General features: G+C 39.7%; 2 protein-coding genes and 1 non-coding gene across 5 annotated transcripts; all 3 read right to left on the bottom strand.

Moving 5' to 3' along the window:
- Positions 1 to 212,438: 212,438 nt before the first annotated feature.
- Positions 212,439 to 224,800, bottom strand: AQP4 (aquaporin 4). 3 transcript variants are annotated; one of them, XM_066352523.1, is made up of 5 exons: positions 224,565 to 224,800; positions 219,409 to 219,823; positions 217,355 to 217,519; positions 216,982 to 217,062; positions 212,439 to 213,689 (listed from the first exon to the last, which is right to left on the bottom strand). In XM_066352523.1, the coding sequence occupies exons 1-5, from the start codon at positions 224,609 to 224,611 to the stop codon at positions 213,411 to 213,413; spliced, it is 987 nt and encodes a 328-aa protein (XP_066208620.1). In that variant the 5' UTR covers positions 224,612 to 224,800; the 3' UTR covers positions 212,439 to 213,410. The 3 variants fall into 3 exon arrangements, with proteins under 3 accessions (XP_066208620.1, XP_066208621.1, XP_066208622.1); XM_066352524.1 differs by lacking the exon at positions 224,565 to 224,800 and adding an exon at positions 222,860 to 222,904; XM_066352525.1 differs by lacking the exon at positions 224,565 to 224,800 and adding an exon at positions 221,855 to 221,924.
- Positions 224,801 to 262,354: 37,554 nt separating this feature from the next.
- On the bottom strand, positions 262,355 to 520,637 carry CHST9 (carbohydrate sulfotransferase 9). The gene is made up of 5 exons (XM_066353444.1): positions 520,366 to 520,637; positions 483,663 to 483,872; positions 373,269 to 373,310; positions 306,929 to 306,966; positions 262,355 to 264,676 (listed from the first exon to the last, which is right to left on the bottom strand). The coding sequence occupies exons 2-5, from the start codon at positions 483,781 to 483,783 to the stop codon at positions 263,585 to 263,587; spliced, it is 1,293 nt and encodes a 430-aa protein (XP_066209541.1). The 5' UTR covers positions 483,784 to 483,872; positions 520,366 to 520,637; the 3' UTR covers positions 262,355 to 263,584.
- On the bottom strand, positions 395,243 to 395,318 carry TRNAI-GAU (transfer RNA isoleucine (anticodon GAU)). Its single transcript has one exon. It is a non-coding gene; the product is annotated as a tRNA-Ile (tRNA).
- Positions 520,638 to 529,882: the final 9,245 nt, after the last annotated feature.

Below are 529,882 nucleotides of genomic sequence, written 5' to 3'. Positions count from 1 at the left end.
TACCCTCCTCTTGCACAGAAAAGCTGATTTTAATCGTTGTGATTAGTTTTGATGTAACGTTTCCGCGGGCGATTTCTGCAAATGGATGGAGTGTTTCTTTGCCAAAAGAGGGAAAAGCAGCAGATGATGATAATTATAAGGATTGTTGGTTGTTTCTTTTTATTTGTGTTTAGGGCTCTCTCTTCACTTTCTCAAGTTGACCTGACATTGCTGTTACACTAAGGTCGCGCAACTTGTTGAGGAGGATCGCCGCCCTGTCTGATCAAAGGATAGGTGATAATTTGGCAATAGAGCAGCACATTTTTGGTTCCTTTGGCGACATAACGTCCCAAATGACGTGGATAAAAATAAGCACATGCAATCTGCTTTGCCCCAATCAAGTCTGAATCAGCGCCTGGGGGTGATACACAAACTCATTTCAAATGTTCAACCATGCAGAATTGCAAAAAGATTGAAGGAGTTATACTGTCTTTTTTTTTTTTTTTAAATAGCTAAATTAAAGACAACAAAACCTACATTAGGTGTAGCCAAGGATCTACAATTTAGGTTTATTTAATCAACCTTCTGAACATCCCTCCCTGCTTCCTTCTCTTTGCTTCTCTCCACCTGGTATCTTTTATAGGGGGGGGGTGTGTGTATAATTCCATTATTTGACGGAAGTGCTCCACAGAGCTAAAGAGACTGTAACATAAACACATTTCCCCAGATTGCTACTCCAGTTCTGACCTCCCCCACTCCTCATCACTTCTGCTTTCTGTCTAGGTCTTTGTTCAAAGAGATTGTGCCTGAGCCAGTTGTTATCTTAATTCTTTTTAGTTAGAGTGGGATGTTTGGTTGTAACTCAAGGGTCACCTCCCATTAGTGTTATATCCTTGCAGGATACTTTTTGAAATGGTATGTTTTTTGAGCACTTCACAGTTCATTAATTCAAAGACTTTGCTGACATCTCTTCTGAAAAAGACCAGCCTGTAAGGCCAAGATACTAAAAAAAGAAAAGGAAAGAAAAAAAAAAAATAACCGTGACTAGAACCAGGCATGTCCTGTGAATACCTGCAATTGGTAGCATTTCACAGGAGTATTTTTTTAACCATCATTTTACCTTTAAGGTAAGCAACTTCTGCAATACCAGCAGAAGAGGGAAGGGCCAAACTTTTAAAAAAATGTAGTCAATTAGATCAGTGCTATAATGACATGAGAGATCAATGTCATAATAAGAATCAGGGGTGTTGGTAGATCACAAAATCATAAATTCATATCACAAAGGTATCTGCTTTGAAAATATTCGTCTTCTATATGAAAAAAAAGAATGGCTTATAAAAGAACACAAAACAAAATTATTGTATTCATTGCACATTCTCTTTCCCCAATACATAAGGTAGATACATCCTCTGATCAGCAATAAAAAAATGTAAATATCTACAATACCCCAAATTCAAATGAATAAAAACTTTGTTCTTGTCCTCAAATGGCACTAAATGTTATCATATTAGTGTGAGAAGAAAAGAGACTATGCAACAACAAAAAAAAACATAATTAGTGATCTGGCTTAATCTATTGAAAATATGGTAGCCTAAAGTGACATTTAATCAAAGTCTGGGGACTGTCCTATCATTGTCCTGGCAGCATAGAGTTGGAAAGATTCTCTGTGGGCATCTAGTCTTTCCCGTCACTTTTCAGATGAGATCACTAAAGCAGCTTAAAACCAAGGTCACAAGCCAGCCTTTGACAAGGCAAAGACTAGACCACAAAGAGGCAGGACTGGAAGAAAGGTGAGTGGTGTCTCCCTGAAGTCACTCACCTTGAGGAACTGTGCACCCTTCTAACCTGCTGACATGGCTGAAGAACCATACTTTTGGAAATCCCTATCTGGAAATGTTCTTAAAACCTATTAGCACATTCTTTTAAATATCTCTGATGGCAACAAATCTTTGTCCTTGGATGTTTAACTATTGTCCCCCCCCCCCCATAAAATTAATACCACGTCTGGGAATAAGTGAATGATGAAGATAGCTTATGCTATTTAGAGTCAAAAAGAAAATTTGACTAAAAATAATGTGGCCAGTTTTCTTATTAGTTCCTAAATGGGCTAAAATGGACTAAATTAGTCCAAATGGACTAAAGACAATTCTCAAAATATTATAAGCAATGGAATTACTGGGACTTTGCTTTCCGAACTGCTCTGAAGGGAATAATATTCACTTTAACAAATTAACTTTTAAAATGTTCATTTTTTAAAAATGTCTTAGTAATTCAGAATGACATAACTTATAAAATGATGCTCTTTTAAAGCTTTAGGTCAGGGGTCCCCAAACTACGGCCCGTGGGCCACATGCGGCCCCCTGAGGCCATTTATCCACCCTGCTGCACTTCTAGAGGGGCACCTCTTTCATTGGTGGTCAGTGGATGCATCTCGTGCTTGGCGTCGCTCACGTATAGTACTACTTTTGGTGACACGGGATGCACGCATCACGGCTCCAGGAGCGCGTCATATCACTTGTTATGGCTAGCAGTGACAAATATGGAACCAGACATTGACCATCTCATTAGCCAAAAGCAGGCCCATAGTTCCCATTGAAATACTGGTCAGTTTGTTGATTTAAATTTACTTGTTCTTTATTTTAAATATTGTATTTGTTCCCGTTTTGTTTTTTTACTTTAAAGTAAGATATGTGCAGTGTGCATAGGGATTTGTTCATAGTTTTTTTTATAGTCCGGCCCTCCAATGGACTGAGGGACAGTGAACTGGCCCCCTGTGTAAAAAGTTTGGGGACCCCTGCTTTAGGTCATTGACACTTTAAAATGATCCATCCTATTTGGTTGATCAATAAATCTGTGGTAATCCCATTGGTAAATAGATTGCAAAGTAAGGTCTTATTTTAATGTGGAGAGGATTTTTATTTTCTTATAGTTTTAAGGAGACTCAAAATTGAGACTATGGGAATTCAGAGTGAAAATTTATTTTGTGCTGTGCAATACGAAGAGATGACTACACTCCATGAGCTTTAGATCGAGGATGGTGACAACTTAATTCAAAATTTAAAGCCCTGGCCAGTGGCTCAGTGGATAGAGCGTTGGTCAATGTGCAGATGTTCTGGGTTTAATTCCCAGTCAGGGTACACAGAAGTGACTATCTGCATTTCTTCCCACCTCTCTGTCTTCTCTCCCTTTTCCCGTCTCACAGCCAGTGGCCTGATTGGTTTCAGCATGACCCCAGGCTCTAAGGATAGCTTGGTTGGTCCAAGAATGGTGGCCTCAGGCTCTAAAAATAGCTCAGTACTCAAGCATCGACCCCAAACAGGGATGCCAGGTAGATTCCAGCCAGGGTACATGTGGGAGTCTGTCTCACTATCTCCCCTCCTTTCCCTCAAAAAAGTTTTTTTTTTTAAAATAGGTTTTTAATGAAAGGGCATGTGAAAAGCAGGGTCTGCATCTTGCCAAGTACAAGACACGCACTTACCAATTTGACTTCAATCAGCCTCTGTTATCGTAAAAACACCTCAAAGTACTTTTTATCGAATTAATACCTGTGCAAATGAACTTCAGCATTTTATAATTTCAATGGTGCTTTTTCTTCTTCTTTTTTTCTTTGCCAATCATGAAGAAGTGGGGGAAAAGAGCATATTAAAAATCCTCCTAACTTCCTTTTTCATTAAATACTTGAAGTGAAATCAGCAGCCTAAACATCCTTAGCAACAAGGAAGACAATGGCAATAAAACTGTCAACAAGAAAACAATCAGAAAGAAAACACAGACCCTCTCTGTTGCTATCTTCCAGGGTCTTACTATCAAAATGAGTTCTATCCGTTTTTAAAGCCATAAAAACAAGGATAGCATATTTTGAATTAAAACCAGGAGTATGGTGGGGAAAAGTTTAGTGCTACGACTGTTGAAGAAGAGACAATGGGAGGTACTTTAAGGGATGCGGTAGCCCTTCTGTTAACATGAGGACAGCTCATTCAGTAACACTGTAGTCAACGAACCCTCAAATTACAAGTTCTCATGGAACACCACGGCTTTGTTCAGGGCAGCCCTGTGGTACATGCTTGGGGGCTATGTGACAAGATGTGGACATCAATTGCTGACATGAAATGTGAAAATCAAGAATCCTTCACTGAAGAAGCCAGACACCCAGATCAAAGTTAAAAATTCCTCTGACTGTTCCATTAGGAAGAAGAGAGAAGCCTTTGTGTTTGGCTTCCATCTGGATGTACGTGGATATCACCAGCCACAGCAAGGCTGCCGCACTTTCCTCCCTGCATGTCACTACATGACAGAATTTCCATCATTGCTCTCGTGGGATCTACCTATAATTACCACAAGAAGCTCTGCAACTCAGGCAGGCACGTTCTGATGTTTTATTTTATCTTTGAGTCGGGTTTTTGGAGACAATCACCTGTTTTATACCCGCCAGCCTGAGACTCCCTATAATACTGTGGCATGTGCACCTTTTTCTGAAGTTGAAGAGAAGCACTAATGAACTCAAACGGAATGGGTTTGTGATTCCTGGAGGTTTGGCCCCAACTACCACCTGTTTATAATTAGTTTCTGGGGGAAAAAAAAAAAAAAGGATATATTAGTTTTCTATATCATCTTCAATGTTGAGTCTATAGTATCTCACTTTCTGAAAAGGCAGGTTGACCCTGGCCAGTTGGCTCAGTGGTCGAACGTCGGCCTGGCATGTGGAAGTCTTGAGTTTGATTCCTGGTCAGGGTACACAGGAGAAGTGACCATCTGCTTCGCCACCCCTACCCCTCCCCTTCTCTCTCTTCTCCTCCTGTAGCCATGGCTCAGTTGGCCCCAATGCTAAGGATGGCTTTGTGGAGACTCTGCATCAGGCACTAAAAATAGCTTGGTTGTAAGCATGGCTCTAGATGGGCAGAGCATTGGCCCCAGACAGGGTTGCCATGTGGATGCTGCTTGGGGTGCATGCAGAAGTCTGTCTATCTCTCCTCCTCTTACTTGGAAAAGAAGAAAAAAAAAGTCAGATTGTCTAACTGTGGCAATTGTGCTAATGGGTATCCACTTCATCTTACTCATCATCTGAATGAAAACAGACACTGAGTCCTCATACTGAGGCTCTTAAATAAGTTGGTCTTTTATCAAAGTTTCTTCTCTAGTTGTGAAGGTGAATACTGGTTATAATCTCACATTATAAAGCAACATAGAAGATGAATGCAGAAATAAAACTTAATTGTGACCAGATACCTTGAGCTCCATTTTAGATGGTCTTATTTAATAAAGAAGTACATTCGTGGGCAAGGAATTATGTGTATGAATAAAGAGTTGTGAAGTACCTGTATTCTTTACTGGAATTAAATAGTCTTTGATGGACATTTACATTCTATATTTAGAATAATGGTTGTAAATAGGTTTTATGACTCTTGAGTTACAATTGTAACTTTGCATCTTAACTTTCAGTGTGACCTGATCCTGTTTCTGTAGGCATAAAATCTGAATGAAAATTCTTAGGAAGCCTTATGTTGAGGTTAAATGGGATAACATGTAAGAAATGTGTAGAATTGTGCCTAGCATACAGTCAGTTCTCAATAAGTAATAGCAATTATTGCCCTTATGGTTTATAGTAGTTGCTGAATAACTAACCTGGTCCGTAGCAAAGTGTTACTGTTAAAGTTAATAGCACAGAAGGAAAATATTTATGCAATGGGTGATACCTAACATTGAAATTTTTGTGGCTGATCATTTTTAAATATAATAACTAAGTCTCATTTTATTCTTTTACCTAAAAATCACACAGACACCTCACTTTTTTTTCTCCCTGTAATATAATGAGGGAAAATGAGATTTTCTTCAAGGTAAATTCTATCTATGACAAATCATATATCTATGATGCTGTATACTAGGGAGCACTCTTTTTGTTCCTCTGAGGATCCTTGAATTTTTTTTTTTTCATTTTTCCGAAGCTGGAAACGGGGAGGCAGTCAGACAGACTCCCGCATGCACCCGACCGGGATCCACCCGGCATGCCCACCAGGGAGCGATGCTCTGCCCATCCTGGGGCCTCACTCTGCCACAATCAGAGCCATTCCAGCGCCTGAGGCAGAGGCCACAGAGCCATCCCCAGTGCCCGGGCCATCTTTGCTCCAATGGAGCCTCGCTGCGGGAGGGGAAGAGAGAGACAGAGAGGAAGGAGAGGGAGGAGTGGAGAAGCAAATGGGAGCCTCTCCTGTGTGCCCTGGCCGGGAATCGAACCCGGGACTCCTGCACGCCAGGCCGACGCTCTACCGCTGAGCCAACCGGCCAGGGCCCGAGGATCCTTGATTTTAACAAGACTGACTCACACATGTAAAATAATTAATTAAGCATTTTATATGAATTGAATGTACAAGAAATGGGACTCAAGTAAAATGCTGCCATGAACCTCTTTCTTCATAATTATTTGCTTTTTTTTTACCTTTCAGGAATTATAAAATCAGTACAAGCAAGTATTTTAAAAACAAAATAAAAAATATATATAATTTTGAAATTCAGAAGACATAAACTTCAGAACTGATTCTCATCACTAAGGAATAATCCAGTCAATCAATCAATCAATCAATCAAATGTCGTGTTGCCCCATTTTCTACCTTTTCTAGTTTATGTGGCTTCTTTTCTAAGCTTTAGAACTTATTATTTTCAGATTGCTCCATGTCATCTGGTAGGCTATCCCATTTTAAAACTATGCAGTGGCTATTTTAAGGAAACATTAAATTTTTTTTTTTTTTGTATTTTTCTGAAGTTGGAAATGGGGAAGCAGTCAGACAGATTCCCGCATGCGCCCGACTGGGATCCACTCGGCATGCCCACCAGGGGGCAATGCTCTGCCCCTCCGGGGCGTCGCTCTGTTGCGACCAGAGCCATTCTAGTGCCTGAGGCAGAGGCCACAGAGCCATCCTCAGCACCTGGGGCCAACTTTGCTCCAGTGGTGCCTCTGCTGCGGGAGGGGAAGAGAGAGACAGAGAGGAAGGAGAGGAGGAGGGGTGGAGAAGCAGATGGGCGCTTCTCCTGTGTGCCCTGGCCGGGAATTGAACCCGGGACTCCTGCACGCCAGGCCGATGCTCTACCACTGAGCCAACCGGTCAGGGCCAAAAATTTTTTTATTTATTGATTTTAGGGGGAGAGGAAGGAAGAGAGAGAGAGAGAGAGAGACAAGGGCATGAATCTATTCCTGTATGTGCCCTTACCAGGGATCGAGTAGGCAACCTCTGCGTAACAGGATGATGCTCCAACCACCTGAGCCATCTGGCCAGGAATTAAGGAAACATTTTTAATAAGAAAAACATTTCATTATTTTGTTCTGTTTCAGTGCCTTATAGTCACCGGCTGGCATGAAAGGTATGTCTGTTTGCAGTGTGATGCATCTCAGGCACTTCCCATTGGTAGAAAACCACCTAGCTGCGCTTCCCTGTTCTTCTGTCTGAACCACGGCTGTTCATGAGAAACCCCGTAATACAATCAAGGCCCCTCGGGGGCACCATAGACATTTATGTAAGTTATCTCTTTGTGCATCCTTTGGGTATCAGAACCTCTCAGCTTTGCTAACCATAAAATATCTGCCTTAAGCAGATTACTAACTTTAAAACCCTAATGATATGGATGTCATATTTCAATTTTTAAAAAACCTTTCCCTGTTCCACCCCTGGAAAAAAAAAAAACCCTATAAAACTTATTCAGTGGAATTAATCTGTGGTTAAAAACATAAGGTTTTCCGGAAAGGAAAAGAATCATGAACACGCTCTAGTTAAAAACAAACCCAAGAAGGAGAACGTACGGCAATAGGTAACAATTCAGTGTGCTGACGACGTGTTACGGAGTTGTGCACTTGGAACTTGTACGGCTGTGCTAACCAGTGTCACCCCAATAGATCCAATTAAAATAATGAAACAAGCAACAAATGTATTACTTTTCAAATTGTGTGTAGAGCCACTGTAGACAGATTGCTGCAGGAAGCAAGAATCTGTGTACTGTCTTTAAAGTTACCAAAGAGAGAAAGCAATTTCTAGAGTCTTAATGAGCACGAGCCTGATCAGTTAAAATGGGCACTGGAAGGAGGGGAGCAAATTGTCAAGACTATTAAATATGGGCATTTAAATGATTTCAACATTGCTCTTAATAATAACATTAATGAGAATGGTGATAAGAAACAATTATGAATGATAGTAGGGAACTTCCATTGTGCAAAGACCATCTGGCTATGAGAATCAGACGTGAAATTCTAAAATTAAATCCTCAATCTGTCCCTGTAAGGTTGCTTTGTAGATAACGGATATCTTAATTTTTAAAAAGAAAAAAAAAAAGCATATCCATTGTACCAAATGTACAGCAGCTCCTGCTGAGAAAACAAAGTCTGTGTGTCTATTTCTTTTCTAATTGTCGCTAACCCCAAACAAAACAAAGGCTCTGTGAAAGAGCTTATAAATCAAGGATAGTAACTTCTCAGACTTTTATTTTGTTTTGTTTTCTTCTGAGGATTTTTGTCTGCATAATTGGAATTATATAGACAAAACAGTGTTTTAGACGTGCCCTATATGTTTGTCATTGTGTAGACATGGCCTTCTACCTGAAAAATGCAAAATCTAAAACAATTTGTAGATCAGTAAAATAATTGACCAACCTCAATCACTTGCCATGTTAAAGTAATCAGAGAACTGGATGCCTTGTTCTGTTCTGTTTTTAGAATTCATGAGACTAGAAGTCTATATTTTTTACTTTTTAATTCCTCCTGGGGTTTGGGTTGAAATGAATCAACCACCTCTCACCAGAGCTTTGGTTATCTTGCTTAACTTCTTGTGGTCATTTAGTGGTGCTTAGATCTGTCTATTCAGCCTAAATACCCACTTCTTTTGGCCTCATAGTTACTGACTATAGATTTGTTGATGTCCTTGTATTTCCCAGAAATTTATTTATTTATTTTTAAATTCTGGAAACAATAGCAAGAGAGATCTTTAGATTTTAAAGAGTAAGAAACATTTTCTCCGTTTTCTTCACTTCCTATAGTCACTCTTTGGTTTTTAAATCTATTGAACCTTAACGCTGGCCTTCATCTGTGGCTTATGTTTTATTATTTCTTGGGGTTTCTTTGTAAGGAATATTGGTCCTAATGGCAGAGCGGCCTATCATGATCACATTAGAGACGCGCCTTTTCTAGGTCCTGGTGTTATTCAATCTGTCCTCCCGGGGTTGTATCTTGGGTTTCCTGGAACCTTGTCTAAACAAAAGGAAGAATCTAAAACAGAATGAGAAGTTCTTTCTTGTGCTTGATCTAGAAAATAATTAAGCCTATAGTATAAACAAGAAGAAATCTTAAATGGAAGATGAACAAATGGAGGGACTGAGCCAATTCAAGCTGCCTGCTATTCTGCAGGTTTATGGGGAGTAGGATTGGGTTGGGTGGTAGAGAATGAATAAACCTACCCCTCCTTCTTTGGACTCTAAGAAGTTACCAGTTCTCGTGGTCATTCCCTGAAGAACTAGAAAGAATAGATTACGATGATAGTGTTAACTCCATTTTTTTAGGCAGCATGGTTACTTTCAAAACATCTTGACACAGATTTGAATCTATATTTAAATCTTTGATCAATTTAACCTTAACTAGCTCTGCCACAATTCCACCTAATCCTGCTATTACTTTCTTCTTTTTTATCTTTCTTTATTCAGACTGAGACTAACGAGAAGTTATATTTTGTACAATTTATCAAACATTGCCACTTCCATTTGGCCTTCTAAACCGGGATTGCTATCCCAATTGTATTGAAGATAAAGAAAGAGAAAGAGTGATCCCCAAGGTAGTGTAGCAAGAGGAAAAGCTTTCTGTTGACTCCAAGATCAAGGCTCTTTCTACCAGATGAGAACTCGCCCTCGTATTGGTTATAACCAGTCATTTGTTTTCAATTATGTCTATTCTGTACTTATCTTTGGCTTCTTAGACAAAAACAGTCTCGTAGGAAGCACATGTAAAATGACAAAGTGAATGAACTTTTCAAATAATCCAGTCTGTGCCACAATATTCAGTAAGTTAACAAGAGGAATCAAATCAATTAATTTCTTTATCCATAGGATATCAAAGTCCTAGTTGGAGTGATTAAACAAGAAAGTAACTTCTCCCTCTGTTCCTTCCTCATCTTCCTTTTTATTCTCTAGGAAGACTTTGACTCTTGGGAGGTGTTCTGGTATCATCACCTTGAAATACTATGATGATCTCTCTACAGAGTCTGGTTTCTAGGAGAAGTTTATATGCCCTGATGCATGGGTAGGTTAGCTAAAGCCACAGCTCAGATCATCAAGCAAGGTGCAGCTGTCTTTAGAATCCTCAATAGTACCTTTCTGTCCTGTGGGTGAGCAGAAAAGGGATGACTTTGCCTTAAAGGAAGAGAAACTATTAATGATGTGGCTGAGCCTTCCTAGAGCTCATGCCCACCCTCATTTTTTGAAACAATAAAGGAGAAGGGCAGGTAGGCAAGTAGATAAATATCTTTCTTATGTTGCTATGCTGATAAATACCCCAGTAACACTGTGCTAGGGCATAATCCTTGTAGCTTGGCTTAGCTCCCAGGGTCCAAGGCAGGGATGCTTGGAGGCTGAGTGGATACAGATAGGACTCCATTCTTTGAATGGAAAACATGAGGTCTCCATTTTTTGGATACCCCATTCATCCTCTAGCCCCATTTATTTTTAACTTGCATCACATCTTTCTTCTCCTTTTCAGTGCCTCCCCCTACCCTCTGTTGGTGACAAATAAAGGGAAGGGAGTTCCCAGACTGAAGCATGTTCTAGAGCAGGGGTCCCCAAACTTTTTACACAGGGGGCCAGTTCACTGTCCCTCAGACCATTGGAGGACCGGACTATAAAAAAAAACTATGACCAAATCCCTATGAACACTGCACATACCTTATTTTAAAGTAAAAAAAACAAAACAGGAACAAATACAATATTTAAAATAAAGAACAAGTAAATTTAAATCAACAAACTGACCAGTATTTCAATGGGAACTATGCTCCTCTCACTGACCACCAATGAAAGAGGTGCCCCTTTCGGAAGTGCAGCGGGGGCCGGATAAATGGCCTCAGGGGGCCACGTCTGGCCCGCGGGCCGTAGTTTGGGGACCCCTGTTCTAGAGGAACATCTTCACAGCCTAATTAGCTGGCTCTTTATTTCGGAGAAACTTGACTGTGTATGTTTCCTAATTAGAGGAGGAAACCTAACGGGAGCTTGGACACCACCTCCCTGAGGCAAGCTGTGTGCAAAGAACAGCTACCATCCAGGAAAGGCCATGGCTCTCTCCCTTTGTAGTTAATACACCCAGCTCCAGCTTTAGTTAAAATGGAAATTTTTACAAGAGGAAGGCTTTGCTCCTCCCTTGCCCAGTTATCCATCATGCATCAAATCACACACACACACACACACACACACACAGAAATATCCTGCAAAGATCTAAGTTTAACTTGAGAGTTGTCAGAGTCTCCGATTTTCTTTTCTCTGCCTGTGCCATCTTTATGTGCAATTTCATAAAAATTACAGGTAGAGACAGGCACCTTTCCTTTTGAAGAGGGAAAAAAAAGGGTTACTGCAAATGAAAACAAATTCCATTATTTTTTAAAGAATCTAAGATTTCCCAAACTGAATTGGACCCTGATCTGGAGAGTCAGGTACCTTGCCCCTGGCAGAGGCCACAATGTAATAAATCCGCCAGGGTGAGGGAGAGGAGAGTGCCTCACACACAAAGCCGATTGTACCATTTTATATAAAGAGGAAATATCTCTCCCAAGCCCCATGGGTGGTCTAATAGCCTAAAGCATCAGAATTGATTACCCTTGGCTTGCTTAATTCCACATGTCCTTGGTAGTCAACAAAAGGTCTGGCTGATGTGGAATTCTAAACTCCACGTTCACAGCCATAATAGTTGTCTGGACAATAACAAGAGAAGTTTCAAAAGAGTCTGACTCCAAGCCATGGACTCCTAATATTGAAAACAAGCTAGTCAACCACTGTCCCCACAGCCTTGTCGTTATACGGAGGGGTCACTTCCCCCCTTCACATTCAGGAGAGATGCACACCACAGTAGAGAAAGGCAGAGACCTTTCTTTTCTTGTGCTTTCTGAGGACATAGACATCTCTTGTTGCTAGAAAGGGCCTGGCTCAGAGGCTCTCAATAAATATACAAATCTCTTCATCTTTTCTCCCCGCTTTTGGAGTAAACACCAAACTTTCTCTAAGCTTGATCTGGTTCATCTCTCTCTATACCCACAAGAGGCTTCTCTCTTCCCACTCTGGGTTGTCCTTCAACTAATACTCTGGGTCTCATTTAACTCTTCCTACTCAGCTCACTGTCCAGGGCCTTTGCACTGGAGGAAACTCTTGCGCATAGAATGTTCTTATCCTCTTCTACACCAGTAACTCTTGCTCATCCTTTAGCTTTAAATAACCCTTTCTCCAGGAAGCCTTCCTTCCCCTCAAGACCAACTCAGTGCTCCGTGTTGTAAGTACTCATAGCTCTCTGGACTTTTCCTTTAGAGTACTAAATCGGTTTGCAATTATGTATTATTTATTATTTGATTATCATGTGTTTCCATAAAGTGAGAACTAGATCTGCTTTTTCTTACAAGTGTTTCCAGGGCCTAACATAATGCTTGGCTGACAGTTGTTGTCCAATAAGAACTTGTTAATGAAAAAAAAATGAATGATGAGTCAATGACTATAAAGAAAAGAACACATTAGAAAAACAATTTAAAAAGAGGGAAAAAAAGGCCTGAAATAGTAAACAGGTAGGTAAGGGGAGAAATAAATGCCCTTGGGGTGTGATGATTTGGCTGTAGTGGGTTTTTTGTTTTTTTTTTGTAGTTTTCTGAAGCTGGAAATGGGGAGAGACAGTTAGACAGACTCCCGCATGTGCCCGACCGGGATCCACCAGGCACGCCCACCAGGGGCGACGCTCTGCCCACCAGGGGGCGATGCTCTGCCCCTCCAGGGCATCGCTCTGCCGCGACCAGAGCCACTCTAGCGCCTGGGGCAGAGGCCAAGGAGCCATCCCCAGCGCCCGGGCCATCTTTGCTCCAATGGAGCCTTGGCTGCGGGAGGGGAAGAGAGAGACAGAGAGGAAGGAGGGGATGGGGGTGGAGAAGCAAATGGGCGCTTCTCCTATGTGCCCTGGCCGGGAATCGAACCCGGGTCCCCCGCATGCCAGGCTGACGCTCTACCGCTGAGCCAAGCGGCCAGGGCCAGTGGGGTTTTTTTGATGGATGAACAGATACACAAAATGTAGGGTATACACACAATGGAATATTATTCAGCCTTAAAAAGGAATGATATTCTAATATATCCTAAACAAAGATGAACGTTGATGATGTTGTGCCGAGAAAGAAACCAGAAACAAGAGGATACACAATGTCTGATTCCACTTATATAAAATACTTAGAGTTGTCAAATTCATAGAGACAGAAAGCTACCCGGTGTTGCCAGGGGCTAGGGAGATGAGGGAATGGGGAGTTAGTGTTTAATGTGTATGGAATTTCAGTTTGAGAACATGAAAAAATTCCAGGAATTATGGTGATGGTTGCATAATGATATGAATGTACTTAATGCCATTGGACTGCACACTTAGAAAAGGTTAAACATTATAAATTTTGTGGTATGTATGTATATTTTAGTACAATTAAAACAAAAAGTGGCCCTGGCTGGTGGCTTATTGGATAGAGCATTGGCCCAGTATATGAGCGTCCTAGGTTCAATTCCCAGTCAGGGCACACCGGAGAAGCAACCATCTGCTTTTCTCCTCTTCTCTCTCCCCCTTCTCTCTCTCTTCCCCTCCCACAGCCAGTGGCTTGATTGGTTTGAGCATGGCCATGGGTACTGAGGATAGTTTAGTTAGTCTAAGCATCAGCTTCATGGGTGGATCCTGGTCAGGATGCATGCAGGACTCTGTTTCTCAATCTCCCTTCCTCTCACTTAAAAAACAAAAAAACAAGGAAATGCTCAGCACATATACACGCGTGTATAAGCGTGCGTGCAAACACACACACACACACACACACACCCACCCTAAGATCTCCTGAAATCCAGAGTCCATTCTCTTAAAATGAAGGCCTAGTATACCTATGTGATTCTGTTTACAACACACCTGTTTATTTGCTGTCATTTGTATTTTCTATTTTTAAAATATCCAGCTCTTCCTCTTTGGCCTCATGTTGAGGGGTTGTGTAAGGACCAGCACACATGTAGTGTGTGTATCAGTGGCTTTTTCTGCAGAAGTACCTTCTCCTATGATAATGATATAATATAAAATATTGCATCTCTGCAACAAAACATCAGTCCTGAAGTTTGATCCCATTTAAACTTCCATAGTTAAGCTGTTCTCAAATTAGAAGCATCTCTCGGAGAAACCAATATATTTATTTTTATACTTGCTCTGAATTTGTATGTTTGATTGGCTTTCAGATCTAATCTATCATTTCTCTAAAAGATCAACAAATCCAAGAGACAATTATAGCATTTAAAGAGAAATCCAGACTTTCTTTAGGATTATGCTCAAAGGAGTAAAGGTGGTATATGACTCTCTAACATTGGTTCTCCAATAAAGAATGATTGTCTCGGATATAAGTAAAAATCCCTTATAGATTCCCAGGACCCTACACCTGGAAAAGCCCACCTAGAAAGTTTGGCATGTGACAATGAACATCTGCATCTGAAACTGTCACTTAAGGACATCTTGATGTAGGTGAGCCTCATCACACATTGAGAAACACTGACCTACCCTGCTCATTGCCTTGAAGGACCTAAGTCTGTGTTTTTTGTTGATATATTTTGTACTGTACTTTTTGTAGGAGGCAAGGAGAAGAAGACGTTGAGATTGCCCTCAATCTGAATTCAGTCAGTCCTCTGTGGGAACTGACTCTTCACAGCTACTGTTCAGTTCCAATTTAGAGTTCGTAGTTGGCAAGTTTGTGAGGTTACTGATTTTATTGAGAATCCAAGGAAACCATGAATTCTCTCTCTTCCTACATGAACTTGCAAAATTTTTCATGTTCCCTCCAGGGGGTTCTTGTCCCTTTGAAGCTTTTCTGTAGTGTCCACATACAGTACTCTGTTCTTAATCCTCTTCCTTCCAGCGAGGCCCCTTCCTCATTATTAAAGAATCATATAAATTTATATTTTATAGAGATTTAGGGATGATGTAACTCAATCAAATAGTTTTCTTTAATAGTAGAAGAAACAGAGGCCCAAGGAAATTAAATGGCTAATGCCACACTGGATTAAAACCAAGCTATGGGCCTGACCTGTGGTGGCGCAGTGGATAAAGCGTCGACCTGGAAATGCTGAGGTCGCCGGTTCGAAACTCTGGGCTTGCCTGGTCAAGGCACATATGGGAGTTGATGCTTCCAGCTCCTCCCCCCTTCTCTCTCTCCTATCTCTCCCTCTCTGTCTCTCTCTCCTCTCTAAAAATAAATAAATAAAATAAAAAAAATAAAAATAAAAAAATAAAACAAAAACAAAAAACCAAGCTATGTAGATTGAGTTGAATGTGCTGTTGATGAAGCTCATTCACATTTCGCTAGGTCAGGGATGTAACTAATGAGAATATGATCAAGCTGACCTCGTTTGCAGTTGTGGAACCCTCACACAGGGTTTATTAGGTAACACTTTGAAATCCATTGATGCCGAAAATTTAAAAAAAAATTTCCATTGATTTGAGAGAAAGCGAGGGAAAAAAGCATCAACTTATTGTCTCATTTAGTTGTGTACTCATTAGTTGCTGCTCATATGTGCCCCGACCCAGGATGGAACCTGTGACCTTGGCACCTGGGGATGATACTCTATCTACAGAACTACCTGGCCAGTTTTTAAAAGTTTATTTGAAAACTATCCAGTCCTAGCACATCATTTCAAAACTCAAACTGTACCTGCTTCTTATTCCTGAGTGCTTTTATGTAAATCTCCTGGGTTTGATCAGGATGTTTGAGTGTAGAGGGTGTGGTGATAGGAGTGGGGCACTAGATTCCATTTAGCTGGACTGTCTGGGGCAGATTGTGGGATCCATTGGGTAGGTGCTGAAAGAAGGTAAGAGGACAAACTAATGGAGCCCACGGCCAAGCTACATGGCTCCTTCTTGAACATTTCAGAGAGGTTGTACAGTGTAGTGAAAGGAACATTGGCTGAACGATCAAAGTTAGCTGTCATTTACTAGTTGTGTAACCCTGATCAAATGAACTTGTGAGCACTACGAGTTTGTTTATGTATAAAATTGGGGTAATTAATACTTACTTTGAGTTGTGTTAGATGTAGAAGAGATAACATATATATATAAAGTGCCTGGTTTATAACACACATGCAGAAATGTTCATTCCTATGCACATATGTATATGTGTATGTATTGTGTGTGTGTGTATATATATCTTGGGTTCCAAAGGAAAAGCCAAGGCTTTTATTATATAGTTTTGCTTAAAAAACAAAAATAAAAGCCAGTATCACTCTCCAGAATACAAATTTCTAGAGTTTTGTAGGGGTTATGTGAATTTGAGTGTATAAACTATAATGGTCTATTCTTTCTTTCCTCACTCAAATGTCATGGAAATAAGCTGAAATGTAAATTGTATCTTTAGCTTACCCCCCAAATCCTAGGGAAAAAAAGCAAATATGTCAAACTCACAAAAAATATTCTCAACTCAATAAGTGCTTATTAAACATCTTATTCTTCCAGTATAAAATGAAGGAAGAGTAATTCCAGCCAACAGCGCTTACTGTCTAGTTGGGAAAATAACATTTTATGCAGGAAACAACCAGAGAACAATACCAAGTAGTACACAAACCATGACCAACTGGCTCTCATTTCAGAAGAAACCATCCCAGGGCCTGGGGTTGGCCCAGAAAGGCATCTTGGGAGGTTACCTAAGGTTGTATTTGAAAGTGGGTTTTGAAGACAAGACATGAGGATGCATCCGCACTCTACCATTTGTATTTTTGTCAAGTCATTAAATTTTAATCCTTGATTACTTTGTGAAGAGTACCCTTACTTCTTAGGGTGCTGTAAAGATTAACAAGATAACATACACAGAGCACTAAGCACAGACTCTGGAGAAGAGTAAAAGATCAACAAATTGGCTATATGTTATGTGTTTCTTTTTTCTTTTTTTGTATTTTTCTGAAGTTGGAAATGGGGAGGCAGTCAGACAGAGTCCCGCATATGCCTGACTGGGATTCACCCGGCACGCCCACCAGGAGGCGATGCTCTGCCCATCTGGGGCATCGCTCTACTGCAACCAGATGCCTGAGGCAGAGGCCACAGAGCCATCCTCAGCGCCCGGGCCAACTTTGCTCCAATGGAGCCTTGGCTGCAGGAGGGGAAGAGAGAGACAGAGAGGAAGGAAAGGGGAAGGGGTGGAGAAGCAGGTAGGCACTTCTCCTGTGTGCCCTGACCAGGAATCAAACCCGGGACTCCTGCACGCCAGGCCGATGCTCTACCACTGAGCCAACTGGCCAGGGTCTGTTATGTGTTTCTTAAAAGTGAATCTTAAACAATAATAAGGATTGGAGAAATTGGAACCCTCATACATTTCTCGTGGGCATGTAAAATGGTGCAGCCATTTTAGAAAATAGTTTGTCAATTCCTGAAAACGTTAAAAGTAAAGTTACCATATGACCCAGCTATTCTACTTCAAGAGAAATGAAGACCTATATACACAAAACTTGTTCACAAGTATTTATAACAGCATTATTCATATAGCCAAAAAGTGGAAACAACCCAAATGTTCACCAGATGACAAATGGATAAACACAATATGGTGTATTCACACAGTTGAATATTATAAGATAATAAAAAAAGAATGAAGTACTGATACCTACTAAAACATGAGTGAACCTTGAAAACTAAGTGAAAGAGGTCAGTCACAAAAGAACATATATTATATGACTTCATTTCTGTGAAATGTTTAGGCAAATTATCCATAGTGACTGAAAGTAGATTTGTGGTTGCCAGAGGATGGGGTGAGTAGTGGGGGGAACAGGAATAACTACTAAAGAATTTAAGGTTTCTGCCTGACCAGGCAGTGGTGCATTGGATAGAGTGTTGAACTTGGACATGGAGGACCCAGGTTCGAACCCTGAGGTCTCTGACTTGAGTGTGGGCTCACCAGTTTGAGTGCAGGAGTCATAGTCATGACCCTCTGGTTGCTGGCTTGAAACCCAAGGTCGCCAGCTTGAGCCCAAGGTTGCTGGCTTGAGCAAGGGGTCACTCGCTCTGCTATAGCCCTCCCCAGTGAAGGCTCATATGAGAAAGCAATCATTGAACAACTCAGGTGCAACGAAGAATTGATGCTTCTTATCTCTCTCCTTTTCTGTCTGTCTGTCCCTCTCTTTGACTCTCTCTCTGTCTCTGTCAAAAGAAAAAAGAATTTAAGGTTTCTTTTTGGGGTGATGAAAATATTCTGAAATTAGATGGTGGTGATGGTTGCATAACATTGTGAATGTATTAAATGACTCTGAACTGTATATTTAAATGAGTAAACTACATGGTATGTGTGATATATTTCAACAGAGTTGTAAAAAAAAAGGTAACTTTTAAGAGACATATGGTATTTGGACAGGTCCAAAGGGAACGGAAGGACAGAGCAGACAAGAAATGGACCATGTGATCCAAGTATGTGAGCAGTGGGTTTGAGAGAGTATGACGCCAGAGAATTGTGGGAGGTGGTAGAACTAAGGTGGGCCACTTAAAATTAAGTGTAGTAATTCAGAGCTAACCTTGGAGGCAGTTTGTGGCCTTCCTGGAGTCATAAAAAACACAGAGAAGATCTTTATTTTTTCAGATTTATCAGAATGTCATGGACTGGAGTAAGCAGGGAAGAAAAATCAGAAGAAGGAGAACTTTAGTAGCTTCTGATAAAAAAGGAGACATCTCTGTGGGTATCTGTTCCTGCTGTGTCTGGGCCGTAAGTAGTTCCCATGGCGAATGCTTTAATTTGGAGTGAAGGGTCCATGAGGGTTAGGGCTGGGCCTCTTCATAGCTACAGCGTGGGGGTTGGGCATCTGATAGGCACTGACAACAGTAGCCTGCTTGGTGAACGTGTAGAGAGCTCCTATCTCCCCTCACAATTCATTTTGTTTTCTGGGAGAATTGTCCTTGAGGTAGGAAGATCCTCATTTTCGGTACAGAACAAACACAAATATGATATTTCATATCTTCTCTGCCATTCTCACCCTTCCCTGTAATTGGAAACTCTTGCCCCCAGTCTCACCTGTAGGATCCTGTCTTTAAATGCAGAATTCTTTTCTTCCCCCTCACCAAACCCTCCCTCTCTTTTTTCTCTCCCCTTTCCAGTTTTTGAGATCTTTTCTTTTATTTGTCAGTTCTTTTGATTAGCGATGGTAAAGGAATGGAGGGGAGGAGGGAGAGGATTCTTCTGTTTCATTAGTTTCTGATAAAGTGCGCCGTTTTTAAAGGCTGCTTTCATAAATCTACACCCTTTTCTGCTCAACAGTCTCCAATTTACCTCCTTCTCTCAGACGTTGGCTTTGTGCTCAGGGGCACGGAGACCTTGAACACCTCTACATGGTGTCTTAGCTAGCCTCCAGCTCACTCCCAGGGTTGAGCTTCTCTTTGCCCTTCAGCTTGCTATTAACCATTTTCTTCTTATTCCTGGATTCTGCCCTTTTTCCTCAAGTTCCCTGTTACAGACTTTCTTCTTGGGAGTCACCCTCAATTATAATATCAAACTGAGTTCTTGTGGGGATCTAGTTGACCACTGCAGCGCCTACACAGACTGACACCCACACAAGTCAGATTAAGAAAGAGTGGTTTATAAGGCATCGGTGTACCGCCTCCTCTGAGAACACCTAGAATGCTTCATAGGTAAAACCCCAGAGAATCTTGGTTGTTCTAATTGCTGTTATTGTTTTAACAACTCAAGTTACCGTTCAGGGACCAGGTGTATGTGTGTTTATATAATATTTAAAATAAGAGTCTTTTAGATGATTGGGCTTTGAAACCCAATGTTTTGGTTGAAAATAAAAATATGTAAGTTACTCTCCCCTGTGAGACACATACAACTGGGGCTGTTGAGGTTTGGGGAGAGGGGGAAGGGGCTTCAGGATGTTGGTTCTTAGGTAACAAAAGTTATTGTGTTGCTTCTTGAACAGACTTTGGTACTCTCCTTCCCACCCCTTCCTCATACCCTTCTTTCTCTCTCTTTTCCTCTGTCCTTTTATTTCATTTATGAGAAGTATGGCAATTGCTCCTAATTTCCTTTCAAGTAGAAGTGAAAAAGTTTTAATCACCATTGGACTTCCCTCCCTTATCTTTCTATCTTTCAGTACATTTCACATATGTACAAAATATTCAAGACTTCTTGAATTACTCGGTCCAGTAATTTGTTGTAGTCATGAGCATGACCTGCTTCTATACCCTAAGGTCAACCAGATGTTTCTACTCTTGGGACCAGTAATGATCTCAGAATACTTGATCCCAAACAGCCTTCTCTAAACCAGCTCTTATCCTGGATTTCCGGGTCTTTGAGAATATTGCTATCTATCTCATCTTATATATTCATTCTTCCATTGATGTATTTTTGCAGTCAGTCCACAAATACCTGGAGAAATGTTGTGAGAAGCTGTGAGGTATATAATATAAGGTCTAAATTTTAGTCTTAGTATGCTGCCTGTTCCAAATCTCACTCTTGGGATAAGGACATCAGGACGCTGGAAAAGGAAAGGTCATGAATTGAGGCTAAATACACTGATGGCCAACCGCTTCCTTATTAAGGTCACTCTGCTATGGATCTCTATTCTGCATAATTATTTTCTCTTGGTGTTATAGCTTATATTATCTCTTTCTTCCCTGAGTGTTAGAAACAGGTTGTTTTCTTTGCTTGAGGCATGCCTTGATCTAAAATTATGGGATTATAATTTGGTAGGAAATTTCATACGTCTAAGCGTATATCAACCACTGCTGACCTGTCTGAATATTCTCTACAGTTGGCGTCTATCTCCCTGAAAAGCCATCTAGCTCTTTAAAAGAGTAGTGGTGCACCTTGTTAGGTGTAAGTTGGCTAACTTATTCTCTTCTGTATTATGACTCTGCCACAATGACTTCAACCAAACAGAAAGTAGATGACCACAGTGTCTTGGTAAGGATTCATGCAGAAAATACTAATAAGGAAAGAACAGAAATAGCAGCAGAAGGCCATAGGTTTTCTGTTTATCTGCTTACAAAGAAACAGTCATTTAAAAAAGGATTTTCAAAGGGAAAAAAAATCAAGTGAAAATAAAAGCTAGTTTTAAATTTTTTAGTTTAGGTTAAAGATTACTCATTTGCTCATTCCTTTTTTTTTTTTTTTAAATTATTTATTTATTTATTCATTTTAGAGAGGAGAGGGAGAGAAAGAGAGAGAGAGGAAGAGGGGAGGAGCTGGAAGCATCAACTCCCATATGTGCCTTGACCAGGCAAGCCCGGGGTTTCAAACCAGCAACCTCAGCATTTCCAGGTCGACGCTTTATCCACTGCACCACCACAGGTCAGGCTGCTCATTCCTTTTTTTATTTTAATTTAAAGACAGAATATAGAATCAGAGTAACTATAGCTCAGCCTTTTAACTTAAAAACATTTTAGCTTTTTAGTTGGCTCATTCTCTGATTGTCAAACTTTCTTTTTTTGTTACAAAACAAGCAACTGACAAACTCATAGATATAGGCAACAGAATTGTGGTCGCCACAGGGGAAGAACGTGGCGGGGTGGTGAAAAGAGTAAAAGAGGTCAAATACACTGTGATGGAAGGAAATGAGACTGTGGATGGTGGGCACACAATGGAGTCTACAGATGTCACATTCAAGTGGTGCACCTAAAATCGAATTAATGTTATTAACCAATGTGAACTCAATAAATTTAATTAAAATTAAATAAAATAAAATGAACATTAAAAAAACTCCTTGTACCCAACTGTGAGACTGATGTATTCTTTTCTATTCTCCTGCAGTGGCATTTAAAAAAAAAATCTGATTTGATGCCACAATCTTTCTATCATTATAACAGTGGATCCAAATAATTATTTCATTTCATCTGCTAAAAAATACTAAAAAAATACACTTGTCATCAAGGCCTTATTAGTGTTCTGTTTTGTTTTGTTTTTGTCCACTGGTGCAGAGTTGGTAAGTTAAGCAAATAAAAGGAAATTACACGGGGAAAGTAATTGGGTTTGTTGCGGTACTTGTAACGTGGCCTGGATGAAGCAGAAAAATAACTGAAGGCCCTGGCCGGTTGGCTCAGCGGTAGAGCGTCGGCCTAGCGTGCGGAGGACCCGGGTTCGATTCCCGGCCAGGGCACACAGGAGAAGCGCCCATCTGCTTCTCCACCCCTCCCCCTCTCCTTCCCCTCTGTCTCTCTCTTCCCCTCCGGCAGCCGAGGCTCCATTGGACCAAAGATGGCCCGGGCGCTGGGGATGGCTCTGTGGCCTCTGCCTCAGGCGCTAGAGTGGCTCTGGTCGCAACATGGCGATGCCCAGGATGGGCAGAGCATCGCCCCCTGGTGGGCTGAGCGTCGCCCCTGGTGGGCGTGCCGGGTGGATCCCGGTCGGGCGCATGCGGGAGTTTGTCTGACTGTCTCTCCCTGTTTCCAGCTTCAGAAAAATGAAAAAAAGAAAAAAAAAGAAAAATAACTGAAGAGTGGTACTCACTGCCCTTGACCTGGAACAGACAACGTGACACACAAGGTGGCTCTGTCAAACCCCCACCCCCCGGGATGTGGGGTTAAAGCTCTCCGTTTTCAGAAGAGAAATCTGAAGTTCAGAGCTATTATGCAAACTATTCTAGGTTATACAATTTTTTTTATTTCATTGCATTTTAGAAAGCATCTGCTGTCAGATCCACCATGATTTTAAGTACCACTAAGAAAGCAAGAAATATTTCCACAATGGAAGCATCATGATTTTTTTGTGCCTTAGAATTTTTATTATACACTTATTAGTCCTTGAACTTATTTTGGCATTAATTTCTCTCACATATGTCTCTTGTGCATATATCAAAAGAAATGGGTTAAAGTCTCTAGAATATGAGGTTCACCCTCTATGCCCGCCAAGAGCATTGGGAGTGTAGCATTTCCTAAAAGATTGCTTCAGAGGATTTCCCTTTGAGCCATTCCACAGATTTTAGGCTGTGTACAGGCAGTGACAACTATATGGTGACAGTAATTATAACATATATTCTGATTTCAGAAACATTAAAATGTGGGTAAACATCTGTTTAGGTTCAAACTGAGGTCTGTCTCTCTCTTACCTCTGTCACAGAGAAGGTTTTTGTCTGCTGGTTCCAGAAGTTGATGTCTCACAGCAAAGCGCAGAGCCGGAGTTGGATCTGATCTGCACTTCACCTTCTTCAGCTCCTTCTTCCTCACTCAACTGCTGACGTCTCTTGTGCTCCTTTTCAAACTTCTGATGGCGGCAGCTTGGTGCACCTTTGGGGGAAAAGGAAAGTTCAAACCCCAGTGAAGACTGCTCCAGTCTGAACGCTCCCTGATGATTTCAGCAGAAGTCCTTTGGAGTACTCAATTCCGTAAATATAAGAATCGTCAGAATATAAAGATTCTGCCGTTTGATTTTGTGCAAGGAGATTGGTGAAGAAAATTGTGGCGTATTCCAGATGCAGACGACATGCGCTCTGAGGAACTAATTGTGCTGACCTCCTTGGGACGCGGTAACTGTGGCATCCATAACCTACCACTTGTAGCTAGGGTGGGCTAAAAAATACCACAGTCCATTGTGGGAAAAAGACTCATGTCTATAGGTTTTAGGTGGGAATCTACATGATCATAACTCATTCTTAACACATAATCCAATCTGCCTGGCCAGATGAGCCGGAAAGATAAACCCCGCTAAGGAAGGTCACCCAAGATGCTCAGGTTTTTGTGCATGAAAATATGTCTGCACAGATTTTCTATTTCCCCCTCTTCAGTTTTCTTTGAGTACTGGAGTTTGTTTATTTGATTATTTTATATTTTGGCAGCTAGGGACCAAGATATTTCTTTTCTGTTTGTTTCTCTAACTCTTTTTACAGTTTAACAAGTCAAATACAAAACTCTGGGGAGTTAATAAGCCTCACAATGGTGTTGTGCATAGCATCACGTTATTGATTGGAAATACTGCCTTGGAATGCCCTAGAAGAGCCCCAAACCAAAAATTTCAGTTGCCTGAAGCTTTGAGCTTTCCAATTAGGCTGAAAGTTTCCCTTGATAACAGCAGTGCTGAAGCTTTTAATATTGTTTAGCTCTCTCGGTTATCAGCAACGTTATCTAGTTACAAAGGCCAGTGGATTGCTTGATGTTGGAGAGGCAGCTCATCTAACCCACCTGCACACTTTCTGATCAAATATTCTATCTGAAAATAAAAAACAAGATTTGCAATTTAACATAAACTGATTCATAATTGGGAGCAAATGCTGCTTCCCCTTCTTCAATGCTCTCTCCTCCTGTGCAGTCTATTTTGCATCCAAAGATACATTTGAAAGTCGAAATTCCTTAGAGCTAAATATTCTAAACTGACAGAAGAATTTCTAGTGGCACACCAGCCTCAAGCCATGTTTTTATGAGGACATCACTTTCTATTTCTAAGTTGCAACATGCACTCTTGCTTCCTTATTGCTGGGAGCTATGCCCCATCGACTCGCCTTCCTCTCGGCTTTTAATGTTTTTTTAATGGAGTCCAGTTTTCCGCCTAAGTTATGGCTAGCTTTCTGACACACCATCAGACACCTAAGTAACCATAATGGAGGTGTCCAGATGTGACATGGGGGTGGGAGGGAAGCGACAGTAAACTCTCACGCCTTTAAACAAAACTGTATTATAACAATTCATTTTTACCTGGCTTCCGGGTTAGCCTTAAAGGCTAAAAGGGGCTTAAGAAAACATTTTAAAAATTAATATGTGATATGAAGTCTTTTCTTGTAAGCCACAAGCTAAAATAATCATTTCTAAGTCTGGCTGGTGTGGCAAGTATTGCTGCTTGAAAGGTGAAATAGTAATACTGTTGCATTTTTTTCTCAAGCATAAAATTTCTCATGAAACAACAAAGTTAGTCATCTAATGACATAAAGCAAGCCTACTTTGTGGTACCTGGTGAACTGAAGAAAATAATTGTAAATTAAAATGAATGATGAATCTCTCTCTTTAAAAAAAAAAGATTTTGTTTATTGAATTTAGAAAGAGGAGGGAGAGAAGAAGGGAGGAGCGGGAAGCATCAACTCATAGTAGTTGCTTCCAGTATGTGTCTTGACCGGGCAACCCCAGGTCCCAACCTGGGGACCTCAGCATTCCAGGTCAATGCCTTATCCACCGTGCCACCACAGATCAGGTCAGGTCAATGATGAATCCTTCAAGATGCAAATTCATCAGGGAATATGGACATTTCTATGATAAAGGAAGATATGCTCTTGAAAGTTAACAGTTTAGTTTTAGATAGCTTTATCTATACAATATGGACAACATTTGCAGAATGTTTGGTAATTATACGTGCCCTCAGCTGAGAAATAATGTCCTGCTGGTAAGTAAAAGGTAAGTGTTCTTGCTATGCCTGGCATTTAAGATTTCTGCTTGTGATCACGAGAGTTTTCTGAGACACCATTGTGAGGGTATATACTGTATACAATAATGTGAATAAACTGCATGAGTAAGAAAACAGGCAGAATTTATTTTCCTAGATTCACAACAATTGGCTCTTTCTTGGCATTAAAATTTTAGTTTAAATCTTCACCTCCCAAACTCTGGCTGGTTGGCTCAGTGGATAGAGAGTCAGTCCGGGGTGTGGAGTCCAGGTTCTATCCCCAGTTAGGGCACACTAGAGAAGTGACCATCTGCTTCTCTCCCCATCTTTCTGTCTTCTCCTCCTACAGTCAGTGGCTTGACTGGTTGGAGCATCGCCCCAGGCACCGAGGACAGCTTGGTTGGTCCCAGCGTCAGCCTCAGGCACTGAGAATAGCTCAGTAGATTTGAGCGCTGAACCCAGATGGGGGTTGCCGGGTGGATCCCAGTTGGAGCACAGGCAGGAGTCTGTCTATCTCCCCTCCTCTCACTTAAAAAAAAAATCTTCATCTCCCCATTGAGGCCTTTCCATCCACATTAGCTCACATTCCTTTATTGCTGTGTCACTAACCATTGTCTGAACCAATTGTCTGTGTTAGTTTGCTGGCTTATTGACACCTTTGCTTGTTCAAATATAAACTCTTGGAAAGCTGGGTGGTATTTCTCTCCTTCACTGCTGATTCCACAGTTTCTAGAAGCAGTGCCTGGCACATTGTAGGTCTTCAATATGTAGTGGTTGAATGAATGAATGAATGAATGTAGATTGTTGACCACAGCATAGCTCTAAAGAGAATTATAGAACATAACTCATAAGCTTAGTATAAGATATGGACATACATGGAGTCTAAAATGTAGCCTAATGAGGTCAGGAATTATCTTTATGCTTAAAACCCCTCCACAACATCTGGCACAGCATCTGCTATTTTACACTGTTGAAGGAGAGGAGAGGTCTTGGGGAGGTGACTTGGTGTTGCAAATTATTCTATTGATGATATAGAGGATGTGCTGAGGGCAGGACCTCTCAGGGTGCCCACTGACTGGGCATCTGAGGCTAAGACCAACAATAATAAGTTACTTGGATGGACAGGGACCATTCTGTCCAGTGTGTGGGTTGGATTAGCTCACAATTCCTTCAACAAAGACCTTTTCTTTGGACAAAGAATAGAAAAATATTTGACCACGTGATTAATATTTTGGGTGCTCTCTGTTAAACCAGTCCTTGCTGTCTTTTACATAGATAAAATTTGTTCTTGCCAAAAAAAGTAGTTTGGCTGATGGAGTCTGAGATTCATTAGAAAGATTAGTAACTTTAAAAAAGTACTTCTTTGAATTTGATGTATTTTACAGGAAGGGGCCTAGTTTGATGTTGCCCAGCTTAACTTTTCATTCAAATTGCCCTGAGGAGTGCTTTTTAATCTGATGCATTTTTATCCATATTTTCTGAAGTGGCTTTTTTTTTTTTTTAACAGGAGAGTGGAGTAACACGGAAAGCAGCTTTTATTCGCTCCAAGGACAACTAACTCACCGACAACCAAGGGCAAAATTAGTCTCTGGGTGCATATATTATTAGCCTAAGGGTGCCATGGGCTCATGTGTCTTAGTCAGGAAACTTTAAAAAAAAAATTACCTGTGATTAGTATTTGATGTCAATGGTATATTTTTATTTTCAAGGCCTGCAGTCTTTATCTCTTTGAGACAGTAAATGAACTTCTTTTCACCTTGTTCCTGGCTGTTTTCGCCATTGCCTTATATACTGACACATGCACCCAGGCACACAGGCCTGGAGACTGCCCCCTGCAAACAGTGAGTTTTCCCACAAAACAGTTCCACTTTATATTCCCATTGAGTCAAATTAGAAATACATACTAACCCTTTATTTATAGTGAAGGTGTATATTCCCTACCAGGTGGTGTATACGTAGAAAAGGAATAAACACTTTCTTGCAGATTCTGTCTAATGCTTCTGCTGACTACGGTTACCAATGGAAGCTGTCTAGTGGGTGAGTGTGACAAGTTTAACTAAGTGTGAGAAACAGAGATAGAGACACAAGTTTCCTTTCCAGACGAAGCTCATAATAAAATTTTGGTCACATCCAAAAACCTTTTTTTTTTTTTTTTTTTTTTTAAAGTGAGAGGAAGGGAAATAGAGAGACAGACTCCTGCACCTGCCCTAACTGGGATCCACTCAGTACCCCTGTCTGGGGCGGATGATCCAATCAACCGAGTTATCCTTAGTGCCCTGGGCTGACGTTTGAACCAACCTTAACCAACTGGTCCATTGGCTGCCCAAGGGAAAGAGAGAGAGAAGGAGAAGAGAAAGGAAAAGAGAAGTAGATGTGTGAACTGACCAGCAATCAAGCCCAGGACATCTGTATGCCAGGCCTATGCTCTATCCAGTGAGCCAACCAGCCAGGGTCCCAAAAACTTTTCAAAATTGATTTTTGGGACAATTTTATGTCCAGTATTTTCTGTTCTTTTTCTTTGTCTCTCCCCATTTTAAAATTCTTTGTTCTTTTATCCAGTTTTTAATCGCTAACGCAGCATGTCTCTGTCATCATTTCAGTGGTCCCAAGACGGTAGATATAATGTATAGGTGGTGGGAACCACTGCTTTGCAAACCACATATGTAAAAGCTGTAATTAATGGCTGTGATGTCATAAACCATGGTCCACCACCAATCTGATGTTACTGTGATAGATTAGGGATTGTCTGGCTAGAAGCTATTGACTTTTAAAAAATAAGGAGTCAGTGAAATCTGTCTTTGTGGAGGGACATATATGTTAATAGACATTTTTGGAAACAAGTTAATGTTAACCCTCCATTGTTGGAGATATTTTAAGTATTTTATGCATGTTTTCTACAACATGTATGGGAAAAGAAGGGCAGACTGTGGAAGTTGGTAGAATCAATAGCCAGGGTTCTCATAAGATATGGTCTTCTAGAATTTATTAAAGCATTGCATTATGTTCCTTCCCCCCAGAAAGGGGTGAACAGAGAACCCCAAATGAGGGAGAAAGGACAGGGAGGAAGGATGGGAAACAGAAATATGGCCAAACCGGAGTCTTATTGGTAAACTGGGGAGGAAAGCTTCCCTTAAGGAGTTTGCATGTAATATTTAACTGGTGCATTCATATAACATCTTGACTTAATAAACAGACTAGCAAAAGGAAAAGAAAAGAAAAATGAAGGAAGAAATCCACAGCAAGACAATAAAAAGTTTCCTCCTCACACCCACTGCCTTAGGGGTTTTTCCTTTGCGCCTCATAGCTTATCCCACTGAAACTCATCAATTCTTGCTTTTGTGCTGGAAATGCCCGCAAACATTTTGAAGCTTCACAGCCACCCCTTGGGGTGAGAAGGTTTCACAATGCCCCCTGAGCCTCAGGGCTGCGTGTCCCCAGGGAAGGCCAGGGGGCCACAGGGTAGGGGAGAGGGGCGTCCTTTCTCTTCCTGTGGGGGATCAAGTGCCCTTCTTCCTGCCAGTCAGTGAACAAAAGACAGAACCTCAAAGCTCCTGCCCCAGTTCGTGACCTCGGGGGCCCAAGGCAAAACATTTTATCTCTGGGTCCTAGTGACATAAGCTCCTCGGCTGTGCAATTGTGGTTTATGATGTGACTAGCAACCTTTGATAGAATTACTATTGCCTTCTATTTCTCTGCCCAGCCATTTATTATTCTGTATATTTTCGAGAGCTGTGGGAAACTTTCATAACCAAGCCTAAGCCAGGCGAAAACTTGTTCTATTTGGAATTTGTAATGAAGTCAAAACATGGCCTGGATTTTCTGAAAGGCTCTTTTGGCTGCCTGCAACAGCCCCAGGGCACAATCAGACAGGGATGGAGAAGACCTGGGAGCAGATTTTGTTACCAAGAATAGGACAGAACAATATTTGCCTCCAAAACACCAGGGCTGCTAGTTACCTTCTCAGCTGGAAGAAGTGAGTGATACATGCGTATTAAACATAAAGTGCAAATACCAATTTTTTCCTTTATTATCTTCAGAAATTTTTATTCTTCTTCTTAACTCCCTCTAAACAAAAAGCAAGGAAGAATTTTTAGCATATTTGATTTTCTGACCTAAGGGAAGAAATTCTTTATTTCGGACCTTTTGACCCCCTAAGAGCTGTTACTTCGCCTAAAATGAAAGTATGGAGGAAATTGAATAAAAATTCGAAGACATTTAATGTGATTGTGGGTGTTGAGAATGCTTTCTTTTGTGCACTGAGCTTGTTGCTGGGTGTCAGATTGCAGGGAAATACTATGGAAATCCAAATTTTGCTCTGTTTGGATGGAAAACTTCGCCGATGCTCAGAAGCTTTTGCAAATTATCTACTGGCTTAAACCTGATCACTCCAATGGTGCTTCGGTCCCTAAAAAAAGGGGTCAGTTGCAAGATGCACTTCTTAATTTTTATTTAAGTCAGAGATTAATAGTAAAAGGGGATTTGGTCTCTTAGTGTTTCAAGTTAATGTTTATTTTCACCATCGTTTAAAGAATTTCCTCTGGCCCTTATTTCACTGCTGAAAGCAGAGTAAGAGAACTCCAATTTCATGCCCCCAGGCCCGTTTGAATAAAGGAAGAAAAATAGCACAACCTTTGCATCTACTTAGCAGTCTCAGTGAGAGGGGAAAATCGTATCTTGAGGTTAAATGAAGCCATTCTGAGATATTTGTCAAAAATACAATTCAGAGAAAGATAATCATTGTCAGAAATGACCTAGGAATTCCAGGCCCCGTGATTGAAAACACAAAGCTTAGAAAGGTGTGTTCTCTTGCTTTCTTGCCTGCCCAGATATCAATGAACATCAGCTAAAGGTGGCTGAAGAACCAATTTCATGCATCTACTGTACGAGGAAATGAACTGAGCCAAGGGCAAAAATAAAATTATACAAATGTTATTATAGACTAGCCTGCTTCTGTCCTAGTTTAATTCAAATTTTAGTGCTGCAGGCTGTGCTTTTAGCAGTAGCCTTCCTGAATAAATCAACATTTGCTTACATCTAAATTATTAGGGGAGCATGTGACTTTGTTTATTGTATAAATTATACGCAAGGTTAAAGCATTAACTGTTCAACTGGTTTTGTTCGGTCACCTGGCCAACTCTCCCCCAAATCATCTTTTCCCCCAAATAGGTAATAAAAATAGGAAAGGTATGGTTTTTATAGACAAACCAAATGACAAAGGCATAAAGCAAAGCAAACCTGAGTTTTTAGGCTGGGACACTGCTAAAGGTGAGGTCAGAGATAGTCTTAACGTTTAGAAAGGAAGGGACAAGGTAGGACCCAAGAAATTGATCACATGAGCTCTGATATGCTGTCTGCACAAAGTGAAACGGTGGTCTGGTAAATGATCAGTTAGGTTGAGTAAGGCAGCCAACCAAATGGGATAATTTAATACAAAACTAACAGGATCAAGAGGGGAGCCTGAGAATCTGCACTGTAACCAGGGTCCACATGATTGGAATGTGCAGGCACTAATATTTGGGAACAACAACTTTTGCAGGGTTTAATATGCAAGCAAACTATATAACTTTATCTACCCTTTCCTTCATTGACATTACCTTCCATTCCCAGGGTTCTGGAATGTTGTAGTAATATAAGGTTATAGGAATTAAATACAGTGTGTCCATAAAGTCATGGTGCACTTTTGACCAGTCACAAGAAAGCAACAAAAGATGATAGAAATGTGAAGTCTGCACCAAATAAAAGGGAAACCCTCCCAGTGTCTGTAGGATGATGTGGCAGCATGTGCACATGCGCAGATGATGATGTAACACCGTGTATACAACGGAGCAGCCCACGGCCATGCCAGTCGAGATGTGGACGGTACAGAGGAAAGTTCAGTGTGTTCTGTGGCTTGCTAAATTCGAATCCGTGACCAAAGTGCAACGTGAATATCGGTGCATTTATAAAAAAGCACCACCACATAGGAATAACATTACTCGGTGGGATAAGCAGTTGAAGGAAACTGGCAGTTCGGTGGAGAAACCCCATTCTGGTAGGCCATCAGTCAGTGACGAGTCTTTAGAGGCTATATGGGATAGCTACTTAAGGAGCCCACATCGAACTGCACTGAATAGGTATGAAACTGGGAGAGTTTTCCTTTTATTTGGTGTAGATTTCACATTTCTATCATCTTTTGTTGCTTTCCTGTGACCGGTCAAAAGTGCACCATGACTTTACAGACACACTGTATATAGAAATATAAAAATACAAAAGATATATAAAAGTAATTAAAAGAATATTAAAAATAATTATAAAGTTATGCCATTTGGATAGGAATTCGTATAGAGGCTTAGTGCCATAACTCTGTAATGTGATAAACAGACTGACTTTCAAGCAGAGCCCAGTTAATATGTGTGTGAAATTATACATAGATAAGAAATGGCTTGGTGTTATTTATATTAACTTTGTAAATTAATGAAAATAAGAACATTTTAAAAAGTGGTTGAATGTAAACATTTCAGTAGATTGACATAAAGGGGGTTCCCTGCGAGGAACTCCCAAAAAGGTGGTTTGGGGTAATAATCCTGTAGATTGACACCTGTTAGAAGGCATTAGCCAGAAAGGGTACCAAAGCTGAGGGGCCCCCTGCTGCAGTAGTCGCTCAGACTCCAACGTTGATGTGGACTGTCTTCAAGCTGCTCTGAGCTCTGACCAAAGCCAGCCGAGAGGAGCACACCAACGGGCCCCCTTAAGCTGTACCCAGGCACGCTAAAAGTATTTGTGAGTAATAAATTGCCTGTGTGATTATTGCAACTAATTTGTGTGTCAGTCGTGTCTTTCCTCCGGTGGCACTTAACAGTAGCATCCTCATAGCTGCCTCAAGAGTAGTCTCAAAAAGGCTGCCAGCCCTGCTGATAAGCAGGAGTGTCCCACTGCACAGGGAAGTCGAATCAGGGATGCCTGATTGATGTAGAGCAGGGGTCCCCAAACTTTTTAAACAGGGGGCCAGTTCACTGTCCCTCAGACCATTGGAGGGCCAGACTATAAAAAAACTATGAACAAATCCCTATGCACACTGCACATATCTTATTTTAAAGTAAAAAAAAAAAAAAAAAAAAAAAAACGGGAACAAATACAATATTTAAAATAAAGAACAAGTAAATTTAAATCAACAAACTGACCAGTATTTCAATGGGAACTATGGGCCTGCTTTTGGCTAATGAGATGGTCAGTGTCTGGTTCCATATTTGTCACTGCTAGCCATAACAAGTGATATGACGCACTTCCGGAGCCGTGAGGCGTGTGTCCCGTGTCACCGGAAGTAGTACTGTATGTGAGCAACGCCGCGCTTTGCTGTGCCACCACATACAGTACTCCACGAGCACCAATGAAAGTGGTGCCCCTTCCAGAAGTGCAGCGGGGCCAGATAAATGGCCTCAGGGGGCTGCATGCGGCCCGCGGGCCGTAGTTTGGGGACCCCTGAAGTAGAGCTTGGGCTCTACATCGGACATGGAGCCCAGCCACTCCCAAACATAGAGGCCATCCAATCCCTTCCCTACTCTTTTTGTCCAAGGGTGGGTATCTTTGGAGAATACTCATTGACTCTATGGTAAATCCTGATTTGTAGTGAGACATTGCACTGATGAAACAGTATCACACATGCCAACAATTCTAATTGAAATAATTTATCATATTTTACTCAATTGGTATTTTTAAGAAATAGCTTTTTAATACAACATATCACAGTGAAAAAAATCAGAGACTTTCAAGTTAGTTTCATTAGTCACCCTCGTGGGATGTTTGGCAAAAAACTTTAACGTCCTCAGTTTCCTTTCTTGTGATATGGGAATAATAAATTGACAAATTTTGTTTGAGACAAAAATACATAATGTGCAAGGAGTGCTTGAGTTATGAAAGATGCTCAATAGATGATTATTGTTATTATTCACTATTTACAAATAGATATTAAAGCTACAAATAGCTATTAAAACCACAAATAGTACATAGAAGGTTAAACCTTAAAGTGTTAGGATCCTGCTGCTAAGGAAATATTGGGAAGTTCCTGGTGGGAACAACTAGGTTGGCCCAAAATTGCTCTCTTCCCGCCCAACCATGGGGCCTATAAATGTCTCCCAGAGTTTCTTGGATGAGGAGACAGAGAGAAGAAGTGTGCATAGGAATTACAGAGGGAAATCATTCCAAGTAAGTGTCACAGCTTGTATTTTTACAGAGACTCTGTGTTAGAAGACAGCAAATTGACATAGAAATTCATCAGATGAAGACTTTGTACATGAAAGAGGAACTTTGGGCCACTGAAGATGCTAATTATTCTCTAGTATTCATATAAAAGTTTTCACAGAAGAGATGTAATAGAGTAGGGCACAGAAGAAGCTCATCAGGTCAAACAAACTTCAGATAACCAAATGAGAACAGAATTCACAGAACAACACAAAGACCTGGCTTAGGGTCTCACCACTGAATGCCAGGAACAATAATAATGATGACAACAATTTTCTAGTGGCCAAGTGTGGCAGAGCAGGTAATAGTAACTCTAACAGGATTGTATCTTTAAAAAGTTTTATTCCTGTCATACTATATATTTTCCAAGTATGGTATATCATTTAATTATGATATCAAGCTATTTTGATATGTTATGATATGAAGTTGTTTTTTTTTCTTTAACCTCATGTCCTGGGAATATCTTGAAAAGTGGTTGTATTTTGAGCCATGGAAAATACCAACTGAATCCCACATTGTGTGTGAAATATGTTTCTAGCAAAGATTTGTTGTCTTGTTAGTATGCATTTACTGTTTTTTTTTTTCCATTTTATTATTTTTTTTAAATTTAATGCAGTGACATTGATAAATCAGGGTACATATGTTGAGAGAAAACATCTCCAGATTATTTTGACATTTGATTATGCTGTATACCCCTCACCCAAAGTCAAATTGTCTTCCATCACCTTCTATCTGATTTTCTTTGTGCCCCTCCCCTCCCCCCACCCCTTGCATTTACTGTTTTTAAGATAAAATGATATCCCAAATTCCCTTTGGGAAACCACTCACTTTCAGGTCACATGATGAAAAAGGCATCAAATCCATTTTTAACACCAGGAGTGAGTGCTGATTGGTCTGAAGTCAAACAGCATGCTACTTCTTTCCTGGTTACAGCAGTTGGTTCACTCATTGGCCATGTGACCTATTCAGAGCCATGCACAATGAGACTTGTTATTTCCCAAGAGACTTGAACCTAGAAACACGTAGCCATCTTGCCACCACATGTAGACTAATAAAGAAGCCAGTGAGTGGAGGAATGCAGAGCCCAGTTGAGAGATGGCCAGAAAATGGGTCCTGGTGGTATCAATGGAGCTCAAACCAAACCCTTCCTGAAGAGAGTCCCATTCTGGACTTTTCACTTAAGTGAGCCCATAAACTCCCTATGGCTTAAGCCCATGTTAGTGGAGTGTGTCTTTATTTTCAACAGAAGAGAGTTCTACTTGGAGAAGAATATCTTGCTACCATTCTATGTCATATGGTGTTCTAGATAGAGCTTGTCCAGGAGGAAGCTCTTATGTAAAACAGGATAAAATGTAAAACTGGCAAATTATGGACAATTTTGTACTCTGAAAAAATTTAAAGACAATGCCCCCAACATAAAGTACATTCTGCGGAGGCAGCTAGTTACCTGCTCTAATATTTGTCCTTCTCTCAAACTCCTGCTTGTAATAAGCCATGATTAATTTTTTAAAAAGACTTTGGCAGATGCTTTTGTGACTCACTGTGGTCACATGACTGAACTCTGAACAATGAGATTTAACAGCTCTTTCCAGTAATTTTCCAGCATGTGCTCTTTGCCTTTCTTTATCCTTTCCTTCATCCTACTGCCTAAAATGTGGCTGTGATAGCTGAAATTCTTACTACCAGTGCCATAGAGCAGGCTGTATCTCGGAAATGGTAGAGCTATGAGCTTGAAAGAAGCTTGGATCCCTAAGGACTTCAGGGAGCAAACCGTTTTAAATCCTGGCTTGCCTATACTTGGATTTACTTATTCTTTCTTTCTTTCTTTCTTTCTTTCTTTCTTTCTTTCTTTCTTTCTTTCTTTCTTTCTTTCTTTCTTTCTTTCTCTCTCTCTCTCTCTCTCTCCCTCTCTCTCCCTTCCTTCCTTCCTTCCTTCCTTCCTTCCTTCCTTCCTTCCTTCCTTCCTTCCTTCCTTCCTTCCTTCCTTCCTTCCTTCCTTCCTTCCTTCCCTCTCTCTCTCTTTCTTTCTTTCTTTCTTTCTTTCTTTCTTTCTTTCTTTCTTTCTTTCAAGAGGAGGGGAGATAGTGAGGTAGATTCCCACATGCTCTCCAAATGGGATCCACCCAGCAACCCCATCTTGGGCTAGTGCTCAAGTACCAAGCTATTTTTAGCACCTGAGCTGATGCGCTCCAACAGAGCTATCCTCAACAGCCAAGGGACAATGTTTGAATCAATCAAGACACTGGCTGTGGGAAGGGAAAAGGGGGAGAAGGGGAAGGAGGGGGAGAAGCAGATGGTTGTGTTCTCTGGGAATAGAACCCAGGATGTCCATATGCAAGGCTGATACTCTAGCCATTGAGACACAGGCCACAGCCTGGAGTTTTACTTGAGAAAAGAAATAAGCCTCTGTGTTGTTTAAGTTGTTATTTTTGAGTTTTTTTTAATGTCAAGCCTAATCTTATCACTTCCTAAAAACAGTTCTAAGAATATGTTTTTTAAAAAAATTAATTTATTTCTTCAGTCTCTCATTGACTATCCTGAAAATGAAAATGGGTACAGTTAATGTATGCAAAATTCATAAGATTTTTATATATTCTTTTTTTTACCAGTATAAACAATTCTATTTTTTATTTTTATTGAATTTATTGGGGTGACACTGGTTAACAAATAAACAGGTTTCAGGGACACAATTCTACAACATATCATCTGTACACTGTATTATGTGTTCATCACCCCACTCAAATCTCTATTCATCCCCATTTATCTCCCTTATATTTCTTCAACGTATATTATATAAATAATTATGGAAATGTTCAAGTTAAACCCAATGGAAGACAAAAAATGATTTAATTCTTCCTATATGCCTAGTGCTGTGCTAGGTCAGTGGGATTTGTCAATGATAAAGATATGAATGCAATACACAAATTTAATTTAGAATCACAAAGCAATTAAATCACTTGTTTGAAGATAAAGTTTTTGGATATTTTAGGGTAAGAATGAAAAACAAGTTGTTATGCATATTGTAGTTTGGATAAATGTGTAATGGTGGGAACGCTCCCTGGGAGCCCCGTCTCACAATAGCTCTCATTCAGCTTCTGCAGGTGTTTGTCAGGGCTGAAATGAATAAATGACATGGGAATCAATGGAATTGATTTTATTTGCTTCACAGAGGTACTTTCCATTGCTGGATGAATCTGAAAGAGAGCAATAATTTTTCAGCTTTAAAATTGGGAAGCTTAGGCCCTGGTCGGTTGGCTCAGAGGTAGAGCATCGACCTGGCGTGCGGGGGACCCGGGTTCGATTCCTGGCCAGGGCACATAGGAGAAGCGCCCATTTGCTTCTCAACCCCCCCCCCCTTCCCCTCTGTCTCTCTCTTCCCCTCCCACAGCCAAGGCTCCATTGGAGCAAAGATGGCCTGGGCGCTGGGGATGGCTCCTTGGCCTCTGCCCCAGGAGCTAGAGTGGCTCTGGTTGCAGCAGAGCGACGCCCCAGAGGGGCAGAGCATCGCCCCCTGCTGGGCAGAGCATCGCCCCTGGTGGGCGTGCCGGGTGGATCCCGGTCGGGCGCATGCGGGAGTCTGTCTGACTGTCTCTCTCCGTTTCCAGCTTCAGAAAAAAAAAAAAAATTGGGAAGCTTAATGAATGTTATATAACCTATGAAGATTTTTGAAATATATATATATATATATATATATACACACACACACACACATATATATATATATATATGTATATGTATGTATATATATGTAGATTAATAATGGTCTAGTCTTCTGTTACTTCCACTGCATGCTATCAGCCCAAGCAAATGACAAGGGCAGCCCTCTTGGTGAGAGGGGCTGCAAAGGCACCTAAATATATTAGTAATTTCTTCATAGCAGGTGAATAAAATGTTCATTCCCATATTAAAGGATATTGAGTCAGAAAAGGAAAACTAAAAAAGGCCATGAGGGTTGTTGGTGGTTGAAATTGGGAACACCATTTATGTCCCTTTACCTTAGTGACTGGCCATCCACCCACATGTTCAGAAATAGGAGTTAGTGGTGAATGTGATTTGTTTGGTTGGTACATGTCATTTTTTTAAGGTGTATTCAAATTCCTAGATGAAGTAAGTGTTCTTATCAGTGTAATGCAGAGAAATAAGCAAAAAACAAGACAATTTAGATATATCAATCTGCTGTTGTGTGTAACAAACCATTCTCAAACTTAGTGGCTTAAAGCAACAAGTATCTATTTAGCATGTGATTCTGGGGGTGGCCATTTAGGTTGGGCTCCATTTTGGTCTGTTCTTCCTCATCTATCTGTTGCAGGTGGGTTGACTGGGTGGGTCTTCTAAGGGTTGGCAGCTGTTGGTTCTCTCTCATCCTCTAGAAGGTTATATGAGTTTAGTCCCCCATTAGTGGCAGAGTTTGAGGAAAAAATGGAAACCCATGAATCTTCCTGAAGATTAATAATGGTCTAGTCTTCTGTTACTTCCACTGCATGCTATCAGCCCAAGCAAATGACCAGGGCAGCCCTCTTGGTGAGAGGGGCTGCAAAGGCACATTTCAAAGGGCATGGCACAGGGAAGGGAGAATTGTGGCCATTTTTTAATCGATTTGCCAGAATGCACAGTATTAGGAAGCTGAGAAAAGATAGGCTTGATTTGTTGTTGAATAAATGAATAGAGAAGTAGGAAGAAATAAAAAAGAAACCAGTCAAGGGAGAAATAAGGGCATCAAAGAGCAACAAGTAGCTAAAATGTACTTCAAATAACAATAGGGAACCCCCAAAGACCCTTAAGTAAGGCAGAAATGTAGATGAAGCAGAGGGCAGATACTAACATCCACAGAGTTATAGGGGACTTCTGGCTGAGGGCCTAGCAAGATAAGCAGAGCGTCACATCTCTGGGTTTGAGTTAATGATGCTAGCAGTCTCTGGACCAGCCAAATTGTGGTGGATTTATTATTTACATTACAATTGCATTTAAATATGAAAACATATGTCGACATATTTGCTGCTTTGAAAATACCATTGAACATGATGTAGAATTTTATAACCAGTAACAGGATGCAATTTTCCTTTCAAATAAAATTGCTGTTTGTTTTCTGTGTTTTAAATTATTATGGAAATTTCACAGTTTATCAGTTACAGTGAAGTTGAATGAAATGAGGAGGCCACTTACATGAGCTGTTTTCTCCCCACTTCCTGGAAACATCCTAATTCCCTTTCTGTTAATGCTAATATTGTTTTATGCCAATAATGTATTTTTGTTTTGTTTTGTTTCAGGGCAATACAACCTGATCTGTAGGAGAAAGGCAAATGTTTTATTTCATTTATTTTTTTTCCAGTTTCATGACATTTATTATTTTTTCACATACATATGTAAGTGTGTATTTTGCCATGATATATACAATTTAGAAATTGGAAAGGCAAACGTTTTAAAGGCTCTGAGGTAGAATTGATGGTGTGTTGAAATAACTAGCAAGGGAGCATCTTTCTGGTATTCTATCTTCTCACTTTTCTCCTGACTCTTGTATACCTTGCTGAAACCAACCAAAGAGTTGCTTAGCCTGACTGGTGGTGGCACAGTGGATAGAGCGTCACCCTGGGTTGCTGAGGTCCCTGAAACAAAACCCTGAGGTCACAGGCTTGCATGTGGACTCGTCGACATGAGTATAATAAGCTCATCAGCTTGAAGCCCAAACGATGCTGGCTTGAACCCAACATCTCTGATTCGGCTTGGGACCCTGGTCAAGGCACGTATGAGAAGCAATCAATGAACAACTGAAGTGAAGCAACTATGAGTAGATGCTTCTCATCTTTCTCCTCCTCTCTCTCCTTTCCTGTCTCTCTCTCTCTCTCTGTCTCTCTCATTAATAACTTTAAAAAAGAGTTGCTTAGGACTAGGGAATTTGGCTGGCTTCTGCAAAGTAGGGCTGATTTTGTTACTAGTGGCTGTGAGAGTAATGGTAACTTATGGTGCAATTGTGCAATTTTATGAGAAATCTCCTCTTCTAGGAGCAATTTAGATGTACTTCCTCTTCTTCTTCTCCCTGCTTCCCCTCCCCCCTCCCTCCGTCTCCTCCTTCTCCTCCGTCTTCCTCTTCATTATTGCAATGTGACAACAGCAAGTACCCAAATCCTGTTAACAAATAAGGGGATTTCCAAGCTTGGGTTCTGGACTAACAACTGTTACAGGGTGTGTGTCACTGTCACAAGCTATGAGATGAAGCTAATAGGCGTGTATTTGAAATATATACACTATTCAAGTCTGGTAGTTCTTATTTTCTCTCCAAGCAGTCTTAAAGGTTTGTCGCCATTTTTAAAAATTTGCTTTTTTTCAGGCTTAAATGTTAATGAGTCCAAACAGGAGCGTGAGATTACTGGCAAGGCAAGGAGAAATGGTGGGTCCTTCCCTGGTTAGGCGTGGGGGGATGGTTTTGTAAACTTTTTAAGTCTGAATGTTAGTTAGGGAAAATATTTAGAAAAGGCTCACATGTGTAAAACAATATTTAAAGAACAAATGAATGTTTCTGGTAGTGTGTCTTTGTTATAAAATCATGTCAATTAATCCTTGTGGCTAAGAGCATGACTTGTGAAGTTAGTTTCTACCTCTCTCTAACTGCATTGACTATGGGCAGAATATCTTAAACCTCCATCAGTCTCATGTTTAATAATATCTCATCATAAGATTGTGACAAAAATAAAAGTAGATCATGCATTTGGTGCACAGTGCTGGCCACACAGTAAGTGCTCAGTGTTGGTGTTGTCATCATCATTGTAATTAACTGGACTCTTCACATCCATTTCACTGTCCTGGCATTCCAGGCCAAAGTCTGCCAATCTGAGTTCGTCCCTTATGTGATATTGACTAGTAGGTGCTAGGTGCATAATAGGCCCTCAACAAGTTCTTGAAGAATAAGATAATAAAGTTGTCAGTAACATTATACTTATAGTGGTCTGTGTGTGTGCATATGTGTTTGTCCTTTAAAAGTTTCAGCCGCAATACATAGGTGTTTTGATGACAGAAATGACTACTCACCAAGCATTTCTTTGTGTCAGGGATTTATGTGCTTGTCTGAAAATTCTAAGTGGAAACCCAATAACAAGTGAATGAGAGCAGTCACTCTCAGGCTTCCAAGCCTTCATTGGCTTGTCTCTATTTCATCACCTAAGGTTGCCTTGTCCTAGAGGCTTCCCTGTGGGATTTCAGAGCTCAGAGGAGCCAAGGTGAAAACAATTGCCCTAAAGGATCACACAAATGAATCTCTTTACTGCTTGCTGTATGACTGTTTCAATAATGCCTTTTTTTTTTAAAGGGCGATGTTCATAACTAATAAACTGAATATCAGGCAAAGTATACATCACATAATTCCAGAAATGTCAGCCACAGGGACCGGTGAGAAGATGCCCTGTTTTTCAGAGAAAGAACCAAAGGAAAAAACCTAAAATTAGGACATACAAAAAAAAAAAATCAAGATTATGTTCAGTACTGAAGCCCCTGACTTTCCACACTCTGGTCTCTAATCACCCTATTTCCCAAGACTTCCTGGGGTGTTATCTTCTTTCTAATTGGTACAGCCTCTTTAGTGTCCCCTGACTGTACTCTCCTCTTGCTTTTAGTGACCTCTCTCCTCTCCTTGTTTAAATCCTACACACCTTTCAAGTCCTAAGACAAATTCTGTCTCTTCTAGGATATGGTTTCCTACTACTCTCTCCCTTGTTTAGATCCACACCTTGTAGCATTTAATTGTTTTGTGTTAGTTTTTTCTTCCTAAATAGGTCACGTTCTCCTCCAGGGCAAAGATTGTGCTTTAGTTTCCCCTCTTTCTCACTCTGAGCCTCTCCAAGTGATAGATACAGGGCAGGTGCTGATTAAATATTTGTTGATTGATTCCCTGCAAAGGGGTAGCTGCAAACTCAAGTTAAAGCACTAAACAAACCAAGGCACTGATCTGAATCTCCCTTTGGGAAGATACTCTTACAGGAATGGAAAAAAATTTTTCAAAGAGCCCTGTCAGCTAATGTTCTCCTTTAAATGCCCTCTTAATGAGGTATCACGTGAGGGTGGTACGGGTGGCAGCGCGGGCTGTTCTGTCCTGGAGGGCATGGGGTGGGCTACCAAGGACTTCCCAGAGGCGCAGGGACTCTGCAGACCCAGCGTGTGAGTTGGATGGAAATAGAAAGTGAAATTGTAATGCACATAAAACTCTGTTGACACACAAGTCTCTCTTTGGGTTGATATTTTCTTAAGTTGGAGTGGGGAGAGCTGATACAAAATGCTTGCCTGAGCTTGGCAGTGGCGAAAGGTGAAAGGTAATTGAAAATTAGTGCCAATCCCCTATGCTTAGCTTTTTCATAATTTACTGAGAGTCCAACGGCTTGTTTCCAGGACAGAAACAGAGAAAAGTGTCCTTAAGCAATTCTTTCTAAGATGAAAGTGTCAGAGTTCTAAAGCAAAGGGCAACCAATGAGGAGCATACGACCGTGATGGGGATAAGTGGGTGGTCCTTCCTCTTAACTAGCGAGAGGAAGAGTGTGTGCACGCGGGTCCATGGCAGCATGCACTCTTCAAAGTTTGATTATGGTGCACGGCTGCGGAACACACAAACAAAACTTCTGTTCTGAGCTCATGAGCATGTGCTTCTGATAGCTCGGCAATCATACTACACAGAAAATTGAAGAATTTGAGGCAGGGGATAATTGCCTTGTTTGAGATATTTACACAAGTGCCACTTAGTCATTCAGCTAAATATTTGGTAAGCAGGGAAAGCCAAGGTTTCTCAGGTGTATGGAAATCAGAGATAACCTCCAAGAGACAGACACCAACCATAGTGTTAGGAGATGCTGATGGAAATTCACATCACTTGGTTGGCTAACTTTTGGCCAGAGTTACCTGGGAAATCAACACAGATTGCTTGCATAAATAGTAATTCTTTTTTCTTCTTTTAGTGAGAGAGAGAGAGAGAGAGAGAGAGAACGTGACAGACAGATAGGAAGGGAGAGAGATGAGAAGCATCAACTCATAGTTTGGCACCTTAGTTGTTCATTGATTGCTTTCTCATATGTGCCTTGACCAGAAGGCTCCAGCTGACCCAGTGACATCTTGCTCAAGCCAACGACTTTAGGGCTCAAGCTAGCAACCATGGGGTCATGTTTATGATCCCACGCTCAAGCAGGCAACTCTGCGCTCAAGCTGGTGAGCCCACTCTCAAGCCAGTGACCTTGGGGGGTTTGAACCTGGGTCCTCAGAGTCCTAGGCCAACTACTCTATCCACTGTACCACTGCCTGGTCAGACGGTACTATAATTCTTAAGTGAAATTTTTATTACCACTCTGGGGCCAAAAGATTTCCCTTTATAAAATTATTATTTTCAAAATAATTCCTTTAAAATTATAATGGAACACAGAAAAAACTGACACACACACACATATCTTTTTCCTTCATTTCTCCTTTTGAATCCATGACTTTGGTTTCTGCTTAACATCCCTCAGTATGGTTTTGGTATCTCTTTCTGGGGAATTTTCTTTACCTCTTCAGATGAGTCTCACTCATGGGTTCTTAAATGTTGTAAACCATCAGCATCCCACAGGCATATCTAGGAAAAACTACTGAGTGATCCTAAGATAGGGAAAGCAGGTAAGAAGAAGAAATGACATTTTTAATGGAAAAATGTGTAACCAGTGTTTGGTGGTTGGATATGCACTAAGCTGCTTGCTCTTATCATGAGCTCCTAAGGGATATTCCCAGCAGGAGATACTCCATGCAAATTGCTAATTTGTTTTTACCAAAGCTCTGCTTGGCAGTCCAGCAGTGGGTGCATGGAGGATGGTCTCCCAAGCAGAAGACACTCTTAGATGTGACTTTTCCTCATTATCAAATTGAGAAGAAAGAGGGCAAGGTAGAAACAAATGGAAATAAAAAAGTTCAGCAAAGAGGGAGGTGGTGGGTGAGAACTACACTGTACACCTGAAACCAATACAAAATACTATAGTGTTGAATGTAAATTGTAATTGAAAAAATAAATTTAAAAGAAGCAAAAAAAAAAAAAAAAAAGGCTGCTAGTATTGTGGTTCCCGAGTACTGTCTGAAGGACCCCAAGAACCTCCCGGGAGTCTGTGAGATTCCCTTTTCCTACCATCTATGTGTATGAGGCTAGATTTTCTTCAGATAACACAAGTAAGACCTCAATTATTACAAAAAATTGAATGTAGAGGCAGATAAGAGAATCCAGTTATCTTTTACTAATATAGATGTTAAAGTGATTTACAAAAATATATAACAGTATAAGCTTTCTCACTACTCTTTTATTTTGGAAAATATAGCTTTCTTATAAAATAAAAAAATTCTATTTACATTCACTAAGTGTTCTTTATGTTAACATGTCATGGCTTTATTGTTCTTATAGAATAAACAACTACATGAATATTTTAAAAGTTTCTGTTTTAATTTTTTAATATGGTCAGTATAGGTAGATATAACTCATATGCGCAAATGATGTTTGGGGTTTTCAATGACTGCTAAGAATGTCAGGGGGTCCCAAGACCAAAGAGTTGGAGAACTGATGCCGTCAGGAAGAGCAGTGTGTTCTGCAACCACTGCAGGCGCAGTGATTCTCAGAGAAGGCGAACAAGTTTCAGAGACGTGTTTTCTCGGGGAAGGTCCGCCTTTCTTCTCTAACTCAATAGCTCGATTTTACGCTCAAGCCAAGGTTCTTAGATCAGGTGCACGTGTCCCAGGTGGACTCGTTTCCGCATTTTGCAGCTCTGTTTGATCACAGCACATGCTTCCTTATTGACTCAAACACAGTGGCATCACCTACCTCATGTCTTCCTTCTCCCCATGGGTGTCTCTGAAGCACTCCAGACTCCCTTGTACAATATAAACAGGGAGGGCATGTGCTGAGTCCAGAGGTTTAATCAGCAAATGAAAGTGAAAAGGCTCAAGCTTCGGTCTTGGGCCTCCTATTGGCTTCACAATGAGCATATAATTAACATAATGAATGGATGAACTCCTGCCTCAAAAATGAATAATTGTAGTTCACTTTGCCATGAAGTTATGAACAAAAAGAACTCCTTGTGTGTATCTATTTTCCTGGCCACAGTGCTTTTCAGAGTGGGGCTGGAGCATTGCCGCTTGACTGCTTAAGGAAAGGCATTGGGACTCAGATGTAACTGAACTGGGAGAGCATGGCTTACCCCTGTGGGCAAGTGGCCTGGAAATCCTGAAACCCAGGATTTGGCAGACTTACCTGCCCAACACAGGCACCTCTGGAAAAAGCCAACTCCCCTCTCAGATAGACCCTTTCAGCAGAAGGCAGAGAGCGAAGAGTTGAGTCAACACCCCCAGATGATTTTCCAATTCGATGTTTCAGTTTTTCTTTCCTGGTGAGGATGGAGAGAGAGTATGCAGAGAATGGAAGCAGATCAATGCTGGTACGGTTCCCTCCTCATAGGAATAGGTACAAATATTAACCCCAAACACATTCCTTCATTCATTCAAGGGGTACTGAGTGCCTGCTCTGTGGCAGTCACTGTGTTAGTTGCTGTTTCTGAGAGAACCAGCCTTGAGCAAGGAGTTTGTATGGGGCTATCAGGGAGCTGGGAGGCACTGGGCCAGCCTGTTTGCAGTCCAGAGACTCGTTTCCGCATTTTGTAGCCCTGTTTGATCACAGGAGTGATCAAAGGCTTGATATAAAATCTAAGGCTTGATATCCAGGATTGCATAATAAATGTCAGGTTGGAGGGGTCGAGGGGGCATCAAGGTCTAGACTATATGTTCATGAGCTCAGAGCTGGGGCAATAGGTCAGCACCTCAAATATGTGAGGAACAAGCAAAGGGAAGTGGTCTGGCTGGTTGCCTTGCTCCTGGCTACAAACTGGCAGCTCACCTCTAGAAACAGGCAGGTGTTTTGTTGGCAGTTGAGTAAGCTTTGCTTAAAGGACCAAGGATAGAGAGTCATCAGGGTTGGACTTCAGAAGGAGAATTTGTCATTGTCCAGATATGGTTCTTGAGTTCCCAAGTCTCCAAATTCCCAAGGCCTCTCCCTTTCTAGAAGATAGATTTAGGGTATCCTCCTCAACACCCATGGTAGCTTGGAGACTGCCATTGTCTGTCATCACAGCTGTGGTCAAACCCTAAGATTCCTCCAGCATGGCCGCCGGCGTGAATGCTCAGCTCTGTGCTTCTGCATTCCATTTCTCATGAGCTGGCCCTCCTTTTGGCTTGTCCTCATCTGAGCACTGCTATCTTAGCTCCAAGGTTCTCAGAGTCAGAGCGATCCCTCCTCACCCCAACTAACTACAACTCTTTGCTGATCAAAGGAGCTTACTCTTTGCATTTCATTGTAGCCTCCGCTGAAACACTTGGAATGGCTTCCCACAGAGTGAGAGTGGGCAGGTTCTTTAAAGGGCACTTCACAGTCACCAGTGGCATTCTTCACTCTGAACCAGGGTCTGAAGGTGAATCATGTGTAAGGTGACCACAAAACCTTACAATTTTGAGATTGAAACAATTTTGGTCCAGATTGAAACATTTTTGAGAATAAATGGACATACTATGACTCAGTATACTAAAACAAGTGTATATAAGTATTGACTTTCTGGTCTTTCTTCCAAGGTGCCTGATTTTTTTAGGGATAGTGGTCAGTTGCCCAACTATTAGTCTGACAGTTTCTTGCTTACTTTCTCTCAAGAAGGGATTTTCATGCAAATTGCACTCCTGTTGACTTGCTTATAAAAATAGTAGATAACATCTCTATAGCACTAACCATAAGTTAAGTACCTTTGTATATGTTTTTACACATGTTAACTTATTCAACCCTCGCATCCTCTTGAGACTGGTGTTTTATTTTTATTCCCATTTACAAATAAAAAAACCCATGAACACAAGAGGTTAAATAGCTTAAATTTGCATAGCCAGTAAGTAGCATAGCCAGGATTTGAAAGTAGGGGGCCCTATGGCTTGGAAAATTAGGCCAACCTACACTTCTTGATGGCCTCCTATGTGCCTGGAAGTGTCCTGGGTATGGTGGTGCCAAGGTGAATGGGCATGACGCTTGCTCATGGTTCAGTTCCCAGCAGGGGGGATCAATCAGACCCACCTTTGGAGAGGGAAAAGAATGCATACAGCCTCTAGTAGAAAGGGCCAGCCATATCCTCATGTAACATGCAGTTTTGTTTTCAGAGCGCAAGCTATCCTTCCTGGATGGCTACCTCCACGCTACTCTGACTTTCAATTCTTAGACTACCACATTATGGGCTGCTGTTTGAACCCATACTCGAAATTGTTCAATCAGAGGCAGTGATCTCAAAGCAATGTGCACTATTTATGAAGCTGCCAAGGGCGTGTTCTTAACAGGCAAGGAGGGTCAATCAGAACATTCTGATGTCTTTGTCTGCAATTGCCAATATCCCATGTCTTCTTATTTGGGGGTGCTATGGCTGTGCAGATAAGAAGATGGGAGCAGAGTTTTCAGGGACATTTTTCATATACTTCCACCCCAAAGTATCAAAAGTGTGATGTATATATAATGACTATATCCCATTTGGGACTGTCTTGGTTATGGTTTCCTCTTAGAATTCATAATGTTGAAACACAGGTATTTGCATAAAACAAGGAGAAGGTTTTAATCTTAGTGTGGCACAAAGAGCCTTCTTTTTCTCCCGAGAGCAGAGTTGTGAGAAACAGAGCCCTTATTGTTTAGCAAGTCAGGGCTCTGTGCCAGCCAAGGAAATGCTGATGAAGTAGTTGTACTCTGCAGAGGGGTGGGAGAAAATAAGGGAGCTAATGGATGTCCTTCAAGACACACTTCCAATAGTGCAAAGGCAGTGATGTGCATGCGCCTGCGTGTGCGTTTAACATGAGAAAAACTACAAAAACTAATAAGGAGCTCTAGTGCTCTGACCACCCCCAGCTTGATGGTATTGTCTGTCTGCTCTGATCTATCCGGCGCTGTGCTGTGTGCAAAGCACCTGGCCATTCTTTTTCACCCGGGTCTGCCTCCAGATTGTTAGAGTTCAAAAACTCTGAAGGAAGTTAGGATGTGAAAATGGCATTCCAGACAGGGCATTTCTCAAGCACAGCTTTCCCTGAATGAAGAACTAGCTAGCATATTGAGTTAACCTGTTTCCAACTATGCCGAGCACTGCTTTTTGAGAGCCCAACCTGGTGAGCGCTTTGCCGTGATCAGGAATTGGCTGGTGACTAAAATCACCACACAGACCTCTCTAATCCTCATGCCAACTCGCAGAGGAAGGTGATGATGAGCCATTTTACAGATGGGAAGAGCAAGGCTCCGAGAGTGTAGACAATTTCTTGTTAAGTAGTAGATTCAGGATCCAAGTCCAGGCTGGTCAGATTGTGCCAACTTGTCACATTTTCTTGTGCAGGCTGAAAGAACCCTTCGAGAAAATTCTTACTAATAGGTTCACTTTCAAATTAATGAGCTTTACATTTGGGATTGAAAACTCCTAGAGAACAGGGTGTGTGTGGCAGGGAGAGAGAGAGAGAGAGAGAGAGAGAGAGAGCGAGCGAAAAGAGAGAGAGAGAAAAGAGAGAGAGAAAAGAGAGAGAGAGAAAAGAGAGAGAGAAAGGAGGAGAAAATTTTGCTAATACAGATTGATCACAGTCTTAAATCTCAAAGAATCTGTTCCCATTTTATTATAAAACTTTACACACATACAGCAAAGTTGAAACAATTTTGTAGTGAACATTTGTGTGCCTAGATTCTGCCATTACCATTTTCCATATTTTATCATCTATTATCTATTTATCTATTGTACCTCAATCATCTGTGAGTCTACCGTTTTTAAATGTATTTCAGAGTGTATTGCAAACATCAGTACTCTTCTTTCTGAATTCTTCATAATGCACATATTTAACTGGTTTAATATTTTGTTTACAGTTCTTGTCTTTTAAGGTTGATTTAAGTGCACATTTGCTGAATTTTGATAAAACCATTTATCTGTGTAATGCAGACCCCTCTCATGATATAAAATATTACCATTACCTCAGAAAATTTCCTCTTCCTAGTCATTCCTGCCTCCCCTGCCCCACCTACACAGACAACCATTGTTCTGCTTTTCCCATCAATGTAATCTTATTCAAAGTTTCTTCCACTCAGAATGGTATTTTTTGGAGACATCCATGTTGAGTGTATCAGTCGTTTGCTCTTTTTTATCGCTGAGTGGTATTTCATTGTAGGAATATGCGATAGCTTGTTTATGCATTTTCCTACTGATGGACTTTTCCCAGTTTTTGGATTTCATGAACAAAGCTGTTAAGAAGATTCTTGCACAAGTCTTTTTGTGAGTATATGTTTTTCTTGCTGGGTCATCAGATGGAAGTATCTTTAATATTAAAGAAAATTTCAGACCCCTTTTCAAAGCAGTCACCCCATTTTATAGCCCCACTGATAATGTAGGGTCATTCTGGTTGCATCATATTCTTACCAGTGTTTGCTATTGCCTGTCTTTTAAAATGTAGCCATTCTGATGGGTGTCCAAGTAGAACACTGATGTTGATAGCAATGATGCTAGTTATAATGGAGTGAATGATATCCCTCTAGCACAAATTACAGCTGATATTCCTTAGATTTCCCGTGGAAACTCATGACTTTAGCTTCCTAAGTACCGCCCTAATGTTTTCTGATTGACAGATGGAAGTGCCCTGGGCAGCACTGATTTTCAAGCTAATGCTCCTAGTACAATAAGCTCACTTAGGGTTTCTTTGTGTAGCCTGGATGTCTAGCTTTAACCCTTGTGACATTTCTTGGCTTTACTTCTTTGTCAGACACACTTCTTAGTCCAGACTGCAATTTCTCCTCCTTTCAGAGTTTTCATCCAGCAAGAGGCTGATGATTTAAATGTCAAAAGAAGCAGACTCCAAATAAAATGCAGAATAAACAAATTTTGAGGACTTAGACCTTTCTTTTCTGTTGTTACTTCTCAAGACTTCTGATTCCCACAAAATGGTCTGGGGAAAAAAAATTGAGCTGAGAGTAAGCAGAGCTGGTCTATTCACTTGGCTCTGCGGCTGTGCGGCTGGGTCAATCCAATGATCTGGGTTGGGTGCCTCGACTCCTGGGGCCTCAGTTTCCTCACTTATAGAACAAGGCTGAATCAAATGACATTTAAGGTTTTATAAATTTTTGAGACTAAAAAAATTATTCTAAATAAATTTTCATTTTGTTTAGACGTTAAAAAGAAGTTGAAAACTTTAAGATAAAGATTCTAATTTAAAAACATTTTTAGGTGTTCTGTAGTATTTCCTACATCCCCTCCAGCACTTTCACGATAACCCTGATATAGTCACAGAGATAGGTATCTCATTTATATTTCGATTTAAAGATTTTCTTAATTGTGCCCTTGACTATTATCAAACGCTACAGTTCATTCACAAGGAAGGATTCTATCTCAGACTGGTGGGTGAACTGGTATTTACTTTGCATTTGCTTTGAGATCTTTTGGAACAGACCGGGTGTTTTGCACTGGGCTCGCTTACTGCCCACCTCCCTCCCCCATTTACATTGTTACTCTACGCCATCCTGTTGCAGTTTGTAATTAGGAGGTGGTGGTTGAGAGAGTGTGAGAAAGAATGTCTGCAGGCTATCGTTTTGGAACAGGAAGGAAGGCAGATAGGAATAGCTAGAGAGGATTGGCTTCAGGCGAAATAGACAGCCCACGTCTCAGTTAAAACCAGATAAGGGTTAGAGAGATAGAGCCTGCTGATAAAGGTGTTATACTTTGCACTGCTGCTAATGCCTTAACGTATGGGAGTTTTTTCTGGGATTTTATTCCACCAGCCCCAGGAAGAGAAAGTATCCTGGTCATAGAGGAAACCTTCAACTGGAGACAAACCACAGCCCTCAGATTCTCTCAGGCTATAGAGTTTCAAACACAAAATTCTTGAGCAAACACACTGAGTGCCTCTCTGCACTGATTGTGATTTTTGGTGCTAAACAGAGAACACTACAGAGGATGCTGAAGGTCAAATGAAGGTAGAGAAACCGCAAAACAGTACGACGTACCTCCCAACTGCAAGCTATTGGGAAAGAAATAGTTTCAAACAGACAGACTGCAGCCTGATCACCAAAATCTCATAGAAACAAAAGGTTCATGCCATTTAAAGGGGTAACTCTGCCTATTTAAATTGTGCAAACAAAGGAAATGAAAACCCCCTTGTGGGCTGGGAAGTTCTATTAGCAGATATTACCATCCTTGCTTTTATGTCCTCCTGTGTCACAGACCCTGAACATGTGCTGCGCGTCCTCAGGCATTCATTGGTTAATTTACTAATTCAAAATAAGGCAACAACAACAACAAAGCAACAGAAAAACCCCAAACAAATTACATTCTGGGGCACAGATGACGTTAAGATGCAGTGCACAATTTTGATATGTGTGTATTTAAAAGAAATTTGTTTGATCTGAAATCGTACATACTCTAGAGAAAGTAAGAAACCTACAACAGCTCTTCTGAGAAATAAAACAATACTTTAAAGGTATGGCTCTGTTGAGAACCAGGGACACTTGGTATATAATATTGGGTACCACTCTGTAGCCAACAACAGCCATTTTGGGCTTGCCTTTAATCAATGTTTCAGTAAAGGCCAGTGGAGGAGGCCAATTTTTCTATCATATGGATGTGGTAAAAGCTAATTATATACTTAATTATATCCTTTGATTTTGAAGTCTTTATAGAATGCCTACAAAAGCAACCTTGTATATATTTCCTTATGCTTTCAAGCTGAATTGTAATGAGTGAAATAAAGCAAAATAATTAATACTTCAAACTTTGTATTTCATTAGGTCTTCAAAAAAGACCATTTGGCAAGCTCGTATGACACTACTTTGTGGTTGACCAGGCATTGCCTACAATTTTGCTAAGGGAAATAGTCAAGCCCAGAAATGTTCAAGAATTTATTTATATCACAGAAGAGGTTGAGGTAACATCCAAACCAACCTTTTCCTCTTGTCTCAAAAATTAATTCATGGACTCTTCTTCTATGTTCTATGTTAGTAGCAGCGATATCACAATATTTAACTTTGATTTGTTGACAAGCACCCGTGTTTAAAAGAAATGAAGGTGAGGTAGGGTAAGAAAATTGTAAAAACAATCATAGTTACTTCTCATTTTCTGTTTTCGGATAGAACAGCCTTTCCGGAGCACTGCTGCTGCTACAACTACTTAGAAAGAAAATGAAGTCCCTGGCCGGTTGGCTCAGTGGTAGAGCATCAGCCTGGTGTGCAAGAGTCCGGGTTCGATTCCCGGCCAGGGCACACAGGAGAAGCACCCATCTGCTTCTCCACTCCTCCCCTCTCTCCTTCCTCTCTGTCTCTCTCTTCCCCTCCTGCAGCCAAGGCTCCATTGGAGCAAAGTTGGCCCGGGCGCTAAGGATGGCTCTGTGGCCTCTGCCTCAGGCGCTAGAATGGCTCTGGTTGCAGCAGAGTGACACTCCAGATGGGCAGAGCATCGCCCCCTGGTTGCCCCCTGGTGGGCGTGCCGGGTGGATCCCGGTCAGGCGCATGTGGGAGTCTGGCTGCCTCCCTGTTTCCAACTTCAGAAAAAATACAAAAAAATACAAAAAAAAAAAAGAAAGAAAGAAAGAAAATGAAAACTATAAAGTAAACAGACTTGTTTCTATTTACATATTTTTTATAATTGAGATTTCTTTTGTGGATTTATGTTTAATACCCAATCACCTCTCCATAGGCGTTCCTAACCTTGAGAGCACTCGGAATCAAGAAATCCCAAAGAAACATGTTATATTTTGTAGCATTTTAAAGTATTTAAAACTTTTTCAGCCTGATCTGTGGTGGCGCAGTAGATAAAGCACGAACCTGGAATACTGAGGTTGCTGGTTCAAAACCCTGGACTTGCCTGGTCAAGACATATTAAGAGAAGTAACTACTACAAGTCGATACTTCCCACTCTTCCCTTCCCCCACCCTGTTCTCTCTCTAAAATCAATAAACAAAATCTTTTAAAAAATTATTTTTTCACTTACAGTTAACATTCAATTTTTTTTTTGAAGTATTTAAAGAACTTTCCCAAACTGTCCAGCAAGGATGACAAGTCCATGGCACAAAGGACAGTTCTGGCTGATGGAAAGTTGTCATTTGGTCTGTGGAAAATTTAGAAAAATGACAGAGGTTTGTGAAAAAATTTTACTTACGTAGCTATGCTTTGGGTGTCTGATATGAGTATTAGTGTCCCTGTGAAAAAATGTGACTTACCTGACACACTGAGTGTTCTTAAACACTAAACCGTGAGATGTGCACCAACTCTAGATACAAAGAAGTGACTTGGTGGAAAATGAAAATTTACCTGCCTGTAATTCTCCCCCCCACCCCCAATTTATCATAGTACCAGAGATGACCAGTATTTGTAGTCATTACTTTGGTTTAAGGCTCTGTGTCCAGAAGGTATCCATTAAAATGCAAATATGCGACTCATCAATTCATTTGCACCTTAGCAAGGATTAGTTTATCAGATCCTAGGGGAGAAGGAATTAGAGCCCCAAGGAATGGGAGGTAAGAGGTCAGTTTGATTGGAAAATGGGCTGGGAAAGTGCTTTCAATAGGCCCTTTGCTGTCTTGATTAGGAGCCTTTGTGAATGTATATTGTATTGCTCTAAATGTACCTTTGCTGCCATTGACATTCAACTCTACCTCAGTTGTCCACTATTTTCTTGTCTTTTCCCCTTTAGTATTTTCTGAGCTCCCTGGGAAGAAGTAAGCGCTCCCCCATCTGAACTCCTAACATTCATTTCTCTGTCATTCATTCATCAACCTTGTCTTTGTTGTAGTTATCTTTTTATTTGTACACATCTTATTTGCCAACTCTGATGTCAGCTCCTGGGGTGCTCAGGGACCAGGTTAGTGACCCAGAGGAAGAGAGAGGATACCTGGGTGGCAGGGAGAAGCACTGACTGCTGCCTATCCATGCAGCATTCTGGGTTCTGTCATGTTTTACCTGGATTCTGCTCTCGGCCACTTCCCTCTGAATCGATGTCTTCCTGGCTTTGATTTTGGTTTTATTTGACAGATAGTCCTCAATCTTTTAACACAAAGGCTGCGTAAGGTGTCGCTCATTGAGTACTGAATCATTGTAGGGCCACTCTGCCAGGTAGAAGTGCTTTTGTTCTGGTGCACTTTATAAGGGCATCAGTATCACTCTAGAAGTCACTATGGTCAGAAAAAGGCATATCTGTTTCTGGCAGGACATGAGGTATCAGGTTCTGGCCTCTAGATTGAGGCCCTGACAGAATTAGGTCATTGGAAAATGATCCAATTTGTGGGTAGCAAATCTTGCTACTCAGCCAACCCAAGACCTGTTGTGGATGGCATGGTAAGCAGGATTCTAAGAGGATCTCCAATAATCTGTGACTTTGTATAATGTCCTCTCCTTGAGTAGGGGGAGGGTAAGAGTAGTAACATGTTTCTGACCAATAGGTTATAGCAAAAGTGATGGAGTATCACTCTGGTGATTATGCTACATTATATGGCAAAAAAGAAAGTTCCTGCTTGGTTGACTTTTAGTTAACCAAAAGAGAGTTTATCTTGGGGGGTCCTGACCTTGGTGAACACTTTTAAAAAAAAGACTGGGGCTCTCCCTGAGGTCTGAGAGTTTCTCCTGCTGGTCTTGAAAGAGAAGTAAAGCCATAATGAGTCTACAGATGGCAAGGAAATGAATTCTTTCAACAATTACATGAGCTTGAAAAAGGGCCTTGAGCCTCAGAAGAGACCTAAATCCTTGATAATACTTTGACTGCAGCAAAGGTTTCAGCTATCATGTGCCCAAACTCCTTACTTGTGGAAACTGTGAGATAATAAATGTATGCTGTTTTAAGCTCTAAGTTTTGTGGTAATTTATTATTACAGGAAAATAATGCAGTTGGGTATCACTGACAGTTGCTCCACCTTTAGGCCAACCTCCACTGATATTTATGTGAGCAAACACATCAAGAAGGTGATGTCTGATTCATGACACCTTTGAGTGGTGCTGCATCATCGTTAATAACGAACCTCCTGAAGCTGGACTAGTTGTGTGACTTTAGGCAGGTCACTTAACATCTCTATGCCTTGCGTTTCTCGATAAAAAATGGAAAGAATACTAGCACCCAAATCTTTGGTAGTGTAAAGATGAAATGAGATAACACATGTGCAGAACATGGAAGAGTGAGTGTCTCATACCTAGTAAACATTCAGTGAATATTACCTATTGTCATTCAGAAAGGGATTGTCAGAAATTCCTCTCTGGCTTTAGGCTTACAGGGAGAAGTCTGCTGTTGGCAGTTTCTTTCCTTTGTTGGTTCTTTATTACTAGCTTAAGTTCACACTTGAGGTCTTTATACTGTGTGACACTAACCTTATTCACATTAACAGTAACTTATGTGGAGAAATTCACAGCTGAGAGACCATATAATGAGTTCAGACCAAAAGTCTGGGTAACATTTTTTTTTTTAGCTTTTTAAAATTTAGCCTGGAATGTCAATGAAATATACATCAGAGGGCATGAAATAAGGACAGACAGAGGTTGGAGAGTAAGGAAGACAGCTGCTTCATAGATTTAGGAATTAGTTTTGTTTCAGTAGATAAGGGCTTTCAGGTTGGCATTATTTTCAGTGAATTGGAAAGACTATAGCTATGTTATTTGGAGCAAGTTGGGACAATGTATGCAAGCGGTTTAGCACAGTGGTACATAATAAATGCTCAAGAAGAAACGGTAGCTGTGATGATGTCGGTAATTCCAATGATGATAGTTGTGTAGAGGTCTTATGCACGAGTTTCTTTATATTTCAGGGAGTTGTCTTCTAAGGACTGGGACCAGGGATCCTAGGAAATAAATAAGATGGGGTGGAGTTTGTGGTGGGTGATAGAGTAAGTGATCGTTTCAAGGTGACTGAGGTTTCAGTGCATCTGGAATGTGTTGAGAGGAAGCCCGTGTTAATATACAGAAGGGGAAGAATGAGAGCTGAAAATCTGCTGTCTGCTGGGGAAAGCCAGGAACCTTTCAAAATGTTCCGGTTCACAGTTCCTAGCAGAAACCAATGAATGAAACTGGTGGAGGAGCAGACGAAGGGTGGGGGTTCCATATAATCCACGTGGAAGTGTCTCCTGATTGACAGTCCCACAACAATTGCATGGACTAGATAGAGAAGGAGCAGGTGCCCAAGGAGAGTGATGTAAGGAAGCCAAAAGTAACAGATGTCCAACCTGCTGAATAAATGCTTTCACATTCTAGGTGATCCACTAATGTTTGTTTGATGATGAAGTGTTTCCAAGAGAAGGGAGACCTAGGCTCCAGAAAAGGGGGCATCCCGGACATCTGGAGGGAAACACAAGGGCACTAGTGGGGGGATGGGAATCGTCAACACTACTGAAAGATGAGAAAAATTCGGCTCAGAAAAAAAATTGGGGTGAAGGGTGTTGCTAATAGTGAAGATCCAACTTTTCCTCCTTTATATTTTACCTGGGGCCCAGCCAAATGACTAAAAAATAGCATGTTTACAAGCAATTTCCTCTTGTGTGTGTGTGTGGTGGGGAGGGCGACAAGGCACACTTTCTGGCTTTGATGAATCATTCCAGATAGCAGGGGGCTTAAGTCTGCCTTCATACTAGATCAGCTCCAAGGTCTCCCACTGTGTATTATAATTAGCAATGCAAATCTCCAGAGAATAATCTCCTAGTCTAAAGAAAATATTGAGTAGACCTGGTAGTGGATTCTTGTCCTTTTTGTTTTCTTGAATGGGTTTTGGTGTCCAAGCTGAGGGAGAAAGCCACTCTTCAGAAGGTGAGGTCTGATGTTGAGATGATCTTCATTAATCAGCATAGGCCAAATGGTAGCAGAATTCTTTTCCGTGTTTAATGGTCCCTTAGTAATTAGTCTGCAGCATCACAGAGAGAATGAAAATACTATCATATTTCTATAGGAGGAGACAAAAAGCCTTCTGTTCGGCCCATCTGAGGCAGTGAGACTGAGTTCACAGACTCTTGTTGGATCTCTCAGGGAAGTAGATATTACTTTTCTCCACTGATTTGAAGGGAAGAATATATAAGTTCTGGAATGGGGTGGGTCTCCCTGAGCAGGGAGAGAGAGAGGACACCGAACCTTTGGTGACATCATTGAAGCCCTGTTAAACCTTCTCTGAAGTCGACTTCTGTGCACTAATACATCTCCTTTTTTTATAAGCTAGTTTCCGTTGAGCTTTCTTTCACTTTCATTCATGTGTTCCAATAGTCACAATATTAAAAATAATAATAAAACATTGCTTTAACCCATAAAACATGCTATGATGGGGAGATGTAGTTTCATGGGTTAAGACTCACACAATTAAGATAATTTTAGGGGCAGCATTTGCTTTTCCCTAAGTGATACCCCTAGCTTTTGCTTGACTTTCATATCATTAAGGTCCATCTATGTTTAAATCTGCAAACAAGCCCTGAATGAATGAGATTTCACGCCTGGGCTAAGGAGGTTTTGGAGAGGGTCAGGCTTGTCGCAGGTGTTCGGACAAATACATTTTGGGCCTCTTGAGCATAGGATTTCTACGAATAAGAAAGGACTCTGGAGAAGTAGTGTGCTGGGTTAACAAGAGCCCTGGGCAGGAGATGGGAGAGAATGGGGTTGTGCCTCTATTAGCTTGTGACTTGGGGACAAGAAATTTAAGTGCTCAGGGCTTTGCTTTCTCATTTATAAAACAAGGGGCCTAAAATAAATGATCTGAAAGACCCTTCCAGCTCAGAAGATCTATGACTTATAGTATCGAAGCACCCAGCCGGCCCCCCTGGGACAGTGAATTTCTCCATTTCCCGGCGTGCCCCAATGGAGACGCATTTCCTTGGAAGGACATTTCAGCGCTGCCGCTGGCCGCCACAGAACTGGTAGGCTGAGTGCTAACGGGCTTTTCATTTGCATCCAGCAGCCATTTGCTTGATTTTAAGTATTACCCAAAGTTAAGTAGGTAACTGAGAAAACAAAAGAAAAAAACCCAAGAAAACCCCAAATAAAGATGACCTCCTCATTCCATTCTTTATTTTTATTTTATTTTTTTAGATGAGAGAGTCTATGGCCATACCACCCTGAACACGCCCGATCTCGTCTGATCTCCGAAGCTAAGCAAGGTTAGTACTTGGATGGGAGGCGAGAGAAAGGGAGATAGTGAGGCAGACTCCTGCGTGTGCCTCAACAGGGATCCACTTAGCAACCCGGTCTGGGCCCGATGCTGGAGTACCTGAGGCTGCTGTGCTTGGACCAACCAAGCTATCCTCAGCACCTGGGGCCATACTCGAACCAACTGAGCCACTGGCTGGGGGAGGGGAGGAGAAGGAGAGAAGGGGGAGAGGGAGGGGGGAGAGAAGCGGATGGTCACTTCCTTGTGTACCCTGACCAGGAATCAAACCCGGTATATCCATATGCCAGGATAATGCTTTATCCACTGATCCACCGGCCAGGGCCCCCATTCATTTTCTTATTGCAAAATGCCTGAAGAATTTAGCCTTGTTGAAAGAGCACTAAGATTGGTCTTAAGTCAAGAAACCAGTGAGTGGCTGGGCTGAGACTGGGGCTTAGGTCTCCTGCCACTCAGGTTGCCTCAGGGAAAGGACAGCTGAAGGCTGGGGAGATCCACTTCACCTGCTTTTGAACCCTCCCAAGGGCTGCCCTCCTAGCCTCTCTGCACTGAGGCCGTGGGGCTCCGGCGGAGTGGCTTCTGTTCCCGGCGGAGTGGCTTCTGTTCCCGCTGAGCAGCTGCCCAGGGGCTGGCGGGATGCGGGGCCTTCAGCAATGCTCCTCTGGGCCATAACTGAGGGGGAGGAGGAGACTGAGTCCTCACCGGCATCTTGACTTATAGCAGCCCATCTACCTCTCTTGCTCTTTAAATTAAGATATTATTTATGTACCATAGGAGGCACCATACTAAAGTGTACAATTCTGTGGTTTTTAGTGTAGTCACAAGGTGGGCAACCATGACTGTTATCTAATTTTAGAATATTTCCAACACGGCCAAAACAAACCCTGTACCCATCAGCTGTCAATCCCGCCCTCCCCACCCTCCCCAGCCCCTGCCAACCACTCACTGATCTGTTTTCTGGCTCTGTGTATGATTTGCCTATTGTGGACGTTTTACATAAATGCAATCACTCAATACATGGCCTTTCCTATGTGGCTGCCTTCACTTAGCATAGTGTCTTCGAGGTTCCTCCACTTGTACTCCATATATCAGCACTTCATTCCTTTGTATAGATCAGTAATACCCTACTGTATGGATCTGTCACATTTTGTTTATTCATTCATCGACAGACATGTGGGTTGTTTCTACTTTTGAGCTATTATGAATAATGTTGCTATGGATATTCATGTACACATTTTCATATACAGAAATGTTTTCATTTCTCTGGGAATATCCCTAGGAGAAGGAATATTTATATGATAATCATGTTTAACTTTTTGAGGAACTGCCTTTCCCACATCGTGCACCTTTTAAACCACACGTACACAAGGAAAATTAGAAGTTGTTACTTTTGGATGGAAAAGATGGTGCTGTGTTATTTCATGTATCTTTCTTTCTTTTTTTATTAGACTGGGCCCACTTGAATAATCTCCCTAATTTTAAGTCCATAATCTCAATTACAGGATATCTTGTTTCCTGAGGGATTAAACTCAGAGCTTTGTCCAAGTCTCTTGCTCTTCTAGATTCCTTTTCCATTTTGAATCCTGAAAAGACTTTGGACCTAATAGGACAAACCCCAAGATGATTAATGTCACCTCATTAAAATTAATACAAATAAAAAAAAATAAAAAAGAAAAAAAAAGTTGGAAGTTAATAGAAGAGTTTAATGGTAAAACATGTAGTCACCTTCAATTTATTTTTTTATGGCTATCTTGGGGTTTGTCCTATTAGGTATCTTTCTTATAGTACATTTTTTTCCCTACTATGTTATAGTCATTAATAGACTGGAAAGAATTTCAACTTTGTACTTAGGAAGGCCTGGGTCACTTTTCTGGGTCCTTAGTTTCCACATCTGTAAAATGGGCCCAAGATTACATGAGACAGTAGCCAGGGAGTCTGGCAAAGATCTGGCAGGAAGCAGCCTTGCCTTCTTTGAGAGGGGGATAGTCTTGGCTCTGTATGCTCAGAACCTGGCAAGTTTCCTGACACTGAATACCTGTTCAATACTTGGCTGTTAAATGAATAAATACATGATGAGGACATGAGTAAATGCATCCATATGCAGAATAATGCTTGCATGTAGCAGTTGTTAAATAAACATTAGGTGATAGAATAAATAATAATAATAATAATAATAAAAAGAGCATTAAAACCACAGGAGAGATGTTATTCTTTTTTTTAGAATTTTTGTTTTTATTTATTTATTTATTTTTTTACAGAGGCAGAGATAGACAGGGACAGACAGACAGGAATGGAGAGAGATGAGAAGCATCAATCATCAGTTTCTCGTTGCGCGTTGTGACTTCTTAGTTGTTCATTGATTGCTTTCTCATATGTGCCTTGACCGCGGACCTTCAGCAGACCGAGTACCCCCCTGCTGGAGCCAGCGACCTTGGGTCCAAGCTGGTGAGCTCTTTGCTCAAGCCAGATGAGCCCGCGCTCAAGCTGGCGACCTCGGGGTCTCGAACCTGGGTCCTTCCGCATCCCAGTCCAACGCTCTATCCACTGCGCCACCAACTGGTCAGGCGAGAAATGTTATTCTTAAAAAAAGATCTTGACAAATATTTTTCCTGGCATTTGGGAGGCTCTGCCTAAGATCAGTTACAGGCAGCATGTGTAGCTGTGTCTTCCCTTTTGAAATGGATAGGTCTGTGCTTGGGCTGCTGTCTGTCTCTACATGGGAGGAACAACCTTCTTATTGTTGGAAGAATGATCGTGTAACAGTTTCCTGTCTGTCATCACTGGGATCCCAGTAGTGGGAGAGCCAGAGAACGCCTGAGTGTCCTGCTCGAATGCTCCTGTTTATTGCCTTCTTGTGCTGGCATCCAGGGACGCAGTTCTGGGCATGCCAGGGACAGCCTGGCACACAAGGAGATAAGACAATTTAGCTGAACACAAATTGAATGATTGCAGCCTCAAGTCCCAATCGAAGAGATTTACTGTGTTTTTAAAAAGACACTGATGTTGACTACTGAGAAGATACATGGAGACGACACCGAGCGAGGAGCCTTATGTGAAGCATGAAATAAATGTGGCTGCAGCATCTTAGTCATGATGGCCTGGGAGTATAAATCAACTCTGTACTCTGAGATTAAGATATGCTTTCCAGAGAGCTGGCACTTTTTAGGCGCCAGTTTCTGTTAAAAAATTTCAGAAGTCCCGGGTTTGATTCCGGCCAGGGCACACAGGAGAAGCGCCCATCTGCTTCTCCACCCCTCCCCCTCTCCTTCCTCTCTGTCTCTCTCTTCCCCTCCCGCAGCCAAGGCTCCATGGGAACAAAATTGGCCCTGGCACAGAGGCCCAGCTCCATGGCCTCCGCCTCAGGAGCTGGAATGGCTCTGGTTGCAGCGGAGCAACGCCCCCGAGGGGCCGACCATCGCCCCCTGGTGGGCATGCTGGGTGGATCTCAGTCAGGCACCTGCAGGAATCTGTCTGTCTGCCACAACCCCCCCGCAAGGAAAAACACTGATTAGAGGTACTCATTTACCTCTCTTGCTCTTTAAATTAAGATATTATTTACATACCATAGAAGGCACCATACTAAAGTGTACTTGTCACTTTGGAAAAAAAAAAAAGACTTTGAAATGCACAGAAGATAGATGGATAAGAACCCGAAGAAATTTCTGTTCACAAACAGAAATAAATATTTCAGGCGTAGATTTTTTTCTACAGAAGCTCAGGCAAAGTGCAATTATTTAGATAACTCAGACACTGCAATCCTGTGGAAGGGAGAGTGGGAAGGAGGGGAGAGGGTTATAAATTCTTATAGGTGGTGTGTCCTTATTGATCAGGTAGAGCTTGCCACCCAGTTCTTTTTCCTATTCTATACATTGGCAGTCACTCACACCTACTTATACACTCAACACAAAATCCATAGCATGAGCGTATATAGTTTGGTGACATGGGGCTGGAAGGCAGGGCAGATGGTGAGATAAAGGTATCTTTTTTTTTTTTTTTCTGAAGCTGGAAACAGGGAGAGACAGTCAGACAGACTCCCGCATGCGCCCAACCGGGATCCACCCGGCACGCCCACCAGGGGCGACGCTCTGCCCACCAGGGGGCGATGCTCTGCCCCTCCGGGGCGTCGCTCTGCCACGACCAGAGCCACTCTAGCGCCTGGGGCAGAGGCCAAGGAACCATCCCCAGCACCCGGGCCATCTTTGCTCCAATGGAGCCTTGGCTGCGGGAGGGGAAGAGAGAGACAGAGAGGAAGGAGGGGGTGGGGGTGGAGAAGCAAATGGGCGCTTCTCCTGTGTGCCCTGGCCGGGAATCGTATCCGGGTCCCCCGCACGCCAGGCCGAAACCGGCCAGGGCCTAAAGGTATCTTTTTGAGGGGCTTTGCAGGCTCTGTTGGATGATCTATAACGCTGACACCCATCCCCCCTTCCCCGCCAGGGGTTCCCACTGCTACATTTACGTGAGAGAACTCAGGGCTAAAGCTGAACTGAATTACTCTTTGTCTGGGAAGGTCACTGCACTTGCACTAGCTACACTTCTGAGTCTGTGGCTCAGTATGGACACCTGCCTGGCTAGAGGAAGGGGGGACTAGATTCCAGGCCAATGGGCCGAGAGGGCTTCCCCCCGGGCTCTGTTACTCCTCCATAATATGAGTACCTCTAATGAGTGCTTTTCCAGTTTGTGCTCTGAGGAGACCTGTTTCCTCCAAGAGCTCCCCTGTGGCCTTCTGAGGCAAGGTGGTGGTGGTGGTGGTAGGGGGGGGGTGGATGGGGCTCCAAGCTCCAAACCCTCCTTCAAAACCATGTTGCCTTTTCTGTTCTCTACATTGACACTCACTCAAAGATATTATTTGCAAATGAGATGTGCTTTTCAAATATGTTAGGAAACCCCTGGACTTGTATGTCTCTTACGTTCTGTTCTCATTTTAATTTTGGAGACCCGAGTCTCCAGCTGGTCCTGGCCACCTGATTTCCTTTCTTTGTGCTAGGAGAGGTGGGTTGTCAGGACAAGTCTCAGCTCAGTGCTATGGTGAGGGCCCATTTCTGCAATTCAGAACCTGCTACTAAACCCATGGGACAGGGGTGCAGAAACCTGCCAGATCTAATGACAAGTTCCACATCCTCGGATGGCCTCATTTAAGAACAGGTGAGCGCCTGACCTGTGGTGGCACAGTGGATAAAGCATCGACCTGGAACGCTGAGGTCGCTGGTTCAAAACCCTGGGCTTGCCTGGTCAAGGCACATATGGGAGTTGATGCTTCTTGCTCCTCCCTCCCCCTTCTCTCTTTCTCTTTTTCACTCACTCTCTCTCCTCTCTAAAAATTAAAAAATAAATAAATAAATAACAGGTGAGCTCCTGCCTCTCCCTCTGGCTCCGAAGTGGCAGAAACCCGGAACTTGTCATGCTTTTAGGGAGCTTCACAACACCTTGGCCTGCTTCACAAAACGGGCCTCCAGAGTGGTATGAGACGGCCTGTCTTGCTTAAAATATATTGCCTGACAGCCTGAAGGCTTGCACAGGAGGGGGCAGTGGTAGGCAGCTCAACCCCCTGCAACGGGCTGCTTAGTGTATATGCTAATGAGGTGGCCATCTGCATCACATAATTACAAGTGGTCTCCCCTGACTGCTCTCCATGTGCTGGCACAGACTGAGGGGAGGCACCCCCTTTACGGCCTCTGCAGCCCAGGGAGGGGAGCTGGGGAGGGATGGTGCATATTCCTCCACTCGAAGGCACACAACCTGCTGAGCAGACAGGTGCTGGCAGTGTGATGTCCATGGGCAGTGAAGCCGGCCTGTCCTAGGCGCTGACATCTATATCTCCATCTCGCTGGATCTGAAAACTGACATGACATAAGGAATGTCACTCTCTGTTACTCGATATTCACATGCATCTCTGTTGCACTGGAAGCCCTGGGAGCAAATATCTTGGTCACAGCTGCCCTCTTACTGTGGCTTGATGGGCTGGAATGGCCGCACTGGGACGTGGTGTGAGTTTCTCGCCACACTTCATCTTCTGAGTGTGGGTGCTGTCCTATAGCCACCGAAATGTTGAAATAATTGAGAGTTGTTTTTCTCTCTTAATTTTACTGAATTTGTTGGGGTGACATTGGTTAATAAACTGTATAGGTTTTAAGGGCACATCATCTGTACACTGTATTGTGTGTTCACCACTCCAGGTCGAAGTCTCCTTCCATCACCATTTGTGGCCCGCTCACCCTCTTCTGCCTCCCTGACCCCCTCCCCTCTGGTGATCACCATGCTGTTGTCTGTGTCTATGAGTTTGTGGGGGTTTTGTTTAATCCCTTTACCTTTTTCACACAACCACCCAACCCCTCTTCCCTCTGACAGCTGTCAGTCTGTTTTCTGTGTCTGTGAGTCTGTTTCTATTTTGTGTTTGATCATTCTGACCAAGTTTAACCTTTTCTTTGTTAGTTAATAAATATATTTGACATTTAAACCTGATATTTGCATGCTTTTGTGCACGACAAGTTTCACTTGTTAATGTTATAAATGGTTAGAACCCATACCTTAGCATGATGCTAGTGGAGCTTGGGTCTGCCCACACCACCCATTCTTGTCTCAGGTGTCCATGGGTGCTGACATTGGCTTTCTGACAGTTCTTTCTCCTCTGGCACTTCCTCTTATCCTGAGAAAACCTCTGGCTGGGTAACTTCAAGCCCAGCTGTGCAGACACCAGCACGTGAGTGTCTGTGGTGAGATTTTGTATAACTAGGAGCAGAGAACCTGCTTCTATTTTCTGTGAGAAGGTAAAAAAGCTTCTAAGAATTCTGAATGTGTGTTGTATGATGAAGAAAAGATTACAAATGTATTTCCACTTGTGTTTTAAGGCAGAATCCCAGAAGTTCAATCCAAGGGAAGGTTTTCATATATATCTAATCAAGATCCACCCTGCAACCCCAGTCTGGGACTGATGCTTGAATCAACCAAGCTATCCTTAGTGCCTGAGGCCGATGCTTGAAACAACCAAGCCCTGGCTGCGAGAGGGGTAGAGAAGGAGAAGGGGGAGAGGGTGGGGAAGAGAAGTAGATGATCGCTTCTTACGTGTGTCCTGAATGGGGATCAAACTCGGAATGTCTGCATGCTGGGCTGACGATGCTCTATCCACTGACCAACCAGACAGGGCTTCATCACTTTCAAATGAAGACACAACACATATATTTAATATTTCTTTAACACATTAGAAAATAAGACACACCTATCTACCTACCTACTTGTCATCTATACATCTATCTATCTATCATCTATCTATTTATGTATCTCTCATCTACATCATTATAAAAACCCAGCACTGATTTAATGTGTCTCTTCCTGGAACGACAGGAGACCTCAAATAGAACATATGTGTACAAGAAAAATTTATTAATGAACAAAGTTTAATTCTTAATGAGAAATTTCAATTTGGCTTTAACTCACTCTAGAGAGAACATCAGTTTTAATTACAAGTGTTTAATTTCCTTTCCATTTAAGCAGTTCTTTCACATCATTATGTTGTTTGGTTCTTATGAAAAAAGTGATAAAAGACTAGGTATTATAATATTTTAGATCAGGAAATTGATTCTGAGAGATACAAGATGGCAGACTATTCACACACACTGTGTTCTGTTCCAAGTCCTGAGAAATGACAGAACACACACACACACACACACACACACACACACACACACACACACACGTGTCCAAAGACAAGAGTAGAGATCTTTTCAGTGGACCATAAACCAGAAGGAATCCTGGAAAGATGGAAAACAGCCAGATTTAGACTGAAGAAGAAAATCCAATCTGAAATGCTCACAGAGAGTACTTTTGCAAAGGGTTGGAGAGGCCACAAGTGGGGGCAGAATAGTCGAAGCAGGGAGATTTGGAGGCACTAAACTAGCGTACCACGTGTCCCTCTGCTGGTAAGTGATCACTCCAGGAATGAGACCCAGGCCTTTTCTCTTTGATGCCCTTGTTCCTGTCATAGTTTCTTGAATAGGCACAGGAGACTTTGGTTGGGTCTATACAACACAAAGTGAGTAGATTTGGCTGGATCTTGTTAATTTGAGTACTGTGCATCATCAGTAAAATGTATGATTCAGGATTAATGATTATTTTTTTCTGTTTGATCTCATTTTTTTTTGCTTTAAAATTAACTTTTTTTGTGGTATAATTTCCATTCAATAAAACTAACTAATTTTAAATATACAATTTAATAAGTTCAGACAAATGGGTACAGTGGTTAACTGACTACCAATGCAATAATGATATAGTTCCTTAAAAAGTTAAACATAGAAGCCCTGGCTGGTTGGCTCAGCAGTAGAGCATCGGCTTGGTGTGGAAGTACCAGGTTCGATTCCCGGTCAGGGCACACAGGAGAAGAGACCATCTGCTTCTTCATCCCTCCGCCTTCTCTCTCTCTCTTCTCTTCTACAGCCATGGCTCAAATAGTTCCAGCAAATTGTCCCTGGGTGCTGAAGATGGCCCCATGGTCTCATCTCAGGTGCTAAAAATAGCTCAGTTGCTGAGCAACAGAGCAGCGGTCCCAGATGGGCAGAGCATTCCCCTGTAGGAAGCTTGCCAGGTGGATCCCAGTCTGGGCACAAGTGAGAGGCTGTCTCTCTGTCTCCCCACCTCTCAATTAAAAAACAAAAAGTTAAACATAGGGTTATTATACAACCCAGCAATTCCATCTCAGGGATATACCCAGGAGAAATAGAAACATACATTTACTCAAAAACTTGGATATAAATGTCTATAACAGCATACTTAACCACTCTCAAAAGTTCCCTTGGGCCCCTTTGTAGGCATTTTCCTCTTCTTACCTCTAGTATACAACAGTCATTGATTTGTTTTTTATCACTATAGCTTTGTCTTTTTCAGAGTTTTATGTAAACGAAATTACACTGCATGCAGATTTTATGATTGGTTTCTCTTGTTTATCATAAAATTTTGAGATTTATCCATATTATTTCATTTATCATTAGTTTGTTCCTGTGTATTACTGAGTAGTATTTTATTAAATAAACAAACTGCAATTTGTTTATCTCTTTAACAGTTGGACATTTGTACTATTTTTAGCTTGTGGTTATTATGAATAAAATTGCTATAAACATTTGAGTACATGACTGTGTAAATGTATACTTTCACTTCTTTTCAATAAATACTGAGAGGGATTGTTGAGTCATGTGGTATGTGTATTTTTAATATTTATTTATTTATTGAGAGAGAGGAAAGGGAAGCGAGAGAGAAGGACAGACAGACAGACAGGGACAGACAGAGACGAGAAGTATCAATTCTTCGCTGTGGCACCTTAGTTGTTCATTGATTGCTTTCTCATATGTGCCTTGAACCAGGGGCTTCAGCTGAGCCAGTGACTCCTTGTTCAAGCCAGTGACCTTGGGCTCAAGCCAGCGACCTTGGGCTTCAAGCCAGTGACGTTTAGGCTCAAACCAGCAACTTTGGGAACATGTCTATGATCCCATGCTCAAGCCTGCGACCATGTACTCAAGCTGGCAACTTTGGGGTTTTGAACCTGGGTCCTCATCCTCCCAGGCGGATACTCTATCCACTGCACCATTGCTTGGTCAGGCTACTTTTAACTTTATAAAACTGCCAAACTGTCTTCCAATGAGTATCTATCATTTTGTATTCCCACCAGGAATGAATGAGGGTTCTAGCTTCTCCACATCTTTGTCAGCATCCTAGTCAGCATAGTTTTAAAATTTTTAGCCATTCTTGGGTGTGTGATGGTGTCTCATTGTGGTTTTAATGTGCTTTTCCTTAAAGACTAAGACTAATAGTGCTAAGCATCTTTTCCTGTAATTTCTTTCTGCCATTTGTAAATCTTCTTTCAGTGAAGTGTTGAACCTAGTTTGTTTGTTTTTTTTCTTTTTTCTTTTTCTTCTGAAGCTGGAAACAGGGAGAGACAGTCAGACAGACTCCCGCATGCGCCCGACCGGGATCCACCCGGCACACCCACCAGGGGCGAAGCTCTGCCCACCAGGGGGCTGCCCACCAGGGGGCAATGCTCTGCCCCTCCGGGGCGTCGCTCTGCCGTGACCAGAGCCACTCTAGCGCCTGGGGCAGAGGCCAAGGAGCCATCCCCAGCGCCCGGGCCATCTTTGCTCCAATGGAGCCTCGGCTGCGGGAGGGGAAGAGAGAGACAGAGAGGAAGGAGGGGGGGGGTGGAGAAGCAAATGGGCGCTTCTCCTATGTGCCCTGGCCGGGAATCGAACCCGGGTCCCCGCACGCTAGGCCGACGCTCTACCGCTGAGCCAACCGGCCAGGGCCTTTTTTTTTTTTTTTTTTTTTTAATTGGTTTGTTCTCCTTCTTACTGAGTAAAGATACAAATCCTTTATTTGGTATGTATTTTGCAAATCTATTCTCCCAACCCCACCTTGTTTTTGATTTTAGGGTGGAAGTGTTTAGTCTTTTGCCATTAAGTGTAAAGTGTGCTGTAGGGTTTTTGTAGCTGCTCTTCGTCCAGTTGAGAAGTTCTGTCTATTCTTAGTTTGCCGAGAGCTTTTATCATGAATGGATGATGAATTGTGTCATATGCTCTTTCTGAATCTATTGAGATGAACTTGTGGTTTCTCTTTTTGAGTTTGTTAAGATGCTAAATTACATTGATTGGTCTTGAATTTTAAATCAATCTTGCATTCTGGGATGAATTCCACTTGGCTATATGTGAAATATTTTATGTATGGCTGGAATTGATTTTCTAAAACTTTATTAAAGATCTTAATGTTTATATTTATGAGGAAATTCATCTGTAATTATTTTTCTTTGTAGTATTTTGTCTTGTTTTGGTATTATGGTAATATTTGGCTCATAAAATAAGATAGGAAGTATTCACTTCTTTTTTTTCCTGTGCATGTGTGCAAGAGAGAGAGAATGAGAGACAGAGAAAAACAGGAAAGGAGAGAGATGAGAAGCATTAATTCTTTGTTGCAGCACCATAGTTGTTCATTGATTGCTTTCTCAGATGTGCCTTGAATGGGGAGCTCCAGCTGAAACAATGACCTCTTGCTCAAGCCAGTGACCGTGGGCTCAAGCCAATGACCATGGGGTCATGTCTATGATCCCATGCTCAAGCCGGCAACCCCATGCTCAAGCTGGTGAGCCTGTTTTCAAGCCAGATGAGCCCATGCTCATGCCCTCAACCTCAGTGTTTTGAATCTGGGTCCTTATTGTCCCAGGCCAATGCTCTATCCACTATGCCATCGGCTGGCCAGGTCACTCCTTTTTTATTTTTATAAAAATGTTAGCCTACAATTTGCTTGGAAGAAGTCATTAGTGAATTCCTTAGGTCAAGAATTCTGTATATTCTTCATGTGAAGTTCTCAAGGTACAGATTCATTTTCTATATTGTAACTAAGGTTTTTCAGGTTATCTATTTCTTCTTGAATAAGTTTGATTGTGTCTTTCAAATAATTTTTCATATCATCAAAGTTGTCAAATTTATTTGTCAAATTAAAAATATTTATTATCAAGGACTGGATGAAGAAGATGGGGCACATATACACCATGGTATACTATTCAGCTAGGAGAAATGATGACATCGGATCACTTACAGTGGAATGGTGGAGTCTTGGTAGCATTGTGTGGGGTGAAATAAGCGAATCAGAAAAAAACAGGAACTGCAGGATTCCATACATTGGTGGGACATAAAAGCAAGACTAAAAGGCATGGACAGGAGTGTGGTGGTTACAGGGGGTGGGGGGAGGGAAGGAGGGAGAGGGGGAGGGGGAGGGGTACAGAGAGAACTGGATGGAGGGTGGGGGAGGACGATTTCTCTTCGGGTGATGGGTATGCAACAGAACTAAATGAAAAGATAACCTGGAAATGTTTTCTTTGAATGTATGTACCCTGATTTATTGATGTCACCCCATTAAAATAAAAATTTATTTATTAAAAAAATATTTATTATCTTTTCTAACAGCTGTGGGATCTGTAATAAAATTCTATCTTTCATTCCTGATGTCAGTGACATGTGTCTTTTCTCCTCTATTTTTCATCAGTCAGACTAGAGTTTTGTTCATCTTTTCAAAAACCAAATTTTGTTTTTATACTTTTCCTGTTTTAAATTTTATTAATTTACACAAATAAATATTTTTACAAAATATTTTATAATTTATACACACATACACGTATACTGATTATCTACTTGTTCTATTAATCATTGAGAAAAGAGTTTTGAACTTTACAACTGTAATTGTAGATTTGTTTATTTTTCTATTGAGTTTTATAAATTTTGCTTTATATATTTTAAAAGACTGTTATTAGGTACTATATTTAGGATTGCTATTACTTCTTGATGAGTTAACCCCTTTATTATTAAATCTCTCTCTCATCCTAGGTAATATTCTGTGTTCTAAAATCTGTTTTATTTAAAATAGACACTCCAACATTTTTTATTAGTATTTTTTTAATATATATAATTTTTTGTCTTTTTATTTTTTAACTTATTCATGTTTTTATATATAAAATAGGTTTCTTGTAGACAACATATAGTATTGCTTTTTAAAAATTTTATCTGAGGGCCTGACCTGTGGTGGCACAGTGGCTAAATCATCGGCCTGGAACCCGGAGGTTGCTGGTTCAAAACCCTGCACTTGTCTGGTCAAGGTGCATATGGGAGTTGATGCTTCCTGCCCCTCCCCCCTTTCTCTCTTTCTCTCCTCTCTAAAATGAATAAATAAAGAATAAAAAGAGAAGTTTAAAAAAATAAAATTCGAGGTGACGTCACGGAAATGGCACCGTGAGTAGCGCGTCCGACAGATCTCCCCAAAATCACAACAAATTTATCAACTAGAAACAGAAAAATTTATCCTCGGAGAATTCCGGAGTTCCACACAAACTGAAAGCGAAAGGACTGTTATCACTTGAATCTGAGAGATGAGGGTGTGGAGGAAGCTAACTACCGCAGGGACGTTCATTCAAGCCGCGGAGGGTGTTCGCCTGTGTGCTATCAACAAGACCACCCTCAGATGCCAATAAGAAAGAGGAAATCGAATATTATGGATACAAAAGAAAGAGAGGTAACACAAATAGATGTGGAAAAATCTATGGAGAAAAGACTTAACATATTGGAAGCCTTGGAGCTAAATGACAGAGAATTTAAAATAGAAATCTTAAAAATACTCAGAGATATACAAGAAAACACAGAAAGGCAATTTAGGGAGATCAGAAAGCAACTCAATGAACACAAAGAATATATTACCAAGGAAATTGAAACTATAAAAACAAATCAAACAGAAATGAAAAACTCAATTCACGAGCTGAAAAACGAGGTAACAAGCTTAGCTAACAGAACATCCCAGATAGAAGATAGGATTAGTGAAATAGAAGACAAACTACTTGAGGCACAACAGAGAGAAGAAGAAAGAGACTCAAAAATAATAAAAAACGAGAAAGCCCTACAGGAATTGTCTGACTTCATCAGAAAGAATAACATAAGAATAATAGGTATATCATAGGGAGAAGAGAAAGAAAATGGAATGGAGAATATACTCAAACAAATAATAGACGAGAACTTCCCAAACCTGTGGAAAGAACTAAAGCCTCAAATTCAAGAAGCAAACAGAACACCAAGTTTTCTTAACCCCAACAAACCCACTCCAAGGCACATAATAATAAAGATGACACAAACCAATGACAAAGAAAAAATTCTCAAGGCAGCCAGGGAAAAGAAGAGTACAACATATAAAGGAAGGCCTATTAGATTATCATCAGATTTCTCAGCAGAAACTCTACAAGCTAGAAGAGAGTGGACCCCAATATTTAAAGCCCTGAAAGAGAGGAACTTTCAGCCAAGAATACTATACCCATCAAAGCTATCCTTCAAGTACGAAGGAGATATAAAAACATTCACAAATACAGAAAAGATGAGAGAATTTATCAGCAGAAAGCCCCCACTCCAGGAAATACTAAAGGGGGTTTTCCAACCAGATTCAAAGAACAAAAGAAAACAACACCACAAGTAACAGCTCCACCAAGAACACAATAAAACCAAACTTAAACTGTGACAACAAAGGAAAAAAAGGGGGGAGAGGATGGAGATTAACAGTAGCAAAGGACGATGAAGTGCAGAAATACTCATAAGATAGGGTACTACAATGAATATGGTAGGTACGCTTTTCATTACTTAATGGTAACCACCCTTGAAAAAACCACCACAAAAACACTTGACTTAAAAAAGGTAGCAACGGAGGAAAGAAGTATGGAACACAAACAAACAAAAACAAATGATAGAAAAACAAAAGAGAAGAATCAAACAAGATACAAAACTAACAGAAAGCAATTTATAAAATGGCAGTAGGGAACCCACAAGTGTCAATAATTACACTAAATGTAAATGGATTAAATTTACCAATAAAAAGACACAGAGTACCAGAATGGATTAAAAAAGAAAATCCAACTACATGCTGCCTACAAGAAACACATCTAAGCAACAAGGATAAAAACATTCAAAGTGAAAGGCTGGAAAACAATACTCCAAGCAAATAACACCCAAAAAAAAGCAGGTGTAGCAATACTCATATCTAATAATGCTGACTACAAGACAGAAAAAGTACTCAGAGACAAAAATGGTCATTTCATAATGATTAAGGGGAAGTTGAATCAAAAAGACATAACAATCCTTAATATATATGCACCAAACCAAGGAGCACCAAAATATATAAGACAGCTACTTATTGACCTTAAAACAAAAACTAACAAAAATACAATCATACTTGGAGACCTCAATACACCGCTGACGGCTCTAGGTTGGTCATCCAAACAGAAAATCAATAAAGATATAGTGGCCTTAAACGAAATACTAGAACACCTGGATATGATAGACATCTACAGGACACTTCATCCCAAAGCGACAGAGTATACATTTTTCTCTAGTGTACATGGAACATTCTCAAGAATTGACCATATGTTGGGCCACAAAGACAATATCAGCAAATTTAGAAAAATTGAAATTGTACCAAGCATATTTTCTGATCATAAAGCCTTGAAACTAGAATTCAACTGCAAAAAAGAGGGGGAAAAACCCACAAAAATGTGGAAACTAAACAACATACTTCTAAAAAATGAATGGGTCAAAGAAGAAATAAGCGCAGAGATCAAAAGATATATACAGACAAATGAAAATGAAAATACGACATATCAGAATCTCTGGGATGCAGCAAAAGCAGTAATAAGAGGAAAGTTCATATCACTTCAGGCCTATATGAACAAACAAGAGAGAGCCCAAGTAAACCACTTAACTTCACACCTTAAGGAACTAGAAAAAGAAGAACAAAGACAACCCAAAACCAGCCGAAGAAAGGAGATAATAAAAATCAGAGCAGAAATAAATGAAATAGAGAACAGAAAAACTATAGAAAAAATCAATAAAACAAGGGGCTGGTTCTTTGAAAAGATCAACAAAATTGACAAACCCTTGGCAAGACTCACCAAGGAAAAAAGGCACAGGACTCAAATAAATAAAATCCAAAATGAAAGAGGAGAGATCACCACAGACATCATAGATATACAAAGAATTATTGTGGAATACTATGAAAAATTATATGCCACCAAATACAACAATCTAGAAGAAATGGATAAATTCCTAGAACAATACAACCTTCCTAGACTGAGTCATGAAGAAGCAGAAAGCCTAAACAGACCAATCAGTAGGGAGGAAATAGAAAAAACTATTAAAAACCTCCCCAAAAATAAAAGTCCAGGCCCAGACGGTTATACTAGTGAATTCTATCAAACATTCAAAGAAGACTTGGTTCCTATTCTACTCAAAGTCTTCCAAAAAATTGAAGAAGAAGCAATACTTCCAAACACATTTTATGAGGCCAACATAACCCTCATACCAAAACCTGGCAAGGATGGCACAAAGAAAGAAAACTACAGACCAATATCTCTAATGAATACAGATGCTAAAATACTAAACAAAATACTGGCAAACTGAATACAACAACATATTAAAAAAATAATACATAATGATCAAGTGGGATTCATCCCAGAATCTCAAGGATGGTTCAACATACGCAAAACGGTTAACGTAATACACCATATCAACAAAACAAAGAACAAAAACGACATGATCTTATCAATAGATGCAGAAAAGGCTTTTGATAAAATACAACACAATTTTATGTTTAAGACTCTCAACAAAATGGGTATAGAAGGAAAATATCTCAACATGATAAAGGCCATATATGATAAACCATCAGCCAACATCATATTAAACGGCATAAAACTGAGGACTTTCTACCTTAAATCAGGAACAAGACAGGGTTGTCCACTCTCTCCACTCTTATTTAACGTGGTGCTAGAAGTTCTGGCCAGAGCAATCAGACAAGACAAAGAAATAAAAGGCATCCATATCAGAAAAGAAGAAGTAAAGGTATCACTTTTTGCTGATGATATGATCCTATACATCGAAAACCCGAAGGACTCCACAAAAAGATTATTAGAAACAATAAACCAATACAGTAAGGTCGCAGGATACAAAATTAACATACAAAAGTCCATAGCCTTTCTATATGCCAACAATGAAATATTAGAAAACGAACTCAAAAAAATAATCCCCTTCACGATCGCAACAAAAAAAATAAAATACCTAGGAATAAACATAACAAAGAATGTAAAGGACCTATATAACGAAAACTACAAGGCATTATTAAGAGAAATAGAAAAAGACACAATGAGATGGAAAAATATTCCTTGTTCTTGGATAGGAAGAATAAATATAATTAAAATGGCCATATTACCCAAAGCAATATATAAATTTAATGCAATTCCCATCAAAATTCCTATGAGATTTTTTAAAGAAATGGAACAAAAAATCATCAGATTTATATGGAACTATAAAAAACCCCAAATAGCCAAAGCAATCCTAAGGAAAAAGAATGAAGCTGGGGGCATTACAATACCTGACTTTAAACTATATTATAGGGCCACGATAATCAAAACAGCATGGTATTGGCAGAAAAATAGACACTCAGACCAATGGAACAAAATAGAAAGCCCAGAAATAAAACCACATATATATGGTCAAATAATCTTTGATAAAGGGGCCAACAACACACAATGGAGAAAAGAAAGCCTCTTCAACAAATGGTGTTGGGAAAACTGGAAAGCCACATGCAAAAGAATGAAACTCGACTACAGCCTGTCCCCGTATACTAAAATTAATTCAAAATGGATCAAAGACCTAAATATAAGACCTGAAACAATAAAGTACATAGAAGAAGACATAGGTACTAAAATCATGGACCTGGGTTTTAAAGAACATTTTATGAACTTGACTCCAATGGCAAGAGAAGTGAAGGCAAAGATAAATGAATGGGACTACATCAGAATAAAAAGTTTTTGCTCAGCAAGAGAAACTGATATCAAAATAAACAGACAGCCAACTAAATGGGAAATGATATTTTCAAACAACAGCTCAGATAAGGGCCTAATTTCCAAAATTTACAAAGAACTCATAAAACTCAACAACAAACAAACAAACAATCCAATAAAAAAATGGGAAGAGGACATGAACAGACACTTCTCCCAGGAAGAAATACAAATGGCCAACAGATATATGAAAAGATGCTCAGCTTCATTAGTTATTAGAGAAATGCAAATCAAAACTACAATGAGATACCACCTCACCCCTGTTAGATTAGCTATTATCAACAAGACGGGTAATAGCAAATGTTGGAGAGGCTGCGGAGAAAAGGGAACTCTCATCCACTGTTGGTGGGACTGTAAAGTAGTACAACCATTATGGAGGAAAGTATGGTGGTTCCTCAAAAAACTGAAAATAGAACTACCTTATGACCCAGCAATCCCTCTACTGGGTATATACCCCAAAACCTCAGAAACATTGATACGTAAAGACACATGTAGCCCCATCTTCATTGCAGCACTGTTCACAGTGGCCAAGACATGGAAACAACCAAAAAGCCCTTCAATAGAAGACTGGATAAAGAAGATGTGGCACATATACACTATGGAATACTACTCAGCCATAAGAAATGATGACATCAGATCATTTACAGCAAAATGGTGGGATCTTGATAACATTATACGGAGTGAAATAAGTAAATCAGAAAAAAACAAGAACTACATGATTCCATACATTGGTGGAATATAAAAACGAGACTAAGAGACATGGACAAGAGTGTGGTGGTTACCAGGGGTGGGGGGAGGGAGGACATGGGAGGGAGGGAGGGAGAGAGTTAGGGGGAGGGGGAGGGGCACAGAGAACTAGATAGAGGGAGGCGGAGGACATTCTGACTTTGGGCGAGGGGTATGCAACATAATTTAATGGCAAAATAACCTAGACATGTTTTCTTTGAATATATGTACCCTGATTTATTAATGTCATCCCATTATCATTAATAAAAATTTATTAAAAAATAATAATAAAATTCTACCTGAGAATTTCTGTATTTTAATTTAAGTGTTTAATCATATAGATTTATTGCAATTATTTATTTGAGTTTAAAATTTCCATCTTTCTACTTTTTTCTATTTGTCTCATCTATTCTTTGTTCTTTTTATTGTTTCTCCCTGCCTACTTTTAGATTATTTTTTTTTCTTTTTATATATAATTTTATTTTTGTAATGGGGTGACATCAATAAATCAGGATACATATATTCAAAGATAACAAGTCCAGGTTATCTTGTCGTTCAATTATGTTGCATACCCACCACCCAAAGTCAGATTGTCCTCTGTCACCTTCTATCTTGTTTTCTTTGTGCCCCTCCCCACCCCCTATCCCTCTCCCATTCCCCCCTCCCCCCCCGTAACCACCACACTCTTATAAATGTCTCTTAGTTTCACTATTATGTCCCACCTACGTATGGAATAATACAGTTCCTGGTTTTTTCTGATTTACTTATTTCGCTTCGTATCATGTTATCAAGATCCCACCATTTTGCTGTAAATGTTCCGATGTCATCATTTCTTATGGCTGAGTAGTATTCCATAGTGTATATGTGCCACATCTTCTTTATCCAGTCATCTATTGATGGGCTTTTTGGTTGTTTCCATGTCCTGGCCACTGTGAACAATGCTGCAATAAACATGGGGCTACATGTGTCTTTATGTATCAATGTTTCTGAGTTTTTGGGATATATACCCAGTAGAGGGATTGCTGGGTCATAAGGTAGTTCTATTTTCAGTTTTTTGAGGAACCACCATACTTTCTTCCATAATGGTTGTACTACTTTACATTCCCACCAACAGTGGATGAGGGTTCCTTTTTCTCCACAGCCTCTCCAACATTTGCTGTTACCTGACTTGCTAATAACAGCTAATCGAACAGGTGTGAGGTGGTATCTCATTGCCGTTTTGATTTGCATTTCTCTAATAGCTAAAGAAGATGAGCATCTTTTCATATATCTGTTGGCCATTTGTATTTCTTCCTGGGAGAAGTGTCTATTCATATCCTCTTCCCATTTTTTTATTGGATTGTTTGTTTGTTTGTTGTTGAGTTTTATGAGTTCTTTGTATATTTTGGATATTAGGCCCTTATCTGAGCTGTCGTTTGAAAAAATCATTTCCCATTTAGTTGGCTTTCTGTTTATTTTGTTATCAGTTTCTCTTGCTGAGCAAAAACTTCTTAGTCTGATGTAGTCCCATTCATTAATTTTTGCCTTCACTTCTCTTGCCATTGGAGTCAAATTCATAAAATGCTCTTTAAAACCCAGGTCCCTGAGTTGAGTACCTATGTCTTCTTCTATGTACTTAATTGTTTCAGGTCTTAAGTTTAGATCTTTGATCCATTTTGAGTTAATTTTTGTACAGGGGGAGAGACTGTAGTCCAGTTTCATTCTTTTGCATGTGGCTTTCCAGTTTTCCCAGCACCATTTATTGAAGAGGCTTTCTTTTCTCCATTGTGTGTTGTTGGCCCCTTTATCAAAAATTATTTGACTATATATATGTGGTTTTATTTCTGGACTTTCTATTCTGTTCCATTGGTCTGAGTGTCTATTTTTCTGCCAATACCATGCTGTTTTGATTGTCGTGGCCCTATAATATAGTTTGAAGTCAGGTATTGAAATGCCCCCAGCTTCATTCTTTTTCTTTAGGATTGCTTTGGCTATTTGGGGTTTTTTATAGTTCCATATAAATCTGATGATTTTTTGCTCTATTTCTTTAAAAAATGTCATTGGAAGTTTGATGGGAATTGCATTAAATTTGTATATTGCTTTGGGTAATATAGCCATCTTGATTATATTTATTCTTCCTAGCCAAGAACAAGGTATATTCTTCCATCTCATTATATCTTTTTCGATTTCCCTTAACAATGGTTTATAGTTTTCATTATATAAGTCCTTTACATTCTTTGTTATGTTTATTCCTAAGTATTTTATTTTTTTTGTTGCAATCGTGAAGGGGATTGTTCTTTTGAGTTCCTTCTCAGTTGTTTCATTGTTGGCATATAGAAAGGCTATTGACTTCTGTATGTTAATTTTGTATCCTGCGACCTTACTGTATTGGCTTATTGTTTCTAGTAGTCTTTTTGTGGATTCTTTGGGGTTTTCGATGTATAGTATCATATCATCTGCAAAAAGTGATACCTTTACTTCTTCTTTTCCGATATGGATGCCTTTTATTTCTTTGTCTTGTCTGATTGCTCTGGCTAGAACCTCTAGTACCACATTAAATAAGAGTGGAGAGAGTGGACAACCCTGTCTTGTTCCTGATTTAAGGGGGAAAGCCTTCAGTTTAGTGCCATTTAATATGATGTTAGCTGATGGTTTATCATATATGGCCTTTATCATGTTGAGATATTTTCCTTCTATACCCATTTTTTTGAGAGTCTTAAACATAAAATTGTGTTGTATTTTATCGAAAGCCTTTTCTGCGTCTATTGATAAGATCATGTGGTTTTTGTTCTTTGTTTTGTTGATATGGTGTATTACATTAACCGTTTTACGTATGTTGAACCATCCTTGAGATTCTGGGATGAATCCCACTTGATCATGATGTATTATTTTTTTAATATGTTGTTGTATTCGATTTGCTAGTATTTTGTTTAGTATTTTAGCATCTGTATTCATTAGAGATATTGGTCTGTAGTTTTCTTTTTTTGTTCCATCCTTGCCTGGTTTTGGTATGAGGGTTATGTTGGCTTCGTAAAATGTGTTTGGAAGTATTGCTTCTTCTTCAATTTTTTGGAAGACTTTGAGTAGAATAGGAACCAAGTCTTCTTTGAATGTTTGATAAAATTCGCTGGTATAGCCGTCAGGGCCTGGACTTTTATTTTTGGGGAGGTTTTTAATGGTTTTTTCTATTTCTTCTCTACTAATAGGTCTGTTTAGGCTTTCTGCTTCTTCTTGACTCAGTCTAGGAAGGTTGTATTTTTCTAGGAATTTATCCATTTCTTCTAGGTTGTTGAATTTAGTGGCATAAAGTTTTTCATAGTATTCTACAATAATTCTTTGTATATCTACGGTGTCCGTGGTGATTTCTCCTCTTTCATTTTGGATTTTGTTTATATGAGTTCTTTCTCTTTTTTCCTTGGTAAGTCTTGCCAAGGGTTTGTCAATTTTGTTGATCTTTTCAAAGAACCAGCTCCTTGTTCTATTAATTTTTTCTATAGTTTTTCTGTTCTCTAATTCATTTATTTCTGCTCTGATTTTTATTATCTCCTTTCTTCGGCTGGTTTTGGGTTGTCTTTGTTATTCTTTTTCTAGTTCCTTAAGGTGGGAAGTTAAGTGGTTCACTTGGGCTCTCTCTTGTTTGTTCATATATGCCTGAAGTGATATGAACTTCCCTCTTATCACTGCTTTTGCTGCATCCCATAGATTCTGATATGTCGTATTGACATTTTCATTAGTCTGTATATATCTTTTGATCTCTGCACTTATTTCTTCTTTGACCCATTCATTTTTTAAAAGTATGTTGTTTAGTTTCCACATTTTTGTGGGATTTTTTCCCTCTTTTTTGCAGTTGAATTCTAGTTTCAAGGCTTTATGATCGGAAAATATGCTTGGTACAACTTCAATTTTTCTGAATTTGCTGATGTTGTTTTTGTGGCCCAACATATGGTCAATTCTTGAGAATGATCCATGTACACTGGAGAAAAATGTATACTCAGTCACTTTGGGATGAAATGTCCTGTAGATGTCTATCATATCCAGGTGCTCTAGTGTTTTGTTTAAGGCCACTATGTCTTTGTTGATTCTCTGTTTGGATGACCGATCTAGAGCCGTCAGCGGTGTATTGAGGTCTCCAAGTATGATTGTGTTTTTGTCAGTTTTTGTTTTAAGATCAATAAGTAGCTGTCTTATATATTTTGGTGCTCCTTGGTTTGGTGCATATATATATTAAGAATTGTTATGTCTTCTTGATTCAGTGTCCCCTTAGCCATTATGAAATGGCCATTTTTGTCTCTGAGTACTTTTCCTGTCTTGTAGTCAGCATTATCCGATATGAGTATTGCTACACCTGCTTTTTTTTGGATGTTATTTGCTTGGAGTATTGTTTTCCAGCCTTTCACTTTGAATTTGTTTTTATCCTTGTTACTTAGATGAGTTTCCTGTAGGCAGCATACAGTTGGATTTTCTTTTTTAATCCATTCTGCTACTCTGTGCCTTTTTATTGGTGAGTTTAATCCGTTTACATTTAGTGTAATTATTGATACTTGTGGGTTCCCTATTGCCATTTTATATCTTGCTTTCTGTTAGTTTTGTGTCTTGTTTGATCCTTCTCTTTTGTTTTTCTATCTTTTGTTTTTATTTGGTTGTATTCCATACATCTTTCCACTGTTGCTATCTTTTTTATCTCATGTGCTTCTGTGGTGGTTTTTTCAATGGTGGTTACCTTTGAATAATGAAAAGGGTCCCTACCCTGTTCATTGTAGCAAACTATTTTGTGAGTACTTTTGCACTCCATCGTCCTTTGCTACTGTTAATCTCCATCTTCTCCCCCTCTTTCTTTTTGTTGTCACAGTTTAAATTTGGTTTTATTGTGTTCTTCTTGGAGCTGTTACTTGTGGCTCTGTTTTTTTTTGTTCTTTGTATCTGATTGGAGAACCCCCTTTAGTAATTCCTGGAGTGGGGGTTTTCTGATGATAAATTCCCTCATCTTTTCTGTATCTGTGAATGTTTTTATTTCTCCTTCATATTTGAAGGATAGCTTTGATGGGTATAGTATTCGTGGCTGAAAGTTCCTCTCTTTCAGGACTTTAAATATTGGGGTCCATTCTCTTCTAGCTTGTAGAGTTTCTGCTGAGAAATCTGATGATAATCTAATGGGCCTTCCTTTAAATGTTGTATTCTTCTTTTCCCTGGCTGCCTTGAGAATTTTTTCTTTGCTGTTGGTTTGTGTCAATTTCATTATGATATGCCTTGGAGTAGGTTTGTTGGGGTTAAGAAAACTTGGAGTTCTGTTTGCTTCTTGAACTTGAGGCTTTAGTTCTTTCCACAGGCTTGGGAAGTTCTCATCTATTATTTGTTTGAGTATGTTCTCCATTCCATTTTCTCTCTCTTCTCCCTCTGATATACCTATTATTCTTATGTTATTCTTTTTGATGGAGTCAGATAATTCTTGTAGGGCTATCTCATTTTTTTAAATTTTTGAGTCTCTTTCTTCTTCTCTCTGTTGTGCCTCAAGTTGCTTGTCTTCTATTTTACTAATCCTCTCTTCTATCTGACCTGTTCTATTAGCTAAGCTTGTTACTTCGTTTTTCAGCTCGTGAATTGAGTTTTTCATCTCTGTTTGATTTGTTTTTATAGTTTCAATTTCCTTGGACATATATTCTTTGTGTTCATTGAGTTGTTTTCTGAGCTCCCTAAATTGCCTTTCTGTGTTTTCTTGTATATCTCGGAGGATTTTTAGGATTTCTATCTTGAATTCTCTGTCATTTAGCTCCAAGGTTTCCAATATATTAAATTTTTTCTCCATAGATTTTTCCTCATCTAGCTGTGTTACCTCTCTTTCTTTTGTATCCATGATGTTCGATTTTCTCTTCCTTAATGGCATCTGAGGGTGGTTTTGTTGATAGTATTAATGAGATTTAATAAAGAATAAAAAGTTTAAAAAAATAATAAAAAAAATCGAAAAAAGTTGTTTTTTTTTAAAAAAATTAATAATGTAATAAAGAAAAAAAAATAAAATAAAAATTAAAAAAAAAAAAAAAAAAAAAAAAGGAAATTATTCCCCCCCTCCTTTTTTTCTCTCCTCTCCTCTCCCCTCTTTCTTGATAAAATCTTGTGGTGGACTGTGAATTATAACAAACAATGCCTGTGATGGAGGGCCTGAATTGGGGAAAAGTAATAAAGGGGCAAAAAAAAAAAAAAAAAAAAAAAAAAAAAAAGAAAAAAGAAGAAAAAAAAAAAAAGAGCGTATGGACCCACAAAAAGCAAATAAGGAAAAAATTTGGGTCAAGAATAAAATGATTTGCTTTTAGGTGTTGGTTGTCTAAGAGTTATGATGAGAGGATTAAGAGGAAAACGGGGGGACAAATTAAAAAATTACTATTGTATTTAGTGGAACAAGAACTAGATAATATGGAGAGCCAGGGATGGGAGCACTGCTAGTGAGTTAAAAAGGTGAAGTAAAAACCCCCCAGAATGCCACAAACATAAGTTTGAGTCCCAGATAAGATAATTTGTTTGTTATTGAGGTTTGAGTGAGAGGAGATGTAAAGGAGAAAGGAAGAAACTAATATAGAGGGAGAAAAGAAAGAGAGAGAGAGAAAAAAAAGAGGGAACCACTAAAAGAAGAAAAAAGAAAGGAGAGAGAGAGAGAGAGTTAAGGGTTTTGGAGTGCAACCCTCATAGAGAGAAAGGAAGAGAAGAGAAAAGATAATGGGAGATGTAACACTTATGGGTAGTGTAGTTCAAGGAGAGGAGAGAGTAAGACCGGTAGAGAGTTAATCGGCCAAATTGGAGGAGGAAAAAAAAAGTATCAAGAATGAAGATAAGAGAAACAAACGAACAAATATAATAAAATGGGATAGGTTATAAAGTCTGCAGATTATTCTTGATTTTGAGAGGTTATCTTCTTGCTTTTTCTTTTCTCTCCCTCTTCCTGGTCGGTGACTCTGTACCCCGGGTTTTGCCCCTTTGCCACGCTCAGGTGGAGGTTTGCAGTTGATAAGTCTCTATGGCAATGTCATGTATTGTGCTTTAGTCTTGTTGGCAGTCTAGGCTATTAGCATTTATAGGCTCCGACAGTGAGAGAGTCCGTGTTTCTAGAGCCTTTCTCCTAGTCTTTCCTTCCTCAATTAGTAGCCTGATAATCCAGCTATGGGGTTGCTGCTGCCTCTGCCTGGATAGTAAGAGGCTCAAAGAGCTGGCAACTCCCCACTCTATTTCCACTCAGCACAGGGCTCTGGGTAAGGCTCAGTCAGTCAGAGCTGCTAGCATAATCAGGTGGGCTTTCCGGCCATTCAAAGACCTCTGGCTCTGCCACTCTGTCCGGTAACACAAGCGCGTGTCCACTTCCGGGGCGCTTGGAGGAAACGCTCACTCACTGGCTGCGCGCGCAGACCAGGATATCCGGCCAGCAGTCTCACGCTCTGAGTGAAACCCCCAACCGCAGGGAAAAGTTGCAGCGATGGAATTGAGTCTCGCTCCGTCCCCGTGCGCGGCTTTTGCAAGGCGCTGGGGCGGCCCGAGATTCCGCTTTGGCCCACACAAAGGCCCCTGACTCTGCTCCTCTGTGCGATAACACGGGTACGCACTGCCGAGGCACTCGGAGGAATCGCTCACTCCTTATCTGCGCGCGCAAACCAGGATATGAGGCCGGCCGCGTTTCCCTCTGAGTGAAACACCCTCAGGCACGGAAAATCTCCACCGTTGGAATTAGTTCTCACTCCCTCCCGTGCGTGGCTTTCCCAGGGCGCTGGGGCTGCCCAGAGACTCTGCCCTCGGCCCACAGAAAGGCCTCTGACCCTGCCTCTCCGTGAGGCAACACGGGCACTGACTCCCGGGGCCTAGGAAGAAATCTCTCGCCCACTAACTGCGCACCAGCCAGGAGACCGGGTAAAATGGCCGCGCCGCTTGTCTTTCTTTGTTTGGGTTTGGCGCGAGTGTTAGCTTGTATTGCCCGGATTGCCACAGGATCAGATTTTCCTCGGCTTGGATCTCCGTGCCACAGCCTGGTTCGGCCGTTTGTATTCACCCCCTTTGCCCGCCTCAGTTTCTATATTCACAGTTACCAGAGAAAGCCGCCCTGTTTAGGTTAGTGAGGAAGGCGGAGCATTTCTTACTCCCTAATTCCTTCGGGGTTTGGTTATATATTTAGCCAATTTTTCACTCAATCATACCTTTGGGTGTATTGCGAAGCATCTGGAAGCTCCAAGTATAGGTTTTTCTGTTTCTGGTTGAAGATCTTGTTGAGTTTTGGGGGAGATTTATCGGTATCGCTTCCTACCCCGCCATTACTCTCTTAGATTATTTTTTATGTTTCTATTGTAGCTTTACTTTTTACTTACTAGATATAGTTTGTCATTTTATTGTTTTTAAAATTGGTTTTAGCACCTTTATCTGTTAGTCCTATCATGTTTGCTATTTCTTGGCTTGTTCTTTTATTAATTTTTCTTTTGTTATAGAACATAGTTTCTTGCTTTGTTTATTGCAATCTTTTACTGGATACTATATATTATGAATTTTACACTGTTGCTTGCTGAATTTTGTGGTTTTTAAAAAAATATTGTTGGATTTTTTTTCTGGTGCACAGTTCAATGATTGGAATCCACTTGCTTTTTTAATTTGTTTATAAGTTTTGTTAGGGCAGGTCCAGTGCAGATTTTAGGTCTAATTAAATCTCTTACTATGGTAATACTCTTTTGTGGATTCTGCCTGATGCCCCATATTAAAATGTCTTTCTCCTTGGACTGGGGTGAGGGGCACAGACCTGTGTGAACTTTGGTAATTGTTCTGTGTATTCAGTTCTGGTATTCTTCTTTTCAACTCTGGGTTTTTTTTCTTTTTTTGAGTGTAAAGATCAGTACTCAGCCAAAGACTGAAGAGGACCTTCCTGCAGATACCTGCAGCTCTCTCACTATGCAGTCCCCATGCCCCTAGTTCTCTATCCCCCACGTCTCAGCTGTCTTGGCCTCTCTGCACTCTCATCTCTGTCTCCTCAACTCAGGAGTACTGCTGGTCTCTGCTCAGCTTCTTCCCGGCCTTGAAGCCTGAAAATGGCTTCCATCAGTTGTTCTCAGTCCGTTTGCTCAGGGATCACATTTTCATACGACCTCATGTTTACTGTCTGAACACCAGTCATGAGTTTGTCCTTTGTTGTTGTTTAAGGCAGGAGGATACATTTGCTTTCTATTATTCCATCTATAAGCAAAATCCTGTCTCTTGTGTTATTTTCTCTGATCAAAGGTATTTTAAAGTTGGAAAATAACAACTTCAGAGGAAACTTAAAGGCAAATCCTTTATCTTTCATCTTTTTGCTTCCAAAAAGAATCTCCAGTGTAACCTATTTGCCTGCCGGCGCTCCGGGACTTTTTGACCTGTTTTAGTGACAAGTAATTGAATATAAAAGATGGGTTGGGTATATTTATTGCACACTGAGTTCTTCATGGACATGTGTGTTTGTCTGCATAATCATTCCACCACACAGCCTGTTGCTTCTGAGGACCTCACAGAGGTTGTTCATATTCTTTGGTTTGACTTGTTTGCATTTCTTTCTTAGAAGAATGAAGTTAGCATGTTCTCCCTGTGTCTCCATGAGGATTTTCTCTGAGTATCTGTCTGCTGCTACACTTGAGTGACAAGTACTACTGGTGATATCGGAAATATTCAGGAAATTAAGTTCTGAAAAATGTAAACTAAAGAACCCCTAAGGGTAAGGAGAAATGAAATGTCCCCTTGAGCAGGATAAATTAAAGCAGTAAGCTACAAACATTTTGTTCAGGTCTGACATTTATATTAAAAATCCATAAATTTAATTGGGCATGTTTTATATATCTATTTAATTTTAAAATTGTTTTTCTTTTTTTAAAATTCAGTTTTAGAAAGAGAGCAAGAGAGAGAAAGGGGGGAGGAGTAGGAAGCATCAACTCCCATATGCACTTTGACCGGGCAAGACTAGGGTTTTGAACCGGTGACCTCAGCGTTCTAGGTCAACGCTTTATCCACTGTGCCACCACAGGTCAGGCCTGCTTTATATTTTGAAGTAGTTCATTTTTTATATTCAGTGTCTGGATATACCACACACCCTGTTTGTCTACTGCCACCCAGTGAACTTCATGAATTGGCCTATGCAGGATCCACTACACTTTCTCCACGTCTGTCAGCCACATGTGAGATTAGACAGTCATTACTCTTCTCCTTCCATTCTTTTTTCTTCCATTCTAGCACTACAAAGAAACAGGAGCAAACAATGCATTACTGTTTTTTTCAGAAGTTGTCCATGCCTGTTCTGCTGGTTTCATGAATGAATATCTTCCCCATGGCAAGGCAATAAGCACCGTGTGCCGACCATGTCTGTAGGGTCTTTTGCATAGTCTTCAGAAACTGGGATGGTAATGGAAACCAAACAAAGGCACTGAGCATTTGTGACTTACGAAGTTAGATTAAGTTAGCTGAGAGTTTTTGAGTTTTCTTGAAACCATTAAGGATTGAGTAATTTCTGTTCATTACTTTTTCTTGTTGAGTCTTGTACAGACTTCGCTTCTAGCTCTTTCCCTCCATCCTTGGGCTGAATGGAGTGCTAAGAGGAGAAAAGGCATGAGGAGATGGGGGGAGTAGTCAGGTCTATGCTCCCTGTGTGGCTGAAACTGAGGACTGAGTCAAACTCTTTTTTTGCTGGCCATCCAAATGTTTTTGTGCGGGAGAGAAGAGCTGGAGTCGTTGCTTTCAATTTCCTAATGGAAAACAGAGACCCAGAGGGGTAAGTGATTAGTGTATGTTTACTGAAGTAGAGTTGAGACTTGGAGGAGAAGACAGCCCCTCTAATCCCACTGTTCTTACCATTGTGCTTCCTGTGTGGTCTACCGGCTCAGCTAAGTAACATCTGCTCTTTAAAAAAGTATGTATTTGCCTTTCTAAAGTGACTACATTTCATGAAGTGGATAAATCAATTTAAGATACTTGGTCAAATCAAAGAATGAGGAGCAATAAAGTCAGTCCTCAGAACACAGCTTTGGTTCACAACCACTTCCTGTTCTTCGTGGCCACTGCTATTTCTTGAACTTCTTCTCTTTGGGGAAAAAAAAATCTCAAAGTGCATTTATCCCAGGGTAATAAATAATAAATGCCTTTGCAAGCATTTGTTACCAAAATTCCATATGGAAAGAGTTAATCGTTCTTTCCCCAGCATTTTGAAGGTGTCCCTGAAAATTACATATACAATCTTCAGTGCAAAAATAAACTCCTGGGGTTGTACAGAATTATCCCACTAATGGGGCCTTAGAAACCTGAGAAGCAGCCTGTGCGGTGTTTTATGATTTAAAAAAAAAATCTTTTGTCATTTAGTGAAAGGCAACAATAGTTGCTAAATCCTAAAAAAAGACTCTTTGATTCAGGACTCTATACATGGCTAATCTTTTCCATGGTATTCAGTCCCATACCCCGTTTGCAATTAGTCAAGGTGTATGCTTCTGAATTCTTCAGGGTTGAAATACAACATCTGAGATCAGGTTGTTTCCACTTAGACTGAATGTCTTTGCTACTTTGTAAGTTTACTATAGGAGAAATATTTCTGATTGCCAGGCCAATCCAAAACTTCTAAAAAGAGGTCATTTTAAAATAAAGGTTATTATTATAACCTATAAAAAGATAGAATTTTGTTAGGATTAAGGGAAGGGCATGAAGCTTAGTTTTTTCTGGAGGCTAATTTCTATGATTTTGACAGTTCACATCAGTTATTAGACTCAAGAACATACAGGAAGTGTATGTATATTTTGCAGCTGAGGTGCCCAATCCAATAGCTATTAACCACCTCTAGCTGCTGAGTGCTTGCAACTGGGCTCATCCTAATTGGAAGGCAGCACTGCTTTAGACCTTTTTCTCTAGTGGTTGTTTACTTGTCATCAGAAAAAGCAGGTAGGTCAGGTGGGCCAGATGCAAACCACTTTTCGTGATGCGTGTTTGCAACAGGGACTGAGCTAAATAAGTATGTAGACCCTGAATTCTTTCAGTTTGGCCTTCTGGGTTTTGGTGAACTAGATAAATACCTCGACTTCTGTGATCCCTTGAGTTATCTCTGGGTCTTTACCCTTTCGACAGATCCTGTCCAATAGAAATATAATGTGAACCATATATGGAATTTAAAATTTTCCTGTGGCCATATTAAAAAAGGAAAAAGAGACAGTCGATCAAGTTAATTTTAGTGATAGATTTTATTTAACTCAACATATAAACATATTATCCTTTAAAAATGTAATCAATATAAAAATTATGAATGGGACCATTTCCTTTTTATTGGTGGTACCATATGTTTGAAATCTGGCATGTGTTTCAGACTCCCACACACCTCAAACGATACAAGCTACTTTCCCAGTATCAATAGACACATGTGGTGGCTGTCCACATTGGCATGCAGATGCTGGCTTCGGTCCTCAAATGAGCAAGAGGATGATCTAAACTGGGATCTAGGATAAGGACAAAACACATCATAGTTATGTTCAAGTTTATTACAGATCATATTAAACGTAAGTAGAGGCCTCTAAGAACTTCATAAGAAGCCTGAATTAATGTAGATCTCTAGAAACTTAACTGGCAGTAAAAAAGAAAAGAACTAGTATCACTGATCACCTAAAATGTAGTACCAGGAACTGTACTAGTTGATTTACATATATATTTCAATAAATCTTCACAATAACTCTACGGATGTTATTATTGGCCCACTGAGTTTAGTGAAACCAAGACACCAGGCGATCAGGAAGCCTGCCCAAAGAAATATAGTGATAAATCAATAGTTAAGCTGGGATTCTACCTGAGTCCACACTGCCTTACTAGTTGACGTGGCTTCATTCATCCTGAGATCTTAGGTCACCTTATACTCAACTAGATTTTACTTTAGGTTCGTTAAAAAGACTTGATCATGGAACCCTCTGATACAAGTCAAAAAACCATGCACACCACACAATTTCCCATTGCAGTTTTTATTTTCTAAGTTTTATGGCCTTTGTTATACATCCAGAAAAAAGATGCGAAGAAAAATAGAGATACTCTGTCTTGTAACTGGTAGATAGATATGGAGAGAAATAAACAGACTATATTCTGTGGGTGGGAAATACTCTCGACACAACTGCTTATAGCCAGCTGCTGTCTTTGGATGACATTGGGCAAGCTTGTCATTTGTCTTCCAATGTCTTCCTTGTCCTTTATCAATTAATCTTCTCATTGAAAAGTTTAAGAGTTTCTTGTGCATTTATTGGATGCTGAATCTCCTTCCAACTATATAGTAAAAGAACATAGAGTCTAGGAAAGCCAGTTCTGCAGTTTGATCCTGGTTTGTTTGCTAGGACCCTGAACCTGGCTTTCTTTCCTAAGGGGCTTGGTTTCTTGAGCCATTGTTAGGGCCGTTTTGCTAGTTGGAAATACCCAGGTAGGAAGTGTGAAGGCAACTGAGCATGGAGGATAGCTCTGTAGGTGAAAGCATGGTGACTGAGGACCTCTGGTCTTTGAAGGGCTTGGGGAGAAAACAGAACTGTTAGAGAGAAAACCTCAAATCGAACATATTCAAAATAACATACAAATGAGCACCAGGTCATTTTGCTATGGAAGGTCAGTACATCATTGTAAGTGATGAGCAGACATGCCCTAATTAGTTCAAGATCTTCAAAGGACAGCACACGTTATAAAGCCACAACCTAACCCTGCAGGCTGTTTTACTAATTCAGAGAGCAACTTTACCCAAAGTGCCTTCCCTGTACTTCCCTAAAAATTCAAAGGATGCAGAGATTAAAAGCTCTGGTTACATTTGGAAATTAAACGTAAAGGAATGATTTGACTTTGGGTGATGGGCACGCAACACAATACACAGTTCAAATGCTGTGGAAATGTTTACCTGAAACCTATGTACGCTTACTGATCAATGTCACCCCATTAAATTTAATTTTCTAAATAAAATTAAAAAATCTAAAAGAATGCAAACTCTTTTTCTTGGTTTCAGAAAGCCTGTCTGAATCATATGGGTCAGGCTGAACTCATTTCTGTAGAGATGAATAAACTCTTTTTAGACTTTTCTAGATATGAAAGACTACAAAATACAAAATTTGGTATGTTTTCTGAAGATAGCTAGCAGGCTTCACTCTGAGATGGTGGAAAAGAACCTTATAACGTGCCACATCCATATTTTCTTTATGTTTAAAAATTGAAAGGGAATAATCAAAACATGGTTAAAGATTAATGTGACCAGGATTGCTAAAACCATGTAGCAGGACATGTTCTAGATGTGGCCATTGTTTTGTATTGCTAAGTCCTTGCTGCTTTTGTAAATATCTTCTTTCATAAGAAAAAGTAAATGCCCAGACAGAATGACCCCCAATTCAAACCAAATTGCCATGGTGTTTTGGTGTGTAAATGGAATTAGATTCTTTACAGCAGTGGTTTTTAGTCACGTGCATGGGGTAAGATTGATTGTCAAATTTGGGGAAGGGAAAGAATTTCCCTCTGGGGTGCAGTGGCAATTATTTTTCAGTTGTTTTTGCCTTGCCCCCGAGCATGAAGGCAATATCATTTTTAGGATCAGGTGAGTTTATCCAACATGATCAATTTCCTGTGATTGTCCGCTGTTGTCACGGCAGAAGGGAAGGCGGCTCTCCTTGATCACTTTGACATTAAAAGCTGTCATTTGGAAATTGACCAGGACATAAACTCTGAGCCCCTAATGACAACCACAAAAAAAGATCAAGAGACTAATGAAATCGTGGAGAGAGTCAGATAGTACTAAGTGGGTTACCCTTCACTTGTGCTTGTCTTGTTTCCTCTAATGAGGCACAGCATTGAGTAACTGGTGTCAAGTCCTAATGCATCATGTCTCTAGAGTGTTCTGCTAGGACCTGAAAAGTAACGTGATGTGGCAGACACTGTGGAAGATAATGAGTCAAATTCTCCGTACTGCAGAACATCACCGATTGCTGGATGGGAGTCTCAGGTGCTGAAGACGTCTGCTGTTCACCGTGTGTAGGGGCAAACGCGCTCGTAGGCACATCCACACAGAGAGCTGTATTTGACAATTTCTTGAGTTTTCTGGGAGCTGGGCTAAATCTCATAGGTTAAATGGTCCCCTCACTGATTCCACAAGCTCTTTATCTGCCCCCTGAAGTTTTACTCTTTGGTTCTATTTCTGTCCTCCTGACATTTCTACTTACTAGTACCATCTTTCTTTTTTCCAAGTTAATTCAAACCAATAAACATTTGTTTAGAATTTATTAGGGGGGGGGCCCAATTTTTGTCCATGGTCCTATTCTCAAGCCTGTGAAGTTCACTTTCCATAGGCAACCAGAGTGACCTATAAAAACATAAGTAAAGAGGATGTTGGTCCCGCTATTAAAATCGCCTAAAAATCTCCCAAACTTTTTCCCTTCACTTAAAGGTCCTACATGATGCTGAGTCCCCTTCATATTCCAACCTTATGAAATCTTACTCTTCTGTCACTGAGGACACTCCAGCCACACTTTTTCCTTCCCTTCCCTTCCCTTTCTGTTTCTTTCCTTTCCCCTTCCCTTTTCCCTCCCCTTCCCTCTTTTCCCTCCCCTCCCTTCTTTCTCTCCTCTCCTCTCCTCTCCTCTCCTCTCCTCTCCTCTCCTCTCCTCTCCTCTCCTCTCCTCTCCTCTCCTCTCCTCTCCTCTCCTCGCCTCTCCTCTCCTCGCCTCGCCTCGCCTCTCGTCCTCTCCTCTCCTCTCCTCTCCTCCCCTCCCCTCCCCTCCCCTCCCCTCCCCTCCCCTCCCCTCCCCTCCCCTCCCCTCCCCTCCCCTCTCCTCCCCTCTCCTCTCCTCTCCTCTCCTCTCCTCTCCTCTCCTCTCCTCTCCTCTCCTCTTTCTTTTTATTAAGTGAGAGGTGAGGAGGCAGAGACAGACTCCTACATGGATTGGGATTCATCCAGCAAGCCCCCTACTGGGCAATGCTTTGCCTACCTGGGCTGCTGCTCCGTTGCTCAGCAACTGAGCTATTTTAGCACCTGAGGTAAGGCCATGGAGCCATCCTCAGCACTCAGAGCCAAATTTTCTTAAAGCATTCGAACCATCGCTGTGAGAGGGATAAAGATAGAAGGTGGGAAAGGGGTGGAGAAGCAGATGGTCTCTTCTCCTGTGTGCCTGACTGGGAATTGAACCCAGGACTTCCACACGCTGGGCTGTTGTTCTAATGCTAACCCAACTGGCGAGGGCCAACACTCTTTTCTTACTGTCCCTTGACTACACCCACCTCATCCTTGTCTTGGTGTAGGAGAGTTTACAATCAAGGAGGTTAAGAGTATTTGAAGAAAGAGGGCATGGTCAACTGTGTTGAGAATTATTGAGAGTTTGAGTGCATTGGTTGAAAATCATGCACTAACTTTGGGAAGACAGATCACTAGAGACTCTGATGATAGCAATTTCTCTGGTGGGAGTGGAGGCTTCATTGTATTGGGTGTAGGAGAGAAAAAGAGGTGAGGAACAGGAGGACATCATTGGAGGAAAAGGAGGACATCATTGGAGTCAACTCTTTCAAGTTGTTTTTCTGTAAAGGAGAGGATAAAAATGAAGCAGTAACTGGACAAGAATGTGTGATAAGAGATAGCAAACAGCATGTTTCTATAAGATGGGCTGCTTTAGAGTAGGGTCTCTGAGATGCAGGGAAGAAGTGGTTATTATCATAAACTCCTTCAGAAGGAGAGAGGGATGAGGAGAGTTTATTCCAATATCATGTACAATAAGAGTCTCCCTTAATAACAGAATATAGCAGGGAATATTGACATGGGTATGGGCAGGCTACCAGAATTGTTTTGGGGAAAAACCTTTCTGATAGCTTTTATTTTCTTAAAGAAGCATGAGGCAGAGTCAACAATTATGTGAGCAGAGATGGGAAGGGTTTACTGTATATTTGAACAGAAAGAATAGTGAAATCATCTTTTTGGAAAGTAAACTATTTCCTAGAAGAGTTGAGTTCTCATGGAGCATTTGTGATCATGAATTTAAAGAGGAAACAGGAATGTGTGTTCTTGCTGGTGAAATTTACCAGTTAGAAGCAGACCTGGAATAACCTAAGTGAGACCTGGGTTTGAGTTCTGACTCTGTTTCTCACAAGTTATTGGATTTTGGGGGGACAATTACTTAACCTTTCTCAATAATAGTTTCCTTATATATATAGAAACTGAGAATAATTTTCATTATTATTGTGATTATTTCTATCCAGAATTAACACTCAGAAACTTGCCTTTGGCATTTATTTTTAATGAATGCTAATTGTTGGAAACTTGAAGATATTAGGAGGAAAGTTCTAGAAGTGCACTGACAGACACTGTAATGTTCCCTAAGTCTTTGCACTCTAGAGATGACAAAACTAATATTTCCCAGAGGCACAGAAAATTAAGGCTGTCTTAGGTAATATGGTGGTCAAGGGTTTTCTCTTGTATGGAAGAACAGTCACAAAAATAAGTTTTTTTGTGAAAAAAAATAATCCAGTGTTTTACTACTAGTTCCATCCCTGAAATGACATCTCATTGGCCTCTTTTTGAATTGCTACCTAATTTGATCCTCTCTTCTGCACATGAATGGAAGAGGAGAATATAAGTGTGTAAAAAAAAATTTATGATGGCTCACTTAAAAGCAAGGGAATTGCAAAAAAAGAAAAGAAAAGAAAAAAGAAAGTGAAGAGAGTTTTCTTTTTTTGTGTGTGTGACAGAGTCAGAGAGAGGGACAGGTAGGGACAGAGAGACAAGAAGGGAGAGAGATGAGAAACATCAATTCTTTGTTGCGGCTTCTTAGTTGTTCATTGATTGCTTTCTCATATGTGCCTTGATCATGGGCCTTCAGCAGACTGAGTGATCCCTTGCTTGAGCCAGCGACCTTGTGCTTGAGCTGGTGAGTCTTGTTCAAACCAGATGAGCCCATGCTCAAGCTGGCAATCTCAGGGTCTTGAACCTGGGTCCTCTGCATTCCAGTTCGACACTCTGTCCACTGCGCCACCGCCTGGTCAGGTGAGAGTTTTCTTGAGATAAATATTGATTGAGCTACAAAGCAAGTTAGCCATGACTTTCCAGTAATTTTTCCCGCACTACTTCAAACATACACGTTTGTGTACTTAAAACCTGTACGGTTTGGCCAACCATGTCAACTCAATAAATTAAAAAATATACAGGGTTAGATTGATTAGTACCATCCCATATACCCATCACCCAAATTCAACAACTACTTTCCTCAATTGGGCCATATTAAAAAAAAGAAAGATATCATATTACTTTATTTAAAAATATCTTTGTATGGTTTTCTAAAAGATAAAGACTATTTTAGCCTGACCCGTGGTGGCACAGTGGATAAAGCGTTAACCTGGAATGCTGAAGTCGCTGGTTCGAAACCCTGGGCTTGCCTGGTCAAGGCACATATGGGAGTTGATGCTTCCTGCTCCTCCCCCTTCTCTCTCTCTCTCCTCTCTAAAAATGAATACAATAAAAATTTCAAAGCCCTGGCCGGTTGGCTCAGCGGTAGAGTGTCGGCCTAGCGTGCGGAGGACCCGGGTTCGATTCCCAGCCAGGGCACACAGGAGAAGCGCCCATTTGCTTCTCCACCCCTCCGCCGCGCTCTCCTCTCTGTCTCTCTCTTCCCCTCCCGCAGCCAAGGCTCCATTGGAGCAAAGATGGCCCGGGCGCTGGGGATGGCTCTGTGGCCTCTGCCTCAGGCGCTAGAGTGGCTCTGGGTGCAACATGGCGATGCCCAGGATGGGCAGAGCATTGCCCCCTGGTAGGCAGAGTGTCGCCCCATGGTGGGCGTGCCAGGTGGATCCCGGTTGGGCGCATGCGGGAGTCTGTCTGACTGTCTCTCCCTGTTTCCAGCTTCAGAAAAATGAAAAAACAAACAAACAAAAAAAGACTTAAAAAAAAAAAATTTCAAGACTACTTAAAAAAATGAAACCATAATAAATCTGGTTAGATAGCTCGGTTGGTTAGAGCATCATCTCAATACACAAAGGTTGTGGGTTCAATCCCTGGTCAGGGTATAAACAGGTACAGATTGATATTTCTGTCTGTCTGTCTCTGTCTCTTTAAAATAAATAAAAAATGAAGATATATATAAGTATAATAACATAATTTATACCTGAGAAATTTAACATTAATTCCTTAATGTTAGCAAATATACAGTCATTGTTCATGTTTTTGTCATATTTTTCTTAGTCTTTTTTTTTATGCTGTTACTTCCATTTCGAATTTAAGACTGTAGAATTTTTACTAAACTTCTTTTATCTACTCCCTTCTTTTGTCATTCTTTATGATAGAATTTTTTTATTTTTATTTTTTTGGTAAGATAGAGATGTTAAAATGGAGAGTTAAAACGAAATATGAGCAAGGACAGTTTACTCTAAATGCCATCTTTTGGGTAACATGAACTTTCTGGTGATGCAGAGCCTCATGAAATTAGTTTTGATAACTGAACCAGAGACTCTATGATGAGATGATAAAACTGCAAGAGAGGACCATTCATTATTGTCATAAGGAAAAAAATATATTTTAAGAGCCCTGGAAAGTTGTGTTGTAACTAATTCATAGTTTTGAAATATTCTGAATTTTTGGGTTGGAGAAAATAAATGAATTAATAAAAACAAACAATGCCTCTCTATTCAGGTAAATCATTGGTTCAAAGCATTGATGCCATTTAGTTTAGTAATTAGTCATTTGCCGGGAGAATTCCAACAGGGTCAAAAATGTCTAAGTAACATTTTAACCAGGTTGAAATCAATAAATAAAGGGTATTTACAAAGAAAAAAAAATAGATTTTGGAAATAATCTTCTTCTGATCTTAATTGGTTCCATTGCTTAGGTTATTCAAAAAATATCAGACTATCCCATCAGCTTTTATCAGACTTCAAGAGCAGTTGGTGATACATTTTGCCTTCTATTAGCAGTATGACTTGAATGAACAATGATATGGAAATTTAGAAATATGAGCAGTACACATGATAAGAAAGATAAACAAAATTGCTCAACCTATCTAGTTTCTATCTTATCCTTCACATTTCTTCACTCTTGGCTGCTGAGACCCCAGACTACAGACCGAAACTCAACTCAACTTAGTCTTTAGTACTCATATTGTACTCATATTAGTACTGTATGACCTAGTGATCATTACTATGCATATATCCTCAGGCTGGAAAAGGTCAAGAAATTGTAGCCCAGCACTCTTAGAATTGAGTACGAAGGAAACTGGTACAGCATCTCCTGCCGTGTATGTGGATAATGTCCACTAAGTATACACTTGAGCATACTATGAGTGCCAGGTATTTGACTTGAAATTGGATAACTGGAGCTCATTGACCAGTATGGGTTTTGTGCAAGTTGTATGAGGATATGATGGCATAGGAGAACGAGATCTCCTGCCCTTTTGCAGTCTGTGGTTTTGTGTTTTGTCCACTACTCCTGACTCTCTGTATTTATAATCTGCTGAAAAATCTTTTCTATAGTGCTCCTGTCTTGCTTTGTTCTCCAAATTTCTTTTTCAGGCATAAGAGTTCTACCCCAGAACTTCGACTTGTATCCCTAAGGCCCTCCAAAGACTTCTCCATTGGCCTTTGAACAGAAAATCATTCCCTCCTGAGGTTTCCCCTCTGCTTTGCCATGGAAACTCTGGGCTCTTGAATGCTGATGGCCATCCATAGACCTCCTGCCTGCTGGACTGCATGCCCTTCTTGGTTACTGTGACTGGTGTTCTGACCCCTCCCACTGCAGGTAACTACACTATGGCCAGCCATGGCCTGAGCTATGCCAGCAACGTGGAGAAGAACAAACAGTGTGAAGACCATTACAAAACCTGATCTCTGTGAGCTCAGTTTTCTAGCCTTCTGATACAGGTATTAGCAAAATCTATCTGAGTGACTATTTAAAAATTCTGAGAGAAAACTTGATGTGCTAGAGAATTTGAGGTCAAATAATAGAAATATGGAGAGACTGTCTTGCTCTGCACACTGGCAGTGTGACCTTCAGAAATTACTCAACCTTTCTATACTTGAGGCACCTCATCTGTAAAATGGAAATGATAATCGTATTATTTTCAAAGGACTGCAGTAAGGATTAAATCTACCTAAGGTGCTTAAACTAGTGTCTGGTACATGGTAAGTGTTCAACATTGTTAGCTATTATTGTTGTCATTGTTCTTATTAGTCAAATTATTAGATGGATTAGTTTTCATTTAGCTATTTGGCATTCACTCAGAGCAGTTGAATAACTCTAAAACACAAGCTTTTGAAAAAGAACACAAAAGATTAACAATGTTGATACTGAAGTAAGATGAGAACTGACATTTGAGCAATGGGTTTGGCAACACAGAGGTCATTTGTGACCTTCAACAGAGCGGTTTGAGGTGGAATGCAGGTCCAATTAGAGCAAGAGCCAAGAAAGAATAAGCCAGAGCTTGCTGAGTTCTACAGAGTCAGAGAATTCTCCAGCCAGTTGTCACCTGGGTTTAAGTAGCACTCAGTGTCCCTTGTGGTGGCTTGGACTCTGTCTCTCCATGAAGCACAGACCTAGACCATGTGAATGAACTGGGGTAGCATCACCATGCTATCTTTCCATAATTCTTCCCTTTCCCACTCCTTTTCTGGTTTCTTTTCTGCATATATATATATATATATATTTTTTTTTTTTTTATTTTTTTTATTTTTTTATTTTTCTGAAGTTGGAAACGGGGTGGCAGACAGACTCCCGCATGCGCCCGACCAGGATCCACCCAGCATGCCCACCAGGGGGTGATGCTTTGCCCATCTGGGGCTTTGCTCTGTTGCAACCAGAGCCATTCTAGCGCCTAAGGTGGAGGCCATGGAGCCATCCTCAGTGCCTGGGCCAACTTTTCTCCAATGGAGCCTTAGCTGTAGAAGGGGAAGAGAGAGACAGAGAGGAAGGAGAGGAGGAGGAGGGGTGGAGAAGCAGATGGGCACTTCTCCTGTGTGCCCTGGCCGGGAATCGAACCTGGGACTCCTGCACGCCAGGCCGACACTCTACCACTGAGCCAACCGGCCAGGGCCCTCTTTTCTGCTTCTAAATGCCTATTTAGAAAAAATCTTCTAGAAGGTTTTCTTCTATTCAACTCAGATCAATTTATGCAGATAGATGTCGGGACATCAATTCACCAGTTATGCCTAGGCATGTGCTACTTTTACCGAAAATTTATTTATTTATTAATTTTTAAATAGAGAGAGAGTAAGAGAGATAAGGGAGAAGGAGAAGAAAGCATCAACTCCCATATGTGCCTTGACCAGGCAAGCCAGGGTTTTGAACTGGTGACCTCAGTATTCCAGGTTGACACCTGATCCACTGCACCACCATAGGTCAGGCAGTAGTAGCTAGATTATTGTTTAGGTTTTCATCCTGTATTAGGGTCCCATGAAATAAGGAGATGCATACTTGTATTTCAAACAGAGGAGAGTTTAATTTGGAGGACTGGTTACACAAATGTTAAAAGGTAGACAGAGCAAATGGGGACACTCAGCTAACTAGAGGTCAGGAACTGTTAAAAGCAGCTACCATGCTTAAGTTTGGGGAACAGAAGGGAAGAAGTGAGGTTACCAGGACCTATATGAGCTCATAGGACAGTCAACTGAGACTCAAGGGGTACCAAAAAGTAAGCTGCTGCTAAGACCTAAGTTCCATGAGGGCAGAAAGTATTGTTTCTTCATGAATCCCACATGCCTGCTATATATGAGGTCTTCAGCAAATATTAAGTAAATGATGAAATAAAAGAGAGTTTTGTTAGGAAATTCTGGGTGGAAACTCTCTTCATTCTTCTGAGAGAGATAGTAGAAACGTCTTTCTTACTTTGGTTACAAGTGGCATAAAGTGTGAAGCCTGGAATTGTTGGTGCCATTTTGCCACCATGAAAATGACTTAAGTTGAAGTGCCGATTATGCAGAAGGCAGAGTAGAGGAATGGAAAGGACCTGGATTCCTGCTCAATGACATTTTTTGAGTTGTTTAATCAAACAGACCCCAAAACCTATCTTTTCACTGGCATTCCAATTATAACAGCCAACAAACTTCCTAGACTATTTAAAACAATATCTTAACTCACAAAATGACTTAGTTTCCATTTCTCTGTTAGCTGATTTGGTTTCCTTTCAGACTGAGAGTAAGGAGTTGATTTGGGAATGAGTCTAATCACGATTTAACCTTGGTTGATCCCTTACATAGGCAAACGTAAATCAGTCCTAAAGCTTGACCAAAAACTGGGGCTGCTCTTCAGGGGGTCATAGCTCATTGGTTGAAGGCTTTTAACCCAACTGTTCCATAATAGAAATGAAACACCTGGCACGGTGTTCATTAAACATTAATTTCCCTTTCCCCTCATTCACAGCCTTAGGTTCAGAGTAATCTCTGTAAGTTGAGAACTGGGAGCCAATTTCTAGGATAATTTACGCCATGGATTTCATTCTCTTTTTAAACTTAGGCTCCCTGTTCCCTTCTTCATTAGGTTTGTTTGTCACCAAAGAGATATTATTCCTGTATTTCTTAGTATATTCATTTAACAGGCCACCATTAAAGGCATGAGGACATTTCAGTTAGTACAAAGCTTGGGATTTATTTGTTTGATTTATTAAAAATACAGCCTAGCCAGAGGGTCTCAGGGAGTGCATACAAAATACTTCAATTAGATTCAAACCAGCAGCTAAAATTTCCTGTTAAGAAAATGAAATACCCCCCAAAACCACCCAATGTGGAATGCAGCAAAAGCAGAAGGGTAAGCCTGCTGCCACTTCTTCAAGGTCAACAAGCCAGCAGTCTGGTGACTAGAATGGGAGGGAGCTGCCAAACAGAACTGGCCCCATGTGTGCTGTTTGTTCCGTAAACTTGTCATTTAAAGGGCGCTGGCCATCCATTCCTTAGACCCACCATCAAAAATAAAAACCAACAGATCTTTACTTTCACACTCTGCTTGAAACCTGCCCAAACACAGTACTTTGAGGTAAAAAAAAAATCACCTTAACAATAAAACCATACAACCTAGGCTAATTCTAAGGGGAAAGCTGTTAGTCATTAATATTTTAATATAGGTTAATCAATAGTTTCCTCCAACTAGTTAGTTGAGATCAATCTCAGTGAATGGCTATTTTATAGGGAGGAAAGAGAGGGAGGAATTTTAGATTGCAGAATATCATGTGAAAATACAGGCCTGGGTGAAGTGGTCTGGTGAATTTGGGTAGACGTGCTGTTGGTGAAGATTCCAGGCACCGGGGCCCCTGGGGGCAGGAGGCCAGTGCCAAGAGAGGGAGAAATTTTAAAAATATCTCTACATGTCATTTATTGGCCAGTTTTGACTATTGCAGAATTAAAGATCCTTCCAAAAAAAATTCTCTTGGGTCTTTGCAGATCTAGTTGAGAACAATAATATGAAAACTATGACTTATTTTTATTGTTATGGTATTTCAGAAGATGAGAACTAATATCTATTAATCCTTAAAATAGGGTTCAAGGACAAAGTGAGACTGGCTGACATTTGCAGTAGAGCAGTGGTTCTCCCACCAGAATCGCCTGGAAGACTTGTTCAAGCAGTTTCTAATTTTAGTAGACCTGGGGTGGGAAGGGAGTGTTTGCATTTATAACCAGCTCCCCACCGATGCTCACTTTGAGAACCACTGCAGGCTAGATTCAAGCAGAGAATATTGCTGATGGAGACTAAGCTGAGCTTGACTCTGAGAAAAGAGGTTATGAACTCCCACTGAAATGGGGAACATTGTGTGTTAGTTTCCTAGGGCTGTGATAATGGGTACCAAAAACTGGGTAGTTTAAAACAAAAATTTATTGTCTCCCAGTTCTGGAGCCTGGAAGTCTGAGGTCTAGATGTCAGCAGGGCTGTGCTGTCTGACAGCTCCAGGGGAGATTCTGTCCTTGCCTCTTGTAGCTTCTGGCATTTGCCGACCAACCTTGACGTTGCTTGGCTTATGGACACGTCACTCCTGTCACATGGCTGTTTTCTTCCTGTGTTTCTTCCCAACATCTTCTCTCAGGGTGTGTCTGTGTCCAAACTTCCTCTTATTATAAGGACATCTGTCATATTAGATTTGGGTCACTTTAATGCCCCTATTTCCAAATAAGGTAACATTCTGAGGTCCTGGGGGCTAGGACTTCAACATACCTTTTTGGGGGGGGAACACAATTCAACCGTAACACTGTATTTAACCATTTCCCATTTCTGAACATCAAAAGAATATGTTGGGTTCTATACGCATTCCATACTATGCAAAATAAATTAATTAGACATAAAAATATAGTGTACCATGGCCAGTTGTTTCAGTGGTAGAGTGTGGTCTGGCGTATGGATGTGCTGGGTTTGATTCTTGGTCAGGGTACACAGGAGAGGTGACCATCTGCTTCTCCACCCCTCCCCCTCTCCCTTCTCTCTCTCTCTCTCTCTTCCTCTCCTACAGCCATGGCTCAGTCAGAACATGTTGGCCCTGGGCACTGAAGATTGCTCCATGGCCTCGCCTCGGGTGCTACAGTTCCAGATGGGCAGAGCATTGCCCATAGGGGGCTTGCTGGGTGGTCCCTGGTGGGGCATATGCACGAGTCTGTCTCTCTGCCTCCCTGCTTGTCACTTAAGAAAAAAGAAAAAGAAAAATATAGTGCCTAAGACTTTGTTGATAATAGAAGATATGGTAGAAAAACATACACAATTTAAAGAATACAGTCAGGATCCCAAACTTTAGACTCTTCTTTGGTTTTGTCTATAATGGTTAATGATTACTTTCTTTATATGTGATACCATCACATTTTGTATATACCTTTATTTTTATTATAAAAGTTATTACTTTCTATTATAGCTAGTTATTTATATTAGTCTCTGTAAATTGTGAGCTGCTTGAAGGTAGGGACTGTGTTGAACTCATATTTATATTTACAGGGCCTGGCACACAGTCGGTGCTCAATTTGTAAACAAAGAAATTGATAATGAGTTAAGAGCAGCCTGTAATTTCAGCAGGTATTTCCCAATGTATCTGCTCACCCCTCAGGTAGAGGAAAGCGAGAATGTCAAAGCAGAGGGTGGTATGGGACAGCCAAAAGCACCCTCCACAGATGCTAAATGCCTTTGAGGTCTCATTTGCATTTTAAAAATTAATGTGGCTTTTGCATTCTACTCCACAACATATTCATATTTGTTTGTATTAAAACAGCATTTTAATGTATTAAAAAATAATATTCCAAATTACTTGATTACTTGACTCTTCCCTCCTCCTTCCATCCATCTTATTTATATATTTATTTATTGACTTATTTATTGAGTGAGTGAGTGAGTGAGTGAGTGAGTGAGAGGAGGGGAGGCAGAGACATACTCTGCATGTGCCCTGACCGGGATCCAGCTGGCAAGCCCACTAGAGGGCAATATTCTGCTCCTCTGGGTCTATTGCTTCATTGCTTGGCAACCGAGCTATTTTTATTTTATTTTTTTAATTTTTATTTTTTTATTAATTTTACTAGGGTAACATCAATAAATCAGGGTACATATGTTCAAAGAACACACGTCCAGGTTATCTTGTCAATCAATTATGTTGCTTACCCATCACCCAAAGTCAGATTGTCCTCTGTCAACTTCTATCTAGTTTTCTTTGTGCCCCTCCCCCTTCCCCTTTCCTTTCCCTCTTCCTTCCCCCCCCCACCCCGTAACCACCACACTCTTATCAATGTCTCTTAGTCTCGTTTTTATGTCCCACCTACGTATAGAATAATACAGTTCTTGGTTTTTTCTGATTTACTTATTTCACTTCATATAATGTTATCAAGATCCCACCATTTTGCTGTAAATGATCTGATGTCATCATTTCTTATGGCTGAGTAGTATTCCATAGTGTATATGTGCCACATCTTCTTTATCCAGTCATCTATTGATGGGCTTTTTGGTTGTTTCTATGTCCTGGCCACTGTGAACAATGCTGCAATGAACATGGGGCTGCAAGTGTCTTTCCGTATCAATGTTTCTGAGTTTTGGGGGTATATACCCAGTAGAGGGATTGCTGGGTCATAAGGTAGTTCTATTTGCAGTTTTTTGAGGAACCACCATACTTTCTTCCATAATGGTTGTACTACTTTACATTCCCACCAACAGTGTATGAGGGTTCCTTTTTCTCCACAGCCTCTCCAACATTTGCTATTACCTGTCTTGCTAATAACAGCTAATCGAACAGGTGTGAGGTGGTATCTCATTGCCGTTTTGATTTGCATTTCTCTAATAACTAAAGAAGATGAGCATCTTTTCATATATCTGTTGGCCATTTGTATTTCTTCCTGGGAGAAGTGTCTGTTCATGTCCTCTTCCCATTTTTTTATTGGATTGTTTGTTTGTTTGTTGTTGTGTTTTATGAGTTCTTTGTATATTTTGGATATTAGGCCCTTATTTCAGCTGTTGTTTGAAAATATCATTTCCCGTTTAGTTGGCTGTCTGTTTATTTTGTTGTCAGTTTCTCTTGCTGAACAAAAACTTCTTTTTTTTTTTGTCTTTTTCTGAAGTTGGAAATGGAGAAGCAGTCAGACAGACACCCGCATGCGCCCTACCGGGATCCACACAGCACGCCCACCAGGGGGCAATGCTCTGCCCATCTGGGGCATCACTCTGTTGCAACCAGAGCCATTCTAGCGCCTGAGGCAGAGGTCACAGAGCCATCCTCAGCGCCTGGGCCATCTTTGCTCCAATGGAGCCTTGGCTGCAGGAGGGGAAGAGAGAGACAGAGAGAAAGGAGAGGGGAGGGGTGGAGAAGCAGATGGGTGCTTCTCCTGTGTGCCCTGGCCGGGTTCGAACCTGGGACTCCCCCATGCCAGGCCGACGCTCTACCACTGAGCCAACCGGCCAGGGCCGAGCAAAAACTTCTTAGTCTGATGTAGTCCCATTCATTTATTTTTGCCTTCACTTCCCTTGCCTTTGGAGTCAAATTCGTAAAATGCTCTTTAAAACCAAAGTCCATGAGTTTAGAACCTATGTCTTCTTCTATGTACTTTATTGTTTCAGGTCTTATATTTAGGTCTTTGATCCATTTTGAATTAATTTTAGTACAAGGGGTCAAACTGTAGTCAAGTTTCATTCTTTTGCATGTGGCTTTCCAGTTTTCCCAGCACCATTTGTTGAAGAGGCTTTCTTTTCTCCATTGTGTGTTGTTGGCCCCTTTATCAAAAATTATTTGATCATATATATGTGGTTTAATTTCTGGACTTTCTATTCTGTTTCATTGGTCTGAGTGTCTATTTTTCTACCAATACCATGCTGTTTTGATTGTCATAGCTCTATAATATAGTTTGAAGTCAGGTATTGTAATGCCCCCAGCTTCGTTCTTTTTCTTTAGGATTGCTTTGGCTATTCGGGGTTTTTTATAATTCCAAATAAATCTGTGATTTTTTGTTCCATTTCTTTAAAAAATCTCATAGGAATTTTGATGGGAATTGCATTAAATTTCTGTATTGCTTTGGGTAATATGGCCATCTTGAGTATATTTATTCTTCATATCCAAGAACAAAGAATATTCTTCCATCTCATTGTATCTTTTTCGATTTCCCTTAACAATGGTTTGTAGTTTTCATTATATAAGTCCTTTGCATTCTTTGTTATGTTTATTCCTAGGTATTTTATTTTTTTTTTTGTTGCAATCGTGAAGGGGATTATTTTTTTGAGTTTGTTCTCAAATGTTTCATTGTTGGCATATAGAAAGGCTATTGACTTCTGTATGTTAATTTTGTATCCTGCGACCTTACTGTATTGGCTTATTGTTTCTAGTAGTCTTTTTGTAGATTCTTTGGGGTTTTCGATGTATAGGATCATATCATCTGCAAAAAGTGATACCTTTACTTCTTTTCCGATATGGATGCCTTTTATTTCTTTGTCTTGTCTGATTGGTCTGGCTAGAACCTCTAGCACCACATTAAATAAGAGTGGAGAGAGTGGACAACCTTGTCTTGTTCCTGATTTAAGGGGGAAAGCCTTCAGTTTTGTGCCATTTAATATGATGTTAGCTGATGGTTTATCATATATAGCCTTTAACATGTTGAGATATTTTCCTTCTATACCCATTTTGTTGAGAGTCTTAAACATAAAATTGTGTTGTATTTTATCAAATGCCTTTTCTGCATCTATTGATAAGATCATGTGGTTTTTGTTCTTTGTTTTGTTGATATGGTGTATTACATTAACCATTTTACGTATGTTGAACCATCCTTGAGATTCTGGGATGAATCCCACTTGATTGTGATGTATTATTTTTTTAATATGTTGTTGTATTCAATTTGCTAGTATTTTGTTTAGTATTTTAGCATCTGTATTCATTAGAGATATTGGTCTGTAGTTTTCTTTTTTTGTGCCATCCTTGCCTGGTTTTGGTATGAGGGTTATGTTGGCCTCATAAAATGTGTTTGGAAGTATTGCTTCTTCTTCAATTTTTTGGAAGACTTTGAGTAGAATAAGAACCAAGTCTTCTTTGAATGTTTGATAGAATTCACTAGTGGAACCGTCTGGGCCTGGACTTTTATTTTTGAGGAGGTTTTTAATAGTTTTTTCTATTTCTTCCCTACTAGTTGGTCTGTTAAGGCTTTCTGCTTCTTCTTGACTCAGTCTAGGAAGGTTGTATTGTTCTAGGAATTTATTCATTTCTTCTAGATTGTTGAATTTAGTGGCATAAAGTTTTTCATAGTATTCTACAATAATTCTTTGTATATTTACGGTGTCCGTGGTGATTTCTCATCTTTCATTTTGGATTTTGTTTTTATGAGTTCTTTCTCTTTTTTCCTTGGTAAGTCTTGCCAAGGGTTTGTCAATTTTGTTGATCTTTTCAAAGAACCAGCTCCTTGTTCTATTAATTTTTTCTATAGTTTTTCTGTTCTCTAATTCATTTATTTCTGCTCTGATTTTTATTATCTCCTTTCTTCGGCTGGTTTTGGGTTTTCTTTATTCTTTTTTTTCTAGTTCCTTAAGGTGGGAAGTTAAGTGGTTCACTTGGGCTCTCTCTTGTTTATTCATATAGGCCTAAGTGATATGAACTTCCCTCTTATCACTGATTTTGCTGCATCCCATAGATTCTGATATGTTGTATTGTCATTTTCATTTGTCTGTATAAATCTTTTGATCTCTGTGCTTATTTCTTCTTTGACTCATTCATTTTTTAAAAGTATGTTGTTTAGTTTCCACATTTTTGTGGGTTTTTTTTCCTCTTTTTTGCAGTTGAATTCTAGTTTCAAGGCTTTATGATCAGAAAATATGCTTGGTACAACTTCGATTTTTCTGAATTTGCTGATGTTGTTTTTGTGGCCCAACATATGGTCAATTCTTGAGAATGATCCATGTACACTGGAAAAAAACATACTCTGTCACTTTGGGATGAAATGTCCTGTAGATGTCTATCATATCCAGGTGCTCTAGTGTTTTGTTTAAGGCCAATATATCTTTATTGATTCTATGTTTGGATGACTGATCTAGAGCCATCAGCGGTGTATTGAAGTCTCCAAGTATGATTGTATTTTTGTCAGTTTTTGTTTTAAGGTCAATAAGTAGCTGTCATATATATTTTGGTGCTCCTTGGTTTGGTGCATATATATTAAGAATTGTTATGTCTTCTTGATTCAGTGTCCCCTTAGCCATTATGAAATGGCCATTTTTGTCTCTGAGTACTTTTGCTGTCTTGTAGTCAGCATTATCAGATATGAGTATTGCTACGCCTGCTTTTTTTTGGATGTTATTTGCTTGGAGTATTGTTTTCCAGCCATTCACTTTGAATTTGTTTTTATCCTTGTTGCTTAGATGAGTTTCTTGTAGGCAGCATATAGTTGGATTTTCTTTTTTAATCCATTCTGCTACTCTGTGCCTTTTTATTGGTGAGTTTAATCCGTTTACATTTAGTGTTATTATTGACACTTGTGAGTTCCCTATTGACATTGTATACATTGCTTTCTGTTAGTTTTGTGTCTTGTTTGATTCTTCTGTTATGTTTTTCTATCTTTTGTTTTTGTTTGGTTGTATTCCATACATCTTTCCTCTGTTGCTATCTTTTTTAAATCATGTGCTTCTATGGTAGTTTTTTCAGAGGTGGTTACCATTAAGTAATGAAAAGGGTTCCTTCCCTGTTCATTGTAGTGCACTATCTTGTGAGTACTTTTGCACTCCATCGTCCTTTGCTACTGTTAATCTCTGTCCTCTCCCCCCCTCCTTTTTTTTGTTGTTGTCACAATGTAAATTTGGTTTTATTGTGTTCTTGGTGGAGCTTTTACTTGTGGTTTGGTTTTGTTTTGTTCTTTGTATCTGGTTGAAAACCCCCCTTTAGTAATTCCTGGAGTGGGGTTTTTCTGATAATAAATTTCCTCATCTTTTCTGTATCTGTGAATGTTTTTTATTTCTTCTTCATATTTGAAAGATGGCTTTGATGGGTATAGTATTCATGGCTGAAAGTTCCTCTCTTTCAGGACTTTAAATATTGGGGTCCACTCTCTTCTAGCTTGTAGAGTTTCTGTTGAGAAATCTGATGATAATCTAATAGGCCTTTTTTTATATGTTGTATTCTTCTTTTCCCTGGCTGCCTTGAGAATTTTTTCTTTGTCATTGGTTTGTGCCAATTTCATTATGATGTGCCTTGGAGTAGGTTTGTTGGGGTTAAGAAAACTCGGTGTTCTGTTTGCTTCTTGAATTTGAGGCTTTAGTTCTTTCCACAGGCTTGGGAAGTTCTCATCTATTATTTGTTTGAATATGTTCTCCATTCCATTTTCTCTCTCTTCTCCCTCTGATATACCTATTATTCTTATGTTATTCTTTTTGATGAAGTCAGACAATTCCTCTAGGGCTTTCTCATTTTTTTAAAAAATTTTTGAGTCTCTTTCTTCTTCTCTCTGTTGTACCTCAAGTTGCTTGTCTTCTATTTCACTAATCCTACCTTCTATCTAGCCTGTTCTATTAGCTAAGGTTGTTATCTCATTTTTCAGCTCGTGAATTGAGTTTTTCATCTCTGTTTGATTTGTTTTTATAGTTTCAATTTTCTTGGTAATATATTCTTTGTGTTCATTGAGTTGTTTTCTGAGCTCCCTAAATTGCCTGTCTGTTTTCTTGCATATCTCTGAGTATTTTTAGGATTTCTATTTTAAATTCTCTGTCATTTAGCTCCAAGGTTTCCAATATATTAAATTTTTTCTCCATAGAATTTTCCTCATTTATCTGTGCTACCTCACTGTCTTTTGTATTCATGATATTTGATTTCTTTTTCCTAAATGGTATCTGAGGATAGTTTCCTAAACTATCAACTATTGTTGATAGTATTAATGAGAATTAATAAAGAATAAAAAGTTAAAAAATAAAAAAGAATAAATAAAAAAAATAAAAGATTATTCCCCCCCCCCTTTTTTTTCTCCTCTCTTCTCCTCTCTTTCTTGAGAAAATCTTGTGGTGAACTGTGAATTATATTGTGCTAAATAGAACAAAAACTACCTATAATGGAGGGCCTGAGTTGGGGAGAAGTGATAAAGGGGCAAAAAAGGGGGTATGGACCCACAAAATGCAAAAAAGGAAAAAATTTGGGTCAAGAATAAATCATTTGCTTTTAGGTGATGGTTGACTAAGAGATATGATGAGAGGAATAAGAGGAAAACAGGAAAAAGGGGAAAAAATTAAAAAATTACTATTGTATTTAGTGGAGCAAGAACTAGATAAAATGGAGAGCCAGGGTTGGGAGCACTGCTAGTGAGTTAAAAAAGCGAAGTAAAAAACCCCCAAAGTGCCACAAAGAAAAATTTGAGTCCTAGATAAAGTAATTTGTTTGTGATTGAGGACTGAACGAGAGGAAAAGTAAAGGAGAAGAGAAGAAACTTATATAGACGGAGAAAAAAAGAAAGCAAGAGGAAAACACAAAAATAAGACAAAAGAATAAAAGGAGAGAGAGAGAGAGTTAAGGGTTTTGGAGTGCAACCCTCATAGAGAGAAAGGAAGAAGAATGAAAAGATAATGGGAGATGTAACACTTATGGGTAGTGTAGTTCAAGGAGAGGAGAGAGTAAGACCAGCAGAGAATTAAACGACCAAATTGGAAGAGGAAGAAAATAATCAAGACAAGAAGATAAGAGAAACAAGTGAACAAATATAATAAAATGGGATAGGTTATAAAGTCTGTGGATTATTCTTGATTTTGAGAGGTTATCTTCTTGCTTTTTCTTTTCTCTCCCTCTTCCTGGTCGGTGACTCTGTACCCCGGTTTCTGCCCCTGTGGAATGCTTAGGTAGAGGTTTGCAGTTGATAAGTCTCTATGGCGATGTCATATATTGGGCTTCAGTCTTTGGCAGTCGAGGCTCATTAGCATTTGCAGGCTCCGACAATGAGAGAGTCCGTATTCCCGGAGTCTTTCTCTTAGTCTTTCCTTCCTGAAATAGTAGCCTGATGATCCAGCTATGGGGTTGCTGCTGCCTCTGCCTTTGCGTTTAATGTGGAACTTCTGGAGGCTCCAAGGATAGATTTTTCTGTCTCTGGTTGAAGATCTTGTTGAATTTTTGGGGAGATTTATCGGTATCGCTCCTTACGGCGCCATTTCTCTGATGTCATTTCCCGGTAACCGAGCTATTTTAGTGCCTTAGATGAGGCCATAGAGCCATCCTCAGTGCCCAGGGCCAGCTCACATCATTCAAACCATGGCTTTAGGAAGAAAAGAGAGAGAGAGAAGTGAGAGGGGGAGGGATAGAGAAGCAGATGGGCTCTTTTCCTGTGTGCCCTGACCAGAAACGTAATCCAGGACATCCACTCTCTGGGCTGATGCTCTACTGCTGAGCCAGCTGGCCACAACCCACCCATCTTTAATGTGAGAAAAGTTGTCACTCCAGGAGGCATGCCATATTTATCTTATGAATGTGTAGACTACTTGGCGTTCTCTAGGCACCCACTAAAATGCTGAGGAATAGGAAGATCCAGTGGGTGGAGGTGAGGTGGGAGTAGAGCAGGGGATAGGGAGTTTGGGGCAAGGTTGCAAAAGCTCTTATGGAGTTGATGAAAGACAAGGAGATCGAAATGAATTCAGGATCTATTTACCTTGAAGCAGGCAGGGCTAGCCTAAAAGTTGGTAGTGCCAGATTAGTGTGGCTGAGACATGACCGATGTAGTGCTGCACACTTTCCCTTCTCTCCTTTCTTTAGGATGGTGTTTGGGAGGGGTAGCAGAGAATAAAAGGATGGAGCCAAGGGGTGGAAACCTTCCCACTGGAGGGAGCCTTGAGGCTTTTAAGCATAGAGTATTGTGTTTGTTGAATCTTTGTAGAATGTTAAGGCCCAATTTCTTGAAGGGGAGATGAGCGTAGGGTCCTTAGGAAAGTATGCGTAGTTGAACGATGGGGAAGGCTGCCTTTAGCGGTGATGTTGAGATTATTGGAGAAGAAAGGTATAAGGGTCCAGATAAGGGGTAAGAAGGGACAATCTCTGCAGCTGCGGGCCTATAGAACATCTGAGGGCTTGGGCAGCCCTTTCCTGAAAGCCCTTATTTCTCCCAGACGAGCTCTGACCATTTCTCTTTACCCATTGACATCACCTGGCTTCTAATGTCTGCTTTCCAAAATGAATGTGCTTTTGTGTATTCCTGAAACATTTACATGTTGTGGCTAATTCAAGAGTTTGATTCGACCTGCTCTCTTCCTGAAAATCAAGGAGTAGCATCTACACATCTGTGTATAATCAGCTGTTTAGCTATTGCCTGAGACAATCTTAAAAAAACGAACAAAAAAAACCCCACATTGTTTTTAGAAAGGGCAATTAGAGCACCACAATTTTACTCTTAAAATTTGGCAAAGAAATTTGATTTTACCTACCATTTGAGATAGCTTCTCAGGAGGAATCCTTCCACCTCTTTAAGCAGTGGGCAAATTAGCATACGTCTCTAGGTTCGGAATTCAAAAGCAATCAATCTAGTTTGAAAAGAAACCACACTAGGAGGAAGAGTGAGAATGATACAGAAATTTGGAACTCATCACGTGATGTCTGCTGGCAGATGCGGCTCATGCTGTTAGCTCTGATTCTGACACTGTGCTGTGGCAAAGCTGGTTAGAACTTAAAGTATTTTATGGGTCATGAGGCTTTGTGGCTCTATCTGCAAAAGCTGCCCTAAGGAATTGTCTTTTTATGTCTTAACTGTTCCTTTGGAAGCTCACTTTTTACTCAGAGTGGGCAACCAGAGAAGTCTTTGTCCAAACACATTACATAATCCCTCCAGGAAATGCCGAGTCAGTGTACAGTTGATGAAATGGAAACCCTGGCACAGTGACCTTTCTCCCAGATATCCTAGGACACACTGTATGCCTCACTGGGCAAATAGCCTTCCTTCAAAAGGGATTCAGTACCAAAGATTCTGTCTCTGACAGGGGGCTAGGAGACACACTAGGTGGCAGAAGTAGTGAAGAACATTTTCTTTTAATAAAATCATTATCTAATGTTTCTATAGGCATTGTATGGTTACATGTACAGGCATTGCATGGTTAAGTAGAATTCTGCCCCAAAGTAATAACCTAGTTTTTGCCCTGAGGAGGTAATGGTATGAATGATACAATTCATAGAAGGAGAAATGGAAAGGCAGCTCCATTGTCAGTGTCCTCCCACCCTGTCGTTCTGTTTTGATTCTTGTTTATGTTGGTACACAGAGGTGGATTAGAGTCAGTTGAGGCCCTGGGCATAGAAGAAAATATTAGGCCCCTTTAAAAAAAGAGAGAGACAGGGAAAATAAAAATACATTTTAACTATATTTTAAAATAAATAAAAAACATGATGTACTATTAATGTTAAAATTGCACATATGAAACCAAACTTGGTATCATTAGAAAAAAAATGTAAAGTTGGGGTTTTGCAGGGCCCTTCAGAAGTTGGGGCCCAGGGCGCGCCTGGTGTACCTGCCGTTAAATCTGCTTCTTTTGGTATAATAGATAAAAAACATAGGTATGGGTTTTTGTGGAAAATAATCTTTATATTTCCCTCCTAGATGCCCAGTGTGTTATACTTGTTAACCTACTTTCTTTTGTGAGCGGCATATAAAATGCATGATCTGATTTATGCAAAATGTATTAAAGCATGTTCAGTTTGTGTGTATTTACTTATGAAGCCTCAGGGTTGTTCAGCAACACCAGAAAGAAAGAAAAAAACCTTCTTGCTTCTGGGCTGTTACTTTAAGAGTAATTATCCTGCTAGTAATGATGACAGTGACTCCAACATGAGTGCTTACTTCGAAATGACAATGGAATCTATGTGTCCTTGAAAATTTTAATTCCCGTAAGAGTCATCCAAAAGAAATAAAATCATGAACCTGGGTGTAGTTGTTTATTTGTGGCTAATTAGTGAACTATATTCCCTCCTAAGTACAAAGAAGACAAGCTGTCTCTAGCACATTAAAGGGTCAGCAAGTTCTAAGCCAATTTTTCTCATACTTGGGCAGTGCACCTGCTCTTTTAGAAGGCAAAATGTTTCAGCTCTGCAACATTGACAAGTTATATTCTGTTACACTACTCAAATTTATATGGACAGTTCACGTGCAGTGAGAAAGAATGTGTATTTTAAAAAATAATTGTGTGCAGGATGGCACATATACTGGTTAGATAAAAATTACTAATTATATTGTTCAGATATTTTACATATTTTTACTATATTTTGTCTGCCTGATTTGTCAACTAGTGAGAGAGGTATATATATTGGCTCCCTAGGGCTTTCATAACAAATCCCTACAAATGTGGTGCCTTAAAACAATAGGAATTAATTCTCTCACAGTTCTGGAGGCCGGAAGACTGAAATTAAGGCGATGACCGCGCTATGTTGACTCCAAAGGCTCTAGAGGGGAATCTTTTGCATCTTCCAGCTTCTGAGGGCTCTGGACTTGACTCAGTTCATGGTGGTTTCCTCACTCTAATCATTCCCTTCATCTTCATGTGGCCTCTCCTTTGTCTGTGTCTTTTCTTTTGTCTCAAGTAAGAACACTTGTCATTGGATTTAGGGCCCACCAGATAACCCAGGGTGATCTCAACTCGAGATCCTTAAATACATCTGCAAAAACCCTTTTTTCAAATAAGGTTGCATTTACAAATATCAGGCAGGATGAGTGCATATCTTTTGGAGGTCACCATTTAACCTACTACAATGTGTTAAAATTTCCCACTATGCCTGTCAATTTTCAACTCATCATGCCACTGCCAATTTTTATTTTATGTATTTTGGGGGTGATGTTATTAGGTACTTGTAGGTTTAGGATTTCTTCCTCCTGATTATTTCTTTTACCATTATGTAGTGACTTTTTATGCTTTAACCCAATTTTTCTTTTTTATTTAAGATCTAATTGCCTGATGTGAATATAGGTTTTCCAACTTTCCTGAGTGGGTATATAATTTCTTATCATTTTATTTAAATAGTTTGTATTTTACTGTCTTTTACAAATACCTTTTTGAAAACAGCTTTTGGCCCTGGCCAGTTGGCTCAGTGGTAGAGCAGGGCACACGGGAGAAGCAACCATCTGTTTCTCCAGCCCACCCTCTCTCCCTTGTCTCTCTCTCCCCGCCCCCTCCTGCAGCCATGGCTAGATTGGTTTGAGTGCATTGGCCCTGGGCACTGAGGATAATTGTGTAGAGCCTCTGCCTCAAGCACTAAAAATAACTTGGTTGTGAGCATGGCCCCAGATGGAGGTTGTTGGATGGATCCTGATCAGGGCACATGCAAGAGTCTGTCTCTCTATCTCCCCTCCTCCCACTTGGAAAAAGAAGAAGAACGAAAGAAAGAAAGAAAGAAAGAAAGAAAGAAAGAAAGAAAGAAAGAAAGAAAGAGAAAGGAAATTGTTCCTATTGTTGGACTAAGCTCTTTTTAAAATGTATTCAAAAGTAGAGAATACAGTGTAATGAACCTTCACACACCCATTAATCAAATTCATCAGTCATTAAGATTTTATCACATGTGCTTCTCCAAACCCTTTAAAAATATTTGTTTTCTCTTTGCTTTCTTTGAAGAATTCTTTTTTTTTCCTTTTCTGAAGTGAGAAACAGGGAGGCAGAGAGACAGACTCCCGCATATGCCCAACCGGGATCCACCTAGCAAACCCAGTAGGGGGCGATGCTCTGTTTGTTTGGGGCATTGCTCCGTTGCAACCAGAGCCATTCTAGCACCTGAGGTGGAGGCCATGGGGCCATCCTCAGCATCCAGGCCAACTTTGCTCCATTGTAGCCTTGGCTGCAGGAGGGGAAGAGAGAGATAGAGAGAAAGGAGAGGGGGAAGAGTAGAGAAGTAGATGGGCGCTTCTCCTGTGTGACCTGGCTGGGAATCAAACTCGGGACTTCCACACACCGGGCTGATGCTCTACCACTGAGCTAACAGGCCGGGGCCTCTTTGAAGAATTTTAATGCATTTTCCAGACATTGTATCATTTTACCTTATGTACTTGTGTATACATTTCTAAATAATATGAACATTTTCTTTTTTATATAGCGATATAATGTTATCACATCCTTTGGTATCATATAATACCCAATATATAATTTAATTCCTCCAATTTCATGTGCTTTCTTATGGTTGGTAATTTGAATTCGGATCTAAGCAAGGTCAACATATTGAATTTGGGTGTTATGTCTCTGAGGTTTCTTTAATATAGAATGATTCTCCTTTCATGCTATTGACTTTTTCAGAAACAAGTTTGTTTTCTGTATATGTTTTCCCATATTTTGTAGTTTTGGAGTCTGTATTTTCCTTTGAAAATTTATTTATTTTCTTCTACAACCCCTTGTATTTCTTTTGAATGGAAATTATTCAATCTGAGAGTTTCTGTCTTTTAACTCTTGAGTTTCCTACATTTACATTGATTGAGATAACTGATATTTAAAATTTATTTCTACCATTTTCTTCTGTGCTTACTGTCTATGTTTTCTTTATTTCTTTCTGCCACCTTTCTTACTTTTTTTATGCCTCCCTTTATCGTCTGTTAAACATTCTGTTTGTAATCTTTTAGTGGCAGTTCTTAAATTTTTTAAATAACCACTTGACTAGACCAAATCTATAAGTAATCAATATCTTTACCATTTTCTTTAAAATCTTTTCATTGCTCCCTCCCTCCCTCCCTCCCTCCTCCCCTCCCCCCTCCCTTTTATTCTTCCTTTCTCCCTTTTTTCTTTTTCCCTCCCTTCCTCCCTCCCTTCCTTCCTTCCTTCCTTTCTTCCCTCCCTCCCTCCCTTCCAACCTTCTTCCTTCTTTCCTTCCTTCTTTCCTTCCTTCCTTCCCTCCCTCCCTCCCTTCTCCCTTCTTTCCTTCCTTCCTTCCTTCCTTCCTTTCACCTTTCTCCCTTCCTTCCTTTTTCCCTTCCTTCCTTCCTTCCTTCCTTCCTTCCTTCCTTCCTTCCTTCCTTCCTTCCTTCCTTCCTTCCTTTCTTCCCTCCCTCCCTCCCTCCCTTCCAACCTTCTTCCTTCTTTCCTTCCTTCTTTCCTTCCTTCCCTCCCTCCCTCCCTCCCTCCCTCCCTGCCTCCCTTCTCCCTTCTTTCCTTCCTTCCTTCATTCCTTCCTTCCTTCCTTCCTTCCTTCCACCTTTCTTCCTTCCTTCCTTCCTTCCTTCCTTCCTTCCTTCCTTCCTTCCTTCCTTCCTTCCTTCCCTCCCTTCCACCCTTCTTCCTTCCTTCCTTCCTTCCTTCCTTCCTTCCTTCCTTCCTTCCTTCCTTCCTTCCTTCCTTCCTTCCTTCCTTCCTTCCTTCCTTCTCCTTTTCTTTTTTCAAACTCAATTATTCCATTTTCATGCAGCATTTCTAGATGTCATGGGTAAAAGATTTCTGTATTAGTTTAATTAAGGTGACCAATCATCCTCTTTTAAGGAGGACAGTCCTTCTTTTGTAAGTTCCACCCTCCCTCGAAAAGTGTCCTCCTACATGTCCTCCTTTTTGATATTGGAATACTAATCTGTAAATGTCCGTATTTGATCGATGCAGAGTCGATCCATTGCATATGATGTGATGTATTTGTATCTAAATGAGTACTTTTTTCTTACAATTATTAAAAATTAATAGGCATGTAAGCATAATTATAATATACAATATTATAAATGTTTTTATTATGCATTTATTACATTATAGTATATTATTGTTGCAATGAATAAAATGTTTCTTTTATTTACAATATTGTTTTCTTCAATTTATTTTTGTCCTCCTTTTCAATGTAAAAAAATTGGTCACCTAATTTAATTAACTACTTTCAAGACTTACTAAAACACCAGGAATCTTTTTAAAAACATGTGACTGAATATGTGTGTTTATATGCACATGCCTCTGTGTTCCTTAATCTAACTATGGGCAACCCAGTACAGGGTATTTCATGTGGTATTTAAATTCTCTCATCATGTCGCTGTAGATCCCATTTTAATGTCATTTCTTGAAAACTTTTCACAGACATAAATGCAATTGGAGATGCTAAAATTGCACAAAAGTACTTTGTTATTATGTAGTTATCCAGGTGATACCAAGTATGGTTATGTTCATATTTATAAAGATTGTCAAGATGGAAATATAAAATTATAAACCATTCTTATAGAAATCTGTACATTTCAAGATATTTGTTTGATTGATGGAAAGTGGTCTTAGAAATATCATACTATCCCTTGGCTTTATCTCCAATCAGATTTATAATTAGCTGGTTTCGGAAAGTATTCTATAGCTCCAATTCCAATGCTAGTTCTTCTGTGAAACTCTCTGTGACTATGGGGGTTAAAAAATTAAGCCTATTGCATCAATTGGGTTTTTTGAGAAAAAGAGATAAATAAATAAATTAACTAATTGCAATTGACTAACATCAGTGTGGATACTGATGAATCCAAAATCTAATGGGGTAAATTGGCAGATTGGAAACTCAGAGAAAAGGTACAGTTTGAGTTCAAAAGGCCAATTGCTGGCAAAACTCCTTGCTCAGTGGAGGTCAATCTTCATTCTATTGAGGCCTTGAACTGATTGAGAGGCCCACTCACATTATTGAGAGTAATCAACCCTATTGAAAGTCAATGAATTTAAATATTAATTCCCTCCAAAAAATACTTTCTTTTTTTTTTAATTTTTAAAATAATTTTATTTTTTTAATGGGGCAACATCAATAAATCAGGATACATATATTCAAAGATAACATGTCCAGGTTATCTTGTCGTTCAATTATGTTGCATACCCATCACCCATAGTCAGATTGTCCTCTGTCACCTTCTATCTAGTTTTCTTTGTGCCCCTCCCCCTCCCCCTTTTCCTCTCCCTCTCCCCCCTCCCCCCCGTAACCACCACACTCTTATCAATGTCTCTTAGTCTCACTTTTATGTCCCACCTACATATGGAATAATGCAGTTCCTGGTTTTTTCTGATTTACTTATTTCACTTCATATAATGTTATCAAGATCCTACCATTTTGCTGTAAATGATCCGATGTCATCATTTCTTATGGCTGAGTAGTATTCCATAGTGTATATGTGCCACATCTTCTTTATCCAGTCATCTATTGATGGGCTTTTTGGTTGTTTCCATGTCCTGGCCACTGTGAACAATGCTGCAATGAAATGGGGCTGCATGTGTCCTTACATATCAATTTTTCTGAGTTTTGGGGGTATATACCCAGTAGAGGGATTGCTGGGTCATAAGGTAGTTCTATTTTCAGTTTTTTGAGGAACCACCATACTTTCTTTTATAATGTTGTACTATTGTACTTTACATTCCCACCAACAGTGTATGAGGGTTCCTTTTTCTCCACAGCCTCTCCAACATTTGCTATTACCTGTCTTGTTGATAATAGCTAATCTAACAGGTGTGAGGTGGTATCTCATTGCAGTTTTGATTTGCATTTCTCTAATAACTAAAGAAGATGAGCATCTTTTCATATATCTGTTGGCCATTTGTATTTCTTCCTGAGAGAAGTGTCTGTTCATGTCCTCTTTCCATTTTTTTTTATTGGATTGTTTGTTTGTTGTTGAGTTTTATGAGTTCTTTGTATATTTTGGATATTAGGCCCTTATCTGAGCTGTTGTTTGAAAATATCATTCCCATTTAGTTGGCTGTCTGTTTATTTTGTTATCAGTTTCTCTTGCTGAGCAAAAACTTCTTAGTCTGATGTAGTCCCATTCATTAATTTTTGCGTTCACTTCTCTTGCCTTTGGAGTCAAATTCATAAAATCAAAAAATACTTTCATAGAAACTTCCAGCATAACGTTTGACTGAATATCTGGGCATTGTGTCCCAGCCAAGTTGACACATAATACATGTGTAAAGTCATGGTGCACTTTTGACCAGTCACAGGAAAGCAACAAAAGATGATAGAAATGTGAAATATGCACCAAATAAAAGGAAAACCCTCCAGTTTCTGTGGGATGATGTGGCAGCATATGCAGATGATGACGTAACACTGTATATACAGCAGAGCAGCCCACAGCCATGCCAGTCGAGATGTGGATGGTACAGAGGAAAGTTCAGTGTGTTCTGTGGCTCGCTAAATTTGAATCTGTGACCAAAGTGCAACGTGAATATCAGCGCGTTTATAATGAAGCACCACCATATAGGAATAACATTACTCGATGGGATAAGCAGTTGAAGGAAACCGGCAGTTTGGTGGAGAAACTCCATTCTAGTAGGCCATCAGTCATTGACGAGTCTGTAGAGGCTATATGGGATAGCTACCTAAGGAGCCCTAAAAAAATCTGTGCATGAGCCCACATTGAACTGCACTGAATAGGTATGAAACTGGGAGAGTTTTCCTTTTATTTGGTGCAGATTTCACATTTCTATTGTCTTCTGTTGCTTTCCTGTGACCGGTCAAAAGTGCACCATGACTTTACGGATACACTGTAGTATCTATCACACCTACCTTATAGCTTTTATTTGGTTACCTATGTGTTTTTATGCCTGCTTTATCTCCTAGGCTGTGGCCATCTTCAGGGTAGACACTGTTTTTAGTGTTCAGTATAGTTCCTGGAATTTAGTAGGTACTGGTTACATGTTTATCAAACAGATTAATAGTTAAAGGGGAAGCAGGGAAGGAAAAAAATGCATTTCAGTCATTTTACCTTGAGAAGACATAAGTTTTCTGAGTTCATAAAACAAATTATTTATAATATTTGTAATTACAGAGCACATAGTTATTTCAAACCAGATACTTACAATGCTATTAACCTTTACTGACGGTGCATGCTGCATGCCAATACTGTGTTAGGTGCCATCCACATTTCTCATGGACCATGGAAAGGTATCTATGCAGACTTTTCCTGGAGAAAGGATAAAGCATGATTCTCTGTAGCCCTTTTCAGTTGTGAAACTCTTTAGCATCATTTCAGAGATTGATTTAAGGCTATTTTGAGAGGGGAGTAGAGGAAGCAGGGCCCTTGAATGTTTCCATATCAAACAGGGTAGTTTTTAGCTACATGCATGGCAGACTGAATTGTTTCAAAGCAATCACACACAACTCTCCAATTTTTGTGTCAGTTCTTCTCTTTCTTCCTTGTAGCAAGTGGGGGTATTAGCATACTTAACTGTTGTTATGGGTCAAATTGCATCCTCTCCAAATTCATGTGTTGAAGTCCTAAACCTCAGTACTTCAGAATGTGACTGTATGTGAAGACAGGACTCTTTAAAGACTAATTAAAGTGAGATCATTAATGTTGGCCCTAATGCAATATGACTGGTTGCTTATATGAAGAGGAGACCAGGACACAGACACATAGAGCGAAGGCCATGTAAAGACATAAGAAAAATATGGCTGTCTATAAGCCAGGGAGAGAAGGCTCAGAAGAAGCCAACCCTGTAGACATCTTACTCTTGGATTTCTATTCTCCCAAAATGTGAGAAAAATAATTTCTGTGGTCTAAGCCCCACCGCTTGTGTTACGGCAGCCCCAGCAAACAACACAAGTGTGTGTTTTATGTGTAAATTTTTTTCTATCACAATCAGATTCTTCCTTGTTTTCATTCCTTTTTGCAGCCACAACTTGATCCCACTTGAGTTCCCCATTCATTGCTCTGGTAAAACTTGCTATTTAGAAAATATAAAAAGTTGAAACAACTCTTAGAGTCAGATAATTCTTGGTTTCAAATCTTTTCTTACCACTGCAAATGGCTATAAGATTTAGGCTAAATTATTTAAGAAGGACTTAGCAAGTAGTTTGCATTCAAGCAGCAAAAACCACAGGAGACAGAGAGAATGCTCTGTTCTAGTTGGGTGAACCAATCAGATGTCATTGAAGGTGCCTGTGAAGACCAATCCCATGGTTTAAATCTGGGCAGGTGCCAGTTAGCTGTAGTATCTATCTGTAGATCATACACAATCTTTGCACTTATTCTTAGAAAAAATAGTGTGGATAGGTCAATGTACTTTCATTGCCATGGCTGGAAATCTGAAAGAAAATGGCCCACTTGGGCATTCATTATCTTTGACTCTCTACCAAGTTTAGTATTTTTTATTATTTTTTTGTAATTTAATGTGAATCACAATAGGCACCCTTTCTTCTTTCTCTGTGGATTCTTGTACTTTAAAAAACATGCAAAAATATATAACTATACACTTTATTTAAAAATATATAACTTGGCCCTGGCCGGTTGGCTCAGTGGTAGAGCGTCGGCCTGGCATGCAGGAGTCCCAGGTTCGATTCCCGGCCAGGGCACACAGGAGAAGCACCCATCTGCTTCTCCACCCCTCCCCCTCTCCTTCCTCTCTGTCTCTCTCTTTCCCTCCCACAGCCGAGGCTCCATTGGAGCAAAGTTGGCCCCGGGCACTGAGAATGGCTCTGTGGCCTCTGCCTCAGGCGCTAGAATGGCTCTGGTTGCAACAGAGCAACGCCCCAGATGGGCAGAGCATCACCCCCTGGTGGGCATGCCGGGGGGGGGGGGGGGATCCCGGTTGGGCACATGCAGGAGTCTGTCTGACTGCCTCCCCGTTTCGAACTTCAGAAAAATACAAAAAAAAAAAAGCATAACTTTGTTTTCTCTCATTACACAATACAGAAAAAAATCAGAAAATATCTTTTTTTAAACATTGATACAATCCATATTTTAGATAATTAGATAATGAATGTTACATGAAGAGTACTATGTGTTCACTCCTAAAATTCTTATACATACAGTTGATCTTGCACAGCATTTGAACTATGTGGGTCCCCTTCTACATGGTTTTTCCCCCCAATAAATACTGCAAACGTGTTTTCTCTTTCTTATGATTTTGTCAACACTTTTTCCTCTAGCTTACTTTATTCTAAGAATACAATATGTAATACAAATAACACACAAAATATGTGTTAGTTGACTGTTAAGACTAGTCAACAGTAGGCTATTAGTAGTTAAGTTTTTGGGGAGTAAAAGGTTATAGACAGATTTTCAACTATGGGGTAAGTCAACACCCCTAACCCCTGCATTGTTCAAGGGTCAACTGTAGTCATAAATCTACTTTTTTTTTTACCATCTTTTTTAATTTCTTGGGTCCTCTTAAACTTCAATGAAAATGTATCTCTTTGTATCCTTGATCAAACAGCTTGATCAAAAAGATCACTTCTCTCCTATGATTTCCAATTACACTGGCTTTGAAAGGTCTGAGGACAGTGTCTTTATGAAAGACATTGCAAATAGTCTACCATTACTGTAAGCTCTGCAGGCTCAAATCCCACATGAAACCTAGATCTCAATTTATCCTAACTCCTGGGCATGTCTACATTTTCTATAAACAAATTGGAATTATTTCCCCTTTTGATCTGGATACACTAAAAAAGAAATCTCTCATTTTGGGATAAAAGCTTGGCTTTTTTTTTTTTTTTTTGGCTAGTGGAACTTGTTTCTGACCAAATGAAAGGATTGGGAGCCCAGCAACCCATATGCCAGTTTTTCTCCTTTTTCTTTAGCTGACAGAGGGCCTATAAAAATGTAACCCCAGGCCTCTTTCCTCTTAAATCCCGTGGACATCTCCCATTATGGTGAGAGCAGGAAATAGGAAATCAGAGATGCAGCGATATTAAGTGTGACCCAGGGGATCCCTCATTTGGAGTGGGAATGTGTCACCTTTAGCCTCTTCCCTCCGTCTCTGAGACTTGCCAAGCATTGCCTGGCTGTCAGTTGTTGGCTGGAGAACTTGCGAAGTGGGAGCTTTGTAAGCATTTCTGTTCCTTTTTCTTGGTTCCAAAGCTTGTTTATGTTTCATTATCTTTTTCATCCCAGGTGAACATGAGCTATTAGCCAGCGCTCACAACACAATTGTTTGGCTTACACACGGAAATTTTCTCACATTCTTGCAGGACTGATTTTCTCTTTGCAAAGTGCAAAGTTTTGCTGTTTGATAAATTTTTTTCTCTTTCCCTTGTACAGGAAGAAAAGGATCCTTGGTTATTTATTCAAGTTCTGTCACACCAAAAAGGAGGACTGCATTACGGTGATACCCCAAAGGGAGCAGCTTTGACACAAAGGAGAAACTTCCTTTTGTTTCATGGATTTGTAAAGAGGAATCTCCTTTAAATAAGAGCCTGAATGCATGCACACTGTAAGTAAAAATCCTAGAATTAAAAAAGGCAAATCTTTTCTACTCACCAGAATTCTGCACAGGTCAAGGAAATGCCAAACTTAACAGATGTCTTACACTGTGCCCTGCAGGTCAATAAATTAAAGTTTTGTTGAACCAGGAAGAGGAAAGAATTTCAGAACTTCAGGTCCCCAAATGGAAATGCCCCTTAGGACAAGTCTAAACTAGGGAAAGAGCGCTGGAGCTCTTCCAAGTCAGTTGGCCCAGTCTAGTGTAACTCATTTCTGGACTCCCCGAAGCTGTTTGTTCAACTCTGCCATCTACAGCACTACGGTGTCAAAAGGAGTTAATCATTAGCAAGTGTGAATAATGTCAGTATAACAAGCCATGATTGCAGTTCTCTTCTGTTTTGACAAAATTTTAAGCATTTGTCAGAATTGAAAAAAAAAAAAAAGCAACATGACCACAGAATGTTAAAAGTAGCATGCAATTTTAGGAGCAGTTAATTCACTCTGTAGCATTAAAGTTCTCATTGTTTTTCTAAACAAGCAGTCTTTGCAGAAAAATATAAAGATTTAGATGTAGGGCTTCCTAAACTCGCTGTTCTCCTTCTCTGTCAGAGCCACCTAGTGCTGCTGTAGATATAAGATGGGTCCAGCTATGACCCAGAGCCTAATGGGCCTCCTGCTTGTCTCCTGGGCTGGGGGTCATAATAGTGAATCCAAGAGTTCTCTTTGGATGTGAAGCCCAGGAGCCCTGTGATCTGGAACTCTGAGGTCAGAGTTGGGATGCCAAGTAACATTCTAGAAGGCATTAAAGATGAATTCTACTTGGGCTTTTCTGTATTCTGGTTGAAAAAAGGGTGAATATAAGCAAAAATTCCAGCAGTCATCTAAAATGGCTTTATGATTGGAGAGTCAAGGGGATTGAGAAGGCACTTGGCCAAGATCGCCATGATGATAGCTGAGTCCCAGGTCTTGGGGTGTCTCTGAAAATCAGTCACCTGGTACAATCGGTAAAATCACAAAGCTCTTCTAAAAAAGTTCACAGATGAACTTCATCTTTTTGTGGGACATCAGTGCCCCTCAGATATGCATCTCTTTAGTTAATGCATCATTATTCATTTGCCTTGTTGCTCAATCCAGAAAGACAGGAGTCAGCTACCAAATCCTAGTTCCTAAGATCTCCAGTTAGCCCTCTCCTCTCTTCCCAATGCCATTGGCTTAGTTCAGCCCTTGTAATTTTTCTCTTGGACTCCTAGCTAGTCCTTAGGACCATCAATTTTGACAGGTTAGTGTTTTAAGTTACCTCTTTAAATGAAAACTTGAGCCCAGTACTCCCCTGTAAGTTCTGTGCACCGCTTTCCAATGGATAAAGGCCAGCCTTTCAAGTGTGGTCTGCCATTTGCTTCTAAGTAGGTCTTTGCCTTCCCTCCTGCCTCATTGTCATTCTCTCCAACCTTACACCACACATTGGAGTCTTTTGTTTTAAAGTAGGGTGACACTGGTTAATCAAATTATACAGGTTCCAGGTGTACAATTCCACAACTAAGGAACATCATATATACACTGTATTGTGTGTTCATCACCACAACACACACGAGAGACTTATGCCTCTTGCATTTTCATCTCTTTTGGCTCCTTCAATCTTCCCTTCTCCCTAGGATATCCTCTGTGCACATCCAGCTTGGAAACTCCATTTAGTTGCCCTTAGAAAGCTGTTCTTTTATTGCCATTCTCTTTGTTTTCTCCCTTATCTCCACCACTGTTTGTTTTTTTTAGTGAGGTAGAGACAGAGAAAGGAACAGTCAGACAGGAAGGGAGAGAGATGAGAAGCATCAATTCCTTGTTGCGGCACCTTAGTTGTTATTCATTGATTGCTTTCTCACATGTGCCTTGACTGGGTGGCTCCAGTTGAGCCAGTGACCCTTTGCTCAAGACACCAACCTTTGGGCTCAAGCCAGCAACCATGATGTCATGTCTGTGATCCCATGCTCAAGCCACGCTCAAGCCACACTCAAGCCATATGAGCCTGTGCTCAAGCCAGTGACCTTGGGGCTTTGAACTTGGCTCCTCTGCATCCCAGGTTGATGCTCTATCCACTACGCCACTGCCTGGTCAGGCTCCACCACCTTGAACCAAGACTCTATACTCCCTAAGTCCCTGTCCACTGTCTATCAAAGCATTTACCACGTTGTAAAGAAGCATTTATTTATGTCTGTCTCTTTTCCTAGATTATAAGATTCTGGAAGGCAGAGACTGTCATATTCATTTTTGTATCCCCATCTCTTAACACATTGCTACTGAGTGCTGTAGAAGTTTGTTGAAGTGCACAGAACTGAAGGCTAGGCAGTTGCTATCATTTATGTTCAAGTAAATAAAATTGATTCAAAATGCCATGCTTGGTTAGATGAAAAAAGGAAACAATCTTAACGTTAGTTGTTCTCAGCTATGCTGTACTTTGCAATCACCTGGAGATCTTTAAAAAGTACTAAAGGGAAGATGGTAGAAGAGAAAGATCTGTTCGAGAACTTTTCCTGGAGAACATCCTGGGTCCCATTTCCTTAGATTTCAACCTAACTGGTTTGGAGTATGGCAGGACAGCAGGATTTAAAACAGTTCCTGAGGTGATGTTAATGTATGCTAAGTTTAATATCCAACTGAACCCACCATACTAAGGAGAAATCGGTATATTTGGTGTCTTTCCTGGTACTGTATCTTTTTGACATGAGTCATTACTCTTTCTATTGCTTCAAATATAGAGGACCAAATACAGTTAGAGGCTTAGGCCAAGCTGAATTGGAGAAGCTCTCAACCCTGGCTACACAATAAAATCATTACCCAGGAAACTTAAGAAATACCGATGCCTAGACCTCTACACTAGAGCTTAAAGAACACATCGACTTCCCTGGTCACTGGCAGCCTACATACGCCATCATCACTCTTTAGGGAGAGGATTATTTTTTCTTAAAGGTTGTCAGGAGAGAAGAAAGGAGAAAAATTAGGCAAAAAGAAAGGGAGAGAGAGATGATGTCAGAGTAATGGTGGGGTAGGAAGCGATACCGATAAATCTCCCCCAAAACTCAACAAGATCTTCAACCAGAAACAGAAAAACCTATACTTGGAGCCTCCAGATGCATTGCAATACACCCAAAGGTATGGTTGAGTGAAAAATTGGCTAAATATATAACCAAACCCTGAAGGAAATAGGGAGTAAGAAATGCTCTGCCTTCCTCACTAACCTAAACAGGGCGGCTTTCTCTGGTAACTGTGAATATAGAAACTGAGGCGGGCAAAGGGGGTGAATAGATCCAGGCTGCGGCACAAACGGCCGAACCAGGCTGTGGCACAAACGGCCAAACCAGGCTGTGGCACAGAGATCCAAGCCGAGGAAAAACTGATCCTGTGGCAACCCGGGCAATACAAGCTAACACTCGCGCCAAACCCAAACAAAGAAAGACAAGCCGGGCAGCCATTTTACCCGATCTCCTGGTTGGTGCGCAGTTAGTGGGCGAGAGATTTCTTCCTAGGCCCCGAGAGTGGGTGCCCGTGTTGCCCCACAGAGAGGCAGGTTCAGAGGCCTTTCTGTGGGCCGAAAGCAGAATCTCTGGGAAGCCCCAGTGCCCTGGGAAAGCTGCGCACGGGAGGGAGCGAGAACTAATTCCAACGGTGGAAATTTTCCGTGCTGGTGGGGGTTTCACTCAGAGGGAAACGCGGCCGGCCTCATATCCTGGTCTGCGCGCAGCTAGTGAGTGAGAGATTCCTCCGAGTGCCTCGGCAGTGCGCGCCCGTGTTATCGCACAGAGGGGCAGAGTCAGGGGCCTTTGTGTGGGCCAAAGCGGAATCTCGGGCCGCCCCAGCGCCTTGCAAAAGCCGTGCACGGGGACAGAGCGAGAGCCAATTCCAATGCTGCAACTTTTCCATGCGGTTGGGGGTTTCACTCAGAACGTGAGACTGCTGACCGGATATCCTGGTCTGCGCACGCAGATAGTAAGGAGAGTTTCTTCCAAGCGCCCCGGAAGTGGGTGCCCGCCTGTGTTACTGGACAGAGTGGCAGAGCCAGTGGTCTTTGAGTGGGCGGAAAGCCCGCCTGATTATGCTAGCGGCTCTGACTGACTGAGCCTTACCCAGAGCCCTGTGCTGCGTGGAAATAGAGTGGGGAATTGCCAGCTCTTTGAGCCTCTTACTATCCAGGCAGAGACAGCAGCAACCCCATAGCTGGATTATCAGGCTACTAATTGAGGAAGGAAAGACTAGGAGAAATGCTCCAGGAACACGGACTCTCTCACTGTCGGAGCCTATAAATGCTAATGAGCCTCGACTGCCAACGAGATTAAAGCACAATACATGACATTGCCATAGAGACTTATCAACTGCAAACCTCTACCTGAGCGTGCCAAAGGGACAGAACCCGGGGTACAGAGTCACCGACCAGGAAGAGGGAGAGAAAAGAAAAAGCAAGAAGATAACCTCTCAAAATCAAGAATAATCTGCAGACTTTATAACCTATCCCATTTTAATATATTTGTTCGTTTGTTTCTCTTATCTTCATTTTTGATACTTTTTTTTCCTCCTCCAATTTGGCCGATTAACTCTCTGCTGGTCTTACTCTCTCCTCTCCTTGAACTACACTACCCATAAGTGTTACATCTTCCATTATCTTTTCTCTCCTCTACCTTTCTCTCTATGAGGGTTGCACTCCAAAACCCTTCACTCTCTCTCTCTCTCTCTCTCTCCTTTCTTTTTTCTTCTTTTAGTGGTTCCCTCTTTTTTTCTCTCTCTCTCTTTCTTTTCTCCCTCTATATTAGTTTCTTCCTTTCTCCTTTACATCTCCTCTCATTCAAACCTCAATAACAAACAAATTATCTTATCTGGGACTCAAACTTATGTTTGTGGCATTTTGGGGGTTTTTTACTTCACCTTTTTAACTCACTAGCAGTGCTCCCATCCCTGGCTCTCCATTTTATCTAGTTCTTGTTCCACTAAATACAATAGTAATTTTTTAATTTGTCCCCCCATTTTTCTGTTTTCCTCTTATTCCTCTCATCATAACTCTTAGACAACCAACACCTAAAAGCAAATCATTTTATTCTTGACCCAAATTTTTTCCTTATTTGCTTTTTGTGGGTCCATACCCTCTTCTTCTTTTCTTTTTTTTTCTTTTTTTTTGCCCCTTTATTACTTTTCCCCAATTCAGGCCCTCCATCACAGTCATTGTTTGTTATAATTCACAGTTCACCACAAGATTTTCTCAAGAAAGAGGGGAGAGGAGAGGAGAGAAAAAAAGGAGGGGGGCAATAATTTCCTTTTTTTAAAATTTTTATTTTATTTTATTTTTCTTTATTTCATCATTAATTTTTTTAAAAAAACAACTCTTTTCGATTTTTTATTTTTTTTATTTTTTTAAACTTTTTATTCTTTATTAAATCTAATTAATACTATCAACAAAACCACCCTCAGATGCCATTAAGGAAGAGAAAATCGAATATCATGGATACAAAAGAAAGAGAGGTAACACAGATAGATGAGGAAAAAATCTATGGAGAAAAAATTTAATATATTGGAAACCTTGGAGCTAAATGACAGAGAATTCAAGATAGAAATCCTAAAAATCCTCCGAGATATACAAGAAAACACAGAAAGGCAATTTAGGGAGCTCAAAAAACAACTCAATGAACACAAAGAATATATGTCCAAGGAAATTGAAACTATAAAAACAAATCAGACAGAGATGAAAAACTCAATTCACGAGCTGAAAAACGAAGTAACAAGCTTAGCTAATAGAACAGGTCAGATAGAAGAGAGGATTAGTGAAATAGAAGACAAGCAACTTGAGGCACAACAGAGAGAAGAAGAAAGAGACTGAAAAATTAAAAAAAATGAGATAGCCCTACAAGAATTATCTGACTCCATCAAAAAGAATAACATAAGAATAATAGGTATATCAGAGGGAGAAGAGAGAGAAAATGGAATGGAGAACACACTCAAACAAATAATAGATGAGAACTTCCCAAGCCTGTGGAAAGAACTAAAGCCTCAAGTTCAAGAAGCAAACAGAACTCCAAGTTTTCTTAACCCCAACAAACCTACTCCAAGGCATATCATAATGAAATTGACACAAACCAACAGCAAAGAAAAAATTCTCAAGGCAGCCAGGGAAAAGAAGAATACAACATATAAAGGAAGGCCCATTAGATTATCATCAGATTTCTCAGCAGAAACTCTACAAGCTAGAAGAGAGTGGACCCCAATATTTAAAGTCCTGATAGAGAGGAACTTTCAGCCACGAATACTATACCCATCAAAGCTATCCTTCAAATATGAAGGAGAAATAAAAACATTCACAGATACAGAAAAGATGAGGGAATTTATCATCAGAAAACCCCCACTCCAGGAATTACTAAAGGGGGTTCTCCAATCAGATACAAAGAACAAAAAAACAGAGCCACAAGTAAAAGCTCCAAGAAGAACACAATAAAACCAAATTTAAACTGTGACAACAACAAAAAGAAAGGGGGGGAGAAGATGGAGATTAACAGTAGCAAAGGACGATGGAGTGCAAAAGTACTCACAAAATAGTTCGCTACAATGAACAGGGTAGGGACCCTTTTCATTACTCAAAGGTAACCACCATTGAAAAAACCACCACAGAAGCACATGAGATAAAAAAGATAGCAACAGAGGAAAGATGTATGGAATACAACCAAATAAAAACAAAAGATAGAAAAACGAAAGAGAAGGATCAAACAAGACACAAAACTAACAGAAAGCAAGATATAAAATGGCAATAGGGAACTCACAAGTATCAATAATTACACTAAATGTAAACGGATTAAACTCACCAATAAAAAGGCTCAGAGTAGCAGAATGGATTAAAAAAGAAAATCCAACTGTATGCTGCCTACAGGAAACTCATCTAAGTAACAAGGATAAAAACAAATTCAAAGTGAAAGGCTGGAAAACAATACTCCAAGCAAATAACATACAAAAAAAAGCAGGTGTAGCAATATACTCATATCAGATAATGCTGACTACAAGACAGGAAAAGTACTCAGAGACAAAAATGGCCATTTCATAATGGCTAAGGGGACACTGAATCAAGAAGACATAACAATTCTTAATATATATGCACCAAACCAAGGAGCACCAAAATATATAAGACAGCTACTTATTGATCTTAAAACAAAAACTGACAAAAATACAATCATACTTGGAGACCTCAATACACTGCTGTCGGCTCTAGATCGGTCATCCAAACAGAGAATCAACAAAGACATAGTGGCCTTAAACAAAACACTAGAGCACCTGGATATGATAGACATCTACAGGACATTTCATCCCAAAGTGACTGAGTATACATTTTTCTCCAGTGTACATGGATCATTCTCAAGAATTGACCATATGTTGGGCCACAAAAACAACATCAGCAAATTCAGAAAAATTGACGTTGTACCAAGCATATTTTCTTTTTTTCTTTTTCTTTTTAAATAAATTTTTATTAATGGTAATGGGATGACATTAATAAATCAGGGTACATATATTCAAAGAAAACATGTCTAGGTTACCTTGTCATTAAATTATGTTGCATACCCCTCACCCAAAGTCAGATTGTCCTTCGCCACCCTCTATCTAGTTCTCTGTGCCCCTCCCCCTCCCCCTAACTCTCCCCCTGTCCTTCCTCCCCCCACCCCTGGTAACCACCACACACTTGTCCATGTCTCTTAGTCTCATTTTTATGTTCCACCAATGTATGGAATCATGTATTTCTTGTTTTTTTCTGATTTACTTATTTCACTCCTTATAATGTTATCAAGATCCCACCATTTTGCTGTAAATGATCTGATGTCATCATTTCTTATGGCTGAGTAGTATTCCATAGTGTATATGTGCCACATCTTCTTTATCCAGTCTTCTATTGAAGGGCTTTTTGGTTGTTTCCATGTCTTGGCCACTGTGAACAGTGCCCAAGCATATTTTCTGATCATAAAACCTTGAAACTAGAATTCAACTGCAAAAAAGAGGAAAAAAATCCCACAAAAATGTGGAAACTAAACAACATACTTTTAAAAAATGAATGGGTCAAAGAAGAAATAAGTGCAGAGATCAAAAGATATATACAGACTAATGAAAATGACAATACGACATATCAGAATCTATGGGATGCAGCAAAAGCACTGATAAGAGGGAAGTTCATATCACTTCAGGCATATATGAACAAACAAGAGAGAGCCCAAGTGAACCACTTAACTTCCCACCTTAAGGAACTAGAAAAAAAAGAACAAAGAAAACCCAAAACCAGCCGAAGAAAGGAGATAATAAAAATCAGAGCAGAAATAAATGAATTAGAGAACAGAAAAACTATAGAAAAAATTAATAGAACAAGGAGCTGGTTCTTTGAAAAGATCAACAAAATTGACAAACCCTTGGCAAGACTTACCAAGGAAAAAAGAGAAAGAACTCATAAAAACAAAATCCAAAATGAAAGATGAGAAATCACCACGGACACCGTAAATATACAAAGAATTATTGTAGAATACTATGAAAAACTTTATGCCACTAAATTCAACAACCTAGAAGAAATGGATAAATTCCTAGAACAATACAACCTTCCTAAATTGAGTCAAGAAGAAGCAGAAAGCCTAAACAGACCTATCAGTAGAGAAGAAATAGAAAAAACCATTAAAAACCTCCCCAAAAATAAAAGTCCAGGCCCTGACGGTTATACCAGCAAATTTTATCAAACATTCAAAGAAGACTTGGTTCCTATTCTCCTGAAAGTCTTCCAAAAAATTGAACAAGAAGCAATACTTCCAAACACATTTTATGAGGCCAACATAACCCTCATACCAAAACCAGGCAAGGATGGCACAAAAAAAGAAAACTATAGACCAATATCTCTAATGAATACAGATGCTAAAATACTAAACAAAATACTAGCAAATCGAATACAACAACATATTAAAAAAATAATACATCATGATCAAGTGGGATTCATCCCAGAATCTCAAGGATGGTTCAACATACGCAAAACGGTTAACGTAATACACCATATCAACAAAACAAAGAACAAAAACCACATGATCTTATCAATAGACGCAGAAAAGTCTTTCGACAAAATACAACACAATTTTATGTTTAAGACTCTCAACAAAATGGGTATAGAAGGAAAATATCTCAACATGATAAAGGCCATATATGATAAACCATCAACTAACATCATATTAAATGGCACAAAACTGAAGGCTTTCCCCCTTAAATCAGGAACAAGACAAGGTTGTCCACTCTCTCCACTCTTATTTAATGTGGTACTAGAGGTTCTAGCCAGAGCAATCAGACAAGACAAAGAAATAAAAGGCATCCATATCAGAAAAGAAGAAGTAAAGGTATCACTTTTTGCAGATGATATGATCCTATACATCGAAAACCCCAAAGAATCCACAAAAAGACTACTAGAAACAATAAGCCAATACAGTAAGGTCGCAGGATATAAAATTAACATACAGAAGTCAATAGCCTTTCTATATGCCAACAATGAAACAATTGAGAACGAACTCAAAAGAATAATCTCCTTCACGATTGCAACACAAAAAATAAAATATATAGGAATAAACATAACAAAGAATGTAAAGGACTTATATAATGAAAACTATAAACCATTGTTAAGGGAAATCGAAAAAGATATAATGAGATGGAAGAATATACCTTGTTCTTGGCTAGGAAGAATAAATATAATCAAGATGGCTATATTACCCAAAGCAATATACAAATGTAATGCAATTCCCATCAATCTTCCAATGACGTTTTTTAAAGAAATAGAGCAAAAAATCATCAGATTTATATGGAACTATAAAAAACCCCGAATAACCAAAGCAATCCTAAAGGAAAAGAATGAAGCTGGGGGCATTACAATACCTGACTTCAAACTATATTATAGGGCCACGACAATCAAAACAGCATGGTATTGGCAGAAAAATAGACACTCAGACCAATGGAACAGAATAGAAAGTCCAGAAATAAAACCACATATATATAGTCAAATAATTTTTGATAAAGGGGCCAACAACACACAATGGAGAAAAGAAAGCCTCTTCAATAAATGGTGCTGGGAAAACTGGAAAGCCACATGCAAAAGAATGAAACTGGACTACAGTCTCTCCCCCTGTACAAAAATTAACTCAAAATGGATCAAAGATCTAAACATAAGACCTGAAACAATTAAGTACATAGAAGAAGACATAGGTACCCAACTCATGGACCTGGGTTTTAAAGAGCATTTTATGAATTTGACTCCACAGGCAAGAGAAGTGAAGGCAAAAATAAATGAATGGGACTACATCAGACTAAGAAGTTTTTGCTCAGCAAGAGAAACTGATAACAAAATAAAAAGAAAGCCAACTAAATGGGAAATGATATTTTCAAACAACAGCTCAGATAAGGGCCTAATATCCAAAATATACAAAGAACTCATAAAACTCAACAACAAACAAACAAACAATCCAATAAAAAAATGGGAAGAGGATATGAACAGACACTTCTCCTAGGAAGAAATACAAATGGCCAACAGATATATGAAAAGATGCTCATCTTCTTTAGCTATTAGAGAAATGCAAATCAAAACGGCAATGAGATACCACCTCACACCTGTTCGATTAGCTATTATTAGCAAGACAGGTAATAGCAAATGTTGGAGAGGCTGTGGAGAAAAAGGAACCCTCATACACTGTTGGTGGGAATGTAAAGTAGTACAACCATTATGGAAGAAAGTATGGTGGTTCCTCAAAAAACTGAAAATAGAATTACCTTATGATCCAGCAATCCCTCTACTGGGTATATACCCCAAAACCTCAGAAACATTGATACGTAAAGACACATGCAGCCCCATGTTTATTGCAGCATTTTTCACAGTGGCCAGGACATGGAAACAACCAAAAAGGCCGTCAATAGATGACTGGATAAAGAAGATGTGGCACATATACACTATGGAATACTACTCAGCCATAAGAAATGATGACATCGGAACATTTACAGCAAAATGGTGAGATCTTGATAACATGATACGAAGCGAAATAAGTAAATCAGAAAAAACCATGAACTGCATTATTCCATACGTAGGTGGGACATAAAAGTGAAACTAAGAGACATTGATAAGAGTGTGGTGGTTACGGGGGGCAGCGGGGAATGGGAGAGGGAAAAGGGGTGGGGAGGGGCACAAAGAAAACAAGATAGAAGGTGACAGAGGACAATCTGACTTTGGGTGATGGGTATGCAACATAATTGAACGACAAGATAACCTGGACTTGTTATCTTTGAATATATGTATCCTGATTTATTGATGTCACCCCATTAAAAAAATAAAATTATTAATAATAAAAAAAAAAAAGAAAGGGAGAAAATTGGAAGGGAGAAAAAAAATTACACATGACATTAATGGGAATGTTACCAATAATAGGTTTAAGTTATATTCAGTGACACCAACATAAGTCATGGGAAATTGCTTTCATTTCATGGTTGTTAGGTACAGATGCTTACATTTGATTATAATTGTCAGGATGTAAAAGGACAGCTAAGACTTAAAGCTCTGCAGATAAAAATCTCCATCCATTAGGAATCTGGTAGAGAAAGGGGAGCCTACAGAAGGTTTCTCCTTCCTTACCTGGATAGGGTGCTCTTGTGGCACATTGACACTAGTTCACTGGTAGAGTCGCAGCAATGATGCTTTGGTCTCTGTTAGTATATCCCACAGAACTCTCGTTATTTCCCTTCGAATAGAAGAGAAGGAGGGGAAACACATGCTGCCCTTTACACTTTTCTTTAAGGGAAATAGAGATGTAGCTATAGCTACTTTCATCTTGGTACTTGTGGATAATGCTTGTCATATCCATCCATCTCCATGCTAATTCATTGCATGTGTGCTAGAACACTTGAAAGTAGCAAATAAAATGGAAAGGCTAGACTTTTTTTTTCTTAAGTGAGAAGCAGGGAGGCAGAGAGACAAACTCCCACATGTGCCCTGACTAGTATCCACCTGGCAAGCTCCCTACCAGGTGATGCTCTTCCCAGTTGGGGCCATTGCTCTGTTGCTTGGCAACCAAGCTATTTTAATACCTGAGTTGAGGCCATGGAGCCATCCTCAGCACCCAGGGCCAAATTGCTCCAACCAAGCCATGGATGAAGGAGGGAAAGAGAGAGAGAGAGACAGAGAGAGATGGGGGAGGGGAGAAGTAGAGAAGCAAATGGTCTCTTCTCCTGTGTGCCCTGATGGGGAATTGAACCTGGGACATCCACATGCCGGGCTGATGCTCTACCACTAAGCCAACTGGCCAGGGCCAAGACTAGCTTTTAAAATTCAAATTTCAAATAAAGAGTTTATAGGGGACAGAGTATTATTTATTTACATAAAAGACAAAGCAAGACAAAATGAAAATATAACTACTCTGAATTTTGTACTTTCACAAGGCTCAGTTGTTGATAACATTGGGGAATGATGAGTACATGTACAGTCTTTTAAATCATAAAAAGTTGATGTGATACATGCTTTCTTAGGCAGAGCCTACTGCTCTAAGTTTAAGAAGGCAGACTGTTTCTATCCATCCCCTGATGACTTTGGAAGGTGTCTTGGACTCTGTCATTTTCAAGTAAAATGTTTACTAACAATGCAGTGAAGTACTTTTATTCTCTTGTCTAGTAGGTGCACAATCAACTCCACAGGGGTGCTCTCGCTGAGTGGTCTGGACAGACTCTGGCTTCTGTTTCTTCTACAGCTTCTGGCTTGAGCAGCGCCCAGTAAAGGCTTATTCCTCCTGCTGTTCTGTCCTTCCTATTTTTTCCCATGTGGGTGTACTTCTGGGACTATTGTGATCCTTGTTTTTCCAATACCAGGGAGCAGCAAAGATTTAAAAATTTTTCTCCTGTTTTTTTTTTTTTTTTGTATTTTTCTGAAGCTGGAAACGGGTAGAGACAGTCAGACAGACTCCTGCATGCGCCCTACTGGGATCCACCCGGCATGCACACCAAGGGCGACGCTCTGCCCACCAGGGGGCGATGCTCTGCCCCTCCGGGGCGTCGCTCTGCCGCGACCAGAGCCACTCTAGCGCCTGGGGCAGAGGCCAAGGAGCCATCCCCAGTGCCCGGGCCATCTTTGCTCCAATGGAGCCTTGGCTGCGGGAGGGGAAGAGAGAGACAGAGAGGAGGGGGGGGGTGGAGAAGCAAATGGGTGCTTCTCCTATGTGCCCTGGCTGGGAATCGAACCCGTGTCCCCTGCACGCCAGGCCGACGCTCTACCGCTGAGCCAACCGGCCAGGGCCTCTCCTGTTTTTAAACACATTGTATAATAAGGAAAAAATGTTGATCAAAGTTGAAAGAGTGCCATCTTTTAACATGTTCTTCTGTTAACTATCTTTCACATTTAAACCGTGTGGCAGCTAGTTTCTAAGATGGCCCTTAATGACTCCACCGTCCTGATAGTCACTGCTTTGTGTAATCTCCTCCCCTTGAGTTTTTTGCTTCTAGTAAGTAGAACATCTGTTTTGAGAGGATGCCAATTCCGTGATCACATCACAGGATTGTGACTTCTTTCTTTCTTGTCAGCAGACACTCCTCCTCCTAGGCATGTTGCTATGTTTGGGAAGCCTCATGGGCAGGAGCTGAAGGTGGTCTCCAGCTAAAGCCAGCTAGAATTGAGCCTCTCTGTCCAACAACAGAGAAAGAGGGGAATCCTCCCAACTACCACATATGTGAGCCGAGAAGCAGACTCTTCCTCAATTAAACTTTCAAATGAGACCACAGTCCTAGCCGACTCCTTGACTGCAGCTTTGTGAGAGACCCTGAATTGAAGTTCCCACTTACATTGTGCCCAGGTTCATGGCCCACATAAGCTATAAGTTAATAAATGTGTGTTGTTTCAAGTGGCTAAGTTTGTGGTAACTTGTTACATAGCAGCAGGTAATGGATACAAACATTTTTTGATAACATTATGTGAACATATATGATTCTTTCATTGTTACAGATGTTTGGGTTTGTCTTATCTCTATAAAAAGATTCTACAATTATGGAGCAGTGGGATGGTTCCTTATATGCCTTGACATCCCACTCAGACTATTTCGTGAAGGATTTTGCATATAGTAAATACCCATTGAATACTTAATGAATGAATCCACAGAGGTATTCTTGTTTTTTTCTTTTTGTAAGATTTTTAAAGACTTTATTTATTCATTTTAGAGAGGGGGGAGAGAGAGAGAGAGATGGGGGGAAGAGTAGGAAACATCAGCTCTCATATGTGCCTTGACGGGGCAAGCCCAGGGTTTTGAACCGACGATCTCACCATTCCATGGAACTGGTGACCTCACCGTTACAGGCTGACTTTATCCACTGTGCCAGTGGTCAGGCTGTTCTTGATATTTTCAAAGAGTGACTTGGATTCACCCCTCTGGTATTTGGCATCTATGATTCTACTGTGTTCATGTAGTTAAAAGGTTCATGCTTATTTCTGCTTAGTTGATAAAGAAAAATTAATTTGTTTCACAGAAGATTACAGTTGCTTTTTCTAGTAATTTGAGGAATGAGTGGTCCTAATTTTTGCAGGTTTAATGAAGATCCAAATTTCATGTACTTTAGAAAGTGGAGTAAAATATATTTGGACTATAAATTCTGGGTCCTGATTATTTTCTGACTGCTTTTGCCCACATTTTTCATAATACTCACTCAAACTGGTCATCATTTAGCTGGTCACCTGAAATGATACATTTGTCGTATATCCTTAACTGATAAACAGTAGAAGAATGCTCTCATTTTCTTTTGACTGCTGAAATCTATGTTCAAAAAGACAGGTGCTAAGTATGTACCAATACTATCTAGTCAATGGAGAAAAATATCAGTGAAAAGCTCAATCCAAAAATAAACCATATTGTAATGAATAATTAGTTTGCTTTATTCTCATCCTTCTGCCTTTCGGTATATCTTTTATAGACACAGTGATAACAATCAAGGAAGCTTGACAAAGGTCAGATTAAGGGCAGCTTTCCCACATTTGTCTAGAGGAAGTAATCCTTGTCTTTATAGTTCCTTCCTTTATAGTACAAGATGCTTCCAAGAGATACCATTGACTACCCTGAATGGCTTCCCCATTCCTACTCCCTTGCTGAAGCAAATTTGGGTTTGGACTTCAAAATTTATAGCTGCCTGTGTTCTTGCTCTGGCAGAAAGACATCCTCTCCCTCAGGCACCTTGCTGCTTAGCTCACTGCTTTGAACTATAGCCATATGGGTGTGTGATCAATCTGTCCTCAAGAAATCCAACCAGAGCTGGCAGTGAAATCCATCTGGATCCTTCATGGCTCTCTGAGAAGTAGGGAGGGGGACCCCACCAAGACTGAGCAGGGAGGAATTGTTGACAGGTATAGCCAGAGACCCCTCTTTAGTCTAGATGGCTGAGGACATACCATCTTGAACTTCCTTGGCCACCTTTTTATAAATGAGTAGATGGGGCTAAAGTTAGTGTTGGTCCTAACACTCAGAGGAGTCTAGTACAGGGTAACACACTTTGCAAGGATCATTGATGTATCAAAAGGCAGCTCAAGAGAGGCGACCTTAATTATGTGCTACCTGTAAGTTTGGTTCAAGAGATACATGGGAAAAAGTACATGGGCAAACAAAATACTGAATTTCAATAAGGCAGTTGGCAAATTCTTTTATGAATTTGAGGAAACGTGTGAGTTGGCCGATCCTGTTCTTATGCAGTACTAATGGAATTACTAGTTCTTGAAGATTGCTCATTAAACAATCATTGTCAACTTGGAGGATACTGAAAGGGTCTGTTTTTAATCTCTTCTGTTCAATATTGGTTATCAGTGACTTCAATGAGACCATTCATGACACACTAATTGCCTTTATTGATTATGAGAAGCAGAATAAGTTTAACAAATACATTGAAAAACAGAAAAAAAAATCCAGAAATATTGGAACAGTGGGTGAAATCTAACAATATAGACTTCAAAAAAGTCACATACCGACCCTGGTTGGTTGGCTTAGCCAATATAGCATTGGCCTGGCATGTGGAAGTTCAGGGTTTGCTTCTAGGTCAGGGCACACGGGAGAAGCGACCCTCTGCTTCTCCCATCCTTCCCCCTCTATCTCTCTCTCTTTTCCCCTCTGGCATTGGAGCAAAGTTGGCCCTGGGCACTGAGGATGGCTCCACGGCCTTGCCTCAGGAGCTGAAAGAGTTCAGTTGCTGAGCAATGAAGCAAAGGCCCAGACAGGCAGAGCATCGTCTGGTAGAAGGCTTGCCAGGTGTGTCCTGGTTGGGGTACATGTGGGAGTCTGTCTCTGCCTCCCCACCTCTCACTTAATATAAAAAAAAAGTCACATACCTGGGTCTCTCCTTGTCTCCTGCTCCAAACACACACATCTGTACTATATATTTTTGTCTCCCAGATGAGGGCGGGTTGGGTTCTGAAGTGTAGTATGTTCAGGTAGGGGGTTAGGGGATGTAGAGGGCAGTGTGGCATTGTATTGGGAAGGTCCTGAACCAAAAGTTGGCCAGGTCATTCAGCAGAGTAATATCCAAAGAGGTTAGAGAGGGAGGGAGCATCTTGCTACAAAGCCAGCCAGATAGAGATCTGTGACAGAAAAATCTTTTATTTTTATTTTTTGTATTTTTCTGAAGTGAGAAACAGGGAGGCAGAGAGACAGACTCCTGCATGCACCTGACCAGGATCCTCCTGGCATGCCGACTAGGGGGCGATGCTCTGCCCATCTGCGGCATTGCTTCATTGCAGCCAGAGCCATTCTAGCACCTGAGGCAGAGGCAATAGAGCCATCCTCAGAACCTGGGCCAACTTTGCTCCAATGGAGCGTTGGCTGCAGGAGGGGAAGAGAGAGATAGAGATAAAGGAGAGGGGAAAGGGTGGAAAAGCAGATAGGCACCTCTCCTGTGTGCATTGGCCAAGAATCGAACCCGGGACATCCACATGCCAGGCCGATGCTCTACTACTGAGCCAACCAACCAGGACTGTGACAGAAATCTTGAAGAGAGTGGAGGCAGGTTGTAGGCTGAGCCTGAGGCCGCTCCTGTGCTGATGGTTGCTGTGCTGTTTTTAACCATTGCAATGGCCTTAGGCAAAGGTGGGAGGCCACAGTTAAAGATGCCAACCAGGTGTGAACAAACATAAATAAAGAAAGGGGAAACTATGTCAGAAATAACATACAGGAAAAAGGGTCAGGGAGCTGAGTTGAAAGCATGATGCGAGTCAAGATTAGAATGTAGTTTTTCTAAAATAGCTCATTTAATCTCAGGCTTCATTGATAGATGTTAATAATATTTGTACAAATGTTTGTCTGGTACCACCTACTGTCCCGAGTCCAGTACTGGGTAACACACTTTATTTACAAGGATCATTGCCATACCAGAAGGTAGCCTAAAGAGAGGTTTCATTCATTCACCAAATATTTACTGAACATATACTAAGTGCCAGGCACTTTTCTAAACTCTGGGTGGGAACTTAGCCAGAAACAAGACAGATATGGTCCCTACTCCCAGTAGTACACTTACATTCCAGAGAGGAGAGACAAGCAGAAAGTACTGCAGAAATAAAATATTTGTATATAAGAATAAGTCTTTTGGAAAATACAATGGGATGGTGTGTGGAAAGTGACTTAATAAGTGAAGGAGGGAGTAATTTACTTATATAAGGTAATCAGGAAAAGCCTCTCCAAAGAGATAAAATCTAAAGAATGAGTAAGAAGCAAGCATAGGAAGATCCAAGAAAAAGAATTCTACAGGTAGAAGGAGCAGCTAGTGCAAAGGGCCTGAAATAGGAAAGAGCTTAGAGCATAGACAGAGGGCCAGTGTGTCCGGGAACCAATGACTGAGGATGAGAGTGAGGGATGCAAGATTATCCCATTTGTTACATTAAACAATCATGTCTGCAACACTTACTATCTGCCAGGTAGTGTTTTAAATGTGTCATCAATCTTCATAAAAATGATGGCAATTTTTATGGTTAAAAATGCTTTCACAACTATTATTTTATTTGTAAAATACAAAAATCATTTTAAATAAGACGATCGAACACAGTAACTTTACAGACATTGAATGTGAAGCACAGAGAGAGGAAATGACTTGACTGGGGACCAAATCTTGTGCTCTTTTCATTCTTGACGTCATGCACTTTTAGTAATAACTGACAAAACTTGGAATATTTGATGTGAAAATATACCTTGGAGGTGAAACTGTGATCATATTTGAATGTTTGATGGGCTCTGACCATAAACCTAATATTTGACCAAAGACCCTGTGAGTCCTCTCTTCTCACTTAGTGGGGGTCTAATACTTGCCTACTTGTTATAAATTGTTAGTTGCTGTTGTTCTTTTGTTTCATGAAAACCTCAATGTACTCGAAGAATGTTTGAAATGGTTTGAATTTATGGTATTGATCCTTAAATTATGGAGGAAGGAGTGCAGCCTATGTAAGTAGAATGCCTCTCATTTATTTAGTCAATTAAGTAATATCTTATTGAGCACTTCTCTTGGGAAGAAAACATTGTTCTTGTTGCCGGGAGTAGAGAGATGAATGAAACAGATGTAGTTTCTATCCTTATGCAGCTTATACTCTGGTTGTAGAGACAGACAATAAACAAGTCTTATAAAACTCTAAGTAATTTCAAATTTTATTAAATACTAAGAAAGCCATGAAATGCGTTTTGTTATCTATTGTGGTATTGTAATTCACACTAAAATTTAGTGGCTTCAAATAACCATAGTCATGTATTTTGCTTACATATCTGGTACTGGGGCAGGGCTCAGTAGGATCGCTCATCTCTGCTCCACACAGCCCCAGCTGAGGGTCCACTGCCAAAGTGGCTGGTTCACATATTTGCTACTGGTTGTCATTTGGAAGCTTAGCTGGAGTTATGGCTAAGAGCCTCACATCCTCTCTACTTGACCCTCTGCATGGAATTGCATGGGCTTTCTCAGAACATGGTGGATAGATTTCCAGAGAAACTGTATTTTTAAGGTCAGAGTTCAGGAATGGACACAGAGTTACTTTTATCACAATCTAGTGGTCCAGGAGTCACGTCCATCTAAAGTCATAGGAATATAGTCTATGAGTGGTCATAAGCCCAACTCTTGATGGGAAGAATGTAAAAAGAAAAAAAAATTGTGGTCATCTTTGATCTACTGCAAGCTGTCATTTCATAAGTTTCTACCTTTAAGACCAGTGCCGTAGAGAAGCTTTATTTTGCCTACAGATCTTTCTCTATAATTAGGATGTGTTGACATCGGCTTACAGGTGCTGGCTGAGGTGTGAGTTTATGATCTAACTCATGAGGATTATTAACAGATTATCCATGTTTCTCTCTTGAGTATATATTTTCTTAAAAAAACAACAACAAACCCTCATTATGTAACTAAGTATAAAATAAGCAAGTTGTCAAATATGAATCTCTTGTAAAATTAAATATGTATTCTCTATTTTTAAACTTTAAAAAAATCAATAGCCCCTTAATTAACCTTTGTTCTGTTGTCAGTAAACCCTTGTCCTGAATCTTATGGGGTTTTGTATATCCTAGGATATTTTTATCATGCCTAGCTCTATGTCTAGAACCTTTCAAAGTGCTACTCTGACTATCAATGGTTGCCAAAGGTGTATTACAAAAATCAAGCTTAGTTTGCTCTGTTGTTAGCTAAGGACAGACATCTTTTTGGCTTTCTCCTTCTTCTTGTTCAGTTAGCCTCCCCCTGCTGGGAGACAGGGGAGCACCTGGTTTGAATTCCGTCTCCACACTTATTATTTCCCACAGATCGCTGGATAAGTTAACCTTTCTGGGATTCAGTCTCTACAATCAGAAAATGGAGATAACAATACTAACTCAAAAGCTGTTTTAGAAGGTTTAATAAACTGCTTTAAGTGAACCACCTGTGCACACAGTAAGCACTCAGTAAAAGTCTCCTTTCCCTTCTTCAAGCCCTGTTTGTGTCCTTGCCTTAAGGCAAAGTCATCAAAAGAACAATACATGACATGAAGGAGTATTTCCAATAGTCTTCGCTTCACTCTCTCCCCCTAATCATTGACTACCATTGAAACCTTTGGAGCTAAAGTATGGTATTACTGATTAAAAAAAAATTACGTGCATGCCTGTGTGCACACACGTGTGGGCACATGCACAGACACACACACACTGTCTTATTTCTCTTTGTTCACTTAGCAATGAGACTCAAAGTCTAGATCACTTGAAAACTTGTCTCCGAATTTTTGTTACAACAAAAACTACTCAAACAAAGTGCTTAAAACAGATTTGAACAGAAACAGGAGATTTTAGGACACATTGGTGGGTTTTCTCCCGAATAACCAACATTTTCTGTATATTCTTCCTTTTACTGGTGGCCTCTCCTTTCCACCTGGCTCTCAGCCCTGCCCAAAGTAAGGCATGGGGGCAGAGAAAGCCCCCCACCCCAATTCAGGCTCTGACCCCTGCAGACCCTGCTCTGCCGCGTGCACTTCAGAGCAGCCTAGTTTATCCATTCCGGAAGGTTTGTTTCTCGGATAGATTCTCTTCACACCCGGCAGTCCAGGAGAGAGGAGAAGAAGGAATGACCTCGGATGGCTGGAGCACAGAACTGGTGAAGGGAAGGCTCCAGGGCTTTGCCAGTAGGGCATCTGGCTGAGAAATCTGTGGATGAGTCAGCACAAGTGGATGCTTGCCAAAATGACCAAAATCGCACACTCTAGCACTCCTTGCTGATGGTTTCATATTAAGAGCGAAGAGCTACTGTGGAAGGAGGTTCACTTTTATTAATGGAACAAATGTAGGAATTCACAGACCTTGTCTTTTGAAAGCAAGAGGCCAGTCTCTAGGCACCTTTTACAGTTAGCATTCAGACTTCCAAATCGTAGGCTATCTCTATATGGTGTTATAAATGATCTTTACTCCTAGAACCAGGTAAAGGACTATCCTTAATATGAAATTGGATATTAAAACTAGCTTCTTACCCAGGTATCCTAAAGCAATCATGACATCCATGATTAAGTAGTGCAGGAGTGATTCCTGCAATGCTAATTGTCCTCCTAAGGTACAAAAACACAACCTAAGGTTTGGATTTTTCCTCCCTCCCTCCCTCCCTCCCTCCCTCCCTCCCTCCCTCCCTCCCTCCCTTCCTTCCTTCCTTCCTTCCTTCCTTCCTTCCTTCCTTCCTTCCTTCCTTCCTTCCTTCCTTCCTTCCTTCCTTCCCTCCTTCCTTCCTTCTTCTCTCTCTCTCTTGTCACTATGTGACTCTGGGTATTCAAATCTAAATATTATTTGCAGACTGATTAACAGAATTTATATCCCCAGCAATTAAAACTGCCCGCTATTTTATATTTTTGTATAGTCAAAACTCAAAGTCATATTTAAAGGGTAGAGAAAAAGAAATCAGATATAGAGCACGATCCTACAAGTTCAGTAGAATCTGGGAGCTAAGGGTACAGGCTGTGCAGTTAGGCACACCTGGGATGTGCCCAAGTAACGCTTTGTGTCTCAGTTATTACAGATGAGGAAACATTGGATAACAATAATAACTACCACAACAGGTTTTTTTTTTTGTTTTTTTTTTTTCCATTTTTCTGAAGCTGGAAACAGGGAGAGACAGTCAGACAGACTCCCGCATGCGCCCGACCGGGATCCACCCGGCACGCCCACCATGGGGCGAAGCTCTGCCCACCAGGGGGCGATGCTCTGCCCATCCTGGGCGTCGCCATGTTGTGACCAGAGCCACTCTAGCGCCTGAGGCAGAGGCCACAGAGCCATCCCCAGCGCCCGGGCCATCTTTGCTCCAATGGAGCCTTGGCTGCGGGAGGGGAAGAGAGAGACAGAGAGGAAAGTGCAGCGGAGGGGTGGAGAAGCAAATGGGCGCTTCTCCTGTGTGCCCTGGCCGGGAATCGAACCCGGGTCCTCTGCACACTAGGCCGACACTCTACCGCTGAGCCAACTGGCCAGGGCCCCACAACAGGTTTTAATGTAGACTGAATGAGATAATACATGTAAAAGGTTGGACTGAGTCCCCGGCATAGGACAGACTCAATAGCTATTGTAGTGTCAGAATATATGTATTGCCTGTAATCTTGCTCTATAACCTAGGAGAAGTTATTTAGCTCCCTCACTCCTATTTTATGTTTGTTCTTAATTTTTTATTTAGACTATTAAATTTAACAGGTTAACACTGGTCAACTAGAGTACATAGATTTTGGACAAACATTTCCACATCATTTGGACAGTCAATTATGTATACCCATCACCCAAAGTCAAATCATCCTCCGTCACCATATATTTGTCCTTCTTTATGTTCTCCCCCTCCCCCTCCCCCAACCTCCTCCCTCTCCCTAGTTTATTTTCTTACTTTCTTGTTTCTCTAGGTTGCTAAGTTGGCTTGGTAGTTATTAGATGCTATTCTTTGTTGATGTTTATCTTTGTACATATGTCTCATTCCAGGCACTCTGGGGGTTTTTTTGCATTTAAATTTTAGTTTATTAATTTTAATGCGGTGACATTGATAAATCAGGGTACATATGTTCAGAGAAAACATCTCCAGATTATTTTGACATTTGATGATGTTGCATACCCCTCCCCCAAAGTCAAATTGTCTTCCTTCAGCAGGCACTCTGTTTTGTCTTAGAAGGCAGGGATAGTATTCCACATCCCTTTGGTTGTAGTTAATTTCCATTGTGACTTAATTCGTGGTTTGTGTACTGTTGCTGCTCACTCAGTGCTGCTCGATGATAATGGTGATTGAACAATAACATGTGGTGTAAGGAAACCAACAAAAATCAGAGACTCAACCTTTATGAGCATGAGAAGCCTTGGAGTTTTCAGGCAGGAAGAACTTTTTTCTTCATGTCTAGAGATTTCACTCTTCATCCTGGACAGTCATGTACCCCTCTCACCCTCACTGTATGAAAGCAGACAGATAAATGGATGTCAATGCATCATCACTACGGGTAACACAATTCTTGGTGACTTTTTACAGAAGCCTTTGTGGTCAAAGGACTTTATTACTCTAACTTTTGGTAAAGATGGTCTATGAATACTAAACTTGTTTCTACTGTGGTAAGTATACATAATATAAAACGTACCAATTCAACCATTTTTAAATGTATAGCTCTATGGTATTAGTATGCCCATACTGTGCAGCCATCAGCACCATCCATCTGCGGAACTCTTTCATCTGAACCTTTTCTAGTTGAAAGCCTGTATCCATTGAATACTAATTCCCCATTCCTCTCTCCGCTAGCCCATGACAACCATCAATCTACTTTCTTTCTCTATAAATTTGCCTACTCTACATATCTCTATAAGTGGAATGATTACACAGTGGTCTTCTTGAGACTGTCTTATTTTCCTTGCATAATGTTCTCAAGGTTCATCCTTGTAGCATTGCCAGAATTTCCTTCCTTTTCAGCACTGAATAATATTCCATTGTTTGTGTATACCACATTTTGTATATCCATTCATCTGTTGATAGACATCTAGGTTGTGCCTACATCTTGGCTATTGTGAGCAATGCAGTTATGGGTGCACACATTTTTCATACTAGTATAGACTATTATTACGTACTTGTTAATGTAGCTCTCAGGTTAGTTCTTTTCATGGGAGGGTCAATGCTGGCCACCATCCTGTAGTGGCAGATTTTTGTTTCTGTTGCTTTGCTTACATCACTACATGAACTATTTCCTTTTTAAAGAAAAATCCACTTAAATTTTTTTTTGAAATATTTTTTTTTTTCCTTTTTGTATTTTCCTGAAGCTGGAAATGGGGAGGCAGTCAGACAGACTCCTGCATGCGCCCGACTAGGATCCACCCAGCACGCACACTAGGGGGCGATGCTCTGCCTATCCGGGGCGTCGCTCTGTTGCAACCAGAGCCATTCTAGCGCCTGAGGCAGAGGCCAGAGAGCCATCCTCAGTGTCCGGGCAAACTTTGCTCCAATGGAGCCTCGGCAGAAGGGGAAAAGAGAGACAGAGAGGAAGGAGAGGGGGAGGGGTGGAGAAGCAGATGGGTGCCTCTCCTGTGTGTCCTGGCCGGGAATCGAACCTGGGACTCCCGCATGCCAGGCTGACGCTCTACCACTGATCCAACCGGCCAGGGCAAAAATTCACTTAAATTTTATGCTCATGGGAACTGGCACCCATGACACATGCCTCTGTGCCAGTCCCCTTTATTCAGGGAAATATTAGAAAAGAGTGTTTACTGTTTAAAACCAGAGTGTGAGAATTACTACCTACTTGGGTTAGATTCACCCAAAAAATAAAATGTGAAAAATGAGACAAAAACTTCAAACAAGCCACAGAGCTACTTGCTTCAGATGCATCCTGGAAACATACTCCCCCCACCCCCGCCACCCCCACAGTGTGTGACGCTATACGCCTCCATTTGAACTGGTTTCAAACTTTCTCGTTGTTGACAAGGAAAGAGCTCTGGCCATGCTGACTCTATGACTCAGAGCACATGTGGCAACACCAGCACTGTTACAAAGAATTCAGAAATCCCACAATTGAATTTTAGAAAAATCTGAAGCAAGATTTCTTTGAGCTATTAAGTCCTGGGCAACAGCGTTTGCCCAGGGAGAGGCAATGACATCTGCACTTCCTGGAGCAGCTAAACCTCCAGTGGACAGAGCCTCCTCTCCTCCTGCTGGTCAGACCAGGGAAGTAGGGAAGTATTTCTAAATTTTTGAAAAGAAGCCAAGTCGTCCTTCTTTTGACCCTGCTGTGGCATGTGGGGGTCATCTTTTTTATCACAGTGTATTTGCTTTTAATCTTCAGTGGGCCCTAGTGCCATAGCCAAAACAAAGACAAGGAAACGAACAAATGGATTCTAAATAAAACAAAAGAAAGACTTTAATCATATCCGGGTATGACCAACTAGATGTTACTGCGTTCTCAGGTTACATGGTGATGGTATATGAGAAACCAGCTGTGTTCTACGTAACTTACATGATTGTCTGTCCTGTTATACCATAGCTAGCAAGTGTCAGGCACCTACTGTGCCCTTCTTTTGTCCCCCACCTTCTTTCTCCATTTCCATCTTGGTCACCTAAGGGGCAGACAGTCTGAGCACAGGCCTAGTGGGGACCCAGGAGTCCTCAGGCAACCTGTTTGTGGGGACAGAGTAAGCTGAATGTGGGGGACCTGGTGGATTAACACCTGGCACATTTGAAGCCCTCAGTGTATGGCTATTAGAAGAATAAATGAGTGAAGAAGAAGCGTCTCTGTGACCAAAGATACAAATTGACAATCAATAGCTAATATTAATTTTACTTTGCAGATAGCAGACTGAGTTACTGAGAGATTAATCAATTTACATGGGCTCAGCCAGCTAGCTACTTAATGTCAGGAACAAGACCAGACTTTATATTTCCAAGCTCAGAGCAGAAAGTGTTTGTACTAGATTTATGCACTTGCTGACCCGTTCCTGCTGATGGCCACTTTGATAAATCATCTCAATTAGAAGCAGATGTTATCATGGTATACCCTGAGACACGTCTTCCTGAGGTTTCAAACAGTGAGGTTACTGTTTTATAGTTTCCTGTCTGTGTGTGGGTCTGTGTTTGTAAACCCTCACAAACAAATAAGCAGACAATAGCAGCAACAATAATGTAGCTAGCTGTGGTGGCATTGCAGTTTTCAGAAGACCTTAAGTATAAAATGATGTGTATTTCCCTGGAGATCATGGTCAGCCTTGCTTAGAAAATAAGCAGTAAAATTAAAAATTTGGTTTGTTGTATAGAGTCATCAGAAATCACTCAGACCCAGTAATAGAAGTTTCTGGGAATTTTGATTTGGAAAACAAGAATTATAACAACCATTCCTGCCTTTATGACATCTGGAACTAACCATCATGTTCTGGGAATATTGATTTGCATGTAGATATTTTCTTAAAACATTTCTTTCTCATTTAACATTCATATGGCTTTTATTTTTTGTAATAATTTTCTTTCTTGATTATAAACTTAACACATGCAAAATTTACAAGAAGTTGAGGAAGACATGCATAAGTATAAAGATAAAATAAAACCACGACTAATTCACTACCTCGAAGTAACCATTGTTAACATTCAGAAATATACTCTTCTATTCTTTTATAAATATACAGTATAGATTTTTATACATCTATGCACACCCACCTATTTAAAATCGGGATCTACTATACATTTTATTGTACAATCTTCTTTTTTCACATAAAGATATAGAGTGAGAATTTCTCCTTGAACTTGAATATTCTTCTAAAACAGCTTTTTAAGGTGGCACAGTTTTATACTGTATAGATGTACCATAGTTATTTACCATTAATCATTTCCTTATGGTAGAATTTTAACAGAATTCTGACTTTTATAGTTTGTATGCATGGTAAATAACAGAGCATCTATTTTTATATCCGTATGCTTTCTTTTAGAAATACACTCATTTTGAACAATAAAGTATTTGATCTTAATTTTGAATCACTCTTTCACCTTGGGACCTTGGAATTAGAGCAAAAAAATGAGAAAAAAAAGGATAATTAATAAAATTGGGGCAGTTGATGTTAATTAAACCATAAAATTTTTTCTTTCCTTCTCTCCTCCCCACTCTTGCCCTTATTTTAATGAATTCCTACTGTGTTGTGTATCATGTATAGAGCAAGCCCATGGAATGACAACAAGCGAGCACTAGTTCCTGCTTTAATGGACATGTCACAGATAGTGGGGGTTGCAATGTGTCTATTGGATTATGGCAGGAAAATGGAGATGCTATCTAACTGAGATTATTAGCCTTGTAGGACAGGTAAAGTAGGCAATTGATCTGAGAGGTAGTTTGGAAAGTGCTGTTGAAAGGGATCTGTGTGCTGCAAAAGAATGAAACTGGACTACAGTTTGTCCCCCTGAACTAAAATTAACTCAAAATGGATCAAAGATCTAAACATAAGACCTGAAACAATTAAGTACATAGAAGAAGACATAGGTACTCAACTCATGGACCTGGGTTTTAAAGAGCATTTTATGAATTTGACTCCAAAGGCAAGAGAAGTGAAGGCAAAAATTAATGAATGGGACTACATCAGACTAAGAAGTTTTTGCTCAGCAAGAGAAACTGATAACAAAATAAACAGACAGCCAACTAAATGGGAAATGATATTTTCAAACAACAGCTCAGATAAGGGCCTAATATCCAAAATATACAAAGAACTCATAAAACACAACAACAAACAAACAAACAATCCAATAAAAAAATGGGAAGAGGACATGAACAGACACTTCTCCCAGGAAGAAATACAAATGGCCAACAGATATATGAAAAGATGCTCATCTTCTTTAGTTATTAGAGAAATGCAAATCAAAACGGCAATGAGATACCACCTCACACCTGTTCGATTAGCTGTTATTAGCAAGACAGGTAATAGCAAATGTTGGAGAGGCTGTGGAGAAAAAGGAACCCTCATACACTGTTGGTGGGAATGTAAAGTAGTACAACCATTATGGAAGAAAGTATGGTGGTTCCTCAAAAAACTGAAAATAGAACTACCTTATGACCCAGCAATCCCTCTACTGGGTATATACCCCCAAAACTCAGAAACATTGATACGGAAAGACACTTGCAGCCCCATGTTCATTGCAGCATTGTTCACAGTGGCCAGGACATAGAAACAACCAAAAAGCCATCAATAGATGACTGGATAAAGAAGATGTGGCACATATACACTATGGAATACTACTCAGCCATAAGAAATGATGACATCAGATCATTTACAGCAAAATGGTGGGATCTTGATAACATTATACGAAGTGAAATAAGTAAATCAGAAAAAACCAGGAACTGCATTATTCCATACGTAGGTGGGACATAAAAGTGAGACTAAGAGAAATTGATAATAGTGTGGTGGTTATGAGGGGAGGGGGGAGAGGGAGAGGGAGAGGGAAAGGGGGAGGGTGAGAGCACAAAGAAAACTAGATAGAAGGTGACAGAGGACAATCTGACTTTGGGTGATGGGTATGCAACATAATTGAACGACAAGATAACCTGGACATGTTATCTTTGAATATATGTATCCTGATTTATTGATGTCACCCCATTAAAAAATAAAATTATTAAAATTAAAAAGAAAGAAAAGAAAGGGATCTGTGTGCATGTGTGTGAGTTTATGTGTGAGCAAGGCATGTGTGCATACATTTTCATGTGGCAGAGAGAAAGGGTTGGATGAGTGTGCTGTGCAGGAGGCGCGGTACAGAGTTACAATTACTCACAGATGGATTTTAGGGGGAAATATTTTATAATTAATAACAATAAAAATAATCAAGACAAAATCAAAGAGAGGTTTCAACTTAGGTAACCCAAAGTAGAATAAGAAAAAGAATCAATGTAATGATGAGCTACACAACATCACCAGACAAAGAAATATCAGCCTGAGTTATAGAGTAATAGCTAGTTAAAGCAATAGACTAAGAAAAAGAGAATTATAGGTATATATAAATCACACCAGATCATGGAGGTAACACATCAGCAGACGGGGAAGCATTAGTCTGGGCTCCAAAGTTGGCCACTCGCCACCATGTACATCAACAAGGAGTTCTCTAGAGCTTAGGGGCGATCTGACACCCTACCTTTTTTATGGGAAAATTTTGGCTAGAGGCTTTTGCATGGGGGCCCTTCTTGTATAGCCTCTAGAAACAAAGAAAGGTCACCACATTCCAGAATAATTAACTAGGCCAGCAATCAAGTGATTAAGAACATCCTTCCTGGTTTCCGGGGAAACTACAGCAGGCTATCTCATCCCACCCTGAATAAATAACTCAGTCATTTCTGCAGCCATTTTTTGTGACCCTTATGTTTCATGTTCAATTGAGTTCAAATTCATATTTTTTTTATATACTGTTCCTCCACAATGAGTTGAGTGCCCTTCACTTAGGGAGAGTTTCAGTGCTTTAATTCTCAATTCATCCCTGAAAATAACATCAAATTTCTACTTTTCAGAATCCAAGATTTCTTTGCAGTCACCTGAAATTCATTCCTGCACCCAGGTGTTGCATAATGTTGCACATTTTGATCTCATTTTCCATGCATATCAACCAAATCTTAATACCAGGCAAAATCAAATAAAAGAAAACAAGGATTGCTACCAGCTGTCCTCCAGTCTTTGCTTTTGCTTCTGGGACCAGATTCTCCTATCTCTTGAGCATGCTCCCTCTTGGGATAGATGTTGCTGATGTATAAGGAAAATTAGATCATGTCCTGTCATTATTGTATCTCCACTAACAGAAAGTCCCAGGGGCAGACCAGGTCTCAGGGCATTGTCTGATCAGGCAGGCTGCACATGCATGGGGGTCTGGCCTCAGTCTCTTATTGGAATGCTGTCCCTCTACAGTGTCAAATTCTCCCTCACTTCCACACCCCACTCCTAGACCCCTATTAGAACCTGATAAGCTGGCTTGACCTAATTTTTAATTACAATGGAAACTTCTTTCTTGTTGAATGTTGACTCTTAGGATTTTCTCCAAGGGCCAATTCAGTTATGGGGTAGCTGATTATCTTGTGTAGGGTGATTGGTTTCATTGTACTTGGGGATAGAAATAGTTTTGTGGCCATATCTTATTGACCAGTACAATATTATCTTTGATTTAGTTGCTCAAAATAAACATTCCATATAAAAAAGAACTTGATAACTAAACAAACACATTTAGTGTATGTAGGGAGATAACTGTGTTCTTTAGCAAATTCCCTATAAACTAGTAAAGCAGATATTTTGGGACAGAGCTGTATACAAGCTAATAGAAATTATTATAATTATCTTAAATCTAAAAGTAATTTAAAATAGTGCTTTATTTTTTGAGCAGTTAAAATGTGCCATATACCCTGAGCTAAAATTTAAATTTCTATTTAATATTTGAAAAAACTGGGGCTTAGAGAGTTTAAATAACTTGCCCAAGGCTACATAACCAGTGAGCTCCAAAGATGGAACTTGAATGCTAAGGCCCCTCACTCCAAATTAATTTGTTTCTTCTAAAGATAACATTTTGTCAATAGCAACATGTCATGTAATTTTATTTAATAGTCATCCTAACCCTCTGAGATGTTGTTCTTCTTTTAATAAAAAGGAAACTGAGGCCCAAAGAGATCAAGAGAATTGCTCAGGGTACATGGTTATCATGTGGCAGATCAAGAATCTAACTCCAAGTCTAGGTAGCTCCAAAGCACCATGAAATCCCAGTGAACTGTCATTTCTTTTGGAACCTGGATGGGTTGAAATATTTTTGGTTTCTCCAAGAACACTACTTCTACCTCCATTAGTTTCTCAGACTTGAGAAATCACTGTAAGTGAAAATAAATAAGATTTTGATAGGGAGGGAAGATAGGAACCAAGAAATATCTGGGCAAGCACTATGATAAGGTGCCAAGGAACTGCAAAATTGTTAACATTAATATTTTAAAAGGAAGAGTCAGGCCCCCTTACCTCTCCTTTCTGAAGAAGAAAAACCCAAGAAGGAGAGGTTGAGGGACAAAAGTCAGCTAGTCATACTTTATTTCCTATAGTTCTCTGAAAGGCCTGATGCTACTTGTTAGAGCAAAGAAGATCGAACCTATCTGAAAACCCCTTCCTCTTCTCCATTCTTCAAAGCCTTTAGGAAACAATGTTTACGTACCTTAAATAAAAATTCCTACACGAATCCTGACTCTTCCTCCCATCTTGGAATCATGAGAGTGACATATACCTCTTGGCAAAGGGATCACAACCCCCTTGCATGAAAACTTGTATTCTGTAACATTTTATATACTTTCTCATAATCAGTATTTTGAAATTCTTTGTATGTACAAAACTTGTAAACTAAGCAAGCGGGGACTAGCTTTAGACTTCCTAATAAGCTAACTCCAACACTCTTAGCAAAAGTAACTTCATTTAGCTTCTCTTCTTATCCTAAACTAAACATTTCCCACTGCTCTGGTGACAGGGATAGGTTGTAAATCCTAGAAGGTTTGGGAATGTCTTTGTCAGGTATGTAAAACATTCATCACTACTGTGTTATCTTATGGTCCTAATGTGTAGGAATGTTTTTTTTCTTTTGATAGATCCTATAGGTAAACATTGTAACAAGACAGTAAAAACTCAATAAGCTTGTTAGTAAATGACTCTTGTACCATGCTCCCCCTCCTTTTCCCCCCAACTAGTTTGTGACTATGTCTATAAAAGCAGCCTCAGAGCTATATTCTAGATGGCACTATTTGGGTTTGATAATGCCCCATGCATGTCATCGGATTAATAATAAAACTCCTTCTAAAATTTCTTCTGTAACCTGCCTTGGTGTCTCTGTGGAACTCGCAAATAAAATTACTTTACAACAGCACAAGGGAAATTTTTTTCCTTACCCAATTTTTCAAATGATTTTTGAATAGTTTTCTTTTCTTTCAATCAAATTCAGAGAATGCTCCATTTATTTTCAAACCCAGCTGGTATAATTTTGTCATAGACCTTCACATATTTATAATCTTTACTTAAGATTGTTAAATGCATCTGCCCAGTGGATTAAATAGCAGGTGAGCCAGCCCAGAGTTCTCTCTGTGGGTAGGGTGGGGAGGTGATGGGTGCCGTTCTACTAAAGGACAGAAAGACAGAGTGACAGAAGCCTTGGCACAAGAGAAAATCCAGAAAAAAAAAAAGTAGGACACCCTGGAGAATGTTTGTCATAGAACAAGGTTGAGTTACATCCCAAACGAAGCGAAATCTAAGCAGCCTGGCCTGGCACTGGAGGTAGGAACCTGCCTGGAGCCAGCAAAGCCCAGGCTACGAGGGGCTTGATGACAGGAGAGGAAATGAAGACATTCCTCAGCTCTCCACCCACCTTCTCTTCCCCAGACCCGGATGCTCTATGGAATCTCATGCTAGATGGAAAGAGCCCATATGCTGCCCACAGATGCCTCTGTCCATAGGTCATCAGAGCTTTAAAAGCACTCTCGGAGGAGGAAACCTCTCTCCTGCCAAAACACACACATGTGTGTAGCGCATAGAGATGTGCATTCTAGAGATGAGGAAGCCTTCAAGGAGATGTTTTTCTCCGAGTGCCCAAAAAGCTCCTGGCCATGAGACCTGAGAGAGAGGATCTGCATGTGTGAGCACAGTCCTTGCCAGCCGGTTGCTGTGGGGAACAGAAAATGCTTCCTGGCCCAGAGTAGAATCTTCCAGCCAGCTCAGGAAGGGTTGGCCAAGGTTTTACATGGGAGTGTACTTTCTTCAGTCAGGCCAAGTTGTTGGCATCCATGCAACAAAAGCATTCCCTAGTGGGAAGTGACATCTTTTACTTCTTTGATGTGTGCCTTCTATGTCTAGGTTGCCCCAAGTCTTTATTAGCTAAGGCAATTTTGTCAATACAAACAACAAAAAAATAGCACTGGGGAAATGTATTATAGTTAGAACACACACACACACACACACACGCGCGCGCACACACACACACACACACACACACACACACCCTACCTTGAGACCACAGTTCCAAGAACTAATATCTAATCCTTGCATTCGGAAATCCTTTTACGTTTACTAGCCACATTCTGAAATTGCTCTTCATGTAAGCCAGAGATACTGGGCCTGGGAAGCAGCCAGGGCCTCACACTTAGACACTTGACCTGTTCTGGAGCAGCTCTGGGGCGTGGGTGTTCTCCACCTGCTCCCGCGTGGCCCTGACGTTCAGACAGGGATGAGCAGCCCTGACGTCTGTGAAGCACAACAGACTGGCCCTCACCTGCTTCCTGGATTGTTTCTGCTAAGCCTGGAGGAGAAGACGAGGTCAGAACTCCGAGTTTAAGCCCGATTATTATGTGCTGTTAACGTTGTGTTTCAGGTGGATTGCTTGTGTAGTTTACTGTCACACATTTTAGATACAGGAAATCCTTTTGACCTATTGATTTTGTGGAGCAGGTCTCCAGAAGTGTTACAATTGCTCACACTGTCCTATGCGACCACATGGTAATCTTTGGCTTAGCAGAGCGCTAGCCTGCAGCTGTAACATCCCCACCAACTCCCCTGTCAGGAGACACATCTGAGAAAACATGTTGGCAGCTTTTTAGTTACCTGTAAAATAAAGACACCCCCCCCCCCAGAATCTAATGAATATTTGGATGGGTTTCACACTCCATCTGAGAAAATTACATTGGTCACTAACTAGTCCTTTTCAGATTATCATAACTATATGATGCTTCCTGTATTTTAGCTGAGAAAGTGGAAGTGCGTGGGTAACTTGATCGGAGTTATCTGCTTATGATTATACCAGCCCGTTCACAATTCCAGACTACAGTGAGTCCATTGCCCTCAAACAGTGTGGCTCTGTCAAAGCTTCAGGAGAAAAGGTTTTTGACATCACGATTAAGAAAATCCAAAAAAGTCTTTCAATCTTAGGGTATTATTAGTGGCTCAGTTACAATATCTCAGGAACCTAAATAAAAAGAATTTATTAAACAATTATATGTTATATAATATAGAAGAATTTCACATTTTAAAAGTATATAGGTGTGGTATATCTAATACCTAACATATAAAATATAATTAAAATATTTATAATTTCATAGGATTAGGTACTAGATGAACACATTTTTTTTTTTTTTTTTTTTTAAACAGGGACAGAGAGAGAGTCAGAGAGAGGGATAGACAGGGACAGAGAGAGATAAGAAGCATCAATCATCAGTTTTTTCTTGCAACACCTTAGTTGTTCATTGATTGCTTTCTCATATGTGCCTTGACCGTGGGGCTATAGCAGACCGAGTAACCCCTTGCTCGAGCCAGTGACCTTGGGTCCAAGCTGGTGAGCTTTTTGCTCAAACCAGCCCGCGCTCAAGCTGGCGACCTCGGGGTCTTGAACCTGCGTCCTTCGCATCCCAGTCCGACGCTCTATCCACTGCACCACCACTGGTCAGGCCTAGATGAACACATTTAATACATTATCTGGATCCTATGAAAAGTTTATAAAGTTGAGAAAAATCAATACACATTTTCCCTAAGATATCTTAGAAAGTATAGTTTGGACATTTGAACCTAGGTAAGCAGCATTTAATTTTATTTAAAAATATTATTTAGGCCCTGGCCGGTTGGCTCAGCGGTAGAGCGTCGGCCTGGCGTGCGGGGGACCCAGGTTCGATTCCCTGCCAGGGCACATAGGAGAAGCACCCATTTGCTTCTCCACCCCCACCCCCTCCTTCCTCTCTGTCTCTCTCTTCCCCTCCCACAGCCAAGGCTCCATTGGAGCAAAGATGGCCCGGGCGCTGGGGATGGCTCCTTGGCCTCTGCCCCAGGCGCTAGAGTGGCTCTGGTGGAGGCAGAGCGACGCCCTCTGGTGGGCAGAGCATCGCCCCTGGTGGGCGTGCCAGGTGGATCCCCGTCGGGCGCATGCGGGAGTCTGACTTTCTCTCCCCGTTTCCAGCTTCAGAAAAATACAATATATATATATATATATATATATATATATATATATATATATATATATATATATATATTATTTACTTATTTTCAAATACTTGCTTAGTTCAAAATTCAGAAAAATACAATATATATATATATATATATATATATATATATATATATTATTTACTTATTTTCAAATACTTGCTTAGTTCAAAATTCAAAAGGTACCTACGGTGAAAAGCCTTCTTTCCACCCTTCTCCCAATTACCTACCCCCTCCCCTTGACTCACACAATCCTACCAGTCTTTTCTACAGAGAACTTTTATTTATGCAATATTCAAGTAGAATTGAACAGCAAAGCAGGAATTCTTGCCCAAAGCAAAAAAAAAAAAAAAAAAAGTTTCGATAAATGGAGGAAAAAGGGGCATCACCTTGAATAAACACTATATACTCATTTACTTCTGAATTACTTTGCAAAATCAATCTCTACCAATTGTTGCACAAACGTGGCACCTTCTCAGTAAATACTGGAGAAATATTTGCTCATTTAATTGGCTGTTGATGGAATCGTATCTTCCTTACACATCCTTTCAGGTCACCGGTTCCCCTGGGCTTTCTTCTGCTTCTCTATCCTCTTTGAGGGCCTGCAATTAGACAAGCTGGTGTTCCTCAGCTTTAATTTCCTTTTCTGACCAGCCTATTACCTTCCCTCACTTGACTTGGAGTTCTCTGCCTGCCCCTCCCCACTCGCGCTGTTCGTGGGCTGCTTAGGAGCTCCAGGTCGTATATTCACGGTGGGTGCCGGACCTGGAGCACTGTCTCCGGAGATGGGGGGCAGGAGAGGGCTCAGCTGCTTCTCTTGCTGTGTTAAGAGTTGCCTCCTACTTCCCCAGCAGGAAAGAGAGCCCGACTGGGGTAAGGAAGCAGACTTTTAGCCACTGCTGCATGTCAAATAGGACTTCCCATTGTTTTGTTTACCTGATCGACAAATTCTACGATTTTAGTCCCGGAGAGGTTCTGCTAGGTGACAAATATTCTGAGCGACTGAGAAAGAGCGTAGCAGGGAGAAACAGCACCGGGCTCTGTTTGGACCAATACAATCCCGACTTTTATTCTTTATCATCGTTTCCTTTTTGCTATCCTTACTGTCAAAAACTCAGAAGAACACGAAGCGGGCTCTACTGGAGGGGTGGAAGCTAAGAAAGCGGTTTCCCTAGCAACTGTAGCCATACGAAAGGCGGGCAAGTCTTTCTTGTCTCATTTTTCATTTCATTTTCTGCGGTTCCTGAAAGGAGGTCAGATGCGTTAAGTTCACATTGCAGTTCTGCTCGTGGTACCTTCTGTCTCAGGGCTGGGGAAGGCAGATCCGTTGTGCAAGGCACCGACTGCTGTGGTTGATTTTAATTAGAAGTGAGCGTGTATATACACTGCCACATTTTGCCACGAGTTCTGAGAGTCATAGACCATTCATTTTATCTGTGAATAATTCAGAAATGAAAGTGTTAGGCAAAGGACAGCATCAGCGACACACGTCTTTGCAGGTCATCGGTCTTTGATGAGAGCAATACTGATTTCAAAGGCACATCAGAATATTTTTGGTAATGGCAAAGAGCACCTTGCTTGTTTTTTTAAAAAATTCAAATGAGTCCTTCACTAATAATGATTCCTCTTTTAAAATTATATGCAAGATCTAAAATGGAAGTTTATGGTTAATTTCAAGTTTCCACATTCAGTTCAACGATATTTATTGTATCTTTGATTTACTAAGAACTACAGGGGGTAAGCAGATGCGGTGATAGTCTGTGCCCTCAAGGAGTTTCAAATTTAGTAGTGTGAGTAAGACAAATACAGCGTAATTACAACGACAAGGAAGAGAGTGATAAATGGCGCAACGCAGTGGTTATCGACCTTGACCACATATTGGAATCACCTGGGAGCTATCAAAACACCCCCGCCAGTTCCTCCCCCGAGGTTCTGATTTAATTGGTCTGGGGTGCAGCCAGGGGACTGGGATTTCAGAAAAGCTTTCTAGGTGATTCAAATGCAGTCAAGGTTGAGAAACACTAGCAAAGAGCATCCAAGAGATGTCCAAGAGACACTTTAGTTTTCTTGGGATGATAAGAGGCATACTTTCAGCCAGAATTGGAGAACAGGGAAAGTGGATGTGATTCTAGGAGGTGGAGACATCTGGGAGTGAAAGCTGGTTAAGGAGGAGGAAAAAAGCCACAGAGGTGTGAAACTGGTGGGTATTTGGAAAAACATGAGTGGACCACCTCCAGGCAGGCCGGAGTATCACAAGTCTGGGAGAAGATAAAGCTAAGAGGCAGACTAAGGAATATTGAGGTGGAGTCAGGTGTGAGAATGCTGAGCTGGAGGGTTTAAGTTGGATTTTTCTGTTTTTAGCAGTGATCTTTGGGGGTTTGAGTCTACTATGGGAGGAATGAAGCAGAAGACAAGAAAAGAGCTTATTATGGGAGAAGATGAGTTCAACATCTGACAAGATTGCCATATTATAGACGTAAGAGGAACCTTGGAGATAATTTGGTTAAGCTCCCTTGTTTCCCAGATGCCCTAAAGAAACTGACTTTTGAGGTGACATGACTCGTTAGTGGGCTCCTGTCTTCCGAGGTCAGTGGGTGTCCAGCAGGCAGTTTACAAGCAGGTCTGAGGCTGAGGACAGAGGCCAGGCATAGAGCTACAGCTCTGAGCATAGTTTTCAATGAGATAATTAGGACTTGAGGGAAAGGGAGGAATATGGAAAGAAAAGGAAGAGCAACGTTTAGATGAAAAGAGAATGTGAAACTAACAAAAGAGCCATAGAATTGGCATCAGAGAAATAGAGGAATCAGCTGAATTCAGTGGTACAGAAGCCAAGAAAGAAAGAGACGTTCGCAGAGGAGGGGGGTCTACATGCAATATATGGCGGAGAGGACAGGAACGTCGGGGCTGAGAAGAGACCCTTGGGGTGTGCGTGGTTTGTCTGCAATCTGTGCCATCATGGTGTGCTGACCGAGTCATGGTGCTGGGTCATGAATGGCCACTGAGGGAGGGACTCCTCCCAGGCTAACGAGTTCTCCAGTTCTTGTTTTCAGTCATTTCTCATTAGCAAAACACAAAATGCATTGAAAAAAACAGACTAATTCGCTTCCTGAGGAGGAAAAAGGCCTCCAATTCTAAAATTTTGAGTACAACTAATGAAAAAAATAATGACATTCCTTGAAAAAAATAAAACAAGTAGCTTAATTCGTAACAAGTAGCCATAATTAGTTATTTTTTTCCAGTGGTTCTAAGTCATTCAGAAGTAAATGACAATGAATGGGGTGGGAACATGTAGATAGGTTTGGTGTATCATATTTGATATACAGATCAGGAGAGAGAGGATAAGGAGGGGTTGTAGATGGAAAGAAGGGAAAAGAGGGGTGTTTCTCCCTTCGGGGAGTGCAGGCAGCTTCCAGCTGTTTAGTGGTTCTGCTCAGCAGTGAGGGCGCCTCAAGGCATCATGCCTCCAAAACCCCCCAGGCATCCCAGAAAGAGAGAATTAATGAACAGGGACAGACGCCACCAACAAAAGAAGAAATGCTTTATTTATTATTCACTCATCTCCAGGGTCCCTGTGCTATTCAGAATTAACATGCTCTCTGGAATAATGGCTTAACACCTCCCGGTTTGACATAGCTGTGCTTATTCAAGCACACAGACTCTTTCTGAGGGACAGGAGGGATCCGTGTAATGAAGCCCACCCTCCCTTTTCCAGCCCTTAGAGATCATCTGGTACCACCTCAACCCCAATATAAAGATGAACTCACAGCATCCCTGACAACGGCTGCCTTGTCTTGCTTGTTTCCAGTGATGAGGAGTTCAGCACCTAATAAGGCAGCCCATTTTTAAGTGATTTTAGAACCTTAAGGAAGTTTTTCCATGTGTTGAATTCTTCCTTTCTATAACAGCTGGCTTACACCTGGACCTTGGTCTTATCTCTTAGATTTCATTACTCCCTCAAGCTCTTGATTAAATATTGAATTTGTATTCTATTACTGGAGTCATCATTTTCATTTGCTTTGTGAAATATAAGGGGAGAAAAAAGCTAAGAAAAATCACAGCTATGCACTCAAATGAAAATTCTTTGATATAATGTTCAGGTCCATCTGGGGCCCTCAATCCCTTTAAAAAAGTCCTTGAAGTCAACACAACATTGATAACTTTATTTGGTCATTAATCTTAGCAGAGCGTAGGCTACTGTTAGTAGTTTTCCTAAATTGAATGATCTATTATGCGTCTCTGACAAATGTGTTTCTCTGCAGGAACTTCCCGTTCCTGTGTGCTGGGCCTACTGAGTGGGGTCAGTCTCCGGTGTGAATACAAAGGCATCACTTTGGTCAGAGGTGAACTTGGGTGATGTCTGAGCTAGCAGAAAATGTAACAATCATCACTTACAGAGCTTCATTTGCATCCAAATCACAGAACTCTCTTTTGTCATGGTCATGTTAGAGGAGGGGCCATGCCAAATATTTTTCAAGATAGCAAAGCACTGTAGCAGCCACCAGTGAGTATCTGGTAAATTCCTGCTGAGTTGACTTGAATGGAGTCTGCTTCAATATGTTCTCCCTCTTTTCTCTGAACTTCCGTTTTCTTGTGGGCATCCTGCTGGGTGGGGTTCTTGTCCACAAAACAAGAGAGGCATCTTTTGATAATTTCTACCTCTGTAAAGTGTATTTGGATTCTATAGCACTTCTTTACAAGGCTAGGTCAAGGATTCTCTTAGACGTTATTTGAAAATACTTTTTTTTTTTTTTTTTTTTTTTCATTTTTCTGAAGCTGGAAACGGGGAGAGACAGTCAGACAGACTCCCGCATGCGCCCGACCGGGATCCACCCGGCACGCCCACCAGGGGCGATGCTCTGCCCACCAGGGGGCGATGCTCTGCCCATCCTGGGCGTCGCCATGTTGCGACCAGAGCCACTCCAGCGCCTGAGGCAGAGGCCACAGAGCCATCCCCAGTGCCCGGGCCATCTTTGCTCCAATGGAGCCTTGGCTGCGGGAGGGGAAGAGAGAGACAGAGAGGAAAGCGCGGCGGAGGGGTGGAGAAGCAAATGGGCACTTCTCCTGTGTGCCCTGGCCGGGAATCGAACCCGGGTCCTCCGCACGCTAGGCCGACGCTCTACCGCTGAGCCAACCGGCCAGGGCTGAAAATACTTTTTTAAAAACAAGATTTTCCTTTTGATTTGAGGGAGAGAGAAAGAAAGGAGGGGAAGGAGCAAGAAGCATCAAATTGTAGGCTTCATGTATGTACCTTACCTGGGAAAGCCTGGTATGTTTTTTTTTAATTTATTTTTTTGTGACAGACAGAGAGAGAGAGACAGGTAGGGTCAGACAGGTAGGAAGGGAGAGAGATGAGAGGCATCAATTCTTCATTGCAGCTCCTTAGTCTCCTTAGTTGTTCACTGATTGTTTTCTCATACGTACCTTTACTGGAAGGTTATAGCAGAGTGAGTGACCCCTTGCTCAAGCCAGTGACCCCACGCTCAAGACAGATAAGCCCATGCTCAAGCCAGCGACCTCGGGGTTTCGAACCTGGGTCCTCTGTTTCCCAGTCGGACACTTTATCCACTGCACCACTGCCTGTTCAGGCAGCCCGGTGTTTTGAACTGTGACCTCAGCATTCCAGGTTGATGCTCTATCCACTGTGCCACTACAAGCCAGACTGAAAACACTTTTTTTTGAAGGTGATTCTACAAAAGAGAGAAAAGATAGAATAATCAGCTCATCCACAGACAAGTTGGATCAGGAATCTATGTTAGCATGTTTCAAAGGGCAGCAGAAATTCCTACAGTTCAACATATCTTAAACATCCCAGGGGTTATCTTTCCTTTTTTCCTGAGTTCCTCAGAATCTTTAGGTATCTGGATGAAATTTTTCAGTCACATTCACTCATCAGAGAATTAACATTGTTATTTTTGTCCACAGTGACTAAGAAAAATGCAAATAAGTTGCAAATTATTCTTTTTTCCTAGACATGTTTTTTTTTGGGATATACCTCCTGATTCCTCTTACATCAGTTTAAATATAGTAGTGTAACTTGAGATGAGATGAGATTTAAATTAGACAATGCTCTCTTCAGTCTAACAAATGCCCTTATCATATCCAGCTCTGTTACTTTCACCCTGACAGGCAATCCATACTAGTGCCACTCGGCCGGTGTGGATTCATAAATTGCATTTGGGTTCCTGGATGCCAAATGTGTTTCTAAGTCCCTCTCTGTCCATTCTCAGCAGCCAGCCTGTCAATCTACTTAATGACTGCTCCTCTTGGCCATTTAGTAGGCATTTATGTACATTAATGGTACAAGTTTATATACAAATAAAATTTGACATGTTTTTCAAGTGTGGGGTTGGCATTTAGTGGATACTTTAGTGCTTCCTTTGTAAATTGGAGGGCTGTTAATTTTACTGGAAGGCCAATCCTTGGAAACAGAGCCAATGGCGAAGTGCTTCCCCCAGCCCTCTTAACCCTTCTGTTGAGATCCAACTTTTCCTACAATTTAATTAAAGGATATCTCAGTAGATGACAGTCATGTGCAATGCTGGGGTATTGGAGGGGATGAGTAGAAGGAAAAGTTGTAGAAAGAATGTGTAGACAGGAGATGTGTGGAACCTATAATTGTGTAAGAGAGGAGAATAGGTTTGGAGAGCAGAGAGCTGAAGTTTTTTAGATAAATTAACAAAATATTCTCTCTCTCCATCAAATTTTGTGATGGGGACTCCTTGCATGTAGTGGGGTGTGATTATTGTAGACTCTGGTTGTTCTTGGATCTTCCCATATCTATAGATTCAGATGGGGAAAGCCAAAGGCATTTTTTCAGGGTCTATTTTCAATGTCACTTTTCCCGCAAAGAGTTCTCTGATTCTTCCCCAAGATGGAGTTTTTCTTTCCATAGATACTAGTGCCTCGTTTTGCCTGAGACATTCTTCTTCACTGTTCTTCCTATCCCTTGCAGAACTACATGCTTCCTGAAAGTGGGGCTGACCTTGCTTCATTTTTGTGTCTCTTGCTGCCCTTGGTGCAGAAGGTGCTCTCCAAATCTAGAGTTGAATAGAGAAGACTGGAATTGAGAGGGTGAGAGGGAAAACAGCCAGGCTTTGAGAGCCTCTTATGTGTTCAAGGGCTGGAGATGCATTCCAGAGGCCGCCCCCGGAGGGTGTGTGTGTGGGGGGTGGGTGGGGGAGGGTTGCCCTGTGTCCTGACATGTGTGAGCTGCTGTTTTGGTGGAGGGGATGGCTGTGAAACCCTACCTGGGCATTTTAAGCTGATGTCTTCTCAGAATCCTCAGTGCACTTGGGGCACAGCCAGGCTCTGAGGAATAGCGTCGCTCTGTCAGCCATTAACGAGCATTTAACCTTAAAGTGCTGAGGGTAGGGAAGGAGAAGATCTGGAGGATGAGGCCAGCTCAGGATACCAGGAAAATGGGTCGGAATTCTGTGTCGTATTTTGCATGTTTGAGGACTGTGACACTATTCTTTAGGTGAAGTCTCCCAGATTTAATAGGTGACTTTGTCTCATCTTTATTTTCTAAATCTTTTTAGAAACCACATTGATTTGTGAAGTCTTCCAACAGAGGGGTTTTCATCTCATTCACCCTTGAGGTTAGCTTGGGTTCCTGACACCAGATGTCAGCTAAGTGAGTGAATCCATTGACCCCTGTTATAATGCTTGCTTCCTTGTGCCTGCCCCAGTTTGATTTCCCCATCCTGCCATTAGACAGTGCATTCTTCAAAGACAGCTCTTCTTTTTAAATTTTGACTGTGCCTAGCACAATGCCTTACACTAATTAGGGGTTTTAAAGAACAATAACAATACACTGTAAATATAAGTATTGTTGTCATAAATAGTTTAATTTTCATATACTAAGTTAAAAAATCAAGAACACTTACTTTTTAATATTCTTTTATGTTTTATTCAATTACAGTGGTACCTTGACATACAAGTTTAATTCATTTCTAGGCCAAACTCGTGACTCAATTTGCTCGTGTGTCAAAATAGAATTTCCCTATTTAAATTAATGGGAATGCAATTAATTTCATTCCAGCCTCCGAAAACTACACACATTTCTTGTTTTATATGCTTTTAAATAAGAAAATGTACTTTTAAGTAACACACACGCATATATATATACACATAATAAGAGAGGATGTAAAGAAATAAACTGGTATATGAAGTGTATTTACCTTCAAGGATAGGCGAAGATGCTGGCCAAGGGGGAGGAGACTGGCGGAGGGGGAGGAGACTGGCGGAGGAGGTTTTCATTTCGTGCGCTATGGCTTAACTTACTCTCTACACACTTAACACTACATTTAACTGCAAAATGTAACTTACACACTACGTATGATGTGTACCTTTATCGCTAAACTTAATTGCTCTTTTTTTACTTTGCTTAGTTATTACCATTTTCTTCACTGACTTTTGGCTTTTTTGCCACACTTTCCTTGCTTTCACTTAAAGACCATTTCAACAAAAACCTTTCCATGGAAGTTTGTTTCTTCCTCCTTTTCAGAACATTCAGCAGGCCATCTAGTGGAGGGTGGTGGGAGCTCATGATTCAAATATCCGCTTGTGACTTAAAGCAAAAAATCCTGCGAGTGACTGCTTGCCTCTCAAATCGCTCAGATTTAAAGTGCTCGTGTGTCAAGGTACCACTGTATTTGATACTTATTAGATGTTATTATGTAAAAAAAAATTGGTAGTTTCAAAGTAAAATAAGTACTCATGAACCACTAAGCCTTGCTTCTGTCCCATAGGTAATTACTCCCCTAAGATTTGTTTATCAGTCCATAGTATTTCATCTTAAATACAGTTTTATCTCATTGTATATATTATTAAACAATGTACTGTTTAGTTGCATTTTTAAAATTGACTTGATTAGGATGACACTGGTTAACATAATTATACGGGTTTCAGATGTCCAATTCTATGACACATCTCTGTACACCATATTGTGTGTTCATCCCCCCCCTTCCCCAAGTCAAGTCTTCTAAATCACCATTTATTCCCCCTACACCCTACTCCACCACTAGGAGTCAGGTGTGGGGCCTCTGGAACCTGGAGAGTTGGTCTACCTACAGGAGAGAGAGTGATTCTACTGAATCTCCCATGAGGGGGAAGCACCTGTCAGATTCTTGGGAAAGTAAGGGGAATAGCTCTTACCTCAAAGCCAGACAATTGAGTCACTGTCAACCCCTTGAATCTGTCAGATATCTACTTCCTGGTCAAGGCCACTGACTTCTCAGCAGGGCTTGATCTCTGCAGGGTGGGGTGGGCGAGAGAGATTCCTGAGGGTGGGGCAATTGCTTTCCTCCAGGTGAGTGCTCTACCTAAGATAGATGGTGACTTTGGTGTTGGAAATTGACTCAGCACAGGGGTCCTGGTGGCTGTCTTTCTGTGTGTCTCTCCCCAGAGCTGCAAAACTCATACTCTTTTCACGTGTCTTTAGTCTGCTCAGCTCGCCCTCTACCACAGCCCAGAGTAAGTGGCTTTGAACAAGATTTTGTGTGTTGGCTCTTTACGAGGGTGCTTGCATATCTGGAAGACAGAAATGTTGATGCTTTTCACAGCAGAGTGAAAAGCTCTGGTACTTTGGCTGGGGAGCCTGGCTTGAGGTCTAGACCCCACCTTTTCAGAGTTAACCCCCCTCATCCTCTCAGTTGAGATATCCCTCTGGAACCTCAGTCGCTGCTCGTGGGATCGGGGCCAGCTGTTTTCCCGTATTCACCCTTCTTACCAGTCTCAATGTGGCTACTTCTCTGTATCCTTGGTTATAAGACTCCTCTTCATTTAGTCTCGAGTTGGTTTTTCAGGATGATTGCTCTTAACTTTAGTTACAACTCCAGTTTGGACCTGAGAAGAGGTGAGTGTAACATTCACCTACTCTGCTGCCATTTTGGATCCTGTAGGCGCATTTGTTTTTAAGTTCTTTTTTGAAAACTCTTGTTTGTGGGTGTCCAGAACTTTCTATTCTTTACTTAAAATTCTGTTTCCAAAATGTATTCATGTTGGTACATGTACTTGTAGTTTATTCATTTTCACTGCTATGTAATGTTCTATGGTGTAAAAAATACTACAATTGTTTTTTCATTTCTTATTAAGGGACATTTGGCTTGTTTAATGTTTTTGCTCTCATATTTTGCTGGTATGAACTAAGAATATGTGTAAATATTTATTTGGAGTAGGTACACTTCAGAGTAGGATCTGAAACAACATTGAAATAGACTCATAGACACAAGAACAGACTGATGGTTGCCAGAGGGAAGGAGAGTTGGGGAACTGGGTGCAAAAGGCGAAGGGATTAAGAAATAGTTACAGATTAGTCACAGTGATGTAAGTGCAGCGTAGTGGATATAGTCAATTATATTGTAATAACTATGTGTGGTGCCTGCTGGGTACTTGAAATATTGAGAGGGCCACTTTGTTAAAGTATATGATTGTTTAACCTCTATGCTATACAGCTGAATGATATGGAATGACACCTGAATGACTGTGCAAAATGACATTGAGTGTCAACTATAATTGAAAAATAAAATAAAAAATAAAAAATTCTTTAAAAAAAAAATAAAAGAGTAGGGTCTGCCACTGTTCCGCTTGGCAAGATAATGCCAAGTCATTTTCCAAAGTGGATGACCAATTTATTTTCTCACTAGCCATCTAGGGGGTTCCACATTAATCTGCTTTCTCTACAGCCCTTAATACTGTGAGACTTAGCTTTTCTTTTTTCCTTACAGTCTAGTCGGTATAAGATCATATATGCCTTTCCAATTCTCTTTTTTATATTGGGATGGAGGTGAGAGTGGGTTTGGTAATGTGTGTTTGTGGAATTGGGCTTACCAGAGACGCCACAGAACTCAGAGTAACAGACGCTTGCAGCTAAATGAGTTGTTCTAGACTGGATTATTTAAGTCAAAGATCAAAAAGCAAGACGCTTCCATCCTCTGTCTTTCTCTCTCTCCCTCCCTCCTTTCCTTCATCCTTTCCTCCCTTCCTCTCTGCATGTATGTATACCTACGTAAAACCATATATCTTTATATGTCACAATTATGTGTGTATGTTTGTGTGTTATGGAGAACACACATATTCGCATGTTAATTTAATCACAGACCCAAGAGAAAAGGAAAGGATGAACACTGTGCAACTGACAGATCTGTTCTCCGAGAGAAATGGTGAAAGTTACCACAAGGAATTGCTCTGCCAACACGAGTGTGGTGTCATCACCAGGTGGAGGATATTATGCAACAAGAGGTGTATGTAAAAGGAAGAGATATCAGTGAGGGAAAAGTATGGGTGAGAGAATTATCTGGGATTTGTCAGTAATCACAGATTTTAGAAACTAGAAAATTGAAGAGGATAAAAGGTTCTAGTAATACTGCCATGACCTATACATTCTTTTAAGTTCACCAAGAAATAAAAGATCTGTGTCACCACCAAAGTCCTGTTGGAGACCTAAACATGTTTTCCTTAACTTGACAGAACTTTGTGATGTAACCAAGTGGAGTCCATAAAATTTTAGTATGTTATAGTCACATGTATCCTGTAACTATTCACATACAGCCAAAAATCCTAACTCCAAGCATAGAATTTTGGAAAATATCAAATGTTATTAAGATGATTGTTACCAGTTATTTCACTTAAATATAATAAAGGATAAGATATAAATGCAACATGCACCAAATATTATGGAGATTTACATTTTCAAGTACAAATATGTTCTTATGCCCACAACTGTCTTTCAAAACTTTCTTTAAATATGAAAATATAATATCCACTGAACACTTGTTGTTTGTAAACTAATAAAAGACAAATAAATAGAAATATCCTCCTACGAATCACAATATCAGCTTTTGGCTTCAGGTGCAGTATAGATAGGCAAAATCATGCCAACCTATTTGAACCGGTGTGCAGTTTTGGAATTCTGATATACATGCGAATAAGAACCCAGTTGTATTAACTGACATTTCCATTGTCAAATCCGCTAACCCAAGCCAAGTTGTAGCAGAATTTCTTGATACTCCTCTTAGGGACTATATTTCTATTTGTTTACTTATTTAATGTGACATTTCTTGCAGCGGCTACTCTTTCCATTTCTGGCTGCAATATACAATATTTCTTTTGCACACAAAGTAATAAATAAAAAAAGAAAAAAAAAAAGAAAATCCATTCCTTGGATATTTTAGCCACTGCATAGCACTGAAAGCGTGTCTCTTTTAACCTATAATGGATGTACAAATATATGCTGCCAGTTTCTCAGGGCCTCCCACTTGGGATCTTTGAGAAGCATCGTCTTAGATAATGTTGGATGTGCTCTCAGGGTGACATCTCCTCTTCTGAGAGCTCCCCTTTCATTTATAAAATGTCAGGCGCTCTAGGATCCAGCTGGATTTCTGACCTCCACACATCCTAGAGTTCCCCAGGCTCCAGCAACTCCATTTTGCTGTGGCGATCCCTCCGTTTCTCTTCACACACACCCTTGCTCTCGCCCCCCTGCCAACAGTCTGTCAGACAGTCACTGATTTTTCTTCGCTGGCAAGGCAGTGTTGTTACCAGTCATTGCAGAAACCATTAATAAAGTGGGTGGGAGGGGGGCGAGGGGAAGAGAGAAGCCAGCCACAAAGGGAGTGAGCATTGTACACAGCCCACGGGCTTTTCCCTCCCACACCCATGATTCACTGTTGTTTCCCGCCTCGCGTGGGAAAATGTTGTCCTGCTGAAAATACACCTTAAAGGCAGCTCTGCCTCAAAGATAACACATATGCATATTAATAACACACACTTGTTTTTAACAAAACAAGCTGAAATGTACCAGCAACTTTCTCATCTCCTTCTGCAGAGGAGCCCTGAGTGTGGGCCCTGGTGGCTTCTGCCCCTAAAAGAGATATCAAAGAGACCTGGTGAGCAATTCTGTGTGACAGACACAGAGAGGGAAGGAAGCTTCGCTGGAGGAAACCAGTCCCACTTGTAGGAAGACAAAAGCTTTAGGAAGAGTTTCAGCACCGGAAATGGTCAGAAAAGAGTAAGCAAAGGCAGCACAGTTGAGAGAAAGATCTGGAAAGGAAAGCCAGAGGTAGACAAGAAAATATCAAAGAGGGGATCTTTGTGTGAAGATGCATGAGGGTTCCTTGAACCCTCAGATGACTTTTCCTGTCTTGCCTGCTGCTCACTCATTTTTCTACGGGACTTAACAGCTGGCCTACTTGAGGAGAACAGATCATTTCTGTGAGCTATGCCAAATGTAAGCTGGAATTTCTCAAAATACAGAATATGGTCTAAGTTCCCACTCCCTGGGGTCCATTGTCCGTGAAGTACAGCTTCAGTAGAACAAGCTGATGTGTTGCTATTTGGCCATGAGCAGCACCAGCTAATCCATATATGACTTTCCTTTTATGAGACTTGTCCAAGCTATGGGTGTGGTCTCTTCCAATGACTAGTTAGCTCGGTATATCGGTATATTAGAAGATGATGCTAATGAGACCAAAATAAACACTTTTGATATCTCATAGTTTAACTTTATGCAGCAGAAAATCTCTTCCATGCTCACAGAATTTAGTCATATAGAGAAATAGTAGGGACTGCCCAAGACAAAGCCATCATCAGCACTGGGAAACCAAGGACAGGGACCGATGGTGTTCCTATTTCTTACTCCTGTTCCCCCTTTCCATTCTGGGAGGAATGGTTCTCATGACCCATCACAGCTCACTTCACTAGTCTTCTAATATTCTCAGTGTTTGTGGTTTCTTCTCCCCCAGTGCTCTTACACATAAAGGTCAGGTGTAGCTCTGTTCATGCCACTTTAATCACTGGCCCTTGAAATTAAAACCCCATTTCTTTGTATTGAAAGTTTTCTGATCCCTGAGTTGACTTCTCATTTTAACTCCTAATTCTCCTTATTGCCTGACATTGCAGTCAACTTGGATGACCCATTCGCCCTCACATTGTCTCCAGGTATCCCTACCTTTGTGCCAGTTCCTCTGATGTCTCTCGTGGCTAGGACACCTTTCCCCATTTCTGTCTCTCAGCAGTCTTTCATTTCAAGGCATTGTTCACATATTACCAGTTTCCTGATAAATTTTCTGTTCTCATAAATAAAGACAAAGCTCTCTATCCTCAGAGTGTCTCTTGTAATTTAAACCTCTTTGGGGCATGTATGTCTTTTTTTCATATAATCATTTAATATTTCAATAAATATTAATTGAACACTAAAACATGCTAAACATGTAATATGTCTGAGATTGAATATGAACACATGTAACCTTTTTTTGTATTAACTAAGGTTATACTAGTTGCTCTAGCAAACAAACCTCTGACTTTTAGTGACTTAACATGAGAGTCCAATGTGGTATTACTGATTGGTTGGAGGCTATTCTTTCCATGATTCAAGGACTTTCTTAGTTTTATCAATCTAGTTTAGTTTTATCTATTTTGTCTATTAGTTATCTATTGCTGCATAACAAATTAGCCCTAAATTTATTTGCTTAAAAAATACTTATTAAGTCACAATTTCTATGGGTTGAAGATTCAAGAGAGGTTTATCTGCTGATTTTGTCTTTAGGGTCACTCAGGAGGTTGTAGTCAAGCTGTTGGCTGGGGCTGTAGTCACCTGAAGACTTGACTGCACCTGTTAGATCCACTTTTAAGATGACTTACTCATAACACCTTGCCACGTGGGCCTGTCCATTGCATGTCCTCATAGAATAGCAGTTGGCTTCTCCAGAGCATGAGATCCAACACAGATCAATATGGTGACTCTCTTTCATGCCTACCCTTGGAAGATCATGAAAGACAGTGACCTTGGAAGTCACAATCTGTCATTATTTCTGCGCTGTATGTATTAGAAGCCAGTCATTAATTCTAACTATACTTAAGGGGATAAGGATCAAGCTCCAAATTTCAAGGGAAGAGAATCAAAGAAACTGTGGACTTATTTTAAAACTAGCACAGCATGGGACCCATGGTTCTTTCATTTTGTGGGGCTTGGTAATTACTGGGGGCCTTGACTCTTTAGCTTTCAGCATAAAGAAGATGAAAACATGTAGAAGGCACACTAATTTCTTAAAAAACACTTTAGTGAACGTGGCACTTATCACACCCATTCTTATTTCAGTGGTATCACGTGCCCACCTCTGGATTCAAGGAATGGCTGAAAAAGTAGTCTGGCTAGGTGGCAACTTCCCAGTGATAAACTTCTAAACCCCCTGTCCTGCCCCAAAATGTTACCTTCTTTAGGGCAGGGATTATTGTCCTTCTTTGTATCCCCCATTATACAAATAGCACAGGACTTGGGCAGAAGAGGGGCTCTTTAATATTTCATGACTGAATGAATACATGAATAATGGTACAGTAGCAATATTTTTCTATATGTTTCAAAAGATAAACCTAGTGTTGCTTCTTAACCAGAATATACACCAACTATGTTACTTAAATCTTATTTACCACTCAGCTGTGGCATATGTGTCTAGGCTCAGATCTACCTAGGCATGTCGACTCTCTTGTTATTTCTTATGAATTATTTACCTCCCCCCTCCTCTGAACCTGCTTCAAATAGCACATTGCAAAGGACTAGCTCTTTTACTAAAGATATTATAGAAAGGCAAGAATGTTCAAAGCTTCTCTGCATCACTACACAAACAATTCAAGTAAGATGTTGCCAAATGCTAAAATGATGAGATCACAGGGTAGCAGAGATAAGAAATAAATTGTCATAGCAACCACAGGACCTCAGTTGGAATGTCTGTACTCCAACTTAAAAGGTAGTTCTAAGAGCTTAAATATACACAAGGAAATGGTAATTTTATAAAGACATCATTTCAATACAAGAGAATCTCTTTAAACTTTTCTAAGTGAATATAATTTGGAAATGGTATAATGTAGAAAAATGCCAAGTGAGAGTATTGTGTTTAATAAGATGTTTAATAAGAACCATGATGTTTACCTGATGTTTAATAAGAACAATTTATTTTACTGTTAAACACTTATTATGTTTTTTAAAAGTATAATTGACTTGCATTATATTAGTATCAGGTGTACAATATAATGATTTGATACTTGCATACATTAGGAAGCAATCACCACAATAGGTCTTGTTACCTTCTGTCACCATACAATGTTCTTACAGTATTATTAGTTATTTTCTCTATGCTGGTTGTTGCTTCTCTGTGACTTATTTTATAACTAAAATTTTGTACCTCTTGATCACATTCACTTTTATGCTCATCTTCTCTAACCCCTGTCCCTCTGGCAACCACAAATTTGTTCTCTGTGCCTACCAATCTTTTTTTTTTTTAATTTGTTTGTTTTGGTTTTAGATTTCACATATGACTGAAATCATATGATATTTATCTTTCTCTATTTCACTTAGCACAATACTCTCCTGATCCACCCATGTTGTCACAAAAAGCAAGATTCCTTTCCTTTATATGAGTAGTATTCCATTCTGTGGAATATTACTCTTTGTTTCTTTTTTAGAAAAAAGTAAGTTATTGTTTGTTTAGTTATCATAATGGTGATGGATGTTCTGTAAAAAAAAATTGGAAGATGCAAAAGAATGTAAGAAAAATAATTAAAAAATAATCCTACCATCCAGAGTAACTTAAAAAACACTTTTAGTATATATATACCTATACCTTTATATCTTTTAATTATATAGTTAAAAAATTGAGATGCTTATGCATTTTCATTTAGTATATTGACTTACTTTACTTTCTTCTTTTTCCAAGTGAGAGGAAGGGAGATAGAGAGACAGATTTCTGCATGTGCCCCAACCAGGATCCACCTGGCAACCCCAGTCTGGGGCCATGCTCTGCACATCGGGGCCATGCTTACAACTAAGCTATTTTTAGCACTTGAGGTGGAGGCTCCACTGAGCTATTCTTAGAGCTCAGGACCAATGCACTAGAACCAATGGAGACATGGCTACAGGAGAGAAGAGAGAGAGAGAGAGAGAGAGAGAGAGAGAGAGAGAGAGAAGAAGGGTGGAGAAGCAGATGCTTACTTCTCCTGTGAACCTGGGACATCCACACACCGGGCTGATGTTCTACCACAGAGCCAGCCGGCCAGGGTCAGATATTGACTTTTTACTTACATTACCTTATAAACATTTCCCCACATCTTTAATATTCTTCAAAATATTATTTCTAGTTACTGTATAATGTTCTATTACTGAGATATATCACAAATTGATCTAATTATTTTCATAATATGTGACACCTTGATTATTTTCTTATTTTTGGTACTAATAATTATGTAGCTCACCCTGTGGTATAAATAGTGTCTGTCACATAGTACGTACTCAGTAAGTATTGGTGAATGAATTAAAAGATATAAATCTTCTGTATATTTCTGATTATTGACATTATGTTCCTAAAAAACGAATTATTATGAATTAATTATCTGGAAGACTTATTAAATTTCACTGTGAGTATTTGGAGTAAACTTGGCTTCTAATACCTGTCTTAGAGACTATTTAATGTGATATAGGAGTAATTAATAGTTGGAAAAACATATTTGAGGAAGCTAAGCAGGTCCCTTGTGTGCCTTCTGATCACTCAGTGACATCTGTGGTGTCTTCACTGACGGCTCCACACTAAACCATTTTATGTCTCCCGGGCTTCATATCTCATGACATCTTGTTACACCATTAGCTCAGTTTGGTCCCTACAACCACGCTGTAAAGCAGGGGTTATCAACTGTTTAATACTTACCGCCCACTTTTGTATCTCTGTTAGTAGTAAAATTTTCCAACCGCCCACCGGTTCCACAGTAATGGTGATTTATAAAGTAGGGAAGTAACTTTACTTTTTAAAATTAATAAAGCAGAGTTACAGAAAGTTAAAACATATAATAATAATTACTTACTAAGTACTTTATGTTGGATTTTTGCTAAGTTTGGCAGAATAAATCTTTATAAAACAACGTACTATAATTAAATCTATCCTTTTATTTATACTTTGGTTGCTCCACTACCGCCCACCATGAAAGCTGGAACGCCCACTAGTGGGTGGTAGGGACCAGGTTGACTACCACTGCTATAAAGGTTGTAAGCTGATTAAAAATATCTATTTTTAATTTATTGATTTTTCAGAGAGAGGAAGGGAAAGAGAGAGAGAGAGAGAAAGAGAGAGAGGTATATTGATCTGTTCCTATATGTGCCCTGAGCAGGAATCAAACCAACAACCTCTGTGCTCTGGACTAAGCTCTAACCAACCAAACTATCATGAATTTTATTTCACCTACTTTACGTAGAGGAAAAACACTCAGTTTGTGACATTAAAATTATATCCAAGTGCCGCAGACAAGCGCAGCTCCTAATAACGGTGTGGAATTAAGGAAACATACTCATCAAGAAAAAATGGGACCAGGAGGACTCTTCAAATGCTGATGACAATATCCGAGTGCCCCATAGCCCCAGTTTGCTTTATTATATAGCCATATGCAAATCAAGGAAGTACTTGTTACAAAGTTACACATCTGAGGCTAAAGCAGGAACTCTCCCAAGGCAAAAACAGGAATCCTCCCACCATGCATAAGTCAAATCAACCAACATCTGAACAAACAAGAGTAAGAGGAAGGGCATGTAAATTGCTTCCAGCAAGTTAAGGAAGCAAGTGAAGTGGGTGCAAATACTCAGCTTCATAGCCAATATGGAAGTGAAGGGGGGAGAATTCAGCCTTTTGCTAAGCCTCGAATCTACAAAGGCTTTTTGCCATTTACGGTCCACAACATCCAAGAATCTAAAGTCTCATCTGAGCTGTTTGTTTCCAGAACAACACATGTAAAAAGCCCGAGACTCTTGCATTGGTACTTGCTTCTCAAGACATTCCTTCTAAGATAAATTTGAGCAGCATGAAATGCTGACTTCTGTGTTCCTTAGATTCCTTAGATTAGCAATTCTTCACTGTCTGCTTCTCTCCTTTTTCAGATATATTAACATATAGGCTTTGGCTATTTCCATTTTTCTCAAATATTTAAAAACTAAAGATAACTTTGGAGTATATATGGTTAATTTCTTATAATTAGGAGTCTCAGGGAACTTGAGTTATTATTTATATTATGATTTTTAACAGTAACGTTTTTATAATGTCAGTAGGAGATGTAATGTTTATCCTAAAAACCCTTTGGAAGTGATTGTGACACCTGCTAGCTTTTCCTTTGCTTTCAGGATAAGAAAGAGGAACAGGGATGTGGCAAACAGTTCAAAATATCCTTTTAAAGCTTTGTCTTACTAGAAAATTGAGCAAAATTTGACAAGACTCTCACAAGGCAGGTTAACATAATGAGGGGTCTGTGTTTTACAAAACATACTTATCTTCTGCCAGCTGCATAGAAACCTCAGGGAGGCTGTGACCACTCAGAGATTCACCTGAGTAACAGCTTCTCTTGGAGCTCCACATTAATAACATCTAATAGAACCCTCAGGTTCGACTTGAAAGGTATCAGGTGAGTATGTGATTTAGACCCAATGATTTAAAACTAGGTGTCCCAACCTCAGCTCCACATTACCTATATCTGGAAAGATTAAAATATATATATTTTAATCACCCTTGACAAACTCAGAATCTCTTGGGGTAAGAGCAAGCATTGAAAGTTTATAAAAAGCTCCTGGGTCATTTAAATATGCAGCTAGGGCCAAGGCCCATTTATTTAAATGTTGTAGGCATCTTCCCACAGGGAAGAGGTGAGTGGATTGATAATTCAACAGGTGAATGGATGTAAGGTGAATGGATGAGAGCAGGTCTCAAAAGATCTTTCTATGTTATTGGGGACTATGAATTCTAAATATTTTAAAATTTAAGTATTAAAAATATTTAAAAACCTAGCATTTGCAATCAAAGGGCAGTCTTTCTGTCAAGAGGAACATATGAGCTCCACCCCCCCAATTGAAGACATGTAAAAGGCTAGGGAGGTGACACAGGCTCCCAAACTGCTAACCTCTTTATCTAGGTTTTGATATTTCATTGGACTATGCCCCTAGGGTTGCCATTACTATTCTCCATTACAAAAAGCATTTTATTGACTCAAATTATAATGAGTTTATCAAGTAGGAAAAAATGTCTGAAATCTAAGTTTAAACTAATGAAGGGTTGAAAAGGCAAATATTTCCACATTAGGCCCCAAGAACAACCTTTGAAGTGATTGGTACTTCTTTACATTAAAATTTTTTTTTCATGAAGTAGTGTTCCAAAGAAGTCCAGATTGCAGTCTAATGAGCCTAATGCCCAGTGCCATGCACAAAGACTTCTTGAACTCGTGGGAAAACTTCTTAGGCCTGACATGGTGGCACAGTGGATAAAACATCAACCCAGAACATTGAGGTCCCTGGGTTGAAACCCTGAGATCGCCAGCTTGAGTGCAGGCTTGCCAGTTTGAGTACGGGGTTCCTGGCTTGAAGCCCAAGGTCACTGGCTTGAGCAAGGGGACAAGGGGTCACTGGCTAGACTTGCCCCCCCCCCCCCAGTCAAGGCTCATAGGAGAAGCAAGCAGGGAACAACTAAGGTGTCGCAACTACAAGTTGATGCTTGTCATCTTCCTCTTCCTTCTCCCTCCGCCTTCCTGTCACTCTCTTAAAAAAAAAGAAAGAAAAGGAAACTTCCTAGGCTTCACAGCATTCTTTTCATTCATAGCTGTAAGGACAGGAGAGTAAACTGTGAGAGAAACATGTGGTGGTAGGACAGCCAGCACTCACAGTGCCCCTCGCCGGGCAAGCATCTGGCCTGCAGGGGTGTGCTGACCTCGGGCTGACTCTGGAAGGCGGGTAACAAGTTCAGCTAGGGCTGCACTCAGCTGCAGGCAGAAGTCATGACACAGCACCCACCACTCCTCTCTTCACACCCTCCCCTGTCCCTCCTGATCTTAGTTACCTTATTTATTGGTAACCAATCCTTATTTTCAACCAAGACATTACTTTGTAAATATCATTTCTCATGCCATTAGAGATATTGCATATAAATGTATTAACAAGGCTATTGGGTGATGTCATTGTGGATCTTGCACATATTGGGTGGTTTGCTTAGTTTACAAGGACTTCTGGAATCTGAAACATGACTGGCAGTGATGAGAGCATTGAGCATTGACCAGTGTGGCAAGAGACAGCTGAAGCACAAGGAGGAAAGCCAACTTACAGTCAAGCGGCTTGATTTTAGTGTCTTTTGACTACATCATCTTACCATTTCGAGGCACCAAATTTAACATTGTGGTTGCTGAAAAGCAATTATATAGGAAAATTGTATCATGAAAAAAAAATCATGTATGTCTCACAATTTTGCAATGATGTTTCCTTTGTCGAAAGAAACCCACAGAAAACCTCCAAAAAAACCTTCACTACCTTTTTATTCATCCTCTGTCTCCCAAAACTTAAAATTGCACATACACACACATACACTCATGTACATCTGATGGTAAAAAATATCATCACTTTCAACACTTGCCAAGGGGTGGGGCTGCAGAGCCACAGACCTGGTGGGCTCCTTGTCTGTTTCAGTCATTACTGCATTTATCCGGGGTGCAGGCATACCCACCCTGGGTCACTTTTCCCTATTTAGTATTGGGTTTTCAGCCCTTTTCTTTCCTGACAATTCTGCCCTGATTGTAAATGTGATAGAAATTCCTTCACAAGCCACCCCTGTGACATCAGATCTGAGCGAGGTCAGGTGCTCAAAGACCCAGCTCTCAAAGGCTGTATTGCGATAAGATGTGTGCACAAAACAGAGAAAACGAAGCAGAACATGCGTTTCTTTTTTTTTTTTTTAATCTTTTTTTTTTTTTTTGTATTTTTCTGAAGCTGGAAACGGGGAGAGACAGACAGACTCCCGCATGCGCCCGACTGCGATCCACCCGGCACGCCCACCAGGGGCAACGCTCTGCCCACCAGGGGGCGATGCTCTGCCCCTCCTGGGCATCGCTCTGCCGAGACCAGAGCCACTCTAGCGCCTGGGGCAGAGGCCAAGGAGCCATCCCCAGCGCCCGGGCCATCTTTGCTCCAATGGAGCCCTGGCTGCGGGAGGGGAAGAGAGAGACAGAGAGGAAGGAGGGGGGGGGTGTGTGGAGAAGCAAATGGGTGCTTCTCCTATGTGCACTGGCCGGGAATCGAACCCTGGTCCCCCGCACACCAGGCCGACGCTCTACCGCTGAGCCAACCAGCCAGGGCTGAAGATGCGTTTCTTAGAAAGGACTGTTTACTTAAAAAGTTTGGCTTTAAAACTGTGCAGGACTGCTACTTAGTAGTAGTTCAAATATAAGGTTGGTGGAGAAAAGAAAGAAAGTTAGCCTGAAATTCCCAGACTTGAAGGAAAGCGGTAAATGGATCCCAGCCTCCTTTGACTTTTAGATTCATTCAGCATAGTGATGTACTTGCACAGTTGTTTAGCTGTCACCATGGCTCTGTTATTTAATCCGAATTTCAACATTTAGAAGCATACTCAAGACCTTCATTAGTGCTATAAAAAAGGATTAAAGCGAAGCTACTGTTTGTGACTACGACAAAGCTATGTAGGCTCTTATCCTCTCACTTAAATTACAGGGAGAAGAACAATTTAAGATTTTTAAAAAGTGCAATTGTGCGCTTAAATCAGAAGCAACTGGTGTCGCCATTAGGTGGCATACTGCGGCCACCAATCATTTAGGGTGGATGGAAGCGAGCTCCTCCACCAACAAGAAATCCCTGGCCCTTTCCTTGACCTTTCTTTCAACCATTTCAGATTGCAGAAGACAGTGTGTTAGGAAACCAGACAGCAGGAGCTTTTATGAGCCTCTGACACTCTTTGTTCTAACATTTGGTCTTTCGCTGCATCTGCTGTTGCTTCAGATTCTCTCTGCCCCCTGTGGTGTCTGACTGCCTCCCCTGCTGTTCTGCGTTTTTTCTTTCTGAGGCAGGGTTTTTCACAGGCAGCTATGCTGTCACTGTCGTGTCAAAGCCTGCTCTTCATTTGGACTGAAGTCTCTATTTTTTGGTATTTGCTACATTTGCAGCGAGTGGACAGAAGAAGTCATCTAATGGGATGTGTGTTCTGTAACAGTTGCTGTTCTGGAATCCCATCCCTGCTTTCCAACATCGGGCAAAAGTAGAAACGAATTGTTAAGAAATGAAATCATGCTAGTCACTCTCGGCATCTGCCAATGTACCACATTTCCTTTAATCAGGTCCTAGAATGTGTAAACCTTTACTTTCCCAGGTCAACTGGCTCGAGAGACAGATTCCAGAGTGCCGTTAACAACAATGAGGGTCCCAGGTTTTCTATGCAGCAGGATCTTAGGGCCCAAGTCTCTGCATGGCCTGCCCTCTCCCTGGCAGTTTCTGGCTGCACAGACTCTTCCCTTTGGAGGCCATTATGGTCTCTTTTCACCTTGCACCCCTTACTCCAATGTCTCACTCAAGGAAGAGACTTCTCAGCTGCCTACATTGACCCTGCCCTTCCCATCAGTGCTTTGTTGATCTGTCACTCCTATTGCTGAAGGTGTTCTTGCTGGGGTCCACAGGGATGACCTGGACTTTCAGGATTGCCATAGTGCTGTCACTATAAGAACCTAGAAGACAGTCCCCTGAAGCTGGATTGAAGCGGATTTAAGTGGCAGCACTAATGATAAAATCCCGAAGTGTTTCTGCCACCAGCAGGCAAACCCATACTCCAGAATAAAAAAAACCCTGGTCCCTTGAGTCATGACCTTGTCTTCTTTTGAGATCAAATAATGACCTTTCTACCTCCATTATAATGGTGTAATATTGGGTAAGTTACTTAGCCTTTCTCTGTCTCAGTTTCCTCATGTGTCATATGGGGTTAATCACAGGATTGACTTCCTAGAGTTGTTGTGAGGATTAAATGATTCAATGCATGTGATAGACTTTGAATAGTCCGTGGAGCATACTAAGCACATACCCAAATGCCAGCTACTATTATTATTAGAAAGGTTTGCACTTTATATTCCAGGGACTGACCACTAGTTCCTATTTTTCTGATGGGCTAATTGAGAATTAAGCTTTGGATATCTGACGTTTTGACACAGTACGCCAGAATTTTAGAAGAACGTGGGCAGCTTTAAGTTACTCCTCACTCATCGTCCTTTAAGTAAAAAGGTAAAAAAAAAAACTACTGATAGGAAAATTGCTGTTAACCTGGTTCCAAGATTGGGAAATAAAAGCAAAACCTTCAGTTGACTTTGTATCTGTGGGTCTAGTTAGACATTTATTTATTAGTGTTTCAGGCACCCCTCTCCCTTCCCCCTGTCTGAGTACCCCGTCTTTCCTTTGGAGACCGCTTTCTCTCTCTCTCAGAAGGAGGGTTAAATTTATCCCTGGTTCCAGGGCAGCCCCTGATAGGCCCTTCCTATCTGATTTAACCCCATCTCTTTTGGCCCCTTTGATTCGTTCAGTGAAGGACCTTTAAGCCAATCAACACCAAAGAGACTGGGGGAGACATCTGCTTAAATTTATGAGAAAGAAAAATGCAACACTTCTCAAATGCTATAGGAGGAGACCTTTCTTCCACTGGATGATAAGACATGAGGATGTGAGATCTGGAATTTGGCGACTTTCGGAGGAAATCAGTACCAGGGAGAGATGGAAAAAACTTGAACCTTGGCAGTCTCTTTCCAACTGCTGGATCCAATTTTCCCATGGCTTTGTCTGGCTTTTTCAGCTACAACTCAACAAAGTTCCTTTATTAATCAGAGTGGAGTTTTTGCTCACTTGCACCTCAAAATGTCTGTTCCTATTGAAACTGCATTGTAGTTAAAACACTCCTATGGCAGGGAAAAATATTTAATGGTTTCATAAGATCACATTTGAAAACTATTATAATCTAATTCATATTTAGATGCCTAAAATATTTCAAAATTTTCAAAGCTTTGTATATTTACATATGACTTCCCTTGATATGACAATCCAGAATTAAGTCATTTGTTAAAACTGTATTCCTAGAAAGGTGTTACATCTGTCAATTAGGAAACGGCCTTTCGTGCACTTTTCTAAAGGGAAGTAGTTCAGTGCTTGGCACATAGCAATGCTCATGGAATGTTTAAGAAATGAGGTTTTCTGGTTACTTGAATTTCTGATTAATTGAATGTTAATTAGAAACTTTCTCCTGCAACACACATAACCTACCATTTCCTCTCTTTAGAAAAATCTTTGTAAAATGTATGAGTGCGCTTTCTTTCCTTATAATTACAGTATAGTGAGCATAATTGCATTTTTGATGATTAAGAGTTTTACAGTGCCTCAGGGTAATCAGAGTATAAATTCTCGTTCTACAATAACTTACATGGAGAACTTGAAGGAAATTGGGTTAAATATGGATTGATTTTGGGACATTCTCTAGAAGTTTATTTCATTATTACTTTTTTTATAACCCCAATATCTACTAGTTTTCACTGTACTTTGAATTTAAAAAAAATAATAATTTGTGCAAAAATTGAATCAAAATTTTGATCAGCCAGATTCTTGTTAGAAAAAATTTTGTTATCATTTTTTTTCTTTTTGATGAACCATTTTAACACTGGCATTAGTAACTGTGCAGTAAAATTATTAATTTGGGGTAAGGTTGGAGATAGACTTTTGGGAAAATATGAGATAAAAGGGACATGACATTGGCATTAGGAGTTTTAATGGTGTGGTTATAGTGGGGCCTAAGTTTGGTTATATAAAGCCTCAGAAATGGTCCAAGCTGACTGGTGACCATGAGTTCAGGGCATCCAGCAAGTTAGGAGTTGTGGTCCATTCTTACGTTTGTTTGTTGCTTTTGTTTTTTTGGTAGAGCGATGGCCCGGCTTTCCCATATTCTGTGGCTACAACCGACATTAGCTGGTCATGCGCAGAGGTTGACATAGAGAGAACACATCAGGCAAATACATACTGCTCTTCAAAGTCTTTTCTCTCCATTTATCTTTTTTAGTTTCCTTTTATTATTAGACTAATAAGCTGTAGAAGATTTAGGAATTTGAGATCAAGGTCCTTAGTCCCTCTATTCTCCTTAGAGGTAAGAGTGATAACCATAGTCAGGGAACAGAGTGGGACACACCAGCACATGAACTGTTATGGGCTGAATTGTGCCTCTGTACCCTCCAAATTCATGTGTTTAAGTTGTAACACTCGGACCTTAGAATGTGACTATATTTGGAGATAGGATCTTTAGAGAGATAATTACAGGGGGTCCTCAGGTTACAACAGTTTCGACATACAACATTTCAAGTTTATGACATTCATTCCCATAAAAACTTAAAAATATGGAGACATGAGTGTTTTGGCTTATGCTGTTAGCTTTGTACTTACAGATTACATGGGTGAACTAGTTTGGTTGTGTGATGGAAGAATACACAGTAACATGGCATAAGAGTGAGGGAGTTGGACTTTTTCTGTGGCTCAGTTGTGTCTAGATTATTATTTTACAACTGTGTTAGGATAGGTAAGTGACTTAGGCTAGGGTGTGTTTCAACTTATACCCAAATTTGGGTTACGTCATTTTTGTAGGAACGGAACTGTGTCATAATCCAAGGACCCCCTATATGTATAAATGAGGTCATTAAAGCGGGCCCTAATCCAATATGACCAGTGTCCTTCTCAGAAGAAGAGATTAAGACACAGACAAGTACAGAGGAAAGATGTCATGGAGACGAAGAAAGAAGGCAGTCATCTATAAGCCAAAGAGAGAAACCTCAGAAGAAAAAACCTTGCTAATAATACCTTGATCTCAGACTTCTAGCCTCCAGGCTAAGAGAAAATAAATTTCTGTTGTTTAGGTCACCAGTCTGTGGCACTTTGTTATGGCAGCCCTAACAAACTAATGCATGAGTTATTCAAGAAAGGAGCAGACTGACCATTAGTGTGTGGCTGGGAAAAGGATGAAGAAATTACAGGTCAAGTCAAGAAGGTATAAAAACATCACATCAGCATCAAGTTTGCAAAAATCAGGTTGAGGAACACAAGAGGTCACCAGCCGAGTACCAGCTGGTGGTAGGGGTCTTCCCTTTTATCTCAACCCCTTCAAAGTTGCAATTCTCCCCTTTCTACCACTTGTCCCAATGCCTTCTAGTCATCAAGAGGCCATATTCTGGGATGACTCAGAAATTGGCATTGGACAAGTTAAATATTTGTGTTTGTAATTTTTCTAGCTTAGTCTGTCCTTTGCTAGGGTCATCCTTCATTTGAGTGGTGAGGTTATGGACCTACTGTCTGCATGGCATGTATGTTGAGATGGATTTATAGTAGTGATAATGAATTAAGTTTGAGTAGTAAATTCTCAGCAGTCTTCCCTGTGAACATGGCTTTGCATTTGTGGAGAAATTACAGAGCTTTCCTGGAAGACGATGTATCTGCTGGAGGACTGAGGAGATTGAGACACAGTCCATAATTAGGAGACTAACATTTCTTCATACAAAGCTGTTTTTCTTCTTCTTTTTAAAATATGGTTTTACTTTTTTTTTTTTTTTTTTGTATTTTTCTGAAGCTGGAAACGGGGAGAGACAGTCAGACAGACTCCCGCATGCGCCTGACCGGGATCCACCCGGCACGCCCACCAGGGGGCGACGCTCTGCCCACCAGGGGGCGATGCTCTGCCCCTCCGAGGCGTCGCTCTGCTGCGACCAGAGCCACTCTAGCGCCTGGGGCAGAGGCCAAGGAGCCATCCCCAGCGCCCGGGCCATCTTTGCTCCCATGGAGCCTTGGCTGCGGGAGGGGAAGAGAGAGACAGAGAAGAAGAAGGGGGGTGGGGGTGGAGAAGCAAATGGGCGCTTCTCCTTTGTGCCCTGGCCAGGAATCGAACCTGGGTCCCCCGCACGCCAGGCCGACACTCTACCACTGAGCCAACCGGCCAGGGCGGTTTTACTTTTATTTCAGTAATTTCTCATTAGCACCATGCTATGATCATTTTACTTATAGAGAAAATATTTTATACCTAAGCCAATCAGCCACAACTAGGTTTACGGATTGTAAAGGAATTATAAGGATGAGTTAGATAGAGCCTATGATCTGAAAATCTCACAAGGGGATGGATAAGAGTGACTCTAACACGAGAAAGATTATCCAATGTGCTATGATGAATACTATGTATGACTTTTATTAAGAAAAACAAAGGAAAGAGCTGATGTTTCCAAGTTGGGAGACATCTGGAGGAAAAAAAGATTTGAGTCAGGCTTTGGAGGAGATATAGAACAGACACAGACTAGGTGAACGGTTTGGGCATTATAGGAAGAGAGAGCAACTTAGACATGTACAGATTGTAGAGCAGTGCCTGCTCCAGAGCAGAAAATAAACCAATGAGACTGAGGCCTGTGTGTGTGGAGGTCAGGTAAGACCAGAGGGCACGGCTTAGGGAAGATGGAAGCTGGGACTTGACGTTGTATGACTCTGATGCCAGGGGAGAGGGAGGTGGGAAGCAATCATTGTGTTTGAAAAGAAGTTGATGTGGTTACATAGATTTTAGAAAGATAATTTTGGGACAGACAGAGAAATGAGTGGCATAGGCGGGAATTGAGAGGGCAGGACAGCTTGGCACTGTAGTGTCCAGTCTGGAAGGTACTGCCACTGTTCAGATGAGAGTTGGTAAGATCATGACATAAGAAAGTGATAGTGGGAAGGAAAAGGAGGCCTTGGACTCAAGAAGTGTGAGGACCCAGGGAGGGGGAGGTGCAAGTCACTCTGAGGTTAAATGTGGTAGAAAATCTAAAGGAGGTAAGAAAAGAGGACAATGTTTTTTAAAATAAGAAGATGAAGAACTTACTTTTGAATATGTTGAATTTTGTATGTGTACTATTTCAGCAAGCGAGCAAAAACTTGCTCCTTGAGGACCAGAATATATCTCATTCACCTTTGTAGCTTTAACACACAGCAAAACACTTATTTATTCATTGTGCATTCATTCATTCATTCATTCAACCAATGTTGATTAAATGCCCATTCTGTACCAGACACAAGGTCTGGCATAGAGTAGGGAACGAGCACTATGGAAAGACAAAGCTTGGGGGGAAATTACACCTCTGTATAGCATCCTTTTCTGTCTGGGTGTTCTTTCTTCAAAGGTCTTTAATTAGGTGTTGGGGATTTCATATGACACAGCAAATAAGTGTGTGAGTTTGGGAGTCAGAGCTCTGAATGGAGTAATCCCAATACAGATTATATGTTCCTGTGCAAATTATTTACTCTTTTTAGGCTTCTATTTCCTCATAGTTAATTTAGAGATAATAATCATACTTGCTTTGCCTTCTAAAATATTAAACAATTTGCCTAATTACTATGTCATTTTATGTCTCCCCCTTAAATGTTAGTTTCACAGAGGCAGAGATTTTTATCTGCACTGCCCCCTGATGTATCCCATGTGGTGGGCACATGGTTTCCTTGAAGGTAATTAAAAAAAGAAAAAAGACAGTGGGCAAGAATGATTGGAGAAGAAGGAGGAGAATAAGAAGGCTATATTGTTCTGGAAGTCAGTGTAGAAAGGGGTTTCATGAAGAGAATGGTAAACAAGGCTGAATTCTGAGGAAAGACAGAAAAAGGTGAGATTGAAGAAAAAGTTTTTGGATTTGGTAATGAGGAGGTGACTGGTGCCTCAGAGAGCCCGGAATGCCGAGGGATAGTGGCAGAAAAACCTGACAGTCTTTGAGTAGAGGGCTAAAGAGACAGAAGGAGGCAGTGACAAGTTACAACTGCTGTTTCCAGAGGTTTGGCAGAGAAGACAAGCAGGATAGGAATTTATCGTGAGGGCGAAATGGTTTGAGGGAAAAGTGTTTATAAATCAAAGAAGGAAGATGCCCAAGAGGGAGATGGAAGATGTGAAGAGAGACAACAATCCCTGGGTTAAGTATCTGAGGAGAGAAGAAGAAGAATAAAACCCTGAAGGAAAAATTAGCTTTAGCAAACATGTCGGGTTGAATGAAGGGAAACCAATGGGAAGCAGGGAAATTTGAGACTTCAGAGAGCATAATTGAGGAAGTTCAGAGGGAGGTTATTTGGTTGTGGATTGGTGGAGGTTTGAGAAGGGTGGGAAAGAATGAAAAGAGCTGTAAAGGGAAGTTCACTATGGGTCAGGAGAGACTGTGGACGGACTTGCCCAGTGCACTGGCACAAGGCAAAATTAGATGGCTTGGACATGTCGCAGATCCACACTACTCAGTTACATAACTCCCCTTTGCCCCCAAACATGCTTAGTGTTCAAAATGGATGACCGGAATAATGTGAGATTAAAAATGGGAAGGGAAGGTGTGAAGGTGCATGAGTGGGTTCCAGAAAACCAGCATCTTGAAAGCATACATATGTCTGAGAAAATGGAGCAAGAATCGTAGGGGCTTGAGTGGAGAGGTGAAGATCAGGCTGTTGGCAGCTTGGAAGACAAAGACCAGACTCCGCAGCAGTAAGGCGGGAGTGGTGGCAAGTTTGGTGTGTTGATCAGATTGAGTCATTCTCGTTTTCTTTTTCTTCTAGCAAACAAATGTGGAAGTAATAAAGTCGGAGGTTTCCATGGATTAACCTAGTAAACAACACACCTTTGTATTTTTGGTGCATAAAATATACATTATTGTTTCCTGTTAATAAAAATTCATGGTTAGAGTAGAAAGAGCTAAAGAAGGCATTTCTTCTAGATCTATGTGTAATGATGAAATGAAGGGAACATTGTTCCTCAACTCAGTCATTATATTTTTTTAAGTTAACTTTTGGAAATAGAGTCCCAGCCTGAGTTTTCCTTGACGTTCTTTTTCAAACATACACAAAGTTTGTAGCAGAGTTTTGTCTAAGAAGTTTCTATTTCCTCTTCCCTTGGCTGCAGCAGGAATCAAAAGAGGTGCCTTTAAATAGAACACATGGTGCTGTCTGTTTCATTAGTTGTGGTGTCCTGAATTCACAGGCTTTGGGCAGGTGGAGTAGTTAGCACTGCTTCTAAATAAGCCTGACCGTGCCTCATCACATTTCTATCAGCATTTAAGGAGGTGGTTCAGGTAAAGGATCTCTTTTGACCTTGGTCAAGTACAGGGTCTACTATCTATATCTAAAACCCATCGGAAAAAAGTGATAAAGCCAGCCACGTTCCCAAGGTAGAGGATACAGGTCTGTCCGGCAACCATTAGGTGGTGCTGCCTCACTAACATTCCTCACTCTGTGAGTCCGCCTAGACGAGTCCTTCCGCCTTCACTGTGAGTACAATGTTATATGGTAATCTTAAACAAGGTGAAGAGATTTCTCTGTCACCTCTGTGAAACTTACCAGATTCTCTTTCTTCCCCTCCAGAGTGGCCAATAACTGCTATAAGGAGGCAGCAGACTAGAAGTGACTGCTCAGACTGAAAACAACCCCTGCTAGTTCAGTAGCATTTTCCACTTCACGGAGAATTTTCACATGTCACAGTTCCTAGAACATAGCAGGCAAGTCCTCAGAAAATTCTTGAATGAATAAAAGTAATGCTGTAAGGAAGAAGAAATTAACTAATGTAGTAGAGTTCTGATACTGTAGAAATAACCTCAGAGATCGCTGTTTCTGTGAAACAACATACATGATTATTGATAAATATGACACATAGTCATACTATATTGCAGAGGTCCTTGTTAGCAGGAAATTGCAACAACAGCAGTTTATATTAAGAATATGCCCTCAAACTTATCATTTTGCCAAATGGCTTCTTATTTTTTATTTGGTGGCAGAGACAGAGAAAGTCAGAGAGAGGGACAGATAGGGACAGACAGACAGGAAGGGAGAGAGATAAGAAACATCAATTCTTTGTTGTGGTTCCTTAGTTGTTCATTGATTGATTTCTCATATGTGCCTTGACCCGGGGGGGCTACAGCAGACCGAGTGACCCTTGCTCAAACCAGCGACCTTGGGCTCAAGCTGGTGAACCCTGCTCAAACCCGATGAGCCCACACTCAAGCTGGCGATCTCAGAGTCTTGAACCTGGGTCCTCCACGTCCCAGTCCGACGCTCTATCCACTGCGCCACCGCCTAGTCAGGCATGATTCCTTAATTGAAGCTTAAAAATTTTGTTCTCTGTTAAATATTGCTGCATATGCCATACTACTTTTTAATCATCTTAGATGATTTTGGGACCAGGCTAAATAAAAAATTATTAAAAGCCGTCTGTACAGCGTCTCTCGCCATTTGGAGAAGATTCTAATTTACTTATGACATCCACAGGTTTTAATTTAAATAAGCAATGCATCTTTCCCAGATACTTTGGGGCTAGTCTCTAAAAACTCCTCTATGTAGTATATTCTTGGAAAGGAAGTGCAGTCTTTGCTATTCTAGCTCTCGGTTCTGGTTCTGACATTCATGTGCCAGCTGGCTGTGGCTGTGGACTATAGTAATCGTCTTAGGCAGCTTTTTCTCCTGGAGACCCTGGGAGATTAGGTGAACCCACAGATTCTTGTGCCCCCTTCTTCTGGGACTTTCTGACTCTACAAAGGGAACCCCTACTGTGTCCAGGGTTCCTCAAGTTCCTTCTTAAAAGCCCTTGAGATGCTGAAGTTGTGGCCAGGATGATTGTCACAAAATATCTACGTGTTTATATTTTTAAAAAAAAACAAAACACCTATGTATCACATGAAAAAGTATTCCTTGTCCCTTCTGATTTCATTCTCTACCAGGAATAGTCATTGTTAAGTACTTCCATTCTCTACCAGGAGTAGTCATTGTTAAGTACTTCCATTCTCTACCAGGAGTAGTCGTTGTTAAGTACTGCCATTCTCTACCAGGAGTAGTCGTTGTTAAGTACTTCCATTCTCTACCAGGAGTAGTCGTTGTTAAGTACTGCCATTCTCTACCAGGAGTAGTCGTTGTTAAGTATTTCCATTCTCTACCAGGAATAGTCGTTGTTAAGTACTTCCATTCTCTACCAGGAGTAGTCGTTGTTAAGTACTTCCATTCTCTACCAGGAATAGTCGTTGTTAAGTACTTCCATTCTCTACCAGGAATAGTCATTGTTAAGTACTTCCATTCTCTACCAGGAGTAGTCGTTGTTAAGTACTTCCATTCTCTACCAGGAATAGTTGTTGTTAAGTACTTCCATTCTCTACCAGGAATAGTCGTTGTTAAGTACTTCCATTCTCTACCAGGAGTACTCGTTGTGTGTATCTCTTTCAACTCTTTTTCACAGTGTTGCATTTCCTGTAGTTCTATACATTGCTGTCTTGTTTTTCTTCATTTGTAACACGCACAGCAATTTTCTTTTCTTTCTTTTCTTTTTAAAAACCAAAAATGGCTGTATAGTATTCCATTGCAGTTAGTAAGTTAGTTGTATCACCATTTTTTTATTGATGATCATTTTTTAATATTTTCTCTTTTTTGCATTTATAAGTGCTTCTTTAATTAACATCCAAATGCAGATACATTTGTATCTATGAACCGTTTTAAATTGGTGTTGCTGAATATGAGGAAAATTGCATGCTATGGTTCTTAACACGTAAGCCTTTATCAATATTGCATTGTAGATCACTTTTGGATTTTTATTTGCAAGGATCAGATGATAACTAGTGCTTCCAGCACTTTGGAGGTGATTCTTTTCTTGGCTTTAATTGAATGCATATTTTAAAACCTTCTGTTGACAAAGTGTGGTGGTGGTGGGGAGATAAATCCCACTATTTTACATTCACCTGCATTCTTAAATTTTTATTTCTGAGAGTGTTATAATAGTCAGCACCTCAAGAAAGTTATAGCTGTTTAGTCAGTGGCCCTCTCCTTTTTCTTCACATTTATTGTTTTTTTATTGTATTTAACTTCTTTATAAAATATATGCCCCTCCCTTCTTCACACCCTCCATCCCTCTCTCCCTCCTTCCATCCTTCCTCCTTTCTCTTTCCTCCACTTTGAAAGCACAACTTTATCTTTCATGTTTCCCTTTGGGACACTCCCACTGAAATCACATTTTTTCTGGGAAAATTCTGAGAGTTTAAAATAATAATAAACAGGTGGACAATATGTTATTTCTCTGCTACCTCCTTTTTGGTAAGTAAGGATTGGTGAAGCCCCAGAGGGTTACTAGCTCTCAGCAGTGAGCCATAGTACCAGCTGGTTTTAGGATTTCCTCTAAGCCCTGGCTTGGTGGCTCAATGGATAGAGTGTCATCTGGTGCTCTGAGGTTGTGGGTTTGATTACTCATCAGGGCATGAATGAGAAGCAATCAATGGGTACACAGCTAAGTGAAACAACTAAGTGGAATAATGAGTTCATGCTTCTCTCTCTCTTTTTCTAAAATCAATGAATGATATATAAAAAAAGATTTCCTCTTAGAACTCTACGATAACAAAGATGACTGTGCCTGGTGGCAGGAACCTGGGAATGACCACGTTAATGGTGTGGTTTCAACATGGCTTTACTTTCAGAGTGAATCTTTCTTAGAATTTGCAGGGAGAGTAGTTTGACCACAACTGTAAAGTTAGAAAAAATGGTTGCAATAATTATTGCTGATTAAATAGAACTAGGAGAATGATATGGATAAAAGAGGGATGAGCCTTGAGAAGTAATAATAAAATAATAATAATAGTAATAACAATAATAATAATAATAATAATAATGCTATGTTATGATTTAGCAAGTGTTTTCAGAACCATAGTTTAACCTTGATATTTCCTAATCTGAATATATTAAACCACATCATAATAAAATTTTATTCTATTTATTGGGAAAAGTTATAAAATGATAAGTTATTTAACAATTTTTTTTTTCTGATGTTTTACTAGTATATAAACATGACACAGGCAAAATGTTAGAATAAACAAATCAACTTTATCTTTGGTGACTAAACGGATCACATCATATATGACAGACCTGTTCTAGTCAGCTTCACTACAAAATACCAAGATTTGGTTCAGCTGTTGAATCATTAAAGGGTGGCCCATTAAGACTGGCTATTTGGAAATCGATCTGCAGCTGGGACATTTTTCATTGTGACAGTCACACATCCTCAGAACCATATCCTAAAGGTTTCTGATTGTCTGTGGAAACATAGTCATAGTTTCTCTGGATGAAGATGGAGAGTGGAGTATGGTGCTATATTTTGTCTCCCAGAATCTAAGGTATAATAGAGTAGACTGAACAATAACCAGTCTTCCTGATCCTGTCTGAGATTTCCCGTTATTTTCGTGCAAGATGCAGCCTCACACATGAAACACCATATGCTCTATGACTTTTCAACCTGTGATATCTCACCTGGGAGTGGTTCAAGCCCCCATCCCTCAACATTTCTTTTATGATTCCAAGATTAAAAGACAATATGCTATCTTACTTTTATTGTGTTTTATGGGAGAGGCACAAAAATGCTTAACTCTTAGCGCAGAAGAGAATTGTTCGCTATCTGGGCTGGAAACAGATGCTAATGTCATTCTATTGGCAAGATCACTAGCAAGGATAGACACAGTATTTCTGTATCTTTCAAAGTGAGGCTACCCCTGACATGAAAAGAAAGCATAAATGTAACCCCAAAAGTACAATTTTCATGTGTAATACAATAATATTCCTCTTCTTTGACCAAAATTGAACACTTAGTTGATTACTTAATCAAAAAAGTCAGTTAAAGAAGGGAATTATAAAAAATAGTTTACACACATCTTATAGGTTTTATTTAAAGTTGAAACTCATAGTTATGCACTAATTCATCAGCCTTGTGAAGTATATAGTTCAAGACCTTGTCCTTGACTTCGGACCTGCTGATTAACGTTGTTCTCTGGCTCTTAGGCACAAGTGACACCTGTACAGCATCATTTACAATGTTCAGCTTCAGTTTCTTAAGTGAAAGGAGAATGATAGAAACTGACAAAGCAATCTGAGATCAGTATTCTTCTAGATTCTTATTATATCCCTCTCAATCTTTTACAGTTGTCTTGCTCACACTGAATAAGTAAGCATGTTTTTATTGTCTCTTTTCAACACATTTAATATAGTTTTTATAGAAACAGGTATTTTGTATTTATATTAATTCCTTTTAATAATACTTAATTAAATTGAGTAATTAAAGTAACAAGTACAAGTAGCATCATTGGATTAGAAACAGGAACTTTACCCTCTTGCTAAGCATCCAGCTCAGGGGCCTGGGTGATTGGGGGCACTAGCTGTGAGATTTGGCATTCCCTGGGCACCAAATAGTACATGCACAAAGGGCAAAGAGAGAAAGCCCCAGTTACTCTTTCCTGGGTGGCTGGAGGCTGATTATGAAAGGGGTTTTGAGTCATTATCATCAAGTCTGTAGGTCCTTGTAGATCAACGAGCAACTCTTCCACGTTTTATTACATCAACATGTAGAATGGTAGCAGTCCTTAGGTAATGCCTCTTGCCTAGTTAAACAAATGCAACAGAGAGACTTTTGAAATCTGGTCTTGTCTTAAGGAACCAGTGAATCTTTATTCAGGTAATAGAAATTTATAAAGTAATAAAATCTATGTATTAAAATACTTTTGAGTGCAAGGTTTCTCAAACAGGGTATATAAAATTTCTTCTAGTTCTTCCCCCCCCCCCCTTTTCCTAAAAGACATACACATTATAAACAATGGGGAATATCTGAATTCAACAATAAAAGTAAAAAAAACCCCTCTGTGTAATTTAATGTTGGAAATCAATACTGCATGTCTCTGATTGAACCGAGTGGTGGAGATGAAGACTTTTATTGCCGCAGGTAGACTGCGAAAGGTTGGTGCCTGCAAGCCGGCAGTCAGTCACAGAATACCCAGTCACTACGGATTTTCATTGCTCCTAATATTTCACAGCTCCAGGCTACTGCCTGTTCCGCCTAATGATAGGGCTGACCTTGACTGGGAGCCCTCTGAACCTTCCCCAGGGCCCCCCTGGTGCTGTTCACCCCTTGACATCAGCCCTCAGAGGATACGAAATAGAAATCTTAATGAGAGAAGGGGGGTCCGAGAGGCTGCCGTGTGCTCATCTGGCTAAACTGTGAACATCGGATGATTCTATTTGATTTTTAAGTCATTCTGAACTCTTGTCTGCAACTCTGGTCCCTTTTATCTTTTTCTGGCATCACAACTTTTACTACAAAGCTTATTTTGAGGGAAAACCGCATAGAATTCAAATCACTCCTGCTTCATGCTTGTCTGTTTGTTTTGGGATACCAGCTTACAAGATGTCCTTTGAATGACTGCTTTTAATGAAATCAAAGTGACTTGAGGAGTAAAAACTTTGATAGCCGAATATGTGTTTTATAATACTTTAGGGGTTCCTCTTGCAGCTTGGGATAAATGTGAAAACAGAATCATTACAGATGAGGCAGGCTGAGGCCGGTTTTCTGGATTGTTTGCAGAATTCGAAATGAGCACCAGGAAGGCACTCAGAGGACATGTGGTTTTGTGAGGTTTGTTCAGCAACCTGGAGACAGGCCTGTGATGTAAGAAGACTTTCCAATTGGGGTGATGTATTTTCTTTGTTGTCAGATGCCCCAGGGAGGTAGTCACGAAAGTGGCTTCATGTCCTTAGAGGTCTTTTTCTTTCCTTACTTTTGTGACATTTTTGAAGGGCTGGTGACTTTGGGGAGATTCCCAGGGAGTACTGTGGAAAGGATAGAAGACCCCTCCCTTCCATGCTGGGTGGACTCCCCCTCCCGGAGTTGGTCTGGTTCTAACAGATGTGCCTCCTCTTGGTTAGAAAGAAACCTTCAGCACAGAACTATAAAATGATGCTGACTTACCATTCTTTTTATTAGCGTGAACAAATGTCTTGCAATGACTTATAGTAGCAAACTACCAGATGTCTACTTGTCACCTGCATGGAGAACACTGAGCACTTAGCATGGGCAAGTCATGGTGTGTTTATGTTTCCATTAATTGTCACAATATCTTCAGTGATTTCATTATTCCTATTCCATGAAGGACAAAAATGCCGTTTACAAAGGTAAAGGTCCCACGGCTGGTAAGCGGCAAAGCTCGGACTTGAATACAGTTCTGTCGGCCTTCAAGAATGATGGAGTTAGCTAAGAGATGTTTATGGCTATCTCTGAGTATCACTGTGAACATTTTAGGGAAATATGAGAACATAACATTCACCCAACCTCTTCAATTTCTGGAAAGGAGAGCAAAATGAAAAGGTGAATATTTTCTTTATTTTTTTGAGTTGAACTTATTGGGCTGACATTGGTTAATAAAAGTATATAGCTTTCAGCAGTACAATTCTATAATACATCATCTGTCTATTGTATTCTGTGTTCACCACCCCAAGTCATGTCTCCTTCCTTCACCATTTCTCTCCTCTTTATCCTTCCTTCCTTCCTCCACCCTCTTTCCCTCTGGTAATCATTGTACTGTTGTTGTCTATGAGGATTTTTATATTTATTTTTTTGCTTTAGCCCTAAAATATTTTAAATTATTGTATTCTTACCAGATCAATGTTCCATGCTGCTGAATAGATATCCTTCCTCTATTATTACAATATGTTTATTCAACATAAGAAAAAGGCAGAGGAATTAGAAGCTATTGTCTCACAGATAAGAAAGAGAATGGGGAATATTCGATAATAATATAAGGTATAAACCCATGAGAGGGGAAGACTGTCTTTACATGTGAAATAACTGCCCACCTATCGGTCACCGCAGCTGTCTAGCCCTGGGTGCTCCTAACGAGCCCTGCTTGGTGAGCCCACCATATTCAGTGAGGTCCTCTTGCAAGTGGGCTCCATGGCTGGCAGGGGTGACCTTCATTCTTTTTGTATCCTAACTTCTCCAACGTGTTGCTTTCTGAAGTGGTCTCACAATGCACATTTGCACAGACTGGCTATCCCCCCCAAAAAATAAGGGCAATTTTCTCTGCAACTGTTTGCCAGGGTGTGGTCTAACATGAAGGATGATTTCATATACAATTGTATTACATTGTGATAAATGTTTTGGGGGAAAAAAGTACCCCGGAGTTAGATTTGCCAACCTCAAAAGTGATCCAGATGGGTTTTCTGACCTTTTTCTACAACAACGTTTCCTTTATGTTCTTGGAAATAGCTGTGGAGGTTTTTATATCTATTCACATTTCAGTCCTGCAACTAAGAAAGTTTCTCTCTTGTGCCTTAAAGAGCAATGTGTACCACTATTAAACTTGAACTGTCTGGATGGCTGTGAAGATGAAAAGAAATGCCATGCTTGGGATGTTCTCACTGTGTTGTGTATCTATAGTCTTATTGTGCAGCTGGTCTGCGTTCCCTCCAATAAGATGCTGTGCAGCTGTCTCTCCGAGGCAGTACCTGAAGGCAAACATTTCAACCCCCTCACCCCAGCACATCCTTCTCAATCTTGGTGAGTCATTTTGTTTTTAACTCTGTTGTATACAATCACAAAAGATTGCTATTTATCTGAATCTTCCTTGGGATACAATACGTAAATTCATTCTCAGAAGTTGCAGGAACATGGCATTCCATTGTAAAAGATTTTCTACACCCCCCTATTTTCGTAGTTTCCATGGCAACATTTTGCTCTGATGGCACCTCCAGGATTATTACGATCATCACAGTTATTTCTTCTGATTACTATTGTGGCTTATTGTCATCAACATCATTTTGACTGTCGGTAGTCACATCCTGATCCTTAACACCTGGCCTCTGGGGAATGTCTTCTCAAAACAGTTGAAAAGTGAAAAAAATTAGAATGTAAATTCCAAGAGATTACCAGTGGTACAATTATCCTACATCGGGTTTATTTTTTCTTTCTTTTTTATTTCCCCACCAACTCATTGTAATCCTTCTAGAATATATGTGTATATGTTTGTCACAATACCAAGATATATGCAATTGTTGCTACTGCTGATGTTTTGTTTTTAGAGAAGGAATGTGTGTGTGTGCATATGCACATGTGGGTGAAGGAGCAATTATACATTAAAAGCTTTTTAATATTACTAAAGGAAATTTTTATTAAATGTTGGAAACTAGTTGTTTAGAGAGCAAGTTTCAACAGAAAATTATCTACTGATTTTATCCTATCTGCACCAATGCTGGGAGGTGACCCTCCTTGAAGTTGAGGGATAATAGGCTTCCTTGAGTGTGACCCCAATGTTGGCTGAGATAGATACCTATACCTTTGAGTTCTCCTTAACTTGGTTTGAACCCCCTACCTTCTGGATCACGAGAATTCAGAACCTTCGTTTTAATTTCTATAAGTCCCTATAGCTGTCTTTTTTGTGCCTTTCTATCTCCAAGTCCCTGAAATGATGCTGGCTGTTCCTGTTGGTAAAACCCAGGATGCAGAATTCTGTGCCCTTACCAGTGTTTAGCGGAAACTCATATCAAGTTAGCTTGCATTCTTGCCCTTCTGTCTTCTCTCTCTTTTCCTCCCTCCTTTCCCCCATCATTCATTCTTCTTCTGTCTTCTCCCCTCCTTTACTCCCCACTTCCTTTCTTTTTCGTGGGGGGACTTGGACTTGGAGGATTTGGTGGGTCACCAGGAGTCATTATCTTGGGCCAACAAACTTCTACCATCCAGCTCTCAGCTCCACCTCTTTCTTTTTCTCTGCCTGTTATCTCCCTTCCTGGCAAATTTAAGAATGTCTTCTCTTGTCTCCCTTAGGGAAACCATCCCTGAAAGGAATTCCATTTTCTCTACTTGGCTTTATTTTGCCCTTAGATGTATTTGCAGCACCTGCAAATCAATTACAGAGACATGGGGGTAAAGACAAAACCCAACATGAGTTAAATTAGGTTTGTGGTGGCCCTAGAGCTTGCTCTCACTCACTGCCCACAGTCTTGTCTCACTGCCTCTAGTCATGAGGGAGGCAATCTCTCTGATTGTATATCTGGGAGGTGATATGCGTGAGTTGAGAGGATCTGGCTAAAGACAGTATGGAGTGGGGAGAGAGAGACTCCCGGTCCAGAGACACTGTTCATCCAAAGGGAGCATATGCTTAGCTCCTATCCATGGCTCCTTGTGAGGATGGGGGCTCAGTGTTGCCTTATCTTCAATTTTTAAGGAGAAATTTATAACAATTTCCTCATATTTCGATGTTGACAGCTAATAAAAAATAAACTGTGCAAGACTACTTTATTGGCCAGCACACCACGTGGGAGGGATAGACCCAGCCTGCAGATCTCTGGCTTTTTCTTCTATCCTGGACGTTGGGTAGGGAGCCCCCCTGTGCCAGCTCAGTCTTCCCCTCCCCTCTGTGATGCCATCCCCACTGTAGCCAGCCACAAGGGAAATTCTCTGCATCAGGATAAATTTCAAAGCATCTTGAGCTTCAAGGATTGTGAGCTCTTTGATTCTAACTCAGAAGCTTCAGCATTTGAGGTTAAGTTGAAAGCAAACCACTCCCCGCCAAGATTTTCTGCAACACTTTCTGCACCTTCAGGATCCAGCCCTCACTATCTGGTCTTCCAACTGCTAAGAATGATTGAACTCTTCCCTCTAAGGCTTGGCCAATAGTGAGGGGAAGGAATTAAGGTGCTTATTAAGGTTATTCCTTTTTTTCTCTGTATTGGCAACCAAATAAATTTCATATGTCATTTCCACAAGGAAGCACTCCCAGATTATGTTCAATATCTTTGTACAAGATGTTGTACATAGCATGATGTATTTTTTCTTCACCACATTTGCTAATTTCTGATGATTTAATTCATATACATCTCCAGCATGTATATGAATTAAATCATCAGAAATATACTCTTTTGTTCACCACTGTGACCCATTATTTAGTGTATTATCTGTCACATAAGGAGTACATGGTCAACATTTTTGAGTGAAGAGGTAAATAAAATAAACTCTTTTGTAAGACTGATTGAGAACTACATTATGTAATAATACATCTAAGCTATTTGGCACAGTGTCTGGTGTATAATTAGCACTTATTAAATATGAGTTACAATAATTATTCTTATAGGTTTGCTGTTCTCTACTTCTGTAATATACTGAGTAATAAATAATTTGTGTGTCTTTAGCTAAGTTCCAATAGTCTATTAGCTGAGTTTTTGTAGTGAAAATGCTTTCACTAAGTTCAATATTATGCCCCTAACCTCTACTAAGTGTTGATTTAAGAAATGGAGAACTTTTTGCCCTGCCAGATAGCTTGGTTGGTTAGAGCATTGTCCCGATATATCAAGATGGTGGGTTTGATCCAGGGTCAAGGCATATACCGAAACAGATTGATGTTTCTGTCTGTCTGTCTCTCCCTTCCTCTCTCTCTCCAAAGTCAATAAATTGAAAAATTAAATAAAAAAATGGAGACCTTTGAGGTCGTCGGTGAGTCATTGATGAAGATTTTATGCAGTGTGGCAGTCAGGAACACGAGCTCTGAGTTTCTGGATTGCGGCTGCTTCTTTCTAGCTTTAAGTCTAGACAACTTCTCACTCTGCACCTTTATTTTCCTACCTGGAAGCAAAGACTTTAATCTATCTTGCAGTGTTATTATGATGATCAAATTACTGCTGCATATAAAGAGTTTAGAACAATGCTTGGCCCATTATAGATATTCAATATATACTAGCTATTATTTCATAAGGACTCATAGAATAAATTATTCCTAGAATTTAATACAAAAACTAAAACAGTAACCATTGAGAGTTGGTAATTTTCCTTTTAAGTCATGGCAAATTTAATATAGGTCATTGCACTTCCTCTTTTGACTTGATATCATAAATTTTAGAGCTAAATTTAGTGCTTAAGTGCAGCAAATACCTCATCTGTGACTTGATATTTATAAGCACCATTCTGTTTAAAGCTTTTGTTACTTTTTTTTAAAATTCAATTCTGTTATTTATGACAACACAAATGGATCTTTTTTTTTAAATTCTTTTTTATTTATTCATTTTAGAGAGGAGACGGAGAGACAGAGAGAGAGAAGGGGGTAGGAGCTGGAAGCATCAACTCCCATATGTGCCTTGACCAGGCAAGCCCAGGGTTTCGAACCGGCGACCTCAGCATTTCCAGGTTGACGCTTTATCCACTGCGCCACCACAGGTCAGGCAGCTTTTGTTATTCTTTATAGTTACTTGTGTACCTGAACATCTTCTCTAAAGAACTGAAATTTATTGCGTGCTCATCACCAAAAGTCTAGTTTCCATTTGTTACCATATATTTGACCCCTTTACCCATTATTGAATATAATGTTCTACACCTGAAATTTATATAATGTCCTTAACCAATGTTGGTACCTCAATTAAAAAATTGAAATATACTTCAAATAATTTTGAAAAGCATATGGGGTTACACAAGATAAACTCATGAATTACATAATAATAAGTTGGAAAAATACATTTTAGGTGATATTTATGTTTGATAAATTTTATGTGATCTGAATTTTTTCCTATAATGCTGTATAAACTTGTTCTTTTTAAAAAATATCTAAAACGAAATTCAGTATTAGTGTGGAAATGCTTTAGTTCAAAAACTGTAATATAATATGTTCCAAATGCTTAAAACTAGAAACTGCAAAATTACTGCTGGAAGTAGTTGAAAGTGCAAATTATTTTTCACTATTCATATCATAGACTCATACAGCTTTAGAATAGGATGTGATTTGTTTGCTTTTCATGTTTTTCTTGGCTTGAACAATAAGAGAGTCTTGACCAACTTAATTTTCTGTTAATCTAGTTTCAATTTCTTCATAGAAATAAGACAAAGCTATTGTATTTTCAAAGAATTATAGTGTTATATAGTATCTCTCCAAATGGGTATTTCATTTGACTCCTTATCAAAGACAATCCCCGAACCACTTGAAATAGCAAGCTATTGATCCCACATTAACATCTTTTGAAAAAGAAATGTTAAACATCTTTACTGGTAACTTATTTTAAGATTTTACATTTTCGTTTTTTTTGTTTAATTTACACTTGCAAATTGAAGCTAAAACTTGTACCTCTATTGGTAGAGAAAGAAGGGAATAATTGAAGGCCATTTGTTGTGTAACAGCCATTGTAGAAAACCAGTAGTGGCAATTGATTCATTCAGTCATAAACCATAAGTACCTGTGTTTATAGACTTAATGTCTATGTGTCACATGTGTCCCAGGTTCTGAGGATGCTCCAGCACACCCTTACCCTCAACAAGCTCTATGAATTAGTGAGTGAGTGGAGACGATCAAGTGAAAAAGAATTTTAAAAACGACTCTTCTGCCTCCGTTTCAACTAAGATGTAGATAGAATACACAGGATCAAAGTCCAAGTCAATGTGGGTCAGGTTCTCCCTGACTCACAATTATAAAGTAAAATACTGGAACTTAGCTTTTGGAATCCTCTTTCAGATGCAGGCTGTATGAGTCCACAGAGAAGAAAGAAGGATTGGAGAAGGATTTCCTTGGAGGAAATGGGGTTACGAGCCCCCGATTTTTACCCTGAGGAGTAAGATGGGGAGGGAATTCCACACTTGTCATCTCAAGCCTTTAATATGATCACGTGGAGAGTCGCTGTGTGTTTTGGGAATGGGAGGTGGGGGTCACTGTGGACTGGGGTCTAACTCTTAGTTGGCAAATTTAGAGGGCACCAGCCAGGGTGACAAGCTGCTCTGCTGCTGCCTGGGGGTCAGCCTCCAGGTTCTGAGTTTGCCAGAACAGCTGTGTGAGTGTTCCCAGGGGGAAAAGGGGCCAGGCTGGGCCCATCTCATTCCTGCTGTGAGCCAGGGCAGAGGGCTGACTGCAGGCCTGGCAGTACAGGCCTTCCATCTCATCTTGAGTCTTGCAAATGAGGATGAGAATCCCAGAGGATCAAAAAACAAAACAAAACAAAACAAAACAAATACAACCTAGAGGGGAAAGACTCACCAGCGAACTCCAAGCTACTCACCCAGTATTTTTATTCATTAAGTCTGGTAACTCTGCTTGTTCACTTTTCCCTCTGACCACAGCTGAATGAACGACTTCACAACAGAGAGAGGAGGAGGGAGGGAGCAGGAGCGGTCACACCTCCTTCCTGGAAGTCAAGCAGCTGCCAGCTGTAGGCCTTAGCGAGGGGAGAAGGAAGCGTTCTTCACTCTGGAGACTGAGAAATTGCTTAATGTTTTGGTCAGGAAACATTCTAGTTAGTGGATCTGGCTTTGTGAATTAAAGTGATTATAGGACTGTCTTTTTTATGCAAGTAAGCAGAAAATCGCGGGGATCTGCCAACTTTCCTTCCAGGGACTGGGGAAGATCATCGACACCGAATAAAAGTATAAAGGGACTGAGAAATAAACTTTGTGTCTCGGTCCCATCTACACCCACATCCACATGCCCGGTGGGAGGAGCACAGGATGTTAACGAGGGAGAGGTGGCAGAATCACCTAATGTAGGCTCAGGGGGGTTCTGAGGAAGTACCATTGAACAGAGAGAAGACGAAATTGGAGAATTTCTGTGCAAAGATGACAAATCAAACACTTTACCTTCTTCCCAAGATCCCCATGAAACAATTCTAAAATGATCTTATTTTCCAATAATAGAGATCGTTATTGTCAAAGGTAAGTGTTTGGGACTGGGGCCAGGAAACTGGGGCCCAGCACCGGGATAAAATGATTTAAAAAATAGTCTTAAATTCCAAAGAATAGGAAGAACTGAAAAGGAAGCAATAGTTACGGCATTTTGTAATCTGGAAAGCAGATGGATGAGTGTTAAAAAATTGAAGATTAAGCTAAAGCATAGAAAGATGAAAGCCAACTCAATTGACTACAAATCCACAGCTCAGAAATAGGTACCACTTGGAACTCTTAGAAGTTAGTTGGGCTAAAATGAGGAGAAGTGATTGAAAGTAGTTTTTGAAGTAGTCAGATATCCAGATTGCCAACTCAACAACCAACAACGAAGGCAAGAGAAGCAGGACTTTTTTTTCTAGAGAGAGAAACTGGGCTCAGCTGAGGATGGGGAAGATTCATTTTCGATATTGAAAGCAGGGGATTCAGGAAGTGTATACGATACTGGGTGTTGAGACCATTCCCTCAGCATTCTTCTCACGTTCAGCTTCCAGACACTGAACAGCCAGGCCTTGACCTTCCGAGCAGGGGACTGAAGAGCTTTCTCGGGGGAGTCCGACCAGTCTAAGAACAAAGGCCTGGAGATTGTAATTTCAAGGTTTCCTCATCTGCACTGTCCAGTCAGATCATCCTGCAGTTGAGAAGTCCCATGCTCGTGTTTGGAAAGTTTGTTTTCCACACTTAAATGTGAGGAGACAGTCAAGGAGAACCAGACATCCGCGGAAAGAATCTGCGACTATGCAGGAGGCGCAATGTCTGAATAATAGGAGCTCCAGGGGGGAGACCAGAGCACGTGGAGAGAATATTCAAGTCTGCAGCTAGAATTGCAGGAGCCGAGCTCCTGATTGGAGGAGCTTATAAACACCCTGTGAACAACATCTTCTATTTTCAGACTATAATCAATTGTCAGAATAAAGAAACAAAAGAAGAAAACAGAGTACGAGAAACACATACTGCTCTGACCCATGTATTTGTCAAACTTTTTAAGTCTCTTTAAATATATCATTCCTCCCCACCCTGTTTTTTTTTTTATTTTATTTTTTTTATTTTTCTGAAGTTGGAAACGGGGAGGCAGTCAGACAGACTCCTGCATGCACCTGACCAGGATCCACCTGGCATACCCACCAGGGGGTGATGATCTGCCCATCTGGGGCATTGTTCTGTTGCATCCAGAGCCATTCTAGCGCCTGAGGCAGAGGCCACAGAGCCATCCTCAGTGCCCGGGCCAACTTTGCTCCAATGGAGCCTCGGCTGCGGGAGGGGGAGAGAGAGACAGAGAGGAAGAAGAGGGGGAGGGGTGGAGAAGCAGATGGGCGCTTCTCCTGTGTGCCCTGGCCGGAAATCGAACCCGGGACTCCCGCACGCCAGGCCGACACTCTACCACTGAGCTAACAGGCCAGGGCCTCATTTCCCCCTTTTTGGTCCTGACAATAATACATGCCTTTTGTGGAAAACACAGAAAATACAACATACATACTACCCCCAATCCCACAGTCCTCTTGGATTTCATTGCTAGCTTTCCATATCCTCCTGGAAGTAGTGCTTAGGACTCACTTGCCATCCCCTGGAAGGATCCCTACCTCTTCTGTCTCATTTGGGGTAAACACTCCCACTTCCCAGGCCAGACCCCAGGATGCTTCATGACTAAGATAGAATTATTTTTCCAAAATGTAAATGAAAGGGAATTAAACCAGCTTGTATTTACCTCTCTGCTTTTGTGCTTGTGAAGCCCATCAATCTAGGGGGAGTTAAGAAAAATTTTTTGAAAACAATCAAGGATTCAGGCAATTAGGTGGTTTTCCAACATCAAACAATTCCGTAGTCAGAATTTATTACCCCTGGTGTCTCTCTCTGTGTTTCAAGGAAACATCTTCAATTTATGTTAATTAGTGATCTCAAATGCTTTTTCAAAATGAGCCTTAAGTGTACTATTTGTAAGTAGGCAACAAAGTTCTTTTAAAATGGCTTAAGTAATAGAAAAAAAATGACATGCGTCTTAGAGAACAAAATGGGCATAATAATGTTAGACGGAACATGTGAAAAAGGATGTAATGGTTAGAGTTAAAATGACATCTCACAATTACTTTCAATTTGAACTGAGGTGAAGAAAATCAGAATTACAATACTCTTGTGATTAAACTTTGATGAAATGAAAATGTCATCATTGTTTGATGAGAATTTTTTATTAGAGTTCAAAGAATATGAATGATTTAACCACGATGTACCAACACCACAGGGCTGAATTTTTTTCAGCTGAGAGAGGCTGAGTTTTTCTGAACCCCTCCTTACTGTAGGTCACTAGAGAAATCTCAGCCTCTCTCATTCTTCAGCTCTGCGATTGTTTCCATAAGACGGGCTTTTGAAACAACAAGATAAAACATACGTCTTTTGTGATAAGTTTTGACACTGAAATCCTAGAGTAGCTTAATAAGGCAAATCATTTCCAAGAGCCGTGTGCTGAAAATATAGGCTCATGATTTTTCTTTTTTAAGGAAATAAATTTGAGAGGTTAGATTTCTTGAGAGAAATGGGAAGATCCTTCTTTCATCCTGTATTTGTTGCTGAAAATCAAGATTTAGTGTCTTTTTAGTCCGTGAAAGGAGCATATTTTCCTTTAGCCTGACATTTTGACAATTAAAATCGAGTTGAGGACTAAAGTTTGTTGAAGACAATGCATAGTCCGTTTTATTTTGGGCACTGACTGGAATATAGGATGACAAGAAAATGTGGACTTAGCACAGGGACTTTTTCTGTATCAGGGCAGCTGCTGTCTTAGCAGAGGCAGATTTAACGGCGGGCGCACTGGGCGCGCCCTGGGCCCCGACTTCTGAAGGGCCCCGCAAAACCGCAAAACTTTACACTTTTTTCTAATGATACCAAGTTTGGTTTCATATGTGCAGTTTTAACATTGATAGTACAGAATATTTTTTATTTATTTAAAAGTATGGTTAACATGTATTATGTATTTATTTATTTATTTATGTTTTTCTTAAGTTGGAAGCGGGGAGGCAGTCAGACAGACTCCTGCATGAACCCGACCGGGATCCACCCGGCATGCCCACCAGGGGGCGATGCTCTGCCCATCTGGGTGTTGCTCTGTTGCATCCAGAGCCATTCTAGCGCCTGAGGCAGAGGCCACAGAGCCATCCTCAGAGCCCGGGCCAACTTTGCTCCAATGGAGCCTCGGCTGCGGGAGCGGAAGAGAGAGACAGAGAGGAAGGAGAGGGGGAGGGGTGCAGGAACAGATGGGCGCTTCTCCTGTGTGCCCTGGCCAGGAATCGAACCCGGGATTCCTGCACTCCAGGCCAACGCTCTACCACTGAGCCAACCGGCTAGGGCCTAACATGTATTTTTATTTTCCTTATCTCTCTCCTTTTTTTAAGGGGCCCAATATTTTCTTCTGTGTCCGGGGCCTCAACCGACCTTAATCTGCCTCTGTGTCTTAGCAACAGCGTGGGAGCCGGGATGTGCGGGCTTTCTCCACTCCCTTCGCTGCTCTTAAGGGTTCCTGCCCACCTGCCGTCCTCTCTCCCTCCTTCCCTCTTGTCCTCCTTTCTACTTTGGTGGCCCAAAATTTAAACAAATGTTTTTTACAGTCATCGGTTGTACATCTTTATATTTTAAAAGACTTTTTATCTTCTGAGAGTCTGAGTCAAAACAATTGGGGACTTAGTCTACAATTCTATAGTTTGGAAACAGAGAGATGCTAGATTTGTTCAGTTCTATTTATTTTATAAATGAAAATTTCTCTCTTTCTATCATTGAAGGAAAGGGAAAATACTGGCAATGATCATTCTATCAATTATTTCCCAAATCTGTTGCTATTTTAACAATATTATAACTTTGCCCACTCAAAAATAACTTTAATTAAAAAAAAATACAATCTGTATACTTTATAAACTCATCTAGGGTAAGTTAGTCTAGAATAGCTTGATTATTACCAAACACCATTTTATTGAGTCTCTTAAAATATTATTTTACTTAAATAAAATAATATTTAATAAATAAATGCAATTAAATTTTTATAGAGCCTTGAACAAAATAGTTATTTAAGCATATGTATTGATTAAGTGATTAATGGGTAGAGAAGAATTAAAGTACATATTATCTGTCTCAATAAAGGGTAAAGAGAAATTGTAAAATTTGACAAATTAAAGACCAACCAGAAAATCTGAGCTAAAATGTAAGAGGTATACTGTCTAAGAGGTTTCTGTTATACCCTGACTTACTAAAAAAAAACTTTTCCTGGTCATTCAAAATCCCTTTCAGAAATACTTTGTAAGTTCAGCTGGTTTATCTTTATGGCATTTGTACTTGAATATTTAAATATTCTTTTAGAGTTGGTCAAAATGATAATCAGAGATTAAGTTGGAAAAACTGAGAAGTTCAAACACGCTGCAATCTCTATTGGATATGAAAAGTCAAAGGTTTGCAAAAGACATATTTGAATGCTGGAAAAATTGGAAGCCTAGAGTACCACAGGTAAGACAAAATAGAAGGCTGTGGCTAAGAGTAGAGTCTATGGGCAGAACGTCTGGGTCCAATCCTACCTTACCACTTAGCTCTTTTACTTTGAACAAGTTACTTATCCTTCTAGAGCTCAATTTCTGGGAGTCATAGCAGTAGCCACCTCCGAGAGTTCCTCTGACTAACGAGTACACAGTGTGAAGTATACACCTGGTGCAGAGTAAGCGTTCCATAACTGAATGTTGTCACTATTGTTATCACTGAAATGTAGAAGACCTTACCAGTAACTTTGCAATTAATTCTCGACTCTCTTTTCTGGACCAAATGAAACATATCTTAAATAGGGATCTTTAAAACATTTTCTTAAACAAATCAAAAATTTCTTAAATTATCCAAAGTATCTTAAAGCAAAGCCGTTGTGGCAGTCAATCCTGTTCTCCTATTTGTGACCTTGCCTAAGTTCTATAATATTTACTTCAGGTCTGTGGTATTTGATTTATTGTTTCTTGTTGGTGTTTTAATCAGGATTTCCCTTAGTATGGCTAGACTGTATTTTTTGCTACTTAAGGAGACATGTCTAATGGGAAATTAAGCTGATGGATGAATGGAAGAACTTTGTGTGATTTGGGGGAATAACAGTGGTGATTGGGATTAACTGGAATGTGGGTTCCAGTTTTTGCTTTACTACTAGGTATAATTTTGAGTAATTTACTTAATGTCCTTGACACTTGATTTTCTCATGTTTGGAAATTAGAATGATAGTAATGCTTATCTCACAATAAGCCTTTAAGATCAAATGATTGGGAACAATATTTATATAAAGTCCCATATGTATACTTATAATTGAGAATTATTCTAATCCATGCATTCCTCCTTTACCATTCTGATTCTTGGCCAATGCTCTTATAAGAAAAGAAAGAATACAAGCTATGATTTTCATCTGTTCATAGATAAACTTAATATCTCCAGATTGGAGTACTTCTTCCATCCATCCATCCATCCATCCATCCATCCATCCATCCATCCATCCATCCATTTTGCATATTTATTCAGTGTTAGCCATGTATCATCACTGTGCTGCATAGTGTTTGCAAACATCAATGTCATAGTTTCTCAGCATCTTCTCTACATGTGGAAGTAGCACAACTAACTCAGCTTTTTAGGGTCCTTAATGTCTCCTTAAGCTTGAGGAGTGAAGAGAGAGAAAAACTAAAAAATAGCAAAATTAATTCAGAAAGCAAATTATTTTGGACATTTTCCAAGTGAGATAATTATCTAAAATCAAGCTGACATTTGTATCTCTAGCTTCCCATTCTTGTTAAAATACTTTTCTTGCTGAAATACTCATTGAACTAAATTTCATCTAACATCTGACCATTGTATAAAGTTAGCAATGAAAACATGTCTTGTTGCCTACATATTAGGTATAAATTTTAGACATCCAATTAGTGCTTTATTTTTTCTGTGCATTTCCTTTCTATTTTTCTTTAGTGTTTGAGCTAATTTTAGTTTCCTACATGGAATTATAAGAATTCAAATACATAGCAAACACCTATATAACAAGTGAAACCAATGTGATTGACATATAATGCTTTGTGATATTTCGTACTGATTGTAAGATATTTCTTAAATTCTTTATTCATTTATGAAACAAGCATTTATTGAGTGAAATGTCAAGTCTAGTGCTCCATACTGAGGTTGGGGGATAGAGAATCAATAATACAAAATCTTAGTCCTTAATGAGTTTAGAACTTAGTAGGGAAGACAGACCTATACAAGTAATTTTACTACCATTTGATAAATGCTATAAGAGAGCTTCATATCCACCTGGCTCCTAAGGCATAATTTACTACTCATTTATTGAGTTGTACACTGCATGCATTATTGTACTCAATCCTTCCCTGAGGATCTATAATCTCTCAAACCAAGAATCCAAGGGAGTAAACCAGTACTGATTGTACCTATATTACCCATCTGCATAGGCAGAATCTGCCAAATGCCCTAAGGGTAGATCATTTATTTGGCAATACCACCCTCATTTAAGTCACAGTTGTTCTTCTTTACTTTTAGACTCACTATAATGGCAGCTGATATTCAATGGCCTATTTTGCAGATGTGGACATTTAGAATTAAACCCATGAAAACCTAATTTTTCTGTCTACATCAGGGCTTATCACAGCGTATACTTTCTCTGCAGGCTCTCAAAAAATACATTTGATTATCTGGGTTCCACCTATATTTCATTTAGTGTTGATTATACTCAAATATCTAAACCTTACTGGTCATTCTAAAGGATAATTCTAAAATCTAACTTGCAAAAACTAGGAATGCATTTTCAAACATCATTAAGTACAATGCTAACTTTTTAAAACATTAAAAACTTTATTTGCACAAGCTTAGTATTATGAGATACAACATAGTTCATGGAAATCAATGAATGCTAACCACAATGCTAATTCTCTAATAGATTATTCCAAATATTAAACATTATAGTTTGAATCTCCTTAACATTAGCTTTAACATTAGAATAACACTTCAGTTAATAAATGATTATGAACATAACCATATGTTCAGTTTATTCTACTAGTTTATCATGAATTACAATTTCATTGTGATTTGGATCATAAAAATGATAAACATTTGTTTATATATTTTCATAAATTGCCTGTTTATTTAATTAATCCTGAAGAGAATCTAGAAATATATTACACTGGGTTGTATAAATTAAGTATGCTTCTTAGCTCTTGGGTTTCAACATGCATGGATTAACACTGTCCCTCATTGTTCATTGGACATGTTGTATAACATTGACTTGATAATGTATTTTATAAACTATAGTTATTTATGAAAGTGAGCAGCCACAAGTTTTGAGCTTTGAATTAAATGCCTCCCATGTATTTCAGAAAATGTATGGGCTTCAAAAGTTACTGCTGTTTTGGTTGATCTATAAAGTACTACAATACCAATGCAAATAGATAAAATTTGTGGTGAAGAATGTGAGTTTTGTTATAGTTTTCAGTTAGTAACTACATCTTCCTAATAATTTTGATTGCCATAAATGTATCATCAAAGACAGAATTACTATTACTTTCAAGTATAAAATATTCTGAATTTGCATATTTAAAAGAGCTTATGATGACAATTTATATTGACTTTGTATTATTTGATAAAGTGACCTATTGAGCTCCCGATGTAATTTTTAGTTGTCACAAAGGCAATTTCTTTGTCAAATATTTATAACAAGTGGGGATAATGTCGACATGTTGCACCAAAGGGTCTCGTAAGAATTAATTTTAACATTTGAATTTGCTACTAACTTTTCCTGTCCATTTTGGAGTTTAAAAAATAAAGTGAGTTGCCTGGTTTTACTGCCTAACAAGAATATTTTGTGCTATGTGAAATCAGACCTCTAATAATTAATCAGACAACTTAATTCCATCATCTATGTTATTCAAATATTTCTGATCTCGTAAAATCTTCAAGACTGAGTGGCAGCTCTAGCTAGCATCTATCAACTACATTGAGAAAATGATCAGACAATAGAAAGTATAAGAATTTATGAAAAACATCAAATGGCAGAAACAAAAGGGTAAAAATCTTAAGTTTAGGCAACTCCTTAGGTACCAGAAAACACTTTCTTCCAGGGCAAAAACTTAGAACTCTCTGAAGAAAATGCTATCTTCAACAATGAAAACATTCATTCAAATTCTGTGCCCCAAGTTATTAAGAAATCCCTGAAAACTTAAAAAATGACTTTTACTCTTGGAAGTCTTTGATAAACTATATACATGTTCAGGGCAGGGACCACCTTGCAATTTGGGGACGCTTGTTGTACTTTTCCTCAGGGAAGAGACGGTTGGCATCGTTTCCTGGCTGGGTATAATTCATTTATGTCCTTCCAGTTTTTCCTCTCTGATCTCTTTTCTGTATCTCTGTCAGTGGCCGTCTCCTGGGAGCAGCACAAGGCACTTCATTAATAAGAAGGGATTAGAGGAAAAAGCCCTAGTCTCCTAATACACTTGGATAATTTGGTGCCATCCACATGGCAATAGACCCCTGCTGCATAGATGTCATTAGAAAGGTACAATTTCATTACTTTTTTACTGGCAGAGCCTTGAGTGAAATACAAAATATGTTGTCTCATATGCAAGATAAAAAAGTACTAAAGCTTTCACGCTTCTAAAATAGTAGAATGAAAAAATATATTTTGTGGATTTTACATTTCTATTACCTTCCCTTAGTAGTCCTTGAAATCATGCTTTTTATTAAATATCGAGTAAAATAAAGATCAAGAGAAATTTACTCATATTCTTAAGTCCCAATAAAATGCATGTATTGTTATTAACTAATACTTGTTTCCAATACCTACTATGTCCCAGGCACTCTGTTAGCTGCTTGAAAACAAAGTACAAAAACATCATTTATGCTTTTTTTTTAAAGCACTAACTTATTGAAGTGAGTGGGAAAGTGATTTATAAGGAATAAAACATATGGTTGAATAAAACTGAATATGAGCCAATATATTGTAAGTGTACTGGGAAAATCTGCTTAACTTTTCCTTGTTAACCTATTTTTGAACTGACAGTGTGCAAATGATGTTTTAAGCAGAAATGATTTTAAGTCTTTAGTGATATATTATGCAAACATTTAAAAAGACTGGCATAAACCATCCATGCATCACTGGCGGAGGGTGTGGTTGGCCACATCCCTGAGAAAGGGGCCTGGGATTTTGGCACCTGCTATAAAAAAAAAATGCCAGTGGCCCTCCCAAACACAACGCTGCTGTGGTGACCCTGGAAACCTCTCACCTCACTTTTCTAGCACCGAAGAGAATCAGGTTTAATAGTGGTCCATTATCGCACTGCTACAGACACACAACTGCCATTAACACGAAAAAGTGGCGCCCAGTTGGAACTGTGCATGAGAGAGGAAAGTTCTTGATTATCAGCTATTTACAAGCCATTCTTTGCAATGATAGGATTTCGCTTTACTACTAGCTTTTGTTCAGTGAAATTGAGGTTTGCAACTCTTTGTCTAAGATAAAACATAGGCTACACACAGTTAAGATGATAGAAACTGGGGCTTCCAGAGACCATTCTATTGTCACAAGGCAAAGCAGGACAGGAAGAAAAAACTATTTTGACAAACGAGTCAGTAATAAAAATACTTTAAAAAAATGTATTGGTTATGTACAATACCCCTACAAATAAAAGATTGATCATCTAGTCAGCTTTGAGTACAGGATGTTCTGATATCCTCACTTTTTTTTTGTTTCACAACCATGTTATTCCTTGTCTCTCATGCATTTTAATGCATTAAAATACCATTACACACACAGTGAAGATAACCAGCTAGTTTCATGAGACGTGAGAGAGCATCAGAGATAGGGACGGGGCAGGACACGTTTACACCTTCTAGAGCACACAGAGCTTAATAATCAACACAAAAGTCTAGACACACATAGCTATGTTCTCGTTATCAAAAATAAGTCTCAGCTAAAGTTTAAATATAGATAACCAAAGTTACAAACAAACAAAACCCCCAGTTTTTCCAATAAATTAAAAAAATACAGCGGTAGAGCGTCGGCCTAGCGTGCGGAGGACCCGGGTTCGATTCCCGGCCAGGGCACACAGGAGAAGCGCCCATTTGCTTCTCCACCCCTCCGCCGTGCTTTCCTCTCTGTCTCTCTCTTCCCCTCCCGCAGCCAAGGCTCCATTGGAGCAAAGATGGCCTGGGCGCTGGGGATGGCTCTGTGGCCTCTGCCTCAGGCGCTAGAGTGGCTCTGGTCGCAACATGGCGACGCCCAGGATGGGCAGAGCATCGCCCCCTGGTGGGCAGAGCATCGCCCCCTGGTGGGCGTGCCGGGTGGATCCCGGTCGGGCGCATGCGGGAGTCTGTCTGACTGTCTCTCCCTGTTTCCAGCTTCAGAAAAATGAAAAAAAAAAAAAAATAAGCAAAGCAGTTAAGTGGTTAAAAGTATAGATTGTTAACCTCATGTGATGGGTTTGAGGATGTGCACTGAAAACAGGACAGCTATTTCTCACCAGAGTTCAGATTTCCTTTTTCCTTATGATTTTTGTGTGGTGATAACTTTCTCCCCACCCTTATAAGATTTTATGAATCTGTTTGTCCAGAATCTCAATTAGGTGTCTTTTATGATTTGGATGTTTTATTAGGTGGAACTAATAAATATACAGGGTTTCTGAACATTCTTCCAGTTTCTGGGTTTTAGTTTCACATTACCTTGGGCATTGAGGAGGAGGAAAGAATATTTTAAATTGGAGTTTGGGTTTAAAGTTTGGTATTTGAAATATAAGTGGAAAGAATTTATTAGCAATGACCCTTCTTGATATATTCCTTTTCTGAGGTAGTTTGTAAATAAGGGATTGCCCATAAAAAAGTTTGTTATATTTCCTTTCTTAAATGTGCATGACTCTGTAACATTCTGTATTTTGCCATCGACAAACTTGATAGAATGGAATAAATACTCAATTTATAGGATTGACAATACCAATTTCTTGGTAGAGGAAGAATGAGCTGATAGGTTTGTCTATATTTTCTGTCAGGCAAGATTTAACCAAACCTTGAGACACATTTTAAATTGATTATTAATGAGTGGCAACTAGATACACTAGGTACATAAATGCTTTGGGGATACTTAAAAATGTTTCTTTTTTATATTTGGAATTCACAATAGGTGTCTTTCATTCCTCCTTGGTAAATAATGGAATACTTATTATCTAGGCTGAGTAATAGGACATGAAACAACAAACCTGCACATGTCTAATTTATAACAAATCTGTTTCCTTAATGGGTGGAAGGAAATCTGAGGATAGTTCTAAGGGTTCTTGTCTGCTTTCAGTGCTTTGTTCTAGTCATACAGAAGACAACACTTCTCCTGATGGGTCTTTCCCCTTCTTCTCCTCGCCCCGGTCAATGTCAATCACGTGCACCACTCCAGGTTTTAGGATCAAGTCCTCCGTCTCTACCTGACTCCTGTTGTCCTCCACCTCCATATAGCTCCCTTTTGTTTGCTGAGTAGCTTTGCTGAAAGCTTCTTTGAAGCGACGTTTGAGTTCAATATCCGGACAGAAGACATATTCATAAAGGCCACCAGCAAGGACAGCTCCTATTATGGGTCCAACCCAATATATCTGAAGGAAAAATAAAAGAGATATGTAGTTTAAGTAGAGAAAAACTATTCCTTTGAATATCTCATGAATATAGAATTTAGCTTGCTTAAATTAAGAGAAGGACGTGCATGGGTCATGTAAAATGACCATTTTCTGATAATGCTTAAAGTAAAGATAGCTCCTCTTTGGTGGTACTGCATATTAAGGAGACATAAGAATTCTTCAACTAAAATAGAAAAAGAATTTCTGGAAAGTACTTATCATTTTCTTAATGTTGCCATCTTACATTCATTTTCTGCATAATCACAGTCATAGTACAGATGATATCATTTGGAGTTTCGTCATTCAGTACATGGAATCCCAACTCTACTGCTTAGCTGTAGTGAACGCTTGCATTAGTTTCTTAACTTCCTAAACCTTAATTTCTTCATCTGCAAAGTGGGGATAATAATAATGCATACCTCACAGGGTGTCAGGATTAAATGGAAATTTATTTAAGTGCTTGTAAAGTACTGAATGGTTCCAATTGCATAGTAACCTGCTCCATTCCATGTTCCCTAGACAAATTACAGATGCACCTGACTAGGCTGGCTATAAGTCCTCTTCGTTTATGTTACACGTTTACCTCTAAAATTTGGTGATTTAATTGAAAACCTCATGGTTTGTTCATTACTTTTCTTGCAGAATGCTCCCCCCCCCCCTCACACAGAACATGATTCTTACAAAGGTGAGTTGGTGAAAAACCCTGGACTAGTTTATGGATAATGGTTAGCTGAGGATGAACAAGCAATTCTGTAGGATTTTAAATTCAACATGCGGAAGCTTTTACCAGGCTACTTATGTGTCTAGAATGAATTAAGTTCTGAGTCTGCGATAAACTTCAACATTTTCTTTAGACCACATGTATGGATGTTGTAAAATATTAGACATTCATTCAACAGATTCACTTGGGCAACAGAAACCCTGTTTACTGAGCAATGCCTTTGAGCCAGCTCTCCTTAGTACTTTTCTCATATCAACTCACTTAATTCTAATAATATCCTTTGAGTTAGATATTGTTATTATTTTCTCTTTATTAGTGAAAAACTAGCACTCTGACAGGGTAAGAAGCTTATTGAAGATTTCATGCTAAGCAACGGTCACTTTTTTAAACTATTATACTGCTTTCTACTTCAGTGCACTTCTCTCATTTGAAAAAAAAATGTGATGAATGATTCTGGCTTAAAATACCCTCTGGAAATGGATATCAGCATCTAAAATCTAAAGAAAGTTTAAACTTTAAGTTAAAGCTGAACATATATCCTCAACAGGGAAACTGTCGGTAGAATGGTTACAAGAACCAAGTTTCTTATCTTGAACATAAAAGAAACCATGTGAGACTTTACCTTTTCCTTGCTCTTTCAAAGGATCCTTCCTTTGAATGTCTTTACTGTTTGTTCCCTTGGTGAGATCTCCTTAAGTATGTTCTACTCCACAAGCTATGAGTCCCACAGGGGCGACTAGTGACTGCTAAATTGTCACGACAATTCCCCAAAGCACTTCTGAACGAAATAGCTAGTTGCATGTTCTCAAAAATAAATATGAATTTCAAGTTGCTATTTCAAACTAAGGTCATAATATACTGTAAAATAACTTTTAAAATATATAAAGGTAAATAATTTTTAGCCTTAAAAATACAGAAAAGTATAAAAGAGAAAACTAAAATTATGTCGTTAATATTTTGGTGTTATTTCTAGTCTGTCTCTCTGTCTATCTATCATCTATCTATCTATCTATCTATCATCTATCTATCTATCTATCTATCTATCATCTATCTACCTATATCTGTAGATACTTTAACTTAGTTCTAAATTTCACACACCATTGCTACAAAATGAACATTCACTTTCAGTCGGAGTAAGTTTGTTATAAAGTAACAAGAAGGGGAAACTTTAAACCAATCAATAGGCTAGTAATTTTTCTTCTCTAAATTATCACTAGTTTACCATAACTAACAAGTAATTAACAAGAACACATTTTCACCCACATTTTAAAGTCCTTTTAAATTAAATTAGAAGTTTTCTTTTTCTAAATTTAATTATAAAAATAGTTTGAATTTAATAAGTTGAACTAAAGTTGTATGTTTTCCATAAGAGCTATATATTGCCCATAAAAAAGTTCCCATTCCTGTTAATGTGGCAACTTTTTTGAGACATAAATCTGGAAATATCAGTGGCAAAATGACCAATCCTATGGATAATATTGTTGACTGAGTCTTTGCCTGTCTGGGTCCTACATTCTGACTTTGAACACTGACTCAAAGGCTATTATTTAATAGAGTAGATTGCTTGTAAAAACTCAGCACATTTTCCTTAGAACTGAATGCACATCAAAGTGATATAGTTTCTTCTCATTTGCAATGTATACCATGGTCAAATGGGTGAATAACCACTGTATACATGAGATTAAAACACAAATGACGTTCTATTATATTTACAAATTAAAAGTTATAAAATAGCATTCATAACACACAAGTTAGCCCCATTTGAGGCTGGCTTTCATGTCTTATATTTTTATTGTTTATTGTTAGTGTGTGAGTGGCCTTCAAAGATGCTATATTATTCATTTAAGGGATTTAAATTTCTTTCTGTAAAAAACAATTGAAATAAAATTGGTTGTGATCTTTAAAAATGGGTACCATTTCTCTCTGGAAGCACTGCCACCACCTTAATAAGTAGGTTAGGCATGAGACTGAAGAGTACGCCTTTTCTCAAAGTCATTTGTTTTTCCACCGGCTATGACTATAGTGATAATAGCGTAAACATTTGCACCATTTACTTCTCACCATCTGCAGTTCAAATGCTTCCAACTTGCATACTATTGTATGGGTTCAAGCTTTTGTAAACAAAAAAGGTAACTCTTTTTACTATGGGCAGTGCTTTTAAGCATTTATTTTCTTCGTCATCTTCTTTTCTGCAAGTATGTTTTAAGTTACTGCCAGGAAGGCTTTACTTTCAATTATTTAAAAACCATATTCACTACACTGTCCTGATTTTAACTTGTTCCATATAGGCAGCCTCCTTGTACAATGTATTCTGTTGTAGCCTGTCAGATATAATGCACAGAGCAGTGGTTAAAAAATGACAATCCTGAAGGCTCAGAATAGATATGAGATGTTTTGAAGCAGATCTGTGCTAGTCTGTCCTTAGTCTTCACGAAAGATGTAATAAGGTAGGAAGGGGGTCAAGGTTGGGAGGAAGTACAAGAAACTAGTGAGCAAAACAATGAAAAAGAAAAGAGCTCCATGGGTAATTGTCCTCAACATGATAGTTACCCAATGGTTTTCCCAATTTCCCATGATAACTGCAGGTCCAAAGGAACGGGCGGGGTTCATGCTGGCACCAGTGTAATTAATCTATAGGGAAAAAGAAAAACAATTTTAGACTTTGCTGAAACAGGTCTACTGACGGTATCATTCATTGAAATTTGCTACCATTTGCAATGGTAACTAACCAAAAAAACTGAGAACTGTCAAGATGCTAGCTGCCATATCAACCTTCTCATTGAAAAGTGAGTAAAATAACCATTTAAAATGGGCAGACATGGCTGGATTCTAAAAAATTCAGCTGTAAAACACATTTTCAGGCCAACTCTAGGGTGAGGATAAATGAAATAGATCAATTATTTAAACAGGCTTGGAAACTTACTGCAAATAAATGTCCAATTGCTACAGAAAATCCAATTGCTAAAGCTATTGAACCAGTGACATCAGTCCGTTTGGAATCACAGCTGGCAAAAATAGTAAACACCAACTGAAATGTAATTATCAACTCCACCAGGAGACCGTGACCAGCAGTGAGATTTCCATGAACCTAGAAAGACAAAAATACTCCATCTGAGTTGAAGCAAGAATACACTTTTTTATGATTACATATCATTGTGAAAAGCATATTTTATCTGTGTAAAAACTGATGGTTGACATATTATTTCATTAATATGTGGAATCTAAAGAACAGAATAAACAAAATAGAACAGACTCATATAGACAGAGAACAGATTAATGGTTGACAGAGGGAGGAGTTTGGGGCCTGGGGGGAAAAGTTGCAAGGATTAAGAAGTATAAATTGGTAGTTACAGAATAATTGCAGACATGTAAACTGCAGCATAGGAACTATAGTCAGTAATATCATAACTAAGTGTGGTGTCAGGTGGGTTCTTGAAATACCAGGGCATCATCACTCTGTAAACTACATGATCATCTAATCACTATGCTATACACCTGAAACTAATACAAAATAATATTGAATGTAAACTGTAATTGAAAAAAAAAACAACTGATGGTTGCCTCTTCTATTCCACTCCCAATTAAGACACTGCCACCTCCGCCCTCTCCAAAAAGAAGGAGTAAAGTTCTACTCATTTTGGGCCATACAGATTATTACTGTATTTTTCACTCCATAAGATGCACCTGACCATAGACACGCCTAGGGTTTTAAGGAGGAAAAAAAAAAAAAAACTGAACTAAATGATATGTTAAAATATTTAATAAAATACCATATTTTTTTGCTCCATAATATGCACGGGCATTTCCCCCTCCACTTTTGGGGGGAAAAAGTGCATCTTATGGAGCAAAAAAATATGATAATTACTCTTACAATGACCAAGCAAGAGTTTGTGTTGAATGTTATTTTTTATAAAGAAAGCAGTATGTGCTACTGTTATACTTAACTTATAAAAGAGTTTCTTGAGAGTCTTGTAATTTTACAAGGCAATAATTAAATCCATTTATTAGATTTAAATTAATTAATATATATTTCAATTAAAATTTTAACTGCGTGTGGCTTTTTTTCATCTTTTTAAAATCAACTTTGATATTGAGCTAACAAAGGGATAGTTCTAATCAGCTAAGAACCAAGCTAGGATCAAATGCCAATTTACTTTTTTAAGCATGATCCTTGACATAGATCATTTAAAATTTCATGAACATATTTCTGCTAGTGAACCAATAAAAATTGTAATAAAAATGTCTATGCTAAGTATATAGTCACTGGGATGGGAGAGAAAGAGAGGTGGAAAAAGCAACACAATTTTTGTGATACTGAGACTTAGTAATATTCAAGTCACTCAATAGCAAACCATGACTTCATATGGATACATACAATGTTGCCAGAATCAGTTTATTCACCCTTATCAAGAATCATCAGCCCTGGCCGGTTGGATCAGTGGTAGAGCGTTGGCCTGGCGTGCAAGGGGTCCCGGGTTCGATTCCCGGCCAGGGCACACAGGAGAAGCGCCCATCTGCTTCTCCACCCCTCCCCCTCTCCTTCCTCTCTGTCTCTCTCTTCCCCTCCCGCAGTGAGGCTCCATTGGAGCAAAGATGGCCCGGGCACTGGGGATGGCTCCTTGGCCTCTGCCCCAGGCGCTAGAGTGGCTCTGGTCGCAACAGAGCGACGCCCCGGAGGGGCAGAGCATCGCCCCCTGGTGGGCAAAGCGTTGCCCCCTGGTGGGCAGAGCGTCGCCCCCTGGTGAGCGGGCCGGGTGGATCCCGGTCGGGCGCATGCGGGAGTCTGACTGTCTCTCCCCGTTTCCAGCTTCGGAAAAATACAAAAAAAAAAAAAAAAAAAAAGAAAAGAATCATCAGAAATTTCCTGGGAATAAACTAGCAATTTTAAGAAAGTCTCTCAGGCCACCAGGGTGTCATTGAGTAGAGTCTGCAAGAAGCTTGAAGTTCTAGTTTGAAAATAAAAGCTAAAGGTGCTACCGTGGTGACTCCCAAACCTCCCACCACGCTGGGGGGCGTGACGAGGTAGAGAATTCCAGCTCCAATGATGGCGCCCAGGCACTGGGCTGCGATGTAGAAGACAGACTTGGCGATGCTGATCTTCCTCGTGCACACCATGGCCACCGTCACGGCAGGGTTGATGTGGCCACCACTGATGTGGCCGAAGCACTGCACCATTGTCGCAATGCTGAGTCCAAAGCAGAGGGAGATGAGGACCATGTCGACAGGCAAGGGCCTTTCCGTCCCACCCCAGTTGATGGTGGATCCCAGGCTGAGGAGAACAAAAATGAGCATAGCCAGAAATTCTGCGGTGACTGCTTTCCAGAACGCTTGAGTCCAGACCCCTTTGAAGGCCACCATGACGGTCTCTTTTTTATACAAAGCTCCACACTTACTGAAAAGGAAACGAAGTCAGCATCAGAAGCTACTAAACCGGGTTTTATGAATTCAGGTGAAGACCCCAGGCCTGCAGTCTTGTTCTATTGTGGAAAGGACCCCCCCAAAAGTTATTTGCTACCAATAAAGAATGCTTCTGAAAAATCTCTGTAATTAGTTAATTATCTCCTTAACCAATAGTCAATAAAATTATTCTAGTCTCCTTTGATTTAATATTAAAAGATAATTCAATTTCACTGGAAAATTATCTGAATTGTCACTAGAGAAGAAAATCAAGTTCCATAAAGAATTAAGAATAAAATATATTTACTTTCTAGTAATTCCCTCAGAGCAAGTTATGTTTCAATGTGCTTTTATATGCCATTTATATTTTGAACACAAAGTAATAAAACAGGGAAGTCTTCTTCAGTTTTGTCGTTTATTGCTCCAAATGGTCTTCTGCAGAAGGATTTATAGAGCACAGATTGGCCCTCCACTGTCCCCAGGAGGGACTCTGGATTCAGGGGAGGCCTGCTCGGAAGCCTGGAATGCGGGAACTTGTCTTTCCAGAAGGTAAATTCATTGGGGGAAGGGGATCTAATGGTGACAGGCAGGGGCGATAGGGTCACGCTGGGCCTCAGCAGAGACAGGGACACCCCTCCCTCTCCCCAGCCAGAGGGAGGAGCCCCAGGGACGCTGTGCACTCCTGCCCAGACCTGTGGCGTCGACCTCAGGAACCCAGGGCCTCTCAAAGGGCTGGGGAGGGGGCGGGGCAGAAAGACCACTCCGGGGCGGTTGCCAGGCTCAGGGGCAGTGGACGGGTGGACAAATAGAGAGGCCGATCAGCCGATGATCCCCCCCCCCCCCCCCCCCCCCCCGCAGCCTCTCCTGGGAAGGCTACATCCTGGCTTCCGCAGGGCTTTTGCAATGTTAGGGGACAGTCCTTCCTTGTGCTGAACCCTCTCTCAGCCCCTGACATTACCCCTCAGATCAACTCCCCCAAAGATCCTGGAGGCCGGTGTATGCAAGCAGCGCCCAGGCTCCCTGCCCGCCCCTCAGGAGCAGCCGGCAAGGCTGACAGCGAGTGTCAAAGGGGGTGGGGCCAGGGCCACTGGGGTCCCGGAAGCAAAGCCTCCGAGGAGAGCAGCTTTTCTTCATTGCCTTCTTGGTGGCCTTCTCTAACTGCTGCTTGGCCCTAGAAGACAGCGTGGAGTGCCTCCAGCCGGGGAAGCTTGTGTGCGTGGGGGTGGGGGAAGGATGCGAACTGAACCACAGCGTGGAGGGCACCGACTTCTTCCTCCCATCTATTCGCCTTTTACTGTCTGCAGATCTCTGCAGCTGGGAAGAGATGGGGTCTGGGGATATGAATGCCAGCTGCTCATACTGGAAATGAGTAGGATTCCCCTGGGGGGGGGGCAAGTACCCCTTTTGTCCATTATTCAAGACTTTGCCTGTGATAGCAGCAAGAATGAAGGAGTATGGAGAGCATTTAGCAGAGACTCCAATGACTGGGGACTATAAAAAGAGTTAGGCAAGAAAGCCAAGTATTTTAACAGATTAGAGTTATTGCTGCCTACCCCTTGATTAATTACTGAGAGTGAGACCCCCCCCCCCCCCCATCGCTGGGAGTCCTTGGTTCTGCATGGACAGTGGGGAAATGCTGTGTCAAAAATGGCTAGGGGGACTCTCTCTTGACCTATAGGAGCTCAGCTCAGCCTCCGGTTTGATACCGGCTTTCCTTCAGCGTTGGAAAGAGAACCCCACTTTCTGCCCAAGCTCAAGTGCTCCCAGAGGGGGAGAGAACAGCTAGTCCTGTCCCAAGTTTCCGCTGCCCAAACGAACTCTTCCAAGTGAATCGTGTAATTACAAACCCCCCAGCTGGGAGGGCAATGACATCACACTCCCTGGAGGAAGAGAAAATGAAGAGAGACAACAGCATTTGGAGTGGTGCAGGGAAGGTGTCCTGGGAGAGGCATTAAAAATATTCCCAAGGGGGAGAAACTCAACTCACAATGGAGAAAAGAGTTATGAGGGCGGCTTCTGCACTCACCAGCAGCCCAGGGCTGCAGCTGGGATGGCAAGGGGCTAGGTGCTGTCACAGGTGCTGGTCCTCTGCAGCCGGATTTAGTGGGGAAAAGGAAATGGACAACGCAGAAAGCTAAGGACCGGTGGGAGGAAGCGCACGTTCCTTTTCAGCAGCACGGGATCTCCCGGGGAGGGGCTGGCCCCGCGGAAAGGCCGCCTCCCTGCGACACCCCTTCTTCCCTCACTTTCCCCGGTTCCCTGGGTTCTCTCTCCCTGCCCATTCTTTCACCCATCTGCCATCTGCCTACCTCTCTAGAGACCTAATTTCAGTAACCCTTGCTCTTTCAGCTTCAAATTTTCATCAGGACCATCCCTCTAAAATCAAACAGATCAATTAATTTCTTAAAAATGCATTTAGATTTTTTTTTTTTAGGAAATACATACAATGACCAGCCTCAGTGGGCTGTGAACCCCCAAGATTTCTGGCACCACATACCTATCCATGGCCTTAGAAGTGCTCACGGCAGTGGCTCTCATAGCCCCCTGCTGTTATTGTCTATGTTCCTTTACATGTTCACACTCACTGGAAATGGATCAACACCATTTGTTTTTGCTTCTTTTGCCCCGGAACAAAGGGGGCTTGTTGATGTGCCCTGATTGTACTGAAAGGGATGCATTTCTTTCTAGCTGAACACCCAGCCTGATTCTGTCCTGGATGGCTGCGCCCCTGAGTGAGTAATTTTTCTGATGAAAAATACTGCAGATAGATTTACCTCCATAGGGCCATTTTCTGTGCTTTCACAGATCTGGAACATATGGGGGATTTTGCAACAAAGCATCTCTTTTCCTTGACCTTCTCTATGCCTGTCTTTTGAATATGCCCACTATTCAAATCTAAAGAACTACCCACCTGCCCTCTAGTTTCCTTCTAGATTCTACCGGAGAAGGCACAAATCTCTCTTTAATAAAAGAGTCATAGTTTCATCTTTTGGCCCTGAGCATTGTTCCCTTAAGGCAAAGAAGGACTTACCCCCACCGCCTTGCTGCGAGTCTGTCACTCATACCGTCCTGGCCAGAGTGCAGCTCTCATTGCCTGCCCGCAGCTCCCAGTGCACTGGGAGTCAGATTACGGCCACTTGTCTGATTGGGTTTTTGGAGTCTAGGGGTGGAAAGATTCTGCCCCATGTGGCAATCGCTAAGTTATATTTGAACTTGAAAGAACTTTTCTCTACCTGATTGCTGCGGACACAGGGCATTTCAGGAATACAAAATGCTTACATGATGTTTCTTTAGCTGGCCAGCTTTAAAAATGGGGATTTCCCCAAATCTTTATCTGAGTTCTCCCTACCAAAAAAAATAAAAAAAAAATTGCTGAGGATTTGTCTTGTTTGGTTGTGTGTTGTCGTTGAAATTGGGCAACTATGAGAATACAGATGAACATTATCCAGCAGTTGAGATGAATCAAGAGGCCACAGTGCATTGATTTTTGAGTGACAAAATACCCAATGGCTTTTATTTGAAGTTTTTGATTTAAGAAGTGGCATTTTTAAGCACAATAGATAAATGCAGGTCTATTTGTAGCCTGGGCAGCGCTGATTTTGACAACAGAAAATAAGAAAAAATAGGAAATAAGACATCTCCAGGATGCTTACTTGGTTGTTATATTAATGATAATTGTTGGGTAAGAAGTAGCAAATTAAAAAATACAGAGGTTGGACAGGGCCAAAATTACTGGGAATTGTAGATAAATTTAATATCTGAAAACCTAAGGACAGGACTGACTACGTCATTTGTGGGGACCCAAGGCAATATGAGTGCAGAATTCCTCGTTCAAAACTGATTCAGAGTTTCAAGATTGCAATAACAGGGCATTAAGCACAGAGTAGGGCCCTCCTAAATGTAGGGCCCCGTGCACCTGCACAGGTGTGTGACCAGGAAGGCATTTCCAACTAAAGAATTTGGCAAACTCTGGCAGGTCTGAGAATCATCACCATCTAACTGTTTTTTCAAACAAACCTCAGGTGCTTAGAATTGGAATAATCACAACCCTTGGTTTATGACAGTCTATCATCACTGACATGTATATGGCCGTCTTATTTTATAATAGTTAATTACTTACTTTTTAATAATACAATAAACATTTATTAACTTACTGCTCAACCCAACAATGAGATGATAACTCACATCTTTCTATGGGATTGTCCCCATCCCTGTCCTGCCTCTTTGTCTGATTTCAGGTCAGAGTATTTTTTTTTTTTTTTGGAATAAAGTGTGGTAAGGAAGACATATGGGAGAGAGGACAAAAGCTGCTAGACTTTCACATCACAGTTACAAGTTTTTGTTTTCTTATCTCATTTAGGCAGTTGAGACTTGGAAAAAGCTCTCATTAGAAAGACTTGGTGGAAAGCTCTCATTAGAAAGAGTAATTAGAGTTTTAAGTGTGAACTTCGGAGGAGGACTTTATTACTGTCTCCAGCATTGTCAGATTACAAAGATTAAATTCAAAATCATATCCTTAAGAATGTGGTTGCACACTGCTGATGGTCCATCAGGGTTTTCAACCTTCTTAAAATATGCTCCCTGAGAGTTAGAGTAACTTCTGGTGATAGGGGAGGGGTGCATTTATGTGAAATGTTTATATTGATTCCTAAAGCTGTTTACCATTCAGATTTTAGAATGAGACTTTTTAAAAGGTGCAAAATGTGTGTGTGTTTTTTTAATTTGAAAACTTTTACCTTCTAGGTAGATACGCTAGACGCAATTGCTCTGACTCCAAGAACATTGAGGCGGAAGCGTTTGTGAGGCTGATGAATGCTGAACGCAAGGAGCAATGCTGCCGTGTTTAGGTCCTTCCTTTGTGAATGAAGGCTGTGGTCATATCCACAGGGGGTCCATGAAGCACGGTGCTCCCTGAGGCTGCTAGTTATTGGGGGGATCTTTTTCAGGTCCACTCTTCGCAAGCTGACTTAGGCTCATTAGCATTCTCTCCACGGCCATAGCAGTTCCCTTCACCATTATATAAAGTGCCAGCAAAACTTGGTTGCCACAGTTTCTCAGAACCTTTCCGTTTCTTCTGGCTGGCTGATCGTCGCCCTGGTAGAATCTGTTGACAGTCTAGTTCCTAAGGGATGGCTGTTCCCATCAAGGAAAGGGCCACCCTCTTTGGCACCAACTCATATACTTGTTAGTACTCAGCAGAGTGGCTTAAAATTGACCAAGAATTAACCGTTCACTTGCTGGAGGTAGTTTTTCTTATTAGGTATTACTTATTGTCCTTGATAGATTTCAGATGGTGTAATTGAGCCTTCTGCTACATCTTCAGCCCTGTGCAATAATCCACTACTTGCCTGGTGTTTCTTCGGACAGAGACACACATTTCTAATAGGATTATCGGTGGTGATGCACACAGGTCATGACAATGGAACAAAGCAGCTGTAATGTACGCCCGGTGATTGTGGGCAGTAAGATGAGGTGGGCGGACCCCGGTGAATATAAACAACAGCTCCTGAGCTGATCTGTTTTGAACTGTCTTGGGCTGAGAGCCGAATAATATTTGGAATCTAGAAATTGTTTCCTATTGGTAAATTTGAAAGGACCTATTTCACTTAAAAATAGACTAACAATTTATTGATTAAATCTTCTTGACATTCTCACTGAGTAGTCTGTGATCTTTGGGGGAGAAGATAGTAACACAGCATGCTGTTTTGAAACCAGCCATTTACGTTAAGCAATCTTGTGAGTTTTTAGTTGAGTCGTCTTGTGAAGCTGTAGATCAGGAATGGAGGAGGAAAATGAAAGGGGGTAGGTGAAAATGACAAGAGTACTCAGCAAAATCTAGCTGACTGACACACTTCACTTCTGAATTTTTAAACCACTTATATCATACTATTTTCTTTGGTGCTGATATGTATCTTTGGAATTTGTGGACTGTCTTTCACCCTTGCCCTCGGAACTTTTAATATTGCTTCATGTGTTCTGAGATTAAAAACTAAAACAAAAAGCACTAAAAGTGCCAGCAGTGCCCAGTTCCAGACGGGAAGTGTCTCCAGGCGGGAAGGGGCAGATTCAATTGCAACTCATAAATCTTATTTTGCTTTTCATGAATCGCAGCATCATGAACTCCCCCAGAGCACTCACATATCAGTATGTTCATTAAAAACAAACAAATAAACAGAACAACAACAGCAGGGGCACCACCACCACCTCCTCCTCCACCTCCACCACCAGAACAAAGGGTTTTAACAGTGACTTGGTGACTTTGCTCCCTTTTCAAAGAGGTGTGGCAATCAATAGTTCAAATACTATAGCGATGGTCACCGGGAATCTATGTACTCTTATTGATCAGTGTCACCTCATTAACTTTAGTTTTCTATGTTAAAAAAAAAAAAGAAGTGTTGCTTTATTGTTATAATTCGGAGTGGATTCCAGAAGTATAGTTTACCACCAAAAGAATAAAATAAAAATAACAATAAAAAAACCCCAGCAAGGAAACAAAATGCTTGACTTAGCTTGCCGTTCGTCAGTGAGGTGAATCCGAGGAGACCTTTGCAAGGGCTCTCTAAGTCCTTTCCCTAATCCTGCCACTGCCTCATGCCCTGCTGCTCCAGGGTTCCTGTGTGTGGCGCACGTACATTTTCCTTGACTCAGATCCAGGAGGGCTCTGCTTTGGCTGGGGAGTTGTACTCTGCTGACATTTAAGGTAGGAATTCCCTGGGAAAATAGTCAAGAGATTCTTTTGGTGCTGTTGGAAGGGCTCCAAAGGGTTTAGGGTTCCCCTCTCTAGGCGAATGGGGAGAGAGAAGGGGAGGGAGGGAAAGAGAAACAGAAGGACTTTATTGAGTGACTGTATTTCATCTGAAGCTCATACAAAAAAAAAAAAAAAAAGGCAGAAATGTGGTTGGATGACTGGATACTTTTCTTACCTCTTATCTCTTACTCAGCTACTATGACAGTTCAGACTTTGGTTGGGCGTTTTAAAGGTTGCTTAGACATCTACAGTCAAAAATCAGTTCTCTGGGAAACAAAGAACTTTGGGATCTGATGGGTCAGGCCAAAATGTTTGAAATGGCCAATAACCTCAGTATAATCTTCAGTAGTCCCTGTTCTAAAATTTAAATTGAATTTGAACATATGGAGAGTAAAACCAGTATTTTTGGTCATTGTTATCATCTATTATCAGAGAGGTTCAGAATTCTCATGTTTTGAATAGACTAATAAAGATATTCCCAATTTCAAGGAAAGAGCAAGATATTTATAATTCTGTTCACAAGAATGACAAGAGAAACAGATAAAAAACATTAGGTGGTTAAAAAATGCTTTTAGTGTAAAAATAGTCACAGGAATGTAAAAAGTAAGGCATGGGGAATATAGTCAATAATGGTGTAATAACTGTGTGTATGGTGTTGGATGGGTACTAGACATATTGGGACGATCATTTCATAAGGTATATAATTAAAAATAAACTAATAAAATGCTTTTAGAAGTATGCTAGAATCATATCATTTTCTAAGAAAAGAGCAGAAATGGTCATAATCTGTGACCACCAAAAAATGTGACTGATTCTGAATAGTCAAGTTATTTAGACAGACTCTTCTTGCTTCTTTCCTAAATCATCATGCATAGTTCTCTAAGCTGTACTTCTACATCTGAAATAATTCTCAGAGCCTCTTAAAGGTGTCAAGTCCCATGGATGGTTTTACCTGGCCTGACCGTCGTTATCTCTAGCTACCTCTGGGCCCAATGCCTGTTGTAGGAAGGACATCGTTGTGGCCATATCTCGACAGCTTCACCTCTAAAAAGTCAACTAAGATGATCCTTCCATTTCCAATTCTTTTTCCTTTCCTACTTGCCACACCATCTCTGACTTCTTTTTAAACATTCCTCAGTATTTATCTCCTCCGTGAAACCTACCCATTGCAAACTTGCTGGGCTCTAATCACTTAGAAATCCCACAGCAACCTGTGACCCTATGTGATATCCTACAATTATAACTAGGTAACTTATCTGTACCATTCACTGGTATTTAGATTCTAATATGCTCTCTTACAACTAAAGTTGTGGGTTGCATACGTCCTATTAAATTTCTTATAATAGTCATGATGATGATGATAAAGTGACAGTAATGATTTTGGTGGCACAATATCATTGTGCAGTACAAAGAGAAAAGGTAAGAAATTGCAGTCTTTATCACTTACTGGCTGTAGGCCACTTGACCTCCCTGAGCCCAGTGCCTTCATTCATGAAATGGTATGGAGTGTTATCTCTGTTCCCTCTTTTTCAAAGTTTTGGTAAATCCCAATGTCCTCTACACTCCATTCTTATGTGATTCTATAATACTTCAGCTCCCCAGAGCGCCTCATAGAATTGTTCCCTGCATGCTGGAGTCACTGCTTACTTGTCTAACTCTGTCAATAGTCTGTAATTGCAATAAGGGCAGTCATCTTAGTAATTAATTAGCCTCAGTCATGGTAATTAATTAGTCTTAGTAATTAATTGCTGTATTCTCAGTACCTAACATAGATCCAAGACACATATCAAAGACAAAAAAAAAATACCAAAACAACATTATGGAATAAATAAGTAAGTCAGTGATGCTCAGATGGAGTCATATTAGCAGAAGTGCTTTGCAATCAGAATTAATAAATGTAAATAATGATCATGCTGATGATTATGATAAACAAGACATTGATTATATGCCAAGGAACTTATCTGTGACAAACCTCAAAAAAGTCACATACACTTCTTCTTAGTTCCCACTTACAGAATGAAATGGTGTCTTTTCTAGCTCAGATAAGAACTTTGAAATAATAAGTTGTTAATGTATGTATAAGTGTTTGGAAATGAAATACTGGGTAGGTGCCAAGTATTAACATTAATGTTAAAATTTTATAAACTTCATATGGGCATAACTCCAACGCCACATTTTGGAAGTTAAGGCAGGTGTAGTATTTTACAAAATGTTGTCTTAAGGATTAATCCAAAATGTCTCAGCAAATTTTATTAAAAAATAGGAACCAAACTCGTATGTCGACTTCTCATTGGCTCAGTAACTTTTTTGTTTTGTTTTGTTACAGAGACAGAGAGAGAGAGAGACAGAGAGAGGGACAGATAGGGACAGATAGGCAGAAAGGGAGAGAGATGAGAAGCATCAATTCTTTGTTGCGGCTCCTTAGTTATTCATTGACGGCTTTCTCATATGTGCCTTGACTGGGGGACTATAGCAGAGTGGGTGACCATGTGCCCAAGCCAGTGACCTTGGACTCAAGCCAGTGACCTTGGGCTTCTAGCCAGCAACCTTTGGGCTCAAGCCAGCAGCCATGGGGTCATGTCTGTGATTCCATGCTCAAGACAGCGACCCTGTGCTCAAGCTGGTGAGCACATGCTCAAGCCAGTGACCTCGGGGTTTTGAACCTGGGTCTTCCGCATCCCAGTCTGATGCTCTATCCATTGTGCCACTGTCTGGTCAGGCTGACTCAGTAACTTTTGGGGGATGATAATAAATGACATTTATGACTCTCAGATTTCCACTCAGACAACTCAGTATTGCTGGGAAAAATAACACCAATGAGGAGTGATAATTTTACAAGTGTATCACTCCTGAGGTAAACTTGCTCCTCAGTATTACCCAGCAGTCCTATAGGTACAGAGTCATCTGTCTCTCTCATTTTCCTGGAGGAAAGAGCTGAATTTGTTTGCGAGTTGGACTTTTGCTGAAACAGAAAATGACTCTGGGTCTTCTAAACAAAGCAGACTCTACTGAGAGTACACTGTGGTTCAAAGAATGGAAGGGAGGCCGGAGGACCAGCTTGCAACACCTCAGGCAGCTCCAGAAGCTGGGGCAGGACCTGCTTCTTGAAGCTGGGATGGATGACCTTTAAGTGTCCCTCTTCTTCTAGCATCTCTGCCTCAAGATGTGAAGTCCCAGGAGTGAGCATCCAATATGATGTCAGGGAAAAAGAGGGCTTCCACAGAGGGAGGGAGTCACCAAGAATTATCCTGCTACCAGGGCCACACTCTGTGGGTGGGCAGTGGTAATGATGGTGGCTAACTCTTTTATATGAACTCCTTTTGTTCTCACCTCTCACCATTCCTGACATCCCTCTCTTGTCTTTCTAGTTATATGGATTGACTGTATTAGTCTGCTAGGGCTGAAATAACAAAATGCCATAGACTGGATGGTTTAAACAACAGAAATTAATTTTCTCACAAGCTAGAAGTCCCTGCCTAGATAACTCATACTTTGTTGTTTAAAATTCAGTTTGTTTCAGCCCTGGAGAGATAGCTTGGCTGATTAGAGCATCATCCTGATACACAAAGGTTGTGGGTTTGATTCTTGGTCAGGGAACATGCAAAACATATTAATGTTTTTGTTTCTCTGTCTCTCTCCTCACTTCTCTCTCTAAAATAACTAAAAAAAAAATAAAAAAAGAAGTGACCAGTGAATGCACAACTAAGTGCAGCAACGGGTTGATGTTCTCTCTCTTTTTCTTCCTCTTTCCCCCCCTCTGTCTAAAATCAATCAATAAAAAGAAATCAGTGTGTCTCATTTTCTCTGGTAAAACCTTCCCTGTTCTTCTAATTATATGTAGGTGCATTTCTTTTTCTTTCATAGAACCTGCTAAAATAGCTTTGCACCACTCCAATTTCCAACCATGTGAATGCCAAATTCCCTTTGTATCCTTCCCCAAAAGACATAGGTTTCCCCAATAAGAAAGTACACAGAACCAAATGCTTTCTAACCAGCATTTGATGATGAATACTAGAAATTGCACTTGGGGGTTCCAAATAGACTTGCATTAGTCATAATTATATGGCTTGATTGTGAATGGTTTCTGTCTTTAACTCAAGAAATACATTCCTTAAGGCAGAGATTTTGCTACTTGTGTATTCAACCCTGGAAAATAGAAGGTGATCTATAAATTTTATTTGGTTGAATGAATACATAAATGAACAAGGATTTTACAAAAGTGGCTTCAGACACTTTTCAATATGTTTATGATATAAGCAGAGTTTTGCTTCCCTGGTTTAGATCTGAGTTAATGAAGAATTTAAGATCAGAGTTTAATCAAACCTGACTCATCATATCATATTATATTATATATATTGCATGAATACATTTTTGTCTACTATGGCGCTATTACTGCTTTTTCAGTACATTAATCTTTTCTTTGTGCAAGTGTACATTTTCATGTATTTCCCATTTATCTAAAAGACTTAAAGAGAAGTTTGTGCTTTAATTCTCTTTTGTAAATAGAATAGTTTGTAGGAAAATTGGTTAATTTTGGAATCATTTGATAAAGTTTTTTTAAAAATATATAATCCTGTTGGTTTTTTTTTAAATGAAAGAAAGGAAAATAAAGAGACAGACTACTGTATGTGCCTGGACCAGGATACACCCAGCATTCCCCGGCTGGGGCCAATGCTTGAATCAACCAAGTTATCCTCAGTACCTGAGGCTGACTCTTGGACCAACGGAGCTATCCTCACATGGACCAACTTAACCATTGGCTTTGGGAGGGGAAGAGAGGGAGAAGGGAGAGAAAGAGAGAGAGGAAGAGAAGCAGATGGTTGCCTCTCATATGTGCCCTGACTGGGTATCAAACCCAGGATGTCATATGCTGTGCCAATGCTCTATCCACTGAGCAAACTGGCCGGGGCCTCAGAATCCTGTTCTTGTTAACAGATTAGATTACTTTAAAAAAATAACATCATTATTTCAAACGGGAGGGACTTAAAACAGTTTGGTAAACCGGTAATATATTGACTTTATGAACTATGATTCCCATTAAAATCTGAGAGCGGTTGGTACAACAACGCTATTACAAGGTGTGAAAAGTATTACAGATGTACTCAGTATACTATATAATTTTATTGTAATAGTTTTCTTTCAATAAGTAGATGTTGAGAGTGAAGCCATTAGATGCAAATCAGTGGTTCTCAACCAGACATCAGATTCAATTGTATAGATATAAAAATTAAGCTCTGTGGTCAATGTTCTCAAATTTTTCTGGCTCAGTAGACCTGAAATGGGGCTTGGGATTCTGTGATTTAAAAGAGCACTATGGGTGATTCAAGATCTGGGTGATAGTCATTAACTTATATCCATCACTTCATTAGTTTGGCTTGTAGAGGAAGAAAAAAACAGTAAGTGTTAAGAGGAAAATTGCATCCTCCCAAATGTATATGCTGAAGCCCTAATCCCTAACATATCAGTATTTGGAGATAAGGCCTTTAAAGAGGTAATTATAGTTAATTGAGGTCATAAGAGTGGGACCCTAATTTGATAGAGCTAGTATCATAAGAGAAGGACCCTAATTCAATATGACTGGTGTCTTATAGAACTGGTTGCCATCTGCAAGCCAGAAAGAGAGTTATCACCAGGAAGCAACCCTGCTGCCACCTTGATCTTGGCCTTCCATAACAGTGAGAAAGTAAATATCTACTGATTAAGTCACCTAGTTGTGGTAGTTTGTTATGCCAGCCCTAGCTGACTAATAACAAGGTAGAGGACTTAATTTCTAGGACACTAGCAATCTACCAAGTAATGAAGAGAATAAATCAATTGCAATAAGTAAGAAAAAACAGAAATCACTGAAAAGAAAGGCACAGTTGAGGAGCCAGAATTTGGAAAACGTGAGGACTGGGATTATGGAGAAAAGGCCAGCATCGAAGAGAACCACATCATATGTTCTCCATGTACTTCTCCATTTGCACTTCCTAAAGCCTCTGTCAATAGGCAGATGAGGAAACCAGGCTTAGGTCTGGACAGATGAGAAGTAGAAGACCCATGACAAAGAATGTGTATCTTTTTCTAGTGAACTCTCTTAGAACCAGCATTTACCAAATTTCTATCATTTCAGTTCCACTGTCACCACTGTCATCACATCTAAGTCCACTGCTTACTATTATTTTATAAATACGTTTATATGTAAAACCAATTCCTATTTTTTCATAGCAGCAATCTATGAAACAACATCACTAGCTTGATATGCTACTTAGATTTTTATTTTTAATATGCAATTTATTAGTTGTGTTGTAGGAGGGACTATTCTGAAAAACTAAAAAGAGGAGTGGATAGAGATATGCTGTGATTTTTAGTTTAGTTTTGGAAAATTTTTTATCACTTAAAGCACATATGTGTGGGCTATGATTCAGACTTCCACCAAGTGTAATGAAAATAATTATTTTTTATCCCTGACCAGGCAGTGGCACAGTGGATAGAGTGTTGGACTGGGATGCAGAGAACCCAGGTTCAAAATACTGAGGTCGCCGGCTTGAGCTCAGGCTCATCTGGCTTGATTGAGGGTTCACCAGCTTGAGCGCAGGGTCACTGGCTTGAACATGGGATCATAGACATGACCCCATGGCCCCTGGCTTGAGCCCAAAGGTTGCTGGCTTGAGCAAGGGGTCACTCATTTTTCTGTAACACCCTGATCAAGGCACATATGAGAAAGCAATCAATGAACAACTAAGGTCACAATGAAGAATTAATGCTTCTCATCTACTTCCTTTCTGTCTGTCTATCCCAGTGTTTGGAAAACCATGGCTCACGAGCCCATGTGGCTCTTTGGCCACTTGAGTGTGGCTCTTCCAAAAAATACCACATGTGGGCACAAAGGCCAGCTTAGGAGTACCCTAACTAAGTTAATAACAATGCACTTACCTACATAGTTTAAGTTTAAGAAATTTGGCTCTTAAAAGAAATTTCAATCGTACTGTTGATATTTGGCTCTGTTGACTAATGAGTTTGCTGACCACTGGCTATCCCTATCTGTTCTTCTTTCTGACTCTCTTTCTGTCTCTGTCAAAAAAAATGTTTTTATTATTTTATTTATCATTCTTATTAATTTATTATCATCTTATTTATGTATCTTTTTTGCCTACGATTTTTATAATGCATATTAAATTCAGTGTGTGATTTTCAGAAAAGACCATTCTGGGTACCACCTGAACACCTGAAGCTACCTTGCATACTCTCTGTGTGTATGTGCTGCCTCCCTGGGGAGGAGTGACAGTCTTTAGAAATGGAAGGAAGGACGAGAGGGATTCTGAAGGAAATGCCTTATGTCAAGAAAGAATGAATACGGGAGGAAAATGAAGATTTGTGTGTATCTCATTTGAAGTTCGTAAAAAATGGTTAGCCCTTTAGGCTGTACAGATCAAGGAATGTTTGATAGAGCAGCACAGAAATCGTTACAGAATTAATGACTTTGGAATAAAGGATTTGCATTTTAAAAGTGAAAGGCTCGAGCTCTGATGTCCATTGGTAAGTACTACGCAGATCAGAAAATGATTTAAGGAGCAGCCGTACTGTCTTTGGACTTGGCAATGGGCCTTGCCCTGGGTCCCTTCTTTATAAGGCTCTGTCTTTTCTCTGAGAGCTCTGCCTTTCTTGGACACACATGACCCCCTCTAGACCACACCCCTGCCATAACTGGGTCTCTCAGATTCTCTGCTTTCAGACATGGGATGGCCTCTTATTCTGTCTTTTGCTCCCCACATGCACTATTGCTGATGTGTGCAAACTGAGGTCCCAGTGGTGACAGACAAAGAGAGCTGTTAGTAGGTGCGTGTGTATGGAGCTTGGGCTGGGATGTCCATACTCATGCATGTGAGGCTCCTCATGGCAGAGCGTGGGCTGAGACTGGGAAGAAAAGGAGGACCCAGTCATGCAAATATTAAGAGTGGATGTGAATACCTCAGAGTCAGAGAACTGAGCCAAAAAGAGAAAAAATGATTCCCAGATACCAGGAGAGACAGTTCAAAGGGGGCATGAACTGCCAGTTCCATCACTTGCTCATATTTTTCAGTCCTTGGTAGGAACTGAATTAGCCAGAGCCATACAAATATTGTGAAGAAGACTTGATTTAATTTTTTAAATTTATTCATTTTTAGAGAGGAGAGAGAGAGAGAGAGGGAGAGAGAGAGAGAGAGAGAGAGAGAGAGAGAGAGAGAGAAAGGGGGGAAGAACAGGAAGTATCAACTCCCACATGTGCCTTGACCAGATAAATGTAGGGTTTTGAACCGGTGACCTCAGCATTCCAGGTCGATGCTTTATCCACTGCGCCACCACAGGTCAGGTCTAGAAGACTCGATTTAAAACGGGAACCCTGAACCTTTTGCAGACCCAGAGATGGAGCTCTGTGTGTGACTAGACTACAACTAGGACCAAAGACCAGAGGCGTGAACTTACCACTCTGAACTTTTTGATACAGACCCAGTTGGAATCAGAAGAGCAAACAATAAAAGTAGTGGAAACAGGACAACAAAAAGGGGCCTGAGTGGGATGAATGCAGAGTATGTCCTCCTACCTACATTGGGCTATAATTTCCCCCAATTTTTTGGAAAGAAGAAAATGGAAGTTTGTGTAGAAAGTCCAGTAAATGTTTATTTTTTCATTTGTTTCAATCAGATACATGTGTGTTAAACTAACTCTTTCAGCTGTTATACAAGGCACCGATGGACATAAAATATCTTGAAAAATAGTTCATGAGAGCATCAGGTGGGAGAAGGGTCTTAGGCGGAGAAAATTTAAGGTAGAGATTTGGAGTAATTTGTGTAAGGAGTGTGCTATGAGCAAAGGCCAATGAAAGAGATCATAGGGTTTTGATCAACTAGGAGCACATTTGAAGTTAGCATGATTTTGTAGGGAGAGCAGCAAACTCTATAATTTTCTTTAGCAATGCTCTGTAGTATGAAGAAGGAACAGGAAAAATGAATGGAGGGGGTAGGCCAGCTTGGCACCATGCCCACTTAAAAAAAATTCAGTGTTTTGTGAAAGCAGCTTTGAAGTGGCTGGCCATGCCACCTGGGCTAATTGTCATCATCATAATTACTAGCTTTAAATTTTTAAAGAATTTTTATACTATATTCAAAATATTATATTGTTAGATGTACAACACTTATGAAGCAACTGTTCTGATAAATCTAGTACCCATCTGACATCATATGTATAATCACTAACTTTTTTTTTTTTTTTTTACAGAGACAGAGAGAGGGATAGATAGGGACAGACAGACAGGAATGGAGAGAGATGAGAAGCATCAATCATCAGTTTTTCGTTGCGACACCTTAGTTTTTCATTGATTGTTTTCTCATATGTGCTTTGACCGCGGGCCTTCAGCAGACTGAGTAACTCCTTGCTTGGGCCAGCGACCTTGGGTCCAAGCTGGTGAACTTTTGCTCAAACCAGATGAGCCCACGCTCAAGCTGGCGACCTCAGGGTCTTGAACCTGGGTCTTCTGCATCCCAATCCGACGCTCTATCCACTGCGCCACTGCCTGGTCAGGCTATATCCACTAACTTTTTAAATGAGCTCTTACTATATGCCAGTTTCCATTTTAAAGTCCTTACATGCATCCTCTCTTGGCTGGGCAGGAGTCATGTAACTATGAGAGGCTTAGCAGGCTGGGAAAGACGGAAAGACTGAGTGATTCCAGGGATTGGTTAGGGTTCCAGAGATTTCTGTTTAAGTGCTTTGACTTACTAGTGACAAATGGAATTTCAGTATGAAGAATCTAAATATATGACAATTCCAGAATGAATGTCTGAGATAGAGTATGGTATCTTTTCTGAAGGTCATTGAGAAATTTGATGCATTGGGGGAGGCTGTTTCAAATATTTTTAGATGTAGCCTTTTCTGGAAGCAGGGTTATAAACCTGTGAAGTAAAGCATGTTTTTCTGTTTGTTTGTTTTTCGAGAGAGCTTTAGGAAGAGAGAGACAGGAACACTGAGCTGCTCCTGTGTGCAACCAGGGAATCAAACTGGCAACCTTTGTGCTCTTGGACGACGCTCCAACTCACTGAGCTATCTAGCCAGGTCTTAATTTCTTTTGATTTATTGTTTCAGAAGGACTGAAAGAGGGAAAGAGAAGGAAGTGGAAAGGGAAGAATTAATATGCCATTTGACTCCACTGTGCATTCATTGGTTCCTTCCCCTGCGTGCCCCGACCAGCGATCGCACCTTTTATCTTGTTTGAGGATGACGCTCTTAACCAACCAAGCTAACTGGCTAGGATCAAGCATGCTATTTTTTATTTTGCTTGGCTTTAGACTTCTATGGAAAAAAAAATGAGGATTTAATCTTACATTTAATTTAGAATTGAGAAGACAGACTTAAAACAAAATAATTTGGCTATTTGTGCTGCGGTTGAGAATTGTGGCTGTCTGTGGCAATGTTTCCTTTATCAGGTGAAAAACATTCAATCCAGATTGGGTTAAGTCTTCCATTTGGTTAAGATTTGGTAACATGACCATATGAGGGGAGGGGGGGAAAATCTGTCGTAATATACAGAAGATCTTAATTAGCCAATGTAATAACTAACTAAGACTCATGTTGAGAGGCATCTGGAAAAAGAGATGCAGATTTTAGCCCACCTGACTTGTTTGCTCGTTTGTGGGTATAGACCAATTATGTTTCAAATTTTGCAAAAGTTAGAGGGCTATGGAGGCAGGCTCTTCTGGGAAGCTGATTGTTCATGCACAGCAAAACTTGCTTTCAATTACTGAAATCAATTTTTCCAATGCCTCAAAGCAGAGACCATTCTGAGGCCTTTGAAAGCAATCTTTCATTTTGTTTCTTTGGGAAACTTACACATCCCCCTGTTTGCTTTGTAACAGAAGAGCTGATACAAAGCAGTTTGCTGCTCTGACTAGATCTCTCTGCCTCTTCAACCCAGGATCCCAGGATCCGCTGTTCTGTGCCGTATGCTAGAATCCCAAGATAGCTTTCTAAATAGGTGATATATGACAGTGACAAAAATGGAATGAATCTATGATGTAACTGGGGAGATTCTTTCCTTTCCCTGATATTGGCGCTGACTCGATTGTACTGATTCATTTGTCAGTCTGGTTGCTTGGCAGATTGTAAGACTGGGGAAATGGCTTTAAAGAATTTTTATTTTTTAAAAAAAAAAGAATTTTTATTTTCCACTTATGTAGGTCACTTACTTAAAACTTTATTTCCCAGTTTAAATCAGTTTCTTTTGTTTTGGGGATTTTTTAAAAATTAAGTGAGAGGCAGAGAGACAGACTCCTGCATGCACCCCGACTGGGATCTACCTGGCAAGCCGTCTACAGGGTGATGCTCTGCCCCTCTGCCCATCTGAGGCCATTGTTCTGTTGCTCAGCAACTGAGCTTATTCAACGCCTGAGGTGTGGCCATGAAGCCATCCTCAGTGCCTAGGGCCAACTTGCTCGAATCATTTGAGCCATGGTTGTGAGAGAGAGGGAGGAAGGAAGGGAGAGAGAGGGGGGGGGAGGGAGGAAGAGCGAGAGGGGGGGGGGAGGGAGGGAGAGTGAGAGAGAAGGTGGAAGGAGGAGGGGGAAGGGGTGGAAAAGCAGATGGTTACTTCTCCTGTGTGCCCTGACCGGAAATCGAACTCAAGACTTCCACCGGCCGGGCTGATGCTCTACCGCTGAGCCAATCAGCCAGGGCATTTTTTTGGAAATTAAATTTAGAAATTAAATTTAATGGGTGACATTGATAAATAAGAGTACATAGGTTTCAGGTGAACATCTTTATAGCATTTGAACTATTGATTGTGTTGTGTGTCCATCACCCAAAGTAAAACCATTTTCTGTCACCGTATAGTCATTTTCTAACTAATATGTTATACTTCTATCAGTAATCTCTTAACTGTAAGAAATATGTTTTTTTTTCTCCTAGTGATCAATAACAAAATGCATCACATTTCCCAGAACACAGCACTGACTATTGATAGCCTCTACTCATCTCCTCAGTCCCCACATTTGGAATATTAGCTTAATAGGAAAATATTCTGTGTGTGTGTGTGTGTGTGTGTGTGTCTGTGTGTGTGCCCGCATGAGTGTGAAGTAGAAGGGAAATCTACTGTGCTGCCTGACTAGTTTCCAAACCAGTTTGCCTTGCAAATGATAGCTGTAAAGGACGTTGGATCCTTAAATTGATTGTCATTTACAATAAATAGTTTGGAACTTTACTATCAATACTAGAACTTTTATTACAGCCTCAAGTTTGAATCCCAATCAAGTCTCATCCCAGAGCCTACAAAAGTGTGTGTATGAAAGATGATCTGAAGCATATTTCTTGACCAGGCACGCAGTAGAATGGGTAGTTGGAGGGGCTGAGGTGGGTGGGCGGAGAAGTCTAGGAGGAGTATCTTCTCTGCCCACAGGGCAAGGTCACTGGGGCTCCTGTAGGTGATGCCACTTTCTCTCTGCTCACATAATATCTAGAAGATGTGCTGACTGGCCAGCTGTTCTCCAGAATTTCTACCTTGGCTGTCAGAGAGTGCTCTAATATTCATACCACCCTTGAGAAAAATGTCTTGAACATATCCGATGTGCTTGGCACTGTGTCTGAGCCTTCACAATGTTTGAGTGTGAACTATAGTGCTAGATTAATGACTGACAATTGTTTTGCATTTCGAGCCTTTCTGCCATTTGGTTTTCTAAAAGTTTGCATTTTCAAGAAAATCACAATTATTTGTATTTGTTAATTTTGTTATTAAAAATTAGTACTGATTTTTCAATTTTATTTTTGGGCCACAGGCTTGCAAACCATTATTTCATATGGCAGTTTAAGTTAAAGTCCATGCCTCAAGTTGATGAGATCACTGGAACTTGGATACTGAATCCTCACTTTTCAGAAGATGAAACAGAGTCCCAGAGAGGTTTATGAATAAATTTAGAAAGTTGAGTTTTCAACTATATATTACACTAGAATTTTTAATTAAAATTTCAATTTGGCTTTCATTATGAAATTTAAGTGTCTGATACTTGGTGAGTAGGGAGATGGAAGATGATTACTTGACTGAAAGGTCGCACAGCATCTTATAGCAAAGAGCTGATTCCTTCTTAGTTTTTCTTGCTCTGTTTCCACACATTAGCTACTTTTAGCTTTATCCCAGATGAAATTTTCTTTTAATCATCTACCTGAGCATGATTTTCTCCTGTTTGCTCTAACATGTCAGGAGCTGTTAGGTAAGCTATTTCTTAAGTCACATTCATTAAACAAATATTCACTAAGCTCAATCTACAAGCACAAAAGAAAAACAAGACACAATTTTTCTCAGGAGATGAAATATATGTGATAAGTGAATAATGCATCATCTTTCAAATTATTATTATATGATGGAATAATAGAAGCCAGGTTTTTATTATAGATAATAATAAGGAGGAGGTATTTGAGTTGATTCTTATCGAAGATCAGAATCTGGTGATGTGTTAATAGAATGATTGGCCATTGCTTCATTGGTTTAACCATTCAGATTTCTTATCTAATTCAGGAAATAAAGATAGAAAGGATGGGTGGCTTCATATTATGCGGATACTTTGGAATAGAGAGCATGGGCTGTGAGGCTTAATAAAATTGTGAATGGACACTTTTCATAGCAGTTAGGGTGGCTGCATTAGAGAATCCAAAGACAATGCCTGTCATCGTCTTCACAACATACAAGTTATGTTTGCTCGGTGTTGCCTACTCGCTGCAAATGCTGCCTACAGGCCTATGGTAGTTCATGGATGGGGTTAAGAAGAAGGGTGTATGTTAGCAAGCAATGTTGCATTTGGAGAGGAGATGTGACAAGGTAAGGTTCTCAGATTTACTGGGCACTATGCCAGATTTGGGAGGAAAAAGTTACTCTTTTGTTTGGTGTTCAAGTTGGGAGTTTGCCCGGCAGGAGACAGTCAACTGCTGACTTTACTTGAATGTACTTGGAAAGAGAAAAACTTCAACCAGCCATGAGCAGAAGAATGCCAGATTTTCTGGAAACATCGCCAAAGCCCAACAATTTCTGAGAATTTTCAAAGGCGCCAGAGGAGTGTTTGCATTTCAATGGAAAAAGTTCTGAGAGCTCTGGAAACTGTTCCCAGTTTTACTTTTTCATTGAAAGGCTAAAGCAATTGCTGTGAATAAGGGACAGAAGCAGTTGCTAGGGCTTTGTTAGAAGTTAACAGAAGGGACCTCTGGGAAATTTTAATTGTTCATTCCTTTGCCACAAAGCCAAGACAAAGGGGATTGAGTCATAATGGCAAATAGAAAATAAAAGTACTGTTAGCTTTCATACAAAAGTATCCAATGTCTGGAATCATTTTCCCCAAGTGTTTCTGCAAGAAAGACAGACCTTTCTAGGTTTAAAGAGACAATAACAACATTGCAATAACGTCACCATACCCTTCATAAGCATATACTCATTATAAGTATTTATTCCTCTCACACACTACAAATACCAGGCTAGATGGCATTGAGTTTAGAGTACTTTTAGAGACAATCTTCCTGAAAAATATGATACTACTTCTAGTTGAGATTCAAAAAGATTTTAAGTAGACCGATAATAACAGTCAAAAGTAGAAAAAACTTTGAGCCCTGCCCAGTTGGCTTAGTGATAGAGTGTTGGCCCAGCATGTGGATGTCCGGATTCAATTCCCAGTCAGAGCACACAGGAGAAGCATCCATCTGCTTCTCCTTTCCTCCCTCTCTTGCTTCATTCTCTATTCCTCTCTTTCAACCATGGCTCCATTGGAGCAAGTTGGCTCTGGGTGCTGGGATAGGTCCATGGCCTCCATCTTAGGCGCTAAGAAGAACTGGGAAACTGAGCAATGGAACAACATCCCACATAGCAGAGCATGCAGGCTTGCTGGGTGGATCCTGGCAAGAGCACATGCAGGTGTCTGTCTCTGCCTCCCCTCCTCTCACTGCTTAAAAAAAATTCTGGCTTGACCAGGCAGTGGTGCAGTGTATAGAGCGTAGGACTGGGACTCAGAGGACCCAGGTTCAAAACCCCGAGGATGTCCATTTGAGTGTGGGATCATCTGGTTTGAGCATAGCTCACCATCTTGAACCCAAGGTTGCTGGCTTGATCAAGGGGCCACTTGGTCTGCTGTAGCCCTCTGGTCAAGGCACGTATGAGAAAGCAATCAATGAACAACTAAGGTGCTGCAACAAAGAATTGATGCTTCTCATCTCTCTCCTTTCCTGTCTGTCTGTCCCTATCTGACCCTCTTTCTGTCTCTCTCTCTGTCACACACACACACAAAAATTTTGTAATAACTATGTAATAACTATGCCAGATGGGTACTTGAAATATCGGGGGACTACTTGTAAACTATATGATTATCTAACCATTATGCTGTACACCTAAAACTAATGCAAAATAGTATTTAATGTAAACTGTAATTGAAAAATAAAATTTAAAAATAAGGAGGAACTAAGTATGACACCTAAAATTATTTTAGGTCTCATTCTTCCACAGCAAGCTTGAAGGTAGCACTGTCCAATAAAAATATAATGCAAGCCATATATATAATTAAATTTTTCTAATAGCTACATTAAAACAGTAAAAAAAGTAAACATAATTATATTACTGTATTTTATTTAATCCAATATATGTAAAATATTGTCACTGTACTAGGAAACCTATAAAAATTAGTAATGAAACACTACAATTATTTTTAATAAGTGTTTGCATTTTGTAAGTATTCTATCTATACTTATAGTTTTCTCTATTTGGACATTACATTTTCATTAGAAATTCTTCATTGGTTTTAAATGTCATAAAACTTATATTTGAAAGAGCAGATTCACAAACACATAATAGATGACATTTCATTTTAGAATTTAAAAATTTGCCTTTCTTTTATTTTGCTTGTATTAAATCATCCTTAGTAATAAACAAACAAGAAAGAAAGAAAAGAAAACAGATGTTTAGAGGGGAAGAAGAGTAAGTGGAATCAAGAGGCTTCTAAAATGAGAGGAGAAAATATCACTTAGAAACTTTAAAAAGAGGGGAAAAAATGGAGACAGGCCAACGGCATCAAGATGGTTTTTTCCTCTTTTACGTTTAGGCCATGTAAAAAGCCAGGATCTCCATAACGTTCAATGTTCTTTAAAAATGAGCTCTTTCCTTCCCTGAACAAGAGACAACAACTGTAGGGATCCACAGTAGACCTGAAACCCGACATTGTGCAGTGCACAGTGCCATGGTGCTAGGACTGAGCCTTTGAGTCTGATTATGTGCAACTCTATTGGCTGAAAAGAAGCAAAATATGAAATAAAATAAAGATGTTCAATCAATGAATTGGGTACCAGTTTTTAATTAAATAATTTTTTTTCCTTCTTTTTCCAAGTGATAAGAGGGGAGATAAATAGGTTCCTGTATGCACCCCCACCGGAATCCACCTGGCAACCCCCATCTTGGGCTGATGTTCTGCCCACCTGGAGCCATGCTTCCAACTGAGCTATTTTTAGTGCCTGAGGTGGAGGCTCCATGGAGCAAACCTCAGTGCCCAGGCATATGCACTTGAACCAACTGAGGAATGGCTGCAGGAGAGGAGAATACAGAGAGAGAGAGAGAGAGAGAGAGGCAGAGGGGTGGAGAAGCAGATCATCATTTCTCCTGTGTGCCCTGATTGGGTATCGAACCCAGGACATCCACATGCTGGGCTTATGCTCTACCATTGAGCCAAATGGCCAGGGCCCAGTTTTTAATTTTAAATGAATTAAAATTAAGTAAAATTGAAAATTCAATTTCTTAGTTTTACTAGCCCCATTTCAGGTACTCAATAGCCAACATATAGCTAAGTGTCTACTGTATTAAACAGTGCAGCTCTAAGAAATTGCTAACCATTTATTTTTATTATGTGTAATTTTATTGTTCCAAATATTAGCTAATCAAGTGAGCTTTTGAAAGTGGCTGATTTAACCCTTTTTATATAGAGATATTTTGGGGGTGATACAAATGTTGTATGAGCTCTGACCTGTTCTTTGCTATAGAAACCTTTAAGATTATGTGTCTTTATGTCTCTCAATTTAAGCTTAAATGTGCATACCTCACTAGAACTTTCCAATACCCTGAACAAGCTTGGCTTGTGAGGCCCAAGGAGGCACTTGGTGGTGGGGTTCAGGGGTGAGAGAAAAAGATGAAGGGGCAAAGCAGGATCAGAAGGAAAGACAGTTTTCTTCCAGACTCAGAAATGTGCACATTATCATTCAAGTAATATGACATCACCACATATTTTCTATGTTATTGAAAGAAAGATTCTTTATAATAAAAAATTAAAGACATTCAGTGAGCCTGAAGAGATAACAGAAACCATTCATTATTCCATGACCCAGAGATAACTTGTGGTAACACTGAACATCCTTCTTTTCAGTCTTATAAATTTATTCATGTAATGACTGCTTTCAGTGCCGCTTCTCTAGTCCTTAGGAGAGCCTATTCTGCCGGCTAGTTGGGAAATGTCGCTCAACAATGAACAATGTTTCTTTCTTAATAATACTTGCTTTCTGTTTCAATTGTCAAGCTTTTCTGAGTGAAAGTCCCTGTCAAGGCTAGTTTAAATAGTTTCTCTTGCTTGAGCTGGACTCCGATTAAGTGCTCAGTCTTTCAGAGCTGTCTTTCTCCCACCACCAGAGTGAGCGTCTTTATCCTCTTCTCCTTCTTTGGAGAAAAGCATTTGCTACAGTATCATTATCTGCTTTTGATACTTCCCTTCATTTTCCAGTTGTCTTTGAGTTTTGAATAAAGCATACAGGAGTGTTGAATTTTATCAACTTCTCTTTCCACATCTCTTGAAGTGATCATATGATTTATCTCCTTTATTTCATTACTAGTATGAATTACATTGATTAATTTTGGAATGTTAAATCAACATTACATTCCTGGCTACAGCTTGCTTCTTTATGCATGTTTTCCATTTTATCTAATATACATTTGGACTTGCTAGTCTTAGAAAATAAAATAAAATGGGTTCCTCCTTTATTTTCTGAAAAATTTTATGTAAAATAGGAAATATTTTTCCCTTAAATGGTGAATGACTTTAACAGTAAAATCACTTGGACTTCAAATTTTCTTCATGGGGACATTTTTATTTTTAATAATAATTTAAATTTTGTCAACAAATAAAGGGTTATTTAGATTTTCTTCTTCATCTTATATCTATTTTGATAAATTATATTTTTCAAGGAATTTGTCTGTTTTATCTAAGTGGTCAATTTTGGGGGCATAAAGTTGTTCATAATATTCTCCTATCATCCTTTTAGAACCTATAGGAACTTTTATTCCTGATAATGGTAATTTGACCTTCCTCTCTTTTTATTGATCAGTCTAACAAAAGATTTATTAATTCTGTTGATCCTTTCAAAGAACAAAGTTTAGACTTCATTCTTTATTGTTTATCTTCTATTTTATTGATTTTTGCTTTTGTATTTTCTTTCCTTCACCTTTTTAATAATTTACTTTGCTCTTCCATTCTTAACTTCTTAAGTTAAATTTCATATCATTGATTTTGACCTTTTATATGTTCTGATAAAATAATTTAAGGAAGAGTCTAAGCATTGCCTTAGCTGTCTCCAGCAAATTTGGATATACTGTGTGGACAAGACCCACGGGGGGGGGGGGGGTGAGGACAACAGAGACGCAAACACTCGACTCCGGGGACCAGGTTCAGTGACCCAGATCCACTTTATTCAGGAAGAAAGCTAGCTTATATACACAGGTTCAGCCTATAGGGTGTTACAGCGTGTCCTTCATAGCCAATGGCTGAAAAGATCAGGGAGCTGAGTGTTGGCACTAAGTCACTTCCTTATAGCGGGTGAGCTCCCTTCCTGGGTGTGCCCAGGAGGCTTCTGGGAGCTGGAGTATTCTCACAGCATTGCATCAGCCACAGCTGCTAGGAATGTGCTCTGTTCTCCACCCACATATTGTACTTTTTAAAAAATCATTCAGTATGCAACATTTTCACATTTCCCCTGTTAATTTTTTCCTTGCCCATGGATTATTCAGAAGCATATTGATAAATTTCCAAATAAATGGAGTTTTCCTAGCTATCTAGTTATTGAATTCTAAGTTATTTTCATTGTGGTCAGGGAACATACTCTGGTTTTAATCTTTTAAAAATTATTAAATTTTGTTTTATAAGCTTAGCATATGATCATTTTTTTTAAAAAAAGATTTTGTTTATTGATTTTACAGAGAGAGGTGAGAAAGAGTGGGGTGGGGAATGAGAAGTTTCAATTCATAGTTGCTGCACTGTAGTTGTTCATTGATTGCTTATCATAAGTGCTCTGACCCGGCAAGCCCAGGGCTTCAAACTGGCAACCTCTAGGTCGAAGTTCTATCTAATTCTGAGTAAACTCAATCATTCAGGGTTTTCTCAATATCTCATAGGTAATCTGTGTCAATTTGAGGATTCACCTTCCACCTTCCTTTTCAAGGACTTGAACTTTTAGGCAACAGAAATGGCAACACAGCGTTGGGGGGAAGTGCCCGCTCCAGATCTCCCTCTGGCTGGTGTTACCACCTTTGAGCCCCTTACAGCTCTCCCGTGATTTCTGGTTACTGATACCTGTCCTAATGAGATGAACGTTATCATGTTATAGTGTCTGATGATGGGTCCACACGCTGGATGTCATCCGCACCCTTGTGGGCTCTTTTCGGTCTTTCCACGTGGCTCTGGGGGACAGAGGGCACAGGGACTCACAGCTTCTGTGCTGTTACCCCGGAGATTGGGGAGCTGTCTTGTATTCTCTTTCCCAGATCTGATTGCTCACCTACCATTCTGGCTCTTTTGTAACTTCAGAAAGTACTTAATAATTGTTTAGGAATGTATATAGATAAAAGAAGGTATTGTTACTATTAAAGCTGCTTGCCAACTTCTTTATGGAGCTAGCATGAGATTAAGTCATTCAGACTGCTCTTTGATGAAAGGTATCCCTTGTGATTACAGAATATCAGAAAGGAATGTTTTCTTTTAATCACATCTTTAATTTCTCTATAATAAAGCAAACCACATATAAGAGTCATTTATTTTATTTTTTATTTTGAGTCATTTATTTTATTTTTTTATTTTGAGTCATTTATTTTAATGTTTCGTTTTTGAAAAACCTTTTACTATTGGCCGTTCCTCTTTAGAGCTAAAAGGCAACTTTGCTCTTGACTGCTTATCAAAGAAAACTGAGGTCCTGTGGAAGAAATGACTTGCTCAAAATGAGACACAGGTTAGATTTGGCCAGGTCCCCCATTCCCAGTCTGGAGCCCTTTCTGATGCACTGTGGTCCTCCCTCTCTTTAGGCAACTGCCAAAGAAATCTTCCTGGAACACTGCTTTGGACATGTCACTGTCCCAGTGCCTTTCTCTGGATCACTAAATAAAGCACCAATTCCTAAACCCAGCAGTTTCCTAATCGATTCCCTCAACCTACCTTTCTTCTCCCTTAAATTCTGTTCACACTCCAGCCAATCGGGAACACTCTCTATTGTCTGAACTGCTCCATGCTTTCTTTTAAACACAACATTGCTTGTACTGTTTGCTCTCTGCCTTGAAAGATCTTTGCTTTTTATTTCTCAACTTTAGTAGGAACCCCATCCAAGCCTCAGAATGCAGCTAGAAGGCCATTTCTTTAATACATTATTCCTGAATCTACTTATTTATGTAATTTCTCATTCCTGAAGTTATCATAAAACTCTTTTTAGTGTTACTGTATAAAACTTATCATACTTTTGTTTTTTAAATTTTTGCATTTTCTCTTCTAAATTATGTGAGTTTTGGTACAGAATCTTACTCATATTCCTATCTCTTACAGAATTTGTCTACACAAAGGAGGATGAATAAATAAGTCTTTTAAAATTACATTAAATGTAATATGAAAATATAAAAAAGAATCAGTACAAACAAAGCTTGTATAGTATGAATTACATTTAAGAGAATTCAGTAGCTTAATTTTTTTCTCACGTTGTACCACTAATGATTCAGAAAAAAAAATGGATGGTTCACTTTTGGAAAGTGTACATTAAATTCAATATCAACTTGCAATGTGAAGGAATATTAAAAAGCTTTCAAATACTCCTGTGAAAGGTTAAAGTAGATGATTGCCTTTTATAGGATGATTTTAGTTCAGTCTGACTTATAGGTAAGAGGACAAACTAGACATCTAGGATAGCCTCGGCCAGTTTCTCTGACCCCTGGGCCAAGTGTAGATTTAGCTCCCTGAACTGACAAACCCCGAAAATCTTCACTGATGTGTCAGACTCTTAATTTTACCGGGTTTATCTACCAGTCTGTTGCCTATATATATATCCTCTTAGGACATCAGCGGAACATGCTGTTTCTTGTTCTACAGGGGAAATTAACCTGATATTATCAATTTAGTGAGCCAATGTGATGACCTGCAGAATGTGAAGATAGTCAAGGTCCCTCTGGACCGTACCACAACAGAAAGCCAGCAGAATTAACATAGCCCTGGAGCCAGGCCGTGAATATTCTATCACTTCTGCGTGAAGGTGGCCTGTATTTGATCTTTTCTACTGAAGGAGAAGAATGCTCTCATTAGATCACAATCCACAAACCAGATGTCAGAGACTATATTGATTTGTTCACAGCAAAGATATCACGTCAGGCCAGCTATCACTTGGTTCAGATTACAGTCGCCCTTGAATAGGGATATAATGGAGAGCACCCCCTCACATCCTTTAAGTCTTTGAGGGCTAATCTAACAGTCCTCCTGGGATGTGGTATTGCTTCTGATTCAGCATCTGGGCCAGGGCTGGATGCAGTGTCAGGGCATTCCATTTGTCTTTTCCTATCATAATTGCTCTGACTCCACAGCTAAGTGGATCAATGGGAGAATTATGCCATATCTAAATATATCTTTTCCAGTTACAAATGCAGAGGCAGAAGAAATAAATATGAGTAAGTCTATGAATCCATTGGACTGACTGGAAAACAGACACAGGTTGGAATTTCACTGACTAGCAGGTCTCCAGATGCCTCAATCTAGCTGGAGGTTTATGATGTTTTGGTTCCCAGGTATCAGTGACAGCTAAGACCTTGCATCTTACAGACCTGGGAAAGTCTGGGCATTTTCCCAATGCACAGTTACCTTAGCAAATGGTGGCAGGTCCTATGAAAATATTGGGGTGATATTTACCATGTATTCTTGCAGTAGTTTCTCAAGGTCCCTCCTCAAGGGGATGTGATCTCATCAACCAAGGGGCTCTCTCTGTATACCAACGTGAGTCTGGAAACTTCATGAACTTTCATGATTCTCCACTGAGGCAGTGGATTTTACCATCTGCTCTTTGGTGCCCCAATTTTTTTGATTACACAGACTGAGTAACATCTTGATCAGCTGTCCAGCTGTCTCATCCTTAGATACAAATGATCTATTAACCACTGCCTAGATCTATGCAGATCAAACCCCTGATGGCCACTCCAATCTTCTTACCCATTATGGTAATCATATCTACTTTACCTTAGGAAGCTAAGGGAACACCTGCCTTTCACCCATCATTCCTGGGGAAATTATAGAGCCTAGTTATTTCCCAGCATCTTCAACTGTCAGTTCTGCCCAGAAAAATTTGCTGAGCTTCTCAAAAATGCTGGTTTTCACTCACTAGTGCTTTCTACAATGCCTTAGAGAAGGGAGAAGTCTGTGGTCTGTCATGGTTATCATAGTCCAATGGTGTGTTATAGGGCTTATCATATGAAGTCCAATCTAACATCCACACATCTTAAAATTTTTGACAACTTCTTCAGCACTGTGCCAAAAAGTTCTGGCATCCCCATTTCATTTTCTACAGGCCATCATCATATCCAAGATTCAAGTATCCATTCCAACCATTATGGTTAGCTCTTTGCCAGAATAGCATGAGTAAGTATCACTGTGCCCTATCGAACCTCGTACTTCACCTTGTTCTCGTTTATCCAACACCTTCAAATTTCATTTTCACATGGTTCCCCTGATTCCTTCTAGAATGTATTGGTGAGGTCCTACAATGTTTCTGACATGCAAACTCTTGTATTTCATAATTTTTTTTCTGCTGGGCTGTGCTGACCATAATTATCAACTTGGAAGTCATAAGTGGTAGTGATGGATGATCTTGAGGAAGACAAATATCATCTTATACCTGCCTCAGGTATGTTGTGTGATCTTCATGGCAGGTGAGGCTATTTCCTGTTTCTGTTAATCTGGGTGTTCAAGATTCTCTGACTCTTCCAACAAAAAGACTTCCTATCTAGATCTCAGTGTCTCTCCCTCATTCAGGGCCTTGACCTTGACATAAAGAGACTACTGAGGCTGTACAATTCAGCACTGTCCTCAGTAGATTGATCTTAGGTTTGATTTTCAACAAATCTCTCCTGCTGCTTTAAGAGTTGAGAGTCTATTTCAAACAAGCCATAAGGTTTATGGCTTTGAAGTTGTATATTGAACTGGCAGTAGGCCAACGTGAGGCTATCATTTTCCCGTTTCAGGGTTTCAAATGCTGTTAAAAAAAAGTCAGCTCACTCCATAACCCTTATAAATATCATTGTCCAGACACTGCATATTCTAGTAATTCACCTTCCACTTGAATCTAATCGAAACACTAACTAACCACAAGCAAAAAACCTTAGTAACTGTGTTGTCACTGCTTTCTGGGGATTACCATTACCTCAGTCTTGGCTCCAAATGGTGTAGCCCATTTGCTGTGTTGAACAGTATCTTCTTAAAAAAATTGTGTTTCTTTGGAAACCTGGAAGGCAATATGATTTAGAAATAGAGTTTTTGCTCATGTAATTAGTTGTGAAGATGAAGTTTTGCTGCATTAAGGTGGGCTTTAAATCAGTTGAGTGGTGCCCGTAGAAGTAGACCATGTACAGAGACACAGAGGCACACGAGGAAGAAGGTCGTGTGATGACAGAGATACTGACTGGAGAGTTGAAGCAATAAGCCAAAAATACCAAGGACTGTTGAGCCACCAGAAGCCAGAACAGAGGCGTGGGACAAACTCTCAGAGCCTCCAGAAGGAACCACCCTACAGCTTTGATTTCAGATTTCAGTCCCCCTGAACTGTGAGAGAATAGAGCTCTGGTTTTGTTTTGTTTTGTTTTGGTGACAAAGAGAGGGACAGACAGAAAGGAAGAGAGATGAGAAGCATCAATTCTTCGTTGCAGCTCCTTAGTTGTTCATTGAAGGCTTTCTCATACGTGCCTTGATCAGGGGTCGGGGGTGGGGCTACAGTAGAGTGAGTGACCCCTTGCTCAAGCCAGCAATCTTGGACTCAAGCCATCGACCATGGGGTTATGTCTGTGATCCCATGCTCAAGTCAGACACCCTGTGCTCAAGCTGGATGAGCCCGTACTCAAGCCGGCAACGTTGGGGGTTTTAAACCTGGGTCCTCCATGTCCCAGTCCAATACTTTATCCACTGCACCATCACCTGGTCAAACTAGAGTTCTGTTGTTTTAAGTCATTTAGTTGCTGGTATGTGGTTCCAGCAGTCCTAGGAAATGAATATAGTCAGGTTCCTTAGAAAACAGCATCTGAAGCAGAGGTCTTATAATGCTAATCCTGTATCAAGCAGTGAAATCTCAGTAAGCAGAGGGAAGGTCATTTGGGTGAATCTGGGAAGGGATGATGGCCTATGGACGATGTGATATCTAGTTCAGTGTTATTGGCTGTAGAACCATTAATAAATGTATGAACAGTGTCTCAGTACTGTCTGTTGAGGAAAGAAAGAAGAAATAATACACCTAGATAGTCACATTTTCCATTGATCAAAATGGCATAGGGTATAAACTCTCTTCTACTTACAGGCTGCACAAACACCAGCAGTGGTTTTCTCGGTAGGACATCCGGAACCATGCAAGAGGAGCTGCAAGCTGCTATTGGGCATCAGGCAAAGAAGACAAACAGAAGAAAAATGGGCCAGCTCCTTGCTTCCTGGACCCCAGTCTCCTGCTAGTGCCTTTCATTGTGTGAGCCCAGCCAGAGCCAGCCGAATCAGGGGCCCTGGAAATGCAGCAGCCTCCAGTGTCCTTCAGTGGAGCACAGGAGGACTGAGCAATGAATCTGTGAGCCAGTGGCCCAGCAGGCATGGTGACATTGGGAAAAGACTCAGCAGTGATTTCCAATATGCCCTGGCTGCTGCCAAGACTTCAGGTTGCAGCTGATGTACTGGCTTTCCTCACTGGGCACAGGGGACCCTTCACAGTAGATAGATCTTGTTGACAGAAGGATCATTTGGAACATGTTCTTCCCAAAGCTACCCTATGCGGTAACGTAAAGGAAGCTCACTTATGTGACTTGAATGTGCGGAGGGCGTGGCTCTGAAACACCCAGATTAAACAATAATAAGTAGTTATGTTTGCTCATGCGTGAATGGGAAATACAAAAGTAAAAGTCTATTGCACAGCCCTGGCCGGTTGGCTCAGCGGTAGAACATCGGGTGGATCCTGGTCAGGCGCATGCGAGAGTCTCTCTGCCTCCTCCCTCCCCCCGCTTCTCACTTCGGAAAAATAAAATTTTTAAAAAGTCTATTTCATAAACTTTATGAGTTCACTTGCATTAGTGGAGAGTTGTGTGTTTGTCTATTGCCAAGAGTATGAAGTCTTGGTCATGTGGAGCCTCACTGAATACTGCAGGCAGGGGTGCTCTGAGGCTTGAGAGATCATACAGGTGAAGAAACATCCAACATCACTGCAGGCGAGAAATGCCTGGAAGGCAACAGATGTGTGAATGAACTCCATACCAGAAATGAATACAGCTTGTCAGCAGTTTAGCAAGACGGCATTCGGGAACTGGAGGGTCCCTGACTATTGATGTAAGCTGACAACACTTCTTCAAGCTCTTCTCCTGCTCATTTCAATTTTTGGAAGAGTTACACCACCACCTGACTCCCCAGTTAAATTAGACCAGTTAACACATCTGGACAAAAGAGAGGTCATCTGTTAATTTATCCCAGTCTTTCCTGCTCTGGAATGAATCCATCGTACGACTTTGCCTCTGAGCACCTGTAACTCAGTTTTTAAGATATAGTTGTAAATGAATGACTGTGTAGTCAGTCCCTTTCAGTCCGGCATTTGCCAATGTCTTAGGGGAGAGGAAGACTGAAATCCAGGGCTCTATTCATCGGTTGCTCAACACAAGTTTGCTGAGTGTTGACTACGTGCTTAGTGCTAAGGAAAAAGTCAGAGAGATGACAGAGCCTTTCCCTGGTGCGGGGAACCTTCTCGTTTCCCAGTGGAAACATGTCACTTTGAAAAAGTAATTACAAATGACTGAATCTGGTCTGGGGTCAGAAAAAGGTTTTCTGAAGACTGATGAGGTATTAGATTAGCTCGTAGAAAGGTTCCAAGGCAGGAAAAAGTGTGGCTTAGCTGAGGAGACGGAAGCTCAGCTTGGTCAGAGCATATCACTAATGGAAAGAAAGGGTCGGAAGGTCACCCAGTAATGGAATTTTATTATTTGTTTTTATGTTGTGGGTAGGAAGCCTGATATTTTAAACCATTATCTTATTAAAAAGAATCAATACTTGGAAGTCCAAAATTCAATTAGATGTACATTTATTGAGTAAGACATAGGTTCTACCTGCAGGTAACATAGAATCTAACGGAACAGTTAGGACACATTTTCACGTTGTTATGATAAAAATCAGCATGTGCCTTAAAAGGACACAGAGCTATGAGACCATTAGGGTAGGTGTGCGGGATTTGCGCTGCATTTATTTCTTCAACAAATATTTATCAAGTGCCTTCTCTGGGGTTATAAAAATGAACAAGAATTCAGTCTTCTGGGGGAGCCAGGCGCATACATAAATAATTAGAATCTATAAATGTAAATATAGAAATATACATATGATCAAATGTGACAATAACAATAATTATAATTTAGTAAGCATGTATTAAAAGCTTTACAAGCATTTTCCCTTTTGTTTCTTACATTAACCTTACAAGGTAGGCATTGCTATTCTTATTTTTGAAATGAGAAAACCAACACTCAGAGAAGTTAAATAAATTGAAGAGGTTCCAAAGTGTAAAAGTGGAAAATATGGAATTCAAATCCGGTTCTTACTGACTCTTAACCACCATAGAATACTGCTTCTCAGTATCATGCCGCTGCTCAGAGCTGTGTCTCACGCGGGACACACCAGAGGCGAGGAACGCCTCCCTGAGCTGTGTTTAGGGATTAGGAGATGTTGGGGAGACAAATGTGGGGATAGGTGGGTGTTTCAGCAAAAAGAATAACATGAGTAAAGACCCAGGTGGTAGAAAATTATGTAATGTGAGGGAATCATGACCATTCTATATTGTTCTAGCAAGAAGGCAGGAATTGGCAGAAAACGTGACTGGAGAAGGGTTGGGATCATGGAGGACCTTGCATGCATGTTAGAAAGCAAATGCTGGATGATGGAAGTCACTAAGAAGTTTTAATAGAGAAAGGCCAGGCCTGGATTTGCATTTTAGAGTGATGACAATGGCAGCGGTGTGCAGGACGGTGTTGAGGAACAAAAATGGGAGCACTGCTAGAAATGCTTGCATTGTTCCAGGTAAAAGAGGGTGAGGTTTGAATTAGGTTCATAGTAGAGTGGATAGGAGATGAGAGGCTTGAGAAAAATGTAGGTGGCAAAGTTAGCAGGCTTTCCTATGGCTATGGGCAGTCAGCATAGGGAGAAGTCTGGCTTGACGCCTTGGTTCTCAATGTGGGGGACAGAGTAGATGAATCGTGATGCCATCAAACTGGGAGAAAATGCGTTTGGGGTGAGATGCTGAATTCAACTTCAGTCGTGTGGCTTGAAAGCACTAATGGCACATCCAGCTGAAGAGGTCCAGCAGGAAGCAGGAAGTCTGAGTCAAAGTCCATGACAGTTGTGTGGGCTGGAGAGAGGGACTGGGGAACCATCAGCCTGTGGGTGAAGTTAAAGCAAAGACAGTAGAAGAGATTCCCCCAGGCAGAGTGGGTGAGTGAACTGAATGAGAGATGGCCATGGTGGGGGGGGGCATGGAGAGGAGGGGCAAAGGGTGGGGGGATGGTGTTATGTTGTGTCCCCCCATCCTATGTGATGAGCTCATTAAAGAGAGAATAGAAATAGACACATCAAGGAGTGCAAATAATAGGAACAAAAAAAGGGGGGAAAGCAAGAATGCTTTCAAAGACTGTAGTAGTTCAGTGTGGATAATAATGTGTTTGATGCAGTAATCCAGTGACATAGGGTAAGGGCTGTATTGCTGAGGGCCTTGACGCCAGGCGAGAGGAAGCTGGGAGCAAAATAATGCTGTAGATGTTTACTGTCAAAGCGTATGGACTGGATTAAAGGGAGGAGTTACATGTACAATGAATATTATTCAGCCATAGAAAGGAGGGAAATCCTGACATACCTACAACCTTGAGGACATTATGCTAAGTCTCAAAAGGGCAAACACTGTATAATCTACTCCCATGAGGTATCTAGAGGAGTCAATTCTGGGAGACAGAAATGGTGGAATGGTGGTTTTCAGGACTGAGGGGAGGGTAAGGGAGTTACTATTTAATGAGTATGAAGTTTTGGTTTTGCATAATGAGAAAAGTTCTGGAGATGGATGCTGGTGAAAGCTGCATGCAAGAATGCATTTAAACCCCTTGAAATGGTTAAGACGGTACATTCGAGGTTATGTGTGCTTTACCATAATTAAAATTTTTAAAAAGAAAAGAAAGAGGGGAAAAAAGGAAAGAGTGAGAAGAAGCAGGCTTCTTTTAGAGGCTAATTCTAATAGTCTGGGTCAGTGCTACTGTGGCTAGAACTGGGGAGGAAGCAGTGGAGCTATTAGTGGAACCGGGTGAGAGGGCTGTGTTTGTACATCAGAGACAGTCAAATGCTGGCAGTGTCATATGACTCAAGCTAATAGAATGGTAGAAGAGACAAAGTCTTTAAGGAAGTCCAAGAAAATGTACATTCTTACCGCTTAAGTTAAATTGCACAATATTTCTTGGGGCACTTACTTTCAAACTAATTACCCAAATAGCAAATAGTTTCCATTTTCCATCATCTCAGGTCACTTTGAAAAATGGCTTTTTAATTTTTTTATTGGTCTTTCCTTTGACCAGTGTGAAGTTGAGATGCCAAAGTTGCCTTCAGTCTTTTGTGTTTCAAAAGGGAAACTTTCCATTTCCCTGGTTCATCCTGAAAACTTTCAGAAAGTTTGGGTAAGGCCCAGGGCTGTCCCCATTCCTCACTTCATCATTTCAGCTCCAGTTGTTCCATTGCGCGGACCTCAGATGCCAAGTTTCTTCTTCACCCCTGGTCAGAACCCTAGAGGACTTTGGGATGAATACCCAGTGACCCGTCTCTGAGCTGAGAGTCTTTAACTTTCCAACAAAGTGACAGAATGAAGGCAGCAGGCTTCATTATCACTTATAATCAACTAGGATTTTAAAAAATTACACACACGTAAGTGGTGTTCAAATGTTACTGTGCCTAAGACTTGTTCCAGGAGATGGTTGAAAAAGAAAATTTCCACTGGGTTTCAGAAGTTCAGCACATCTTGGGTGGGGTACAGAAATTTGTGTTTTAGCAAATCACCCCAATAAATTTAAACAAACAAACAAAAAAACCTAAGAATTTTGGAGAACTGTCACACAGGTGGCCTATGCACTATTTCTTGAGGAACCGATAAGCTAAATCAGGATTGATTTTTTTTCCCCCTAAGGCAGGGGTCGGGAACCTATGGCTCGTGAGCCAGATGTGGCTCTTTTGATGGCTGCATCTGGCTGCCAGACAAATCTTTAATAAAAAAAATAATGTTAAAAATATAAAACATTCTCATGTATTACAATCCATTCATTTCCTACTGCTCATGTTCATGGTTGCAGGTGGCTAGAGTCAATTATAGCTGTCCTCTGGGACAACACCAAATTTTTATTGGATAATGTGTAACGTACACGGGTCGTTGTATGGCTCTCACGGAATTACATATTAAAATATGTGGCGTTCATGGATCTCTCAGCCAAAAAGTTTCCTGACCCCTGCCCTAAGGAAAAAAATTACAATCATCCTAATAATACTGTCATTTTAAGTTATTTCTTCTGGCGTTCTGAGTACCATTAAGCTCATAATATTTCTGAAGAAAATTTTTTTTGGAAAGTTTGGAAATATTTTGAGAAAATGAATAGATAAAATAAAGTTCTATAAAATTTGCCACAGGTTTTCTGCTCTGGGGGGGGGGCAGGAGTCATTGTTGTTGTTTCCTTTGGCGGTGTTCCTGTTTTCTCTGGCTCTCTAAGTGCGGAAGTGGGAAGAGGAAGACAATAGAGCACTAAGCAGCAAAGACAGTGGGTGTCACTGAGGATGCTAGAGTCACCCAGGTAGTAGCAGAAATGGGGGGGGGGAGAGGACTGTATGAGCTAGATAGGGATATCCTCAGAGAAAACTGGGAACTGGGCAATCTTCAGAGTTGGGAAAGAGTGGAGACACCTTCCCAACAGGAGCCACTGTTGAAGGTAAGTTATGGAACAGCAGTCTAGATGCATCAGTGGGAGCTAGTTTTTTTCTAGCCACTGAGGTTCTGAGGGCCTGAGAGAATGACTCACCTCTGCTAAATGAGATGAAGAGAAATGTAGTTACCAAGGGACCCAGTGGCTAAGACAGAAAGATTCCAAAGAAAGATACTGGATTTCTCCCAATATCTTTGTTGTTGGTCAAAAGCGATTTCCTCAAACAGTGAAATATTGCTTGGCGATTCCACTGGGTATAAGACCAAAGACAAGCAGCATCTTGAGTGAGGATAAGTAAACCCAAAATGTGATGAACTCACAGGTTGCCCAATACAAATATATTTAAAGAAAAGGTTCAGCAATCGATTTTCCTTGGGGAGCTTGGTGGATGAAAGAACACACACCCCAGAGCAAGAGTTGAAAACTGGGACACTTAGGGGCTATCCAGGTAAGGTCAATGAGTGGTGATGGCTGAGTGAGGGCATGAACAATGAGAGGTCTCTGGCTTCTCTAAACCAGCGGACCTCAAATCTGCCTGTTTTTAGGTAGGCATGGAACATGCAAGGTCTCAGAAATTCCCTATCATTGCTAAAAGAGTTCTAATCTTAAAATGTTGGCAACTAATACAAATATTAAATCAAATGCATTGTAGGCCAAATTCAAACATATCTGCCTACAGATCTGATCTGTAGCTGCCATGTGTAGTCTCAGTTTTGGAGCCAGAGAGCCCTTGCCAGGAAGTAGGCTCTGGGGCTTGTCATTAAACCTCTCCTGACCTTAGTTTTTTCATTCATAAATTAATGGGTTGAAAAATAGATAACTTCCATTTTTTAAATAAGGATTAGACATACTCTTCCCATCACTAAATTAACGTATATATTTTGCCAGTGTCTGATACTTCATAAGTGCTCAGCAAATGGCCTTCATATTAACCAGATCATGCATTTTAACAACATTACCTCTCAAATCTTAATAAACAAATACATCATCTTAGAACTGTAAAAGATTACTGTATTCACAGCTATGTTTTAGGTTAAGGCAGGGGTAGTCAACCTTTTTTATACCTACTGCCCACTTTTGTATCTCTGTTAGTAGTAAAATTTTCTAACCGCCCACTGGTTCCACAGTAATGGTGATTTATAAAGTAGGGAAGTAACTTTACTTTATAAAATTTATAAAGCAGAGTTACAGCAAGTTAAAGCATATAGTAATAATTACTTACCAAGTACTTTATGTCGGATTTTCGCTGTTTGGCAGAATAAATCTTTATAAAACAACTTACTATAGTTAATCTATCTTTTTATTTATACTTTGGTTGCTCTGCTACCACCCACCATGAAAGCTGGAACACCCATTTGTGGGCGGTAGGAACCAGGTTGACTACCACTGGGTTAAGGTATGACTACCACTTTAGAAAAGGTGTGTAGCCTGACCTGTGGTGGCGCAGTGGATAAGGCATCGACCTGGAAATGCTGAGGTTGCTGGTTTGAAACCCTGGGCTTGCCTGGTCAAGGCACATATGGGAGTTGATGCTTCCTGCTCCTCCCCCTTCTCTCTCTGTCTCTCTCTATCTCTCCCTCTCTCTCTCTCCTTTCTAAAATGAATAAAAAAAAAAAGAAGAAAAGGTGTGTAGTAGATCATTTCCCTCAATTGCCTTGCCCTAGTGTTTTCTCTTTAGATCCAATGATCCTATAGATGCCTGAAAGTTATAAGGCAGAAAAACACACATCATACACCAAGAGAAGCTGTGGAGGAACCGTTAAACCAGGTCAGCAAAAACGTTTATCAAAGTAACTTTCCATGCAGTGCTTTGCTAGGAACAGTGCAAAATGTGTGAGACAGACACAGTTCCTTTCCTCTTGGAAGACCTAAAACACATTCCAATGACAATAGAGATTTTATAGTCATATAAAGAAGGATATAACAAGTGAAAAAATTAATGAAGCAAAAAGAAATAGTAAGGGAAGGAATGTCTGCATCTATTTGGTAAGAGAAGAATCTAACACATGTCACAGCAGGGAAAATCATTTTGCCTTTTTCTGTTGTTGATCAGAGAGCTTGTGAAGTGTACGATTTCAAACTTGAATAATTTAAAGAGATTCCTTGGTGAATTAACATGAAATAGATGTCCAGATAGAGAGGGGAGAGTATTTCAAATAGAGTGTAAGACTTGGACGGAAGGTTTAGAGATGGGGGGGAAATGATTGCTTACACGGATTTGTTTGGAAAGATATGGTCTTAGTGAAGAATTAAGATATGAGCGAGTAAGCAATTTTGAGAAGTAAATCATGTGAGGCAATACCCTTCTGTTGTATTCACACTGGCCTTCCTCAGGTAGGGTATCCCCCAGGATTAGGAAAAGTATGACCACTCCTAGCTGAGCACTTATTTATCATGACTTTTTTTTAGTGTTTTCCAGTTGGTTTAAGTTGATCTGCTCCTCTGTTCTTTTCTATAATCCTTCCTAGTCAGTTTCAGGTCATCTAACAAGGAAACCAATCCTGGGGGTGGGAACTCAGGAAAAAGACCATGCACAACTGCCTGGTTTCTATCAGAGGTTGCGGGGCATTCACTTGAGCTGACTTGCTGAGCCACGCCCACCTTAGTGACCATCAAATGCTCACACTGGGAAAATTGGCCCGATTCTTTCCCTTTTGGACTGTATTCCCCTGACCTTACCCACTCCTGTAGCTGTCTGGACTTTCTTATCAAAATGATATTTTGTTTTCATTGGCTGAATTTGTTCCAGAGACTTTCTTTCTTTTTAAAAACATTGTGTCTTATGATCCATGGGGGTGGGGGGGATAAAAAAACAAAACAAAAACAAAAAAGACGGGGCAGGGGGGAGGGGAGCCTAATTTCTTATAAAGTCTTTGAATCTGACAGTTTAACTTGTCATGAATTAAGGGATAAGCTGATTTGAATGGAGGTCACTGACTAGCTAAACAAGGCACATGTTTATATGGCCATATTTTTATTTAAAAAGTTTCAAAAGGCCAAATGTATTTCTTGCCTTTTCCTTTTCTGAATATAAGTAAGAGACAGCGAAAGGAAATATATAAGCTGCTAGTAGTCTGAGAGTTGGTGACGGTGTTGGCTGCTTCTGTCCCTCCTGCCTCCTTACCTACTTATCAGCTGCGTCTTTCAGCACGTCACTCAGCCAGACTCGGCTTCAGTTTCCTTTATTATATATTGGTGATGGTGGTGGGACATGTCAGACCCTAAAGTAATGAATGTTTTGTTATGACGATGATAATGAATATTATAATGGTTAAGATTGAGATGGAGGAAGTATAACCCTAAGGGTAAGATTAAACTGAGTTAGCCCTGGTTTAAGGTTATTAGGCAGTAGAGCTACTATTAAAGGCCTCTGGCCAACCATTCTTCAATATTAGAACCTGTTGGGGATGTTAATCATAGGCAAAGTGTCTGCTTTGCCATATTCCATGGAGGCCTAGAAGCGAAGATGCTCCAAGAGGCCAAAGGAGAACTTCCCTTGGGAGGATGTTCACTGTAGCCCCAGCTTACTGATTCCAAGTTCTACTAAGGCAGCGAGTAATCATTTCAAATAGAACTCTGATATTAAAAAATTTCTGCATCTGTGTGTAAATTTCCGTCAGCTAAACACTATATATTTTAGAAGACAACACCTTTTTGAAGAATAATGATGACTCATGAACAAAGTGTAAGTGTCTTTTTTCCCTCTTTATAATTATAACTGGTGTCCAAGTAGGTCTTGAATGGCAGGATCATATTTTATAGACCACGAATAGAGAATTTAGCAAGCAGCCTGACACTACCATTGACGCAATGCATCATTTCAAACACACGTGAGAAAATCAGGAAGCTGGGTGTCCTGTACATTCATTTTCATTGATATTTATGGCCGTCTCTGGGAACAATCACATCAATAATACATATCTATAGGTAGTTTACCAGGTTAAATACTGTGGTTTTAATTGTCAACTTATTACTTTAATAGTAATTCCAGACGGGGCTAACAGAGCAAAGGGCCCACTCAGGGTGTTGCTGTTCGTCTAAAAACAAAACAGATCCTTAGGGTTTGATGAGAGGACTTATAATTAGACTTACAGCATCCTAATGTTAAAATGGGAATGTTGGAAGACGAGTCTGGATTTGGTAACTTGCCTTTAGGAATCTAAATCCACGAGACTCTGTCCAAAGAAGCAGAGATGCTCACATCTGGGGTCTGTACACGGACAGAAATGGCAAAGGTGATCACGAGCTGGTCTCTGCAAAGCAGAATGATTCAGCAGAGATAGATCGAGTAGGTATTTAAAACCATAAGGAATCCAGGATAATGACTAATTTTTTTTGGCCTTAATATGACTGAGGCATCACCTATGATTACACAGGCTTGGTAGAAAGTGTCTGGAAAGGTGTCCATATAGCAAAAGGTATAGAATAGTGTTGATAGCATTGCACACCATTATTTTCTTCTCACCCCTCTTCTCTACCACCAAAAAATATCCACACACACACAAGCACGTACATGCACACTCCATCCTCTCAAGAGCATGAGAACTATAAGAGAGATAGGACCTTTGTTTCCACTTATTCTCTCCCCAGTTATGAAAAGAAAGGTTTTGTTTGCTTGTTTGCACCATATATGATTTAGGAATAACTTTGAGAAAAGTGCTCTATCCTTTACAGCAGATCCCATCTGAAACTATTTTGTGTAGTATATGAATACAATTTCAGGCTTCTTAACCTATTTTCTATTTTCTCTCACTGTCTCCATAAAAATTTTTTTTAAACGTTCTCAGTTACTAGGAATTCACTCCACAAGATAGAGCAAAATGTAAATTACATGACTTAGATTACTCTCCTAGAGTATAACTCCTTAAACACAGAGAGCAGAGCTTAAGAGAGGCAGGAGTGAATGGAGGAAAAACGTGGTAAAAGGCTGGTTTAGAAGGTTTAATACTTGCAGTCTGGCAGCCCATTGCCTTGACCCGCTGGATAGGACAGCTGTGCATAAAGAATGAATACCCAGCCATGATATGAAAAATGAAAATGAAATAAGTATGACTATAACTACCTTGGTCTATTAATATTCAAATTTTAATACCTACTTTTCTTCGAGAGACATTATTGAATATTTAGTGATAAAAATGATAGTTTGGGATAAGGAACATGATTAAGAAGTGCATTTAAACAAGATTTGAATGACATGTGGTTTGCTTAACTCAGGGTAACAGTTGACCAATTTAAATGAATTTCCCATCCAAATGTGTCTTCTACTTTAGGGTGCATTAGAAAAAGTTTCCAAAATGAATTACAACTATTCACAGGGGTGACAAACACATGGTCTTATTTTCCAAAGACTTTGATTTAATATTTGAATGCAATGCTATTTGACTTTGTTAGTACAGAATATTTAAACTTAAAATAAAAATACCTTAATTTGTTTATGCATAAGCTTATTAAAAATGTTTCTAGGGGCTCTTGTTATGTTTATTCTCTAGAACATAACCTATCTTTGAAGTGGTATATTAGTTTTCAAGCAGTCATTCCCAAGCTGAATAATTAGACTGAAAACAAAAGCTATTCTTAGTGTACATTACACATACAAAGCTATGCACATGATGCTTTGATTCAAATAATATTCTTATAAAACTTTGTTATTGTTTGAGGTTTGTATTCAGAGTGTTCAGAGTGGCAATTTTTTGTTTTTGATGATTATTCCATCCAGAAACAATTTCCCCCCACCCCTCCCCCACCAATTAAACCAGAATTAGGAGCACATTTATATCTGATGAGGCTTAAACTTCTTAACCTCCCTCTTCAGAAGCAAAGAACTTCAGTTGTTGTGTTTATTTTGTTTCTGCATGAAAGCTTCAAAAGAAATCAGAATCAATTCCCTAAAGTTTTTCTGGAAGAGGGAGGTTGTTTTCCTTGCTTTGATTTTAGCATGTTGTACATTTTTTATTGGCTTTCAAATATACAAAGCCATAGCCTCATCTGGTTTTTCTGCCATAGTTCCATATTGTAAATCACATAATACCTTCCAACCTAAAGTAAAATGCCAAGGTCCAAAATATCATTTCAGAATTGATTAACCATTGAAGTTTATAGAAATATTTCCGGGGTGTAAGAAAACTATCCAATGTTTGATTAATATGCCACAGACTGCTAAAAATATATCCATGCACGTTACACAACAAATTCCAGCATGGAGACATTCACTCATGCTATTTTAGATCCCTTTTCCTATCATTATGAGAGGTTGTTGTAGCTAATGTAGCAGCTGGCTAGGTTACTGCTTCTGTAATATGATCCATAATGCAAAAGCAGCTCTTTTCCAAACATTTTAGAATAACTCAAGTTGTTTACATGTCTCTGTTAGGTAATTTTCCTATAACTTTGCACCAATTGGTGTCATACTATTTGGTAAAAGTCTTCATTAAATCAAGAAAACTGCACTTAGTTAAATTTCTCCTATACATAGAATTATAGGAAAATTACAGTGGGCTGATTCAAGGCCATCACCATGAAGTAAATACAGTGTTTTAGAAAATGAATGCAGACTACAAAAATGGAGTTGTATAATTAAACATCAAATAGTCCAAGTAATAGAAGTCATAGATTAATTGTCTCTCAGTTCTAGTCAGATCCTTTAAATACTGTCTCACAACCTGAGCGTTGGTTCTTTCATCAGAAGAGTGCCTATCTTTAAAGTTTGGAAATTTTAGCTCTTTTGGAGCACCAATAAGCTGTAAAAAGTAATTGGCATCTTCTTCCAAAGTTTCAAATTTCCCAACAAAATCATAGTTGATCAAACACGGGTAGCAGAGTTTGCTGACCTTTTCCCAATGAATGTCCATTCCTACTGGTCGGTGGGAATCCAGCAAATAGTGGACAAACTCTTTGAATTTGACTCCAGATCCATTATTTAATGCTTTTTCACAGGCATTTGGCCGATATTTCTTTATAATTGCTTTCCCAAATACTGGATGGTAATAACTATTGGGGTGTTCAAATTTGTCCCTAAATGCTGACACTAACCTTTCCATGGGATCACGAACAAACACAGCTTTGGTGTAGGTATTCAAACGGGTGTATATCCCTTGTAAGTCAAAGCTGTCTAGCTTTTTCAAATGCTTCCCATAGTGAACTGCATCATGGGAGATGTTGTATGCTGAAGGAGCTAATCCATTTAGTACCATCAGAATTCTTTTCCAGTTAGAACAGCCAGCCTTTGGTACTTCACAATATAAGATTTTGTGTTTATCTTCTACATAGATCCTGGATACCATGTGAAAAAGATGTGATTGAGGATGACTTACTCCACCATATTTCTTGCAAAACTCCTGAAGGAAAGACCTGCGTTTCTCTTGGGTTGCATCAATTCTTCTCCATTTGTTGTCTTTGACTAAACTTTTGTTTAAAGGGTGAATGTCCAATGGCCAATTCATTTCTCTGAACTTCTTGAAAAAGGTCTTAGTTCCTTGATGTTTTTTAGTCAACTTAATGGTTGGTGACCCTGCGGTCTTATCCAAAGGTTGATCCTCTCCTTGTGAGTGACCGGCCTCTGTTAAGACCCTAGCAGATCTCTCAGAGTTATGTAGAAGATTTTCCTTTTTTTCTTTGGGATCCTCAGGCATGTGAAACTTGGAGTTCTGTTAAAATAGAGGAGAAATATTGAAAGCACATTCATAAATGTGGTTATATTGATAAGAAAGTTAACATATTTGTTTTAAAATACTACCAGGAAAAGCACATTTTATATAACTGTATAGAACAATTTAGCAAAGCCTGCTAAATGTACATTTTGTAGTAAGCTTCTTCATAAAAAACATAACAATAAAAAATGGTATCCATGTATCACTTTGAATCAAAACTTCATATTACATTTTATATATACTTGGGTTACTTATATGTCATTATTTATTTAATGCTAATGTGCTGCCTTACACTAATTAATTTTCTCATGCTAAATTATCTGAACATTATGGGGATATAAGTTAGTTATTGATTTGAATCTATGTTCGTAAGTTCATTATTGTTTTTGTACTATCTTTGCATCTATGGTTATTAATTACATAGCCTTACAAAATATCCCTCCCCCCTAAAAAAAATAAAGAAAAAGGCATTTATAAGATGGAAATGAAAGGACCCTGAATATTTATCTTAGTTTTGCTGTAAGACAATAGTAGTTCAATCATTTTGTAGGCCAATGATTCTTGAGCTAGTAAGGAATATATTACTTTCCAGCACTGATCTAATTAGTTTACCTATATGTAGATACAAAATGTAGCTATATTTGAATGGAAATTTCTGTTGCTGTTTTGGGACATTTTGTAATACTAGTTCAAAGTCATAAATTAAAACTTAAAATTGTAGTAAGACTAATTATAAAACCTTGACAACTTTAGTTTTCCAAGTACTTGCACAAAGTATTTTTACCCTTGGACAATGTTTTATTTTATTTTTTATTTTTTTTATTTTTTTACAGAGACAGAGAGAGAGTCAGAGAGAGGGATAGATAGGGACAGACAGACAGGAACGGAGAGAGATGAGAAGCATCAATCATTAGTTTTTTCATTGCAACACCTTAGTTGTTCATTGATTGCTTTCTCATATGTGCCTTAACCGCGGGCCTTCAGCAGACTGAGTAACCCCTTGCTTGAGCCAGCGACCTTGGGTCCAAGCTGGTGAGCTTTTGCTCAAACCAGACGAGCCTGCACTCAAGCTAGTGACCTCAGGGTCTCGAACCTGGGTCCTCGGCATTCCAGTCTGACGCTCTATCCACTGCGCCACCACCTGGTCAGGCCAATGTTTTATTTTTATAAATTTATTTATCACAATAATTTAAGACCTATAGTTACATTATCATATTTCATTCATGTGTGAGATCTTCTTTCCTTCCCAAATGAAGAATGACTAGGGAAACCCAGAAAAGTCTACTTGCTGTCCTCCTACACTGCTCACAAAAATTAGGGGCTCAGAGAACATGCAGATACTTGAGTACTTTCAGCCTTTTGTATAGTGCATTTTCTAAAAGTTGGTTTTGTATCTCTTTTGCATAACTGAAAAACGTTCTTTGACTTATTTACTTTTCTGATGTTCTTGTTTAATAAAAAAAAAATCAAATGCTTTTTTTATCGCTTCACATTCATTTTGAAATATCCCCTAATTTTTGTGAGCAGTATATATACAATTGTATCAAAAGTAGAATTAGAAATTAGTTCTCTTTTCAATGGGATGAGTCAGCCCTTCTATCAGCTCCTTATCATTTAACTACATCCTTCCTACAACTTTCACATTGATTGGGTAAAGAAAGATATGGAAGAAAGGATTTACAAAGGTGGCATCCTCTAATAGGGCCTGAAATTGTAAGAATTTTGGCTTCTACTCTGGGTAGACTAGGTAGCTTTTAGAGAGCAGAGATGTAACATGATCTCATTTAGATTTGAAAAGAATGATTGAGGAGAAGACTGGATTGGAGATACACATATTAAGCAGTCAGCATCTTACTGGAAAAACTAATGAATAAATGATGTGCATGGGCCACCAGCCTAAAGGCGGGGGAAGTGGAGGGAAAATTTTCTAGGGTAGATGTATATTTACTGTTGCATTCCCAAGTGTCTAGAATGGTCTATATAACCTATAGCAATTGCTCTAGAATATTTGTTCAATGAACAAATGAAAGAATGAATGAACTTAGGTGTTTAAAGCTGATTAGATATTTTCTAGCAAATTGAGCAAAAGAGCAGAGGAATGAAGTATGTTGGATGAGAGCCAGCTCCAGGCATCAGAGTTCTTCTACTAGCTGAGCTCTTAGGGAGAGGGTACTTCTTTCTAGAGCAAGATTCTGTGAGTAACCCCTGATCACCATACACCATCTTGTGTAACCCCATAGAACAGCTGCCACGATTTTAAACTGTAAACCATTTGTCTGCTATCTTCCCAGAGGCTGCCAGGATGACTTCAAAACTCTGAATTCCTCTTTACACTGATCAGTGACTTGTAGCCCATATATTTTCAGGAATAATATAAAATTTGACTTGAGATTTGAAAGATCATGGGGTTAACAGTAGACTGCATGAGGAATGATCCAAGCCTAAGATGAAAATGCCACCGTGTTTCTGTTATTTCTTCAACTACTATAAATAATAACTGCTATTATTATTGTTTTAATAGTATTTTCCATTATTACCCAGACTGTAATTTATGTGTCCCTGTTTATGCCCTAATTAGTTATCTCCCTCCGTGTGAACAGAAAAAATCAGACTTCCACTGTGTTTTTTGCACCTACTGCTTGTGGTCATCAAATTCCCCTTTAATCTCCAGGGACTCCTGGAATGCTTGTTTCCTATGACTTCCTCTCAGCGAGACCTGGCTGGCCCCCAACACTCTGCTTCCCTTATGCTTTCTCAAAGGACAAAGCTTCACCTACACCAGGGGTCCCCAAACTAAGGCCCCGCGGGCCGCATGTAGCCCCCTGAGGCCATTTATCCGGCCCCTGCCGCACTTCCGGAAGGGGCACCTCTTTCATTGGTGGTCAGTGAGAGGAGCACTCCTGGAGTACTGTATGTGGTGGCGCTGTAAAGTGGGGCGTCGCTCACGTACAGTACTACTTCCGGTGACGTGGGACACACGCATCACAGCTCCAGAAGCGCGTCATATCACTTATTACGGCTAGCAGTGACAAATATGGAACCGGACTTTGACCATCTCATTAGCCAAAAGCAGGCCCATAGTTCCCATTGAAATACTGGTCAGTTTGTAGATTTAAATTTACTTGTTTTTTATTTTAAATATTGTATTTGTTCCCGTTTTGTTTTTTTACTTTAAAATAAGATATGTGCAGTGTGCATAAGGATTTGTTCACAGTTTTTTTTATAGTCCGGCCCTCCAACGGTCTGAGGGACAGTGAATTGGCCCCCTGTGTAAAAAGTTTGGGGACCCCTGGCCTACACGAACCACCTGTTCCTTAAGCCAGAAGGTGGGAGGCTATTTCCTTCTATCCCAACTGCTCCTCCCAGAACAGCTCTTCTGGCAAAATCTTCTGCTTATGCAAAGTACAATACATGTGCTCTGCTGAACCTCCCCTGCCCCTCTTCACACGGTCATTTGCCTTTACCCTTGACTTTTCCACGGTGTGCACTGAGGACTGAAGACTCCATGCTACTAGCACAGGTTTGGCTTCTTCATCCCCACTCTTGTCAGTATGTGTAGTGACTCTGGCGCCCACTGAACTCTCTGTTCCTCGACCACCTCACCTTTAATAGCAGTGTTCTCTACTTCACATAGACCAGGGGTCGGGAAACTTTTTGGCTAAGAGAGCCATGAACGCCACATATTTTAAAATGTAATTCCGTGAGAGCCATACAATGACCCGTGTATGTTAGGCATCATCCAATAAAAATTTGGTGTTGTCCCGAGGACAGCTGTGATTGGCTCCAGCCACCTGCAACCATGAACATGAGTGGTAGGAAATGAATGGATTGTAATACATGAGAATGTTTTATATTTTTAACGTTATTATGTTTTTTATTAAAGATTTGTCTGCGAGCCAAATGCAGCCATCAAAAGAGCCACATCTGGCTCACGCCGAGCGATAGGTTCCCGACCCCTGACATAGACCTTGCCGTCCCTGGAGCTGCGCCACTTCCGTTATCTCTCTGACCACCATCATCTGACCGTCCAGGTCATTGTTATTTCCAGTTTTGCAATTCTATGACCATTCTTCTTTGTTATCCAAGGTCTTAGCAGCCAGCATGCCTGGCTTTTTCTTTTAGCTCTCAGAAAGTCACCTCTATAGGGAGATGTTTCCTGTTTACCTTGTCGAAATTGTGTTCCCGTCTGAGATTTGCTCTCACAGAACCCTGCTTCTAGCCTCACAGCACTTATCAAAATGTGAAATAACTTTATTTACTTTTATGCTGTCTTTTCCCACTCCATCCCCTCTCTTGCACTAGAATATGACTGCAGAGGTCTTAGCTTTCTTGTTCTTTGTCGGATCTCTGGTACCTTGCACAGTGCCTGGTACTTAGAAGATGATCAATAAATAATTGGTGAATGACCAAACATTATTATTATGTTACGATGGGTTTCTACACAATCGTTTCATGACCTTGTCAAAGACAAACAGTGTTAATTAAAAGGTCAAGATTAACTTAGATAAATAATTTACCAATTCTTGTTAAGGTGCTGAAAATCTATATTAAAATAAATCTTTGGCAGAATAGTAAACTAATAAAATAGGGACACATAGAGCTAGCTGCTTGTGCTAAAGTAGGTGTGGCAGGCTTGGAATCTTACCTGAGGGCCAAATCAGATTGGTTCAAAGTCACTCAGTGCTGTTTAGAAACCCCTTGAGGTTTGCCAGAAATCTGGCCTCCCAGGCCTCCCAGTGGGCACCCCAGGGCAGAATCTCTGGGTCTGGGGCACCTGACTCTAATTTAAACAAGCTCCGAGCTGTTCTTCATCCAGTAATGGCATTGGGGACCTCTGAACTAAGGTATACAGAGGAAAATTTAAAAAAAAACGCACAAAATTTCATTTCATACCATCTAAATGAGAAAGACATTGAACCTGGTGGGTGTGACTATTTCAGTAAATGGAGACTAACTAATGCTCTGCTATAGCAGTGACGTCCCATCAGCCTTCACGTGGACCAGATAAAATAAGTACCTTTCACATTTATCTATTCCCTTTGCCTTGTTCCCCAAACCACTTTCTGATGACTCATTGGGTTAGAGAGAGAACTGTATGAGAGAAAAGTCCATTGCTCATACATTAGACTTCAATTTCCTGTTAGTTTATTTAGTATGAATTTGTTTCCTCAGCTCTAACCAAAGCAAAGTATGGGCAAAGTAATGATACCCAACGAGGCTTCTTATTGAATGTCCAGTAGACATTCTCATAGCAACTCCTTCTCTCAGCAGCACCTATAGCATAAAAACCATTATTAGGATGTGGTGACATGTCTCCCAACCCCAACAACAACTTCCTTCCAAGCCTAGCAAAGGCTTTCCATGACTGAGGGGCTTGGATGACTACAAAATAATGGAATTTTAAATTTGATTATATCAGCGAGTTTCCAGCATCACGGACATAATAATACCAATAATGGCAGCAATCATAAAAAGAGTAAACTCTGATTGTCCTTAAAGGAAATATATATAAAGCAAACTTATCCTGTTCCTTCCAAAAGTGGTTCTTGCTGTACTCTTTTCTATTCCTGAAAATTTTTTATTACTTTCTGGTAACCCCCATACAAAATCTGAGAGATACTTTAATAATAAGAAAGCAAATTGGTTAATTTGCATCTCATCATGTCTTTTTAAAAACTCTTATTTATGTACTTCTTAATTGGATATTCTTTAGTAGCATCCTCCTAATTAGTCTCCCTGAAAATTATCACCAAATTAGTTTTCCCCAAACATTTTATAGTTCATCCCTTAAAAATTTGGAATTGGCTTGACTATGTATAAACTAAAGTCCTAATTCCATAGATGGCACTAGCCACCTGTCACCATAGGGGTCTTGTCACTTTGTGTTCTGCTCCTGTGCTGACATGTCCTCAGTCCCCTGCTTGCTCCCATCAGGCTCTCAGCTTCCCCACTTATGTTCTCCTCCTTTCTGGGGACTTTCCAAATCTCCGAGGCTGATATAAAATCCCGCTTTCTCTATGAAAACCACCCAGACTCCAGCAAGGCATCCTGCCCACTTTGAAACAACTTTAGCACTTTGTCTGAACTACCTGTTTGGAAAGTAATTTTACTCCAGCTTATACTGTTATTTGGTTTTATCATTGGAAAAACCTTTTAGCCACAGCAAAATTCTAAATTATGGCAGAAAGTTATTGTTTTCCATAAATAATTCTAAAGAGTAGACCCTGTGACCAAGTTAGTTGAAAGATATATAGCTGCAGATGAAAAAAATAAGTAGTAGAGAAGATTAATGAAAAAAAAGTGGGGAATATTCATTAACTTGGTAGTAAATCTGAGAACCTCATTTTTAGTTTTTAAGGTCTCTGTCTTAATATAACTCCTCTGTGAAATCTTCTCTGATCTTCAAAAATGAAATTAATTGCTCTTCCTCTCTCCTCGTCAAAGTCAGGGAGCTGCCCTAGATGCTACGGAAGGCATGGTGAATAAGACCAATGTGGTCCTTGCCCACATGGAGCTGATATTCTTTCAGGAAATAATATATTAAGTAAATAACTACACAATTATATCATCTATTAGCATAATGGCAAAGGCTCCAGTAGCATGTATGGGGGGCTGGGAGCAGAAATGAGAACGCAGGGAATAAAGACAAGTCTTTTAAAAAAACTTTGTTGGATTTATGGGGGTGACATTGGTTAATAAAATTATACAGGTTTCAGGTGCACAATTCTACAATGCATCATCTGTATATTGCACTGTGTGTTCACCACCCCACATCAAGTCTCCATCACCATATGTCCACCGGCTATGCTCCTCCATTTCTGCCCACCCCCTTTCCCTCCTGCAATCCCCACACTGTGTCTATATAAGTTTTTTTCTTTGCTTAATCTCGCCACCTTTTTCACCCAGCCCCCTAACACAAGTCTGACCCAGTTTGAGTGTTAAGTCTTCTTTTTAGCACTTTTTGTTTTACTTTAGTTAGTTGTTATAGTTAGTGGTTTAGATCAGTGGTCCCCATCCCCCCGGGCCATGGACTGGTACTGGTCCATGGGCCATTTGGTACTGGTCTGCAGAGAAAGAATAAATAACTTACATTATTTTCATTTTATTTATATTTAAGTCTGAACGATGTTTTATTTTTAAAAAATGACCAGATTCCCTCTGTTACATCCATTTAAGACTCACTCTTGACGCTTGTCTCGGTCACCTGATACATTTATCCATCCCACCCTAAAGGCCGGTCCGTGAAAATATTTTCTGACATTAAACCAGTCTGTGGCCCAAAAAAGGTTGTGGATCACTGGTTTAGATGACTCTCTCTTCAATTTATTTTAAGTTTATTAAAGGTCCGTGTGCAGTCTCACAAATCTATATACTCTCTACTAGCATCTGGAATGGTATATTGTATTAGCATATGTTTTGAATCCAATTGAAGTGAAGAACAATATCATTCCTGTACTGCCCCTTATTCAGGCAACTACTCATATTGGCTCTAAGCTGTTGAAAATGTGGTATTTCTGTATGACTTCATCTGCTACTAAGGGGCTGAAAGAAATTCTGCAGCTCCAGGACTTTGATCATTCATTCATTTAATCCACGTGTGTCGAACCATTACAATGTATTATTTTTGGCATTATATATACAAGAATGGAATAGACAAAATTTATGGCCCCTTAAGAAAGCCAAAGTTTAACTGGGTTGATAAAAATAGGCAGTTTATGAAAAAATATGATAATTCTCATAAGGAAAGGATGCATAGGGTGTTTGGGGAACAGAGAAGAGTACTTAATTTTTCTGAAGAGCTATTCTGGGGCAAATTTTATAGAGAAAGTGATGGCTGAGGGGAGTCTAGGGGATGACTAGGAAATTGACAGGTGGACAGGTCAGGGATGACAGGGACTATATATGCTGCCATCAGGAGACCACTTGGGGGACCAGAGTCAAAGGAGAGGGAGAGACAGGCAAGGTTGGAGTCACTCTAGGAGGGCCTTGTGCCCATATGAAGGGACTAGATTTTGCCAGGAAAGTGACATGGATTTTCAATTAGGCAGGAATTTAGGAAGAGCATTCTAGCAGCACTGGGTATTGTGACTGGGGGCAGGGAAGTCATTTAAAGAGTGGTCATTTGAATTCAATTGAAGTGAAGAACAATATCATTCCTGTACTGCCCTTATTCAGGCAACTACTCATATTGGCTCTAAGCTGTTGAAAATGTGGTATTTCTGTATGACTTCATCTGCTACTAAGGGGCTGAAAGAAATTCTGCAGTGGTCATTACCGTCAATCAGGAATTTTTAGGAGGGGTAAAACAATGGGGTCAAAGTGAAAATGGAATTATTTGAGGAAGTTTAGGAAACTGATCAGACTGGAAGAGTGCTGGTAAAAAAGAAAAAAAGTGCATAAAATGGTTTTCCATTTCCTAGAGAGAGAAAAAAAGAGTAGCAGTAGGAGGTTATGGGGTAGGGGTGTGTATTCATTATCTTCAATTTCAGACCTTTTGAATTTGAGTAACCACTGGAAATCTGGATGTTGATATCTGGACTCCAAAGCTGGACATTCAGGTTCAGAGGTTGTTGGCTCATCAAGGTGCTGGCTCAATTTAGGGCCCTGAAGGCATGGCAGCAGAAATCACCACGACGTCCACCCTTTTCTGTGTGCTTGCTGTATGCCAGACCACAGGTACATCCATCATCGCCATGACAATCTTTCAGCACCATTTTCCAGGTGAGGAAATGGAGCCTCAGAAACACTAGTTTGTTTAAGGCACATAGCTTGGGGAAAAGAAACAATCAATGATCCCCAGTATTTTCTGGGCTCAAAGACTTTTCCTGTTCTTATGGTACCTGGCAGAGGAAAAGGGGGATTTAGGATGAGATCTGGAGCATTCCACCACTTGGAGAATAGTGAGGGGTAAAGCCTGTGAATGAGATTGCAGAGACTGGCCTGTGGTACAAAAAATGTTTCCTTCTTCTGCTCTGAATTCTTTGAGGGGCCAGGACTCTGTATTCTTGTGCAAGAGAAGTGAGGCACCTCCACAATCCAGTCTGAATCAGGAAAACAGTCAGAAGAACTGAGGAACCCCTCGCAGCGCTTTTGTGATAGATGCAGAATCCAAAAGGGTGAGACCATAACACTGGCAGCTGCAGGGCTTGCTCTGGACCCAACTGTGAATTGCAGGAACAAGTGTGCCTAGTTAAAAGGCAGGGGCACGGAGAAAGCTGATTTAATCACATCTGCTCAAAATGAAATATGGATATGTTCATTTTTTAAAGAGTTTATTTGTTGATTTTGCAGAGGGGAAGGAGGGAGAGGGAGAGGGAGAGAGAGATAGAGATAGAGACGAAGAGAGAGAGAGGAGGGAGGCTCGGAAGAGTGGGAAGAATCAACTCATAGTAGCTACCTCTTGTATGGGCCTTGACCGGGCAAGCCTGGGGTTTTGAACTGGTGACCTCAGCGTTCCAGGTCCACTGAGCCACCACAGGTCAGGCCAGATTCGTTCATTTGACAAGAGAAAGGGCATGAGGCTCTGAGCATTTACTTAAGGTGCCCAATTAACACAAGCAGTGCTAACACTGTGCTTCAGACCTCAGTCTTAGTCCTTTATGGCTTTTCTCAGTTGCATCATATATCAAGCAATCTGTTCCTGGTTTAGTGGCCACTAAATGAACTGATGTGAGTAAAGCACCAAGTGTATGCCTGTTACAAACAGGGTAGTTGAAAACCTGGGTTTTTGAGTCATAGGGACCTGGAGTTTGTCCCTATTCTATCATTTTCTCTTTGAGTAAACCTGGATAACCTATTTTAATTTTCTAAGCTTAAGATCCCTTGTCTGTAAAATGGGAATAATAATAACATCTGTCTTGAAGGTGGTTGAATTGCAGGGAATGTGTGTAGAGAGTACTTAACACAAAGTATGTTTGCTATACATATCATTTTTTATTAGTTTTTCTACTAAATATTCATTCACTGAGTGACTCTATGTGGCAAATACTTCCTAAGTGAATAAAAGTGTTTTCTTCTGCTTTTTTCATCTCTTCCTTCTCTTCTCTCTCAAAACACTTAGCAAAGAGTGTATGATACATGCTCAACAGAGAGGAAGATGAGTGAAAGAAAGGGGGATGAAGGGAACTGAGAGAAAGAGGAAAGAAAATGTCAATGAAGTGGAGGCAAAGGCAAAAAGAGAAAACAGAGAGAAAGAAAGCACAATGTAGGTAACAGGAAAGAATAATGAACACTTGGGGCTAGAGGGTAAGGAGAGATGAGGGAGTTTTAGCCCTCTCCAAACTGCAATCTTCAATTCATTTGAACTATTTAAACACAAATCAACAGTTTCGGTAGTGAGACGATTCAAGCTGATCCAACAAGCTAATTTCTATGGTCAGCTTGGATGCAGGGGTTGAAATTCTGATTTTATTTGTCAATTTTTTTCAATTTTGGATTTACTTCCTCTCTATTATTCCCCCTGAAAGTCAAAGAAACTTAAAAGATGAGGGCTGAGCATCTAAAACAACGTGAACATCAAGGGAAAATGTCTATTGAGAAAGGTGTTGTTCTCTGGTTTGGCAGGGCCATCAGAAGCTGAAAACAGACATAACCTTAATGTACAATATATAAGTAGATAAGCCTTTTCCCCCAGGGGTTCAATATGCTTTTTATAGATTTATCATTTCATCTTCCTTTTGACTTTTGCTGAAAAAAAAAAACGAGGTATATTTTTGTTCTCAAATTTACAGATAAATTAAGATAGACTTATGTAATAACTTGCCCAAGGTCATTCCATAAAGTTAATGGAGAAGTTAAGAACATAGTTATCTATTTCCAATTCCATAAAGTTAATGGAGAAGTTAAGAACATAGTTATCTATTTCCAATTCAAGAACTTTTAACTAACAGAAGACCTTGCTTTGAAAGGAAACTCAAAACTTAATGAGAACAAGCAATTTGATCAAGTAAAATCCATTCAAAATGTTTGCGCCTTACTGTTTTATCTCAGAGGTTGTGTCCACACCTGTCAAATGTGGATGAGAATGACAAACCACAGTCAATTACATTTGGCATGAAACAAGCACAATAAATAGCTGTTCAATTCTTAGAATGTTGACATTTCACTGGAATTTTAAATATCTAGTAGATTTAGAATAAGGTTCTTGAAAATCTCCAAGTTGGTGTTATTTTTCTAAAAATGTGTCAGCCAGTCTCTGTTTCCCTTGCTATGAAGATAAATAACAACAATGTATACGTCTGCAAGGGTCCTGGAAGAGAAATAGAGGAGGGCACCTTGACTCTAACACCTACTTCTTTGCCTTTGATCAGTGGTTCTTGCTCTGTTTTACAGAAGTATGGTTGGGGAGGAGGAGCCAGCTGCCCTGGGTTAGAATGCCTAAGTGTAAGAAAAAATTTTTTGGAGGGGGGCAGGTATTGTTATGGGTATGGACTAATAAGCAAAAAGATTTTCCCAGGCAAGGAGAATGAGTCCCTGAGGTGACACTGGAATTGGGGACCGACTGGGGTGGACTAGGGGCCCAGGGAAGTTCAGAGACATGGGTCAGAGGTGGAGGAGGAGTTGGGGTGCCCCCAGAGGCTGGAAATGGAAGTGCAAGGGAGAAGAAAGCTGTTGTGAGGCCAGGAGCAGGGTGGCTAGATAGATCAACAAAGTATAAAAACTTTAAATTTTGACTCAGATCAACCAAATCCTCCTCTTTGGACCCATTTACCCAAGGCCATGCTAAAATCTCAGTCCTCTGATGAGTCTTTTTGAGAGTTAATTAGATGCAATTATAAAGTGCCTACCCTAGTACAATGTCTATCCTTCCAAAATGTTAATGCATCCTCTCTTTGTGCCTTTCTTCTCTGACTTTCTCTCTACCCAGGGTATGTCATTCAGAATGCCCGCCTTCCCAACATCAGGTTGAAATGACCGTGGCAACAGGCGCTTCCCAGGTAAGCAGTGATAGGGGTGGATGCTAATTCACTTAGCAGTGGGCACCTGCCTTAAGAGAAGCTTATCCACAGAGGACCTGGAAGAATGGCCTCTGCCCAGATGTGTGGATGGTAACTAGCTAAATTCACTAGTCTATATCCCTCCTGGGCTCTAAACTGGAAAATTCGATAGGTTTGGCCAGTTACTAGTAAAGAGAGAGAGAGAGAGAGAGAGAGAGAGAGAGAGAGAGAGAGAGCAGCCATAAAGAGAAGCAGAGCCCAAGAGCATAGCTGGTTCAAGACAATGGTGGGGTTGAGGGCTTTAGCCCCAGTGAGAGCCCAGTTCAGGAAGCAGCCTCTTTCTTCCCCATCCATTGCTACTAGACCAGAGCTACTTGAGCCCTGGAGACAGCAGTCCCGAGTGTGAGAGCAGCAGTGACATTGGTAGGGACACATTCCTTTTGTCTTATACGGTTAAGCATCTGCCAGCCCCGGATCAGATTTGCCTGTGTCAGCACCTTAGAGTGACACACATACCTCTCTGGCATATGTCGCTTGAATATTTGACAACTCAGCTTTACTCAAGGCTGCCTTCTCAAAGTCTAGCCCAATCCTCTCAGTCCAGGGAAGGTGACTCACTCTGGTATTACCGTGGGTTACCTGGGCGCTGTGCTAGGAAGAGAGTGTGGCCTATGGCACCAGATTGTGCCAGGGGGATCCTGAGGCCATGCTGAGAAGAGTTTCCTTTGGGGATTTTAGTTGCAGAAAGAATGTAAAGGGAAAATGTAAGACAGAAACTTGCAGCAAAGCAGAGGACAGAGAGGCAAGAGGGAGCAGAGAGGGTTACTATATGAAGGGCCAGAGCGAACAGATCTCTAACAAAACAAACTGATGGTCAAATGGATATTTGCAATGTCTCATTTCTTCATGCATTAAGATAAAAATCTGTCAATTTTTAAAAAAGAATATCATTTTACCAATGTAAATTTTGAAGCTTTTTGGGGGTTTCCAAAATGGGTGCTTCTTTTGAAGATGATTATACTTGACTCAAAATGTCAATGAAAGAGCTGCTAAGAAGTATCTATGTCCATGACCATGGTCTCTTCTTTTGGTTCCCTCTCTTTGTAAGGCCAGGTAGGAGTGTCACTGGTCTTGATCCTTTAGCTTGGTAGTATCTGTACCACCTCATTCCCAACGCTGCTGTAGAATAAGCTCCCACAGGACATGGGAGGGTCACAGAGGGTTGTCTGCCACCTGCATCCCAGGTGAGAGGCAGGCGAGCTGGAGGCGGTCCAACCCTTCCTATTCCTTTCTTTAGGCAGAGCCCAAGTCCTAGGAAGCAGCACATGCACGGGAAACTGTTTCTTCACCACCCACAGTACAAAGCTACTGAACCCTGGGAACAGCAATGCCAACTGGGAGAGCAGCAAGCAGTGCCAATGACAGGCTGGTGTTGACATCCAGCCACAATTCTCTCATACCAAGACATTGATGGACAGGAGTCAATACAGACCCGGATATCTTCAAGCAAGCGTGTAATTTTCTAAAGACCCTTCAAACAGGGCATTATCACCCCCCCCACCTTTCTGTACCACAATTATGTAATCTGCTTTTTGGAAGAAACAAACACATCTTGGTGTGCCTTGTTCAGAAATAATATCACAGCATATTAATTCTATCTATTCCCCACACAGGGAAAACTGTTCACAACAGGAGAAAGGAGGTCTCAGTTTCCATACAGGAGATTTTCTTAGGGACTCTCTTAATGGGGGCTACTAGTAACTGGTCTATAACCAATATTGTAAGGAGATGTAAGTGTATGGATTTGCACACCATTCACCTGTGAAAACCAAAAAAAAAAAAAAAAATCCCCCAACACTTGCAGTTCTAGACCAGTTCTCAGACCAATGGGATGTCCTTCTTGCTTCAACTGCAACTCATGATCTATCCATTGAGATTCCCAGGTCCAGAGCATGCTCCCTGAACAAGGAGGGATGTATTTATACCAATTGGCAAAGAAGGTGAGTTTGCCTGTCTTGACCCCTGCCAGGGCTGCAGTCCCATGTAAAGGACAGCTCCTGGGCTAAGGCCATAGGGAGATGATAATTGGTGAGCATGGGTTTTGGATGAATATCAATGGAGCCCTTTCTGTGTGCCAGGTGCTGCCCAAGCAAGTTAACCCTCACCCCAGCTATGTCAGGTGGTTATGATCGTGTTTCTGTTAAACTTGCTACATGTCTTACAACTGGCAACTGCTACATCTGGGATTTTCTAGTTCCATAACCTTGGGTTTCTTGCATATAACATATGTTTAACTCATAGGGTTCTCAGTGCCATCACATCTGTGATTAGAAGGGTGTTTCCTTTTTGTTAGATCCAAGTGAATACCATTCTTCCTACTGAGCTACCTTGAGGTGGCCAGACATGCCTGAGTCAATTCTAGTTAGAGTGGACAGTGGGCATCACCCAACTTTTGGTTGCTTCCTGTTCTCTAATTTGAGTTATACATGTTGGGTACCAAGAACTGATGATACTCAATAACCCCCAACACTTTAGCATGGACAAGGGGGTACGGGGCTCTTGCTCTTAGAAAACCATGATGCAAGCTAGCACTGCCTGGACTTTGGGTCTTTCACATTGCACAGAGACCACAGAAAGATTGTGATCATCTTCTCAGCTTTAATGCCAGTCTTGGAGCAAAGCTTCTTATCTTCAAGGCAGCTTTATTTCTCTTCTGCTCCTACACACCCATTAGAAACACATATATCCAGACATGGTGGTTATGGAGAGGTAATACCTTGACTTCCTCCATCTTGGCCTTTTCAAGATATCTTATTTTATATCTGGGCATTTCTGTGGCTGACAAACTGGAAAAACATAATAATACGTCAGCACTTGTGAGTTGTATGCCTGGATCAGGGATGAATGGAGGGAAGTGAAGGCATGTTTCGACCCTGGTAAACTCTCAGTGTCCGGAGAACCTGGCCCCATGTCTTTTTACTACTGAGACATCAGCTCTAAGATGCCATCTTCATGAGAATTTATACACTGAGGAAAAACATCTGTTTCCTGTCATGAGTAAGAAGACAGCTGAGCTCTGAGTGGCAGCATCTTCTAACTTCCCAGATTCATCAGCAGCACTGTCTCTCCTCTAGAACCCTAGTATAGAACTCATTTTTAGCAAAGTCTGGTTTCCATATTCTAGGTAGTAACTGATCAGATGGCTGGCTAGCGAGATGGAAGCAGAAAAGTTTTGTGTGCTGCATCTTGGTTAGTTTCTAGGGGGCTATATTACCCTTCAGGTGGTCATCTCCAAGGTAACTGGTATCATTCTGCTCTACTAAGCTCACCTCCTACCTTCATCCAATCACTTTTCTGTTGAGTTCTGTCTTTAAGGTATTTCCAGCCCACAGCCAAACCTGCATGGTTTCGGAATGAGGACAACATTGGCAGTCTATAGGGGCCCAGATCACTTTGCAAAAGAACCTCCATGTGCCAAGGTAGGCACATACTCTACACTTCGGCCCAACAACCTGTGAAATGGGAGGAAGGTAACTCTCAAGACCAGACTTGGTAGGTTTTTACTATGCATGATTTACTTGCAACTGTCAATTGACCTTAAATCTGTATTTTCCTACAAAATCAACCTTACCCACTGAAATATAAGACCTACCTAAACAACTTAGAAATAGTTGACTCATTTTCCATATATAAAGTAAAGATAATGATGCCTAACTAATGGAGTCAAGAAAAAGAAATGAAATAAATACATAATGCCCAACGTGCATGCTATCCTCATTAAATGAGGCTTTAATCACAACTTTTATATTCCTGCCAAGAGTATGACCTTTCTGCAACCATCCTGAGGATCTTGTGTTAATCCTTGTCTTAGGTTGTTCATTCATGTTCCATATCCAGACACCAGTCTCTATTCATCTTTTATGTATTCACACCAAACGGTTCATTCCCACCATGAATATATCACTAGACACTTCCATTTCGTGCCAAGTCTGTTGCCACAGCCTGCTTGCAGAATTAATTAAACAATGCATTCATTTGAGAAGCATTTACTGAGCATCTAATAATGCACTGTTTAGTGGCACTGGGGCTAGAGGGGCAAGGCACTCTGACAAGGGTCCTGCTCTCACAGTACTTATGTTTTTGTGGATAAGGGAGGTAAGGACCAAGTACACAAATGAATGAACCGTAAAAATTTTGATGGCGATAAGTATGATGCAAAAACTAAAGCAGAGTGATGTGATAGAGCACGAGTAGCAGGGAGAAAGTGGGAAAGACTACATTAAATAGATGTCCAGGGAAGATCTATCAGGGGAGAAGCTGCCTGAGCTGAGATCGGAATGACAAGAAGGAACCCAGGATCTGAGAGCAGAGCATTTTAGGTAGGGCAGTGAGAGCTGCCACGGGCTCTTGCATGGGAATAAACCCAGTCCAGTGAAAGGACAGAAGGAAGGCCAGTATGTTGCATGAGTCAGAAGGGCCCAGTGAAACAGGATGAATTCAGAGAGAAAGGAAGGATCGTATTTGTAGGAACATCACATCATGGAGATCATGGAAAGGACTTTGGGTTTTATCAGAAGTACGATATAAGCCACTGGAGGTTTTCAACAGGGGGATAACATGTAGTCATTGATATTTTATAAAGCTCACCCTGATGGCCAACGGGAGAATGGAGTGGGGGCTGCTAAGAGTCAAAGCAAGAGTTAGAGTACCCTAGAGAAAGACTGGTGGCTGGAACCAGTGGAGATGGTACAAAATGGAAAATACAAGATATGGTATTAGAAAATCCCACACTAAATTTACTGAGGTTGTTTCTCAACTCCAAAATTCTTGGTGCTACCACATTATATTTCTTGCAGAATCAAATCTGAATAACTGGTTTCCAAAGTCCTCCATGGTCCTTCCATGGCCACAATTCATTGATTGTTGACTTTTCAAAACTCTTGTACTATCCATTCTGTGTGGTTCATAAGCAAGTAAGTAATAAGACACTCTGTGAGTGTGCATGGTCCTTAAACTGTAAGGTATGCTAGTCTTCTCTTTCAAGACAGAAAATCCCTTCAGACCAGGGTCTGTGCTAGCATTTTCTTCCACAACCTCCCTAGCACTTAGCACAGCTTTAAACACAAGGCATGTGTTGAAATTGCTTAATGATTGATTAAAAACATACATCACTAGCATTCGTCTCTGGTATTTCTCTCTATGAAAAAGGGTGATTATCTGTCAATATTCATTGCGCCATTGAACCGATATGCAATGCATTAATCATCTCTGAAATAACCAGATGAGGCTTTCTTGTAATCTTCCTATTTTGCTGAGATAATTTCACTTGCTTTGGAGTTTATGAGGCCATAAGTGGCTCCCATCTGTTGATGAACATATTTTTAAGAGTCATTTAGTCTCAAGAACAGAATACTTGAGGGGAAGTTAAATTGAAACTTTTCTATTAAGTGTCATCTTTGTAACAGAACCAAAATTGGAAGCATGTGTTCAATTTTGGTCTTTCATTTTTGAAGCTTTAGGTCAGGCAAAGAATTAATTTTGTTTGTTTACAAAGTAGATTATGCCTAATAAAATATATTTTGTTTATGGTCACATTTTAGTCAATCCATTGCCTTAGAAAATGAGAGAAATCTGATTGGATAATCATTCAACATAGTAAATTACATTATTTTTACATCCACAGAACATTGGCCTAATTAAATTATCCAATAATAGTATGATGAAAATATTCCCTTTTAATACATTTTGAGCAAGGCACATACCAGTAATGAAACACTGAAGAATCTTGTTTATTCCATCCTTGTTTGATGATCCACCACAGAAGTAATGTAACATTTTGGAGGATAATAACTTTTTCCACATTAACTGTTACTTTACAAAATAAAGTTCATATAAAAACATTTTAATTTATGCATAATAAAAGAGATGTGTGATCACTTTTTCTTTTTAGTGAGAGGTAGAACGACTGTCTAGAGCACTTTCTTTCACTCCTGAGAATCTAATGAGGACCAAGTAGAATTTTCTCAGTGAAATGTGGATACGCGAAGTCTAGATACAACCAGGGAATCAGGAATCTGTCCTAAGATGTCTGAACCATGTACATAGCATGGATTCCACATAATTGTCCTAGTATTAATGACCACAACTTGTCATTTTTTGGGGGGGGCTTTTAGAAATATGTTGTGAATAGTAAAATTCAAACTGATGATATTTTAAATAAAAAGTGTTTTGATTTATAAGTATAAAAAATAGCCATTTTAGCATCATTATACCAAAATTATTTTAACCTAAACAATGATGGGTATATACTGTAAAATATTTCCAATCCCTTGGTCACTACTTCTTAAAACACAATTTTTAAAATGTCACCCATGACTTTTATTCAAAATGATGATGATTCAAGTGCCTCTTTCACACAATTCCAGAAAATATCAAGTTCTTACTTGAACCTTTTATTCAGTTTGGGTAAAAGAATGACAAACTACTGTATTTTAGAATGTATATTCAAATGTGATGACAGATCGGCTTTTTGTCCCATTTTGATCATAAATTTTATCCAAGATGTAAAAAAGAAGACTTCCTATACAGAGGTGCTATTGAGTTCATGAATGCTGAGGGGTCTACTAATCATGCTCCTGGCCAGTACAACTTAGTTATTGAGGTTTGTTGTTATGTATTGAGAAAAAAATCCCATATGAGGGTGCTAACATTTTACTGGTAAAATCTAATAGGCTGAAAAATATCCATTCCCAAGTTACTCATCTTTAGGTGCAGATGCTACCATGCAGGGAGGAATATGATTAGAAAAACTCAAGAGGAGGAAGAAAAAGAGAAACAGATTTACTAGAAATCATTCCTGAAACAGACTTCACTGGCCTACTGGGTGCTAGCATCTTGGGTGGTGAGATCCATTTACCCTGTGGTTAAGTTAACTATTTTTATTCTTTTTAATAGATGCTGCATTTTCAGCACAGAGTTTTAGGATCCCATATTTACCTCACATGAGTACACATATAAAGACATTGTTATTACTAATAGTGAAAAACTTATAAAAGAGTTTTTAGAAGTAAGGTATTTTTTTCCCAGAAAATAAAAGAACAAGAGGACATTTTATAGTTGGTGAAAATAAAGGTTTCTATTCAATTCTCATTTTATGTCCATGTTAGCTCTGTCTGGGCTCTGCTGGGCAAAATTGCCAGAGGGCAACAGATAATCCCAATGTATGGTGTTTTTTTCCCTCCAGTTTTTAATCTCTTTTCAGGTGACAAGTGGTTTTTCTCTTAGATGGGATTTCAGTTAATTAAAAAAGTAATTTAATGCTCAACAGGAACCCAGAGTGAGTATATGCTCATCTTGATTGCTAAAATGCTTGGAAAAAAAAAAATACAAGCAAACACCAACCACATCATAAATATCTGTCTCCTACAGTCTCATAACCAATTGCTTCAGTGTTGGTATAAAAACTGGAGTGCTGATTCGGGTGGTCAGAAAGGGGATTATATATTTAATAGAACTTCCAGGACAAGTAGTAGCATTGCATAATAGTGAAGAAAATGATTTCAGAATGAGACACACCTGGACTCACATTCCAGCTCTGCTACTCCCCCATTGTGTGCCTACAGATAAAGATATTTAAAGCAGCAGAAAATAGTGGCCGGTGCTTACACTGCAGAGTCGGATGGCCAGCTATCATTCTGGTGTGTGATCTTAAGCAAGCTACTTAAACTCACTAACTGACACCCTTGATTTGTACCTACCTCACAGCGTTGCTGCTGTGAGGTTTAACTGATTTAATTTTATGTAAAATTTAGCCTAGTACCCACACACAGAAAGCTCATTAAATACTTAATAATAATGCTAAATATTATTATTATTATTAATTTAGTGTCAAGCACAGCAGGATTGAAAAAATTATCAAACCTTTCAAGCCTGAATTTCCACCTGTATCAAAAAGAGAGATTAAAATATGCATCTTCATCAGGTTGTTGTAAAAAATAAATGAGATAGCACAATGAGTGACTAGCACAATTACTGGTTGTAATTGTTCAGAAGCATTCTGAGTGCTTGAGTGAGAATTATCTGCATATTTAATTGCTAATAGATCTTGCAGTGTTGCTAATAAACAATATTCTTTATTCCAACCATTATTTCCTTTTTGGTGTTTATGCATTTAAAACACCCAAGGGCTTTTTTTTCCTCCTCCTTTTGTCATGACAATGTATTTCCACAGACTATAGTCTACTGTTTAATTCCACAGATACCTTTACACAGTATTATCATTGTCTTGGCTCCCAATTAAAGAGGTAAGTCTTTGACATTTACACCTAAGTATTTTCTAGATATGAAGCCATCTGACCTTTAGTAATGACCATCTTTGCTAACCACCAATAGTGCTACCTCCTCTGATTATTTTAGTCTTGTTTTCAAGCCTTAAAAACAAAGACCCAAGTTGGATCACTTTTTTAAAGCACAACTTCCAATTCTAGAAGGTAATCTTAAAAAAATTAGGGAGATGGGATTTTTACTAGTCCTAGTGCTCAACTTGGAAAGAGAAACTCAACTTTAAGTCAAAGTTGTCTCCTTGAGTGCATGGCCATTTTGATAAGAATATTGCAAGGTAATGTAATCCCACTTTAAATTTAGAAGTTGTAAAGTTCACATTACACTAAAAAGGCAGCAGTGAATGGCATTGCCACACTTACATTCAAGAAAAAAAATCAGGTGCCCAACTCTTGAACTAAGCCAACAGTTTAACATTCTACAGGCTATTATGGAATGGAATATAGATGTAAAGATGAGATAAAGGTGTGGGATTCTTAAATTCTTTCATATCCTGACTGTGTGACCATTATTCATATAGAGCTTGGGTATTCAACCTTTTTATACCTACTGCCCACTTTTGTATCTCTGTTAGTAGTAAAATTTTCTAACTGCCCACTGGTTCCACAGTAATGGTGATTTATAAAGTAGGGAAGTAACTTTACTTTATAAAATTTATAAAGCAGAGTTACAGCAAGTTAAAGCACATAATAATCATTACTTACCAAGTACTTTATGTCGGATTTTTGCTAAGTTTGGCAGAATAAATCTTTTTTTTTTTTTTTTTTTTTGTATTTTTCTGAAGCTGGAAACGGGGATAGACAGTCAGACAGACTCCCGCATGCGCCCGACCGTGATCCACCCAGCACGCCCACCAGGGGGCGATGCTCTGCCCCTCCTGGGCGTCGCTCTGTCACGACCAGAGCCACTCTAGCGCCTGGGGCAGAGGCCAAGGAGCCATCCCCAGTGCCTGGGCCATCTTTGCTCCAATGGAGCCTCGCTGCGGGAGGGGAAGAGAGAGACAAAGAGGAAGGAGAGGGGGAGGGGTGGAGAAGCAGCTGGGCGCTTCTCCTGTGTGCCCTGGCCGGGAATCGAACCTGGGACTTCTGCACGCCAGGCCGACGCTCTACCACTGAGCAAACTGGCCAGGGCAGAATAAATCTTTATAAAACAATGTATTATAGTTAAATCTATCTTTTTATTTATACTTTGCTTGCTCCGCTACTGCCCACCATGAAAGCTGAAACGCCCACTAGTGGGCGGTAAGGACCAGGTTGACTACCACTGATATAGAACATGAGCACTCTTGGCTTTTCCCTGCTGATTTTGGTTTAAATTCCTCACCTGAAAGGCAAAGGATAACACCTGGTTCCTGCCTTCTACAAAATAATGACATACCAGGTTTGAATAGCCCAGGGTACAGGGAGTAAATGGCCTGCCTCTCCCAGTCCCTCTGGCTACTAGGGTAATAAATTAGTGAGCTGAAGAATTTACATTTGACCACCAATTTTTTGAGCACTTATAATATGTAAGTTCTAATAGTGTACACACAAATGAATGAAACATGATTTCTTCCCTTTGGGATGATACTATCTAGTTAAAAATCATAGAGGGGTATATGCAAGTCTATAGCAAAGAGGCGGAAAAAATATAGGAGCATAGAATAAGGAAAGCTTATTTTTAATTATTGGAAGAGAAAAACTTCATGGAAAAGGTGGCACTTGAGTTATATCTTGGAATATGAGTAAATTTTGTACCTGCAGAGAAAGAGGTGAATATGTTGGTAGAGCAGTGTTAAATGGGACTCAGTAGTTGTACATAAAAGAGCAGAATGGGAAATTAGTCTAGGAGGATGGGGAGCCTACTCTCCAAAGGATTATAAAATCATAGGGCTTTGGATTTCATAGTCAAAGGTTAAAATTTCATCCTACAGATGATAGACAAGTGGGTTCAACCTTGGCATTTTATTAGAATCCCATATTGAGTTTAAAAGTTGCAGATGTCCATGTAGGATCATCCCCTACATGTGTGAGGCCTGGAGTATCAATGGTGGTCCACATACTGTATGTCTAAATAGTTAAAAGTTTTAAAGTAAGAGATACTCAAGACCTGGCCTTTGTTGCCACCCAGCCTCACTTCTCTGACTTGGGATTGCCAGGCAGTTCTAAGCATCACTCGAAGCTACAGTCACCCTGTCAACCCACCTCCAGAGCAGAGGGGAGGGCTGAAGTACTCTTCCCTCAGGAACATTGTCTGCCTACATATTGTCCCAATTTCTTGAAACTACAGCAGCCCTTCTTTCTCTGGTGTCAAAGAGAAAGTGGCAAAGGCTGATATTTTTTATACCCTAGCCTGATCCCACCCTACCTGACAAGACAGCTGCTCTGTCTCTCTCCATTCATTGTGTGTATTCAAATGGTTATTGGACTTTAAAACATGAGGCTGCAAAAGAAAAGACATGTTTGTATTTCTGTGTTTGTGATGCTTGAGTTTTTCTAAACACACATGACCCTTCTTGGCCTGGTCTGAGAGTTGTGCTATGTCTGAACCCAACTCTTGACTCAGAATTTCTTGAGATTTGATGGGTGTGATAGGTCTCTGTCCCTATGCTAACAAAGCTCCATGGGTGATTATAATACACAGGTGGGGTTACTAATCAAGGGTTAAAAATGGGGAAGGGGCCCTGGCCGGATGGCTCAGTGGTAGAGCATCGGCCTGGCGTGCAGAAGTCCCGGGTTCGATTCCCGGCCAGGGCACACAGGAGACGCGCCCATCTGCTTCTCCACCCCTCCCCCTCTCCTTCCTCTCTGTCTCTTTCTTCCCCTCCCGCAACCGAGGCTCCATTGGAGCAAAAGATGGCCTGGGCGCTGGGGATGGCTCCTTGGCCTCTGCCCCAGGCGCTGGAGTGGCTCTGGTCGCGACAGAGCGACACCCCGGAGGGGCAGAGCATCGCCCCCTGGTGGGCAGAGCATCGCCCCCTGGTGGGCGTGCTGGGTGGATCCCGGTCGGGCTCATGCAGGAGTCTGTCTGACTGCCTCCCCGTTTCCAGCATCAGAAAAATACAAAAAAAAAAAAAAAAATGGGGAAGGGCTTTCTGTCTAATTAGAGGTAGGTGATTGGTATTTTAGCAAGTGAAGTGAAGCAGAATGAAAGATGAATAGAAAGGTAGTAAGACTGCAGCAGGGGAGCTGTGAGAAGCCACCAAATAAGCAAAATGAGGGCCTCAGGGAAGCAAGGGCCATGGGCTGGGCATAGGAGGAGGAGCTGGACTGGACAGGGCTTCAAGAGGTCACATCAAAAATGTGTGGGGAGCATGCCAGATCCTAACCACTAGACCAGCAGGTGATGAAGGGAGACTTGACTTTGGGTGGTGAGCACATGATGCAATATACAGATGATGTATTATAGAATTGTGCACTCAAAACTTATATAATATTACTAACTAATGTTACCCTACTAAACTTAATTTTAAAAATGGTCAGTAGTCATTCAGAGAGATGAAGTGGAGATAACTCCGGTTTCCAGCCTGTCATGGATTAAATGGTGTCACCAAACAGATGTGTTGAAGCCCTCACTCCTGGTACCTGTAAATGTGGCCTTATTTGGAAATAGAATCTTTGCAGATGTAATAAAATGTAGATGATGTTATAAGGGGGGGCCAATATGGCTGATGTTCTTATAATAAGAGACACACATGTGACAATGGAGGCAGACACAGAAGTGATGCAACCACAAGCCAAGGAACATCAACATTTGCCAGCTCTCAACCAAAGACAGGAGAGAGGCAAGAAAGGACCCTCCCCTGCAGGTTTCAGAGAGAGCATGGTCCTGCTGACACTGTGATTTTGAACTTGTAGCCATCACAGCTGCGAGACAACACATCTGTGTTGTTTGAAAGCACCCAGTTGATTATAGTTTGTCATAGCAGCCCCCCGGAAGCAAACACATAAGTTGTAACAGCATCCATAGTGTTGGCTCTCTCTGACCTGGGCAATCAGTGAAGGGAAGCTTTCACCATAACCAACACCTAAACTGTCAATGTTCCTTTAACATCCTCATCTTCTTGCTCAGCTTCATTAGTTATTAGAGAAATGCAGATCAAGACTACAATGAGATACCACCTCACCCCTGTTAGATTAGCTATTATGAACAAGACGGGTAATAACAAATGTTGGAGAGGCTGTGGAGAAAAAGGAACCCTCATCCACTGTTGGTGGGAATGTAAAGTAGTACAACCACTATGGAGGAAAGTATGGTGGTTCCTCAAAAAACTGCAAATAGAACTACCTTATGACCCAGCAATCCCTCTACTGGGTATATATCCCAAAACCTCAGAAACATTGATACGTAAAGACACATGTAGCCCCATGTTCATAGCAGCACTGTTCACAGTGGCCAAGACATGGAAACAACCAAAAAGCCCTTCAATAGAAGATTGGATAAAGAAGATGTGGCACATATACACTATGGAATACTACTCAGCCATAAGAAATGATGACATTAGATCATTTATAGCAAAATGGTGGGATCTTGATAACATTATACGGAGTGAAATAAGTAAATCAGAAAAAAACAAGAACTACATGATTCCATACATTGGTGGAACATAAAAACAAGACTAAGAGACATGGACAAGAGTGTGGTGGTTACCAGGGGTGGGGGGGAGGGAGGACAGGGGGAGAGTTAGGGGGAGGGGGAGGGGCACAGAGAAAACTAGATAGAGGGTGACAGAGGACAATCTGACTCTGGGCGAGGGGTATGCAACATAATTTAATGAGAAGATAACCTAGACATGTTTTCTTTGAATATATGTACCCTGAATTATTAATGTCATCCCATTAACATTAATAAAAATTTATTTAAAAAAAAACAAAAGAAAAAAAACATCCTCATCTTCTCCACAAGCAATGGGACCCCATAGTCAGTGTCCCTCTCTCTTACCTAGCTGTATTAATTCACTATGGATTTCAATGATCTACTACACAGGAAGGCATAAACAGAACATGTTAATTTCCTACAGCTTTTAGTTGTCTACTGTCTAATAAGGCAGTTTGCAAAAGTTAAGTTGAAAGGTTTTTACATTCAGTTTTCCCATATTCTAATTTGGTTTGGAAGGTATTTCAGGTAGTATTTTAAGCTACTGTTTTTAATCTACCATTCTTAAAATTATTCAGAAAAACTACAGGAGATTTCACTGCCACAAAGAACATTTTTCAGATAGGAAAATTGTTGCAGGATTGAATTGCCAAAGAGACAGCTGAAAAAAATGGGTCATGCATTCATCCCATTCTGGGACATAAGTTGCCAAGAGGTTCACTGCTCATTTTTGTCCTCTTCTCATAAACAAGCTGCTTTAACAAGTTACTTTAAAAAAGCATTCTGATTTCCCCAGTGAATTACACAGGAAAGAATCCAGCGTTTCCTCTAGAGAACTCAAAACAGTTGTTTGTTCTCAGAGTTCAGGTGTGGTAAAATAGCCGTGGGCTAAAAACGAACACTGGATATGGGCCAGTAGGCTGGAGCTCTATTTCCACTTCAGCCTGGATTTCTCATGGCTTGGCTGATAGGGATGTCGGGAGAAGGAGAGGGGGAGGGGTGGAGAAGCAGATGGGTGCTTCTCCTGTGTGCCCTGGCCGGGAATCGAACCCGGGACTTCCGCATGCCAGGCTGACGCTCTACCACTGGGCCAACCGGCCAGGGCCGAACTTCCCTCCTTTTAATCAAGTAGTCAGCTAGCTAATTGCAGAAACCCTTTTGACGAAAAAGATGGCTAAAAGAAAAAAAGATGAGGAGTATCGTACTTTTCAGCATGAATGGACAGAAGAATTCGCCTTTGTGGAGAGAGCAGGTTCTGCAGAGTGTCTAATATGCAATGATAAAATTGCATTGATGAAACGGTCAAATTTAAAGCGGCACTTCGACACATGCCATACTACATTTGCATCAAATACCCAGTGGAGGACAGCAGGAAGAAAGCATGTCAAGAGCTACTGTGCAGAGTACAAGCTAGTCAGCAGCAACTCTGTGTTTGGACCCAACAAGGTGACTGGAATTCAGCTAGCTTTGCTGGTGCTTTAGCAATTATGAGAAATGGAAAGCCATTCACAGATGGAGAGTATGCCAAAACATTCATACTTGATGTTGCCAATGAACTTTTGACGACTTTTCAGATAAAGACAAGATAATCAAAGGAATAAAAGACATGCCTCTGTAGGCAAGAACTGTTCACGATTGTACCATCATGATGGCAAATCAAATTGAGGCAACACAAGTGAAGGACATAAATGCAGCACCATTCTTTTCTCTCACTTTGGATGAGTCAACAGACGTAAGTAAGCCATTTATTCCAGTTCAGCATGAGTGCAAGGTATGCTGTCGGTGACACACTATGTGAGGAAAGTCTTGCTGTTTTGCCTATGAAAGAGACAACAAGAGGGGAGGATTTATTCAAGTCTTTCACTGAGTTCACTAAAGAAAAAAATCTACCAATGGATAAACTTATTTCGGTGTATACTGATGCTGCTCTGTGCATGGTGGGGAAAAACAGATGATTCGTAGCACTTCTTTGTGAACATGAAAAGAGACTCATCCTAAGTTTTCACTGCATCCTACATTAGGAGGCGGTTTGTGCTCAGATGTGTGGCAAGCAGCTTGGTGAGGTGATGTCGCTGGTCATTTAGGTGGTCAACTTTATCGTTGCCCGAGCTTTAAATGATTGCCAGTTTAAAACACAGTGCTGGATGAAGTTGGGAATAATTATCCTGGGTCTGCTTCTGCACAGCAATGCGCATTGGTTGTCAAGAGGGAAGGTGCTCAGCCGTTTTGCGGCTTGTCTGAGTGAAATCTGGACTTTTCTTGAAATGAAAAACATCGAGCATCCTGAGTTAGCTAACACTGAGTGGCTCCTGAAGTTCTACTATCTTGTGAACATAACTGAACATCTGAACCAGCTCAATGTGAAAATGCAAGGCATTGGAAATACAGTCTTATCCCTTCAACAGCAGTGTTTGCATTTGAAAACAAGCTGGAACTCTTTATCACCAACATTGAAACAGGTTATTTACTACACTTTGAAAAACTGGGAGAGTTTAAAGATGCATGCTCAGCAAGTGACCCTGCTCAACACCTTGATCTCCAGCTTCTAGCGGTCTTCACATCTAATCTCCTGCAGTCATTCAATGCGCGCTTTGGAGAATTTCGTGAGTGCACTCGTCTTTTTAAGTTCATCACCCATCCACACGAGTGTGCAGTGGACAGCTCCAACCTGAGTTATATCCCCGGTGTCTTCGTCAGATATTTTGAGCTACAAGCTGCTGACCTGAAGGCCTCAGACATGTGGATGAATAAGTTCAAGTCACTGATGAAGATTTGGAAAGACTTGCACAACAGCAAACAGTGTTGGCGAGCAAACATAAGTGGGGAGAAATGAAAAAAACTTCAACCCGCGGACCAGCTGATTGTCAAAACTTGTAACGCGCTTCCTGTCACATACCACACACTGCAGCGTGTGAGTATTGCTGTACTGACAATGTTTGGCTCTACGTATGCATGTGAGCAGTCTTTCTCACATCTATAGAACGTTAAGACCAACCTATGATCACGTTTATCAGATGGAAGTCTCAATGCCTGCATGAAGCTTAACCTCACCATGTATCAACCAGACTACAAAGCCATCAGCAAAGCCATGCAGCACCAGCAGTCGCATTAATGGTAAGAAGTACTTTATTCATCATTGGTTAGCAACAGCATAACAACGTTGTTAAAAAGAATTCAGAGACTTATTGTACTTTAAAAGTGTTGGTCTTACATAAAATGCACACATTTACTTATATTTAGTGTTAAACATATTGTATGGCTTTCACGGAATTACATTTTAAAATATGTGGCATTCATGGGTCTCTCAGCCAAAAAGTTTCCCGACCCCTGGTATAACTAATGCACTTAAAAACCCTTCCCTCTTATATTGGAAGTCTAAAGAATTGGGGAATTAAACAATTATAATTTTATCTGGCATAAAATCAATGTTTAAGATTATGAGTAAATACTTGTGTTCTATTTTGGTGTCTACATATTTATTCTACTAGTTTATTCAAATGTAAAAAGAAGACAATGAAAATATGCCCATAAGAAGTAATGTTAATATATTTCTTTACCAACTTCTTTAACTTGTTAGGAAAACAGGTTCACCACAATGCCATCTTTCTTGGGTGGAACACTCCCCTCCATCCAGCATCAGCCTGGGGGAATGCAATAACCCCACCCTCAGACTCCTTATAGCCCCACCCTGCAGAGCTTGCACCCTGCTGGGAAGTCAGCTGCCTGGGCCAGGGTTTAGAGATCTGGGCAGACTCAGGGAGTGTCAGTGACTAACTGTGTGACTTCGGGGTGGGGCTCTTTCCTCCACTTTTCCATGAACCTGACTGCCATCTTCCTGTTATGGGAGATCTGCTAGCTCCTCTCTTCAGGCTCCCAGTAGCTCCACCCTCTCGACTACTAGTGGCTTTTCCCTGCTGAAGTCTGGGAAGAATCTGGGACAGAGAGTCCCAAACAGGAGGGACCCAAAGAGGCCCACACCGAGACACATCATAATTAAAATGGCTAAGTGTTGGGCAGATAAAATGTATTATGCTCACTTTGTTAAAGAGGCCGTTGCCCAGGTGATATTAATGTGTGTTGAGAATTGTTGTAGCCTGAGGCTTGGTTTTGGGATTAAGCCTGTCCCACCCTTTTTGGTGTGAGGTGGTACAATCCTATCATGCCTCAGAGAAGTGACTTTGTATTAGGGACTTCCCTACTTTGTATATTGGATTAGAGGTTGTGAAGCTACACTATAAAATGGAGGCAGAACGGGACTTGGCTCTCTTGTTCCTGAGATTATCATTAGAAGAGAGAGCAGAGGAGAGCAGAGAAAGGCCACGTGGAGGAGGCCAGGAGAAGCAGCCAAGATGGCGGAGTGCTGAGTGAGATGCCAGTTTGTACAGAGTTTGTATCTGGGATAAAAAAGGAGATGGGGAACTGAGGAGAATAAGGCTGGTGAGCTAGAAACCTTTGATTCTAGGAAACTCGGATAAATCAGTAGCTTTGTGAGCACTGAATGTGACTGGGTTTTGGAGCCCAGTGTGTATTTTTACTTGCCTGCCAGGTGCAAGCTAGATTAAAGACTATGGCCCACCAGTTTTTGGCTCCATGGTTTCTTTACCGACTGTCCGAATCCAATATGAACCTGTATGGGCCAGGTGGTTGCTCTGATGCTGGCCCTGGCCGTGGATACTGGCTTTACATTTGGCGTAGTCTGTGGCAGGATTCGATACAGATCGGCAAGGAGCCTTTGAGCGGTGGAGTAGAGGACTGGCTAGTGTTAGGGTTCCCCATGGCTGCCCTTTTGGGGATCGTAGGCTGGCTGACTTTTACAGCCATGCGTGAGGAAACCAAGAGCTCTGTGGAAGAGGCTGCCTGGGACCTGCAAACCGAGCAGTGCAAGGAGATGGAGCAAACGCAGGAGAAACCAATGCTGACCCTGGAGCTGGAGGAAGTTATGGAGGAGGAGGCCGACCAGGTTTGCGAGATTCGCCTGGAAATGGAGCAGCTGTTGGAGGAGGATTCACAAGTTCATGAGTTGCAGCTTGCCCTGGATGTTGCGGAGAGCCAGCAGCGGCGGGAGGCCAGGGCTGAGGCTGAAGCTGAGGCCGGGTCCGGAGCTGCAAGGCCTGCGGAGCAGAAGGCAGCAGCGGACGGAGGCTCGAGCCCGGCAGTGCGAGCTGGTGTTTTTCAGTTCCTCTTTGGAAGATGAGGAGAATCGAGCTGGAGTTGCAATCCGCAGTCTCCATAAGATGGGAGCCCAGCTGGAAGGAGCACCTACTACAGCCCTGGTAGGTCTGAGATTTTGGGGACATAGGATGAACTTTATCATGCTTTCCAGAGCCGAGATGGAAATGCTGACTGCCATTGCCATGTGCCCCTTTTTGGAACAATGTAAGACCTGCCAGGATGGCAGGGATGAGGGGGGTGGCTGACGCCCCATGTGTGTGGACTGATTTCCTGGACTACGACCGGAGTGGGCATTGGCTCCTTTGTTGGATGGATTTACGGATTACGGATTTTGGACAATGTGAAATACCCTGATGGGGGTGGGGGGTGGCTTTGCTGGAAGCACTCCCCTGCCCCGGGAAGCTTTTCCCATGGCTAGGAAGAAGGCCGAGGACATTTTGCGCTTTGGGCAAAGTGCTCAGAGACTGGTGAAGTGTACCTTTGTGATTGTTGAAACTGTATGATTTGTGCTGTTGTAATTTGTGTAATGTTCTAATTTCCTTGCACAGAAATGCTGGTGATGTAAATTGGTGGGTTGTAAAGTGAGCATAAGGGTGGATTGTTGGGCAGATAAAATGTATTATGCTCACTTTGTTAAAGAGGCCGTTGCCCAGGTGATATTAATGTGTGTTGAGAATTGTTGTAGCCTGAGGCTTGGTTTTGGGATTAAGCCTGTCCCACCCTTTTTGGTGTGAGGTGGTACAATCCTATCATGCCTCAGAGAAGTGACTTTGTATTAGGGACTTCCCTACTTTGTATATTGGATTAGAGGTTGTGAAGCTACACTATAAAATGGAGGCAGAACGGGACCTGGCTCTTGGTTCCTGAGGTTAGCATGAGAGAGCGGAGAGAGTAGAGCCAGCAGCTAAAGGAGGCCACGTGGAGGAGGCCAGGAGAAGCAGCCAAGATGGCGGAGTGCTGAGTGAGATGCCAGTTTGTGTAGAGTTTGTATCTGGGATAAGGAAGGAGATGGGGAACTGCGGAGAAGAAGGCTGGTGAGCAAGAAACCTTTGATTCTAGGAAACTCGGATAAGTCAGTGGCTTTGTGAGCACTGAGTGTGACTGGGTTTTGGAGCCCAGTGTATGTTTTTACTTGCCCGCTGGGTGCAAGGTAGGATTAAAGGCTATGGCCCATCAGTTTTTGGCTCCATGGTTTCTTTACCGACTGTTCGAATCCAATGCGAACCTGCATGGGCTGGGCTGCTGTGATAGTGGCCCTGACCCTGCCTGCTGGCTTTACACTAAGGTTAAAGACAAAGAGAGAATCTTAAAAGCAGTAAGAGAAAGACAGTTACCTATAAGACAGTTCACAAAAGACTGACAGCTGACCTTGGCTGGCTAGCTCAGCGGTAGAGCATCAGCCCGCCGTGTGGAAGTTCTGGGTTTGATTCTTGTCCAGTGCACACAGGAGAAGAGCCCATTTGCTTCTACTTTCTCTCTGTCTTTCTCTTCCTCTCCCGCAGCCAAGGCTCCATTGGAGCAAAGTTGGCCCAGGCGTTGAGGAAGGCTCCATGGTCTCTGCTTCAGGAGCTAGAATGACTCCGGTTGCAATGGAGCAGTGCCCCAGATGGGCAGAGCATTGCCTCCTGGTGGGCACGCCGGTTGGATCCTGGTCAGGTGCATGCGGGAGTCTGTCTCTCTGCCTCCTGGCTTCTCACTTCAGAAAAAAAAAAGACTAAAAAAGACTGATAGCTGATTTCTCAACAAAAACACTTCAGGCCAAAAGGGACAGGCATGAAATATTCAAAGTGATGAAAAGCAAGGACTTATAACCAAGACTACTTTTTTCCAGCAAAGTTATTATTTAAAACCAAAGGAGAAATAAAGAGCTACCCAGATAAGAAAAAGCTAAAGGGCTTCATTGCCATCAGGCTAGTATTACAGGAAATATTAAAGGATTTAAAAGGAGGAGGAGGAGGGGAAGGAGGAGAAAGAGGAGGATGAGGAGAAAGAAGAAGAGGAGGAGGGAGAAAAGGAGGAGAAGGAGGAGAAGTGTGAGAGGAAGGAGAGGAAGGAGAAAAAGAAGAAGAGGAAGAGGAAGAAGAAGAAACAGAGGAATAGTTAAAAGAATGAAATGGCAATGAATATATACCTATCAATAATCACTTTAAATGTATATGGCTTAAATGCCCCAATAAAAAGACACAAGGTAGCTAAATGGATAAGAAAACAAGAGCCACATATATGCTGTCTACAAGAGACACACCTCAGAATGAAAGATACATGCAGACTAAAAGTAAAGGGATGGAAAAAGATATTTCATGCAAATAAAAGTAAAAAAAATTAAAAAGCTGGGTAGCAATATTTATTTCTGACAAAATAAACTTTAAAGCAAAGGTTACAATAAAGAAGAGACAAAGAAGGATACTACATAATGAAAAAGGTAGCAATCCAATAAGACGTAATAACCCTTGTAAATATTTATGCACTCAACAAAGGAGCACCTGAATAGGTAAAACAAATCTTGATGGACATAAAAGGAGAGATCAACAGTAGTACAGATACAGTAGGAAGTTTAAAAACCCCATTCCCCAGTGAAGTCAATGGATATATCTTCCAGACAGAACAACAATAACAACAAGAACAACAAAAAAAACAGAGGCTTTAAATGACACACTAGATCAGATGGATTTAATTGATATCCGCAGAGCATTTCAACTCAAAGCAACAGAATATATATTCTTTACAAGTGTGTGTAGAATATTTTCAAGAATAAACCATGTTAGGACATAAAACAAGTCTTAATAAATTTAAAAGGATTGAAATCATATTTAGACATCTTCTCTGACCATAATGGTATAAAACTAGAAATTAATTATAAGGAAGAAAAACTGAAAAACATGCAAAGACATGGAGGCTAAATAACATGTTATTAACCAATGAGTGGGTTAACAATGAGATCTAGAAAGAAATCAAAAGATATCTCGAAATAAATGAAATGAGAACACAATAACCCAAAATCTATGGGACATAGCAAAAGGAAGAAGAAAATTCATAGTGTTACAGACCTACCTCAAGAAATAAGAAAAATACTAAATAAACAATTTAACTTTACACTTAAAATAACTAGAAAAAGATCAACAAAGCTCAGAGTAAAAGAAAGAAAATAAAAAATAAAAACAAAGAAGAAATAAATAAAATAGAGGCTAAAAACCCCCCACAAAAGATCAGTAAAACCAAGAACTGGTTATTTGAAAAGATAAGATTGAGAAACCTCTAGGCAGACTCATCAAGAAAAATAGAGAGAGGACCCAAATAAACAAAATCAGAAATAAAAGAAAAGTAACAACTGATACCAAAGAAGTACAAGGGATTGAAAAAAATATTTACAAACAACTATATGCTAACAATCTGGATGTAAAGGGTAAATTCCTAAGACTTCCTATAATCTTCCAAAACTGAATCAGAGAGAATAGAAAAATCTGAATAGGTGAATTACAACTAATGAAATTATAGCAGTAATAAAATAAACTCATGGAAAACAAAAACCCTGGACTGGATGGCTTCACCAGTGAATTTTACAAAACATCAAAGAACTAACATATATTCTTCTCAAACTATTCTAAAAAATTTAAGAGGAGGGATTACTCCCAAGCTCATTTTATCAGGCCAGCATTATCACAATTCCAAAACCTGATAAAGACACTTCAAAGAAAGAAAGTATAGGCCAATATCCCTGATGAACTTAGATGTTGAAATGCTCAACAAAATATTAGAAAACTACATCCAGTAATACACAAAATCATCATACACCATGATCAAGGGGGATTTATTCTAAGGATACAAGGTTTATACAATATCCACAAATCAGTAAACATGATACGCCACATAAAGATAATGAAGGATAAAAGTCACATGATCATATCAATAGATGCATAAAAAGCATTTGATAAAATCCAGCACCTATTTATGATAACAACTCTCAGCAAAGTGGGAATAGAGGGAACATACTTCAATGTAATAAAGGCCATATATATCACAAACCCACTGCCAACTTCATATTCAATGGGCAAAAACTAAAAGTGTTTCCCTTAATATAGGGAACAAGACAGATATGTCTGTTTTCACCACTCTTATTCAACATAGTACTGGAGGTCCTAACCACAGAAATCAGAGAAGAAGAAGAAATAAAAGGTATCCAAATTGGAAAGGAAGAAGTAAAACCTTTATTATTTGTAGATGACATAATACTGTCTATAGAGAATCCTAAAGATTCCACTAAAAAACTACTGGAACTTGTCACAGTCCAGCCATGATGAGTCTATTATGGGGTCCTCGAACAGGAAAAGGTATGGAATTGAAATAATATATATATATATATATATGTATACACACACACACACACAGCTTCAGGAGGACGCCACGGCAAACAGTCTCTACTATTCCTTAGCCATAACGTGCCTGCTCCCAGAAACACATCCATTTTTATTCATCAAAAAAATGTGGTCCATCAGCAATTCAATTAAGTTTCTAAGGCAACTCAAAGACAACCCCCACCATACCATCCAAATCTACCTTACACTAATAAGAAACTAGCTTCCAGCCTCCTCTGGAGAACATGAGTGAGACAAATGAGAATCAGGTGTAGCTCTTTGTTAAGGAGGCAAATGAAGTGAGGTTTGGGCCCAGCACCTCTGTCCAGATTGCAAAAATACCCTGTTTATTTATTCAGTCCCTAACATATCCTCCTTTGTATTTTATTTTTTTTAAACTTCAATTCGTGTACTGTGATTCATACTCATCTGAATTCCCATGTTCTGATTTGGAGGCAGACTGGAAAAATATAAAATAAACAACAAAATTGGAATAGCCAATTCTAACAGATACTATAGCAAGTGTTCTAATACAATGAAGTGATTAAAGCCTATTAGATTATCAACAAAGTCTCAACTAATACAACAGGATCTATAATAAAATTCTTACAGTCTTAGATGTCCTTAACATGTTAATATAATTTCACCAAGTCCATGTTGACACCATCACCACTTCATATTGTTTGTAAATGTAACCCAACCCCACTTCAGTCTGACAACTGTCCCAAGGAGCAGGAGTCACACACATTCAGGAAAAGTCCACAAGGCACTGGAGTTGTGGTCACATTTCCACACTTTGTAGCTAGAGTCCAAGTCCCAATGACAACTGCTTCTAGCTGATAACGATTGAGATAGACTGGGAGAGCCATCTGCAGCACATATGAAGACAGAGCTTCTGTTTTCTTTAAACTGGAGAGATGAACCCAGGGTGCCTTTCCCTGGAGCTCTGCAGCCATAGCATGGTGAAGAGAACCTTGGGATAAACTATGCTGGGTGGCATAAGGTAAATTCATCTAAATTAGGAGCAGATCCCAGCCTAAAATAGGCATGGGACATTAAGGCAGGAGGAATAAAGGAAATACTATATATTAAACAAAGACTATAAATAATAAAGAAAATAAAGACTATCAACATCCACAACAGAGATCTTCGAGTGATAAATAAAAATCCAAATATTCTGGCAAGGCATAGTAAGTGGCCCTTGTGTCCACAAGAAATGAGATCAGTTTACCTGCTACTTGGAAGAAATACCCTAGGCCTGTCCACGGTGACGTGAAATGGGGGCCGACAGCCCTGGGCACCTTTAGTCTTCAGTGACAAGTCCCAGCAAATTATGCAAGGTTAGGTCACAGGTGGCTGGAGCAGGGTTGGAAGAGACTGAACCATCCCTTAGAGGAGTGAGGGGGCAGCTTACTTTCCAGTGTCCCTTTTTTTCCACAGCAAAGGTATGTCCCTGGTAGGGGCAGAGAAACCTGGCAGGCTTTAGCTCAATGATCTTCCTTTCCACTCTTGAAGCAGGGCCCTGATGAGTCCTATGAGGCCCCTTTGGGGCATTGGAGCCTTTAAGGGTGTATGTCAAGAGCTGGTATTTTTCCTAATCTTTTTTGGGCTTTGTCTGACTTTTCTTTTCCTCTTGGTCATTACAGACCTTAAAAGCCATGCTCAGAAGATCTCACTGAGGGTTTTGAAGGTCCACATCTACCTATATAAACTTTTTCTGTATATCTGGAGCTATTTAGAAAAAGACAAAACAGCATTACTAGCTGGATCAAATAAAAGGGTAGAAATTTGCAAAAGAAAAAGGTTTGGTATCTCCTGTACATCAGTATTCAAAAGAAATTCTTCAAAGTAAATAGATTTGCAGAAGTTCCAGGACATGACTCCCCCACTTTATTTATTTATTTATTTATTTTATTTTTATTTTTTTATTATTCAGAATTGACCCTTAAGCATTTGTTGAGTATATTCCACAACATCTTGAGCTCAAAAACTGCAAGAAACACCCGTCTCAATGCTATCCTCCAACAAAATACAGCAAATGAACTTTCAAACAACATTCCCACACCCATCATAATACTCTATCCAGTCAATCAACAGGCAATTCAAAGAGAAAAAAAAAACTTACACCTTTGTTAAGCAAATCCACTCTGCTTCAAGCTTTGCAGCTGCAGCAACTTTAGCTTGGAGCAGTTTGGCCAAATTAGGAAGTCTTTAGGATCTACTGAATACATTTAATTTTATTTAAATTTTAATGAGTGTGCTTTACTTGTTCTAATTAAATTTTTAAATTTTTAGGGATGATATTTTATTTTAACAATATTAGATCTGACATTTCCAATTTTTTGCATGCAAGAACATAATTCAGGCCTTGAAAACAGACACATTTAGACATTAAACCAGCGGTTCCGATGGCTTTAGGCGACCCCTGTGTTTTGGTCGTTCGACCCCTGCCGGGGTCACGACCCACAGGTTGAGAACCACTGCATTAAACAGAGACTTCACATACAGTTACACAAACCAGGAGTGAAATCCAGGATTTTAGAGTTTAGAATGTGGCCTGCTTGATCTTACATAGGGCTATTTTAATAGGAACATGATAAGGATAAATACTAAACAGAAATCTCTCTTGAAAAATCTCAAGTCGGCCATATGAGATTTTTGTTTAGGCATATCCAAACAGGCTCCCCCTTCGCCCTCTTTCCAGGCATAGAATAGAAAGAAATAAAATGATAGTTTAGAGAAAGTTAGAGAATAATGGGGAAAAGCTGTAATTTTCCCAAACTCTTACGTCTTTTTATTTACTAAAGCTCAAATTCTAACAGCTGCTGCAACTGGCAGCCCAGACTAATCATGCCGACTCGTGGGCCGCTGAAAGCCTCCATCTCAATCCCAGCTGAGCAGCAGATCTAGTTTACCAGGGTGGGGAAGGCTTCCCTGTTCACCTCCCTGCTTTACCTTCCCCTTGGCTGCAGCCTCCGCCAGTCTGGGCCCAACCCAGCTGCTGCATTGGAAACAAGATTCACAGGCAGAAGTATTTCCCTGACCTTCTTTCTTTCGTTTGTCCTGCCTTTTATCAAAAATTCTTGGAATCCTCACCTTAAGGGCTGTGGCAAAAGCAAAACCTTGCATGTATGAAGTCCCAACATCTGCGCATATTCTGATATAAACTTCTTTTTATCATTATTCTTTCAACTGCTGGAATCAGCCATGAAACAAATTCCTGATATTGCTCATCAGGATTTTGCCTAATATTGCTGAATTTCTCCATTTTTCCCCCTGCATCTCGAGCCTGATCCAAAGCTTGTTGGAGTGGGATCTCCAAGGGTCTGAGACAAAGACTTTGGGAGCAGGGAGCTGCGGAGGCACAAAGTTTAAAATGGCCAAAGCTGTGATATTCTCATCTCCCGAGTTATTCTCAGACTCCAAGGTTTTCTCATATTTACATTCCTCTGTTCCTACCTCATTCTGTTCAAACAGCGTCTTCTCAAATAAAAACATTTGTACAAAAAGAAAAAGGTCCTTCACTTTTGATCCTACAACTCCCATATTTATTTTTTTCTCAAATTATTTATTATACTTTCTCACCAAACTCTACTTAAAAGCTTTACTCTCTAAAAGCTTTATACTTACTTTGTGTGACTTTATTATTACACTCTCCCCCCAAACTCTAAAGTTTCACTCTCTAGAAGCTTTGTACTTACTTCATGTGCACACTTCTGAGGAGTTCCATTACCTCTCCTCTTTCCCTTTTTTGATGGCCCCATGTTGGGCGCCAATTGTCGTGGTCCAGCCACGATGAGTCTAGTACGGGGTCTTCGAACAGGAAAAGGTATGGAATTGAAATAAATGATAGACAGGGACTTAAAGATATATATACTCTGTGTATATATATACAGATGCCTTCAGGAGGACGCCATGGCAAACAGTCTCTACTGTTCCTTAGCCATAACGTGCCCACTCCCAGAAACACATCCATTTTTATTCATCAAAAAAATGTGGTCCATCAGCAATTCAATTAAGTTTCCAAGGCAACTCAAAGGCAACACACACCATACCATCAAATCTACTTTACACTAATAAGAAACTAGCTTCCAGCCTCCTGTGGAGAACATGAGTGAGACAAATGAGAATCAGGTGTAGCTCTTTGTTAAGTAGGCAAATGAGTTGGGGTTTGGGCCCAGCACCTCTGTCCAGATTGCAAAAATACCCTGTTTATTTATTCAGGCCCCAACAGGAACTAATAAATGAAATCAGTAAAGTAGCAGGATACAAAATAAATATCTAATAGTCAGTTGTATTTTTTATACCAATAATAAATTCTCAGAAAGCAAAACTAAGAAAACAATCCCATTTACAATTACATAAAAAAATACCTAGAAATAAATTTAACCAGGATTTAAAAGTACTATACTTGGAAAATTATAAGACACTGAAGAAAGAAATTGAAGAAGATATAAACAAGTAGAAGCACATACATCATGTTCATGGATAGAAAGAAAAATTTAACATCATGAAAATCTCCATACTACCCAAAGCAATCTATAGGGTCAAAGCAATTTCTACTGATATATCAATGGTGAATTTCACAGGACTAGAAAAAATATCCCAAAAATTTATATGGAATCACAAAAGATCCCAAATAGTTGCAGCAATTTTAAGAAAGAACAAAGTTGGAGGGATCATGCTACCTGATATGAAACTATATTACAAGGCCACAGGAATCAAAGCAGCACGGTACTGGCATAAAATCTTTTTGCACAGCAAAGGAAACCATCAACAAAATGAAAAGACAAGTCATTGAATGGGAGAACATATTTGCCAATGATACATCTGATACAGGGTTAATATCCAAAATTTATAAAAATCTTAGAGATCTGAACACCAAAAAAGCCAACAATCCAATTAAAAAATGGAAAAGACCTAAATAGATACTTCTCCAGAGAGGACATACAGCTGGCCGATAGACAGTTGAAAAGATACTCAAATTCATTAATCATCAGAGAAATGCAAATTAAAACCACAACAAGATATCACCTCATACTTGTCAGATGGCTATCACCAATAAATCAACAAACAAGTAGTGGCGAGAATGTAGAGAAAAAGAACCCTCATGCACTGTTGAGAATGCAGCCTGGTTCAGCCATTGTGGAAAGCAGTATATGGAATTATCTTATGATCCAGAAATTCCACTTCTGACAATATATTTGAAGAAACTTAAAACACTAATTTAAAAGAATATATGTACCCTTATATTCATTGAAGTGTTATTTACAAAAGTGAAGATTTGGAAGCAGCCCTAGTGTCCATCAATAGATGTTTAAAAAGCTGTGGTATATTTACACAGTGGAATATCACTAAACTGTAAAAAAGATAGAAATCTTACCTTTGTGACAACATGGATAGACCTGGAGAGCATTATGTTAAGTGATATAAGCCGGTCAGAGAGAGACAAATACCATATGATTTCACTCATATGTGAAATCTAATGAACAAAATAAACTAACAAATAGAAACAGACTTACGATTACAGAGAACAGACTGACAGCTGTTAGAAGCAATGGGGTAAGGGAGCTGGGTAAAAAAGGTGAAGGGATTAAGCAAAAACCCCAAAACTTAGAGACAGGCAACAGTATGGTGATCACTAGAAGGAAAGGGGTGGGGGGAAGGTAGAATAAAGGGGGAATAAGTGATGATGCGATCAGATTTGATTTGGGGTGGTGAACACACAGTACTATACAGATGATGTCTTTAGAGCTGTACACCTGAAACCTACCATATTTCCCCATGTATAAGACAATCCCATGTATAAGACGCACCTAAATTTTGTGGCCTGAAATTTGAAAAAAATGTATTACATAAAGTTATTGAACTCGTTTTAATCATCACAAAATTCATACAACTCCTCATCACTGTCAAAACTCCCATCCATTAGCTTGTCCTCATCTGTGTCTGATGACGAATCACTGTCTTCAACAATGAGCACAAAAACAAGAGCAGAGAAGTGGGAAATGCAAGTAAAAAAAATCTACAACCACTGTATAAAACGCAACCAAATTTTAGATCACAAAATTTTCCAAAAAAAGTGAGTCTTATACATGAGGAAATATGGTATATAATTGTCACAACAAAAAATTCAATTAAAGAAAGTAAAAAGGTCTCTTTATAAGGAAAAATAATCCCTATGACTTAGATAAATAAAAATCATAGTGGCCCTAGCCGGTTGGCTCAGCGGTAGAGCGCCGGCCTGGCGTGCGGGGGACCCAGGTTCGATTCCCGGCCAGGGCACATAGGAGAAGCGCCCATGTGCTTCTCCACCCCCCCACCCTTCCTCTCTGTCTCTCTCTTCCCCTCCCGCAGCCAAGGTTCCATTGGAGCAAAGATGGCCCGGGTGCTGGGGATGGCTCCTTGGCCTCTGCCCCAGGTGCTAGAGTGGCTCTGGTCATGGCAGAGCAATGCCCCGGAGGGGCAGAGCATCGCCCCCTGGTGGGCAGAGCGTCGCCCCTGGTGGGCGTGCCGGATGGATCCCGGTCGGGCGCATGCGGGAGTCTGTCTGACTGTCTCTCCCCTTTTCCAGCTTCAGAAAAATACAAAAAAAAAAAAATCATAGCAATAAACTTTACTGGTTTACTGTTAACTCAAGCCTTACCACTTGAGTATATACAAATAATTGAAAATATGACAAAGAAACTAAACTCAAAGACGGATCAACTATTTGAAATGGCTTACTTTATCCTCACATAATGACTGCAGTTCCAAGTATTAAGATGGCTGTTACTTTAAATCAACATTTACATTTATATTCAAAAGCAAAATGGTACCTGATAAGCATTAAATTATGCCTACTCCATTTGCAGGATAACATATTAAACAAATGAATTCATAATTTTTAAAGCTTGATGAGTTACAGGACATCTGGCACAGATTAGTTAACGCTGGAACTTAATTTGGCTGGAAAGACAGTAGGGACTAGACCAGGAACTTGTTTTGAAGCCCATTAGAAGAAGACTTTGAAAAAATGTACCCTTCACTGGCATAAATGTAGATTTATCACTCTTCTCTTTGACAAAGGAGAATTATTTATGCTAGAGAAGAACAACAAAAGACTTGGAGATTTGTGTCTGTGAGTGAAGCCTAAGCATAATTGTCACAGGCCAATGTCTGCATTCCCTCAGGGCAGCGCTAGGAGAGCTGTAGCTGGACTGGTCTACCCTGCGGGAACGAACCGGGTGGGGGGAGTGGGGGACGACGACAAGGCAGTGTTTGGTTTGTATGTGAGGCTGCGTGTCTCAGAGCCCTTAAATGGTTATACAGAGTGACTCCATCTTCCAGTAAATATAAAAAATAAATTAGTAAAAAGACTGGACAAAAAAAGTGAAGCAGACAGAAAGACATTGGCTAACCATGGGTAGAAATCAAAGACCAGAATGTAAATCAACTGGTACATTTCCATTGCTGGGGGTTCAGCTCTTAACTGTCAGGGAGGGAGGTACTGGGCAGATTAAAACTTGGGAAAATCACAGAGGAGAGTAACCTTAGTTAAGGGAGAAGTAGATAAAAGTATCTATTTGCAGCCATGATGGCATCAGCGCACAGGTCAGGATAAACTTGGAGGGTGTGCACACATCAGCAGTGGGAGAGTCCCAGTCTCCACTGTGTCCCGTCCTTGGGGGAGGATGGTGTGGAGAGAAGCAATGAGTCAGAGGGCAAGTGCATGTCATACCCACATGACCAATTTATATGTTCTCAGAACCAATAGTACAAATACTATACACATACTGAGTACCCAATAATCACCAATGTCTTTTGTATTTTAAAAAATATTTCCACGTGCTTAATTATTAATATTGAATAGTTTAGGAAAAGTAAGGTAATACCTGGACGGTGATATGGTCCTGGATTTTTTCTCTAGTCACTGAAAGAGAAAGCAAAAAGAAATTTAACATTGAAGAATACAAATGAACCAAATACAGTGTGTACTTGTTTTGCTCTGTTCTCACTCAAAACTCCACCAGCAGTCATGAGCTCTCTAAGCAAGGATTTGTATCACAATATGAACACTTTCAATCACTCCAATAATTTGAATGAGAAAAAAGTCAAAACCTCAATGAACCGTATTAGACAAAGATAACAAAATGAAACGAAAATCTGGGAAAGGTGCTCCCAGAAGAATGTATTAAATTCTGGCAGAGAAATGGGGAACAGATGAAAAAAAACGAAGAAAAATTTGAACAATATCTAGTCAAAGGTTCCCAAACAACGACAACCTGTTTAGGTATAATACTAATACATGCAACCTTGAGCCCTAGACAAGTCGATTTAAAGGGGAAGATGCAGAAGTGTTACTGTTAAAACTGTTCTCTTACCTGTGAAGATGATAAAGATGTTGTTATGGTTTGTTGTTACAGTACTGTTGGTGATTAATTAAAGGACAAACCAACAGTTGTAAAAATGGTATCTTGATCAGGACAGAAAACAAATCAGAGTAACATATAAAGGCAACACAGGGGTATAAATAATAAAGACTCTAAAATAATAAACCTCAGTCATTGCGAAAATAGCTTGAAAGTGATTGATGTCATGTACATCTTGAATAGAAGGAAAAGAATCCTTAGTTATAATAAATTACCAAAAAGTCACCAGGAAAGAGAGGAAAGAAGTAATTTTTGTGGCACTGCAGTTATTACATGCTCATGAACATCTTGGTGTGAAATATACACTTTATTAAACATGTCCTTTTTACAATTTCTCCTGAATTAAGATAATTGTTCAGGCCCTGGCCGGTTGGCTCAGTGGTAGAGCATCAGCCTGGTGTGCAGAAATCCCAGGTTCAATTCCCGGCCAGGGCACACAGGAGAGGCGCCCATCTGCTTCTCCACCCCTTCCCCTCTCCTTCCTCTCTGTCTCTCTCTTCCTCTCCCACAGCTGAGGCTCCACTGGAGCAAAGTTGGCCCAGGCGCTGAGGATGGCTCCATGGCCTCTGCCTCAGGCACTAGAATGGCTCTGGTTGCAATAGAGCAATGCCCCAGAGGGGCAGAGGATCGCCCTCTGGTGGGCATGTCAGGTGGATCCCGGTGGGGCACATGCAGGAGTCTGTCTGACTGCTTCCCCATTTCCAACTTCAGAAAAATACCCCCCAAAAAGAAAAAAAAGATAATTGTGCAGTTACGGGCATTTGTAAATAATAATGAAGACAGGTCCTGTCTGTGTACGCTTTACCCAGTTTCCCTCAATGGTAACATCTGGATGGGCGACAGCTCAGTATTGCTGCCAGGATCTGACACAGATACAGGCAAGACGTAGAGCGTTTCCATCACCACAAGAATCCCTCACGTTGTCCTTTTATGGCCACACCCACTTCCCTGCCACCCTCACATTTTAAGCCAGTTGCTCCTGGCTCTGGCTCCTTGGTGAAAGGAAAGGTTTATAGGTTAAAAATCCTGAGATGAACCACATTAGGGCCTGAAGTCAGCTACTGATGAGTTCTGAATCATACCAAATACACAAATAGCTCTGAATCATACCAAATACACAAATAGCTTTGTGCTAGCAGCCCTTTTTGTATTAGTCCCCAATTGGTTTTCCAAGAATTTTAAAGTATCCTAGTAACAGTGCTTTTGTCAAAATGTTTTTATCCCTCCTGTTTATCAATAGAAGTATCCTGGTTCTGTACTAGGAACACAGTAAGTGCTCAAAATTGTGGGAATTGAAACAAAGGATAAGAGAGTTATTTCTGGATAAGTTATAACATCATGTTTTACACTTTTCCTGACCATCAGCAATATTTTCACTGTTTTTTTTAGTCAATTTTCTCAAATTTCCTCCATTTGCCTCCTTTAAACTACTATTTACTAAAATAAAATTTCTTAGTACAGCTACGGTGAACATACAGGCTTCTTTTTAATTGCTGTGCAGTGTGTGTAATTAGGGGTAAGGGATTGTGGCAGGCCTATCCTGAGAGCACCATTACAAACAGGAGCCCAAGACACAAACCTGGTTGTGTCTTGAGTTGACAAGACAAGCTGGATACAAGTTTTCTCGGCAAAGGGTCGGAGGGAGTCCAGGATTCATGGCATCTGTTCAGATAAAGAAGAGGTGCTGACTCTTCGTAATATAAGTGGAAAAGAATACATTCATATTTTGGAGAAACTTAGGTACTAAGTTGTATACAACTCAGGGAACAAGGTAAGAGCTATACCAGGGACTGAGGGGTAAGGCAAGGGGTGATTGAGGAGGTAACAGGGCAGTCTTTCAGTTACTAACGGCAGAGAATTGGTTGAGGATCACAGGGACTCGGGAGTCAGATAGACCATTTCTGTGAGTTACAGCTATTTAAATATGAGAAAAATTATCTCCTCCCTTGAGCTCTGAAAGCGCTCATAAATGAAAACACATCATTATATAATTATTTTGTGGCCCTAGTGGTTCTGATTGCTGCTAATGATAATTTTTTTCCTTTTGCTTATGGATAGGCATTGCCCAGTGGAGATGTAAATGTTCCCCGGCCGATGCAAGAAAATAGGAGGGAATCCCACTTAAAACCTAAGTCATCCCCCAATTTATTCAAATTGTATGTGAAAAAGAGGAATGGAATTCAGGGGATAAATTTTAACTGCATAAGCCATTGCTAATAAAAGATTAAGAAGTATGTGGTTTAGCATCTTTTAATTATTTTTTCTAGCATCTTGAATACGCAATGTTTGAAATCTCTGGTTAGATCAACATTATTTTGCTCAGAGGTTTGTGGACTTTGCATACTGATTCTTTCCTGTTTCCAAGTACATTTGCTTTTAGGCTATTTTTATTCACTTTAAAGGAATTTTAATAACTTTCTGTTGACAGCATGGACAGCTGGTCTTGAGAATTAAAGAAAATTCACTTGCTGACTGAGGAAGGAAGTGACATCAATGAGCTTCTAAAGTCAGCCCGGAGGGGAAAGCTGGCTTGTGAGAGAGTAGCCTTTCATTGCACTGTATTTATCGAGAGATGCCTTGGGATGCAAATTGCTGTATCAATCAAACCTATGGTGCCTACCTCCAGTCAACTTAGTGCAAACTGGAGGAACAATGCCCAGAAACTGAGGAGAAAAAGGATGAGAGGTGCAGGAACCTGGGGGTTAGGTGAATTCCAGGAGCTCAGGATCCCCTCTCTCTGGACTGATACTTTATTCTCTTTGAGCCTCAATTTCTTTGCCTAGAAAATGAGTCTGATGTCAACTGCTGGCTGAAGCCAGTCATTTTCTCTGACAGACAGCTAATAAGAACATGTACTAATATATAGTGTAGAAATGTTATCTTGCCACTTTTGCTATCAATTGCTTTTTATCTCCCATGGAGAGCTATCTAGAAACAGAGATCTTTAGGTGTCACACAGAGCTATTCCTTTGATATCTTGATATTTTTAAAATTGGTATGTCTTGTGTATAACTCCACAGAAAAAAGTCAGGTGCCAAATCTGGACTTTAAATAATAATGACAATAGTGATAACAATTATTATTGTCATCATAATAAATGATTGAACTGTTTACCACCATTAGGAAATTCTCCTCTGGAGCTGCAGTTATCCATTTTTCAAAGATAATTGTGGTGCAAGCACACTGTGTATGAGTGTGGGTTGTGTACTGTAAGCATGACTGTATGTGTGTAGATACACACACCTGTGCCAAAGACAGAAAGAAAATTACCTACAGAAATTTTATAATTATGAGCTGAAAAATTAAATGGTTGATTATTTATTTATCAGCTCACTCTAGAAAGTGTCTGAGGTGGCTACAGTGATGGTTCAAATATAGTTAAATAATTTGAATTTGAGTTAACAATCTAGAGTCAAACAGAATTTAATTCAGTTAATTCACCTCAAGAGATAGGTGTATTCATACTGGCTTCTTTTTCTTACCCATAGAAATATTTGGGGTATTTAATTAAATTTTCAAATTTAATGAGCTTAAATATGTAATTTAAACCACTCAAAATTACCACACTCCCCCATGTATCAGATGCACCCTTTCTGAAAAATTTGGGGTCTAAAAACTGGATGAGTCTTATACAGTGGTTGTAGATTTTTTTTTACTTGCATTTCCTGCTTTTTTGCACAGATGAGGAGTTGTATGAATTTTATGATGAATAAAACTTGAGTTCAGTAACTATGTAATACATTTTTTTTTTTCAAATTTTGGGCCCCAAAATTATGGTGTGTCTTATACATGGGGAAATACAGTATTGCTTATGGAGGGTCCTAAATACTTCAGGAGAGATTTTGACATTTATGGGTGCTTTAGAGGATTTTGAGCCAGAGAGTGATTAAAACTGTTGTAGAATTAATCTAACAGTGGTATGGCTGGAAGATGAGAAATACCGGTTAAGGCGAGGGAAGAATACAGGTAGATGAATGTGAGACAAATTGTGTGGAATTGAAGGGACTTAATTCAGGTGAGGGGTTGGGGCAGTAGGACAGTGAAAAAAAAATGAATTAAAGATGAGAAAGATTTTAAGGTTGGTTACTTGGGAAAAGCTGCTTTTAATGCAAAGGTGGAAACAAGGAAATAGGACGGGTTTTAAGAAGTAAATATGGCGAGTAATGGTAGAGGTTTAGCATTTGTTAAGTTTCAAATACCAACGGGAAGACTTCCTGGAAGAGGTGGACAGTGAGCTGGGGAAAGAGGCAAGGCAATCATCTACAGAGAGAGGTTAGGGAAATCTATAGGAGCAAGACTCCTTTTAATGTATACATAGAGAAATAAATACCAAATTAGAATTGGAGAAACAGTTGTATTTTGTTTGAATGATTTGATGCTTCATTATATAATAGAATCGAAATTTACATAGTCTGCAGTGAATAAGACTGTTTTAAATCTGAGGATTTCTTATCAAGAAGCAGGAAGTTAGAAGATTGATTTCAGAACTTAAGTTCTTACTGGTCCTGCATTTGAATCAAAGGCTATAATTCTGAGACCAATTTCAATTTGTCATTTCTTTCACACATCAGTTAACTCAGTTCTCTGTGGATACTGACTTTCAACAATTGTAACTCAATTCTGACACTGTGTACTCAGACTTAGCATCAGATCCCAAAGATTAAGGGCTCAGTCTCATACATAACTTCCCCCCACCCCTGTAGCAGTCACAAGTCTAGGTTGTCACCTGTGCTCCTGACACACACAGGCTTTAGATGGGAACTCCCCATGACCAAATGGCTTGAAGAGCTCAGAGAGACATTTTACTAACCAGATTACTCGTTTATTTTAAAAGGATATAACTCAGGAACGACAACATGAAAGAGATGCACAGGATAAGGCCTGGGGAAAGGCCATGGGGCTCCCGTGATGTCCCTGGGCACACCACTCTACCACCTGGCACCTCCACGTGCTCACCAACCTGGAAGCTCCTCTGAACCTTGTCCTTTGGGTTTTTATGGAGGTTTGATTACATAGGCTTTCTTTTTTTTTAATCATTGGTTATTGGCTATGAATTCAAACTCCAGCCCTGCTCTTCCCTCCACAAAGGTCAGGGTGGGACTGAAAGTTCCAACTCTCTAACCGCATGTTTGGTTCCCTTGGCAGCCAGCCCCTGTCCTTAAGTGAGGTACAAAAGCCACCTCATTAACATAACAAAAGGTAACTTATCATTTTCATCACTCCAGCAATTCAAGGTTTGCAGGAACTCTGTGCCAGGAATAGGGACAAAGGCCAAATGTCTAGTTCTCATCACAACAGCATAGAGGCAATCACAAGTTCTAGCAGGAGAAACTGAGGCCAGTTTCCTCATTGAAAAACTGGGGCTTATGAAATTTTAGGTTTTATCTATGGAGACCGACTGAGTTAATGACAGAGTTGAGTATAGAACACAGACTTCAGTAATGGCCAAAGGTGAGGACAAGTACGGTAGTCCGCCTCCCCTTATCCTTAGGGGACATGTGGCAAGTCCCCCAGTAGATGCCTGAACCCTTGGACAGTACCAAACCCTATACACACTACGGTTTTCCCATGCATACATACCTATGATAAAGCTTAATTTATAATTTAGGCACAGTAAGAGGTTAATAATAATAGCTAATAATAAAATGGAACAGTTGTAACAATATACTGTAATAAAAGTTATATGAATGGGTTTGGGCCATTATTAGTAAAAAATCAGAGTTCCTTGAACACAAGCACTGTGATACCAGCTTAGTCAAGATGACTACTAAGTGACAAACAGGTGGAGACTCTGGACGAAGGGATAATTCAGGTCCCAGACAGTACAGAGTGGGACAGCGCTAGATTTGTTCATGGTACTCGGAACAGTGTGTGACTTAAAACTTAAGAACTGTTTATTTTTAGAATTTTCCAGTTAATATTTTTGGACCATGGTTGACCATGGGTAACTGAAAAGATAGAAGGTGCCACCACGAAGAAGGAGGACTACTGTAGTTAGAATGTCTGAGTGTTAATCTCCTTCTTTTTACTCTCCGTCTGGGTGGCTTTGGGCAAGCAGCAACCTCTCTGAGCTTCCTCATCTATAAAATAAGGATAGCAAACATATCTGTGATGTATGAATCACTTCTGGTGACTCAGTGAGTTAACGCATGTAGAACTTAGCACTATACATGGCATTCCTTTGTGTCACACACAGGCTGCCCGAGCTAAAGGTAATAAAACCAGACAGCTTAAAATTCAGATAGAAGCTGTTTCCGAGTGTGGTTAAGAAGAATAACAACACATTTCAAGATAATAAAGTATTCTCTTCTGGAATCACTAGAGAGTATGGAAGAGAATTAGGAATAAATATTTTTAATGTCAAGAAATGAAAAAAATTAGTCAAATCTAAATGATTAACATATCATCTAGAACTTTTGCTTAGACAATTAATAAAAATAAAAGCGCTTGGATTCCTGTTTTTACCTTAAGTCGTAAACGCACAGGCAGATGTCTAAACCCGGCCCTTGGCCTCCACCCCCGGACTGTCACACTGCAGGGGAGACAGACTCCTCTGCTCTGTTCCAGTGAAGTGGGGGTGAGGGGCCCACTGAGCAAAGGGGCACGGGCTTCCCATGAAAACTGAGGGGTAGGTGTCTCTCCAGAGAGCCAATTCTGGTCCTCACGCAAAAGATGCTTTGAGAAGAAAGGTGTGCTCAATTTCCTGCTTACCTTTCGATACTTCTTAGGGTGAATTATGATACGGCCCTTGTGAAAGACTCTCTCCTTGATCAAACTTTTGTCAGGCTTCTCTGACCCTTCTCCATTAGGCCTTGACATTGACCCCATCCTGTCTTCTGCCTACCCAGCCCAGTCTTAACAGAAATCCTGCAAGGTAAGTTTAACAAGAGTCCTCCCACACTTGATAAATGATCACCCTTAATATCTGATCGAGTTTCTCATCTCCCACCTTTGATGTCTTAACCATTGGCCTGCCTTTAGGAAGACTCCTGTTAGGTCAGTTCAGGAAGAATCAGTCCCCCTTATTAATTTTCCATCCACCGACCCCCACACTCTATTCCTAGGCTATAAATCCCCATTTGTCCCTGTCATATTTAAAGTTGAGTACAATCTCTCTCCTCTATTATGATATGCCGATTGCAACAGTCCTAAATAAAGTCTTCTTTACCACTTTAAGGGTAAGAATAATTTTTTTCTTCAACATACCTAACATTTTAGTATTAAATTTATTTTTCTTGTTTTATATATATATTATCTTTCCAGACACTACAGATTTTATTAATTCCTCACTCAATTTGTAGATTCCATGCCCTCTAGCTTCTAATTATCCTGAATGGTGGCTCAACACCTTAGTACATAATCAAGGAAACTGGAGAAAACACAGTCGATCAGCGGTAGACACTGGACCTCACAATGTCACTTATATACTGTAGGATCCACATTCTTATTAAAAGTAAGCTTCCCTTCATCCCCCTAAACTTGGAAGTAGTGAGAAATATTAGCTTTTTTTTTTAATCATATGCAGATTTTTGAAATGGGATGCTGTCTTTACTTTCAATTTCAAGCAAGATTTTTTTTTTTTTTTAATGCAACACTTGGGACAGCTGGTTATTCTCAGGAAACTTTTAGAGACTCCACAGACAGTACATATGGATAGCTTTATCAATTACTTCTTTCCCATACATCAACACTTCTAGCCACTTAAGGCTAGAAGTAGCTGAAAGGATTGTTAATAGGCTGTAATTGTTAGTCAGTCTCCCAGCTCTTTGTACATGATGTAAACAAACCTCCAGAGAATTTGTTTGGAAAGTGTAGATTACAGTTCCGTGGAGAGAAAAAGCGAAGGCCGTGCCTGCTTCAATGGTTCCTGGGTATGATCAGTGGGTCTCGCTGTGCCATGCGGCAGGCCTGCGGTCCCAGCATCAGAGACCGAATGTAAGCCGGCAGCAGTGGCTCCATACAGTGCCGTTTTCTCAGTATGGACACACCAGATGTTCTCCTGTACAGATGTTCTCCATAGGATAGACTCATGGTTTCAATGCTTTTATTTCATCTCCCTTACTTTTATGTATATATTTTGGCATTTTGAAGAATTTTGCCTTTTGTTTGTTTGTTTTACATCTCAGAGGTCTTAAATATCCCTCCCTGCCAGGGTTGGGGCTGGGGAGGGTGGTAGGACAGCGTAAGGAGGTGTCATAAGATCAATTCTGTGGTAGGAGTTGTTTTTTAACACCCAGGACAGGGTAGAAATCACAAAGCTGAACATAATCTATGGACGTTCCACAGCAACTTCTTTTTTTAAATCAGCTATTTATTTCATATCATTAAAATTAGAGGAAAATCATTTAATACTCATTTGAGTCAAAACTGGCTTCTAGCTTCTTGCTTTTGTTAAAAAGAGTTTTGGATTTTTGAAGCTCAGTGTTGTTCTACTTAGCAAGAGAATGTGTTGATTCTAGTTTCGTAATGGTGACAGAATAACTTTCTTCTGTTTTTTGTTTTTTCCCCATTCACCTGGAAAGTGTATAACTCTGATCAAATCTGGTTGTTGCTAAGGAAAGTAGTACCTTAAACCCAGAAAGCCTTAAACTATTTTATACATGAATTGTTACATGATTTTCTATTTTAAAATCTTCCATTCTTCTTCTTTATTCCCTTGAAAGAACAGAGAGCATAAAACCTTAGAATTTTATAATGTAGGCAAATAACATTAATTCTACCGAAGTGCTACAATGAGTGCTTACATCAATATAATTCTCCTTGCATTTAAACGTACCCAAGTGTTATCTATAAATAAGAATTTAAGATGCTAATTTATCTCCTCTCACTGTCTTGCCCATTCTCTCATTTTTTCTTAAACCAAGTTATGGTCATATCTAAAATATGAAAAAAATATATACAAATTTATAAAATACTGATGAAATAAGTAAGCTATAATAACCAGCAATCCTACTACCTGTAGATAAGATCTGTTAACATTTGTGGTACATTGTTCCAGATATTTTATTTATATTTTTCAAAAATACTATCATCTAAAACAAGTTTTAAAAGCTTTTTATTCACTTGCTTGACCAGGCAGTGGTGCAGTGGATAGAGCGTCGGACTGGGATGCTAAGAACCCAGGTTTGAAACCCTGAGGTGGCCGGCTTCAGCGTGGGCTCACCAGCTTGAGTGCAGGGTTGCTGGCTTGAGCATGGGATCATAGACATGACCCCATGGTCGCTGGCTTGAGCCCAAAGGTTGCTGGCTTGAGCCCAAGGTCGTTGGCTTGAGCAAGGGGTCACTTGCTCTGCTGGAGCCCCCTGGTCAAGGCACATATGAGAAAGCAATCAATGAACAACTAAGGTATTGTAACAAAAAAATCGATGCTTCTCATCTCTCTCCCTTTCTGTTTGTCCCTATATGTGTCTCTCTCTCTGTCTCTCTGTATGTCTCTGTCACAAAAAAACTTTTTATTCACTTAAACAATATATTATAAATAACCTTTGCATGCCATTAAATATTCTTAATGTATATTATTTTGAATGGCTACATAGAGTTTTTTAAACATGCCAGCGCTCCCTTAGTCCCTCTTTAGAGATGTTTAAGTTAGTTTACTGTTTGGGGAGGGAAGAGGAGATCTTATCATGAGCAACACTGTGAGGAGTGTTCATGTGAATATAATTTTGAGCATATCCATGAACCTTCCTTAGTACAAATTCCTGGAAGTGGAATTGATGGATTAGAATTTTATTAGGTCTAATACTAATACCTATGAATATTCCTAAGAGTCCATTTCCCACAACTTCTGTTAACTCTAAATTAAAAATAATTGGTGGCAATTTTTTTAGGAAACATGCTGTTTATGCAATCTTATGGTTTTGTATTTTTTTTTTATTAGAGAGGATGAACATTTTCCTATATTCACTGGGCATGGACATTTACTTTTTTGGCTCATCTCCCTGGCTCCCTTTCTAACAGAGCATTTTCTTTTTTTTCTTATTAACATTAATTTTTGCCTGCCATTAATTTTGTGAATAATTTTCCCACTTTGTCATTTGCATATTTGCATTTAGTTATTTATAATTTTAAGCAATAAAAGGGTGAGCTAATGATTATAACGGCAAGTATTCGGTGAGCACCGACAACATACGAGGTCTACACCAGGAACATCATGTTTGCTGTTCACTTAGTCCGGCCTGCTCTCTGGCCGAGATAAGGCTGTTGGTATCTTCAGCTGTGCAGATGGTGAGGGCTGGGACTTAAGGAGGTGAAGTGGCTAAGACTGTAGATCTGGGAAGTGGGGAGCCCAGTCTCCTGACTTCTGAGTCTGCCGTCACTCCTCTCCTGGTTTCTGGCTTCTCTGTCATTCTTGGAGAGGTGTAACTCAGTGTAGCAATGAAAATAACAAGGTCAATCTGTACCTAATCATATAAAACAGGATCTTCATTGTATTCTCAGAACAGTGTGTATAACTAATCTGCTTTGAAAAGTACATATGTTAATTTATAAATAAAGAAGTCAGAGGTGATATACTTGAACAGTTGTTATATGTCCAGCCTGGTGGAGGAGAAGTGATATACTTTTAATTTAGACACATCGTATTTTAAAATTTTTCCATTTATGAGAGAGAGAGAGAGAGAGAGAGAAGCAGCAACTCGTTGTTCCACTTAGTTGTTCCATTTAGTTGTGCACTCATCGATTGCTTCACCTGTGTGCCCTGACTGGGGATCCAACCCATACCGGGTGACACTTTGTCCGTGGAGTCATCTGACCAGGGCCTAGACAGATCTGTTTTTGAAAAACCTTTTTTATTGGAAACATCCTCTGCATTGATTGAAAGAGAATGATATTTCTGTTTTGAATGGGAAGGCATGGCTGAGGCTCCGAATAAGACTTTTCTTCTTTGCACATCAGGTCAGGCATTCATTCGCTTACCCACCTGTTCAACCATTTAAGATACATGTTTGAAAGTCTGCTTTATGTTGGTCTTGAGACGGATATAATGATGAAAGGATATAATCAGTCTCTTCTCACAGTCCACCAGGCAGACTAACAGAACAATTCCACGTCCAGGGACAGCAGATTGCAGTGACTTCAGCATCTTGTCCTTCAGATACAGACTTCGGGTTAAGCCTGGCAGTCTCTCCAGCCTCTAGAACTCTGCAGCCTGCTAAGTCAGTACCGGGACTAGTCAGAGCGGCTACCGCTGGTGCTTATTACTGAGCCGTTGGGTCTATTTTCAAGAACACAGAGAATGAAAAGATTAGCTGCCTACAAGCTCCCCCAGCTGTTCAAATGGAAAAACTTCACAGAGCCTTAGGGTGCTGGGCAGCACAGATTCATGCTTATATTTTTAAAAAAAGCATTAAAATAAAAGTAAGTGAAACAACTCTTCCTGTGTCTCTTCAAATGTAAATACCTATTGCGGCTTAAAGGCTATCCTGTAACAGTAGAGTGTAGTGATCAAGAGCCAGACCAGGGTGTCAGACAGGTGTGGCTTCCTGAACGACTCTTCTATTTACCAGCTGTGTGACCTCAGACACTTACTTGACATCTCTAAACCTTGATGTCTTCCCTGAAAATGGGGACTTTCAGGATGATACCTACCTCCTGAGAAATTTCAGGAGGCCTGACTGACATAAGGCATGTATAATGACATAATGAAACCAGTGCCTGGCACACAGTACGTGCTCAATAAATGGAGCTGCTTTTTTTTTTTTTTTCACTTATTCATAGGACATTCTTATATCTTTAATTAAAACAAATTTCAATCACAGTAGACACAAATATTAGTTTCAGGTACGCAATATAGTGATTAGGCATTATATAACTTACAAAGTATAAATGTAGGCACTCTTATTACACATTTTATTTTATTTATCAACAAACGTAGGCAGGTACAGGGAACTGACTGTACAACCTGAGCATTTGTAGGCAAAAGAAGTCTCACAGCTTCACCTATGTCCAACTAGTTATGAAAATAGACTCCTATACTAGACCAGAGAAAAGACAGACACAAATGTCAGTGGATGACTCTCAAAGTTAACTGCCCACAGACAGATTTTTGCCTTCTGGAGCTTACTTGAGACTCCGGAGGGCGACACAGACAATAACCTATAGATACAATACGTAAGTGAGCTGTTGAATATTTTAGAAGGTGGTAAGTGTGACAAAAAAGACAAGGAAGAGTGGGGTAATGGAGCTGGGAGGGGTGGTGGTGAGGACGACCCAGGGGTACAGTATAAACTCAGGTGTTCGTTAAGGCAACGGCATTGGACAAGGACTCGATCTAGGTGAAGGAGTTAGTTGGGACTATGTAGGAAGAGGAGTTCTAGGAGAGGAAGCAGCAGGGACCCTGAAGTGACAGCACCCGTCTCCATGTGTTTGAGGAACAGCAGGAGAGTCAGTGTTGCAGGGGCAGGAAGACAGGGGCAGTGACCTGGTGCTGAGGACAGACCATCTGGGGACTCGGAGGCCACTGTCAGGATTCTGGCTTTTACTCTAAATGACACAGGGGGCCATGGCAGGATTTGGGGTAGAAAAATAAGATGATTTCACTGAACTTTGAGACAAATATGCATTAAGAATGAACTCCTGAACCGTGAGTGGGCCGCTGCAGTAGCCCAGGTGAGAGCTGACGGTGGCTCATGCAGGCCGGTGGCATTTTCCCCGCCATGGGCTCTGATTTCAGATGTCCTTTCAGGTGCGTCTGTTATAAAATGTGGTTTTAGTTTCAAACGCTGCATGGCCCTGAGAATGAAGCCCGGTTTCTTCCCAGGGCCCCCATGATGACCTCTGCCTGCCTCCAACTTCATCCTTTCACACCCCGCTCCTTGTTCACAAATTCCAGCCGCACTGGCCTCCTTTTGGTCATTTGGGGTCAAGTTCTTCTCAGCCTTGCTGAATAATCCCTTCATCCAGAACACCCCTTCTTCCTGTCTCAGTGCAAATGTCCCACGTTCGAGGACTTCCCTAACCAGGTAGCTCTCTTCCTCACTCTGGGTCTTTATTCCTCTATGTCAGGGGTCCCCAAACTTTTTACACAGGGGGCCAGTTCACTGTCCCTCAGACCATTGGAGGGCCGGACTATAAAAAAAACTATGAACAAATCCCTATGGACACTGCACATATCTTATTTTAAAGTAAAAAAAACAAAACGGGAACAAATACAATACTTAAAATAAGGAACAACTAAATTTAAGTCAACAAACTGACCAGTATTTCAATGGGGACTATGCTCCTCTCACTGACCACCAATGAAAGAGATGCCTCTTCTGGAAGTGCGGTGGGGGCTGGATAAATGGCCTCAGGGGGCCGCATGCAGCCCGCGGGCGTAGTTTGGGGACCCCTGCTCTATGTATTTCCTTCCGGGCTCTTATTTACAATCTGCAATTCTATCACTTTTAAATCTTTGATAATTGTCTGTTTCAGTCCCTTAGAATGTAAGCTCCACAACTGGTCAGCTGGGATGGGGTCTGTCTTGTTCTAAGGGGAATATTCTCAGTGTCTAAAATAGTACCCAGCAGAATGAGGTGCCTGACACATGACTGCATGAACACATGCATGAAAGATGAGTCCCACAGGATAAGCTGGCGCTAATGAGGCAGAGATGCAGGTCGGAGGATAAAAGGTCCCAGGAAAAAATAAAGAGGATTTCAAGTATCTCAGAAAAACTCGAGGAGGTGACACTTCAGATGTGACGTGTTTTTTGAACCCCAGACTGGATATCATCACTTTGAGTATGCCAGACACTTATTATATTCTGTTTTAATGATCTATTTTTGTATCTGTTTCCTCCACCAGGGGCCATGTACTATTCTTTCTTTTATTCCTGGTGCCTAACTGCTTGACAAATACTTTCTGTACCCAACTGCACTGGCTCTTCATGTCTTCTAACACTCTCATGCTGAGCTCTCTAATTAGATCCTCATTAAAAATAAAAACTTATCATGAATCTTGTACGGCCTTTGTGGAAAAAAAACTTTGCACACATGCCACGATCTTTTAGATATGTTGAGATGTTTCTAATCAAGCCACCATCTGGGCCACATGTTTTGTTAGCTTGATTTTGTGTTGTTCCATCAATTCATGACCACGTTACAAAACCCAAAGCATGGGATCTGAACTACAATCTGCAACAACGTAGGGAGATGTCTACTTCCTTTCTGAAGTTTTAAAAACCTAGTACACTTTGAAATGAAAGAAACAAGGAACTGATAAAATTAAAATCAGGTGTCAGAATGAGGTGTGGACACTGGTAGGCATTAGTAGGCAAGGCAAAGTTCTCTAATCAGAGGGGGCACCATTAATACCTAAGACACAGGCAAATGCCACACTTCCCACTTCCTCCAGTGACTTTCTGGAGCAGCGATGGGACAAGAACCTGCTCAGGTGGTGGCGCAGTGGATAGAGCGTCGGACTGGGATGCGGAGGACTCAGATTCAAGACCCCGAGGTCGCCAGCTTGAGCGTGGGCTCATCTGGTTTAAGCAAAAAGCTCACCAGCTTGGGCCCAAGGCCGCTGGATCGTGCAAGAGGTTACTCAGTCTGAAGGCCCATGGTCAAGGCACGTATGAAAAAACAATCAATGAACAACTACGATGTCGCAATGCGCAACGAAAAACTAATGATTGACGCTTCTCATCTCTCCGTTCCTGTCTGTCTGTCTCTGTCTATCCCTCTCTCTGACTCTCTCTGTGTCTCTGTAAAAAAAAAAAAGAACAAGAAACATTTAGATGAAAGAAGCATGAAAAATGTGGGGAAGGAAGAGGAAACCAAACTGTGCAGTGTGTTTTCTGAATCTTAAAACTGCTGTTCAGTTGATTTCTGCTGAAAACATATCAATGATTTTTGCATTAGGTTAAAATTGTTTGATTTTTTTAGGTCAAAAAATTAGTTTATTTTTAACTGACTATAAATGTTTGTATGGTGCCTGGCAGCTTTCTCACGATCCAGGATCTCATCTGGTCTTCCCAACAACTCTTTGGCAGGCAAAGTGGGTATGATTATCTTCATTTTACATTTGAGAAGAGAGAGGCTCTGAGCTTTGGGCAACTTGCTCCAGACCACACAAATGTTAAGTGACACAGATGCTACCATGGGACTTTTGATAGCATACCTACTGTGTGTCCTGCCAACCTTACTTTGTCTTTTAAATCTATGGTTTTATGAGATTAGGTTTTCCTGAGCCAAGATTTCAGTATGGATGTGCTTCCAGGAGAAACCAGTAAGGGGCTGTGAAACCAGGTCTCCTAATGCCCAGACCAGCTTTTTCTAGGAAGCAAGACAGGAAAGGGGGAGGAGCCAAATAATGGTGACTCCAGGACTGCCGGGTGCAGCGGAGCATGAATTACATCTCAGAATTTATTTCAACCTCTGGTAAAGGAGTTGGCCTTTTGTATTCCCTCACACTTCCATGTTGACCAGTCAGCGGGAGGTTTCCCCACGACCTCAGGTGAGCACCCAGGGTTTGGGAGCAGTCCTCTGAAGGGTGTCTATTAGCAGCCGAGAATACCTGAAGGCTCTCCAATAGTGTACCCAAAATCTATGCTAATCGGGAGGGTACAATGAAATACTGTAAGTGGGATAAATGAAAGTAACTATGAATATAAGAAATTGTTTTATTCTGGTACATTCCTAGGGCAGACTGAATCAGCCCATCCGGCACCTTCTTTGAAATCAGAATCAGGTAGAAGTGCAGTAATCAGACACTTCCCCTGAGGAAGTTGATTACAAAGACACTCATTTAGAGAAAGGGGGGTGTGGCCAAAGCTGGACACTGTTTCATTGAAGTTACAGAAATTAATTCTATTAACACATTGTGTTCAGACAAAAGATTCGGCATAGAGAACAGTGATTTATCTCTCAATCACGTGACTGGTAAACGGCGGACCGTGAATGTGAACCTAGGTCTCTGATGCCCAGACCAGCCCTTTCCAGGTCCCTCTGTGCCAAGCAGCAGGAAGAAGCTTAGCTTTGCAAGTGGGCAGTGCTGGGTGAGGATCCAGGAGGACAGAGGTTAGGGGAGCGTCCCCTCCCTGAGTCCCATAGCTAGCAGTCCTAGAGCCTGCTCAGACATGGAGAAGAGATGGAGACTCCTGCATGTTTCTAAAGTCCTTCCCAACCTTGGATGGACATGTGTAGGACAAGGAGAAAAGCATCCTTGTGACTCATTTGTAGAGACCGCGTAGAGTGTCAGTCACAGGTACAGAATCTGCATGGAGCTCGAGTGGGGGCCACTGGGGCTGGTGTAGGGAGCAGGATGGGGGCCGGAGAAGAGAGCATTGCTGTTAAGTAAGAAGAGGAAAACAATCCCTTCTCCTAGCACTCTGCATCTCACAACCCTAAGAACTGTTCATGCTTAGTGGCCTGAATTAGAGGCTTTATTACCTGTGCTCCCTTTTAAAGAATGATCTTCTTTGAAGGGACGAATGGGAGGGAGAGGAGGGGTCTGGGGAACTCGGGTGCCTCGAGCATGCTCTCCCTGTCCTTTCACCGTGTGCAGGTCTGGCATGGACCCAAAGCATCCCACGTCCGTCAAGAGACAGAATACCCTTATGAGAAGTCCAACATGCAGATTCCATCCTATTTTCTTAAATTTTTAAAGAAAATGTGTATCTCTACACAGAAATTTGTTACTTGAAAATATATAAAGCCCTTAATTTGTATTGAATTAAAAGGAAGTTTAAACTAAACCCAGATGGAAGCTGTCTAAATGCTTGGGTTAGAAAGAAGATTGGGTCAAATACAATAGCAGTTCCTAAAGCAATAGCTTGCCTCAGGGAGTCCAAATCTACCTGCATTTAGTCTAAATGTACAGTGACCTTTCATTACCATGCCTTAAGCTTAAAGTCAGCTGCAGTTATTGGCAATCATTTTCAAAGGTCATTTGTAAAAAAAAAAAAAATAGTAATATGGATTTAAAGATGTTTCTCATATAGGAAGAAAGCAAAGTCTGCAATGCTGGTCAAAAGTAATATAGGGGAAATCATTGTTTCAGTGATGAGTTTTGACAACAATCTAAATGGTCTAGGGCCACAGAGATATCAATTAATTTTCTTTCCTTATCCATCAGTAGAATTGTTCCTGTGTGTATTGCTGAGCTCTTTACCAACACCATATGCATAGCAGAAAAAGAATATGCAATGTTATTTAGGAAGAAGTTGTTGAGAACTATTTGCTTTCATTAGATCAGGGATAACTTGACACTAAAGCCAGCAGAGAACATTCCAATGAGCAAAAGTCTGATTCTATTCCAAGTGCGGTGATATTTATATGCTGGGTGCCCAACATGTCATTAAAAAATTTTCAAAGGGCATATATATAGCTGAAGTCACTAGGGCATGATTACATGTGCCACATTAATAAGTAAAAAAAAAAAAAACTTCAATAGCTCAGCAGGAGTGTAGAAATACTTTCAGCTTCATCAGTGAATGCTAAATGAGCCCCCTTTTTAGAGGAGAGCAGGTGTGAGCATGGGAAAGAAAGATGTGCCCTGAGGATTCTCAAAGACATTCTCTTTTCACATTCCTTTTTTTTTCCGATGTAAATGATGATTAATATGGAATATCGATTTTTCTCAGAGTAAAACAGGAATTCATAGTAAATTATTCTACATTATTTAATTAGGAATCTCTTTGTCTCAAAGATCTCTTTTTCATACTTCTTAACTAATCCCCCATTTTCTCCCATTTTCTGATTCTTATATTAATATCTGTTTTCTTTTTTGCTTTTTTGCACTTCAGAGTAGATTCCTTAAGGACAATGACAGTATCTACTTAGATAATTTACTAAATTATCTCTATGTTATTAAGTATTAAATCAGAGTATTAATAATGCTTTTGTCCTTTGTTCCTAACAAAAACATATGGGGCATATATCATGTACTAGAACTCTCCCAAATACTAGAACTCACGCAGATTAAAAATAAGCCACCTCGTCTGCCGTCACAAATGATGGTTTGCCTTTGTCAGCCAAGAGAGTTGCCTGCCTACCATTTGGTATTTGTAACACAGAGGAACAAACACCACATTCAGAAAGACATATGGGTTCCAGTGTTGCTTCCAACAGCCACCAGACTTACAAGAAACTTCATCTAAAAAATAAACATAAAAACTTAATGAAAATGACTCATAACTTTCAAAGTGTAATGCAAATTGAAAGCACTAATATATTTAGCGAGTGACAGATTCAGGGGCTAGCTCAGTGCTAAGCAGAGTGAGTTCTCTACAAAGGGGTGAATCCAGGCGAGAGCCAGCACCTTAGCAGCCAGTAAGAATTTTCTAGGTGACATAAGCACGTGACACACCATCTATCAAGTCCTTCAGTGCTTTGTTTTGTTTAAGGATTAGGCCAGTATGCCAGGGAGCAAGACGGGCTTTTGTCCTTAAGAATGTTATCCTTTGTGCTACTGTGTCCTGGAACTGTGCCATCCAATTTTGCAGTGAGAGCTTGACCATATATACGTGTTTTTGTGTACATTATACGCCCTATAAAATGTGAATACTTTGTGCCTTTTATGCTCCTGCTGACAACCTCTGGTATCTGTTTCTTTCATTATAAAAGCAATCCATGTTCAAATAGAATATATGGGAAAGGCTGAAAAGGAGAAGTCAGAAAAAGACCACCCATAGTATCACTATTCTCAAGCAACCACTATTAATACTTTATTTCTTCACTATTTTTAATGCATTTTTTTGGTTGATTGGTTGTTATGTGTAGTTGTGGTCAAACTGCATATCCAAATGTTTTAGTGTGCTTTTCGTTCCTATATAAATTATACAATAAGAAATTTTCTATCTTTCCATTTCTATTTTCCCTCTCATCATTCAAAAACTCAAACCCTATACCATCACTTTTGCTAGCTCAACTGGCCCTGCTAATTTGATTTATGTGGGCCCCATATGCATTCCAATAACATTGTGATGCCACCACTGGGGTCTCCTTTCTGGAAATTAATTGAATCATCTGAAATTCTCATTTTACCTTGAGCTCCTTTAAGTAGGAACCTTATCTATTTGACTTGGTGTACACAAAGCCTAGATCAGTATCTGGCATAGTTTGTTCGATATGTATTTGTACAATAAACCACCAAATGGTATAATAAATTCTTCACAAAAATCATGAGTAACTGCTCTATAGTCCTTTGAGTAAATATACTGTAATTTCCTTAAAAATACCTCTATTTCTTTCTTACTTTTTTTTTAACCAGTGAAAGGAGGGGAGGCAGAGAGAAACAGACTCCTATATGCGCCCTGACTGGGATCCACCCAGCAAGCCCACTACGGTGCGATGCTCTGCCCATCTGGGGTGTTGCTCTATTGTTCAGCAACCTAGCTCTTCTTAGTGCCTGAGGCAGAGGCAATGGAGCCATACTCAGTGCCAGGGGCCAATTCACTGCAATTGAGCCTGGGCTGCAGGGAGGGGGTGAAGAAAGAGAGGGAGAGAAGGGAAAGGAAGAGGGGTGGAGAAGCAGATGGGCACTTCTCTTGTGTGTCTGGATTGAAAATTGAGCCCGGGACAGCCACATGCCAGGTCAACCCTCTACTACTGAGCCAACCTGCCAGAGCTATTTCTGGTTTTAATATTGTTTCTACAGATAACTATGTAATTAACATTTTAAAATTTTTCTTTTTCTTTTATAACATTCTTAAATATAACCTAAAACTAAAGATTCAAAGAGAAAAAAATCTAGGTCTAAACATTTTTTTTGACTTAACATCAATTCCCCAATTACTTTTAAAGATGTTGCATCTACAGTATTTTCACCATTTCCAGGTTATATCCCAGCATTCGTCAAAACTTCATGAAGATAGCAGAAATGTTTCTTTCTCCAGGAAGCCTTCTACCTACTCCCCTACCACCGCTGACCTGTCAAGTTTAGGTACACCTCCTATGTGTTTCAATATAACTTTTACCATAGACTTATAATGCTTTATTACAGTTATGTATTTACTCATTTTTCTCCCAGATAAGACTATGAGCTCTTTTAAGGGAAGATACAATTCTTACTAACATTTATAATCACTGGTGCCTAGAAGTAGAACAGATTCTTTTTATTTTATTATTATTATTATTTTTTTTTTTGCATTTTTCCAAAGCTGGAAACGGGGAGGCAGTCAGACAGACTCCCGCATGTGCCCGACCGGGATCCACCCGGCATGCCCACCAGGGGGCGATGCTCTGCCCCTCTGGGGCGTCGCTCTGTTGCATCCAGAGCCATTCTAGTGCCTGAGGCAGAGGCCACAGAGCCATCCCCAGTGCCCGGGCCATCTTTGCTCCAATGAAGCCTCGCTGCGGGAGGGGAAGAGAGAGACAGAGAGGAAGGAGAGGGGGAGGGGTGGAGAAGCAGATGGGCACTTCTCCTGTGTGCCCTGGCCGGGAATTGAACCTGGGACTCCTACACGCCAGGCTGACGCTCTACCACTGGGCCAACCAGCCAGGGCCAGAACAGATTCTTAATACATTCGTGCCTGACCTGTGGTGGTGTAGTGGATAAAGCGTCAACCTGGAAATGCTGAGGTCGCCAGTTCGAAACCCTGGGCTCGCCTGGTCAAGGCACATATGGGAGTTGATGCTTCCTGCTCCTCCCTCCCTTCTCTCTCTGTCTCTCTCCTCTCTCTCTCCTTTCTAAAATGAATAAATAAATTTTTTAAAAAAGTTTAAAAAATGGTTGTTTCTATAAAAAAAATACATTCGTGTTCATTGCAAGTATTTAGTGTTTATTCCATATATAATAAAATAATCCATTAATAAGGATAATAATGACAATAATTATTATGCACCAAACGTAAGGTGGAGGCCTGAGAGATACAGCAGACTATAGAATTAATGGAATTCTTTACTCTGAAATCTTGACAGAATTAATGTTCATTACGTACTTGTTGGGCAAACAAGAGTGTTAGGTTTGGTCCCGTGTATTTTGCCTGATTGGTGTATAAGCACGGGGCAGTGCCATGTGTACAGTCTACGGAAGGCTGCAGGTGCTTGCCCTCAGGGTGGCAGATTGCAAAATGCGGATTTCCTGCCTGCTTGGGAGGGGCCATTGTTTGCTATTGTTTGCCAGGAAAAGTGTGTCCCTCTCTTGTTTCTGGCTTGGGAGTGGGGGCAGAGAGAGAGAGAGAGAGAGAGAGAGAGACTGAGAGAGAGGGGAGCAGTTTTCTCTGCCTGCTTATGTAGCATGCACCGGGTACAAGAACAGACGTCGGAGACTTTCAGGAATATAGATGTTTCTTTATTGGCCAGTTTAACCTGCACAAGGGCGAACTCCCAAGTGTCCAGAGACAGCTTACTCACAAGGAGCTACAAACGGGAATCGTGCCTGGCGCTTACAGCAAGGTCCTTATATATCCTAAGTAAGCAAGCATTATACAGAAGCAGATGTGGCGGTTACCTATTCGCTAAGGGGGGCCGCACCGGGTAGCAACAGGGGCTGGGTCTAGCTCATTGGTGAATTGCAAGCATAAACTTCTGATAAGGGTCTCTAACCAATGGAATGCAAACGTTTGTCTTCCTTTGTTCTCAGCCTTACAGGGTCCCTATCATTACCTCCCTGTCTCTGCTTCTACACTCTGGCAATCCCAGCACACTTTCCTGAATCTAACAATTTGATCTTTTCTTGGTCCTTACACTTACTCATCCGCCATAGCAAGATTCTAATAAATGGAATGGCCCACCATCCTCCGGCTCCACTGTTCCTTTACCGTCTGCCTGAATCCAAGGGGAACCTGCATGGCCATGAGCACCAGCTTTGTAATACCACAACATTCAGTTATTCAACGACTCACATGCTGGAGTCAGAAAGTTTCACAAGAATGAATTTTCCCTTCTTCATCAACCTGCTTCACTCTACTCTACACACCAGGTTTCCTGCCTCTAAAAATCCCCAGCATTTACTATATACTTCAGCATGCAGATTCAATTACTGGTAGTGCTGCCTAAGGCAAGCAGCCCAATCAGCTCCCAATCTGTTAAAAAAGAAAGCCCCACACTTTTCTGGAGGAAAAAATAAGATTTTATAATTTATAACAGTTAATAATGAATATTTTACCAGGGGCTGAAAATGAGCAAAGTGAAAGAGGCTGTGGTATTATTTTGTAGCAACCCATTTGCCAGGATAGAGGCCTGAATGCTTCATGTCCTAAATCCCGGTGCAGAAATAATAAGCAACAATGACGTGATCTTAAAGACATAGCTACTGCCTTTCACTTCTTTACCCTTTCTTCCAAACAGTGATGAACAGTCATCCACACAAAAATGATCCTTAAATACATACGGAGAATTTTGTGATGCTCATGGAAACAGATTATAGCCACAGGTGCTTTCTTCCCTCAGTCTTATACATGTTCTCATACTAGAGTTGAAATATTGCTTTTGCCTCTTAGTTTCCCAAATTAAGAGGGAATTGGAAGATTAGAATTAGTTGCAGGATTAATTTTACTTGTTAAATAAGGGCTTTTGATTTTGAAAAAACAACAACAACAACAACATAAACTAAAGTATTGACAAGGAGCTATATGTTCCTTTTTACAAAACCAAACCTAAATATGCATAACCAGGCCCAATCCTTCACACCTAAATGCCAACTTATAAAAGGAACCTCGCTCATGATCTATGCAGATATATTGTGTGTTCTTCACAGAGAGGTTACGATCTTTATTCCATTCATAAAAAAGTAGTCACTCACGCCTGGCATCATTCAGCACAAGAATTCCTGACGCACTCAGCGGCAGCAAGTATTTTGCAAAGTGGCACATTCAGAGTAGAACAGCATCAATCATTCCAGTGTTCCTAATTTCCATTGTAATGAGCACTTGGGAATGAACAGTAAGTTCATTGTTGAGGAATACGTGCGCAATCCTGCTGTTGATGACCAATAAATATGAAGTCATTTTCAAAGTCGCAGAGCTTGCCTCTGGCACATGAACGTTGGAGGTGTGATTTCTGCGGTAATTATCCCACTTCGGATGTCTTCAGCGCTTTGTAGTGAACAGAGGCTGCCATTACATAACCTCACAGAGCCAGTAGAAGCAGAGGCCTGGCAATTTAATTATTGCTATTAAATGTAGAGCTAACTCTAATTAAATTTCTGATAAGCTCCTATCTTTGTCAGCAAATTCAGTGGGTTGAGTCAACTTACTAAACGTCTGTCGAGTCCGGTTCCTTTATTCTTCCATCCTGTCATAGCCCGCGTTCAAGTTCTCATCAACTGTTGTGATCAGTTTCCACATTCCTTTTAATGGTCTTCTGTACTTCAGTCTGTTTCCTCCCCCTCCCTACTTCCCAATCAATCCTCGGCCAGCAGTCAGAGTGACCTTTAGAAAAGCAAATCTATTATGTTCTTTTCCCTCCTTAACATCATTCAATGGCTTACAGCTGCCTTCAAGATAAAGTACAAACTCCTACACAGAGTAAACAAGGCCCTCAGGGCTCCTCTAGGTCTGGCCTCTGCCCAAAGGCTGAGTTCAGAGCCTCTAAACATTAAAAAGATGATGGCACCCCACTCCTAGTGCCCTCACCCACGCATAATTAAGGACCCACGAAACACAAAACACATATGAATGCTGTTGTTAAAATTGTTCCTGCCCTGGCTGGTTGGCTCAGCAGTAGAGCGTCGGCCTAGCGTGCGGAGGACCCGGGTTCGATTTCTGGCCAGGGCACACAGGAGAAGCGCCCATTTGCTTCTCCACCCCTCTGCCGCGCTTTCCTCTCTGTCTCTCTCTTCCCCTCCTGCAGCCAGGGCTCCATTGGAGCAAAGATGGCCCGGGTGCTGGGGATGGCTCTGTGGCCTCTGCCTCAGGCGCTAGAGTGGCTCTGGTTGCAACATGGCGACGCCCAGGATGGGCAGAGCATCGCCCCCTGGTGGGCAGAGCATCGCCCCTGGTGGGCGTGCCGGGTGGATCCCGGTCGGGCGCATGCAGGAGTCTGTCTGACTGTCTCTCCCTGTTTCCAGCTTCAGGAAAATGAAAAAAGAAAAAAAAAATTGTTCCTTAAAACATTTCTGATTACGCAACTCTGGATAAGTCTATCAAAGCTGAACTTCTCTTACTTTTTCTCCTTCCTCTGCTCTACCGGTGTTCCTAAGAGTTTGCGTACTTAGTCAAATGGGTGATCTGGAACTGTCTCTTTAGGAAAAAAACACTCATGCAAACAAAACGTTAGCAACAACAAAACTCCATATATGCCATAAAGTAAGTCACTCATTCATTCGTTTATGTAAGAGTTCACTGTGGGCCAGGCGTTGTACCAGCCCCTGCTTGGGCTGGGGAAACACACTGAACGGGATGCCATCTCTGGCCTCGGGAGCTCACAACACAGAAGAAACAGTAGGGAGGGGCTGCAGAATCCTTGGACCGGGATCTCAGGGCTTCCTGCCTTCTCGAAGTCTCTACTCACAATACCTTATTCTATGATTCTTTTTCCATAAGAAAGTCCCTCTTATTATTAAGATATTTATTTACTCAAAAGTTATGTATTTCCTTTCCACATGATAGTTTTTCAAATGTAAAGTTTTATACAATTTATTTAATCAAAAAATTGCTTAAAATACCTATTATATGCCATACTCTAAGGACTCAAAGGTTCCTGCCTGAAACTCCTCATGGTCTAGTAGCAGATACAACAAGCAGACCATTACAAAGCAGTGTGACAATAAGAATGACTGGGGGACTGAATCTGTGCGTGTGAGCGCGCGCATATATGTAAGGAGAGGGAGGAACTAACCCCTGAAATGAGAGTAGCCAGATTAAGAATGGTGCTGGGAGTCCAGGCTGAGGCACTGCCGATATGCATCCACCTGGAGGTATGACCCAGCATGGCAAGCTAACCCTTTGAGTAGTGAGTTTTTTCATGCTCGCTGTTCCCCAGGAATGAGTTTTTTTTTTTTTCAAAAAATGAAATTAGTTCCAGTTTTATTAAATTAAAATCCTATTTGTTTAATAACCAATTTATGGAAACAAGAAGAACATACATTTGCCTTTTTTTTAATGTTGCCTTACACATTTTTAAAATAAATTGATCTTAGCCTAACTGGGTGGTGGCGCAGTAGATAGAGCGTCGAACTGGGATGCGGAGGACCCAGGTTCGAGACCCCGGGGTCGCCAGTTTGAGCGTGGGCTCATCTGGTTTGAGCAAAGCTCACCAGCTTGGACCCAAGGTCACTGGCTTGAGCAAGGGGTTACTTGGTCTGCTGAAGGCCCGCAGTCAAGGCACATATGAGAAAGCAATTAATGAACAACTAAGGTGTTGCAACAAAAAACTGATAATTGATGCTTATCATTTCCCTCTCCGTTCCTGTCTGTCCATCCCTATCTGTCCCTCTCTCTGACACTCTCTCTGTCTCTGCAAAAAAAAAAAAAAAAAAATAAATAAATAAATAAATAAAATCGATCTTACTCTGGATATTCAGGAGGTATGAAGAAGTACATGAACATTCGTACTACTCAAAGGGTTAAAGATGGAGTAAGTGTGGGCCCTAGGTCAGTGTGTTTCAAATTTATTGTATACAAATTTACAAACTGTTAAAACACAGTTATCCAGGTTCCACATTCAGAATTTCTCACTTAGTAGATCTTGGCTAAGGCCCAATGATCTGTACTTTTAAGTAGTTCCCAGGGATGCTGATATTATTGGATTGGGGAATCACATTTTGAAAACTACCGTTAAAGACAATTAGGTAAGAAACAGATCACGCAATGTTTCGTACATAAAAATTACCTTTGCCCTTTGAGTATCAATGATAAGCTTCTCAGGTGTTCCACATATGATGTTAGCCAAAGTGATGCCTTTTGCAGGTCAGTAAATCATTACCATGTCCTGCCACATGCGAGGGACTCTGCCAGGCTCTGTCCTTGTCTCCGGCCAGTCCTTCTTTACCTCCACGTTCCCAGTGGTTTCCAACCCCTGCATTACTTGGGTTTTTACTAACAAAATATAATTATCAGTTTTGGTGACACTGACTTATGATTACCTTAAGCAAGTCTTTGCATCAAAGGATCTGAGCTCAAAATCCAGATTCACACCTTACTAGCCATGAACACTTAGGAAATTAATTTAACTCATCTAATTGTAACCTCCCTCACTAATAAGATGAATAAACATCACAATTTTATGAGGATAAAAAGAATGCTGAACCTGCACTGCGCCTATAACATAATCCAGGGGTCGGGAAACTTTTTGGCTGAGAGAGCCATGAACACCACATATTTTAAAATGTAATTCTGTGAGAGCCATACAATGACCCGTGTACGTTATGCATTATCCAATAAAAATTTGGTGTTGTCCCGGAGGACAGCTGTGATCGGCTCCAGCCACCGGCAACCATGAACATGAGCGGTAGGAAATGAATGGATTGTAATACATGAGAATGTTTTATATTTTTAATGTTATTATTATTTTTTATTAAAGATTTGTCTGCAAGCCAGATGCAGCCATCAAAAGAGCCACATCTGGCCTGTGAGCCGTAGGTTTCCGACCCCTGGCATAATCGATACTCAGACTATACTAGCCAGAAAAGATGGACTTCTCAATTAATTATGCTGTAGCAGTTGGCTACTACTATCTTAACCCCTACTTCACACACAGACTAAAAATAATTTCAGATGGATTATTGAACTGCATGAGAATGGTAAAAATTAAAGTTTTTGAACAAAACATTGGGTAGTATCTTCAAGAAGTTAGAGTAGCAACAAGTTCTTTTTTTTAAATTATTTGTTGATTTTAGAGAGAAAGAATGGAGAGAAAAAAAAACACTGACTTGTTGCTGCACTTATTTATACACTCACTCATTGGTTGTTTCTTGTATGTGTCCTGGTCAGTGATCAAACCTGCAACTTCAATGCATCAGGACAATGTTCTAATCAACTGAGCTATTGAGACAGGCTAGGCAACAACTTCTTAAACGAGGCATAAAATAACATAAAAGAAAAATCTGATAAACTTGGCTACAATAGAATAAAAATTCTGATTATCCAAAGACACCATTAATAAAGAAAATGCACTAATAAGACTATTTGCAATGTGTATACCTGAAAAAAAAATATTTAAAAAACTCAGTGATCTGCAGATGGCTGCTAATTGTGCTGGGCTTGGAGGTGCCCAGGAGAGGCCAAGTTGTGGCTCAAGGCCTGCAACTGCTAGTGTCAGACCTGGGGCCACTTATCAAGAGGCATGGGGTATGCCTTAGCCAGATGCTAACGGGTTGAGAGATTTTAGGAAAGTCTAAAGAATAAACCAAGACAGGCCATTTGTATGGAAAAGCCAGTGGAAACAGCTTGAGTGGGTCCTCTAATTGGTCAGGCTGGGTCTCAGAGAATCACCATGGTAAGGCAAACAGTGATGGCCAGGCTGATGGAGACTCAGATATGGACCTGCCTGCTGACTCTGAGGGGAGGGCTCATAAATGGAACAATGGCCGCCACTTCTATCTGGGAGAAAGCCGTCCCCTAGTTTTCTGATGCCAGACAGTTCGGTTCCTCCCTGTATGTCTCTGGTGCCTTTCGAGCTGCTGTCCCTGTGCTGGAGCTCAGAGCAAGTGAGTCCAAGTAAGACCCTGCACAGGCCCTTTAAGAACTTGCCTGGGACTCCAGCAGCCTCTGTATCACTCAGCCACAATCCCTGCTGGTTTTTACAGCTGGAAGTTATGGGAACTTCTGTTCCCAACACTGGAACCATGATCTGGAGGTCCCAATGTGGCAGTGGAACCCCTCAATTTTCAAAGGGAGAAATCAACTGAGCTATTGGGACATCCTCAGCTGAGACATCCCTCCCAACTCTTATCCACCACATGTGGGTGTGGAACCAGCCCATTCTTCATCACTGCCCCTCCTGCCAGTCTTGATGTGGCTCCTTCTTTATAACCTTAATTGTAGGACTTCTATTCAGGTAGCTTTCAGGAGATACTGAAGGACGGTTGTATTTTAGTTTAGCCGTATTTTCTATGTGGTTGTGGGAGGATTGCAAGTGTCATGTTTACCTATGTTGCCATCTTGATGGGAAGCCTTGAAACTTTTTCATTCTGTCATCACCACCAGCAGGAACAGTCCTAGTCAGTCGTTGCTTAAGAGTACAACCCAAGTCAGAGCTGAAGATCAGCTTCTCATCTTTCCGGGGGCAGGATTGGGTGGATCTGCATGAAGCCTTCCCCAGCACTCCAAAGTGTACCCTCCATTGCGCCCACATGACACCCTGCACATATCATTACTGTGCCACGTGTCATCTTGGGTTTCACTGACTGGTTTGCACACCTGTCTTCCCTTCTTTTTTTTTTTTTTTTTTAAGTGCTTTTTGTTTATTATTATTTTTAAATTAAATTTATTGGGGTGGCACTGGTTAACACTGTCTTCCTTTCTGAGAGAAAAACTCCTATGTTTCTGCAACCTCAGGATCTGGCATCGGGTTAGACAAAAAAAATAAATGGACAGGCCCTGGCCAGTAGGCTCAGCGGTAGAGTGTCGGCCTGGAGTGCGGGGGACCCGGGTTCGATTCCCGGCCAGGGCACATAGGAAAAGCGCCCATTTGCTTCTCCACCCCCCCTTCCTCTTTGTCTCTCTCTTCCCCTCCCGCAGCCAAGGCTCCATTGGAGCAAAGATGGCCCGGGTGCTGGGGATGGCTCCTTGGCCTCTGCCCCAGGCGCTAGAGTGGCTCTGGTCACGGCAGAGCGATGCCCCGGAGGGGCAGAGCATCGCCCCCTGGTGGGAAGAGCATTGCCCCTGGTGGGCGTGCCGGGTGGATCCCGGTCGGGCGCATGCGGGAGTCTGTCTGTCTCTCCCTGTTTCCAGCTTCAGAAAAATACAAGAAAAAAAAATGAAAAAAAAATAAATGGACATTAAAAAAATATTGGATAACAAGTGAGTAGACAGGAGAACAAAGTACATAGATAAAAGAGGAAGTGAGAATATTAAAAAATCCAGAGAGACTATTATGTCTTACCCTTTTTTATTAGTATCAGATGGAAAAGGATTTCCTGTAAGTCCCTAATTATCATGTGGGAATGTATGGAAAGGATCTTTTAGGTCGGCCTCCTCCCTAAGGGGCTGGTGGGTACACTGCCCAAGCACCAATGGGTTTTCTCTGGGGCTGCAGGTCCTATCCCTTCCCCAGCACCCAGCCCCTGCAGAACTCATTCTGGCTATCATTCCATTGGAAAGAACTGGAGCTACTTTTCACTGGGGAGAACATAATAAAAATCAGTTGTTCACTACTAAATTAGGATGGACAGCCTTTCTCTTGGGAAGAAAAGCAATAACTGATCATGATAATGAGATTGTGCAACAAACTTTGAAAATGCTTATATCACATTTATACAGAACAGTATTTGCTTACACTTCAGATATAGCTGTTGATTTATGGCTCAAAGCCACAGAGCAGGTAATAAATATGGGTATAACAATGTATTGAAACCATTTTATTACTTTTTTTAAAAAAAATAAAACTACTATTTGCCTGTTCAATTCATATTAAACTACAGTATTCAAAATATTTCCACCTTGGAATTTCAAAATCAATTCTGGCAGGATTTAGCTCATAACACAATAATTCATTTTCCAAAGTAAATATCGCCCTGATGCAGTGTGCTCTCAAAAACTGTGTTCCAAGCATGATATTAGATTTTTTGTCCATATCATTGAAACTGACTTTACTGGGTCTCATAAAATGCATTTCCAAAAGTAATTAAATGTTTTATAAGATCAAACTCAATATTCAATTTTAAATTTAAATGAAACAAAAATTAAAAATTTCTATAAAGTAAACATAAAAGTTAGAGAAGTAAAAGGGTTTTATTATAGTATATAATTTTTTATATTCTAAGAAAATTGCATTTTTCTCTTTAACCAAAAGGATAAAATTTCCTATGTTGTAACTAAAAGGATAAAATTATCTACTTTCAGGCATTTCATAAGTATTATGATTTATAAAATATTACAGAATATAGTATTGTTATCTAAATATTTAGGGAAGTTTTGTGATACAACTTCACCCCAATTCCTATTTCCAAAGCTGTGTATATAGCTATGTTTTCTAGATTCACCCCGGACCAGAGTGTCTAACTACATCTGCTTTGCTCTTAGTTTTTACATGAGAAACAGTGGATTTGCTGGGCATGTTGGGGTTCCAGCAACTTCAGCAAGAATAAACTTGAGTCATAGAAGAGTCATTTGAGTAAAACAAGATAAGTTTAGAGGCAGAGGTATTCACTTTAGAAGGGACTTTTCTTTTTTTTTTAAATAAAAGAAACATTTTATTCATTGCAACAGTAATACAGTATAAGATAATAAATGCATACAGCATAACTGAACGACAAGATAACCTGGACATTTTCTCCCTGAACACATGTACCCCGATCTATTGATGTCACCCCATCAAAATTAATAAAAATTTATAAAAAAATAAATGCATAATAAAAACATTTGTAATATTTTATATTGTAATTATGCTTACATGCCTATTTGTGATAATAATTGTAAGAAAAAAGTACTCATTTAGATACAAATATGTCACATCACAGGCAATGGATCGACTCTGCATCAATTGAATATGGACATTTACAGATTAGACTTCCAATATCAAAAAGGAGGACATGTCAGAGGACACTTTTGAGGGAGGACGGAACTTACAAAAGAAGGACTGTCCTCCCTAAAGGAGGATTGGTCAGTTTATATTTAAGGCACTGAATTTATATATTTTTTATATTTTTGTTTATGTATTTTTTTACCAACTGAGATTTATGTACTTCAGGAATGGTTGGTTTAACAAATGAATATTATTAATGTAATGTATAATAGCACTGGAATGAAAGACATAGGTCTTTATTTTGTTAATGGTGTCTTTTACTTTGCAAATAGAAGGGACTTTTCAATATGTCCAGGTCTTTGTTACTTTCAGAGAATTCAATTGTCAAAAACCCAAAGTAATTTGTTTATTCTTTCAAAATTAATTTATTGGCCTGAAGATAGAGAAATGAAGAAACCCTATCCTAGAAGTATACAGCTAGAAAAGTGTACTTAAAACCTTCATTGTGGTGCAAAACTAAACTCTCCTTGTAATGTACTTTATCCATCCATCTATACATACATACATACATCCGTCATATACCACTGTGGTAGAATATTTTGATCTCATAAAATGTACTTCAACCCATAAAAGATCATTGAAAAGATAAAAATACACATAAATGGAAGTTTTAATATAGTCTCCCTTACCACATTACCTTGCATATCCCTTGAGGTAGGAGCAACCCACTTTGTAGATCATTGCTCCAGAGGACATAAAGACATTTTAAAAGGGTGTATGTAAGGTTTTAGGTAAGACTTCCTAAAAGGCATAATAAAATATTAAAAGGGTTGAGCCTACACCTAGAACACAGAATGTATCAGAAGCAATCCCAGTCTGATACCGATGTGTATAAGTGTTTTAAATGGCCAAATCAGCAGTCGCAGACATAATTTTCCAAAGGAATAATTCCTGTTCAAATTCTGAACAACCACAAAAGAGTTTTTCCTTGCTTTACATGGTAATTACCTTATGGAAAATTTAGTGCCTGATAAGATAAAAACCATTTCTTTGTGTTTATATCTCAAATAGAGAAAGGATCTAGGGTCACCTAAATGTAAACATGACAGCAAGAATGTCCACTAGGATTTTAGAAAGCCACGTGCAACTGGAGTCTGTTCTTTTTGAGAAGAACTGACCTGCACATGTAGGATGTCTAGCAGTACTGGGTCCCTTCCACTAAATGGCTGCAACCTCCAATTTCTGTGACAACAACAAACTGTCCTCACAAACTTCCAAAAAATCTTCCTAGAAGGGCATCAGTCTCAGGTGAAATGACTGCTCTGTGGAATAAAGTGTGCGCTCCTCCTGTGGTTGCATATACTGTATGTCAGAGTGTCCTGAAGGAGGATATTGTTTATAGTCTGTTTATAGGCTCCAGCTACAAAAAGCAAGCTCTTTGCAATCATGGTCCATCTTGGCATTCCTAGAAGCCAGGAAGTGGATGAGATACAGAAATGCGATATATTATATTGTACAGCAAAAGCAAATGTTCTATCTCCTGGGAGAAGTGTTAAGGAATTGCAAAAGAGTAATGATTGTGTAACTTCATATGTAAAATGTAAAGTAATCCCTTGGAATAGTAGCAGGTAGAAGGAGCAGTCAAATAGCAAAAAATATAGAAAAATAAAAAATCTTTTACTTAGTCAAAAAATGGAAATTCAAATTAATTTATCAATTTATTATAACTAGATGGATGTCTTATGATTTGATTTAGCTTTAACTAAGTGGAAAATTAATGTATCCTACAAATGATTTTGAAATAATGCCTGACCTGTGGTGGAACAGTGGATAAAGCATCAGCTTGGAATGTTGAGGTCACCAGTTCGAAACCCTGGGCTTGCCCAGTCAAGGCACATACAAGAAGTAACAACCATGAGTTAATGCTTCCTGCTCTGACTGCCTTTCTCTCTTTCAGTCTTCTCTCTCTAAAATCAATAAATAAAATCTTAAAAAAAAAAACACAAAAAACAGAAAAAGACGACATAATGATTTTGTGAAAACTAGCATCTGAAGTAACATTTGTTGTTTGTGTGAATACAAAGTTTATTTAAAGGTTGAGGGCACAGTTGGGTGCTAAGAGTGGCTTATTGAAATCAAATCTCTAGAGTAATCAACATAACAATTATACTAATCATTTTCCCACCAGAAAAATAGAGGATGTGTAGGCTTTCCCATGACCACACAGTGAGTCAGGGGAACAAGGAACCAAATTCATGATTTCCGGTCCCAGACCATCATTTCATTATCCAGGAAGACCTACATCCACCACTCATGGGAGGTTAGCCCAAAGCTCACAAACTAGGTCAGTGGATGAAGTGTTTCAATTTACAGGATGAAATGATGGGCATGGTCCTCGTAAATTGTACTTGCAATTATTTTCTTAATTATCACTGCAGGGTAATTTCCCCAGATAGGATGTATACTATGGGAAGATTTTTTCCCCTTCACATTAAGGGGTAGGGCAATTGAAGGTCTCCCATATTTACTGTAAGGTGCTTATCAGTCTCTGATATCTCTTAAAGACAGCATTTCATGATTTTATGTACTTTACAACTTCTTCACACGACAACCAGAAGAAATGGTGAATTTAGAAAAGAAAATCAATTAAAGGGGGTGTTTGGTCATGTGGACAAAAACAAGCTAATGGCCACACTTTTGACTTTTCAACCTGTGGTTTCAGTTTTATATACACACCATGAAATAGATTAAAACAAAATTTTTTTTCTTGTTAGTGTCCCAAGAGACTATCATGTAAGAATGTGGTTTTTACTCATATTTCTCCCCATGGACCTGATCAGTGAGATAAACTGTTCCCTCTGGCTTCAGGCACCACCTTGTCTATTACCATCAAGTTTAGGTAAAACAGATCCTGAGAACACATTTCATTGATTTCTTAAGAAAATGGGTATATGAATATCTGAAAAGCAGAAAAAAAATTCCTACAAAACAAGTACTAAAACTGAACTAGAATTCAATCCCACAGCTCATGAAAACAAAAAAGAACAGTAAAGCAGAAGAACCAAACTGGGCATAATGGGAGGAAACTGAAATGAAAGGACAGCGTGGTGATCCCGGTGGGAGGAGCGGGGGAGGGCAGAGGCATGGTAGACGGCCGTGGATGAAGACTGGACTTGGAGGGGTGAACACACAACGTGGAGTACAGAGCTGTGTTGAGAATTGGGCACCTGAAATCTGTATAATTATGTTAACCAGTGTCACCCCAATGAATTCAACTAAAAAAAATACAGACAGAATAACTATGAGCAACAGAGGGAAGAAAAAGTGACCTTAGAGAAAGATTAAAGAAAGGGACGAGGACAGTGAGAAAGAAACCAAGAGAAAGCAATGAAAGAGGCCGAGGAGTTCCTCTCTCCCTCCCTCCCTCCCTCCTTCCCTCCCTCCCTCCCTCCCTCCCTCCCTCCCTTCCTTCCTTCCTTCCTTCCTTCCTTCCTTCCTTCCTTCCTTCCTTCCTTCCTTCCTTCCTTCCTTCCCTCCTTCCTTCTTCCCTCCCTCCCTTCCTTCCTTCCTTCCTTCCTTCCTTCCTTCCTTCCTTCCTTCCTTCCTTCCTTCCTTCCTTCCTTCCTTCCTTCCTCCCTCCCTCCCTCCCTCCCTCCCTCTCTGCCTTCCTTTCTTTCTTCCTTCTTTCTTAAATTTTTTCTTTTAAATCACATTCCTGCTTCCCTAGTGAAAGACAGAGAAGATAAGATTTTACCTTCAAAACATTGTCCACTTTAACTGCTCCTTCTCCGACCAACTTAGCACCTAAACATAGTCCCTCTGAGAAGATGTCCTGAATTTTTATGTCTATAATCAGATATTTTTTTCTTCCTTTGAAAAGACACATTAGTAATTGTTCTGTTTCAGACAGCACTTTTGGCAATGCTGATTTTATATCCCTAAGTGCCCCCTAGTGACAAGGTCCAATTTAAAAATCTTTCACAATAATTTTGTTCTGAATGTTTCCTTTCCCAGTACAAACGTGACCGTCTAAAGGACAAAGCATCTAACCTGTTATCGATTTATTTTAATTAGGAAGAGAGAAAAGTTTCTTGAGTGGGTCCAGGACACCATAAGAGTAAGTTACTCTTCTTATTTATCAATTAATTTGTAATAGAAAAATCTATAGTTCCCTACTAATAGGTTTCCTTCAGTTATACTATTAAGAAACAAACTATTTGGGAGTCATATCCAGTACTTCTTCTGTTAAGTTATATTTAGACTCAGATTCCTGACACTTTTTTTACTCATCTTGTGAAAGAATATGACAGCAGCTCACCCATGGAGAAAGACGGTCTCTCTACAACTCTTTTTCAGTTATAATTTCTCCTGATCACCCGATATTTCTACAAACTCAGCACAGTAGCTAAGAGAAAATGTTGCAATCATAAAAATCTAGGTTTAATTATTAGTTTAGTAATGTTTGTGGGATTTGGAGAATGCTATGTCATTTCATTAAGCACCAGTTTTATATCTAAAATGGGAATAATAATAAAAGACTTGTGGGGACTAAACAAGATAATAAATGTCAAGTTCTTAGCAGCACATCTGCACATATGTAAGGCTTAAAAATGATAGTTATTGTGATGCACAGCCCAATAGCTGATATGTAATGCTATGTCTTTTATTCTCTGTTTAAAAATATTTGGTAGAGCTTAGATCATCGGGCTGGGATGAGGAGGACCCAGGTTTGGAACCCTGAGGTTGCCCACTTGAGCATGGGGTTGCTGGCTTGAGCATGGAATCATAGGCATGACCCCATGGTTACTGGCTTGAGCCCAAAGGTCACTGGCTTGAAGCCCAAGGTTGAAGAGGTCACTTGCTCTGCTGTATAGCTTCCCCCACCCCACATATGAGAGAGCAATCAATGAACAACTAAGGAGCTGTAGTGAAGAATTGATGCGTCTCATCTCTCTCCCTTCCTGTCTGTCTTATCTGTCCCTCTCTTTGTCTCTCTCACTGTCACAAAAATGAATGAATGAATGAATGAATGAATCGGTAGAAACAGTGACAAGACTGAAACAGAGTCCCAGTGACCTTTAAATACATGGTGTACCCTGTTTACTTCTCATCAATACTATTTTTAGATTCTGTTTAGAACCTGAGTGCTCAAGAGCTTAACTAGGACTTTCAACAAACCCAGTTCTGCTGTACCATGTTGAACAAATTATCTGAAAAAAAAGAAAGAAAATAGGTGATATTTAAACTTTTCTTTGTATAATCCTTTTATATATTTACAGATTTTTGAGCATATCATCCTCATTTTATTGATGAGGGATTAGGGCATAGAGGGGTTACATCAATTGGTCTTTCTGGGGGAAGGTGTGGCTCTCAAGGAGAGGTAGCAAAATCTTTACTGACTTCCCCAAATACAAACCCCCAGGTTCCTCCAGGGACAAGGGACACTTCAGAAAATAATAGCTCTACTTTGCAGCCCCCAAGAGACTATTATTAATGGAATCATGTTGAATTTTTTAGCTACTTCAGGGGCAGAAAAAGGTTAGAGACCTAGGTCAACAAGAACTTAGGTCATGCCTGATCTCTGGTGGCTCAGTGGATAAAGCGTTGACCTGGGAACACTGAGATCGCCGGTTCAAAACCCTGCACTTGTCTGGTCAAGGCATATATGGGAGCTGATGCTTCCTGCTCCTCCCTCCTTTCTCTCTCTCTCCCTTTCTCTTTCACTCTCTCTCCTCTCTAAAATGAATAAATAAAAAAAAATTAAAAAAAAGAACCTAGGTCAATTATATATATTTCTATAGCTGCATACAATAAATTGTTTCTAATTCTTATATTCAGAATTTTTAGCTTCAAATATTTCTGGTGTTCCCCACTGCCACTCTCAGTATGGTTCTATCCTATTTCCATCACCTATTTACAGACCTACTTAAAAGGAAAACTGATTAGCATAAAGTTAAAAGGATCAGTTTGCAATTGGAATTTTCTCTCTGATGTAATCAGAATAATAGACTTTTGCCAGTGCTCTGAAGAGAAAGAGGTTAGCTGCTCTAGGCTTTATTAATTATTCATATTTATTTTTTTGGCCCGGATCAGAAGCTGAGAATCAGAAAATTGATGAATCTATTTTCAGAGATCTCCGAAACTCACACCCCAGGCATGGGGAGGGTGTATTCCAGTCATAGAAGTCAACTTATTTCTATGAATTTGGGGCAAGTAAGTACTTTCATTGTTCTGAAAACTGCTAGCAATGCATGGTTCATGATCTGAGCTTAAAACAGTATTTCTTGCCAGATAAATTTTTATTATAATTCTGTTTAGGCTGTTTTAGCATTTAATTTTTATTCTCTTGATTTTATAGCATCCTAGTGTTTCACATATATAGCTGTAACAATTGTTTCTAAAAACTATTTCCCATTTCGAGTTGCAGATCTGTTCTTTTGTACTAAAATTTGTCACTCTTTTCTCCTTTCTAGATTCAAGTGATTTATGTGACTGCATCTCAGTCTTACTGGGATTTCTGCAATTTTAGAAATTACTTCTGCGTAACCTGTCACATAAAAAAAGGTGTCAGAAATGGTCTGATCTCACTGATCAGGACCAAGTCAGACCAACAAGGCCAACCTGTTTGAGTAGCTTCCATGCTGGGAAACAGGACACTAGTGAATGAGCAGGACTCCTGAGTTGGAGAGCTTGTCATGGCGATATCAAGCACAGCCTGAAAGTAGGCGGGACGGCATCGTATGTTTTCAAACTCTAGGTCTCAATCTGTGTGTGTGTGTGTGTGTGTGTGTGTGTGTGTGTGTGTGTGTTGTGTTGTGTGCACGCATGTGTATTCCCATTTATTCCATGGAGCTCACCTCAACCTCTTAAGATTCCAAGTCTGACACACACAATCCCCACCCTTGCACAGTCTCCCTAGTAGAGAAACTCTAATTTTAGTTCCTTGCACCAAAATGTGAATTGTTGACAATATGCTATCTCTGTGCTTAAGAATTCCCTGTAATAAGTCAGAAAAAGGCACCTTCTGTGAAAGAGTACTCCAGGCATCAGAGAATAAGTGGGGGAAGTACAGAGTGGGGCAAAAGCAGGTTTATTGCTGTGAGTATGGAAAACAGTTTATTCTTGCATTATTATTCATTACTGTATTATTTTCCCTATGAACTGTAAACCTATTTTTGCCCCATCTTGTATATTAATGAATGTAGGCCTCTCTCAAAAAGATGTATCGTATTCCTTCATCTAAGTTTGACCTTGCCTTTGAGAGATGATGGAACCTTGGCAGATTTAAATTATTTTTCTTGGACATTACTCTTCAATAGATTGGCTGTACTTCCATCTTGTCTAATTAAATGCAGAAGGGGTAATACAAAAAGATGTGGGCATATGAAAAACCTATCATTATAAAATCTAAATCAGGGCAGATGACGTCAGAGTAATGGCGGGGTAGGAAGCGATACCGATAAATCTCCCCCAAAACTCAACAAGATCTTCAACCAGAAACAGAAAAACCTATACTTGGAGCTTCCAGATGCTTCGCAATACACCCAAAGGTATGATTGAGTGAAAAATTGGCTAAATATATAACCAAACCCCGAAGGAAATAGGGAGTAAGAAATGCTCCGCCTTCCTCACTAACCTAAATAGGGCGGCTTTCTCTGGTAACTGTGAATATAGAAACTGAGGCGGGCAAAGGGGGTGAATACATCCAGGCCGCGACACAAACGGCCGAACCAGGCTGTGGCACGGAGATCCAAGCCAAGGAAAATCTGATCCTGTGGCAACCCGGGCAATACAAGCTAACACTCGCGCCAAACCCAAACAAAGAAAGACAAGCGGCGCGGCCATTTTACCCGGTCTCCTGGTCGGTGCGCAGTTAGTGGGCGAGAGATTTCTTCCTAAGCCCCGGAAGTGAGTGCCCGTGTTGCCCCACGGAGAGGCAGGGTCAGAGGCCTTTCTGTGGGCCGAGGGCAGAGTCTCTGGGCAGCCCCAGTGCCCTGGGAAAGCCACGCACGGGAGGGAGTGAGAACTAATTCCAACGGTGGAGATTTTCCGTGCCGGAGGGTGTTTCACTCAGAGGGAATCGCGGCCGGCCTCATATCCTGGTTTGCGCGCGCAGATAAGGAGTGAGCGATTCCTCCGAGTGCCTCGGCAGTGCGCACCCGTGTTATCGCACAGAGGGGCAGAGTCAGGGGCCTTTGTGTGGGCCAAAGCGGAATCTCGGGCCGCCCCAGCGCCTTGCAAAAGCCGCGCACGGGGACGGAGCGAGACTCAATTCCAACGCTGCAACTTTTCCCTGCGGTTGGGGGTTTCACTCAGAGCGTGAGACTGCTGGCCGGATATCCTGGTCTGCGCGCGCAGCCAGTGAGTGAGAGTTTCCTCCAAGCGCCCCGGAAGTGGGCGCCCACCTGTGTTACCGGACAGAGTGGCAGAGCCAGAGGTCTTTGAATGGCCGGAAAGCCCGCCTGATTATGCTGGCAGCTCTGACTGACTGAGCCTTACCCAGAGCCCTGTGCTGAGTGGAAATAGAGTGGGGAGTTGCCAGCTCTTTGAGCCTCTTACTATCCAGGCAGAGGCAGCGGCAACCCCATAGCTGGATTATCAGGCTACTAATTGAGGAAGGAAAGACTAGGAGAAAGGCTCCAGGAACACGGACTCTCTCACTGTCGGAGCCTATAAATGCTAATAGCCTCGACTGCCAACGAGACTAAAGCACAATACATGACATTGCCATAGAGACTTATCAACTGCAAACCTCCACCTGAGCGTGGCAAAGGGGCAAAACCCGGGGTACAGAGTCACCGACCAGGAAGAGGGAGAGAAAAGAAAAAGCAAGAAGATAACCTCTCAAAATCAAGAATAATCTGCAGACTTTATAACCTATCCCATTTTATTATATTTGTTCGTTTGTTTCTCTTATCTTCATTCTTGATACTTTTTTTTTCCTCCTCCAATTTGGCCGATTAACTCTCTACCGGTCTTACTCTCTCCTCTCCTTGAACTACACTACCCATAAGTGTTACATCTCCCATTATCTTTTCTCTTCTCTTCCTTTCTCTCTATGAGGGTTGCACTCCAAAACCCTTAACTCTCTCTCTCTCTCTCTCCTTTCTTTTTTCTTCTTTTAGTGGTTCCCTCTTTTTTTTTCTCTCTCTCTCTTTCTTTTCTCCCTCTATATTAGTTTCTTCCTTTCTCCTTTACATCTCCTCTCATTCAAACCTCAATAACAAACAAATTATCTTATCTGGGACTCAAACTTATGTTTGTGGCATTTTGGGGGGTTTTTACTTCACCTTTTTAACTCACTAGCAGTGCTCCCATACCTGGCTCTCCATATTATCTAGTTCTTGTTCCACTAAATACAATAGTAATTTTTTAATTTGTCCCCCCATTTTTCCGTTTTCCTCTTAATCCTCTCATCATAACTCTTAGACAACCAACACCTAAAAGCAAATCATTTTATTCTTGACCCAAATTTTTTCCTTATTTGCTTTTTGTGGGTCCATACGCTCTTTTTTTTCTTTTTTCTTTCTTTCTTTTTTTTTTTTTTTTTTTTTGCCCCTTTATTACTTTTCCCCAATTCAGGCCCTCCATCACAGGCATTGTTTGTTATAATTCACAGTCCACCACAAGATTTTCTCAAGAAAGAGGAGAGAGGAGAGGAGAGGAAAAAAGGAGGGGGGGAATAATTTCCTTTTTTTTTTTTTTTTTTTTTTTTTTTTTAATTTTTATTTTATTTTATTTTTCTTTATTTCATTATTAATTTTTTTTTAAAAAACAACTCTTTGATTTTTTTTTTATTATTTTTTTAAACTTTTTATTCTTTATTAAATCTCATTAATACTATCAACAAAACCACCCTCAGATGCCATTAAGGAAGAGAAAATTGAATATCATGGATACAAAAGAAAGAGAGGTAACACAGCTAGATGAGGAAAAATCTATGGAGAAAAAATTTAATATATTGGAAACCTTGGAGCTAAATGACAGAGAATTCAAGATAGAAATCCTAAAAATCCTCCGAGATATACAAGAAAACACAGAAAGGCAATTTAGGGAGCTCAGAAAACAACTCAATGAACACAAAGAATATATGTCCAAGGAAATTGAAACTATAAAAACAAATCAAACAGAGATGAAAAACTCAATTCACGAGCTGAAAAACGAAGTAACAAGCTTAGCTAATAGAACAGGTCAGATAGAAGAGAGGATTAGTGAAATAGAAGACAAGCAACTTGAGGCACAACAGAGAGAAGAAGAAAGAGACTCAAAAATTAAAAAAAATGAGATAGCCCTACAAGAATTATCTGACTCCATCAAAAAGAATAACATAAGAATAATAGGTATATCAGAGGGAGAAGAGAGAGAAAATGGAATGGAGAACATACTCAAACAAATAATAGATGAGAACTTCCCAAGCCTGTGGAAAGAATTAAAGCCTCAAGTTCAAGAAGCAAACAGAACTCCAAGTTTTCTTAACCCCAACAAACCTACTCAAAGGCATATCATAATGAAATTGACACAAACCAACAGCAAAGAAAAAATTCTCAAGGCAGCCAGGGAAAAGAAGAATACAACATATAAAGGAAGGCCCATTAGATTATCATCAGATTTCTCAGCAGAAACTCTACAAGCTAGAAGAGAGTGGACCCCAATATTTAAAGTCCTGAAAGAGAGGAACTTTCAGCCACGAATACTATACCCATCAAAGCTATCCTTCAAATATGAAGGAGAAATAAAAACATTCACAGATACAGAAAAGATGAGGGAATTTATCATCAGAAAACCCCCACTCCAGGAATTACTAAAGGGGGTTCTCCAATCAGATACAAAGAACAAAAAAAAACAGAGCCACAAGTAAAAGCTCCAAGAAGAACACAATAAAACCAAATTTAAACTGTGACAACAACAAAAAGAAAGAGGGGGAGAAGATGGAGATTAACAGTAGCAAAGGACGATGGAGTGCAAAAGTACTCACAAAATAGTTCGCTACAATGAACAGGGTAGGGACCCTTTTCATTATTCAAAGGTAACCACCATTGAAAAAACCACCACAGAAGCACATGAGATAAAAAAGATAGCAACAGTGGAAAGATGTATGGAATACAACCAAATAAAAACAAAAGATAGAAAAACAAAAGAGAAGGATCAAACAAGACACAAAACTAACAGAAAGCAATCTATAAAATGGCAATAGGGAACTCACAAGTATCAATAATTACACTAAATGTAAACGGATTAAACTCACCAATAAAAAGGCACAGAGTAGCAGAATGGATTAAAAAAGAAAATCCAACTGTATGCTGCCTACAGGAAACTCATCTAAGTAACAAGGATAAAAACAAATTCAAAGTGAAAGGCTGGAAAACAATACTCCAAGCAAATAACATCCAAAAAAAAGCAGGTGTAGCAATACTCATATCGGATAATGCTGACTACAAGACAGGAAAAGTACTCAGAGACAAAAATGGACATTTCATAATGGCTAAGGGGACACTGAATCAAGAAGACATAACAATTCTTAATATATATGCACCAAACCAAGGAGCACCAAAATATATAAGACAGCTACTTATTGATCTTAAAACAAAAACTGACAAAAATACAATCATACTTGGAGACCTCAATACACCGCTGACGGCTCTAGATCGGTCATCCAAACAGAGAATCAACAAAGACATAGTGGCCTTAAACAAAACACTAGAGCACCTGGATATGATAGACATCTACAGGACATTTCATCCCAAAGTGACTGAGTATACATTTTTCTCCAGTGTACATGGATCATTCTCAAGAATTGACCATATGTTGGGCCACAAAAACAACATCAGCAAATTCAGAAAAATTGAAGTTGTACCAAGCATATTTTCTGATCATAAAGCCTTGAAACTAGAATTCAACTGCAAAAAAGAGGAAAAAAATCTCACAAAAATGTGGAAACTAAACAACATACTTTTAAAAAATGAATGGGTCAAAGAAGAAATAAGTGCAGAGATCAAAAGATATATACAGACTAATGAAAATGACAATACGACATATCAGAATCTATGGGATGCAGCAAAAGCAGTGATAAGAGGGAAGTTCATATCACTTCAGGCATATATGAACAAACAAGAGAGAGCCCAAGTGAACCACTTAACTTCCCACCTTAAGGAACTAGAAAAAGAAGAACAAAGACAACCCAAAACCAGCCGAAGAAAGGAGATAATAAAAATCAGAGCAGAAATAAATGAATTAGAGAACAGAAAAACTATAGAAAAAATTAATAGAACAAGGAGCTGGTTCTTTGAAAAGATCAACAAAATTGACAAACCCTTGGCAAGACTTACCAAGGAAAAAAGAGAAAGAACTCATATAAACAAAATCCAAAATGAAAGAGGAGAAATCACCACGGACACCGTAGATATACAAAGAATTATTGTAGAATACTATGAAAAACTTTATGCTACTAAATTCAACAACCTAGAAGAAATGGATAAATTCCTAGAAAAATACAACCTTCCTAGACTGAGTCAAGAAGAAGCAGAAAGCCTAAACAGACCTATCAGTAGAGAAGAAATAGAAAAAACCATTAAAAACCTCCCCAAAAATAAAAGTCCAGGCCCTGACGGCTATACCAGCGAATTTTATCAAACATTCAAAGAAGACTTGGTTCCTATTCTACTCAAAGTCTTCCAAAAAATTGAAGAAGAAGCAATACTTCCAAACACATTTTACGAAGCCAACATAACCCTCATACCAAAACCAGGCAAGGATGGCACAAAAAAAGAAAACTACAGACCAATATCTCTAATGAATACAGATGCTAAAATACTAAACAAAATACTAGCAAATAGAATACAACAACATATTAAAAAAATAATACATCATGATCAAGTGGGATTCATCCCAGAATCTCAAGGATGGTTCAACATACGTAAAACGGTTAATGTAATACACCATATCAACAAAACAAAGAACAAAAACCACATGATCTTATCAATAGACGCAGAAAAGGCTTTCGATAAAATACAACACAATTTTATGTTTAAGACTCTCAACAAAATGGGTATAGAAGGAAAATATCTCAACATGATAAAGGCCATATATGATAAACCATCAGCTAACATCATATTAAATGGCACTAAACTGAAGGCTTTCCCCCTTAAATCAGGAACAAGACAGGGTTGTCCACTCTCTCCACTCTTATTTAATGTGGTACTAGAGGTTCTAGCCAGAGCAATCAGACAAGACAAAGAAATAAAAGGCATCCATATCAGAAAAGAAGAAGTAAAGGTATCACTTTTTGCAGATGATATGATCCTATACATCGAAAACCCCAAAGAATCCACAAAAAGACTACTAGAAACAATAAGCCAATACAGTAAGGTCGCAGGATACAAAATTAACATACAGAAGTCAATAGCCTTTCTATATGCCAACAATGAAACAACTGAGAAGGAACTCAAAAGAATAATCCCCTTCACGGTTGCAACAAAAAAAATAAAATACTTAGGAATAAACATAACAAAGAATGTAAAGGACTTATATAATGAAAACTATAAACCATTGTTAAGGGAAATCGAAAAAGATATAATGAGATGGAAGAATATACCTTGTTCTTGGCTAGGAAGAATAAATATAATCAAGATGGCTATATTACCCAAAGCAATATACAAATTTAATGCAATTCCCATCAAACTTCCAATGACATTTTTTAAAGAAATAGAGCAAAAAATCATCAGATTTATATGGAACTATAAAAAACCCCGAATAGCCAAAGCAATCCTAAAGAAAAAGAATGAAGCTGGGGGCATTTCAATACCTGACTTCAAACTCTATTATAGGGCCACGACAATCAAAACAGCATGGTATTGGCAGAAAAATAGACACTCAGACCAATGGAACAGAATAGAAAGTCCAGAAATAAAACCACATATATATAGTCAAATAATTTTTGATAAAGGGGCCAACAACACACAATGGAGAAAAGAAAGCCTCTTCAATAAATGGTGCTGGGAAAACTGGAAAGCCACATGCAAAAGAATGAAACTGGACTGCAGTCTCTCCCCCTGTACAAAAATTAACTCAAAATGGATCAAAGATCTAAACATAAGACCTGAAACAATTAAGTACATAGAAGAAGACATAGGTACTCAACTCAGGGACCTGGGTTTTAAAGAGCATTTTATGAATTTGACTCCAATGGCAAGAGAAGTGAAGGCAAAAATTAATGAATGGGACTACATCAGACTAAGAAGTTTTTGCTCAGCAAGAGAAACTGATAACAAAATAAACAGAAAGCCAACTAAATGGGAAATGATTTTTTCAAACGACAGCTCAGATAAGGGCCTAATATCCAAAATATACAAAGAACTCATAAAACTCAACAACAAACAAACAAACAATCCAATAAAAAAATGGGAAGAGGATATGAATAGACACTTCTCCCAGGAAGAAATACAAATGGCCAACAGATATATGAGAAGATGCTCATCTTCTTTAGCTATTAGAGAAATGCAAATCAAAACGGCAATGAGATACCACCTCACACCTGTTCGATTAGCTGTTATTAGCAAGTCAGGTAACAGCAAATGTTGGAGAGGCTGTGGAGAAAAAGGAACCCTCATACACTGTTGGTGGGAATGTAAAGTAGTACAACCATTATGGAAGAAAGTATGGTGGTTCCTCAAAAAACTGAAAATAGAACTACCTTATGACCCAGCAATCCCTCTACTGGGTATATATCCCAAAAACTCAGAAACATTGATACGTAAAGACACATGCAGCCCCATGTTTATTGCAGCATTGTTCACAGTGGCCAGGACATGGAATCAACCAAAAAGCCCATCAATAGATGACTGGATAAAGAAGATGTGGCACATATACACTATGGAATACTACTCAGCCATAAGAAATGATGACATCGGAACATTTACAGCAAAATGGTGGGATCTTGATAACATGATACGAAGCGAAATAAGTAAATCAGAAAAAACCAGGAACTGTATTATTCCATACGTAGGTGGGACATAATAGTGAAACTAAGAGACATTTATAAGAGTGTGGTGGTTACGGGGGGGAGGGGGGAATGGGAGAGGGATAGGGGGTGGGGAGGGGCACAAAGAAAACAAGATAGAAGGTGACAGAGGACAATCTGACTTTGGGTGGTGGGTATGCAACATAATTGAACGACAAGATAACCTGGACTTGTTATCTTTGAATATATGTATCCTGATTTATTGATGTCACCCCATTAAAAAAATAAAATTATATATTAAAAAAAAAAAAAATCTAAATCAGAATAACACATCATTACATCTATGTATTTGGGGGGGTTAATAATCTTGTAAGGCCGGGATAATCAGAAGCAGAATATCAAAACTCAACTGGGGATAGAGGTATCTATGTTACTGAGATATACTTCCAGCTATTTACAACAACAACAAATGTTTAAAATAAAAATTAAAAATATACGCCGGTTCAAAACCCTGAGCTTGCCAGGTCAAGGCACATATGGGAGTTGATGCTTCCAGCTCCTCCCCCGTCTCTCTCTCCTCTCTCTGTCTCTCTCCCTCTCTCTCTTCTCTAAAATGAATAAATAAAATAAAAAAAAATTAAAAAAATTTAAAAAAAAAATTAAAAATATAGAAAATGAATGAGGTCAAAGCTCACATTTATAATATTGAACATCAATGTCTCAATCTGTACCACATCTGTGAAAAGGAAAACATGGACAGACAGATGTCATGAAGGGCACCCACTCCAGGGAGAGGCAGCTGGCATTGAGTAGCAAAATAAATGGAAGTGAAGCCCTTTTATAATCACTGTGAGAATAATGCAATGTATTATGGTTTTAAATTCCACTTTCTTTATTATTCTCTATGTCCCTCTTTGTAGTTTAGAAAAAGAAACAAAAATAAAAACAGAGCAAACAGCATCAGAGAATGGGTTAGCAACAAGACCAGAAGAGAACCAAAGATGTTTCTACCTTTCATTCAGATTTTCCCTTATGAGACGGGAAGGAAACCTCTAAGGTAAAGTTGGAGAGAAGATCTTAGAAAGGATACAGGAAAAATAGAAATTTTGTCATTTATCTACTCAACAAAAGTTTTGAGACCTACAAATGTAGCAGGAAATACGCTAGCTGGTGAAGGAGGGGTGAATAGAGTCTGTTGGGGAGGTATGTCAAACAAAACCACACAAATCAATATAGATATAATTGCCATTGTAGTGACTGGAGTAAAGGATGTTAAGCTAGCAAAGAGCAGGATCTAGTCAAGAGGTTCTCAGAAGACGAGAATTTCCTGGAAGAAGTGACAGTTAATCTGAAGTCATGGGGTGGGGAGGGATGGTGTGAAGTGTGGAGAGAACTTCAAGGATAAAGAACAGCACATGGTCAGGAAGGAGCCTGTGTGACCAAGCTGCTGAGAGACGCTCAGCACACTGAGGAGTGACCGGGTCAGGAGGGCGGAGAGGAGGCAGGGGAGAATGGGCAGTAGGGAAAGGGCAGATCACATATGATCATGTAAAGGCACTCGCGTTTTATTCTAAGGACACTGGGAAGTCTCGAAACATTTCAAGCTATGGAGTGACACATCAGATCTGCATTTGGTAAAATTTATTCTCTTTGATATGGGCAATGGACTAGAGGGGAGTCCGAGTGGCCACAGGGAGAGCAGCTAGAGGCTGTTTCCATAGCCAGGGAGATGGTGGCGGGGGGAGAAGCTTAGGAGGAGACAGCACGGTACCCAAGGTGGAGGTAAGATCGCTAGCACTTGAGAATAGAATGTGTGAGCTAAGACAGAGGGAAAGTGTCAAGTCCCATGTTTCCAGGAGGACCCATGAGGTAACATTTACTGAGATGAGGGCTGCAGAAGGGACAGGTTGGAAGGGATGCCATAATGGCACCCCAATAGGCAGCTGGTTATACGGCTCTGATGTTCCGAAGGTAGGCAGTGGAGAAGCGAGGCTGGTTTGTAGGAGTGGCTGAAATCGTTGAGGAAAGAGTGTAGATGAAAAAGCAGAGTGGATCTAGGGTCAGGCTTAGGAAGAAGCTAATGTGTGAAATTCAGATGGAAGAAGACAACTCCTCAAAGGAATGGGGAAGGTACAGTCAGGGAGGGAGGAGGAAAACCTGTTTGTCAAGGAGAGCGTAATGAGATGAAGACAGGTCAAGTCAGATGGACGGCAGAGTGTCCTTTGAATTGAACAACCCAAAGATAGTTAGCAAAGTAAGGCAGTGCAGTGGTTGGGAGAGAAGCCAGATTGGTGTGGACAGGGAGAGAAGGGATGCGTGGTGGGGAAGAATGCAGATACTTCTTTTTTTTTTTAGCTCCAGAAAGAGCTGTAGTCAGAAGAGAATACCAGATACAGGGAGGACTTTTTTTTTTTTAATGGAGAAAATAGAGCATTGTGAATACTGATAGAAAGCAGCAATAGGGGGGTAGAGGTGAAAGATGCAGGAGAAAAAGTGAATAACCCATTCAGGGAACTCTAGGAGAGGACAGGATAGCTCAGGTAAAACTCACCATTGATGGCGGCAGGTGGGTCAACTTCCTCCATTGTAACAGCAAGGGTTGGGGGAGGAGTGGATGGGAACGTACAGGGACTGGCTGACAGATTTGGTGTAGGTATAGGACCTAGTTCTGTGCGGGTGGCTTCTGTTAACTTCTCTGAAACATGAAGCAAGGTCCTCCCCTGAGGACGACAGGTATGGAGGATGGGGTGTGGGGGATAAAATTCCCACCAGAGGAGATATAAAATGACTATTACAGAGAATGACCTAACTAGAGAAATAATTTCTAAATGACAAATGGGTCTTTTAAGTACTTGCAACGACAGTCAATTAGTCAGAAACTGAAGTATATCAGATATAAATCCTAAAAGCATTATCCTCCCACTTATACTTGTCCCTCTTCAACACAGTATATTAAAACCCATCACTCTAAATGTAGTTTTTTGCATAATTTTTAATTCCCCACAACTTAAATCTTTCAGCTTTGAAACTATGTTTTGAGCAGACGTTTCTTCAAGTGGAAAACACTTAATTGCAATAAAAAGAAAAGTGTGAAACAAGTTTCTTCCCAGGCCAAGAGGCATGCCTCCATTCAACACCTCCCCACCTGTTCTGTGCCTGTTTCTTCCCTACCTTCTTCCTCACTCTCTTACTCCTTTAGCACCCAATGTAGTGCTGAGAACTCCACAATACTGGTATTTCTAATTGTATCTTCTGTGTTGCCATGAAGAGTGTTGATCTTTAATGGCTCTTCAAGCTTGACATAGAGGGTGTGGCAGGCTCTTGAGGGTCTTTTGTTTTGTTTTTGTTTGTTTGTTTCTTCCTTTCCTTTGCAAAAATGATAAAACTCCATATTGGAAACCAAGGAGTCTCTTGGAAATGCGCTAGCCCTCTCTTCCTGTGCCCTCTGGCTCACACATACAGAAACATATATTAAGTAGGTTTTTGCTCTAGATATTGAGAGAGAAAGGGGGCTCTGTTGGATTCTCCTTGACATTTTGCTGTAATCTGTGTCTGTAGGTAACTCCAATTCAGTCACAGAATCTTAAGACTTTAATGTTGAAAAGACATTTAATTTGAGACATTTGATCTGCCCCAAGCCTGAACTACACTCCAATATGTGGACAAATATTTACAATGGTTTAGCATGTGGCCTGAGGAGTCCATTCTGTGAGTTGGTGGCTTCAGTTGTCTGTGAATAGGGTAAAGAATTCACTCTTGACTGGGGTTGGGGAGAGGAGCTTGCACATTCAACTTTGTCTTTGCATGGTACTCTGCAGGCATTATTACTTAAAGAAAGCTGGGTAATTTCAACTTGTTCAGATTCCTTCAATAACAAAAGAAGCACAGAACTTTGGATTAATAAAGGTTGCCAAGTCATCTTCAAACTAAGAACTAGGTCCTAGTATAAATTCCCATCCTTCAGTTCAGAATTAAAATATTACAGGAAAATGGGTGAAACAATGCCAATGAGTATGGTAATAAATTTCTGACATGTGGCATGCAGTCTGTGAGGGTATTCCTTCACTTGATCTGTGCTTTGAGGAGTAATGGAGTGGAAAATTAAATTAAATAAGGTTTTATTATTTGGTAGCTCTGTTGAAAGAGTACCATCAAGTACTTAAAAAAACACATATCTTCTGAAATACAACCTCTGAGGCTCTTTTACATTATTGAATTGTGAAAAAGCATTATCTCATCTCCTTTAAGGTTTATTCCCCCTCTTTATGCCTTTGAGAGAATCAGATCCATGCTAATGTATTTTGGGTAGCATCAGAAATACACACTTAGTACTATAAGCCTTGGAGGTGAAACCAGAAAGCATATACTCTAAATTAAACCAGCAAGAGTAACAGTGTCATACTTTAGTCACTATTATTTATATCGCCCTTTAACCTCAAATTTCTGTGCAGGACTATATGTCTTAGATAAAGATATTTCTATGGCTTCTAGGATTCCTATTTGAATATAATGATATCATACTCAGCAATCAATTTTATTTGTAACAAATCTGGAGATACATAATTTTTTTCTTTTCATATGAAATAAATTTATCTATAATCACAGAATGACACTTGACAGCTGAAAGCGGAACCTAGCATCCTTGGTTTTTAGCCCTGGGAGTTAAAGTGATGTCACCTTTCATATTGTATAATGTTTTGTTTTTTTTTACTTTAACACTCTTCCTTCGGACTATTATCATTTTAGCAACACAGGGAGGAAGAAGTCCCTCATTCCTTGTGCACTTGATTTATATAAGTTCTTTGCCATGTATAAATGTTACACGACTTGAGGTAATTGTGAGGGTCAGCCAATATAATTCTCTTACAATTACCTGGAGAGATCCTATGTTCCAATAGTACATAGACAAGATATGTAGAATAGTAAGAGGGTGTGGTTTAGGGTCACACAACCTCAGGACTATATGTCAACTCCACACCTACTACCTGTGGGACTGAGAACAAGACATGTCATTCCTCTGAACCTCCGGTTTCTCATCTACAACACATCTATTAACTAAAATAACCCTGTTCTCAATGCGGCATGCACATAGCACTCTTAAACACATCTTTCAAACATTAATCTTTAAATACTTCTCTACATGCATAAAACCAAACAAAGCAAAACCAAACCCAACTCCTAATACATCATCATGTTATAAAGAAGTGGAGGCTTGTAGAAGTTAAAAAAACTTGCCCATGGACCTTCAATGGCCAGGACTTGAGCCCAGTTCTGTCAGATTCCAGAATCCAAAGGAAAGAAAGGAAGACAGGATCAAACACAAAGCTATAAGAGAAATGTTGATGGAGAGAAAATGAATGAAATAGACAAAAGCTGTTCATCTTTCACCCATGTGCATTTATCTGTGGTCAAGCAATTAATCCAGAGCAGGTAGTTATTAAGCATCTAATGCAGGAAGGGCAGGGAATGGTACAACAGAAGTTTATTGTACGTAATCCAGTTAAAGGCTGTATGATTCAACTGGTAAGGACTTTAATGACAAATGCAATGGCAACAAGGAAAGTGGTGTTTGTAATTTCTCACCCCATGAATTTGTTTAGTGTATAACACTTGTCAAGTCTGTGTAATAGCTAATTTTCAGAGCATGTTTCATGTGCTGAATCCACTATTCATTTCAAAGTTCTTTACTACACAACATGAGTATATACATGAATTATTAACTGGTTTCCCCCTTAGAATGTTGAATTAGTTTAAATATACTTTTCTAACTTGATTACTTACTTGGTATCAAAAAATTCACAAAAGTAATCAAACAAGAAAACCATAGCTTGAGCTTGAAGCCCTGGGTATATGACATGAAATTTAAGTCCCTCTATAAGTTCTGAGCATATTTTACTCTTTGAACACCATAGAGAACTCAAAAAAGGACTCCATGGTTTGAAAATATTAGCAAAAAGCCTTACTCAAGGGACTGCGCAATTAATATCATTATTCAGAATTTTACTAGTCGCTCCTCCCTTTTGCATATATTAATAGCATACATTGTTTGGTATTTAACTGATATACATTTTATTATAATCACTGAACACTAAAAATTTCACCTCAAAGTTTCAATTACCCAAATGATCTGTTTATTCCTTGAAAATTAATTTCCTGGGATGGTGCTTTTCAAATAATAGGTATACCAATGTTAGATAATTTGAATATAATAAATTAGCTATCAACTCTTGCCTTTATGTAAAAATGGGTCAGGCATACCTGGGAAATGTCAATCCCTTTGAAAAGTTGGTAAAATAAAAATTTTAAATTCAACTGTGTTCATAAAATTAAAAAGCTATGATTGTGGTAAGTAGTATCATAAATAAACTGTGAATGCAGAATATATTAAATAGTAAGATTCAAGCACTGTGCTGCCACGCCGTCATTCACAAGCTTGCAAAAAACATGTGCACTTCATTAAAATCAATGGAGTGTACCAGTTTGCCTTGGCATTATATTCATAATTGAAATGTTTCAGTTTAACACACACAAAAACTGATTTAAAAGTCAAATAAGAAAATTAGTTCTATGTCCCAATCCCGCAGTGATATCAACTAGCCAAATTTAACCTTAGGAGGTATACAAAAATATCTTACACAAGAATGGCAAACCTTTTCAAGAATCATAGATCTGTTAAAACAAATGTTTTTGCAACCAACTCAACAAAAATATATTTTGTGTTGTAAAAGAGCCTCCCAGACTACTCTATTATGAAACAGTCAAGCTTATTTATAAAAATTTACTTCTACATTTCAAAGGCAGTAAGTAAATGAAAAGTATAGGATTTTTGTAAAAAATATAGTTAATTTCCTAAAAAGAATTTTTAAATTAAACAGTGATTGATTGAAAAACCTATTTTTTTCATACACATTATAAAGACTGGGAGGAAAAATTTCCTTTTTATTAAAAAAGGTAAATTGAAAAAAAAAAGGTATCTCATTGTGGTTTTAATTTGCATTTCTCTAATGATTAGTGATGTTGAGCATTTTTTCATATGCCTGTTGGCCAACTGTATGTCCTCTTTGGAGAAGTGTCTATTCATCTCTTTTGCCCATTTTTGAATTGGATTGTTTGTCTTCCTGGTGTTGAGATTTACGAGTTCTTTATAAATTTTGGTTATTAACCCCTTATCAGACATATTGTCAAATATGTTCTCCCATTGTGTAGTTTGTCTTTTTATTCTGTTCTTGTTGTCTTTAGCTGTGCAAAAGCTTTTTAGTTTGATATAGTCCCATTTGTTTATCCTGTCTTTTATTTCACTTCCCCATGGAGATAAATCAGCAAATATATTGCTCCGAGAGATGTCGGAGAGCTTACTGCCTATGTTTTCTTCTAAGATGCTTATGGTTTCACGGCCTACATTTAAGTCTTTTATCCATTTTGAGTTTATTTTTGTGAGTGGTGTAAGCTGGTGATCTAGTTTCATTTTTTTGCAGGTAGCTGTCCAATTTTTCCAACACCATTTGTTAAAGAGGCTGTCTTTACTCCATTGTATTTCCTTGCCTCCTTTGTCAAATATCAGTTGTCCATAGAACTGTAGGTTTATTTCTGGGTTCTCTGTTCTGTTCCATTGATCTATATGCCTGTTCTTATGCCAGTACCAGGCTGTTTTGAGTATAATGGCCTTGTAGTATAACTTGATATCAGGAAGTGTGATACCTCCCACTTCATTCTTCTTTTTTAAGATTGCTGAGGCTATTCGTGTTCTCTTTTGGTTCCATATAAATTTTTGGAATATGTGTTCTATATCTTTGAAGTATGTCATTGGTATTTTAATTGGTATTGCATTGAATTTATAGATTGCTTTGGGTAATATAGACATTTTAATGATGTTTGTTCTTCCTAACCATGAGCACGGTATATGCTTCCTCACACCAGTCAGAATGGCGCTCATCAACAAAACAACACAGAATAAGTGCTGGTGAGGATGTGGAGAAAAGGGAACCCTCTTGCACTGCTGGTGGGAATGCAGACTGGTGCAGCCTCTGTGGAAAACGTATGGAGACTCCTCAAAAAACTGAAAATCGAACTGCCTTTTGACCCAGCTATCCCACTTTTAGGAATATACCCCAAGGACACCATAGAACTGCTCGAAAAGGAGAAATGCACCCGCATGTTTGTGGCAGCATTGTTCACAATAGTGAAGATCTGGAAACAATCCAAGTGTCCGTCAGAGGACGAGTGGATTAAAAAGCTTTGGTACATATATACTATGGAGTACTACTCAGCCATAAGAAATGATGACATCGGATCATTTACAATAACATGGATGGACCTTGATAACATTATATGGAGTGAAATAAGTAAATCAGAAAAAAAACTAAGAACTACATGAATCCATACATAGAAGGGACATAAAAATGAGACTCAGAGACATGAACAAGAATGTGATGGCAACAGGGGTGGGGGGTGGGGGGAGGGGGGATGGGGTGAAGAAGGAGAGAGGGGTTGGGGGAGGGGAGGGGCACAAAGAAAACCAGATAGAAGGTGACAGAAGACAATTTAACTTTGGGGGAGGGGTATACAGCACAATCAAATGTCAAAATAATCTAGAGATGTTTTCTCTCAACATATGTACCCTGATTTATCAATGTCACTGCATTAAATTTAATAAATAAATTTAAACATTAAAAAAAAAGAATACAGAAAAAAAAAGGTAAATTGATAATTTATTTATTTTTTAAAATGGACTTTATTGAGGTGACATAGGTTAATAACAGCCCTGGCTGGTTGGCTCAGCGGTAGAGCGTCGGCCTGGCGTGAGGAGGACCCGGGTTCAATTCCCGGCCAGGGCACATAGGAGAAGCGCCCATTTGCTTCTCCCCCCTTCTCCCCCCTTCCTCTCTGTCTCTCTCTTCCCCTCCCGCAGCCAAGGCTCCATTGGAGCAAAGATGGCCCGGGCGCTGGGGATGGCTCCTTGGCCTCTGCCCCAGGCGCTAGAGTGGCTCTGGTTGCGGCAGAGCGACGCCCCGGAGGGGCAGAGCATCGCCTCCTGGTGAGCATGCAGGATGGATCCTGGTCGGGCACATGTGGGAATCTGTCTGTCTCTCCCGTTTCCAGCTTCAGAAAAATACAAAAAAAAAAAAAATTAAGTTAAATCTTAGATTTAAGTAGGATTAACACATTGTGGGACATTCTCTTGATTTTTATTTCTATGGTACTCTTCTTTCTTGCTGTTCTTATTGTTACCACTCTTCTGATGTCTTTTTTTCCCCCATTTTTCATGTTTATTGATCAAATTTCCATTTTGCCACCAAGGACTCTGTCCTTCATCTCTTGTTTATTTATTTAGCCTTTGACTCTTCTCTAATGAAGTTAATTACTGATAATATTTGCTTCCATTTCAGCTTCCTCCTCAAGCTAAGTTTTATTTAATGTTATTTGCAGATATCCAACTTAACCCTAAAGCTAAAAAAAAAAAAAGTATTAAAATTTCTTGACTTTTTTGCTAAGACATCTTTGTCACCATTGTATTCTGGCTCTTCTGCCAACTCGCCATCCTGGCATTTTACGTGCCATATTTAGCCATTTTGACATCTTTCTTTCAAAGGGTTCCATTTTCCTCAGTCTGGGAGAAACATACTTTTTATTTTCCCAAGTTTAAATGGCCACAAGTGAAGAATTGTGTGGCTGTCCAAATAGGCATCATGCACTGTTCACTGAGAAGTGAGGGAGTGCTTTTCTGAGGAGGAAGGGCTAATGCTGACCAGACAGTGGTAGGGACACAGGGCAGGGGGGGAATGTTGACTTTGACCTTGCACCCAGCTCATTTATCTACTCCTCTTAACTCTGTAGGGAGGGATACATGCTAACATATTGTGTCCACACCCCCTAATGACTGGAAATAACTTTAAGTCATAGAGTCATGTAGAGGCTCCTACCCCCCAGGAGACTACACTGATCTTGAAAATTAATCAGCAATCTGACCAATGGGTAGAGGTCTCTGCACAAAATTCTTGGTTTAATGCTTTCTTCTCTTACCATCTGGTATAATTTACATAAACTCCTTTAAACTCTTTAGTGGATTATCTGCTATTAGGTTTTCTCCATTCCATCCATATTACTTGTCTGAGAATGATTTGATTGGTGCACGTGAGATTTGTTGTCCTTTACATGGTCTCATCCTAAATCCTAAACATAACTTCAAAACTTTGCCTCAGCTTGATTATCTGACTCCTGGTCTTCTCCCCACTTCTTCAGTATGTCCATCAACAGGCATCTCGTGTCCCTTAAGTGAGTTTTAAATCCAAACCCACCTGGTCACTGTTCCTCTCTCTGCTTCATATTTCTATGGACCTCTAGGCTTACAAATTCTGTTCAATGAACACTAACTAGTCAGTTACCTGGTCACCCCAGGCCACATGCTATCAGTTAGCACTTGTAAATGTAAGCTACTCTTCCGGTACTCTAAAACAGAAGTATTAATGAATACCCCTTATTCTAGCTATAAACACCTCTGCTTATTTTGGGGGGAGTGTGGGCTTCACTTTAAGCTCATGGAAGAAGACAGTCTTCAAAAGCTTAACTGTTGCCCCTGGCCAGTACGGCTCCACAGACTTTTTGCCACTCTCTCTCTCTCCTACCTCACCTTACCTTGTCTCTCCCCTGTGTTCACTGTACCCCACCATCTGGCCTGGATGACACGGGCTCTTCCCTGCGTAAGGTTTTCCCCTGTGCTGCTCCTCCTGAACAGACTGCTCTTCCCATACTGTCTCTGTTAGGTGTCTCCACCCGTCTCTGATTAGACGCCACCTGCTCAGACAGATATCCCTAAAAGAGGTCTTCCCTGTTACTGTCTTACACAGTGAGTGCCCTGTAATCTTCTGTAGAGCATTTAGCAAAACTTAAAACAATAGGGTTTTTTTTACTTAATTAATTCTGCTCATTTAGATAGTAAGCCCTAGAGGTTGGTACCTGGTATATTGGTTTAACATTGCATGTCCAGAACCTAACACACGGTATGAATCCATAAATATTAAGCAAAGGAATAAAGATTACCAAAACTGTCCTTAGTCCTTGGTGATGTTAAAGTATCACCTTAGGAAGGTCATGAGAATAATATACTGCATATATTAAAATTTTTGTATATATTTTTATGTATTTAAAGATTTTATTTATTAATTTTTTAGAGAGAGGATAGAAAGAGAGAAAAGGAGGGGGAGCAAGAATCATCAACTCATAGTAGTTGCTTCCCTCATGTGCCTTGACAGGGCAAGCCTGGGGCTTCAAACCAGCAACCTCACCATTCCAGGTCGATGCTTTACCCATGGCACCACCACGGGTCTGGCAAAATTTTTGTATATTTAAATAAATATATACAGCAAATAATATTATTAGGGGGTGGTCTGATAATTTGCTACCATCCTTTTGCTTACATAAAGATAAGAATAAAGGATAGAAATAGCGTGATTTGGCTCCCTGAAACTAAGTCACTGCTCAAGAACAGTGAATAATGCTGTAACATCACTTGCACTATGAAGATCATTATCTAAAGTCATTATCATACATAGGACATTTAAGCCTCTCTTAAGCTTTCTTAGCACTTCAATCCTGATGATTCTAAAAACATCTAAATTTGCTTTCTAAGGAGACACGTGAAAATTAACAAGTAATCACAAACTTATAAAACTGCAGACACAGCTCTGTTGCAGTCATTATCAGCACTGCCTCTTTGTCTGCCTGCAAACTGTCCTTATTATTATTCCCAACTTAAAAAGTTGTGATCACCACTTTTTGAGTAGTAGCTGAATATCTTCACAACCTTGAGGTAAACAAAGATTTCTCAGGACACTCAAAAGCACAAACCATAAAAGGTAAAAGTAATGTGTTGTTTTCAAATCAATATTAAAAATGTATGTGCATCAGAAAGAACTTCAAATGAAATTGATAGGCAAACCACAAACTGAAAAAAATGTTAATAATACATATTTCTGAAAAAAGACTTGTCATGCAAAGTATACAATGAACTCATACCATCAATAACAGACAAGTGACCCAGTACACATGTGAACAAACTGGAAGTGACAGCTCACCAAAAAAGATGCACAAATGGGCAACAGCACATGAAAAGGTGATCAACATCATCAGCCATCAGACACACACCAGTGAAAGCCACCAGAGATCCCATACCCACTGCAGGCAAAGACAAGGAGCATCTGAAGGTCCAACATCACTGGACTGTTGTGAAATTTCTTATAAAGTTAAAATATTTCACTTATGACCTAGAATTCCACTCCATGGTCTTTATCCAACAGAAACGGAAACATATTTTCACAAAGAGACTTGTTCAAGAATTCTCAGAGCAGCCTTATTTATAATAGACTCAGACTAGAAATAATACATATATCCAAACTAGAATAGTGGATAAATAATTTGTAGTTTGGTTATACAATGAAATATTGTTCAACAATAAAAAAGGAGTAAACTATAGACATACGCAACAGTCTCAAATAGATTATGGTAAGGGGATGGAGCATTTACAAAGTATATCTTACAAGATTCCATTCAAATGGAGTCCAAGAAAGGACCAAACCAACCTATGGTGACAGAATTAAGAAAGTGGTTGCCTGAGCGGGACCTTCGATAGCTCAGTTGGTAGAGCGGAGGACTGTAGTGGATGGAAGAAAGTGGTTGCCTGGGCAGCAGGGACCTGATGAGGTGTTGGGAGGGAGGGGGAGGACTTATGGACTGGAATTGACTGGAAAAGGCCATAAGGGAAATATTTAGGATATGAGATTCAAAATCTTGTTTTGGGTGCCATTATCCAGGGTATAAACAATTGTCAAAACTCACTGGATTGAACACAAGATTTATACATTTTTTTGTTTATAAATTGTACCTCAATTTAAAAAAACTTACATTCTATTTATTTTAAAGGAACTTGAGCACAAAACATTATTCAGAATATCTCCCTGCTTTGTAGGCATAAGGAATGTTTTTTAAAAATTCTGGTTCTGTTGAATTTAACATATCTGGTTTACAATGCATGTGACAACATTAATTTATCCAGTATCATTACATTAAACCTCAATTTATTGTGAAGTTCAAAAACATAAAGAATTATCAAAAAAAAAAATCCAAAACAATTTTCCCTCCCTGCTCTGAATCAGGATTTTTCAAAGATGAATGTCATTACCACAATACGCCAGCAAGGGGAGTAGTTACGCTTTGAGAAGAATTACATCATCATTACTGAGTTATTCTATAGGGCACTTTAACGAGACCAGAAATTGACTTTTGGGTGTAGCCACAATGGAAACAATGGATCATTTTAATGCAAGAGAAAAATATTGGAAACCTTGACCCTCTAGATTACTATGCACCTCAATGAGAAGGGGAAAAACACTTGCTGATCAGCTTATTAAAATAATATGTTCATGTAATACAGGTACCAGGACAGTATTGAAAAAAAAACAGCTAAATTAACTGCGAGATGCCACTTTCTCTTTGTTAATTATTACCATACAGGAATAATGTATACTCCCTTCCCCCACAAAATGAAAAGATTCTAGAGACCACAAATCATTTTTATGGATGTGGGAATTACAGCATCAGTTTGTGCAGAATTTGCGAGCTTTTTGGATACCGGAGTCTGTCTGAGAGTAGGTAAGACTGGCAGAGTACTTTCTTATCCAACAGCATGAGGGCTTTTCACTTGAGATTGTGAGACCACGAATCTGAAGGTTTATGCTGCATTTTTTATATCACCATGTTCATCAATTCTTATAAGATTTGTAGGCTTAATTCCCACATAAGCTCGGGAAGGCTGTAGCAAAGTCTCTAACTATCCTTTTCTGCGAGCTTTGGTAATCCTGGATTTATAGAAAAGAATGTTCTGCCTGTCAATTGGGACGCATGTCCTTAGGCATGAGCAAGGGCAGGGCTGCCAGCTAGGGACACGTACAGGGACACACTTAGGTCTGACCTCTCCTTTTCCACTCTTACCTGAATAATAACCCTGACCTTAATTCTAGCACCCTATCCCCCTCTTTTCAACTCTTCTCAATCTCCAGAGAAGCTGAATGTAGAGGAACCGACACTGTGAGCCCCAGAAAATGCCCTCAGCTATGCCCAGTGAGAGCTGGAGTCCCCACTGGCACAGAAGCCACATTGGTGACATCTGCAGGGCTATTGAATATGACATGTGCCTTCCCCTCTTGGAGCTGAATGAGTACAGTACACTGGGTACACTAACCCAATAGTCTCTTCCAGGAACTGTGCTGAGAAGAACACATCTACAAAATGCCAAACTCCAAGGCGTGAGCTCAGGTTGTGTGACTGACTCTCCATGAGCACGTGGGGTGGTGGCCAGGAGCAGCTCTTCCTGTAAATTCACACACCTGCAGCTTTTCCTCAGAGGCGGCCGCTCTACCCCAGGAGACAGTCTGCTAGTAGTATGCACAAAGGTATTACCCTTGAATGTGTGTACCTTTTTGCTGGGACAAAGACCCCACTCAAAGATTCTCTTCATGAAAATCCAAGGAACATTCCTCAGCTCATTTCCCCTAGGGGATGAAACAGAAGGAGGCATTTTTTTTCTGTCTATAAATGGAGACCCAAGAAAGTATAGGCTCCAGAGTAAGAAGATTCAAGTCTAAGATGCTGCCTTAAATATTTTATCAGGGTCTTCAGGTCTTTGATATTACAATCTGGACTGTATTCTTGCTGGCAAGGATTTGTGGGATTATTTTAAATTGAACAAAGGGGTTTTAAAGAACAATGAGGCCCTGGCCGGTTGGCTCAGTGGTAGAGCGTCGGCCTGGCGTGCAGGAGTCCCAGGTTCGATTCCCAGCCAGGGCACACAGGAGAAGCGCCCATCTGCTTCTCCACCCCTCCCCCTCTCCTTCCTCTCTGTCTCTCTCTTCCCCTCCCACAGCCAAGGCTCCATTGGAGCAAAGTTGGCCCGGGCACTGAGGATGGCTCCGTGGCCTCTGCCTCAGGTGCTAGAATGGCTCTGGTTGTGGCAGAGCGATGCCCCAGATGGGCAGAGCATCGCCCCCTTGTGGGCATGCCGGGTGGATCCCAGTCGAGCACATGCAGGAGTCTGTCTGACTGTCTCCCCGTTTCCAACTTCAGAAAAATACAAAAAAAAATGAACAATGAGAAAAATATGTATGTGAAATGCATCTGCACACATAATCCTGATTTTGAATTTTGAGTTTGCCATTGGATGAACACGAATCTTGTGTTCTTCTACCTAAGCAGGAAATAAACCGAAAGACTGTCTCCCAACGGTTACTAAGAGCTGTGAGATATATATAAAGGGGAGAGATAAGGTGTCAATAACTCAGAAAGGAGAGATATGTTAATTAAAGAAACAGAAGGAAGGTACAGTTATAGCTAAGGAAATCAAATAGATAGAGGATGTGTGTGCTATTGAGAGGCGGTTTACTCTATCTAGAAGGACGTCTGTGCACAAAGCGGGTGGGAATAACATGGTAGTTGTAGAGGGCACTCTGGCCTGGTGGCAGGACTTCACACGATGAAAGCACGTTCAGGAAAGGGCTGCTGTGCGTTGTGGCGGGAGGAACAAGACCTGGTCTTGGTCTGACACCCATTCAGGAGAAGCATCCTTCCCAGGAGAAGGCAGAGATGGGGGAACTTCAGCATGGTTCCTGCCATGCAGGGAAGGACCATGTGTGGGCAGCGAGGCTGTTATGTGGTCTGGAACAATCTGCACATCCGCAGCTACCAGAGCTGACGGGAAGCTATGTGCAGGAAACACGGTGCTTAGAGGCGAATTCTGTATGACCCCCCTGGTGTTCAGAGAAGAGTGGACTCTGGAAGCCAAGCCTGATGTGATAGAAACTGCGCTCTGAGGTTTTCCAACCCCTAGTGAGTCTCTACAGGTATATTTTCACTGAAACCTAAAATTTTGTCTGAATTTGACTGGGTTTTCCCAATATTTTTAATGTTATTCATGGAAGATGTTTATATTCAATATTTTCAAAGATCTTGGATAGTAACTAACACCTTAAATATAGACTATGCCTAATGAGTAATTACTGGGTGAATGTATCAAGCATGTTCCCAGATAAGAAATGTGTCTCACATCAATTAAAATAGGAGTCCATAACATGCAAGGTTTAGCCTTTTATTATTATTATTATTATTATTATTATTATTATTATAGCCATTTGGCGAATTGAGGATGTGCTCTAGCAATTCGCATCTCCCTCTGAGGCACTGGTGGGATCAGCTTTTAGGTGCACACCCGGTGGTTTGCACTGCTTCAGCAAAACCAATACCTAATATTTTGTTGAGGTCGGTTGACCAGTTGTTAAAATGGCACTTGTAATCGGGGTTCTCTCTAAGGTGGGTACCTGGGCAGCTGCCCAATGTGGAAGTCATAAATTTACATTCCTTACTCTTTTTTAATGTTCATCAGTGCAACAGCGTATTCTAAGCGCCCATAGTAATCTTCATTCCATCCATAGGTGAAAAAAAGCTGCAAGTGAGGATGCCAATCACAAAGCAATATGGAAATAAAATAACAGTTTTATTGTTTTTTTTTTGGTCAGGTATTATTTAATATTTTTTCATTAATATTTTAAAACTCTTTTTTACAACAATCTAGTTTTATGTACTCTTATTGTTCTTATTTAAGTATTAAATGCATGAAATAATAAACTACATTTTGGTATATCTTTTTTTATACTTAAAACAGCCATCAGGGAAGAGAATCCATTGTTAAATTATTTGAATCCCACCACTGTTCTGAGCTAAGTTTGGTAACTATCAAGATAGATCTTGGCAGCTCTCTCCTGAGGTCCACAAGGAACACTAAGCATTTTAAGAGGACACTGGTCATTGTCCTCGTGGCTGGTGAGATAACCACTTCCCGGTGTATGAGATGAGGTGTGTCTTGTCTACTGCAACCAGTGAATTCTGTAGCGAGGTCTAGAACTGGTGTTGATGGCATGGGAAACAAGCCTGGCTTGCAGCCTGGATTCTTTCTACTTGATTCAAATTTCAATTTTCTATTTCTGGGAAGGAAAACTGTTTTGGCTGCCTCGTGTGCTAGGAAAGAACCAAAACTCAAGTGGAGAGTAGGCTGGGCATAGGCTGGGGTAGGGATTGTGAGCTAAGGGTGGAAGGGAAGGCAGGGCTTTGGCAGATCTCTGAGCGGTAGCCCAGTGTTGGAACTTAGCTGATGGAAGAGTATATGACCTTGGAAGTATTTGGCAACTCAACTCACTTACTTGATAATGAAAAGAGCCCTAGGATCGTGGGACCCTAGACAGAAAAGGCAAACTTCTGCCAACCTAGTGTCTTACAGGTGTTGGAGCACAGGCCTCCAAGCTTCTGGAATCTGTTCTGACCAATCTTTTCAATTGTTTCATCAAGGATACAGTACTTGCTTAGACCTTCCCCAACTCCAGGTCCATCACATTATCCATTTCTGCTGCTCTGGCACTCCTAGGGCTGACTGTACATGCTCATAATTTTATAATGGGCTCTTATTTCTGCCAACATTTCCACATGTCCCTTCTTGTTTTCATTCCCCATTGCGATTTTTTCTCCCTCCTCAAGACAACCTAGCAGCTCCCATCTGTAGAGCACCTCAATGTGAATATGTTGGCCATACCTAATCTTTAGTAATCCTAATAACTCATATATAAGTTATGTATTGTTATCCCCATTTTACAGACAATAGCACAGTGAAGTCACTCTGCACGTGTTCTGGCCCCACTTTGGGCTACTTCTCCATATAGAATACTTTACGGTTCAGAGCATGCTTTCACAAACATTATATAGTTCTCCAACCTCAGAATGAAGTGTGATTATAGCCCTCATTTTATAGAAGATAATACTGAAGTGTAGATAGGTTATGGGGCATCATTCACAGCAGCTGAGCTTGGACTCAAACTTGTGTTCTCCTACCTCCTGTGCTTATCCAATAATACAGTGTAAAGAAAATTAAAGCTCTCAGACACAAATGACCTCAAATTTCTTTATATCTCCCTCCAACTTTATTTTTCTTTTTTTTACCTCGTCTCTCTTCTTATCTCAGGGAGCTGATTTTATTCTGTGTTCCTAAAAGTTCTCTCAATCGTCCATAAAAGCATTATTTATTCCTACTCCTTTACAAGTCAACTGTTTACAGATAATTCTCAAATAAATCATTGTTTCCAATCACTACATAAGGGCATATTTTCATAGTCATACACTTTTATATATACCATATACAGTACCCTCACCTCTCAGCTCTCTATAACTAATTAACATCTGTTTCTCTTGAGCAATCCACGTACTTTTGTATTTCCATACTTTTGCTCATACTGATTTGAAATGTTGTTCTTTCCTCTACTTGTAGAAATTATAAACTGCTTACTTCATATAAGTGATAAATCACTTCATATAAGTGAAAAATATCCCCTAATTTTGGTGAGCAATATATTTATTCTTTAAGAATGAATTCAAATGTTTTAAGTGTAATGAATATTTCTCTAATTCTTCCAGTCAGATTTAATGGTATATTCTCTATGTTCTCAAAGCACTTTGCTTATAAGAATAACACATAAAAAAATTATTTGTCTTCATCTCTATTTCAACATATGGGCTTGAGCATACTAAGGACAAGATGAGAATTTTATCTCCACACACCTTGAAGAAATGAGCATGGCCCTTGAGTGTTTGTTAAATGAATGAATGAATAATGATTTAGTTACTGCTCCAATTTTTAACATGACCAAGGAGAGCATGATCTGATTTGGGTATTTTTTTTTCTCATTTTATTTATTGATTTTTTAGAGAGAGAGGAGTGAGAGAGAGAGACAGAGAGAGAGAGAGAGAGAAGGGGGAGGAGCAGGAAGCATCAACTCCCATATGTGCCTTGACCAGGCAAGCCCAAGGTTTCGAACCGGCGAACTCAGTGTTCCAGGTCGACGCTTTATCCCACTGCGCCACCACAGGTCAGGCCTTTTTTTCTCATTTTAAATCTTCACTATTATCCTTGGTATTTATTTCGACTGCTTTGTGAAAATATTGAGTTTTAAATTAAAAAAATTACCTGCTGTATGAAAATCCTAGAAAAGCAAATGATACATAATTTTTCTTGTAAAAAATAAATACAGGATGTCATCTAGGAGATCCATGTTACAGAGCAGCATCCAAAAATATTAAAATTTATATTTGTAAATTTAAAAACTAAGATAAAAATTGATCTTCTATTAATAAGTGCTTATGTTCACATATAACACTGCAGTAAACTTTATTAGATTGAAATAATGAGTTTGGGGAGGTAGGGAAAAAAGAGGTAGATGCTAGCCTGAATTATGAAAGTCAGAATTTATTGAAAGCAATGCAGTTTTATTACTTTCAATACTATTATCTGCTAATAAAGTCTGTCTAAAGAGACAGCTACTTAATGACATGGGTTCTTTTTCTTTTTTCTTTTTTTTAGTAGTTGAATCTTTTTGCCTAAAGATCATATGCTAAAGCCATGAATTATTATTATTCTTTTAAAATAAGCTACAGAAATTGCTTCTATTTATCTTATCAAATCTACTCCTTGCACATAACTAAAAGGTAAAATTTCACGATAGTCTTGGTCAAATGGTCAAAAATTATGTATTAGCAGTATCTGAATAGTAAGATTTTACCATACTCTTAGAGGAAGATTTTTTTCTGGAAAATAAAGTCCAGGGAAGGGTTAACTACTTTAAAGAAAAACATGAAAAAAATAAGCGTTTTCAAATAGATTATTCATTAAGTTAGCTATAACTGTAACCTATCTTTTTTGTGTGTGTGACAGGGACAGAGAGAGACAAAGAGAGGGACAGATAGGGACAGACAGACAGGAAGGGAGGGAGATAAGAAGCATCAATTGTTTGTTGCGGCACCTTCATTGTTCATTGATTGCTTTCTCATATGTGTCTTGACCAGGGGGCTACAGCAGACCGAGTAACCCCTTGCTCAAGCCAGCAACCTTGGGCTCAAGCGGTGAGCCTTGCTCAAACCAGATGAGCCTGCACTCAAGCTGGCGACCTTGGGGTTTCAAACTTGGGTCCTCTGAAACCCAGTCCGACACTCTATCCACTGCACCACCGCCTGGTCAGGCAGTTGTAATCAACCTTAAAAGTCTTTGGTTTCCTCTGTAAATTTCATGAGGGCAAGAATCACGATTTGCTTGCTTCTTTCCTCTACCCTCCAAGACTTTACACCCCAAAGATGCTATTTAGGCTGTGCCTTCTCGGGACAACTATCATCATAAGAACAGGTGTTTAAAAGTGACGCTGTGAGGATTTTGGATATTCTAGTTGCTGCTCTGTTTATCTATAGGTATCCAAGGCTCAAACATTACAGAGAGTTTACTCACTGATTCTGGGTACAGTCTGCAAGTAATTTACTGGCCCCCATCCTAGAAAAGAAGAGAAAGGAAATTCACATATTAGCATCACATCCAAAGGCATTTTTAAAAGTTTGTATATAAAGATACCTCAGAGCCTCTAATAATTTATTTCTTGTACAGAAAATCCTGGGGAGGTTTTTGAAATAGATGATGATGTCATCCCTTGTGGGTTAATGAAGGGATGATGGTTTGGTGTCACTTAGCAGGAAACCAGGCATTACCTTCAAACTTTGCCACAGAAAAGACTGAGCCTGTTTCCTCTGCATCATAGAAAGGAGTTGGGAACTGGTGAGGTGGGTGGACGTGCACACAGTCTATCACAAGGAAGACAATTTCCCCAGGATTCCTTGCAATCTGCTCCATACCATATCAGTGTGTTAATAAACAGTTACAGTTTCTGCTTGAAATCTGTGAGTATACATGGGATAGATCATGAAAGCTGGTACTCAGGATAGATATGCCATGTGCATCTCTTGGCATGGAGTATCCAGTGGCCCCGCTGTTAGATGTCTTAGTTTGTGAAGCTTGGAAGAGTAAATGAACTGAAATCTAGGATAAAAGAAATAGGCTCTTTGAGAAAAGTGAACCCAAGAATGTTTCAATCATCCAGAACTAATGGTAGTTTATTCTGTAGTGACGAGGTCTAAGAAAGAAATCTTGGGGTTGGTTTCCTTGAACCAATGATTTTTCATTCTGATAATCAAGAAGAACTTCTTTCTATCAGATGAAGTTGCTAAATGTAGCACAATGATTTCTTCTTTGTCATCTATGGGGAGAGGACAGCCTGAGTTCGTTCCCAGAACAGTCTTAGGGACCTACAAGGTGGTAACTGTATGACTATTTATCCAATTGTTTTATAGACTACACAGTTGCAGTTTTTCTTGAAAATAAAATATTATAAATATATAACATATACTTACATTCTATACCATATATTATACTGCATATTTCATATTTCATGTATAATTTTAATATAAATATATATTACATGCTAAACTATCAATTAATATATTCTATATTATAAACACATATATACATGTAAGTTTAGCTCTCTGTATGCTGCCTTGTTTTCCTAACAATCCCTTTCCAAGTATGTTCATTAAAACTTGAACTAGTACTCAAGAATGATAAGGCTTAATGGTAAGATTATCTGTCCTGCTCTCCTGCTTCATTTAAACAACCTACTATCAGTGAATCTCATTTATAATATTGCTTTCCTAACCCTAATTGAGATGTTAATCCTGTTAGTACTTTCTTTTTAAATCAATTTTTCACTAAATTTCATTTGTGTTAAAATATGCCAGTTTATACTTATGTCAGTTAAATGTTATTCTACCTATAGAATGATTTAAAAAATACATCCAAGAGTATTTTGAATTGTATTGTCATGAGTTTCCTGGTATAATGTACTAGTAGCTCCACTTGGTTTAGTAATTTCTGCATTTTGAACGAAGGTATTTATAAGTCATTTGTCTAGATCATCAATAAGTTATGAGTCCTACGGTGTAACTGATCCACAGGGGTCAGAACTTGATAGGTAGTCCACTGCTTTATCTCACTCTGATGTAATTGTCACTCTATATTTACTTGTCCATCCATGTAACAGTAGCATGATTAAGGTCACACTTTCATGGCTTTGTGATAAGAATATTGTTTAGTCTAGAATCCAAAATACTCCTCCATACAAAACTGATTTTATCTAGTAAGAGTCTCATTGTTTATGTAATCTGACATGTAACCATGGAGGGAAATTAAATTCATGTGGAAAAAATAACTATTCAAAAAGTCAAATGCAGCTGCTTCCGTATCTCTTAGGATATTCTGGTAACTTGCTTACTGATTACATGAGAGATTGTTTCCACCGGGTTTGCTTTTAAGCTCTCTAGCTTACATTGATCAAGTTATTTCTTTAAAAAATGTAGACATGACGGATTCACCCTACTCCCGTTTCCATGATGGCTCAAATAGAAAGGGTGTAAGGTCATCTACTAATTTTATTTATTATGGTAAAAAACACAAACATAAAATTTTCCCTCAACAAAGTTTTATATGCATAACACAATACTGTTAATTACAACTACAATGTTGTACAGCAGACTAAAGTTCTGTATCCATTAAATAGCAATTCCGTCTTTCCATTTCCCTCCACCTAGCTTTTGGAAACCACCACCTGCCAGTTTTTTAAGGGCCTCAGGAAACCTGACGTTAGGGCATGATAATAAATGTACCCCCAGGGATTGGATACCCCTCCTTGGTCTCGGCTGGCTCTCACTCATCACAGACTGAAGTATATTATTTAGATGAATGTGTATCTTCTATACTATCCAATAAACTCTTCAAACACAGGAATGATCCAGTTTTCTCCTCTTTATCATTTTTCCAAACCTAGTTTAGTGTCGTGTATAAATATGTATTGAAGTAAATTAAATTTTAATATTTCTTTTCAAAGATTAACAATATTAATTTTATAAAAAGACGAGAAAGTAAATACCATTTATTTTTGAACTTATGAATTGTCCCCTAAAAAAAGCATCCTCTCTCATCTCCCAATCATAGTAATAGCAGGGATAGATCATTAAAGGCTTTGGCTTTATCTTCTAAATCATTGCTCTTCCTGTGTATTTTTAAATGTAATGGCTACCTAGGATTCGGGCTCAGTCAGTACAATCAATATAGACTGATTTCCTTGCTACACGATCATGTATTAAGTAACTATGAAAGTATGTCCATGGTCCAGTTATGAAAATGATTTTGAATGTCAGAATTTGGGCTTGCTTATAACAGAGATTCATTGGATTGGGCCAGACTGCCTAAAATAAATAAGAATTCAAATCTCATATCCAATGTACACATTCTTATATTGTGCCTACAAGATTGATTATGGCATCAAAGGCTTAATTTAGTGGCACAATCTGATGAAATAGGATCTTTCTTCTCCATCACACTATTTTATCCTGAGTCATTTTTGGTTTTGGTAGCAAAGCACATTTCACCTGTAGAAACTTGGTGTAAGCACCGCACTAAGTGAGCAGGTCTAGAGCTTTGATAGGAAATCAATTTTTTAAAGGATAGCACTTCACTGATCCTTTTCTGAGGGTCTGCGACTCCATGCAGCAGGAACCTGCACACTGAGCCAGGCGGGACTCACTCTCAAGTCACTTCTCTCAAAGTATTTCTTCTGGCCACATAATCAATTAAGTTGTTCATCATCATCCTTACCTAATGGAGAATACAACGTTAGAAAAAGGTCAGGCAGTTTCCTATGGCCACATGACAATATGTTGTTAAAACTGAAATTGGGTTACATTTTATGAATGGATCGGTTTTTCTTTCCCCAGCTAAACCTGTCAGAAATGTAATTATCAACACCCTCTTAATTTTATATACAAGTATTCTGGTGCAAAATAAACTATATCACAGTGAAGCTTAGGTCCTTTATTGTCTAATGTCTGGTTGCTGGATTTAAAAGTTTATCCCCATACTTTCTTTTGAAATATTGATTTGGTTTAACCTTAACTTCTTTTCTTGTTTGTTCTGAAATTACTTGGATCACAACATTAAATCAGCAGTAAACACAATAACAGCAAATATGTGCTGAATCCTTATTACATACCAGACATGCTGCTGAGCACCTCGTGTGAACCTTACTTATTTAACACCAGAAGAATCCCATGGGAATATGATGTGTATTTCTGCATAGGAAATATAAGTATGTGATTCCAGTTCTGCAATTTTTTACATAAACCCCACCCATAATCATCATCTATATTTCCTAGTTTCAGTTTCATTAAAGTGGATCAAGAACTTAAAGACACAAAGCAGAACCCTTTTAGATTTATGGCCCTGGCCGGTTGGCTCAGAGGTAGAGCATCGGCCTGGCGTGCGGGGGACCCGGGTTCGATTCCCGGCCAGGGCACATAGGAGAAGCACCCATCTGATACATACCACAACATAGATAAACCTTAAAAACAAAGAAGTTGAACTCAAAGGCCACACATTAAATAATTCTGTTTATATAAAATGGCCAGGAATACGTAAATCCAGAGAGACAAAAAATAAGTTGATGAGGCCCTGGCTGGTTGGCTCAGTGGTAGAGCGTCGGCCTGGCGTGCAGAGGTCCAGGGTTCGATCCCTGGCCAGGGCACACAGGAGAAGCGCCCATCTGCTTCTCCACCCCTCCCCCTCTCCTTCCTCTCTGTTTCTCTCTTCCCCTCCCGCAGCCAAGGCTCCATTGGAGCAAAGATGGCCCGGGTGCTGGGGATGGCTCCTTGGCCTTTGCCCCAGGCGCTGGAGTGGCTCTGGTCGCAACAAAGCGACGCCCCGGAGGGGCAGAGCATGGCCCCCTGGTGGGCAGAGCGTCGCCCCCTGGTGGGCGTGCCGGGTGGATCCCGGTGGGGCGCATGCGGGAGTCTGTCTGACTGTCTCTCCTCGTTTCCAGCTTCAGAAAAATACAAAAAAAAAAAAAAAAAAAGAATCCTTTTAGATTTATTTTGAGGTTTTTTTTTCTAATATTTCACTGTTACATTTTAACACTGAATTCTGTAGCATTTTATTTTCAGTAACTCAACTTTATTGGGTCTTTCCAAAATATCATCATAGCAATAGCAAACCTTTTATGCATCCATATGTTATTAGTTTACATGATTTATAATTAAATCTAATAATTATATAAAAAGTACAATTGGCACACCAGGTTTAGAAACAGACTCTTGGCCCACATGCATCTGCACATGTGGGGTCAAATTAGTTTACAGGTGAGCTAGAGGGACAGCAGGTGAGCCCCTGGTGGCGAGAGAGCCGTGTGCATCAGTCTGGAGATTATATCTAGGGACAGGAGAGAGTTAATTAGTCAGGGAAGTCACTTAGGAGGAGGCCAGATTTAGCTCTGTAATTCAGCTTCTGGATCTGGCCCTACAGGAGTCTCTTCCTCCATCCCACCAGCCTCAGGACAGAGATGACTGGGGATGGCTGGGTGGGCTACTGCCACCCAGAAAACAGGGGCCAGAGACAGCCTGAGTGGTCAGCAAGAGGGCACAGTAACAGAAGAGAGAAGCCGGAATGTGAGTTTAAAAGTCTCAGAAACTTGCATATAAAAAAACGTTGTGTCTGGTTTTTTTTGTTTTTGTTTTTTTTAAGTTATCTCAATTATATATTTCTGGACCTAGGGCCTCCCTGGTTCAAAACAAAAGGGATTTTAGCAAAAAAAATCTGGTCAACTGATACTGCCAACTGCAACTTTGAAACTGAAGAAACCCTGCAAGGGCATCACCCTACTCCAGCAAATAACAAACATGACAGAAGGACCTCCGACACAGTGGTTCCATGGGGGCCGGGTGCGGAGCACGCTTAGTGGAAATCTGTGATGGCAAAGAGCAATGAAAATGAAGTCATTTAAATCTCCCCATCCACTTCCTTCTAATCCTTGGGTTTTACAGGTTCTATTTCTGTCAATACCATTGAGTAAGACTATTTAAGCACCAGTTTTGAAGAACTTCCTAACCTCCTAGAAGAGATGATTTTATAGTAGCTGTTTAAAATGCCACGGAAAGGATTTTTATGTTTTTCCATTAAATATTAATGATTTTAGCTTATGTTAAATGCTTTCTATGTTTCTATTCTTGACATTTGCCAAATTATTTTCTTCAAGGAGAAAATTGGAAAGATTTCTATGACTTCATAAGGAATTCATAAAAAGGTATAGCTGTCAAATAGCTATTCCTTCAATAAAATTCTGTGAAATAGTGCAAAATGTTGGCACATGGAACCTCACTTTTTACACTTTCTTTTTTCTTTTATTTTAGAGAGAGGAGAGAGAGAAGGTGGGGTGGTGAGTAGCAGAAAGCATCAACTCATAGTAGTTGTTTCTCGTACCGGGCAAATCTGGAGTTTTGAACCAGAGACCTCAGCATTCCAGCTTAACACTTTATCCACTGTGCCACCTCAGGTCAGGCTATTACACTTTCAAAAACAGCTATTTTGATTTTAATTGATCTGGTTTAAAAATAATTATTGCAATCATTTGTCTATAAATGTGGTTGATATTTAAAGCCTCTTTATGTTTCTTATTTGAATATCTTTTTGGAAGCAATACTATAAGCAAATAGATTAATTATTTAATTAACATGCATACAAAGGTAAGGAACTGATGAATAAACTGCATTTTTTTCATATGCTAAAGATTGAAAAATTAGTTAAGAAAATAAAAATGAAAAGGAGAGAAAGAGGGTGAGATCCAGTGTCAGTTTCTGTAGCGAGAGCTCCTTTTCATGAGGCCGAGCTGTAGCCGACATTGTGGTTTCTGTGCTCTGCCTGCTCCCGGTGCGGGGGGGAATCCAGCACTTTCTAGCACGTCCGTGTATATAACAGAGTACAAAGGGAACCACATTCAGCAAGAGGCTGATAGACAGGACTAGCCAAACTGAGAGCCTGCAAGTGAGAACAGCACTGCAAAGGGGCAGGTCTGAGGCCACAGCTCTCAGGGAAAAGCCATGAACTCAGGTTCAAGGGGCCCTGACTCTTACAAAATGTCTTGATGTTTATTTTGGCTTTGAAATTCTCAGAAACGGTTTATGTTGTATTTAGTCACCCCCCCCCCATCAGTGCTGTCATAGGTGGTCACCTCATTTGCTCCTTACTTGCTGCAGTGCTATCCTGCTGTTCTCGTGCCATTCCATCCCCTCAAAAATTTCACCCTTTCTGACTTCTTTCACTCTGACTGATATTTGACTCAGTCCCCAACATATATACATCCTTAGGTTAGACCTTCCCTGAACTTCACTTCCGTTTCTCCAAATTCTAACTTCCACGTGGGTTGGATCAAGTGCAACTAGACTTTAATGAATCTTTTAATCCATTTTTCCAAACCACCTGTCCTTCTGAACTGCTCATGTGTGCCTATTATATGAATTTCTTCCACCAGTCAGGCTTGTGACCTTGACATTTCCCCCTTCCCCTTCGGTTACCTCTTTCTAGACAGTCTCCTTTTGATTTTTTTTGTCTCATACCCATTCTTCTTCTATTTTAACTCCCCATTACTCCTGCCAAGGCCCTTAGCACATCAAAGCCCAGAGTATTGCAAAAACAGTCTTCCTGATTTTAGTTTCCATCAAGATGTTAATTTACCAAATGAATTATTTTAAATATTGCTTTGCCCATTCTTGTCTTACCACACCCTCTGCTGCTTCTCATGATTACAGATTCTGTCTAACTCTGCATTCAGCACTCACTCAGATATGATCCCTGCTTACCTGGCTAACTCAGAACTTTCCTATACAAATTCTAAAAGTCTCTTAAACAGGCCACATCCATTTTTAGTCCTAAGCCTGAAATAGCCAGCTTTCTTCTTTCTGTTTGAAGGAGGTCCATTCCTTATTTGAGATCTAACCTTGATGACTTCAGCTCTCCAGCTCAGAGCAGTTGTCTTCTGAACCGCAGTAGCTGTTGCTCATCCAGAAGGCAGGCAAAGCCCAGGAGCAAACAGCACGCCATGCAGAGCCCCTTACATATATAAATATTAACTTATTTGTTCCTGTATAGTCTGTGGTCAATGCTGTTGTTACTGTGCAGGTTCTCATTGAATTTGGACAGAAAGTAAAGAAACAGTGGAGTCAAAAAATGGTGGACCATGCCTTTATTAAAATCTCGCACCGGCCAATGAGCAAATAGGCAGGGAAAACACTTCCCTTTTATTCAGGGCTCCCAAAGCCCTGACACATTCTCTGGTTCCCCAACCAGGAGAATCTTCTCCAGTTTCTCCTAGAATCAAAGGCCCCACCAGTCTCAGTGGAGCTCCCAAAGCCCCTCAACTCTGGTTCCCCATCTGCATGCCTTCTCTCTCCCTGCAAAACTACCTGAGTCCACAAGGACCCCTCCAGCAAACATTAGCAAAACAATGACCCCTCCCAAGCAGGAATGCAATCCACAATTTGCAATCAACTGCCCTGCTCTAAAGGCAAGCACACAGGTGGCTGTCCAGCACCATTTTTTAACAATAAAAGTGAGCAAACTCAAAAAATACAAATTTTACAAACTCATTTGCCCAACAGTTCCCTAATCTTGTCAGGGAAGTATTACCACTCCTCCTGTTTTAAAGGTGAGAGTGAGGCTCAGAGAGGTTACTCACTTGTTTAGGTCACAAAGTTGCCAAGTGCTAGATCCAAACCCAGGTGGGCTGGCCATAAAGTCCCTTATGCCACCATCTATAGCAGCTTCTGTTATGTATCTGTTGCATTAACTGTCTCTACCACATGCAAGCTCATTATGAGAAAACACTGCGCCACTGTCCTCTCTGTACCTCTGTCTAGGATGCAGATACACAGCAGGAACAACCTAAGACAGGGGTCGGGAACCTTTTTGGTTGAGAGAGCCATGAACGCCACATATTTTAAAATGTAATTCCGTGAGAGCCATACAACGACCCATGTATGTTATGCATTATCCAATAAAAATTTGGTGTTGTCCCAGAGGACAGCTGTGATTGGCTCCAGCCATCCGCAACCATGAACATGAGCGGTAGGAAATGAATGGATTGTAAAATATGAGAACGTTTTATATATATATTTTTTTCATTTTTCTGAAGCTGGAAACAGGGAGAGACAGTCAGACAGACTCCCGCATGCGCCCGACCAGGATCCACCCGGCACACCCACCATGGGGTGACGTCTGCCCACCAGGGGGCGATGCTCTGCCCATCCTGGGTGTCGCCATGTTGCGACCAGAGCCACTCTAGCGCCTGGGGCAGAGGCCACAGAGCCATCCCCAGCGTCCGGGCCATCTTTGCTCCAATGGAGCCTTGGCTGCGGGAGGGGAAGAGAGAGACAGAGAGGAAAGTGCGGCAGAGGGGTGGAGAAGCAAATGGGCGCTTCTCCTGTGTGCCCTGGCCGGGAATCGAACCCGGGTCCTCCGCACGCTAGGCCGACGCTCTACCGTTGAGCCAACCGGCCAGGGCGAGAACGTTTTATATTTTTAACGTTATTATTTTTTTTTATTAAAGATTTATCTGCGAGCCAGATGCAGCCATCAAAAGAGCCACATCTGGCTCGCGAGCCATAGGTTCCCGACCCCTGACCTAGGATATACAGAAAATGAGTTTAGCTCTAGAAACAATGGTAAACCTCTCTTCTTGTCTGTCACACTTAAAACACAAAAAGACACACACCTTCCATCTTAAAAGTTACATAAAAGTGCTGGCTACATATTTTACAGACCAGAAAGAGAGGTAATATTATCCATAAAAGTAACTTACAGAGTTCCACAATTCAGAATGGGGTACAGACCATGAAGGAAGATCTTTCAATGTTGCAGTCTCTCCTTTCACACTTTTCTTCTTTGCTTTGATTATTCTCTCAACAAATATTTGTCTTATGCATCCTACATGCCAGAAAAATAAACCTCTGTGTGTATGGTTTCCAACCTAGATGCTAAAAGGCAGAGGCAAGTAATATAAATATAAAAAGCAATAAAAAGATCGCTAAAATTTATTGCGAACAAACCATGAGCTGGGCATTAGGCTTGACAGATATTATCTCACTCAACCCTCATAATAACTCGATGAGATAATATTCTTATTATCTTCAATTTCTATAAAAGAGGAGTAACTTGTGAGAGGTTAAGGTTATAGAACTCCCAAGGGACAGAGCTGGGATTCTAGCACTTGGAGTTTGAGACCACAGATGGCACTTTTAACATTTACATTGGACTTCTTCCAGGAGTATATCCAGCTACGTGGCACACCGACAGCATATGTAAATGGTTTTACTTCCTCTGAAGGCAGCCCCATAGATAGCAGCAGAGTACAACAAGAAAGCGTCCAGCATCAGTACAGACTTCACCGGAAAGCAGGTGTGTGACTTTTAACAAGTCACCCTCTCAGGGCTTTAGCCAATCCATTTGTAAAATGAACACCTAGCACCAAATAATCTCCATAATTCTTCCCATACACAGACCTTCTGTTATTCTAAAGAGGCACCCTGGGGCAGTGAACATTTGCCAATTTTGAAGCCAGAAGAACTAAGTTTTCCTTAATAGCCAAGCACCCTCATTGCAGCCTCTGCCCTAGTGGTCTGCATCTACCACTTCTGGTTTGTCTTCTGCTGACCTCAACTGCTTGGAAGACAATTGCCCAACCCAAATAGCATCTGGAAATACAATGATCGACTTTCTTACCAAAATGTTAAGTGTACAATTCATTATTGTTGACTATCAGTACAATGTTGGACAGCAGACCTCTATCTAGAACAGAGGTCGGGAACCTTTTTGGCTGAGAGAGCCATGAACGCCACATATTTTAAAATGTAATTCCGTGAGAGCCATACAAGGACCTGTGTACGTTACGCATTATCCAATAAAAATTTGGTGTTGTCCCGGAGGACATCTGTGATTGACTCTAGCCACCCGCAACCATGAACATGAGCGGTAGGAAACGAATGGATTGTAATACATGAGAATGTTTTATATTTTTAATGTTATTATTTTTTTTATTAAAGATTTGTCTGCAAGCCATAGGTTCAAAAGAGCCACATCTGGCTCGCGAGCCATAGGTTCCCGACCCCTGCTCTAGGCATATTCATCGTGTTTGACTGACACTTTATGCCTGTTGATTAGTAATTTCCCATTTCTCCCGTTCTCAGTCCCTGGTGACTATCACTCCACTCTTCCTTCTGTGAATGTGACAATTTTAGATATCTCATGTAAGTGGAATCATGCGGTATTTGTCTTTCCGCCTGGCTTATTCCACTGAGCATCATTTCTTCAAGGTTCATCCAAGTTGTCACGTGTTGCAGCACATTTTTTTAAAGGCTAGTTATTACCTTATAAGTATATCTTACATTTTCTTTATCCATTCATCTGTCAATGGATATTTAGGCAACTGTAATACTATACTCAACATGAGAGTGCAAATATCTCTTAGAGATCCTGATTTCAATTATCTTAGATAAATACCCAGAAGTGGGGTTGCTGGGCCATATGGTAGGTCTATTTTTAGTTTTTTTTTTAGGAACTTCTGTTTTTTCATAGTGGCTGCACCATTTTGCATTCCCACCAACAGTAATCAACTCTTCAAATGTTCAAGATCAAAGCCTTCACTTCAAAATTCTTTATTGTCTTGTTCTTTGGCTATATAGGTTTTGCTCTTTGGAAGGGAGACTTGAATTCACATCCAATATGCCTTGCTGTAAGTTCTGGCTGAGGAGGAGATATGTCAATACAGTAACGCACCTGATTTGAAAGGGTATTCACATTATTCCCCGCCTGTGTGCATTTCTGATGGCTTAGTTCACCAGCCTGCACCAGGTCAAGTTTATTCTTTCCGCCTAAAGCACAGTCTCTTCATGGGTTTGTACTCCAGGCTCTTTCTGAATAATCTCATCCTCTTTGTTGGTTTTGATGATGGCTATGTTTACACTGGTGACTCCAAAATCTCTTTAAACTGTCTCTCGCTTGAATTCCAGGCTCAGATAAGAACATGCTCAGTGCACATGGCCTTAGGTCTTCCATAACCACTAGAACTAAGCCCATTTAAATGTGAAGTCTTCCTCTCTGCCTATGGTTTCCTCCTCCAGGGTACCTACTTGAGGACTGGTACCACTCACTCATCCACATGAGGGGCCTCGGAATTCCTCTAGCACTCCGTCACGGCTCATTTGTCATCAGTAACCAAGTTCTGTTTACTCTTTCTTTAAAATTTTCCCAAACCCACCTCCTGCCCTCAGCCCCAATGCCATATCCCTGGTTCAGGCCACTATTATTTCTCACCTAGGTAACTGCCCCAGATATCCAAGAAGGATCTTTGCCTGCATAGGTAATAGTCATCTCAAATTTAACATATCTAAAATGGAAATCTTTTATCCTCAGCTCCCTGGTCCTCTCATGTTCTGCTATATCTCAGTTAATAGCATTATTCACCAACTTGCTCAAGCCATAAACCTAGTCATATTTTATCCTTCTCTTTTTATCCACCCACATTCAATCTATAAGTATTTGCTGTCATTTCTGCGTCAACAATACATCATAAATCTGATAGGGTCTCATTAATTTTATTGAAACTACTTCATTTTTCTCCTGGCTTACATTAACAGCTTTCTAAATGGTCTCCTATCTCTACCATTTTTCTGTAATCTCTCCCAAGCCGGAGTGCTTAAAAAATCATCTCATATCCTTGCTTTAAATTCTCCAGTGATTTGCTATTGCAGTTAGCATAAAAGTTAAACTCTTTATCACAGTACACGATCCCACATAAGCAAAATGCTGCCTACATACTGACTTTGTTTTCTTTTTCTTTTTTTCTTTAATTTATTGTATTTACATAGATTCTAGTGTCACCCTGAATGCATCCCCCATCCTCCTAATTCCTCCAGCAAGGGAGATGTTGAGGGGAATACATACTGACTCTTTTTTTTTTAATTAATTAATTTATTTATTCATTTTTAGAGAGGACAGAGAGAGGAAGAGAGAGAGACAGAGAGAGAGAGAGAAGGGGGGAGGAGCTGGAAGCATCAACTCCCATATGTGCCTTGACCAGGCAAGCCCAGGGTTTCGAACCGGCGACCTCAGCATTTCCAGGTCGACACTTTATCCACTGCGCCACCACAGGTCAGGCCATACTGACTCTTAATCACCATGCTTCAGCCCCACTGACTTTCTTGCTGGTTTCTTCAATCTATCAAGCTGCTTCAGGGCCTTTGCATTTTCCATCCCCTCTTCTCTCGAATCTGTACATCACTGGTTTCTTTGCATCATTCATGACTCAGTTCAAATATTCCCCAACATTTAATTTTATCTCTTCTGACAAGACAATGACCAATTGAAAATAAAAAAATGTGAGCTTACCGAACTGTTATTTAAAATTAGAAAAACCAGTTAAAAAGTTAAAACTGCTACATATTCTATATCCATATTTATGTACAGAATTCAAAGGTGCATATACTTCACGGCAGTGTAACAGCGTATGTAACAGCTCTGAAGGCAGATTGAGTACAGACACTGGATGACTCAGGTTGGTGAAAAGAGGGAATAAGTAGCATCAGCTAGTCTGAAAATACACAGAGGAAGCAGGAATCCTCTTCTGCAGGTAAGTTCCCAAAGCTGAGGATGATCAGACCATCATCTCTTCTTTCTCTCGAATTTCAGGGAAGGAAGAAAGCAAATGGAAGGTACAAAAACAAAACCATCTCTCTCCTCTGCCTGCCTGAACTGTCTGAAAAACACAGTCTGATTATTCACTGCACCAATAACTTCTGGAAATATAATACGTCCCAGAGTTACATTACAGGGTTTTAACAGAAGGGAAAATAAAGGCACAGCTGCCATGGTTTCTCTTGCTCCCTCCCCTCCCCCTTTCTCTCTCTCTTTAGTTTCCCAACATTATATTATAAGAATTTCAATTTCCCTTTAGCTGCTTTCCGTTTGCTGGTTTAAGCAGCTCTGAACAGTTTCATTCTCAGTGCTCTGGAGAAGACATACCAGCTTCCCATTTGTTCTCTGTCCTTTAGCTCAGCCCTTTATCAGAGTACTGATTACAGCATCTTAGTACTACACCATACTGTGTTATACATACTACTTACACACATTACTTAACCATTTGATCCAAAGTCAAATGGTTAAAAAAAGAAGTCTAACTTGGTCACATTTTAGCCTTGGTGTTTACATTTATATCAGCAAATATGAAAGGGAATTTCAATCACATCGCCATCTTACATGCAAATCTTATATTTTTCATCCAGAATAATGTTTTTCCTTGATATTATCTCATGAGTGACAATATTAATTTTGATCATTTACTAGTGGAAAGGATATGATACATAAGTTACACTCTATTAGGCCTCACTGTATTGATACTGGATACAATGTGGAAGTCTTTGGAGAGAAAAGGTAAAACATGCAAGCTGATCTCAGGCATCTGTTTGCCTTGTTTTTTTCTGCTATCAATCACTATAAATAATGCAAAGCAAGTGATAATGGCCCCTGGCCAAATAGCTTGGTTGGTTAGAGTATTGTTCTGAAGCATAGAGGTTGTCAGTTCCGATCCCTGGTCAGTGCATATATAGGAACAGATTGGTGCTTCTGTTTTTCTCTCTCTCCCTTCCTCTCTCTCTAAAAGTAAATAAAATAGTTCTTAAAATAAGTGATAATAAAATCCATCTTTCAGAATATTTAGTTTGTTTGATTTTTACAATCTCTCAAAGATTTCACTGCCAACTTTAAATGCTTCCTAAAACCTTCAGTGAAATGGAAGCATTGCACCCATAACTAGAATACTAAGAATAGGATATTACAGGTATTTTAAATGTGAAACCAGGATCTAATCCAGATGTTTTTATTTAAAGTTATTTAAAGACTTCTGCTAGCAAGTTGGAAAATATTCAGTCAATAATCTCTTGATTTTTTTCCTCATGCAGAGGAGGAAAATTATTTTTTCTTGTGTCTTCAATAAGTAAATGCAAAAAAAAAGTAAATTTAACTCTAGGAGTGAACTTACATTTTACCTTTAAAAATATTCTGTATATTTGCATCAGGTGAAATAAAGAAGATGCTAACTTTCTAATATAGTCAACAATGAAAAACATCATAATAAATTATACAGCCATTACCCTTTATGTGTTAGATATTTTAAACTGAAAACTATTTTAGCTAAAGAACTATATTATTTCAATATTGTCATATGATTAATACTAAGAAATAACTAGAATTACATATGAATTAAGTATGAGTTACATATTTAAATATGAGGCTTTTTATTTTTAACCACAGTGATCCTGAAACATGTTGATTAAGAATATTTTGAATGCTGTAGCTTGACTTTTCACAAATGCCCTTATGATTCCCAGGAAGTCAATGCACAGCTGTCCCCTAGCACACAATGGCCAACACTGTTCATCGATGCTAAGAAGGCTTGGCTTAACAGTAAACACTGGGAAAGCATGCGAACACGTGTTCGTTTCTTGACACAGAGAAACCGTCCCTCATTTCCCATTATTTTTTTTAAAACTCAGAGGTTCCTCTATTAATGGCAAATGAGTTACTGATAAATGTGCTTGATTGCAATTAAAAAAGATGCAGCAAGAGTTGTGTTAACGTTGTGAGATAAATGTTAATGATAGCCTGCAATCTCTTTTCTGTCCAAACCCCCCAAATTTCTTCTAAATGTAGACTCCAATTCCAATAGCACATGGCACGTAGGAGAGGAATTCTGTATGCAAATAATATTTTTTCTTGTATCTACATACATTAAAAAAATAATAGCAGAATACTGAATATCAACAAGTCCAATAAAGACAGAATTACAAAAGAAACTGATTTTTTTCTTTGTTTTTAATGTTGCAAGTACATTAAAAAGGTCATATCTGTTATCTCTTTATACAAATAGACTCATTCTAGGGCAATCAAGATTGAAAGCCAAATTCAGAAACTATCATCCCATTCTCCACTTCCTCTCAACAATCAAATCAAAAAAGTTATTATTTTTTTGTATGTTTGAGATTTCTCCCCATTTTAAATATAACTTTGGCTGTTTGCTCTTAACTGATAGTAAATAATAAATATCATTTCAATAGTTCTTTAACAAATGATAAATGAATAACTTTTATTCCAAATTAAATTATGATGCAGAGTTTGTATGCAGAATTAAAAAAGTCTGCACTTTAATTATAAAGAAGGAAATGTTCATGGCCCTGGATTGGCTGCAGATAATCTACTGTGCTTTCTCACATGCTCTGTCTAGGGCAGGGGTAGTCAACCTTTTTATGCCTACTGCCCACTTTTGTATCTCTGTTAGTAGTAAAATTTTCTAACTGTCCACCGGTTCCACAGTAATGGTGATTTATAAAGTAGGGAAGTAACTTTACTTTATAAAATTTATAAAGCAGAGTTACAGCAAGTGAAAGCATATAATAATAATTACTTACCAAGTACTTTATGTCAGATTTTCGCTAAGTTTGGCAGAATAAATTATTTATAAAACAACTTACTATATAGTTATATCTATCTTTTTATTTATATGTTGGTTGCTCCGCTACCACCCACCATAAAAGCTGGAGCGCCCACTAGTGGGCGGCAGGGACCAGGTTGACTACCACTGGTTTAGGGTGTCCCTGCATGTTCCCGTTTCTCCGGTTTCTTCCGTGCTGCCTTTGCAATTCCTTCCCATCATTCTAGGGACTTCTTTCCTTAGGAATTCCCCAGGTCCATTGTCATGTCTGATAATTTAACTGAGCCACTTGTGCCTTTGTTTGTTGAACCAGCATTTACTGAGGGTTGGCTTCTTACAGACCCTTTTGGGAGGCACAGAGGACCAAACAGAACCACACCGGCAACTTTTGTCTTTGTTTTCATTTCTTTAAAACCTAGCTCAGAAATCAAGCAAACAACCAGCTAGGGCCTGAGTCTCTGAAAAGGCATTCCAGGACTAGGCCTGTAGCTTGTGTAGGCTCACTCAGTCCTCAGTGCCAGCACAGAGCCTGGCAAATGGCGAGCATTCAACAAATGCTTGCCAACTAAATTTACTTGATCATCCAATACATACATATTGAACACATACTACATACCTGGTAATAAGGCTGTGATGATATGATAAACAGAGACCCACATTCTCTGCCTTCAGGGAGATTACTGCATAGAGCAGTACTATCCTACAGAACCTCTGGGGATGATGGGAATGTCCATCTCTGGACTATTCACTCCAGTAGCTCCTGGCCACAAGTGATTTTTGAGCACTTGGTGTCTGGCTAGTACAACTCTGAAACTCAATTTTTAATTTTAATTTAAAAACTGAAGCAGGATAAAATATATTTCCATTAAAAATAACTTTATTGTTCTGGTAGGACTCCATTTTTCTTTAACTGCTGCATCCTGTACTTCTTTATATTGATTACATGTTGAAATGATATTTTTAATATACTGGGTTAATAACATATTAATCTCATTGTCAGGCAAAGAAGCTTGTAAAATTTGTGTTATTTGATTTTGCTCACTTTTATTGTTAAAAATGGCCACTGCCCATGTGAATGGTGCTGCCCAGGCAAAACTGCTAATTACCTTCCTGCTTGGGAAGGGCCATTGTTATGCTAATGTTGCTGGAGGAGGGATTTTCTCGCCAAAAAGTTTTAAGAAGAAGAAGGAGGAGGAATGGGGCCATGTTTTTGCAGAGTGAGAACAGGGAGGAAAAGTGCTGGAGAGAAAGAAGCCATGTTGGCAGATGGGAACCAGAAAGGCAAGGGGCTTTGTGAGCTCTGCTGAGCCTGGTGGAGGCCTTTGATTCTAAGCCCAGGAAAGATTCTCCTGGTTGTGGAACCGGAGAATGTGTGAGTGGGTTTTGTGCCCTGTGTGTTTTTACCCGCCTGCCAGGTGTGAGGCTAGAATAAAGAAATGGTCCTCCAGTTTTTGACTCTGCTCTTTCTTTACCATCTGTCTGAATCTAATGGAAACCTGCATGTGAATGGCCACGATGGTGGCGGCCCCTGGCCTTACATTCATCTATTTCTTTTACTTTTTAAAGTGTGGCTACTCAAAAATTTAAATTTATACATATGGTTTATATTATATTTCTATTGGATATTGCTAATCTAGAAGAAAGTAAGGGAGAGAAAAAAAGAAAATAAATATAAAATCTGGAGAATTTTTACAAATTTAATGATTCTTTCTATGTTAAAACCTTGTAGGGTACCACATGATCCAGTGATTTTGCTTCCTGGTATATACTCAAAAGAATTGAAAGCAGGGTCTTAGAGAGAGTTGTTACCCATATTCATAGAAGTATTTCTGATAATAGTCAAAAAGTGGAAGTAACCCAAGTGTCCACTGATGGTTGAATGAAGAAACAAAATGTAATGTATCCATACAGTTAAATATTATTCAACAAAATTCTGATACATGCCATGACATGGATTAACCTTGAGGACATTATGCTAAAGGAAAATAAGCCAGTCACAAAAAGATAATAATGTATGATTCCACTTAGATGAGGTAAAATAGTCAAATTCACAGATGCAGAACATAGGACGGTAGTTGCAAGAGGCTGGGGGTAGGAAAGAAGGGGAGGTGTTGTTTAACAGATATCGAGTGCCAGTTTTGCAAGATAAAAAGAGTTCTGTGAATGATGGTGGTGATAGTAATACAACAACTTAAATGTACTCAATGCTACTGAAGTGCAAAACAATTTAAATAAAGCATAGGGAAAATAACTATAGCCTATTACTTTGGTAAGAGTTAGTACATTTCTAGGTATGAGGGTCAATTAAAAACATTAAATTTATTATAGTTCAGATTTGCTTATCTATCTGTTCTGGGGTAAATGTTTTAAAATGGCAAGGGAAGTCAGCAGATTAAATGGGAAAATGGCCAAAGAAAACAAGGAAAGATGCATTAAATAAAGTCAGGTTTGAATGTGGTGTTTTGGTTGTCGTTTTGAATATCAATGAAATAGAGAGCTGTGTATTGTCAGAGAAGGCTTGGGTAGAATTGCATTTCAGGAATATTTTCAAGGAGAAAAGGACTATATTTGACTGAGAAATACAGGTTGTTTCTGTGCAGTGAGAAATGGGTGAGAGTTTATAGTCATGCTAATAACTAGGGCATCGTGAAGAAGTATAAGCAAATGCATGTAAGCAAGGATAGACAGCATTCAAGAGACATTTTGCAAAGACTCAAACAAGGCAGAGATGTTCAAAGGAAGGTTGGGTCGTGGTCAGGATCACTTCCTCTTGTAAATGGTTCAAATAGAAGCAAAGACACTGATGATTACATTGAACAAATTAAAATTTTCTATCTGGAATCAATAAGGTAGTAACTAATGGTTATTCATTAGCTGCCACATACATGAATGAATTAATCAGATTAAACAGCTGCTTCTGAAAGAGCCCCCTGAGTCTATTCTTCCCCATATTGTGGTTCTCTCTATGTCTCCAGCTAAGGCTCCACCCTTTCCAGAGTTCTTCCAACTGCCACTCAAGTCATAAACTCACTTCTGGGGTAAGCAGTCTTCGGATGTTTCTTGTTTCCTGATAGTCTCATGGTTTCTCTCCTGTCCTACAAATCTTATCTGAGAATTTTCAGTGAAATAATAGGACAATATGTATGATTGATGACTGTATTGCTCAGCTCAAATGACCTGCCTTCACGTTAGAAAGTTTTCCATGACTCAGCGCACAAGTATACAACTTACAGGTGATTTAAATGTTTGTGGTCATTTCTATGAAGAAAAAGAGTTGAGCATCTGTCCCTTGGTTAGAAATACAAGTTCATTGTTTTTTCTGTGGGAAAATTAGGTATGCCCTATGACTCGTTTCATAAGAAACCCTGAGGATCACCTACATTCTATCCCTGCGGACATTTTTAATTCTTTGTGTGTATAAGTGCCATTTCTTAACTAATCAAAATATTTATCTACCTAGAATGTTCCATTTTTTATCATATCATATAAAAGCACAGTGATTGTTATATTTACTGAAATACACTCAGAGAATGCCCTTTGATTCAAATTCCACAACAAATTCTAATTAGCATGAGGCTAATTTTGTCAAGAACTGCTCTGACCTGTGTCACCTTAATAAAGATTTATCAGAGCTCCTGAAAGTCCATTTTTATTTGAGTTACTTTCTATTTTAACTGGGAAATCTTGTGATTATCTTAATAGAATATTTAACTTAAGGTAAAAGCTTGAAGTAATTTTTGGCTAAAAAAATTATAAAACACTTTTTTATTTTCTCTCCTGGGTGAAAGAAGCACCTTTATGTTGTGTAAGAATCAACCCGGATAGAAGTTTTTTTGTTTTTCAGCTACACAACAAGACACACTGGTTTATGATGAAATCAACTGCGATGCAGCTGAAGGTAGTATTTCTCCCATGCCACCTAAAGACACCATGTTTCCAGTCTCAATGGCATGCGTATAAAGCCTGCTCCGTGCGCTATAATGGCAACCCAAATTAAACATGTGCAGGGTTATTTCAGGGAGATGTTTTCATGTTGGCATTTTAACTAGTGTGACATGGCAATTTCTCCTACATTAGCTACTTATTGTTTCAGAATTTTTTAGTTTGCATAAACACACTGTCTTAAATGCAGCGTTATACAATGAAATTTAAGGTGTTTTTGAAATACTGTGGCACAGCTGTGCTGCTACTCATTCTATAACATAAATTTGACTGGCTGGGAAATGAAGTTTGTTTAAAAATGAACTCTCCAGGATTTCTTTTAATAAACTGTGTGTAAGTCTTCCATTTCATGGATGGAAAAATGTTTCTACATTACTTTATTTCACTCAATAATAAATAACTACTCTGAAACTGTAAACCCAGAGAAAATTGATTATCTTATTAAAGAGAATTCATTAGCATAGTTCAGAGAGCCAGGTCTTCATGCAAACTGTTTAAGACAAGCAAACATGCCAGAGACGATTTGGCTGGGAGGCAGAAGAGAAAACTGATAGCTTAGAACAAGAAAGTGGATAAACACGAGAGAGTTCCTTGATATCAGCCCAGGCCATTTGGGCATAGAAGGTGAGAAAAGAATATATTACTTATTTTGTCATCAAAGTCCTGGGGCTTGTATTGGCTGAATGTAGATCACAGGCCTCGGTTCAAGTCTCAACTCTGTTAGCTGTTAGCTAACCAAGTGACCTTGACCAAGTCACATATGTGGGGCAGTGGGAAATGCTTCGGCTTTGCTATCCCACAAACTTAGATCCAGTGGTGGTCTTGTCAATATTTAACAACTGGCTCCCTGGGAACCAAGCAAGCAAGCAAGCAACCAGCCAACCAACCCTGGTTTGTAATGCTTGCTAATGCTTGTAAATACTCACCCATGACCAGTTTGAAGCTGCCTACCTGACCTCACTGAACGGAGAGGTCTCATTCATTCTCTTTGAATATATCCCCAAATTCTATAAACTGGCTCCAGCAAGCCACTGCCCAGATTGCATTTTTGCCCCCTCCAGTTTATATATGGGGCTTAAGGCAAGTTATTTAACTTCTCCACTTTTCGATTTTTTTAAAAAATCGAATGTTGACTATAAACAAATCCTACAGAAAAAACGATTGAATTGAACACTTTGAGAACTGATCTATCTCTATTTTCTTCAAAATGAAGTTATTTTTCATCTCAAACCATCTCTCCCCTGCTCAAAGTCTGCTGCTACTTCATTTTATTTTGTACTACAATGAATCATTGTTTTCTAGATTTCTTTTACCGTGTCTTGACTTTCACCTGGGTTTTATCTTATTTCCTTTATTCCCCACACTTTATTCGATCAATCCAAAAACGGATCTCCAAATCTTATTAGCATGTAATTTATTTCAGTCTTTCTCCATTTCTTCCATAGTAGCAAAACATTTAGCTGGCCTCAAAGACATCAAGAATAAATAATATATTTACCAGACTTTCTTGCATTTATGCATAATGATTTGACTAAGTTCTGGTCAATAAAACGTAAATAAAATAGTTAATTTGGTAGTTTTCTAGACCCCTCTGAAGAAAAGGGTGCGTGTCCTTTTTCATCTCTTCCACTTTATTATTGCTTGAAACCACCTTAAATCATGAGTCACACAGAGAAGAAAAATAAGATAGAAAGAACTTCAGTCCTTTACCAGGTGGAGATCTATCATGACCATGGACAGCTATCTAGCCTTTTATTTATTTATTTATTTATTTATTTATTTATTTATTTATTTATATTTTTCTGAAGTTGGAAATGGGGAGGTAGACAGACTCCCGCATGCGCCTGACTGGGATCCACCCGGCATGCCCACCAGAGGGCGATGCTCTGCCCATCTGGGGCGTTGCTCTGTTGCGACCAGAGACATTCTAGTGCCTGAGGCAGAGGCCACAGAGCCATCCTCAGCACCCAGGCCAACTTTGCTCCAATGTAGCCTTGGCTGCGGGAGGGGAAGAGAGAGACAGAGAGGAGGGAGAGAGGGAGGGGTGGAGAAGCAGATGGGCACTTCTCCTGTGTGCCCTGACCAGGAATTGAACCTGGGACTCCTGCACATCAGGCCGACGCTCTACCACTGAGCCAACTGGCCAGGGCCTATCTAGCCTTTTAAGTGTGAGGGAGTAATAAACTTCTATATAATTTTGGGAAAAAAACCACCTCAAAATGTAAAACAAAAACACAAACATAAATTGCAACAACAAGACTTAGAAGGTGGTTTTGAGGCTAACGCAGAAGGCACTGAGCATGGAGTCCCCAATAAACATCAATTCCCTGACTTAATGACTTAATGATTGTGTCTACTTGTCTGTCTCTCCTCTCAGTCACAGACAAACTCTGTCCTTGTTCTGTTCCCCCTCACTCAACCCATTGCTATCTGGTTTTCACCTCCAGAACTCCTAAGAATGAACTTTGCTGTGATGACCAGCAGCAGATACTTCCCCTTGACTCCAATGGACAGTTTTCAGTGCTTATATTATGTGATTGCTCTGTAGTGTGGGACATGCTAGACCGATCCCCCTTCCTACTAACTTCTTTCCTCTCTTGCATTCAGAGACAGAATGCTGCTGGACAACTTTGATGTTTCCTAGGCTCTCAGTCTCTGGTTTCTCCTGTTGTTAATGGTGAGGATTTTCCAGTAACTCATCCTGGCCTCTTCTCATATCCCCGATTCCTTTTGGGCAAGCTCATTAATAACCATGACTTCAATTCTTAAATCCAGTCACTGATGATGTAAAAGGCAAGTCAGCACCCCAGATCCTGCCTGGAGTTCCAAACTGGAAACAGGGAGAGACAGTCAGACAGACTCCCGCATGCGCCCGGATCCACCCGGCACGCCCACCAGGGGTGACGCTCTGCCCACCAGGGGGCAATGCTCTGCCCCTCTGGGGCATCACTCTGCTGCGACCAGAGCCACTCTAGCGCCTGGGGCAGAGGCCAAGGAGCCATCCCCAGCACCCGGGCCATCTTTACTCCAATGGAGCCTTGGCTGCGGGAGGGGAAGAGAGAGACAGAGAGGAAGGAGAGGGGGAGGGGTGGAGAAGCAGATGGGCGCTTCTCCTGTGTGCCCTGGCTGGGAATCGAACCCAGGACTTCTGCACACCAGGCCGACGCTCTACCACTGAGCCAACCGGCCAGGGTCTTTTTTTTTTTAAAGAGATAGGGACAGACAGACAGGAACAAAGAATGATGAGAAGCATCAATAATCAGTTTTTTTGTTGCAACACTTTAGTTGTTCATTGAGTGCGCTCTCATATGTGTCTTGACTGTGGGGCTACAGCAGACCGAGTAACCCCTTGCTCATGCCAGTGACCTTGGGTCTAAGCTGGTGAGCTTTGCTCAAACCAGATGATCCCACGCTCAAGCTAGTGACCTCGGGGTCTTGCACCTCAGACCTTTGCATCCCAGTTCGACGCTCTATCCACTGCGCCACCGCCTGGTCAGGCTATTCAACATTCTTGATATTGCTGCCTCCATATTCCACATTATAATAAACATAGATATGACTCATAGATATTTAGTTTTCCCAACTTGGCTTGTACCTCCCTCCTGTGTTCCCCACACAGGACACACTATTCATCTCATTTCTTAGACTGTTAATGGTGAGGATTTTCCAGTAACTCATCCTGGCCTCTTCTCATATCCCCGATTCCTTTTGGGCAAGCTCATTAATAACCATGACTTCAATTCTTAAATCCAGTCACTGACGATATAAAAGGCAAGTCAGCATCCCAGATTCTCTCTGGAGTTCCAAACTGGTAATAACTATAGTTTATTCAACATTCTTGATATTGCTGCCTCCATATTCCATAGGCCACATTATAATAAACATAGATATGACTCATAGATATTTAGTTTTCCCAACTTGGCTTGTGCCTCCCTCCTGTGTTCCCCACACAGGACACACTATTCATCTCATTTCTTAGACTGAAAACCTGGGAGTAAATCTCCTTTACCTCCCATATCCTCTTAAGCCAATTCTATCTTATAAATCTGTCTGCATTCCATTTCCTCAGATTCCTCTCTAATGCATTCTTACTAAACACCCTTTAGACCTCCATCCTTTCATTCTTAGATAGTTAAAGTGATATACCTGATTTCCCTGTCTCCGGTCAATTCCCCTTCCAATCCATATTTCCCCTGGAAGGATTTTTGTAAAACGCAGAGAGATCAATCTTTGCACTCATTTCACTAGCTTCCAATGCCTACTGCATAAAGTCCAGACTCCACAGAAAGGCATAATGGCCTTTGTTGGTTCTAACTCATGCCCACTTTTCCGGCCACATCTCCTTCCTGCCTAATTATGAGTGTGCTCCAGTATTATTGAACCACTAACCTTGCCCTCAACAGGCCCTGCTTTTTTTTGTATTTGTCTCTCTGAATAGCCAGTCTTTCCTTTTCCTTTCTTCAAGGGTCCACTCAAGAGTCCCCTCTTCCATAAGCCTTCCTTGAAATCCTCATGACACCTTGCACATCATACCCTAAAAGTCACTCTTCACATTGTGTTGTAATCATCCACATTTATTTTCTTCCCCAGCCAAAAATGAGTGAATTAAGGACATTATGCCATATTTTATTCACCATTACATCTTCAATATCAAGCACAAAGCCTGGACCACACATATGTTTAGCAAATTGAATATATCAACTTGTAATGCCTCCTCAGATACTTTCTATCCCCGTTTGTGGTGTCATTTGAGATGGGGTCAAGAAAAGAGATTTATTTTATTTTTATATTTTATTTTATTTTTGAGAGAGAGAAAGAGAGAGACCGATAGGGTCAGACAGACAGGAAGGGAGAGAGATGAGAAGCATCAACTGATAGTTGTAGCACCTTAGTTGTTCAATGATTGCTTCTCATATGTACCTTGATGGGGGTGGGGCACTTCAGCTGAGCCAGTGACCTTGGGCTCAAGCCAGTGACCTTGGACTTTAAGCCAGTGACCTTTGGGCTCAAGCCAGTGACTATGGTGTCATGTCTATGATCCCACACTCAAGCCAGCGACCTCATGCTCAAGCTGGTGAGCCCACGATCAAGCCAGATGAGTCTGTGCTTAAGCCAGCAACCTCAGGGATTCGACCTGGGTCCACAGCATCCCAGGCCAATGCTATATCCACTGCGCCACCACCTGGTCAAGCAACAAGAGATTTTTTTTTTTCAAAATGAGAGCTAATCGACATAGCATTTTATTATTTTCAGGTGTACAATATGATGAGTCAATATTTTTATGTATCTAGTTAATATTCAGCTTTTTCATTGAATATTAATTGTTATTTACTGTTACAGGTTTTTGTTAATTAATATTCACTGTTACAGGTTTTTCTTTTTAATCTTGTGATAACTTTTAAAACCTACTCTCAGCAACTTACAAATATTCAGTACAGTAAGAGCTTTTGTACACTATGAACAAGTTAGGATGATACACATTTTCAAACTTGATTTTAACTGGAATCATGATTCTCAAAGTGAGAACAAAAGTAAAACATGTAGAATATTACAAAATATTAAGGTCCAAACACTGATGGGCTTTTCAGGAATTATAACTTATTTAAATATTTTTTTGTAACATAATCTGTTTGCTAACTTCACATGCTTAATGTTGGTCACCAATACTTCATACAATGACAAATGAGGTCTTTTCTTGTTTGTTTTTCAAGATATTTAATACTGTATAGAAAACCATGGCAAAAAAGCACTACAAAAATAGTAAGAGCATAGAGAAAAATTATGCTAAATCCGCATCTACTTGAAAACTGGGATTCAGCAAATGAGTAATATAAGAAAGTGAACATGCTATTCTCGTACAATTGGAAGAATTTATTGTCTATTTCACTTTTTTTGATTGTGTGTTTAATGTGTTAAACTTATGAAAATGGAGGTGCTATTGTTGGTTTAGAACACTTAAAAGAAGCAAAAAACCCAGTCAAAAAGTGAGCAGCAAGGGACTGAGCTTGCAAAGCAGCTGTTCTACCATTTGTAGAATTTCCAACAATAAATTTCACCTCTGAGTTGAGGCAAAAATAATATTGTTCTTTACTAGTAACTTCTCACAAATTATGTAAATAAAACATCTCTAACTTTAGGGATGCTCTAATATCAGATATGAAAAGTATGCAACTTCCTTTAAGAATACTCACTCTCATCTCTCTGATAATTAATTTCTGGTCTACTAGGACTATTCTTTACTTAATATTTAAGTGAACTTGAAAGTTTTCTTTCTGGAAAAATTGGAAATATATATATATATATATATATACACATATATGTGTGTGTGTGTGTGTATATATATATATATATATATTTAAAATAATATATTTTATTTAGTGAAAAGAGGGGAGGCAGAGATAGACTCCTACATGTGCTCTGACTGGGATCCACCCAGCAAACCCACTAGGTGGCGATACTCTGCCCATCTGGGGTATTGCTCCATTGCTCAGCAATCGAGTTCTTTTTAGTACCTGAGGTGGAGGCCATGGAGCCATCCCCAGCGCCCAAGGCCAACTTACTCCAATTGAGTCAAGCAAGAGGGGAAGGAGAGAAGCAGATGAGCACTTCTCCTGTGTGCCCTGACTAGGAATCGAACCTAGGACATCCACAAGATGGGCCAATGCACTACTACTGAGCCTACCGGCCAGGGCTGAAACAATATATATTTAACAGATGGTATCTCTATAGTCTACCTTAGTAAGTAGTCTTAATATATCTTTTTCTAAACAATAATTTATGAGAATTATTTTATTTTATGCTGTGTTGCTTTTTAATATCAAGACTTCCTTGACCCAAAGAGGGGTCTTTTTCTGATAAGATAAAAATACTTCAAACTCACTGGAGTTCTTATGTAAAGTCTATGGTCTATAGCTGATTATTTTCCCCCTCTTTTTCTGGCGAAGAAATTGGGTCAATAAAAAATTCAAAGGCAATTAGATAATTGATGACATTGGAAACTTGCCTCTTGATATTTTATCTATTTATCATTATATCATATATTTTTAATATTCTTTACCAACCCAAAAAGCCAAATTTAGCTAGTTATGCTGCATGATTTGATGTGGGCTTCCAAGCTTAGTGTCAAGAAGCATATGCTTTGCATTATTTTTAAAAAAGGACTACATTTACCATAGCTTTTCAAAAAATGATATCAGGTTATGCATATTCTATTGTGACTTACTCCTGACTCATCAAAAACAGCATTACATTTGAAACTACAGCCTGGGATGCAATCAGGGTAGAAACAACTTTCTCTCCAAAGGAAGCTAAATAAACTACAGCAGGATTTTATTTCAATATCTTAATCCCAATTAGCTATGCTCTACTGAGGAACTCAGTCCAAACTAAGCTTAAACTTTGGAACATTGGAACATGATTTGGTTATATAATAAAATGAGAGTCACTGAGGGTGTGTATTGATTTAGGTACACAATTCAATAAAGTAATAATGGTAAATATAATCATAGACACAAAATTGGAAAAAACCTTAGGAACGGTCTAACCAAACTCTTCATGAATCTCTTGTCAATATTTCTTACAGGTGATGGCTCGACCTCTATAAAGTTGAACTAACAAAATCTCATTATATTCCAGTCCTGAAGGGGTTTCCTTGTTAGAATTTATTTCTTATCATGAGCAAAACCTTATCTCTGTGACTTTAATCTTAGTGCAAGATTCTTTAAATAATGATTTAATCAGCATTAACCAACCAAAACATCAGGATCCTCAGAGTCTCTGTTCTAATGTGAAATATTTTTGTCTACAATATATTTTTTAAAATTCTTTGGTTTTAATAATAAGTAGTGCAACAGACGGGTTAGATTGCAAGGAGCTCCACAGCTGGGAGATGGACTCACCATAAATGAGGCTGTGGAGTGTATTGTCTAATCCAGCAGGTAGGACATAGAATCTGAGCAGAATGAAGAACAAATGATAAAAGGAAGTCCAGACAGGAAGTCAGAGCAGAGATGCTCATGATGTTCTTGGTATCTTAGGTATAGTTTTATCTAAAGATGCATATATGCAGATTAGCATTAGATCCTGAACATGGTGATATTTTTTACTATATTGGAAAAGATTATATCCTAATTTTGAAAACTTAGACTACTTTTACATATATAGATTTCCTCAGGGCAAGATTTTTTTGTTCTTTGAAATGATGAGAAACCTAAAAATTTTTCCCAATAATTTGAGCTCTATCCACTAGTAATCCTTGACTTCATTTTCTCATAAAAATCAGACATATTAACAAGCTGTAAATAATTGGCGTAAATTAGCTCCATTAATAAAGAGAGTTCCCTTATAACCTTGATGACTAGTGTTCCTGGCCAAAGATGCTGTTGCTTACATTTTTTAAAAGTTATTGAAACACATTTTATTAAGCAAGAAACTGAACACAGTAGCAAAATGATTAGCACTTTGATTTGAAAAGTGTTAAGATGGTTGGACACTGGAAAGAATAAATGAAGACATCTGAGTCCATGTCCTGCCTCTGTCTCTAATAGCGCTTTGTGTCACCTTGGTCATACAGAATATTAGAATTGAGGATATGGAGGAAATTTGAAGAGGCATCAGATCAATTTAATTTATTTTCTGGCCTGACCAGGTGGTGGTGCAGTGGATAGTGTCAGACTGGGACATGGAGGATCCAGGTTGGAGACCCCAAGGTCACCAGCTTGAGCGTGGGCTCATCTGGTTTGAGCAAGACTCACCAGCTTGAGCCCAAGGTCACTGGCTTGAGCAAGGGGTCACTTGGTCTGCTGTAGCCCCCCAGTCAAGGCACATATGAAAAAGCAATCAATGAACAACTAAGGTGCCACAACGAAGAATTGATGTTTCTCATCTCTCTCCTTTCCTGTTTGTCCTTATCTGTCCCTCTCTCTGTCTCTGTCACACACACAAAAAAAGTTATTCTCTGAACTATAAAGCTTTAATAAAAGAAGCCAATACATACAATATGTTAGAAATAACATTTTAGAAACAGTATAACTCCCTCAAGATGCAATAATGAAGTAAACATATTTGTGAGAAGACCAGGCACTTTCTTGCCTTTTCTTTTATATATATTCATGTAAATATTATATATATTTATATATATTTACTTTTATATACTCAAGTAAATATTATATATATTTAACTTTATATATAAATTCATGATTTGACTGTAAAAATACACAAAGGGAATGTGAGCAATAACATTTAAGAGGGAAGTTGTTCAGGTACTAAGTTGACCAGTTGTCTGATATGAATGCAAAGATTGGGAAGGACATAAGAGATAGAGGCTGAGGCTGTTTATACTCTTTTAGATAAATATCAATTTTTGTCTTCTATTGTCTACACTGACTTGTTTGGAAACCTGTTATCAACAAAAAATAAATTTGAAAGAAGATGGTTATTTGGAGCGATGGTCTTTATGTTGTCGGTTCTCACAGATCATAGAATTATGTGTTGGTGGAGACCTGGAAAGGTTGGTGGGTATAGGTATGTATTTCAAACTACAATTTTTTATGATCATTGGCAATTTCTGGGTATTGAGAACTGGAAGCTGCTCCTATGCAAAGGTTTACTTGGTAAACGAAAATCTATCTATCTCATGATTTTAAGCCAAGAGCCATGTAATGAAAATATGAAAATGTAAAAACTTATTTTTGATTTAGTTAGCAAATATTGACCCTGCACTATGTGCAAAGACCCTGTGCCAAAGCACTATTTACTTCTGGATACATATCAAGATTTAGAAATAAAATAATTCTTAAAATTCCTTCAAAACAGAAAGGTTCTTCTCAGTAAATTAGTCAACACTATCCTGAGAAAACATAACAATATAAATAATTTTAAGAAAAACTGCAGTTTATAGGTATTTAGGGAAAAATAATGGTTCTCAGCTATTAACAACTTCCATATTTTAAAATTGGTGGTTGCCAAGACTTACCTTTTAATAATCATAAAAAATAAATAACATCTTATTTCATTTTCAATAAAATGATATAATAAAAAGGAAATGATTGATGTGAAAGTGAAAACACTAAATGTATTAATTTATTTTAATTCATTTAGTATCAATCAATTCAAGGACCATAAACTGTAACTTTGAATACTAAACTGCAAATAGATGTTTTCATAAGTAGAAATAAAAGCAGGAAATCAAGCTAGAACCAATTGCTCAAAATCTTATGTGAAGCTGCTTTTTCTCTTTTCTTCTCTACTCTCCCTGAAATGACAAGTGGCAGATTAGTTGCAGTGTGGGGCCATTAGAATATGATGCAAACTCAGATAAAAGCCCAGCTTATGGCAATTTCCAAACACAATCACTACTTCCACCATGTCCAACATGCTTCCAGAGATGATTAGGCATGGTTGAAGGGGATGGAAAAAGCACTCAATTTATGGAAGTTAAAAATATATGATTATGCATTTACTGTTGTGTTTTTTAAAAAATCTTGTTAGTGCCTGACCAGGCGGTGGCACAATGGATAGAGCATATGTCTGGGACCCACGTTCAAAATCCTGAGGTTGCCAGCTTGAGCCTGGGCTCATCCAGCTTGAGTATGGGGTTACGGTTTGGGCATGGGATCATAAATATGATCCCATGGTTTCTGGTTTGAGCTCAAAGGTCACTGGCTTGAAGCTGAATGTCACTGGCTTGAGCCCAAGTTCGCTGACTTGAGCAAAGGGTTATAGGTCCAGCTGGAATCCCTACCCCCAACCCCGGTAAAGGCACATATGAGAAAGCAATCAATGAACAACTAAGGTGCTAAACGCTATGAGTTAATGCATCTCATCTCTCTCCCTTCCTCTCTACCTCTCTCTAAAAAAATTCTTGTAAGTCATTTACTCAATAATAAATCTGAAACTTGCAAATCCCTTTAGAACTAACTGTAAGGGAAATATCTGAATATAGTGAGACCATGCATGACCTCATACAACATTCTTGGGATGATAACAGACAACACAACATACAATGAGATGTGTCCCTAAAAGGTTCAGAATGCTTAACAGTATGAAAGGTTAAGTGATTATTTTAAGAAATGAAGGAGTGGCCCTAGCCGGTTGGCTCAGCGGTAGAGCGTTGGCCTAGCGTGCGGAGGACCCGGGTTTGATTCCTGACCAGGGCACACAGGAGAAGCCCCCATTTGCTTCTCCACCTCTCCGCTGCGCTTTCCTCTCTGTCTCTCTCTTCCCCTCCCGCAGCCAAGGCTCCATTGGAGCAAAGATGGCCCGGGCACTGGGGATGGCTCTGTGGCCTCTGCCTCAGGCGCTAGAGTGGCTCTGGTCGCAACATGGCGACGCCCAGGATGGGCAGAGCATCGCCCCCTGGTGAATAGAGCATCGCCCCCTGGTGGGCATGCCGGGTGGATCCTGGTCGGGCGCATGCGGGAGTCTGTCTGTCTCTCCCTGTTTCCAGCTTCAGAAAAATGAAAAAAAAAAAAAAAAAAAAGAAATGAAGGAGTGTTCACAAAGTTATAGAGAAAGTGGTATTTGATTTGGACCTGGAGAGATAAATGTGGGTTGAGGAATTTGAAATTGGGAAAGGATTGGTTCTTGGCACAGGAAATAGTACAGGCTATGTAGGACAAAGCTATTTGAGCAAGAAGAGTCATGTTTTGAACTTGCTTTAAGAATGTGGACACTAGTAGCTTTGCATAGGAAGAGTATGGCAGTGGGAGTGGAGAGGAGGAAAGTGATGGATGCAAGAGACGGCAGCAAGGCAGAACTTGGAGGGATTTACAAAATGTGAAGTGTGAGGGAGAAGGAAAGATCGAGATGAATGGTTATCTAGGTGACTTTGGGCATAGTGATGCAACTCAGGGAAATGATCCAATGGGATGGGAGCACTGGAATGAAGAGCTCAGTTCTAGACTGAGTGTGAAGTGCTGAGAGGATTCGAGCTTGGGTGAGAAATCAGAATTGAAATTACAGAGGCAGAACATGTCCATCTGGTAAAGACAGCTGGGGCTGAGGGGTGGGAATATAACGGCAGACAGCGCAGAGGGCTAGGCTGAAGTTAGTGGCCAAGAAAACAAAAGGGCTATGTTGTCTGTAATTTAGGATCAGGAGAAGACAGAGGAAGAAGAGGTCCATGGACATTAACAGAGTGCATAGTTGTGGACCACAAATAAAGATTCAGGAAGTACGGGGGGTATCCACAGCATCCTGTGCTGCCAAGTTCTCGACTGTGAGAGAAACGTTTTAGCAGAGAAGGGGCGGAGTACAGGAGAGAGGACGTGGGGGTCTGAGGAGCAGTGGGTGATGGGGAAGATGAGGGCAGGGAAACGACTTCCTGTTCTTGAAAGCGGACAGCATGCAAAGGAGTGAGTGGGCCCAGAGCCGCAGCAGGAGCTAAACCAAGGTTTCTGCCGGCATGTTTACAGGCTTAGGGAAGAAACTGTGTACCAGGGAAACAGTGTGTGTCAACTCTGCTGTGGAGGCGAGAGCCTTGGTATTGTGCTGAGTAAGCCAGGGCCACCCTTCCGGCCATCACTTTCTCGTCAGCCAGCAACATCGCTCGGTGGAGCTAGTTACTGACAGTCTATGCAGCACATGGAAGCTTCACGTGAACTCGTTTCCTACAGCCCTTCATGCCTTTTAAAATCCTAAAATATAAGATGGAAAATATACATCTTTCCCTGTGCAGCTGCCAAAAATGTAAAATTCTTTTAATTGGCATCTTGATTAATGGCACATTTTATTCATGCGGTTGACTTCCAGAGGACTTGTGGGATGCAATTTATTTCAATGATTCAAACAGATAAATGGCATGAACAGTCCATTTAAAGGTTTCATTCATTACCAAGTATGTTGGGACACATCCTCGTTGAAGTTTTGTGTTTTTTTTTTTAATTGGGAAAGCCACTGTTTACCATTTGATTATACATTTTTGTATTACTAGAGGCCTCAAACATTTTTATGAATTTTAAAAATTGTTATTCCCATCCTGACTTATAACATGTGTAAAGAAAAACACCTCCTGGGAGTCTTTAATTTGTATAAGAATGAGTCATAAATCCTGAAAGTACACGGTGAAAATATTGGAGATAAATAATATGGTGTGGTAGTCAGACTTTAATGGGCCCGATGGTCTTCTTTTTTTTTTCCTGGCATTCATTTGTATTCTTGTGCAGTCCCCTCCCACACTGGAGGATACGGCTTGTGTAACCAATAGGATTTTGCAGAGATAATGGAGTGTGACTTCAGAGATTGGGCCTTAAGAAACACTGTGGCTTCTACTTTGCCCACTTGGATCACTCCCCCTAGGGAAGCCATATTCTCTGTTGTGTGGATGCTCAGGCAACTCTATGGAGAGGCCTGCAGAGCCAATGAGGAACGCAGGACTTCTGCGTCAACTTGACAGGCACATGCGCAGCCCATCCCCCAGCCTCAGTCAAATTTCAGATGACTACAGCTTTGGCTGTCACCTTGACTACAACTGCATGGAAGACCCTGACCCGCAACCATCCAGTTCCCCGCAGGAATTGTGAGAGATGACACATGTTTATAGTTGCATTCAGCTGCTAACTTTTGGATAAATTAATATAGTAAGAGATAATTACTACTTATCAGATACCTTTATTATGAAAGTCTGGGTTAATTTATCAGTTAAATATAATGCAACTGCAGTGATGCTAGTTGTATCAAGTCAATTGGTCTCCCTGACTTTCTCCTCTGTAACGTGGAGACCGAATCTGCTTATCTGGAATGTTGTGAAGATTAAATAATTCCATGTGAAAATAATTCCATAAATAATTCCAAGAGTCAGAAAGAAGCGAAGGAAACTCACACAAGATATTGGGGTTTGATATTCAGAAGGGAGGCTGGAAGGCATTGCTGATAATGTTGTTGTTGTTTTTTCTCATAGACCTCAGACAGTTCTCTGAGTTATATGAGAGGATTCTGTCAACTGTAGAGTGCTATATAAATATTACTTATTAGTTTTATTATGCTATTAGTTGTGTTATAGGTCTTAAGAAAGAATTTTATCCTTAGTTACATATATTCTGAACTTCAAAATTAGAGAAATAAAAACTAGATTGAAGGCCCTGGCCAGTTGGCTCAGTGGTAGAGCATCGGCCTGGCATGCAGGGGACCGGGGTTCGATTCCCGGCCAGGGCACATAGGAGAAGCGCCCATTTGCTTCTCCACCCCTCCCCCTCTCCTTCCTCTCTGTCTCTCTCTTCCCTTCCCGCAGCCAAGGCTCCATTGGAGCAAAGATGGCCCGGGTGCTGGGGATGGCTCCTTGGCCTCTGCCCCAGGCGCTGGAGTGGCTCTGGTCACAGCAGAGCGAAGCCCCGGAGGGGCAGAGCATCGCCCCCTGGTGGGCTGAGCGTCGCCCCTGGTGGGCGTGCCGGGTGGATTCCGGTCGGGCGCATGCGGGAGTCTGTCTGACTGTCTCTCCCTGTTTCCAGCTTCAGAAAGATACACACACACACACAAAAAAAAGAAAGAAAACTAGATTGAATAAAGAAAATATAAGAATGTTCAGGGGACACAGAAATTCCACTGCTTAACTGGAGATGACCCTGTAGTTTCTTTTTTAAGACTCTTTATCTTGCTCTGTATGGGTGATCTCATCTCTCATTTTCTCATGTTCACCTTCATGGAAAGAAGACTCAGACTTTTGTCTATAGTTCTAAAATCTATCTAAGTTTTAGGTCTACTGGAAATCTCCCTCTGTATCTTCTACTGCACTACAACACCCGTCCTTAACGGAAATCATTAAATTCCCTACAAAACTGCCTATCATTAGTTATCCTCCCACCTGCTCAGGCACCCAATCACGAAACCTGAATCATCAGCTCCTCCCTTTGCTCAACCTCCACTTCTGATCTGACCCTCAGGCTATTATATTCTCTCCCTATAGGACCTTTCAGATCTATTCTATCCTGTCTCACTGCCACAGTCCTAGGTCATGAACTTGATATTTCTTCCTGGTGTTATTCTCTACAGACTCCTAATTTCACTGGTTATAAAAATAATTTTTCTTTTTTTTTTAATTGTATTTTTTTAATGGGGCAACGTCAATAAATCAGGATACATATATTCAAAGATCAACAAGTCCAGGTTATCTTGTCTTTCAATTATGTTGCATACCCATCACCCAAAGTCAGATTGTCCTCTGTCACCTTCTATCTAGTTTTCTTTGTGCCCCTCCCCCTCCCCCTTTCCCTCTCCCTTTCCCCCCTCCCCCCATAACCACCACACTATTATCAATGTCTCTTAGTTTCACTTTTATGTCCCACCTACGTATGGAATAATGCAGTTCCTGTTTTTTTCTGATTTACTTATTTCACTTCGTATAATGTTATCAAGATCCCACCATTTTGCTGTAAATGATCCGGTCATCATTTCTTATGGCTGAGTAGTATTCCATAGTGTATATGTGCCACATCTTCTTTAAAGGATGATTTTTCCATCTTTGCCATCTGATCTCTACTACAGATTAAACCCACATTCTCTAATACAAAATTTATGTCCCTGAAAAATTTGACCACGACTTATCTACTTCCTGTTACCATTTCTCAGGCACCATACAGAACACTTACCAATTACGCCAGGAGTTAGATCTCCAACACTAGCTCTCTGCTCAGGATGTTTCTGCTTCTTGGAATGTCTTGCCATGTGGTTTCTGCCAGCCGAAATCCTGCTCATTCTTTAGAGTGGTGCTCAGAAGCTTTTGCACTGTGTCACCTCCCTTAACTCCCACGTTTTGCAAAATTAATCATCTTTTGTGCTCCTAAAGTCCTTTATTTATACCTCTGTGGTGGCACTAACTCCAGTTTTTGGTTTATAATGAGCTGCAGCTCTGTTTCCCCAGCTGGACTGTTGCCTTCTTAAAGGCAAAGAATGTAGCCTATGCCTTTCTGTCTCCTGATGCTCCACGGTACCCTGAACACAGGTGCATGGGATGGAGGACACACGGAGAGTAATACAATATTCCAACCCTCCTTACAATGCTAGAGAACAGAAAAGAAATTTAGTGCTGCTACCACTGAGTGCAGGTACGACCAAGAACAGAGATTTTACCAGGCGTTTACATTATAACTTATAACCTAGAAAACTATTATATTAGAAAAGTGCTGATAAAATAACAGAGAGGCTTTCAGAATAATGAACATGCATTTTGCTCCACTGGTATTTCATTTTAGCACAGAGTCTAGTTTAAACACAAAACATTAAAGAATACTTTCCAATTTACTTCTATTTAAACCTGGATGCCGCACTCCACCTGTGAGGAATAAAAATGGACCATAATTTCATAAAAGTGGAATTTTCAGGGTATAACTTTTTCTTCGAGAAAATGTCTTTAATTGAACATTGAAATCCCATAGCTCAGGACTATTTATTTATACAAACTGAGTCTTGATATTTTAAAAAGCTATTTTAGACTTGAGGTTGTTGATATTGTTCCACAGAGAAACATTAAATGCATATCCATTTATAGCACATTTCAGTAGTTCAGTATGGAAGTAGTTTCTTTATCACAGGGGCTATTTCTGATCTTTTAAAGCCACAGGCACACAAGTGGCAATCAAACATATCTTACCACTAAAGAGTAGAGAGGGGAATTTGTAGCACAAGTCAGTATCTTATGTCATTTCTAATAAAAAGTAAATTTTGTGTCTACATATATATGTATGTAGTGTAGTGTATATACATAGTGTAGTGTATATACACACATGTGTATGTATATGCATATATGTACACATAATTGCATATTTATGTACATGTGATATGTGTATATACACCACATTTTTGTACTCTCATATAGTCTCATTTCTAAAATATGCTCTCTCTCCACCTGCCTCCATCTTTGTATAATAGAATATGTCACGGAAGCTTATCAAGTTTCCCTCAATGCACCACCAGTTTCTCAGTAGCCAATTCTGAGTTTGCATTCACTCGCAGGCATTTTATTTGCCCTGTTCTGAGAGGTATTATTAATCACATCCTGTTGCTAGGATACCTGAGAATGTTCATTTATGTCCGATGTTTCTTTGGCAAAATGTACTATAAAGAAGGCATAGAATCATGACAAGGAAAATTACTGTGCACATCCTACTTATTTAAAAAAAAAAGGGCAGTGGTGGTGGTGGTAGTGGGGGTAACATAACTACCAGATAATATAATGCTAACTCCCATGAATTTTTTAATGTTTTTGTTTCAACTAGATTTGAATGGAAAAACACTGGCAATATTTTTGGATAACGAGAATCTGTAGTACTTCTCTACTTCTGAGTCAACTAGGAAAAGTGGAAGAAGGTGGGGTTTTAATTCTGTTTTCTTATGGGGATTTACAGAGGTTAGGGGCTTTAAGATTTACTCATTTCAAATGCCTCAACTACAGACAGGTTACAGTGCTAGTTGATATGCAGAGCCAACCTCACACCCAGGTCACCATTATTGCCATATTTAGTTATTTTAATGCAAGATTTATGAGAAAAGTAGTTTTCAGAATGTGCATTTGGGTAATGACTTTCTCCATATCTTAAAAAATATTGCTATTTTGAGTATTAGTATATCAAATATTTTTGTTTATCATTTGTAATGAGAGAATATGAATATATGACATCCATCTTAATGCAAGATTGTCCTAGTTAATCTTCTCCCACAGGAGATGACTTAATCTAGTGAAAGGAACATGGACTTTGGAGTTGGCTAGACTGTCTTCCCATGTTAATTACAAGTACTTATGAGCTCTGTAATCCTGGGAACAAAGCATAAAGTATCTTCTCATTACATATTCCTTTCTGTTCTCTGTTCTCTTTCTTTTTTTTTTTTTTTTTAAATTTTTCTGAAGTTGGAAATGGGGAGGCAGTCAGACAGACTCCCGCATGCGCCCGACCGGGATCCACCCAGCATGCCCACCAGGGGGCGATGCTCTGCCCCTCTGGGGTGTTGCTCTGTTGCGACCAGAGCCATTCTAGTGCCTGAGGCAGAGGCCATGGAGCCATCTTCAGCGCCTGGGCAAACTCTGCTCCAATGGAGCCTTGGCTGCGGGAGGGGAAGAGAGAGACAGAGAGGAAGGAGAGGGGGACAGGTGGAGAAGCAGATGGGCGCTTCTCCTGTGTGCCCTGGCCAGGAATCGAACCTGGGACTCCTGCACGCCAGGCTGATGCTCTGCCACTGAGCTAACCAACCAGGGACTGTTCTCTTTCTTGTGTGTGTGTGTCTGTATGTGTGTTTACAGATATATATGTACACAAGATATCTGTTTATCAATCAATCTTCAATCTCTGTCTTATTGTTTTTACGTGATACTAGCCGAGTGCTGTTATTATAAATCCTCTAATAATAGTAACTAATGTTTATTAAGCAATGTTTATGTTCTCATCATTGTTATTTGCATATGAATTAATCATTTTTATCCTCACAGTATTATAAGGCTTTACAAACATTGCACCCATTTTCAGATAAGAGATCTTGGTACCAATTGGTTAAAACCTTTGCCAAATCACTGAACTACTAAGTGGCAAGTAAATAATGAGAAGATAAAAGAATATTTGTGCTAAAATCATAAGGAGGAGCAAGGGTTGGGATATCCATAAGCCATATATAATCAGTCCTTAGGTTTTGAGGAATACATGAATAAATTATTTTGTTAAAAATATTTCAATGAACCTTTTAAAACTATTTATTGTTCACCAACTTATTTGTTTCAACGAATAAACTGCTTATTTTAACTGCTGAATACCTAATCACGTTATTTCAGAAGTAGAATGCTGAAACAATCTTCAGACTTAAAATATTTTTTAGTAGTTCAGTCTTTAGTTAGTATCTATTATGGATTGGGCAGTGTAGTGATGCTTAAATTTTATTTAGTTTAATCTTCACAATAACTCCATGGGATGATAATGACTTTCATTTTATAGTGGCAAAAGCAGATTCAGAATTTTTTTTTAAGTAACAGGCACAAGGTTCTAGAGTTAGAGATTTGGAAGATTGGAAAAGGAACCCAGAGATTTTCACCTTTTCTGAGCTTACTGGCTACAGTGATTAAGGGAAGTTCTGTGTAGTGATGAAGAGCTCAGACTTGCAGCTCTGCTACTAACTCAATGTGGGATATTGGGCTCATCATTTACCCTGTCTAAATCATATTGTATTTATCTGAAAATGGGGATAATACTAGTTCCTACTTCACAGGATCATTGTAAGAGTTAAATAAAATGATGTGTTTAGTTAATCCTAAATGTTTTGAGTACATGATGCAATCACATTTGCAATGTTCTCACTTTGGTCCTGGGACGTAGCTACATAGCGCATTGCTAGGTGTTTCTCCTTATGAACATTCCCTCTCAGGTAGTCCTTAGCAACACAAGGTAATTATTCACATTCTTAAGGTCGATGACTTTATCTATACAAATATAGAGTTCAGGCTTTGCGAATTTCTTAATATCTTTATTATCACTTCTCTCTCTTGCCTTCCCACAGAATCCCTAAAGGAAAAGTGGTAGTCCATTCTAGTGCATTCCCTTCTTTTCCACCTCATGTCCTAACTCTTCCCAAACACAAACTGACTTGATGAAACACGAAATGACAAGGCAGTTTCTCCCCAATTATGAGCTAAGCCGACACAATGTTAGAATCCAGTGTTTGTGGTTCAAATCCCCACGCACATTTTGCAATGAGCAGCGGCTATGGAACTGTCTACAGTCTGATATAGTCCAATTAGAAAGGGAGAGTTTTTCTAGAAATCAGAAGTCCTCACTGTCAGAAGTTACTCCTTACAACAAAGAGTTGAACAGGATCTTGAACAAGTAACTTGACTTTTCCAAGATGCAATGTTCTCTTCAGTTAAATAGGTAAAAACTATCTTTTAACAATACCCCCCCAAACCTGTTTAACTGTGGATGTGTGAAGATTTTAAGTACTGTTCTGGAGGGCAGGAACAGAGAAGCTTAACTCGGCCGGTTTAAAGACCCACTACTCTGAAGTGGTCTGTGTAAATCTGAGGGCATCGTCGTTTCTGTTTGGTCAACAGTATGGAAGGCAGAGGAGTTTATGTTCTGATCTATGTCTGGATTCATGCCGATGTTGACATGGCACTAGCCTCAGTAGACCCTGCTGGATGAGCCTCACACTGCCCTCCTACAAGTTTAGATAAATTCCACTTGCTCTTCTATCAGTTTCTATTTGGTTACTTGATGTGTTGCTAGACTGCTTAGGCAAAGAGAGCCATCATGAACACATGGCATGCTGTGAGCCCCAGACCGTGTGTACTGAGCTTCAGAAACTGGCCCTTCCGAAACATATTGATACAGATAGATCTGGGCCTCTGAGGTTGACCATCTGCCTTGGCAGAGCTGACAGTCCATCTGCACTCCAAGCCCTGGGCTCTGTCATCCTTCCTACCGGGTAGGGGGCCTGAGAAGAACTGACTGCTCAAAAGATTTTTCCTGGGCTGACCCCTCTACAGAAAGACAGTAAAATCAGCATGAGAAACAATAGTTTCACGGTCTTTTGGAAATTCTCAAGTACAGAATTTCTTCCCACTTAGATCCACCTGACAAACTCATCATTAATGTGACAGGCAACATTTCCTTTCAGATTCCCAACATAGGCCTGCGTGAATTAAATCTTAGTCAACCTTTTGATATTCGGAACCTCATTCCAAGGCAGTCATTTGTTGGCATGGAAGTTTTTTGGAAGACCTTTAGATGTTGAAGTCAGATTGGTCTCTCCATCCTTATCCCCCAAACACAAAAAAACAACAGCAACAAAAATGTGATTGCCAGGTCTTATATATCTCTGCAAATTAGAATGTTAATTTTACTAATGTATATATGTTTCAGCTATTGACCAAAGTAGGGATGTGTTTATTTGTACTTTCCCTTGAATAATAACATTTCTAGTAAGTGAAGTATGAATAATTATTTTTAAATACATAATACTCTAAACTTCTTTGGAATGTTCATTCTATAAAAGAAACAAGAATAAATTATTTTGTAAACTAAAGAATCTTTTCATAGTATTGTCATTCACTCTTGTGCTGGAATAAAAATGACAATATATTAAGAGGTGGAGTAGAAATCTTTTCCCATTGAATCTGTCCAGGCCCAAGTAAATTGCTTAAGTCATAGAATATGATAGATATGCCAGTTTTGATGACCCTTGAAAATCAAGCCGCTTTTATTTCCTGAGTCTTTTAAGACTTGCTCTGACAGAAGCCAGCCACACTATAAGAAGTCAGACTATCTTGAGACCACCATGCTGTGAGGAAGCTCAAGCTATCTACACACAAAAGGCACATAGAAAGAGAGCTGCCTGAACCTTACATGACCAGCAACTAGCTGTCCTAGTCATCCCAACCCAGGTCCTTGATGTGTGTGAATAAAGAAACTGTTCTGGGGCTGTATCCCCTAGCTCTAGTCACCCTAGAGGACATGTGGGTTAGAAACATACTGCCCAGCTGAACCCTCTCCAAATTCCTAACCCCCAAAGCTGCAAGCAAAATAATGTTTGTTTTATATCATTAAGTTTTACATATGTTGTTACACAGCAATAGAGAGTAAAACTACTTTTTTTTGTTTCTATAGTGAAAATATTTATTGCTATACCTATCAATATATACTAATAATATTAATATTTTTCCTTGTTAAGCAGGGCTCATCTAGAGTCCTTCTTTCCTATGATGGTTTGTTCAATAGACCTATAAATATGTTCTATTCTCCAGTTTAGCACCTAAACCTATTCCTTTTCATAAAAAAGAATAAAACCTATTATTATTAAGAGTCTGTTTAATCTATAAACAATCTATATAAATTGATATGTATTTTGGTTTTATAAAAATGTTATAGTATTACCCTATGTCCAGGTTACAAATCAAAAATTAAGTGGAGACATGCCAGTTATTTAACAATTGAGAATTTGTAAACCTTCAAGTGGGGCACCCTTTTGAAAGAACATTTAAATATTCACCACAGCTTCAAAAACTTCAATCATTAATGGCTAGAATTATATAAAAACCCTCTGAATTGAAACCCTAAAAAGATTCCACAGAAATTTCTGCTTAATAATTTAAAATTATCTATTTTTCCTAAGTAGATTCATTTTGAAAGCATAAATTAGTAGAATCTATATTGAATTAAGAGCTTTAATATTATTTAGGGTTAATTTTCTGTCTGAAGGCAACAAGGACAACACTTCATTAAGAAAAGTAATGATATAAGTCCCATCAGAATCTATGCTTGTGAAGTCAGAGTTTGTGCACTTTAAATAGCAATTTATTTGACTAACAGACACACAATCCTGCCCAGCTTTTCATCTAGCGAGAAGGACCACAATCCATTGCTCTCTCCCATGCTCTTAATCATCACCTCATTAGCTTGTGCAGAAAGCTGGTGGAGGTCAGAGGTGAGCTTAATTTTATCCTTTGAGATGTCAGCACAGTTTTCATTCACACAGGCCCCAAGTTTTTCCTTCTTTTTCTTTAAAAAATCCTCATCCTACTCATCTTTGCCTTCATATTGACCCGCACCAAAAGGTGGGGCCTTAGACATTCAAGGAAGCTCATATTTCACTGACTGAAAGAAAATAAGGAAAGTGTACTTAGATCAGTGGATATTGATTTATTGCTTTCAAGTAGAGCAGTGTACTTTGTAATCTTATGAAACTATCCTCTGTCAACCTGGTTGACAACCTAAGTTTTCTAGAAAAGCTATTGATAAGGTAGTAAGTACATTTTATGTGTCGGAGAGGCTCACCAACACTTGGATCCTTAAGAGAAAGCAAAAGAGACCTAAAGTTGTTGAATGCCTGCTTCATGACAAGTGGAAAGCTAAGCATTTTACGCCTGCAACGGTACTGTAGAGAGTAAACAGGAAATTCACAGTCAAGCAGAGAGCTATAAAGAAGCTGTAGACTGGCTCAATAGATGTGGCTCCTAGCAGGGACTAGAAGATGGCTTTTACCTAATAATGAAGATAGAGTGGGAGACACTCCAGGAGGGAAGAGAAATAAATATCACCTGAACACCTAAAGCAATAAGCTATTTTCTGGCAAAATCTTTTATTGGTGTTCAGTGTGAGATGCTGATTTCAGAAAAAGCACTGACACAGAGCAGAGGGTAGCTAGCGCCTCTGATGCAGCGCTCTCCCAGAAAGGCACGGAAGCGGAGCCCAGTTAGGGAGTGGGAACATTGAGAAGAGTTTCTCCAGCTACTGGAAGCTTAGATTTGCACAGGACTAAGTCTTGGGCATTCCTCTCCAGAAGAGGGGAGTAACTTTCCAGCTTCACCGACTATGGCAGGCTTAGCTGAGTGTTTACCCTGCAGGCATTTCTCCTAATGCTCCATGCTGGTACCCAACCCTCCTCACCCATGATGTGGACGAAAGATGGCTGATGTAAACTAATCATCGTGGGCTCATTCCTCTGGCCTTAGGTGGTTGTTTGACATTTCTAGCCAGTGACATCTGAGCTGAATTCTATGGAAGAATTTCATTAAAAGGATTCCCATGCCAATAAAAAAAGACAGATGGGAGAAAACATCTCTTTTTCTTTCAGTGAATGTTGTCACAACTGGGGGTGATACCTGGAACACAAGTACAAAACCATCAACAGCCTGAGAAGAAAAGCAAAGGGAGCACTGAGGTCGGGGCCACCAAGGCACTGAGCTAATGTATCATGGACCCCCATCCCCACATCAGGATTTCAGTTCTTGGTAAGCGTTGTCCAATACTTTCCTGTTTAAATTAGGGGTTTTAGTTACTTGCAGCTGAAAGCATCTACATTCTACACAGCCCAACCAAGAAATAGCGTTCTATATCAAATAAACTTTTCATACTACATTATTATTTACTAAATATTCTATGCTAAATAAACAGGCAGAAAGCCTGTAGGAAAGAGCAGTCCTAGGCACCGTGGGGCTGTGGCTACTCCCCTGCCATGAGCTGCACGTTAGGGGTCCGCTCTTGCCTTCCTCCAGACACACTGTCTCACACACACCGTGAAAAGGACCACAGCATTTATCCACAGAATCCATGCTTTGGCTAGACCATGCACTGAGTACTTGGGGGTGCCAGAATTCCCTGGCCAAACACCTTAAGTCCCTGACAGATCTGTATGGGTCGCCTTCTTAAATCAGATCTCTGGGGGTCACAGGGTGGGGGAGGCGCTGCTGTACCACTGGTTCTTCATGGTTGCAACACAACAGGTGATTAAAGAATGTCTGGGGATTTGATGTGGTCCTGACACATGGGCACGAGGTCCCTCACAATGCTGGAGGTGCTGTGACGGAGGGAGTGGGATGGAGGCAGAAAGAAGGGGGCTTACACCGGTTCTCTTGCTTCAGGCCCAGCAGTTATAGGAGCAGGTCTGTTCTGACACAAACTCCAAGGGTAGTTCCTGTAAGAATAAATGGAAGTGATGGGACCCATCCATTGCCTCACTGAGTTGTCCAAGGGGACAAAGGGGGAGATATTGTATCCACAGTTTATAAATGAGGAAGCAACAGAGGCTCAAAGAGGTAAACTCGCCCAAGATCACCCAGTAAGTGTAAATCCTGGATTTGAAGCCAGGACTTTCAAAGGTCACACTGCTTACCACATATGCACCTTTATGTTTTTTATACTATCAGTTTAATTTCTGTATAAAATTGAGCAACACATTCATTTAAATTATCTTTTTTATTTATGCTATCTCCAGTTTCCTAACTCAAAAACACTGTGCAATGCTTAATCTCAGGAGATAAAATAGAAATAAATAAAATTCAAAAAAATTTCTTTATAAGTGAATCATTTTAAAATTTATTTATATACTAAAAATTGAAAAGTTATTTATAAATACTGTCCTGGTATAAAGTAAATGAAGTGGGGCAGGGTTAGCCTTTCCTCCCCTCACGGTGTTTCAGAATGTGGATGATCTACTGTCATTTGGATAAAATGTTCTCTGAAGTCTTTTGAAAATAGGTCAACTCTATTCTTTTTTCCTTTGTTGTGAAAAATATGTACGTTTTTTCTTTTTTTCATAAAATTATCTGAACTGGCTGCTTATATAACCCCAATCTGTCATTTTAATTTTAAATTCCTCAATACACTATTTCCTACAGATTTTTAAAAAAAGTTATGAGGTGATTTGCATATCATGTTTTTTGTTTAGTTTTGATTTTATCCTCTAGTTGAACCAATTATAGTTAAATCTAGGTGAGGGTGGTGGAGGGGGCTCAGGAGGGCTGTAGATCTTCATAACCTTGTTTTCCGTCTTTCCTGGTGTAGTTCTGGAAGGAGAAGATGGCAACCTCACACGTGGATAATTCATCAAAGAGATTACTCTCAGAACCCTGACTCTCTATGATTCTTATATATATCTGATAGATATATGTAATATGTATCTATTAGATATATAGGAAACAAAGTTGTGACACTGCCACATATTTTGAAAAAAAACTCAAGTCAGACCATTAATAGTAAGTCTGATCTAATTTTTTTTTTTTTTCTGAAGCTGGAAACGGGGAGAGACAGTCAGACAGACTCCCGCATGCGCCCGACCGGGATCCACCTGGCACGCCCACCAGGGGCGACGCTCTGCCCACCAGGGGGCGATGCTCTGCACCTCCGGGGCATTGCTCTGCCGTGACCAGAGCCACTCTAGCTCCTGGGGCAGAGGCCAAGGAGCCATCCCCAGCGCCCGGGCCATCTTTGCTCCAATGGAGTCTTGGCTGCGGGAGGGGAAGAGAGAGACAGAGAGGAAGGAGGGGGGGGTGGAGAAGCAAATGGGCGCTTCTCCTATGTGCCCTGGCCGGAAATCGAACCCAGGTCCCCCGCACGCCAGGCCGACGCTCTACCACTGAGCCAACCGGCCAGGGCCTGATCTCAGTTTTTGATAGGCAGATTAGAGATCCTAGAAAAGTGATAATAGCTATATATAGAAAAGGGTCATTTCATAGGGTGAAGAAAAGTTTATAAATTTCAGATCTCATATTTATAAGAGCTAAGCCTTACAATGAAAACAAATTAATCAATGCAGGTCGTAAGTTCTGCCATCATTTTCAAAGTCAGCATGATGGGGCTGGGTTGCTGCTTCTGTCTTCCAACAGTACCTACCCCCTGGGTGCCACCATGATGAACACAGGCTCAGCACAGAATTCCCTGTGGTTCAGAGCAGTGACATTTTTGAAAAGTACTTTATGAGCTTTAAAAAACCCAGGAAATGTCTAGCTTCATCTCAAAATATTTCAAAGTCCTGGCTAGGTAACTCAGTTGGTTAGAGCGTCATCCTATTATGCCAAGGTGTGGGTTCTATCCCCAGTCAGGACACATACAAAAATCAACCAATGAATGCATAAATAAGTAGAACAATAAGTTGATCTCTCTCTTTCTCTCTCTCTCTCTAAAATCAATCAATAAATTTTTTTATAAAAGCATAGTCCAAATACAGATTTTGTTCTTGACATCCAAATGATGCCCCATGGATGAGTGAACTATTCATCTAAAAAATGTGGTAGGTGAATATTTTTATTTTTTGCCATTTCAGAAATCTTTGACAGAATTGCATTGACACCATAAACATTTGAAAGAATGCAGTACGTACAGATTTCTTCTGTTAAACTGATCATGCCTCTGGAGGTGATATGCACTTTCATTCTCTGGCTAGTCCCCAGAGACTCTCAATCCCATATTCAATAGGACACTGCTTGGGGTGAGGTTGGCACTCACAGACACATGCTTCACCCTACAGTGCTCACACAATTTGAAATAAATCGCCAGCAGCTCAGAGCAGAAAGGGAAAGGCCAGACCTACTGGGCTATTTGTCATCTCAAACATTTCAAACATTGCACACCACTTCCTTAGCAGGCTCGTGGAAATACGTAGCCCTTGGGAAGGCGCTTAGTTTTGGTGCAATAAGGGCTTTAATATATAAATAAGGGCTTTAATGTGTAAACTTCAGGTGAGAGAAAGAAGAGTCACCACCTAGAGCTTTCTTTCCTGAGTTTAAATGGCTGAAAACACATCAATAAACATCTTAATATTTCACCTTTAAGGCTGGATAATTTTATATGATGGAGTTAAAATACATATTAAGAAAGTTTGGGCCCTGGCCGGTTGGCCCAATGGTAGAGCGTCGGCCTGGCGTGCAGGAGTCCCGGGTTTGATTCCCGGCCAGGGCACACAGGAGAAGTGCCCATCTGCTTCTCCACCCCTCCCCCTATCCTTCCTCTCTGTCTCTCTCTCTTCCCCTCCCGCAGCCGAGGCTCCACTGGAGCAAAGTTGGCCCAGGTGCTGAGGATGGCTCTGTGGCCTCTGCCTCAGGTGCTAGAATGGCTCTGGTTGCAACAGACCAACGCCCCAGATGGGCAGAGCATTGCCCCCTGTTGGGCATGCCGAGTGGATCCTGGTTGGGCGTATGTGGGAGTCTGACTGCCTCCCTGTTTCCAGCTTCGGAAAAAAAAAAGTTTGCTGCGTAAAGAACATCTCACAGTTAAATGTGATCTGCTTTGAAAGGAATGTAAGTGTATTTGGAGTATTTTTTTTCCCTGAATTCTTGAAAACCAAGAATTTTAAGATTGATTTTTGTCATTCTGGACCTTTCATAGCCATTGTGTAAAAATGAACGTGTATGAAAAAGACTGCTGTAGCAGGAAAGCTTGTGATTCAAAACAAAACAAATGGCATCCGCTTTTGCCTTCTAGGGCAGTGGCAGAATGTCATCGCTAGGGCAACTGGTTCTGTAGGAAAATTTCCTGGTGCCTTCAAAAAGCCACTTTGGTTATGCAAATGAGACCCCTAGGATAGCTCAGTTAAGAGAATGTGGAGAAAAAGAAAGGTGGATTTTCTGTAATGAAGTAAGAGGAACTTTGGTGTTGCTGTGGAGTTGTTCACTGATTTTTTTTTTTTTTGAGAGGGTAAATGACCCTGAGGAAAGTAAAGGGGACAATGGTTGCAACAGGGAGGGGCAGAGTGAATACATGAATATAGATAGCAACCAGTTGGAACCTAAAGAAGAATACAACCAATAAGCAAGCTCCTTTTTAGGAAATGGCCAACAAATGTTTGGAATGATAACAGCTATTTTCAATATTAAGTTGTATCCAATTGTGGACCGTGTTGTACTCCATTCCATTAACATCCCCCTCCCATCAGCAAAAGTTGATTAGGCATAATAGTGTTTTGTGAAGGTGGCAATAGTGTTTTATAAACCATATTTGGACTGATATAAGCTGGAAAATGCCTTGTTCTAGGGGCTAATATATGGAGTAGGATCAAGAATTTGGCATGAGCAGAAAACCGAGTAGGTGATGACCAGAAAAAATATAAGCTTGTTGGGAGAGGGGATAGAGCTCATTGGAACCTTATAGGATGAAGGGATAGTCCATTTATTTGGATATTAAAAAAATGGGTAACTCAAAAGGGTGGAAGATTTGTTAGATCTGAGTAACAAAATCAAAAGGAAAAAGAGCATGTTGTAAGATAACTTACTTATTTGCATGCTTTCAGTATTGTTGGGCAGATAAAATATATTATGCTCACTTTGTTAAAAAGATGGCGCTGCCCACGTGGGAGCCTGTCACCCAGGTGACATTAGTTGCTTGCTTGGGATGGGTGTGATTATGTTAATATATGTTGGGGGAGGGCTTTCGCACCAAAAGGTTTTAAAAAGGAAGAGAGATCACGTTATTCTGGGAGAAGAGTGATTATGTTCTAGGAGGAGCCCATGCTAGAGGAGAGCAGAGAAAGGCCACGTGGAGGAGAGGAGAAGCAGCCAAGATGGAGGAATGCTGAAGGAGAGGCCAGTTTGTGCAGAGAGAAGGAGATGGGGAACAGAGGTGAATAAGGTTGGTGAGCTAGAAACCTTTGATTCTAGGAAACTCGGATAAGTCAGTAGCTTTGTGAGCACTGAATGAGTGGGTTTTGGAGCCCAGTGTGTGTTTTTACTTGCCCACCGGGTGCAAGCTAGGATTAAAGATGATGGCCCACCAGTTCTTGGCTCCGTTGTTTCATTACCAACTGTCTGAATCAAATGCGAACCTGCACGGGCCAGGCGGCTGTGATGGTGGCCGTGGCTACTGGCTTTACAAGTATTATTTGTTAGGAGTTAACATGACAAAGTAGAGAGAGAGCCTGTATTTGGATCCTCATTTTTCTGCTTACTAGTTATGGAATCTGGACCAATTGCTTTTCTCTATATTTTCATCTCATGTTTAAGATGGAAGCAATAATAGTGATCTATACTAAAGTTATTATAAAATGAAACATTGAATATTATACTCTCAATAAATGGCAAATCTAAATTCCCAACTTTCATGCTACAGAAAAATAAAAATCAACATGATTTTTAAACTTATCAAAATTACATTATCCCCCCAATACCTATATTATTTACATACCTCTTATTTATTTTCTTGAAGCACCTTATTTATTATTTTTTAATATAGTTTATTTTTTAATAAAGTGCCTTAACTTGGTGATATTTTACATATAATTTCATGTAAATCTAGTTTTTTATTAATTATATCTCATTATATATTCCAAAGTATTTGAATTTCTTATGTGTATTTATTTGGTTATTAAAAAGATAATTAAAGTAATTTCTAAAAAATGAACTGAATAGGTTTTATTAGAATGTGTAAATATCACAACTTCCAAGGAATCACCATATTCAGTCAATCTCTTTAAATCTTGCTAATGATTGTTTCTAACCAAGCCTTACATTTCTATAGTCATTTCTGTTTCATGTGAATGGCCTTATTTGGTCTCAATCTCTGTAATTTTATTTTTTTATTAAGACAGATTGATTTTTTTACATTCAAAAAGCTAAATATAAGTAGTAATGACCCAAGTTTCTAATTGCCTTCTTGAAAGTAACATGGTACCATTTATCATTGTACCACCCAATCAATATTTTCATAGTAAAACCAAAGTTCCAAATTCATATACTCACCTAGAGAAATGTCTCTAGTTGGTTATTTGTCTGGTAAGCTGTACTGTAGCTTTACCACAGCAGACTTTTTTTTTTTTTTAAATCCATTCAGTTCCATTTCGTTTAGAAGATTAAACATCTCTTTGGAGAGCAAAATACCTAGATCAAAACTGACATTGCATTAAATTTACAGGGCAAGGCTCTCTGGTTTGGTACTTATACTTTAATAATATTTTGTGGCAGTAACAACTCATTGCCGTCTGACATTTTCTTTCTTTCTAGAAATTTGAAAAGAAAGACAGAAAGAAAGTAAAGAAAAGGGAAATAAAAAGCTTTCCTGTGACAGGGTCAAAAGAATTCAACTACTAACTCAATTCTGCCAATTTCAATGGAGAGATAGTACCCAAGGTTTTCTTTTTCATTTCTCTATTTTTATGAAGAGCTGGATAGTTTTGCGTGTTTCTAGCTCAACTTTCTATCTTCCTTTTTTTATAGGTTCTATGTACCCCTTTATAAAAGTAGAATTTAAAAAAGGAGTGGTTAAACTCACCATTTTGGAATATTAAATCCTGTAAATTTTGGAATGTTAAATCAAATATACTTATATTGATAAGCCATTTGATTATTATGAGAATGCTTAACCAATTTTTAGTTTACTAAGCCCCTATGCCTCTCAATCATTTTATTTTATTTTTAAAGTAACACTGGGGCATAGTCTGAGTACTAAAACTCAAAGCAATTAAAAAAATAATCTGTGAGGAAGTGTAAGGACAGCAGCCACTGCTGTGGCCATGCACGTTCCCCTTGGATTCCGGCAGATGGTAAAGGATCAGTGGAGCGGAGGATGGTGGGCCGTTCGGTTTATTAGCGTCTCCTACTGGTGGATGAGCAAACAGGCCAGGAACACCGCTTCCCTGTCATTCAGGGCTCCCAAAGCCCCGACTCATTCTTCAGACTCTCCCGGACTCACAGGCCCCTTCCAACTTCAGCAGGGCTCAGCCAAACAGACCTGGCCGAAATCTCTGGGCTCCCAAAGCCCTTCAGCGCTGGTGCTCTCTCTCTCTTTCTTTCTTTCTCTCTCTCTCTTTCTCACTCTCCAGCCCAAAAAGGCTGGAGGAAAAAAAAAACCCTTCTCCAGTAAACAATAACAAACAATTGTACCTCCCCACTGCGGAGGCAGGCAGTCTGAAATTTGCAATCTGCCACCCTGAGGGCAAGTACCGCAGCCTTCCAGAGACTACAGACACACATAGCGCTGCCCCAATAAAACCAAGTAATGTGTGTGTGTGTGTGTGTGTGTGTGTGTGTGTGTGTGTGTGTGTGTGTGTGTGTGTCAGAGACAGATAGGGACAGATAGACAGGAAGGGAAAGAGATGAGAAACATCAATTATTCGTTGCGGCTCCTTAGTTGTTCATTGATTTCTCATATGTGCCTTGACTGGGGAGCCACAGCAGACCGACTGACCCCTTGCTCGAGCCAGCAACCTTGGGGTCTCAAACCTGGGTCCTCCCCATCCCAGTCTGATGCTCTATCCACTGCGCCACCACCTGGTTAGGCTACAAGCAAGCAAATTTAGAAAACACTTGTTGACCCAACAGAAAGCAAGCAAATTAAAACTACTCCATATTTCATCATTTTGGGATTACTTTTATATATTTATTTATTTATTTACTTACTTATTTAATGAGAGAGATAGAGACAGCAAGAGAGACAGAGAGAGGAACAGATAGGGACAGACAGGCAGAAAGGGGAGAGAGATGAGAAGTATCAATTCTTAGTTGAGGCACCTTAGTTGTTCATTGCTTGCTTTTTCACATTTGCCTTGACCGGGAGGCTACAAGCAAAATGAGTGACCCCTTGCTCAAGCCAGTGACCTTGGCCTCAAGCCAGCAACCTTGGGCTTCAAGCCAGCGACCCTACGCTTAAGCCAGATGAACCCATGGTCAAGCCAGCTCTAACCTGGGTCCTTTGCGTCCCAGACCTATGCTCTATCCACTACATACACCACCACCTAGTAGGGGATGTTACTCTTTTTGAATGACCATTTTTCCTCTCTGTTCTGCAAATAAGACTCTCAATATTATTTTCTTCTCCAACTTTCACTGCCTGCTCCTCTCTCTCCCAACTTCAGTTGTGCCTCTCAAAGAGATTATAATGCAGTGATGATAAGACCTTTTTTACAACACAATTATTTTGTGGAAATTATTCTGGACAAAATAAGGGGAATAAAGAGAGACAAGAATGATTTCTGTATGAAATACAGTGCTAATCATTTATTCTCAAAAAATGGTTCTTGATTACTGAATGAAGTCATGCCAGTCCCACCAACCATATGAAACATTATTTTCTCTTATCAAAAGTAAAAAAAATTAAAAATTTAATATAAAGTTATTCTATTCCTTTTATATCTATAAATAAATATTGTAACATAAATTAAATAGAGGTATTCCCTCCATAGTCCATCATTTTAAACTTTCTCTAATCATAACCTCAACATCCTTGTCCTCAGCTCTTTCTGTTTAACTGGTAAAAATCACATTCTAGCATCAAATCAACTCTGTATTTTCATCTGACTAATCAGTGAAGAAACATTTCACAAATAAGATACATAAGTTCACAAGTATAAAATAAAAAATTCATGATATCAACCCAAATAGGCTATCAGGGTGCCTGGTAAGGCTCAGGGTTTGTTTAGTTACTTCTCATTCTTATCCTTCATTACAGGCATGTCATACTTTCTCTTTTATCCAGAGACAAAGGACATCACTCTATTTCTTATTTCACAAATCATAATAGATACCATTACACGGGCTTCCCATTCAAGGCTTTGCTAACACATCTGTCATACAATTCTTGTTTTGTTCTCTTTATCATGTCTGACACCTCCAAGATTTATTATTAATGTCCAATTCCATTTCCTTCTGTTCACATGATATTTTCTTTTGGTTCTTCTTTTCTATCTTTGATACATCTTTCTCAGTCTCTTCTCATGTTCTTTTTTTGCTCATCCCTTAAATGTTGGGTCGTTTAGGATTCTTACCTGAAGCTTATTGTATTCTCACTTTTAATTCTCTCCCTGAACAAACTATATCCATGTCCATATCTTTAAATATCTTTTAAATGTCAATGACTCTCAAATCGATATTCCCAGCAAAATTGTCAGCTTCAAGAGTCTACTAAACATTTTCATCCTTATGTGTTTCCAAACCTCTAAAGTCCAATGTACTTCCACAGTGATATCTTAGTAAATACAAACAACATTCAGACAGTTGCTTAAACCAGAAAGGTAGGAGTTATCCTTGGTCTCTGCCTTCCATTGAGGACATTTGTGTCGCAAACTTTGTCTGTTTTTGTATGCCTAAAATATATATTTAGGTTTTTCCTAACTCTAAAATAACAGTTTAGCTAGCTATAGGTATGGAGTTCTAGGATGACAGTTATTTTTTCATAACACTTTGAAGATACTAATTACTGTCTTCTCACAGCTGCTGAAGATCTATACTGTCTGTTCAAACAACATTATTTCCTCTCTGGGAGTATTTAAGCCTTTGTCTTGCATTCTTTACATTTATTATACTATTTCCAGGTGTGAAATTATTTATGAAATTTGGGATTTGATGTGTTTCATCAACTTGAAAGCTTTAATTCCATAAAGTTCATAATAATTATTGATTTGAATATTTATTTCTTCTTGTTTTCTTTCTCTAACTTCTATTACCTACCTACTGAACTTCCTCATCCTCCTCTTCTAACTTAACTGACATTTTAAAAATTTTCTTAGTTCCTCTCTACTTTACTTCCTAAGACCTGTTTCTACCTTAGACTTGCCTTCCAAATGAGTAATTTTGAAAATGTGACTAGTCTTCTGTCCAATCCATTTATTAAATTTTACTTTAATAGTTGTATATTTTTTTGGTTACAGAATTTAATTGGTTTTTATTTATATTTATATGTTCTTTTATTTCATTCTGGCCTTATGTTTTTTCTTATCGTTTTTAACCATTTATTTTTTTTGCATATTTAAGATGCACTGAAGGTTGTTGTTTTTTTTATTTTCAGCTTCTTTATTGCTTTCCAGTTTTTTGGAGTAAAATCTTCCATGTTATGTGTGCTGATTCCCCACCATGAGAACTCACATCATTATATAGTTTTTCTTTTTTTTCTTTTTTTTTTTTTTCATTTTTCTGAAGCTGGAAACAGGGAGAGACAGTCAGACAGACTCCCGCATGCGCCCGACCGGGATCCACCCGGCACGCCCACCATGGGGCGGCGCTCTGCCCACCAGGGGGCGATGCTCTGCCCAACCTGGGCGTCGCCATATTGCGACCAGAGCCACTCCAGCGCCTGGGGCAGAGGCCGAGGAGCCATCCCCAGCGCCCGGGCCATCTTTGCTCCAATGGAGCCTTGGCTGCGGGAGGGGAAGAGAGAGACAGAGAGGAAAGCGCAGCGGAGGGGTGGAGAAGCAAATGGGCGCTTCTCCTGTGTGCCCTGGCCGGGAATCGAACCCGGGTCCTCCGCACGCTAGGCCGACGCTCTACCGCTGAGCCAAACGGCCAGGGCCATTATATAGTTTTTAATCTTTGAACACAAGCTCATTTTCAGTGGGGTAATTCTTTGTGAACATCATAGAAGGCCCTGGCTGTGGGAATATTTCCACAGGATAGTTTTGAATTTGTCTCTGAAGATATCCAGGTGTTTAAACTATTTAGAACCACATGTAAGCACATTATTAGAGTAGTTGACACTGTATCCCACTAGCATATAGTACGTAAGCCAGGGTCAAGATTCTTTTGGGTCACTCACTTTATTCTTGAGGCCTCTAGCTTACTTGCTAATGCTGCATCTCTGGGGTTCTTCCAGGTCCCTTTAACAAATATGGTCATGATTCCAGATTTTGTTTGCCTGGGGCCCTGGCTGGGGCATCTCCTCAAATGTGTATATCAGAATGGTATCAGCTTCTCCTCCCACTCACATTTCTTACTTTTAATTACTCTTTGTTTTTAGCATGTGAATGATTTGCATTGTTGTTTCATGTTGATCTTGAAAGGTTTCTTGTATTTTTGCCTGGCATTTTATGTGTTTGGAGTCAGGGAAGAAATTTTTTCACATCATTTCAGGTTGCCAAATTTACTGGCAATCCTTGTTCACTTTTCTCTACTTCCTTTTCTCCTCCAGTAGATCGTAAGCTCTTAATGTCAGGGACAGCGTAAATGTACAGTACTGTAGGGGCTACATAAATATTTGTTGAATGGGTACATGAATGACTATGAATGAATTTATGGAACTGGTACTATTATTTGTTGCTAACTCTGACCACAAGTTTTCTTATCATAATATAAGTGAGGAATGTTTATGCTTTCTAATATATCTTGCAGTTCCCTAACATATCTCTAGTTCTAAAAAGCAATGATCCCACATAGGACATAGTCTTGTCTGCATTTCTCTGATTTGATATGACTGTGAGACAAATGCCGACATTTCCAAGAATTTCATTTATAAGCCCTTCACAAGGAAAAATAACAAAATATGTGACTTTTTAAAAACCAGAATGATAGAAATTTTTTCCAAAAGACCGATCTTATTCCCACACTCATATTAAATACAAAATTGGCACTTCTTCACTGAGAATAAAGTCTTGATAGATTGTAGATGCCAACCAATACACAGATAGCACAAGAAGTCTGCTATAAGCTACAAAATACTCTCTAACATCTGTTGACATCATAGGGGCTCTGTGCAGTGAGTCTCTACTTTCCAAATCCCTGCTATATTAATTCATTCTGATTGCTTTGGACAGACCTGTCTCATATTGCTACAATGCAAAATGAGTAGAAGTAGAATAGGAAAATAAAGATTAAGACGATTCATGAGAAACAATTTGGGGGACTACCCAAAGCAGAAGGCACACCACCAGATATAAGTTAAACAAAATGAATACTGCTCTAATGTGAATATTAGTAAATTGTAATGTACTAACTAGTTCAGGGAGAGATTGAAAATAAATGATCTCAAGGAAAAACTTTTTGTTTTAAGCACTCTGTTTGCTCATGTCTGGCAAACACCGAGTTAATTCCAGAAAACATCAAAATCATGCCCATTCAAGAATGAATAAAATAATGAGTCATTTCAAATTATATTTAGAACTCTATTGTAGCTACTATCTGCCTGAAGTTTGACAATTAACATTGACCCTGGTAAATTCATTTCTCAGAAGCATCTGATACAACACTGCGCTGAGGTCAACCCCAAGGGCTTCACACTAAACACGGTGCTACTGCTGTCTTAACAATCTTTGAACAAAGGACCTCACTTTTTTTTTCCAGATAGAGAGAGAGAGAGACAGTCAGAGAGAGGGATAGACAGGGACAGATAGACAGGAATGGAGAGATGAGAAGCATCAATCATTAGTTTTTCGTTGCGCATTGCAACACTTTAGTTGTTCATTGATTGCTTTCTCATATGTGCCGTGACCACGGGTCTTCAGCAGACTGAGTAACCCCTGGCTAAGCCAGCGATCTTGGGTCTTAGCTGGTGAGCTTTTGCTCAAACCAGATGAGCCTGTGCTCAAGCTGGTGACCTCGGGGTCTCAAACCTGGGTCCTCGGCATCCCAGTCTGACACTCTATCCACTGCACCACTGCCTGGTCAGGCAGGACCTCACATTTTTATTTCACACTGATCCCCACAAATTATGTAGCCAATCATGACACAGCTGAATATAATAAGGCTATCTCTGTATCTGTCCAGGAGGATTGTGATCATGTTCCAAGCTTCATTGTCTAAAATGACTCTCCACTGCCTACCAGGTAAACATCAAATAGGTCTTAGCCTATTACTCAAGACTTTCCAAGATGTGGTTCCAATACATGATTCCATATTCAATTTACTTGACTTCATTCATTCATTCATTCATTCATTCATTTGTTTAATGCAGATTGTATCTCAAGACCAAGCACACGCCAGGTTGTCTGCTAGGTCCTCCAGTAACTGTGAAGAAAAGAGGTACGAAGTTATTCTAAGTAACTCTATGTTAGAGGTAAGCTGCACTACTTGCTACTTTCCAAACATCCTTTGCTTTCTGCAGTCTTGCTTTTGCCAGTTATGTTGGTCCACTGCTTGCTTGCCCTCAGATAATTCTCCTCCTTTATCCTGCTTTGCTCCATTACTGGAAACTAAATTTCCAAGGTTTTCCTGTACTTCTTAGTAGGTTTGACCAGTGGAAGTATTAATGAAAGTTTGGAGGACAAAAGAAGGAGAGTAGCCAGACTCTATACCACTGTTTATCCCCCAACACCCTGCAGGGTCCTGTGACTACTTCCAGGGTCCAGTTTCCATGTGTCAGCCCTGCATGCCATGGTACCAGCTCCTGCTGGTCAGCACCCACAGGCTGGGCTTGACTACTGGCCTCCACTAACACTGTTGTCCTTCCCGCCCTGGTGGTAGTAGTAGTCTCCTGCCCTTCCTAATTTGGGGGTACCCCACCATCCACTGTTAGGCTCCTCAGCTATTTGAACACCTGTATAACCAGAGTAGTTTCTTTTCTAATTGAATCTTGTTCTTTTCTTCTGAAATTATGCCTCCTCTCTACCTGGTCTTTTATCATTGGTATACTTCAGAATTCCACATGTGAATATTTCATCCACCATTCAGGGAACAAGTCCAATCCACCACTGACAGTTCTCTTATAGTGCTTAAAATATTCAACTTATCTGATAACTGCCTATGAAGATGCTTTTACTGTCCTTGAGCCCAGGGACATACTTTAGAGTGAGTAACCACACTGCAATGTGAGGTTTATCATAAGACAATGCCTTTCTCATGCCCAGTACTCATTAAATACATTGTGTACTCCTCTAAATAGAGCAATGGATATTAGATATCTATTTTTTTAATTCAAAAACTTTAACTTATTGTTTCTTTTATAGAAATCACCATTTTCACTGAACTATTAGCATTTCTTATATGAATACAGTGTTGGAAAATTAATTGCCAGGACAGTACAAACTGTGTTCTATTTAGATAAAGGTGACATCATTGCTTGAAGACATACAAGTAATGGACAGGAATTAATATAATAATTAAAGTTTTTGGAGAGGAGAATCCACATTTTCATGATTCTAGGACTATTAATTATAGATATCTTCGCCCTTCGTCTAAATAGTCTCTCAACTTGCCCTTCTTCCCACCAGGCATACATCTATATATTTTTATTATCACTGGACTTCTGTGTATTTACTGTTTCTTCTTTATGAAGATGATGCTATTCCTGCTTACTACTGTGTATAAGTGTAGCTGTCAGGATAAATGTCAAGTCAATGGTTATTTTCATATTGATCAGTGTGGAGATAGTTCTTTGATTGGGCTACAGCTGGGCTTTGGAGAGGCTGGCTGTTCACAACTCTAGCTCTTGAACTAATAGCAAGCTTATGAAGTCTTTGTTCAGGAAAAAAAAAAAAACCTCTTCCATTGTGGATTTCAATATGCCAACCTCATCTCACTATTTCTGCCACCTTCTAGCAGACCGCAATGAAGCTCTGCTGTTTGAAGCTAGGATGTAACACGTCCTTAAAGCCTTCCTTCTGGCATAATTTTGGCAATTCCCTCACTTTGCGAGGCTGTACAACCAGTGTTGTCAACAGCAATTTCATGATTTGCTTGTTCTACTGGATTCGTGATGAGCATTGAAGGCAGACCCTCTAAATGCCAAAAGGTTTCTTCTCAGCAACTTCAAGGTAAGATTTGCCATAGCTGATGAAATGCTTTAAGTTAGGAAGGGAGCAAATGAGATGCAGAAGTTGAAGCTGCAGACCTGGGTGTCCACCTGTGTGACCTGTAACTAAGATACAGCCTGGACACCTTTCCTCACAGATAAGAGAGTCCTGCTTGACCGGATGTTCAGCCTCACTTGGACCCAATCCCAGAGTAATGAGATTCAGAGACTCAGGCCAGCCCATCTGGCAGAGAGGGGCAGCCCCTTTCCTAACAGATACCCCAGCAGGGGGCTCTCTGATAGGTACCACCCAAAGTGAGTGGGACAAGTGCATTGTCATTAGAAATCATTAGAGGGAAAGAATCTGAGCCCATGCTCCAAGATCCGCTGAATCAGACTCCGCATTCTAGCAAGACTTAAGTCATTGAAGTTTGAGAAGCACTGGCCTAAATCAGCAGGTGACTGATGAAGAAACAGCACCTGAGTCTCCTGTCACGGCAATTGCAGCTTTGCGCTTGTTGGTGAACACCTAACTGGATGAGGAAGCTAAAATTCATACTGATCTGTCTCAGGGTGTTCTGAGAATTCCAACCAGCAGGGGACATGGAAGGCTCCAGTGACCTGGCAGAGCCAGGGTGTGAGTGTTCGAGGAACATGTCTAGCCAGCTGGAGCGCAGACCTGGTTGAGAGATTTCCTCCGATCTCTTCTGGAGACTAGCACAGCCCGAGAATGATGTCAGTGCTGGGTTAACAAGTTAGGCTAGCGCATGCGCAGCACCCAGCTGATGGGCAGGGCGTGTCCAGGTCAAAGTGTGAAAGTGGATCCCGTAGACCAGGGGTCTCAAACTCGCGGCCCGCCGAACAATTTTGTGCAGCCCGCAGACTAATCCACGAAGTTCAAAATATTTTGGATAAAATTAAGTAAGCCTAGGGGCCTACTTGTATTTTTCATTTCTCTAGCATCCTAGCTAGATATTAGCTTAATTAACAGCAGTTGTGATGCAAACTACAGTTTCTGGTCGTTTTGTGACACTGAGTAAACTGCATGTATGATTGTGCTTGTTGTACTGATTTTTTTTTGTTTTCAACTGCAGTGAGAAAAGTGTTGTGTAACAGTTGCCTTTTGTAGACCTAGTGCGGCCCGCCGAACGGCTGTGATCTTGCTCTGCGGCCCACATGCTGAGTTGAGTTTGAGACCCCTGCCGTAGACTGAGTAGGCCAGACTGTAAACAACTGTATGACACACTGATGTGCGAATATACAGTCAGGAAAGAGGAAACTAGCAGTGGGACTAGAGAGAAGACAGTAGCCCAGATAGGAAAGTTCCTGGAGGGTGACTTAGAGGTGTGACCCAGCGACTGATGCCGAGAGTGTATTGTTAGCATGAAAGGAAGGCAGCCGTCCTGTGGATGAACACCTGTCACCACTACAGCTCATTCACTTCCGTTCCTCTGTGCTCCTTTCTCAGAAAGCCACGCATGACTTCTGACGTTCAGTCCGTCTTTAAACAGTATTTTACTTACTTTTTTGTGACTAAATATATTTTTTCCTGTATCTAGAGCAGTCCATCATACTTTCTCTTTCTCTGGGTTCATGTTTATGATCTCATCTTTTGTTTTTCTTAAACTCAGTTGTACCCACAACTCTATGAGGAGGTGTAGGTATAATTAAATCTAAACTGAGCTGTTGCCCTGACACAGAACTACTTGTCTCAGCTAAGCAGCGTATTTGGTGACAAAGTTAAGAATAGAACACAGATATTCACATTCTATCCTAGCACTTTTGAATATGACACCTTGCTGTTTACCATTTGGTTCAAATGTGTGAAAGTTTATGAGACAAACATCCTTAAGTTGTGAAGGATGGAAGCAATTTTCTCCCAAGAGATGAATTATTTTGAAAACTGTGATTTATTTTGGCCAGCTTAGAATGAAGGATCTTTTCTCAAATTTGTTAAATTTTCTTCTTTATTATTTATCCCAAATATCTGAATCTGCATGTATACTATTTATTCAGCAACTGATGTAGTCTTTAATGACTGGTATGCATTTTCATTTCACTTTATTTTTTATTGAATTTATTGGGGTGACTTTGTTTTGTAAAACCATACAGGTTTCAAATGCACAACTTTACAAAACGTCCTCTGCACACTGCATCCCATGCCCATTACCCCAAGCAAAGTCTCTTTCCATCCATATATATATATATTTTCCCCCTCCCCCTGACTGGTATGCATTTTTAAATGAAGACAAAACTACTAAAATGCTTTCAAGTTAACAAGAGTGACTTACAATAGATTAGCATATAAAAATAACCAGGGAGGAAATATTTCTATGTGCTCTCTGTAGAGTTGAATGAAATGCAATCTACTAATATTATCTCTTATCCATGTGACAAATTGTGACTTTCTCTGGAAGATAGTGGCCACAAAAAGATCCCCACCCTCCCGACTCAGCATCCCAGACCTTGACATTTGACAGTGCTGTCAGCCTACCTGAAGGTGGTGTTCTACTTGTACGAAAAACACAGATGATCATTTCTGTTCCTAGCGTTGCATAAGTAAGAATTACTAAACTCTGCTTTTTAATATATTGCTGAGGTTGGAGCAGAGTATATCAATATATAAGATTTAATATGTATTAAATCTTAAGATAAGGCACATAATAACATGTACTAATATAATTTATATACAATTATATAACTATAAGAGTATATATAACATTATATAATATCTACAATGGAGATATAAGTCTTACATATTTTTATACTGAGAGCACAGCAATATGGAAGATTTGACAACTACAACATAGTCATCAAATAGGAGTAATACAACAAATGCTTTAAAGAAAATTTTCTCCCACCTCAGTTTTTCATTTTTTTAAAAAAATTTTAAAAGCTAGCAAGTAGAGACTGTAGATCACTGAGAAATAAAAATCAAGTGTCTCCAAATTGCTGTGGCACCTGCTTCTTTGACTAACATACTGCAGCTCTCATGAGAAGTGCTTTTTTTGTTTTTATTTTAGTTTTTTTCTGATACATCTCATTAGTTGCAAGGAGCTCTATTGGCAGACTCAGTTTATAAACTTGTCCAACTAGATAGCAAACATACTGAATTTCCACTGCTTTACAAATTACTCAACACACACACAATCTTAGTTTCAGAAGGATATCAGAGAAGGAAGGATAAGGCAAACTAGGCTGCTAACTGGTTTCATCTAAAAGTTTCATTCACTCTCACTTAGCCCCTGTTTCAATGTTGAGAATGTACATTGTATTGTAATTGACTCCAAATGGTATGAAATTTTTACACATTTACTTCACTTATCTTTTTGTAGGTAAAATTCACAGGAACCTAGACTGCTGGACTACAATAACATAATATCATGTAAAATTAGACTACACCGGGAGTGCTTTTTGGTTTATAACAAAACTTAAAAATCTCACTTACAATTACTTAAAATGAAGTTAACTCTTCTACAGATATACTCCCACAAGTATAAAACTTCTTGTGTCTATTATTAGAGATGAAAAACACTCTTATTAAATGTACAGTATGAGAATGACTAAAATTAATCGCCAAAACACCTAAATATTTAAAGACTTACCATATTTAAAAATTTTTATGGTACCTTAAAGATTGTCATGAATGCCTGGATCCAAGGAGAAAATTATTAAATTTCATGAGATCAAACAAATTTAACACATGTGCACCATGCCCCTTTGACCCAGGACCTGATATGGATGTGAAATCCACAGAACTGAAATCTGAGCAGCCATGGGGGGCTGTCACGCCACGGTGACATCATTCACCGTGTCACTACCACTGTACCATGCCTTCAACTTCAAAGTGTGCAGTATCCAGGTGATGAATTATTAAATCTGACACTTTCGAACATTTGTGAAAAACTTTGGTAAAAAAAAAAACAAAAACAACAGCTCCTTTATTTAAACGTGTGATGTCAAGACAGTAGACTCTATTAGAAAATGATTAAATTCCTGAGAGTTTAGTTAAACGTCATAATTAGAAATTTTAGGCTTTTTCTGATACGGGACCAATTCCAGAAGCAGCAGCAGTATCTGTCTTATTCAATTTAAAAGACCAACTTATATTTAATAAATGTGTGTGTGTGTATGTGTGTGTGTGTGTGTGAGAGAGAGAGAGAGAGAGAGAGAGAGAGAGATTGGTTCACTTTAACAAGCTCAGCTTCTTCTAGGACTCTAAGGTTCCATTCAAAAGTTATTTTCATAAGGGAAACTCTCTAGGATAGTTGTAACACTTGGGTCCCTGGTCATTAAGTGAACTTGGGCTAGATATGGGTCAGCAGGGCAACTGAGAGCTGAATGCGAAGCAGTTCAGAGAGAACAGACACAGTCCCCAACGCTGGCGTCTGCTACCCGTCCCTTGTTTAAAGCCAGTTAGCCTTTTGTTGTGTTTCCCCAAACAAGCCCAGGACAGACAGCCTGTCTGCAGGTAGCACAGGGACTCCTTGCGTGCCCCTGCACGCCCTATGGGTCTTGTAGGTATCCTTCTATTGAAGATATGAATCCTTTGTGTAAGTGTTCAATCCTGTGCATCATGCTTTCATCCACAATCAGGACAAGAAAGTGTTTGAAAAAAAAAATTTAGTACAGATGCCGTACTATTTTTTCCACCTATGAAAAAAGGAGACGAGAGCTACGTGCCCAGTGAGGGGAGGGGAGGTGAAAGGGAGAACAACTAATCATTTAACCACACATTTAGCTCTACAGAGAGGTGATTTGTCAAATGGACTCTAGTGGCTTTAATACATAGCATAACTGCAAACATTGATCAGGGAATTCTCACTACTGAAAGAGGTAGTTCATCTATTTTTTATACCATGTTTTTATAAGGTGCATAAAATTCTGAATTTATAGCTCCACATGGTTCATTTAACTCACCAAGCTAGAGTTTATTGACTCCGTGTGGAAACTTTGGAACAAATTTTTGTTGTTGGTGGCGTCAGTGGCATTTCCTCCCATTTTTTTTTACAATGTTTAAAATCAATCACATTGATAGAAGAGAATTAGAATTTTAATTAGAAAGTACAGGAAAATTAAAAATTCTAAATTGTTAAAATTCTGATTGGCAAACTCTTCAAATCCTTTTGTAATGTTTTAAGTTAGTGATTAAATATATGGACTCCAGTATACTTGCATATGTTTGATAATATAAATTTTTTTGTATAAACTATTCTTTTTGTATGCTCACTAATTTTCCCCAACATGATATAGGAGCTTTGATAAGAAGGAACAATATCTTCTGTATCTGTATCTTCCACAGTACTCAGCATAGTGCTAAATTAATCCTTGTAGAATGAGTCTTGATAACAAAACAAAAGAACTCTGTTTCATACTATATAAATGTTGTGGTGGGGAGGTTCTTGGTTTGATATTTTTATTGCATCAAAGGAATAAACTTTTTGAGGGAAAGTAGGAAGTAAGGCAATGATTACACCTCTATGAATTCTATATATTTTTTAAAATAGCAAATAATGTATCTTGATCATAAAAAGAAAAAAATACAACCTGATAGAAGGAATCATTTTGTCCATTATTGCTTCTACAAGGTACTAAATTACTGAATAGGGCACTAAAGTGTGTTATGCAGCCGGTCTGTATCACTAACTCATGGTGAGTTTAACAGTATATTTCTAACTGAGATTCATATGGACATCTCCTACGTAGCATCATTCCAGCTCTAGTCACTCTCTAAAATATTTTGCATTAAAATGTATAGTTGCTTCTCATTATTTGTGGTAGTTATGTTCTATAGAGTCACCAGAAACAATGAATTAACAAACACTGAACCACTGATCCTAGTGGAAATGCGTGCAGGTGTGTGTGTGTGTTTGTGCATGTGCACACACACAACTATGGGCAAAGGTAGGTTTACAGTTGTATGTGAAACAGAGTTTGTTTTTGTATTATTAATTAATTATTGTATTATTTATTTTATTACAACGTAAACCTACTTTTGCCAACCCATCTACATATATTTCTTTTGTTTTTTTATTAAGTGAGAGATGGGAGGCAGGGTGGCAGAGAGACAGACTCCTGCATGTGCCTGAACCAGGATCCACCTGGCCAGTCCCCCACCTGGCAATGATCTGCCCATTTGGGGCCACTGTTCTGTTGCTTGGCAACCTTTCAGCACCTGAAGTGAGGCCATGGAGCCATTCTCAGTGCCTGGGGCCAACATGCTTGAACCATTTGAGCCATGGCGGTGGGAGGTGAAGATAGAGAGAGAAAGGGAGAGGGAGAGAGAAGCAAATGGTCACTTCTCCTGTGTGCCCTGACTGGGAAACGAACCTGGGACTTCCACATGTTGGCTGATGCCCTACTGCTGAGCCAACTGGTCAGGACCCATGTTTCATATAGATAATAATCTTAAATGCTAAAAATAATTCATTTGGCAAGTTCTATGTTCTTTATTTTACAAAAAAGAAATGAAGGTTAAGTGACCTGCTCAAAGCTGTCCCACTAACAGGGGCCAGAGATGGGCTTCAAACTTTGCCGAGCTGGCTCCAAGGCCAGAGCTTTCTACAGTCCACTGCGCTGCTCCTCTACAATCTCTATCCTTTGGTCATCTTTGTAGTAGAGCTGAAATAAGAAGGCAGAGTGTGGCCTTCCATGACCTCAGCTGGGGACATATGGACAAGGTTTTGCCACTCTGTGCATATCCACTTTCCATGGTCAAAGTATTGATTTTGGGGTCACAAATAAATTTTATGAAGTAGGCAAATTTGCAAATACAGAATCCACAAATAATAACTATTGACATATTTGTGAATCTTGCACCAGAATAGGTTAAGATGACGACTAAATTCTGGGTGGCTCAGTCCCTAGACCAATGTCTTCTATGGGTTTCCACTACCTGCTACTGGCCATTCCTGTAGGTATGCTCTGAAGACCCTTCTAGACCATTATTTCCAAATGTTTGCACTCTTCACCATGGTTCATCCTCATTGTCTGCCAACACTGACCAAATGGGTTATGGATTTTTTTTCCTTGAAAATATTGAGAAGCTTGTAGTGCACATGAAATACTGTCTTGGTACTCAAATTATAAAGCTAGTTAAAGATAAGTGTAAGGTGGTATTTTGTGGAAACTTTAGTAAAAATTAATATTTTCTAATAATTGCTCCCAAAGAAATATCCTAAGAATTATACTCCAAAGTAAAGGATCTTAGCTGAAGGAAATGGCTTTATTAAATATCTGGGATTTCACATTAGTTTTCTCTTTTATTGCTCTTTGATAACTAAAATATGTATAAATAAAAATTTCCCATTTGTTTTACTTCATCAAATGAGCTCAGAGTAATAGTTGTTACATTTTGCATTTTTTATACAAAAAATTTTTAAGTGACTTTACAACTGTCATTCTAATAAAGGAGAAAATGTTAAAAAGTCATGTGTTAAATCTCTACAATATTTATAAATATTAAACAGACTAGTTTGCTATTATTTCTGTAAAACTATCACCAACTCAGTGGCTTAAAAACAATAAAAATGTATTATTTCACAGTTCTGAGTTCTAAAGTATGGGCACATTTGTGTTGCTTCTGGAGGATTCTGGAGAATCCATTCCTGGGCTTTGGCAGCATCTAGCAGCTGCCAACATTTCTTGGCTCACAAAATATCCTTCATCTTCAAAGTCAGAAATCATATTGCTCTTTCTTTTCTGTCTCCACATCTCCTTTGACTCTGATCCTCCTGCCTCCTGCTTACAAAGATCCTTGTGATCACATTGGGCATTCGGATAATCCAGAATAACTCCATATCAAGCTCCTTAGCTTAGTCATATCTGCAAAGTTTCTTTGACATGTATGGTAACATATCCACTGGTTCTAGGGGTTACCACATGGTCATATTTGGGTCAATTATTTAGCCTATCACAAAATATACTGAGTAAAAAGTATGATAGAGAACTAACCTCAAGGCAGTTGAGGCATGGTCTCTACCCTTAAAACCTATAGTCTAAGCAGGAGTGGGCAAATACTACAATAACCATAAAACAAAGCAGAGTAGCTTTCAAGAGGTGACTTACTAACTGACAGAAAAATATCTATTTCCATAGGCCCACACAGTTACAATGACTGTCTTGGTTTGTTCCTGACCTTGAAATGCCATTTCTTCGTCTGTGCTTGGTTAACTCCTTCTCATCCTTTATGATTTAAGAATCACTTCTGATGCCCCAAGCAGAGATAGTATCTTGCCATATAGTTTTTTAAAAATAGTTTAATTATGTGCATCTCTGATTAAAAGAGTTGTCCCAGTTTTTTTTTTAATTGTTGCATAAGCATCTCATGGTGATTTGAATATAATTGACAGCAAATATCTGATGAGTGAATTAGTGTGCCAGGCACTGTGCATAGAGGGCATGATGCCCTGCTCTCCAATTTTGGTTAATGAGGATGTCAATGGGAAGGTAAGTGGAGCTGGAGTCAAGAGGGCCTTTTCTACTAAATGATGGTAGGGAGAGTAGGGAAAAGTTGGGGTGAAGGACTAGAGAGGAATCAAGGATGAAGTTCCACTTTCAAGCTTGGTGACTAGAAAGATGGTTGTAGGTATAACAGAAATATATGTAAGTATGGAGAGTTATTAGTCTGGCCCAGAATGATCATGACTTCATTGTTGGATCACTGAATCTAAAGAGTTCAATGCAACAGCTAATGGAGGTGACCAGGATATAAAGATGTGGAATTTAGGAGAAAAATCAGGGTAATGTTTAAAATTAGCCCCCTTAGGAGTGATAGTCGGAATCATAGGGATGTCTTGAAGAGAAAAATTGTCAAGAAAGAAAAAAAGAGCCTGACCAGGTGCTGGTGCAGTGGATAGAGTGTTGGACTGGGACATGGAGGACCCAGGTTCTAAACTCCAAGGTCACTGGATTGAGTGTGGGCTCATCTGGCTTGGGCACAGGCTCACCAGCTTGAGCACAGGGTCGCTAGCTTGAGCGTGGGATCATAGACATGACCCATGGTCGCTGGCTTGAGCCCAAAGGTAGCTGGCTTGAAGCCCAAGGTCACTGGCTTGAGCCCAAGGTCACTGGTTTGGGCAAGGGGTCACTCGCTCTGCTGTAGCCCCTCAGTCAAGGCACATATGAGAAAGCAATCAATGAACAACTAAGGTGCTGCAACGAAGACTGATGCTTCTCATCTCTCTCCCTTCCTGCCTGTCTCTATCTGTCCCTCTCTCTGACTCTCTGTTTCTGTCAAAATAATAATAATAAATAATAATAATAATAATAATAATAATAATAAATAAATAAAAGAGAAGAGAAGAGGAAAGAACCAGAGACAGAATGTTGGTGAATATATTCAGAGAGACCCAGCTGAAAGGGCCCTTTAAAAGAATCAATCAACAGCAGATGAAGGGGGAAGCAGTATTTTGCTCAGATGACTTTCTCTGATCAAAGTGATTACTTACTGCTCTGAGCCACTAGGTGGCACAAAACAGTGTAGCCACTTTACATTATACTAGTTATTTGAGTGGAGTATTTGTCTCCACCCTCCCCCTCCCATTATACACTTTTTGAGGACAGGGACTTTATCTTCTTTGTCTTTCAGGTGCTGAATGTTGCTCCTTGCTCTTCACACTTTGTATATTAGTCAACAGTCATAAACGAATGAGATTCAGATGTTGTGGTATTTTTTTTTATAATATTATACCCAGTTTCTCCTATTTGCCTAAGGTCCAGGAATGAAAAACATGTTACAAAGCAGCTGAAAGACTGTGCACAGGCCAGAGTCTAAAAGCACACCTTGTGTTAATTCTCTGACCTGTTTGCAAAGTAGAACTGCATGAGAATAGTCGGTATGCTGCTCAGCTGAAACTTCCTGCTACATGATCCTTCTCAGGTTCAAATAAAGGACAGAAGCCTGCACTTAATTAAAAATATAAACAGGAGCTGTCTGTCCCAAGATAAGACTTAATCCTAAAGTCATCTGCAACGTGTTTATTGGTCAATCTGACTGAATACTCCTCCTGGGGGTAATCAGTACTTAAGTTACTAGAGATGCAGTCTTAAAAGATCTACCAAGTTTACCCTAAGAGTGGGTCTCAGAAATACGTTAAGTACAAACATGTCTCGTGGAACAGGATTTCAAAAGACTCAACACAAAGGACATTCATAGTTTTGAAATTATTTAGATCATGAAAATTTGTTTAAGTATGGTCATAATAGGTATTTGAAAAGTTCATCAAAATGTTTGTTTTATATTTAAGTGTGACAAAATGATAATTAACGTCAATGAATGTTCCTACTATCAGATACAGTCATCTCTTGCCATATCGTGGTTCACTTCTCACGGTTTCACTGTATCACAGATTTTAAAATTGTGTATATCTAATTTCGTATCACCATTTTTTGCTATATTGTGGGATTTTGTGGTTACATAGGTATTTTTATATATTTATTCTTTTAATTATTTTTGTGGTAAAATAAGCATTTTCTAGCCTAAAAAATTAAAAATATAAAAATATTACTTAAAACATTAAAAGAATATTAAATCAAAATAAAATACATAGCATACAGCAGATGAGTAGACAAAGACTTGCACACATGGATACTGCATCACCTGATGAAGCGCCTGATGAAGTGGCGCCTTCAGAAGATCGGTAATGCTCTTCTTGGCTGTGCAGTACATTCATGTCATTGTCATCACCTTCATGGTCATCAGTACTGGGCACAGCTAATTCATCATCATCTTCATCATTCAAGTTGTAGTATATTCACTGGTGAGTACCCATATAGAATTTTATATGTTGTTAAAATTACGTAAGTTTAAGAGTATAGAAAGTGTTTAAGATCATAGGAAGTGTTTATAAGAGTGTGGGAAAGGTTAATAACAATGTGGGGAAAGTTTATAAGAGTGCGAGGAGGGTTCATAAAGCTTTGAAATATATATAGATAATAAAATAAATATAAGGTTGCTACTTTGCAGATTTTTGCCTATCGCTGGGGGCTCTGGAACCTAACTCCTGTGATAGACGAGGGACCACTGTAATTCTCAGATTTAGCATTGATTTACATAAATGAAAACATTATATGGAAAACCATACAATATACGGGTTGTGTTTCTATGACACCCAAGTCAGTGCAAGCTCCTTTCCAAGCAGCCATCCTTCCAAGCATCTTCTGTGCTGATGAGCATTCACCTGCTCTGTGAACCATTTTAGCTCATTCTCCTGTCCTCGACGTGGCAATCGTCCTGTCTTGGCATCGTTAATGAAATTAACATTGAAAAATAAAATCAATGGGTGAATCCCACTATTCAGGGGCTGGGATTAATTTCTCAGAGCAAGGCAATTGCTAGTAAAATTTTTGAGCAGAAATTTCAGAAGCTTTTCACAGCTGGTTCCCACTGTCATTTACTTTAAGTTTTTTTTTTAATCAATGTACAGAGAAAAGACAACCTCAGGCATCTTTCTGCCTGAGGGAGCAAGATGACAGACTAAGAGAAACACACTTAGGCTTTGATATATCTGATTGAAAGGGGACTCAAGGTCAGGAAAATTCTCTCTAAATGCTTATTTTTATGTGCTGTGTGTAAGTTGTGAGGTTTAAACCTCTCAGAAACCAGAGATTTTCACATATCTCTTAGGGAATGAGTAGTTTTCACGGTGAGACATGCTTCTTTGTAGGTGTGTTGGATCTAGTGTGAGAAAGGTTATCAATTCATATAATATTTCTCGCTTGCAATCTAACTGATGGAAGCCCCATAAAGGAATAAAGAGCCAGTATGAAGAGAGAACTACAAGGAAAGGTATTAAATTTAATCGGAAGATTATGTTCATCTATTATCAACTCCCATGTAGCTCAGTATTAAGCTTGTTTAAATAGATATTGGAAAAGAACTAATTTGGTGCTCTTCCTATTTACCACTGATCCTCACATTTAGAATTGATAAAAGCTTATTATGTATGATTAAAATTTAACATAAAGCTATAATTTATTCTGTCATGAATTGTTTAAGGCACATTCTGAGGGAGGGTCAAGCCATGAAAACTTTGGGCAGGGTAAAGAATTTATTTTTGTATTACAAAGTTGATGTACATAACTCATGATTTGATTGCCTCCGAAAAGACTATAAAGCTGGTGTGGGTTTGCATGAATCTAAACCACAATCTGAAACCCAGTCTTTTTAGCAAAAGTAAAATTACTTTAAAAAAAAACATAAGACAATTTCTGACTTGTTTCTTGACAGTAAGGTCTGAAGAAGTCTAAAATTGAATAAATGGCGTACACTTTATATAATTTCACAGATTCAAAGTCTTATTTATTGAATACTCAGATGAATGAGAGAAGATTCTAAAGAGTTTCTGCAAAGGTCTCTACAAAGTAAGGGAAGTTGTCAGAATCTGAGGCCTGTATACCGTGGCTTTGCCTGAATGTGGAGGTCTCTCCTATGAGCTGGTCTCTTAGACTTTCTAAAGTTGAAATGGACAAAAAGCAGACTCTTCAAAAGTAATTCATGGGTTGCAGAGTGGCTTTTATGTGCAGATAGATGAAGCAGGAATTGAAGTGCGTTTTACACCATTTTGAAGTAAATCTACGAAGAAGGTGGGAGTTCCCTGTGCTTTCTCCATTATGGGTGTAATAATACAATAACAAAACTGCAGAACAGCTATTGGCGTATCTAAGTTAGCTCTCTTGGAATGGCCTCTATTTTCTTCCCCAGGGGCTGTTCTAAAAATTTATGTTTATTGACATCAGCAATGTCAGCATGGAGCTAGTAGGAAAAAGAGAAAAAAAATACTTCAGAAGGTGTCAGAAAGCTTGTTCCTATTTTGTCATCCCTGTTGTCAGTATCCGTTACCTTCAGTGCTCATCGGGGCCCAACAATAGCAGAAACGCTGGCAAAAATACTTTCTAACTGAGCTTCTTTGCCCTTCTTTTGACTAATTTTGCCCTTCTGGTTGGTCTTCTCAATGGGACAGAGCAACAAGTCATTCAATCATTCATTCTTAATATTTACTGAGTGCCCTCACTTCACAAGGAAAGTGTACTAAGCAAATTTCACATCAATATCTTTCTTTAGTAGATACTGCTTTGCAAATTTATAAAAACTTGATATGTGCAAAACTATAACTCATAGTAACTATATTTTTATACATACCTGTCCCTCTACTCCCTACTTCTTGATCCAAGACCCTACTAAATTGCTAGGCACATTTTTCCACAATGACCTTTGGGATTAAATCATAAAACTCTCATAATCTTACTAGCTAATAATCACTGACCAGATAACTTTACTATCAGCCTATCTTCCCAAGGAAGCTGATGTGCTTGCCAGTCCCCTGGGGCATGGCATTTGTGAAAGAAGACTTTGCAGAGAACATGGTACCTTCAATACCCTTGCTGGACTCCGAGAGAGCCTAAAATGGTCTTTGTACTATGGAGCAATCTCCTCACCATTTCAGGTATTATGGACCGTCATGTTAAATGTCCTTCTGCTCTGCAATTCATACCAGTTGGTGACTTTTCAAAAGGACAAATGCTCATTTGCAAAGATTTGGGAAAGTTTTAGTAACTTACATGTATCCTTTAAGTATATGTTACATTGTAGGTTCCCACTTTATAAGAGTGATAATTCCCCATCATCTCCGAACTTGCCTCCCAGGATTTAGCAGATTATATGTACAGTGTTGGCTTCCAATAGGAGATGGAAGCTTCCATAGGATATGTTGGCTTCCATAGGATATGGCCATATTAGTAATGAAGACGTTGGAAAAAACGATCTACTGGGCAAAGTTAAAGGACACAGACTAACGAGAAACATCTTTCGATTCAAGTAACATTTACCCATAATTTACACCTTTGTCCCTCACCCATGTAATTTCCTATGTTGCTAATATTCTAAATTACAAGCATCTGTACTGCATTTCCAGCTATTACTTTTTTTTAAATACCTATATGCTGGGAATCTTCCCTTAGAAATCGAAGGGGGCTATCGATGCCAATTGCTAGTAAATTCAACATCATCTTTGAGGTGATGTTTAGAAACATGTCATAGAGAGGAACTGCCAGGCGGGGTCTCCCAGACCTGACACAGCTGAGAATTCTCCTGCAGAATGCCTAGGACAAGAGGCTGGTAGAATGCTGCAGCTGGCCCTTGGGAACTTCTAAACACTGAGATGAGGAGAGGGTACTCTTTAGTCACTGTTTGCAATAAAGTATCATTATTTTATCTGATATTCACAGTCTGGTTAATTTTACATAGCTTCCAACTGCATATTTGCAACACTTAAACCAACATTCCACATAATTGTGAATAAAAATCCTCTTCCATTTTTCTCTTTTTACTCTGTTGTGTTTTTAACATTTTTGACCAAAGAGGCTGTGACATGATTAAATAATGATCTTGAAACATTAAAAAAATAAAAAAGGCTGACACTCTAACTCTTGACCTCCACGTTAAGTCAGAATAAAAGGTAAGCGTCTAGTGGAGCATGTAGATTTTAGGTTAAGCATACGAAATGGAGTTTATTTTCATACTGGGACAATTAAAGGATGCTATAGAAACTCTTTTTCCCACTTTTATTTTTGTTTACTTGTTTGTATAAATATAGTGAAAAAGTCTTATTTGCTCTAGAAGACAAAGTAAACTGGGGAGGAGGACGCATTCATAATCAAATTCTGGGACCACTTCACAGACCTGAAACATCTCATCACACTCGCTGTGGGGGGCATGGATGGAGCAGGGAACAGAATTACTGAGTACTTGTTAAATAAAATTTAAAAATATTATTCAAAAAATCTTTTACTCTCATTTGTTTTTTTGTTTGGCATGTATATACCAAATGAAAACCCTTCTAATCCCCCAAGATTCTGAACACTGACACAAGAAAAATTTAGAAGCCTTGTCTGCCAGGTGATAACATTACATGACATACCAAAATGCCTATGGCTGAGTTCTCAGTCTCTGTTAAGACATTGTTAAGCATGTTTAGCAAACTTTTCTTGGGTATAGTTATTTTTATGTTGTAATTAATGCGTATATGTAATGTTAGCAATGGAAATGACAGATGACATTTTATTTTAAAAACACCAGAGATGGATTTCTGGTAATTCAAAATAAAGGAATGGGCGGAAGGGATCTATCATCTTATGCTGGGCCAGGCGCAATGCTCAGAACTTCAAAATTTCAGTTAACTTTCATGGCAACCTAATAAAGTCTAAGCTACAACTCCAAATTTATAGATAAAGAAAATGAGGCTCAGAGAGGTTAGGTGGCTCACTATAGGCCACATAGCTAGTAAGTGTCTGAGACAGGACTCACACCTCTGTTTTCTAAGTTCAAGTCCATTATTGTCTCCATATACCATGTTGTCTTCTTCTTTCTTTTTTTTTTTACATATGAGATAATTGCACCCTGAAAGGTGAAGTGACTTGTACAATTTTTATAGCATATTTAAAATCTGGGTTTTCTGTTTCTAAGATCTGCAATCTATCCACTAACCTAACATATGGGGGTTAATTTAATAAAATATATTTCAGGCAGATTCCCTTTAACATAAAGTTTACTAACTGACAACTTTAAGATACATTTCAATTCTGTTTCTTAGTATTGAATAAGCATTTAATATCTAGTGGGATGAGGAGTTTTCAAATGTGTAGTACATATTACAGTTAGGAAACAACAGTTACTCTGAAGGAAAAGGCAATGCACTTTGTAAATTTCCTCATGAGTCTCAAGTTTGACATGAATGCCAATAGAATCCTCCTTTGACTAAAATTAAGCAGAATGAATTTCAGCCATGAGTGGAATTCCTGGGTATATTCAATGGACAATAAATGTGAAATCATATCATGACAGAGAAATCAATATGGCAGCCTTCCCCACAATTTTAGATTTTAAATAATTTCAGGTGAAACAAACAGGAAGAAGCCATGGTATGTCATTCAGACCCAAGTCATGGGGCTTTAAGCAACCAATACACACAGCTCAGGATTCATTCTAATCGATTTTAGTGTCTTCCATTGGTTGGTGCAGATTGTTGCAGCTAACCTTTGTCAGCCCATTCAGTTATATTTTCCTATCTGTGAGTTATACTGCTTGCTTTAAATTCTGCTCTTTTAAGAGCAGTTTGCACACTTGTCAGGAGAAATACAGGAAAACTCGGTTCCCAGACACAGATAAACTCTTATTCTACATGTCCTAATCTCTGGTGATTTATTACTGTAGAAACCTAAATCCCAAGAAAGCCACATATAATTGATTTTCTTTGCTTTCAAGTAATTAGAAAATAGTAATCTCTAACTTGTTAAATCAATTACATCACTGTAACATGTATCCCATCTCGAAAAGTTTGTGACTCCAAAAAATTATTTTTAGTTCTAGAATTTGAGAGAAAGAGCTAAAACATATTTTTTTTCAGAAAAATGAGGAATCTGTACTGAAAATTCAAGAAATTATTTTGTTTTACATGAATAATTATTTTTGAATACCACAGAGTGAAGCTAACATTTCCACAGAGGCAAAAACTAAATTATTTTTCTGGCTTTAAACAACCCTCTTATTAAATATCTGCACTTCCATCACACAGGTGACAACCACTATCAATGACTTCTCAGCTCTCAGGATTCCCAAGGGTTCTCTCTGCTTTTGCAAAAGCTTTGAATCGCCTTTCTGAGAAACCATATATTCCAATAAATTATGGCAAAATTATACCAGGTGTGGATATTCTCAGGCTTAAGGAACAAAATGTTCGAGTCTTCATATCAAATCAAAATAGCTCCAAAAACCTAAATATTTCCTGATCAGGAGTTAGTACACAATTGATCCTTTATAATTATTTACTCATTAATTTAGGATCACCTGGAAATCACAGATGACTTCATGAGGGACATTCAAGAAAGCCCTGCCAAAAGGCATAGATGTTGAGTTGTAACTGGATTTATGCAGCATCCATGTTAACTGAAGAATTTTTCTAACATCACATTTTGTGTCTGTGTATGGGGCTGTGGGTATGGTTAGTGGTTCCTAAAGTTTGATACTCAAGGTAATGTCAGGAGATATACCGATGACCAAGTATTATTTGAATAGATCTGTATTCATTTTAAAAGTTAATTAAATAATCTAATAGATATATTAAAACTCTGGTATTAATTTATGGATATCTATGTTTAAGGTAACTAAATAAACATCTTTTGAATCAACTTAAAGAAAAGTATTAATAGCACAAAGTATACGGTTATGGAAAAATTTATAAAGATGTAAGAAACAATAATTGTGTTTTTTGAGGATTCAGTGTATCTTTGTTCATTGGCACAAATTATTTAAATTGACTTCTGTCAACCATTAAAAGGGTGTAAGATTATACTGTCACTTCCCCCCATCTTGAACAGTAGATTTATTTCCACAAGTATGTAGCATTCTTTGTTGACAAAATACAGAATCATGTTCAGTTAATAAAATATAACAGCTTTCAGCCAATCACATTATCACCTCAACATTTAATGTTGAGATTTGGATAAGCTTATTCACACAAAAGTACTCCTGCCCCTCGGGGTGAGACTGGCTCCCCTGGGACACACTCACAAAGCACCCTGAACTCTTCCTTCAGAGAAATGGTCTCATCCACAACATTTACTCATGTGATTATCCAGTTAATGTCTGCTGCTCCCTAAGACTTAAGGCTGTATGAGGCCAGGATGTCCTTTTAACCAAAGCTATATGACCCCCAGTGCTTAGCACAATGCCTGACATATAGCTAGGACTCAACACTTTGTTTTTCTTAGTGTACTGAATTTTATTGTGTTTTTTTGTTTGTTTGTTGTTTTTTTGTTTTTTGAGAGAGACAGACAGGTAGGGAGAGAGATGAGAAGCACCCACTCGTAGTTGTGGCACCTTAGTTGTTCATTGATTGCTTTCTCATGTGCCTTGACCACAGGGCTCCACCTGAGCCTGTGACCCCTTGATTAAGTCAGCACCCTAGGGCTCAAGCCAGCCCCATGGGACCATGTCTATGATCCCATGCTCAAGCCAGCCTCCCTGCACTCAAATTGGTGAGCCTGCGCTAAAGCTGGCGACCTCGGGGTTTAAAATCTGGGTCCTCAGCATCCCAGGTTGATGCTCTATCCCAGGGGTCCCCAAACTATGGCCCGCAGGCTGCATGCGGCCCCCTGAGGCCATTTATCCAGCCCCCGCACACTTCCAGAAGGGACACCTCTTTCATTGGTGGTCAGTGAGAGGAGCATAGTTCCCACTGAAATACTGGTCAGTTTGTTGATTTAAATTTATTCTTTATTTTAAATATTGTATTTGTTCCCGTTTTGTTTTTTAAAATAAGATATGTGCAGTGTGCATAGGGATTTGTTCATAGTTTGTTTTATAGTCCAGCCCTCCAACGGTCTGAGGGACAGTGAACAGGTCCCCTGTGTAAAAAGTTTGGGGACCCCTGCTCTATCCACTGCACCACAACCTGGTCAGTCTACTGTACTGAATTTTAAATTACTGTTCATGACTATGTTGAATGTGATGAGGTAAAGTATGTCACCTATTGTCCTACATAATGGGTTAACATTTGTCTCTCTCTAAAGAGGAGAATAATTAGTCATGCTAATGTGACAATAGTCAAAAGAATTCTTGCTGTTGCCCAAGTCCTCAATGAGTGTTTATATAGGCAGTAAAATAATTTTAAAATGACCCTATAAATGATGAACAAAATCTCCGAATTCTTTGGATTGAAAGCTCTTCAGAGATACCTCCTCTAACCTTCTCCACTGATTGTAAAGATGGGTAAACTGAAGTTTAGAAGGGGTAGGTGATTTCCTCAAGTCCATATGACAAGATATGAGGAACAGCTAGTGCCTAATTGTGGTCTCAGCATTCATGGTGCTGGCTGCTCTTCCCTGCACTGCCCGTCAGTCATGACTCCCATGGCTAACTGGTCAGTCTCCCCTAACCTCTGTCTCTGGGAACAGGTGCATCACTGATTGTTCCTCACAGAAAAGTCAAGGTCAATGACTCTGTCAAGGTCCCTCTACACAAACTCTTATGACCCAACTGAGGTCACTGGAAACCCACTGTCACAAAAACAATGGTGTGTGCTAACCCATGTTGCAAATAGCCTGCATGAAGATGAAATGGTTTCCAAACAAGGGGCCCTTAAAGAGAAGTTTACCAAAACCAAGTTCATCCTCTGACATGATCATTTACAATTACCAAGAACTACTTAACAACCTTGGACTCCTTACACGGGAGTATACAGGTGTCTTGGCAAGGTAAGCCCAGTGGCCTTTTGTATTAGCAGATTTCTTTAAATCATCAGTTTCTGGTTATTAACAGACTTCAAGGCAATTAATTAATTGTAATTACTGACCATACTATTTAATTAATGTTTTTCTTGTTTTCACATGGCTGTTTATAATATTGCTGTAAAGAGTATAGAGAAGTCAGAGGCTCATTACTGTGAACTCTGAATATTACATGATTTCTGAGATATACAAATAAATTACGAATCAATATTACCTGATGCAAGAGACGAGAATTTGATTTACGTTAATAAAGCTCCTATGCATGATGTGTAACATGCTCATTAAACAACGACATTAAAATTTTTCTATCACAGCCTGACCAGGCAGTGGCGCAGTGGATAGAGCATTGGACTGGGGTGCAGAGGACCCGGGTTTGAGACCCTGAGGTTGCCAGCTTGAGCGTGGGCTCATCTGGTTTGAGCAAAAAGCCCACCAGCTTGAACCCAAGGTCATTGGCTCCAGCAAGGGGTTACTCGGTCTGCTGAAGGCCCGCAGTCAAGGCACATATGAGAAAGCAGTCGATGAACAACTAAGGTGTTGCCATGTGCAATGAAAAACTAATGATTGATGCTTCTCATCTCTCTCTCTGTTCCTGTCTGTCTGTCCCTGTCTATCCCTCTCTCTGACTCACATTCTGTCTCTGTAAAAAAAAAATAAATAAAATAAATAAATAAATAAAAATTTCTATCACACTTTGCATAACTACTACTGTATCTAAACACTAATACCTACCTATGTCACACATTACAACACAACACATTGCGCACCTACTATGAGTAACACTGCACTGAGTATCCAACAAAAATACTTCACTGCTTGAAACAGAATTCAATTCAATGTTCTTCCAGGTGGTCTTTTAAATCACAGAAGCTGGGTTGGATATATTGGAATATTTGAGGCACTGCTGGGCTACTTTATGATATCTGAGTAGGGAGTTGTGTTCAGAGACAGAATTTCTTGTGTTCTGCTAAACTCATTAGTAAGGGCTCTTTGCCTGCTTTTTTATGGGTAGAAACAGACATCAAGATTTATATTCTGTGCAGTAACAAATCAGTCTATGAACACCCTTTCCTTAAGTGATTATTAAAGTCAATTTTTTTTTCAGGCCAGATATGCTATTCGGAAGTGTTAACTCAACATATAAGAGGTGATACTTGAAATTTGTCATTAAGATAATCTCAAAATTATACTGGTTACTGACTCAGGTGGCACATTTCTACAAAATAAGCAGCATTTTTGGCTAAGCTGTTCAATTTGATTATTTAAACGTTGAAAAATGATCTATGGTGCTGTTGAGGCATGTATTTTCCATAATATTTCAAATCAAATTTTGTAAAATAAGTTGATCAAGGGGCAGAGTAAACATATTAGGACAAATAAGCATATCCCACTGGTTACCTAGAATATGGCATCCTAATTTTCTATGCTTTCATTTTATTTCCTTGAAGAAAAGTGAAATCTGTCCAGCATTTGAATCTCAGGAAGCAGGATGTCTACTCAGTGCCTGACCCAGAGTAGACACTGAAGAAATGAATAAAAGAAGTCATTGCTATACCTGTTAAGCATTGGAACTGTCACCTTCTAATAATTTGTGGGAATGAGGTTTAACTAATCCTAGTTTTCATGGTTCCCCCTCTCTTCTTTTCTTTCCTTCCTTCCTTGCTTTTTCTTCTTCCTTTCTTTCTTTGCAAATACTGTACATATTTTAAAAGCAGACACCATTTGAGGCTTTAGCAAAATAAATGAATGTTTTAAGGAAAAAAAATAATTTATGTGTATGAAATAAACATGGGTTCTGGTCCTTTCAAATTACCAAAATTTATGTAACAAAGAGAGACTTGATTCATTTTGAATTTGTTGAGGTCTTTTCTCCTCTTACTCTCCAGAAATCACTCACTTTACTTGCATTAGAAGAAATAACTCTACTTGCTTTCCTTCAAAGATACAAGAGAAGAGAGGAAGGGTAGGGACAGAGGACAGGAATATTTGAAGAGTTTCACACCTCCTTAATGTTCTTTATGAGACCAATTCAGTATTGAAATTCTATTTTAATTTCTTTTTGGCTACTCTATTTTAATTTCTTTTGACTATTATGCTATGTGGCATTACACATACAGTTCCAGAAACTTTTAAAGTCTGATTATTTGGACCAGAAACTTTTTTTAGCCCTCCACTCTCACACATAAAATTATCTGTATTTCCAAATGTAGTGTGCTAGTTGAGTGGACAATTCAAAGGTAGAATGAAATTTTAAGGTACTAAGAATAAAACATGTAGGAAAATTCCAAAACAATAATTGATACAAATTTTATCAACTATATCTCTCCAAATTGTAGCATTTTAACTCACTTTGTAAATTTTCTATTTTACTTCCCTATAAGCAGGCTGATTTGCTCATGAAACCAGAAAAAGAAAAACTAAATGTTTAGAAGAAAAATTCAACTCACACAGCTAGAAACTCAAATTTCTGAAATATTGATGCATAAACAGCCAGAACGCTCAGTCACACATTGTTTTTAGTAACTGGTTGGCATTATCACTCAAAATCTTGATTGATTGAATTGTGTGTACTTCAACTGGTTGTGTTTGCCTCTGAGGAAACAGAGACAGTCCCACACTGAGTGCAGAATTAGTGTTGCTGACAGCTGGGAGCGCCATGGAGTCTCCCCATTGGCCAAGATGATGCAGGGGGAGGTTCTTACACTGAGCAAGCTCAAGGCTGGAAGATGAATAGATACAACCCAAGCACGCCAAAAGTCAGCAAGATACTTGGATAGAAAAGAAGCCCTTCCTCCCTATTCCTATAAAAACCATGGCCTTGAGCAGGTAGGGAAGATGACCTTTGAGAGAGAAGTCCACCTTTTTGACAGGTCACAGCACCTGGAAAAACCTCTTTTGTTTTGCACCAGCCCTTATATCATGAGTTTGGCTTTTGTTGTAACAGGCAACATTACATAACCTTGGCTGAGCCTAAACTTTGAACAAAATCATTAACTAAGGGTCATCCTTCTTAGTTCCTCATCGTAGTGATTAGCTCCATGTGAAAACTAGCCCTCTAATTTTGTTAATGCTATTACTGGAGTTGGATAAATTTACCTACCATCCTAACTGATTTGTTCCAATTTGTTCTAATTGCTTTCTTAGCAACAGCTTCTTAATCCCTGAGACTTCACATATAACCTTAGGAAAATACATTTACAACTAGTAAATTAAACTTTTCTCCCTCTAAATTTTGCATATCCGACAGTTGACTTCCAACTATGCTGATGGAAACTTATTTAATATTTATAGTTTGGTTTCTAGTTAATGGTAAAAAAAACATAGAAATAAAGCTTAAAGCATTGCTTATTTATATAACATAACAAATCCTTTTACTATGCAAGTTCTATATCAAAAAACTAAGCTAATATAATATACAGTTTTTCTTTTTTAATTTTGATAAATTCCAACAGCAATTATCAATTATCTAAAGCAGCTGACAAGTTTGTCTACCTATTCAATATCCTATTTCCATAAAATAGCCTTTTTATTTACCTAGGTCTTCCTCATCATTCCAAAGGAAAAAAAAATAATCCTAGGACTTTGGTTACACTTAGCTATTTCATTAGGTTCTGTATGTGCATGTGTGTGTAGGTGTGTATTTGAAGAGAAAGCTAGACAACTGGTGACTGACAGGTTAGAGCTACCATTAAAGGATAAAGAGGATTTCCATGGGCGTAAGGCCTTTGGGAAGGAAAGGCAGAAAAGAGTGTGAGGTCAGTTAGAGAAGGAGAGGATCAGTGGGGGGATGCAGCCTAGGATGATGTAGATGCAGACTGGCAGAGTTGTCCTGAAAGGTAAGTAGTGGCTACACTTTGAATTGTATTAATGCTTCCCTATGGAGTTTGAGTTCTATTGTATAGCCAATGGAGAGTTTTGCTGGAGTTCTAGCCAGTGAATGGTATGATAGAGACCTATTTTAGGGAGGCAGCCTTTACAGCAGTATAAAGGTAGACTGAAAAAACAAACCACAAAAAAAACAACAACAAACAAACAAAAGACAGATCTGCTCAGGGTCCCCCCAGCTGGGGTTTGCCCAGTTTCGGTTCATTGGATAATAACACACCACTGCTGCTTGGGTACCACCTTGTCCTTAGGTTTTGCATACAAACAGCATAGAAGACTTGGATTATTGTTTATGATCCAAATTGGCCAGTTAAAAACTCTCTGAAATTACATAAGAAGGAAACTAACCAGATGCTGTATGTCTACAGTTGACATGCAGATGTCAGTAATGAACTGGAGCTCAGATTGAAAAGGCTAAAAGTTTTCAGATTTAAGTGTGCTTCCTACCCAAGTGTCTGTTAGGGCCTTGGAGTGTCCACGGCCCCTGGCCCTCCCTTCTCATAGCACCGGTGAAGGGGAAGGAGGGCTTCTTTGTCATCTTAGAGAAAACTCCACAAAGACAGCCATAGCTTTTCTGCTGTCATTTCAGTACAAACTTACCGGGAATTAATAAATATCTCCAGTTCCATTCTAATGGCATGATTTACCCTCCAAATTTGCTTTCTTCGGGGAATCTGGGTGAAGGACAATTGTGGGCACAAACAGAGCTTACTGCACAGATCCCACAGCCCGCATTTCTGGTTTGTGTTCTAGCACACTCAAATCTCAGGTCTTTGTTATTTCTCAGGCCTTGTTTATCTCTTGGCCCACTGCCCACTTCTCCAGTTTCCCAGAAACTAAAGTCTTCCACTGCTCTTAGCAATTCTCTATGAAATTTCCTGATATTAACTGTCTGCCCACCTAGACGCCTAACTATTGCCTGTTCTACTACTCTATTCATCTTCTGGGAGACCCACCAATTATTCCTTACTAAACCTGGACGACTCTCTTATACTCACGGTGCACCACCTTGTTTAGAGTTCCCCTTAGAGCTGTGGCTAGAGCTATTTCCAAATAAACGGCCCAGCTCAGGTGGAGTTCTGAGTGTAGAGATGCAGAACTAACTCCCTGTTTGGTTTGTTTTTTTTTAATCATTAGTTACATCATAGTTTTCAAGTAATTATTGAAAATAAGGTAATGCAAACATATATTATTTTATTGACAAAACAAATGAATTTTTTTCTAGTGTAGGTGTTTATATTATCTGTGAGTCACAATAAAGTGATGTTTCTTTTTGACAGTTTTATATGATATAGACATTTCTTTTAAGTGACTGAGGTTTGGATTACATAGTTACACGTTTACAGACATTGGAAGGAAACGAGAAAGAAAAAATGAAAAGAAAAAAATGCATCTGACTAGAAATATGAATTTTTTACTTTTCTTGTTCAAGATAATGCTATTTCATGTTCTACCAAGAAATATCTGAATAATTTGGGAAAAGTCATGGGAAGTGTAGAAAATAATTATGCCTTAATCATCTGTTATCCCACCAAACAAAAATAATCATTGTTAATGATATTATACTTAATAATGCATTTAATATTAAGATATGTAAATAATTATTTTAGAAAGTTCTAGTTTTTATCAGGGCCAACGGGAACAATACTTTATTTTCCCCAGAAATTTTAAACTAAAATAGTTTTTAAAATTTTCTTTGCTGTTATTATATAACCATGATCCTCTCTGTCTCCAGTCTTCTCTACATAAGACTATGATATAATACAGTAATACACATACCAAAATAGCACATGATAATTCTCAAGGGAATAAAGGATAATTACTCGTAGGATGAGGAGGTCAGAAGTCTTGAGTTGTCTTCACATTCAGATGCCAACAGTGTTTCTAGCAAATTCTGCTATACAGCTGGATTAATGTACCAAATAAACAGAGCATGTGAAAGCAGATAATATTGCAATATTAAGAACTCATCCCACACTTAGGATGGCCTCTGCCCACCTGGGAGTTGGAACTTGTTGGCTTTAATCAAGGCGCCATTACCTCTTTTTCTCCTACAAACCTATGGGACATAGCAGATTGGTTCCTGGAATTTGCTGCCTCTATTTCACCCTGGAAAGTAGCACTTGTTCATGGTCTGAAGGAACTTGGTCATTTTAAGATATGCTAAGAAGTTGCTCATTTTTGCCTTGGATTTAGACAGCAACACTGATGTTATCTACTGTCGTGAACCTAGACAGACCCAGTGATGTGGCCACAGTTGAAGACTAAGCAAAGCCTTTGACTAATTCGCTGCGCTCTGTATTGCACCTAATTGTTCAGTCCCATTGGAACCATAACAGCTTGTTTATTCCAAGGGGTCACGAGGCCCTGTGTGCACAACGGCTCCTCTAGCACCAGACTCTAATTGGTGCTGATGCCAGTCGCTCGACTTCTATCACTTTCCATCTGAATCAGTTCATCATTGCCCCTTTATTTGCCTGACAGCAGTTCCTACTGAATTTTAAAATTGATTCTGACAACTTCTGTTTTTAACCTCAAGGCTGTGCCCGTGTTACCTAGGTGAGTCTAACAACTTGATGTTTCTCTTAATAATCAGTGATGGTTCAGGATGGTCGGCCTCTGAGCCCTTGGCACCTTTGAGAGAAGTTAGGCCTCCGTGTCTCATCCATTAGCAGGAGGGGAAGCTCCCGGCTGCGCAGGGAAATGTGGAAGTCTAATTTTTGTTATTTAGGTATAAGCAAAGTTGAGTAATTTATTACCAGGGTGGTCTGGGAAGGCAGATGGAGAAAGACAGACAGAGCTTGTGCCTCAGGGTTTAAACATATTAAATAAACCTTCCTGCAAAAGTGTAAATGTTCAATGTAGAATTTCTCACCAGTTTTATACCCTCGTTTGGGGTTTGGATTGTTTCATTTCTGCCACCTGAAAAGAAAGTCTTGTTTTGCTCCTGGCCTTCACCTCATTACTGTTTCTTACTTAGTTAGATCTAGCATTCTACCATTTCCTCTTGTTTACATGATTATTTCTGTATGGGAATAGTTTGGGTTATGATGAACAGAAATTTCCAATTCAAACTGGCTGAAACAGTAAAGATATTTATTTTTCACATAACTGGAAGCTCAGGCCCCAGACCAGGTACCGTAGGGGCCACAAGTCATTATGGACTCAATTTCTTCCTGTTAGTTCCTTGCTCTGGCCCTCTCAACCTCAGAATCAGGATGAGCATGCACCTTTACTGTCACAGGATGGCTCCTACTATTTCAAGGCTGTGTATCCAAAAACTGAATGCCTGGGGGGAAAAGATGGGGTATAGGGACAAGAATTGTTTATTCCCAAATTAGGTATTTCATGTCTCCGAATAGATATCCCTTCATGTTTCAGAGGCTAAATGTAGATCACATGCCCACTCCTTCACCCACGAACAACATGGGCCATGGTCAGATCAGTGGTTCTCCCAATGTATCAAAGACCGGCAGCATCAGCATCACCTGGGGCTTTGTTAAATGCCAGCTCTCTGGCCTCACCTACATCCTACAGAACTGGAAACCCTGGAGGTAGGACTCAGCAATCTGCTTTACAAACCTTCAGTGATTCTGATTCAGGTTCAAGTTTGATTTTTACTAATCATCTGGGGTAGAATGGATTTAGGAGACACTAATGTGACCTCTCCAACATTTTTTGTAGGAGAGAAATGAGTTATGAAATCATTGTTCTTTGAACAATGGTTCATTTTGTACTTCTTTTATTAAATATATATGAATTATATATTTTATTCTATTAAATGCTACAGTAAATGGAATTCTTTTTTTATAGCAAGAGAGAGAGACAAAGAGAGAGAGAGAGGAGGGACAGGTAAGGACAGACAGGAAGAAAGAGAGATGAGAAGCATTAACTTGTTATTGTGGCACTTTAGTTGTTCATTGATTGCTTTCTCCTACCTGCCTTGATCGGGGCCTTCAGCTGAGCCAATGACCTTGGGCTTCAAGCCAGTGACCTTGGGCTCAAGCCAGAGATCATGGGGTCATGTCTATAATCCATGCTCAAGCCGGTGACCCCACACTCAAGCTGGTGAGCTCATGCTCAAGCCAGAAATCTCGAGGTTTTGAACATGGGTCCACAGCATCCCAGACCAATGCTCTATCTACTGTGCCACCACCTGGTCAGGCTGGAATTATTTTCTTAATTCCATTTTGGATTGTTCTGAGCTTCTGGGATATGGGGACCTCAGTTTGTATACTACTATATAGGTATTATTAAAGGTCTTTTCCAGTTGTAACATTTTGTGAAAAAACAAAAACAAAATACTCCCAAGAACATTACACCCACTTCACTGCAATTAGCTCTGTTTCTCCAGCTAATGGTCTCATTACTTGCCCCTTTCCAGTGGCTCCCTAGCTCTTTTCACAGCTTAAGGCTCTGTTGCTCATGTCTATACTTAGATTGCAAGTGATAATTGCTTCCTTATCAGTTTTCTGCTACTTGCTCTCTAAGTGTTTTCTATGGTTTTGCTAACCTTTCTTTACTTCTTTCTCTTTTGAGAAATTCCATTTAGGGGAATGTCTCCTTAAGGACTTAATCCAAATATCAATGATTTCTTAAATGAGTTTACTTTTTCATTCGTTCACCAGAGATTTATCAGATATTTAATATGTGCCAGGCCCAGTACAGTATCCTGAGAATACAACATTAAATGGTCAACTATAGTCACTATTTATAGTTTAGTATGGGAGGTTGGTACTGGACAATCAAACAGTAACACAAGTAAATTAACAATCATAAATTATGTAATAACTGTGAGGAGGGAAAGGTGCTGATAGAGAGCAGATCCAGGGAACCTGAAGATCTATAGATCAGGGAAGGCTTCATGGTGGTGGTGATACTGAACAGAGAACTGTTGTTTAAGTAGGTGTCCAATGAAAAGATGGGCAAGACTATTCTAAGCAGAAAAAACAGCATTTGGAGTCACACTGTGGTTTTAAGTTTTACATTTCACACTAGTAGAAATGTTTGTAAGCCAAAGATAAAAACATTTTCTCACTATAGCCGACAGTGGAAACAGTTGCCTATCCTAAGACTAAATGTTGGATACAGGTAAAGAAAGCAGTGACTGAAGGAGATATTGGAGTATGGTACCACTTAACCTCTTCCCAGATGTTTTTTCCCTGGTTATATATAGGACCAGAGTTTCATGACCAGATTGCCACAAATTACTGTATATCAAATGATTTATTTGTTCTCTAGTTCTTCACTATTGGGTATCCCATAACCAACACCCTCCAGCCCTTAACCATTCTGCACCCTTCTTGCTCTCAAGATCATAGGTTCTTAAACTGGTTACTCATTAGAGTAACTTGGGCCATCTAAGAAACTGGAAGGTCCTCCAAACAATTCTAGACCTACCACTGGATTGGGATGTCCCAGAGTGACTCAGGTAATCCTCTTAAAAAAAAAAAAAGCTTCTCAGGTGGTTATTATATGAAAAAGGACTAGGAAACCTTATTCTACTAAACTGAGTGCCCATGGGCAAGTTACTTGCCCACCGCTCTGTGACTCAGTTTCCTTAATTGTAAAATAAGAATCATAACAGCACCTATTATATGGGGTTGTTGTGAGTATAAATACAGGAAGAGAATCCTGACTTCATGTAACATATTGGATAGGGAACACAGCCATTGAAGGAAACACCACTTCCAGGGATTTAGAAACAGGGTTGTCCCAAAGATGGGAGGACTCCCACTGACTCACTTATCTCTGGTTCTGATTTCTGAGGTTACTTTGTGAGCTCTTTTAAGAGCTGGGCAACTCCACTGCTGCAGGGTTGAATGTGGTAGTACTGCCTCCACACTTCCCACCCCCATGACTGGTCTGAGGCTGTCAATTGCCAAACTCTACTTTCTGGAGACAGTGGAAAGTCTCTAACTCAGGCTGGCAGGTCAGAATATTTGTTTTCATGGGTACAACAACTGGTATAAAAGCTAGCAGAAGCCCCCAGCAGGATGAATCAGAGTTCACTTTCAGTAATTCATATGGACACCGGGAGAGAAGGAGGTCTCTGCTTGCAATTGCTATCAACAAGGGTGATAAAAGCCTGGAATTTCAAATGGGCATCTTTGCCATCAAATGCAAATGCCTGCTGAGGATGACACTGTGCAGAGGAAAGCAAAGCCAAGAGAGGAAGCCGAGATGGAGAGAGTCTCTATGACAATATTGCTGGACCGCTAGGTCTAACCATTTCCAAAACCACTGTGGATTTCCCAGGGACTGGACTACGCTAAAACGTCTTTGATGGAATATCTCTACATACATATCTATTGGTTTAACCTGCCTGTAAACCGATTTCTGTCACTTATAATCCAGAGTTCTGCACAATGCCTTTGGGTGCTTTACGGACGTATTTGTAACCAGTAGGGATTATTCCAAGGTGCTGTGAACTTGTGTTTGAGGACAGGTTGAGGTTATCTCCCTCTGACAAGCCAGAGAAGTGAAGAACTGTACATGAGAGGTGAAGGCACAACTGTTATCACTTTAGCTCCTTATATATTATAATTACTGAAAAGCAAATGCTTCAACATTCTTAAGAAAATAAATCAGATTCATTTGTTATAAAATGTTTAAAAATTGATTTGCTATGTGAACTGCTCGGAAATGTGTTACTTTCGAGACATGATCACAGGTAAGAGTGGGCCTGTCATGTTTGTTAAGTGAAACAACAATAATAAAAATACTTTCCCTACCACTTCAGTAAGAGTCTTTGACTTATATTAAAGCTACACAGTGTTGTGTTCTGTTGCAAGCAGAGCTCCATTTAAAGCTACACTACATACAAACTGGAATGCAGTTACAAAGAGCACTAAAAATTAATGAAAATGAGCCTGGTATATACAACACAAGAGAAATAGTTGAATAAAGTAATTATATTATACTAGTTATATTTAAGACTTAGGTACTTAATCTACATTTGAAATGTAAATCATTTCCCACCTTCTGTGATATAATTATCCATTATACTTACTAATACATTTTTCATGTCAAGCTAATAACTCCAAAATGAAGAGGTGAAGCTGGTTGCAAGAGCAAAGGGGGTAAAGGCAAACTTGGGAACATGGAAGCAAAAGAGCATAAGAAAACACAACCGGCTTGTACTGCACGACCAATCACGGAGAATATATCGCAGCAGTGCCGAGCTATCGCTCTTTGGTTGTAATACAAAGGAAATAGGTATGAACCCGACACATCTCCAGTTTGACTACTCAAAGAAAAAAAAATACTTAAAGAAACGAGTTTCAGGTAAATGAAAATATCGACCCTTTAGAACCAAAAGTAAAACTGAACATCCTCTTATCAAAACTTCCTTGTGTTTTAGGTCAGGAGACACGCATAGGAGGTGGCTTAGGGCCTTGGCCAAGGCTACCTAGTGGGACTTCCTTCGGTGATTATTTTCCTCTGGAAAACATAACAGCAGTTAGGAAATAACATATAGATCAGCTCAAGCTCTCCCATTCCACCTGTTTCTTGGAATGCCCAATGTAGGGATTCTGCCAGCTGCTGAGTGGGGGACTCTAATTATGCATCCGGAAGCTGGGGAAATGCCCACAGGATGGGTTTGAAGATGACCCACTCATTGTGAGGCATACCTGAGTTGAAAACTCCACTGATAACCTGACCCCCAAAACCCCTACTCTGACAGTCATGCTTCGGGTTCCTGAAATCAGTGTCAATTCAGAGCAGTGTCCAGTAATTCCTGAAAGTTGATTATCTTCATTCCCCAATGCACAGTCAGCCTGTAAGAGGTCAGAGGATTTAGTAGCATTCTGGTGAGTCTTCTGAAATTATGTAGGGGATTTTAAATAAAAAAAATTCATATTTGTAGAATAAGACATTCCACAATACCATAAAGATAAAATGTCATGTCCTGAGTTAAGTTTAATTCTACAGAAACAGTAAAAGAATAAAAGGAAAGAAGGCTGGGGAGGGTTAAGTGGTAATGGGGAGAAATGTCAAAACAAGGGAAGACTCATTCATTTCTCCAGAACACCCCATTAGTTCTCATAATTGCTGGAGAGCAGCTTGCTTCAAAAGCAGATACAAATATTGTGGCAATAGGAGAGGTCATCTTTATGCACTGATATAAAAAATGTGATCTGTTCGGATCTGACAAGATAAGCAGAGCCTGGCCACACAGCTACACTTTGCAAACTGCCACCAACACTACCAGTGAAAACCTTGGATCTGTGCATTTCAGACTGGCTACGCAGATGAAATACTATCTTGCCACATTTTTACAGACCCTGTTTTCAGGAATCCTGTCTCCTCTCTGCAGTCCCTGGCCATCAACGACTCTTATGAATATTCATAGAATACAAATGTGGATAGATGTATGCCCTTTTATGAAACTATGTAAGCCTCACAAGGAAGCTTTCTGGAAGGAATGGCAACACAATTGTTTGAAGTTAATGATTCATGTAGTAGTGCTATTCACTGTAAATACACAAAAATATAACAACCCAAAGGGTTCCCAAAGTCAAAACTGAATAAATGAATATTTAAGAATTCTAGATGCTAAAAATGCACCTGAGATTGCATTTTCTTCTTAATCAGAAATTGCTTCAGGGAAGAAGGCTCTTTGCCTCATGGAATCCAACATCAGTCAAGTTAACTTGGCATCTTGGCAGAAATCAAGGATAACCTGACTCTTGCCAACTGTAAACAGAGAGCATGAAACTTAAATGTAAGAGATACTGAAGGGAAAGCTGCTACCTGTTGCTATGAATTAAAAAAAAAAAAGGCTTATCCTTTTTAAACTTTCATGGGTATTGCCGTTATAGGGCTCAATTTTCTAAAGATTTTTTTCAACTGCATACCTGCCATTAATCTAGTTGATATAAAACATTTCAGAAGAATGTGAAACAGAATTAAAACCTATTAAATTTTTCCATGACCGTGAGTTTTCCATTTAAGTACATCACCATTTTCCCATCTAGTCTAGATTGCTCATAACTCTTTAGAGCTCTTCCAAAAACGTTGCATCTCACTTTTTGGATATAGGATTACAGGTTGCAGTTATAACTTTTTCTTTAGCTTTAGCTTTTCAGACATACCTTTGATCCAAAGCAAACTGGGAGTCTCTACCTAATTTTCTGCCAGTGGTTCAGTGAATGGACTTCTGATTTCTGTTGATTATTGCATTGCTTCTGGGGATGGATCTAAAATGCAGGCACTGACCCTTAATGTCAATCATAAAATTCTGAGTCCAAAATTCAGAGGCAATTTCATTGTTTACTGTGTATTTCTGGCAGCATGAACATAAGCAGCCTGACTGCTTTATGGATTTGTCTCTCTCCTGAGCAAACTTAAAATACAGCTTAGTAAATCCACATTGGTTTATCGAGTGCATGAAAGCTGGCTGCTATTCTTGTTTCTCTTGCTACTAGACATTCTTTGCTTTTCCGCATCTGAAGAGAGTTTTATTTTATTTTATTATTTTTTTTTTTTGTATTTTTCTGAAGCTGGAAACGGGGAGAGACAGTCAGACAGACTCCCGCATGCACCCAACCGGGATCCACCCGGCATGCCCACCAGGGGCGATGCTCTGCCCACCAGGGGGCGATGCTCTGCCCTTCCGGGCGTCGCTCTGTTGCGACCAGAGCCACTCTAGCGCCTGGGGCAGCGGCCAAGGAGCCATCCCCAGGGCCTGGGCCATCTTTGCTCCAATGGAGCCTTGGCTGTGGGAGGGGAAGAGAGAGACAGAGAGGAAGGGGGGGGTGGAGAAGCAAATGGGTGCTTCTCCTATGTGCCCTGGCCGGGAATCGAACCCGGGTCCCCCGCACGCCGGGCCGATGCTCTACCGCTGAGCCAACCAGCCAGGGCCACTTCTGAACCATTTTTAATGTCAGTTTCTAGCCTTCTAATTTCTGAAAAATTAATGAGGAAAAGTCTCTCTCCATTAAGATTCTTGACTAAATATGTAGGCAGCAGCCACCCACATGACTGTAAATGTCATCAGTAAAGAAGAAAATGGTGTCAATATGCCATGCATTTTGTTCTTTCTCTGAGATGGGCCCGAGCCCATGGGAATCTTCCTGAGATGATAGCTATCAATGTCGTTGATGTCAGCTCTGCTCCCACATTCTTGCTTAACCGGCTTTTAAAAATCATCGGTACTGTGCACAATCATTTGGCACTGTGAGTCACACAGATGGACCACCCAAGTGAGTTTAAAATGTTCTGGAGAACAAAGAAATTTCATAAGAGTAATCTTGAAAAAAATAAGAGTGAGGGCTCTGAGTAAAAGAAGTTTAATAACTAACCTATAACTTTAAATTTTATATTCAGGAGGTAAACCAGAAAATTACACTATACTAAAATTTAACTATATTAGCACTAAAATACTGCATGGTAAAGAAGTTTAGTGGCCCTGGACTATTGGCTCAGTGGTCAGGTGTTTGCCCAGCACATGGATGTCCCAGGTTTGATTCCCGGTCAGGGCACACAGGAAACGCACCCATCTGCTTCTCCACCCCCTCTCACTTCTCTCTCTCTCTGTCTCTCTCTCTCTTTTCCTGCCCTCCTGCAGCCATGGCTTGATTAGAGTGAGTTGGCCCTGGGCTCTGATGATGGCTCCAGGGCATCTGCCTCAGGTATTAAAAAATGGCTTCAGTTGCAATGAAGCAAGGGCCCCAGATGAGCAAAGTATTGCCCCATGGTGGGCTTGCCAGGTAGATCCTGGTCTAGGTGCATGTGGGAGTCTTTCTCTGCCTCCCCTCCTCTCACTAAAATTAAAAAAAAAAAGTTTTGTAAAAGTATGTCACCATGATGGAGTACAATCACTCAATTTTTCTTTCCATGAAATCATATGGGTGGACCCTCACAGACACTGACAGAAATCAGTTTCATGGTTATGCAAGTAGGGAGGCTGAGATATATTACCTAAGAAAGAAGGCATATGCCTATATACCTTTTGTAAGACTTCGAACTTAATATTTTCAAACTGAGTTAGGAGAATCCTATCATGGCCAAAGGAAACACGTACTAGACAGAGAGGACACAATGGTGAATGGCCTGCCAAGTGCCACCCTCACAGATCTCATGACCTAGTGGGTTGAGGGTGGTGAACATGATATTAACAAACACTCCAAATTCAACATCATGAGTGTCTTAATAGGGAAGTACAGGAAGCATAGAGGAGGGGCAACTTAAACATTTCAGACGCAGAAAATGCATTTTGCAGGCACCTACAGGCCTATAGGCCTAGGACTGAGAGACATGATGGCCAGTTCAAAGAAATGGAAGAAATTTAGCACAGCTAGAAGGTTAGTGCGACATGAGCAATGTGACCAGGAATGATTTTGGAGAGTTAAGTAGAGGTCTCATCATAAAAGGCCATGTCAGCCAAATTATGAAGTTTGGGTTTGTCCCAAGAGCCACTGTGGGGGGAGGAGCAAAAAAAGCTTCACACAGGAGGAAGTAAGATGAAAATGGAGTGATCAAATGGTAGCAAGGTCTTTAGGTGGGGCAACCGCAGTGAAACAAGACAGACCTTGAAGAAATAAATGATGATTTAGTGAGTTCAGCTTTGTAATCACTGAGTGAAGGGATCTGTGGGGATTCAGTGGGTACACAGATGCCCAGAAAGTAGATGTTGCTTGAGAAACTGGGAGGGATCAGGTTTCTAGGGATGGGATTGCTCTTGGGAACACATGGAGAGTGAGAAGAAAACAAATCTGAGGGTAGAACTGGATGGACTGTCAATATCTAAAATGAGAAAAGGAGATAAAGTAGCCTGTAGGTAGGAATGAGAATGCAGACAGAGAAGAGCAGGAAATCTGGACATGTTTATCCTCCAGACATCAAGAAAGATAGCACTCTTCTTTTCTTTCTTTTTTTTGAGAGAAATTCTGATTTGTTGTTTCTTTTATTCCTGCATTTATTGGTTGATTCTCATATATGCCCTGACCAGGGATTGAACCTGCAACCTTGGCATGTTGGGACAATGTTCTAACCCAGTGGTCCCCAACCCCCGGGCCGTGGACTGGTACCGGTCTGTGGGCCATTTGGTACCGGTCGCAGAGAAAGAATAAATAACTTACATTATTTCCGTTTTATTTATATTTAAGTCTGAACGATGTTTTATTTTTTAAAAATGACCAGATTCCCTCTGTTACATCCGTCTAAGACTCACTCTTGACACTTGTCTTGTAAGTTCGACGATTATATTTAAATACCACAGTTTTTACGCCGGTCGCATAATTTTATTTTGTGCATTTATCCACCCCACCCTAAAGGCCGGTCCGTGAAAATATTTTCTGACTTTAAACTGGTCCGTCGCCCAAAAAATGGTTGGGGACCACTGCTCTAACCAACTGAGTTGTCTGGCCAGGACCAGGAAGGTGGCCTTTTTATGAGGTCTCGAGTATCTGCTGCAGAGAACTAAAGTGAGGAGCGGGAAGGACTTACTGGATTTTATGGTAGGAAGGTTACTGCAGTGAACAGAACCAATGGTTGCTGGGGACAGAGTGCAGTGCATTGGGGAGGGTGATTAGACAGTAATAAAGTGGAGATGGTGATTACGCAACGTTCTTTAGAAGAAGTTAAAGGAGAGGCAATGGATAGATTGAGGGATGAGGAATCTGGTTGAAAGAATTCAATATTTGTGTTTTGTTATTCTTAGATAGGTGAAATTGAACCATGTATAAATCCATATACAAGAAAGTGGTAGAGAAAGAGATGAAGATACAGGAGATGAAAAGAAATGGGAGATGGGAACGGTCACTGAAGCAGACCCCTTGGGAAACAGAATACAAACAGAAGGAGGAGGAGGAAGAAGTGGAGGAGAAAGATAAGGTAGGAGATGATTGAAGAGAAGTCTGAAGTGGCAGAGCCTAAGTCTGTATGCTGCCAGAAGGAAGCTCTGAGTTTCAGTGGATACTCTTTCCTGTGAAGCAAGAGGAGGGGGATCTGCAGCAGACATGGAGAGCGGGTGCGCCTGGGCAGAGAAGAAAGTAAAATACCAGAAATCCCCTCTCTGAAAAACAGGAGAGAAAACGATCAATAAGCAACAGGAGTGCTAGGCAACGTTAAGAGCTCGTGGACTTATTCTGGTACTGATCTGTTGTGTGTAATTTCTATCATAGATCCTACTTGACAGATAGAAAAGCAGATAGCCAGACTGATCTTCAGGACTGACACCATGAAATGGAATACTCCGAGAAACAGTTTATGAGATATCTTCATGACATGAGCAAAACATCCCTACAGAAATATTCCAAAATGATTAAGTGACCTCAAGAGGGGTAAAATTTCCCCCAACACCCTGAGCCTATGAAAGTGGGCGGAGACTGGCCAGTGCATGCAGTTATTCTACTATTGGGAAGATACAACTCCATTAATATAATAACCGTTAATGAAATAATTTCTGGGTTATACATAAAATACTATGTGACCATTTAATATGATTAGTTACCCAAAAAGTTGTTAAGTATATCAGAAGACACAAAATGAAAGATCTAGACCTGCAAAGCTCCCAAACACACTTACAAGGTTGTGGCCACAACAAAGATGGGTAATTGTGAGTCCTGGATAAACAGTAGGTTGCTCCCTGTCTCTTTCACCTCTCCCCATTTATCTTCATTGAACTCTTTACTGGGGTCTCCTTTGTTCCAGGTGCTGTGGTCCTGGCCCTCAGTGGACTGCCAGTTGGTACGACAAACACGAAAGCAAATATGTACAACCCAGGCTGACTCCTGTGTGAGAAAGAGCTCTAACAGTTTGAGGCTAGTGAAGGGGAGACTCATGATTAATTCTGTTCTTGGATTAGCACAAAAATAACTACTTTCAATCCCATGTATAAAAATATAACTTTTGGTAATCTTTGACTTGAGTAAACATAACAAACCAAACACTTAATGAAAACTAAGGTCTTCTATTTAAAAAAGAAATCCATGTTTTCTTTTCAAGTTTTATTCCTCTTTAATCTGTGATGAGCTGGGTCCCATGAAATTTGCCCCCAATCCTCCTAGTTTGTTTGATTTACTCTTGAAAGATATGTTTGAAAAATAGTATCACAGAGTCTGTTGTTCTCAAAGTCATTAATTCTGTAGTGTTGAACTTTCTTTAGAATCTGGGCCTGCTACAACGGCAAATTTTTTCTCTGTACAGATTTTTCAACTGGAGAACAGAAAACATATTCTTGCCCCTGGTGATGCATCTGGTCACTAGACTTTTCAACAGGGTTGTGAAATGGCTATGCTCAAGCTGCTTTAGGAAACAAACCAATAATTCATAAGTGTCCTGAATCCCCTTGTATCTGAAATGGAAAGGAGGAGAAAGGGAAGCGGAAGAGTATCGTGGGAGAATGGGAAGTTATCAGGAATCATGTTTCAGTGCCAGTTTTGTTACTCATTGGCTATGCAAATTTAAGCCTTTCAGTTGCTCCTTATAAAAGGAGGTGGCTGGGACTAGATGATGCTTTGGCATTTGGAACAGTTTGTTTTTATTAGACAATTTAGACAGTTTGGACTAGGTGATATGACATACTGAATCAAAAATTGCTAACAGGAGTTAGCTTGCCTATCTACGTGAAAATTATTTAGAGAGTGAGGTCATAAAACTCATACTCAAAATCCACACAAATGACTTGGTAATTATTTTAATCTGTTCTCAATGAACTGTTAACTATTACATCAGCACACCAATAAAGCAAGAAACCCTCAGAGCAGCTTCTATGGTCTATATTTGCATCTTGCTAGCCATAAATCTGAATGAAAATTGTACATCCAGATAAATTTTTCTGTATCTATTTTCCTAGGATTCTTATTAAACATTTGTAATGTTTTAAGAAGTCCTAATTTTGGTTTGTGGGAACAGAGGAGAAGATATAATATAGAATCACAGACTCTTGCAGCTGATGCTTGTTTTAAAGAACATGCAATTTGGCTCCTGATAGAAATTCTCAAACATATCAACAAAAACGTTCTTGTGTGTGATAGTAAAAAATTATTTGTCCATATCAGTTGACAAATAAATTGCAACATATTCACAAAATAAAATATTATATAGCCTGACCAGGCAGTGGTGCAGTGGACAGAGTGTCAGACTGGGACACAGAGGACCCAGGTTTAAAACCCCGAGGTCGCTGGCTTGAGTGTGGGATCATAGACATGACCCCATGGTTGCTGGCTTAAGCCCAAAGGTTGCTGGCTTGAAGCCCAAGGTCGCTGGCTTGAACAAGAGGTCACTTACTCTGTGGAGCCCCCTGGTCAAGGCACAAATGAAAAAGCAGTTATTGAACAACTAAGGGGCCACAACGAAGAATTGATGCTTCCCATCTCTCTCTTTTCTTGCCTGTCTGTCTCTGTCCCTTTCTCTCTCTCTCTCTCTCGCATATATTATATTATATTATATTGTATTGTATTATATTATATTATATTATATTATATTATATTATATTATATTATATTATATTATATTATATTATATTATACAGTTGTTATGAATGTGTTACTGGACAGGCTTGGTCTTCCTTTAGCTATGCTTCTTTCGTAACAAAGGCTGGATCATCATTTAGCAGACATGTTGCTAGGAAAAGTTGAAAATTGAATGTGGAAGTCCATAAAATGACCTTTTAAGGTTCCTTATAATGTTAAATTGCCTGTGGCTGTCATTGTGTTTATTATCTATATATTTAGAGTTACATATATCAATATATGAATAAATCTTAAAATCCTAATGTTGAATGAAAAAGCAAGTTGCAACAGGGAATATACAGCCTGACCAGGCAGTGGTGCAGTGGATAGAGCGTCAAATTAGAATGCGGAGGACCCAGGTTCGAGACCCTGAGGTCGCCAGCTTGAGCACGGGCTCATCTGGTTTGAGCAAAGCTCACCAGCATGGACCCAAGGTCGCTGGCTTGAGCAAGGGATTACTCAGTCTGCTGTAGCCTCATGGTCAAGGCACATATAAGAAAGCAATCAATGAACAACTAAGGTGTCGCAACAAAAACTAATGATTAATGCTTCTCATCTCTCTGCGTTCTTGTCTGTCTGTCCCTATCTATCCCTCTCTCTGACTCTCTCTCTGTCTCCGTAAAAAAACAAAACAAAAAAAAGGGAATATACAGATAAAACACCTTTTTATATAGGGCTAAACTATATTAAAAGGAATACACTTAGGTGTTAAAAAAAACTATAAAGACATGCATAGGAATGTGGTAATAAATGTCAAATTTAGGAAGGTGGGTCTGACTGGTAGTGGCAGTGGACAGAGTACTGACCTGGGACGATGAGGACCCAGGCTAGAAACCCTGAGGTCACTGGCTTTAACACAACCTCATCTGGCTTGAGCACAGGCTTGCCAGCTTGAGCAAAGGGTCGCTGGCTTGAGCCCAAAGGTCACTGGCTTGAAGCTCAAGGATGCTGGTTTGAGCCCAAAGTTGTTGAGCAAGGGGTCACTGGCTTGGCTTGACGACCCCTCCCTCCCCCCACTCAAGGCAAGTACAAAAAGCAATCAATGAACAACTAAAAGTGATGCGACTATGAGTTTATGCTTCTCATCTCTCTCCCTTCCTGTCTCACTCTCTCTCTGACTTCCCTTTCACTTAAAACAAATTAAGAAGGTGGTTAGAAGAGAGCCAGGAGGAAAGTATGGTAATCAGAAAACAAAAGAAACTAGAATCTGGAGAGATTAATCAACTTGTTCAAGGACACAAAATAGATTCAGTGCTTTCCACTACAACATACCTTCAACACCTTTTCCAAAATGAAGAGTTTCTATGGCTGTCTATTGGGCAAATGAGTTTGTAAAATTTGTATTTTTTGAGTGTGCCCACTTTTATTGTTAAAAAATGGCTCAGGGCAGCCACCTGTGTGCTTGCCCTCAGAGCAGGACAGTTGATTGCAAATTGTGGATTACATTCCAGCTTGGGGGGGGCATTGTTTTGCTAATGTTTGCTGGAGGAGGGGTCTTTGTGAGCTCAGGAAGTTTTTCAGGGAGAGTAGAAGGTATGTAGATGGGGAACCAGAGATGAGGGGCTTTGCAAGCTCCCCTGAGACTGGTGGAGCCTTTGATTCTAGGAGAAACTGGAGAAGATTCTCCTGGTTGTGGAACCGGAGAATGTGTTAGAGCAGGGGTCCCCAAACTTTTTACACAGGGGGCCACTTCACTGTCCCTCAGACCGTTGGAGGGCCGGACTATAAAAAAAACTATGAACAAATCCCTATGCACACTGCACATATCTTATTTTAAAGTAAAAAAACAAATCGGGAATACAATATTTAAAATAAAAAACAAGTAAATTTAAATCAACAAACTGACCAGTATTTCAATGGGAACTATGCTCTTCTCACTGACCACCAATGAAAGAGGTGCCCCTTCCTGAAGTGCAAGTGCGGCAGGGCTGGATAAATGGCCTCAGGGGGCCGCATGAGGCCCCGGGGGGCCATAGTTTGGGGACCCCTGTGTTAGAGCTTTGGGATCCCGGAATGAAAGGGAAGTGTTTTCCCTGCTTGTGTGCTCATTGGCCAGTGTGAGACTTGAATGAAGGAACGGCCCACCATTTTTTGGCTCCATTGTTTCTTTACCATCTGCCCGAATCCAATGTGAAGTAATCCTACATGGCCACAATGGTGGTGGCCACTGGCCCTATACTGTCTTTATTTTATTTTTTTGTGAGAGAGACAGAGAGAGGGACAGGCAGGGACAGCCAGACAGGAAGGGAGAGAGATTAGAAGCATCAACTTGTTGCAGCATCTTAGTTGTTAATTGATTGCTTACTCATATGTGCCTTGACTGTGGGCCTTCAGCTGAGCCAGTGACCCCTTGCTCAGGCCAGCGACTCTGGGCTCAACCCAGTGACCATGGGCTTCAAGCCAGTGACCTTTGGGTTCAAGCCAGCAACCATAGGGTCATGTCTATGATCCCACACTCAAGCCAGGGACTCTGTGCTCAAGCTGGTGAGCAGGTAAGTTAACAATATAGGGAACCTTAAGAACTCATTTTATGGGATTCTACAATTTTCAACTTTTTCTAACAACATGTCTACTAAATAATGATCTGGCCTTTGTTAAAAAACTATGCCTAGCAAAAAGAAATGAGAGCCAGACTGTCTCTGTTAGGACCATTTAGGCTGCAGGTGATAGAAACCCAATTTGAGCTAGTAGGGGTTCAGAACATGTCTATGCCAAAATGTTTGCTGGAGGAGGGGCATGTTGGTCATTTTGTATTAAAGGTACTTGAGAAATAATTGGTGCAAGAAGGCTACTCTAACCCTCCTATTTTCCCCTAAAAGAGATAAATCTCCCATGTGGAAGATGCCTTCCCTGGACCAGAATGATAGAAGGCATCCTTATAACCAGAGATAAGAATTTAGAGCTGAGAAGTTATATAAACAAAGCTTTGACTTCTTTTCTAGTTTATACCCCAAGCACAAACCTTTTTGTCTCATCGGTCCATCAATTCTTTAAAAAAATGTATTGTTTCTTTGTCTAAAATATATGCAAGATTCTTGCTTTGGTTACTTCTTTGAGTCATAGTTTTATGGGACACCAATGGGTATAAAATAAATTTTTTCCTGTTAACCTGTCTTATGTTAATATAATTATTAGACCAGGCAAAGAATATGAAGTGGAGAAGGAAATTTTTTCTACTCATACCTTAAGTATACCAGGCAGGAACCATAGTGAATCTCGGGATAGCAGATAGAGGAACCCAAACAGTTGCTCCGCTCTTCTTCACTACAACTCCGCTCTTCTCCTCCCAACCATTATTCTCTCTCTCTCTTTCTCTCTCCAGCCTAGCAGAGCAGCTCTGGACCACATAATAAGAAACAGCCACATAAGATTCTCAGTTTTGCATTATATAATCCAGGCACTTAGGCCCATCCTCCTGGTGTTGAAAACCAAAATCTCAAGAAAGAAAATCACTGACCAAGCCTGAGTCAGCCACCCATTCCCTGGACTAGCAAATCATTGTGACCAGTAATGTGTGATGTACTATGAATGACAGGCCAAAATGGCACAGGTGCCTGCTAACAGACCAAATAAAGGGCTCCATAGTAATATGGTGGTTCCTGCTAAAACTCTGGAGATGACGTGGGAGAGGGGAAATGGAGGCAGAGGTAGCCCCTGAAGAAGGGTGAGCGCAGGGCTGAAGCAACAACACTACTGTTTACTGTGTTCAAAACATATTTGGAGAACAATGCATTCCATTTACTACTGGATCTTTTCATATCTATGTTGGTTGGATTGACTCTGTAGCAAAGCTTGACCAATGAATGTAATTCAATGTCACAGGATTTCAAAAAACTCTGACATCCATTACTTCTTCACTTCCTAGAGGTATGGTTCTACAGTCTGGGCAAATGTAGGGGGTCAGCACCCAGAAATACAGAAGACTCCAAGGCTGGGATAGAGAGTTAAGACAGTCTATAAGGAGAAAAGCAAGTTATAGGTGGCTGGGTGAATAAGAGGAAATTGAACGGTACTAGGGATACATAGTGAGGTGAGTACTGAAATCAGGACCTGGAAGTGTAGAGGCAGCTGGAGTCACACCAGTGTCCAATATGCAAGTTCCCTACCCTCTGAAAGCTTGTACTTTATTGAGAGTAGACCATATGTAAGTGAGAAGAATGATAACAAATCAAAATAAGTGCCATGAAGTAAACTGTAAGACAGTGAAACTACTTCTGGGAGAGAAGACATCAGAGGACCTCTACTTGACACAGGATCTGGAGGAAGGTGATCTGTAAGCTGTACTCTGAAGGATAAGGAAAAGCCAGCAATGGAAACTGCCAAGGAAAACCGGAAAACTGTTCCTGGAAGAGAGAACAGAAAACTCAAAAGCCCTGAGATGGGAAAATCCCATAAAAGGAAGAAGGGATACGGCAGCCTCCAGAGGTAGTTAGAGAGAGCACATGCTTTTTGGACTAAAAAATCATTGACACCTTCCTCAAAATCAGAGGAAGTAACTACAATTTGTGACTTTTTAAAGAAAAGCAATTTTATTTTCCCGAGTATATGACTGATGGTAAGCATATAAGTCCTCCCATGTTATATGTAGCTTTGCTCCAGTTCAGATAAACAAAGGTTTCCCAGGGGAAAATAGAATTTCAACTCAGCAACATCAAAATCAGAATGAACAGCCTGTTTTCGGAGGAAAAGAACATACTTTCTTATCAGAGAGGCTCAAGAGGAAATAATTATGCCAGTCCAGCCTAAAAGCAAAACTCCCTATGCCACAAAATATACATAGTTTGAAAAAACAAAAAAGCTAGATAAAATCTCCTTAGAAATACCAAAGATGGAGGCCAGTTTGCTTGTGACGTCCAGAACCAATGGCCTGAGAAAAAACAATGAGAGGCTTTACTTCACCTGAAAGCAGAACCATGTAGTGACTGCCCTTCACTTTCAAACAAACACAGCAGGGTTAAAATATAACCTGGGCCTACTGTTGTTTATTGTGTTTTTGCAAAAGAAAAAAATTAAGAGCCGCTATCTGCTTTGGCTAGCTTACCATTGATAATAGCATGTTGGATTTAAATTGAACCCTAAACTCCAGAAAGTTTATATCGCTGGCCCAGAAGAACATATATTTAGGCCAAGTATGTTCAAGATCAGAATCCTACAGAACTTGGTGACAATGAGTTCTGAAAAAATGGGACTACAGCTATGATTCTTTTATATGCTATCTCTGATAATTCAGAGCAAAATAATGGACCTTAGATGCTACTACTGATCTTAAATTATATTGAGATATTAGTACTTATTTTGTGTCTATCAGAAAGAAATCAACATTTAGGCCCTGGCAGGTTGGCTCAGCGGTAGAGCGTTAGCCCGGCGTGTGGAAATCCCAGGTTCGATTCCTGGCTAGGGCACACAAGAGAAGCGCCCATCTGCTTCTCCACCCTTCCCCCCTCCTTTCTCTCTATCTCTCTCTTCCCCTCCTGCAGCCAAGGCTCCACTGGAGCAAAGTTGGCCCAGTGGAGGATGGCTCCATGGCCTCTGCCTCAGATGCAAGAATGACTTTGGTTGCAAGGAAGCAATGCCCTAGATGGGTAGAGCCTCACTCCCTGGTGGGCATGCTGGGTGGATCCCGGTTGGGCACATCTGGGAGTCTGTCTCTCTGTCTCCATGCTTCTCACTTCAGAAAAATAAAATAAAATAAAATAAGTTGTTGTTTTATTTAAAAGAAAGAACTCAACATTTAAAAAATAATAGTATTTAAAAAAGAAAAAAAAAAAGCCCTGGCCAGATAGCTTGGTTGGTTAGAGTGTTGTCTCAAAGCACGGAGGTTGCCAGTTTGACCCCCGATCAGAACACATACAGGAACAGATATTCCTGTCTCCTTTTCTCTCTCTAAAATCAATAAAATAAACACCAAAAAACAGTGTAAAAAAAAAATACAGTGTCAATCAAGAAGACTTGCAGGGAAAGCAGGGTGGTGTAGCTATAGAAAGGTAGAGGAGGGAACAGATGGTGCTGGAGGGAGACTAGACTTGGGGTGGTGAACACACAGTATAATGTACAGAGGATATACTGTATAATTGTGCACCTGAAACCTGTATAATATTATTAAGCAATGTAATCCCAATAAGTCAGAAGAAAAATAATAGACATGTGTTGCGACAATGTGGAGAAAAGGGAATCCTTGTACACTGCTGATGGAAATGTAGATTGTGTGGTAGTATGGAGGTATGATCCAGAAACCGTATGATCCAGTAATTCCACTTCTAAATAGAAAACCAAAACACTATATCGCAGCATTATTTACAACAACCAAGATATACAAACAACCTAAGTATTCATCAATGGATAAACAGATAAGGAAACTGTCACTATATATACAAAATGGAATATTATTCAGCAATAAAAGAATAAAATATTGCAATTTACAACAACACAAATGGATCTGGAGGGCATTATGTGAAGTGAAATAAGTCAGACTGAGACAGACAAATACATACATCTCTTATATGTAATATTGAAAAAAAATATTTTTTTAAATCAAGCTCATAGATACCAAAATGGATAGGTAGTTGCCAGAGGAGGGTGGTTGGGGGGGGGGGGAGAAACGGGTATATTATTTTTGTTTTTAGCTTAAATAGATTTATTTAAAAATAAAATGTAATAATAAAAATTATTGGTTTTGAATAAAAATGTTCAGAAGTTGGTACGACAGACTTTTATAATGCAGGATAAATCCAGGGAACAATTTTAGTTGAGACTGAACTTGATTCTGGAAAATCTCAAGAAAAGAAATAATGTAAGCTATTGGGTTGGACTTCTTTGATTTTCACTACTTGGTATATTTAAAACTGTGTATATAATGCTTCCCTATTGACTAGGGGATTTTATTGGATAAATTTCTAATACAAGTTTCATACAAGAATAAAATACCTCATATTTGAAAAGAAATATATAATAAGCGTTACTGTGCAGAGGAGAGTGAGTTGAATCGCCTTTTCATGAAATGGTGAAAAAATTTGGGTTGTCATTTGCCATGAAAATGATCAGTCCAGGGACAGGGACACAACTAGGCCAAGTAAATACAAGTTAAGGAGATGTGCTCTGGCTTAGAATAAGGAGATTTCTAAGGCGGTGGCTGTAAATTTGATCAGATGCCTTGAGGAGTAGAAGATTCTTCGTTCCATGCAGACTCAGACACAGTCTGAGTAGTCATTTGGCTGCAAGATGGAAAACCAACTAAGGCATTATTTATCGACCCTGTAAAACAATACTATTGAGCGCCTACCAAATACATGTTCCATGCTGTGCAATAGGTACTGCAAGGCAAGTGAAACATACACGATCTCTGCATACATGTAATTTCTAAAACAGTAATGAAGGTAGACTGTAAACAGACAATTACCGTATTTCCTCATGTATAAGACACTCCCATGTGTAAGATGAACCTTTATTTTGGGGCCCGGATTTTGAAAAAAAAAGTATTACATAAAGTTATTAAACTCAAGTTTTATTCACCATAAAATTTATACAACTCATTACTGTCAAAATTCCCATCCATTAGCTTGTCCTCATCTGTGTCTGATGATGAATCACTGCTTCATATCTTGTCTCATCCTCAGTTCCATCTATGGCATTCGAAATGCCACAACCACTGTATAAGTCGCACCCAGTTTTTAGACCCCAAAATTTTCAAAAAAGGGTGCGTCTTAAACATGGGGATATATGGTAAATCCACATGATTAAACAAGGAATTGCTAATTATGATAATTTCTCTGATGTAAATAAGTAAGATGGGGGCAGAGAGGAGAACTGATTGGCTGTGGAAGTGATCAAAGTAGGTGACATTGGAGCTACCACCTGACAGGTGATGCTGGGAAAAAAACATCTCACCTCTGACACTATGAGAGCACTCTGGAGGCAAAGAGCTTGGTCTGGCAGAGGGGGAGACCAAGCGGAGGCATCGCAGAGAAGAGAAGATGAGGCTATGGTGGTAGGCAGTGGCTACACCCACACAGCTCTGTGGGCCTCAGGGAGTTTTTGTTAAAGGGAAAGAAATATCACTGAAAAGTTTTAAAAGGGGGAGTGATGTAATCAAATTTATGTTTTAAAAATACAGATGGTATATGTACAAGATGATCTTTGCATTCTTTTCTAAGGCTGAGATTCTGACTCTGTTATGAGGGAGTCTTCACCTATCTTACTGCATCTACAAAACAGGTGTGTACCACACAGTCTGCTACTTGTTTTATTTCAGAGTCACCGGGGGAAAAGAAGACTCAGTCTTGTGACTTATCCTGAATTGGCCCTTCTCATTATTGTCTCTGTCCCATAGACATGTCTGTTCTGCTTTGAGCTGGTTCTCTGTGCTGCTAACCCCGCCCCCACCCCTACAGAACTCCTTCTAAAGCTTTTATCTGGTCAGCATTTTCATCACTAAAAACTGGTTGGGCTCTTTCTCCTGGTTCCAACTCATTATTTTGCCTCATAATGGAGGGCCTGTCTTCTTTCCATCACAATGGACTATCTTTTTGTACCAATATCTTGGCCTAGACTCAAGACCATTTTCTCTTACAATCCACAAGACTATAGTCTCCTTGAGAACGGGATTATATCTGCCCCTCTATTATATCTCTGTATTCACCACAGTTTTGGCACCCCTGATGTTTAAGTCTTTAAAAACACTGTTGAATGAACGAATACCCTGATTTGGGCAGCTCCTATGGACATGAGATCCTCCAGGACACTGTCTCTACTCTGCGTACTCAATCCTCTCATTCTCCTTCCAACCTCTACAACTGTGAAACACCATGGCTCTGTGCCAATTAGAGACTCCCAACTAATTTAATCAGAGCTGGGACTGAGCCATATATATGTTTGTTTGTTTTTTGTTTTCGTTTTAGCCAACGCACAAGTTTAGAATTGTTTTCCTGAATTGTGGTTGAGTCTTAATTGAGATAACTCAGAAAAAGCAAATCATGTTTCCCATTTCCAGGACTGTAATAACAGTTCACATTCATTATGCACTACTGCTTGCCAGACATCATGTTAAGAGCTTCGCAGGCATTGTCTCCTTTAATCCTTACTGCAACCCTATGGGGAAAACATTATTGTCCCCATTTTACAGATGAGGAAATTGAGGCTTAGAGATGCCTACTTGCTTAGGGACACACAGCTCATAAGTAGATCTAAGATTTTCAAGATTCCTCTGAATATAAAACTCTTAACGACTAGAAAAAAATTGTACAAAATACAATTCATAATACTCCATCACGTATTTCAAATTAGCATAAAAATGCATAAATTAATTGGTGATACTGAAAAATAGATGTTATTTATGGAATTCTATGTTGTATAACTGGATTGAAGTTCATTTCTGTTACACATTTTTCCTCTTCACCTCCAAAAATTTTTTGTGTATTCATAATATTTTACTAACATATTAAAGCATATTTAAGGGTTTTTTTGTGTGTGTCTTCTTTTGTAATTCTGAAGCATTTTATTTTAAAACAGAAGAACCCAGGAAAATGATGAACATATAGACAATAGTCAATATCTTATTAGATTTTAAAGGTTTCAAATAAAAAATGTGAAAAGAATTTACAAGTTCTCATCTCCAACTGATACATATAAGAGATCAAAACCATTTCAGATTTTAAATCTGCTCTACTTACAGAAGGTCTGAGGAACCAAAATGTACTCATCTTCCAAGATGCTTTTAGTGACAGTTCTAAAATGTCTAAAAGACAGACTTTCTGATTTTTAACTTAACTTCAGAGCCCACAATTGAATATTTTCTGATTTAAAAAGAGACTTCCTTTAACAATGTTTGATGCTCCTGATATTATTTGAAATTCAGTAAAATATATATTTTTATGTATTTTATCTAGAAACAACAGAATTACAATCCAGAGGACTAGCCTGGTTGAAGGCAAAACTCCAGCTGGAAATATTCTTAAAGAATAATAATTTTCTTCAGGAACATAGTTATCTTAAGGAACCCTGTTCCAAAGTTTACATTTACTGTCATGAACAGATTGTAAAACAGTAAGTAACTGATTTAAGATATATGGAGAATCACCCTTGCTAGGTAGCTCAGTTGGTTGGAGCATCCTCCCTGAATGCCAAGGTTGCAGGTTTAATCCCTGGAAATCAACCAATGAATGCATAACTAAAGGGAATAACAGGTCAATGTTTCTCTCTCTCTCTCTAAAAATGAATTAAAAAAAAAACAACCAGGATTCTATAAGATACATTTAAGAATCAGAGAAAGTACTTCTAGCAAATTACAAATAAAAATAAAGAGAATACATGCTAAGTGTTTCACCAGCCTATCTTAACTACGGAAAATAATTTCCCAACTTAGAAAAATTATGAATTCAATTAAGAATCCAACTTTCAGGCCCTGGCTGGTTGGCTCAGCAGTAGAGTGTTGGCCTGGCATGTGGAAGTCCTAGGTTCGATTCCTGGCCAGGGCACACAGGAGAAGCACCCATCTGTTTCTCCATCTTTCTCTCTCTCCTTTCTCTGTATCTCTCTCTTCTCCTCCCACAGCCAAGGCTCTATTGGAGCAAAGTTGGCCTAGGTGCTGAGGATGGCTCCATGGCCTCCACCTCAGACACTAAAATGGCTCCTATTGCAATGGAGCAATGCCTCAGATGGGCAGAGCATCGCCCCCAGTGGGCATGCTGGGTGGATTCTGGTCAGGTGCATGCGGGAGTTTGTCTGCCTCCCAGCTTCTTACTTCAGAAAAAGACAAAAAAAAAAAATATCCAACTTTTCAGATTATTCACATCTATGAACTTGTCAATAGCTTAGGCATACCAAGTAAGTGATTTTAAACCAGCTGTACCAATCCTTTGGCATTTTATTATATGTTTATCTTATGCACTTTTTTGGTGAGGTACTTTTAGGGTTCATTCTTTTAGGGCTTATGAGAAGTGAGAGAACCTGGGTATGGATCATACCTCGAAAACTCTTAGCTTTGTACCTTTGGGCAAGTCACTTAAAGTTTCCCGGACTCGGTTGCTTCATCTGTAGTCTAGGAGTAAAGATTAACCTTTCCCCTCATGAAGCCTGTACAGGGTAGAGGCATGGACTTTGGAGCAGCACAAACCAAATCCCAGGTTTCCCTCTGTCCCTGGGCCTGTACTGTGAGGCCTTGGATAAGTTCCTTACCTGCTTGGACCTCAGTTTCCTCATCCAAAAACTTAGAATATCACAACTGGTCAGACATCATCAGGAGTAAAGAAAATATATGTAAACATTTGGCACTTATTAAGGTATCAATAAATGGTAGCTAAAAATTCTGTGACATTTTATAAACTGTATTATATGTGTAAAGTATTATTATATGACTTGACTGTTTCTTCAGATATCATGTAGTTTCTTGTTAACATGACTAAATCGTAATAGTACTCTGTTACTCTGTATATATGAATATATTTTCTTTTGCATATTGGAGACTTGTTGTGATACTCGTCTGGTGAAATTTGTCATAAGACAACCTCCTGAAAATGAAATCACTTTGATTTTTTGTCCTATGCTGTGTTACAGTTTGTATTCTGCGGGAAGTTTTCAATCTATTCATTTATTCTTTTATTTACTCACTCACCAAACACCTACTGAAGCCTTACAATGTGACAGGATATATGCTAGGAGTTTGTACTGCAGAGGGAATTATCCTATCTATTTTTATCACAAATGGTTTTGTTAACTATTATAAGTTATTATGATAAATTATTGTAGTAATATAGAAAAGAGAAAATACTACACTTTATGTAAATTGTAATGGGAATTAAAAATAACTTTTGGCAACGTGTTATATATTCTCTAGAAAATAACTATATGCAACCTATTTTCCCAAGGGTCACTTTATAAAGCAAATAAATTTAAAATGTCTAGAAAGATTAAGCAAGGAAAGGTGTTTAAACATAAAAACAACTTTTAAAATGATATTTGTAACTCAATTTTGAATTACCTTTCAGAGTAGATTCTTAATGGCTTAATTTTTAAAAATTGGCAACAAAAAGTTCTTCTGTTTTTACTTTATATTCCTTAATGAGGGAAATAAAACCATCATCTATTTCTACTAATGGAAAACAACTCAATTACCAACACTGGTATGTATACATACATGTGATGTTCTAATACATTTCCTTTATTCATTATAAACATTATCCATCTCTACTATCATTATAAACAATCTATTTTAATAGTAATTGAGTATCTCTAATGCACAGTAATTAAAAACTGAATGATGAAAATATAAGTATAGTAGGGATCAGCAAACTTGCTTTTGGACCAAATCCAGACCATCACCTATTTTTATAAATAAAGTTTGATTGGAATACAAACTGGTCCATTTATTTACATATAATCTGTGGCTGCTTTCATGATACACTGGCAAAGTTAAGTAGTTGTGATAGAAATGGTATGGCACATAAAACATAAAATACTCTCTATTGTTTTATAGAAAAGGTTTGCTAACACCTGCTTCAAAGTATTCCACAATAATTTTGAGTATTAACACAAAAATTAAGAAGAAACTACAAGAGTGAAAGCTTGCTGTGTATTTAGCTCCTTTTAGGCTCATTCCCAGAGCTTAGTTGACACACCATAGGTAGGATAAAAGGTACACATCCGAGTAGACAGTCTCTACCATCTGTCCTTACTGGGCTAATGGGCCACTGTTGCTTCCACCTGAGATAATAAAAATTCCAAGTGTTATCACAGGTCACTAAGCAAATGCCCACTGGAACTGTATAATCACCTTACATTTAGGAGCTAGGAAATGCAGTTTGTATCTAATCTTTGTTTTTTCTTAGAAATATTACTACTTTCTATATATCTTTTTTTTTTTAATTAAGTAAGAGGCAGGGGGGCAGAGACAGACTCCACATGCACCCCAACTGGTACCCACCTAGCAAGCCCCCTACCAAGCCATACTCTGCTCTTCTGGCCACTGCTCCGTTGCTTGGCAATTGAGCTATTTTAGCATCTGAGGTAAGGCCATGGAGTCATCCTCAGCACCCAGGGCCAACTTTGCTCAAAACCATTCAAGCCATGGCTGCAGGAGAGGAAGGAGGGGGGCAGAGAAGCAGATGGTTGTTTCTCCTGTATGTCCTGACTGGGAATTGAACCCAGGACTTCCACACGCTGGGCTGACATTCTACCACTGAGCCAACGAGCCAGGGCCTGTATATGCCTTTAACATCACAGCTTATTTAACAGATTTATAATTAAAATAGAAAAAAAGAAGTCAACGTGGTACCTGTGTGTTGTTCTTCAATCCATACTTGCAAATACATGAAGAGGAGTAGCCCTGCCACCCCAAATATCAGCACCCAGAGGAAGACTTGTTTGGGATTCATGACCATTTCAGAAGGCTGCATTTCTCCTCATTTCTGAAGACCGCGTGATTTGTTTTCCATATAGTTTCAATCCTTTCTTGTTCTCTTAAGTGCTTGTCCAATGAAATAACCTGAAAATAATTTAAAAATCCACATTTTACCTTGGTGATGACATTTCTTCCCAAACATGGTATAAATTGCAATGTATCAATAATACTGAAGACTTACAGGAACCGTTAACACTCTGAAGACAAAAGAAACTAGCAGATATCTCTAGAGTGGCAATTTTCTATTGTATACATTTATCTTATCTAAGGAATGTATCAACTTAGAGTTAATAAGTAATACCTTAACATTTAGTTAGGTAAGTAGGAGCAGATTTAAGCCCTCTTATATTGTACAGCGTAAAGCAGGCTCAGGTTACCTTACCTGATTGTGAGGTGAACGACGACTAACTGAATTGCTGAAGAAAGTGTTTTGAAAAACATGTTCATGGAATATAGAAAAAAATCACTTTGTGTCTTACGAATATATAAAGTTCAAAGATGAAGGGTTCAATCTATGATTTCCCTCTCATGTAAAAGTAATAGCTTTCTCCAGTTTACAGCATATATTTAAAAACTCTTAAAGGCACAAAAGGAAAAATATTAAAAGATTAGAGTTCAAGGATGTCTTTCATAGCACCATGGGAGTACAGAATCTACCTCAGGTTACAGAAATCTACCTTAGTAATAAAAGCTTACTTTATTTAAAGAAATACTGAAATGACTGTTTCAGAACAATTTCATTTAGAGTAATCTTAACCTTTTTTTTTTAAACATACCACTTTTGAGACTCTAATGGAAATAGAAACGTCTCCTTAGAAAAATATCAACAGACACAAAATCTTACATAAGCTATCAGTCTGTTTATAAGCCCTCACTGAAACCTGAGTTAAGAAGCTCTTCTTGCCATGAACTGCCAAGCAAATACGAGCTCACATAGTTAGCCTAGTTAATGAGGCCAAGGTCATAGCTTTGTATCTAATGCTGGCCAAAGACCTTGGCTCCGCTACTTGGCCACAGACCACACCCCTTCTTTGGATGAGACAAATAAATGGTTCCTCAGTGTAAAGACATAACACCCACTGCTGTGTCTAAACATTCTCTCCCTCTCTTTTCTCCCCCCTCCATATATGCCTCCAAAACTTCTGGAAGAATACTGATTTAGCATATTAAAGAGGCAATGGTGAGGTAAGGTTTCAGGTAAAAGTCAACAACTGCAGTGGGAAATTTCTTGGCAGGTTAAAGGATAATATTTAGCTATTCTTGGCAAAACTAAATTTCACATAAACATTGAACTTCAAAGGTAAACTATGAGGTCAGAAGTAGAACCAAATGTAGTAGCACAATCTCTTGATTAGAAAAAAATAAATTCACCAAGTAGTTAAAAGTCTTTATGCAGAACAACCACAAAATAGTCACATTATGAATACATTGTTTGCTTAATGTTAATTACCATATTTCCTCATGTATAAGACATTCTCATGTATAAGACCCACCTTAATTTTGGGGACCGAAATTTGAAAAAAAATAATGTATGACATAAAAAGTTATTGAACTCAAGTTATATTCATCATAAAATTCATACAACTCCTCATTCGCATGAAAAAGTGGCGGGAAATGCAAGTAAAAAAATCTACAACCACTGTATAAGATGCACCCAGTTTTTAGACCCCAAATTTTTCAGAAAAAGGTGCGTCCTATTCATGGGGCAATACAGTATTATACAAAGCGTCCCAGAGGAAGAGCAGTGGTTGTCAGCAGTACGTGAGGAACTTGCTCAGGGCCACTTCTCTGAGTTCCCTGCAGAAGACGCAGGGCTTAACATTTTCATGGGTACTTTTGAGGATTGCAAGCATTTTTTGACTTTGGTACTAAAGAAAGTTTGTTAAAGAAAGTAGAAGAAAAAAAAATACTGCCTGTCCGATAGGTGATACTTTGCTCTTATAGTGATTCAAACTAAAAGATTACGGGCTTCCCAAGCACATGCAGTGACAATCGGTTCCTGAGGGAGATTTGTAATTTGAGGTGTTCCAAGACTGAGGCTCTCAGGGGAAGCCACGAAGAGAAGCCAGCTTTCTCCTCTCTGGGTGCTGCAGTTACAAGCAACAGGCAATCCCTGGGTGCACGGGAAGATTCAGAGAGAAATAAACCAGTTACACAATGTCTACTACTAACAAAGACATAATTGTGTACAGGAGGAAAGAGATTTTTACAGTCTGTCTACCTAATTAAAACTTACCTCAGAAGAAAGAGGATAGAAGAAAATGCATAAATCGGGACAGAGGCACAGACCTGTGGGAATGAGGGGTGTAAAAGCCCAAAGCAGTACTCCTTGGGGCTTTGCAGAGGAGAATTATAACCTGTGATGCTAGAAAAAGATGATGCACTTGCCCTTCCTCTCTGCGGGAGATGGTGCTATCCTCTGACATATCCTCCTGGGAAAGAAGTCTGTAGAAAACGTGTAATTGTTATTATGGCAGATGTGAGTGGGACTGAGTGATTAAAGCCACAAGGCAGAAAGGCAATCTGGTGTAAAACAGAGAGATACATTAGGTTTTTCTCCCATCTCAGTCCATTAATGCAACGCTGGCATTAGGAAGGAAATGGTTCTCATTAAACAAAGGTGAGGCAGTAAGAGCAGCAGTATCGCTTTGAGCAAACCTGAAAGTCAGAAAGAAAGAAAAAAAAAACAACAACCTGAAGGTTAGTAGTGATGGGAAAACACGCCTATTTGGAGATCATACATCTACATCCAAGCCTGCGGAAAAAGTGCAGACTGCTGGAGATTGAAATGATTTGGGAAAATGCTATTTTATGTACAAGCATTATACAGCATTTCCATGGTTAAAGGCTTCCTGTATTTTGTACAACTCCTTCCTCTCCCCACTCATAGTAAGACCTTTATCCCAACAGGTACTCAGTGTGTTGCATTGAACTAAATTTATAGCTCCTCTAAAAAATATAGGTGATTAATTAATTTTCCAGTTGTGCTTTTAAATCCTCAGGCCTAAACTCCAAATGGAGAAATATGCACTATAAAATACTGAAAGAGAGGTCTGCATGAATGTTAAAAAATACTTATTTTTTGTTATTTGCCTATCCTATTGATTTATCCCTAACAATTACACAAAGAAATATAAAAATAATTGTTTCACTTTGCTTTTCCCCAACACTTTAACAATTATTATTTTTTTAAAAAGATGGGCAACATCACTAATCCTCAGGGAAATGCAAATCAAAACCACAAGCATTATCACCTCGCACCTGTGAAAATGGCTACTACCAAGATGACAAAAAATAACAAGTGCTGGAGAGGACGTGAGGAAACGGGAACCCTTGTGTACTGTTTGTGGTGCAGCCATTATGAAAAACAGTATGGAAGGCCCTCAAAACATTAAAAATAGGATTATCATATCATCCAGTAATTTTACTTCTGAGAAGATATCTGAATAAATGAAACACTATGTTGAGGAGGTATCCACACTCCATGTTCACAGCAGGGTTATTTATCATGGCCAAGGCATGAAAACAACTCAAGGACCCACTGACAAATAAATGAATAAAGAAGTTGTGATATATATATATATTTATATTTATAGATATCATAGAACATTATTCAGACATAATAAAGGAGGAAATTCTGCCATTTGGAACATGGATGGACCTTGACGGCATTATGCTAAATAAAATAAGTTAAACAAACAAAAGTGAAAACAAATACTGTATGATCTCAATCGTAAGTGGATCTAAAAAAACAGACTTATAGAAAAAGAGATCAGATTTATGGTTACCTGAGGTTACGGGGGAGGGGTAGGTGGGAAATTGAATGAAGGTGGTCAAAAGGTACAAATTTCTAATTATAGATAAGTAAGTACTAGGGATGTAATATACAACATGATGACTATAGCTAACACTTCTGTATAGAATATATAAACATTAAGAGTTTTTATCAAAGAAAAAATTTTGTGTTCTTTTTCTCTTTTTTTTTTTTTGGTATCTATATGAGATGATGGACGTTAACTAAACTTACAGTGGTAATAATTTCACAATATATGTAAATTATTACATCATTAGTCTGATTCTGTGCCCTTTAAATGTATACAGGACTTTAAGTCAATTTCATCTCAGTAAAACTGGAAAAGTTTATTTAAGTAATCCCAGTTACCAATACAAACATTTTGGGACTTTAATATATAATACATAGTAATAAATTACTAGATGGAGGCAATTTATTTAAGAGGAAATTCTGAGTTGTCCAGTTCGGCAGAAGTCTGCAATTTTAGAGAGACAGTTGTGGAATTTTAGAAAGGTTAGGACCAAATTATGCAATTTGGTGTAGAAGAACCCCAGAGAGAGGGGACCCCTTGTCCTTAACCCCAGCCTCAGCAGGACCCCAGCAGCCCTGCTTTCCGCCTTTCCTACAGCCGGGGCACCATTCTCTCTCTCCCATTCTCTGAGCAGTCAGACCGTAGGGATGAACTTCCTCAGTTTGTTACCACTCCTCACAAAGTGTCCCCACCTACACTCCTTTGCCTCTATCTTGAATGAACAAGAGTCCCCACTCTTGCCTCTCCCCCTTTCAGGCTGCTGTGAAGCAGAGCTTCACCAACAACACCCAGTCTGGAGGTGACCCTCACTGGACTCCTTTCTTCTGACTTCTTTCTCCATAAACCCATCAGAGAGTGGATTTGTCCTATTGCTGTCATTCCCAGACAAGCGTCAAGAAAGAGTACTCAGTCCTGAGTGCCTCAGACTTACAGCTCCCCGCCATTTCTCACTCCACAGTTGCCAGAAAGGCAGATGGGACCAGGCTCAGAAGTTGTGTAGAGATTGAAAATTTGTCATTCTCTGGTATTTTTTTTTGTTTTTTGCTTTATTATTTGCTACTCTAGTTTTCTCTTCTATGAATTTCTTTTTCATTTCTTTCATTTCTTATTTTGTCCTCACTCTGGAGCTGAGTATGAATTGAGGTTAAAAGTTATTTTCTGTCAGTACTCTGAAGATTTTACTCATTGTCTTCTGTCATCTGTTGATATTGATAAGTCAGTTGTCAATTTAATAGTTTAAGAATTGTCTACAGTTTCAACCTGATGTATCTTGGCATAAGTTTATTTTTAATCACAATGTTTCATACTTACAGTATATTTTTTACTTGAATACCCATATCTTTCTCCTTTTCTGAAAAATAAAATGACGTTGTTTAACATATAATTGTCAGCATTAAAATTTTTTTTTTTTGCAATTCTTCCTAAATGTTGAAACCTTTCAACATATCTTATATATTTTTTGACCACTCTGTCATCTTCTATTTGCTTGTTTTGGGATCAGACTAGAATACCAAAAGATAAACACACCCTCTTGACCAAAAATCGACATGTTAACTTTTCAGACTTAATTTTCTATATCTGTAAAAATGGGACAATGAAATCTGCCCTATGTATCTAACAGCTTTTAAAAAATTTAAGAAAATGTGATTATTTTTTTGAAAAATCATAAAGACAGTGTGAATTATAAAGCATTTTATATAGTAACCTGAATTAAAGAGTTTAACTTTTTATATGTTAGGTGTTGTGGGCACATATATATTTTAAAAATATTCCATTTCTATCAATCAGGATGAAATTAAATTGTGGTACATAGTCTAGTGATATTTAATCAATTATAGACAGTGTTTTATTTAAAAGAAAGAAACCTAGATAGTGCTCATCATATTTAGTCATTGTAAAATGTGTTAATAAGCATAGAACAGTTCATATTGACTAAATTATTTTTAATTGAATGAGTAACATGACTTTGCTTACTATTTTAGAAATTAAATAACTCTTTTGATTCATTTTATTATAGTGCAATTCATGAAATTCGATAAGCAATTTCTGTATATTATTATCTAGTCATTAAAAAATTCAAATGTTTTTAACATGTTTTAAAATGTATAAACTTTTATTCTGAAATTATTTTTGATCCACATAAATGTTGCAGAAAGAATAGAGTCCCTATATACTCTTAACCCAGCTTCCTCCAATGATAACATTTTATATAACCAAGGACAATTTATTAAGACCAGGAAGTTAGCAAATGTGGAAGGCAGAGTAATGGCTTCCCAAAGAGGTCTACCCCTTAATCAGTGGAGCTTGTGAACATGGTTCCTTACATGGCAATGGAAAATTAAAGTGCAGATGGAATTAAGGTAGGGAAATTTTTCTGGATTACCTGGGTGGAACCAATATATAATCATGAGGGTACTTAAAAGTGGGAAAGGGAAGCAGCAGAGAAGGTCAGAGTGATATGATATGAGAAGAACATACCTTGTTAGCTTTGTAGCTGTTGGAAATAAAGAAAGGGAACCATGAGCCAAGGAATGCAGGCAGCCTCCACAAGCTAGAAAAGTCAAGGAAACAGCCTACCTCGAACTACAGAAAAGAATGAGGACCTGCTGAAACCTTGATTTTAGCTTGTGTCAGACTTCTGACTCATAGAAACTGTTTAAGCCTCTGCATTTGCAATGATTTGTTATGGCAGCAAAGAAAACTAATATAGTATAATACTATTACAAGGTAACATTAAAAAAGTTTGTGAAATTGTTATGAATGGGTAGAATCATGCTGATCCTTTCAAATATTTTCTATATGGCTACTCAGGTATAGTGTTTCATGTTCTATTCTGGTAATAGCTCAATGGTTGAATGCATTTTTCCATATAGAAGATAAAAACTTATTTTACTAGACACTAATTTGCAGGTACTTCCTTATACACTTTGTTGTTTTGATTTCCTGTATAATCTATTTAACAGTTACCTTCTACTTTCAGCTGCTGTAATTAAAATTTAACTATAATTAAATTTTTTAACAAGACTTTGTCTTTATCATCTCTGTTTTAGAAAAAGTTTTAAACTCTTATTTTATATTCTAGCATTCAATATAGTCATTTTTAAGCAAAAATATATCTTTAAAGACTGCATAAGACTAAAACCAAAGGCTCTTTGCAAACACTTGTTAGTATTAAAGACAGGAAAAGAAACACTCACAGACATAGTTATTGAATGGATGGCTCATCTCAACTCTCATTTTTTTCTTGTTCTACATTCTAAAATTTTAAAGTGTTAAACGATTTCCAAGTATTAATTATGGATGAAACACAAATACTGTTGTGTTTTACTTTTGTTTAAGCATTCATAAGAATCTGTAACATGTATTTGCAGGCCAGTCAGAAATCATTAGGATCACGTTAATACAACATAAAACTCTGTTGTATTAAAGGGACCTAGAGGAAGTCCCTGAAGTTTTTCTGAGTCCTGGATTTGGCCATGGTGATACAAGAAAATGGTAATTTTCATTATCATGTCTAAAATGACTTGAAGGACTTATCAGCAGAGATTAAGTCATATGAGGCAAGGGAGTTAACAAATGTAGCAAAATAATCGAGTTTTAGTTGTAATAATAATTAATAATGTAACCTAGGAAGTGCCGAGTAAAAGATGGCTTCCAGTCCATGATTGGAATTGCGGTATAACTGATAGAAATTGGACGGTTACGAGTAGGAAGTGGAATAAAGGGTACTCAAGTGGGCAGTCTGCTGCAGCCCTGATGTTCATTATGCTCAGGTGGAAGCCATGCAGTTTACCACAGACTGTCCCAATCTTCACATAACTTTCTGTTCCATATGTTTTACAAGGATACTTGTTACCAGATTTAGGGTCCACTCTGATAACCCAGGATGAGTTTATCTTGAGATCCTTAACTTAATTACATAAGCAAAGATTTTTTTTTTTCCAGATAAGCTCACAGGTTCCAGGAGTTAGGATGTAGACATATTTTATGGGTGGGGGGAGGGTCACCATTCAACCCTTTACACTAGGTAACCCAGTCTTGCCCTGGCCACAGCGATGGTTTCTAAGGTGATCTAATCAGAACAAAGCCTAGAGCTTTGGCTGGATGGTCGTGGGAAGTACTATTTTCTCTCCCAGTGAATGTGAATGAGAAAGCCCGCAGTCCTGCGGTTGCTAGAAGCCTTCTGGCTGCCCTGATGAAAGCCATCCTCAGAAACAAGGCAGCACAGAGGGAGGCAAAGCTGAGTCACCAGCAAAGAAGGAGGAAAAGCTTCAGCTGGACCCTGACTGCACTCGCTCGACTCTGCATTTATAATTTAGAAAAGCCAATAAATTTCCTTTAGATTTCAATCTATTACCAAGCAACTATAAGTATAGTAATAGAGCTAAGGAATAAATTAGTTTTTGGGTGTAGCATTTTTGGCAGGATAATCAGAAATAAATGGAAGTGATAATAACATTTATTGAGCAGTTATTACCTTCTAGGCACTACTCTAAGCATTTTATATTGATTATTTAATTTCATTCCCACAATAACACTATCTTCCCGGATAAATCTGCAGGACTGGCTCCCATAACCACCACTGTGAAGCAGAGTTCAGTGTAAGATGAGGTGAGAGGCGAACAAAGGAGGACGCTCCACAGAGGGCCTTGGCGTCAACCTAATATGACTGTATTTGTCCGTGGATACTGAGAAACACGAGACAGCCTTGAGTTACCACATTTGCATTTTGGGAGGTCGCTCAGGCTGCAAAGACTGAACTGAGGAAAGGAAGACCATAGACATTCAGGAAGAGAAGGGAGAGCCATTAGGCAAGAAATCCTCTGAGCAGAGATTGGATTGGATGATATTCCAGTCCAAATCTAACTATCCATTCCCTTGTTTCACATTACTGGAGACAGTATATTGTAGTGTAAACTAAGCAGTTGGTTACTTTACACAAATTATCTACTACACTACCTCCATACCACACTAACATGCAGTATTGTTCTTAAATATGAAGTCTCTGGGGTCCAACTGTCTGGGTTTAAATCGCAGCTTGGCAACCAACTAGTTCAGTAACACAGCTTATTATGTGACCTCTGTGTGCCTCAGTTTCCTCACATCTAAACTGGGGATAATAGGAATACCTACCTTGGCAGGGAGCTGTGAGATAAGTTAATTGATGAAAAATATTTAGAATACTTGGCTCAAAGAATGTTCTACAATATTAAGATGTTAATATCTTTATATTCCAGGTGACCACCATTAGGACAGCTGCATTGCAGTTAATCAATAAGTATATGTTGAAAGAGTGGGGATTTTAACTTCAGAAGGCAGTCTATTTTTACTGTTAGAGGTTTATTCTTTCAATTCAAGCCAGTTCAATCTGATCAATAAACATCCATTAAGCCTGAATCTGACTAAGGCCCTGTGCCAGACACCAGGCAATGCCAAAATGAGTAAAGTTTAAACTCTGTTCTTCGTCAGAGAATACTGGAATGTACCTCTTCATAACTTGCACAAGTTGGTTCTAGTAGAGCCTTCTAGAACAATTCATAACAAATCTGTTCTCTTCTTTACATGACAGATTTTATAATTATTGAAGACAATGATCCTATCTGCCCTTAATCTTTTTTTATTCCAATAAACAATAAATATACAAAGTTCATTCAGCCATTCCTATAGGACCTGGGTTAGGAACGTTCAGTCCATTTAATCAGTCAATTTAATCAACTTCCTTTAGACACAGTCATATTTGTTCATGCTTCCCTTTAAATGCAGGGCTCAGAAGTAGATACAATAATCCAAGCATGATGGAATAGGTGGAAAGTGTTATGAAAATCAGCACCATAAAAATAATGGCTAAATTTCAGTGCATCCACAGAAAAACGGGAGAACGAAACAGGTTACAGGTTGGAGCCTGGGAGGCCTCCTTCAGTCAGACAACAAGGAAATAGAAAAACCTTTAAAAACACTGACGCAAAAGTTTGTGAAGTAAGAAACATGCCCTAAAGAAAATGCGATTAAGAATCCAAGATAGGACATGTTTTCTTTGAATATATGTACCCTGATTTATTTAAAAAAAAAAAAAGAATCCAAGATAGAAGGTGACAGAAGACAATCTGACTTTGGGTGATGGGTATGCAACATAATCAAATGTCAAAATAACCTGGAGATGTTTTCTCTGAACATATGTACCCTGATTTATCAATGTCACTGCATTAAAATTAATAAAAATAATATTAAAAAAACAACAAAAAAGAATCCAAGATAGAATATCAGTACATGGTGGGCAGTAAATAAAACACGTATTAATATTTAATAAACCAATGTAAGAATTTAAGAAATAGCAAACATGAGGTTAACTATGAAATATGTCACCTCCCCTGTCAAATGGAAAAAGATGAGACCAGAAAAGATACCTTGGCCAATGTGGAAATTATTAAGAGAAGATAAAAAGAAATATGAGATTTTGAGGAGAAGATTTGAAAGATGATAATGTACTATCCCAACCATTAGTTTGAAGTGTCAAAAGAAGACATGCATAGTAGAAAATGGTAGTTGTTGCATAAACAAATGTTATTCATATACCCAAACCCTTAAACCTTAAGTAATAATGAGGTACTTTGGATAGTATGTAAATGAGAAATATATGCTAATTTAAATTTTTGTTTTCTGTTTCAATGATTGCAGGACATACAAGTTTTTCATGTCAACTAAAAGGAGGAGTTACTTTTCAGGGTGATAGTCCAATATATAAAGGAATTACAAAATCTAGTAAGTGTGGTGGGGCATTAAGCAGAAAAAGTGTTGTAATATAAAAATAGGGTAATACAGAATAGTGGAGAGAAAGAGAAAATTGTAAAAACTTCACAATAATATATCTACTTCCAAAAGATCTCAAAAACCAAGTTAATAAGACCTGGCATGCAATTAAATATTATACAAATGAAATATTGACATTTCAGATGAATAATTAAAGTAATAAGATCCAATAATGTTGTTGAAAATGGCAAGATTTCATTCTTTTCATGGCTAAGTAAGTCATTCAGAGAAGAATAAATACCATATAATTTCATTTGCATGTAGAATAAAAAAACACACAAAATGAATGAATAAACAAAACAGACACAATACAATAGAAACAGAGAAAAAATCGATAGTTGCCAAATGGGAGGAGGCTTGGAGGGCTGGGTGAAGAAAGTGAGAGAAATTAAGAGTACAAATTAGCAGTTATAAAAATACTCATGGGGATGTAGAGTACTGTAATCAATAATATTGTAATAAATATGTGCCAGAAGGGTACAAGACTTATTGGTGTAATCACTTTATAAAGTATATAAATAACTAATCACTATGTTGTACACCTGAAATTAATATAATGTTGCATGTCAAGCGTAATTAAAAATAAAAATATATAAAATATAAAAATTAAATAAAACTTTGTAAGACTAAGAAACAATGGAAAAATATTTATAATACGTTCTTAAGTGAAAAGCGCAGATTATAAAACTTCTGGAATGTGCGGTTTACTAAATACTGCAGTTTGACCAAGCTGATCATATGGTAGAACTGCACATATTGGCCCTGCTTATGGTTGGTCATGGCTGTGTGCCTAGTAAATAAAACAAAACAGAACTGGGCAGCACCTAAGAGGCAACAGTAAGCAACAGAATGTCAGGAAGTCATTTTGATTTTTCCACATACTTCTTATGAGTAAGCAGTAAATTAGAATGTTAGCTACAATATAACATAGACTGGGTCAAACTGGGTTGAGAATTTTACCTTTCATAGTAAAATAGCAATATCTAAACTTAAATGATGTCGAAGAGTTGAGACTACTTCTAGTACAACAAATCCTTATGATAAATAATTTAGACAAGGTTGTCATTGCTCTGTGTTCAACAAACTGTCTATATATATTTTCAAATTAATATTTTTATGGTGAGACAACAACACATAAATTTTTATTATTACTATTGTTACTGGTTGTTACATATATAAAGTGTCTTTTATATGTTGTCATCTATATATTACTTTATTGTTAAATTCCCTCCCTCCTCTGCTCATCAATAACACTAAAATCCTTGTAAAAGTATTATATTTATAAAATGTGTTTCCTTTTTCTTTTTTTTTTTTCTGAAGTTGGAAACAGGGAGGCAGTCAGACAAACTCCCGAGATCCACCCGGCATGCCCACCAGGGGGTGATGCTCCACCCATCTGGTGCGTCGCTCTTCGCAACCAGAGCCATTCTAGCGCCTGAGACAGAGGCTATGGAGCCAACCTCAGCGCCCAGGCCAACTTTGCTCCAGTGGCTGCGGGAGGGGAAGGGAGAGACAGAGAGGAAGGAGAGGGGGAGGGGTGGAGAAGCAGATGGGCACTTCTCCTGTGTGCCCTGGCCGGGAATCAAACCCGGGACTCCTGCACACCAGGGCGACGCTCTACCACTGAGCCAACCGGCCAGGGCCAGTATCTGTTTCCTTTTACCAGATATATTGGGTAGTTATTTCTGTTAATAATTAACTAGGCAGTCAACATTTATAAGGAAGACTGATTTTTTTCTTTCATTATATATTATTTAAACATCTGATGTGTTGCTATGGTCTAATGTCTCTTATAGAAAGGTTATTATTATTTTCCATAAAATAGTAAAATTCTGCAGTTAACATAAAACTCTCTAAGACACTAGAAATATGCATATACTCTAAAATGAAAATAATTTGTGCCTTATAGATAGTAAAGTTTGTGAGCCATGCATTCATGGTTAGCTTTAAGCAATCTCGTGTAAATATTTACTAAATTCTCCTGTGTGCTCCGTCTCTTTCCTCTTGCTTCTCATTCTAGCCCATCTGCACTTAGCCTGTAGCATTTAAGAAAAAAAAAAATAACATGAATTAAAACAGTACAGGTGCTAACCTACAAATCTTGGTTTTAAAAGAAAAATAAAATCTGCAAAAATATCTACTGACAACAACATATGGTAAGCTCTTAAGGCACTTTCAAAGAACACACCGCAAAAACAGTGTTCATATTACAATATCAAGGTACCCGCCTAGGGTAGTTATTGAAATAAGTATAGATATATTGGGAAGCCCGAAATGCTGCCAACAAAGAAAGCAGAAATAATACATAACTTTGAATGCTAACATTCCATAAAAAAGCAGGAAGTACAACAACACATGTAAAAGAGGTATTGTGAAGCCTCAAGGATTCTACAAAATTATAAATAGTGATGTTTTTAATTCCATTATTGCATTCATTAATTTTAATTCATTTAATCAACTAATTAGTAAAAAGGATTTCTTGTTAAATAGAGGCCGACTAAACTCACATACTCCCCTCTTCAAACTCCTCTAAAATGAAAGCAGAGAAACTAAACACATACACATCTTTACAAAGAGGTAGATAAGGGAAGAGGAGAAATGATTACAAGAGTGAGAAAACAATAAAGGTTTTTTTTTTGGTCTTTTTCTGAAGCTAGAAACTGGAAGAGACAGTCAGATAGACTCCCGCATGTGCCCGACCAGGATCCACCCAGCACGCCCACCAGGGGGCGATGCTCTGCCCCTCTGGGGCGTCGCTCTGTTGCGACCAGAGCCACTCTAGCGCCTGGGGCAGAGGCCAAGGAGCCATCCCCAGCACCCGGGCCATCTTTGCTCCAATGGAGCCTGGGCTGCGGGAAGGGAAGAGAGAGAGACGCATCAAGGGACATCATATTGACATTCAGAACACTAGAGATGGAGAACATATTTCATGTGTTGTCACAGAGAACCAACCAGAACGTATCTGGAGGATCAAGAGTCAGATACATCGATCTTGTCACCAACAAAAACCCTGGAATCAAAAACAAGGCAATGGTACAAGAATGCCTGCAAAATTCTCAAGGAAAATAATTTTAATCACTTAAATTACTAAAATCACTTAAAATTCCATTACATTCTACTGAACTCTCAACTAAAGGTGTGGGTAGAATAAGCATTTTCAGATAAGTTATCAACAAAATTTACTTCCCAAAAGCTACCAGGGGACCTGGCAAAGCAAGGGCTTAAGAAAAGGGGAAGAAATAAGATATAGAAAACAACAGGTTCAGCAAAGGAGAGAGATAAGAGAAAACCCTGGGAGGTGAAGCTGTGGAATGGGTTTCGAGGGCCTGCGGTTCAAACTGGAGGCTTGAGAGAAACTTCAGAAAGATAAAACTGTAGACTAGCTGACTTGTGTAAACATCTAGACAAGATATTTAGACAACGATGAAGTTTGCCTGAATCAGTGGAAAAAAAAATCACAACAACTTAAAACATTAAGCAAATGAAAAAGTAAGACATTATTAACTTCAGGGAAAATAAAAAAGTCAGGAAAAGAAAGATTAGATTAAGCTGCATGGCTAAGCTATAGATAATATTTATACAGCCATGATTATGAAAACATGACTATGTATCTAAACAAAATATTATCACTGTTTTGGGAGGGTTAGAGGCTTGGAAAGGACAAGGACATATATGTGTGATAAGATAAGGAAGAAAAAAAGGAATAAATGCTCTTCTGTCATTGTGGAAAATCAGTAAGTAGATATAAACTAAAATATCAAGCCCCAAAACATGAATATGATTTAGAGACAGAGAAGTAAATACCAAAACATAAAAGTTCACATGACTCATACTAGGAAGAGCCAGAATATAAACTCAGTTTGTCTCCAAATTACATCTTCCCACTAAACTTTACAGGTACTCCTCAAATAAAACTTACAAGAAGTGATGTCAGAACCATGAAATCTATTAAAAATTGTTCAAAATGAGCTAATTTACTTTTTAAAATTACTTACCCAAAGTCAGAGTTGACGAAGTAAACTGGTACCCTAAGCAGGATAAAAGAGGCTATTTGTCTTAAGAAAACATTCTAGTTTCCAACACGGATATCATCATTACATCATTTATCTGCATCTAAGTTACTCACAAAGTGGACATCCACATTGAAATGTTCAGATTAGCTGTCATTTGATTACCCAGACAACCACAGAGATGTCCTTTTTTATCCTTATTTCCTTCCTGCCATTGCAAAGTATATCTTCTGAGTTCCTGACAGATTTGGCCATTGGCCTTTTGCCATTCCAAAAGGTCTTACATCCCTGGCTCCTATCATGGTCTTGCTGGTTCAGCCTTTAACAATCTCACCCGTTTCTCTTTATTTTCTTCCTTGGATTCTGACTTTCTTTTCACTGTTCAGCCATCTTTGAAATGATCTAACATTTGCAAACACAAAAATTTCACCCATGTTCCAGTTTTAATAACTCATATTTCTAATTGCCTACTGGACATTTCCATTTGTATGTTCTACCATTCCTTACACTTCTTAACTGGACTAAATCTTTTATAATGATAAACAAGGACTTTCTTGATCTAGTTCTTATTCACCTCCACAGTTTTGTCCCTCATATGTCTACCTCAACCTCTAGGCTCAAGACACATTGAACTATTTAATTTGTAAGAACTAACAGCATTCTCTTTTGTCCCCAGTCACAACAAAATCCTCTCCTTTCTTTTTCAGACCTTCTACCAACCTCAAACTGGTCCCTGTATGTTCTTTCGGACTCATCTTTGAAGTGATATCCTTGGTGTCCTGGTGCCAAACATAGTACTTTAGACATAGTGAGTGGAATAAAAATATTTGTAGAATAAATGAACAAAAAGACTTGGGAATAAATGACTTATTTCCAGATAATCTCTTCAATTTAATACAAATAATGCTGCCTGGTCAATCTTTTAAAATATTGCTTATTAAAATGTTTTTCCTTTGCTTAAAAAGCCATTAAGTTGTGTTTTTATTTCTTTTTTAAAGTTTTTTATTAATTGACTTTAGTTAGAGAGGAAAGGAGAGGAAGAGAAAGAGGGAAGGAGAGACAAGAACATTGATCTGTTCCTATATGTGCCTTGACAGGGGACAGAACCGGCAACCTCATGCTCTAACCAATGGAGCTATCTGGCTTGGGGAAAAAAAAAACCCATCAATTTTTTAGTCTAAGATAGAAATCCTTCAATTTGCCTTTTCAGCTCTTTATATACAGTAGTCACCACGTCTAATTTCCTGCTGCTCCCCAACATGAAGCCTCCTCTATGGTTCCACTGATTCCTGAGCACTTCATGCCAATCTCTATATTCACCAGTGGGTTTTACTCTTTACTCCCTCTGTCATGAAACTTTCTTTGTGACACTCTCAGATATCTCAAAGACAACTTCTCCATTAAGCATTCTTTGAGTTACTCAAGCCCATATCAATTTAGATGATGTCATTTGACAGGCACTGTTTAGGTACCAGGACACAAAAGTTAGCAGGGAAAAAGCAGAACAAGCTAGAACCCATTAAACATATGATTAGAGAGTGTGACAAGTACTAAAAGCAAGGGGCAAGGTGGAGAATATTGGTTATAGAAACAGCAGACCTTCTTTCGATGTGTTGGGCAGAGAATGCAGCTTTGGAGAGATGCTGTTTAAAGATGAGATCTGATGGATAAAAAGGATTGGTCAAGTGCAAAGTGGTGAAGGGAGCAGGTATTCCACAGAGTGCAAATACTCTGAAAGAGAGAAGAACTTAGCATATTCTAGGAACTGAAAAATCAGCATGGCTAGAGCTTAATGAATAAAAGGAAAGTGGTCTAAGATGAGCATGGAAACTTAGGCAAGGTCCTACCAGGCCCTTAAGGGCACTTCTGAAGGGCAGCAAGTAACTATTGAATGGTTATAATTGGAGAAAAGACAGGATTAGGTCTACGGTTCAAGATCATTCTTGCTGCTTTATGAGGAATGGACTGAGAAATAAAGATGTCAACTAGGAAAGAGGCTGTTGTAGGCTACAAAAAAGGAGAATGGTGATGACTTGAATCAGGGTAATGGCAGTCAAGATGGAAAGAAGTGAAAGAACTTGAAGTTAATTTCCGAGATGACATGCGATAGGAGAAATCTTCCAAGTAGAAAATCAAGAGCTCAGTTTTGATCATGTTGATTTTAGATACGTATTTTTAGATATTTATGACAAAACTAGTCAGGGAGGTAAATATGCAACTCAAGATCTCTGTGATATACAGAATTCTAAGAGGAGCCTCCAAAGTTCTAGCCCAGTATAGTCCCCTTCCCTCAAGTGTGAACGAAATCTGCAATTTGCTTCTAATAAGTAACCTATGAAAAAAGGTAAAGAAATTTTACAGAATTAATTAATGTCCTTAATTGGTTGCCTTTCAGTTAATTAAGAGATTAATTCAGCCATGAGAAGGACTGAAATCTTTCCATTTGAGACAACATAGATAAATCTAGTGGACATTACGCTAAGTTAAATAAGCCAGAGAAAGAAAGCAAAATATTGTATGATTTCACTTACATATGGAATCTAAGTAATAATAATAGTAATAAAATCATAAAGCTGAACTTATAGAAACAGAGAGTAGAATAGTGGTTACCAGGGTTATGGGGTTGGGTGAATGAGGAGTTGCTGGTCAAAAGATACAAGCCTTCAGTTATAAGATGAGTAAGTTCCAGGGTGTAATACACAGCATGGTGACTACAGTTAAAAACACTTTATTGTATACTTGAAATTTGTTAAGACAGTACATCTTAAGCATTCTCATTACATATATACACTAATGGTAACATTGTGAGGTGATCAATGTGTTAATAAACCTGTGGTAAACATTTCACAATGTAAATATATATCATATCGTGTTGAACTCAATGAAAAAGATAAATAAAATAAAATACAGTATCTTGGATGTGTATGACTTAATCAGGTGATCCCTTTAAAAGAGGATCCAGGATTTCCATGAAGTTAGACACACTCTCCTACTGGCCAAGAAGAGCAAAAAGCTATCTGTGAACTTCCTTTGAAGAAGGGTGACCCCTAGATGCTGAAACTGTCAGTGCTTTGGCTTTAAGGAATTGAATTCTGCCCATAAACCAAAAGGGGCTAGAAGAAGACTCTGAGCTTTAGATGTGAATGCAGCCCAACTTACAGCTTGACTGCAACCTTGTGTTACTCTGAGTCGAGAGGTCAGTTAAGTTGGCCCTGACTTCACAGTGAGAAAGATTATCAAAGATAAAGATCAGCATTATATAATCATAAAAGGATCAATTCTCCAAAAAAAAAAAAAACCCAAAACAACCCTTAATTGGTATGTGCCTAACAAGAGAGCATCAAACTATGGGAGGCAAAAATTTATAGAACTAGAAGGAAAAATAGATGAAGCCACTATTATAGTTGGAGACTTCAACACCCCTCCATCACAAATGCACAGATCCATCAGGCAAAACCTCAGGAAGAAAATAACACACCCATTTGCTACTTTTATTTAACTATAAAGTGATTTCCTACCTAGGGAGACAATGGGAGAAAAAGCATGACGGCTAAGTCACAACATAGAGTTAGGGACTTGAAAGTTTAAACTTGAGGGCAAACTGAACACCCTTAGTGAGGGAGAGTATTCTAGGCAAGACCTATACTGGAGCTGCAGACCTCCCCACTACAGCAGCTCCTGCATTTCCACAGTGCTGGCCCCAGCAAGAATAGAAAATGGCTGTGGATTAGAGACATAGGTACCAGGCAAGGGCAGAGAATGGTTGTGATGGGGTGGTGGTGGATCAGGATGGGGCAAGCAGAAATTCATGAAGTATAATCCACAAGGGCCCTCCTAGAATAAAAAGCTTTATAATGAAACTTAGCGATTCACAAAATTAAATAACTCTGAAAGGAAAACAGTAAACAAAGGAGTAGTTTGAGCACTGATTTCATTTAAAGATGATAATATGAAATATAACATAATGTCACATAAATCTAAAATGAGGAAAGGGAATTGGAAGGGTCCCTCATTTTATTTTTATTTTGTTAACATACAGTAAAATTACCTTGGGGGTGTGCACAGTTCCGTGAAGTGCTATAAATGTATAGGGTTTATAGAGAATGCAACTCTTCTATATTTTACTTCACTACTAAAGTGCTTATTCTAAGTAGGCAAGTGGATACCACTAAAGCAAAAGTCAGCTAATCAGTGGTTCTAATATGCAATGACAGGAAGACTTCTCAGGCAGTGATTAGGAAGTTATTTATTTCTGATAACTATGATCTGGAGTTAGTTTAGCTCACTTTCGGTGACAATTCCTAGTTCTCCTTTGCTATTTCTTCCTTGATAGCAGTGTTTTGAATGTACTAATAGAACAATACCATTTTTCATTATTTTTTTTATTTCTCCTTTCTGAGACTTTAGGTAAAATGACCTATTAAACATCCTGAAAGTAAAATAGTTACATACTTGGTCTAGAGATCTGCATTGTGAGTACAGGGAACTCAATATTCTTAAACATCTAGAATTATTCCCCAAGGCACAATCTTTCATGTGAATTTATTATCAAAAGGTTTGATTCAGGCAAAGTCTTATTATCATATGTGTATATTCAATAAACTTAGAGTACAAATAGCTTCTAGCTAATAATTACCTACACAAATTTTCCTTATAGCTGTTCTACTTTAAAGCCAAATTCTATGTGGAAGTCACATTTTCTTACTGCTATAAATTCAAACATTTTTTAACTTCCATTGTTCATGGTCTTAGAACTACTTTTAAAAAAATAGAACTATTTTTTTTAAATAAAAAACTTTAATAAATATATATTAAAGTTTAATAAAATTACAAAACTGAATCTTACTCAGTTCCCTCTTAAAGGAAGTATTTAGAAATGAAATTCATGATCCCTACAACTTCCTTTCAAAGGGTTTAGCAAAATATGGGAAAGAGTAAAACAAGAATGTGGCAAAATGGGCCCTGGCCGGTTGGCTCAGCGGTAGAGCGTCGGCCTGGCGTGCGGGGGACCCGGGTTCGATTCCCGGCCAGGGCATATAGGAGAAGCGCCCATTTGCTTCTCCCCCCCCCTCCTTCCTCTCTGTCTCTCTCTTCCCCTCCTGCAGCCAAGGCTCCATTGGAGCAGAGATGGCCCAGGCGCTGGGGATGGCTCCTTGGCCTCTGCCCCAGGCGCTAGAGTGGCTCTGGTCGCGAAGGAGCGACGCCCCGGAGGGGCAGAGCATCGCCCCCTGGTGGGCAGAGCTTCGTCTCTGGTGGGCGTGCCGGGTGGATCCCGGTCGGGCGCATGCGGGAGTCTGTCTGACTGTCTCTCCCCATTTCCAGCTTCAGAAAAATACAAAAAAAAAAAAGAATGTGGCAAAATGTTAAGAATTTAGAAAAAGATTGTGTAGTATTTATATTATTGCTTATTTTCTGTCTGTTAGACATTTTTCAAAATAAAAAGTTGGGTAATAAATTCTATGATTTTAAGCCGACTCTGGATATCAGTGATATGGGTATCCAATGTCTTACTGATATACATAGGAGTAGCTTGGGGTGGGGGGTGGGGAGGGTCGAGGGACAGTGGGTGTAAGCCCTAAAGCTGTTATTACATTTACTTAAAGATAATCAAGGCGTTTAAAGAACCAACTCTCTCCTCATAATAATTTGTTATTTTTCCCACATTAAAACAATACCAAGTTCAAGCTGATAACTAATATTTGTCTTAATATAAGCTGGAGATAAATTATAATTTATTTTTTTCAGTGAGCAGTTCCAGCAGAGTGAAATTTAGCTACAAGCACAGCTGGCATCATCAAGAAACTTGTTCCTGCAGCATTTTCAGAAATGCAAAACTCTTTGTCTTGTTATAACTTAAAATAATTCATGAATTATCATATGAAATATTAAAGGAAAAGAAATTTGTTGATATTATCTTTGGTTTATGGTATATTAAGATATAAAATCTGAAAGTTCTATTTTTAATCAAATCAAGAAGCACCCCTCCACTTGGTTCTGGTTATATGAAAGGTACATATCCTAAGTAGGCCTACCTGTTATCTGAAAAATATTCATGCAAAGTGTGAATATTACATCAGATACTTCGATGAGAGAATTATGTGAAACACTTAATTTAAAGCTGAAAATTCTCTGAAGAGATGTTTTATTACAAATTATGTAAACATTTCTTTATTTAACCTCTTCTACTTTGTGCTTCATAAAGAATTGGCGTTCACATTATTGACTAAATAGAGAATTTGGGGGGAGCGGTACTGAGCTGTAAGAACCTGTTTCTAATACACAAGCACTAACAGTGCTATTCCACCTGGTCTGGAGTTCAGTTGAGATTATATATTTGGAAGTATATATTATATATTTGGAAGAAAAATATATTTGGAAGTATTTAGAAATGAAATTCACGATCCCTGCAACTTCCTTTCAAAGGGTTCAGCAAAATATGAGAAAGAGTAAAACAAGAATGTGGCAAAATGTTAAGAATTTAGAAAAGATTGTGTAGTATTCATATTATTGCTTATTTTCTGTCTGTTAGACATTTTTCAAAATAAAAAGTTGGGTAATAAATTCTATGATTTTAAGCCAACTTTTCAATGTGTGAAGTGAGCATGTGCAAAAGTTGTTCAGTTAAGTAGTGTGAATCACCCTAGATCCTAAATATTCCAGGATGCTGGCCAAATCTAGTCTACACTGCACACTGCATACTGCTATTGTAGATCTTTCAGTGAAAATCATCAGTAATCTTATACTTTGTTTTATAGATAAGCACCAAATGTTTAAGGAAAGTTATATTAGAAGGGGAAATATATTACCTAGTGGCCTAATTACTCTTTAAAATTTCTAATGTTGAAAAGTTGTCATATCTAACTAAAAAAGTTTTAAAATATTAGTTTACTATTTATTGATAGTATCATATTAGGATTGCCTCCTGTCTTGTCTAAATACATTCTTTTAAGAATAGCATTCTCTTAAGTATTTAAAAATAAATTATGAAATATTACAAATGCTAAGTGAAGATATTTAGATAGTTTAGAGAGGATACTTTTCTAACTACTTAACTGAACAACTTTTGCACATGCTCACTTCACACATTGAATAGTTGGCTTAAAATCATAGAATTTATTACCCAACTTTTTATTTTGAAAAATGTCTAAGCCCTGGCCGGTTGACTCAGTGGTAGAGCATCGGCCCGGCGTGCAGGAGTCCCAGGTTTGATTCCCACCAGGGCACACAGGAGAAGCACCCATCTGCTTCTCCACCCCTCCCCCTCTCCTTCCTCTCTGTCTCTCTCTTCCCCTCCCGCAGCCAAGGCTCCATTGGAGCAAAGTTGGCCTGGGCACTGAGGATGGCTCTATGGCCCTCAGGCGCTAGAATGGCTCTGGTTGCAACAGAGCAACACCCCAGATGGGCAGATTATCGCCCCCTGGTGGGCATGCAGGATGGATCCCGGTCGGGCGCATGTGGGAGTCTGTCTGACTGCCTCCCCGTTTCCAACTTCAGAAAAATATTTTAAAAAAATAAATAAATAAAAGAAAAATGTCTAAGACAGAAAATAAGCAATAATATGAATACTACACAATCTTTTTCTAAATTCTTAACATTTTGCCACATTCTTGTTTTACTTTTTCCCATATTTTGCTGAACCCTTTGAAAGGAAGTTCCAGGGATCATGAATTTCATTTCTAAATACTTCCAAATATATTTTTCCATAAAAGATATTCTCCTGCAGAACCCCAATATGACTACAACATTCAGGATATTTAGCACAAATGGAATACTATTATATGATCTACGATCAATCAGATTCCTTTAATTGTCTCAATGTTATACTTCACAGTTTGTTTTCTTTATTCAGTATCTAATAAAAAAGGATGCCTTGCAATTGGTTGCATGACTCTCAGTCTCCTTTAATCCTGAAAAAATTTTCCAGGATTTTAAATTTTTTTTACCAACATTCACATATTTGAAGTGCTCAGGTCAGTTATATTGAAGGATACTTACAGTTTGGATTTACAAGCTTTGGAGAAGAAAAATTGTTTCTTACTATTTCCTTATAATTATATTCAGGTGAAACATTTTTGGCACAATAACTTTAGACAAGACCGTGTGTTCTACTTCATGAGGGTATTATACCAAGAAGTATGTGATGTCGGTTTGTCCCTCTATTAGGGATGTCACGTGTTATCTCTTGGTTAGGCTGGTGTCTGCCAGATTTATTTCTGTAAGATACTTTTTCCTTTTTGTAATCAGTAAGCATTCTGTGGGGTGACATGTAGATATAGTGTGACTATCTTATCCCCATAAACTATTTACCTAATAGTGGGTCATCTTTTGATTATTCTTGTAATAGTAGTTGCAGAAAAGTTATTTACAATTCTGTCATTTCCTTTAAATTTTATTAGTTTGTATTCTTCAGTGAAACAGAGCTTTTCCTTCTCTGCACCCTTATTTGCACACTATCACACACTCTGGGCTCATGAATACTTCTTTTTAGTCAATGTGCTTTAATCTATTACATACATTATTACTTTTTTCAAGTGATCGCAAATTTGGTCAGAGGGTGTCCCTTAAATCTGGCTTTTATTGCTTCTGATGTTTCCCCTTCAGATTTTGAGTACTTCTTTGTCTTCTGGCACCAGGTATTCTAGGCTTCCCCAAACTCACTGAAGCAGAAAGGCTTTAAATAAAAAGAAGACTAATTCCATGTTCTCACAAATGGCAATATTTCATCTTTTCATATGGATGGATCCTGAGAATACTATGTAAGCAAAATAAGTCAGTCAGAAAAAGTTAAGAACTATATGATTCCACTCATATCTGAGATATAAAAGTTAGACTCATATACATAGACAGTCGTATGATGGTTACCAGAGGGAGGGTGTGGGAGGTGGTCCAGGTAAATGGAACCAAATATACAGTAACAGAAGATGGTTTGAATTTGAGTGAGGGGCACAAAAGACAATATATGGATTATGTACCATAGAAATGTACACCTGAAACCTTTATGATCCTATAAACCAATGTCACCCCATTAAATTGAATAAAAATAAATTAATTTTTTTTAAAAAGATTAACTCAGTTCACTTTTAATGCAGCAACTGGATTCAGGCACAAATACTGGAATAGTACCCAGAACATAGAAAGTGCCAGGCAGTATGGTAGATCTGTTCCTTAACTATTTTTTGCCATAGTTTGAAGCCTTTGTGCAATTCTCAAAAATATGAACTTCTAATTTATAGCGCAGACCTTTATGTTACTCTTTCAATCTCACATATTTATTCTTATTCAATATTTTAGTTTTTGTTTTCTTTTTTCTCCATATGGAGACCATTTGTATAGGTAACCGTCAGAAAAGTTTTTCTTAGATTACTGTCTAATGTTAAAATGTACACAACAGCACAGCATAAACCCCCCTAGAAAGTAAAGCCTTTAAAAATTCTTGAAATTATCAAGGAATTTCATAACTAAAGGAAATGACGTGAAGAAATACCTAGGCTTTTATGGGGTGGGTGGGGTAAGAAATTTAATAGGCTCGCAAATGTAGTACTACCATTCAAGTCATCTGAGTGAATCACTGAAAGGAAAGAGAATTCGAAGAAGAGTGATATCTGGGGAGCTCACAAGAAAGAAAAGTGGGGTCTCATTGCTTACAAGTTTTATATATTTATTTATTTATTTATTTAAATTAGAATAGGAGGATGGTGTGTGTGTTTGTGTATAATATGTATGTATGCATGTACACACATAGGGTTAAAAATGGGACACACAGTATTTATTCAACATATATTTATTACAATTCCATGCTAAGTAGGCATCGCAGTACTGTCTAGGAATATAAGAACCATCAAAACTAGAAGGGGCCCTACCTTAGTGGTTAATTAAATAGTTACACAAATAAATGGGGATTTACAACTCTTTGTAATTATTTGCAGTGAGGGATCTGAATACATAAACATGGATACATTTATGCATATGAGTAGATATGTATGGGTATATGTCCATTATAAGTGGACTCGACTCAGTATAAAGAAAGAGAGGGCTCATTTGAAAAAGAGACGTTGGCTAGATATTTTAAGTGCTAACTAAATGTTAAGTAGGCAATGTTTGCACATGTATGCTTACAGATGCTGGGACAGGAAGGAGCAAGGTGAGTCAGGGCAACCTGAAGAAAGCCAGCCAGGTGAAGCAGAGGGAAAGGGTGGGAGAAACAAACCAGGTGAGACTAGAAGAGTCTGATCTTGCTGGGTTTCCAAAAATCAGATGCAGAGTTTTGATATTTATCTTCAACAAAACAATGGTAAGCATTTAAGTGGAGTGTGGAGGCAAAGCAGTGAGAATAGTTCTCCTATCTGCATTTTTAAAAGACTCCTCTACAACTTGGAAGATGGATTTGGAGGGGGAACAATGCTGGAGGCCCAGAGACCAGTTCTAAAACCCCTGTAGTTATCTACACGAAAGACAGTGAAAACTTAGAGTTGGGTGACTGCCGAAGGCAGCTCTATCACTCTACTTTGGGAAGTAACAATCAAAGACTCTGTGAAGGCTGTGATATGGAGTTAAATAAGAGGGACTGTCAAGGATAAAACCCAGATTGATAGCTGGGGCAGCCTGGAGGTTTGGCGTGAGATGGGCAGAGATCACAAGTTAGATTTGGACATGTTTCATTTGATGTTTCTTTAAGATAGGCAAGAAGAAATGGCAAGTACACAGCTGTATCAACAAATAGAGAACTTAGAAGAACTTTCTGAGCCATAATAAAGTTTTCTAAAAAAAACTTTATGTTCTAAATAAAACACATGTCAATAATTTCATGGAATTCTTTTTGGATAGTACTTTTTGTATATATGTTGGGAACACTTGAGATAAACTAAAGTTCTGAGGTATTAGATCAGTGATGGGCAATCTTTTGAGCTTGGTGTGTCAAAATTCGCCAAAAAACCGAGCATAACTAGGGTGTGTGTCACTTTGAGAAAAAAACCTATAATTTCACGATATTTATAGTTTAAATAACAATAATGTATAATTGTAATATATAACTGTATTTAATAAACCAAAAACTAATTATTTAACTTACCTGCTTAGTGACTTCTTTGTTCATCTGTCAATTGGTTTCTTTTGTTGGTCTTGATATTATTTAACTTGTGTGGGGTGCCGTGAACTAAGATAAGTGAGGGGGAGGGGAAATTATTAACTAACCTGCCTATTAGTGACTTTTTTGTTACTGAATTTCATTGGCTAAATCTTCAATTGAAGGTTGGTATTTTGTACACTTCAAGCCCAAGCAAGCACTACTAATTTCATCTGTCAATCTGTTTCTTTTGTTGGTTTTGATATTATTTAACACTGAGAATAAGGTCTCACAAAAGTAAGTAGAGGGAAAAACTGTGAGTAAAGCCATTGCTATATTTTTCAGGGTGCTAAAAGTGTCTGGTAATCGGGTCCAGGCACTCCAAATTTCCTGTTCGTAGTGGCACTCCTCTTGATTCTCCAAGCAGCACCTTTCCAGATTCTTAAGCTTTGATCTCAAGTCGACAAACACCTGAGCCCGATGCTGTCTTGAAATTCTGCAAGTTTCATCTTATGTAAATTAAGATGGCTGCCGCTATTTCTAATGGTGGGAAACGGCACCCATAGCTCAGGCCCTTGCCTCTCCCAGCCTCCCCCTCACTTATCTCAGTAATGATGGTCAATTAGAAATCCACAACACCCCAGAACAGTAGATCGGATGATGGTTGCTGTGGTTATGTGGTTGCTGGTAATGGCGATCACAGGGCCCCCAGAGATGTGTCCCCCTCGGCATTCTGCTGTTCCCTGCTCCACCAGCCAGAAGTGAGGTCAAAGATCCCCTAAGGGCCTAACCAGAAGTCCCAGAACTAGATGCTCAGTGCGGGAGTTCTGTTGTTTTGGCTTACAGACCTCCGGCATAGAGTGTCTACACTACAGCAAATGTTTTATCCTCAGCTACTGCACCTGGCCGTGCAGGAGCCGAGGATGAAACGTCCTTCTCTGCATGTGGCCCCATACTTCTCTAGTATGATGCAGCCGTGTGTCATCGAAAATGGCTACGCGTGTCAGTGCTGACACACGTGTCATAGGTTCGCCATCACAGTATTAGATGAACAACATCTGCTACGTGAGAGCTCCAACAAGCTGCAAATCCATTTATATTCTAAATGCTGTTATAATCTTCTGATCTGCAAAATCTAAATATATGACCTTGCTAGACTTTCTGCAAGTGAGACAGTTAGATAGGCAGACAGACATTGCAAAAGTGATCATATAAGTATAGAATCAATACTTAAAATATTTAAGAATCGGCCATTAATAACTAGTAAGACCATACCAGTGCAACTAAATGCCAGCCCTGTCACAGAAGCTGAATCTCATCTCTGATAGTAAGTTCCAACTGAAAATAGAGTACAAATATCAAAGTAAAAGAACGTTAATATTTACTGCTTTTAGTTCAATAATATTACTATCACCCAAGCATATTTTCATAGGTTGAGAAAATTGATTTTTTGGGGCGGGGGATAAATTTTACTCACATTCTAATCTAATGTTCAAAGAATGCTATGGGAAAATCAGATTTATTCATAGATACGTTTCTAAAGAAATTATGTTTATATTTCAAGTTTGAGAATTTTGAAAAGCATACAATGAACATCATCATTTTATCTAAATCTTCTGTATTTGCTTAAAACAACCAGTACCTATAGGTAACAGCTCTAATTCCTTGTGCTCTAATCCTTCTTCTTAAAAAAGAAGACAACAGAAATGACTATGAAACTAAAGTGAGCTTCTTGATTTTGAAACTAATGGAAAAATAAGTATTACATTCTTCATTTAAATCGACAATGTTGCCTTATTTTCTTTTCTCATTTTCACATATATCTAATAGAGGGTTCTGAAATTACTTTCGCTACATTAACGGGGTATATTTTTTCCTTTTCTTAACTACATTCTTGAGTGTTTTAGATTTCAATTTAAGGTAGTAGCAAAGGAATATAGCAAAAGGAGGCATCGTGAACCAGGGGACTGGAATGTATCCTATCTGTTTATTCTGACAAGGGAGGTTTTCTCTTGTATACAAGAATGAACAGTTCAGAGAAAGGAGGGTTTCACTTGCACAGTCTCTGCCTTTATGTCACACAAGAAAAGGCAGATGTTACACTAAAATTTCACTGCCTATATAGGTCTTTGTGCTGCTCAAAGGAAAGAAGTTCCCTCTTTCCCTTATCACCTCCACAATCCAAGCACCTCAATTTCATCTTCTTGCAGTTCCCACTGCATCACTATATGCTTGTTAGACATCGTAACAAAAGTCTATCAAATACAGTTGGGGGTCAGCCTGAGGTTGAGTGTCAGGCCGTTCAATTGACCAAGAAGCTTCCAGTAAGAATGAATAATACACAGTGAAACAATCATAGATCAAATTGTGTTCTGCACAACTGCTGCCATCACCTTTGCAGGAAAAGCTGCCACTCTTGATTGGGTAAAACCTGCTCTTCTTGTAATTGTGTGAACGCAACTAGTTTTTTACACACACAAACAATGACTTAAATTTTAACTGTTAAGCATTTATATTAAAAAGATTCTTTCTTTAAAAAGAGTACGATATACACTGTTACAGAAGACATCTAAGATAGAAGAGGACTGGGAAGTAATATAAGAAAATAGTATCTTATGATTTGGTAAATTCAGATGCTTGATGTAGCCAATACAGAAATGACATTTCATATTAACTCAATTTTAAGAGCAGATCTCATGTTATGGTCTAGACCAGTGATAGTCAACCTGGTCCCTACCGCCCACTAGTGAGCGTTCCAGCTTTCATGGTGGGTGGTAGCAAAGCAACCAAAGTATAAATAAAAAGATAGATTTAACTATAGTAAGTTGTTTTATAAAGATTTATTCTGCCAAACTTAGCAAAAATCCGATATAAAGTACTTGGTACGTATTTTTATATGCTTTAACTTGCTGTAACTCAGCTTTATAAATTTTATAAAGTTACTTCCCTACTTTAAAAATCACCATTACTGTGGAACCGGTGAGTGGTTAGAAAATTTTACTACTAACAGAGATACAAAAGTGGGTGGTATAAAAAGGTTGACTACCCCTGGTCTAGACTCTAGAAGAAACATTAGAAGTAAAAAAAAATTAGAGTTTTATTCTTACTTCTCTTTGCATCTGGGATCATATACTCTCATGTAAGTTGTATACATGGGTAATTTTCAGAGCTTTCTAATCTCTGTGAGAATACTATATATTTTGCAAAATGTTGGTATGTTCTTAGTGTGTCATTAGTGTATAAGCTAAATACATCTAAGACAGACAGCAGTTTTCTATAACTCTCTCCTGTTCCCAACACCCATATGTTAGCACAGGAAACATTCAATTGAGGCAATACAAAAAGGTTCTAATAGTTTACTTAGGTTGGTTATAGATTCTGGCCTCTTCTAAGAGCATACTTTATAGCAGTGGTCCCCAACCGTTTTTGGGCCATGGACTGGTTTAATGTCAGAAAATATTTTCACGGACCAGCCTTTAGGGTGAGTCGGATAAATGTATCACGTGACCGAGACAAGTGTCAAGAGTGAGTTTTAGACGGATGTAACAGAGGGAATCTGGTCATTTTTAAAAAAATAAAACATTGTTCAGACTTAAATATAAATAAAACGGAAATAATGTAGGTTATTTATTCTTTCTCTGTGGACCAGTACCAAATGGCCCACAGACCAGTACCCGTCCGTGGCCCAGGGGTTGGGGACCACTGCTTTATAGCACTAATTTTTATGGCACAAGTTCCAATATTGAACCAGGTGTCATTCCTTATTTGCATAAGCATGTTTCAAGGGCATGAAAAAATAAAACCTCCGATAATATTTCTTCCTTTCCTGTTTTTTTTGTTTGTTTTTTTGTTTTTTTGTTTTGTATTTTTTCTGAAGCTAGAAACAGGGAGAGACAGTCAGACAGACTCCTGCATGCACCTGACCGGGATCCACCTGGCACGCCCACCAGGGGTTGACGCTCTGCCCACCAGGGGGCAATGCTCTGCCCCTCCGGGGTGTTGCTCTGTTGTAACCAGAGCCACTCTAGCGCCTGGGGCAGAGGCCAAGGAGCCATCCCCAGCGCCCGGGCCATCTTTGCTCCAATGGAGCCTCAGCTGCGGGAGGGGAAGAGAGAGACAGAGAGGAAGGAGAGGGGGAGGGGTGGAGAAGCAGATGGGCGCTTCTCCTGTGTGCCCTGGCCGGGAATCGAACCCGGGACTTCTGCACGCCAGGCCGACGCTCTACTACTGAGCCAACCGGCCATCATTTCAGGTACTTTCCTGTTTTTGCAGTACTTGAAATGATGTGTGAATATATGTATATATACAAATCTAACATGCAGATACACGTACATGTACATATATACACATACATTCATGTGAATGTATATGTCTCTCTCTATATGTGAAAGCATCCATTGTGTTCTGGAAATACATATTTAAATAAGGTCAAGGCCCAGGAGAGCTAAAATATTAGCCAGTTTGTATACTAATTTTTCACCACTCACAGTCACCCAAAAAAAAGATTTCAGGGAAACAGGACCAGAAGTAAATTTTTATGGAGTTGATGTGACAGAAAAAAGGTCAGGCTATGAGCTTGAGCTTGGTGAGCACTGAAATTTGTAATATTGGGCCAATGAAGCCAGGAGACCAGTGAACAAGTAGAATGGTCCCACTTAAAAACAGATAGATGGTTAGAGGCATGAAAAATAATCCATGCCATCTTAAAAGTCCAGCCCTATGACTCTTATCCGGGTTAGATGACCCCCATAGGTATTTTGAGAAAGGCCTAGGTTGTCATGATTTTTGGAGGAGGGGAGTACCTGCCCCACTTAATTAAAAATTGTCTGAATGTCCCATATAACATACAATGTCCCACTGAACCAAACTTATAAGGAATACCAATCTGTGGAACCTGGAACATAATCATAATTGAGCATTTTGTAAGAATTTCTACCACAAGCCTGATGATTTTCAATAAGATTGCTTAATAATTCAGTCATTTTGTAGAGTCCGTCTCCTAACTCTAGAATCAATAGATTACAATATTCTTAGAAAATAAATCTGAAAGGCAATATCAGCACTTGATCAATAATTTTTTTCCTTTTTTTTTATTAAGTGAGAGATGAGGAGGCAGAGACAGACTTACTCATGCACCCCAACCAAGATTCAGCCTGCGAGCCCCCTACCGGGCAATGCTCTGCCCATTTCGGCATTGTTATGTTGCTCAGCAACCAAGCTATTTCAGCCTGAGACAGAGGCCATGGAGTCATTCTCACTGCCAGGGCCAACTTGCTCAAACCGTTTGAGTCATAACTGCGAGAGGGGAAGAGAGAGAGATAGGAGAGAGAGAGATAATTTGACCTGGCATATTTTCCCTACAATGGGCACCATTATTTCCTTCTTTCTGATATATACAGATAAGTCTAGTTTGTAATTATCCTACTACTACTTTTAGTCTACCTGTATTCTTTCAGTTGTCTATACTTTTTATATGGTAAGTCTTCTAATTTATGTCTTAAATCCAAATTTACTCATTGTATATAAGGTACATACAAATTTCTGACTTCTTTAATATGGGTTCCAGTCAAGTCATTCCCAAACATTCGTGTTGGGAAATCACACTTTATTATAAGTAACTTCTATTTTATTGTTCCTCTTAATTACTGATATATTCAGGAACTACATTACGGATGGGTTACATTTCAGGATACCAGAAGGGTAACAAAAAGTATTTATCACTAAAAAGAGGACAGGGTTAAGGACCACAGTTTTGTCCATGGTGAGAATTCAGAGAATGACAGAAAACAGAAAAATCACAAGCCTTGTGCATTACCTTTGTACCTTTTCATTTTGTGACTGTCTTGTACAGATGATATTGTATTGGCCAGAAAGAGTTAACTCCCCTAACTACCCAACTTAACTAGATGGGAGCTGGCTAAAGAGCCAGGAGATCAGGTTTCTAGTTTCTGTTCTGCCACTAACTACCACTGTGAACTTTAGCAGTCACTGTGATCACTGTGAACCCCCATTCCCTTAACCGTAAAATGAAGGCAGTGGAATAAATTACTTTGAAGGTCTTTTGTAGCTCCATAACAAAATGCATAATTCTGAGTCTAAGAAACTGATTCTTCTGATAAATGTATATAAAATATATCCTGTGGGTCTCAATTATTCCAACCACAATATTTCTTTTTAAAATACATGGTTTTGTCAAGTCTTTAAAAAAATTCCATGCCCTATACAAAACAAAATGTGTCCTTAAGAAAAAAGTACCCATACGCTTGAAGTCGTGAAAACATTTATTATGAGAACATACTTCTCATTCCGAAAGCGACATCTACTTTTCTATTACCATTCTGCTCACTGCTATAGAAGTCACAGTTTTACTTTTTGCTTTGAATTCTTGAATAAAAATGATCTTATCTGCTTTTCCAATCATATATTTTTGGCTGCTCTAACTCTTCTGCATAGAAGTTCTCTAAATTTCTTCTAATAGTTCACAGAACTAACAATTCAACAAAATCTATATACAACTCAACGCTGACTATAAACAAGGTATTTAACAGTAAGTGCTATAGTGTGAATCAACTTCTTGTTCAAGTAACTGTTTCATCCACAACCAATTTTGCCCTGAAGCTTTTGAAAAACACAATAGAAATCTGTTAAATTGGCAGTCTTGCTGAACTTCAACTATTTTATCTAAGCAGGTCCTCAGTAACAATGGATACTTGAGAGCTTTGCTTTGATGAAATGTGCTTTGCTTTGGAGCATAGGTGTGGAGATCAAATGGACCAAATCTCTTATTCTGATGGTGTCTTGCTGTTTCCTCTTCTGGAAAGAATATATATAAGGCTTATAAATGTCACCTTCACACCGACACAAGTGTAAGTTTTAGGAAAACCTTGCACTTAAAAATACAGTTTAGGAAGATTTATAAATTAGAATCTTCCTATTTGGGTTTCAGGAGTACCCCACTACCATGTTTTAAAAACATTAATCACCTGTTACATGTAAACTGTTACATTAATCACCTGTTACATGTAAACTGGGGTTGAATCTCTCATATTTGGATTGAAGGACTTCTTTTTCAGGAACATGTCTAATTCTTAACACATATTCGTTAAATACAATACTTATACAATTACATCCTGATTATCTTTCCGTGAATTATATACAATCTACGACGTTGTCATACCACATTTGCTTGTTTCTTTCACCCAGCTAGTTTCTGGGCTGGCTGCCCAGCCTCTCCACCTCCCCATAAATTGGTTTTAATGTTTGAGGTATGTAAGCTCATTTAAAAATTAACCTAAACAAAACAAAAATAATTAGAAAGGCAACTTGCCCACTATAACAATGAAAATCATTTTTAAACCAAACATGTAATACATTCCAAAGACAAACACATATGGCTTTTTAAATAACCATGATTTGGGGTTATCTTTGCCTCTGTTCCTCTCATTAGCATGAATAATTCAGAGTGCTTACCATACATGGTGAACCTCTTTTCCCTCAATAATTCATTTTTAGTATACAGAAAAATAAGATGTAACACAGCCTTGTGTGTTTCCACAGTTTTAAATTAGGTCATATTTTTAAAGGCAACTTAGTTTCAAATTTTTCTGTAGTTTGGGTTCATTATCTTCCATGCCATCCTGGTAGTAAATAAGAGGAATCTTATGCTCTCAAGACAAGGGAGGCATAGATCAGTGTGGCAGACAAAAGGTGGAAGCCCCAGATTGTTTCGGTTCTTGTGTGTGTGTGTGTGTGTGTGTGTGTGTGTGTGTGTGTGTGTGTGTGTGTGAGAGAGAGAGAGAGAGAGAGAGAGAGAGAGAGAGAGAGAAAGGGACAGGGACAGACGGACAGAAAGGGAGAGAGACGAGAAGCATCAATTCTTCATTGCGGCATCTTAGTTGTTCAGTGATTGCTTCCTCATATGTGCCTTGATGGGGGGGAGGGGGCTCCAGCAGACCAAGTGAGCCCTTGCTCAAGCCAGCGACCCTGGGCTCAAGCTGTTGAGCCTTGCTCAAACCAGATGAGCCCATGCTCAAGCTGGCGACCTCGGGATTTCGAACCTGGGTCCTCGGCGTCCCAGTCTGATGTCCTATCTACTGCACCACCACCTGGTCAGGCTGTTTCAGTTCTTGATACTCTTCAAATACACATCAATTATTCACAAAGTATAAGCAAAATTACCAATTTCTTTTGCCTCAAAAATATAAATGTGATTTGGGACATTACATCCAGAGTTGAGTAGAAAGAATTTCTCAACATTCCGGGTGCAGTGAAGGAACAACATTATTTATTATGCAATTTCATTCTAAGTAATAAAAATATCCTAGCATTGCAGTTTTAGCAAACATTCCTAAATAAAAAGCATTCCCTAAAATGGGGTAGGATGATACTGAAAACCTCAAATTTTGCTTGAATGATGACTTGAACCAAATGAAGGATGTGAATCTACCTGCTGATTGTATATAAACTCACCCGGGTTCTCAAACACAATGACAATGCTACTATAGAGATATTTTATTCAGATTCTATATAAAATAACCTGTTATTCATACCTAACATTTTACGTGAAATGGTGTGTATGTCTTAGGTCTCCTTAATTTGGGGTTTGAAATATTAAAATGGTCTCCTATTTTATAAATTATTCCTGGGAAGGTATTACACTCTTCTGGAAACCACACTAATTTTTTGGAGTTACAGGGCTGTTTAATGCACAGCTTCAGAGATCCCGTTGTGACCAGAAAGAAAAGGGAAAGAATGCCATCAGGAGGAGGCTACTGAGGCATTTATTCTCAGCTTATCTCTGGCTACAAAAAGGTGGAGGGAAAAAAAGCAATCAGATTTTGCTGGAGTACACACCAGTCTTGGCCAAAGGCTTTAAACTTTTTTGACTTTTCCTTTCATTGAACATAAAAAGAGAAGAACTTATAGTGTAATGAGCCAAACACAACAGTTGCCAGACTTGGGTCAATATCAGATACCATTACAGCTTTTGGGATGTTCATGGAAATGCATGAAATGAAGATGTATGTGTTGATACCCATGAAAATCAAACACTGCACTTTAAGTGGGTGGGAGAGAACAGATGGTTGGTAATGATTTAAAACAATGATGTTTCTGGACTGGCACCAAGCCTCTGTATTAAAAAATATATAGTGTTTAGTGAGTACAAATCAACATCTATCTGCAAGGTGCTAATTTTCTGGAACATGATAACTGTAGAAAAAGAGATAAAAACCAAATGAGGCAACAGAAAAATTCCCATTTCCTCAAGGCATTCAGTGCGGGCTATTTTTTTATTGACTGTATTCAATCAAAGTGTTATCTGTGGGATAAGAGGGTTTTAATGTTCTGCCAATAACTAGTCAACTCTTAGGCTCTAGTTATGGTATTCTTTTTTAATGTATCAAGCAGAATTGTAATTTTGTTCTGTACATCTGATTCACATGGACTCAAGCCCTTAAAAACCCTTTGAGCAGTAGTAATTAAATCTTGGTAGTCCAGGGTACCCTGGCCCATGGAAAACAATAAAATTCTCCTTATCCTCAATTGATAGGCAGGCATATGGCATTATGATTATGTGCTGAAATTGGCAGGTGCCAGCTACTGCATCAGGAACACATAAATATTACATATGGTTATACTGTATTTCGGTGTGTACGGTATATATGAGTCTAAAGGAAGCCCATGTCCTTTAAAGCTAGTGGAACAGTAACAGAACAGATAAAATTATATAAAGATAAATTCATGAAATGTTTAAGGTTAAAGTGAAGAAAAATAAACATTGGTAAGTAGTACTCTTAATTAGTATAAAAACTGCAAAAAATGAAGAGTCCTTATTAAACAGCCACAGTGTTTTGATTTGGTTCTTATAACACAAAGGAAAAAAGTCATATAAACACACACTCTCTATTATTTACTTGCCATCCTTTTCACAACCCTGGGAAATTCAGGAACAGTTTGCTTGTGGGAGGGAGTTGGGGGTGGACCTGCCGGGAGAGGAGGGAGGTGGAGCAGCGGCTCTAGCTTCGCACCTGTGAACTTAGTTGGAAATAACTCCCGTCAGGCATCAGACATAGCACCTTTTATCCTTCTAACAAAAACATGCTGATAGGCAGGATGCTCAGACGGAGCGTAAGGCGGCGAAAGTAACCGTGTGAAAGTAAAGGAAACAGCACAAAACCACCACGCAGTTTCTTCTTTCCTAACCCGCGTCAAGCCCCCCGCCCCACGCCCATTTTCCCCTCGCAACCCTTTCTCTGGGGCCACATAGAACCTGTGTCCCGAGTTTCCTAATTTCTCTCCCACACTGAAGGCAGCAGCCTTTGCAAGGTTTTGGAGTTTGGGACCTATACAAAAAAAGACAGCAGCAGAAATACTCATCTTTCTGCCAAACAGCCCGAAGGACTGGATAAACCGGCATCAGAAACTCAAGACAGTTCTTTCTGGTGTCCTCTTTCCAAGCCCTGCGCGCCCCCGTGGGGGCTGGCACCGGAATCCTGGTGCGCAGGGTGCCCCGCCAGAGCCCCGAATCCGACCCGGACAGCTGTCCTCCTCCCCCGTCCCTCTCAAGGGCTTTTCACCCCGCCATCTCCCGGACACCCCCCAGCACGTCCAGTAAAGAGAATGGGAGTGAAGTGGGTTTGGATATCGGCGGGTGTGGGGGGCGGTGCTGGATGCCAAGTGGTAGGAAGGTAAAGGAAGGTGCGTCCGGCAGTCAGCAGAGGCGAATACCTGGAAAGGTGAGGATGCATTTCCCCGCCCACTCGGACCCGGCTCGGATCGTGGGGGTCGCGCTTCGCCCCGCAATCTCGGCCGTTCTGATCTCGAATTCCCACCGCTCCTGCCCCCTAAGCGTGCCCGAACCCGAGTACGGTTACCTCTCCAGAGGCGAGGGGAGCCGAGGCGAGCGGGCGCTGCAGGCACTGCTCTTCCAGGAGCGGAGCTTCTGCAGGAAACTTCCCTGCGCTCTGGAGCAAACTCTCGTGGACCCTCCCGCCGCCGGCCGCTGGGTGGGAAAGGGCGCTGCGCGGCGCGCGGGGAGCAGGGGCTGGCGGAGCCGGTGCTCGCCCTCCCGCGTCCAGCCGGCGGGGGGTGTGGCGCCGCCTCTGCTGCGTGGGTTCCCGTCCTCCCGCGCGATCCGGCCGAAACAGCGGCGCCACTGCCACCGCCACCGCCACCGCCACCGCCACCGCCACCGCCACCGCCACCGCCACCGCCGCGCCGCGGCAGCTCCGCCTCCCGCGTTTTATACCCCCCTCCGCCCGGACGCAATGCCTTCTTTTTCTCCGCCTTTGTGGTTCCCTCTTCCTCTCACTTTCTGGTCTTCCCTCTGCTGTTGGCTGGCCCTTCCTCCCCAGACCGGGGCCGTCCCGTGGCTCTAGTGGCACCCCACTCCTGATTTCCCTTCCCTCCCTCACCGCCGCTGTGGTTCGGATTCCTCTCCCAGGTGCGCCAGAAACACCTGAAGGACAAACCAATAGGTTAGTAGTAGGTTGTGGCAAAGGTTGACTCCCAAATCTTAGACTTCCTTTCACTTTACAGATTAAAAAGAGAAAAGAAAAGAAATACACACAATTATTGTAAAAGTAAAAAGTGCAGTACAGAAATATTATGTGCCATAGGCGAGCTCTGAGTAAAGTGGCCATTTGCAATTTTGGAAACCTCACAGATCTCTCAGGCCACGAATTTCAAAATCGAACAAGCCGAAGTGGGCAGTTTGTAAAGGGCTTTGAAAAGACAAGATTAGGATAAAAAAATTTAAAAAAAAAATCATTAAAGGAAACAGTTCATCGAGATTTAAAAGTTAATCCAATCATTATGCTAGAAACAATTTGACCAAATTTGGGGAAATAAATTTAACATAACCCTTTATTGCTTGCTTTACACTCAGGCAGTTTCTATAAATTGACAAAAAAAACTTTTTAAAAAGTAGTTAAGTGGCTACACCTACCTCATTTCTACATTAGAATTTTTTTCCCCAAACAGATGTTACCAATTTTCTACATTTTCAGTTGGTCTTCTTTTTATAAATGACTTAGAAATAACACACTTGGTGGTAGTGGACCTTCTTTCACTGAAGAAATGATGTTATGGGACTTGCTTGCCTGATTTTGGTTTCTTTTAAAGAACCTGATTTTATTTTATTTTTTCCTATGAGTTTTATTTTTAATTTATATGTCTAGTGGTTTGTTTTTAACATTTAACTAGTCGTCTGTCCTCCCTGCTGTGAAAGTCTTTATTCATCACCAGAATGAACCTTTTTTCCTGCAGTTGGACTTTTAAAGAAACAAGGTGAAGTCTCCCAGCTGTATGTAACTGTCAGGCAATTAATGAGTGCTTGTTGATTGGATTAACAAATTTAACTTAATCTTTTGTATTTTGGTCCCATGGGTGCCATTCCATGTTTGGCGAATTCTTGGAGTTGTGACCATCCATTACCCCAGAGCAGTGAAGGCATCCCACCTGGGCTCAGAAGATCTGTACTCTAATTTTTGTCACACAACTATAGTGATTTGTTCATTCTCATTTGTAAAATAAAGGAGTTGAACAAGAATTCACGACAACTGTAGAATTTCTAAATTATTAAAGTTTTTGGAGCTAATCAGGGAAACTGTCCCATGACCAGGTCAACTTCTGATTGAATTTGCTTGATGGATGTACTTGCTGTGAGGCATTGTCACTCTATTGTGGGATTTTCCAGTCTTTAGAATTTATTTTATTCATCTAGCATAGCAAATCAAACACTTAGAATTGTGAACTGTCTTCCATTCCTAAACCTCTTTCCAAAGCCATTAAAATATGTTTAATGACTAAGGAAATGGAATGTTGTTAATATTCAAAGTTGGTGAATAAAGGATCAAAAGACCGCCTTAAAAAAGCACACCAGGCATCAGTATAAAATACATCTTCTCATTGCATTTGACTGGGAGTTACATGGTTAAGTGAAAATACTGCCTTTTTAAATTTTGTAGTTAAACTAATTTAATTTTTACATAGTGAATTGTTTCTAAAACATTGCTTCACGGCATGTTCCTAAACTCTCCAGTCGATTAATTTTGTTTAGTTCTGTGAATTTCTTGAAATATTTAACTATTGACTGCTCCGTGGGCAAGTATGACACTTACGGATCATTGGTCCTTTAATGTGTGGGTTCATAACAATTATAGCCATAAAAGAAGTTTCTGCATCATGTCTCAAGATACATTTGATAGGAAGAGTGCCTTTGTTGAAGGAGGAATTCATCATCACAGTGCAGATAACACTGGGGTAAGCATAAGAAATACAGTCAAACCTGACTTTGAAAATGTAACTAATAGGGTAAAGAATGAGCCTAGTGAGCTGCTCACATTTCATTAAAAATGTGTGTAAGGAAGACAGGGGTGGAAGGATAAGAAAGGAATAAAGAAGGATTTTTTTCTAGTATTTCTATGTACAAAAAAACTCCTTTAAAGTGTGGGTACAGCACTATTATAATAAGGATAGCTTTTGCTCTTTTGGGGTTTGTGCTTTTCTTTAACCATGCAGTTCTCAGTGATGACTTGGCTTAATGAATGGCCAAAATAATGATTCAGCATGAATGTATTAAGCACAATGTACAAGGTCATGTGGGGGTTGCAAATCTCTTTCAACCATCTTGATTATGGCTCTGTTTTGTTGAGGAAAAGCAAGATATATTATATTTACCTGGAAAGAGATCATTTTACAGGAGTCAATAGAGCATAGTTCAGTAGCTATAGTGGTCTCCCTTAACTTCTCTTTCTCTTATTCTGCAGGGCAGGAGTAAAACAAGAAAAATAATGAAAGAGCGTGACTTACGTTGATTGACAAGCAAGAGAACACAAGCTATCACACAGAACCAGATTAGGAGAATGGCAGAACTCTTGTAAGAGATGATAAAAGCCACTTCATCCAGACTTTTCTGGGGGATTGCAGGGGGAATAAACAACTCATAAGGAAAAAGGTTTAAAATGGGTTTTAAAAAACTTATGCTAGTGGGATGAAGTGGAAAGAGGACTAGAGAACTGGGATTTGGTTCCATGAAGTTGGGGCAAGTCTTCTCTCCCTGAGCTCAGTTTTATCATGTGTAGTGCATTACCTTTCCACCTTCAAACCTTCTCAGATGTCCAGAGGCAGATTTAACCGCGGGTACACCGGGCAAGCACCCTGGGCCCCAACTTCTGAAGGGCCCCAACTATACACTTTTTTCTAATGTAAGGAACCCAATATATTCTTCTGCACCTGGGGCTTCAGCTGACCTTAATCTGCCTATGGTGATGTCTGATCAGGATCACTTATTTTATTTAAGCTATTTGAATGATTATTCAACTCCACATCAATTTCTCTGCATAGTGACATTCAAAGTGAATTCTAATTAGAAAATAAAAGGCTGATATAGTGTTTTCCTCAGCAGAAGAAATTTAAAATAAAAGTGAGAGCAGACTTGAGTGATGTGGTACTGGTTAATTGAAGCTGACCTACAGGATGCAGAATGTGGTATTGTACAAAGGAGAGCTTCGTCTCTGAAAGTTAAAAAGAAAAGTTCTTATCATTTAAATATCAGGAATAAATAGGGCAAAGGGCAAAGCATTAAAACTTTACAGTCTAGGAAGAGTCTTGAAGCATAATGATTTACCTCCTTCTACACCAAACATGGTATAGTAAAATTTGCAATCGGAAGTAGACCAAATTATTGTGTTCTGGGGAAATAAAGAATAGATATTTGACTCTGTGATTTCTGTCATTAACACATTTTTTTTATTTATTTTTATTTTTTTTTGTATTTTTCTGAAGTTGGAAATGGGGAGGCAGTCAGACAGACTCCCGCATGTGCCTGCCCGGGATCCACCCGGTATGCCCACCAGAGGGCGATGCTCTGCCCATCTGGGGCGTCGCTCTGCTGCAACCAGAGCCATTCTAGCGCCTGAGGCAGAGGCCACAGAGCCATCCTCAGCACCTGGACCAACTTTGCTCCAGTGGAGCCTTGGCTGTGGGAGGGGAAGAGGGAGACAGAGAGGAAGGAGAGGGGGAGGGGTGGAGAAGCAGATGGGTGCTTCTCCTGTGTGCCCTGGCCAGGAATCGAACCCGGAACTCCCGCACGCCAGGCCGACGCTCTACCACTGAGCCAACCGGCCAGGGTGTCATTAACACATTTTTAAAGGGAAGAGATTATGAAAAACATTAAGGACCAGATATATATAACTAAAACAAATTAATATTCAAAAGAATATTGGAAAATAAGAGAAAGCAAAAGAAAAAAATACATTACTGGAGATAGTATAGGATTAATAATAAATGAGGAATAGCTATAATTCCTAAAGAATTAAAAAGTTTAAATTATATGAAAATGTAATATTGGTCAAACAGAACAATTAAAAACTTAATTATAAATAAATAAAAACAATATGAAATGTGTTACCACTATTATTAAGTATCTGCTGCCCACATAAAGCAATGATTCAACTTCAAATAAATTACAATAGTCAGCACTTAATAGTCTTGGTAAATAGAGCAGGTCAATAAATATACATTGATTGGTTGCTTGAATAAGACTGCTTGCAGTTATTTTAGGAAAATCAAAGTCACTAGGGAAGTTATGTATGTAATTTCTTAAACTAAGCAAGTATGAATTTCCTTTAAAAATAATAAAACACAAATCCTTTCCAAATAGTCACTTTTAAGTCCCAGTAATCAAATTTTGTAAAAAGTTTATAACATAGTGTTTATAAGTAGAAATACCAAGACTGAAAACATGTAAAATGTGGAAATATAAATATTTTTGTAGAAAGAAATTATATTTTACATATATGATGCTTTTTTTAATTTTCTTTTAAGATTTTTTAATTTATTCATTATAGAGAGGGAAGAGAGAGTGAGAGAGAGAGAGAGAGAAGGGGGAGGAGCAGGAAGCATCAACTCCTATATTGCCTTGACCAGGCAAGCCCGGGGTTTTTTGAACCGGCAACCTCAGCGTTTCCAGGTTGACGTTTTATCCACTGCGCCACCACAGGTCAGGTCCATATTTGATGCTTTTTAATAGGTCATAGAATGGAGAAAATTCTATGTGAAGAATTTATAAAAAAATTTTATAATTTCTTCTAAACTAATATTTGGACACATACATTTTTATTTCCTGAAGTAGGTTCAGATTTTTATATGAGTGGCATTGATATCAATGATAGAGAACTTCAAGACCATATGTAAAAATAAAAAAATAATTTGCAATAGCCTGAATTGATGAGGCCTTTAAAACTGCAAGTTTCAATAGTCTGGGGATGAAATATGCAGCCTTCCTTGACAAATATTTACTAGTTAATGCACCAAGCATGGCTGTTTAGTTAGTATGGGCACTCTGTGAGGGTGCTTTGGATAAAAAAAAATTAATAAGATGATAGCTAATTAATTCAAATCACGTAACATTAATTTAGAAATATAAGCTTACAGAAAAACAGAATGACTTGCTGGGAGTAAAAGAAAAGAAAAAATTAAAATAGTTTTCTATTCAATGTGCATGTGTGTAGTATGTGTGTGTGTGTCAATGACAGAAAGAGAAAGCAAGCAAGTTCATAGGGGATTTGATGAAATAAAGAGAGTATGTCAATGATGTATCCTAAGATAAAATATGGCGTTTGAGGGCACAGAGTAATTCTAAATTCACCCCTTCTGTGCAATGAAATATTTCCTTGTCCAGCACTGGGAGTATTTGTGATATACAGTTTACCTCGCCAAATCTATTATCATTACAACCCTGCAGGACACAAACCATGGTAACTACCCTAGCTTTTTGAGGACTTCTTGCTGACTGTTCATTCAAAGTTATATGTATTATTAACAACAGGATTTCTTTTTAAAGAAAATGAAGGTAAGTAATAATTTTTGATATCAATATGTGGAATTACTAATGTAGAAGATGAAAAATTAATGTAAAATTTAAGAAATCTTATATTTGGTAGTCTCATATAATTTAGTATGTAATAGCAACAATGTATTATAAATATTATTTTCTGAATTGACAAAATAGCTGAAAACAGAACCAATTTAGCTTACTACCATTAAACTCATATTACTTAATCACTTCTGACTCTAGACACATAGTTATTCTAAACACTATTTGGATGTTTGCTTTATTTTTATAACTTTTCCCCCCTTGCATTAAAAAAAATCAGTTAAAAAAATTCTCCCATAGTACTTAGGAAAAGAAAGAGGTAATATCTTTTAGATATTTACCTTTCTGCTTTTGTGTTTGTGAGAATTAATGACAATGGGAGTTAAAACTTTAAAACCTACTTTATTTTAAAGCATCTTGAACCTTAGGTGCTATGGCAAAAGTAAACAAGTCCTGGATATGATTTCTTGCTAAATTCTATCTTTCAAAACATTTTTTAACACACATCATAACATTCAAAAATAAACTTTCCAAGAACGAACGTGTCCTTATGCAATTCCCTCCAATAACTGTCATATTTAAGTTCAAGGAGAATCATAGATTTAAGAATTTAATTGTTGAAATAATAAAAATGCCTCCATGATAGCTCTGGCCAGGTAACTCAGTTAGCTAGAATGTAATCCAGATACACCAAGATTGGAGGATTTGATCCCTGGTCTGGGCACACACATCAACCAACAAAGGCTTGAATGAGTAGAACAATAAATCGATGTTTCTCTTTCTCTCTCTCTCTGCCTCAACTTAAAAAAACAGAAATACCTCCATGACATGATATCATATTACCTAAGATCTCTTACTGCTTCATCTTCTTTCTCTTCTCTTGGTCATGTTCACATTCTAGACACTGTGTGGAGCATTTTAATTCTTAATTTCAAAATATCAATATTATTTTGAAAAATTCTTCATGCAGAGAGTAAATTTGTAGGATAGTGATTGATTCAATGTAATTTGTCAGCATTGACTGACTACTTCAGATGCATTCACAACATCATCATTGATGCATCTTGGATGATTTATTTTTCATTTTGATTGGAGGGACCAGTTCATGAATCTGCACGTAGACGGTTGAGCTGCATTTTTCAGGCACGTTTGATCACACTTCATGAAGTACTAAATCACTTTACGTATTATAAAAATGTTTTGAAACTATAGACCTCTCCTGTTTTTCTTTTTTCAACTACCACTAAAAAGCAAAACAGTAAAATACCAGGATGTTACCTTTTGAACACTGTTTCTACTTCTGAGTTAGACATGTACATATCTTCCTCAGTATAGGAGCTTGTCAATGTCTGTTGTCAAGCTGGCTGAAGACTTTCAGGGGAGAGAAAAGTGAAATGTGTTTTAATGTGATGAAGATGCAGGAAGGACAAAAAAGGCTTTAAAGGATTGTAGAAACAAATATGTTCCAATTTGACGGCTTTATTGTAAATGTGCTAAATGCCAGGAATTAAGGCATAAAAATGGAATTTTCAATAGATACTCCCTAGTTATGAGCAAGCTTTTAAATCACCCTTTGGGTTAAATGCAATTAAATGGTTTTTCATTTATCCATAATGAATTCATAGGTGGTGAACACATTTATAACTATAGCTTGTAGGATGAGCAGAGAGTAGCAAAGAATTATCTTACAATTAAGTAACAAGCATCAAGTTAGAAAGAAAACAAAAAGCCAAGAGTTTGTTATTCCTTTCTACTTTTCTTAAATATTTAGAAAGCCTGTCTGTTCATTGAAAAAACTAGTAAATATTTATAGATTTTAAGTGGCCTGTCACGTTAGCATATTAAACTGGCCTCTTTTAAACATTTGTTTTAAAATTGAAATTGTATCTGCATAAGAAAAATAATTTTTCTCAAAGCATCTCTTTCTTGCCATATATTACTTGCATCTTAGAAAATAAAATAGGGGACAAATAGGATGTGACATAATCATTGATGACTTTTATCCATTGTATAAATATAAGGTGTTGCCAGAAACATAAACAAATGAAAACAGAACTACAACACCAACAGAATTATAAGTGCGTAGGCTTGGTATTACTGTCTCCAATTTACAGATAAAAGTGTTGAAGGTAGGCAAACCCTAGGAATATTTTTATCAGTTCATTTCTTTGTAATCTCAGAGAACTATGGATAATAGAAAGAGAATTGGGAGGAAAAGTATATAACCATATCAAGTGCCTAATATAGTGCATGGCATTTTGTAGGCAAGCATAATTTAATTATCAATAAAATAAAATTAAACTTAAAGTAAGACCCATAAAAAAGACCAAATAATTGAGCATGTCTTCAAGATTTAAAAAAAAATAAAAATATTTTTAAGAAAAGAGGCTGAGATTTAAAGCATCAATTATGTAATATTATATACATACATACATATATATATGAAAATCATTTAATTTGTTTTATTTATTTTTCAAATATTTATTGAGCATTTCTCCAGAGCAGTTGCCTCTGGAGATTGAAATGTAAACAAGAAAAACAGGCCCTGGCCAGTTGACTCAGTGGCAGAACGTTGACCGGGTGTATGGATTTTCTGGGTTTGATTCCTGGTCATGGCACACAGGAGAGGCACCCATCTTCTTCTCCACCCCTCCCCTTCTCACTTCTCTCTATCTCTATCTCTTCCTCCCCCCCCCCCACACAGCTATGGCTCAGTTGAAGTGAGTTAGCCCCAGGTGCTGAGGATGGCTCCATGGCCTCACCTCAGGCTCTAAGAAGAGCTCAGTTGCTGAGTAATGGAGCAACATCCCAGATGGGTAGAGCATCGCCCCTTAGTGGGCTTGCCAGGTGAATTCTGGTCAGGAGGCATGTGAGGCTGCATTCATGCTTTTTGTATTCTAATAGGAAAAGGACACTGAACAAGTATACAAACTACATAAACATGATAAGTGAAGACTGAAAGTTTTGTTTTGTTTTGTTTTGTTTTCATTTTTCTGAAGCTGGAAACGGGGAGAGACAGTCAGACAGACTCCCGCATGCACCCGACCGGGATCCACCCGGGACGCCCACCAGGGGCGACGCTCTGCCCACCAGGGGGCGATGCTCTGCCCATCCTGGGCGTCGCCATATTGCGACCAGAGCCACTCTAGCGCCTGAGGCAGAGGCCACAGAGCCATCCCCAGCGCCCGGGCCATCTTTGCTCCAATGGAGCCTTGGCTGCGGGAGGGGAAGAGAGAGGCAGAGAGGAAAGCGCGGCGGAGGGGTGGAGAAGCAAATGGGCGCTTCTCCTGTGTGCCCTGGCCGGGAATCGAACCCGGGTCCTCCGCACGCTAGGCCGACGCTCTACCGCTGAGCCAACCGGCCAGGGCTAGACTGAAAGTTTTTATAAAGGAAATAACCAAGGTTATGTGATAGTTAATAGGGGTAAGGGAATACTGAGATAAAAGTTCAAGAACGGAATTGAGTTGAGTTTTTAAAGATTGGAAGGAATAAACTAAGCAAAAATCCTAGGG

The sequence above is a fragment of the Saccopteryx leptura genome, chromosome 11 (genome assembly GCF_036850995.1).
Source record: "Saccopteryx leptura isolate mSacLep1 chromosome 11, mSacLep1_pri_phased_curated, whole genome shotgun sequence".
NCBI classification, from domain to species: Eukaryota; Metazoa; Chordata; class Mammalia; order Chiroptera; family Emballonuridae; genus Saccopteryx; species Saccopteryx leptura.
Note: the sequence above shows the minus strand (reverse complement) of the source record. Positions and strands in the feature narration are given on the sequence as shown.

Bases quoted from the DNA above. Each gene is read 5' to 3' on its own strand.
- AQP4 (XM_066352523.1), bottom strand. From the start codon at position 224,611: ATGTTCTTGGAGTCAGAGCAATTGCGTCTAGCGTATCTACCTAGAAG. The intron at 219,824-224,564 runs GTAAAAGTTTTC...TTTCCTTTTCAG, and splicing joins CTAGCGTATCTACCTAGAAG to TAAGTGTGGAGCTTTGTATA. The intron at 213,690-216,981 runs GTAACTATCATG...TTTTTCCTTCAG, and splicing joins GAAATTGGGAAAACCATTGG to ATATATTGGGTTGGACCCAT.
- CHST9 (XM_066353444.1), bottom strand. From the start codon at position 483,783: ATGCAGCCTTCTGAAATGGTCATGAATCCCAAACAAGTCTTCCTCTGG. The intron at 306,967-373,268 runs GTGAGTAAACTC...TTTCTCTTTCAG, and splicing joins GCAGACTGTACCCAGAATCA to TGACTAGAGAAAAAATCCAG. The intron at 264,677-306,928 runs GTATTACCTTAC...CTATTTTAACAG, and splicing joins AGGACCATATCACCGTCCAG to AACTCCAAGTTTCACATGCC.